Genomic DNA, 576,716 nt, shown 5'->3' with positions numbered 1-576,716 from the left:
ACGACAGAGGATGAGATGGTTGAATGACATCACTGACTCAAAGGACAGGAGTTTGAGCAAACTCAGGGAGATAGTTAAGGACAGGGAAGCCTGGGTGTGCTGCAGTCCATGGAGTCACAAAGAGTCAGACATGACTTAGTAACTGAACAACAACATTATCAACTATAGTCAGCATATTATATATTAGATTAAAAAAGATATGTGTGTATATCACAATGTAATATTATTCAGCCAAGAGAAAGAAGAGAATCCTGTCATTTGCAGCATGGATGGAACTTGAGGGCATTATGCTAAGTGAGATAAGTCAGGCATTGAAAGCCAAATATTGCATGATGTCACTTATATGTGGAATCTTTTTAAAAAAGTCAAACATAATTTTAAAATCAAGAGCAAGATGCAGATTTGACCCCTGTTTGGGGAAATAAGGTCCCTTATGCCACCTGGCACAGCCAAGAAGTAAAGAAAAAATAAAATCAAGTACAGGAAAAATTCCACTTCCAGAAATTTTCTTAAAACACTGATGGTTCTCTTGTTCTTTATTATTCAGCTCCATGGAAGGAAAAGAGAAATGGAGAGATGGCAGGTGCAGGATGTAGAAACACAAGAAACCCTTGGTGACACTCATGTCAGATGTGGGTTCTAGGAGGCCCAACGGTAAGCAAGTTACAGAGATTTTCTCATTTTGATTTAAAGCAAGAGAAAGAATTTTACAGATGATGAAACTGGGGCACATTAAATAATAAAGACACTAAATAATTTTCCTTCAGTCACCCAGTTAAACTGTGAAATGACAGGGACACAGACAGCCCTTCCTGGAGAGCATCCTCACACGGTCACCTTTTAGAACAGTACAGCTAAGGACATTCAGCATTTCTGAACAATCAGACTTACCAGTGTGTGTTGGTCACCGTCCCCCAGCCCGGGATTGTGACCTTGACCAGGGCATTCACTGTCCTGCTCCCGCTGCCAACAATGTCCAGCCCACGCTATTTGCTGTACATATTAGTCACTTGGTAAATATTTATTGAGCAAACAAAACACTCTGTTAACCTCTTCTTAATACTCTTTCAGTAGTTGAACCAACTCTGCCAATTCCTCCTTCAGTGTGCCTCAACTTGGTGGATCTTTTTATTTTTTTTTTCTGTTTCCCAATGCCACCACTGTCCCAGAAAGCAGCAGTCCAAGTAGAAAGCACTTACCAGTCGTAAAAATGGTAAGCCCCAAGGGCTCTGTCTGTTAGCCAGTAATCCAAAGACGACAGTTTGGTGACAGTAAAATTCTTGACTTAATAGTCATTGTTTCTTTTTTAGGTTTTGTCGTGGCTGGGAAAGACCAATCAAATAAATCTGAATAAAACAAAACCCAGGACAGATACAGCCACTTAAAGTGATGTCAACTCTGCAGAACCTTCCCTGTAACTCCTGAATGATTCCTTTTCTCCAGCACCAGTTCACATATGTCAAGACAGACATTTACAGTCTGAAATATATACAACAGGAAAGAATAAAGGCTAAAAACAAATTACAGATCCACTACAAAAGACTAGGAAAAAGAATAACTAAATTTACAGAAAATGGAAGACTGAAAGTAGTTTAGATAAAGGCAGAAGACAAAGAGGTTAAAAGTACAATACAAAAATGCTATGAAAACCTCATGTCAACACATATGAAAATTTAGATAAAAGTGAGAAATTCCTAGTGAAACCAAAACCTTTCAAGAGTCATAAACTATATTAAAAATATGAATGGTTATATATCTTCTAAAGAAATTGAGTCTATAACTAAAAATCGACTAGGAGAGAAACCTGAAGAAACCAGACAGCTTCAGCATTTAATATTTTCAAATATATGGGGATGAAATAGATTACAAATTCTTGCAGATAATTCATAATATGTGAAACTTCAAAAATCCTGTTATAATACCAGCATAAATTTGATAGTGATAAGAACAGGCTCAGAAAGGAAGATTACAGATCAGTATGTCTCCTCAACAAAAATACAGAATCCTAGATAAAACATTAGGAAAACAATGATACAGAAAAAGAATAATGCATTATGGCCAAGTTGAGATTATTTCAGAACTGCAAAATTTGTTTAACATTCAAAACTCCACCCTTGTATATCATAAAATTAGCATAATAGAGGAGAAAATTATGTGATCATCTCAGGAGAAGCAGGAAAAAATTGAATAAATTAAAACACTCTTTCATGATTAAAAAAAAGTCACCAACACTTGGCAGAAGGGAACTTTCTTAATCTAGTAGAGGGTATTTATCAGAGCCCAGAGCAAACATCATACTTAATGGTGAAACAGTAAAAACTTTCATCCAGAAATCCAAAACAAGACTAGCTTGCCTGGCAATATTGTGATGGAGCTCATCCAGCTCCATAAGGAAAGGAAACAAAAACAACACAGGTTAGAAAGAATCACAGACAATGTAATTTTTGTTCCTACACAATCTCAAGAAATCTACAGGTACACTATGTGAATCAAATTGATTTCAGCAAAATTGCTGGATACAGGGTTAACTTAACCCCACGCCTGAGGCCAGGGGCAGCGGCCGGGAGGACCAACCCCACGTCCAAGGAGCCGTGGCTGCGTGGGCACAGGAGGGCCTAGAGGAGATATCCCACGTTAAAGGTCAGGAAGGGAGGTGGTGAGGAGATACCCCTCGTCCAAGATAAGGATCAGGGGCTGCGCTTTGCTGGAGTAGCCGTGAAGAGATACCCCACGCCCAAGGTAAGAGAAACCGAAGTAAGACGGTAGGTGTTGCAAGAGGGCATCAGAGGGCAGACACACTGAAATCATACTCACAGAAAACTAGTCAATCTAATCACACTAGGACCACACCCTTGTCTAACTCAGTGAAACTAAGCCATGCCCCTGGGGCAACCCAAGATGCACTGGTCATGGTTGAGAGATCTGATAGAATGTGGTCCACTGGAGAAGGGAATGGCAAACCACTTCAGTATTCTTGCCTTGAGAACCCCATGAACAGTATGAAAAGGCAAAATGATAGGATACTGAAAGAGGAACTCCCCAGGTCAGTAGGTGCCCAATATGCTACTGGAGATCAGTGGAGAAATAACTCCAGAAAGAATGAAGGGATGGAGCCAAAGCAAAAACAATACCCAGTTGTGGATGTGACTGGTGATAGAAGCAAGATCTGATGCTGTACAGAGCAATATTGCATAGGAACCTGGAATGTCAGGTCCATGAATCAAGGCAAATTGGAAGTGGTCAAACAGGAGATGGCAAGAGTGAATGTTGACATTCTAGGAATCAGCAAACTAAAATGGACTGGAATGGGTGAATTTAACTCAGATGACCATTATATCTACTACTGCGGGAAGGAATCCCTCAGAAGAAATGGAGTAGCCATCATGGTCAACAAAAGAGTACGAAATGCAGTACTTGGATGCAGTCTCAAAAATGACAGAATGATCTCTGTTCATTTCCAAGGAAAATCATTCAATATCACAGTAATCCAAGTCTATGCCCCAAGCAGAAATGCTGAAGAAGCTGAAGTTGAACAGTTCTATGAAGACCTATAAGACCTTTTAGAACTAACACCCAAAAAAGATGTCCTTTTCATGATAGGGGACTGGAATGCAAAAGTAGAAAGTCAAGAAACACCTGGAGTGACAGGCAAATTTGGCCTTGGAATATGGAATGAAGCAGGGCAAAGGCTAATAGAGTTTTGCCAAGAAAATGCACTGGTCATAACAAACACCCTCTTCCAACAACACAAGAGAAGACTCTATACATGGACATCACCAGATGGTCAACACCAAAATCAGATTGATTATATTCTTTGCAGCCAAAGATGGAGAAGCTCTATACAGTCAGCAAAAACAAGACCAGGAGCTGACTGTGGCTCAGATCATGAACTCCTTATTGCCAAATTCAGACTTAAATTGAAGAAAGTAGGGAAAACCACTAAACCATATAGGTATGACTTAAATCAAACCCCTTATGATTATACAGTGGAAGTGAGAAATAGATTTAAGGGCCTAGATCTGATACATAGAGTGCCTGATGAACTATGGACTGAGATTCATGACATTGTACAGGAGACAGGGATCAAGACCATCCTCATGGAAAAGAAATGTAAAAAAGCAAAATGGCTGTCTGGGGAGGCCTTACAAATAGCTGTGAAAAGAAGAGAAGCGAAAAGCAAAGGAGAAAAGGAAAGATATAAGCATCTGAATGCACAGTTCCAAAGAATAGGAAGAGGAGATAAGAAAGCCTTCCTCAGCGATCAATGCAAAGAAATAGAGGAAAACAACAGAATGGGAAAGACTAGAGATCTCTTCAAGAAAATTAGAGATACCAAGGGAACATTTCATGCAAAGATGGGCTCGATAAAGGACAGAAATGGTATGGACCTAACAGAAGCAGAAGATATTAAGAAGAGATGGCAAGAATACACAGAAGAACTGTACAAAAAAGATCTTCACGACTAAGATAATCACGATGGTGTAATCACTGACCTAGAGCCAGACATCCTGGCATGCGAAGTCAAGTGGGCCTTAGAAAGCATCACTACGAACAAAGCTAGTGGAGGTGATGGAATTCCAGTTGCGCTCTTTCAAATCCTGAAAGATGATGCTGTGAAAGTGCTGCACTCTATATGCCAGCAAATTTGGAAAACTCAGCAGTGGCCACAGGACTGGAAAAAGTCAGTTTTCATTCCAATCCCAAAGAAAGGCAATGCCAAAGAATGCTCAAACTACCGCACAATTGCACTCATCTCACACGCTAGTAAAGTAATGCTCAAAATTCTCCAAGCCAGGCTTCAGCAATATGTGAACCGTGAACTTCCAGATGTTCAAGCTGGTTTTAGAAAAGGCAGAGGAACCAGAGATCAAATAGGCAACATCCGCTGGATCATGGAAAAAGCAAGAGAGTTCCAGAAAAACATCTATTTCTGCTTTATTGACTATGCCAAAGCCTTTGACTGTGTGGATTACAATAAACTGTGGAAAATTCTGAAAGAGATGGGAATACCAGACCACCTGATCTGCCTTTTGAGAAATCTGTATGCAGGTCAGGAAGCAACAGTTAGAACTGGACATGGAACAACAGACTGGTTCCAAATAGGAAAAGGAGTACGTCAAAGCTGTATATTGTCACCCTGCTTATTTAACTTATATACAGAGTACATCATGAGAAACGCTGGACTGGTAGAAACCAAGCTGGAATCAAGATTGCCGGGAGAAATATCAATAACCTCATATATGCAGATGACACCACCCTTATGGCAGAAAGTGAAGAGGAACCAAAAAGCCTCTTGATGAAAGTGAAAGTGGAGAGTAAAAAAGTTGGCTTAAAGTTCAACTATCAGAAAACGAAGATCATGGCATCTGGTCCCACCACTTCATGGGAAATAGATGGGGAAACAGTGGAAACAGTGTCAGACTTTATTTTTGGGGCTCCAAAATCACTGCAGATGGTGACTGCAGCCATGAAATTGAAAGACACTTGCTCCTTGGAAGGAAAGTTATGACCAACCTAGACAGCATATTCAAAAGCAGAGACATTACTTTGCCAACAAAGATTTGTCTAGTCAAGGCTATGGTTTTTCCTGTGGTCATGTATGGATGTGAGAGTTGGACTGGGAAGAAGGCTGAGCGCCGAAAAATTGATGCTTTTGAACTGTGGTGTTGGAGAAGACTCTTGAGAGTCCCTTGGACTGCAAGGAGATCCAACCAGTTCATTCTGAAGGAGATCAGCCCTAGGATTTCTTTGGAAGGAATGATGCTAAAGCTGAAACTCCAGTACTTTGGCCACCTCACGCGAAGAGTTGACTCATTGGAAAAGACTCTGATGCTGGGAGGGACTGGGGGCAGGAGGAGAAGGGAATGACAGAGGATGAGATGGCTGGATGGCATCACCGACTCTATGGACGTGAGTCTGTGTAAACTCCGGGAGTTGGTGATGGACAGGGAGGCCTGGCATGCTGCGATTCATGGGGTCGCACAGAGTCGGACACGACTGAGCGACTGAACTGAACTGAACTTATAAATATCAAAAGCATTCTATATTATCAAGAAAGAATTAGAAAATAATTTAAAATATTGAAAACAGCATTAAAGACAAAAAATGAAATAACTAGGAATTCAGTTCAGTTCAGTCACTCAGTCGAGTCCAACTCTTTGCGACCCCATGAACCACAGCACGCCAGACCTCCCTGTCCATCACCAACTCCCGGAGTTCACCCAGACTCATGTCCATCAAGTCGGTGATGCCATCCAGCCATCTCATCCTCTGTCATCCCCTTCTCCTCCTGTCCCCAATCCCTCCCAGCATCAGGGTCTTTTCCAATGAGTCAACTCTTCGCGTGAGGTGGCCAAAGTATTGGATTTTCAACTTCAACATCAGTCCTTCCAATGAACACCCAGGACTGATCTCCTTTAGGATGGAATGGCTGGATCTCCTTGCAGTCCATAGGATTCTCAAGAGTCTTCTCCAACACCACAGTTCTAAATCATCAATTCTTCAGCACTCAACTTTCTTCAGAGTCCAACTCTCACATCCATACATGACCACTGGAAAAACCATAGCCTTGACTAGACGGACCTTTGTTGGCAAAGTAATATCTCTGCTATTTAATATGCTATCTAGGTTTATGTTTTACAAAAAGCTGGTCAAGATCTCTGCACAAAAAGGCTATAGAACATTGAGGCCTAAATAAACGTAAGGAATAAATGGATATACCATGTTCATGGATTAGAAGACTCAGGTATAAATAGATTTCAACTTCCCCAAAGTGATGAACAGATTTATTGTTCACTCCAAATCTGAACAAGTTTTTGTGGAAATTAACAAACATATTCTAAACTTCCTAAGAGAACATAAAAGGCCAAATATAGCCAAGAAAAGCTATGGCAAACCTAGACAGTGTATTAAAAAGCAGAGACATTACTTTGCCAACAAAAGTCCATGTAGTCAAAGTTATCATTTTCCAGTAGTCATATATGGATGTGAGAGTTGGACCATAAAGAAGGCTGAACAATGAAGAATTGATGCTTTTGAACTGTGGTGTTGGAGAAGACTCCTGAGAGTCCCCTGGACAGCAAGGAGATCAAACCAGTCATTCCTAAAGGAAATCAATCCTGAATATTCATTAGAAGGACTGATGCAGAAGTTCCAAAACTTTGGCCACCTGATGTGAAGAGTCAACTCATTAGAAAAGACCCTGATGCTAGGAAATATTGAAAGCAGGAGGAAAAGGGGATGACAGAGGATAAGATGGTTGGATGGCATCATTGATTCAGTGAACATGAGTCTGAGCAAGCTCCAGGAGATGGTGATGGACAAGGAAGCCTGGCGTGCTGCGGTCCATGGGGTCCAAAGAGTCAGACATGACTGAGCGACTGAATGATGACGATAGCCAAGGCAAGAGCAAAGAAGAACAAAGTTGGAGGATGAACGCTAATCAGGTATGGGGCTCATTATAAAGCTACAATAATAAGACAGTGAAATACTGAGAAAGAATAGGAAAGCAGAAGTATGCAAAACAAAATGGAGAATTCCAAAAGAGATCCATGTATATAGACACTTGGTTTGTAACAATGGTGCTGAGTCAAATGGACACCAACATAGAAAAGAAAATACCAGGTCTTTCTTCATATTTTACTCCAAACTCAAAGCTAGCAAGTAATCACCTGTGTATTTTCATCCCCACCACCTAGCTATGTTCTTCAGGAGTCAATAGTTTGTTCCCAAATACATTTTGTCAGTCTCACTTGTTAAGGTACTTATCTAATTCATTTAAATAAAAACACACACTCCGCGCACACACACACAAACAAGGCCACAAATGTAAATGACACTGTGTATAACAGCCAAAACCTAAAAACAGCTCAAATGTCCATCAAACATAAAATGGATGAATGAATTACAGAATATTTACACAACAAGGTATTATACTGCCTTGGAAGTGAACCACTATATGTAACTATGGGCAAATTTCACAATCCCTGAGCAAAAAAAAAAACTAGACAGGAAAGAATTAAGTTTCATGTGTTAAACCGAATGTGAGCACGATGAATTATCCCATTAAATCACAGAGACTGTCATGCTGAGTTAAAAAACAAAACCCAGATATATGTTGTTTATAAGAAACATTTTTTTAAATGGAAAAGAAATGTTGAAAATCAAGGGATGAGCAAAGAGATGTCAAGCAAATGCAAACAAAATGAAAGCAGGGATGACAATATTAATATCAGATGGGGTAGAACTTAAGGTTAAAAGCCTAAAACGAGGAGGAACACTGTATAATAATAAAAGACAATTTATGAAGAAGAAACAATGATGGTAAACCTGCATGTTAGATAAAAACATAGCACCTAAGTATATACTACTGATGATTAGAGATTCTAAGAAACATTGATCAAAAGAAAAAACAACAATAACCCTCCTAGAACTTTTTAATGTCTCTTCCAAAATCAGATAGCTCTGGAGTACAGAAAGTAAGAGTTTTCTTTTTTTTTAACACAGTTGAATAGTACTTAAAGATTATATATTATCTATATTTAATATTAATATATAATATGTTAATATTAATATAATATATATATATTCCCCCCCCCACATCCATGGACCATTCACAGAAATCAATTACATACTTGGCCACAAAGAAAGCACAACAAATTCAAAGAAGCAGAGTTTTCAAGGTATAGTCTCTCATCATAATCCAATACAACTGGAAATTTAAAAATATGACTTAAAAACCCTCACTGCTTAGAAATGAAGAAACATTCTCCTAAATAACTCTTGGCCAAAGAAATAAGATATCAAAATTGAAGCTGCAAGTTAGAGAAAAGAGCAAACTACATCATACCAAAATATGTATAGCACTGGAAGCTATGCTCCAAGGAAAATGAATACCCCTAAATGCTTTTATTATTGCAGATAAAAATTAGCATTTATTTAAAAATACAAATAGAAGAAAAGCAATAAACAAATCAACAAGCTTAATCTTGGAGGAATATAAACAAAAAAATAGTCAAATTTCCAGCAAGTTTAATCAGGAAAAATGAAGACTGAAGAAAGTGAAAGTGAAATTAGAATCAAGAAATGGGAGAACACAGCAACAAATACAGAATATAAGTAACTACCACAATCCAATCAATTCATTAGGCATCTAAATCTGCTGAAATTTACAATCATATGGAAAAAGTAAAATTACTAAAGAACTTCCTCCCCACAAACCAAAAAGACCAAAAGGATTGAAAAAGCTTTCAAAGAATTTACCATCTAAAAAGGACTGGGGTTGAAAGTGAAGCAAGGCCTGCCAGGCTCCTCTGTCCATAGGATTCTCCAGGCTAAGTAAACTGGAGAGGGTTGCCATGCAGTTCTCCAGGGGATCTTCCCAACCCAGGGATTGAACACAGATCTCCCACATTATGGGCAGATTCTTTACTGTCTGAGCTATCAGGGAAGCCCCAAACTTGCAAGAATATATAAACTCTTCAAGGTTCTGATCCACTGTTTGGGGAAAAAAATACTCCAGCAGAAAAGAAAAATTATAGGTTGATATAATACAGAAGGCAAAGTGAATAAAACATTGAAAAATTCTTCAGAATGTTTAGAGAACACACTTCCTCAATGAAGTCTGATTTAGCTAAAGGATACAAAACAATTAAGAAATCTAACAATCAAACACATCACATACTTCTTTTCAGCAGTGGTAAGACCACTATTGAAATTAACATCCATAACTAGCAAGAATTAGGGGTCAGAGGGAGAATCATTCTTAACGTGACAAACTGCAGAAAACATTCTATAAGGACTCCTGCCCTCACATTATTTAGGGGAATTCTCTGCACATGGGGTGGGTCCCTAACAAACGCTTGCTCAAGGAACTGAACACTATGGCCAGACACGAACGTCTGGCGGTGAGCATGATACAGTTTCCAAGCAGAGAGACTCACAGAGTCCACACTGCTCAGGGGTGGTGGGTGGTCAGATTTAAGACATTTAGAAAGGAAAGAGGAGAGAGCCATCAGGGACAGAGGGCTCAGAGTAGCAGGATGAAGGAACAGCTAGGAGACTGGTCTCTCTCCCATGGGCACCAGTGAGGGGTGTGGGATGTGTGTCTGAAAGGAGAGTGGACTCGAAACACATAGCGTGCAGCAAGAGGAGCAGCTAACAGTCTTGTGTGATAGCTCAGCTCCAGGTCTCTGGTCAGAAGGGGCAGGATGAGGAGGGGGAGGGGACAGAAGGAGAGAGAGGACGGTGGGAACCCAGAGCTGAATGGGTCCTGTCCTCTGAAGGCTGCAGCCCCCTACCCCTCCTTGAGGTCGTGTCACACACGCTCCCTCCCCTGGTTCTCAGAGCCCATCCGTTACCAACCTTCCTGATGTTACCCCAAAATCTCACTTGGATCCCTGAGGTCCACATCTCTTTCCTGCCAAGACTTCACCCTCTCCTCCTAGATGTCCTCATCTGGCTGCCTGGATTAACCCTCCTAAGTGCTTTTCCACATCTACGGTCCCTTCAAATCTGCTCTTCGAACCAAGCTTGCACCATTTTTAACTGAAAATATACTATTTCCTCTGTCTCATTCTCTTGTCTCTCTCTCTCACACACACACACCACAGCACGTATCTGTTGAGTTCCTAACATGCTCAGCACAATTCCAGACAATGAAAACAGCCTTCAGTCTTCCTCCCCTCGCAGAAGTTCTACCCGGTAGAGCTGGCAGAGATGAAACAAGGAAGCTGTCACCTCTTCCGTCCTTATAACAGGGAAAATTGAGGGCTATACCACATCTGCCTTTGCCTTCTGAGATCCTGTGCTTTCTCAAGGGGTTTACCCGATTTTTGAAAGATTTTAAAGCCTGCAGCTCGATTTCAATCATTCCAAGAGTACTTGTGCTCCAAGCACTGAGAAGGTAATAAAATTCTTCTCGGGATCAAGTGATCAGGTTTGCCTCGCTAATTTTAGAATGTTAAAAAATGTTGGACCACAAGAATAGGAACTCTATTGGAAGCTACATTCTCAAGTAGGCTCTTTTTTAGGTAAATAAAAGCCACTTGGCTCTTGGTGACTGTATTACACATACTTTCCTCAGATTCGTCTAGGACTGAACCCTCGGAAATATATATAACTGGCTTAGAAAAACAAAATGTGGCTCTCTTTCTGTCTATCCCTTTGTTGTTGTTGGTTTTTCCACTTCTAGAAGCTTTTATAAACAATTCTCAGGGCAACTCAAATGAGGTTCAAAAAGTCTCCAGTCTTTAGACTGACCTCAGCTTTCAGTTTAATTCTAGAAACCTTGTCACGATCTAAATGAGAAAATTAACTGGGACTCCTTGTCCTCTATTAAAACCAAACTTTGCCTATAGGTACGTAAAGGAAATGGGCTTCCCAGGTGGCTCAGTAGTAGAGAGTCTGCCTGCCAATGTAAGGAGACGCAGGAGACATGAGTTTGATCCCTGGCTTGGCAAGATTTCCTGGAGAAGGAGAGGGCAGTATTCTTGCCTGGAGAGACCCATGGAGAGAGCAGCCTGGAGAGCTACAGTCCACGGGGTCACAAAGTGTCCGACACAAATGAAGCAACTGAGCAAGGGGAAGGTAGAGTCTTTGCATCTCACTTTGTCTGTAGCTTGTCTGCTTCTTCCCTGAGTGCCTCTTCTCCACTGTCCACTATTTCTTTCCAGAAATTTCTCTTCCGAGTTGCCAGTGTTGTCCTGATTGATCTTAATGTCTCTTAATATTGAATTATGGATGTGCTACCTATTATTCATCTTTTGAAGTTCTTAATTCCCCAGCTAGATGTGAAAATCTCATGAATTTGTTTTGTTGCTGCTGTTATTTTTGTTCTTGTTGTCACTGTTTCGTTTTAATTAAACTATACGGGCTTTTTTTTTCTTCTGGGCAACAGTAGATTTTGAGTGTGTGTGTTTCAGAAAAAACTCAATTCAGAATGATGCCATATTAAACATCTCAGAGTAATTTTTTTTTTAATCCACAAGCAGGTTATGTCATTCGGGGAGTTCAATCAGGAAAACTGAGACAGGTCATTTTCTTGATTTAAAAGATGACAGAATTATTTCTGTGTCTCAAATACTTGTAAGGAACCATGAATATTTGAGCTCGGGCCACATGAAACTCACTTTGCATCATACTCAATTCCTTAAACAGGATTCCTCCCCTTAAATAGGATTATTCTTTTAAAAACCAGAGTTCAAGCTTAGAAAACAATTTGCACCAGAAGAAGAGTACTTGCTGGGTCAAAGGACTCAGTGTCAGAGACATCTATGGTAGTGAACTTGTGTCATAAATCCTTCCCATGCAAATGAAGTCACTGGACTTACTGGAAAATGTAGCTAAAAACCCCTATTTTATAAGATTATGGTAGTTTTGTTGGAAGGGGAATGAGAGGCTTTCCTCCCTTTTCTTCCCTCCCGCCTCCCTCCAGAACAAACTGGCCCCAGGAGAAACCCTCCCTCCCCAAAGGTCCATCATTTCATTAAGGCTTTTTTCTTTCTTTTTGCAGGCATGAGCTCATTGCTTTCAGTTAAATGGTAATAAGTGATTTGTAGGGAGCAACTGACATCAGTGCCTTATAAATAACCACCATCTGACTTCCTTGAAATGTTGACTCAGACGCTGGACGCACACACGGGTACCAGCTCTGCAATCTCCCAGTCCCTTGGTGCCAGACCAGTTAGAAGAAGCCCGTAGAGGGAGCCTGCCAAAGGGCTGGGTGGTGTGGAATGTCACAGATGTATGGCCATTTCAGATGGTGTCACCATGCCCTGGGAGGAACGACAAAAGCCCAACGGCCCACCTTCCTGGGGTCAGGCAGTCCCCAGACTTTTCCTAGCAAGTCTGCTTGTGAGGAAGTGGCAAGAATCTCCTTTCTCACCACCAGAGCCCTTCGTATGGGGCAGCCGTCTCAGGCTGCTCTCAAGTGTCCTCAGGCGGAAGGGGCGGAGTCTGCTGCTGTCAGTCATGCCGCTGACAGCGCTTAGCATTGTGGGCCAAGCAGGGCCCTCTGCTGCTGGCACGCGAGGAAGAGTGCTTGTATTTATTTGCACGCAGGTCTAGAATTGGAGGGTTTGGACGGGCAGAGTAGGGCTTCTCAGCTTAATCCTTTCATCCACTTGTTAGGGTACTGCTGACCGAAACTGCCCGCCTTGGCCAGACATGGTAATAACTGCTTGCCTGAGTTGTCTTACACCACGAGTTTCCAATGAAGAGCACAGTGCTGCCACTGAAAACTACCTGGGAGAACTCGGGAGAGGCCAAAAGGACGGAGGAGCTTCCGGCCCATAATACGTCCTGCCAACCTCCCAGAATCCTCACACTGGAATCCATCTTGGCCAGGAGATGTGAACCTCCAGGAAGAACCTGAGTCAGACTATGGGCCAAGCAAGCTAACTGGCCAGAGTTGTCTGGCCAGAAACTAACCTCATCACCATAAAAACCAAGGCTGTGAGCCACGTGGCAGAGCAGATCTCCTGGGTTCCCTTACCCTGCTGCTCTCCACCCGGGTGCCCCTTTCCCAATAGAGTCATTTGCTTTGTCACTACACGTGTGTCCTTGGACAAGTTGTTTCTGAGTGCTAGATAAGAGTCCACTCTTGGGGAGCCCCTTCTAGGAACATGATAATCCCCAAACTTTCATCAAAAAGATTTTTTTTTTTTTTAGAAAGAGTGTAAAAACTGGAGGCTTAGAGTCAAAAGACCTGAGCTTGAGGACCATGTATTCTTTATGAATAGAGGCTTTAAGTGGGTTGAACTCCAAGGTTAAGACATGTAGGCTTCTGACACCATTTCCTCAACATTGACAGGGATGGCCTAAGACACCTCTCCTACCATCTCAGATGAGGGTGCAAACGTACCTTGAATCTATAAAGTGCTGTGCAAATCTGTTAGGTAGATTGACTGTAAACCCACCTAGAGCCTGAAGCCACTTCCAACATGTGGGCAGAGAGCCCCCACCCCTGGAACCCAGTCTTCCATCCCATGGGAGCTGCATTACTGAATTCCTAAAAATCAACTCCCTACGAGTCCTCCAGTATACAGCAATCACACAATACAATGAGTGAGTATGGAGATGCAGTTATTAAAATTGTGCTTTGAATGGATATGAAATAAGTTGGCCAGGTGTCCATGATCTACTCAGAGAGAAAGCAGATTACAGGACAGGACCATCCCACTTGGGGGGAACTTTCAGTGTGCACACAGAGGGAGAGACGCAGGACAGGTAAAAGTGGTTCCTGCTTGGAGCTACAAAAGCACATCTCGTTTATTTTGCTCTTTTCTCTTCATTTGATTTTTTCAACTTTTCCAAGAATTATGTATTTGTACTATTGAGAAAAAAAATGTAAGGAAAACACAAGACACTTGAAAGAGTTACAGCTTCATCTTTGGCTCTGCTCTTCCTGCAAGGACCCCAGAAGCAGGGAAGTTTTTTTGATCACCTGCCTGCACTCCCTGCCAGACCAGGACCTTCTCCCAAGTTCAAGGCTCCGTTCTCCTCCGCCCACAGCCAGGTGGGACTCGGAGGTCAGTCTCCCTTGTGGTCCTTACAGCATGCGTGCGTGCTCAGTAGTGTCTGACCCTGTGACCCCATGGACTGTAACCCGCCAGGCTCCTCTGTCCGTGGGATTTTCCAGGCAAGAATACTGGAAGCGGTTGCCATTTCCTACTCCAGGGAATCTTCTCAACTCAGGGGTCAAAACTCTTCTCCTGAATTGGCAGGTGGGTTCTTTAGCACTTGAACCACCACGGAAGGCCCTTGTAGTCCTTGATGGGATTGAACACGTTCAGAAATGGAAAGAGGCCTTCTCTCATGGGAGGGGAAAGGAGAAGCCACTGTCAGGGAATCAAACTAGAACCCTGTCTTTTAAGGCAGATGTGCATGCGATGTGTATACAGCATTAATTCAGTGTCACCGAGAATTGCTAACCTTGGCTTTGTTTCTGGGTTACGGACCCCTAACAGAGTGGAGACAATCTGTAAAGGTTCAGCTTCACTGTGTAAAGAAACACAATCTCCAGGCATTTATGGGATCTGGTCACCATTCATTGGGAAAAGCTTCCCAACGCAGCAACAATTACCCATATTGTTCAATGCATGGCTGTTGCCAGATTAACTCTGTTGTAAATTTTAATTAATTGCAACACAAAACTGTTGGCAGGGACTCAGGCATCATCCGTGAAGCACTATCAACTGCTCTCCACTTTGAGAAACTTCAGAGAACCTCGGCCACAATGGCAAGAAGGGTCCAGAAGCTTAAGTCCAGTTTGTGGCTTCTTGTGTGATTATAGCTATGGCAGGAATCTAACCCATTTCCCCCGATTTTAAACAGCAGAATTGTGGCACTCTTTTGAAGCTAAAATGCATTTCTGATTGTTTTCAACATGTCTCTCCATTACTTATTGTTCGACCATTTTGCACCAACTACCAACCAGATGGCTTATATTCATCTTATTTACACTATTTTTTTCAGCCAAACAGTATTAATCCAATCATATAAACTGATCCATGTAAACTTCTTGCTGCCCCAGACCTACAGCAGCCTCTTCTCTTCCTTCTTGCCCTGGCTGGGTCACCTTGTGGTCCTCTGTCCATCTGTCCCAGCTCTGCATCCTCAGGACCGTTTCATCACTCTCCAGCGCCTCCTCTCCTTCCCCCTGGAGCCTCAGTGGGTGGTCCAGAGAGTCCAGGCTTGGCACCCTCTCTATTTCCGAGCATTTCCTTGCCTTGGTGTGGCTGTTGAAAAGACTGTTGGCTGAAGCAAAATCACCCATGAGGATGAAGTTCTGACCCAGCAGATGGAGGATAGCTGGAATTTAAAATGTCTCTTTGTCCTTCTTTACACATTTCCTGTCCCTGATATTGTAGAGCTTAATCAATTAATCAGCGCATATTTACCAAGCAGCTAAAAGGAACCAAATGTTTAGCGTGGGTTCTAGGGCAATATTAAGAAGCACAGACTCCCAACTAAAGAACCGTGTATTCATCTATTTAGTTGGGAAAGGGGAACTTGTGGGGAGGGGTAGAGATAAACCTGCAAGAAACTAAGAGGAAAAAACCACACACACACATACACACCCTCAGTCAGACTGATCATGTAAGATACAGTGAAGTACGATGGGGTGATGAGAGAGAAGCAAGCTGGAGAAAGATGGATCTGACAGGACCCTGTAAGATGGAGAAGATATAAACATGAACTTGAGAGAAGTCTGATCTTCAGTTCAGTTCAGTTGCTCAGTCGTGTCCAACTCTGCGACCCCATGGACTGCAGCATGCCAGGCTTCCCTGTCCATCACCAACTCCCGAAGCTTGCTCAAACTCATGTCCATTGAGTTGGGGATGCCATCCAACCATCTCATCCTCTGTCGTCCCTTTCTCCTCCTGCCTTCAATCTTTCCCAGCATCAGAGTCTTTTTCAATGAGTCAGTTCTTCACATCAGGTAGCCAAAGTATTGGCATTTCAGCATCAGTGTCAGTCCTTTCAATGAATATTCAGGACTGATTTTCTTGGAATTGATAGGTTTAATATCCTTGCAGTCCAAGACAAATTTTTCAATATCATGTAATCCAAGTCTATGCCCCAACCAGTAATGCTGAAGAAGCTGAAGTTGAATGGTTCTATGAAGTCCCACAAGACCTTCTAATACTAACACCCAAAAAAGATGTCCTTTTCATTATAGGGGACTGGTGTGCAAAAGTAGGAAGTCAAGAGATAACCTGAAGTAACAGGCAAATTTGGTCTTAGAGTACAAAATGAAGCAGGGCAAAGGCTAACAGAGTTTTGCCAAGAGAATGCACTGGTCATAGCAAATGCCTTCTTTCAACAACACAAGAGAAGACAGGGACACCACCAGATGGTCAACACTGAAATCAGATTGTTTATATTCTTTGCAGCCAAAGATGGAGAAGCTCTACACAGTCAGCAAAAACAAGACTGGGAGCTGACTGTGGCTCAGATCATGAACTCTTTATTGCCAAATTCAGACTTAAATTGAAGAAAGAAGGGAAAACCTAGACCATTCAGGTATGACCTAAATCAAATTCCTTAAAATTATACAGTGGAAGTGACAAATAGATTCAAGGGATTAGATCTGACAGAGTGCCTGAAGAACAATGGATGCAGGTTTGTGACATTGTACAAGAGGCAGGGATCAAGACCATCCCCAAGAAAAAGAAATGCAAAAAGGCAAAATGGGTGTCTGAAGACGCCTTACAAATAGCTGAGAAAAGAAGAGAAGCTAAAGGCAACGGAGAAAAGGAAAGATATACCTATTTGAATGCAGAGTTCCAAAGAATAGCATGGACAGATAATAAAGCCTTCCTCAGTGATCAATGCAAAGAAATAGAGGAAAACAATATAATGGGAAAAACTAGAGATCTCTCCAAGAAAATTAGTGATATCAAGGGAACATTTCATGCAAAGATGGGCACAATAAAGGACAGAAATGATATGGACCTAACAGAAGCAGAAGATATTAAAAAGAGGTGGCAAGAATACACATAAGAACTATGCAAAAAAGACGTTTATGACCCAGATAACCACAATAGTGTGATCATTCACCTAGAGCCAGACATTCTGGAAGTGGGCCTTGGGAAGCATCACTATGAACAAAGCTAGTGGAGGTGATGGATTTCCAGCTGAGCTATTTCTAATCCTAAAAGATGATGCTATGAAAGTGCTGCGCTCAGGATGCCCACAAATTTGGAAAACTCAGCATTGGCCACAGGACTGGAAAAGGTCAGTTTTCAATCCCAAAGAAAGGCAATGCCAAAGTATGTTCAAACTACTGCACAATTGCACTCATCTTACACACTAGCAAAGTTAATGCTCAAAATTCTCCAAGCCAGGCTTCAGCAGTACGTGAATCGTGAACTTCAAGATGTTCAAGCTGGATTTCAAAAAGGCAGAGGAACCAGAGATCAAGTTGCCAACATCTGCCGGACCATCAAAAAAGCAAGAGAGTTCCAGAAAAACATCTGCTTTATTGACTATGTCAAAGCCTTTGACTGTATGGATCACAACAAACTGTAGAAAATTCTTCAAGAGATGGGAATACCAGACCACCTGACCTGCCTCCTGAGAAATCTATATGCAGGTAAAGAAGCAACAGTTAGAACTGGACATGGAACAACAGACTGGTTCCAAATTGGGAAAAGAGTACATCAAGGTTGTATATTGTCAGTGTGATCTTAGAAGAGCTGAAAGAGACCCCAGAGAATCTCCAGTCGAGGACTGTTGGCATGCTGCAAGTTCTGTCTTGAGAAGAACCCTCCTGGTCTTTGTCCACATGTAACAGTGGAAGTTGAGGCATTGGCGAAGCCAGTTTAGACACACCCTTGCTAGGAACCCTCCTGCAGCCCCTCTGGACCCACCCATTCAAACCCTGTCCCTGAGCATCCACACCTGATAGAAAGGGGGCTTGGTTTTTAGGTCTGAGATTGAAGCAACTGGATTTGGGTTTTTACACAAAATCATCAGACCATAGGGCTTAGATCCTAAAAAAAGACAAAACAACCAAGTAACTTATTCTTCTCATTCTACAGGTGAAAGAGGGATGTGCAAAGAACTTAATAAATTCACCCAAAGTGTCTTGAGGCCCAGGACCCAGTAGTCTGCATCCTCAATAATCCTGAAGTTAGTACATGAATGAACTTCAGGTTCAGTAGGGGAATACATCTGCAAGAAAGATTCCTTACATGAATTCTCCTTATATGACTTGTTATATGAATTTTCTTAATTGAAAAAACAGCTTAAGAGTCCCTCAAGCAAAGGGATTTCAGGGCCATCACAGAACAGGTGTTTCCAGGGAACCAATGATGCTTTCAGTTGAGAAAACCACACACAAATCTAAACTCAAGTGTTACCTTCTGACATGAAGAGTGGAGGATAGGAAAACACTTTCAAAGACACAGACCACCAAGGAACATCTCAGCAAAAAGTAAAAGAAAAACAGAGACAAAATATAGGAACACCTTGAAGGACCAGACGAAATGCTGATCAAGGTGATGACATGTCTCTGAAAAAAGTGCCAGGAAGTAGGATCTTTCTCTTCTTAGGTGCTCATCCTGGAGTCAGAGTATATCCTCAAATGGTTAAGAATTCTAGACACCCAGACAACAAGTTCTTTCTGTTCACAAATTGTTGTCCAGTTGCTCAGTCATGTCTGACTCTTTGAGACCCCAGGGACAGCATCACAGCACGCTCCTCTGTCCTTCACTATCTCCCAGTTTGCTCAGATTCATATCCATTGAGAGTTGGTGATGCCATCTAACCATCTCATCTTCTGCTACCCCCTTCTTTTTCTCTCAATCTTTACCAGCACCAGGGTCTTTTCCAGTGAGTTAACTCTTCACATCAGGCAGCCAAAATATTGGAGCTTCAGCATCAGTCCTTCCAGTGAACATTCAGGGTTGCTCTCCTTTAGGATTGACTGGTATGATCTCCTTGCTGTCCAGGGGACTCTGAGGAGTCCTCTAGCACAACAGTTTGAAGGCTTCAATTCTTCATCACTCAGCCTTCTTTATGGTCACAAGGGCTCTCCACCATCTGGCTCTGTTTTATCTCTCTGTCCACATGTCCCCTAAACCCCCAACTGCCTCTGCCTCTATCTCTGACTCAAACCAGGTTTCACCTGTGCTACCAAATCTACTAACATTTCCAGGGCTTTGTCCTCCTCTTCCCAAATGCTTACTCCTTCCACTCTATTTAAAACTCCTCAGAGTCCAACTAAAGTCCATCCTTCTCGGGAAGTTATTCCAGTCAACAGTGGCTAAAGCACCTCACCATCTTGCATTGCTCCCTGGGTTTTATGAGCCCATCTTTCCAGCTCAGCTTATCAGCTCTTTCAAGGCAGGGAGAGCGGCAAACTCATTTTCCAAATACCCCACTGTTAAGGAGCCTGGTGTCAGCCTTCTAATTCATTTCAGCCCCAGACTCGTGCATAAATCCCTCAAGGCATCATCGAGTAGGTATTTTGTAAACAGAAAGAAATGTAACTTGAACAGCCTTTAGTCTGCTGGGTTTCCAAATCTTACACACAATTTATGCAAAACAAGTCATTCTGCTGGACCCTGTTAAACCTGCTTCGAATCTATGTAACTACATTTAGCTCCCTGTTTTTGGACTCGGAGAAGTAGCCAAATTATAATGTCCTCCCCCTCAGCACCCGCTGCACAAGAAAATCAGCAAACAGAAAGAAGCTGGAGTTGGTATTTGTTGAACAAAGGCCAAGAGGATGGTGTTTCCTAAGTATGTATTTCTGATGGCCAGGGCAAGGAGGGAGAACTTGATGCTTAGTCAAAGACAATGGGGCCATGAGAGGTACGGGGCTGCTGCAGGGTGCTGAGACACAACCCAACTGACTGCTCAAAGCTCAGCTTGAAAACACTTGGGAAATGGATCAGACACGGAGGACAGTTTCCCCAGCTCGTTAGCCAGGGCCTGGGGAGAGAGAGGGAGAAGCTTGATAAAGAAGGGCCAGTCAAGAGAGGGAGAGGCCTTATGTCAATATTTAGACTACCCCAGAGAGACAGATGAGACCTGGAAGAGAGGGGCCAATTTGTGGTCCAGAAAGAATGAACGAAGCCACCCAGGGCCCGGCACCAGAGGAAGCGAGCTCGTCGGTTGGTCTGAGGCTGACCGAAGGCTGGAACGGCCAAGACCCACACTCATGCCTGATACCGCTCTCAACAGGCTCAAGGAACAGCACAGTGGGTCTCGTTTAGACCTCCTGGGCTTCCTCCGACTCTAAGACACTTATTTATGGCCTCTTAGCCAGCAAACTTCAGTGTCTTTGCAGGAGACCTGTGGATGGTAGACATAAGCTATTGCAACTGGGGGTTTCCCAGAAGCCCCTTTCTCCTGGAAGCGTTTGCACAGAGTGTCACTGGTATCAGCAGTCTCTCCCCATGGCTGCTGCTGCTAAGTCACTCCAGTCGTGTCCGACTCTGTGTGACCCCATAGACAGCAGCCCACCAGGCTCCTCTGTCCCTGGGATTCTCCAGGCAAGAATACTGGAGTGGGTTGCCATTTCCTTCTCTAGTGCATGCATGCACGCTAAGTCGCTTCAGTCTCGTCCGACTCTGTGCGGCCCTATGGACAGCAGCCCACCAGGCTTCTCTGTCCACGGGATTCTCTAGGCAAGAATACTGGAATGAGTTGCCATTTCCTTCTCCCCTCCCCGTGGCTAGTAATGCTCTAAGCGTTGCTCTGGCGTCTTCAGAGACGGCACGAGCACCGGAGAGGACTCCGGGCTGCTGTAAGGAGCACGTGCCCGAGCGTCCTCAGACGGGCTGGCTGCCGTCCGGAGAGGGGCCGGGCCCGCGGGGCCGGCCACACTGCAGGCTTTGGCAGCACGGGCTGGCCACCCGGGGCCGAGCCCCAAAGGAATGAGCCGGGGATGAAGCCACCATCAATCTCTGTTTCAAAATCCTTGTTAAGTTTTTGGTTTGGTTTTGTTTTGTTTAAATGTTGTTTAAACATCTCGGGTTCTGGGAGAGACGCGAGCTAAGTCCCTCACTTCTAAGGAACTCCCTGACTGCGGCCGAGTGTGTCTGATGAAGTATGACGATCTTGATAAAGAGGACATTAAACAGAAACTAAGTGTTTAATGTAAAAACCTGGCAGCTGTGTGTTCATTTCACTTAGTAATCTACCTGTCGGGGGATGGAGGTTTTCCCTTTGTTTTGATTGAAAATTCCTCTCTTTTGATTGGAAAAACACTGTCGCTGAGGTTCATTCCCCAGCCCCCTCTTCCCTCCGCCCCACAGAGAGATCATCTCTGTAAATGTTAGGTGTCCTGTTTGTATACCTCACAGAAAATACACAGGATTTCTTAGGGAACACGGGAGGGTAATTAAAGGCCAATTAATATCTGCTCTGACTTATTTTTACCAGTGTAATGGGAAAATGTACCCACAGTTAAGGGGGAGAGAGGAAAAAACAGAGGCAGCTCTAAGGATACAACCAAAACAATGTTAGATCTTTTGATGCCAACATGAGCTTGAAGGTCAAGGCTTACAAGTCCGCGCTGGAACAGTGTCTGGTATACAATCAGTGCTCAACGAATGCTTGCTGGGTGAGGGGGAGGTTGAGGCTTGAAAATAAAATAAGTGATGGCATATTAAGCCATGACTGGTGCTGGGAAAGGATACAGAATTGTTATCTAATTGTGAGATTAGCAACGTGTGAGGTTTTTAAAACACCGCTTTGAGCATGTCTTTACGTAGAGACATGCTTCCGCGTCAAGGCTCACACAGGTGGCACCACCACCCTGGGTTAAAATGAGATGTAATTCATGCAGACAAAGGCAGCTTGCCCCCACACTGCAGCCACACCGGGCCTCACCCATCACCCCAAGAGATAAGGAGATATATCCTGCTGAAATCGGAAGCCTCTTTGTGGAGCACCACTGTGGGCTTCGTTTCTCTGCTTTTCACGTTGACAGGGGTTCTTTTTTAAGGATAAGAATCACAGTTATCCCAGTGCCAGAAGCCCCATCGCCATGTAATGAGGGCCTCTGCTCATTACCAACCATCTCAGAGGAAGTGAATTATCCTGAAACTAAATCTAAAAATGGAATGGCCTCAGAATTATTTAACCCCCACCTCCCGCACCCCATTTGTTGTCCATAACATTTTTACCAAGAAGAACCTGAGGCTGTTTCTGCCTCTGACTGTGTAAACCATTCTTTCTATCCCAAGTCTGAGTTCTAAGGGTAGGGGCTCAGGCCCTGATCGGCTCACACCCAGTAAGTATCAACTCTGATGGAGCTGTGGATCAAGTACCAATTTCCTCCTCTGCCTCCTGACACACAGCCAGTGCTCACTGCCCTGTAGCCCTCCTGCCAGTAACATGCCCGAGTTTGGCTCTCACCAATGCCAAGGGCTGATAACCATGTGACTGCATAAGGGACAAAGAAACTGAAATAGCTATGCCTCCTCTATTCTCTTTCCCTTAAAGGCAGGCCGGAGGGAGATTATGGGACAGAAGGAACCTGAGGCCCTGAATCACCACCTGGAGGAGAGCTGACCATTGCCTGGGAGCAGTTGCCTAGAACTGTCAAAGGAGGGAGAGAGAAACTTACACTGCCTTTGAGCTATGGAACAATTTGAATATTGGTTACAGCAGCTAGATTGACCCTAACATGACTCCATCAGTCTGCAAAGCCCCACTCTGAGTCACTAAGTAATTCATGGCTACCTGGGCCTCTGCGTCACATTTTCAGCCAATTCTACAATATTTCCTGGACTCAAGAGCTAACTGATCAGATCGACGCCAAAGGGTGACCCCCCGCAGAGTTGCCCCTCCATTATTTGGTCCAGAACTGAACTCCCAATTCTGGGGTCCAGGGCCACACAGCTTTATCCCAGGCTCATTCAAATGAGTAGAATCTCCCATCTGCTTTATTGGCTGACACCGTAAAATGTCCTGACCTCAAATGAATTTTATGTATTTCTACAAACATAACATTTCTTGCCATTGTTTAATTTGAGATGTCTTAGGGATTTATTAATAGTTTCATAAAGATATTTTCTGTTTTATCTGACTGAAGTATTTGCCTGGGATAAAAAAATAGTCTTTTTTTCCATGCATTTTTTTTTTTAATTCTCTCTTTGCTCTCGATGTTTGGGGGGCCATTAACCCTATATTTGACCAAGCCTCAGGTAGGACACTCATTTCTGGGAAGGCGAAGCAATCAGGTCAGAACCCCAGAAGAAAGGAAGAGAACACAGAAAAAGCATTGTTTTCTCATAGGAACATGATGTAAATGACAATCACTTAAAAACAAGTTGAGAAGAGGTATCAGAATCGTCTAAAACCGTCTCTACTCAAAGTGGGCCAGCATGGCACGGGCATTGGTTGGACATGCAGACCCGGGCTTCCCCAGACCTCCTGAATCAGAATCTGCATTCTAACCACCTCTCCACATGATGCATGTGTACTTTCTGTTGTGAGAAGTTCTGGTCCAACCATCACAAAGATCTGGGGGTATAATTATTCCCTTTAAATCTTTTCCTCTCTGGTGTCATTAATCTGAATTAAAAATAATAATAATCAAGGTCTCCTGTTTACATGCATGCATGCTCACTCGCTCAGTTGTGTATGATTCTTGGTGACTCCATTGACTGTGGCCCACCAGGCTCCTCTCTCCATGGGAAGTATTGCGGGTGGATTCTTTCACCACTGAGCCTCCTGGAAAGCCCCCCTCTCCACATAGCCTGACTAATTTGACTGAAGTTGAATTCTTCTCTGGATGCACAGAACCTAACCAACCTCTCTCTAAGTACCTTAGATCCTGAATCTGTGTCTTAAAATTATTTCCACCAAAATGACTAAAAAGCTGGAGGAATGATAAAAAGCTGGAGGAATCTCTCGGTCCCCATTTTTCTGTTGTCCATATGAACCTGAGGTGACCCTGGATCAGCGCTGGCGGAGGGGAGACAAACCAGTCTTGAGGGGAGGAGAGAAGGAAATATTGTAAGCATGGTGGTATAAGTCCTACTAGTGGGTTTTTTTTTTTTTTTAATGTACTTTTAAATGTCAAAGATACACATATATGGTTTAAATGATCTTTTTACTTAATATAAAACTAAAACTTCCCCATATAAATAAATATAACATTTTTTAAAGGCAGTATGGTACCCCATTCTAAGGATCTGCTATGATTTCTGAATCTACATCCTAAAAGACTGGAGTTAGTTACGAATTTTTCTCTCTGGAAGCACCACTCTTTCGCAGAAACTTCACCAACCTGGAAGCTCTCAGAACCCCATCCTTTTAGGTTTTTATGGAGGCTTTCTTTCACAGGCACTGTTGACATGATCCTTGCAGGTTGGCAATGGATTCAACCTCCAGCTCCTCTCCCTGCTCCCCCTAGAGGTCGGGGGTGGGGCTGAATCTTCCAGCCTCCAGTCACTGCCCAGTTCTCCTGGCCACCAGCTCCCATCCCCATTGACATCCAAAAGTCACCTCATTAACAAATACATCTTTGGAGCGCCCATCAACTAAGAAATTCCAAGGGTTTTAGGTGCTCTGTGCCAGAAACAGGACAAAGACCAAATATATATTTCTTATTATAAATCACAATATCACACTGTTCATAGTTTTTAAACAGAATAAATGGCATGTTTAGTATTCTTTCTCTTAATTGTATACATGTATATGCATATTTATTTATATCATATATTAAGCTCCAATACTTTGGCTGCTGCTGCTACGTCACTTCAGTCATGTCCGACTCTGTGAAACCCCATAGACGGCAGCCCACCAGGCTCCGCCATCCCTGGGATTCTCCAGGCAAGAACACTGGAGTGGGTTGCCATTTCCTTCTCCAATGCATGAAAGTGAAAAGTGAAAGTGAAGTCGCTCAGTCGTGTCCGAATCTTAGCAACCCCATGGACTGCAGCCCACCAGGCTCCTCCATCCATGGGATTCTCCAGGCAAGAGTACTGGAGTGGGGTACCATTGCCTTCTCCAATACTTTGGCTACCTGATGCAAACAGACAGCTCGTTGGAAAAGACCCTGATGCTGGGTAAGATTGAAGGCAAAAGGAGAAGAGGACGGCAGAGGATGAGATGGTTGGACAGCATCATCAACTCAAGGGACAGGAATATGAGCAAACTCTGGGAGATGGTGAGGGACAGGGAGGCCTGGCATGCTGCAGTCCATGGGATCCAAAACAGTTGGAGACGACTTGGTGACTGAACAATTAAACATATGTCCTCATATTTTTGTAAAACAATTCTACTATATTATACTTTTACAACCCCTGACTTTTTTCCAGAGGTATGACTCTTAATAGTAAAGAGTTTCTCACTTTGTAGAAGCTTCTGGCTATGAGAGCAAGTGCACCATGGTAATAATCTTTATGGCATTTAAATAACTGCCTGTGCTCTAACCATTCAACTCAGAGCAACCTTCTCCCATCCCAAAATGAACAGTTCCCAAGCTTCTTAGGAAAGAGGCTCTTCACTGCTGACTAGTTTAAGCAGAAAAAAAAAAAAAAAAGCCCACTTGAAGTACATTAGCAGAGGGAATGGACAGTAGAGAATGGACTGCTGGGTGATGGAGGTGAGCCACGTGGTGATGAACCACAGCAGGAGGCCGGGACCAGCTGTGTCTAGACAGGCCAAGGACGTGGTGGTGGAGGGGGCACCTGAGGGCCTTGGAGGACCTGCCTGTCCAGAGAGCCAGAGCCTGGAGCCGGGAGGAAGGTGCAGCCCTGGAGGGCAGCCCCTCCATGAGGGGCAGCAAACAGGCCAAGGCCAATGACCGGGAAGGGATCCAAGGGCAGACAGACCTCATGCTGGCCCAGGGCCTTAGTGAGAGCAAGCAGACTGCTTTGTGTTTCTGGCTTTCAAAACTGAAGGAAGGGGTTCACTCGGCATTAAATCAATTTTTGGTCCATTGGCCTTAAAAGTCAGTCTTGCAGTTAAGTCACTTTGCTTTTTAAATAATTTTATTTGTATTTATTTTTGGCTATGCTGGGTCTTCATTGCTTTGCTCCAGCTTTCTCTAGCTGTGGCAAGTGGAGGCTACTCTTGGCTGTGGTGTGTGGGCTTCTCATTGCAGTGGCTTCTCTTCATGCAGAGCACAGGCTCTAGGGTGCTCAGACTTCAACAGTTGCAGCCTGAGGGCTCAGCAGTTGCGGCTCACAGGCCCCAGAGCGTGGGCTCAGTACTTGTGGCACACAGGCTTAGTTACTCTGAGGCAGGTGGAATCTTCGAGGACTAGGGATTGAATCTGTGTCCCCTGCACTGGCAAGTAGATTCTTATCTACTGCACCACCAGGGAAATCCGTCTTTGCTCTTTCTAGCTGACACGGTACCAAGTAGACTCACCAGGAAACTCAAGTTTGGGGACCATCACCCACAGAGGTGCCTTCCACATCCTAGCTGGGAATGTGGCCATGTGTACACACCACTGCTATTTTATTAAAAATACACTGTGACTACTGTTTTTCCACTCTGACCCCCTGCTATCATACTTATCCTGGTGCTGGGTCACCCTGGGTGGCATCTTTTAAATTATACTAAAGATAGGTTTAGCTAGAGAGGCATTCCATTTTTATTTGGTGGGATTTATTTATGGGGTCCACGGTCACTTCCATAAATAGCTGAATTGTTGCTTGCTATGCTGGTGCAGGAATGGTTTTAGGAATACGCCTACCGTCCACTGTGCTGACTCGCCCAGCATTGTGAAATGAACATGAGGGACCAGGGTTGCATTACAATGTATGTGTCCTGCAACACTTGATACCAGAAATATGTGAGGAGTGAAGACAAGTGAGGTTTGAAATGTCACACAGGATATCTGCCAACCATCTTACATGCAAAGTCCTGAACATCTGATCCCAGCTGAAGTCCCCTCCTTTCTGAAGTATATTTAATAATGCACCATATATATTTTTAACTTCTTTGATAGGACTAGTGTGAAGTGTCATTTTCCAGAATTCCTGTGTATGGAGGGGCCAGGCCTGCAGAAGAAGGCAGTGGTGACAGTCAAGGAAAAGGAGCTCGAGTAACTTCACGAGCTGGGGACACAGAGGTGGCAGGAAGCAATGGCAGGAGCAGCCGCCCTGGGTTGAGGAGCAATTGGGGGGACACAGGGTGTTGTGTTAGAGAATCCTGAAGGGAGAAACCCCATAATTACAAAGTCAAGGGCATGCAGGATCAAGGAGTGAGGTTATTTTCTTTTAATAGAAAAAGAGTAACTTAAGACTATATTTGGTGGTTAAGAGAAGGTAGAGATGGAGTGGCTGGGGACACAGGTGAAAACTGGGGGCCTCAGTAGCGTCTGTTTCCTGTGTCAACTGGAGAAAGTCACACTGTCTCTGAGCTGATCTGGAAAGCTGAGGCCAGGCTAGCTGTCTCATCTTCCTCCCAGCATTGTGAGAATCAGATGGTATATTTTAAGAGCACACGCATTGTAAATGATAAAGTACCTTATAATGCTAACAAACACAGGTTGGGCAAGACCTCCTCAGATCAACTATAAAAACTAATGGTTCAAACCAGATAATTCATGGAGGCAGAGTTCTGCACAGTCTCCCAAAATCATAGCTCTCATGTCCTGATTGAGTTTCTGAGTTAGGTAGAAAATAAGGATGTTAGTGGCAGGTTTGGGCAGTCCCCACTCCAAACTCATCTGCTTGAAAGTGTGCCCTGACTTATGGACTCAACTTTTCCAGGTTTGGGAAGAAGAATTTACCTATCACAAGGAAGCATCACAACACCTTATCCTGCTTCCATTAAATTCTCCAGTAACTGCCCACAGCCAAAGAAACCACTGACTACAATTTGGCTTCTCCTGAAATTCTGCACATGAAGAAAGCACATGCTAACCGTGTTGACTTGAGATGCTCTTGTCCATGTTACAGCAGTCACCTTCTACAAACTTCTATCACCACTCTCTGTCCTATGCACTAGAAATACAGTATATGCTACACAACTCTGAGGGCATCGTTTATACCACAGTCTGTGTAAAAATGTACCTCCTGCAACAAAACTACAACGGCAGGGACTGCTGATCAAAATCCAAGTTTTTGATCTCCTTTGCTAACACATACTGGGAAACAAGCCTGCCTTGCACTAACTAACAAGAACACAGGTGACATGCTTTCATGTTTCACTCCTCAAACTTCCTACATGTTCTTCAGTTTTTCTCTTTGGAGAAAAACTTTGGGAGGATAAGACAATTTTCAGGAGACCTTGAAAACTACATCTTCAGTTAGAGCCACAGTTGTCCCGGGTCTCTGAATGACTCTGTGGAGCAGGGTCTGACCTGTCTACCTGCCCCTCATTTGTTACATGAGCCAAAAATTTTGACCTTCTAGTGTGCTTTGTGCCACTCTACATTGTTTTGGTTTATTTCTTACAGAATTATCCTAAGAAATTAGCATCTTGAGCCATGAACCCGAGACCGAAATAATAGGAAGGAACCATCTGTGTGAAGACTGCTGGGCAGGAGGGGAAATGGGGCAGTGTGTCAGGCAGATATAACAGCAAGTAGCAAGGTGAGGTTGGCCTTGGGGTACTGTCTCTCGTTCATACCTACAGATGTCAGTCCAGTTTTATCTATCCATCTCAGGAAGTTTTGTTAATGCAAATTGGCCCCTAAGAAAGATTATTACGTATGTCAACAAAACTAGGATTCTGAGGCCAGATTCGATAACTCCATGTGTGATTCACTTAGATGGATCCAACTTCATAAAGCCATTTTCGAGACCGCGGACAATGCACCTGCGCTCTGTTTGATCTTCAGTTAGGGTCAGGAATGCGGACATGCTCAGTGTTGCACTGGTGTCTACAAACGCCTCTGGGACTCGTGAGCACGCCCTAGATGGGACCTGGTGAGTCACATCTTTCCTGTTGTTCTCATCCGGTATTGGGGGCATCTCCACGCTCTAATCTGGGCCACTGCAAGCCCACCATCGGTCTTGTATTTTGCACGGTCCAGCGATCTCAGCGCCACAGTTCTCAATCCAAAAAGGCATGGCAGTGCAAGAGGAGTGACACAAACAGATGCAATTTTTCCCACATGGCCACGATCAGCCTCTCCTACAGTACCACAGAGACTGTGGCTCACACATGGGACCCGTGGACAGAGCCAAGATTTTTCCATATAATCTCTTTGGAGATCTCATCGGACTCTCATTTGAAGGAACTCAAGGGGAATTTTCCCAGTTTTCTATCTCCCTCGCCCCTGCCTCACTGCAAAGATAAATCTGATGGAAAGCACACCCGGACCACAAGCTGAGCTCCTAGGAATGACAGCACAGAGCCAGCCGCACTCAGGGCCGCAGGCAAGCTGCTGGGGCCAGCGCTCCCTGGAGAGAAAGGGGCTCCTGGGGAGCGGGCAGGTCGCCAGGCCTGAAGGGTGGCCTCGGCCAGGGTCAAGAACTTCCCACCGCATCTCCTCTTTCACTATAAAATAAAAGCCAGTGTGGACAGACCACCAGCCTTATGGTCTCCTAGGGTTATGCCATCCTACAAAGCTATTTCAAATGTCATTTCCTCCATAAAGCTTTCTCAGATTCTACCTGTTAGACTGAATCTCTTCTTCTTCTGTGATTTTCTACCAATTATGTAGGTTTATGGCATCTAACAGTTGTACATATGTCATCAGTGGTGGTGGTTTATCCAACACTGGATTGGGAGTTTCTTGAAGATAGGAATTGTGTTCTGGGGCTCTCAGGCCTGGTTGAATTCATTTCTTTTGTAGTAGGCATGTGAAAAAATATTTATTTGATGAAATAAAAATAATGTTCAAAAGTCTGGTCCTAGGGAACTACCTAGGTCCATTAAAAGTCAGCAATTCTTAACCAACTTAAATACCATTGATAGCTTATGGTGAACAATGTCAGATTCATGACCTCCAAGGAAGATTTAGCTTTGGGACCAGGGACCAGGCTTAATCACTCAAGAGCTTTTGTGTATCAGTTTTATTAAAGTGAGAGAGGACAGAGAAAGCTTCTGACATAAACATCAGAAAGGGGACAGAGAGTGCCCCCACTCACTAGTGTTATCAAGGCCTTATATACTTTTACCAGACCCATGCCTACTACAAATATCTTAAATTAATAAGATTAGAAATAACAATAGAAAGATCTTACCAGACCCACTCCCAGTCTTAAGATAACAAGATTAGTCAGAAGGTTCTTGTTAAGGAGAAACATGTCCTCAAGCAAGATACATTGTTATACTGACTAAGATACAGCAATGTAGAAAAAAACATTGTCCTTTTCTCCTCCTTGAGAACCCTAGACCCCTTTCTCCTCCTCAAGGGCCCTGGACTCCTTATCAACCTACCTAAGAATTAATTCTCTCACCATCACAAAGTTGCTACCTAATTACTAGGCAAAATCTTCTGTAATTTGGGTATTTTGTTCTAAAATGTTGGCTTTTGAATACAGTGCTTCAAAGAATAACTGTTTAGTTTTTTATTTTTGTGAACCACCTTAATCATTTCCACAAGTGAAATACCTGGATCAAAGGATATTCAAAATACTCAGACTTTACATTTATATTGCCAAATCGCTTTCAGGAAAGTTGTAGTCATATACAGCACCATTAAAAATGATTGGGATTGTAAGTTTTCTGGCAATGACACTGAAAATTATTACTTTGGTCAAGACTGTCAGTTTCATATGCAAGAAAACAGCATCTTTTGGTTTAATTTGCACTTCTCGATGAACAATGAGGTTTTTCTTTCCCATGCACCAGTTTTATATACCACCTCTTTTATGAATTGCTTGATCATGTTCTTTGCCCATCTCTCTATCATATGATGGGCAGAAAGGCTGTCTGACTTGAGATTACTAAGAGAATCAAAAGACTTTTCACTCAACAAGATATCTTGCTCTTGATATCCTAAAATGTCCAGCTGTAAGGAAAGGGGATCTATCAGTTACAATTCTTTTGATGGCAAAAGTCAGAAATCTAGTTCAAACTACTCAAGACAGAAAGAACCACATCCCTCCGCCCACACAAAAAAGGAATTCTTCAGTTTTGTAACAGATATACAAAAACTCTTCCAGCTTTAGGTATGGGTTGATTAAGAGTCTCAAACAATGCCCTAAGACTCAAGGGTTCCCTCCTCGTGGTGCTGCTGTCTGCAGATTCCACTCTAAAGAGCATCCACTCTAAAGAGCTGTGACTCCCCTACAGTCCCGTCACAGTTCTCCTTGCATCACATTGTCTTTAGTTTGCTTGTACCCATCTCTGGATCAATGCCGCTGTGGCCAGGGGACTGTGATATTCTGTACAGTTATGTTTATGTGTGATGCCCACCCCTGCAGCTGAGATGGAGTCAACTCCACTCCACAGTATGCTGGCCTGACAGTTTCCCAGATGAAACTATAGCAGATGAGTCCTTGGCCATCCAAACCCAGCAAATATCCACTAGAGAGCCTGCTGTGAGTGAGCCAGAGAGGCTCAAGTCTGGGGATTAGTAAAGAAGAAATGAAAAATATTAAGGGAAGGAGGGTCAACAGACCAGCAGGAAGAGCACACTGGCTTACCATGGAAAGAAAGCATGTTAACCACAAAGGGTGTGTTCAATTAAGACCATCAGGTAATACTGGGGAACTAGTGAAAAACTATCTTAAGAAGAAAAAACAGATACAATGGACTTCAACGAGAGGAAGAGGCGCTAATGATCCGAAAAGATATGTACAGTGCCTACATCGGAGAAGGCGATGGCACCCCACTCCAGTACTCTTGCCTGGAAGATCCCACGGATGGAGGAGCCTGGAAGGCCGCAGTCCATGGGGTCGCTAAGAGTCGGACACGACTGAAGCGATTTAGCAGCAACAGTGCCTACATTGTTTAAACATCTAGAATGATGACTGACACAGTATCAGAAGTTCCTGGGAAAGACGGCACAAAAGAAGACTACGCCAGAACATGTATCACTGGGCAACGTTATTCTGACCTTGGAGGAGGCACCACCAAGGATCCTAACGGAGTCAGTTGAATGGGTGACAGGTTTCCAAGGAGGCCAGAACTTGGAGGAGCCATGGTAGAGCAGTGTTTTGAAAATGTCAGGAGTAAAAAAAAAAAAAGAAAGAAAGAAAGAAAATGTCAGGAGTAAAGTTTAAGAAGATAGTTGTTCTTTTTTTTTTTTTTTCATGCTGAAGGAAGGGAATAAATCAAATGGAATGGAATGAGTAACTAGAAATCACAAGAAGAATGAAGAGAATTAGAAATTGTAAATAAAGTTAATGTAACAAACTCTATAAATATATTCCTGATTTTTTTTCTCCCCATTTCTTTAAAAGATAAAATTTTATAAAGTACCAATTACAGTGATGCATCATTGAGTTTGTAACATAGACATGATCGATGATGACACTAAAAAGGAGGAGGGTAGACACACAGTCAAGTTTCTGCATCTGCCTGAAATTAAGTTAGTGTGAATCGGAAGGAGATTCTGGTGACTGAAGCTGCATATTGTGAACTCTAGAGCAACCATTGGGCTTCCCTGGTTGTTCAGACAGTAAAGAATCTTCCTGCAATATGGAAGTTTGATCCCTGGTTTGTGGAGATCTCCTGGAGGAGGGCATGGCAACCCACTCCAATATTCTTGCCTGGAGAATCCCCATGAACGGAGGAACCTGGCAGAGTACAGTCCATGAGGTCACAAAGAGTCAGACACGGCTGAGCGACAGCACAGCACAGAGAAAGCATTAAGAAAATAACTAAAACTATACAGTTAAAAAAGCATTAAAGAAATTAGAAGGCTATACCAGGAAAATAGCAACTATAGAGGAGCCAGAATGGCTATATTAATATCAGACAACATAGAGTTTAAATTTTTAAATGTTACTAGAGGCTGTCGGAGAAGGCAATGGCAACCCACTCCAGTACTCTTGCCTGGAAAATCCCATGGACGGAGGGGCCTGGTGGGCTGCAGTCCATGGGGTCGCTAGGAGTCGGACACAACTGAGCGACTTCACTTTCGCTTTTCACTTTCATGCATTGGAGAAGGAAATGGCAACCCACTCCAGTGTTCTTGCCTGGAGAATCCCAGGGACGGGGGAGCCTGGTGGGCTGCTGTCTATGGGGTCGCACAGAGTCGGACACGACTGAAGCGACTTAGCAGCAGCAGCAGCAGAGGCCGAAGTCCATGGGGTCGCTAAGAGTCGGACACGACTGAGCAACTTCTCTTTCACTTTTCATTTTCATGCATTGGAGAAGGAAATGGCAACCCACTCCAGTGTTCTTGTCTGGAGAATCCCAGGGACTGGGGAGCCTGGTGGGCTGCCGTCTATGGGGTTGCACAGAGTCGGACACGACTGAAGCGACTTAGCAGCAGCAGCAGAGATAAAGAGGGATATTTTGTAATGATAAAAGAGGCAATCTGTTAGGAAAATACAACAATTATAAGAATATATGCACCACACCACAGAACCCCAAAATACACGAAGCAAAAATTGACAGAATTGCAGGGAGAAATAACAACTCAACAATAATGGTTGGAAACTTCAGTATTCCCCTATGATAATGGACAGAACAACAAGACAAGAGATCAATAAAGATATAGACAAACTGACAAATGTACCAGACCCAACAGACACCTGTAGATCACCCCACACATCAGCAGAGGTACATATCATATTCTCCAGGGCACACAGAATAGACCATGAAACAAACCTCACTACATTTGAAAAGATTTAAATCCTACATTTTCTGACCACAGTGGAAATAAGTTAGAGATGGACTTAAATGGAACAGAGTTCAATTCAGGGCTCCTATCAGGAAGGATGAAATGGAGAGTGGTGTGTGCCTCAAAGAGAAAACAATTCAGTGAGAGGACAGAAGCAGCTTTGATGTAAGAGGCTGAGCACACAGGGCAGGGTCCCTCAAACTGTGATCCGCAGCCCTGTGACCCAGAAGAGGACTGCGCTTTAGGGAGAGAAGCTTCAGGAGTACTAATCTGCTAATAGTGCCTATGGTAAGTGGAGGTCCCCTTCGGGGGCGAGGGGTGGGGCTGGGGTTCCACAATTTTATGAGATCTTTTTCAAAGGGACCCTATGATCCGAAAGAGGTTAAAGATCCCTAATGTGCTTCCACAAGCCACAAAAGAAGCAGAAATGGGCCCCTAGAAGGGAGGGAAGGGAGAGTGAGCTGGGTGCGGATTCTGCATCAGGGTGGGGAGCAGAGGGAGTCTCTGACCCCAGATGCGGGGCATGAATCACAGCACTGGAGGCCAGGGCGGACAAAGTACAGGATGATTTTGTTATGAAAAAACCTTCTGACCACCAAACACACATTCACACAGGTCCTTGTCATGTGCTTTGCAAGACACTGCATCCCAAGCGTTCAGTGACCACCACAGGACATCATCAGCAGGTCCTCAGTCCCTGGTCCAGAGAGAGGCTCCACGCGCCGCCCCCACCCCCGCCAATAACAAGCTATTATCTCAAATGTCCTTTTTTATCTTGACATATAGAAGGTGAAGAAAGGTTTAAACTATTTACAAAATGTCACTGGTAATATCTGAAGCGCACAAATGAGGACATGGAAATTATTTCCAGCCTTTTCATCTTGCAGCCAAATTTATTTTTTAAACATTCCAACATATAAAACTTGGAAGTCGGTTAACGTCTTGGAGCCGTGAAATCTGTAGGACTGTGCAGGCCCTCCATGTAAACATGTGTCCAGCAGATCCCAGAGCCCAATTTTCCAAGCCTTCCGTCCAAGAAGAGGCTTAAGGCAGTTTGGGGCCTGCGGCTCCCTGCAGGGTGCTGGGCTTTGCGAAGAGAAGCCTGGCCAAGGCGGCTCCCCAAACAATGCCCAGTGCCCAGGCTCTTTCTTATCAGAAGGGCTTATCCACTGGGATCTAACCAGCAAACAAACCCTCTGGAAGGTTTACAACAGAGAGGCTTTCGGGCAGGAGACTGGTTTTCCAGGTAACAAATGAGCTGAGAGGATGGGGGTGCAACTCCAAGACCAGCAAGAGCAAGAAGCTCCTATGGGCCCAAGCTGGAAGGTCCCAAGCTGGGGAGGAGGCAAGAGACAGGAGCCCAGGGGCTGGGGTCACCTCCAGAAGTTTAGAATCACGGGGGGCCTGTCTGATGGCAACTGAGGCCATGGAGGATATGCAAGGGCTACTGGAGAAACCTTCAGAAATGGTGAAGCGGGGAGACACACCCCAGCCTGTTCCTCCTACCCCCACCCTTTGCCTCCTGGGGGCAAGGCACTCTCTCAGTGACCCCGGCCAGAAGTTAGCCAAGCTAGGACCCTGGCAACACTGGGGTTGAGATTGGCTCCTGTGACAAGGAATGGATCTGAGGTTAGATAGATGGTCTTGGCAACACACATACACACACCTTTAGGACCCGTGTGTACTGACCCATCTGGCCAAGTGTTACCATGCCTTCTCGTTTGCATGGAGGATTCAGAACATAAACTCAGTCCAGCCATTCCAGTCTGGAAATCACATCCTCACCACCAGCCATGGAGACATTTGTTTGGCCTCAGGGAGCTCACAGGAAACCATGAAGCTGCTGGCCAGACACCTAAGTTCTTTCCCATCCTGCTCTTTTATTTCCAGGCCAGTGTGTTTCCTGAAGTACTGCACCTTGCCCTCTTTTCACCTGCCAAGTCCTTAAGGCCTGGGGACACACCTCACTGATCCTGCCTTCAGTGCCCCTGAAAGAGCTTGCCAAGTACCCTGAGATTCCTTAAGGGTGCAGCTCTCCCAAGAGGGCTGAGGGGGCCCCAGAGCAGGTCTGGCCGAGCATCTGGGAGGCCGCACTTTCATTGTCCCGCATAAGAAACCTGTCCTCCGTCAGCCCATTGTGAATTTGCTTTGAGGTGTTGTAGCTCTTCCCCTCCCCTTGGTTCCTTCATAAAGATCTGCTTGTAAAAGGTCTGTCTTATCTATTTCAACAATAAGATTATGCAAATGAAAGAACAGCATAAACTGTTGGGATACCACACGAAGATAAGCTGTCATTTTTATAGTCACTGGTATTATTCTATGATCTGCAAGGGGAAGGGATCCTGGCTCCTTCCATGGCCCTGAGAGCAAGTTGGCGGGGGGTGGGGGAGGCAAAAAGGGGGTAACAAGAATGCCCAGCTTTACCAGCAGAGAAGCAGTGGGATGAAAGGGAGTTTTAGAAAAGCTAAAACCTCGGAAGGGAACACAGGAGGGAAGGAGAGCAGCTGAGGATGCCGACAGTCCCCCCAGGCTGCTCCCCCACCCCTTTTTTGTGAGAATATTTGATTCACATAAAAGGCATTCCCCATTGTCCCCCCACCCCACCCCCATGTGTGTCTTCTGGACCATCACTCCTTCCCCACCCCAGGCTCCTCCAACCAGAGCTTGTCTGAGCCTTCAGAGGGCCTTTGGTCCCTCATGTCCCCCACACTTATTCAATTTAAACTTGACTTCCTATTTCCAGCCTTGAGGAACGAGCAGCCCAAGAGAAGAGCCACAGGACGTGTAATGAAGACCTGGTGGGAAAGCACGGGGCACGAGAGGGAACTGGGGCTGGGAAAGGACTCCCGATTCCCAGCCGCCCCAGCACCCCCGGGAACCCCCTGCCCCTTCCCTCACCCTCAACGCCCATCCACGCATTCAAGGATCTGATGGTGTCCGTTTCAAGTTTCTGAGACTGCGAGCTGGTCTCCCCGGAACGACCGGAGACCACAAGGGAAGACCTCCTCAGCAGAAAGAATTAAGTCAATTCCAAGAAGGTGGAAAACACAGATCTCCTGACCTTCAGGAGATGGTAAGTGAAAGAGGCAACACAGGCAGTTTCCTCGACAACTGGAGAAGCCATCCATACGGAATATAAAACCTTCAGCCTGGGACTTGAGATGCGCAATCAGGAACTCAGAGTAAGGGGAAGATCACTGTGGGATCAAGTCCATCGCAGAGGAGGGAGGAGCCACACTGAGCCTTGTCACGGACTGAATTCTGTCCCCTCACCCTCCAGGCCTCGGAGCGTGACCCTACGGAGTCTGGGTCTCTACAGAGATCAAGTTAAAATAAGGTCATGACCATGGGCCTGAATACAATAGGACAGCTGTCCTTCACAAGCGAAATTTGGTTTTAGAGACAGACGCACAGGGAGGCAAGATGGTGTGAAGACATAGGGAGACCCAGGTCAGCTCAGGATGGCCCAGACCTGAGGCCCATGAAGCTGACCCCATATGAAGAACAGGAAGGTGATTCCCCCATCCCTGGGTCAGATTCTCTTGTATTTTGCAAATTCTTTGTGCTTTCATTTTGCATTAATTCTTTCATCAGTCTGGAGCTGGTTTCATATGTGGTTTGAAGTGTAGACTAATCTGGTTTTGTCTGAAATGGCTTACTGAAGGTCCTGACACATCTCCCTACAGATGTCAAATGCCATATTCCAAACTCTGGTCTTACTCTTCATCTAGTCAGTCCATTCTTGTACCAGTTTCAAACCATTTTTTTTTTTTTTTTTTTTTTTACTGTATCCCTATAAACCATTTTAAAGTTTGGCAGTGTGCGTGCCCCATCATTTTTTTCTGAATCTTCATGGTCAGCTTGCCTTTTATTGCCCCGTCAAACTTTAAAACCACTGTCAGGTTTAAAAAAAATAATAAATCCTTCCTGTTTTAAGTAGACTTGCATTAAGTTTAGCAATTAATCTAGGAGGAATAAACATCTTTACAATTGTCTTAGGTTCATTTACTTTCAAAGAATAGAGGCTCATTAAAATTGCCTTAAGCAATAGCCTAACAACCCCATTCCAGTATTCTTGCCGGGAGAATCCCATGGACAGAGAAGCCCGGTGGGCTACAAGTCCATGGGGTCACAGAGAGTCGGGCACAACTGATCATCTGAGCACATAGCAAGTGTAAGTATCCAAAGAGAAATGAAGAGAAAGAAAAATTTCTCTGGAATCCAGACAGCACTCATGTCAGACTTCGTGGGAAGTGAAATGTCAACTGGGCTTTGGGCTTTGGAAGGGGCTTCCAGACCAAGAAGATTTAGTTTCTGTAACACACCATATACACCCCATCACTGAGGGGACTTGGCTCCCATCAAACACTGCTTCTTTCACTCCCGAAGTCACATATCGACGGCTTCGCCGTGTTCTCGTAGCTCACTACGGTTCTCTCTTACTTGAGGTTTCTTGTTCCCCACTTTCTGCTCACTCTCGGCTCACTCTTGGCTCCTTATCAGCCCTTGCTGTTTGATGGCTCAGAATTTAATAACATAGTTTTATGGCAATGATACTTCTTTTTAAGGTGACCTTCTATTTATGGCAAGTGATAATACTAGCCTTCCATTTATGGCAATAAACTGAAAACTCCTTGGAAATCAACATTTTTAAGTTTAAAACATGATGGATTTAAACAAAAAATATTATATAAACGAAGGCATCAGTATACACAGACGAGCTTTTTTTCTTTTAATTGTGGAAGAAGGTAATAAATGATTATAGTTTGAAAATCGCTGTCTGGTCTAGTAGAAATCTACGGAATGAGATTAAGAAATTTTTAGATCCTTCCCTCACTTTACCACCACCAAGCTATGCAGCTCCACCCACATCATTCTGGCTCTTCAGCGACCTTTTCTCCCTCACCATCCATCCAAATTGATCTGACTATTCTGCCTACCCCACCTTCCTGAAGGAGAAGAGTCAATGAGATAGAAATGACCGACAGCACTTTGGAGAGCCCCGGACACGTGCAAGGACTGCTGGTGGGGGATGGAGGCTGTTGGCATGGCAACGGGACGGTTTCCTACTGCTCCACATGAAGGGGACTCAAACGATGCATCGTTCATCAGGCCTGTCCCATTCCTGCCCTCTATATGCAGAAAGACTAACCCCAGCAGAATACTTTTTTGTAAGAATAATACAGAGCCATTGTGATGTCCCTGACAAATTAGTAAAGTGAAACACCAGAAATTTACAGAATGACCTCTGAGAAAGGATTGTGGAGTCAAGTTAAGACACAAAGCACCACTTGCTACTGTGCTGGACTAGGCATGGCCTGTCTAAAGTTCAGTCATATGACCTTGGCTCTCAAGAGGGTCTAACTCAGTAAAGATAAAATATGTATTTTAAACTATATAGACAGTAAAGAATCTGCCTGCAGTGCAGGAGACTTGAGTTTGATCCCTGGGTCAGGAAGATCCCCTGGAGGTGGGGATGGCAACCCACTCCAGTATTCTTACCTGGAGAATCCCATGGACAGAGGAGCCTGGTAGGCTACAGTCCATGGAGTCGCAAAAGAGTCAGACACGACTGAGTGGCTAACACTTTCACTTTTCACTGAGAAAAATGTGATGTGACCTGATGAAAGAACAGATTAAATGCTGGAAAGAGAGAAGAGGAAGACGATGCTTCTGGGTGAAGAAGGTAACATCTCCGCTACATTGTGAAGGCTGAGTAGCATTTATGTGTAAGGAGAGGAAGGAAAAGCATTTCTGTGGTGGGCGGAAGCGGGCACGAGAACAATGGTACAGAGGTAACTCATCCCTGAGCACAAGCAGGCAAGGGTTCACAGTCTCGGGTAGCACTGGGCGCTGAAATCAGGGAGGAATCGGGTCCCCCTTGATAAAGACCTTGGGCACAGGGCTGCAAAGACACTGAGCTCCAGTTAAAAGTTTCCTTAGAATGATGTCATGATCAAATTACTTGTTTCAACACTGACAATAATGGCATATCAGATGAATGATGGGTACAAGAAGTTAATGCGACTGGAAATAAGGCAGTTTAGGAAGTGGTGGTGATGACAAGCAGCAGATGGAAGAGGAAGGGAGGAAGTCAGTCTTAGGGTCTTTAGCTTTTCAAGATCTGTCTCACAACTTCTGCAGTAGGCCCTCTCCTACGTGTGTGCAGCAGGAAAGGACAAAACCAACTATCATAAAGAGGGTTGAAGTTCTGCCAAAAATCACACCACCACCCGGTGCTCAGATAGAAACTAGGTTTAGTGCTAGGATTAAAAACTGACGGTAACTTACCTCAGTGCCTAATTTGTCACCTCCCTTGCCAAAAATTGAGCCAAAACATTGTCAAAGGACCCACAGTTTTATGTTGTGTATCCCAGAGAAAGTGGACTTGCATTCCCAGCATTGCCTTAGATATGATCAAAATTATCAGGCTAGACTCCTCTCCAGTAGCTTCCATCCAGACTCCCGCTCCTTCACCAGCATGATGATGACCAGACTTGTACAGGGGCAGTAGGTTCTACATGAGCTCTCCAGCCACCAACATGCCACCTCCCAGAGGGAGCCTGGCTTCGATTATTTGGGGACAAAAATAAGCTCGGCTTGAAGAGACATCCCCACGTTCTAAATAACAGACACCAAAATATCCAGCACTCTAAATAGAGGAACTCGAGCCCTTCTCCTTCGGGGAGAGGCAACGGATGGATGTCACCGGGAGCTTCGATGCCAAGAACGCGTGATGCTTCCCAGATGCCCAGATTGACACACTGCGCAAACTATTTATGAAATTTCTCTGGAAGAGTCAAGGAACATAACAGCCTGCCCGCTGCCCCCACCATCGCCACCCAAGTTCACTGGAGAAGCTCTGCTCAGAGTGACAGAGATGGCTGGCTCTGGGGAGGTTTGCTGTCTGTTGGCATCTGATTTCTCTCCCGATAACACCAACTGTTCTTTTTTTCCCTTTAATTCCAATTCATCTTAAATAGTCGGCTACATCACCATTGCCAAATTGGATGCCCAATTCCCTCTGACCTTTGTCACTATCATCTCCGACAGCCACAAGGAGCTGTTATTCTGTGCCAGAATTAAGGGGACTAAATAGAGGGGCATAATTCCCCCATTTCCAGCCATACACACACACAGATACACACAGCACCAGTGATAAACATTTAGCAACTCATAGATGTTGTGATCTCATAAGGGAAGACTTCATCAAAGCGTGTTTTAAGACACTGATTGATTACATAATTAAATAACCACTATCTCCCTTGCCCCCAGGGCTGACTCATTGCAACTGCTTTTTCCTCTTATGGCTGCTCTCGAATAAGGGAACAGGCATGATCCCATATGATTTGTCTTTTGAATTCATCCTTGGAGGAGAGGTTTGTCTGGACTCAGGATTGCTCAGGATCACTCCAAGCCCCACACGCCAGGTACCACCAGAAGCCACGCTCCCAGGTGAATTCAAAGTCAAAGGATATCTATTCTCAGGCAAAGGGATTTCCCCCAGGGGTGTTACTGCCAATGCTGCCTTCCTTCCATCCCTTATGCTTAATTCCCAAGTGAAGATGGAGGAGTTGTGAGCATTTGGTTTGGCTGACTGCCTAGTTTCTATAGAAATGTTTCCCCTAAGGGCTTAACGTCAGAACAGCAACAACAACAAACACCCCACACAAACAAGAAAAGCATTTCTTAGCATAATAACACTGAAAATGACTATGAGTGAAAAGAAAAGAAATGTATCTTCTCCTCTGGGGCTGTCTTGTCCAACACTTCCTCACCACATCATCCCCCCCAACCCCAACATTACCCCACGACCCTGCTTCTCCCAAGCACAGCATCAAACCTGTGGTTTTTGTCTTTTTTAAATGTGAAGTTCCTTTGAACTGGGAAGAAAGCTAAGGGTCAGCAGAGTTCAGATTCACTTGAAAAATGCTGCCTTCATTCCTGTCTTGGAGAGCAACAATGTGTAGTGTAAAGACACACTCTCGTCTAAGAAATAACCCAGTAAATAAACCTGGTTGTTTAACTTTGCTCTTTCACCCAGGAACTCTCCCTTACCACTGCACATCCCACAGCTTTGCTATTTAACATATTAAGTATGCTAACCATGTGACTTCCCTGGTGGGTCAGATGGTAAAGAGTCCGCCTACAATGCGGGAGACCTGGGTTCGATCCCTGGGTTGGGAAGATTCCCTGGAGAAGAAATGGCAACTCACTCCAGTATTCTTGCCTGGAGAATCCCGTGGATAGAGGAATCTGATGGGCTATAGTCCATGGGGTCACAAAGAGTTGGACACGACTGAGCGACTAAGCACAGCACAGCACATGTTAACCATATTGAGAGCACCTACAAAATACTTTGGGAAGCAATGCTGTAGTAATTTTGAAACAAAAAATCTAAAGTTAATCACTATTTAGGGAAATGCAATCCTAACACTCATTCTGCAGAAAAGGCAGCCGGTCTCTTTCAGACACCAGGAGGGGAAGGCGTGTGCAGACTTAGCTCTGAACTGCCACCAGAAATGATATCTTCAACTTCAAAAACTCCCAACTAATAACTATGATTCTATACAAGGAGAATCCATCTTCATGCACAGATGCATGTAAAGAACATGAGATCCAAAACAGCCCTCCAAACAAACCAAACTCAAACTTGAAAAAGGAATTCTTCACTGTTGCTAGGAATGTAAATTGCTATAGCCACTATGGAGAACAGCATGGAGGTTCCTCAAAAAACAAAAAAAGAGTTGCCATATGATCCTGCAGTCCCACTCTTGGGCATGAATCTGGACAAAACTCTCATTTGAAAAGATATATGCACCCCAATATCCACAGAAGCACTATTCACAATAACCAAACCATGGAAGCAACCTAAATGTCCATTGACAGGAATGGATAAAGAAGATGTAATATTATTAATGGACTATTACTCAGTCACAAAAAAGAATGGCATTCGCAGCAATATGGACGGACCTAGAGATTATCCTACTAAGTGAAGTCAGTCAGAGAAAGACAAATATCATATGACATCACTTAAATGTGGAATCTGAAAAATGATACCAACAACTTATTTACAAAACAGAAGCAGACTCACAGACATAGAACTATCTGGTGGTCACTGCTGTTTTAGTAGCTAAGTTGTGTCTAACTCTCTTGTGACCCCATGGACTGCAGCCTGCCAGTCTCCTCTGTCCATGGGATTTCCCAGGCAAGAATACTGGAGTGGGTTGCCGTTTCCTTCTCCAGGGGATCTTCCTGACCCAGGAATCAAACCCAGTCTCCTGCATTGGCATGTAGATTCTTTACCACTGAGCCACCTGGGAAACTTAACCAAAGGGTAAAAGTGGGAGGGATCAATTAGGAGTTTGGGATTAATACACACACACTACTATATATAAAATAAACAACAAGAGCCTACTATACAGTACATGGAACTATACTCAATATCTTATAATTACTTATAATGGAAAATATATGAAAAAGAATATATGTGTGTAATGCATAATTGAATCATTTTGCTTTATGCCTGAAACTAACACACTGCAAATCAATTACAATTTAAAAAAATAAATCAAAGCCAAACAGGACATGACAAAGTCCAAGACTGAGTTTCAGAAACACCTTCTCTGGTCTCACAGTTCCACATAAGTCTGGGACAGCTCTTCTCCCATCAGCCTGTTATTTCTCACTTCAGGGAATATTGAGAAAGCCGTTATTTGTCTCCATTAATAGAAACCACAGATCCACATCTCTAATATAAAATGTTAAAAAAAAAAAAAAAAAAAAACAACTAAAGAGAAATTTGGAAAATATAAATACTTCTACTGTGATGGAAGACTGAAAAACACATCTTTTCAAGAACTCGATTTTGGTGAATTCTGCTTCAAAATTATAGGAAGAGCTGACATCCAAGGATCAAAAAGCAACATAACTACGAACACTTGGCCATCACAATCCAGATATCCCTGTGGTAACTTTTCTGACACCTCCTGCTTAAAACCCCAAAGGTCAACCTATGGCTGATTCATGTTGATGTTTGGTGGAAATCAACACAATACAATAAAGCAATTATCCTTCAATTAAAAATAAATAAAATTTTTAAAAACAAACTCAATGTTGAGAGACTCATCCAACAGGAATATATTTTAAAGTTTTCCATGACTGTGCTGATACACTGCAGAAATCAAGAAAAGAAAAATTAAAAATCCACAATCAAATGGGAGATTTGAATACATTTCTTTTGGTAACTGATAAAACAGGCAGACAGAATGTGAGGTAAAATATAGAAGATCTGCACAAACCTAACCTGATTTATTAAAAGATTTTGCAGAATAGATATTTCCAGTTCACATGGAACATTATAAAGTTAATCCATGTAATATAAACTACCTTATAAAGTTTCAGTAAGTTCCAAAAATCTGAAGCCATGCAGAATATATTCTCTGAGTTCACAGAAATTACTCTAGAAATCAATTTACAAGACACAAAATATCCTCAAATCCTTAGAAATTAGGCAACACTAATAGCTAATGGGCCAAAGAAGGAATAAGAAGGGAAATATAAAGCATGTTTAGTAGATGATTGTGAAAACACAGCATATTAAAACTTTAGGCTACTACTGGGCTTTCCCTGGTAGCTCAGATGGTAAAGAATGCCCACAGTGTGGGAGATCTGGTTTCAATCCCTGGGTCAGGAAGATCCCTTGAAAAGGGAATGGTTACCCATTCCAGTATTCTTGCTTAGAGAATTTTATGGATAGAGGAGCCTGGCAAGCTACAGTCCATGGGGTCACAAAGAGTGGATACGACCAAGCAACTAACACTTTCAGTTTTACCATACTTGCAGGGAAGTTGTACCTTTAAATACATGTATTAGGAGAGAAAAAGGCTAAAACCTTGGTGTAAGTATCTGTCTCAAGGGTATAGGGATAAAAAGCAGATCAAACCAAGAGAATAAAAAGAAAAAAATTATGACCAGAAGAGAAAAATTGATGAAACAAAAGTAAATGTAATAAAGTCGAAGTTAAAAACTGTCTCTTTGAAAAAACTAAAACAACTGACAAAGATGCAATTTAACAAATACAACTGATTAAGAAAAGAAAAGGTATAAATTCCCAGTATTGGACCTCAAAAGGGAGGTATTACTACAGATCCTACAGATAATAAAGTAACAGCAAAAGTATATGTTTGAACTTTACATAAATACATGTGAAATTTCAGGCAAGACACATTCCTAGAAAAACACAATCTATAAACTGGCATAATCTAAATAAACTTATATTTTTAAAAGTTGAATTCATAATTTAAAACCTCTCCACCAAGAAAACTTCCATCTCAGAGAGCTTCAGTGTCAAGATCCACTGAATGCGTAAGGAAGAACTAACAATTTTAAACACAACTTCTAGAGGCTAGGAAAAAGAAAAGGGAATACTTCCCAACTTATTTTATGAGGCCAATATAATCTTATTACCAAAACTTGGCAAGGAAATTACAAGTAAGGAAATTGTAGGCCAAGAACTCTCATGAGCAAAATTGCCCAAGTTCTAAACAAAGGGTAGCACATCAAATTCAGCAATATAAAAACAATCCATCACAGTCAAACTGGGCTTGCTCCAGGAACAGAGAATTGGTCTAACATTTCAAAATCCAATCAACAGAATTTTCAAAAATCATTTGATCATCTGAAGAGATACCAAAAAAGCATGTAACAAGCCTCAGTATCCAGTCACTGATAAAACACAGTAAACTGGGAGTAGATGTAATTTTTATTAATTCTGCCAAAGGTATCTACAGAAGAATCTACATCAATCATAATACTTAATATTTAAAGCTTTTCCCCTTTTATCAGGAACAATGATGCCCACATGCACCATTTCTATTCAACACTGTGCTAAAGATACTAGCCAGTATCGCAAAACAAAATAAAATTACAAAGATTTAAAGGGAAGGAATGTTGTCATAATCCACAGCTGGCAGTATTGTATGTAGAGAAAATCCCCCCAAATCTCTAGCTACATCATTAAAATCAGTAAGTGAACTTAGAAAGGTCACTAGATACAAATTCAGTATGCAAAGTTACACTGCATTTCTATTCACTGGCAATGAGAAAAGTAAACATTAAATGTGGTTTCAATACAACAGCGCCAAAAATATATCCAACGCCTGAGGATAAACCAAATAAAAGATGCAAAAAGCTACCCAGAAAACTAAAACATTGAGAGAAATTAAAGACAGTCTATATAATAAAATTCATGTTCATGAATTTAAAGGCCCAATATTAGAGATTAAATCTGTATAGTCTCTCCAGACTGAGCTAAAGATTCAATAGTTTGTTCAACATCCTAGCAGGGGAGTGTGGGTGGGTGGATGGGTGGGTGTGTGTGTGTAAATAAACAGAGTGATTCTAATGCCAAAGACCATGACAATCTTGAAGAAGAACAGAGCTGGAGGACTTACACTCTCAGAGGTCAATGTGTGTTATAAAGCTACAGTAATTAAAACAATATGGTATTGGCACAAAAGAACACCAAGATGGCTGGCAAAACCATGAGCTAAGAAAAAAGTGTGGAACAGACCCTCTTCCAGAGCTTTTATGAGCACGGTCTTGTTGACATCTTGATTTCAGGCTTCTGACTTCCAGAATTGTGAGATGTGTGCATACTAAGTCACTTCAGCCATGTCTGACTCTGTACGACCCTGTGGACTATAGCCTGCCAGGCTCCTGTGTCCATGGAATTCTCCAGGCAAGAATACTGGAGTGGGTTTCCCTGCTGTCCTCCAAGGATCCCAACCCAGGGATTGAACCCATGTCTCTAACATCTCCAGCACTGCCAGGCAGGTTCTTCACCACTAACACCTAAGAAGCCCAACTGTGAGATGATCCATTCTTATTGTTTTAGGCCACCCATTTCCAGGTGGTATGGTGGTAAAGAATCCACCTACCAGTGCAGGAGACGCAAGAGCATGGACAAGGTCAGAGGGTCATAAAGAGACAATAGAGGGTGATGTAAGACTTAAGTATCATGACACCAAGAACTCAAAGGCTATTTTCCCACTCCACATTCTTTCATCCTGGGCCTGACATTCCTCTGGGTTACCAAATTATAGGCCCTGGTACCATGCAGGAAAAAGCATGTCATCAGATGACCCCAGAGAGGAATTGGTCAGTTGTATTTTTCAGTGGGGTGGGACTCATATTGGCAAGCCTGGGACTGGAGACCCTGGGAAGACAGAAGAAAGGAGAGAGCCTGTGAGTGGTGAGCAGCCTTGTGGGGTGGAAAGAATGATTTCTCCAAAGGAATTCAGAGACTCAAATCCTGGCAGCGATCTTGCAGCAGATTAAGTTGCAGAACTTGACCCCCAGGTGAAAGAAAGGATCAGTGAGGCCCATTTTTCTGGAATTTGCCAAATACGTTAGGATGGGGTGAAGGAGCTTCAATTTAACTCGAAATATAATTGTTGACCTTCTTTTAAACCCAAGATTCTATACTGAGGTTTAGCTACCAGAGGATGAGCGGCTAAAGCCATGGTCCTAGAGATGACCTCCATGCAGAAGGGCAGCATGCATCAAGTTTCTAAGGCAGAGTGGGAGGCCGAGGGTGAGGGACAGACAAGGGGTTCTCACACTGAGTGTTCCTCAGGTACCGGGCCTGAGTCTAAGCAGTTTCAGTTCTCTTTATGCCTGTTCATTCCTTTTACACTCACTTCAATCCTCTCATGTTATTATGGTCCTCATTTCACAACTCAGACCAGAGAAGTTAAGTTACCTGTCCAGAGAACACAGCCAGCAGGTGCCTGGCAGAGACTTGAGCACCTGTAGTCCGTCTCCCTAGCCCAGGTGCTGAGCCCTGAGCTAACCCCTGCACAGTGTTGCTTCTGGCTGGCCTTGGGTGGGGGTGGCGGGGAGGGAGATGGGGCAGTTCTAATGGCACAGAATGTCCTTTGAGGGGTGCTCTGAGGCCACAGAAGGTAACACAGCCCCCAGCTCTGCCCACACCATGTGTGAGGAAGGCCCCTACCACCTCCCCCACACACACACAATTGGAATCCTAATCCATCACGTGACATTCAAACACACAGTTTGCCTTAAAGGAAACCAATGGATAAACGATCAATTGCCAAAGTCCCTTCTATTTCCAAGACCATACACCTATGAAGCTGGAATGCCAAAGCCCTCGGGCTGTAAGGGAGTCTGGTGTCCCTTTTCTGAGAGGCAGAAGGTTGAGAGGTGGATACAAACCCTGGATTCTGAGCTGGTGAGAGCTACCATCGGGGTGAATTTGAAGAACAAGTCGTCCAAGCTGCGAACCAATTTTGACTTCAAGTAACATAGTCAGAAGCAGAAAATGGCCACTTTCACGTCCCTCGGGCTGTTTTTCCAATGTTCATCTTTCCCAGTAAGCGCTGCATTGAGACACTTTCTATCTGAGAGGATTCTACTGGGCGTGAGCCATGCATGAATGCAACAACAGCTGATTTTAAAAGTGAGGGTCTGATTTTGGGACCGAAGGCACCAGCAAGGGCAGCCTAAAGAAACAGAAAACCAGAGGATGGGACTCCCCACCCCACCCCCCTGGAGCCGTTCAGTCTAAGATCAGCTCAGTCTGAGAAGGGGAAGGGAACTCAGAGCCCCTCGTTTTCCTACTGGGTTGAGGGCCCAGTACCACCATGGGGGTGACATTCACTCCAGTTCTTTATTTAGTAAAACGAAAACTTCATGAACGTTCTGGCACTAAGAGGCCCGAGTTGGCTCCTTCAAGTGAGATCTCTGCTATTTAGGGACTTCACAAAACAGAAAAATGTGTATTACCAAATAACTATTTAGAGAAAATATTGAAGAAAAAAAAAAAAGATCCAGAGAGAACTGTTTGTTTTAATAGGGTCTGTTTACAATGCATTATTACTGGACGGCAGAATGTGTGCTAAGGGAACAAAAATGTATGTGCATTTTTCCAGGGTCAAAATAGCCATGTTCAGACAGCCCACAGTGATCCCTCTTACAGTTATTTTTCTCCTCTCTCTCTTTCTGGCATTTGATAGAGTCTCCAAGTTCATCTAACTTGACCTTTGGCTAAACCGCCCTCATTGCTATGAAAATATATTCTCCCTCCAACCAGGCCTCTTTCTCAGAAGGAGTCCGTTTCTCTAAGCCAGTGGTTCCCAAACTTTAATAGGCACCAAAACTGGAGGGTTTGTGAAAGCACAGATGGGGTCCCATCCCTAGATTTTCTGCTTTGGGACGTCTGGGGAAGGGCCTCAGAATTTTCTTTTCCACTAGTCCCCAGGTGGGTGCTGATGGCCCCAGGGACACCTTTGATACCTGCTGTTCTCCGTGCCATGCAGGACAGTGTGTAGCCATGGGTATGCCAAGATGATTCCCAGGGAAGGGAGTGCGTGGGCTAGCTGAGCGTCCTGGGGTCTGGGTGGACACTGGCCGATCTGAACCAGCCAATGAGTCACAACTCCTGACCCCTGGGATTGGTGTGAAGACACGATGTGACCCTGACTCCATTCAATGATCCAGGCTCTAAGCTTTTGCTTCACCGTTTGGTGAGAAAGCTCTTTCTTTTCCTCCCAGACCATCAAGCTCAAAGAATGCGATAACATGATCGGAGAGGACACTTTTCCCCTAGGACAACGTAGGAGGAAAATGAACCCATAAGGGATGGAAAACGGAAGCAAGTGAGATGAAGAGACACCAAGTCTACTGACAACCCTGGCACCTCCACTGCACCTGGACTGATCAACTCTGTGAGTCAACGCGTTCGCTTTTCACTAAAGCAGTTTGGGTTGGGTCAGCTGTCATCTTTACTTTTTCTCAGCACTTAACCCAACTCAGGAACTTTCAATACGCACGCCCACACTGCCCAACCGCAAACGTCATTTTTCTAGCAGTAGTAATAGACACGTTCCTTCACTTCTCTGCTTCACTCCCTGGGTTCCACATGCTCTGAACCTTAACGCTATGCAGACACAAAATCAGGAACATTGCACATCACCTTATTCCAATAAAGCTGAAGGATCCTGACTGCTGTACTTTCAGTTCTTGATTCCATCTATTTAGTCAAAAGCACCAGTAAGGTTCACTTTTGAGTATTTCTGATGTTTCTATAACTGCCAAGGTTTTGTGATTAATCCAGAGACTCCTTTAGCCAGACTTGATAGCTAAGAGCATCCTGGCATTCTTTATAGCTGGCTATCCAGCTATCCCATAGCTATCCCAGCAAACACGCGGCATCTGTAGTCACCCATGAATGTGTAAGGTACCAAGCAAGGTCAGCTGCACCCTGTGAATAATATACATGGAATTACACTGATTTCCATTTAATCATTACATAGGCATGTCCTTCGTGCCTACAAGATACAGAGTTCTCCATCCACAGTAACATAAAAACCACTGTCCTTATCTTAAGGAAAAACATAACTTGAGAACAAAGATCAAAATACTAATAATCAAAAAGTGAATAAAGGCACAGCTATTAGTTCTTTCACAAAGTGCCAGAGCATATATGACCAAATTGAGGCATTCTTCAAAGGTCCTAAAAAGGCTGCCACTGTTTACTGTGTGACTCTTTTTGCACCTTTCCTCACAGACCACCTACCACCATTCATGTGTGTGGCAGACACAGTTGGTGGCCTTCCCGTGAGCATTTTGTCCCTGTCATCAGAACCCCTATTTTGTTTCAGAAACTCCTATCTGGGTTATGGGTGATGAAGGTCTGAGCTGATCATGGCACGCCTGCCCCCTGCTCTCCCAGGGCTCTTGCTGGTGGGATGGCAGTGCAAGCAAGTTCTGACCAGTGACATCGGAGCAATGATTGGTTTTCCCGATCAGTGAGTAAGACCCAAGCATGGCTCTTGCATTTTCCCTTGCTTTCAGCCTTGCACATAGACGTGGGGCCTAAAGACACATTGGCCACCTTGTAACCCTGGGCAGCAGTCAGGAGAGATCGACCGAAACAGTCAGAGCAATGCCGGTCCTGGTGTCAGGGAGCAACTGAAACCCAGGCCAGCAGCCAGGGACTTTTCAATGCATCATAAACAAAAGGTCATTAGTTTCAGCCACCATACCTACTTTTTGTATTCCTCAAGGCTAAATATACTATTATGAGTGATACAACACGATAGTCTTTTTTGTTGTTGTTAAATTAATCCAGCAGATCCAACAAATGTATTCCCCAAACTTTAATCCAAATTTCTTTGGACGATTGCCAAAAATTACATCCTCCCTCAAAGTGTACTGAGAATGGTAAAAAAAAAAAAAAAAAAAAAAGGCGTATATTTTCAGCCCTGAAGACAATTTTACAAGACAACTTTGACAGATGTTTTAAGTGATGATAAGTTTATGACAATGAGTGACAGCATTAAATGAAACGAGCCTCACTTTGTTATAACACTTGGTCAAAAGAGAGTGATTTATTTTAGTCCATCTCAGAGCTAAGGCAAACCAAATGCTGATTAAACCCATAGTAGGATGATCTATGAGTATAATCATTAATTAGCTCCTTAGTTTCAGTTCAGTTGTCAAAAAAATATTTAATTAGCTTAAAACCATATGTGAGGGTTGCTGGGCTGAATTTGGACTCTAATTTATTTTCACTCTATTTCAGTAAATGTTGAGATCATTTCTAGATGAATTTCCAATGCACAACCCATGTTTTAAATTTTCAGCAGAAAATTTCAAAATTTTACTAGATGAATCTAGTATAATGTTTTCTTTAATCTGTCCTACAGTATTGTCATAACCTGGTGATTCTTTATTTTTCTTAATGCAGAAATTGAATTGTTTAGTCATAGATGGTTTGGAAAATATAAAATGAAAAAAATCAAGCATGTATCTCTTCACATTACCATCAGAGGTACCTCTAAGAAAGTGTTTCTCAAGTAATAAAACAAAATAGAAAATGTAGAGTTCTAAAATCAAAAAATATCCTAAATAAATTCCAGAAAAGGTAGAGTCATGTGTAAACCTTAAAGCAGCCAGAAAAAAAAGAGCATTCATTTGATCTCAAACTGGGGAAGACTGGGCAGAAAATTTAAAAAAGAAACTTTGAAATATAGTAATAATATGACAACATTATAAAAATATTTAAACTTCTGTATATCACAAGTTACAAAAAATAAACTAGGAAAATAATTTTAACAAATGTAATAGATGGAAAAATGTACTCTAATCAACAGAAAGAACTGGGAAAGGTCATGAATATGACTCTTAGCTGAGAAAAAAGTACAGGTTACCAATAAGCAATTATTTAGCAAATGCAAGACTTGAGGACAGAGCAGTGAATACAGAGCTCTACCACCTGTAGCTGATAAACAACAATTAAGGTATAAGAAATATATTTAAATTATACAGGTAACTTTTGGAAGAACTAAGAAAAATAATATAATCAGCTACAATGGAGTGTTAGAGGAAATAAAAGGAAAATAGGATGAAGGGAAAATATATCAATTATCACTACAAATACCATCATCATAAACAGGAGTCAAAAGCTTTTGACTAAAGAAATAATGAATTAAACATATAAAGTTAAGTTCTAAAAACAAAAATGTGAATTTGAATTTTCAGAAGGAACACATACAAACATGTGCAAAAATTTTTAGAACACAAGATAGTATTCTGAAAGAAGTACTCTCTCCCAAGGAGTTTTTCTCTCTCTCTGTTACGGACACTCATCACTATTCCTCTCCCATTTTACACCTCTTTGACTATCAGTCAACTAGAATACATCAGGTATAATATAACAGGCTCCTGTCTTTTCAATTTATAATCATAAAGTCCACTGTTAGGCACCAATTAGCAATCAATCTGAGCTTTCAGAACATGCCTGAGTCAACGTTTCAGTGAAAGCAAGATATGTGGCTGCCTAGCCTTTACATTAGGTCTATGGAAAAATCCTGTGAAAAGTCTTCTTTATGTCCCCAAACATTGTTCACTTGCAAAAATTTAATGTTGAGAGCTGTGGTCCTCTTTCTATAAAACTGAAAAGGAAAGTAACAAATTTAAATGAATCAGGTAAATACAAATCTTCTTCAAACTCTGCTCCAATCACATTGGCTACATGGGTATGTATGAAGGTGCATGTGTGTGTCTGCTTCTTCATAATGTAAGTACAACACAGCCTCACACAATATCTATTCTGCAGTTCAAATACAACAGAGATTTGGAAGCATGATCCAGATCTGTATCAAGAGTTTCTGAAGGAATATTTTTACTCCAATTATCCAACTACACAGGAAAGAGAAGAAATTAAAAAAAGAAATACTGAGGAAAGAGCAAGTTCAGTTATATTCTCTACTGTATACAAGAATCAGACTTAGAAGAAAATGATTAAGAATGGTTGAAAATAAAAGATGGGCAAATGCTATCAAGCAACATACACAAAATAATTTTCAAATGAACACCCAAAAAAGATGTCCTTTACATTATAGGGGACTGGAATGCAAAAGTAGGAAGTCAAGAAACACCTGGAGTAACAGGCAAATTTGGCCTTGGAATATGGAATGAAGCAGGGCAAAGACTAATAGAGTTTTGCCAAGAAAATGCACTGGTCATAACAAACACCCTCTTCCAACAACACAAGAGAAGACTCTATACATGGACATCACCAGATGGTCAACACCGAAATCAGACTGATCATATTCTTTGCAGCGAAAGATGGAGAAGCTCTATACAGTCAGCAAAAACAAGACCAGGAGCTGACTGTGGCTCAGATGATGAACTCCTTATAGCCAAATTCAGACTGAAATTGAAGAATGTGGGGAAAACCACTAGACCATTCAGGTATGACCTAAATCAAATCCCTTATGATTATACAGTGGAAGTGAGAAATAGATTTAAGGGCCTAGATCTGATAGATAGAGTGCCTGATGAACTATGGACTGAGGTTTGTGACATTGTACAGGAGACAGGGATCAAGACCATCCCCATGGAAAAGAAATGCAAAAAAGCAAAATGGCTGTCTGGGAAGGCCTTACAAATAGCTGTGAAAAGAAGAGAAGCAAAAAGCAAAGGAGAAAAGGAAAGATATAAGCATCTGAATGCACAGTTCCAAAGAATAGCAAGAAGAGATAAGAAAGCCTTCTTCAGCGATCAGTGCAAAGAAATAGAGGAAAACAACAGAATGGGAAAGACAAGAGATCTCTTCAAGAAAATTAGAGATACCAAGGGAAAATTTCATGCAAAGATGGGCTCGATAAAGGACAGAAATGGTATGGACCTAACAGAAGCAGAAGATATTAAGAAGAGATGGCAAGAATACACAGAAGAACTGTACAAAAAAGATCATGACCCAGATAATCACGATGGTGTGATCACTGACCTAGAGCCAGACATTCTGGAATGTGAAGTCAAGTGGGCCTTAGAAAGCATCACTACGAACAAAGCTAGTGGAGGTGATGGAATTCCAGTTGAGCTCTTTCAAATCCTGAAAGATGATGCTGTGAAAGTGCTGCACTCTATATGCCAGCAAATTTGGAAAACTCAGCAGTGGCCACAGGACTGGAAAAAGTCAGTTTTCATTCCAATCCCAAAGAAAGGCAATGCCAAAGAATGCTCAAACTACCACACAATTGCACTCATCTCACACACTAGCAAAGTAATGCTCAAAATTCTCCAAGCCAGGCTTCAGCAATATGTGAACCGTGAACTTCCAGATGTTCAAGCTGGTTTTAGAAAAGGCATAGGAACCAGAGATCAAATAGACAACATCCGATGGATCATCGAAAAAGTAAGAGAGTTCCAGGAAAACATCTATTTCTGCTTTATTGACTATGCCAAAGCCTTTGACTATGTGGATCACAATAAACTGTGGAAAATTCTGAAAGAGATGGGAATACCAGACCACCTGACCTGCCTCTTGAGAAATCTGTATGCAGGTCAGGAAGCAACAGTTAGAACTGGACATGGAACAACAGACTGGTTCCAAATAGGAAAAGGAGTACGTCAAGGCTGTATATTGTCACCCTGCTTATTTCACTTATATGCAGAGTACATCATGAGAAACACTGGGCTGGAAGAAACACAAGATGGATTCAAGATTGCCAGGTGAAATATCAATAACCTCAGATATGCAGATGATACCACCCTTATGGCAGAAAGTGAAGAGGAACTAAAAAGCCTCTTGATGAAAGTGAAAGTGGAGAGTGAAAAAGTTGGCTTAAAGCTCAACATTCAGAAAACGAAGATCATGGCATCTGGTCCCACCACTTCATGGGAAATAGATGGGGAAACAGTGGAAACAGTGTCAGACTTTGTTTTTTGGGGGCTCCAAAATCACTGCAGATGGTGACTGTAGCCATGAAATTAAAAGACCCTTACTCCTTGGAAGGAAAGTTATGACCAACCTAGATAGCATATTTAAAAGCAGAGACATTACTTTGCCAACAAAGGTTCGTCTAGTTAAGGCTATGTTTTTTCCTGTGGTCATGTATGGATGTGAGAGTTGGACTGTGAAGAAAGCTGAGCGCTGAAGAATTGATGCTTTTGAAGTGTGGTGTTGGAGAAGACTCTTGAGAATCCCTTGGACTGCAAGAAGATCCAACCAGTCCATTCTGAAGAAGATCAGCCCTGGGATTTCTTTGGAAGGAATGATGCGAAAGCTGAAATTCCAGTACTTGGGCCACCTCATGCAAAGAGTTGACTCATTGGAAAAGACTCTGATGCTGGGAGGGATTGGGGGCAGGAGGAGAAGGGGACGACAGAGGATGAGATGGCTGGATGGCATCACTGACTCGATGGATGTGAGTCTGGGTGAACTCCGGGAGTTGGCGATGGACAGGGAGGCCTGGCGTGTTGCGATTCATGGGGTCACAAAGAGTCGGACACGACTGAGCAACTGAACTGAACTGAAGCTTGAATTTGGACAAAAAGTATTAAACAAGATAAGCAAGGCCACATTTATAAAAAATATACCCAATAAGCTCTTCCAGTAATTAATAACTATCAAATAAGAGAGCATCAAAATCATAAAGCAGAACTACCAGGAGTAAAAGGAAAACTACATTAGTAAAAGGAAATTTTACTTTAGCTCTGTCAGTTCAGGAAATATTAGGTGAAACGAAAATTACTGAGGCTGTGGGTAACATAACAATAGGGATAAAAAGCTGAGATAGACCTAATTTACATATATCCAATTTCATTATCTACAAACCACTAGACAATTTGTAAGTTCTCATAAACACTGACCATAGAATAGCCCACATTGAAATGAAATCTGAGAAATCAAGCCCCTTATATAAAATGGCTGTGGTTTTTTCATAGAGCCCATGTACATTTCTCTGTATATGTTAAGTCATCTCTAGATTACTTACAAACCCAATATTATGTAAATACAATGCAAATGATTGTAGCATGGGGCGAGTTCAAATGTTGCTTTGGGGAATTATTTTTTCTGGATATTTTAAAAATATCTTAAATCCCCGTATAGTATGGTGATGGGGCCCTTGTGAGGGTATCAGTGCCCTTACAAAGAGAGACACCAGAGCTTGTCTCTCCATCCCCCCGACAAGAGGTCATGCGGATTCACTGTGAGAGGACAGCTGCTTACAAGCCAAGAGGAGAGGGCTCCAAATGAAAACCACCTTCCTAGCATCTTGACCTTGGACTTCCCAGCCTCTAGTGGGTGAGAAGTACACTTCTGTAGTTCAGGTCACCCAATGTATGGTCCTGTGTTATGGCAGTCTCTGAGCTGACAAATTCAAGCATTTTCACCAATTCAGCCACCTAACTGTCTCAGGGGCTAGGACACCTTAAAACATAGTTAATCCGGAGATGAATGGTGGTGATGGTTGCACAATAATGTGAACGAACTTAAAGCCATGGACCTGTAACCTTAACAGTGGTTAAAATGGTAAATGTTATATTTTTTTGTTTTTTAAACCACACACAAAAAAAGCTAACTCATTTTCTCATTTTAAGCTCAATTACTCCACTCCATTCCCTTTTCCACTTGCCATGTCTACAGCCTCCATGGAATAGGATACTATAGGAAAGACGTTCATCACATAGTTATTTAATGTTTAAAAATAGAACCATGAAAAAGAAATGTGTAGGCACAAGGGTTGCAGGGTAAGTGAACCGTCACACTGTAAGTTAATAACCCCCAGGAATCCTGAGAAGCTATTTTAAAACATGGTATAGGAGCCCTGGAAGAATCTGTGATGAAGATCAAAAAATACAAGACTCTTGGAAAACAAAGCCCCGCTTGCTAGCCATCAAAGGCAAAGAAATTAGAACAGCAGGCCTCAGAAACATAAGGAGCAGGGGAACAGGATGCTTCCAAATGGAGAAGTTTCAGTAGAAATGAGAAGAGTGGGCAGGTCATAAAATAAGAGCCTTAAGAACTGCCTCCTGGAGTTTCACAGCACCATCACCGTATTTACTCGTCAGGGTCCCCTTGAAATTAACTAATAGTCTTTCAGGAGATGCCTTGATCTTGCAGGTAAATTACTGTACCCGTTCATATTTTTAATATGTATGTTTTCCTGCACTTTATGGCATTTATATGGTTCCCCTGGGATAGGATGTCAGTGGATCCTAGCTTTTGGTGGAAATTTCCAACTAGCAGCGAATCCTTCTCCATTTCATTACTTTGGCAAGGTAGACTGGAGAGGTATGGAATTCAGAGAGAGAAGCTGGAGGTCTGTGCATGGCCTCTGGTCCTTGGAAGGCTGTGACTAGTGTGTCATTGGTACCGGGGGAAATCAGAGTGCAAGTAAGTATTGGCGGTGTTCTATCTGGCAGGGCACCCAGCTTCACTGAACCTCAGCCACCCCAGCTGTGAAAGGTGGATAATATGGGATATGCTGGGAAGGAGGAGGGAGAGGTCAACAGGAAGCAGTTTTGTGAAACTGCACTTTGCAAAATACAGAAAGAAAAGTTTTGCAGTGCAAATCTTTTAACTTAGCACCAATTAAAATGGATGCCAAAGGCCACCAAGTCCATAATACCAGAAGACTGAGAAAAGTTGAGCTGTTGGCAAGAGGCTTAGAGAACAATGCACCAAGCCATTTCATCCTGTTATGTAGATGACGGGATGGCTAGAAGATATTTGCAAGATGTTTACCTCGAACTTATGAAGAATTTAAACATTAAGCCAGTTTCTTTGAAGGTTCTTTTCTTGCCACATTTATAGCTATTCTGTGTCTTGTCATCGTAAAATTCAGTAGTTTGTTTACAAAAAGCCGTCCTGTGAAACTCTATGTTAACTGCAATGGTTACTTGTTACATTTCTATTATCCCATAATATTTATTTACCTGTTTGAGATAGAAAAGTACACTGAAGTTACGATTCATCCATCCAGTATAGTTTTTAAAAAGTGGTCAGATTCTACTGGCAGGGAGAAATCTATAAATCTTGTAAGAATTGAAATCGTATTTCAATTATGATGGAAGGATTTTTAAACAATGCAGAGTCTCATTATTTTCATCAGGAAAATACATGTAAATATTATTTATCTTAAAGTCAGGAAGTCATCTATAATACTTCCATAAGTCCGTGTAGTGAACCTTCCATCAGCATGAAACTTTACTGGTTATGGGGGAAAAAAAGAAAACTTCTATAAGCTAAGTTCTGACCTGATACTTAAGGGAGGTGAGGGGCAAAAGTACAAAGTTGAAAAGAAATTAACAAAGAATGGAGGAGATGAGTAAAGAGAAACACTTAAGCTGGTTTGGTATCCCACTGATGTCAGATCCTTGTGGTTGGAGATGGACAAGATAATCTTCCTGCTGTGTTGATTAGAAACTTGCTACCAGTTCTAACCACATCAGAGACCAAATTCAAGAAGTTCCTTAATAAGCAGCATAAATGGCAAAATAAGACATCTGGAGCTGGTGAGAGGCAGTCAGTGGTGCCCCCACCAGCCCCTGGCAGGACAGGCTGCCTTGCAAGAGGATGGAAGGGTGTCTGTGGGTCCTATGGACAGCTGAGCCAGGGGGAAAAGAGGAGGGGTGTGGCTGGTGGGCTCCAGCTCAGACTTCGGGGTTGGTTGGCTTCTTCTACCTTCTTCATGCAAGGTTGGTGGACTATTGCACTGTTTCTTGTTGACTGTATAGCTTCAGTATCACTGATTTCATCAATCTTTAAAATTACCTCTAACTGTTCACATTAATTAGACAAACCAAGAATTGATTCTGGTTATATTACAGGCTAATTAACCAGAACTACTGGGTTAAATAACTTGCTCTTACCCATCACAAGAGTCCCACTAAAGTATTTCAGTAGGACAGTACTAGTAATAGGAGTTAGCCGTTGTTTTAGATCCAGCGGAGGGGTGAGGGGCCACAATAATGGCTGGAAAGCTAACATTTATTAAACCCTACCCATGTGCTAAGCACTACACTACAGATTGGCTTTCTTACTTAATTACAGAAACAACCCTGTAACATGTACAGGATTATCCCCATTTTACAAGTGAGAAAACTGAGGCTCAGAGAGATTAAGTCATTTAATTAACTAGTCTTAGAGCCACAGTTCAAATCCAGGCTCGCTTAACACCAGAAAACACACTGTTAAACTGAATCATTTGAATTTAGACCCCAGACCCAACTGTCCACAGAAGAAACACATTTTTCCACCTGAAGTAGACAAATGGGCAGAAATCTGCTCCAGTTATCTCAGGTTTGAAAGATTGAGACTCAGGCTTTCACAGTTTAAATTTCCCTCATTTTACAGCAAACCGAAGAAAGGGAAAGGAAATGATGCAGAAGAAATTGGTGAAGCTTCTTGACCAGCCAGGTAAGCAGGTTTATGGAGCCCACTGTATCTGGTAACAGGGTGCTCGCTACACTGTAGCAGCGTGGGGACACTGCTCTTCTCCCCTGCCCACAGAGGATGGAGACGAAGCCTGGTTCTTTGTTACATGTCCCATAAGACAAATACCAGGAGCCAAGCAAACCAATAAATGCCGAATAAATGACTGCGTTTATTTAATTAAGCGCTAAGTAGCATTTAGTGCAGGGAGATGGGGAAGGAGTTTACTGTCTACGCAGCAGCGTATTAAGTGCCCTGACAGATGCCAGTGCCCGGCGCATGGAAGGACACAGGAAAAGCACTTGAGGGATTCTGAGGGTGGAGCCGGCAGCTGGGGAAAGATGGCTCCAGGTGAGGGTGAGCCAGGTGGAGCAAAGTCCACCTCTGAAAGAAACAGATGCTAGGACTTGGGAGGAGATAGTGGGCCAAGCCTGGGTGCTGACATGCTTACTTAGGTGCACATTTAAGGGACCTGAACTCATCTTGTAAGCTATGGGGGGCGGGGGAGCAGGGGAGTGGTCCAGGACAGACTTCATGCTAACAACCTTATCCCTTCTGTAAGTCTGATTTTCTTGGAAGGAAGAAGTCCTGCTCTATAATTTGAGGGGATTCAGTGCTAACGATTAACACCCTATGAGGACTTCTCTTGAGGGTCCTAGAAGAATTGAGGGCATCAGAAAAGGGGAGTTTTAGAACCATCTGCTGTGTTGATGGCTCAGCAGTTAAAAAAATAAAATCCACCTGTCAATGCAGGAGACATGGGTTCGATCCCTGGGTTGGGAAGATCCACTGGAGAAGAAAATGGCAACCCACTCCAGTAATCTTGCCTGGGAAATCCCATGGACAGAGGAGGCTGGCGGGCTTCATTTCACTAGGTCACAAAGAGTCAACAGGACTTAGCAACTGAACGACAATAACAGAGCTGCGTTGAAGCCTGAAGCAAAGGCTGGGGAAAATCTGCAGGGGTATTTATTTAAGAGAATCTCTCCTACAGAAAGCAAGAGCCTTTCAAGGTCTGATGCTCATGTCAGGAAAGCCAGCCCGTGTTGCATTTGAGTGCAATGTAAGTGTCTCTGTGCCCAAATTATAAATCACAGAAGTTGGGAGCTGTTTTCCTCCAACTCACCCATTACTGCCACAGCACCCTAACCCCATGCAGCAAGCCCCAAGCCCGCCATTTGGGACATCCAGCTGCCCAACAGGAGTTACAAGTCACCAGTCAGTATGTCTAGCTGCATTCAAAGCTAAGGTTTCTTCTTTGTTTTTAATCCTCTGCTAACTGCCCGCAGGAACAGATGTTGTTATTCTCAGCCTGGCATGTTACTGGAGTGACTTAACCGCCTCTCCCGCTGCCAGCTCGTTGTGTTTAGGGTTGGAAGGCACTGCGTTGTTTCCTTTTCTCCTTTTGAGTAAAACAATGTGCCAGAAGCCGTATGGAAATCAGAGGCTGCAAGCCTTTCCAGGCAGTCTTTGTGGGCGCAGAGAAGTCTCTCCTGAGAGCAGGGCTTCCTCTCCTGGGTGTAGCCTGACCCACCGTGTCTAAATGACAGTGACGCGGGCTCACAACAGCTGGAAGAGACAGTTTCCTGCTCCGCGCCAGCCTGAGGGCCAGATCCCAGCCTCTGGGTGTCAGGTATCGCTTTCAACTGGCTTCCCTGCTCAGGTGAAGCACCACGAAGCTCTCTCCCTGGGTCTCTCTCCATATAACCTCTGCCATTTCCCTCGAATCACACAGCCCTCTTCATCCACCTTCTGTCCTCCCACCTGGGTCTCTCTCCATATAACCTCTGCCATTTCCCTCGAATCACACAGCCCTCTTCATCCACCTTCTGTCCTCCCACTTTTCACAAACACACAGGCAGTGTGTTTTTCTAACCACAGGAGACAACAACCATGCTGGCTCAGTGACAACTGGCCACTAAAAACAGCCGACTTTAGGGAACGGGGAGCACTGTAGTGAACTGATGAGTTTTCCATCTCAGGTGGGCAACCACCACCCTGCGTGGGCGCACCGTGGCTTTGTGGAACTGGTGTGCAGACATGGTTTTACTGTTTTTAGAGAGACGCTAACAATCCACGTTTTCAGGAAAACCATACTGGTTTTCCCGTTATTAAATGTTTAAGGAAAGGTCCAGATGAGATGGTTAGGGGGTAGATTTGGCCTTCTGGCTCCCCCATTGTTTCAGTCACAATCTAGGTACATGTTACCATTTTGCAGATGAGAAAACGGAGGTCTAGAGAAGTGAGTCGACCACCTGGGGCAGAGTCTTGGTTCCCCTTCAAGAGATATGCATAACAGTACCTCTGAGCTCTTCTGCAGAATGGAGCCCCAACCAATGGAAGATGTGAACTGCCAGATGAAGTGCTCTTCATTCCAGAGAGAGGTTTGATAACCTTGAGAACCGCAGTTCATCAGGAGATGGCGTGAGGCCAGATCAAAGGCTGCAGTCCCTGCATCCACCCTGATCCTCATCATAACTGCGCCCTTGAACCACTGCTAAAAATCAATCACAAATCCCCCCAGGTGAGGACATGCAGCTTTGAGGGGGATGAGCCCACTGTGTCCCCTTTGCCTGGCAAAGCAATACAGCTATTCTCCCCTACTCTACCTAAAACTCTGTCTCCAAGATTCACTTCAGCACCGGTGCACAGAGACCAAGTTTTTGGCATCAAATTCCCAGATGGAAAAATGTGACATACACATAAAATTAAGGAGCCTAGTGGGCTACAGTCCATGGGGTCGCAAAGAGTCAGACATGACTGAAGTGACTTCGCATTTATACAGCCTGGGTCTTTATCCACAATTCTGATCACCAATTCCACTGTCTACATTAAGTAGTTCTTCAACACCAGCTGGGTGTGTTAATTCAACTCGATGCTGACTCGATGTCCTTGGATGGAGATAACTCAGATTCTACAGATGCAGGATTCAGTCCCACAGAACTGCCCCCGTGCCCACTTCAGATGCCAAATGCAAGTCCAGGCTGTCACCTGTGCTTCTCAGCACCTCTACTCCCTGGAGCGTTGTTTGAACTGCACCTTTGGGCTGAAAATTCTCAAGAGTTTCAAAAGTGCCTAGTGAACAACCAGGAAATCTCCCTCTAGGCTGCTTGCATGACAACTGATGGATAAAATTGGAGAAAGTCAGAATGTGTGCTAAACATGAAGATTCAAGTTCCAAAACACCATATTCCTCAGCTGCTCGAAGACAGAGGCGAGCAGAGAGGCGAATGTCATTCTCTGTTATGCAACTTTGGCCGAAGCAACCATTTCATAAACTGTCAACCTTCAGAAGATAAGAGAGTTACGAGCAACAGAGGAGGCTGGGGAATTCCCCAGGAAATCATTTGCTAGCTCTCTCTCCCTGAAAAGTAAAGTTAGGCAGTGCTCAAGAGGCACAGGAGCAGTTCACACCCGACCAAGGCTCGTGGTATTTGCTGAGAACAGAACGTGGCTGGGAGCATCTTTGGCTGGCACAGGGTGCCCGGGGAGGTCTCTGTATGGACGGGCACTGGGGCTTGGGGACACTGGCAGAACTGTTGTGCCTGATGGTGCCCACAACATCTTCACAAAAGCATTATCAGATTTCCCCCATACCGTTCAGCACAGGGTGGCAAACTTTATCTTTACAGGAGTCAGATAGTAAATGTTTTAGGCTTCATGGGCCAAAGGATCGCACACGCTTCCTATCTCAGCCACTGGGCTCTGCAGCTGGAGGTTCAGGTGGCCTAGGTTGAGTCTTCAATGAGTTGGCCCTCAGGGTGCGGTCTGCGGACCCCTGGGCTACCGGCAGGAATGATTTCAAGGCTCTTGGCTTGGCCAGTGAAGACTCCCCTGGCCAGTGGTAAGACTCCCCACCCTCAGCCCTAGTCTGCGTTCGCAGTCTTAAAGACTGTCACTCCTTTCAGAGGGCCACATGGCCCCTGTTATGCTTGGTGCCAAGCAGTGGGGATGCCCAGAGAACACATCAAAGTCACCAACCTTAGAGTTGCTGTTGCTTGCTGGATCAGAAATTAAGAGCTACCGAACAATTTAGTGATCCCATGCCTGGCATATATCCAGAAGAGACAAAAGCAAACTCAAAAGATACATGTACCCCAGTGTTCATAACAACATTATTTACAACAGTCAAAACATAAATGTTTGAGAAGTGGATAAAGAAGATGTGGTATATATATATACAAAATGGAATATTGCTCAGCCATTAGAAAGAATGAAATAACAGCATTTGAAGCAACATACATGAACCTAGAGATAATAAGTGAAGTCAGGCAGAAGGAGAAAGACAATTATCATATGATATCACTTATATGTGGAATCTAAAAAAGAGATACAGATAAACTTATTTGTTTGATAAATCACTTCAGTTATGTCCAACTCTTGGCCACCACATGGACTGTCGCCTGCCAGGCTCTTCTGTCCATGGGATTCTCCAGGCAAGAACACTGTAGTGGGTTGCCATGCCCTCCTCCAGGGGATCTTCCCGACCGAGGGAATGAACATGCGTCTTTTACATCTCCTGCATTAGCAAGTGGGTTCTTTATTGCCTGCTGCTGCTGCTGCTAAGTCGCTTCAGTCGTGTCTGACTCTGTACGACCCCATAGACGGCAGCCCACCAGGCTCCCCCATCCCTGGGATTCTCCAGGCAAGAACACTGGAAGTGGGTTGCCATTTCCTTCTCCATTTTTACTGCCTGGGAAGCCCTAAACTTAATTTAGAAAAGACAAAAGGACTCACAGAAAATGAATTTACCATTTCCAAAAGGAAAAGTTCAGTTCAGTTCAGTCATGCAGCCATGTCCAACTCTTTGCAACCCCATGACTGCAGCTCGCCAGGCCTCCCTGACCATCACCAACTCCCAGAGTTTACTCAACCTCATGTCCACTGAGTGGGTGATGCTACCCAACCATCTCATCCTCTGTCATCCCCTTCTCCTCCTTCCTTCAATCTTTCCCAGCATCAGGGTCTTTTCCAATGAGTCAGTTCTTCATGTCAGGTGGCCGAAGTATTGGAGTTTCAGCTTCAGCATCAGTCCTTCCAATGAATATTCAGGACTGATTTCCTTTAGGATGGACTGGTTGGATCTCCTTGCAGTCCAAGGGACTCTCAAGAGTCTTCTCCAACACCACAGTTCAAAAGCATCAATTATTCAGGGTTCAGCTTTCTTTATAGTCCAACTCTAACATCCATACATGAGTGCTGGAAAAACCATAGCTTTGACTAGACAGACCTATGTTGGCAAAATAACGTCTGCTTTTTAATATTCTGTCTAGGTTGGTCATAACTTTCCTTCCAAGGAGTAAGCGTCTTTTAATTTCATGGCTGCAGTCACTATCTGCAGTGATTTTGGAGCCCAAGAAAATAAAGGCTCTCACTGTTTCCACTGTTTCCCCATCTATTTCCCATGAAGTGATGAGACCAGATGCCATAATCTTAGTTTTCTGAATGTTGAATTTTAAGCCAACTTTTTCACTCTCCTCTTTCACTTTCATCAAGAGGCTCTTTAGTTCTTCGCTTTCTGCCATAAGGGTGGTGTCATCTGCATTTCTCAGGTTATTGATATTTCTCCCAGCAATCCTGATTCCAGCTTGTGCTTCATCCAGCCTGATATTTTGCATAATGTACTCTGCATATAAGTTAAATAAGCAGGGTGACAATATACAGCCTTGACGTACTCCTTTTCCTATTTGGAATCAGCCTGTTGTTCCATGTCCAGTTCTAACTGTTGCTTCCTGATCTGCATATAGGTTTCTCAAGAGGCAGGTCAGGTGGTCTAGTACTCCCATCTCTAAGAATCTTCCACAGTTTGTTGTGATGCACACAGTCAAAGGCTTTGGCATAGTCAATAAAACAGAAGCAGGTGTTTTTCTGGAACACTCTCACTTTTTCAATGATCCAGTGGATGTTACCAATTTGATCTCTGATTCCTCTGCCTTTTTGAAATCCAGCTTGAACATCTGGAAGCTCACAGTTCATGTACTGTTGAAGCCTGGCTTGGAGAATTTTGAGCATTACTTTACTAGCGTGTGAGATGAGTGCAATTGTGCAGTACTTTGAGCATTCTTTGGCATTGCCTTTCTTTGGGATTGGAATGAAAACTGACTTTTTCCAGTCCTGTGGCCACTGCTGAGTTTTCCAAATTTGCTGGCATATTGAGTGCAGCACTTTCACAGCATCATCTTTCAGGATTTGAAATAGCTCAACTGGAATTCCATCACCTCCACTAGCTTTGTTCGTAGTGATGCTTTCTAAGGCCCACTTGACTTCACATTCCAGGATGTCTGGCTCTAGGTAAGTGATCACAGCATTGTGGTTATCTGGGTCATGAAGATCTTTTTTGTATAGTTCTGTGTATTCTTGCCACCTGCTCTTAATATCTTCTGCTTCTGTGAGGTCCATACAATTTCTGTCCTTTATTGTGCCCATCTTTGCATAAAATATTCCCTTGGTATCTCTAATTTTCTTGAAGGAAAAGGGAGAGGGATAAATTAGGAGTTTGGGATTATTAGATACACACTAGTATATATAAAGGGCTTCCCTGATGGCTCAGATGGTCAAGAATCTGCCTGCAATGCAGACCTGGGTTTGATCCTTGGATTGGGAAGATCTCTTGGAGAAAGGAATGACTACCCACTCCAGTAGTCTTGCCTGGAGACTCACATAGACAGAGGTACCTGACGGGCTACAGTCCATGGGGTCACAAAGAGTCAGACACGACTAAGTGACTAACACACACACACTATATATATATATAACAGGTAAACAGTGACCTATTGTATAGCACAGAGAACTACATTCAGTACCTTGTAATAACCTTAATGGAAAAGAATCTGAAAAAGAGCACACATATAATTGAATCACTTTGCTATACACCTGAAACTAACACCACATTGTAAATCAATTATATTTCAATTTAAAAAGATTAAGCAAGTCATGTATGATACCCTAATGGTGATATACGTGATTATGCATTTGTCCAAATGCATAATTTGTCTACTCCGCTCTGTTTCACTGTGAACTTAACACTTCTCTAAAAATAAAGTCTATTATAAATTAATTAAACCAACTGTTGGGCTTCTCAGGTGGCTCAGTGAGTAAAGAATCTGCCTGCCAATGCAGGAGACACAGGAGATGCCGATTTGATCCCTGGCTTGGGGATATCCCCTGGAGAAGGAAATGGCACCCCACTCCAGTATTCTTGCCTGGAAAATTCCATGGACAGAGGAGCCTGCTGGGCTACAGTCTATGGGGTCACAAAGAGTCAGACACAACTGAGCACACACACACACCGCAGTCATTAGTTCATCTCACCGATAGTGGATGCTTTGAAGATATACGCTAGGTTATCCCCTTACAAATGAGCCTACCTGCCAAGAAAGCACTGTCTCTTTTCCTATTTATTCCACTCCTACCCCCTTCTTCAAATCTCAGCAAAAGCCCCATTTCCTACCCAAGATCATCCTCATTTCTTTCCAAGTTCAGTTCAGGCACCTGTGGTTGATGCTGAGAGCAGCTCCCTGGCCTCACGAGGCTTCCTGTCTAGTCCTGAAGGACCCTCCTCCTGACTAACTCAAGTCAGTACTGACTGTACATACTATTCACTGCCCATGTGATACCAACATACATTTGATGCCAAGGTCCTCTCTTCCCAAATAAACTGCAAGGGACAGGTTATAACACATGGTGCGTGTTGCTCAGTGCCCAAAAGAGAAAAGAAAATCCCAGGGAATAGCAAGCAGCAGCTTCTAATATTCCAAAGAACAATCTCAGATCCATGTTTAAAAAATTAAGTAAAGAGATGACAAACCTGGGTGTCAGAAAAACAGATGGAGGGTGAGTGAAGTTTTTAAGTGGATAAAGGGAGACAGATACCCAGACCAGGGGCGTGCAGACTTTTCCTGTAAAGGGTCAGAGAGTAAATAGTTGAGACTGTGCAGACCATGCACGGGTCTTTGTCACACAGCCTTTTCTTTTTCTTCTTCTTTAAACAGCCCTTTAAAACTGTGAAAACCATTCTTAGGCCAGCAAGAGCTGGCCGTGGAGGCAAGACTTTCCCAGACCCTGATCTGCACAACCCAGCAGTAAATGGAAAGCTGTCAGTTCCTCCCCTCAGTTGAACCTGGGAAGGCTCCGGGGAGGAGGTGGCAGTACTCTGAGATCTCCAGTGAGGGCTGAGAGCTGGCCAGGCTGTGAGGCAGCAGGGAGCAGGGTGACCTTGTGGAAGGGAGCCGGGGAGAGTGGGACCTAAACTGCGGTGTTGGCTCCTCCGCCATCCGTGTGACAACAGCCAAGTCGCCCCTGCGCCTCCAGTAACTTCTGTGGGTTATCGCCGTGAAAAAATGAGCAGAAAAGCCACTTATTATGAGAAGATGAGATCATATGGGGGCACTCTGGAAACCGACGAGCATCCCAGAAGACCTTGATGCAATTAGTCAAAGCCAAAAATGTAGGCTGAGCTTGAAGAGTCCAAATCTGAAATGTCACATTATTTAGCCAGCAAGGGGGGAGGCGAAGTGAGAGTCAAATATGATTACTGAATGCCTAGGGCCAAAAGAGCTGCTTTACAAGCTGCAGGACTCCAGAAGACGATGGAGCTGTGAGCATGAGAGATAGCCAGGGACCTGCAGAAACCACACAGTGACACCTGAGTGTGCAGGAAAGCTCTGGAAGCCCACAGTGGTCTCCCACAAAAGTCTCTGCCTCCGTGCTGTGTGTAATGGATACTCTCCCTGGGCTGCTCCCTGCCTCTTCCAATTCCTGAGGCAGAGGTGCTCAGACGTGTGGTCTGCTGTGACCACCAGCTCCTCAGACCAGGTAGAAGGACAAGGCAGAAAAATAGAACCTGGACACAGGACGACGTCCCATGAACAACTTCTGGCTTCTAACCTAGCAGGGCCTGAAGTAGCCCCTCTGCTTGTTCCAGAAAAACACTGTTAAAGACAAAAAAAACAAAGATGCTGGAGCCCCAGATTCCCCCAAAATGTCATACTAGGAATATTGAACAGTCTGTGAACTGAATTTGAGAAAACTGCCTACTAAGATGGCCGATGAAGGGGATTAAGAAAGACCATCGGTGCCCGACGTGCTGGTGCTTGCTGTGTGACATGGATGACATCCGTCCCTGTGACATAGGGACACCCTCTGATTCTACTTCCACGGGCAGCCTTACTCACTGTTTTGGGTTGAACTGTGTTCCCCCAAAGGGCACGTTGGAGTCTATACCCACAGTGAGGACTGAGAATGTGGCCCGAGGTGGACACAGGGCCTTTCTAGAGGTAACTGTATTACCATTACGTCATTAGGAGGGCCCCACTTGCTGTCAGTTACCCCACATGGAAAGAGAGGTGTCTTGCAGCTCCAACAAGAAGGTGCTTCTACTTCCATTTTCTTGCCCAGCAAATAGAAAACACAGAAGCTCAGTCAATGAGACACCGTTGCCACTTTGAACTCTTACTTTCCTCCAATGAACTTTAATTTAGAAAAGCCTATCCTCCCCCCTTTCTCTATAAAAGCAGCCTCCCCTCCCTTATTTGCTGATGGTCCACCATCGCTTGCCTTTCCTGAATTGCAATTACTCTGGTTATTTCCAAACAAACCCATTTTTCTAGTAAGGTAACTGGTCGTTTTATTTTTGAAGTTGAAAGTACTTAGGAAATTTTCATTCCAAGAAAACTCAATTCTAGAGGCAGAATTCAACTGAAGATCTAGTCTGAGCAGGTGAGGGAACCACCCCACCCCTCATCACGTGATGGACCCAGGTCTGAACCCAGTCCTCGTCTGAAGAAGTCCCTGCAGAGTTGACTTAAGAAGTACCAAACCTGATATGAAATCTGAGCCCTTTGAATAAGTTGAAGAAGTTATTCAAGTATTACCTCCTCAAGAGAAGCTCACCCAGACAGTTTTATATCAAGTCAGCTAAAACTGTCAAGGAACAGATAATCCCTATGCAATGTAAACTATTCCTGAATAGTAATAAATAAATAAATAAATTTTAAATTGTCTACTGCAAGTAAGAATCATCTTGATACCAAAACCTCAAAAAGATAGCACCCATAAAAAAGAACTAAGCTTCACAAAGATAGCACCCACAAAAGATGAACAATAAACCAAATCAATTATGAATACAAATTCCAAAATGCTTAATAAAATAGCAGCCAGTTGGGGACTTCCCTGGAAGTACAATGGTTAAGACTGCTCTTCCACAGCAGAGGGTACGGGTTTGATCCCTGCTTGGGGAACTAAGATCCCACATGTCTCATGGCCAGAAAAAAGAGAAAAGGAAAGAAAATTTCTTGAACTGAATAAAAATGAAAATATAATATACCAACTCAAAAAAAATTTTTTTAAATAGCAGCCAGTTGAATGAAAGTGTATATTAAAAGATCACCCATCATGACCAACTGGGTTGTCAAGGAATGCTGAAGTATTTTAATATTAGGAAAACAATTAACAAAGATAGGCATGCAATCATCTCAGTAGACACTACAAAGGCACTTACAAAAACGCAACATGCGATTAGGAAAAAAACTCAAAGAAAACGAGAAACAGAAAATGATCTTCTCAACAAGGCACTCAAACAGGTAAGTCATCTCCAAAGAGTCAAATGCTGGACACTTTCCTACTAGAATAAAAAACGAAAGCAAAAACATTTGCTGCTGCTGCTAAGTTGCTTCAGTCGTGTCCAACTCTGTGCGACCCCATAGACGGCAGCCCACCAGGCTCCCCCGTCCCTGGGATTCTCCAGGCAAGAACACTGGAGTGGGTTGCCATTTCCTTCTCCAATGCATGAAAGTGAAAAGTGAAAGTGAAGTTGCTCAGTCGTGTCCGACTCTGTGCGACCCCATGGACTCTTAGCGACCTACCAGGCTCCTCTGTCCATGGAATTTTCCAGGCAAGAGTACTGGAGTGGGTTGCCATTGCCTTCTCCAAAAACGTTTGCTACCACCATTATTACTTAACATTTTTATGAAAACTTGGTCAATTAAATGAGCTATAAATAGAAATTAGTTGTAATCATTGTAAAAAAGCAATTTTATTAATAGAAATATGATTATATACCTAGAAACTGCAATGAAAAGCTATGTAACTGCTTGAATGTGAAAGCTTAATAAAATGCTTGGATAATCCAATGCTTTGGCCACCTGATTCGAAGAACTGACTCATTGGAAAAGACCCTAATGCTGGGAAAGATTGAAGGCAGGAGGAGAAGGGGATGACAGAGGATGAGATGGTTGGATGGCATCACTGACTTGATGGACATGAATTTGAGCAAGCTCTGAGAGTTGGTGATGGACAGGGAAGCCCGGCATGCCATAGTCCATGGGGTTGCAAAGAATTGGAAAGGACTGAGTGACTGAACTGAACTGACTACATATAGATACAAAATCTGTAGACTGCCCACACACCACATGTGCTCAGACAACACAATGGGAAAGGTTACATCCACAGGAAAAAGATGCAGAGTACTTTGGAGAACCCTAGCAAGAAATGCACAGATTCTATCTGAAGAAAACAGTCAAATATTGCTGAGACCTATATAAATGTAGTTAGTGACACTCCTTACAGACATTTTCAACTTCTCAAGAAGCTGCAAAGGGGGTCACAAGAGAAGGAGCTTTATCCATTTCAGATCTTTGACCTCGAAGGATAAAACAGGTCCTGATGGACACAGTACCCAGCAGTCAGTCATCACTATGTCTGCTGTGTTAACAAACAAACCCAAAGTCTCGAGGGCTACAACACAAAGGTGGGTCTCCCACTCCCACTCCCCTTCATGTGAGTGGGATGGGATGCTCCCTGCTGACCCCATTCTAGGACTCTGAGTGAGCCCACACCCCCATCTGCACCTACAGAAAACAGAACAATGTCACATTAAGCAGTGGCTCTTAGTCAGAAAAACAAACAGCTCAATCAAAAAATAGGCAAAAGATCTAAACAGACCCTTCTCCAAAGAAGACATACAGATGGCCAATAAACACATGAAAAGATGTTCAACATCACTAATTAGTAGAGAAATGCAAATCAAAACTACAATGAGGTATCACCTCTCATCGGTCTGACCAGCATCAAAAAAAAAAATCTATAAACAAACAATAAATGGAAAGGATGTGGAGAAGAGGGAACCCTTTCACACTGTTCATGGGAATGTTAATTGATACAGCCACTGTGGAGAACAGTATGGAGATTCCTTAAAAAACTAGGAATAAAACTATCATATGACCCAACAATCCCACTACTGGGCATATACCTTGAGAAATCCATAACTGAAAAAGACACACGTACCCCAATGTTCATAGCAGCACTATTTACAATAGCTAGGACATGGAAGAAACCTGGATGTCCATTAACAGATGAATGGATAAAGATGTGGAACACAAACACAATGAAATATTACTTGGCCATAAAAAAGAGTGAATTTGAGTCAGTTCTAGTGAGGTGGATGAATATAGAGTCTGTTTACAGAGTGAAGTCAGAAAGAGAAAAACAAATATAGTATATTCACACATATGTATGAAATCTATACAAATGGTATAGATGAGCCTATTTGTAGGGAAGGAATGGAGACACAGACCATGGACTTGTGGACACACCAGGGGAAGGAGAGGGTGGGAAGAAAGGAGAAAGCAGCATCGACATATATATACCGCCATGTGTGAAATAGATAGCTGGTGAGAAGTTGCTATAGAACACAGGGAGCCCAGTCTGGCAGTCTGTGATGACCAAGAGGGATAAGATGGGGGGAGCGGAGGGACGCTCAAGACGGAGGTGGTATGTGTATAATTACGGCTGATTTGCATTCTTGTACAGAAGAAACCAACACTGTAAAGCAGTCTTCCACCCATTACAAAATAATTTTTTTTTTTAAATCACACACACACACAAAAGCAGTGACCTTAAAGCATGATGCTTTGATGTGATGTACATCACTTCAGGTCACAGTCATTGGGCAAAGCAAGTCACAGGGCAGAACGTGATTTCTTTGGGGTGGGACAGAAGAACCCACCCACAGGGAGGGTTGCACATAATTTTAGATGAATGGAGATACACAGAAGATGTCTGAGTGGATGTATGCTGAAGGATTAAAGAAGCAAAAATGTAGGACAACATGAAAATTCACATAATGATGATGACCAGCTCCAGTGTTGGAATATGGTCTAAATTTCCCCTAATATAATACCAATCAAACCAGACTTAATAAAAATTAAGCTATGCTTTGTTTTGTAACATACCTGTTCTTTGCAGCACCCTATAGAACGCAGCTAAAGAAATGTTGGAAGACACCTGATTCTACTGATGAAATAGAGCAAAAATGGTTGGAAACCCAAGGAGACGCTGACAAAACCAAAGTTACAGGGAAAGTCATTAATATATGTGTTCAGACTGTCAGGCCTAGTAGACCAGATACAGGCACACATATGTGGGGGGGTGGGGAGGGTAAAAACATGCTACGTCATGTGTTTGATTTAATAGATATACACAAGCCTCAGAAATGTTCAGATCGCATGTATTCTTTCCAAATGGGCATGGAACATTAACAAAAATTGATCATATATTAGGCCACAAGGAAAATCCTGCTAGTTTTCAAAAAGTGGAAACAAGACAGACTGCATTCTCACATTCTCCAACCACACTGTAATAAACCCAGAAATTCATAACACAGGAATTTTTTTTAAAAAACACTAGAAATGTTAGACTCTCTTTAATAACTCAAGACAAAGAAAAAACCAAAGCTACAAGTACAGAGTATTTTTTTTAAGCGATGACAAAAAGAACAGAACATGTAAAATGTCAGGGCTATGGCCAAAGATATACTGGGGAAAACTAATGGCGTTATAATAAACAAGACTGACTGTGTGAACCGAGTATCTGATTCATTAACCTGAAAGAGATCAAGAAAATCAATCTTTAAAATGCAGGTAAGAGAAATAGATAAATATAAAATTATTTTTTAAAATTTATTTAGAAAACATTTAAATTGATAAAGAACTTTGTTTCTTTAAAAAAAAATGAAGCAGAACAAGTTCTGGACAAGGTTAAGGCACAAAAAGAAACTCATCCAAGTCCTCTTATTAAACAGGCATATTTTACTTCTAGATCAGAAAGGAGCAGATATTGCAAAAAGAGCAAAGACACAAATACAAAAACCATCAAGAGTATGAAAAGCAATATAACCATAATTATAAAAGACTGTAATTTATAAGAAATATTTTGTTGAACAGTAATGATTTTCTCAAAAAATACTTGCAGTATAAAAATTTCCCAATAAGAAGCCAAAAACAGACTCATAGTGATGGAAGAGAGTTGAGTATGTGTGTGTGTGTGTGTGCGCGCGCGTATAACAACTATTCCCTAAATGACACCAGGTACAATTAGGCTTTATGGATGATGTTTTTCAAACTTTCAAGGAATAAGTATTTCACACAGGTTACACTTTGCCAAAATACTAAAAACTAAAACACAGCATGCCTTCAGTTTTTATTAATGGAGCTGGCATAACCATGGATACCACATCTGAAGAGTCAGAGAAATCACATATGCGGACACACCCACGGAGTACTGTGCAGCAGAAACAATGAGGGTGCGTCCTGAATACACAGGGCTTAGTCTAAATGAAGTGTGAGATCTGTAAAATAGTAACAATGCATACTCTATGACTATAAGACACATTGTTAAAGGACCCAGTCACATAAACAAATGCACATTTAAAACGTTAAAATAGTTGTGTACGTGGGTGGGGTGGGAGAGCTGGAAGGGAGCAGGGGATGACAGTGGGGCACGGGGACAGATGGGAAGAAAAAAGCAAACAAACAAATACATGATGGTGTCCAGCACTGAAGAATGACAAAAACGTGCTGTAAAGGAAAGAGTCTGAGTAAACCCTCTACTCTGGAGTTTTTTTAAAAAAGGGAAAAAAGAAAATGAAAAGCCAAGAAAGCTATAGACTAAACCTCCCTTATGAATAAAGATAACAGATGTTACTTGTACCTATGGCTGATTCATGTTGATACATGGCAGAAACCAATACAATCCTGTAAAGCAATTATCCCCCAATTAAAAACAAATACATTTAAATTAAAAAAAAAATACAGATGTTAAACATTCACTAATATGACACCCGAAAGCAAAGTCAAGTTTAAAGAGAAATTAAACCTTGGCCAAAGGCTTAAAAATCTACTTACCAAGTTAAAAACAAAGAAACCATAGTAAGTCCTTGAGAGATGCAAAGGCATATTAACATTTAATCCTAATTAAAACTCTTGAAAAAACTGGTGTATCTCATTAACAAGACAGAAAATCACCTACCTCAGACCATTAGCCATCATTGGGAATAATTAAACACTAAAGCATTTTTATTAAAGTCAGATACAATATTAAAAATACACTCAATACTCAATTAATACACAATTGGAAAACTAGAGCAAACCATGGGGGAAATGTATATTTATGCAAATAACAATAAAATGTAAATAATTATTACAATTATTCATTATAATATCAAAAATCAAGTATTGATATTATTAATATAAGCTATTTCACATTTATTACACATTTAATGCAAGGCTGAAGAATGGTGATAGGATGGGAGGAACTCATTTTGAAGATCACATAGAAAAACAGAAGGACAAGATTAGACTAAAAATAATAAAGTTCCAGATATCAAAAGAAACTTTAATTCATCACTATTAAAATAACATGCTGCAAAATGGGTCAGTCCAAGAGGATAGAAAGCTCAGGAATGGCTAAATGAGTAGGAGTTTGGTATCACATTTCTTGATTGTGGTTCTTAAAAAATTTTTTGAAAATTCTTAATATTTCTGGTATCAGGATGTGACTCGAGAATTTTAAATGGCTATGGTTTCTAAGTCAAAGGTGAATCTTACAATCAATTGCATCTGAGAACCAAAAATTACATTCTTAAATTCCTAATGAGTTGAGAAAGAATGGATAGAGGTCAGATGATTCTGGGACAATATGTGAAAATTTTAGGGGAAAAATGTTAAGGTTCAATTCTGTCCTTACGCCATTCATCAAAATTAATTCCATAGGATCTATGGAAATAAACTGGAAAGAAAAAGATAAACCCAAGTGTTTTCATTATTTTCATGAAACTAAACCATTCATCTGAAGAGTCAATGGTAAGTATTTGGCAATTTGGGGCCACCTAGCAAAACATCACTTCCACTGAGAGGACGCTGAGGAGCAGAGTCCCTCCCTCCCCACACTGCAGACCCCAAGAAGTGCCCAGTGATGCTGAAATTGTGAAATAAACTGGAAGCTCAGCTGGTAAAGAATCCGCCTGCAAAGTGGGAGACCTGGGTTCGATCCCTGGGTTGGAAAGATCCCCTGGAGAAGGGAAAAGCTACGCACTCCAGTTTTCTGGCCTGGAGAATTCCATGGACTGTATAGTCCACGGGGTCACAATGAGTCGGACACAACTGAGCCACTTTCACTTTCATGCCCAAAAAGTGAACCCTGTACACAACAACAAATCAGGTTTTAGAAAACAGAGGTAAAATGTAAGAAAATGTTCATAATATAATGCTTGGCTAAAAAATGGCACATGGTCACATTTCTGCCCCCAGCCTGCCTCCTCCCCAAGCCTGCCTGCGTTCACATCCACCCATCCCAGACCAGCAGCTTCTGCCCAAATTTTTAAAATAAATCCTTTCTCAAACCAATATTGTAAAGCGATCATCCTTCAATTTAAAATAAATATAAAAAAAGTAAAAATGGCGTACACATACCCACGCACGTGTCACATAAAAATGACTGAAAGGAAAAAGTTCATGAAAATATTAACAGTGTTTATTAGAGAATAACAGAGCAGCAGAATGCGGCATGATGTTCACTGTCTTCCCTATTATTTCCTAGATGTTACCTAAATCTCATCTAGCCACACCCGACCAGAGGGGAGAGGTAACCAACCCGGCTGCCCAGCAATTTATGGCAAAGCCCAGGTGCCCAGCTGTGCTCGACAGAGATAAGAGTCACTAATGGAATAAATCAGCTTCTCTCTGACGAGTTTGAGCTGGAAAATGTCACACAAGTGGTATGTGAGCAGTTGAGGCCAGGAGGTAGAAGCGGGCTGTGCGTGAGCCAAAACATAAGAAATGAGAAACCACGTGTGAGAAGAAGCCGGAAGGTTAAAAACTGAGAAGGGGAAAATTGAGATTGCTAGTTAGTTGTGGGAAGAAAAGTGAAAAGGCAGAAACGGGAACCAAGTGTGGAGAAGGAACAGCCGCGAACTTCAGCTGCTGTGGGTCCTGCAAATGCTGTGGACCTCATTCCAGATCTGGAGACCCACCAGAACCACAGCTTCTGGTCTTTAGGTGCTCATGGAACATCTTTTTCTCCTTTTGACAGTGCACAACATCTGAAAATAGTATATTTTGGACACACAAGTCTATAAACCCACCCAAAAGACAGGAAACGCGCAAATGTTTAATGTTAACGTTGGTTATCTCTAAGTAGTGGAATTATAAGTAATTTATCTTTTCTTCTTTATACTTTTGGCATTTTTCAAGTTTTCCACCACAAACATATAGTACTTTTATAATCACTTATAAAACAAACGCTGTTTTAAATGGCATGTGTGTGACTATGTTCTGTTGACCTCACTCTGATAAAAACCTTCATAAATTTCACCACAAGTTTCCTTGCTGAACAAAGACCAAGACCTTCGCTGATATGCATCTACTTCCCACATTTTTTACAACCAAACTAAACAGCCGAGTGGAGCTGATCTGGGCCAGAGTTTGGGTCCAAGGTCAATAGATTTCCCCTGCAATGGCTGTGTGGACCCAACATACTTAGAATGGTCACCCATTGACTCATCTAATAAACGCAAGTGTTCTTGAGAAGGAACGTGTGTCCATCTGAACGCTGCAGTCATCTGGGTGCAGGGTAACCTCAGAGTATTCCACCCTCCCCATAGGACACCCTTCTGGTTTACGGCTTTAAAAGCCTGTTCCTCCTGAGTCCTCTTTCACGCTCCTCTTCCCAAGAGGAGAAACAACCCCAAGCAGACAATTTCAAAGGGACAAACTCAAAGAAGGCACTCGCTGTGGAAGTAAGCGTGCAACCTCCTTCTTCACCCTCCAGACTGTCACCACCACCCTCCCAGTCCCGACTCTGAGTCTTTGAAGAGTGATCCTGCTGTGTGTTGTGCTCGGTTGAGTCCGACTCTTTGCGACCCCATGGACTGTAACCCGCCAGGCTCCTCTGTCCGTGGGATTTCCCAGGCAAGAATACTGGAGTGGGTTGCCATTTCCTCCTCCAGGAGATCTTCCCTACCCAGGAATTGAACCCAAGTCCCCTGCATCTCCTGCACTGGCAGGTGGATTCTTTACTACTGAGCCACCTGGGAAGCCCAGAGTGACCTTGACTCCCATCAAATATTCTTCTTGGAATAAAATAGATGAGGTGAAAGCTTGCAGAAGTTCTAAAACAAAAGCGTGCAAAATCTTGAATAAGACACTGAACCTTTTGGAACTTCCATTTTTAGCTACAAGATGACGGAGTGGAACTAGTCCCGGAGGTGATCTGGTGATCTGGAATGTTCCAGCACCTCAAAGATCTATGCTTTGAGAAGCTATAAAAAGAAGCAGGGCAAACCCAGAGATGCCATGATGCTTCCCGGGCCTCTCTGGGACCATTTGGAGCCCCCCAGATGCTGCCCCTAGACACACAGATGCCCCCTTCTCCACCACCCCTTCAAGCTTCGGCATCCTTGCTTACAGGTAAGCTGTTGCAGATACACTGCTGAGAGCTGGGCGCTTGCTATGTTCACATGACCCTCCAAACTCTGGGGTTTGCTCTTAAGACAATTTTTGATATGTGTTTAAGACACAGCTAGCAAAATAACTAGCTGGTTCTCAAAGTCCTGAACTTTAAAAGGCTTCTCAAGTACCAACTCAGGCTCCAAAGATAAATTTGAAAGGAGTGGAGTTGAAATGAATCATAAACATGTGGATTAAATTTCCCACAAGGACCCAACCTTTTGAAAACGGAGAGAAATATGCTTGGGGAGAAAAAAAAAAAAAGTCTTAATTCTACAAAAATCAAAATCTTCTCTAAAAAGAATGAGATGTTTGCCAAATGCTTGAGTTAAGGGGGAAATACGTCAGTGTAATATCTCCTTTGATCTGATCCGCAGATAATCTGAATGGCTGCTCTCTGTGTTCAGCAGAGCCCCATGGCTACTTGCCAGCCTCGGGCGTGACCTCAGGGTCCCCAGGCGATGCGTGAGCTCCACCGGGGAACCCACCTTGGCCTTCCAATCTGCTCATCAACCCTGGCCTTCCAAACTGGTCATCAACCCTTAGAACTTGGGTCAAGTTCTAAGCTCTACATGGTTAGTGACGACATCAGATGAAACTGCACCTTCAGGTTTTTTGATTCTAGGAAACATCCCCCATCAATCACGTGGACGAAGAACATTCAGAATCCCAAGACCCATGCTCAGTGGGTCCAGCCAGCCCGACCCTTCACAACTGCTGCTTTCCTCATCCTCTCAGAGCATCCCCTGCAGACTGCTTCCCCACACACACTACCTCCAGAGTTTTTCTTTTCTTACTAGCAAACTACTCATCAGAATTTCCTGTGTGCTGTCTCTGCACGCATATCAATCACTCCTTGCCAAACCCCTGAAATTGGGCTCCTACCTCAATGTTTTCCATCACTCCTGTCCTCTTGGAAGCACTGGTCACCCTGAGCCATAGTCCACTTTTGAATCTTTTCTCCCTTGAATTCTTGAAGAGGATGAGCTTCTGGTCACCCTCTTGTTCTTGCTGTTCCCATCTCACCCACCCCTGCCCCAGGAAAAGCCCTGGTGGCCAGCACTGCCCCTAACCGAGCTGCACCGCCCACTCCAGCCCTCAGGGGGCTGTCACTGAGCCGCACTTGTCCCTCCAGCCTTTCTTCTTATGCTTTCCCTATTGTCCTTTCCTCTCTGACTCATCAACCTCCTAGTGTTTCCTTTTCATACCAGGATTTCCCATTCCAGTATGTTTACTCTTAGCTACCATGCCAACAGAGCTAAATTCCTCCCCATTCACCTAGACTGCCCTTAAGTACCAACTATTGAAACCATACTCACAGAAAACTAGTCAATCTAATCACACTAGGACCACAGCCTTGTCTAACTCAATGAAACTAAGCCATGCCCCTGGGGCAACCCAAGATGGGCGGGTCATGGTGGAGAGATCTGACAGAATGTGGTCCACTGGAGAAGGGAATGGCAAACCACTTCAGTATTCTTGCCTTGAGAACCCCATGAACAGTATGAAAAGGCAAAATGATAGGATACTGAAAGAGGAACTCCCCAGGTCAGTAGGGGCCCAAAATGCTACTGGAGATCAGTGGAGAAATAACTCCAGAAAGAATAAAGGGATGGAGCCAAAGCAAAAACAATACCCAGCTGTGGATGTGACTGGTGATAGAAGCAAAGTCCAATGCTGTAAAGAGCAACATTGTATAGGAACCTGGAATGTCAGGTCCATGAATCAAGGCAAATTGGAAGTGGTCAAACAAGAGATGGCAAGAGTGAATGTCGACATTCTAGGAATCAGCGAACTGAAATGGCCTGGAATGGGTGAATTTAACTCAGATGACCATTATATCTACTACTGCGGGCAGAAATCCCTCAGAAGAAATGGAGTAGCCATCATGGTCAACAAAAGAGTCTGAAATGCAGTACTTGGATGCAATCTCAAAAATGACAGAATGATCTCTGTTTGTTTCCAAGGCAAACCATTCAATATCACAGTAATCCAAGTCTATGCCCCAACCAATAACACTGAAGAAGCTGAAGTTGAATGGTTCTATGAAGACCTACAAGACCTTTTAGAACTAACACCCAAAAAAGATGTGCTTTTCATGATAGGGGACTGGAATGCAAAAGTAGAAGTCAAGAAACACCTGGAGTAACAGGCAAATTTGGCCTTGGAATTCGGAACGAAGCAGGGCAAAGACTAATAGAGTTTTGCCAAGAAAATGCACTGGTCATAACAAATACCCTCTTCCAACAGCACAAGAGAAGACTCTATACGTGGACATCACCAGATGGTCAAAACCAAAATCAGATTGATTATATTCTTTGCAGCCAAAGATGGAGAAGCTCTATACAGTCAGCAAAAACAAGACCAGGAGCTGACTGTGGCTCAGACCATGAACTCCTTATTGCCAAATTCAGACTTAAATTGAAGAAAGTAGGGAAAACCACTAGACCATTCAGGTATGACCTAAATCAAATCCCTTATGATTATACAGTGGAAGTGAGAAATAGATTTAAGGGCCTAGATCTGATAGATAGAGTGCCTGATGAAGTATGGAATGAGGTTCATGACATTGTACAGGAGACAGGGATCAAGACCATCCCCATGGAAAAGAAATGCAAAAAAGCAAAATGGCTGTCTGGGGAGGCCTTACAAATAGCTGTGAAAAGAAGAGAAGCAAAAAGCAAAGGAGAAAAGGAAAGATCTGAATGCAGAGTTCCAAAGAATAGCAAGAAGAGATAAGAAAGCCTTCTTCAGCGATCAATGCAAAGAAATAGAGGAAAACAACAGAATGGGAAAGACAAGAGATCTCTTCAAGAAAATCAGAGATACCAAGGGAACATTTCATGCAAAGATGGGCTCGATAAAGGACAGAAATGGTATGGACCTAACAGAAGCAGAAGATATTAAGAAGAGATGGCAAGAGTACACAGAAGAACTGTACAAAAAAGATCTTCACGAACCAGATAATCACGATGGTGTGATCACTGACCTCCAGCCAGATATCCTAGAATGTGAAGTCAAGTGGGCCTTGGAAAGCAACACTATGAACAAAGCTAGTGGAGGTAATGGAATTCAGTTGAGCTATTCCAAATCCTGAAAGATGATGCTGTGAAAGTGCTGCACTCAATATGCCAGCAAATTTGGAAAACTCAGCAGTGGCTACAGAACTGGAAAAGGTCAGTTTTCATTTCAATCCCAAAGAAAGGCAATGCCAAAGAATGCTCAAGCTACCGCACAATTGCACTCATCTCACACGCTAGTAAAGTAATGCTCAAAATTCTCCAAGCCAGGCTTCAGCAATATGTGAACCGTGAACTTCCTGATGTTCAAGCTGGTTTTAGAAAAGGCAGGGGAACCAGAGATCAAATAGGCAACATCCGCTGGATCATGGAAAAAGCAAGAGTGTTCCAGAAAAACACCTATTTCTGCTTTATTGACTGCCAAAGCCTTTGACTGTGTGGATCACAATAAACTATGGGAAATTCTGAAAGAGATGGGAATACCAGACCACCTGACCTGCCTCTTGAGAAATCTGTATGCAGGTCAGGAAGCAACAGTTAGAACTGGACATGGAACAACAGACTGGTTCCAAATAGGAAAAGGAGTACGTCAAGGCTGTATATTGTCACTGTGCTTATTTAACTTATATGCAGAGTACATCATGAGAAATGCTGGGCTGGAAGAAACACAAGCTGGAATCAAGATTGCCAGAAGAAATATCACTAACCTCAGATATGCAGATGACACCACCCTTACGGCAGAAAATGAAGAGGAACTAAAAGGCCTCTTGATGAAAGTGAAAGTGGAGAGTGAAAAAGTTGGCTTAAAGCTCAACACTCAGAAAACGAAGATCATGGCATCCTGTCCTATCACTTCTTGGGAAATAGATGGGGAAACAGTAGAAACAGTGTCTGACTTTATTTTTCTGGGCTCCAAGATCACTGCAGATGGTGACTGCAGCCATGAAATTAAAAGACGCTTACTCCTTGGAAGGAACGTTATGACCAACCTAGATAGCATATTCAAAAGCAGAGACATTACTTTGCCAACAAAGGTTTATCTAGTCAAGGCTATGGTTTTTCCTGTGGTCATGTATGGATGTGAGAGTTGGACTGTGAAGAAGGCTGAGCACCGAAAAATTGATGCTTTTGAACTGTGGTGTTGGAGAAGACTCTTGAGAGTCCCTTGGACTGCAAGGAGATCCAACCAGTCCATTCTGAAGGAGATCAGCCCTGGGATTTCTTTGGAAGGAATGATGCTAAGGCTGAAACTCCAGTACTTTGGCCACCTCATGCGAAGAGTTGACTCATTGGAAAAGACTCTGATGCTGGGAGGGATTGGGGGCAAGAGGAGAAGGGGACAACCGAAGATGAGATGGCTGGATGGGCTCACTAACTCGATGGACGTGAGTCTGAGTGAACTCCAGGAATTGGTGATGGACAGGGAGGCCTGGCGTGCTGAGATTCATGGGGTCGCAAAGAGTCAGACATGACTGAGCGACTGATCTGATCTGATCATATCTGACTGATACTTCATAACAATCACCAGTTTGCTCTCCCATTCCCTGTCCCCCCCTCAAAAAAGGGCTGATTTCCTTCTAAATACACAAACCCCCATAGGATGCATTTATTTATGGCTTTCATCCTTCTTGTTGCTGTTCAGTTGCTCAGTTATATCTGACTCTTTGTGACCCCACGGACTGCAACACGCCAGGCTTCCCTGTCTTTGACTCTCTCCCTGAGTTTCCTCAACTCAAGTCCACTGAACTGGTGATGCCATCCAACCATCTCATCCTCTGTCACCAGCTTCTCCTCCTGCCCTCTATCTTTCCCAGCATCAGGGTCTTTTCCAATAAGTCAGCTCTTCGCATCAGGTGTCCAGAGTATTGGAGCTTCAGCTTCAGCATCAATCCTTCCAGTGAATACTCAGGGTTGACTGCCTTTAGGATTGACTAGTTTCATACTAATTATTTGTATACTTGTGTCATTTCCTTCATCAGAAACACTCCCTGAGGACGAGGACACTGGCCCCAGTGTTTCTGCATCCCACAGAGGGCCCAGCATCATGCTCTGTATGTAGTGATGTTTGTGGAAAGGAGAGAGCCCTCTCTGGGCATCAGCGTCCTCACCTATTGGAATTGGCAGGCTTGGCAGGACAAGCATTAGAGGCGCTATCAGCACAGGACTCCTGGTTCACTCCAGCTCTCCCGGCCTTCATGGAGGCTGGAACACCAAGTGGGAATCCTCGCAGACTGGAAATGGGGGGTGGGGCAGGGTAGGAACATCAGCTCTGAGCTTTGAGACCCACTAATGAACTTTTCACAGAGGCTCCCCTGTCCTCTGGCAGTGACACCGTAAAGCAGGCTCCGAGTGCATTGGGAGCCCCAGATGAACAGTCCTGTTTTGCTGAATGAACGGGGCCAGACGAGGTGACAGAACGTCATTCCCCACATAAGCCACTTCTGTAAATAACCTCCTATCGATTTTCTAAGAATGAACCTATTAAAGTTGTTTTCTAAGCTTTGCAGATAGACTCTGTCTATTTTGTGAATACTTTCTCAGATTTATGTCTGGCCTATAAAAACCAGGCCTGGCCTTTGCTTGAGGGCAGGAGAATCCTCTTTGGCTCTGACGCCCTGGAGCGCCCCTCTCGTGCTAGTGGCTGAGTCGATGCCGGGGCCTTCCTCGAGGTGAATCTTCCTTATAAGGAGGTCTTTTTTTTTTTTTTATTTTAATACTTCAGTAACCATCTCCACTTTGGAGAGCCTCCAAGGCAGACTGCCCATATACCTAGCTCTAAAGCCAAGACAGCTACAGCACGGTCCCAGCTTATTTAGACGAAGCTTTGATAACCAGAGTCCACTCTTCTGTCTCGGCCCAAGGCTTACAGTGCAGCCAGAAGTCTGCCAGGAGGAGAGGCATGTGGAAGACGCTGAGTTTACCGTCACCTGTAAAATGGCACAGGCATCTTCTGCCTGAGTCATCTGAGTTACAGGAATGGACTTTTGATCAAAGGCAGTGGCATGTGTGCAGACTCCTCCTGAGGCCACAGCGAACGCATTAGGTTTTCAGGAAAAAATAAGCCTGTTCTGCAGGTTTCTTTGGGGATGAAGCACAGAGTACTTGGGGGTGGGGGGGAACGGGGAGTGGGCAGGGGACAAACAGAACACAATGTCTTTGATCTCCCTTCATTAGAGGTTTCTTGTATCCTGGCCTGCCTTGTTCATTTTAGAAAGCTTTCATTGGTTACTGTGAACCCTGGAAAGACTTGCCTTTTAAAGGAGCAAGCAGAGAGAACTTGAACCCCATTGCCACTGGAAAATAAAGTCAAAATGGAAGCTCCGCCTAGATCTAGACGGCACACCAGGCTCAGGCTGCAACCTTTTCCTTGCACCCCTAAGCCTGGAATCAGCAGAAGAAGGTAGTTCATAGTAAAGCTGAAAAACCTGCTGCCCTCAGTAGACGAGAAATTAGAAGAAGACACTGACAGAAGACGTGGATAATGTAACGGCAGAAGTAATCAGGGGCTGCCTCCCCCTCCCCCAACCCCCTCCCCACAAGCCCCCTCACCGTCTTGTTAAGTATAAAGACCACAACTCAAACTGACCACTCACCAGCTCTCTGCCAGACCACACAACAGGAACAGTCTGGTCACGCCCACCTGCCTGGGGACCAGTCCCTTCCAGGTGGCCCAGTCAGAAGAATCCAGCATCACTAGACCTTGGCTCCCACTTTACCACCCAGCCCCCTGTTCCACAGCCCTCTCAACGTTACCTCTCAGCTCCGGGTTTTTCACCAGGAAGCTCTCACGTGTCCCCAATCTCCTTTCAGAAAACCTTGGCCTCTTCCTTGCACAACAGAGTCCTTAACGATAGGTATCACCACCACTGTCTCAAGTTGGCATTTTCCTCCTAAATCCATTTGTATCAAAACCCCAAAATAGAAAGCTTACTTTCTCTCCATCACCACTTCCAAACATTTCCCTGCTCTGAAAACCCAAACTTTCTGTAAGTGAAACACAGCTCTGGCATGGGTTCCATCACTTCACAAAAAACTGGAAAGATCTGCACCAATATATTAACAGGGAGCACCTGTGCATAATGAAATGGGTGGGTGACTTAATTTCTTCTTTGTGTTGTGCTGTTTTACTGAATATGCATTGCTTTTTTCACTATCTTACTTTTTGTCATCTATTTCTTCTACATATGATTTCTTTTTCTGGTTTTCTCTTGCTAACCTTATGGCTTGAATAATTCATTCACTTACTTTTCAATCTTTTGTTTTTTCTATTATATAAATCTGATCCTCACCTTTTGGCACATATTGCAATGATTATGAAGAGGTTCTGATTATTTCACAATTTCCAATACAATTTTATCTTTAACTACTTCTTGTAAGTATATTTATTTCACTTCCAAAGAATAGGAGATTTTCATCTTTACTTTAAAAATGTACATTGTGATCAAGGAATATATTCTTGTATTTATTTTTCAATTGGGGAATAATTGCTTTACAATATTGTGTTGGTTTCGGCCACACATCAACATGAATCAGCCACAGGTATATACATGTTCCCTTCCTCTTGAACCTCCCTCCCAAGGAATATATTTTATATGATATCAATTATGTGGTGTTTATAGTCAGTAAATATGTACTTTTTAAAAAGTGGCAGGAGGTTTGTATCCAAGAATATGCACTTTGACATTAAGTCATCCTTGTTAATCATGACTGAAGCATTAAGTCACCTTTGTTAATCATGTTGCTCGTATCTAGTACAGCCTGACTAATATTTTGTCTTCTTTCATTAGTTTCTGGTACAGATATGTTAACATCTCTTACCATCGTTGCAAATTTGTTAATTTTTCTTTGAAGTTCTGTCCATTGTTTCCTTATATATTTGAATCTAGGTTATTAGACTAGCTTTGTACCTTACCTGTGAATTTTTTTGCTTCTCACTCATATAATCTTCATCTACACCAATGCTATTTGCTTTCAAATTAATTTTATCTGATAACACCACTAATCAAATTTCCTCTCTTTAGTACTTTCCTGGTTCAGGTTTTTCTCCTCAATTTTTGACCATTTTTCTCCTTGTCTGACTTCTATTAAATGGGTAATGTTTTCTTCATTCTCCTCTGCCCCTTTGCCAGCTTGAAAATTATACATTTTAATCTATGTTTATGCATACTTGACACCTTGAAAAAAAACAACAAAGTCAATCAAAATCTCTCACCACCAGGTCTTAGAACCATTCAATTCTGATCTCCCTTCTCCCATCTGCCACTTTATTGTTTCAGTATTTTAATTTCTCCCTGTTTGTAATCCTCTCCTCTTGTTTGTAAGTCAATGTTTAGCACTATGAGAAAATTTGTTTCATAGCAATGTAACTCCAACCCTCTTCAAACCTCTGTATTCAATTTTCTCCTTCCTGATGTACATACTTCAGTAGTTATTTCAGCAAAGCTTCTTTGCTAAAGAGCTGAAAATGCTCTTATTCCCCCCACCCCATTGTTGAATGATACTTTTAGCTGGGTATAGAATTCTAGGATAATGGTTGTTTCCATTAGCTGACTGACAGCATATTTACATTGTATCCTGACAAATAATATTACTTATGAAGAACCTGCTGTCAGCCTCACAGTTGTGAGCACTCTTTTATTCTGTCGCTATATTTGAAATTTTTCCCTTCCCAATATCTTATAGTTTTACCTCAGTGTGTCTAGATATAGATTACAGTCCTGCTTGGGACTCTATTATTTTAGTCTAAAGGTTTATGGTGCTGCTGCTGCTAAGTCACTTCAGTCGTGTCTGACTCTGGGCTCCCCCGTCCCTGGGATTCTCCAGGCAAGAACACTGGAGTGGGTTGCCATTTCCTTCCCCAATGCGTGAAAGTAAAGAGTAAAAGTGAAGTTGCTCAGTGTCTGACTCTTAGCGACCCCATGGACTGCAGCCTTCCAGGCTCCTCCGTCCATGGGATTTGCCAGGCAAGAGTACTGGAGTGGGGTGCCATTGCCTTCTCCGCTAAAGGTTTATGTTTTGTTTCAAATATGGAGAATTTTCTGCCATGGTCTTGTTAATTATCTCCTCTCCCACACTGTCACTGCTTTCTGCTGATGAAACTTCTATTCGGCACCTACGCCAGCCCTTCTCATTCCAGGTTTCAATTTCTTTCTTCATGATTTTAATCTCATCCTATCTCTGTGCCCCATTCTGAGTGGCTTCCTCAGATCTGTCTTCTAACTCTAATTCCTTATGGTCTTTTTACATTTTAGTTGCTGTTGTTATCATTTCTGGAAGTGATATTCAATTCTTTTTCAAGTCTGAGTGATTTAAACAGTACCTTTTTTCATGCTTCTCCTTTCACTTTTAATAATTTTTAAAGTACATTAGGATCTTTTAGATTTTCCTCTTTTACAAACAGTATGATATTACTTTCTGTTTATAGTGTTTACTTTTTCAAAAAATATTTGAGGGCCTATAGACATGTTTTGGAGACACTGTGTGTTTGGTTCTAGATCAGCACAATAAGCTGAATACTACAATGAGTCATATGAATTTTTTGGTTTCCCAGTGCACATAAAAGTGATGTTTACACTATACTGTAGTCAAATAAGTGTGCAAAAAAGTAGCATTATGTCTAGAAAAACAATGAGTATACCTTAATTTTAAGATACTGCTAAAAAAGGCTAACCATCAACTGAACATTCAGCAAGTCATACTGCTAATATTAAAGATCACTGACCACAGATCACCATAACAGATATAATAATGAAAATGCTTGAAACATGGCAAGGATTACCAAAAGATGACACAGAGACCAAAGTGTGCAAATGGTGTTGGAAAAATAGCAGTGACAGACTTGCTCAACACAGGATTGCCACAAACCTTCAATATGTAAAATATGAGGTTATCTGCAAAGCACAATAAAGCTATAGCAGGAACCAGGCACTGCTCCTGGGACTTGAAATACATCCGTGCACAGAAGAGACAAAGCTCTCCAGGGCTTGCCTTCTAGTGGAGGGAGAGACACAAGATACACAATATCTGAAGTACAGGATCAGAGGGTGATAAAGCTAAGAAAAAAAAAAAAAAAAAAGCAGGAAAGGTGGAGGGCAGGGATGGAGGCTACAATTTTAAATAGAATTGTCCCCAGGGAGACTTGTATAATGTAGAACAAGAAAAAAGACCCCGCGGTTATCAAAAAGAATGATTCCTGGCAGAGGGGACCATGAGTATAAAGTCTAAGACAGAATTGCTCCTTCCCTGTTGGGAGTAAAAATAATGGTACCAGTGTGGCTAGAGGAAAGAGAGCCAGAGGGAAGATACAAGGTGAGATCAGAGGAAGGACAAGTAACAGATATCAGAGCCCCTGAAAGGACTGTGGCTTTTGTCTTAAGTGAGATTGGAAGCCTTCAGAGAGATTTAATCAGAGGAAAGACATAATCTGATCTATATTGTTAAGATAACTCTGGATGCTTTATTGTGAATGTACAAATTGGACAAGGTCAGAATTAGAGAAACCAACAGGAGCCATGCCATAATCCAGTCAAGAAAGGATAGTGGTTTAGAGTCTAAGCCGTTAGACCACAATAGGACCGGTAGAGGTGGTACGTAGTCAGATTATGCATATAGTTTAAAGATAGAGCCAACAGGGATTTGGTGTAAAACTGGATGTGGGATTTGAGAAACATAGGGAAGACTCCATCTCATCATTCAAAGATGACACCAGTATTTCTGGTCTGAGCTTTTTTGAAAGGACAGGATTACCATTAAGAGCAACAGGAAAGAACGCAGGAAGAATTCTGGGGAGGATTGGGAGTTTGTTTTGGATTTTATCTATTTTCCATTGCAGTGTAACAAATGACCCCAAAACTTAGTAGATTAAATAGCCCGACTTCACTGTCTCAGTGTCTGATCCCCACTAATGGGTGGTTCTGATCGGGGTCATTCACAGGGCCAAGTGAGAGGGGCAGGAGCTTAGATCCTTGAGGCCATCTTGGAGGCTAGCTGCCCCATGAGTCATATTTGAGATTCTCACTACACACCTCAGTAAAGCTATCTGGAAGGAAATCAGGAGTTGAGGGCCATCCAGAGTGAAGAGGGGCTTCTCAGGTGTCACAGTGGTAAAGAATCTGCCTGCCAAGGCAGGAGACAAAAGAGATATGGGTTCAGTTCCTAGGTCAGGAAGATCCCCTGGAATAGGAAGTGACAACTCACTCCAAAATTCTTGCCTGGGAAATCCCGTGGACAGGGGAGCCTGGCAGGCTACAGTCCATGGGGTTGCAAAGGATGGGACACAACTGAGTTACCCACACGCACACATGTACGCACACACACTGAAGAGGAGTGATCCAGGCTGGAGATAGAAGTGCAGAAGTCAGAAGTATAAAGGGAGTATTTAGTAATACCCTGAGATGTCATCCAGGGAGTGAGCATAGACTTCTGAAGACATGGGCAGATGCTCCCTCGTGGTGCTCCATTGTTCACTTCCCCTGTGGAAATGTGCCCTGAGTCATGAGACCACCCCCACACAGAGCAGTACTGAATATTTATGCTGTGACCCCAGAGGCTTCATTCCTTCTACAGTAGTTTTTTCTTAGCTGAGTTTCTTCACATCAAATGACCCTCTATTGTTTACATTTTTGATCCTGGGTCAGGAAGATCCCCTGGAGGAGGAAATGGCTATACCCACTGCAGAATTCTTGCTTATAAAATCCCACAGACAGAGGAGGCTGGCAGGCTACAGTCTATAGGGTTGCAAAGAGTTAGGCACAACTGAGCGACTGAATGCACACACATACACACACACACACATACATATAGCTGATTCACTTTGCTGTACAGTAAAAACTAATACACTGTAAAGCAATGATACTCCAATACAATTTTTTAAGTAAATCTAAACACTGTCTATAAAAGGCTCAATAAAATACTTCCTATTTCCATCTCTCTACTCAAATTCTGCTCATTACTCCCTCCATTTAATTCCCAGCGTGTTAGTCGCTCAGTCACGTCTGACTCTTTTCGATGTAATGGTGACCCCATGGACTGTAGCCCTCCAGGCTCCTCCGTCCATGGCATTTTCCAGGCAAGAATACTAGAGTGGGTAGCCATTCGCTTCTCCAGGGGATCTTCCCAACCCAGGGGTCAAATCCAGGTCTCCCGCATTGCAGGCAGATTCTTTACCATCTGAGCCACCAGGGAAGCCCTTAGTTCCTAGATATCACCCTAAACGCTTCCCACCCTAAACCGCCTATTTAATAAATGATCTTCTCAGAATCTCTTTCCTGTGTTAGTATAAAATTAAGTAGTGGCTCTCTCCCCTGAAATCACTTCAGAAAAAGAAGAAAAACCCAAGAAGAGATATTTCAGCCCTTCTATGGAGCGGACTTTGGTTCTTACATTTTTTTTCTGTTCAGGTCACATATGTGTGTTGAAATTGCTTTCATAAACTATATTTACTGAACCCAAAACTCTACCTTTTTTAATCGCTATAAATGGTAAAAACCAAAGTTTCTTTTATCAAAGGTTTGAAGACAAAACATGATGAATAGGAGTTTAACCTTTTTTTTCAGTTGAGAAAACATTCTTTTGTTTATCATTAGGGAGAAGTGATCTTTTATCTTCCAATCGTGAAACCAAATGTGAATCTATTTGGACAATTAGAATCTATTTAGAGAACGAACAGAATCTGGAGGTCTGTTCACTAAGGACAATAACTAAACCTCAAACATGATGTTTCAGGCTTGCGAGCCCACCTCCGGATCCAGCCAACTGTTACTTTCAACAAGTCTCATTTTAAAGCAACTTCCAAAAAGGAGGCTGCTCCATGTCTTATCTACATGACTTGAGAACGTGATGGCAACGCCCTTTTGTGGCCCTAACACAGCCAGGAAGGAGGGTCCCAGAGTTCAAGCTATAACATTGTCCCTCCAGGCTGCAAAGTACCAGAAACAGAGTGAAGATGGGGGCCCAGGGACTCCCCCCTCCCCCGGGCTCCTGGCCAAGGCCAGCCCAACATGGCCCCATGTTGTTCCAAAGGCCTTACTCCCCCTATAGGCCTTGGAAGGCACCATGGACCATCTCCTGGCTGAAATTGGGCACCTCAGGAAGCCAGGGTTCTCCAGCCCCTACTCCTCACACTTCTGCTCTGGACATCACCTGGCACAGCCCCATCTCCCTACCCTCATCCAACACTGTATGCTATAAGTAAAACCTGGCTTCCCCTGAGGACACAGCTCTCCCTCAAGACCTCCTGGGTGTTTAGCACCTTCTCCTTCACACACCTCAGGCCAAGGACCTGCAGATGGGGTCTGTGCTTCCTGCTCCTCACAGCTGGTCCCTCTCTGCCCTCTGCCCCAGCACCCTCAATCTCACCACTGGGCAGCCCTCTATGTCTCAGCTGTCAGCAGACTTCTAGAAGACTTCCCTTAGTTCCTTGAAGACTTAGTTCTTAATTCTCTTCATTAACACTCCTGCATCGTTCTTGGTTATCATCCATATGTGGATGATCCTGGTGATCCGGTTCTTCCTTTAACAGTGCCCACCAGCCCCCAGCCCTAATCGCTTCTCCCTAATGAGTCAGTCATGACTGCCCCTTGCTGTCCCAAGCTCATGCCTTGCAGCTGTCTGGACACTAACAATCCTGCCAACCCCTCCAGGACCTCCATCCGTCCGTCCAGCAAGCTCCCTCCATCCTCATTCTTCTCATCCTCACTTCTCCTTCTCACTAAGTTTAGAACCCAGAGTCCATCATGACCACTTCCTCACCTGTTACCTCGACTCCTCTCCTCTCCCTCCTTTAGTGCCCTCGTCCCCTCCTGAGCCTTAACCTGTGCATCTGAACACCGCCAGAGGAAAACATCTGACCATGAGGACCAGTCACTTTAAATGAATGGCCACAAGAGGGAGGGGATACCTGTGCACTGACGGCTGATTCACACTCTTGAACAGCAGAAACCAACACACCATTGTAAAGCAACTCTACTCCAATTAAAATTAAAAAACAAAACAAACGAATGGCCACCCATCCCAAGTGGGTGCACTCGGCCATCTGCCACGTTGCCCTAATCGCTTCATTCTGGGCAACATCATCACCTCTGCCTTCCAATCATTCACATCCCCTCCGCTAGTGCCCTTGATTCTACTTTTTCTGACAACATAGAAGAAACCAAAACCAAACACAGAAGACAAACCCTTTTGTGCATTCTTACCGCCCCACTTACCAAGCTCATGGGTATATCTGTGCCCATTCAAACCTTTCCTGGCACCTTCCTATTTTTATGGATTAATTATCTGTCCTCCTGGATAAAGCTCATTCTTCCATTTGACCCTGGATCCCACAAGTTCTTACCTGTTCAGAGCTATCACTTCAACAACCCTGCCATCACTCCCCATCATCCATTTTTCCATCCCTCTTATATCATCTCTATCAGGATATACAATGCTACATTATCTCCCACCTTGAAAAGAGGATCCCTTCTTTGACCCCAACTTCGTGCAGGAGACTCCGGCTTGATTCCTGGGTTGGGAAGATCCCCTGGAGAAGGGAAAGGCTACCCATTCCAGTATTCTGGCCTAGAGGATATAGCCTGTATAGCCCACAGGGTCGCAAAGAGTTGGACATGACTGAGCCACTTTCGCTTTCACTGTCACTTTCACGTTTAGTTACTGGAATTTTTCTGCTTTTCTTGAAAAGGTAAATTCCTGAAGGAGTCGGAGACACCAAGTTTGGACAGTTGCTCTCCCAGGCCCTCTTGAACCCATGGCCACCTGGTTCTGACCCCTGGTTCATACTCCTGCAATGAAGGTCATGCACCTGTGAAAGTCACATCCCATGATCAGTTCTCAGAGCCTGCTGTACTTGACACAGATCCCCCCACCCCATGCCCACTCTCTCTACTTTTCATGTCCTCCTACCCCACTGGCCATGCCCTTTGACCTCCTCCTTTGGTTGTGTTTCACCCTTCCAGCCTCTAAATGCTGGAGGACCCAAGGGCCCCATCCTGGAAACTCTTCTCTGGCTGGCTGATTAAATCCCAAATCAGTTCAGTTCAGTTCAGTTCAGTCACTCAGTCATGTCCGACTCTTTGCGACCCCATGAATCGCAGCACGCCAGGCCTCCCTCTCCATCACCAGTTCCCGGAGTTCACTCAGACTCACGTCCATCGAGTCAGTGATGCCATCCAGCCATATCATCCTCTGTTGTCCTCTTCTCCTCCTGCCCCAATCCCTCCCAGCATCAGAGTCTTTTCCAATGAGTCAACTCTTCGCATGAGGTGGCCAAAGTACTGGAGCTTCAGCTTTAGCATCATTCCTTCCAAAGAAATCCCAGGGCTGATCTCCTTCAGAATGGACTGGTTGGATCTCCTTGCAGTCCAAGGGACTCTCAAGAGTCTTCTCCAACACCACAGTTCAAAAGCATCAATTCTTCGGTACTCAGCTTTCTTCACAGTCCAACTTTCACATCCATACATGACCACTGGAAAAACCATAGCCTTGACTAGACGGACCTTAGTTGGCAAAGTAATATCTCTGCTTTTCAATATGCTATCTAGGTTGGTCATAACTTTTCTTCCAAGGAGTAAGCGTCTTTTAATTTCATGGCTGCAGTCACCATCTGCAGTGATTTTAGAGCCCTCCCAAAATAAAGTCTGACACTGTTTCCACTGTTTCCCCTTCTATTTCCCATGAAGTGATGGGACCAGATGCCGTGATCTTCGTTTTCTGAATGTTGCTTCCTAAACCATCTGCAGCTGACACTCTATTCCTGAACTCTAGACTCCTGCCTCCCTACCTGGACACCAAAGATCCTCTCCAGCTTAACATGTCTTAAATCAAACTCTCATTCCTATGTCAGCAAAACCTATTCTTCTCCACTTCAACAAGCAGCAGCTTCATCCTCTCAGCACCAGAAGCCTAAACAGCATCCTCCCGGCACCCTCTGCCCTCATGGCCTGTGTCCACTTTACCCATGATCCCACTGCTCTTCAAAGGAAACTAATATTATCCCCTTCCCCAGATTTATTTCTTTTTCTCTAGACCACACAGCTATCTGATATTTTTGTTTGTTTATTGACTGCCTTCATCAAGAATTATTTCTTCAGAGAAGGGGCTATATTTTCTGACATATACATGAATGCATGCCAAGTCACTTCAGTCCTGTCCGACTCTTTCCGATCCCATGGACTGTAGCCCACCAGGCTCCTCCGTCTGTGGGATTCTCCAGGCAAGAATACTGGAGTGGGCAGCCATTGCCTTCTCCAGGGGATCTTCCCAACCCATGGATTGAACCCACGTCTCCTATGTCTCCTGCATTAACAGGCAGTTTCCCTTCCACTAGCGCCACCTGGGAAGCCCAGGATATAAATACATATATATTCACCACTATGTCCCCAGAGTCTGGAGAAGTGCCTACTGCCTAGGGTGTGCTCAATTCTATTTGAATGAATGAAAGAATAAGGAGATGAATACATTTCTTCAACGAGATTTGACGCTCTACTTTGCCTGAAGAGCTGACCTGAGACTGCTGCTCTGTTGTGATAAGAGAAATGTGTTTAGTGACAGAAGCTTTCTTGTACTTTACCATCCACCCCAGTCTCAACTTCTTATAACTGACCTGAGGATTCTTCCCCAAGCTGTCAGGCCTCAACTGTTTTTGGGCTTTCAGACTAGACCAACCATTTCCTTATTGTATGAAAGAATACAGCTCAAGAGTGCTCTTATTTTGATGTCCCAGGTCATCCTGCGAGCATCCTTTACATTCCTGTTGAATCTTTACCTGACCAAACTGTCCTCCACTGCCCACCCATTAACATCTTTTTCTCACTCCTATCCTGCTTTTCATAAAAGTTTAGTTCTGCTGGCAAACTCTCTGGTCACATCTTTGCTGGAGCACCAGTCCTTTAGTTTCTCAAATTCCCTTAAGATTACAGGATTAAGGGTCAAAGATGGGGATCTGGGGAAAAGAAAATGCTTTGATATAAACCTGACAGAGAAAAGGAGAAATGTGTAAGCCTTTTTTCCATACCTGTTTCTTTTCAACTGTACTGCAAGCTTGCAGCTCAGTTCCTACTCTGAAAACTCTGGAAAAATCAAATCTTGAAACTGAAAGGATTCAGTGACTTCCCTGGTGGTCCAGTGGCTAAGACTCCATGCTCCCCATGCAAGGGGCCCAGGTTCCATAACTGGTCAGGGAATGAGATCCCACATGCTGCAACTAAGACCTGGTGTAGCCAAATAAATAAAATAAATGTTTTTTAAAAAAACTAAAAGGCCTCAGAAAGTCTCAAACTTTCATGTCAAGACAACAAATATCAACGGCCAAATCCCAGTTGTACCAGCAGTTAGTTTGTGGAATCAACCATCTTTTTTTTCTTTCCCTAGCTGAGAAATCCAAGTGTCCCTAATGAGGAAATATACTAATACAGACTCAGAGAGGCATTCCAAGGAACCCAACCAAAAAGTGCTCCCTCCTCCAAGCAGCTCTCCCAGATTGCATCTGGGACTAAAGACTCCTCCCCATAAGGTGTACTGAGGTCACTGATTTCGAGTATCTTGGACTCAATCCCGTCTGCTTTGGTCACCATTTTCCTCTGTGCCACCTTGGTCTTTCTAAACAATGGGATCTGTGAGGTATGAAATCTCTGCATGTTTAAATATCCACCTTCTACAGTACAGAATAGACCCCTTACAAGGCTTTGATAAGTGAACACAAGAACAGAAAAGGTAAGAGGGAACAGATCACCTGACCATCTCAGAAAAAGCAAATTATATCCTGACTTTGGTATTCCCTTGGGGGAGGGGGCATGTTTTGACGACTGCTGTCTCCTGTACTTGTCTCAGAACCCATCTTTCTGCTTCTCATAGTTTATCACTGAGGTTCAGCTCCACCACAAATCCCAGAGCAGCCTCCAGATGCATCTCTTGTACTAGAATATTGTTCCAAAGTCCTGCGTCACTTCAAGTGCTTTAACAAGCAGCCTCCAGTCCCAAAGGGATGTGGCTGAGTCTCACTCCTCTGAAGTGGGAAAAACAGTAGCCCAGGCCTGAGGACAGGTGGGTCATCCACACTCATCATGAGGAGGGTGAAGGGTCCCAGGGATGGAGGACCCAGTCCCTGGCCCCTGGAGAGAAGCCATCCCTCCCTCTCCATGTCTTAAGCTCCAATCCCATGTCCTTGGCTGCCTGATGCTGCCTCCAGGAGAAGACATATCTATCCAACAAAGCAGAAACAAGTTGGTTCTACAGCAGCGTTAGTTATAACAGCCCAGAACTGGAAGCAACTCAAGTGTAGCTATGAACAGATGAACAGAGAAACAAGGTGTTGTGGATCCATACCATGGAATATTCAGTGCAGTTCAATTCAGTCGCTCAGTCGTGTCTGACCCTTTGTTACTGCATGGACTGCAGGTCTCCCTATTCATCACCAACTCGTGGAGTTTACCTAAACTCACGTCCACTGAGCCAGTGTTGCGATCCAACCATTTCATCCTCTGTTTTCCCTTTCTTCTCCCACATTCAATCTTTCCCAGCATCAGGGTCTTTTCCAGTGAGTCAGCTCTTCGCATCAGGTAGCCAAATATTGGAGTTTCAGCTTCAACATCAGTTCTTCCAATGAACACGCAGGACTGATCTCCTTTAGGATGGACTGGTTGTTATATCCTTGCAGTCCAAGGGACTCTCAAGAGTCTTCTCCAACACCACACTTCAAAAGCATCAATTTTTTGGTGCTCAGCTTTCTTTATAGTCCAACTCTCACATCCATACATGACTACTGGAAAAAGCATAGCCTTGACTAGATGGAACTTTGTTGGCAAAGTAATGTCTCTGCTTTTTAATATGCTCTCTAGGTTGGTCATAACTTACCTGCCAAGGAGTAAGCGTCTTTTAATTTCATGGCTGCAGTCACCATCTGCAGTGATTTTGAAGCCCCCCAAAATAAAGTCTGCCACTGTTTCCCCATCTATTTCCCATGAAGTGATGGGACCAGATGCAATGATCTTAGTTTCTGAATGTTGAGTTTTAAGCCAACTTTTTCACTCTCCTCTTTCACTTTCATCAAGAGGCTCCTTAGTTCTCCCACACTTTCTGCCATAAGAGTGGTGTCATCTGCATATCTGAGGTTATTGATGTTTCTCCCAGCAATCTTGATTCCAGCTTGTGCTTCATCCAGCCCAGCATTTCTCATGATGTACTCTGCATAAAAGTTAAATAAGCAGGGTGACAATATATAGTCTTGATGTACTCCTTTTCCTATTTGGAGTCAGTCTGTTGTTTCATGTCCAGTTCTAACTGTTGCTTCCTGACCTGCATACAAATTTCTCAGGAGGCAGGTCAGGTGGTCTGGTATGCCCATCTCTTTAAGAATTTCCCATAGTTTATTGTGAGCCACACAGTAAAAGGCTTTGGCATAGTCAATAAAGCAGAAATAGATGTTTTTCTGGTACTCTCTTGCTTTTTTGATGATCCAGCAGATGTTGGCAATTTGATCTCTGGTTCCTCTGCCTTTTCTAAAACCAGCTTAAACATCTGGAATTTCACAGTTCACATATTGTTGAAGCCTGGCTTGGAGAATTTTGAGCTTTACTTTACTAGCGTGTGAGATGAGTGCAATTGTGCAGTACTTTGAGCATTCTTTGGCATTGCCTTTCTTTGGGACTGGAATGAAAACTGATCTTTTCCAGTCCTGTGGCCACTGCTGAGTTTTCCAAATTTGCTGGCATATTGAGTGCAGCACTTTCACAGCATCATCTTTCAGGATTTGAAATAGCTCAACTGGAAGTCCATCACCTCTGCTAGCTTTGTTCATAGTGATGCTTCCTAAGGCCCACTTGACTTCACATTCCAGGATGTCTGGCTCTAGGTGAGTGACCACACCATCGTGATTATCTGGGTCGTGAAGATCTTTTTTGTACAGTTCTTCTGTGTATTCTTGGCACCTCTTCGTAATATCTTCTGCTTCTGTTAGGTTCATTCCATTTCCGTCCTTTATTGAGCCCATCTTTGCATGAAATGTTCCCTTGGTATCTCTAATTTTCTTGAAGAGATCTCTAGTCTTTCCCATTCTATTGTTTTCCTCTATTTCTTTTCATTGATCACTGAGGAAGGCTTTCTTATCTCTCCGTGCTATTCTTTGGATCTCTGCATTCAAATGGGTATATCTTTCCTTTTCTCTTTGCCTTTTACTTCTTTTCTTTTCACAGCTATTTGTAAGGCCTCTGCAGACAGCCATTTTGCTTTTTTGCACTTGTCTTTCTTGGGGATGGTCTTCATCCCTGCCTCCTACACAATGTCACAAACCTCTGTCCATAGTTCATCAGGCACTCTGTCTATCAGATCTAGTCCCTTAAATCTATTTCTCACTTCTACTGTATAATCGTAAGGGATTTGATTTAGTTCATGCCTGAATGGTCTAGTGGTTTTCCCTTCTTTCTTCAATTTAAGTCTGAATTTGGCAATAAGGAGTTCATGATCTGAGCCACAGTCAGCTCCCGGTCTTATTTTTGCTGACTTTATAGAGCTTCTCCATCTTTGGCTGCAAAGAATATAAGCAATCTGATTTCAGTGTTGACCATTTGGTGATGTCCATGTGTAGAGTCTTCTCTTGTGATGTTGGAGTAGGGTGTTTGCTATGACCAGTGCATTCTCTTGGCAAAACTCTATTAGCCTTTGCCCTGTTTCTTTCTGTACTCCAAGGCCAAATTTGCCTGCTACTCCAGGTGTTTCTTGACTTCCTACTTTTGCATTCCAGTTCCCTGTAATGAAAAGGACATCTTTTGGGGGGTGTTAGTTCTAAAAGGTCTTGTAGGTCTTCATAGAACCGTTCAACTTCAGCATTACTGGTTAGGGCATAGACTTGGATTACAGTGATAGTGAATGGTTTGCCTTGGAAATGAACCAAGATCATTCTGTCATTTTTGAGATTTCACCCAAGTACTGCATTTCAGACTCTCTTGTTGACTATGATGGCTACTCCATTTCTTCTAAGGGATTCTTGCCCACAGTATTAGATATAATGGTCATCTGAGTTGAATGGAATATTATTCACCATGAAAAAGGAGGGACACTCTGACATGAGCCACAACACTAATGAATCTGAGTGAAATAAGCTAGTCCCTGAAAGATAAGTACTGTATGATGCCACTTATGAGGTGTAATCGGTCAAATTCATGGAGACAGAAAGCAGTATGCTGAGAGACAGGGGTGGGGAGGGGGCAGAGGGAATTGAGAGCTATTTAGCATGGACAGAGTTTCAATTTTGCAAAATGAAGAGAGTTCTGAAGTTGCGGGGTGGTCAGTGCCACTTACGTGCACATTTAAAAATAAGTTTAAATTTTATGTTCTGTGTGTTTTGCCATGATTTTTTTCAATTGAAAAAATTGGGTTCAGGAAAAAAAAATCATTTTGGATCAGTAAGAGCAGAAAAGGCCACAGGTGAGCATACATTTGGGTATCTTGACTTGATGTCCAGGGTCAGGGGAGGTCCAGCAGGTGAAAGGTGAGGGAGAAGCACATTCCGGGAAGGAAGAAAAGTACAAGGGAAGGCAGCATGCCTGGGAACCTGGGGAAGCCTGGGTAGCTGATGGGGATGGCCTGTATGGAGGGAAGATAGGAGGAAAGAACGGGGGAAAAGGTACCCAGGGGAGAGTGTGGAAGACTGTTCATATCAGGAGCCTGCCCCTTCCTCACTCAAGGAGAAGATCCCACCCAGGTCCCCAAGGCCTCCAGGGCTCCCTCCATCCCTTGAGGGAGTCAGGCCTCACTTTTTCCCAAGACTGAATCGGGACATCACATAGATCAGAAACTAGGATTTGAGTCCCAGTTCTACACGCAACTAGCTGTCTGAACTTAATTAACCAAGTCGTTTACCTTCTGAGACTTGAATTACTCATCTTTACAACAGAGACTGTCATCTTTGTTACATACAGATGATGGAAGGTCTAAGTGAAAGGACTGTGTAATACGACCCTAAGAGTCTGGTCATACCACCAGAGGCTCCCTAAAGGTTGTAGTTTGTGTTGTCTGTTGTTCCATTTTTCAATGCCAGATGCATTAGCCAGGAGGATTCAAACTCTGAACAACATGAAACTCCAATCTGGTCTCGTAGGCACTACAGCACGGTCTGAGGAAATGCTATCTTCACAAGATCCCACCTTTGCCCACATAAGGGTAGCCTCCTAATTAGAAATAAATTTTCAATAAAATATAGTATATACAATATATCTAAATTATACAAAATGGTAAGTAAGTCTGAATCATAAAGCCACCCAGAGTGTTTCTTTTTTTTTTCAGAGTGTTTCTTGAGAGCACATCCAAGCAGCGTGCAGTCATGTGCCCTCCTTCTTCGTCCCTGGCAAAGAAGCCAGGCCCTAGGTGACCCTGCACAACTGAGATAACTGCCGCTTCCCGTGTCCCCACTAACTCTGGCTCGGAAGTGAGCTTTGCAATGAAAGGTGCAGAGCAGCAGCTCTGCCCGCCTCTGCTGCAGCACGTGTCCGCTGGGGACGCGATTCACGCACTCTGCCCAGGGGCCCAGTGTGTCCCCCAAGCCTGCTTCAGTCCCGGGGCCACTGGTCTTCCGGATTCTCAGTATCTCCAACACTCCCTTCAGATGCAAAACACAGCTTCGTCTTTGCCGGTTACAAACTTAGGTACGTGACTATGGCAGCACATACAAGGATGAAAAATCACCCCTTTTCCTCCCACATCCTACCAAACCGCCCCTCCAGAGGACACCCTCAGTTGATGTCCTGCGGGTTTAGATTTTCCCAGAGACAGAAGCACCCCTGGTTCCTTCCAGAATTGTTTTGGAATTACTTTCTCGGCAAACAGAAAACTTTACATGGACCTCCTCGCTGACTTATAAAATCTGTACGTAAGGAACGGGCCTATCAGTCTAGTCATACACAAACACTTTATCTTAAATATTTAAAACATTCTTAATGAAACTTAATTTTTACAATGAGAAAAAAATAACACCAGTCATTAATTTCCTGGCTTTTCTTCACAAGATCTTTACATCTGTATTCTCTAGCTGTAAGTAAAGGAAAATTAAGACATATTCATCAGGGGAACAGTGACATTCCCAAAGAGGGTGACTTTAGAAAGCATTTAAGTATACAGTGCTGAACCAGAAGCTCTGTCACTAAAATAGAATCCAGATATGGGTTGTTACTGTCACTTCATAACTTCTGGTTTGTAGTTTTAGCACTTAGCAGAGCCCAGTATTCTCTTTGACAAGGTCTTGTCATTGGGGTACACTGCCACCAAGTGGTAAATGCCATCCTCATGTTAAAATTAACCCAATCTGTGCCTGAGATTCGTGGGCCCCCTCTTCAATAAACATACAAACTGAGGATTGTCTACTTCTGAATAGCAAAAAATTTAAGTCTTTATCAAAATAGTTTAAGATTATAGATATCGTTTTCAAGGTAATATCAAGCAATTTCAGAAAGAGAAAAGTGATAATCACTAGCATTTGATTCAAATAGCCAGACAACAGTCTAAGTTCAAACTTGTCTCCGGTAGAATTCCTCAGAATTGATTTCTGAAAGACACTAAGCCCTGAACAGAACAGCACATTTTAAGTGACTTCTTTACATAGATTGAGACCATAACCATGACTGAAAAATGGCAATAGATAGGTCATCACAAAGCTGACAGTTTAAGGAAGTGGAGAAGACCACTCCTCTTGCTGGCCCATCCATGACTGCCTTTCCTTCCCAGCAGATGCCAATTGCCGACAACCGGGCGTGCTCCCCAGAAGGAGGCAAGGATGGAGCCTCTGAGGCAAAGACAACAAGCAGACCAGATGGAGCCTGGAGGTCCCTCTGCCAACAATTCCCACAGCAGCACCGCTGCCATCACAGGCTCTGGCAAAAGCCAGAAAAGTCCATCTTGCTTCCACCGTTGGAGTCCACCAACGGGAGAACGTAAGCGAGGTTGTTTCAGGTAACAGGAAAGTCTTGGAACCAAAGGCCCTCCACCCACCTTCTCCCCTGTGACCTCCAGGGGCCAGAGCAGCTGGAACCCAGTGGGCACGACAATGGGAAGGAAGCACCCCGAATGAGCTCTGTCCTGCAGGAGCCCACTGAGCTCTTCCCTGAGGAAGGTGGTGGTCATAACCAGGCTCCCTGACCCTGGCTCCAGGCCTCCTGGCAGAGGAGGAAGTGCCAGGGGATGTGAGTCCCTCGAGGGGCTCCTGAAGGCGGGGCTTCTGGGAGGGGACCATCTGGGATCAGACCGCCCAGAGCTCAGGTCTGCTGTCCCCCATGAGCCGGGCCCATCCCTGAGGACTGCTGGCCCCCATCTCCTCATCTGTGAGGCCAGGGGAAGTGATGCCACAGCTCTGCAGAGCATCAAGGACCAAGTTCTGTGAGACCCCAGCCAGCCCCCCCTGGGGACTCATGACATTTAAGTGCTGTCATCCTGGAGGTAGATGGGGGTCAGGAGCTCCACCTGCACAGCTTCACTGCCTTCCGAGGGACAGGCTGTGAAGGGACCCCCTGGGGGTGGGGGTGCCTCTTTGACACACGTCATCAAGTTTTCCATCAATAGACAACCGGGGGGCGGACACACGGGTCGCGTGTGTCACCTAGTTCCAGGGGATACAGTCAAGTGCAGTCAGCTATGCCTGCCGGGGCCACCTTCTCCCTCTCAGTGAGGGGACAGCACACACAGGGTCGGCACCTCCACCCCCAGGTCACACCCAGACAGGCTGCCTCACTAGGGCACTGGCGACGCCGGGCGAGCCATGGCCACTGCTTTCCCCAGCGACCACGTGAGGCAAGAGATGCCCTGAATTCCCTGGAGGAGGAGGAGAAGGCGTGATGGAAATGCTCATAAGTCCTCCGGCCCACGTCCTCAACAGGTCTGGGTCACTTCCTCTCCCCATCCATGAATCCACCTGGCCCACAACTGCTCTGCCCAGGAAATGACATGAAGGTCATGCCACTGCAGCAGGGCCCCTGGTGCCCTGAGCCATCTGCTGGCGAGAACCCCCGGAGAAGCCAATACACGGCCAGCCCGGAGCACCCAGCCTCCCTGGCAGTGTGCCAGGTGTGCGGAGAAGCCACCCTGGACCAGGGAAGCGTTGGGTCAATGCCCATGGGGTGCTGGATAGACACAGTCTGTTTGGAGCACAGAGCAGCGCAGCCATGCCCTGCCTGCCTGACCTCCTGACCCAAAAAACCAGGAGAATTAATACAACAGGTGTGTCAGGACACAAACGTGAGGGACAGGCTGTCAGGTGCCAAAGGTCACCAAACCAACCTCTCCTCACCATCCTCCTTATTCCGTTTCACACTGACAGCAAAGCAATGTCATTTATGCTGTGTCTTGGTTGCAAACAGTTGGACACAACTGAGCAGGCAAGCTTACGTGCTTGTGATTTTAAGTCACTGGGGTTTATCACATCCCGACCATGACGATGCGGGGCTGGGAGATTAATACAAGGACCACGCTCTGCGCTCAGAACCACCCCCCACTCCCCACAGCTGGGCATCTATTCAGACAACAGAGTGAGTGTCTGAGCCTCTGCTCATCAGGATCAGTGTTCTCAGAGGCTCTCAGCCCCTCATATCAAGGCTCCCATTCCAGCAGAGCACACAGCTCAGGGTGAAGCTAGAAATCTGCTACACACACCACTCCATCTGTGAGCAGGGGAGAAAAGGGACACCCAAGGCTTCCTCTGGACCCAGGAGGGTTCCGTTACCCCCACCTCCAGGTCTCCTGCAGGAGAAAAGAGGCATCTCAGGCCCTTGTCCTCCCAGAACAGGCCTGGGTTTCAGGACTTGAAAGGGCGCTGCTGGCACGGTGCAGGCTGAGGGTTTTCAATAGCTTCTGGCACATCAGCTGGACACGTTGAAAGACTGTCAGCATGGACCCTGGAGCCACTGAGGGCTGAGCACGGGGCGGCAGTGGGTCAGATAAGATCTGTCTGGCATGCATCCCACAGGCAGAGAGCCCTCTGGAGTCAGTTCCTGTCCATCTTGAGAGACATACAAGGTCCTTCACAGGAGAGTCAGGGGGACAGGTGTCCACGATTGTATCACAGACTCAACTCCACTGGGGGATGCAGGGCCTAAACACGTATTAGATTAGAGCATGTGGGCTCATCTCCAGGACATGTGAAGGTTTTATGCTTCACTGCCACCCGGGCAAGCGTCTTCATAAGGAGGTCCTTGACACACAGAGGCCGAGACCCACCACGTACAGGGCCGTGGAGACGTGGCACAGAAGGCGGGACCTAGCTTGTCCTCATGCCATACAATAATGTAGGGGCTTGTCATATTTGTAGCATTTTCGGTGACTTGTTGCCACCATCTGATGAAGGCTATTGCCGCCCTCTGCAGCTGAGAACACAGCAGTCTATAGAAACCATGACCAAAATAATCAGAGAGAGACTCAAAGATGGCCCTTCTGAAGTCACATCTGTGTTTTTCGCACTCCCCTGTCTCCCTGTGGTGAACGGGTTTTGTTTTTGCCCTGTTTGTTAAGGCAGAAGTCACAACCTCTTGTTTTAGAAGCAAGAGTACCAGGAACCACCCCCTTCTCCTCCATGGGGCAGGCTTGTGATGTCAAAGTCCCCGCAGCCTCTGGCGGGGAGTCCCCTCATTAGAATCTGACTCCTGGATGCAGAGGACCCTGGTGTAGGCCTGTGCCCGTTCAGAAGCCCTTCCTTCTGCACAAGTCCCTCCGTATCCTCCTTTCTGTCTCAATCAGGCATTCAGGGTTTGGTGCTAGGGACCAAGGAATGCAGACGCAGAGCCCCCATCACACGTGGAGTTCATTTCAGCCTATGCTGCTTTAATTTCCAATTCATTTCTAAGAGGGATGTTAGATAATCATAAGCGACAACTACTTGATGTAGCAGGATGTTAGGTTATTTCCTGTTGCCTCAGAATTGACAGCCAGGACCCAGAGCTGGGATCGATGAGGACTGAAGTACCATACATTCTAAGAAGCACTGAAAATAACCAGAAACCTCCTACAAAGCTTACTAGGAAATAGCCAGTATTTCTGCTGTGTGAACCATGTCCTTCATTCTCTGTGTTCTGACACTTTGACAGCAGTGGGCTCTTGCTGACCCTGAAGGGACTTAGTTCCTAGAGATGGGGGAGTCACTGGTCCCTGAGAAAACCATTCAAATGCAAACCAGCCAACCCAGAGGCCACACTGGCAACTGCTTCTTCTACATCTCACACTCTGGATTACTGTCCACCCGCCCTAATAACCCAGGGCTGGGTACCAGACAACTGGGACAGCCCCTGCACCGCACAATCTACTGGAATCATACAAACCAGCAACACATAAGCTGGTTTGGCCCACCCTGCCTGTTCCTTCCTGAAGAAACCCCAGGAAAGGCTCTTGCCTGCTGCACACCCACCCTTCCTCCTCTGCGTGACCTCCCCTGGCTGACCCTGGTGCCCCCCATGTGGCCCTGTCTTCTGAGCCTCCTGTTTCTAGGGAGCTGAGAGGCTAATAAACACTTGACTTCTGGATGGGCATGTCTGTGTCTGCATGTCTCAGCACGTGGGATTATAACAAATCTAGATACCTTTAAAACTCTGGCTGTGCTCCCCAGACACCCCATACCACACTCTCTTCAGACGAGAAGAGAGCAGAGCTGTAGCTATGGGCTGCCACCAGCCTTGTGCTGAACAAGTCACTTTTCCTGTCTCCTCTCCAGAGTCCAGTGAGGGGAGAGGACCCTGATAAACTCTCACGGGAAGCAGACTGGTCCTCCTTCTCCAGTGGGAGATCTCTATCCTTAACAAACTTGTGTCTATGTGAATGGGAGAAGAGAGAACAGGGGCTCAAGCAAGAGGGGATTGGCTGCCGTGGGCCTGACCAGGACCCAAGAGTTTCCCATGGGCCCAGCGGACACTGGAATGCAGCTGGGCTTGAGCCATCTTTCCGGTACCCCACCAAGAGGGCTGCCTGCCAGCCGGGCGGGCCTTGCTAACGGGGCTGACGGAGAACGGACAGCAGGCCGGAGCCAGGATGCCCATGTCAGGGAATCGGGCAGTGGGGAGGCCCCACAGGGTGTTCCAAAGAATTCCAGGGGCACCCCGAGAACGTCAGCCTCTGGGCCTCTGCCAGCCACCCGGAGCTCGTAACTGCCACTCAGAGCTGACCTGAGAAGCGGCAGCAGCCGCCTGCAGAGAAAACTGGAAGTGTCTAGGTGAGGGGACGAGGGGTCAGTGGGGGGTGGGGTGGGGGGGGGGGGGGCGTTAATGACTGGGGGCCACAACAACAACAAAAGAGCTTCAGCGAGCCATTTCTTGGTCTGGTTTACCCGAGTGCGTGAGTGAAAATTCAGTAAACCCACTATGATTTGCCCACACTTCTCTGGATATGCTATATTCCAATTAAAAAAAAAAAAATCAACCTTTGAAAGCACCCCCAGGACAACACACTTCCTCTCCAGGCCCTGGTTTTGCTGTTCCTCCCTTAACATCTCCACCCAGGATCTCCCCAACATAGGCACTGACCATGTCCTTAATCCTTAGAGGGGGTTCCTTCTCCAGCTTCGGGGAGGGACATTTCTTCACACGTGCGAAATGTTCAGCCCCGACTCGAGAGCCAAGCGGACCCACTGGAACCTTCTCTCTGTGCGGTTCTGTCCTCTCCTGTGATACGCACCCAGGGTGTCCCTCTCCTCCCCTCTCTGACTCCCCAGCCCCTGGCTCCCCACCCTGGGCTGCACCTACACCTCCAGGCACTCCTCAGGGTAGTCACGGGGCTCACCTCCTGTTTCTCCTTCATGGCCCCTCACCTCCAACTTACAGGGACTTCCCCTGGTGGTCCAGTGGCTAAGACTCCATGCTCCCAGTGCAGGGGGCCCAGGCTCTACCCCTGGTCAGGGAATTAGATCTCACAAGCCACAACTAGAAAAGATGCCACATGCTGTAACTAAGACCGGGTGCAGCCCAATAAATAAAAACAATGATCTAGTATTATTTAGAAAAATTAGCAAAACCTTAATTTACCAGTTATCATCAAGTAGAAACAGAAAGTAGCCCCCCCACCTTCCCCGCAACAGACTGGTTGTGGGAAGATAAATCAATACCCCTTATAGGCAACACAGTTATGGGTATTAGGATTTTTACATACATTTTTGTCCATTGACCCTACTTCCAGGAATTTATCTTAAGGAAATAACTAGGATAACATGCAAACAGCACAGTGACTGTCATTATGGGTCCGCAGGATTCCCAGTGACAGCCCAGCATAGGAACAACCTAGGTCTCCAACAGGAGGGCACTCACTAAATAAGCTACGGTTTATCTGTAGGATGGAATGATATTTACCCATTACAATCTCACGGTAGGAAAAAAAGAAAAAGTTTACAATAAAGTATGTAAAAATATGACTTTAAAGAGACTATTTTAAGTGATCCCATTTTATAAATTTCATTGGTATATGTGTGTGTCTATATGTACACACACATACTCTAGTATTGTTAAAAAGTATTCAAATCTGGATGGGAAATTCATGGGTGGCTATCTTTTTAAATTTTATTCTTTCTAAAAATTCTAAATTATTAACTTTTTTTAAAAAAAAAAGCTTTTCTGAGAGAATAGAGTTGAAACATAAGTAAAACAAAAAGCCAGTCGGAGTCTGTTGTTATGATGCAGGGAACTCAAAGCTGGTGCTCTGGGACAACCTGGAGGGGTGAGAGGGAGACTGAAGAATAAGGGGACATGTGTATGCCTATGGCTGATCCATGCTGATTATGGCATAAACCACAACACACACACACACACACACACACACACACCTTAAGCCAAAGTTAAGTCAAAATAAATGACAAAAAAAAGAAAAGGCTACCTTTAATACTCTTCTCTGAGATCTCTCTCATAGCTGCATTTTTAAATTAGAATGACAGATGTGACAGAATTCTGAATAGAGAGTAAGGATCTAGTTCACCTCAGTTTGGAAGATTTTACACATGCTTGGGTCTTTTATCTGCAAACTCATAAAGAGATAAAGGACTTGAAGATAGCAGCGTGAAAATGTGTCTCTGAAGATTTGAACTTACACTTAATGAGAAGCACAAAAATATATGCCTATAGATAAGAGCTTATCAGAGTCAGGGAAAAAAAGTTTTATGACCTTGACATTTTTTTCTTTCTGTTTACATATTGGTTGAATAAGTCAGCCATGGATAAGGTCCTCTGGTATGGAAACATCCTCAGAGCTCGGCTGACTCTAAGCCTAAGAAAAACACTCACTTCTCTGACATTTTCTGTGGTCTGTACCTGCCCTGCCCCACCGTCTTGCTCATGTCTTTTGGAAGCCACAGAAGTCACATGATCTGATCTGGTACATGGAGCTGCTGGGCATAGGAGGAGGGTGGTATTTAGAGCCCATTTGATTGGTACAGCTTGTCTGACACACCAAAGATGTGTCGGGGGGAGCATTGGCTTAAGTCACCTGTGCTTCCCTTACCCCATTAGAGTCTGCACACATGTCACTAGAGGACTGGGACTAATTTTATGCAGTGTAGCCTCTGCCCACAACTTGCTCACCCAGGGCCCCAGCAATGAATCCCGTCAGTCAGCTCATGTCAGCCAGGGCTAGAAAAGGATGTGGAAACATCACTTAAGAAAGCTAAAGGATCACTGGGAATAGATTTTACAGAGCACACATTCACAAGAGTGTGTCTTTTTAACCTTTGTAGGTTTCCTCCAGGTGTGCATCTGTATTGACTGAATGCTTCCCCGGAGGCAATCAGTTTACCTGCCTCATGAACAGACATTTAAGATGACCCCACATGGGCCATCAGGAATCAAAGCCACTGGTGCTGAAAGGAAAAGCCAAATCTGGTTTGGGCTTCATGCCAGGAGCCCAGAACTTGGTCTGAGATCTGTTACACTACCACGTGACTTCACAGACAGCTGGAATGTGGTAAGAACAAATCAACAAGCTCCAGGTCCTAGAGGTCGGGAAGGGAACAGACGATCTTCCCTGTGCTGAACTCTTGTCATCCCAGGCCAGCTGTTTGTGCATTTCCCACAGGAAGCCTTCTTGTGAACAGTGACTTCGGATGGGTACCACACAGACCACTGACCCATAGGCAGCTCTGGATGTGTTCTGCACAAATAGAGGGAAGGGAACTTTCCGAGCTGGGCATCAGCCTACTGGACTCCATCATCCTCTGAGATGGAGCCAAACACACCCTCCAACACTTGGCTTCTGCCCCGTCAGAGCCTGTTCCCCAGGAGTGCAGACAGATATAAGCAGAGAGGTCCTGGATCCGAGAACGGCCCTTTTCCACCAACGTCAAACACGACTCCCTGCTGACCTGCCAGGAATGTGGATCCCGCTTCAAGATACACAGCCTGAGCAGGCAGCCGAAAGAGGGAATCTCCACGCAGCCCGAGTTCTGGTGTCTCCCCTGTGGATGGACAGCGTGTATACAAACTGGCAAGGAGCCCGGCCTCAGCCTCAAGCTAGAAGTTCAGGGTTACTTGAGAAGTAGATCGGAGAGATATAGCAGCACCTCCAAATATGCTTTTGTTTTCCAAGGGGGATTTGCAAAGTGCAGATCCAAAGGGGGAGTCTCAGGCCACCCTCCTGATGACAGTCTGACCAGGACAGGTCCCACGGTGACCACATACCCACCATGAAGAGTGCAGACACCCCTGGCTATGCACTCCCCTCCGACCCTCGCCTGCCCAGAATTAGCACAGCTAAACTGACTATCTGAATGGCCTCTAGGTCTGCCTGGTCCAAAGTCAGTCGGGGAGAGGGGAGGGGAAAGGAAAGAAATGTGAACTCAGAGCCCTGGTGTCATCGCTGATTGTCTCTATGCTTCTGAAATTTGTCTTGCCAGCTTCACCTCCATTTTTACAGCCTTGAAACGAGGAGACGGTGAACCAGCTTTGAGCTGAGGTCCCATGCAGACTGTACTGTTAGGGTTCACAAGGGGCTCACAGGGGTATAGTTAAAATAGGACCCATTGTGGTGACCTGACAAACAAGGGATGAAGTTACAGTGGCCACACTGCCCTGGTGGGCATCCTGTTTTTCCTTAAGACAATATCCTGTTTTTCCCTGCTGGTGCCAGTTTCTCAAGACTACATGACCACCTGACCGTGAGACCCCGTCGACTACGTGACCACAAGACCCCAGCTATGGGGTAAAGATAAACTAAGGCCCCCACCCTTTGGGGCACAATTTCCCATCAATAGGCTATAAGAAGGGTTGGTTGTAAAGGGAGGGCACTGGTTTTTCTCCACAGCCAGTCACTTTCTTTCTTTCTTCCTATAATAAATCTTTCTCTGCCTGACTGCCCAGCTTGCTCTCTTCCTCTGCGCTCGCCTTACACGTACAGTCTGTGATTTCTCCTGCCCCAAATATCCCCAAATCCCCACTCCCAGCAGGGTGGTCGGGCAGAAGGGCGCTGGTTCTCAAGCTGGCAAGAGGCCTCTCGTAGATGGCATGACCAGGCCCCATGTGATGGTTAGGGGGAAACACAGGGAGGGGTAGGAAGCATCTTCTGCTCTCTCCCCAGAGCGCTGTGCTCCTTTCTCCTCCCCCAGCTAGAATCCCTGCCCAGAAGAGGGCTAAGAGAAGCGAGGACAAACAGTCTTGGGCACTCGCTCGTGGCTCACCGTCATCTCAGCCCTCCCCTGACGGCCCAGCAAGGCGCTCTCCCTGCGCTCCACTGGAGTCTCTGGCTCGCTATTTCAAGAAACAAATTTTACGAATTCTCATTCCTGGGCTTTCCCGTGTTAGGAGTCACAAATCCAAAGTGCCCTACCAAGGATTTCCTTTGTAAATTAAGCAACATAAATAGCATGCCGACTCAAGGAAAGAAAATGCACGTCTGTATTAGTCAGAAGGAAAGGTATCAAGTGTACAAAAGGAGAGGATGCTAGACAAAACAGTATCCAGTGAAGTTTAAGATCACAATGCAATGGCTCGTTTTACTTTAATCGCAAAAAAAAATCTGACATTAGAAAATGTAGGAGACCTCAATAGACTCAGAACCAAGGACATCTTGATTGAAAGTCTTTAAAATTTATCTCCAAAAAGACTAAGCCCAGAAAGTGTTATAAGTGGATATTTTAGAACTTTCACAGAAAAAAAAAAGAATTGTCTAATCCACACCAGAGAATGGAGAAAGAAGTGAGAACTCACTTAGTGATTTAATTACAAAGAAGAGAAGTGAAAAGGAAAAAACAGCAACTGTGCAGCTGAGTCATCGGCAAACACACCTCAAACAAGAGACGAAATTTCACACCACCAGCTATGCTGTGTGCCCTTCACATGATGTGCCCACGAGCAGGGCGCAGGAAAACCCGTAAGCCCACTCAAATCATGAGAAGACCAGACAAACCCTGATTGGGAGAAACTGTATAGGATACTCAGCCTGCACTGTCCAGGAACCGACAAGGTTGTTGAGCACTAGGAACGACAGACCAAAGTGATCACAGAGCACAGGAACCTGCCAGCTGAATGCAACGTGGTACCCTGCATGGGCTCCTAGATAGCAAGAACTTGAATAGAAAACAGTTGAAATCAAAAGGAAGTCTGGAGTTTAGTGAATAGTAATGCTTCTGAATTTGGACCGATTTGCCATAGTAATGCCAAACACTGCATGAGGGGCACACAGGAACTCTGTGTGCAGATCTGAAATTCCCAGATTAAAAGCTACAGGGGAAAATGTTTTATGACTATATGAGTAGGCAGGAGAGATTTAGAGCAAAGACGTTTTCTGCAGGCTGTGACTTAGCTGGTCATGAGATCAGAGGTGTGTCTCTGCTCCGAGAAACTCTGACCCATGACTTAAAAGGTGGAAATGGGGGAGTGATGCTCTAGACACCTCGAGAGGCCAAGAGGGCGACAGCAGTAGGGGTTCCCCTGTCAAAAGATGAAAACTCAGGGAAATCGGACCCAAATCAGACCCTGATTTAGGAACCAAACACCCAACCATCTCTGTAGAGGGTTTTCTTTTTTCTTCCTCCACAGATTTACATCAAGACACAGCCCAAACAGCTCGCTCTATGAAAGAACAGGATTTCTGGCACTCCCCTACCAAAACTGACATCTTACTTGGCCCCAGACCAAGGACCGCGATGCTCTAACCCCTCTGTTATTCCCCAAACACTCCTCATACTATTCCCCAGGTATCATCAGCCTGGAGCTTCCTCACACACACGTGATGGCAGAAGCCCTTTCATTTAACCCACTTCCTCCTCTCTGCCAGTCATCTGATCCCTTTAATTAAAACCAATGCTTTTTTTTTTTTTCCAGCACATCTTCAGGCATCAGGAATTACCCAGCTGCTCAATTCCTGCCTGAAACTCACATTTTGACTCAGCACAGATATTTAGCCATCAGGAAAAAATGTTAGAAGGCTTGGAAATGAGCAAAAAAGTTTCATGAATGTCTTTTCCATTAAATACTAAGTACACCCTTCCAGGAGTTTCCCAGATGGCTCAGTGGTAAAGAATCCACCTGCCAATGCAGGAGATATGGCTTTCATCTCTGGGTCAGGAAGATCTCCTGGAGAAGGAAATGGCAACCCACTCCAGTATTCTTGCCTGGAGAATCCCATGGACAGAGGAGCCTGGTGGGCTATAGTCCACGGGGTAACAAAGAGTCAGACACAACTGAATGTGCACACAGCCTTCCGGGTGACTGGATTCTACAAAGATCTCTGAGCTATGTTACCAGTCTGTAAGCTGAGGAGAGTAATGTGGAGGATTCTTGAACTTAGAAATACACATTAATTTTGCCTCCTAAAGATGCACTTGCTCGGGATTTCCTTGGTGGTCCAGTGGTTAAGACTTTCCAGTTCAGGAGGTACTAGCTTGATCCCTGGTGGGGGAACTAAGATCCCACATTCCTCTTGGCCAGAAAACCAAGCATAAAGCTGAAGCAAAATTGTAATAAATTCAATAAAGACTTTAAAAATGATCCTCAAAAAAAAATCTTACAAAAATTTTAAAAAAGTGATGCACTTGATTAATTGCCCTGTGGATAATGACCAGTTTTGTATCTATTAGAAAACGTTAGTATTTCTGATTGCTTACTTACACATAATGTTCTTTGACTTCTCCTCTGAACTGATTTTTTTCCTCTTACTAGATACTTCACTAATTCTCAAGTTACATAAAAATGGACAGCTATTTTTTTTATGTTTGGGTTAGTTGTGAATTTTTCCCTTTTAAGAAAAAAAAATTTTTTTTAAACACAGCTTATTATCCTCAGACCAATAATCAGAAGCAGTACATAACCTGAGTATTTGAAGCAACGCAACCTTACTATAAATAGGTTGTACAGGTGTACAGTTTGGGGAAATTATATACACTAAAGTGCCAGTTTCAGCAAAGATTTTCATGTCAAAAAGCAGGCAAAACCATCAAACATCGAGGGGCCACATTAATTTTTGTAACAAGCACCTTAAAACAGGAGTAGACCAAAATCCAGAGAGACCTTGCAGCGCTCTTGCCCTAAGCAAGGCCTTTGAAGGCATTAGAAGGCCCTGAGGTCCTGGTCAGGAGACCTCAGTGCTATCTGAGATAGACTTTCCAGCCACAGAGAAAGGAGGCCCTTGGGTAATTGTAATCTAAACAAAGAGAACCAGCATTCATCTGCTCCACTGTCCCTTGGGAAGAAAAAGGAGAAGATTCCACGCTACTGGTGAATTTACAGATTCTGAAGGGTTGGAATCTTTTCAGCCTGACTTTGGGTCAGAAGCCCTAACCCCACCTTGCTTTGTTCTCTGACCATATATACATATATAAAACACTCTGGATCATCTTTCCATCCAGTTTTTTTTAAGGGGTAACGAAAAACTCGTCACCCTGCCTGGAAGGTGTAGGTTTCAGACAAAGCCACTCGCTGTATTAACAGAACCCTTCAGAATCCTTTGCCAGAAAGGTCCCCTGCAGTGAACAGTACCCATCCCTCCCCTCCAAACCCACAAGCCATTTCCCTCTCTTCTCTCTCATAAAACAATCCCCCACTGACTCTAAACGTTTCAGAGATTATTTGAATGTCAAATTCGATATTCAACAGTACTTGGAGATGTAATTTACATTCACTTGCAAAAAGCTTAAGCACTAGTTAGACCTTTTTATTGTTTGAGAAAATGCTCGTAAATGTTATGCAACATCCCTTTGGGATCTGTGCCTTTCCCCCAGTTGTTTGTTTGTTTCACGAAGGTTACACGGTTTTTCTTAGAGGGTCCACACAGCCTGGCTCTCTGTTCACTCCACATGGCCCCCAGGTCACTTCAGAAACTCACGGTTGAAGCCCAGTGCTGCCCCAGAAAGAGCAGGATGGTGGAGGCAGGGGGATATTTTTCTATGCAGTGTTCTCTTTAATCCCCGGGGAAGCATCCAGACTATGAAGTGGCTGTCACATGCCCTGGGGACTCTGTCCTAGTTCTTGGCAGTTTCCTGTAAAAACAGAGAAGCAGCACAGTGTAGTGAAGATCATAGGTTCTGTGGCATGGATTTAACAGCCCTGTGATACACCCTAACCTGTGATTCCAAACCTCTTTGAGCCTCAGCTTCCTCATCTGTTAAATGGGGCTGGTATCAACCTCATCCGGAGAAGGCAATGGCAACCTACTCCAGTACTCTTGCCTGGAAAATCCCATGGATTTAGGAGCCTGGTAGGCTACAGTCCATGGGGTCCCTAAGAGTCGGACACGACTGAGCAACTTCACTTTCACTTTTCACTTTCATGCATTGGAGAAGGAAATGGCAGCCCACTCCAGTGTTCTTGCCTGGAGAACCCCAGGGACGGGGGAGCCTGGTGGGCTGCTGTCTATGGGGTCGCATAGAGTCAGACACGACTGAAGCGACTTAGCAGCAGCAGTAGCAGCAGCATCAACCTCATCAGACTTTCTTAGAATCGATTTAATTTGGCTCAGATGGTAAAGAATCTGCCTGCAATGCAGGAGACCTGGGTTCGATCCCTGGGTCTGGAAGATCCCCTCAAAAAGGGAATGGTTGCCCACTCCAGTAATTTTGCCTGGAGGATTCCACAGAGGAGCCTGGAGGGCTATGGTCCATGGGATCACAAACAGTCAGACAAGACTGAAGGACTAACACACATAAAGCTCTAAATCCATGCAGGACACCCACTTAACTCTTAAAGACTTAAAAACTCTTACACAAACTGCGGTACTGCCTAACTTTTCCATTTGAGTTGATTCGCTTTTACTAGAGACACACCAATGTATCAAGGCAACATCAAGCTCTTACAATGTAGCGAGGCAACATCTAACATCAAAAGGAGCATGGAGCTTGTCTCTAAGACACAGAGACCACTTCCTGGTTGAGTGAGAAAAATCAGTTATGTAGCTAAGACGTTACCCCAGCGAGGCTTACGCTTTTCAGTTATCTGCAGCAGAAACTTGATAAGAACTTATTACAAGACAGCAAACTGGAGCCCCGACTGACTCAGATACTTTAAGTGGCCCATTACGCCTCTGAAGATTTTTGAAGATTCTTTTTTCCATGACTGCAAATCTTTTGACTGCTTGATACTTTAGTCAATGCTATGCCCACATCTGGCAAATAACTCTTCCCCCATCATCGTGTTCCTGTTTCAGGGACTCAGGGGTCTTCCTGGTACTGGGCAGGCCAGTTCTGAACCCCATGCCACACACAAAGCTGTCGCTCCATCAGCCGCTCCGCTCTCTCCCGACTCCTCCCTGTGTCTGGCCAGTTTCTTCACGCACACCTGTCTCCAGGAGGCCTTCCGTGAGGTCTTCAGTCTCCAGCCTGTCCCTTTCCTCTCTCGCCATCATTTTGTCCTCCACCTTTAACTCAAGCCAACACACACAGCTCTCCTAGCAAGGGCAACAACCAAAAAAACAGCAATCCCAAAAACTTGTATTTCCTTTTCTCTTCTCACAACACTTCCGACAGCAAATGCATGGGGATGTTCCCAAACCAAATCCCCCCACCCAAGTCTCCAGACACCAATTGTTGATCGTTGATTCAACTCTGACCCTAACTCCCCAGGGTCAGCACAGACCCCACAGGTGAAGGGCTCGGTCCCCTGAGACTGCTCCCATTTCAGAGGTTAGATGCAAGGCCCAGGATGGCAACTGTACTTAGGTGGGGACTTCTACTTTTTCTAGAAAGGTGTCCTGAGAACCAGGTGATGGTGAGAGGTCCATGCAGTGGCATCAGGAGTCTACTTTACAAGGTCAGAACTCTTTATAATCAAATAAGACGCCCCCATCACCCATGAGCTCTTCCTTTCCTGTGTGCACAAAGCACTTTGCTAGTTTGTTTCATCATGCATGGTTTTTCCCTTTGTTTGGCTATGACTTCATTGAATAAAGAGACTGCATGTCTTAATTTGGCTGCATCAATGAAAAAAAATCCATTTAGCTACAAGTGGTCATTTGGTTACAGTGGCTTTGAAAAATACATGTTAATTTTTCTCATTTGGTAAGAAGTTTGGGGGTAGGTAATCTGGTGGAGTTACTTAAATATACCCTTAAAGAACTGGGTTCTTAAAAAAAAAAAAATCACCTTTAGCACAACAGCTTTTGTCTTCATTCTGTGACCTCAGAGTCATAAAATGGCTGCTCTACCTCCAAGCATCATAAATGTGTTCCAGGCCAAAAGGTCTTCTGGTTTTTGTTGTTGTTTGGTTTTAAATCAGGAAAGCAAGATTTTCCAGGAGTATCAGCAAGAAGGTACCCATTTGTATCTCTTTGGCCAGAACTCTGCATCAGGGCCATTCCTAGACCACCAGCCAGCCAAAGAGAATGAGGTGGTCATGGTTATGAGGCCCAGGATGGGTCTCCTATATCATAACTCAGAACCAGCTTCTGCCAAGCAATAACTCTGAATCTTACCTCTACAGACAAGAGCCTGCCCTTTCCAAGATCCAAGTATCTGTACAGCGGCTATGTATCTGCTGTAACAGCTAACATTGTTAAGTACTTACTAAATGTCAGACATCGTCCTTAAGCAGGTCCATGAATTCTCATTTAATCCTCACAACGACTGCATGCCATTAATCCTATTTCACAGGAGAAACGGCGCCCACTAACCTTGCACAGGTATACTACTAATGCACGGTCACAGGGCTGAGAACAGGATCCAGGCGACCGGCCTCAGAGCCCACGTCCCCAGCTTCTGCATCCCACCGCTGCCTGTACAGGGGGCAGTGAAGTTGGTTGAATGAACAGTTGAAACAATGAATGCCTTTTTCCCAGAAGAAGCGCTAACCTGCTCAGGGCTTCCTGTGCTGTTTGAAATCACTGTTCTCATCCATCTTCTTACTGGGGTCAGAGTGTTAGTACATGGACAGGATTTATGTCAGTTCATTGTGCTCTGAGGGAGAACAAAAAAAAAACAAAAAACATGAGTTTCTTTCTGGGCTTCCTACATCACAGAGACTAAGTAGAAGTCTGGAGAAGCCTGAGCTTTATCAGCAGACTGAAGTAAAACAACTGTATGTCCATGGGAGCCCAGGGCCAAGAAACGAACAGAATGCAAAGCGCGTCCAGACGTCGGCTGCATCCTTGAAGAGTCTAGTAGTGTGTCCCAGGTCTGGTGGGAGAGGATGTGAGGGTCGGGGTGGGGGCAGGGGCCTCACAGATCAGAGAACTGAGGGGAAGATGCTGTCCCAGCACAGGGCGAGCTGGAAAGCTGAGGCTGTGAGATGCCAGACTTCCAGGGGATAGCCGGGCGGCCCTGCCAAACATCTCAGTATTTTGTCTACCGGCTGTGAACATCAGGACTGTGGACAAGTGACTGAAATGCTCTGGTCTCACATGGAGGTTTGGCACTGCTCCAGATGTAGCCGTGGTCCTAAGAACTCCCAGAAAAGGCGCAGACTCTGCCTCTAAGTGCAGACCCAGGACAGGGCTGCACAGCCATAATTCAGTCTGATAAACATTTTCAATGTGAATTTCTTCTTTGGTGGGGTTGCCAGATTTAGCAAAATGTAAGCGTAGGACATGCCATTCCACTGGAATTTCGGATAAGCAGTAAATGCTTAGCATCAAAAAAGGTGAAAATTGTTAGTCTCTCGGTCTGACTCTTTGTGACCCCACGTACTGTAGACCACCAGGCTCCTCTGTCTATGGGATTCTCCAGGCAAGAATACTGGAGTGAGTGGCCATTCCCCTCTCCAGGAGATCTTTCTGACCCAGGGATCAAACCCAGGTCTCCTGCATTGCAGGTGGATTCTTTACTGTCTGAGCCACCAGGGAAGCCCAAAAGTCTATCTTAAACACATACTTGAAATACACTTACACCAAACATTCATTCAACAATGATGTGAAATGCAAGTTAAATTTTCTGTACTTTACCTGGAAGCCCTAATCTTTGGGACACAGAAACCCTGTCGTGTTTCTGTCACTGTGCTTTATCCTGGCTTTAAAAATGGGACAGACACTTGTCTCCTTGTGTTCTCGGTCAAATAGAAGCCAGAAAACACCCCGAATGGTCAGCAGGAAACAAGGACCTCTGTCCCAGTCCTGCCTGCTGCCAACTGTCTGAGCTGGGACCAGCGGCAGGTGGAGGCCCACATCCTGAGAGCACATGATTCTTCCATCATGCTCCTCTGAGCATGTTCTGGGCTACCAGGCACGGCCACCCTGAATCTTCAGAAGCAGCCCCGGCACAGTTTGCACCTTTGATGGGTGTAGAGCCTGGAAGGTCACTGAGGTCCAAGCATCCGCTCTCTTTTTCTGGACACAGAAATCCAGATGCATACAGCTAAGATGGAGTTGCTTCCACTACTGCGGAAATGATGTTCTACGTGAAGAGAGGAGGAAGGCGGTTAGGAGAGGAGGCTACATTCCCTCTGAGTGCCCTCAAGCCTCACAGGCGGCCTGCTCTGGGCAGGGGGGGAGGAACCAGGCCCAGGGCCAGACCACACAGCAGGCACTCTGCCTGCCAACGCTGGGAGGACGGGGCAGGGTCTCCACCACTGCCTCCCATCCTCTTCCACCAGCTCAAGCCTGTGCTTCTGCAGGTTTCCCTTCTCTTCCTGGCGGCTCAAAGCTGCTAGAACAAAGTGTTAGGAACATTCTCTCACTGCCTCCTCGGCTGCCAGGAACACCTAGTATTCTGAGTACAATGCAGATTTAGATTCTCACAACTGTTGCGATGCAGTTGCGAGGTTGGCCAGGTCCTCTCTCCACATCCAAGATGTGGAAAGAAGTTTAGAATGTAGCAAAGCCACAACACCCACCCCAGCTGTTCAGATTCTAGTGCTGGGCTCCACACCGCCACCCCTCCCCTTGCATCTCTGCTAACCCCCTGCTGGATGAGGTGTGTCTGGAGGACAGGACACACACAGAGACTGGCATCTACCAGGCAAGTGACCACACAGGGCAAGAAGCCAGCCAACCCAAGTAGTAGATAAGACGGAGGGTACCATGAGCGAGCGAGGGGGCAGGAGGCCCAGTGGGTGCCTGACCAGGGTTCCTGGGGAACCCCACGGGCTGGGGTTGGGTGGCTTTCACATTCTGACCAAGTGAGAAGTGGCCACGCTGGGTCCTGATACCAGTGATGCAAGAAGGACACAGAAGAGTCTGAGCAAGATCCTACCGCCCAGGAGCTGAAGTCCCCGCACCCACCAGGGGACCTTCCTGTTCATGGGCATATGTTTATAAAATGCCAGGAGATCTCACAAATGAAACAGGATTAGAGAAAGACCCCTCCCAGATCAAGCATCACTGAACTAGGAACGCAAGTCACAGGGGCAAGGCACCCCCTCCAGGTAACACCCATCATGAATCAGAGGATGGGTTATTACACAGAAAAGAGTGAATGGAATGCATGAACCAGGATGAAGATTCAAAAATGCCACAGTGTGTGAGAAGGGGCAGGGCGTCCACATGGGCTTCTAGGATCCGAATTTGAAGTGTGACCAGGGCTGTTCCCGTAACGCTGGTGAGCACATGAAGCCAATGGCATTCCCGTCGCTCGAGTCGTACAAGAACCCAGGAAGAACAGAGCCGGGGGACACAGGGTAAGCATGGGGGGGACACAGGTGCCCATGGAGGCAACACTGAGTGGCAATGCCCAGACCCTGGCCTCAGCACACTGAGCGCCAGCACCCAGAAGCTGGAAGGGCATTAGAGTCCACCTACCTCCTGGTGCCATTCCTCTCGGTCTCCTGGTGCTCTATGACCAAGTCGGGGGAGACCTCCCTCCAAATGGCCTTTGGTCTCCATGCAGCACTCAGATTCTCAGGTCAGCTGTCCATCTGATGGTTTGACAGAAGAACAGTCACCAACAGTGAAATGCAGGTGGAAGGAGCAGCTGGTTAATAAGAATAAGCCTATGGAGTAGAAGGGCCTGCAGAGGCTGCTCGGGCCGAAAGTAGGGCCCCTGCAGCCCGGCTACTGCCACTGCCCTGGTCAGGATGGTGAGTCGGTGGCCCCCTTGAAACAGCACCAGTTTCAACTGGTTTTGTCTCCTTCAACAGCTTGTTGCTGTAATTAAGACTTGGGTTATTAGACGTTACAGAGACAGCACCACTCCTGTACAAGACAGAAACCTGCATCTCCAGGACACCACAGAGCCAAGAACCCTCCATCCCTAGAACTGAAGCAAGTAGAGGCATTGCCACCACTGCCTTTTGTGAAGTGAAGAATCCTTCGAGATGGAAATTCAGCTTCCAGCAGCTCGAGCAGTGTCTGTGGACCGATTCCAGGCCAGCCCATTAGCTTCTGAACCAGCTTCGCTCTCCTAACATGCAACAAACCTAATGCTGAGACACCCAGGTTTGCAGCAAAGAGGGTTTTATTCACAAAGCAGCCCAGCACATGGTCAGAACAGACTTGAAATTGACTTTCTAGAACACCAGGGACAGTTCAGTTCAGTTACTCATTCATGTCCGACTCTTTGAGACCCCACGGACTGTAGCATCCCAGGCTCCCTGTTCATCACCAACTCCCAGAGTTTACTCAAACTCATTTCCAATGAATCAGTGATACCATCCAACCATCTAATCCTCTGTCATCCCCTTTTCCTCCCACCTTCAATGTTCCCCAGCATCAGGGTCTTTTCAAATGAGTCAGTTCTTCGTATGAGGTGGCCAAAGTATTGGAGTTTCAGCTTAAGCATCAGTCCTTCCAATGAATTGGGATGAAATGGAATTTCAATGAAATCAGGATTGACTTCCTTTAGGATAGACTGGTTGGATCTCCTTGCAGTCCAAGAGACTCTCAAGAGTCTTCTCTAACACCATAGTTCAAAAGCATCAATTCTTCAGTGCTCAGCTTTCTTTATAGTCCAGCTCTCACATTCATACATGACCACAGGAAAAACCATAGCCTTGACTAGATGGACCTTTGTTGCCAAAGTAATATCTCTGCTTTTCAATATGCTGTCTAGGTTGGTCATAGCTTTTCTTCCACAGAGCAAGCATCTTTTAATTTCATGGCAGCAGTCACCATCTGCAGTGATTTTGGAGCCCCAAAAATAAAGCCTGTCACTGTTTCCATTGTTTCCCCATATATTTGCCATGAAGTGATAGGACCGGATGCCATGATCTTAGTTTTCTGAATGGTGAGTTTTAAGCCAGCTTTTTTACTCTCCTCTTTCACTTTCATCAAGAGGTTTTTTAGTTCTTCTTTGCTTTCTGCCTTAAGGGTGGTGTCATCCGCATATCTGAGGGTATTGATATTTCTCCTGGCAATCTTGATTCCAGCTTGTGCTTCATCCAGCCCAGCGTCTCTCATGATGTACTCTGCATACAAGTTAAATAAGCAGGATGACAATACACAGCCTTGATGTACTCTTTTCCCAATTTGGAACCAGTCTGTTGTTCTGTGTCCAGTTCTAACTGTTGCTTCTTGACCTGCATACATATTTCTCAGGAGGCAGATCAGGTGGTCTGGTATTTCCATCTCTTTCAGAATTTTCCACAGTTTGTTGTGATCCATACAGTCAAAGGCATTGGCATATTCAATAAAGCACAAGTAGACATTTTTTTTCTGGAAATCTCTTGCTTTTCGATGATCCAACAGATGTTGGCAATTTGATGTCTAGTTCCTCTGCCTTTTCTAAATCCAGTTTGAACATCTGGAAGTTCATGGTTCACATACTGTTGAAGCCTGACTTGGAGAATTTTGAGCATTACTTTGCGAGTGTGTAAGATGAGTGAAATTGTGCAGTAGTTTGAACATTCTTTGGCATTGCCTTTCTTTGGGATTGGAATGAAAACTGACCTTTTCCAGTCCTGTGCTGAGTTTTCCAAACTTGCTGGCATATTGAGAGCAGCACTTTCACAGCATCATCTTCCAGGATTTGAAAGAGCTCAACTGAAATTCCATCACCTCCACTAGCTTTGTTCGTAGTGATGCTTTCTAAGGCCCACTTGACTTCACATTCCAGGATGTCTGGCTCTAGGTGAGTGATCACACCATTGTGATTATCTGGGTTGTGAAGATCTTTTCCGTACAGTTCTTCTGTGTATTCTTAGCACCACTTCTTAATATTTTTTGCTTCTGTTAGGTCCATTCCATTTTGTCCTTTATTGAGCCCATCTTTGCATGAAATATTCCCTGGTATCTCTAATTTTCTTGAAGAGATCTCTAGTCTTTCCCATTCTATTATTTTCCTCTATTTCTTTGCACTGATCACTGAGGAAGGCTTTCTTATCTCTCTGTGCTATTCTTGGAAACTCTGCATTCGAATGGGTATATCTTTCCTTTTCTCCTTTGCCTTTCTCTTCTCTTCTTTTCCCAGCTTTTTGTAAGGCCTCCTCAGACAACCATTTTGCCTTTTTGCTTTTCTTTTTCTTGGGGATGGTCTTGATCACTGCCTCCTGTACAATGTCATGAACCTCCATCCATAGTTCTTCAGGCACTCTATCAGATCTAATCCCTTGAATCTATTCGTCATTTCCACTGTATAGTTGTAAGGGATTTGATTTAGGTCATACCTGAATGGTCTAGTGGTTTCCCCTACTTTCTTCAATTTAAGTCTGAATTTGGCAATAAGGAGTTCATGATATGAGCCACAGTCAGCTCCTGGTCTTATTTTTGCTGACTGTATAGAGCTTCTCCATCTTTGGCTGCAAAGAATACAATCAATCTGATTTCGTGTTGACTATCTGATGATGTCCATGTGTAGAGTCATCTCTTGTGTTGTTGAAAGAGGGTGTTTGCTAAGATCAATGTGTTCTCTTGGCAAAACTCTATTAGCCTTTTCCCTGCTTCATTCTGTACTCCAAGGCCAAATTTGCCTGTTACGCCAGGTATTTCTTGACTTCCTACTTTTGCATTCCAGTCCTCTATAATGAAAAGGACATTTTTGGGGGGTTTAGTTTTAGAAGGTCTTGTAGGTCTTCATAGAACCATTCAACTTCAGCTTCTTTAGCATTACGGGTCAGGGCATAGCCTTAGATTACTGTGATATTGAATGGTTTCACTTGGAAACAGAGATCATTCTGTCATTTTTGAGATTGCATCCAAGTGCTGCATTTCAGACTCTTTTGTTGACTATGATGACTACTCCATTTCTTCTAAGGGATTCTTGCCCACAGCAGTAGATATGATGGTCATCTGAGTTAAATTCACCCATTCCAGTCCATTTTAACTCACTGATTCCTAAAATGTCGACGTTCACTCTTGCCATCTCCTGTTTGACCACTTTCAATTTGCCTTGATCATGGACCTAACATTCCAGGTTCCTATGTGATATTGCTCTTTACAGCATCAGACTTTACTTCCATCACCAGTCACATCCACAACTGGGTGTTGTTTTTGCTTTGGCTCCATCTCTTCATTCTTTCTGGAGTTATTTCTCCACTGATCTCCATTAGCATATTGGGCACATACCAACCTGGGGAGTTCATTGTTCAGTGTCCTATCTTTTTGCCTTTTCATACTGTTCTTGGGGTTCTCAAGGCAAGAATACTGAAGTGGTTTGCCATTCCCTTCTTCAGTAGACCACGTTTTATCAGAACTCTTCACCATGACCAGTCTCTACCCAGCATGGCTCAAAGTTTCATTGAGTTAGACAAGGCTGTGGTCCATGTGATGAGATTGGTTAGTTTTCTGTGATTGTGGTTTTCAGTCTGTCTGCCCTCTGATGGAGGATAAAAGGCCTACAGAAGCTTCCTGATGGGGAAACTGGGTCTTGTTCTAATTGGTGAGGCCATGCTCAGTAAATCTTTAGGCCAGGGACAGCGGTATTTAAGGGGGCATGCCCTGGGAGGCATGGGGAAAGCTGATTGTCTGTAGGGGTGAGACTCTTTCTGCACAGACACCAGACACTTGCGTGTGGCCAGTGGAAAGGCCAGTGGTCCTATCCAGTCCTAACTGGTTCAGCCCAAATTAGACCCAGCTGATCCCCGTCTTCCTGATTAGGCTGCTTAGGGACCCTTGGGCCCACTTCCCAGGTGGCTGCAATAAAGAATCTGTCTACAATGCAGGAGATGTGGGTTCCATCCCTGGAAGAGGGCATGCCAACCCACTCCAGTGTTCTTACCTGGAGGATCCCATGGGCAGAGGAGGCTGGAGGATTACCGTCCATGCGGTCACAAAAGAGTTGGCCATGACTGAGTGTACACACACACACACCCCTTGGAGAACATGCAAGTCTTAAAGCATCTTGATTAATGATGCCAGGTGAAACGATTCTAACGCCTGACTTCACTTCCAAGTTTGAAATTTCCCCCAGTCCCTTAGATTTCATCCCAAACCCTGGATCTGGAAATGGATTCAAGCCCTGCTTCCTGACTCCTTGCCTATAGTTGACCTACAATAAAGCTCTTTCCTCAGGAGCTGGTGCCCTAGTCAGGACTCGGGCAGTGGGCTCTCTGCTGGTAACAGCCTCAGTACTGCATCCCGGCTCACCTCCCACTCCTCTGTTTGATCCTGTCTCGCTCCCATCCTTCACTCTCAGCTTAACCGCTCACACTGACACCTGGCTCAGCTCTGCTCTCCAGGAACATAGGCTGAAATAGGGAGGCAGAAGATGGCCTGGCTGTCTTTGGGCTCAGCACCCTCCGGCTCCCTTCAGCACACTGCCCTGTACCCGTGTCCTCCCCGCCTCAGGCACCCAGGACAGAGCAGCCTCCAATGCCCAGCCCTTCCCCCTCACAGGCCCGGCTCCTTGTCTCCAGTTCCTTCTATCTTGCCTCTCTTGCTCCTTTTCTTAAGCATTTTTTTTTCCATTTTGTTTTCTTACATCAAGCCATCATGGTTTCTCTCTTGTATGAGTTTCCTCTGGCTGCTGTAACAAATTATTACACACTCAGTGGCTTAAGACGGCCAAGAAGTATTATCTTACATACATTTGGAGGTCAGCAGTCCAGAATGGGTTTTCCTGGGCCAAGAGAAGCGTCAGGGGATCACACTGCCTCCAGCAGCTCTAAGGGAGAATCTATTTGTTTGTCCTTTCCAGGTCCAGGGACTCCTGAATCCTCAGCTTATGCCCCTTCCAGCAGTTACACCCCTCCAACCTCTGTTTCCATCCTCATGTCTCCTTTCTGACCCTCTTGCCACTCTCTTTCATCTTTTAAGGACCCCTGGGATTATACCAGGTCCATCTGAGTGACCCAGGACAAACTTCTCATCTGAGACTCCTCTGCAGAATCTCTTTGTGTGCATATGTGTGAACTAACTTCAGTCATGTCTGACTGTTTGGGACCCCATGGACTGTAGCCTCTGTGCATAAGATTCTCCAGGCAAGAATACTGGAATGGGTTGCCATGCCCGCCTCCAGGAGATCTTCCCAATCTAGGGATCAAACCCGTGACTCTTACGTCTCCTGCATTGGCAGGCAGGTTCTTTACCACCAGCGCCACCTGGGAAGCCCTACAGAATCTCTTTGAAATATTCACACACCCCTGGGATTAGGACTTGGACATTTTGAGGGTCATTAACTCTTTCCTACACCCTTTAAACTCAGAGCATTGTTTTAGTAAAAGAAACTCTAATGCTCCCCAATCTTCATCTTTGCTCATCTCAGCATCATAAACCCCACTTGCCCAGCTTGGAGGACACCCCCTTTTAAGAGGGATTCACAGCCTCGATGCTTTTAAAATGCACAGCAAATGTGTTAAGAGATATCATCTCAGACCTTCCTGTTACTGTGCAAGAAATTTTTTTATGAACTTAGGATGCTGTATTTACATTTTAGCCTATTAACCTCCAGGCAATTCAAATTCACACTTTTAGGGAGTGGATTCTTGGGATTATTCCATCCCAGAAAAATAACAAGGTATCGTTTTCTGATATATTTCTGGGAATTGGGATTTTAAAACTCCATTTGCTTCCACTATTGCAACAACTCTCAAGGTCAAGAAATTTGGCCTGCGGTCTCACTCTTTTTTTCTTTCTTCTGTTGCAATGGAGTCAGGAACGCAGCCACCACCTTGTGCATATATATTTTCATACGTGTGGACATTAGTCCCAGGATCACAGAGCTTGGGGCTGAAAACCACTGTGTGGATGACAGTTTATCCGCTTCATTTTCCTGATAAGCAAACAGAAAAGAGGCAAGGTCTCCCAGTCTGGCTACCATGGGAGTTGTCTCCTTTTCTGCTCCTCTTCTCCAGGAGAAATAGTCTTGATTCTTTTCATATTTCTCTCACCATCCTTGCCTTCATCCATCATTTTTCTCCAGGGTTCCTTGACCTTCTTGCGAAGACCAGGCCTTCCCCATGGTGTAACGACAGCAGGTGGGGTGGGGCCATCATAGCATCACCACTGCCCCCCAGCCCCGCACACAGCCGTGGAAAGTCTGCCATCCAGACCACATTCCTTGGCAGGCCTGCGAGCAGAAGCTGTGAGATGGATGTGTCTTTCCCTCTTTTCCAGCTCACACCATCTAAGTGTGAGGCAGGGGCCTTTCTGTCTTTTGTGCAAATGCTCCTCTGTGGTAAACTGCAAAAGCTGAAAAGTCTGTCCACAGAAGGGAACAAGACACTGCACGGGATTTTGGTACTGAGACCAGGAGGGCTGTGAGGGATCAGACAGGACCTCGGGTCACAATCAAGAAATTGGCCTGTATGTATTTGATGCTGAAGTCTGCTGCAAAGGCACATGGGAAATTCCCCCAACAGCATGAAATGCCTCTTGTTTAGCTCAAGCCTTCATGGTAGGCCTGTGGTACAGGCTTCTCTGCCCATCCAGTCACAGGCGTGGCCCCATCGCATGAGCCTGGTTAATTTATTTGTGTGCATCTGCGCTGATTTGGTATGTGTACTGCCTGTTCCTCTCTACTCCCACTCCCCCTACAAGATCCCCTGCATTTATTTTTTCATTTTTGCCCAGATCAAGTTTATCCTCAGATGTACTTCCATCCTAATGGTAAAGTGGCTGCTGGCAGCAGGAACGGGGGCTCTGTGCTTCCTCATTCACAGCCACAGATGAGAGTTGCATCCCATAAAGGGACTGATTTTCATACCCCCTGAGCCCTTGGTACCAGTCCCCATGGACCAAGGAGCACTGCGGGCCAACAAGCTGAAGCAAGGGAGATGGCGTGTCCTGGGCCGGCTTACTCCACACAGGGCTAGCCCTGGAGCACCAAACAAAATGTGGGGTAGACAGGCCATGCCGGTGGGAGGCTTCCCAGAGGGACATCCGGCTGCCATTGGGGGGAAGAGGGAGACAGAGGGATGCTAAATGCCCAAGCGACAAACCCCTGCAGAACCAGTCAACCCCACCCCTTCCCAGCTACCAACCTGCCCCTGGATCCACACTGGCCATATGTTTCAAGCCAAAACATTAGTCTAGGCACACACATGTGCTGTGCCGAGCTGTGCTTAGTCGCGCAGTTGTGTCTGACGCTGTGACCCCGTGGACTGTAGCCCACCAGGCTCCTCTGTCCATGGGAAGAATACTGGAGTAGGTTGCCATGCCCTTCTCCAAGGCACACATATATTGTCTCATATTGTATAATTTGTTTCAAGCAAAGAATCAGTTTTCTAGGAGATTTCTGTTACAGATTGAAAACACTGTTACAAAACTCTACTTTGAATGGCCTTCCTTATCTGGAAGTCCCTGGGCTTCCCAGAGGCTCAGCGATAAAGAACCCGCCTGCCAGTGCAGGAGACATAAGAGGTTTGATCCCTGGGTCAGGGAAGATCCCCTGGAGGAGGGCATGGCAACCCACTCCAGTATTCTTGTCTGGAGAATCCCATGGACAGAGGAGCCTGGCGGGCTACAGTCCATGGGGTCGCAGAGTCAGACACGACTGACGCGACTTAGCACACACACATGCATCCGGATGTCCCTACCATGGTGTAGAATTGTCCAAGAACTTTTCCAAAATTTTAAACCACAGCTTCCTTAGGGCAGATAAGAAGGACAGTCTCGTGTCTGAATGGCTTTTTTGTAGCACCTGAAAATGGTTCTTTCAACTGTGAATCATTTTTTTTTTTAAGTTGGTTTTGATTTAGAGAATTGCTTTACAGGGAGGAAGGAGCTGTTGGCTACATTCCTTCAAGAGAGGGATGGGTCAAGATATATCTGGACAATGTGTTCAGATGAAAAAAGGAAAAATTCAGACTGGCTCACAGGTTTAGGAGCGAAAAATGAAAATGTGAATTTTGTTTGAACTCTGGTTCTCTGCTGAGGCTCGTTCACACACACATTTCCTAACATTGTTTCTCCAGCTCTGTTCTCCCCCTTTAAAAGCCCTGGTCCTCTGTGTTGATAAATGTGTATCATGCCACACCAGCCCTGAAGGAAAAATATCGACCATCTCAAGGTCTATGGTGAGAACTCCCTCACTCGGGATGCTAAGCTCTGAGATGCGGAAGCGGTTCTCCAGCAGATGGCCAGGGCTTGGCGTCCAGCAGATGGTTTGATCGGGGAGGTCAGGGAGGGAGGGGACTCTGGGGCAAGGCTGCTGGAGCTGGGAGGCTCACTGTGTGCTGGGAACACAGCCCGAGAGGAAAAGGTCTGTATGCTGCAGGAGGGGAAGGAGGGTCAGGGCTGTGACTGTGTCTGCATGTCCGGCTGAGCAAGGAAGGTGAGCAGGAACTGGGTAGGGAGACCAGGGGCATGATGGGGGGCAGATGAGGGAGGAAAGCCAGTCTGCAGCAATGGGGCACAAGAATCAGGCAGGAGGTGGGAGGGTCAGGAGTTTCTGAAGGAGAAAGTTTACACTGAAACTTCATTGAGTCACTAGGGAACTGGACCAGCCAAGCAGAGGAGAAGCAGGGGTTATGGGAAGCAGAACCAAGATGATGGACTTTTCATCCTTCTTGTGGAATTCTCATCCTTCACCCCCTCTACTTTTCCTCTCTGCTATGGGTGGAATTGTGTCTTCGAAAGATATGCTGAAGCCTTAACTCCCAGCATCAGACGTGACTCTACTTGGAAACAGGGTTGCTGCAGACATACGTAGTTTGGACTTCCCTGGTGGCTTAGAGGGTAAACCATTCGCCTACAATGCAGGAGACCTGGGTTCAATCCCTGAGTCAGGAAGATCCCCTGGAGAAGGAAATGGCAACCCACTCCAGTACTCTTGCCTGGAAAATCCCATGGGGGAGCCTGGTGGGCTGCAGTCCATGGGGTTGAGAAGAGTCGGACACGACTGAGCAACTTCACTTAAGCAGGTTAGTCAACACTGTAGAGAGTGGGTGGGCCCCTAATCCAGCATGACTGGGATCCTTGTAGAAGAGGAAATCTAGACACAGACACACGCACAGAGGAGAAACACATGAAGACCCAGACACCAAGGAACCTGAAGACAGGGAGGCAGAAATTGGAGTCCTGTTGCCATAAGTCAAGGAATATTTGGGGCTCCAAGAAGCTGGAAGAAACAAAGAAAATCTGCCTTTAGAGCCTTCAGGGGGCATGTGGCTCTGCTGACACCTTGAATTTGGACTTTCAGCCTCCAGAACTATGAAGCAACAAATTTCTGAGGTTTTAAGGTACCAGTTTGTTGTGCTTTTTTATGGAAGCCCCAGAAAACAAATACTGACTGTTTTGATGATGTTCAATCTCAGCCAGTTTAAGGAGAGAGAAACAAAGAGATCTTCAACCAATGTTTACACGGATTAGCCAAAGTCTACCCAGACATCCACTGTCCCCACAGGTGGCCTTTGTTCCGCTCGCCACTGATTTTGATGCAGGATCCTCTCTGGTGTGAACAGAAAATGGAGCCTTCAATATTGATTTTTCTAAAGAGCTCTTTGTCATAGAAACCTTTTCTCACCATCTCTCTGAATCCTTTTCTATTCTTGAAGTAGTTGAAAGAGGACTTCTCTGGTGGTCCAGTGGTTAAGAATCTGCCTGCCGATGCAGGAGACGTGGGTTTAATCCATGGGAAAGAGTCCATGTGCCACAGAGAAGATTCCACGTGCTGTAAGGCAACTAAGCCTGTGCGTCACAACTACTAAGCCCACGCTCTGGAGCCTGAGAGCCACGGCTACTGAGTCCACTTGCCCTAGAGCCTGCACTCCACGATGAGAGAAGCCACCACGGTGAGAAGCCTGAGCATCACTACTCGAGTAGCCCCACCTGCTGCAACTACAGAAAGCCCCCGCACAGCCAAATATAAATAAATAATTTTTTTAAGTAGTTGAAAGAATCTAAGTGTTGCAGAACAAGTTCTTAGAAATTCCTGATGAGTATCTGCATCTGGTGATATTTCACCTCTGTCTGAAAGTTTGTATCTGCTGTATCTTGATGCTGAAGACTTTATTTCAGCAAATGTTGAAAGATTAAAAGACAACAGAGGCTTTCAAACATGATCAAGGAATGAGAACCTATTTTTAAAAAAAACAACACCAACCAAAGAGATTTGAAAAAAGAACAAAATATAATTTCCAGAAGTCAAATGTAGACTCACTAGAATGAAAAACGTGGACATGCACTGGGTAAGGCTCAACAGCCACAGGAAGAGATCTGACAATAATTCAATCCATTGAAAGAAAGGAGGGTGCATTTTGCTCTGATGTCATAGACTGAGTTGAGCATTCCATGTTGGGAGGCAGCTCTGCTCCATGCAGTTATTCAGGGTCACAGGTCCCCTCCATCTTGCTTCTCATCCATCCCCTAAGACGTTAACATCATCTGGTCACGGGCACAGATAACAGAATCGTTTTTTCTTCCAATCCTTTTTAAACTATTACTTCTATAAAATATCTCCTCCCCCCAAAAACGAACGACTTGAAAAATGATTACATGCTTAGGTATTGTGACAAGGCTGAATTGCTATAAAGGGTCAAAATGCTTTTCCCTCCATTTTTTAACTAATCCCATTGTAAGTCATGAGTTTATGGACCGGGGAGCTTTACACACTTTTTGTCTTACAAAGAGGAGACAGGCTGTGGAAGAGACGTGCCCCTTGTCCACACCACATCCACTGGCATCAACTGAATGCAGCTTAGTGACCCAGCCACACAACTGCAAAGCTGTCTGGGAAATGCCGCAGAGTTGAGGAGGCAGGTGTCCAACCACAGTCCTATTAACACAAAAGAAGGAGAGAATGATTTATTGCATACAGCTAGTGGTCTCCATCACGAATGGGTTACAAAGCATATTGGATGGAGTACATCAGAATCTCAGTGAGCTGAAGGATGGAACCAAAGACATTATCCAGAAGAGCTTGTAAAGACAAAGAAATGGAAACATAAAAGGCATGCTACGAGTCTTGGAAAAGGCCCAGTGGAATGGGGAAGAGACAATATTTAAAACAATATAGACCAGGAGTCTTCTAAAATTGTTGAGAGATTCATGAAGCACAGCGAATCCCACTGGGTGCTGTTGTAAAGACTTTATGTATTAACACAGTCAGTGCGCACAAGGGAAGTTATTGTTATCACTATTTTACAGAGAGGGATGTTCAAGGCTCAGAGAGGTTAAGTGATTTGCCCAACGTCACACAGCTATCTGGAGGTTTCCCAAAAAAGAACCCATATCCCAGTACATGTAAGAGACCCGGGCCGAATCCCTGGGTCAGGAAGATCCCCTGGAGAAAGAAATGCCAACCCACTCCAGTATTCTTGCCTGGAAAATCCCATGGAAAGAGGAGCCTGGCAGGCTACAGTCCATGGGGTTGCAAAAAGTCAGACATGACTGAAGTGACTTAACACACACAGCTATCAAGGAGCAGAGGTGAGTTTCCAGAGTCTCTAACCACAGAATTCTATTAACTCTTGAAAATTCTGTTTTGTTTTAATAAGAGTAACAAAGGCAATGATTTCAAAAATATACTGAACATTTTTATTTATGTCTAATTTTTTACTGTAAAACTTACCCTAAGTCAACAGAACCTAAATATAACTCCATCTCAAAGACTAAATTCATTCTAATAGTAAATATAGTAAAATTGGTGTCCATTTTCATAAATATTTCCCAGAAATCCACCCCCAAAATAACAATACATTTGTTTTTAAATAGAGAACTTCATTCACAGTGAAATTGGCAGCCAGCTCAGGTCTGACACCACAAACCCTGCAGCCTCAAGAGCAGGCACTGCCTGTGTTCACCCAGTAATTAGACAGATCCCAGAGGCAGGCCACTTTTGCACTGTTGTTCTCAGCAAGCGCACTAAGACATCACTGCCTGTAGCCAGAGAGGTGTTTCAAGAAGCCATCTTGCTCTGCATGCCAGAAGAGAGACAGGGACATTCGCCCACCTTCCTCCTTCCCACCTTTTCTCTCTTCTCTGGGTTCCTCTCTCCATCCCAAGCCATGCAACAGGGAGAGGACAGGCCTCCTAGTCCAGACTCCCTTACTAAGAAGCTGTGCAACCCAGTAAAGTCACTCTACCTCTCTGGACTTCAGCATCCTCACCTGTAGATGAGAGGCCTGATTTGCATCAGTGGTTTTTAGACCTTTCCAGGATTCCAATCTTTTTCTCCTTACAAAACCTGCTCCTGAAATTGCACACATGCAAAGGGAACCGGGATCAGGGCACAGGAGTTGAACCAGAGAGGCAGGGGCCTTGCCCACCAAGCCATGCCATCCCATCCCAGAGGCTGAGCATGAAAACCCTCAGACTCCTCAAAGTGGTTTGGAAATCACCCGACTCTGTGATCTCTGACATCCTGTCCAGCTGTAATAGCTGCTGGTTCTCTCCAGAGCCAGACAACAGCTCTCTTCTTTGGAGAAGAGCTGTTCAGAGGGGTGGGGAGGGGGAGGAAGGGGGAGGGAAGGGAGAAAGAAAAAGCTCAAGGAGCATTCAAACCAGAGCTCCAAGTCACAACTGCCTCTGCTTAGTGAATAATTAACATGAGGTAACTAAATAAGACATTTATTAACAAGAATTATGCAGCCATATCCCTTTCATGCCCCATGCCATTAAACTGTCTTGCCAAGAAAGGGCCATTTGCGGCCATGGGTCTCACCTGGGGGGCAGGCGGAGGGGAAGCCAAGAAGCCCATCCCTCCTGGGCCCTGGAGACAGCTCTGGCTTAAACCAAACAAATGTGTCAGCATCGCGCTTCTCCACCTGAAAATTTATATCAGCCCCCTGGGTAAGCCAATCTGAAGGATACCAGCAATCTGGAAACATGGAACAGGATCAAAAAGCCTCTTCTGTCCTGAGGGGCCACACAATAAAAAAAGGTTTCTTTGCTTGGGCCATAAGAAAAGGATTCCTTCAAGAGCTCAAGCTGACATTTTCATGAGAAAACAAATTGGGACAGTTGCATTTACTGCTTGCAGTTTCTGCTTGACCTGGAGAGAGAATGCAGCAACGTCTGGGCAGACGGCTCCCCCACCTCCCCAGCCACAGCTGTTAGCTCGCACTTGCCTTTTTCTCTTCCCTATATATCCCTCGGGGGCCTCAAACATTCTTCTGTTTATTTGGGGTAATTTGGAGAGCGGGAATTGGGTCTATCTGCCATGTGTTTTTTCTCAATGTCGGTAGCAAAGTAATTCTTACACTTAAGTGGCCCCGAGGGCTGTTACGATGACAGTGCAGTGACGTTGCAGAGAGGAGCCCAGCTGGGAGGAGCGGTCCCTTCCTGAGTGACTTCTGCTCCTGCGGGACCCCCAGCCCTCCCCCCAAGACCCCGGTGCCCCCACCACTTGTCCCCATCACCTGGTGCTGCTCCACTCTCAGACTTTCACACTCACTGCACTCGTCGTACTCCATCAAATCCAAGATCTCACTGATTCTGGATTCTTTTCTATAACTCTGTTGTTGTTCAGTTGCTCAGTTGTGTTTGACTCTTCACAACCCCATGGACTGCAACACACCAGGCTCCTCTGTCCTTCACTGTCTCCTGGAGCTTGTCAAATTCATGTCCATTGATTCGGTGATGTTATCTAACCATCTCATTCTCTGTTGCCCCCTTTCTTCTTTTGCCTTCAGTCTTTCCCAGCATCAGAGTCTTTTCCAATGAGTCGGCTCTTCACATCAGTGACCAAAGTGTTGGAGCTTCAGCATCAGCCCTTCCAATGAATATTTAGGGTTGATTTCCTTTATGATTGACTGGTTTGATCTCCCTGCAGTCCAAGGGACTCTCAAAATGTGGCCTTCTCCAGCACCACAGTTCGAAAGCATCAGTTTTTCAGCGCTCAACCTTCTTTATGGTGCAACTCTCACATTCATACATGACTACTGGAAAAACCACAGCTTTGACTATATGGACCTTTGTCGGCAAAGTGATGTCTCTGCTTTTCAATACACTGTCTAGGTTTCTCATAGCTTTCCTTCCAAAGAGCAAGCATCTTTTAATTTCATGGCTGCAGTCACCATCTGCAGTGATTTTAGAGCCCAAGAAAATAAACTCTGTCACTGCTTCCACATTTTCCCCTTGTGTTTGCCCTGAAGTGATGAGACCAGATGCCATGATCTTAGTTTTTTGAATGTTGAGCTTTAAGCAAGCTTTTCCACTCTCCTCTTTCACCCTCATCAAGAGGCTCTTTAGTTTCTCTTCACTTTCTGCCATTAGAACGGCATCATCTGCATATCTGAAGCTGCTGATATTTCTCACGGCAGTCTTGATTCAAAGAAATACGAATTTCTGCCCATGGAATTTTGACGCTATGCCTTCTTATGCATTCTTTTTGAGAATGGTTGTCATACTTATTATGAGGCATTCTTTTAGGCTTAGTTACACATAAGACTGGGTTGTTTTCTTGTGCATAAAAATGAACATCCATGCTCCATTAATTGATGGTGGTGTTTCTACAATCTCCCACATGTTGGGAGGCCAGCTCTTCTGAGTTGCTTTTCAGCTTTGAGTCATGGGGAAAATAGATAACAACAAAGATATAATATGGTGTGATGTGATCTATAATAGGTAGTAATGAGTTAAATCAAAGGAGACAAAGCAGGGACATGGTATTAAATTTAAAAGAGCAGTTGTGGAATTGCTTCAGGAAAGCTTCTCAGAGTAGGTGACATTTGAACTGACCTCTAAGTGAAAAGAGGAAGGCTGTAAAGGCACCAGATGGAACAGCTTCCCAGGGGGCAGAAGGCAAAGGTCCAGAGATGCAGGATTGGGGGTATCTAAATTGCCAGCATCCGCTGGGTCATAGAAAAAGTAAGAGAGTTCCAAGAAAACATCTATTTCTGCTTTATTGACTATGCCAAAGCCTTTGACTGTGTGGATCACAATAAACTGAAAATTCTGAAAGAGATGGAAATACCAGACCACCTGACCTGCCTCTTGAGAAATCTATATGCAGGTCAGGAAGCAACAGTTAGAACTGGACATGGAACAACAGACTGGTTCCAAATAGGAAAAGGAGTACGTCAAGGCTGTATATTGTCACCCTGCTTATTTAACTTATATGCAGAGTACATCATGAGAAACGCTGGACTGGAAGAAACACAAGCTGGAATCAAGATTGCCGGGAGAAATATCAATAACCTCAGATATGCAGATGACACCACCCTTATGGCAGAAAGTGAAGAGGAACTAAAAAGCCTCTTGATGAAAGTGAAAGTGGAGAGTGAAAAAGTTGGCTTAAAGCTCAACATTCAGAAAAAGAAGATCATGGCATCCAGTCCCATCACTTCATGGGAAATAGATGGGGAAACAGTGGAAACAGTGTCAGACTTTACTTTTTTGGGCTCCAAAATCACTGCAGATGGTGACTGCAGCCATGAAATTAAAAGATGTTTACTCCTTGGAAGGAAAGTTATGACCAACCTAGATAGCATATTCAAAAGCAGAGACATTACTTTGCCAACAAAGGTCCGTCTAGTCAAGGCTATGTTTTTTCCTGTGGTCATGTATGGATGTGAGAGTTGGACTGTGAAGAAGGCTGAGTGCCGAAGAATTGATGCTTTTGAACTGTGGTGTTGGAGAAGACTCTTGAGAGTCCCTTGGACTGCAAGGAGATCCAACCAGTCCATTCTGAAGGAGATCAATCAGCCCTGGGATTTCTTTGGAAAGAATGATGCTAAAGCTGAAACTCCAGTACTTTGGCCACCTCGTTCGAAGAGTTGAGTCATTGGAAAAGACTCTGATGCTGGGAGGGATTGGGGGCAGGAGGAGAAGGGGACGACAGAGGATGAGATGGCTGGATGGCATCACCGACTCGATGGACGTGAGTCTGAGTGAACTCCCGGAGTTGGTGATGGACAGGGAGGCCTGGTGTGCTGCGATTCATGGGGTGGCAAAGAGTCGGACACGACTGAGCAACTGAACTGAACTGAACTGAACTGAAGGACAAAGGGCTGGAGTGAGAGAAGCACATGGGCACGGAGAGTGGTCCCGAGGAGGTGAGGGTGGCAGCCAGAGGACAGATGTGTGTGGGGCCTGAAGGCACTTGGGAAACTCTGGGCCAGTTAAACTGGCCGGCTGTCCTAGCATGTTCTCCAGAGCCCTTTAACTTGATGGTGCTGACTCCCTCAGGGATGGATCTAGAGGGGGTGCCCAAACAGGACCACGAGTGAGCCCCCCACTCTCCTCCCCTGACCTGGTCATCTTTCACCTGCATTGCCACCTACCCAAAGCTCCTCTGGGCAGGTGTGTTTGTGCTCTGAGGAACCTTCTCACCATAAACACTGAACAAGAGGGACATGCAGGACAGGATGCTTGCAAGGAAGCTCTTTTCCTTCTCCCCTTTTCCCAGTCAGTCCTGCCCAGTGGGACCCCGGTGCTGGGTGAAACTTCAAGGGGAAGTGATAGACCCTCGTCCTCCGTCTAGACGGGAAAGGGGCAGACACATGAGATCAGAGAGCCCGGGGTCTCCAAGGAGCGTGAAGTCACCTCTGAAGTCAGTCGGCCTCCGGGGCCTCAGCGCAGCCCCTGGGAGTAGATGACGGTATTGCGTCTATATCCAGCCCAGGCTGCTTCAAGAGTCTGCTACGACTTCAGACCCAGAGACTGCCTCATATTTCCACTGAGGGGCCGAGAATGGGGCTGGGGGTGCAGGACCAACCGACACTAAGGTGAGCTCTGCCTTTGGAAGATGCTACCAGCCTTGATCACGGCCTTATGTGTTCTTTCAGTTTTCAAATGATTCCAAACAAACCCAAATTTATATTTCTATATTTAGCAGCCCCCAGCTTGATTCTGATCCTGTCTGGAGGCTGCGTGGCCTTCTGCCAAGGATGAAATTAGTCTGTGGGCTATCTGTTGCTCTGAGCTCACCCGTGGTCGTGGGGTATTTTTAGCAACTGTAATATAACGTGGTAGGATGGTGCATCTGGGGGACTTTGTGATTTCTATTAAGTGTAAAAGCTGCATCCTTTATTAACCCCATAAATCCCACAGACCTCTGTGTTAAGAGAAATAGATTGGGTTCCTGATTACGGAGACGAGTGAGACCAGAGTACGTACGTGCAGGAAAGCTCCAGCAGAGCACATTCTACACTTGATCTTAGCCAAAAGGCCGAGAAGCGATACAGAGCACATTCTCAGGGTGGGTCCAGCAAAGGGCATCTCCTTCCCCACGTCAGAAAAGAGACGAAGAAGAAGTCGGGGATGTGGGTTAGAGCCCTTTGGAAAAGAGCCACACCTGTGTGCCCGGAACAATCGCCTATTGCAGGAAAAGCCTCCCCCGTCAGCCTACACCCAGCCCCGCTGGGCTCCCCCTGTCCCCTGAGCTCACCCCACTCAGGCCCACTCCCTGGCTCTCCACATACCATGCCTTCTCCTGGGGTGCTCGGTCTTCACCCTGCCTGCCGAGGCCCTGCTCACAATCGCACTCCCTACAGTTTTCTCACCTCAGCTCATTGATTATAACAAATACACCCCATGGAGGTCAGAGGTTACTGGAAGGGGTCACTGGATGTGGGGTACATGGGAACCCTCTGCACTATTTCTGAAGCTTTTCTGTAAATCTGAAACTGCTGTAAAATAAAAGCTTTATTAGACATACTACAGTCCTTGGGGTCATACAGAGTCAGACACAACTGAAGCAACTTAGCATTAGACACACACGCATGCACACACACCTCTATCAGCCTGCTGCTTCGTTGCTACTGAAGAACAGGACAGGCCCGCCACAGTTAAACCTGCTGAAAATGAGTTCCGTCGATGGTCAGTGCCAAACACAGCCGCCTCAGGAGGGCGCAGAAAACCCCAGAGCCCAGCGGCCAGGCCGCCCCTGCAGGCAAACCCTCTCACCCACTCCAATCCCGTGTGTACACATGCTCAGTCGCATCCGACTCTGTGACCCCACGTACTGTACCCACCAGGCTCCTCTACCCATGGGATTCTCCGTGCAAGAATACTGGAGTGGGCTGCCATGCCCTCCTCCAGGGGATCTTCCTGACCCAGGGATCAAAGCTGCGTCGGGCATGTTCTTCACCAGCAGCGCCACCTGGGTAGCCCTGTTCGTAGGGTAGGAGAATGTTCATAAGGAACTTGTGAACTGTTTTCCAGAGTGGTCAGACAAGTGTGCACTCCCACAGCCTCTAGGCCAAACTGGGAGGAAGATGAGAATGAGAAGGACCCCTGGGCACATGTGATGTGGGATGCAGCAAAAGAGTCATCTGTCCTCTTATGACTTCCTTTAGGAAGATGAGGCAGAGCTGAAGTACAGAGCAAACCAATACCCACTGTCTGAACACAAACCAAAGGCAGGGCTTCGTGGAGGGTGTGTGTGGGGGTGTATGTCTCAACACATCTTAAGTGCAAGAGAAGGCCATTTTCTTACTCTCCAAGCTCACATTCTGCATCCGTGTGCTCACTACTGTTAGGTGAGAAGAATCACAAATATTTAGCAAACAAGAGGATGGGGACTGTTTTACAAACACTTCCTCATGAGGGAATTGAGTGAATCAATTGAGTATTTGATTCATTTTTGCCTGATTTGTTTAAAATTCATTATATTGGGGATTGAGGGCCCCAAGAAAGCCAACAATTCTGTAAAATGCTGGAGGAAACACAAAAAGCAGTGGAGCATCCTGCAGAAGTATCCCCTGCAAGTCCCTCGCTGACTTCATCAGCTGTGGGGCTCCAGACACACAGGGCTGTGATCACACAAGGCAGAGGAAAGAGAGTGTCACGGGCCGGATGGGGCTGGGGTGGGGGGATGTGGGCAGGTCTGGAGGCCTGATTGTTGCTGCTTGTGGTTACAGGTGATCAGGCTAGAATCAGCAGGTGCTGCCAGATCAGAGTGTAGACAGACCACCAGGGGCTGGGGCAGGGCCTTTCAGTGTGTGCCCTGCAGAGCACCAAGGCTCCCACTGTGGACGCAAGGGTCTAGGGGGCTCCTGGCTTTTCTCTCTGCCTTCAACTAAAGCAACACTTGCTTTCTAAAAGCATTTTCTTTCTAAAAAAAAAAAAAAAAGAATTTGAAAATGTGTAGTTTAGAACTAGGTTCCCATATCAAGCCTCTACAGGGGGAGTCAGGTAACAAACATGTGATGTCTTGGGACCATCTGGAGCTGGGAGGACTGCGTGTGTGGAGTGTGTCAGGAAACTTCCACCTTCCTACATGGTGCCTCTGTCTAAATATGAGAAGCTGTAACTCTCAACCCAAAGAGGAAGATGTGTCCACCCACGGCGGGACAGAGTGTGCGTCTAGGGGAGCACTTAGGCACTGCCTGGGGGGTCTGCCTGGGAAGGCATGAGGACTCCACTAGAGAGGGGGTGTTAGATTTGCACCCCTAAGGGCAGAGGATGAGGTGGTTGGATAGCATCACTGACTCAATGGACATGAGTTAGAACAAACTCTGGGAGATGGTGGAGGACAGGGAAGTCTAGCATGCTGCAGTCCAGGGGCTCACAAAGAGTCAGACAGGAGTTAGCAACTGAACAACAAGCCAACTCCCAGACAGGAGGAGCTGGGGACCAGGAAAAGTCAAAGAGGAAACTTCTTGGAGTTTGGGTAAGAGGGAACTAAATGGTCCTATAACCTAGCTGTGGACTAGAGAAGGAGGAGGCACTTGGAAAGTCAGGAGTTTTGTTTCAGATGGGTTGGGTTTGAGTTGCTGTCGGCAGGGCATTCTTGGGAAGACGTCTGAGAGACAGCAAGAAGTTCTGGTCTTGAACCCCAGAGAGGTCAGGGCTGGTGCAAGGGAGGCCCCATCTCCCAGCTCAATGGCCTTCTCCTGGGAACAACTCCAGCAGGAGGCATTCATCCACCCTTGGAAAATTCTCCCAGTTATCTGTTAGCCCAGCTTAGAGGTAGAGGAGAAAAATGGATCTTCTTTTAACGTTTTCATTACGTTCATTCTAAAATTATACTCTCCTGATTTCCAAGGACTTCCAGGGCTCGGTGTTGATACATCACCACATAACTTCACCCTCTGTATATAATGCGGAATTACTTTCACCTCGTCCAGGGCTCACTCCTGACATGGGATGTCAAACAGAAATAGAACATGCGTCTCCTGCATCTGGGGCTGAAACCTTACAGAGAATGCTGTGGGCTGCCATAAATAACCTCTGATGGCCCTGGAGAGGAGCTGGGCGTGCAGGCAGGGGAGGGTCACTGCAGATTTATGGCAGCAGGTCTGAAGGGCCCAGGGCGGTGGCCGGTGGCCTGCGGGAGGTCCAGGGAGCAGGCCTGGGGGGGACAGCTGGGCCCAGGACTCTGACACCTGGGCATCTCGAGAGCCCATAACAGATGTTTCCATTTTCTGTTTGTTTTTTTTTTTTTCTAACAGTGACTTTCACCATCAGAAGAACTGGGGGTCTACGGAAACCTGGGTGTGCTTTCTGATAGGCACGTTCAAGCCTGACACCGAGAACACAGAGATGCCTTGTACTCTCATGGCTAAGACGTCCCCCAGTTGGCCTTAGATGAACGAGGCCCTCCTGCCCGCTGACAGTTCCCCACATCCCAGCTCTTGGTTCATGTTTTCTCATCTCCTGCCCTCTTGTATTCCCTTTCCTCACCCTCCCCACCCTCCCCGTCATCTCTTAGTGTTCCTACGAGAACCCCCTTCTGGGGGGTATGTTGCCTCTCAAGCCCTTTATTTTCTCACCTGCAAGATGAAGGTATCAGACACAGTGCTTCTCAAACCTGAATGTGCAAACGGTTCCCTGAGGATGCTGTTAACATACAGGTTGTGATTTAGGATCAGGACACTGGGATGGGGTCCCAAGAGCCTGTGGGTCTAATAGACTCACAGGTGATTTCAATGCTGTTAATTCCCCAGCCTCATGTTAAGCAGGAAGAAGAACCAACGGATCCTACCTGCTGGCAAAGGGCTATCTGCCAACAGCTCAGGCTCCAGTGGTCAATGCCACTGAGAGAACTGTGCTGGGGATTCTGAGGAAGAGAAGAGAGTAGAAAAACCACAGAGACTATCAATGAAACTGAAAGCTGGCCCTCTGAAAGTCTGACAAAATTGACAAATCTTTGACTAGACTGACCAAGCATGAAGGAGAAAAGACTTGAATAAAAATCAGAACTAAAAGAAGCAGTATCACTAATGATGTTACCAAAATTAAAAGGATTGTAAGTGAATAATCTGAGCAACCACAGACCCAAAACTTAAATAATTTAGATGAAATGGGTAAATTCCTGGAAAAATACAAGATATACAAAACTGATAGAAGAAATGGTTAATATAAATTGTTGTTGTTGTTTAGTCGCTAAGTCGCGTCTGACGCTTTTGCACCCTCATGGACTGTAGCCTGCCAGATTCCTCTGTCCATGCCACTTCCCAGGCAAGAATACCGGAGTGGGTTGCCATTCCCTTCTCCAGGGGATTTTACCAACCCAGCGATCAAACCCAGGTCTCCCGCATTGCAGGCAGATTCTTTACCGTCTGAGCCACCAGGGGGAAATAAGAATAGTGGGAGAAGGTATTATAGATATCAGCTACAATCTCAGGACGTGAGGACTATAATTGTTATGAGAACTACCATTGTTATGGAGCGCATCTTCCTTCAGTTCAGTCATTCAGTCGCTCAGTCATGTCCCACTCTTTGTGACCCCATGGACTGCAGCATGCCAGGCTTCCCTGTCTATCACCAACTCCCGGAGCTCGCTCAAATTCACGTCAGTGATGCCATCCAACCAACTCACCCTCTGTCATCCCCGTCTCCTCCTGGTTCAATCTTTCCCAGCATCAGGGTCTTTTCCAATGAGTCATTTCTTTGCAATGGGTGGCCAAGTATTGGAATTTCAGCTTCAGCATCAGTCCTTCCAATGAATATTCAGGTTTGATTTCCTTTAGGACTGACTGGTTGGATCTCCTTGCAGTCCAAGAGACTCTGAAGATTTTTCTCCAACATCACAGTTCAAAAGCATCAATTCTTTGGCGCTCAGCTTTCTTTATAGTCCAACTCTCACATCCATCTTCCTTATTGTTATGAATATGTCTATGTATATGTATCAACTATTTTTGTTCTCTTCTCTCCTTATCATCTAATATACATATATTAATAACAACTCACTTGACATCACATTATTTAAGATACATGACATCAAGAAGAGTGGACATCACCCACAGACTTTGCATCCTGGTCTGCAGAAAGGGTAAGCACATTTTTTATTGCACACAGGATTGCTGTATCACATAAGCTCGTGTGGGTGCAGAACGGGTCAAGACCTGGGTGGGGTAAAGAGTGATATTATATCAGGGTTATGGTTCAGAAACCACATGGACAGTGAAGAGGGGAAAGACGATGATTACGGTGACTGGCCATGGATTTTAAGCAGGCTCTAAAGGAAGCAAGAACAGGAAAGGAGTGAGGAACAGTGAGAAGATGGTAAGATCAACGGATGGATGGGTCCGTGGGATCCAAGTGCCAGGTTCCACACCCTCCTCAGCAAGCCTTGATCCCTCTTCTGCATCTTATCCCGCCCTTGCCAGAGAACTGTGCTTCCTTCTTCCCCAGAAGCATCATGAGCAGTAAGCTCCTTCCGGTTTCCTTATCTCTACCTTCAAACATTTTCTCTTTCTCCAGCCTGCCAAGATTCCCTCTGGCCTCAGCAAGCTAGAGACCTCTCTCCTTGGAAAGAACCGCCTCTCCATCTTGCTCCTTACCTGGCATATTTGATCTTCTCCTCGCTGTCCTGGTTTCTTCCTTTTTGCCTTCAAATAATCACAGATCTCCCTATGTGGACAAGAATCTTCTCTCAAACTTCCGTCCTTTGCTCCTGAACACCCAGAAAGGGACCTCAACCCTGACCCTCCTCACCTAGTGAGTGCTGAGCATCCATGCTGTGGACTGATGTTGGTGTCCACCCAAGACCCATGTGTTGAAACTCTCATCCCCAGTGGGAGAGAATTTGGAGGTGGCCTTTGGGAATGATGAGGGTTAATGAGGTTGTGAGGGTGGTGCCCCCTGGTGGGATTGGTGGAAGAGGAGACGACATAGATCTCTGCGTGAGGACACAGAGAGAAGGTGGCCATGGCAACGAGTCGGCTTGACCCTGGACTTTCCAGCCTCCAGAACTGTGAGAGAGAAAAGTTTGTGGTTGAAGTTCCCCTGGAGTCACTAAGACAGACCCTGCAATGCTCATCTTCCTCCACAATTTAGCTTCCTCTCTGGCCTTCCTTTCCTCCTTTCTTTGTCTACATATCTTAGTGAATTTTCTCTTTTCCCTTTCCTTTAGTTGCAGCTGTTTAGTTCCAAGTCTTTTCTTGATGTTCCCTTGTTCTTCCAAGTCTATTCCTGCTGCTCCTCTGAGAGTCCACGCCATCACCATCTGAGATTAAAAATCTTTAATGACCTCCTGACTCAGAATCACCTCCCTCTAATCCATCCTGGATAGACGAATCTTTCTAGACCATTTGGGTCTTCTCTTGCTCAAAATCAGTCGTGCCTCACCCACAGAATTCAAGACTAAGGAGTTTGGACTTTGACCTGGAGACACATCTCTGCAAACACGGCCTCGACCTATCTTTTTAGATGTCCTTCCCATCACACCCCTCAAGGACCCTTCTGCCGCTGTCTGACCTGCCTTCCACCGTCTCAACACTTCCTGCACAAAGGGTCACTGTTGGCTTCGTCACGTCTTACTGTCTCATAGCCAGTGACTTTCCAGCCAGGAAGCACTGCCTCCTGCCTCATAACAACCAGAGGCCCTGCAGGGTCTGAGTGCAGTTCATCAACATTTGCAGGGTCTTAACTCATTCCATTGACATTTTAGAACAACAACAACAAAAAGGACCCTCGCACCCTCATATGTAAGATCAAAGACAGAGCAACTGGCCTCAGCAAAAGGGATTCAGTAACCTCAGGGGTAAGCAGGTAAAAATCGCTTTATTCCTATCCTAGCGCCTTTGCCTCACACAGCCTAGCTTCTGAAGTCTGTGCCTTTCATTCCAACAATGCGCTAAGCATTGCTCTGTGCTGGAAATAAACAACAGGAAGCACTGCCCGCGTGGAGCTACCGTTCCCCAGGAGGGAGACAGACCCTGAGCAAAATAAGTGGAATAGGTAGAATCTGGGGGATTACATGTCATGGGAGAAGGAAAGGAAGTGGGGTGGGGTGCTGCAGTTGTGGAAAGAGTGGCGAAGGGTGATGTGGGTACAGATAGGAAGGGAGGTGAGGGAGCTCTGTAGGCATCTGGGGTCAGAGCGTGGCAGGTCACGGACACAGAGGCTGAGTGGGAGCTTCCTGGAATAGTCAGTGGACAGTGAAGAGGTCCACGCGGCCAAGCTGAGAGGCTGAGTGGGGAACAAGCAGGAGACACAGTCAGAGGCATATGGAGACACCCCGGAAGGGTGGTGAGGTGGGACACAGGGGAGGTTCCTGAGCCGGGGACTGAGTGACACTACTGAGATCTGTAACAGCAGCCCTCTGCCACTCTGCAGAGAGTAAGCTACAGAAGAACAGAAGCGGGGGATCAGGGAGGAGCCCTGGCGATGGCCAGAGAGGAGATGATGGTGGCACGAGCCACGACGGGAGCTGCGGAAGCAGGAAGAGGTGGTCGGATTCTGGATTTATCCTGAAAGGCACGGCCAACACACTTGCTGGTGAGTTCAGTGTGGAGAATGAGAGAACAGGTTTAAAGGCAACAGGAAGGTTGGTTGAGCTAACGGAAGAATGCGGTTGCCCTGAACTAAGTCTGTTGGAGGAACAGGACAGGAGGAGATTAGGAGCTCAGTTTTAAACAAGAACACGAGATGCCTCACAGGCTCCCAAGTGGAAATGTTGTGTAAGAAGTTAGATAAATGAGCCTGAAGTCCAGGAGGATGATCTAGGTGGAAATATAAAGTTGAGATTTATCCACTTACAGGGCATACTTAAAGCTTGGAAACTGGGTGAGCTCGCCAAGAGTGTGTGTGTGTGTGTGTGTGTGTGCGCGCGCGCGTGTCCTTATTCTTGTGTGTCAGTATGTTTCTTTTTCACAGTGCCGATTGTCTGTATGCTGTAAGACCTGTGGATATCAGGGCATGAGATGTATTCAACAATATCTGGTAACCTACTCCTCTGTAAGCACAGATCTTAATGAAATGAAAAGTACAACATGAATTCATCAGCTGAGAAATGGAGGAGGGTGAGGTGACTTTCAACTCTACACAGACTTAGCCATGCTCGGAACTTAGTAGGCTTGTGACTAAAGTTGATTTTTTTCAACTGATTCGTTAATGAGCTGGTAAGTAAAAAGACTCTCAATCTTTAGATTACCAGTTACTTGCACAACAGTGAGCAAATCATTTCGTTTCTCTGAGCCTCTGTTTCCCAAAATGCGAAAATGGGAGCCTGAAACTAGAGGAGCCTCCACTCTAGCTCTCAGTCTGAGACAACCTCTTCTTAATTTGCTGGGAACTGTTTGTTTTTCAGCTATCTGGCTCCCCCAAGTGGTCGATGGAATGAATGCAACTTGCATTTTGTTGAGACACTCAGTCGTGTCTGACCCTTTGCAACCTCGTGGACTGCAGCTCGCCAGGCTTCCCTGTCCTTCACCATCTCCCAGAGCTTGCTCAAACTCATGTCCATTGAGTCAGTGATGCCATCCAATCATCTCGTCCTCTGTCATCCCCTTCTCCTGCCTTCAACCTTTCCCAGCATCAGGGTCTTTTCTAAATGAGTCGGCTCTTTGCATCAGGTGGCCAAAGTATTGGAGCTTCAGCTTCAGCATCAGTCCTTCCAATGAATATTCAGGATTTATTTCCTTTAGGATTGATTGGCTTGATCTCCTTGAAGTCCTAAGGATTCTCAAGAGTCTTCTCCAACAACACAGTTCAAAAGCATCAATTCTTCATTGTTCAGCCTTCTTTATGGTCCAACTCTCACACCCATACATGACTACTGGAAAAACCATAGCTTTGACTATACAGACCATTTTTTGGCAAAGTAACACTTTAATATGCTGTCTGGGTTTGTCATAGCTTTCCTTCCAAGGAGCAAGCTTCTTTTAATTTCAAGGCTGCAGTCACCATCTGCAGTGATTTTGGAGCCCAAGAAAATAAAATCTGTCACTGTTTCCATTGTTTCTCCATCTATTTGTCATGAAGTGACAGGACCCGATGCCATGAGCTTCGTTTTATGAATGTACAGTTTTAAGCCAGTTTTTTCAGTCTCCTCTTTCACTTTCATCAAAAGGCTCTTTAGTTCCTCTTTGCTTTTGCCATAAGGGTGGTATCATCTGCATATCTGAGGCTATTGATATTTCTCCTGGTAATCCTGATTCCAGCTTGTGCTTTATCCAGCCTAGCACTTCTCATGATGTACTCTGCATACAAGTTAAACAAGCAGGGTGACAATATACAGCCTTGACACCCTCCTTTCCCGATTTGGAACAGCCCCAGTCAACCCCTGTGATTACCATTTTGGATGCATTTTCTCATTAACATTTTCACCAAAACACTAGGAGGCAGTTATTTCCTGTATTTTGAGCTCACATACTATGAAACCAAGACACAGGACTCAATGTGGCAACAGTAAGTGATGATCCAGGATCCAAACCCAGGCAGTCTGAGAAAAGAGAGGGAAAACTCCCCAATTCATTCTATCAGGCAATCATAACTCAATGAAGAAGAAAGATGAGGAGGAGGGGGGAGGGGAGGGGGAAGAGGAAATAGCAGCAGCAGAGGGAAAAATCTTGGAAGAAAGTTGAAGACTACAGGTTTGTATCACTGGATTATGGATGTGAAAATTTTACATACAACTGTGGTTATTCTTGTAACTAAATAATTGTTTAAAGGGTGGTTAAATAATGGTTTAAAGGGTTCGATCCCTGGTTTGGGAAGATCCCCTGGAGAAGGGAAAGACTACCTACTCCAGTATTCTGGCCTAGAGAATTCCATGGACTGTACTGTCCATGGGGTCGCAAAGAGTCAGACACGACTGAGCGACTTTCACTTAAAGGGTGGTTGAATATTAGAAAAATCCATAAGTAATTCACCACAGTAACAGATTAAATAAGAAAAATCATATACTCTGAAACAACCACAACATTGTTAATCGGCTATACCCCAATATAAAATAAAAAGTTTACAGCTTGGGAAAAAAAGAAAAATCAATACTGATCTCAGCAAATGCATACACATCATTTGATAAACTTTAACCTCATTTACTAACCAAAATAAACTCTTCATAATTCTAGATAAAAGGAAACTTTCTCACTTGTGAAAGAATATCTACCAAAACAACAAACAAAACAGGGCAAAGGTCATGCTAAGCGGGGAAATGTTAGCTCCATTTCCATTACAGTAAGGAATAAGACAAACATGCCTGGTATCCCCATTCTGTTTACTGTGGGATTTGAGGTTATAACCAGTATAATAAGATAATAAAAGTGAAATTAAGGTTTAAGGAAAAAAAGAAGGAAGTAAGACATTCATTATCTGGAGATGTTATAACCAGTTAAACAGAAAACTCAAAACAAACTATAGGCCAATGATCAGAGGGAAAAAGGGGGGAGTTCAGCAATGTGATGGGTGTAGGATTAATACATCAAAATTCAATTAATTTCTGTGCTCAGTCATGTCCATGAGACCCCATGGACTGTAGCCTGCCAGGCTTCTCTCTCCATGGAATTCTCCAGGCAAGAATACTGGAGTGGGTTGCCATTTCCTTCTCCAGGGGATCTTCCTGACCCAGGGACTGGACCCACATCTTCTGCATTGGCAGACAGGTTCTTTACCACTAAGCCACCTGTAAAGCCCATACATAATTAATTTCTATATACAAATAAAAATATATTTAAACAGATCACATTATAATCATGCCAGATCATCTCAACTACCTAGTAATAATCTAAAACGTGCAGACGTCTAGAAAACATGATTTTATTGACATATTAAAGATTTAAACAAATGGAAAGACATATCATGTTTATGATGAAAGTAAAAGTGGAAGTCGCTCAGTTGTGTCCGATTGTTTGTGACCCCGTGGACTATACAGTCCATGGAATTCTCCAGGCCAGAATACTGTAGTGGGAAGCATTTCCCTTCTCCAGGGGATCTTCCCAACACAGGGATTGAACCCAGGTCTCCCACATTGCAGGCAATTCTTTACCAGCTGAGCCACAAGAGAAGCCCAAGAATACTGGAGTGGGTAGTCTATCCCTCCTCCAGGGCATCTTCCCCACCCAGGAAAGCTATCAGCTGAGAAATGGAGAAGGGTGGGGTGACTTTCAACTCTGCACAGACTTAGCCATGCTCAGAACTTAGTAGGGTTGTGACTAAAGTTGGTTTTTTCAAGTGATTTGTTAATGACCTGGTAAGTAAAAAGCATCTCATCTTTAGTTACCAGTTACTTGCACAACAGTGAGCCAATCATTTCTTCTGAGCCTCTGTTTCCCGAAATGTGAAAATAAGAGCCTGAAACTAGAGGAGCCTCAACTCTTGCTCAGAGAGAACCTCTGCTTAACTTGCTGGTAACCTGCTTGTTTTCAGCTATCTGGCTCCCCCAGGTGGTCGATGGAACGAATGCAACTTGCTTTTTGTTGTTCAGTCATTGGAGAAGGAAATGGCAACCCACTCCAGTGTTCTTGCCTGGAGAATCTCCCAGGGCTGCCGTCTATGGGGTCACACAGAGTCAGACATGACTGAAGCGACTTAGCAGCAGCAGCAGCATTGACCTAAAGTGACTGAGGACTAATGTATGCATTCACTGCAATTCAGTAAGAATGCAAACAGAAGTTTCAAAGAACTTGATGAGATTATTCTAAAATCAGTGAAGAGATCAACACCTGGCATAACATCAAGAGGGGCTCCGATGACCCCTCCCTAACCAAACTAGTGAAAATTATTTTCTTTTCTATCTTGCTGCTGCTGCTGCTGCTGCTAAGTCGCTTCAGTCGTGTCCGACTCTGTGCGACCCTAGAGAAGGCAGCCCACCAGGCTCCCCTGTCCCTGGGATTCTCCAGGCAAGAACACTGGAGTGGGTTGCCATTTCCTTCTCCAGTGCATAAAAGTGAAAAGTCAAAGTGAAGTCGCTCAGTCGTGTCCGACTCTTAGCGACCCCATGGACTGTAGCCTACCAGGCTCCTAAATCCATGGGATTTTCCAGGCAAGAGTACTGGAGTGGGGTGCCATTGCCTTCTCCACTTTTCTATCTTAAGCCTCTGCAAATAGTCTTAAAGGCAAAGAACACACAAACATCTAATCAGGAAAACCTACAAAAATTCAGCAAGAAAAGTGAGTCAGTGGTATTTGAACCAAAACCTGTTCACCACCCCCTCCCCCAACACAGTTCAACAAAGGAGAGACTCCACCGCACAATGCTGCAGCCAGGGCCACAGGGTCCTTCTTCCCTGGTCCCCAGTTAGATGGCTTTCTTCAACAAACAGTAGGACTTGAACGAATTTCCCATGCTGCCCACAGCCGCCTGGGCCAAGTCCCAGGTGAGTGTGATCAAGACAGGTGGGCTCCCCTCCTGCAACACGAACCCTGATGGCTAGGATCCCCTCCCAGCTGAAAAGGCCATGATCATCACAAGGAAAAGGTGAAATTATATTTCTACCCCACACCATTTACAAAAATCAATTCTGAATGAGTTCAGAACTTGAACGTCTGAAGTAAAACTTTAAAACTCTTAGTATAAGATGCAGAGTTAAACCTTGTGATTAAAATCTTAGTCTTTCAAATAAGATGTAAAAACCATGAATTATAAAATATTGATGTCCGTCTAAATAACTGATGTTCGTAACATTTGTTCATCAAGATACCTTTTAAAAAGTGAAAAAAATAAGTTACCAAGAGAACGTATTTTCAGTATACACACCCAGGAGCAATTTGGATCGATAATATAGAAATGACAATAACTAAAAATAAGACATAAGTAACCCAATGAGAAAATGAGCAGAGACATGAATGAGGAAACACATCTGGCGAATAAATGTGTCTACAGGCATCTCATCATTAGCAACTGTCATATCAAGGTCACCTTTTAAACTTCTTCTATTGGAAAAAAAAACTTAGTCTGAAATATCAAATGCTGGAGAAGATGTAGAGAGTAAATTAGTGCAGTTACTTGGAAAACAGTTTGGTATTCTCTCTTAAAATTGAACATTCAATGCGTGCTTTACGATCTAGCAATTTGACTCCAGCATGGGTCCAAAGGAAATTCTAGCCCTTGTGAAGCAGGACACAAGGACAAGAATATTCACAGTGGTACTGTTCACCTGAGAAAAATCTGGAAATAAACAAAATGCCCACGAATGGGAAAATGTTTTTTTTTTTTTTAATGCAATGGAATATTACACAGCAATCAAACAGCAATACAGATATTAGGAGGAAAAATCCCCAAATAGTATAAATAGCATGAAGTTTTGATATAAGACCTAAACTCAGAAATATGCTCTATCTATCTATGGAAGGAAGGGAAGAAGGGGAAGGAAAGGAGGAGAGGGAAGCAGGGAAGACAAAGAAAAGAAAGCAAGTGAACAACCAACATGGGACTTCAAGAGGATTATGTTGTCAGGGAAGGCAGGGAAATGTGATAGTAACTGTGAGGTGAGGTTCAGTTCAGTAGCTCAGTCGTGTCCGACTCTTTGCCACCCCATGAATCGCAGCACACCAGGCCTCCCTGTCCATCACCAACTCCCGGAGTTCACTCAAACTTATGTCCATCGAGTCGGTGATGCCATCCAGCCATCTCATCCTCTGTCATCCCCTTCTCCTCCTGCCCCCAATCCCTCCCAGCATCAGAGTCTTTTCCAATGAGTCAACTCTTTGCATGAGGTGGCCAAAGTATTGGAGCTTCAGCTTTAGCATCATTCCCTCCAAAGAAATCCCAGGGCTGATCTCTTTGAGAATGGACTGGTTGGATCTCCTTGCAGTCCAAGGGACTCTCAAGAGTCTTCTCCAACACCACAGTTCAAAAGCATCAATTCTTCGGCACTCAGCCTTCTTCACAGTCCAACTCTCACATCCATACATGACCACAAGAAAAACCATAGCCTTGACTAGAAGGACCTTAGTTGGCAAAGTAATGTCTCTGCTTTCAATATGTTATCTAGGTTGGTCATAACTTTTCTTTCAAGGTGAGGTTAGATACAGGTTGTTGCTAGTTATGAGTTTTATTTTCACAAGAGTTTTCATTATATTCCTGTTAGTTAATAACCAATTATCTAGGGCCTTCCTTGGTGGTCCAGTGGTTAAGACTCCACCTTCCATTGCAGGTGGCATGAGTTCAATCCCTGGTTGGGGAACTAAGATCCCACATGCCACAAGGTGTGACCCAAAAAATAGTAATAGCCAATCATCTAAATATAGTAAGGAGGAAAATACTCACTAGCTAGGCCACCATATGCCCCGTAAAACTCATGTTTTTAGGGCTAAAAGGAAGGAAAGGAGAAGAGATTCTGGGTGTGGAGTTGGGGAGGATGAAGAGCAGTCCCACTGCACCGCTTGCTCTGCTAGCTCAGTCTCTGTATTGAGGATGAGATGGTTGGATGGCAGCATGCTCAATGGACATGAGTTTGAGCAAGCTCCGGGAGTCGGTGATGGACAGGGAAGCCTGGCATGCTGCAGTCCGCGGGGTCGCAAAGAGCGGGACGCAACTTAGCAGCTGACAGACGATGACTATATTGTTCAGTTCAACAAATTTTATCTTTTTTACTTCTTAATAGCACTGATAGTCTCTTATTTCCAGACTCATATGTTCAATCTTCCCACTTGATTTCTTTAACATGTTAAACATTTATTTTATATTCTTTGATAAACTCAAGTAGTTCACACTGCTTATGGTCTCTGATGGTTCTCATTTAGCATGTTGCTTGTGTTTGTGATTTATTTCACTTGTTATATAGGTCTGTTGAGACGTTAAGCTTTTTTATATTGGAGTATAGCTGATTAACAATGCTGTGACAGCTTTAGGTGGAGAGCAAGGGGATCAGCCATACATACACAAGTATCCATTCTCCCCAAACTCCCCTCCCATCCAACAGCCGTACATTTTTGACTGTGAACTAGTCATTTTCCTTTGAGCCTTACCTGTGGTAATTCTTTGAACCTGAGTTGAAGACTTCCACCAGAGACAATTACTTTTGGCCTCTGCCAATCACCTGGGGATGATACTAAACCAGGTCTGTTTAATTTAAACCTTTTGCTTGGGGTTCTGGGACCACAGTGGGAATTCAGACCATGAACCCACATGGAAGTTGACTTGTGGTTATGGCTTCTTGGAGATCTTGAAAATTTTCCTGCATCCAGTGCCAGGATGAAGACAAGAATGTTTCCATTTCTTTTCCCACCACTTGGCAGATCTTTGTCCGCCTAATTTCGTACAAAGCCCTTCAAGGTCTCAGCCTTGCTGGAGCACTCGTGCCACGCCTTCCTTCCTGAGCCCTGAACCCCACATACTTTTAAATACAAAAGCCCAAGCTTCAAAACTCAGCAAAGAAGACTTACCGTCCTCACATTGTTCCCGCACACTCTCAGGAACAAAAGTTGCTCCTGGCAAGTTCTTAACACTTTCTGTTCTCAAGTGAAACAACTCTCCATTCTTTGAAAATGGATTTACTTCCTAGAAACAGAAAAAAGGTTGGAATCAAGAGTTCCTGCTGCTTCTATTTATGGGGGCTGGGGGTGAGGGTGCTTCAGAGATTCCTTACTTTTGTGTCAACTTGGGGGAAAGCATTTGAAAATAGTTTTGTGATTACCAGGATAGTTACTCCAGTTAGGAGTACTGTTAACAGTATCCAAGCTAATGTCCGGTCAAAGACAGAAGTCACCAGTACTTTGTTAATGACAGCTGACTACTTCTATTTACACAGGACCTAAAATTGGGTTACTCACTACTGAGTGTGTGGTTCCACGACCACAGTCCGCGTTCACCTCCTTGCTTTTAGCAGAAATACCCAGTGGTTATGTAAATCCAATTTATTTGGCATGGTTCTGGGAAAACAATCAGTTACGCTCAACAGGATGAGATGCTGCCGTCAGGTGTGAAAACGTCAGGCCTACAAGTCCTTTTTAACTGAAAAGGACTATCACTGTAGCTCCGCTAAACTGACTCGACCACTGGGCCACCAAGACGTCTGAGGCCAACTCAACTCACAGACAAGGAAGGAGAGAGACAATTCATGAAACACGGTTAACTGTTGCATAGGGCTGTGTTTAAAAAGAAACGTGATTAGAGCTCAGAGGACAGAGTTGGGAACGGCTTCCCAGAGGGTGTGACATTTAACCCAGGTCTTAAAGAATGAGCAGGTGTTTTCAAAAGACAAGTGAAGAAAGGAATTCCACATGGAGGGGCCGGTTTAGGCACCAAGAAGGCATGACAGAGCAGAACAGGTTCAGCAAACCACGGAAGGCTGTGAATATGGCACAGATTCTGTACAGCGACCTGAATCTTTCAAGCCAGAAGATGACTTTCCTCCAGGCTGCCCACATGCTTCTACCCCTCATCAGGAGCCAGTCAGCTCATCCCACCCAAGCTCACTCTTAAATCCACTCCATTCCACTACTTCACCGCCCCCCAATTTTTGAGCAGAATAGTCCAAGTTCCTCGATTGTCCTTCAGCTCCACCACTTCCATTCCAGCCTACCCAGTCACTGAGATGATTTTTGGAAAGGACCAATCAGATCAGGCCACTTCCCTGCTTAAAATCACTTAAGAGATAAAAGTCCATCTTTGAACACAGAACTCGGTGCATTCTTATTTATATAAAAACGTCAAATGTGTTCTTGGTGTTATGAGAATTGCCACCAAGACTTCAAAATCGGGTCTTAAGAGACAAGCATCATGGAACCTGCTTGCAAACTGGCTAACAGATTTCTATTTTCAATTTTACATAGCCATGCCCCAACTTCAGGGCTTCACTGGTGGCTCAGTGGTAAAGAATCCACCTGTGTTGCAGGAGCCACAGAGATACAAGTTCCATCCCTGGGTCAGGAAGATGCCCTGGAGGAGGGAATGGAAACCCATTCCAGTATTCTTACCTGGAGAATCCCATGAACAGAGGAGCCTGGTGGGCTACAGCCACAGTGTTGCAAAGAGTTGGACACCACTGAAGCAACTTAGCACGCACGCATGCATGCACACTGTATCCTTTATAAAGCAAGCTTAAAATAAATTTTTCATGTACCAAAAAAAAAAGTCCATCTGTGGCATGATGTACAATTCCCTACATAATTATGACCTTAAGCAAATTATCTGTTTCAGACTGGTGTCCAGTGAGTAGGACTGAGGCAACTTTCTACCTCAGAGAGTTGTCTTCACATTAAATCCGTGGGTAGTGCTGTGAAAAACTGGAGGTCCTCTTTCATGGTTCTTCAGCAAAATGTGTAGGTAGAGAGAAATTTTAAATGCAGATGGAAATCTGACTCACTGCGCACTGGGATGACTCAGTTTTAACTTTACACTTTATGCTATACATGGGGTGACAATTTTAGAGAGCAGGATCACATTTTACATTCAAGAAATACGAACACACTTTGGCATAGCACCAGGAAAGATTTGTTATTGAGGATATTGAACTATTGACCTATATAATGGTTTCAAGGTTTGAGATGACAATTCCTAGATATCCATTTACCTGGAAGACGGGGAAGACCAAACAATACGTCACTTTAGCCTTCAGCAAATCCCTAGGAGGTAATGGAAACTGATGCTTCAGACTAGAGGAACTCCTTACACCACATTAACACCAACTGTTCAGGACACCTCACAAGGACCCTCGGAAGGGCGTCACCACTGACTGCATTTGCCCTCAAGCCACTTAACGAGGTATTTAAGGGAGACAAGTTCAAGACCAACGGTGTTGGGTTCTCTACCCCTTACCTCTCAGATACCAAGCACCGATGGTATGCATGTAACTGGAGCATAAGAGCTCTGGCTAAGAGCTGGGACACAAGCCCCGTCTGGGCCTCCGAGACCAGCAGCCAGTGTCCAGGTGCTTTCAAGCCTTCATGCACCCCTAAACTATCCTCCTGCATCTAAGATGGATAGAACTGAGAAAAGAAAGGGCATTTTAATACTAAAAGAGCCACGTCAAGTCCATGTCCTGCCACAGTGACGGGGCCACGTTACATCATCACAAGGCTTCTCACGTCATGCTTGAGAATCAGCTCTGAGTCCTCTGGTTAGTTCCAAGAAACTCCCTTCTCCACAACTGCCTTTACGGTGCCCACTAAGCCCCACTGAGGCCCCAGAACCTCGGACTTCAAGGCAGCACAGCAGGCAGTGGTAAGGCTTGTGAGCAGAGCACTCCCCAGGCATGGCTCACTCTCCCAGTGCTCAACATTTCCTCAATAGCAGTATTAATCAATGTAATTTCTCAGAGTAAGTGCTACAGCCTTGGAGATGAATCTCAACTCTCCACCCTCTGTTGTCAGAGCTCTGAGCCTGGTTTTCCTCTAACCTCTAAAAAGGGCCTCTGCCACCTGACTCTGGAAGGCTACAGTTACAATCAGATAAGATCAGCAAACACAGGTAGTGTCCACAAAGTGTGGTGTGCAAGGTCCATCTACGATGCTCTGTCTTGCACAGAGCTGGTGCTCAGCCAGGACCTGGCAACTCTATGGGGTCTCTGTCCCAGAAGCTAAGGCTTGGCTGGAGGGCCAGGATTCCTCTAGCCATGCCCTTCCTAGTCAGCGCTTGATTACTCACCACAACCGCTCCTGTAATGGCATCTCCTGCATCTGAGACCAGGCTGGCAGTGGGCGCAGGAGAAGGGTAAGGCGCTGGCTTAGTCTATGCTCAGTGAGTCAGGATGTCAACAACGAGGGACAGGTGGAAGCATGACAGGTCAGTCTGGGGTGGGTGCCCCAGGTTCTTCTGGTTCCCAGGCCTCCATGGCTTTCCACTCACTCCCATGTCCTCCACCCACAAGCCCCCCAGGTCTGACTTCTGTGGGGCTTCCACCCCCCAATCTCCCTACCCCCGTCTTTCAGGAAACAGTGAGTGGCTACATCTGAGCTGACCTCTCACCTCCACCTGGCAGTCACAGCGCCAGGAGCAGACCAAGTGCCTGGTGGTCAGACGTCAGGCCAAGGCAGGCCAAGGCAGGCCAAGGCAGCTTCTTACAAGCTGTCTCTCCACCAAGACGTAGGGTCAAGCACCCTCAGCTGTCAGCAGCAGAGAGCTGGGGCAGGTCCTCCTGTGCTCAGTCACATCCGACTCTTTGAGACCGCACGGACTGTAGCCCGCCAGGCTCCTCTGTCCATGGGATTCTCCAGGCAAGAACTCTGGAATGGAGCTGACATTTCCTCCTTGAGGGGATCTTCCCAGCCCAGGGATTAAACCTGTATCTCCTGTGTCTCCAATACTGCAGGTGGGTTCTTTGCCACTGTGGGGAAGGTCAGGGAGACCAACAAAGAAATCAATCTGGAAAGACCCCATCACGCCTGCTCCAACAGAAAGCAGAGCTTTCTTGCAAGAAGAATAAGCAGAGAGAAGGCAACCACGAGAAGCGGGGAGAAGGAGAAAGAAGCCATAAACACTTGCAGAACAAGAGAATTTTTCCCAATGCGAAATGCACAGATAATTTAATGGAATTTACTTGATTTTCCCCTCTCAGGGTCTGACTTCAGAAAATCGAATTACAAAGTCATCATCACATCCTAGATTTATTACAACTGACCTGCAGGCAAGAGGAGAGAACTATTACATCGACACTTCGATTCCATGGATACATCTTAAATAGAGGGAGAATTCAAACAAGAATATAGGATAAACTATTCCCAAGCTCCAGGAAGCAGTCATGTGACTGAGCTGCACTTTTTACAGACAAATAAGGCAATAGCCCTTCACATCAGCTTTCCGACAGTTTTTATACAATATGCTTCTGTGGTACAGGAGAGAAATAACCAGAGCTCACAATGTACAGTTCTTACACTATTGTTACAGTGTGTGAACACTGCACACCCTTTTGTTTTCATAAAGATACACTGTAATAAACTCCTTGCCCTTGAGTTTATAGTTTATAATAATCTATGATTAATACACTAAAATTGCCTTTTTTATGTGGTCATCCACATGAGAGAACAGTCAGATCAGCTCCTGGACGGTCAGCACTGTGTTCCTCTCCATCTGCATATGGCAAAGTGACCCCACATGGAGCCAGACAGAAGGGTGACCACGGAGATCCGGAGTCCTCCTGAGTCCCCGGGAGCCGTGGGGATGGGGGGCGATGGCTTGGCATGGTCAGGGGCAGGCGCTGCAGGGCTTCCCCTCCGAGGCTGGGAAATCTGGGGTTTCGATGCCACGGCAGAGAAAACAGGAAGATCAGGCGAGTGGACCAAAGCGAGAAACCACTGGTGAATTCAGAAATTGACAGGATGTAACTGTAAACAGCACCATCCTCCCTTTGTTGTTGAGAAGTGTCCGTGACTGTCACCTGGGAGGAGACACAGCGACACCCACCGCTGTTTGGTTCCGTCACGGCATCTGCCGTGTCTCAGACCTCGGCCGCTTTACGCTCCAGTGGGCGTGAGCTGCTCACAGCGCCGCTGGACAGACTTGACCGTCACACCTACGCAGGGCGGCAGGGGGGCCGGAGGGAGACCATGGAGACCTGGCTCGTGGGGAAGGGAGGAAGGACAGCAGAAGATGCAAATTTCAACGGCCTCCTAGAACTATTCTGGGGCTCTTTGGGGGTTTTTTGGTTTTAGGGTTGTTTTTTGTAGAATTCCAATCGTAAGAAATGTGGTGACCTGCTAGAGTCTTGTAGGTGAGGAACTCATGTAAAAGAAATCCTCCTCTGGTCAAGTGTTATCTCTAGAAGAGATGTTCTTCCATCACCTGCCACATCAGCTGGGCCCCACCTTCTCAGCCTTTTAAACTTGAGATCATGGGATACACTGGGGGCTGTACAAATTCTTGGTAAGGAACATCCCTGGTAATCATAAAGGTTTCTGTTACAGGGAAAAAGGTGAGATACTGGATCAAGCAAGAGTCACGTAGGGGCAACAGACCACACAGGTGGGGAAAGAGACGCAGAAGCTGCAGACCTGGACCAGGCATGTCACACAGCTGAGATCTGGTCTTTCGCTGCCTGAAAGACATCTTTATCTGATCAGTCAAGGCACATTGCTACCAGCTACTTCTCCCCGTCAGTGAGTTATGGTGGCCAGAGCATCAGGCTTGGGACCAGGGGAAATACATAGCTGCTACGAGTTGTTCCAGACAGGATTCTAGGATTAAAAACATCTGTAAACTTTGCCCTCCGTATTCTTCCCTTCTCAGCCCGGGTGGTTTGTGGCAGGTGGAACATCCAATTGGCAGCACACCGAATTCTGAGAATCAGCACCTTCTCTGACGCGTGGCAGACTCCTGAGTCTCCCCGATGGAGGGCAGAGGACTGGGGGTGGGCGGGGGAGAAAAGAACACGTTCTGTCCCGTCTCGGCATTTTCACGTTCTCCTCTCTGAACGCAGCACGGTTTTTGGTAAAGATAAACGTGCTCTAATTTAACGTGATATTTCAAACAGGGAATTTGGCTGAGCACATGGATCCCCAAGCGTGGACAGTGACTGTCAAACAACAGAAGGTCCAATCAGTCAACCTATTGCACTTGGTGAAGAAAGTCTACCCCTCCTCCGTCTCCCAGCTCCGGAAGGCAAGGTGTCTCGCCGGCCGTGCCTGCCTCGCGCTCCAGCCCAGAGCCTGCATTCAGACACAGCGTGGCCACCACCGCATCCATCCAGCATTCGGAAGCCTGACGAAACACCCTTCCAGCAGCTGCGTCTCCAGGCTTCAAGTCTAGAAATGAGTTTACAATGTGGTCTTATCACAGTCAGCAAGCTGATCGTACTGACATCCACGTTCACGGGAGAGCAGGCGAGGTCTCTGACCGGCACTGACGCTGCGCGGGTGCTCGGGTCGCACGGGGATGCGCGTTCGGGGTGGCGGGAGTATACAGACGGGATGGAAACAAACACCAGTCGTGGTGTGCATGGTGTCTGGCGAGCAATAAAAACACTGTGGTAGGGGTGAAGGTTCTGTACGTCTTGCTTCCTCTCAGCCCTTTGTCTAGAGTCTGACGTAGCAGCGACATCAATCGACATACATGGGGGAGCTCGGGGTAGCTGGCATTTGATCCAGGATTTTACACACGTAGCATGCGACCTCGACGGCGCGCTCCTCATACATCAAAATAAAGGGGTGTTTCTGCAAGAGGATGGAAGACAAGAAAAGACATGTGATCAAGATTCACATCAGAGCTCGGAGGAACTGTTCCTGCAGAGATCCAGCTCTGCAGGATCCAGCCAGGTGGAGCTGTGAAGGCCTGCAGGGAGGCAAGCCAGGCTGGGCTCCACACACACAGGTTAGTGAGATACCATACACGGTGTTGGTGTGGCTGTGTTGGTATGGTGCTGGTATACCCCACACCCCTGGCTGTGGGGTCTGGAAGCTTATCTGCATATCAGGGCCCCTGTGTTTTTCAGCACAGATCAGAGCTGGAGCCTCTACTGCCCTCCAAGAGCCCAGAAGCACTGCATGAGCCCCAGCTGCCATTCCTCCTGGATGCAGGACGTCCCCGTGAACAGCAGAGGGACCTTACGGCAAAGTCTCCGCTGTGATCCTCTGACCCTCCCCCCAACTCCGAAAGAGGCTCAGCAGCAGCTCCTCCTCCTGTGTGCTTGTGTCTGCACTTTCCAAATGCCATGGCTGCGTATCTGCCTCCCAAGCCCCCTTCTTCGTTCTCCAACCCCAGCGATGTTTTTCTCCATAGCTTTGCTAAGTACACGGACTCAGTAAGCTTAGTCAGTGCTGGGGTGGACCAGAGTTTCACCTAATACCCTTGGAAAGCTAGACGCTAAGAGTGACAAGTGGGTTTTTTCCTAAAATACTCCCACATTATTAGGTCACAGTACTTTCTTCATTCCCAGGGCCAAGGCCAGATCTGGTACCGCTTAAAAAGCCCCAGTTCTACAGAAGGGTGAGAACTTTCAAAGAAGCGGGAACGGGCCATGGGACGTAAATTTGCACGAGAGCTTTTAGTCAAGGCAATATGAACACAAAAATGGTTACAGACGCGTCTTTGTCGCACACATAGGCTGGGAAATAGCTCCTGAAAGCGAAGGTTAAAGTTCCTTGGGGGTAGTTTTTATAACGTGCTGAAGCCAAAATTTCCCATCAGAATCCAGCTAGTATATTAGTAGGAAAATCAGACACAACTTTTGTCCTTCCAAATCTCCTTGTTTTTAAACATCTTTAAAAACGCTCAGTAAGGTCAAGCAGCAGGGCCAGCGGCTTGCTCAGTGAGCCTGCGTCCTGGAGAGGTCAAGTGTGAGGAAACACCTCCCAGCCCAAAGGCTCAGACTCACCAGGAGTTCTTTATACTTTGGCCTTTTGGATTCATCCTTCGTAAGGCTAAAATAACACAGAAATTAACAGCATTAAAATGGAGACACAGTTACTCTAGTATTTTTCTTTTCACAAGCAAAAGCATCACAATAGGTCAGGTTTTTTTTTTTTTCCTTCAGATACAAAGTCACAAAGCAGCCAAGCTGCCAAACATAAAAGACAGAAAAACTTCAGCAATCTGGACCACGAAATGTTAAAGTCTTAGAGGATCTAAAAAGAATAGAGAGAAGCAGCATTCCCAGAAAGAAAAAACTGAGAAAAAGAAAAGCATTTTCAAGAATGAAAAGAAGAATATACAAAACACTCTAGCTCTTTGCTCACAAATGTATCTTACTTCTAAATCAAGTCAGATAAACAGAATAATTATCAAAAACATTCAAATGATAACAAAACAGGTTTTATTTAAAATATAGATTGAAATAGTACAAGGCACAACGGTACCCTTACCACATCAGTATGTATTTATCCTTACGTGCCATACACACACACACACACACACCCACACATTAAAAGCTGAACACACAAAAACATCAGGCATGGGGTTCATGCGTTCCTTGGCATAAGATCTCCCTGAGCCAATGTATGGTTCTACCAGTCGAGCTCTGGGCCTGACCCGACTATGTTATGTGTTTATGTCACCACAGAGACCCACTCCTGAAAGTCTGACCTGGTAGGATCTTAACTCGGTCAAAGTGTCCACGGGATTCTGGTACAAGTTCACTGTGAGAACCACACCAGAGTAAGAGGGTGAGTCTCAGGGAGGCTGTATCTCTTGTACAAGGTACTCGAAATCTGGAGGCGGCAGCTGCTCCACCACCCACATCTGCTCTTCCTTGGCGCCTGAGTAGCAGAGTAAGAGTGACGCCCCACCAGGCTCGCTGGGACCTTCCGTGTAGCCACAGTGACCAGAGTCCCAGCTCAGAGGACACAGGGATACAAATAAGCCCTCCTTCCCCAGTAAAAAGTACCAACATTGCTAAGAGGAAGTAATTACCTCACCGCCCTTTCACCACATGGTTTTGAGTATTCATAAGTCAAATACTCACCACAAGTTGACAAAGTTGATGAAACTTGGGGAGAACTCCCTTTCCTCAGAGTTACTCAGCTGTGGCGGATCCCCTTTCACGACTTGTGTTAGTTGATCAAATACACTATTCCACTTTGGATAAGGAAAGCGGCCAGTGGCCAATTCGTACTAAAGAAAACACAGAGGAAAAACCAAATACGCTGGACATTATTTGTTACTTCACATTACAATTCTAAAACTCCTGACACTCCTGAAAAAGGCTTGAATCAAATCAAGGCGAGGCTGAGGTACGAGCTTTCAGAATGTCTACAGGCAAGTGGAAGTGATATTTAGAAATCAGGATGGCAAGTCCTCACCTGCCCCAGGTCATATACATTTGTGAACTGTGTTCTCATTTCCACTCTGTTTGGAGGGTAACGGAAACCCAGAAATTGTGTGCTTTTCCTAAGAACTAGGTTTAAATCTGCAGCGCGGCCTAAATGAACCCCATTTCATGTGCACTGACAGGTGACTGATATGCGGAGATGGCCCCAAGCTCGTCAGAGACAGCACGTGAGAGGGTGCGCTATCTAAGACAGAGCCCCCTCGGCTGCGATTTGCTTCTGTCGGTCCCGCTGAATGTCAAAGTGCTAGTTTCCACCATGAAAGCAAGGCGATCAAGCAGACATAAAGCCACCCTCCAAAAGGGAGCCGCCGAGGAAAGCCTTCTTGCCCAAAAAATGCTCCCCTAGCTGGGCACTGTCCGCTCTACACAGGGCCTCGGGAACCAGGCCGGCGGGCACGCACACAGGCACACAGAAATCCACTCCTTCACCTGTGGTTTCTTGTTGATGGAAATACAAATGCTTGGGAAGAAGCAAACCTCACTAACCATTCATAGCAATGGGAATAACTGCATTCGATTCATTTCTGAGAACAGGTTTTAATAAGAGAAGGGAAGAGCAGGATGCATGTTATAAGGTGAAAGACTTCAGATCTCAGAAGTTAATTTCATCTCATCCTTTTTACACAATTATGAGAATAATGCCTATGAAAAGTAAATTATAAAGCAATTATAAGTACTGAATGCCTTGCTTTTAAACAAAGTTTAGCCAGATGTATTAAAGGAAACTGCCAAAAAAAAAAAAATTTCCTATGTTAAAACTTTTCACAGACAAAAATTTTACCTTTATGGTAAAGTAAAAACTTGCTTTCTAAGCATAACTGGCTTGGACACTGATGAATTTTTCTGAATATTGAATATCCTTATTCTATGCAATGGACAGCTGTTTGCATCCTTCTATGCAAAATAGCTGTCTCAGTTGGAAACTACAAGTCTTGCTCCAGTCACCAGACCTAAGAGAGTCCCAAGTTCCGTGTTTTCTTCTGAGTAACTGGGAAGGAATCCTTTTCGTCAGCAGCTTCATGCTGAGAAAAGACTCCTGGAGGTGTCCCCCATGTTTGGTCACAAGGGAAGCCGGATGGAGTCTTGCGCAGAGCTGAGCTGTCAGCCTGCACGTCTCTAGACAGACAGTTCAGTAGGTGTGGTGCCATGACTCACCAAGGACAGCTCACAGGGTGTGTGGGCCTCAGCAAGAGGATCTTAGTACATACAGTGCTGGTGAACAAATGGAGACTGCTTAACAAGCTCCAGGAAGACTCTCCTGCCCTGAACCTGTGGTCTTGGTGCTCTGGGGTCTTAAGAAGATGGCGGGGAGATGGCAGGATAAGTTCTGGGCTGCCTACCAAAAAGGATATAGTAACCTCCCCCACCCTGAGTGATAGAAAATTAACATCCAATGTGGAAGAAGCTGCTCCGTCTCAAGTCAGAAAAATGCCCCTCAGCCCTGGGAAAACAGCACGCACAAGAAAATAATTCTGAGACTTCAAAACAAATCTTGGTATAGGGAAATCAGCAAATAAATATATTTTTAAAATAGAACCGAAATTTCAATATAGCCCAGAAGTGAGACAGTTCTTTCTTGGTTGTTCTAAGGCCGGGTGAGCCGGCCTCCTGCTCCTGCTCTGAGCGTAGTTCTGACTCCGAGTATCTGTGGCCAAGAGATCCAGAGGGACTGCATTAAAGAGCCCCAGGAGCTTCACAGAGCCATGAGGGAAACAATCAACTCTAGCTTGATTTTTAAAGTAAAAACTTGTTCTCAACAATTAGAAAATATAGTCTCTGCAATTGCAGCCATGGGGTGAGGGGTGGGGGACAGGAAGAAACAGCAATATAAAAATCAAAGACTGGAAGACACAGGATGTGTTCTTAAGAGTGGTGGAAGACTGGTTAACTTTTCTTTCATTTCTAAATTTCTCGTCATACCCGCACAACAAGGCAGAGTCAACGTGAACTTACCAATGTGATCCCCAGACTCCAAACATCAGAGCGGACATCGTAGCCTTGGCGTGACGCACTTGGGTCTATTCTTTCAGGCTGAAACACAAAGAGAAGCCACGTCATTCACGACGCACACACCCCAGGCGCAGGTAAGGGAAGCAGGGCTGAGTAGGCAGCCAGAAGGCCAGCACAGTCCTCGAGGAACCCATGCCCAGGGACAGACAGGGAGGAAGAGGACGTCAACATTACACTGAAAACAAACAACAAGGGAAGACCCAACTCAGTGGCTTCCTCCATAAAGGGAAGACAAGGCTAACTCTTCCCCCTAAGGATTCACAAGGGTTTACAAAACCGAAGTTGAGAACAGACGATGGGAGAAAGGGGAAGAAAAGGAAAAAACAAAGAATTACAATGGGGCCAGATTAGTAGTCAATAATGGTAAAAAGAAGTGGGGGGTGGGGGGTGGGAAAGAGTAAATCTTTGGATCTTATCCCTCTTTGCTTCAGTGAATAAGGACACACTACAATATATTTGAGACACAAAAGCAAATACAAGCCAAATTTATTATAATTGCTCTACTCACTCTTCACCATAAAGTTAAATTTGTATTTCTATCAAATAAAGATATTTGTCCAACTAGTCTAACTGTTACCCAAATTAAGGCACTGCCAGTAGTACAGTATATGATCCTATCATAAAACCAGCAAAAGTCATTGTTAGTAATTTCTATGAAGGGAGCATCTTCACATTTTCTTGAAATAAGGGACCATTATCCACAAAGAGTGTCAGGGATGGAGAATAAAAGAGAGAGAGGGTGTCAGTAGCACAGAGCTGACAATAGAGCCTTAACTAAGACTGACAGTAACTGCTGTTGAAAGAAATGTCCAGGGAAGCACAATAGTCACTGTGTAATGTTCTCTGCCTGTCGGCAACAGTTAGTTTGGAAACCTATGCATTCTGTTTTGGACAGAGTACTATGTCGCATAAATATTCACTGGAAGCTTTTCACTTTTACTTTTAGTTGTAAATATATGTATTTACCTGATAACATACATATTACATAATAATCCCAGATAGTCAATCAAGAAAGAAAATACTCCATCCAACAACAGCAGAATACACATTCTTCTCCTACTCACATGGAACATTCACTAACATAAACTATGTTAGTTTATGTTAAAACATAAAACACACTTTATGTTAAAAAACAGAAATCATACAAGGCATGTTCTCAGACCACAAAGTAATTATATTAGAAATCAATTAACAGAAAGAAAACCTGAAAAATCCCCAAATATTTGGAGATTAAACAACACACTTCTAAATAACAACACATAGATCACAGAAGTCTCAAGAAAAAGCTTTAAAATATTTTGAACTATATAAAATAAAATGACAATGATATATATATATATATATAAACTATATATGAACTATATAAAATAAAATGAAGTAATCAGTGAAAGTATACTTGTTTCATTAGGGCCAAGACCCTTAAGTTACAAAATAACCTGCAGATTTTGTTAGGTAGGGATGCACATGTTTCTGTTCAACAACCCCCAAAAGTTATTTCATTGACCTGGAGATAACTGGCAATTTTATATTTGCATTAGACATTTCATTCCAATATTCTTTCTTTAGTGACTGTAAATACTGAATTATGCAAACATTCTTTGAGCCAGTTTCACCAAATTGCCTGTCCAGTTTTCTCATGAATGAGTTAAATACATTCTTGATACATGTTCATTCTTTATTTGTATGTGTAATATTTTTAAAATTTTGAAAAGTATTCTTTGAGAGGAGAAGACACTTAAGATCCATGAAACGAATTAAAGATCCTGTATCCTAAAACTAAGTAGGAAGTATGGGTTTGAAAAACAAAAAGCTTTTTAAAACCAACACATCTGGGCAAACTCCAGGAGATGATGAGGGACAGAAAAGCCTGGTGTGCTGCAGCCCATGGGGTCGCAAAGAGGAGGACATGACTTGGTGACTGAACAACAACTCAATACGAAAATATCAACTTAGAGAATAGGGTCTGTAACACGAACCAAACAGCAAAAAAGTAATAGATAAAACAATTTTATACCTAAAACATATAATTTATAATAAATATACAACTCAAGTTACTCAGTATTGAAGTACATAAAATAAAAACCAAGGAATAAGGAGAAATTGACAATCACAATGTTATCAAATTTTGAACTCAATTTTTTTTAAAGAGGCAAAAAATGCTGAACAAATGTAATTAGTAACACAGAACAGACCTTTTCCAATATTTCTTTTTTTAACTGATCATTTATTATGCTAAAAAAAAGAATTTTAATATGTGCCAAAAGGCAGGAACGTACATGCTAAAAAAAGCAAGGAATAAGCAAGAAGATTAACATGAATCACTTTGTACTAGTTAGCTATTCGTGTAACAAAGCACCTAAAAACTTAATAGTTGAAACCAACAGACATTTATTATTTCAGGTTTCTGTGAGTCAGGCATCAGCGTGTGTTTGTGATAGGGGTTCTGACTCAGGGTCTCTCATGAGGCTTCAGTCAAGCAGTCAGCCTGGGCTGTCGGCCTCCCTGGGGCTGGAAGACGCATCACTAAGCTTACACACAGTTACCGCAGGGAGTCCCTGCTCCTCAGCACATGAGTGTCTCTGTAATGCTGCTTGTTGAAAGTCTTTACAACATGGCAGCTGGGCTCCCTGCAAGTAGCTATCCAAGAAAGAAAACAGAAAAGAAGCCACCTGCCTCTTTATGACCTGTCCTCAGAAGGATGTGTTCACTGCTGCCACACGCAGTTCATGAGAAGTAAGCCACTGAGTTCAGTCCACACTCAACGCTGCACTTAGTCACCACCTTTCGAAGGGAGGAGTATTTACAGAGACTGGACAGACTCTAAACTACCACATACTTGGTACTTAAAACACTTCAGTAAACAGCTCTGACACTTAAAACAATAAGAAAAGCAAAGTACGCGTATGTATACACATGCACATGCACCCACACATGTGTGATGCTAAGGAAACAGTAAAACTTCAGTTTTCATATAATTAGCTATCTTTCCCAAAGACACCTGGCCAAGATGGAGTTCAGCCTCAAAGAACAGAAAACTACACTAGCACAATGGTTCTGAGTTCTGGGGAAAATTTTCTGAGCTCAAGGAGGTCAAAGTTATGTCTTTGATCACTAGATGATCAATACTTTAATGTATGAATAAAGAGAAAAGAATTTTCCCAATTTGATTTTTAAAACTAGCATAACCCATCTAATATCTTTACAATGTATACTATAAACCAATCTCAAACGTTTTTGTGTAGCAATCATAAATACTAACATGGCACATGTAAAAACATATTAAGCATATCAACTATGAACCATGTAGGGATCACCTCTGGAATGCCAGCATGGTTCAACCACTGGAAATACACGTGACTGTGATGTGTCATGTCAACAGCTACACAGAAACATTTCATCATATACTGAATGATGCCAAAAAGGCATTTAATAAAATCTAACAGCCCTTCCTGATTCTTTCTTATCTCTCTCTCATACACACACACATTCTCACTCACAGATACGCACATATACTTAGTAAACCAGAAAAAGACATTTGCCTTCAAGTCAAGCAACAGATGAATCCAACTATCACCACTGTCAATCAACAATGATCTAATTCTAGGCAAAGCGAGAAAAATAAACACAAGTAAAAAAAAAAAAAATATATATATATATACACACACACACATATATATGATTATAGGTAGGTAGAGGGATAGATATGAAAAAGATCAATAAATATGAAGAAAGCAAAGGCAAAAATTATTACAGAATGGTATCTTGAGTACCATCTGAAACCTATTAAGAAAAAAGCTATGAGTATTTTAGCTGGTTATAAAATAAACCTATCAGTGTAAGCAGCTTCCCTATGTATCAGCAGGTACTGTGATGCTCCAGGTTGGGAAACCCCTGAGGCCTTCACCCTTGTAAGTGTCAGTGAGCTTCCTCCACCCCTAAAGACTCTATGAGACATACTGAGTTCTGGGAGGAACCTGTATTCCCATTCTCCTCTAACTGGAAATAGCACCACTTACATTACCCATGTTTCTACTACAGTATCACCTCCTACAGTCGAGACAACATGTGGGGAGGGTTGGTCTAGAAACACAAAGAGGCCTTTGGAGAACTAACTAGAATATAATGAAAAAACAATAATCAGAAAAGACCATATATGCTAAGTGCCGCAAGAAGAACAGAGTAAGACCATGAAGCAGGAGTTCACTGGGAAAATTTTGACAAGTTTCATAGCAAAGTTAGAACTGAGTTTGGTCTTCATGGAAGAGGCAAATACTCTAGTATAGTGAAACTGCGTGACTAAAGCGGATTCCTTGCAAGTACAGCACCAAAGGGCACAGGCTCTCTGTGCAATGACTGTCAGGCAAGAAGGCTTGGACTTGCACTTACTGCCATGTAGGGCCTGCAGCCAGCATCTCTTGTCTTAGCGATCGAGTCCACGAGCTGTCCACTGATGCCAAAGTCACAGAGTTTAATATTTCCACTTCTATCCAGAAGAATATTGGAAGGTTTGATATCTGCAAGACACAGATGTCATTCAACGTTCAAGTAATTAATCAAATGAGCTATATTTTGAAGAAGTCCAAGGAAAAATGTTGGAAAAATGTTAGGAAACATAAGTGATCAAGTCCGTAAAATTCAGATAGATAAGAAGATGATAAAATTTTCTGAATGCTAAAAACGCATTATTAAAAAAATGCCTTATATTAAATTTAGGCATTCTATAAAGTTTTCTTTGTTCTCATCAAGAGACATATTCATTTACTTGTTTCAGATTCATTACTGAACAGTCATAACATGCACAATACTAAGCTACTTTATGAGTGCGAGTGAGTGAAAGTTGCACAGTCGTGTCCGACTCTTTGTAAGCCCAAGGACTATACAGTCCATGTAATTCTCCAAGCCAGAATACTGGCGTGGGTTGCCGTTCCCTTCTCCAGGGAATCTTCTCAACCCAGGAATCAAACCCAGGTCTCCTGCACTGCAGGTGGATTCTTTACCATCTGAGCTACCAGGGAAGCCCAAGCTACTTTAAAATACATGTCAATTGTAACATGTAAAATATCATGTAAGAAACGAGTTGCCAGTCCAGGTTCGATGTACGATACTGGATGCTTGGGGCTAGTGCACTGGGACGACCCAGAGGGATGGTATGGGGAGGGAGGAGGGTTCAGGATGGGGAACACATGTATACCTGTGGTGGATTCATTTTGATGTTTGGCAAAACTAATACAATTATGTAAAGTTTAAAAATAAAATAAAATTAAAAAAGAAAAAAAATAAATAAATAAAATACATGTCAAAGATGATACAACTAAATGCAAAGTACACAAATTTTAAACCCACAATTTTGTTTAAGTAGAGCTTTATCTAACTAAGAAGAGTATCCAACCCAGTACATTCATCAGACCACAAGCTCTGGGGTCAGAAAAGCAAAGGTTTGAGCCCTAGGTCTGATATTCACAACTCTACCTAGAGTAAGCTTTTGAACTCTCACTTAGCACCCATGATCCCCTTGTCTACAAAATATAAGCAACAATTCCTAACAGGGTTGTGGAAAGGAAAATACCTATTACACAGTGAGTGCACTTTTCTACACACATGGGAAAGCTAAGTCCTTTTCATTTGTTTCACCAGATTTTACACAATTTGGCCACAATGGCCCCTAGGTTACCACCTTCTCCTCACTGACCGTCAACTAATTCGGCCAGTTGGTGCAAACCAGCTAGTTGGCCAATTCTCCCCCTCACTCACTAATTCTCTGCACCTTTCTCAATCTTTCAATCCATTTCATTGTCACTGTCATGGCTCTATGAATAAAAAGTAAGGATAAAAATAAATATAGAATACAAAAGTATCTGTCTATAACTCAGAAGGTGATCTACCAAAAACTCCAGAGAAGAGTGCTTACTGTCACTGACACAGCTGACTGCTTATCAAGCATCCGCTCCTAACCAGGCCGTCCTTACTCTGGGGACTTCGGCTTTACTGGGATCTCCAGCCTCCAGTGTAGGTCCACCCATACCTCCAAGCACTGAGTCCTGACTGGCCTGAGCTTATCAGGGTAGACTAATGCTTCTCATGAGGGACTCATTTAGGTGAGGGCATGAGGAAACTCGGGTGAATGAGACAAGAGAAGATACTAGAGAGACATAAGGAAGATTTCTCTGCTCCTAAGACAGCCACATGAGGAGAGAAAGCTGCTTCTTCAAGGAGCCGACACGTCCGGATGTTACACAGGCCCTGCTTCAGCTGTTACTCCCCTGAGAATGGAGCCGACACATTAAGGAGAGCAGAGCCAAACGGAGAGAGCTTCAGCCTAACCACTGCGCTTGGAGCCACCCTGCCTTTGGACTCACTATGACAGATAATGAGTTTCTTTGAACTTTAAGCCAGTTAACGGGCTTTTCTATTGCTTGTAATCAAAAGCACTCTAATCACAGCAAAAAAGCTAACTGACCCTAGTTGGTAAAAAGGCTGCTACAGTCATACCCACCTCTGTGAATGATTTTCAAGTTTTCTTTTAAGTGGTTTAGTGCTTTCACAGTCTAGGGAGAAAAAACAGAGAAAGACAGGACAAGCCATCAGTTTCCTTCTAACCAAACAGCATAGCAGTTGGTCATAAAGTTACAGCTCAGGTAGGTCTCAGCTTCTTTTAAGCTGAGTATTTCAATATCCTGTCCCTGTTCTATGTTAACTGAAGATGCTAAATTATGATTTTAGATGTGAAAACTTAGCTTTCTTTATATACTCTTCTCTGACAGCTAAAAAACAGGTAACTTACCAATTTTAAAATGAGTCATTAAAAAGCTGTAAAATCTTTCTCATACCATCGAACTTTTCAAGAATAGATATTAATATATTTAATTCAAAAGGATCCCATAGTCATGGTTCCTGTTTAGCACGTTTTTCCAAACTCTCACACTCACTCACCCTCACTGGATATGGAACCTGCAAAGTTATGTTTGCAGAGCCAGAATTTATCCTACTGTTTGATCACTGCTCATGATCAAGAAATCAAAGATTTCTCAAGGATTAGAGGAAACAGACTTGAATTAAAATTTCTACAGTCTCAGACTAAAAGAGAAGTGGCAAACTAGCCAACCATTAGGAAGGTCAAGTCTCCACTGCCATCAAGCCATCAAGGGTTAGAAGAGCGAAACACAAGCTCAAATGTTTCACACAGCCAGGCTTGTTCAAGGGGCTTTTAACTAGCAAGAGGGATTTAACACAAAGTAATCTTGAATGTTGTGCTTAATATAAAAGATGATCACCAGGTCTAGAAACACAGGCAAATATGTAATAAATGATTTATTAGTACACACCACATATATTATAATATAAGATAAAATCATTTTATGTTTTCCAGTTTCTAGATCATCCTGTTATAGAGCGCTTAACAGCTGCATTCTAGGGTCTGGCTGCCCGGACTTAAATCATTTACACTTACAAATGTATAAATTTCACAGCAAATTAAGTACTTAAACTCTTCACGCTTTAGATCTGTCATCTGCAAAAAGGGGGTTACACTATTTACCACTGAGAGTTGCTATGAACATAAAATGTCATGAGATCTTGGCCTGACACAAATAAACACTCAATAACCATAAGCTATTATTATTCTACTGTTATTCTATTATAGTAATTATGAATAGCACCAAGCTCCAAAATAAAGCTCGGTTTGGTATATTGGAGAGATGACTAAATTGAACAACATAAAACTTCATATACCTGTCTGAATAATGAACAAGTTTCTAGTATAAGGTTGTTTATACTAGACAGCTTCTTTTTATAAAATTATATGAAAGGGTATATATCTTAACATTTAGCTCATAAAACATTTAAATTAACCATTAATTCAGATAAATAAATTATTAACATGGGATCTATGAATCTTAATATTATAATGACTAGGTTTAATCTGACTTTTTAAAGCCCAATTATACACACACATTTCTTACAACTAAAAAACAGTTCAGAGGCTATCTATATACTGCAACATTAACCTTTAGTGATTAAACATATAAACTGACAATTAACAGCAGACCATACTGGATGTGGAGGAGGCAGGGAAGAAAGAGGAGATTACATGAAACCAGAAAACCTATCTTACAGTTTCCTATAAAGTTTAGTTTACACATCCACTAACCCAGGTCACCATTAATTCACATTCTCAGGGGTTTCTAAGAAATCTTATTAATTATACCCTATTAAAAATGTTTTACTTTTTATGAAAAAATTGTGAATGACCTTTGTTAGCTACAAGAACAAGAAAGAAAATGGTCGTGAATTCACTTTCAAAACTATAAATACATAAGCAAAACAGTACTTCTTTTCTTTTTTTTGAACTATGGTAAAAGTTATTTTATCAAATTAGTAGTAATGTTGGTAACTGAAATTGCTGGTCAACAATTTTAGTTTAGACAGAACAGCCCAAATCTTAAAGCAAAAGAAAATAGACTTGGGCTAAGAGTTTCACTTAAAGAACTTCAGGGAAACTGCTGCAATTCTAATTAATTTAAGGAGAACTGTAATAATATAACCTATTTAAAAATAGTTAAAGTAACAAGGGAAAGAGGAACAGAAAATTGCTTTTTTCTAGCCTTATTTACAGCACAATCTATTATGGCTCACTACGATTTTAATGACAAGGACACTGCAGTATTTACTATTGAAATGTACGACTTCAATATGTACTTTTCAACAATGAAAAGTATCTGTAGATCGGTACTTTGAAAATTGTTCTCATGACTTATTTTGTTAATGACCCCACAGAAGAGACTTTGTCTCTTTCCCTTTTACAAATGATTTTCCAGGAAGGTCAATAACATTCTGTGAAGGACATTCATAACTCCAGCAGCATCTTTATGCAAGTATATATAGCCCGAACAATTTGAAAACCAGGTACTTACTGCTAAAGTGATTTTGCCTAAAATTTCTTCTGGAATAACATCATCTAATACACTATATACATATTTGTAAAACTTATCAAACGAGGTAGACATGAGTTCCATGCAGATCCAACAGTCACCCTACAAAATAACAGACACAAGTCACTCTTACACAGCTTAACATTAAGCACACCTTTCCTTCACTTAAAACAGAAATACAAAGGGAGAAGAATTTTTTTTTAACTTTAAATGAGTGGTAATTTTTGTTCCTTATTAAAGCCCTGGATTGAATATTCTCATGTTCAAACACAAATTTAGTTGCCCAATTTTCTCCACTCTTAATTTTAAGGACAGGCACAGTCTTACATAGAAAACCTTTGGATTTTCATGAAATTTTCAAACTTTGCCAAAATTAAATATAAAAATAGAAAATATGTGGGAAACTGTTCTCACTAAGAAAGTAAACAGATTACAGTAATCTTGAGATATTATGTCAGCTTCTCAAATTCATAAAAAAGAAAGAAAAAAATATACATAAAGCGAACCCAATGCCTAAAGTCCTCGCTCAAACACTACCTTCTCAGTGGCCAAGGCTGAAGATGCCTGATTCCCAGGCAAGTCATCCTCCTCACATCCCGTCACCTGCTCTACTCATAGAGTGCTCCCCATCTTCTAATATAAAATACCATTCTTCTCTGCTTATGTTTCTCACTCATCTTTCCTATTGGAACACATAGTCCACCAGGACAAGGGCTCAATAAACACGCCTTAAATGAACAAATGCTGGCTATAATCACACCAAACCATTCAAAACCTACTGGCAGCGCTATAGGGTGTTTTAAACCAGCCTGAATGCAATTTGACAATAAAACAAGAGAAATTAAAGTGCCTATACTCTTTGATAGGCTCACTCCCTGACTAGAAACCTAACTTAAATAGTTCATAAATTATAAAAGGAAAAAAGAAACAAAAACAAACTAGAAACCTCTGAACGATCTCACAAGAAAAAGTAGTACATTATTAAAAGGATTAAATACAATTATTTTGAAAGCCATACAGCTCACTAGGCGTACATGAGCAAACACGACTGTGAGCAAACACCATGTTTACAGCGCTGCCAGCTGTGTGCACATGTAAACAAGGACTACAACGCACCTGGAGAATGCAAAGAGATACTGGGATGATGGCAAAAACTACCTTTACAAAATTCTGCATGTGGTTACTAATTTTTGGATCCAGATATATCTTCAGAGATTTTCTCGCACAGACCTCCCACCCCAACACTTGGCCTGGATTATTTGAGAGATCAACGCCTGCTGAAGTAAAGCGGCTTGTTCGGAACGACACTGCTAAACAGTGACACAGCCGTAAACAGAATCCAGTTGACTTAACTCCGCTCTCCTAACAACACCTACAGTGCAGGACACCTCATTTACATGCAGACAGCGCACATGCTGTCATGACTGCTGCGATGAACAATCTCACTCTTAAAACAGAACTGTCTGCTACCACTGTCACGCAGCTCCACACTTTGTAAAGCGTATCTGACACAGGGAACCTGCACTTACAGTTATTCCAAACCTTCCTCTTGAGATCTCTTTCTGCTTTCAGTGCTCTTCAGCCTTCACAAGAGACTAACACTATTAACCTAACACACACACATGAATTTATTTTTATCTAAAGACACCATTTCAACAGATTTACAAGAATTTCTTAATTAGAGAAAAAATACATTTAACCCACCTACTTAGAAAAACAGTGAGGAGGGAGCTTAACTGCAGTAACAGTAAAGTGGGAAAATCACTGTTAAGAGTGTGAAGGCCTGATGTACTCATTCAGGCTCTCCCACTTTCTACTTGCATCAGCTTGGGCCCCATCAACTCAGGATGGGGATAGCCCCATCCTCAGCGGACTCTAATGAAGATCAAATGAGTTAACTTATGTAAAGCACAAAGTAAAGTGCCCAGCAGGGGCTAAAAACAAGAGTTAAGATAATGAGGGGAAAGGGGGAAAGGATGGAAAACATAAAAGCAACCAAAAGACAAAGAGCGATCATGGAATGAGGGAGAAATCCTCGTAGTTTCTAGGGCACATAACTAATGGAAACGTTTTTTCTCCTGGCAGTTCCTTTGAGCCATAACTGGGGACAGCAGCAATGAGCTGCGTTTACAAAAAAAAAAAAAAAAGAGGAATAGTCAGAGCTGCCTCAAAAGGCACTGACAGCAACATTACTTCCATGTTCAAGCAAAACACAGGATGACCACACAATTGAAACACAAAAATAAAAATTACTGAATGTGGATTTACTGAACAGGAAGGTGGAGGTTAGCAAAATTTAGCTACTAAGATCAAGATAAGGGTTTCAGAGACAATATCCAGACAAAACCAATAACATAATTTTTATATACCAACTGGAAGCACCTAGAAAATGAAATGGTTAAAAAGACACCACTCATTTGGAAAGGAAAAAACAGCTGGGAATACATCTAATAAATGAGGCAACACGTCTAGCCAGGTTAATCAGGAAAAAATAAATTAGATACAAATCATATCAGGAGTGAGAGAGAGAGAGGGAGGTAACATCACTAAAGATTCCACAGGTATAACAATGATAGCATAGAGCTGTTATGAATAACTTTATACCAACTAACTTGACAGGTTAGATAAAAGGCACAGATTTCTGAAAATATAATCAAACAACCAAGTATCACTCAAGAAGAAACAGATAACCTGAATAGAACTCTTTGAAAGAAACTGAACTGCAAAATATTAACAATTATGCTGAGTGAAAGACAACAAACCAAAGAGTGGTACATGCTGTATGGTTCCATTTACACAAAAATGCAGAAAATGCAAATCAATTCACATGGCAGAAAGCAGACCTGCGGTTGCCTGAGGACAGTGGAGTAGAGAGGAGTGCGCATTACTTATGGGCCACAAGGAAGCTGAGGAGAGACGGGTGCATTCACCATCCTGACTATGGTGATAATCCCACAGTGCAGCCAACTGTCAATTTTACTTCCATAGTTACACTGAAAACGTGTGTGTGTGTGTGTGTTGGGGGCAGTGGGGAGATGCGGGGAAGGAAAGGGAAAAGATATGACAGAGGTAGGGTCAGAAAGGGAGGAGATGGCTAAATTCAGCCAATGTCACTGCCGCTTATATAACCTGTGCAACATGAACAAAGTTCCAGATTCATCATCTTGCAAACAGAATGCCAGTGTGTAACACTTCAGTGCAGGGTGCAGCTCTGCCTCTGTATACTTGACTATGGGTGCCGATGTGACTGATGTAACACTATGTGAAATGGGGAAGAAAGTGAACAAATTCAACAGACCAGGTCATAAAAATGAACACTCAGGTCAAAAGTACAAGGGTAGGAGAAGCAGCTAAGGAAGTCTGGAAAGAACTACTTAGTGATTAACTTAGTGATTCAACAAAGGGATGGCAGTATCATGAAGGAGAATGCTACCAGTTACTATCATCATCTATCAAGAGTACAGAAAAATGCATAAAAACTTCAGGACTAGCGAAGAATTAATTGTCGAACCTCTAAGGTCTTCTCTAATTGTAAGAGTTCATATTTCCATTAGTACATACTTCTATTTAGTGTAACATTCAGTTCAGTCTTACAACATAGTACTTTTTAAGTCAATAACAATAACAAAACCAAGACTATACTCTCTGTGACCCAGACCCAAAAAGGAGAAGGGGTGGGACACATTTTTTTCTCACCAGTTCATAACAAACCCGCCGGTACCGGCTCGTCCTAACATTTTCAAAATGAGAATGAGTATTTAAAATGCTTAAGAGTTCAGCTCAAGTCCCATTCTTCTAAATGAACATCACAAGCGTGTGACAACTGTCCAGGACACCACATGTATTCACTGATAGCTCCAGCTCTACTTCCTGACTCACTTCCTGCTTTAGGTAGCAAGGTGACCGGAAGCCAATAAGTATGCTGAGAGCTGGAGGCAGAAGTGATAACCTACATCAGGACACAGAATAGGCCGAGGCCAAAAGAGAAACATGATCCTGAAACCAAGAAATTGAAGCTCTAGTTTCTATATAAAAATCTAGAAAATGGAATAAAATGAAAGGATTTCTACCATTGCTGTTAATTTCCCTGTCTGACGGATTTTACTCAGGATTGTGGGTGGACACAAATAAATGCTTGTGCTAAAGGCAGATACATGTGATGATGGAAATGAATAAAGGTTTAAAAAGGGGATTGGGGGGTACTGAGGGAGCTCAAGGACAAAAGAGATAGATCTAAAAACAGTAACATATTTAGAAGCCAATTGATGTGCCAGGTTCTTAAAAAACAGAAAATATTTATAAATGAAGAAGGAAATACGGCATTCACAAATGACAGTCAAAAAATAACTAACTAGCTGAAGTATGAAATTCACCCCCAACCCAAGGAACACGAGCAGCAAAAATTAAGAGTAAATTACCACGGTGATATACTAAAATGTTGAGAAATCAACATATTACTAATGTAAGGCATTTAACTGAAGATGAGAATCAAATGCTGCCATTCTCTTACTTATTCTAAGTAGCTGTCCACTGGTCAGCTAAGACCCACATGGCCTGTTCCTACCTCTCGGAAGAGCGCGCCATAGAACTGAACAATGTATGGGCAGTCACTGCTCCGCATCACTACATCCAAATCCATGAGGAGCTGCTTCTGCTCTTTTTCATCCACTGTCGACCGGATTCTCTGAAAAAGACGGACAAAAGACATCACAAAAACACAAAACGACAAACTAGAGAAAAGCCACTTCTGCAAGATTGAAAATTTCCAAGCAAACTTCACAAATACTAAATAACCACACACAAAAATTATAATCTTCCTTATAAGAACAATTTATCACTGAAAAACACAATAGCACTTAGAAAAAAAAACCTGCACAGTACGGCCCTTAGGGATGCTTTGAGGGACCCAGGCTTTTAACCACAAGTGCTCTCTGATCACGGTGGCAGGAATGCAACCAAGTTGTGGGGCACTGAAAACCAGCCCCACGTGTAAAAACAAAGGACGTCCTGAGGAGCCAGCCTTGAACCAGTTCACACGGAACAATCCTCAGGAGTTCTGAGGACTCTACATACTGTTAGTCACCATTTCAGAACAGTATGGAAGCGAGGCTTTCAGTGCAAGAACGGCCCCCTTCGCTCCCCCTGTGTCCTTACGCCCAGCCGCCTCCTCCTTTACACGTGGAAAACAGCCCAGAACAGGTAAAAGTGAGAACCAGCCCCCAGGCTACAACCAGAGTCTCCCAAACCCTATACTGGCATTCCCCCTTGACCACACTTTCTGTATGTTAGAAACAAAGTTCTACCTGACCCTCCAACCCATGACTCAGACTGCAGGGCACATAACGTGTGGAAGCAAACCTGGCAGTGAGGAAGCAGAAGGCTGTCTGTCTGCCCCTCAGGTGACGAGTCCCTCTCCATCCCCACGCCCCCTCAGTACCGTCTCTGCACAACACCAGCAGACAGCCACAGAAGACCAGGACCCCGCCTCCCGTTGCCCACCCAGGATCCGTGCTGAACACGGAGATGTTCAGAGGACAGTTCCCACTACTGACAGCAAAGAAACAGGTTCAGAAAGTGTGAAACAGTAACAAAGTTACAGGTTCACGTGGAGGCATGCAAACAGCTGCTGTTCTCATAAAAAAGTTTACAATGTCACACCACGCCACTGTGAACAATACACAGCACATACTTACAAGGCAAGTTAGTATACAAAAATACACAAGGTGGCAGTTAGTCTTCCAAAGACTTCAAGGCACGTGTCCTCGCTCTCGAAAGGGATGAAGGCAGTCAATTACAATTCTTGAGTGCATTTTACAGAAGAGAAGCCAGAGGCACAGAGTATACAAGATGTATTTCACATGACAAGACAATAAGCAGGTATATAAGGAAAAGAAGTCGGTCTCTCATTTTCATTTTTCCACACTAAATGAAGAACTCTATATATTCCAAATACAAACAAATTTTATTTTATAACTTAAAATCTATAGCCTGCTTGCTAGCTACAGTACCTCATACCAAATAAAATTTACAAATTAAAATTCATCTGTATATACTGATTTTAAACTCTTACACTGAATGTCCTGCCCAGATAAATAAGAAAGAAAGAGAAAGAATGAAACATAAAAACAAGTAACACTGATACTTTTAAAATTAAGAAACTCCGCACCCCCACCTCCATTTGTGTATTTTCATAATTTGGAGAATAATATTCTTGCTTTTATATCAACATTAGCATAATGTCTGCTCAAAAGAGATATTTTTGAAAAGTCAAATTAGTCCAGAAATGTAATTTATATTTGTTCAAAACACTGATAATTTTTATAAACATTTAAATTATATTAACTCCTGTTTTAAAAATATAACTTTTAAAAGTGTGACTTTCCTGGTAGCTCAGGTGGTTTCCTGCAATGCGGGAGACCAGGGTTCAATCCCTGGATTGGGAAGATCCCCTGGGGAAGGAAATAGCAACCACTCCAGTATTCTTGTCTGGAAAATGCCATAGACGGAGGAGCCTGGCAGGCTACAGTCCATGGGGTCGCAAAGAGTAGGGACACAACTGAGCAACTAACACTTTACACTTTACTTTAAAAGTGTAGCTGTGGAAATACTAATTTGGGAAAGTAATTCTTTTAAAAAACATTTAACAATCCTATGTTTCTAAATTTAAAGGACAAAGAACTAATGCTACTGCTAAGTCGCTTCAGTCGTGTCTGACTCTGTGCGACCCCATAGACGGCAGCCCACCAGGCTCCACCGTCCCTGGGATTCTCCAGGCAAGACCACTGGAGTGGGTTGCCATTTCCTTCTCCAGTGCATAAAAGTGAAAAGTGAAAGTGAAATCGCTCAGTCATGTCCAACTCTTAGCTACCCCACAGACTGGGGCCCACCAGGGTCCTCCGTCCATGGGATTTTCCAGGCAAGAGTATTGGAGTGGGGTGCCATTGCCTTCTCCGATAGTTAGAAACAAATAGGAAAGAAAAAGCAAATGACCCTCTGGTTGGGAAAGATTTTGATCTACTGAAGAATTGTCACTATTAATAGATTTAAAGATTTTTTTTTCACTTTCACTATTTTTTTCTACTTTTCTATATTTACAAGTGTAAACATACTAATACACACACTTACAAAACACTGTTTTAAAAGATGCCCTCCTTGCTAGTTTGTTTTTTCTTTCCATACACTGGTTAGATGGCTTTCTAAATTTACAATAAACCTTAGTAGTTATCATCAATATTTGGCTCTTGAGGACCAATTTCTAAAAACGCTGCTGCTGTTGCAGAAAGGATACATGTTACTACTGAACTGCAGGCCTAACTGAAGCCCCAGTATCTGACTGATACACAAGATTATTACTAACCAAACTGGAGACAAATCTCCTAGCACAGCTATAATTTGAGATTGTGAGCATGGGAGGAAAACCTATTCATCTGTAAAATATTCTTGAGCACTACTGCCAGCGTAGAAGAGAACCTGTGGCTGCTGGAGAGCCTGCTGCTCAAACATGAAACAGATTCTGCTCCTGGACACTTGTCCAGGAGCAGAACCTCTGCACGCTTTCTGAACATCTCGTCCAAGTGACGGGCAGAGCAAAGGGAGCGACTGCTATTATATCCCAATTCTTTGAGACTGACCAAGAGCAGCTAGCTCTCAGTTATACTGAAGCTTTACGGTCGCACGGCAACATTTGTTATATGTGAGCAATTAATAAAATAAACTAATTCAAAAGGCCTAAAGGACTCAAAGAGGGGATTAACTATAAGCATACATCTCCTACAACAGCAGTAGCTTCCAATTAATGATTTTAGTTCATAATTCAGTAAGTGATTCACGTTGGAGAACACTTAAATAATCAGTGAGTCATGTGACAGAATACTTAGTAATAAAAGTCCCTACCAGGAAAGTTTTTCTAAATGAACATCAAAGCAATGTGTATGGAAAAGATTTCTCCCATTTGAAATAAGTAAGTGGAGCATGTCAGGGAGAACAAACTTCCCTCCGCTTATAAAGCTGTCCCTTCACGAGGACGCTGGAAATGCAAGCAGAGGTGAAGCCAACCTAAATTCTCTTATAATTTGAATGTTTAGAAATCCAATGTGCTGATAAATGCCTCAAGTTACAAGAAATTTTCATTTACTGATATCCAAAACTTAAAGTTAGATAAGGCGCGACTTCCCTGGTGGTCCAGCGGACGCGACTCTGCGCCTCCACTGCAGGGTGTGCAGGTCCAGCGCCTGGTCGGGGAACTGAGGCCCCACACGGCACGAGGCACAGGATCTCGGGCAGACTCCTCCACAGAAACTAAAGAGGGACAGAGTGACGGTTTGACAGCATTTCATTGAAAATCTAACAATGAAGAGGACAAGGACTTCTTAATCAATGTAATTGTAATAAACGTATTTTCAAAGTGTCCACTTTCCACAAACACGAGCACTGCTATGCCAGACATGCAACCTTGTTCATGACGCTTTCCCTGCCAAACACTCCTCCTAAGGTTAGTATCTAAGAATAAAACACAAAGGAGACTCCCCTGCCACTCAGTGGCTGACTTCAGATCAACCTCAGTTAGTGAGGTGGGGGCTAGGGGAGCAAGGATCACATTCAGATCCCCAAGGCCCCCCGGATTCTTACAAACATTGGCTCCTTACAAAGAAATAGGCTGCTTTCCCAGCAGCAACGTCTAGAATTCACTTCAGATGCAAAGGCAGAAACCCCAGAAACCACTGCAGAGCATCCGTGGGCTGCCCTTTTCCTCTGAGCTGCAGGAAATCCTAGGCATTCTTAGTTTCCTCATTTCAAAACAAAGATTCTCTGCCCCACAGAGGCAGCAAGAATCTCAGCCTTCGCTGCTAGAGTCTATTAAACAGATCACACACAAAAATGTCCCTGATACCTCACAATACTGTCACTAATAAGGTCAAAGAAGATGGCAACATTAGCCAAAACAAACCGTTTTTAAAAAAGGGAAAACAAAAAAAGTAAATGTAATGCTGATCACAAATGCAAAACTGCCTTTAATGCCAAAGAATAACAAATTGTGTGTGTTGAATCATTTGTTTTAAATTATGAAAACACACACTTTTACTAAGGCAGGAAGAAAGAATACCAATTCTTAATTGCAAAACCATCCAAGTCCTTCCCCACCTAGGAACTGAACAGGCGTCTTCCATCTCCCGCATAGCCACGTGGGTTCTTTACCACTAGCGCCACCTGGGAAGCCCGTCCAAGTCCTTATAATCTATTTAATGAACTTTCAAATGTATCTTGATCAAATTAACAGCAGGACCTGCCCTTCTTCTCACTGAGGATACTGAATTCCTTCTATGTATTTCTGCTGTGCATCATCAGACAACTTGTGAGATCAGTTCCAAAAACACGTGCTACCTCACCATGGGACGAGCTGCTCTGAAGACAAGCTTGATATGTCTTGACAAGTGTGGTATCATCTTCCCCTTCACTAATGACAGCACCCACATGTAAAGAGCACACTGTTAACCTCAGCACTGAAGTACGTAAGGGCCTGAAGATCGTAAATGACAGATCACCACTTTGGGAGCCATGACAATACAGTGAGACAAGAGAGAAATCTGATACACAGTTTCAGAGGCATGGTTGTGAGACAACAAAGAATGGCAGAAAATGTGCAGAGGTGTTATCAAACATCTCTCACTTAAGAGAGAGGTGCGGTAAGACAGGCGCTTCTCCAAATAACTATTACATACAAGCTGGGATACAGTCCTACATCACAATTCAGTCGGGTCAGTCAAGTGAAGACAAAGGCTTTCAGAAACTAGGTATTCAGAGTCCTCAGAAACACTGAAGGGCTGATTAGATTCACCTAGAGCGACCATTTCTAAACCATCCCACTTGGACACCAAAGGTTCCTCAGAGCTGTCACCCCAGGGGCTTCTGACATGGATAGGCATCACAACACACACCAACCAGAAGAGCACAAACACATTACAACTCCGCTCCATCACGACAACCAGAAGAGCACTAATGTGGTCTACTGTATTTGCTGGGGTTTACATACAATTCTGTCAACAGAAAGAACCCACAGTCAGCAAAACACTGGGAGCAACAACAAAAGAAACCATGCACACGAGGAGTTCTAGCACCACAGCACCAGGGACTGGGGGGCGGGGCGCACAGCCCTGCCACTTCCTTGGGATCCACCCTCCCCGGAAGTGCTCCACGACATGTTTCACTCACAACACTCAAGCAACATTAGCAACATGAAATCATATGGGGCTATCCATTTGGTCTTCCTAATAAGCCCCCTGATCTAGCCAAATGAGACCTTAAGACACTGGAATTCAGTCTCAATTCAAAAAAAGATAGCCATGGCTTCTGCATCCCACAGGTGATCTGGATAATCAAATACTAGCACTGTGGGCCTTTGAGAATCAACAAAACTACCTGCAGTGGCAGGGAAATGAAACTCAGCCCTGCTCTGCAGACCCCCACCTCCTCCCACAGCAGCCCTGTCCACACAGGAGGCCTGCAAGTGAGGAGATCACGTGGGCCAGGGAGGGCAGGGTTGTGGGTGCTGACACCGCACGTGGAGGCTCTGGCCCTTCCCAGCAGCCATCGGGTTAACCTAGGTCTCAATTCTAGGTCAGGGACACTGGCGTCAAGATCTAAATACCAAGGAGAGGCAAGAATGCAGGAATCAAGATCAGGTTACCAGCTCAGGATCAGGAACAATTAAACCAATGCAACAGGAAAGTTGGAAGAGTAGAGAAAAACACTGAGGGTAGAAGGAACAAGTCAGGCAGATAACCAAGAAATGGAAAACACCTGAAACCCTTCAATGTATGTACGGTCACATCACTAACTTGGTGTGGCCTATGCAGCAAATTTCAAAGAGCCGGTCTGTTTTCCTGATCAACCCAGATAACTTCTCAATTAGAAGACTCAAAGCTCATCTTAACAATGACAATCCTTACACCTCCCTACCCCACCCAACGGTCAGATCAGGTCCATTCTCCATTGAGATGAGAACCTGACTCCCCTGTTAACCCCACTGCCTTCCATCTTCACTCTCTTTTATTCCCCCTCCCTTCCATTTTCATTCTTTCCTACTCTCCCTACAAACAAGAACTGGGCAAGCTCCTTCAAGAAGTCAATCTGGACCTACCAACAGGGCAGCAGTGGTCCAGGCCTGCATGAGGTCGCTCCTCCGGCCATTGGGTGGCAATCCTAGTTAGTCGTCCATCCTTACTCGAGCCACAGACAGCTCTTCTTGATTCTTCCCTCCAGTGTCCCTGGATTTGCCTGGATCAGATTCTGATCATCTGGGACTAACTCCGCTAGGGGTTTCTCCCAGATCTGAATTTCTCTAACCCTGACTGCTTCCTCAATTGTTTGGTCTGAACCCTGGGCTCCTTCCCCGGACAATCAGCCCTGCCAGAGAGCTAAGCACACACCTACTTCCCTCCCAGAGGATGGTGACTGCGTGTCTCATGTGTTCATCCAGTGGTTATTCCACCATACATTGGGGCATGAAATGTTATTGCAGAGGATGCCGATCCAAGCCCAAAGGGCCAGTGTCAGAGGACGTCCTTCCTGACCTCTAAAAGACCCTGTGGCAATACATTCCCAAAGTGCGTCAGACGACAATGTGGAGTTACTTCAAGTGGCCATCTCATTTCCCTAGTGTGAACCGCTGTCTCACAGTTCCTTTAAATCTCCATATCTCAGAGCTAAACCCAGCGCTTGATCAGGAATAGAGCTGTCCATGTGAACAGTCACACCTAAATCCTTAATCACACAATGCCTCTGTGTATCTGTACTTGTCGATCTGGTCTGTGAGCCGAAATGAAGAGCACATAGACTCTCTCAGGTGTGAGGAAAAGCTAAGTATTTTCAAAGAGACCAACAACAATACATTTAAAATGTGCAGTTATGGCCATGTATCAGTAATCAAACGGGTGTCAATTTTTAACTACATGAATGCACAAACACTTACTCTTCCATCATTATTCGAATTCACAGATTCCAATCGTTATACTCGATCAATACCCTGACTGGAATGGCACATTATCCAGTTCAACGAGAGTGTGGCCACGTCTCACTTTTTCCTTCTTTTTAAGTTGTCCTCCCAGCAGCCCCCATGCTAAATTATCATGCTTGCTCGAGAATTCAAGGTGATAGAGAGACAGTGTCAGCTGGTGAGTGCAGATGTGACAGGCGTCCATCTGCAGGTCCCGAGACCGCCTGAGAAGCGTTTCTCAGTCAGATGACGGACGGCAGACAGTTTCCAATTTTCACTCTTAAATTCTTCCAAAACGTGAGTAAGCATTATACAGTTGCAAATGTCAGCAAATTAAAATGAAAATCTTCAACATCAAAATGAAGGAACTTCTTTGTGTACCTTTAAAACGTATTCACCATGGCTACAGTCTATCCATATACCAAAACAGATTATGCTGCTGATCAACAGAGTGAAGCACAGACTGAAAAAAGCAGGACATAATTATTAGAAGTACCTTCCCTGGCATCTGGGAGAAAAGTCTAGAACTTCAGTTTACAGGACAGTTTTTCCTTCAACCTCTGCCATGTAAAAGTGAGTGTCATGCACGGACAGTACATAAGAACAATGCAATGCTTGTGCAGAGCAATCTAAATAAAATGACTTTCTTTCCACTCACACTACAGTGCACAGCATAAAGAGAAGTTATTTTACATTCCAAGGAAAACAACATTTAATTCAACAGATAATCCAAAGCAGAGGTTCCAGCCTGTGCATGTTGACAGGTCTGTGGTTACATGCAAAATGTTTATATGTAAGCATCTTCCCAAGAAAAAGTCTATAGCTCTCACCACATTGTAAAAGAAATACGGCCAAAAACAGGTTAGGCTCCATAGGGAGAATCCTACAATTTCATCCCACCATCAATTTTTCATTAGTTTTACAAAACCAGCAAAGAAAACTGCTCAACAGTGATGGAGGCTAAAAGAGAAACACCTCACTCACAATAAACTTCAATACAGGAAGCGTTTTTAGATTAATGTGACACAAATCCACTCCCAAAAGTCAAGCAGGAAACAGGCAACTCCTCTCATCAAGTCATTTTGATAACCTCTCAAATCAGGGGGCTAACAGGAAGATGATTCGCTTAGTCTGTCTGCAAATCCATTCTCAGTTCTTACAGACTGGGAAAGTATTTGTTCCCATAAGAATTTTAAGTCCGATGAGAGTGTGGCCTTATCTCATGTTTCCCTTTTTCATTTTAAATTGCCCCCAGCCATCATCAATTTTCCTGAAATATCTTACAGAGAGGGAACATTCAGTTAAACATCTGAATGAACAGATGAACAAACTACACGGACATGGGGAGTCAGGTGGAAACTATCGGCTCCTCCCAGGTGCCAACGTCAGCCTGCCAGGTACGGTGGTGTGCGGGCCGATCTGCACGTGTGGCCACTCAAGACAGTCACAGTACTGACAGACGCAACAGCACCATCACAGAGGACGCGTGTCAGCACGCCCTGGGCGCGGGGCCTACGGAGTGGAGACGACATACACACAGAGCAGCCGAGCCGGTCAGGACCGAGTAAGGTTGAGGTTAGTGGCAACAGCATGTGCGTGGTTTCCGGGAAACCGTCAGTGAGCCTGCTGTTAGCCCTAGCCCCGCACCCCGCCCAACCCAGAGCGCAGCCTCCTCGTCCGGCTCCCGCCTGGCGCCCCGCAGCACCGCCCAGGTCCCCGGGGTGTGGCCGCCCGACCGGAACTCACCTTGGCAGCGGAAGGGCCTGGAGTTCAAAACACGTTAATGCATCATGCCAGGGGTGCAAGGAACATGCACAGGTCACAATTCATGTTTCCAGAGGAGAGAAAACATGCTAGCAGTTAAGAACACCGCGCGCGGAAGAACTGGGAGGAAGAGTTGTGTGAGCCCCACGTGTAACCAGGACAGCAGGGACAGAACAGTGGCACTGCCACGCCCAGACACCACACCTCACAGATTAGAGTACCCAGAATAATCGCGGGCATCACCTACTTTAACTGCCATTATTTGCCCACTGGGTTTGTGGACCATTTTGTTGACAGAACCGTAAGCTCCTCGTCCAATCTCTCCAAGGTCTTTCAAATCCTCTGCAGTGAAATCCCAGTGCTGCTCAGGGGAGATCTTCAGTTTTCCTGACGACTCAATGCTGTGTGTTCTCAGTCTCTCTCTGTTAAGATATTAGGAAGCAATTTTTCCACATTTTAAATAGGTTTTGACTTTATTTTTTCTTTTTTAGCTAGCACTGATTAATGCATGGGAAAATTTCTTTCGTCATTAGTTACTAAAACAGTCTGAGTTTCTGGGATTTCTTTGTTCATCTGCTAGTGCCATTTTGGTTTCTCACACAATGAGTTAAGACAGGCCTAAACTCAGGGAGCTGACCAACAGCTTTAATGGGACTCATAAGCCAGACTTCCATCTGTGGGAGAAACTCCTACTGCACACAGTTTCATTTCCAAATACAAGGTCTTTTCCAGACTTTGAAAACTGCATTATCAAATGCAGAATCCCAGGTGCTACGAACCTCATTTTCAAAAATCTCTTATGCTGCTTGACCCAACATGGATTATTCCAGGTCCTCGGTCCTTAGTACAGCTAGATGTTCACAAACTCTGCCATCCATCAGAAGCACCTGGGGATATGTATTCACTCCCAATGCCCAGGCATCATCATATGGCTATCAAATCAGAATATGTGGGCACAGAGGTCAGAAAACAGGGTATTTTAAGACACCCAGGTGATGCCAGCAAAGTTTGGGAGCTAGCACCTCAGGGTACTGCCCTGCTCCTGTTAACGCCATGCTGTGGAGGGAGAACAGTTAAACAGCTAGCCAGCTGGCTCCAAGAGGAACACTGACACATGAGCCTCTCAGTCCTTGATGAGCAGATAGAGCAATGGATGGGGAAAAAAAAGCTTCATGGACAGAAGAACTCACTTGTTACAGATTTTCATTAAATAAAAAAAGCACCTCCAAAATGTGAGCCAGAGATCAAATATTAACTTCTAACCATACTTCGTAAAACACCAAATCCAATGAAAAATGTTACATCAGTCATGTTTTTTGGTTTCTCTCTTGCATACACACCCATGTGTAGGAATGAACTGTATCAAAGAGTGCAGCAGACATAAAGAAAAAGACTCCACTGACTATTATCTACAGTTTTTCCATTTCATATTAAATGATCAGAAACTTTTAAAACTTGATCTCGTTATACAAGCAAGAACATGATCAGTTACCTATTTCTTCTTCCAAAATTTAGGAAGTTTTCTCAGATTAGCACGACTGTTTTTTATAGTTACTTTTAAGCTTCTCATGTACTTAGAATTTTAAAATCACTCTCCGAGAATAATATTTATACCAGTATCAGTAACATCTGAGTCAAGGTTATAGTTAAAAAGTTAATACACTTTGTCTAAATAAAAACTTAGTAAACCAGCATTCCAAATGTCAGATTCTCAAACCATAACTTTAATAAGTCACAGTATCAGCTTTCATCCATACAAGTTCTTTTCAGTTTACAAAACACTTTCATCAGTACTATGTATACCTAGCATCCTGAGTCACAGGAAGCCCAGAAACCAGTGGCATAAGTGACCATTCAGGTGTGAAGCTTGAACTGCCTAAGATGGAATCAGATCTAAGCAAGTGGGTCTCTACCTACTTTTCCATTGAAGTAGGTAGAGAGATTAAGCCAGGAAATATTCTAACATAAAGAAGTTTCATATATAATGACTACTGTTCTATGACCACTGACAAGAAAATCTCTATGGCTCAGTTTAATCACTGGTGAAATAGTCAGCACTGGCCTACTGCTGAGGGTCATGGCAGACAGGCTCTAAAGTGGTGCCTGTGACCTCCACTTTCCTAGTATCCACATCTCTATGTAAGCACCTCTCTTTGAACACAGAGGGGACCCGTGGCTTGTTTCCAGCCAACAGAATACAGCAAAGGCTATCACTCATGATTACACTGTATCACATAACATTTACCATTAGCATTCTTGAGAAATGAAATGAATATTTCATTGCTACATAAAGTCACACAAAAACAACAGTTATAACACTGCCACAAAGATCAAATTTTAGAATTATAAGTATCTCTGCAAACAGTTCAGCTTACTGTAGACCTGTTGTATGGCTTCTGGATAAGCTCCTTTTTTTCTTTTTGAAAGTGAACAGATTGACAGATAAGGGATGTGGGTTATCTTCTCGGGCTAATGAAAACATTCACAAATTTTGAGTAAGGTGATAGATGTACAACTCTGAATATACTCAAAGCGATAGAATCATACAGCTTAAATGGGGGAGTTGTATGGTGTATGGGTGATACCTCCTCAGTAAAGCTGCTGAAAGAAAAAGATGAACAGGAGAACGTGATTTTTACCCAGAGATCCACTTCCTCGGTTAGACAGGAAAAGAGCTGTGAAAATCACAGGGACACATGCTACGTGATGCCATCCCCAAGGCGGGAGGAGTCAGCACCATACATCTGTTTTCTACGTGACTCTGTTTCTGTTTTGTAAATAGATTCATCTGTATTATGTCTTTAGATTCCACACATGTGTATATTTACCCTTCTCTGTCTGACTTACTTTACTAAGTATAATATTCTCTAGGTTCATTCATGGCTCCGCAAATCGCAGTTGTTTATTCTCTGTCATGGCTGAGTAAGCCAACCACCTGTTAATGGGCACCTGGGTTGGTTCCATGTCTTGGTTATTGTAAATAGTGCTGCTATGAACCCTAGGGTGCACATATCTTCTCAAAAGAGAGGGTCTTTTCCTCCAGATATACACCCAGGAGTGGGACTGATAGATCATATGGTAGCTTTTTTAGTTTTTTAAGGAATCACCATACTGTTTTCCATGGTGGCGACACCGATTTACATTCCCACCAACATTGTACGAGAATTCCCTTTTCTCCACACCCTCTCCAGCATTTACTACTTGTACACTTTTTGATGATGGCCATTCTGACAGGTTGGTGATACATCATTATAGTTTGGGTTTGTGTTTCTCCTGTAATTAGTGATACTGAGCATCTTTTCAAGTGCCTGTCAGCCATCTGAATGGCTGAGTACTTTCTCTGATAATTGTTCTTTGGGACAGAAATGAGCAACTTGTCCATTAATACTGAATCATCACTAGTGTATTTTAATTACTGTCCCTTCTTTGACCCAGACTAATCTATGAGTTTCTGAAATCCTACTGATACCTAAAAAGTCAAACAACTGTGACATGATGTTCCAGAACATAATCAGACTGGGCACAGAGAAAAGTTTTATTTCTATCTAATGTGTCTAATAAAGCTGCCTGTGGCTTTGTACACAGGAGGGTGGGCTTGTTTTTTCAAGACACAGAACGGCACAGCCAAAGTGACCTGGGATGGCTCTAGCCCCACCCCCCACCACCACCACGTCTATTACATACAGGGCTTTGCTGTGCAAATTCAGCAGCAGGACAAGCACCTGAATCCCTTCTTCCAACCGGATTACCCAATCTGAATCTCTCCTGCAGCTACACAGGCAGAAGAGAAATTTAAGAAAGGAAATCGATCATAAGGGGAGAAAAGCACTATGAACAATTCAGTGTACACCTTTCGCATTTTCCTATACTATTACACAGTGACCTGTCACACTTCCTGCTTTACAGATGTCACTGAACGCACTGTTGACATGAGTGCAACTACACGAGCCACGTGGCTGCATCTCACTGCCTAGGAGTCTGTCTGCACTGACCACGCAGGACCAGGGGCAGGAGCCCCCTGGGCCAGGCCCACGCACCTTTTCAGGCCAACCTGAACAGTGACTAGATCACTTGTAAGAGGCATTTTGATCTATTACTCTTAGAGTCGGATGTTCTCAGCTATTCGGTAAACAATTGCTTCTTCTTTGGTTAACCACCTGAGATAACATCCCCTTAAGCAGAGCTCTCCCACACCAGTGTTTGTTTTGTTGTTGCTGCTTCTGCTATGCTGTACTAAGTCACTTCGACAGTGTCCAGCTCTTTGCAACCCCATGGGCTGTAGCCCTCCAGGGTCCTCTGTCCATGGGATTCTGCAGGCAAGAATACTGGAGTGGACTGCCATGCCCTCCTCCAGGGGATTTTCCTAACCCACGATCAAACCCTCGTCTCTTACATCTCCTGCACCGGCAGGTAGGTTCTTTACCACAAGCACCACCTGGGAAGTCCACTGCTTCTGCTAAAAACTTCCTTTTCTGTTAACATCCTTATCAACTCTTTGTTCTGTACTACACATATTTCTCCAGGGTGCTGTTTACCTTCCTACTACATTTAAGAAATTATACATGCAAAAAATGCAGTAACTGGGGCATTTTAGAATTAATCATTCCCACCACATCCTTTTGCATCCTGCAGTACCATCTAAGTTCACTTCCACATGCATATGGATTTCACTCCACCACTGCATTTTCAGTTTCCTAGCACTGTCTTTTTTTTTCTCATCTATCACCCTTTTCAGTAATTCAGTTGCCTATTTATCCAAATTTGTTCTCTCCTCAATACTTTCCAATCCTTTTTAAGAAGTGCCATGATTTCTTCTACTTAATTACAAATGCTAATCATCCATGTGGGAAGTGATTTTGAATGCTGTGCAATATCATATTCAGAGATGCTCTTTCTCAAAGCATTGAATATATGATTCCCTAATTCCATACCTCTCCTCCCATCTCACAAAGAGTGTCTTATGAAACTTGTGTTCAGGGTACTATGGAGCGTCAGGAGACAGACTGACAACTAAAAAATCAGACAATATATGGAAATGTCTTGAAAACCCTGGACAGCAGGCAGCAAAGGGCAGTGAGCACTGAGAAGCAGGAAATACACGAGGTGAGCCCTACAGCACCCCAACTTACTGCCTAGAGAAGGCTGCACATACTGCAACACAGGGAGGGCAGATGCAGGCAGACCCTCACGTGAAGGTGTTGGGTCTGGGCATCTGGGGAGACTGGGTTCTCAAGGCAGAGTGCTGGATAAGAGAGCTGCACAGAAGAACCCCAGAGACACGCAGGAGGGGTCCCTTGATCAGCACAAGCTTATGAGGAACCTACATAAGCCTGAGGAAAGAGCTACCCAAAAGCATTACAGGGAAGGATACCCAAGCTAATACAACAATCCCCGCCTGCAAAGTAGAAAACTCCATATTCATGGGGAATTCAAGAAAGCACACGGAAGGATCCGGTCTTGCCTACCAAAGCTAAAGAGGGAGACCCAAAAGGATCCAAGTATTTCTGAGTAACTTAACCAAAGAAGAAAGCTCAAAAATACGTAAAATATAAAAATAGCCAGCACTCCATATCTGCCACGCAATATAAAATCAAGGATGCAAAGAAGCAAGATACTAGGAACCATCTCAAGGAGAAAAAGCAATCAACTCAAAGTGACCCAGAGATGACAGAGAGGCAAGAATGAGCAGATAAGCACAATGAAACAGTGCTTATGACTGCATTCCATGTGTTCAAGAAACTAAAGAATGGAGAGAAGAACCAAATCAAATGTCTAGATGTAAAAACCATAAGGGGGCAGGAGGAAACTTTGGGGATGATGAACATGTCTGCCTTCTTGCTTGTGGTGATGGCTTCATGGGCGCACACAGCAAAACTTAGCAAACGTACACTTGACATACATGCAGATTATTCTGTGTCCATTACCCCTTGATAAAACTGTTGAGAGGGAGAGAGACAGACTGGCTTCCCTGGACCCCACTCTGTGTGAAAGGGGTGTGCCTGTCACATGTCTATAGTTGAAAGCCCACAGCTGAGGCATCCAGGGCTCAGCGCGTCACCAATCAGAACACTGGCTGCTCCCAAGGCAAATGGACCACCCCCAGTCTCCTTGTTCTCCAGCACTGTGCTCTCGACTGACAGCAGCACGAACAAACTACATCTCCCAGTCCATCTGCTGCTCCAACCCTTCCCTGCATCCACCTGCAACACATCTCAGAATGACACACTACCCAGCAGAACAGGTCAGCATCCATGTCTCCTCCTCCTCCCACCCCTCCCCAGTTACTTTCTGTGGTTACCAAGAGGGGGCAGGACAGAAAAGGGACTGAAGATGCTCTCTGCATTTGAGACCAGAGGCTCAGGGCGGGTCCCCTACCACAGGCAGTCTCTGCAGCAATGTTGGAAGAGAAACCCTGGGTACCTTTTTTCTTTACCCTGTTACTGTTATTCGTGATCAGACATAGCATTTAGCATTAAGTTGTCCTAATTTTCTATGTTTCATATTTTCACCTTTTTTTTTTAATGTTTTAGCAGGTGGCTGCTACTCACATATCATTTTGTACTACAAATATGAAATTACTTTTACAAAATCAGAATTTTAGTTCCTCAAACAAATATGAACCAAGAGTCTGAACCACTTTCATTCCTAACCTATAGCTAATGTTTGATACTACTACTGTGTGAACTGTCTTTTAAACACATAACTATGAAACTATATTCTCAAGCTTTTAATATTTGGGGGGAGCGTTTATCCAAATAAGCCAGTGAGAAAAAAGATTTTATAGAAATAAATTTTATTAGCAGACACATTTAGCATGTATTTTATATATCTACTGAAACCTAGTGTATTTTTGAACCTTGGAGTGTTAAATTGTTAGCTTGTGTAAACTATGATCAACCAGCTTAATCACAACTTATGTGCTTTAAACCTTATCTCATTCTATTTCCTTATGTATACTCTAGGTGCCAATAGAAACATTAAAAGTTAAAGTCATTGTAGTGGGTTTGAATTCTTCTCTAAAGCATACAATTCACCATGGTTGGCACTTAACACATAAAATATCTCGTGAAAGGAAGAAGAAAAGAGAACTCCCATTCCTACTGCTTCCTAACTTCTCAGTTTGGTACTCAAGATCCAGAGTCACACACTAATAGAATCCCATTAGAAAGAAATACGAGCTTCATCTAGTCTCGTCCTTCAGGAAACTGTGCCTGAGAGCCCTGGAACGGGCTGAGTGCTCCTCCTCTGTGCCCACATATGGTGAGACCAAGACACACCTACATAGTAGGCTGGCTTGCATTGCTTATTCTTGGTGAACCCTAATTTGGATCCACTTCTAACCATCGTTGCTTAGTTCTGCTTAATTCTGTGATTATGTCCATCAAGTCTATACCAGGGGCTCATTTTCAGGTACACAGGTGAGGATGCAGGCACTAGGCGGGGGTCCCTGAGATCACAGAGCAAAGGGAGTTTTCTCTGCAGCTCCAGCACTCTCACTAGAATCCCCTGTCTACATTTGATTCTTCACTACAGGCAGGTGTCACGGCTGAAACATTTCCAAATAGACCCAAACACGCTGACTGAGGCTTCCAAGGGACAGAAATCCACCATCACGACCATGGCTCATAAATGCGTTCAGAAGGTAAAGGAGACATCACTGGCCTCACCTGCCCAGGCCAACAGTCTATACGCTCTCTTGACAACACAGAGGCTCTCCAACCAGAGTCAAGCCTCCAACTAATGGTTCTGTTCACTTGCTCGTGTATGAAATTTACTTATTTTAAATCATGTACACACTTCCCATTGTCACAATCTAGTCTAATCTCTCAAAACGCTGGTTCTTATTTTGGTTCCAACCACCTCTCAATACATTTCCAGATTCACTCTGCTGTTTCCTAGGGGGTGGCTGTTGAGGAGAGACGGATGGTGATGTTTAACAGCAGATGATGCTCGTGGTTTCCCAGGAATGTTTTAGCACTTCTCCTGTGAATATTCCAGGACCACCTCCGCCCAGCTGCTTCTGTCTGCATCACAGAGGCCGTGTGCTGTGACTGCAACTGCGCCTGTGTGTCCTGTCCTTGAAAAGTTAGTTTAATGTCCTCTCCAGCAGGTCAACAAGTCTACTTCAGAGTATCTGCCTCATAGGTTTCCCAAGGAAACCTGCCAGGAACTGGCTTTTCGTAACGCAGCACGTGGTCCAAGAAGCCAAAGCTCAGCTCTGCAACACCACGTGCAGTGGGCTCAATCACGGCTCCAAGAGAAGACATGTCCCCCCTGCAACCTCAGAAGATGACTGTATCTTTACACGTGTAAGTAGGAAAATGGTCTCAAGAGAAGACTGTCCTGGAGTAGGGAGGACTCTAAATGTAAGGATGAGTGTCCTTATAAGAGACGGAAAAGGAGAAAACAGAGACACACAGAGAGGCACAGGGAGGTCTGGAAGGCGGCAACTGGAATTGTGCAACCAAAACCTGAGGAATGCCAGGAGCTCCCAGAGCTGGAAACAGGACTGGGGGTGGGGGGGGGGGAGGGTGGCGGGCTCTGGAGCCTTTGGATGAGGCACAGCCCCACCAGCACCAAGACTTCAGATTTTGGCCTCCCGAACCTGAGAGGACACCTTCCTGTTGCTTGAAGCCACCAAGTCTGTGGTAATTTGTTCCGGCAGCCCTAGGAATCCCACATGCTGTCTGAATCACAAGCCACCAAACTTCTTCTGTCAAGGGACAGACAATAAATACGTCAGGCTTTGCCATCTACACAAGTGTCTGCGGCAAACATATGACTACATGGGTATGGCTACATCCCAATTAAACTTGATTTTCAAAAACACAGCAGCAGGCCACACCTGGCCCACGGGCTGCAGTCTGCTGACTGCGTAATCTAAATGACATCCAGTCGGCTAAGTATCACTCATCATTGAAATGATCTGAGTCCTATCCATTCATTTCTCACATCGCTTCTCTTTCAAATTTACAATTATGCTCCGGAGGAGAAGAAATTTCAATTATCTACCCAGATCCTATAGTTTTATTTCCAGGAATTAATCTTGAGATACACTTCCTGCTTTTTCTGGAAAAGCCTGCCCAGATGCCCTGGGAGAGACCCCTCTGTGGCTCCCCCCTTTCTCCCTGTGCAGGGCGGTGAGGGCACGAGGCCGCACATGCCACCCGGCTCGGGTGCCCTCACAGTGGCAGGGTCTCCAGCGGCAGTCGTTACCTCAGCAGCGGCCTCCTGCTTGCATGGGAAAGTGTGACTCCCCGAGCCTGCCAAGGCCTGCTCGTTTTCCCCTGATAAATAAGTATCTTCTTGTGTCCACAGCTACCTCTCATAAGACCCCTTTATTATCTAATCAGCTGGAAATGTGTTTTCTCCTCTTATTTCATTATCATGTTCTTCTACTTCATTTACTGTTACCCTGACTTCCTCCGGATGCTGTCAAACATTTCTTTCTTCCCAAATTATCCCTTCCACCTCCTTCCCAGAGCTTCCTTGATTTTAGCAAGCACACACTAAAATGCCTCAAGCTGTTTCACTCTCTCCTCAGCATATAAATAGATAGAATGCGTAAGCGTCCTCAGACAGGAAAACAAACGGAACACATACCCTGCACCGCACTGCAACTGTTCTTCTGTGTCCATGTTCTTAGGATCTCTAGATGAACACTGCTTTATGCATCCTTCTGCAATGCAGCTCTGTTAATTCAGGAAATTTCCACAGTAAACGCAATCTGTCGGTTGCCATGGAAACTGCCTGCTTCCTGGCACTACTAACAAAATGAGTATCTTTGCTAAGATCCAAGATGAGGCAAAAGGAAAAGCTGAAAAAGGAAAGATTTCTAGAAGAATCGCTCAAACAATCCAAAGATAAACATTCAAATTCTGATATTCATATTCAGTGAACAGAAAGTACTGACTGTACAAGTCTGCAGCATTTTGAAGTAGTGATTTATGAAGTAGAAGTACTTTGTTTTTAGTCACAAAGGAAGAGAGTAATAGAATGCAACAGACGTTCACATTTACATCTTGCTGCACATACCCTAAGAGCTGATCACTGTCGGCTGTACTTAAGGCTTATTACTGGAATGGCTTTTCTGGGCTCTGCTCTTTACAGGAAAGGGTAGGAAGGCTGCCCTAAACCAGCAGGTTACAAATTTTCATAAGATCCTTTCCCCATTTGGGCTCCAATCTCCACTGGCAGCTAATACCCCATCCCCCCAAGCAGGATAAGTTAAAAGTGCACCTCAGGAGTCTTCACCAGTAGAAACAGCCTTCCCAGTACCCTCAGAACACTAGGCTCGGCAGATCCCCCACCCCCACTCCCACCCCCACCCCCAGAAATGATGCTCCGTTCCTAGAACATCACACTTTACAGATGTAATTCCTGCCTCTCAAGGGTCTTTCCGATCTCAGCCTGTTGCTCCTCCTGTCCAACCTCTGAACGCCACGTTTCTTCAGGGTCCAGCCCTGGACCGACAGTCTCATCCACTGGCGGCAGCTCCCCGCTTTCCACCCCCGACCTGCACCCTTCCCTCTCAGTACCACACTTTCAGTCTCAACACCAGAGTGTGTGCCATGTTTACCTCCTTGGGATCTCCACTGGGAGCTTTCGCAGGCAGCTCACACTTAACATACCTCAAGCTGAACTGCTTGTCTGTGCTCCCTCATCCCTAAAGCTCCAGACCCAATGGTCCCCATCCCAGGAACAGCCACTGAACCTGTCATTCAAGCCAGAATTCTGGAAGTCACCATGAAAGCCTTCCCCTCTTCACAACCCACGTTCGAATTATTACCAATTTCATTAATGAATGCTACCTCCCCCAATCTCTAGAATCTGTCCATTTTCCTGTACCTCTCCTGCCATCCACCTAACATCATGACCACCCATTACATCTCCGCTACACCAGTGCAGTCTTACTGGGTCTCTCTAAGTCTGTTCTAGCCTCTCTCCAACACACTCCACACAGCAGCCAGAATCATCACTGCAGAACACAAGTCAGATTCTGTCATTCACCTGCTTCTAACCTGCCACAGCCTCCCATGCTGTGGGAGCACCAAGAAAGTGTTAGTCACTCAGTTGTGTTCAACCCTTTGTGACCCCTTGGACTGAAGCCCGCCAAGCTCCTCTTGTCCATAGGACTTCCCAGGTAAGAATACTGGAGTGGATTGCCATTTCGTTCTCCCAGGGATCAAACTCGGGTCTCTTGCACTGCAGGCAGATTCTTTACCATATGAACCACCAGGGATTTAGTTTAGTTAGTGGGAACACCAAACTAAACACCAAAATGAAATTCATTTTCAGGAGACAGGCAAATCAACAGCATTTATCATATTCGTTTCTTTAAAAAAATATTCCAGAATTAACATCCAATGCCTCAGCTATAAACGTCCGGCTTAAGATTACACGAGTGACTCTCTAGGGTGGCAGCACGACCCTCCAGGGGAACCGCGGCTGAGGTGGAGTGGGGGACGGAGGACGAGATCAGACCCCTCTGAACTGTGAGATGTACCACAACAAACGCTGTGAAAGATTACCTCACACGGTAGCACTGCTCACCACAAAGTCAGCAACACCAAAATGCCATCGATGGATAATGGAAAACAAAATGTTATATATACATATAATAAATATCATTCAGCCCTCAGAGGAAAATTCTGACACGTATCAACACAGATGGAATATAATGACATTATGTCAAGTGAAATAAGCCAGACAGAAAAGAACAAGTATTGTATAATTCCACTCATATGAGGTATCTACAGTGATCAGATTCAAAGAAACAGAGAATAAAATTAAAACGGTAACTATCAGAGACCAGAAGAAAGAGGAATGGGGCGTCAGTGTTCAATGGACACAGCGTTACAGTCTGAGAAAATAAAAGAGCTCTGGAGATGAATGGTGGTGACGGATACACAACAACACGAGTGCACTTAATGCTACTAAACTGTACACTAAGAAACGGTTAGGATGCTCAATTTTATGTGACCCATATTTTGCTACAGTAAGAAAAATGAAGTTTGCTGCAGTAAATCTAAGCCAGCCAAAAATAAGTAATTACCCCACAGATTTTGACACATTTAGCATTTTTTAACTGGGAGTATTCTTGCCTGGAAAATTCCACAGACAGAGGAGCCTGGCGGGCTACAGTCCGTGGAGGTACGGAGCACTGGACACGATGAAGCACAGAGGGGCATGGGCTTCCCAGGGGGCACCAGTGGTGAAGACCCCACCTGCACACTGTTTACGATAGCTAGGACACAGAAGCAACCTAGACGACCCTTAGCAGACGAGTGGATAAAAAAGTTGTGGCACATCACAGCAATGGAATATTACTCAGCTATTTAAAAACATGCATTTGAATCAGTTCTAGTGAGGTGGATGAAACTGGAGTCTATTATACAGAGTGGATTAAGTCAGAAAGAAAAACACCAATACAGTATATTAACACATATATATGGAATCTAGAAAGATGGTAATGGCGACCCTATATGCAAGACAGCAAAAGAGAAACAGATGTAAAGAACAGACTTTTGGACTCTGTGGCAGAAGGCGAGGGGGGGATGATTTGAGAGAATAGCATTGAAACATGTATATTACCATATGTGAAACAGATTGCCAGTCCAAGTTCAATGCATGAAGCAGGGCACTCAAAGCCCAAGGTGCACTGGGACAACCTAGAGGGATGGGATGGGGCGGGAGGTTTGGGACAGAGGGGACACATGTACACCCATGGCTGATTCATGTCAATGTATGGCAAAAACCACCACATATTGTAATTAGCCTCCAATTAAAATAAATAAATACATTAAAAAAAAAAAAAAGAATCCACCTGCAAGGCAGGAGATGCAGGTTCGATCCCTAGGTCGGGAAGATCCCCTGGAGAAGGAAATGGCAACTTACTCTGGTATTCCAGCCTGGGAAATCCCATGGACAGAGGAGGAGCCTGGTGGGCTACAGTCCATGGGGTCACAAAGAGTCAGACACAACTTAGCGACTGAACATACACTGATTTGTACCTATAAATATTTCTGCCATTATGTAAAAGAGCCCCACCACAGAAACGTAGAGATTCCAAATGACTGTGATTCCAAATGAGTGTGACTAAACACTTCAAATGGAGAAAAGCGCTTCTACGCTCACGCTGATGTCCTGGGACTACGCTGGGGAACAAAGGTGGACACCGCCACAGACGTCTCTCCCACCTCCACAAACAGCCTGTCAGGCTCGTGCAGGAGATCTTTACTTCAAGAAAAGAGCACGAAACTGGCTTGATTCCTATTCATTTCCTCTCCCCTGTTCCCTGCCATTCACCATATAAAAGAATGTAAGTCATTACCCTAATTCAGTGCCTGAACTGAGATCAGAGTTGAGTGACACACAGATGGTCACAGAGACCACGACGATGCTGAGGCAGAAACCAGGACTCCCACATTAATGAAAAGGTTGACCCAAGATAATAAGTTGAGAACATAAAGAATAAGTTGAGAAGATAAAGCTCCCACAATTTAACCAGGAATAAGAGCCTACGTCATTTATAATTACATTCTAAGATGCAGCTCTATTAAGTAGGCACAGCATGGAATTAACACTAGTGATTAACTGGTGACTTCAAAACTTCTTATAAAATTACTTCCTAGATGTTCCAGGGCACAAGTGAGCCTTTTTCTGTTCCAATGTAACAAAGATAAATCAGATCCTAGAGATCTTCTTGGTCTCAACAGAAAAAGAGCCCCCTAAATTTACAACATATGGTTTCAAAATGTTTAGCTTAAACCCCCAAATGTATCTTTACTCATCATTATTTATTTCCAACATTAGCTTTTGAGTTAGTGTTTCTTCTTTACAATCCTGCTATGCTGTGAAGATAAAAGGGCTGTTTTTTTAGAATCACAATGGTATGTGGTGCACTCCAAATGATTCAGCACACTGAGAGCACTCACACGTCACTCAGATGTGACGCAATGAAAGCACAGGCCACAGCAGTGGAGCACTGAGAGCACTCACACATCACTCAGATGTGACGCAATGAAAGCACAGGCCACGGCAGTGGAGCACCTACTTCTGTTCCTGTCAAATTTTATATATAGAATATGACTTCAGCATACATCTGCCACATTCGTAAAACCACCCTTGGGGTATCAGAAACATGTACGCTGCTGAGTATGATCCAATCCTGATAGAAATGTAAAGGAAGACAGATACACATTTTTTCCTTTCATTTTCCTATGTACTCTGTAATTTTACAGCTTAATCTTTCATTTAAAGAGCCAAAGGGCAAAATGTTAAAGATGTGTTATATCTAGGCTGTAGGTACAAGAATCTCTACTATACCACTCATTTTTTGTGTGTGCATGTCGGAAATACTATAATTTTAACCAATGATAAATAAAAGCCAAGGTTTCTTGTTCAGGTGGTCTTATTCTTTAAGGACACACAAGAAAAGAATGACTTAAAAAAACAAAAGGAAATAAAGAAACAGAGATTTAGGCAAATTTCTGAATACCTTGAAGCACACCGAAATATGTAGACAAAGCAAAACTAGCGAATTCCAAGAGAAGGGACTCTACAGTTTCAAAAACGTACCAGCCAAGAGCAGTACAAAACCTTGTTAAGCTCCTGCTTCAAACTCCTGGGGAAAAAAAAGTGATGAAGTAATCACTTATTTGATATTAAAATGATAATATTATAATTGTGTTTTTTAAAAGGAGTCCTTATCTCTTAGAAACACATCCTAAAATATTTGTAGATGGAATAACATGTCTGAGGTTTGGTTAAAACTAGGGAGGGCAAAGGAATAATAGTGGCCATATTAACTGCTAAAGCTGATTGATAAATACATAAAGATTCATCTACCATATTCCAGTTTTGGATATATTTACAGCTTTCCATAATAAGAGTTTTTTAAAAAAATTGAAATATAGAAAATCGCCAGCCACAACACATGGTAAGAGAGGAGCACAGAGCAAAGACAAGAGGCAGGTAGTGCTTCCAACATGACCTTAGGAACCACAGCTGGGCAGGAAGAAGGCCCAGAAACTCAAGAGCTGATTAAAACTCTTTCTAAAAGAAAGGTTTACCCAGCATCTCCTGTCCCCCCACATTCAACCCCAAATGAAAAGAGAACATGTCTCTAAGGAAAATAAAAATACTATCTGGAAAAAAACAAAGCCTAAGGGGGCAAATGTTGGCCTCTTCAGTATGGCATCTAGAATATTCCTGGCCTAACAACCAGTACTCAAACCACTCACAGAAAAGTCAAGGCAAGCCCACCAGCTGACCGTCTATGATCAGAGCCTCCAATAAGCTTTCTAAGTTCCTCATCCTTAACTATCAATGGACAAGCAAGAATTACTAGACATGTGGAAAAAAGCTAACACGAAAGAGAAAGACAAAACAAACAGTGTCCCTTGAGGAAACAGATTACCTAGAGAACCGAAGAGAATTTTTAAATTTCAGATTTTACATCCATAAATTAAGAATAAAATACCAAGAAAAAAGCCAGAATCAACTCTTAGACATAAAAGTCAATTGCCAAAATAGAACATTCTATAGAAGGGCCAGAAAAATTTTTAAATCTCCTGGGATATAAAGCAAGAAAACAAAGATTAAAAAATAGAAAAGTCAAACACGCGGGGAATTCAGGGATATGAATTCAGAATACAAATTTAGAGAAACGAAATAACACACACTTCAGGAGGAGAGAACAGGAGAAACATGAAAGAATCTTCAAAAGAAAAGCAGCAGGAACTCGGAAACAGAGAACAAGAATCTTCAGACTAAAACCATTCATCCAGTACACAGAAGGTGACCCAAACCTAAGCATACTCTGATATAACTGTAGAACACCAACAATAAGGACATAGTGCGCAAAGCGAGAGAGGAATCTGTCATCTGCAAGTAGCACCTCCGCTACAGTGAAACGGACCTAGCACGGCTCCCTCAAATGGATCGTGCACCGACACTCACCAGAATGCCCTTCTCCCCCTTTTCTCCACCTGAGCTCCTCCACGGGGCTTTCAAAACCCAGTTCAAACCTTGGTCCTCCGTGACATTCTCCAGGTTGTTTATCTGCAAGTGCTCTTGCCCCTCCTGCACCACTCATTTGACACCTGATCTGTACTACCCCATGCCTTACTTCTCGAATTGCTGTCTTCTTGAAATTTTATTTAAATTGCTATTTCTCAGAAAGTAAGGCCACTGTCTTGTTTTTTTCAATCTTCCACAGAATCCTGCACCCACACAACGCCAAAAAGGGCCTGAAACTCGTGCCTGGGACGAAGCTTAACTTCATTAGCTGCTCACGTTTCATCTAATCGTGCTCTAAGCTCATTTTTAAAGTTTATATTTATATCTACAACTAAAGTTAAAAACAAACAACACTGAATGCAAGGATATTTTAGGAGAAGGAAACATTTTGGCACAGAGGTGCTATCTTCCCTAGGTGGGGAAGATCCCCTGGAGGAGGAAATGGCAACCTACTCCAGTATTCTTGCCTGGAAAACCCCAGGAACAGAGGAGCCTGGTGGGCCACCGTCCATGGACTCACCAAGAGTCACACACGACTGAGCAGCTAAACATCTTTTTCAAAGCCCCTACATACTGCAAGTTGTATTTTCTAATTGCAAACTTATCCTTTACAGTGATGAGCCCTGAGATGACACAGAAGGAGCCCCATGGAGGTGGGTGGGAGGTAGGAGATATGCCAGTCCACTAAGCAGCGAAGAACTGTCTTTGACGAGTATCAATTTTGGTAGTTGCCTATTCCCAATCCAGGTACAGACCAGTGCCAATAACAAAACTCAACGGCAGGGTCTAAATCGTGTACATACCAGAATCAAGTTCCAAAGAGTCTACCACAAAGTAAAAATGTCTATTACTGTGTCCTCTCTAACTTTTAACACCTGCTGAGAAGAGACAAGAAAGAAACCTAGCTGGTTACAGGACTACTATGAAGTAGTAGGTTTAAAAAAGAGAAAGGGCCGAGGGGAAGGAGGGACCTGATTGACTTAAATTTTGGAAGAACGTTTACTTTCATACTGTTTACTGTTTAAAAAAAAAAATATTGTCCATGAATTCCCCTAGACATGAAGAAGTCGTGAGAGAAGAGAGTACAGATATGGGAATGTTTTTCTAAGTTCTAAATGCAAATCAGGTTGTCTTTCTCTTTGTCCAAGGGGGCTTTAAAAAAAAAAAAATGAAAGAAAGATTTGTTAAGTTCGGCGATTACTACATATCTTTTCTTTCTCAGATGTCAAACATGAGGTTCAATTAGCAACCAAGGTAACAGAAATGGACTTTGTTCAGGAATTAGCTTTGTACTAGCTTTCACTAGAAATTCTAGGAAAAGAGGAAGGAGGTTCTTTTGAGTGTTTCCTTGCTGCTGGAGCTTGGACTAATTAGGCAATACTAAGAATTTCCTTCCTCAATATGTTTCGGAGAAGGTAAAAAGGTTGAGCTCTGACAAGAAACCTCATTGGGAACAGCAGTCTAATGAAGTAGTCTAATAAAGCTGACAGACACCATGCCCAGCCAAATAAACTGCTACTCAGTTTTCATTTAAAATACCTTTCATTTCCCTTAAGGTAACAGGTGTAAGCCTAAGAGCATACACATACATATATTCCTTCCTTCTAGACACTGATGCTTTAAAAATATTTCAGCATCCCTACTGCAAGACACTCTTCTACCAATGTGACTGTGCATGCCCAATTTCAAAAGAAAACAGCAATAAACGCGCCTCTTTGGAAAGAATAAACATATCTGTAGTCTAATAAAGTCTGAATGCAAAGTGTTGAGGAATTATTACAAAGCTATAAACTAATGGATCTGACAGCTTTTTTAACTGTGTCCTCCACCACTTGCTTTATAGTTCTCAATACTAGAAATGCGTGAAATTTTTTTCTTTCTGGACATGAGTAGAAATGTAAATCTGCTGGCTCTGACCCTTCATGTTCCTGCCAGGTTTGAGGAGAAGCCACTATTATTTAACACATCACTTCACTTCGATTCAAAGGTTTCTGTAAAATATTGTAATAAGAATGTTTTACATTAACCAATATATTTTTAATACTTTTCAGTGAAGTGCTATTAAGATAATGTCATTTCTATTTTTCAGTTTTTAAAGAATCACTAACACCTGCACATTGACATGCACATACTCTTTCCACTTACTATGACACGGAAATCCGACGGGCACTAGGTATGTTCAGAATGGGAGTCAGCTTTGTCACCTGTGAGTGGGGGTGATTTGTGCACGTCTCCACCCTTCTGAATACTACTCACAACTCAACTGGAAATCCAGAAGGAGGGGTATTAACAATACTCTCAGTGTTCAGTGAGAGAAATTAAAACAGTATAAAAGTATCTGAATCTTCAGCTCTTTTCTTCAAGTAAAACTTTAGAAAGGAAAATTGTGTTTGCCTACTTCAGACTATAGGATCAACAGCTTTTCTAAGTCCAAATAGCAATATTTCAAATGGCCCATATAATAGGAGAAACAACAACCCCTTGACTTGCAAAAATTGATAAAATAACAATAACTTTAAAACCTTTGCTTGAGTTGAGCCTTTTATTTGATTACCAGGAATACTCACATGTGTGGGTTTTGAACTCCTGCAGGATTGGGATTCAGAGTAAACCTTGCTGTAGATTTGAAAGGTGGATTTGCAAAATTCAACTTCAGTGCTTTGCGTTTACCTAAGAAATAACAAATAAAAAGTAAAAGTTTCAAGTACTATAAAACAGGTAGGATTCTGAGGGCATAAGAAATTCACACCAAGACGAAGGAAATTCTGCTTTAACATATAGTTAATGTAATATTTTGAGAGGTGGCCAAGAATTTCTCAGAATTAAGAAAAAGTAAATAAAAATGATCCAACGTTGTTACTAACCACAAATCACTCACTGTCTCCAAAAGAACAGAAAACAGCACTCAGTGCTTTCAGTTTATATTGTTCAGAGGTGCTAAGGCTTTTGCATGTAAAAATACCACTATAAAAATCATTCTCCTCGGCAGATATATTGAAAAATACTAAAGTATCAGTACCTTTCCAGTGTTACGGTTTAATTCTTTAGTTTAATAAAAATCATTTCCCCTCAAATGCAATATGAACAACTGAGTAAAGAATATAAAGCATTTCACAACCATGATGCTAAAAACATCATGGAACAGTCAATTTCAAGTTAATAACACGGGCAAGCCAAACCATCATTTCTCTGGGGCAATTTATTTGGCTTGGGAAGAGAGAAATTATCAATGTTTTATATTTCTTTTTAAAAAGTCCTTTACAGAAAAGCCAGAAAATTCAGAAAAGATAAACAAAAATATGTAATATTATATATACACCTATAAGTATATAGGGTTTTAAAAACTTGTATATACACTTAAAAGTCCAATTATCCCAAAATAACCGTTGTCTATTGCAGACTATTTTCTACACAGATATCTTTTTCCCTCTACAAAGTCAGGCCACAGTACTGATTTGCAACATGCTTTAGTCACAGATGCATTTTTTTCCTATGTCAATAAATCTTACAAAATCATTAGTGTAGGGGTTTACTATATGGAAATTTTGTAACAGAGTTGGGTTTTTCCTCATTTTTAGTACATCTTGGTTGCATGTACACATTAAGGATACATTTTACAACATTCATTTTTCACAATGTATCATACACAGATCTACCTATTCCAACAACATCTCTCCCATCCAAACCCCTTCCTGCCTCAGTGGATTCAGAAGAGGGGTCAGAGGGCTCAACCCACTCGGCCCAGGGCTTTGAGGAGACTGGAAGGCTGAGAGCACCACGCTGGCAGGACAGGACCACAGGGCAGGAGCACGGGGCTCCTATGGGGCTCCAGGAGCGGCTCCCAGGGACATGCCTTGATACAGGATAACAGTGATTCCTAAGGAGCCCACTGTCAGAAATAAGCAGAGTACAATGTGAATTTTCCACAGAAGTTGTCCTATTGGGTGCCTTTTTAAAAAAAGATAATAATAATTTTTAATTTGATCGCAAGTAGAGAAGGGATATTCAAACTATACATGCAAAAGGTATTAAATATGCAAAAACAAAACTTTAAAAAGTTAAATAAAGACTTGGAAAATTCTTGCCATATAAAATCAAAAACTAACTATATATAACTACATATAACATCCCACAAATCAAGAAAAAATACAAAAAATGGCAAGGGTATGAAAAGTTACACAAAACTGAGAAAAAATTATGAAAGGTACTTAGTGACACCAAAAACAGTTAAAACTTTTGTTCACGTGAAACTGAAAAGTTTAGAGGTTTTATTTTTGTACACATATATTTATCCTTTTAATGATAATATGGTGATCAGATGACTAGATAAAAGAATCACTAGCAAAATATAGTACTGATAGAAGAAAAACCTTTGGGAAGAGGTTCAGCAGCAAACAAGCAGCAGCTTTAAATGAGTAAGTTCTTTCATGTCCTGCAAACTGTCTTTAAGGAAGGTTTAAAGGTGGAGGACCATTCGCAGGCCCTGCTAGATTCTGAAATTATTTGTGACTGCCTGCTCACTCCTTTCTGCCTTCAGTTTTCTCCCTTTTTGAATGAAAATCTCCCTAATGGTTATCCACTGCCTAACCTACCACTGTACATTTTTTGGAAGCAGATAATTCATCGTCTAGTTACTAGGTTCACAGATGGAGAAGAAGCTGGTGTCATGATGGATCATACTCCAGAGCCTCACCCATACCTGACTGAGATGCTTCCAATGACGAGATTTGGGAATGGTGAGCTGATTTAGCTGATGTCTAAACAAGGTCTGGACTTGAGCTGATTTGGTAATGAGCCAAGACTTCTGGGAAATGTTGAGGAGGCCGAATGTATTTTGCATGTGGGACAGATGTAATTACATAGGGACCAGAGGCAGATGGTAGTGGGCAGAAAAGGTGGCCCCCAAAATACTGGCATCGATGAATGACACCTTATATGGCAAATTAAGAACCTGTGTGATCATAAATTTGAATTAGCTCAATGCTTACAAACTCCCCAAATCAAAGGCTGAACACCACCTGTCGTGTGTGTGTTTGAAACTGACTGGTACATCACCCATATTCTCTGCAGGGTGAAAAAGTGATAAAAGATTAAATGCTAAGGACAATAACAGAACACAGAATCACTGTGAAAACTGTCCAAAGACAGACACTCAAACTAGCCCTCTCTGCAAAAGCCCAACTTGACAGGACAGTAGCTAACCTTTGTAGGCAAATAAAACACGTGACTATAATTAAAACTTACTCAAACTGCTCTTTTGAAAATAAATATTTTTATATAATACACACACAACCATACACACACACAGATTCCTTTTCACACTGCATTCACATTAAACAAAAATAAATTAGGGTCCTTAAAGGACATTTACTATATAAATGAACATGCACACAAGGAACAGAATGTGACTTAACTTACATAAATGAGATTTAAACACACTCGACTTCAGAAACATCTGCAGCTACCTTAAAAACAGTCCAAGTATATATTTTGATCTTTCACCAACAAAATACACTAAAGAGTTCTATAAAAGTTCAAAGTATCTATAACCAGCAATGACTCAGAGTCTGAGATTGAGTTACATGACCCATTCTCAGCAGTGCACCCCACATTTAAGAGGACAATGAACACCCCAGAAAGGCCATCAAAGGTGAGGTGGACGGTAAGCTAGAAAGAGGCAGCTTCTATAATACTTTAAGGGCTATTTCTGAATGTAGGCATGAGCCTTTTTGTTTGCTTGTTTAAGCATCTCTTCCTCTATATTCATTCTCTAAGTAAGAACCTTTCTTAGTTCTGATCTTTTTTGTCTTTACCTCTCTTTCTCAAGGGCCCCAAAAAACTAAACCCTAAAGGCAACCTGTCACCATGTATTCAGATATTTTGACAAAACTACAAACAAACAGGATATTGGATCAATATGGATTTTTTTTTTCTATTGCCTGCAACAGGCAGAAAAGAGTATAAGGATACTATAGATGGCTAGTGGAGATTTTTAGAAGCTAACAGGGATTAAAATAGCTTTACAAGTAATTTAAAGTCACTATCAAGAAAGACTACAAATTTGTGATTATAATCCTCCCTTTGGTAAGACTGTCACCAAATAATAAATTCCTAACCAATCAACAGAAATAAACAGACCCTCCCCCTTTATCTGCAGTAGGATAGAAACAAGGCAGGTCAAACGCCTTATTTATATGGAAGGAGTTTCCCATAGAGAAGACTGTCTTTGTATACCTGAAACCCAAGTTCAGTGCCTGATATAGAAAATAGGTTCACATGTTTACTGATGTGAACCTATTTTCTATATGGGATCTGGGAATAAATCTGACAGGGACAGACCCAGACAACAAAAAGCGTGGGTTAAATCAGCTGGAATCAGTTTCTACTGTTTGCACCCAGAAACCCTGACTGATAAGGAAAACAGTATGTGTCTTCATCCAGTCATATTCCCAGAGCGCTGCTGTGTCCTTTAGGGCAAGGCTGTCTGACTTTTTTCATGCCACAATTTATATGACAATGAGGACATCTGTTTAATGCAGGGAGAAAATAAGAACCACAGCTGGCCCCGAACCTGGCCGAGGTGGTTCAGCAGCCTCAAGCCCTACTCAGCCACTCCAAGGACAGAGGGGTCAACCTTTCTGCGTCACCCTTGAAATTCTGGTTTCAAAGTTCTGCCTTAAGAGGATGCCAGTGACATTTATACAACCTTTCCGGTATCATCACTCTACAATTTCTTCCTCACAGTTCTCATGGGAGGAGCATTCCCAAGCATGGGATCTTCAAGAATAATCAAAACAGCGATTCTGAAGCAAGAGGACCTGTCCAAGCATATCCATACTCACTACGGCCCAGGAGTATCTTTTGCTCTAATTCCGACCACAGAACAACTCTGAATATTGAGGCTGAAAGGAAGACATCTTTCAGCTTTCAGATCTGTGGTTTCTGCAGTAGACTGTTACAGAAATAGCCACCAATGAACCACAGCTCCGTGTCCATGCCTCTCTGCAACGTGACTCGGCTGCTCCTGCCATCGCAGGTGGAATCTGTGTCCCCCTCCTGACTCCAGGCAGGCCTGGGATGTGCCCTTGCCGGTTCCACTCTCACCCTCCTGCAGAGTTCCTGAGTCTAAATGGAAAGCAGGTCAGTCAAGCTTCCTGGACGATGAAGGAGCACATGGAGCGGGAGGCCTGAAGGCCCGGCCAGTCCAGCTAAGCTGAAGCAGCCCCAGCAGACCAACGAGCTGAACACAGACGTGTGAATAACAAACATAATCATGAAGAATTAAACAGTTGCTGTTTTAAGCCACTATTCACATGCCAGAGGAGCTGGCAGAAATGATGGAAAGGTGATCAGATCAGTCTCTCTGGAGGAAGCACCCTGCCACCACAGGGGACTCCCCAGAACCATGGCCAAGAGTAGGTGGGAACCTTAACTACAACAGAGCACTCCTATCATACCTCCAGGAATACTAGCGACTGATCTACAAGTGTTCAGAGCACCCCACCAAGGGTGGGGGAAAAGAACTGCCTTAAATTCTCATTTCTCCCTTGGCTCCGAGTAACGTCATTTGCAAAACAGAATATCCAGAGTAATTTTTCAAGTTATCTGTAATCACCGGAAAAGAGGAAGACAATTGCAACTATGCAACCTCAAACAACTTCAGAAATGAGGAAATAAAGTGGCAGAGTTTACTTTCATGCCCTTTTCTGCCTCCATTACTACCGTGACAAGTACTCTCTCTTATATCATGAACTCAAAAGAGTAAGAGAGGAAGGACATTGACTTGGAATCAGGAGAAATGGGCAACTTTGTCCATTCTAGGCTCACAGTCCCAGGCATTCCAATCATTAAACGAGCCACTATCAGCTAACATTACATTGCTTCCTCCTCTTCCAGAATTTGGTACATAAGGGTAAGCAACATCCAAAAATTAATAAGATCTCACTTAGAACTCTGAGCTCTCATCAATAAAACAAAACACTGTCACTCACCCATTTACGTAAGTATTCTGGAAACTGGACTGTGCTGAGTTTAAGAAACCAACAGCCCCTTCATCACATTTTAACACTTGTGTGTGTAAGATGGATTTGAGGGAAGTCCAATGAAAGAAGTTATGTAGCCAGAGGTGCAGAAATGTCACACTTATATGCAAGCCAGTCTGCCAGGCGAGGGGACAAAAGGACAAAGCACTGACCCACCCACAAAGACGACTGCCTTTGGTATCCTGCCAAAATTAAAAGGGACTGTGGTGGGAGGGATAGGGAAGAAAAGTACTTTCGCTAGATATTAAGTGAGCATCAATGAAATAGTGATGAAGATAAAAAGAGGGATATTTCTGTGGTCTAGTAATCCACACATCTGTAAAACCAAGATTACAAACTGTCCCTTACGTGTCGGAACTGCTGTGATAAGGACTAACACAGACGGGATGTCAATAACCAGCAAACAAATGCAACTCCTCCAACTAAACTGGCCAAATCCTGATTAGTCCAAACTCCTCAAAAATACCCAGGAAGCCAGCCAGTTCAGGAAGACCCTCCCAGGATCACCAGTACAGCATAAATGTCCAGGCTCTACTAAAATTTGCAGGACCTGAGAAGCCTGTCCACACCACCATGCAGACAGAATCTTGGCTTTGGACCTCCACATACCCAAGTTCTGCTGTGAGGACCCCAGGGTCACTGAGAGGCAAAGAGGGAAGCCCTCTGTCTGAACTGCAGAGCCTCAGTTGAAGCCACTACCTTCTGCAATGACACACCAGGAGAGGGTATAAGGGCCTTACCAATCAATGACAGCAAATATCCCCATTAGAAAATACACAAACGGCATGAATGGGTAATTAACAAAAGAAAGAATACAAATAGAATAGAAATAAGCCATTAACATGAAAAAAAATTTCAAATTCTTCTAGTCATCCAAAAATAAAATTCAATTTTTTTTATTTAAAAAATAAAATTCAATTTTTGCCTTAAATACCACACATAAATAGAGAGCCCTAATATCAAAGTTCATGAAGGTATGATAGGCAGCGGTCCCCAAGGGACTTTACCACAGCTGCACCTTCACAGCTGTGTGTAGTCAGGTGGTGTCCATTACCCACCTCAGCTCCAGCAGTGCAGAAACTACTTCTCATGTGCCTCAGTGGCCCAAGAATTACACCAGACACATAAATCCTCAACACTTCTTCAGTCAGCAGACGAACACGGACAAACAAAAGAACAAACGATGCGCTGCTGTGAATGAATGTTAACTGGCCCAGTTTCTAGAGGGTGATACCTACAGAACACCTCAAAGTGTCCTGATGGCTAAGCCAATAACTCCATCCCTAAGTGTCCGTCCTTTAGGAAGTTAAAGACTAAACAAAGAAAGTTATCCAAAGCAGAGATATTTGTGTTAGATGAGTTATAAAAAATATGGCACACCCACATTGGGAATACCACACTACCACCAAGAAAACACACCACAAAAGACTACTAACATTAGAACTAACGTTAATAGTTTAAGGGCTTTTTTTCCCCCTTTTAATCAGGCAGTGTGTAATGTGTCTAATAAACTATCATTTTACTAAAGCACATGTGTATATAATTTATATACACACTCTCCAGAACATCACTGTTAATTAATTCATAGTGCTAAAATCATCAGTGATTTTTAAATTTTTTTCTGCTTTTCTGTTTCAGTTTTTCTACACTAAGGGTTTTTTTTTTCTTTTCTTTTCTATTTTAATTATAACTTCCTTGCTCCTGACACCAGAACTTTCTAAAAGCGACCGATCTATTCTCTAAAACTAACCTTGCTGAGGCCGAGAGAACACGTTAAAAAAAAAAAAAAAAAAAAGGCCTTAAAAATATAAGTATGCAGACTTCCCTGGTGGTCCAATGATTGGGAATCAGCTAAATTAACAATATTTTAATCTCCAAGAAAACAGGAATCGCTATCCAAGGCAATTCCCTCCCTCCACAATGCCCTGCTCCAATGGCAGTGCAAGCACAGCCACCATGGGACCCTAACAGTGGGAATTCCAGCTGCGAAGGTTCCAAATGGATGCAGAGTGGTGGCAGCCATGGCCGTCAGCATACCTCTGTCCCAGCGCGGAGGGAGAGGCAGACAGACGCGCTGAGAATTCTGAGTCCCTCACATGTCTCCAGCTTACTGAGCATCTCCGTTATACCTTCGTCCTTCACGGTCCCCGTACAAAAGGCCTAGCCCACGACACACCTACCCTACTTCCCTCCACACAGAAGCTCGGTGGCCAACGCCGTGTTGATCAACTCCAACAAAACTTTCTACGCTGATGGTTAGACAGCTCCCTTCTCCTGAGATGGGCAGGCCTCCCCATTAGACCCCTCAGGTTTCCCAAAGTCTGAAGTTACTGTCTCAGCATGCGCCAATCTGTTAGGATTTCTGGAAAACCATCCACAGTGGCCCTCCTTCTAGTGGGACAAGTCACATAATATGCAAACTTAGGAAAACTGTGCCAAAAAGAGTCACAGGGCTTGTTTCAGTTTCCAACACCTTGAGGCCACGCAGAAGCTTCCACCAGCCTTACCGTGGAGGCAGAGGTGCAGGTGTTCCCACAACGGTATGCTTGAGCTCTAACAGGTAACAAAGTGCCCTCTGGTCTTATATCACATTTATTTTTCTTGTGTGGCAAACCCACAACATCCTACCATCACCATTTTAACTTCCCACCACCTATAAATGAAACAAGCACATTCACCATATTTTCTAATAATAGTCAGTATTTTTCCAATCAGTGCTTCACACCTTTTTTTATATGCACCACAGTGCTAAGAAAAGAACATGTGCATGACACAATGAAGGCAAAGCAAGTGCCACTGACCTAGAGCTCCAGTGAGTGGTTCCAGGACACAAGGCTAAGGAGGTGACCATTTCAGCCAACAGCAGGAACTCGACTGGGCAGCTCCTAAAAAAACCAGATCTGACTTCTCCTTACAGAGTTTACTTAGAATAATACCATTATCAGTTCAGTTCAGTTGCTCAGTTGTGTCTGCCTCTTTGCGAGGCTTCCCTGTCCATCACCAACTCCCAGAGCTTGTTCAAACTCATGTCCATCAAGTTGGTGATACCATCCAATCATCTCATGCTGTCATCCCCTTCTCCTCCTGTCTTCAATCTTTTCCAGCATCATTTTGATGCAAAGAAATGAGTCATTTCTTTGCATCAGGGGGCCAAAGTATTGGAGCTTCAGTATCAGTCCTTCCGATGAATATTCGGGACTGATTTCCTTTAGGATTGACTGGTTTGATTTCCTTGCAGTTCAAGGGACTCTCATGCAACAAAGCCAGATTTTTGTCATTTTGTTAATTTCTTCATCTAATTTCTCTCCTTATCAGCCTAAAATACCAATAAGGATTCCCACACAGTCATAAATAATTAACTTTTCTCAACTAATTCTCTAAATTAGCAAGTAGATTAGGATAAAGGAAGCTGTTTCTTTTACAGACAATTTAGCATCACACTGGAGGTACCACTCAGTCCTCAGACAGGACATCTTGATCCTTTTCACAACAGAAAATCAACTATCCAATGGCCAAAGAGACAGTGGGTAGGTACCCACTCTTCCTTCCAGGTTAACTCCAGATTAGCCTGTCTAGAAACTGTACTGATTCAAAGCTATGTGTCTGCTGTATGCATGAGGTTTTGCTACAGACACTATCTGTGATGTATCAATAACTAAAAAAAAAAAAAAAATGCACGTGATATTTGTCTGAGGCTCCTAGGACAGAGCTCCTACAACCCTTGGAATTTCCTAAGTAATAAACATCTTTTATTATTCATGACAAGCCTTCTTCCACTACATCAGGGTTTATGCTAATTAGGTGGAGGGTGGGGAGGGCGTACAGAACTTCAGGATGGGGGGCGCTGGTGGCCAGAAAAACCAGTCAAGTGATCAGAGGGTGATAACTTTCAGCCCCACCCACCAACCACCAAAGAAGGGAGAGGGTGTGGAGACTGAGTTCAATTCCCAAAGGTCAACGATTTAATCAGTCATACCTTTGCAATGAAAGTTTCATAAAAACTCCCTAAAATTAGCTCTGAGCTTCCTGGTTGGCAAACAGACAGAAGAGATAGAAGGATGATGCACCCAGAGAAGGCAGGGAAGCTATGCCCTTCTCTCTCTCCATCCCTTGCCCTAGCCTCTGCTATTTGGCTCTTCCTGACTTACACACGTTTATAATAAATTGGTGAACATAAGTGAAGTGTTCTTCTGAGTTCTGTGAGCTGTTCTAGCAAACAAGTGAACCCTGGCGGGGGGGGGGGGGGGGGCGGGGAGGTGCTAAGGGAACCCTGTGACATGCAGTCAGCCAGGGAGAAATGTGTGCAGCCTGGGCACCCCATTTGCAGCTGGATCTGAAGTCAGGGCCACTTTATGGGGCTGAACCCTTTCACCTGTGAGATGTGATGCTAACCCCAGGCAGACAGTGTCAGAACTGAGTTGCACAGTTGATGCTGGAAGACTGTGTAGGGTCAGAAAATACCTCAGTGTCAAAATGCGAAACAGTGAAAAGTGAGGAATATTAAGATTTACTAAAGGCAAAAGAAGTTAACATCAAGAAGTAAATCTTTCCTTATTTTCAGCAGTATTTATAAATTGATATTTTTATGCTACCCAAACCTGTGAGCCTTCAGCTTGTGCCACCTAAAGCAGAAGGGACGCTATATCTCAAGGACAGTTTCTCCAATTCTAAAATATCATCCATAGTTAGAGGAGGGGCCAAAAGGCCTACAACATATAATGTTAAACTAGTCCTCAAGAGCATACCTCATTTATTATATAACAACCCCTTGCTTCTTCGGGGACATGGTCAACATCTGAACAAAAGCATTTTCACGCTCAGAACCTACATACTCATATGGATGACTTCTGACCACTGGAAATTAGATTTAGCACTCCGGTGACTTTTTATAATAGCACCTGCATATCACAGGGACTCAAATATTTCTTGAATAAATGAATAATCCAAGCTCAAATTTTGATTTAACACCCTTAGGACAAATAGCTTCACTCAGACGTCTCGATTGGGGGCTTTGTCCGTACTTCCTGATAGATCTAATTTGTTGCTTCTTTGGTTCACATTAATCAAACGAAGCATAGCTAGAAGTTAGGTAGGTTCTCTAAAAAAAATTAGCCAGCAAACTTTAACTAAAGAAGTGCACCTAACTGACAGAACTTCATGACACAAGCATTAGTCACCATCCTCCGGCTTAAAAAAAAAACAACTGGCATTTTTAACTGCCTTCAGTTGCAAGATTTGTGATCATCTTTTATACACTCAACCAACTTTTTCTATTTCAGCGCTGCATTACCCTAGACATCTGATGGAGGTTTCTCGGGTTTGTTATTCACCACTGTGCAAGGTCAAAGCCGTATCAGAACACCACCACAGGGAGACATTCATCCTGTAGTTACAAGATGGGTGACTGAACAGGGACAGTGACAGGTAAAAGCCACTTAAGAAACTGTCATTTTAATGAAAGGTGAATAACGACACGTGTTGAACAAGCATAAACCAGTCACTGAGAAGGTGACTGCCAACTGGAACACAGGGTGTTGATGTCTTTTGCGGTTTTTTTTTTTTAATATCTTGTATGAGAACTCCTATTTCCTTCTATTCTCACCAAACTGACTTTGGATGACTAATCCTGGTTCCCAAGTCCTGGGAAGGGAATGCCTGGAGGAGCTGAGCACTCTTAAGTGCTGAATATCAATTAATGAGCAAAGCTGGCATCGGTTTGGGACTGATCTTAATTTGGCAGAACTGGTCTCACATGCCCACTGGTTCCTCAACTTCACCAAAAAAAAAAAAAAGACAAGAATTATTATTTGACATGGGCTTTTTATTACCTATAGAGATTGAGAGATCTTTAAAAATAAGTTGAAAAGAACCCCGGTTAGGAAACAGATTAACTCATGTTCCAGGGTAAGAAGAAGAGACAGATGTCCAGGTCTAATTCTCTTGGAGTATAGACAAGTGCAATTAGGGCTTGTGTACGTGCATGTGCGTATATACACATGTACCTCACAGCCAGCAGCACTGGTGCAGTTAAGTCATACATGATCACTGCAGTAACATGCATTCGACAATATGCCCCAAACACAAACTGTTTGTTGGTTGAAGACAGCAACTATTTGCAGAAAACCACAAATGTTTAGAAATGCAAGTTAACCAGTCCCAAATGAAAGAATTAGTCTAGATGAAAACCACTGACGGCGGCCAGAAGCATCAGCTGAAAGGCTGATAGGGAAGTTTATTCCACACGATCACACTGCCAGCACCGAAACCCGCCGATCAGTCCTAAGGAGAGCTGCAACCAGAAATCACGTGCCTCCTAGTGTGATGCAACAAAAAGCACACAGCACCACCTATCAAGTGTTCCTGTCCCAAACCTGAAGCTCTACAGGATCAAAGCTTCTGTAGCTAACTATCAAGTAACAGGAAATGCAGGCAAGGAGGAACATGTGAGACACTAATTACTAAAGGGATGTAATCAGTCAAATCCAAAGTGTACAAAATGCTACAAAACACACGACCCAAGTTTTTCAATGAATAAGTGGTGAGAAAAAAGAAGAGAAGATGGAGCTGCTTGAAGGAAATTTAAGAGACATATCAACCAAATGCAGTGTGGACCTTGTTGAGAGCTCAATTTGGAACAAATCAACTGTGAATAAGGCACCTGTAGGACATTTGAGGAAATCTGAACACTGAGCGGCTGTCTGATAATACTGTTTTGTTTACTTAACAGTGTGATAAGCCATTGTCTAACCCTTATCACTTAGAAGATGTGTGACTGACACATCTGTGGATGAACTAACGATAATTAGAACTTGCTTGACAGTGTTTTAGCAGAAGGAAGTACAACAAATACGGTAAAGTTGGCCATAAGTTTGTAATCAGTGATGCTATGTAATAGGTGCATGGGGTTTATCATACTATTCTAAGTTGGAAAACATCTATCATCAAAAGTTTTTTAACAATTAATGTTCTTTCTCCCACCTCTCATTACAAGAATGTAGGAGGAGCATAAATCTTTTGCTAAAAGCATCAACTGGTTTTCGAGAGCCTGTGCACAAGTCTGTCTTCAAGCAGCACATGGCTGCACCACCACTGTGGTGGAAGAGGTCCAGTCTCCTGACCTACTCATCTCTGTCAGCTGTTCTGCAAACAAGTCGCCTCACAATCCCACCCAAAGCACTCCGTTCTCTGCATCTGTCTAGGTCAGAATTTAGAGTTTTCATTAACCATTTCTTCCCTAGTGGTAGATCCCTTCTGTCCCTTCATTCAGAGCCGCAAGAAGGAATCTCTCCACTTAATGTTTAGTCAGACTTTATAGATAACATTTTGAAACTCTCTGGGGACAAAAAGAAAAATCAAAAGTTATATAAGTCCAGATCTCACAACCATTTTCAACTGAAGACCCCTCAAAACCCATCTGGTTTAAAGCATCATTCCTATGAGTGCACACTGCTTCTTTCAAGAATCAATAAAAGGCTACGGTTTACAGCACGTAACCTGTGACCAGGCCAGCATCACACATCGGCCACTCTGTAGCTGCATGACTGGAAAATGCCCTTCACTTTTTTGGGCTTCAGTCTCATCTATGTGCCTACTTCAAAAGGTTATTGGAAGAAACAGCGTTAATAACGTAAATAATTTTAAAGTGATAGAGAAGATTAGGTAAGAAATAAAAAGCTTAGAACAGGGTTTGGCAAGCACTAAGTGAGTTACCTATTGTTGTTATTTACTTCTACCATGTGGTCTGCCTCTACATGTGCAATTTCTTAAAGAACATAAGCTTCTTCAGAGTAGGCTCAAGATTTAATCCATCTTTAAAGACAGCGGTGCCTCTCACCACTACTGGCATATACATATTTATTAAATGTTACACCGTGCCTCTGTTTACTTAACCTTTTTAAGAGGTTCTCTAAAGAGGAGTAAATATGTATACACTTCATTTTCATTTCTGAGTAATATTCACTGAATTCTACCTAATGAAAGATGAACACCAACATGGCCCCTGCAAATTTCCTCTGGAATATCTTTTCATCTAGACACTTGGGTCTGGATTTTCAAAGCACTCAAAGTTATGCAGTAAGAATTCAAGTATTTACTGCACCTGGTTTAAAAACCATCACCCTTAATTTATACACTAAATTGAAAGTCACTTTGATTAATTGGCGAATTAGTTGGGAATACTTTCTGGAAACTTCTCATCAAAGTCTTGTCGAATATCCTCTCATTGCTCAGAGTAAAGCTGGACTGGAAGATGAAGGGAGACTTCCTGCAGTGTGACTTCCTGCAGTGTGGGAGAACCACCCATTTTTTTCTCATTCAAAAACACACAGTAAGCTTCTCCAAATGATTTTTAAGGTGTAATAGGTATTTGAAACCTTTCTTCTAGCAACAAAACCATTTTCAGGAAGAATTAATATTCCCATCACTCCCAAGACCAGAGATAATTAGGTAACATTCCCCTTGGAATGGTAATTGCTTTACAGGGAACATGAGAAGTTGACTCTGCCAAGACTACAATTCATGGGCTTCAATTAGTATAAAAATAGTTTCTAAGCAGAAGGGCTTTCTCTTGACAGTTTATCAGGGTCCACAAAGATAGTGATGAATAGAATAGATGTTTAGTCCTAAGGACTTGTGGCAAATCCTACAAAAGTCTCATTTTCCAACTAACTTCAGCATATATGTAAATTTAAATAACCCATCTTAACCTCCAGTCATAGCAAATGTGGTCATTCTGTTTCTTAGAATGGTTGAGTTTAATAAATTTCAAGCAATAAAATTTTAGTCGTGAGTATAGACTTCTGCTACATAAAGTGGGATATTAGAAGTTTAGTCACCAAGTGTTCTAAGCCCTTAGTTCTAAGTGCGGGAGGGCTTGACCCTCCCTGTACTGCTTGCTCACCTGTCTTCTACACTCCACCTCCGGCAGAGTCAAACAGCCTCCTGAGGGAAACATCATCTTTCACAGAACTTAGCGAGTCAGTAAACTTAGAAACGACTTCCTCAAACTTCTAGGAAGACTCGCAAAACATCCTTCCTCCTCTTCATTGGCTCATTCTTATTATTACCAATTTTAAAACAATCCAGGGTACTTATTCAAAAGAATAGTTCCACAATGAAAGGAAAATCTGTCATTAGGATATCGCCATTTCCCCCCAAATACTTAGCTGTGCAGTGTTAATCAAAGCAATCAATAGTAATGTAGTTTCTACTACTGACTTCAAGGATAACAATCAGCTCTGGAACATGAAGTTTTCTAAATAAACATCTTGTTGCTATGCAAACATTTTCAGGGAAAACAATTTTTTAAAGCCACTGAATCTTTTCAGAGCTACGGAAAGTACAAAAGGCAAAGGTACAGACGCTCAGTGCTCCCGGGAGTTGTCTTCAGCCGCCAAGAATTCTCCAGACGTGGCTGAGAACACACTGCAGCGCGTGGTGGGGAAAGAGCTAGAGCGCTCCTGTGTGAGATTATCTGCCAGATTCCCAACTGCTCTCGCTTTGATTGGCACAGGATTCCATTAGGTGTTTTATGAGGAAAATCCCTATGCCCTGGGGTCTTAAAATTCTCATAGAAATAAAAAATCAAGATGCGGACTCATGGAGGTAAATTTAACACTCACAAAACCATAGCTCAAAAGCTTTGTTTCGAGCAAATCTCCTGCTCCCTCCCATCCAAAGAAAAACTGGTTTTATAAAGCAAGGCAAATTATATTTTAAAGAAGTATGTTTACAAGTTAGCTCATTACAGTCACTGAGATATCAAACTTGCTCATAAATCACATAAACATATCTACAAGTACAAAATCATTATCTCCAAACGATAAATGATGAACTAATCAACCTTCTAAATGTAGGAGCTCTACATCGGAAAAAAGTAGTTTCCCCTGATGTAGTCTTACATTCAGACTTTAGAAAAATTCAATAATCCAACAGTGTTAAAAAGAAATATTAACACTGTTGTCTCAAATAATAACTTTATTTATCTTAAGATAAATAAGATAATATATATTCTTATATATATTTAAAAAACCAAATGAAGGCAGAAACTATAATTGATCAAAGATCATGAGGTATAATGTGGATTTTTATTGAATTTCTATAAAAATCTGGTTCCAAAATTAAATATGCAATCTCACACGTGTGTATGTGTGTGTATTATAAACCTACACACACATCACCAATAAAACTTCACTAACTTTTAACAGGCAATTGTAATAAACTACTGGAATAGTGATATAGCAATATAAAAAAAACAAAAACTATGTGTAAGTCAAACAATGGGGAAAAATTAATCCTTCAGAGCTTCCATTAGTCATCAGAACCATCTTACAATAAGTCTTTCTGATCTGTGATGGAGAATTGAATATTGAAGCAGCATTCACACTTAGTGGACTTTTAACAAAATGTACTTGTGTTCTCTGTACTCCATTCCCTCCTCCAACTACTGTCTGCTATATAATTATTTTTAATGAATTAAATTATAGTTTTTCTGATCATTTGAAACACCTTCAGAATCAAACTGGAGATTCTGGCACTAGAGTATACCCTAATAAGTAAGAAAGTGCTGCTTTGGTGATTTCAAGCCCTTCATTTGCAAAGAAATGAGTGGCTACTTTTAACATACAGTTAATGGCTATGTTCCAGAGCAAACTGAAAGACTGATTCTCTGCAAACATTACCAAACTGCACTTATAAATTTTAAGTTACGCAGATCACAGGACCAGTCTTGGGTAAAAGCGTTAACAGATGTCAACAACTGAAAACTTACCCTAAAACACAGGTACCAACTGTACAAAAACAAGAGCCGTCAACTTAGAGCTGGCCTCCGCGCCACCATCCCAGCTCCCACCCTCCCTTTCCTCGAGACATCCTCTGAGGTCTGAGCCCACACAGACGGCTCTGCCTGACGCCACGGCAGGACAGGCCACTGTAGGACCTCTGAGCCGTGGTCTCCAACAGCAGCCCTCATGCTGGTTCTCTCTCCTGACAGAACAGTGGGAGCAAAGGTGCCCGGGACACAGCAGCTTCACTGCACTAAGAAGAGCCTGCCAGGGGCAGGGACCTGTTCTATTCACTTCTGCCCCAATAATCTCCATCACTGGATGGAACCTCAGTGTCCAACATGTGCTCTGTGAATGAATACACAAAACTGTGCATGCGTGCATGCTAATGTCATTTCAGTCATGTCCGACTCTTTGTGACCCCATGGACTATAGCCCACCAGGCTCCTCTGTCCATGGGATTTCTCAGGCAGAATACTGGAGTGGGTTGCCACTTCCTTCTCCAGTGGATTTTCCCGATCCAGGGATCGAACCGGGGCTCCTATGGTTCCTGCACTGCAAGGTGGATTCTTTACCACCAAGCCACTGGGGAATTTCAAAAGCCAGAAAACTGAAAGGAGACCTCCCAAACAAAGATGGAGAAATAAAAAGGGAGAGCCCAGTCAGTGTGAAGAAGTGGTGAAAGCAACCAAAGGTGGGCATGTACACACTTCCCAGTTGGGTTCTGTTGCTACAGTAAAGCATGCAACACCTCAAACCTGGTATTTCCACAGCAAACGGAAAGAGACAGCACCGCACCATTTAGACAGTCTGAAGGCATCTTACCCAAAGAGATTTACAGTCGCTGTATACACGATTTAAACTTAAAACAATCAGTATTTCTCGTATTGTGGACTATTCTCTACAGTCCACCAAAGGACTAAGAGAAAAAAACAACCGTGTAAATGCAATTCTAAATGTTTTAAATGGCAACATTTTTCTTAAGTTAGATTTTATGTCCATACATAAATAAACATTTTTAAATTACATTAAATATCAGAACAATGTTTTATGTTAAAATATAAAAACTGTCGCAATAAATGTGTCATATACATTTAAAACAGCATAAATTAGAAGCTGTAACTTCATTACATGGAGGTATGTATCATATGTGTAGGTTCCCTATAAGCAGGAAATCATGTACCATTTTTAGTTTAAGGTAAGACAAGGATGACAATATGGACCAATTAAAAAATATTTATCCTAGGGTCTAGCATATTCTATTACTCATTATAGATTTATATCACGGGAAAACCACTCAAGAAATAAATTTTTGTTAACTACTTTTCCAAGGAAGTCATAATGTTCAACCAATGGAAATTAAGTATGTTGCTTCCATTGACTTCCCTGATAGCTCAGTTGGTAAAGAATCCCCCTGCAATGCAGGAGAACCCAGTTCAATTCCTGGGTTGGGAAGATCCACTGGGAAAGGTTAGGCTATCCACTCCAGCTAGTAAAGAATATGCCCACAATGTGGGAGACCTGGGTTCAATTCCTGGGTTGGGAAGATCCCCTGGAGAAGGGAAAGGCTACCCACTCCAGTATTCTGGCCTGGAGAATTCCATGGACTGTATGGTCCACGGGGTCACAAAGATTTGGACATGGCTGAGTGACTTTCACTCACTCACTTCCATCAGAAAGTTTTAAAACAGCAGAAATGTTTTCTCCAGGTTAAACTATTTCGTTTGAACTAGCTTAAAAATGATACATATCAGAGGATCTAAAATGTCCAGCATTGTGACTATAGCTAGCAACACAGTATTATATACTTGAAAGCTGCTAAGAGAGTAAATGTTAAAGGTCCTCACTCTTAGTTAAGTGAGGTGATGGAGGTGTGAACTAACCCTACTGTGGTAATCATTTCATAACATGTAAGAGCATCAGACCACCATGCATGTACCTTAAACTCACACAGTGACATGTATCAATTATGTCTCATAAAGCTGGAGGAAAGAGAATAGTGTATATAAAAAAGTGGTCATGGAGTTCCCTGGTTGCCCAGTTGCCCATACTTTCACTGCCAGGTCCTGGGTTCAATCCAGGAACTGATTCAATTAGGGAACTGATATCCTGGCAAATGGCATAGCCAAAAAGTAAAAAAAAAGCACGATTGTTATTCTTCTCCACTCTATGAAACAATAAGCAGAAGATGAACATATTGTATTTTGGGATATATTTGTGGTAACTAAAGAACAGTCTTCTTGAATTGGGACTTTTTTATATTGCATTTTATACAAATGACATTTAAGTTTAAAGTTTATTTGTTTTAGCTTTAGAACTTTTGCTTTCCTATAGAAAACCTATTCTGTAGTCTATGAAGACTGGTGCTCTAATATACAACCCTGGTCTATTTTGAGGGGAGTGGAAAGGAGAAAGAAAAAAAGCTTTGTTTTTAAAGAAAAAAATTTAAAATGCATTAAATGCATGCTTTAAAATAAGTCAACTGTAAAGCATGAAGTCTCAGAGTACAGTTATACTATATACTTTTTTGCACTCCAATCGTAAAAGTGAACTTTCTTCAACTTGTGATTTAAATTGGCTAAGTCCAAATATCTATATACATCTTTCTATACCTGTCTATGTCTATATCTATATATCTCTTCCTATACTTATATACATTTGAACACCTACATATGTTTCTCCTAGGTCAATCCAAGTGAAAGCAAGAACAATTTACAATCAAGAATATAACACAGATTTTTTTTTTTTTAATTTGGCAAACTAATGAAAAATGGAAGCTCTTTCAAAGTAAAACTGCTATGGTTGGTTAGTTGAAACAATAGTGGACACATTCCCAATACCAAGATGGGTATGAAAAAAGTAAGTAGCATAATATCATAAAATTTGTAGCTTACTTTGTGCCTTTTCACAGAAGTTTATCTGAAAGCCTAAAGTAAAAGAGATAAGTTCCAGTTCATTTACTGTAAATCAAACAAACCAAAATTAGAACATGACATTGCATTTTTATATTACAATCAAGAACAGTTCAAAGCACATAACCTCCACCATCACAGAGATAACTGTAACACATGGGCTTTCTTTAAAAACTCAGCTCTTTCTGATGTAGATGTACTTTTATAATTATATGGAACTGAAATCAAGTTCAAATTATAAGAGTTACATTGTCTTTACCCTTTTCGCATCTATTCAATAAAAAGAATAGCTATTAGCCCTTAGAAGTTAATAGTAACTTTTAAGACAGTTTTGTCGATTTTTTCAATCTACAAGTTCAGAACATATCACATTTTATTAACTCAAATTACAAACTCGAAACTATTTGATTACTACCCCTGATTCGAAAGCTTTGGTAGTCGATAAACTGTAAAAGCTAAACATGCATAGAACATTGTGCCAATGAGCTAACATCAAATGATAAGACAGTGAACTACTAAAGAGGTGCTGAAATTCTCTAAAGTAGGCCTGAAAAAAGACCATGTCCCTAGAAATGGTAAGTGGCACTATAGGAGCTATAGGAAGAAAACCTGTAAATTCTCCTTAGACACATGAACATATTTCCAAATTCAATTAGGTCTGGTTATACCTTCCACATACATTTGAAAGTGAAAGTGAAAGTGAGTTAGCTCAGTCGTGTCGGACTCTTTTCGACCCCATGGATTGTAGCCTACTAGGCTCTTCCCTCCATGGGATTCTCCAGGCAAGAATACTGGAGTGGGTTGCCATTTCCTTCTCCAGGGGATCTTCCCAGCTCAGGGATCGAACCCGCATCTCCCCCATTGCAGGCAGACGCTTTAACCTCTGAGCCACCAGGGACTCCCCCCACATACATTTATATAGATAGATGTAATTCTGTAAAATGCACCCCGTCAAATGAGCTGTTCAAAACAAAAGCCTTCCAAAATACAAATGAATATGTATTCATTTGCCCTCAGTCTACTGGGTGAATTTCCAGTTTTCTTGGTGGTCTACCTATACCTCTGTTTTTTTATTGCTTTGGGGAACAAAATGGAGAAATCAAATTTAGAATGAGTTTTGCTCAAATGTATTTATACAAATTCAATCAAAATTTGTAGGAAAAAGAGCCAGGACAAAAAAAAAAAAAAAAAGGATTATCTCTCCTATCCAGCTATCAAAATTCTTAGGATTTTAAGTTATAGGACTTCCCTGATAGCACAGTGGATAGGAGACGGCCTGCCAATGCAGGAGACATGGGTTTGATCCCTGGTCCAGGAAGACCCCACATGCTCTAGAGCAACTAAGCCCATGCACCATAATTACTGAGCCCCGTGTACTTTAGGGCCGCATGCCATAACTACTGAAGCCCACACATCTTGCTGCTGCCGCTGCTGCTAAGTCGCTTCAGTCATGTCCAATTCTGTGCAACCCCATATACGGAAGCCCAACAGGCTCCCCCGTCCCTGGGATTCTCTAGGCAACAACACTGGAGTGGGTTGCCATTCCCTTCTCCAATGCATGAAAGTGAAAAGTGAAAGGAAAGTCGCTCAGTCGTGTCCAACCCTCAGCAACCCCATGGACTGCAGCCCTCCAGGCTCCTCCATCCATGGGATTCTCCAGGCAAGAGTACTGGAGTGGGGTGCCATTGCCTTCTCCGCCACACATCTTAAAAGTCTAGAAACACTCTTCGGGGCGGGGGGGGGGATTCTGTGGGTGTTATGAACCTAAGCAACTAAAAGCCAGCCAGCATCCCACCAGGCACAAGTCAGGAGGAATGGGAGCTGGCAGCTGGCGTTCTGGAAGCAACTGTGGAAAAGGAACACGGAGGAGCTCAGAGGCCCGTCTCCCACCCTTACCACTGGAAGAGGGAGGGGGAAATTCACCTGCAGACTGGAGAGGAAGCTGGTAAAACACTGAAACAATTTGATAGTTACTATTCTCTTGTTAGCTCTAAATACAGTCAGTAGTTGCTACTAGGTAGCAAAAATAAAAGGGGAGAGAAGAGGTGAACTGAACAGCAATATGAATGGGGAAAGGAGCAGGAAAAATAAATCTGAAAGGTATGTGAAGAAGAATGAGAAGGATCTGTATGGTTGTATTAAAAATAAGTCACAGGGTAAAAGTATATGCTATATGCTGTCACTTCAGTCGTGTCTGACTCTGTGCAACCTCATAGACGGCAGCCCACCAGGCTCCCCCGTCCCTGGGATTCTCCAGGCAAGAACACTGGAGTGGGTTGCCATTTCCTTCTCCAATGCATGAAAGTGAAAAGAGAAAGTGAAGTCGCTCAGTCGTGTCCAACCCTCAGCAACCCCATGGACTGCAGCCCTCCAGGCTCCTCCATCCATGGGATTCTCCAGGCAAGAGTACTGGAGTGGGGACAGACTAACCTAGTTATGGATTAAGTGACCAGGTGAACAGACTCTAAGGACTCATACCTACTTCCCTGTCTGCATTATTCTTCATTCAGAAAAGATCTGCTAACTGACCTGGGGTTCATGGGCAAGCATGGGCTAGAGAAACTGGAACAGAACGACTTGCCTTTTCCTTGAAATTCCATGCCATCTTACCGATGAAGTCAGATAAAAAGTTATTAGTACATCTTTCTAGACCTCTAAGACTACACATACACACATACGTGTATACATATACAACACTTACACACACACACACACATATGTAGAGAGAGAGAACCTATATAGAGAAAGATTATATAAATAAGGAGAAGAACCCACCAAGGTCAGAGAACTGGTGCTAACAGTACAGTACAGATGAGGGAAAGTTTATAATGTTCAAAGGGCAGGGCGGGGCCAAGGGAGCCACCACCAACCTTGTAAAAGAAGAGAAAGATGGTGAGAAAGAAATGGGGAGGAAAACTTCCAATATCCTCAACTTAAGCAAATTTGTGATTGTTGTAATTATCCCATTAATATTCATTCACATATATTCAATTTTTGAGGTCTCACTTGCTCACAAATTACGTCTAAATTCTGTCTTTCCATGCACATACTCTGAGCCCTGCATCTCCGAGAGTAGTGCATAGCAGCTGAACCCACTGCTAGTAACAGGTTAAATTTTCAAAATCTTAGGTGCTGCACTCTTTAACTTAGTATCTGTACCCGGGGCCTTAGTTTTACTTGATCTCCTGCTTCAAATCTGAGTCTTTTTCATTTTATCTGGCCCCAACCAAGTTTCTTTTCACCAAATCTCAGACATCCAATGATAAAACACAGAGTTACACAGGGCAGGATGCTAGCAAGCCCACAAAAGAAATAAAGGTGGAGGAGGGGGTTTCCTCTCCTTTTTCTCAGCAGGCTTCTCCCGCATGTTCCCCTCATTCTCAACCTCTAGCCCCAATCCTGAGAAGCCCTTAACTGGCCATAACTGGAAACCTACAATTTACTGTACTTACCAGATAAAGTGAGCTTGTCTGCAACACTTTAAAAGGCTGCTTAGGATGTGTGTGAGTGTACATTAAAACCAAAGGCATAACGGTGTTTAAGAAAGTAGAAAACAAAATGAAGAATGTCACACCCAGGTTCTAGTTCCAACTGTGAAACTCAAACAAGTCATCTCACTTGAGCCCAGTTTCCTCATTTATATATACGATTAACAATAACATCAAGAGATCTCAGAATTTGAAGCAGCATGCCCACATGTAATGCTGCTTGTCAAATGGCCCTCGTGGGGCACAGCAACCATCCCCCTTCTCTTCATCTGGGCGGGGGTACAATGGGGTGGGGGGTGGGCAGGGGTCTAAGTAGTTGCCCACCTCCTCAGGAGCACCTTATGGTTTCCCGACACCCTGGATTCTAGAAATGCTGAAAAGGGATGATGACTACAGTACGAAGCCAACCTGACATAAAGAAAATCACAGCTGCCTGCTTCCTGGGTCAGGCCACAGACCAAGCGCCCAAACCCTCCTTCTACACAGTGGAAGACGCCAGCAGTGGGTCTCCTTACAACTCCAACCTCAGAATTCTGGCGCATGCCTTCAACTGTAAAGTCACTCACAGTACACCATGGCGGCTCTAACATCTAAGCACCTGTCTAAGCCTATCCAGACCTTGTATTTTCAATGTACTTAGACAGAGTTCCACAGATTTCCTGCTGGGTTACTTCCTTGAGTTTTCCTGACTTCACCTCTCTCAAACTGCAAAGGAACCCACCTTAATAGAGTAACTCCAGCTTATCTGCATCATTCAGAACTAGTCACTCACAATTAACATTCAGGATCTTGTCAGTCCCCATATGCCCAGTTCCTTTCCTCCCTGTGGCTGGTGACTACCTCACTGACTCCGATTTTATAACTAAGCGCTGAAATACCATCTCACCTCATGCTAGGAAGCCTAGGAAAGAAGAACAAAGGCTGCCTGTCACCAGGTCGATTAAAACCCACTTTCACCAGGGCAAATCCCTCAGTTTAAATGTCTGTTCCCTTATCTAAGAAAGGGGACCATGCCCATCTACCCTTAAAGAGAGCTTATGAGCATCAACTTAAGTAAAGACGGTGGAAAAAGAGCTATGATAACTATTAGTTTTCCTTCTTAACTTTAAATCTGAATTATACTTCCTCAGATTGTATCACGTGGGCTGTCCAGATCTCCATCTGAATTATGTGCAATGGAGTTGATCTGATTTCCAGACCCCTAAAAATAAGAAAAACTCTATGGGCCCAAGTCAATTAAAGCTTCTCAAATCAGGTAACAGAAACAGAACAGGAAAAGAGAAATTTACAAAAAAAGAAATATGACTTAAAATACAGGGTTCTCTAATACATCACTTTAAACAAGTGTCAATATACAGTCTGATAAGGGACATTAAGGAAAACGTGAGAAAATAAGTATCTTGAGAGCATTATGCTTTTCTACTTTCTTAAATTTAATACTAGGGTTACTCTCCTTTTTAAGGAACATAGAGAAACACATCACGTGCTTTGAGGGGGCACCAATTTCCTGAGCTGAGTTTTATTTTTCAGGTCATGTCAAATAAACAGTGAGAGAAAGTGTGTTCCAACACACTAGGAAAGACAAGCCACTCCAAAGTCTGGAACCTTATCCCTGTGCACCATTCAGTGTTTTTAAATTAGGATTAAGGCACACTCCTCTGGTAAATGGTAAAGACAAAAAGACGGTCAAATAGAATCACAATTAGGGCATTTCATACTAATTTTGTATATGCAAATATTACTGGGAGAAAAAAGTATACTGATTCAAATTTTCACTTTTCCTCAACAGATATGTTTCATTACACTTGTAAGTTTTGTGTGTGTGTTTGTGTTTTCTTTCTGTAAAATTTTTAACGAGGTATAACTGACATAACGTTCTATTAATTTCCAGTATACAACTAGATTCGATGTTTGTACAAATTGAGAAATGATCACCACACAATAAGTCAAATTAACATTCATCATCATACATAAAAAAACTTTCCTGTGATGAGAACTTTTAAGATCTACTCTATAAGCAACTTTCAAATATGCAATACAATATTATTAACTATGGTTGCTATGCTGTGCGTTATTTTGTGTATTTTTTAAAAGCAGAATCAAGTTATCTTTTTACTTAAATTGACATTTGTAAAATGTTCAGCTGAGGGTAAATGGGTAAGGAATGGGCTAGTCTATAAGTTTTCTGTTATACAAACATATATGTTATACATGTATTATACATGTTATACATGTTATAAGAGACTCAAAAAAAGAAAAATTGCCTAGATAAGCACATTAACAGAATCAGAGGCACCTATAACATATAATTTATAACCATTTCCTGTAACAAGTACTTTACAGATGTCTCTGTTTTTCACACACACTTACAGATTCTAACTATTCTAACCATTTTTAAAAACTGACATTTCTCAGCTACCCAAGTAAAGTTTAAGATGTTTTATTTTTCCCTGCTTTAAGTTTTCCATAATAAATTTCTCGTTTTTTAAAATGTATTAATTTTTAAGGGGCTACTAACTAAAGCATTTAACAAACCATGTTTAATAACAATCCTTACATACGTATGTGTGCGTGCATGCTAAGTCGCTTCAATCGTGTCCAGCTCTTTACGACCCTATGGGCCACCAGGCTCCTCTGTCCATGGGATTCTCCAGGCAAGAATACTGGAGTGGGTTGTCATGCCCTTTTCCAGGGGATCTTCCCGACCCAGGGATAGAACCTGGGTCTCTTAGCCTCCTGCACTGGCAGATGGGTTCTTTACCACCAGTGCCACCTGGGAAGGCCCTTTATGTACATGCAGAGATTTTATAATTTTCAAAGCACTTTCATAAGCATTAATCTAATAATGTGATTCTCACAACAGGCCTGTAAGTATTATCCCTACTATAACAAATGAGAAACAGATGAGTTCAGAAAAGGTCAGTAATTTTGCCAAGGTCACAGAGCTTGTACATGGCAGAGCAGTTACCTGAACTCAGGAAGAATACTCATCGAGAACATTCTAAACAGAAATGCTCAATAATGAAAAATGGAAATAAACAGTTCACAGAAAAGGGTAGAACCCAATGATAATGAAGCTAAAGAAACTCCACGATGAGGGGTTAGGAACTCATCTGCTAATAATGAAAGAGACAATTAATTAGACCATAATAAGTAAGAGCATTGTTGCTATTAACAATGATAATGCCTAATATCATTGATATGCCTAATATGTATTGATCACATACTTAACTGTATGTCAGGCCCACGCTGTATCTGCATTCTAGAAGTTCCTGTAAAGTAAGCTGTATTCCTACTTTCCAATGGAGAGACTGACACTTGGAAAGGTTAAGTATCTTGCCCAAGATCACAGAATTCGTAAATCCTGATGAAGAGATTCAAATCCAGGACTCCAGAGCTCTGGCTTAACTCAAGTATTATATTAAAAAACAGTAATTCTCAACTGAGACCACTCCTGGGTCACAAACCTCAGACCATAAAAAAGTGTGCAGAGTGATCCAGTGTCCAGCACAATGCTCATCACACAGATCGACCGCGACGTCTGTTAGATGATGTATATTCCACGTGGCCCCTCAACTGAACCCCATTACTGGAACGAGCACAGTCATTAACAACTCCAGAGAGACAGTACTTTGGGGTGGCAACTGACCATGTTTGGGGGTGGGAGGGGAAGGGAGTGGCATTTACCAAACAACCAAGGATCACAAGTTTGACCTAAAGCCAAAGATCTGGTAGGTGAAGGAGGGAAGGTGAGGCTCTAACATCACAAGATAAATGAAGATCCTACCCAGCTGCTTAAGCCCATGGTTTGTAACCCGGGTTGCACGAGAACATCCTGAGAGCTTCAAGTGCTTCTCTTCATTCTGAGTAATCGAGATTGGTTCAAGAAGATATAACCAACAGGTTCCTGAATCAATCAAGGCTACACACAGCAGTGACAAAAGAAAATTCATCAGGAGTTCAAAGAGAAGTCTTAAAGTCCTCCCTCTCCCTTTTAAACTGGGTTCTGCTTACTAGGGGCTTCCCCAGTGGCTCAGCAGTAAAGAATCTGCTTGCACTGCAGGAGACTCGGGTTCAATCCCTGGGTTGGGAAGATCCCCTGGAGAAGGAAAATGGCAACCCACTCCAGGATCTTGCATGGGAAATCCCATGGACAGAGAAGCCTGGCCGGCTACAGTTCATGGGGTTGCAAAGAGTCAGACACAACTGAATGACTAAACAACAACAAAACTGCATATTAGAAAGGTCAGCTGACTGAGTACAAAAACCCAGGGGTTGGGAGGAGGAGAATGGAGAGCATCAGAGTAACCCCTAACCATGACGCCTTTCTCTGAGTTCCTAGAATACTTCAGGCTCTTTTCCACTTTTTGGAATCTTCACATGTATGGTTCCCTTTGCCTAGAACCCTCTTCATCACAAGAATCATCTTACCAGACAGGTCCTCTAAGACCACCTTATCAAAGCAGACTGCCCCCTCCCCAATCAAATTCTACCCCAGCCTGTTACTTTCATTACCCTTTTCTCAATTAGCAATTTTTCTTATTTATCTGCACAGTCTTCCCTCCCCAATCCTACCTGAAGAATAAGCTCCATCAAGAATGAGGCTTTCTGATTCACTCTTTCCTATAAAGAGCACTATGAGCTGGAGCACTATGCCTGGCACTAAACAGATGCTCAATAAATATTTTTTGGGAAATAAATGTCTACAGCTTTTCAAACTATCAGCCTCCCTACCCTGAGCACCCCCCAAACTTGCATATTTATAAGCTCATTAAGTCACTCGTTTTGGATATGCAATACAATCTTAAGTTGTCATTTTACTGTTTCATTTCACCACCACCAACAGAAAGATCAGGAAATGCATCCTGTATTCATCTGTATACTGTACAACACAGTGGCATCTAGGAACTAATTCAATTCCAATTAATCATCTGAGGACCTGCACAGAAAGTGTCCTCTCTGTTCCTTACCCATTTCCCAGGTGGAGGGGGACAGGGAGGTAAAAATGACAAAAATCCCCGTCTCCGCTTCCTGAAGCACACTCGCATAAACCCGAAAGACTCAATAAATATCAAAGCTAACTAGACACACGGCCTAAGACAGATCTTAGAGCCCTTTAGGTAAATGTTCATCAAACAGTAACCATGGCCACACTGACCATGAAGGGTAACCCCGCTGATTCTGTTAGCTATTGAAGAAGGCAAGTAGTTTGCGAAAGTTGTCAGGAGATTTCCGAGATTCCCTATTTTTGAAAATAATGTGACTGCTCAAAATTCCCCAGTAAACTCAAGGAAACGGTCCCTGATGGGCTGGGGCCTAGTATTTTTTAACAACACCGCCAGTCAAGGGCTACAGAGAGCTCACAGGCGTTCCACCGCCGGTGGGGCAAGTCACTGATGAGGAGGGCAGCTCCAGGTGCGCAGTCCCCACGCAGACCCACTCTTGACCCCAGCCTTTCGAGGTCCCGGATCTCCCCCTTTAAACCCAATTCCCAGTTTTATTTGGTCCGCATGCAACGCTAGCACAGAAACCCCCGGCCCGAAACAAATCGCCGCTCCCGGGCCAAGGGCTGTCTCGTTACCTCTCACAGGTGGCACAGGCCGGAGTCACCCCCCGCCCAGCCCGGCGCGCGGAAACCCTGCAAAAGTTTGCAAACCGAGGGTCCAGAGGGCCCGCGCGAAGCGCAAAGGTCAGCGCGCCTGCCGGGCTCGGCGGCGCCCGCGGGACCAAGATGGCCCTGCGCGGGCCCCACGGCGGCGGGGAGAGGGCCGGGGCGCCGCCGCCGCCCTCAGCGGCCGGGACCGCAGGCCAGGCCCGGGCGCCTCCAGCCGCCGCCCGGCCGCGCGTTCCCGGAAAGGCGGGCGGGGCGCGCCAGGTAAGCGGGGCCGCGGCGGGGCGGCCGCGGGGGCGGGTCGGACTCTAGGTGGGCCCGGCGGCCGGCGGAGGGGGGAGCCCCGGGCCGCGCGGGCGCGGGTGGAGGCCGCGGCCCGCCGCCGGGAGCCAGGCCGAGCCCGGGAAGGCCGGAGAGGAGGGAGGCTGGCCGGCGCGGGCGGCGCGACCGCTTCCTCAGCCGGGTCCGGGGGCGTCCGCAGCGCGGAGACAGGCCGCGACGACGCGGACGGCAGAGCCGGAGGGGCCGGGGTCTCGGCGCCGCCGCCTTCCTTACCCTGCATGCTGCTGACGGCCGGGTGGCCGGGCGCCGGGGACCCCGCGGGGCCCGGGGTGCCGCTGCCGCCCCCGGAGCCGCCGCCGCCGCCGCCGCCGCCGCTGGGGCTCGGAGCCGCCATTGTTGGGAGTGAGGAGCCGAGCGGCGCCGCGGCGGCTGCAATGCAGCAAGCTCGGCCTCTCGCACGGCCGAGGGGCGTGGCCAGCGCCGCCTTGGCCCCGCCTCCGGGCACGCCCCCTGGCACGCCTCCGCCCGCGCCTGACGCCGAGCCGCACCAGATGCCGATCCGCAGAGCCGCTCAGGTCGCCAGTGCCCGGCCCAGGAGACCGGCAGAGGTCCTGATCCGGGGCTGCTGGCCCGCTGAGGGGCCTACAGCGGTCTGAGAGTGTGTGCATCTGGGGGATAAAAGGGTACATAGTTTTTATCATTCCCATAGAGGTTTGTGACCCCGAAAGTTCAAGAAGCCTGTTGTTGAAATCTCAGAATTTAAAATCAGTATCTTAAAACTGAAACCGGGTCACGGAGGTCGTGCTTCTTGTCCAGTCTCTGACATGGCACTTCCAGAGGGGAGTTGACTTGAGCTATGGAGCTCCTGTTAGGCCCTGCCTGTCACCCCAACCCTCTACACTGCCAAGGAAGATCCTAGAGAATGCTACTGAAAGTACTACCAATGGACCCACCCCAAGATCAAATCACAATCTATATTTTAATAATATCCCCAGGTGATCTGCATGCACATTAAATTTGAAAGCAGTACCTTCAGCACCCAAGCTTCCTGACCTCCCAAAATGTGTGTGTGCGCTCAATCCTGTCTGATTCTTTGTGATCCCAAGGACTGTAGTCTGCCAGGCTGCTCTGTCCATGGGATTCCCCAGGCAAGAATACTGGAGTGGGTTGCCATTTCCTTCTCCAGGAGATCTTCCCGACCCAGGGATGGAACACATGTCTCTCAAGTCTGCTGCACTGGCAGGCAGGTTCTTTATCACTAGCACCACCTCATCATCTGTATCACCATCTGGCTTCCCAGGTGGCTCAGTGGTAAAGAATCTGCCTGTCAATGCAGGAGACACAAGAGACAAGAGGTCAGTTCCTGGCTTGGGAAGATAGCCTGGAGGAGGAAATGGCAACCTACTCCAGGATTCTTTGCTGGAAAATCCCATGGACAGAGGAGTCTGGTGGGCTCAAGTCCACAGGGTCGCAGAGTCAGGTACAACTGAGCAACTGAGCTCACACATCACCACGTTCCCCTAAATACACACTGGGTTCTCTCCCTCATGTCCTCTACACCTTATAAGACCAGCTATAGAAATATGTAATTTATATATGAATTATATAAGATGGTAACCTCATAGAACAAAATCAGGTTTCTTCCAATGCTTGGCACAGACTGATTTTAGGAAGGTAGCAGCTAAAAAGAAAGAAAGAAAAAGTCCCTTATGAGACTAGGGGCTTGTGGACCAACAGAAATGTAATTGGGATGGTAAGGTATGGATCTCTGGGCAGAGGTATGTCTTGCCTATACATAGAATGACCAGCTATACAACATACCAGGCAATCTGAACCATGGAGCCAGATGATTCCTGCCCTTTGGAAGTATTGAGCAATCTGTACCAGGACATCCTTCCAGCAGACCTTATCTGTGCTGGAACTTCCTCCTAGCATATTGGTAATCCATCCCCCATCAACAGAAACCTGCCTTCTTGCTCTGAAAACCACCCTCAGCCATCATCTTGATTGCACACAGTGGGTACACATAGGGCTTGTGGTTTAGTTATCCAGTTGTCTCCAACTCTTTTGCGACATCATGGACTGTAGCCTGCCAGGCTTCCCTATCAATAGGATTCCCCAGGCAAGAATATTGGAATAGATTGCTATTTCCTCCTCCAGGGGATCTTCCTGACTCAGGGATTGAACCTTCGTCTCCTGCACTGGCAGGCAGATTCTTTACCACCGAGCCACCTGGGAAACCCCAGAGATAGGGCGTAGGGAAAGTTGCTGCTGCTGCTGCTAAGTCACCTCAGTCGTGTCCGACTCTGTGCGACCCCATAGACAGCAGCCCACCAGGCTCCCCCGTCCCTGGGATTCTCCAGGCAAGAACACTGGAGTGGGTTGCCATTTCCTTCTCCAATGCATGAAAGTGAAAAGTGAAAGTGAAGTTGCTCAGTGGTGTCCGACTCTTCGGGACTCCATGGACTACAGCCTACCAGGTTCCTCGGTCCATGGGATTTTCCAGTCAAGAGTACTGGAGTGGGGTGCCATTGCCTTCTCTGTAGGGAAAGTTAAGTGAAGGCAAATAAAAGGTGAGAGCAGGTGGGTGTGCCTAAGTGGAGAGCCTCACATTTCCAGCCCTCCAGAACTCTCCTCCAAGGGCCTGGCAGACGGAGCAGTATCTCCAATTCCAGGTCACTATAAACACTGCCAAATTCCCATCTGGGAATCAGTATACCAGCTTGCTCTCGTAAGTCCTGGGAAATCCTAATCAGAAGCTAGATGGAAAGTCCCCCATCCAGGCTGTTTAGCCCAGAGTGAAGGCTAAATACTCTATTGGCATCCTTGGCATGGTGCTGATGGGAAGAGAAGCAACAAAGGGCAGAGAAGAGGACACGCTGAAGCTCCCTAAACTCTCTTCTTTGGGGGTACAGATTCGAAGATGGCTTTCTTTTCTTTGAGGTTTATATTTTAGTACTTGAGAGGTTCGTATCAAAAATCAAATGAAATTCATCTTTCAAAACATCAACAAAACTTGCCAACGATTAGCAAAAAATGCTAATGGGAAAAAAAAAAATAGGGATCCCGTCCCACCTCCACCCTTGCGCTAATTTTGCATTTCCATTGACTTGGCCTCTTTAACATACATGGGAAAGGCATCAACAGCCTCCTAGTTTCCTGGCACACAATCCAAATGTCATCATCAGACTCCAGATGAAGGGTTACTGACACCAAACAGTTCTATTTGAGTAATTTTCTAACACTGTATTCCAGTACCTGCCAGTAGTTTTCACAACCAGTCCCTGTGGTCTAAATGTCACTGCTGTGTATGTTATCTCATTTTTTCACTTGCAATTCCTTGGGTCTTGGAATGGTACCAAGAAATGGCTTGGAGGACTTCTCATCTCCCCACCCCGGTAAGTACCACAAGCATCTCTCCCCTGTTCTTTGCTGTGCACCACTGATAATACTTACAGTCGTATGTAAAGCGTTACTAGCTCCCTTTTCCGATTATACATATTTCTCTAATAGAAACTTAAGAAAAACATTGACCTCATACAGTTTAATGAACTTGAATAAGAAAAATATATGTGACAAATAAACCTAGAGGAAAACATTCAAACTAGGAAATTCATTCAAGAAAGTTGAATTAAAAGAGTAAGTATATTGTGGAATATAAACTGATACAAATGAACTTATTTACAAGACAGAAATAGACTCACAGACATAAACATTTATGGTTACCAAAGTGGAAAGAGGGTGAGGGAGCAATCAATTAGCAGGTGCAAACTAGTATATACAGAATGGACAAACAAAAAGGCCCCATGTACCTATAGCGGGGAAGGCAATGGCACCCCACTCCAGTACTCTTGCCTGGAAAATCCCATGGATGGAGGAGCCTGGTAGGCTGCAGTCCATGGGGTTGCAAAGAGTCGGACACGACTGAGCGACTTCACTTTCACTTTTCACTTTCATGCATTGGAGAAGGAAATGGCAACCCACTCCAGTGTTCTTGCCTGGAGAATCCCAGGGACAGCGGAGCCTGGTGGGCTGCCGTCTATGGGGTCGCACAGAGTCAGACACGACTGAAGCGACTTAGCAACAGCAGCAGCAGCATGTACATATAGACACAAGCTCCCATTAGTTTGAAGAAAGGTTGCCTTTACCTGAACTCATTTATTGAAGTTCATTTATTGAAAATCATTCTCTCCCTGATCTTGTCTTAGCTCTTAGATAAAGATGGCCGCTGATAGATCATAAAACATAGGTACATTCCAATATCAATTTTGAGTTGTAAGACTTTCACATAATACTGCATCAAAATGTGTTATAAAGAGCTAAAATTTCATAAAGAACTAGAATTTTACCACTTCTTATCTGTTTTATTCATCTTTCCTTTCTCCATGTAAGTTGCTGGGCAACAGGATTTGGAGAGTCTACTGATAATAAACCTTTGGTAGCTTATGAATTGTGAATATTATGAATGTAATATCTAAATGAAAAGTAATATGTAGCTAAATTGAGAATGATAGCTGTCCTTTTGTTATTGTAATAAGCATTCTTTTATAAGTAACAAAATATTACTGTATGTTTATATTATTGTAAGCAGCTTCATTTAAAAATTAATCAGAAACAAATTAAGTCTGAAAAGTCTGTCTTATAGAGACATGTCTTTTTCCTTACATGTTCTATTTTAGTTACACAGAATGTTTCTTTTTTTCACCCTGTTGAACAGAAAACAAAGGTACCAAGTTTCTGTTCTCTGCTCAGATGCTACTTGAATAGCAATGAATTTCAAGGTACACAGATGATAAATCCTGTAAGAATTTATCCAGTGAACATTTCTTACTAGATCAATAGAGTAAAATTTTTGATAGAACATCTCTACTTAACAGTCTTTATTGGTTCACTTCAAGTCTGAAAAAAAGGTTTTGTTAAGCCACCCTCCCATTTCTCTCTGGTGATTGTAACCTATTCTTGACAGGTACTACTCTAGAGCTCTCACACTGTTTTTGGTGTTTTATGCCTTATTAAATCCAAGCCACAAGTGCAGTCAAATAAAAGGGAATAGTCTTTCAATCATTTCAATCCTAAAGGGAATCAACCCTGAATGTTCGTTGGAAGGACTGACACTGAAGCTAGAGCTCCAATACTTTGGCCACCTGATGCGAAGAGCCGACTCACTGAAAAGACCCCGATGCTGAGAAAGACTGAAGGCCAAAGGAGAAGGGGACAACAGAGGATGAGATGGTTAGATGCTTAGTATCACCAACTCAATGGACATGAATTTGAGCAAACTCCAGGAAATAGCGGAGGACAGAAGAACCTGGCGTGCTGCAGTCCATAGGGTCTCAAAGAGTTGGGCACAACGAGTGAACAACAACAAACTACTCTCTCCTGATGTTACATATATAAACCATATTTTAGCAAGTCTTTTTTCCCTACCATCTCATGAGTCTGTGTGTTAGAATTCAAGAATCTATTTTTAGACAGTTTGGTATAGTTCGGTTGTTTTCAGGAAGCAAAATTAAAGGATTTCTTGTTTCTTTCCCTCTCAGGCATGCTGGATCAAGGAGACATGATCTTAAAAGCTCAGCAGTGTATGACGACACAGAGATGGATAGCATCTGGTGATGGACAGGATGCTCCAGGGACCTCGGGGGGACCCACATCATTGCTTCATCAGCTCCAAATGATGTCACTTAGAGTAAAAAAAGAATGTAAAAGGCATTTGTATTCAAAATGAGAATTTCAAAACTTGTGCTGGCCAAATGAAATACATGCTTCCAGCTCCTGGTTTGGAGGATCCATAGCAGCATAAAAGGCAAGAAGGGATCATGGGTAAAATCATGCAAGCTTTAATGAATACACTCTACGCCTGATTCTTGGTGACCACGCTTCTTCCAAGATGAGGTTATGCTCTATGCCTTTGGTTATGTGCTACTTCTTTTGCACCTCTCCATGGGCAGCCTGAATCTCTTTTTAATGGCCCTCCAAGTCTTCCTAAAATAGACTACTACTGCCAGTTAAGTTTCTGTGTGTTCTCCTAACACCACATCATGAATAGACTGCACTCTGGAAAGTAGCTTTTTGTGTGTTTTCTTTTAAACCCCAATGTCTGGTTCATCCCAACCCTTTTCTCTCCATGTGTTCCCTGATGTTCAGACCCCTCATTCTAATTAGCAGTGACAGATGACTCATCCATCTTGCTGGCTCCCTAGAGGAAGAATCGCTTGCTTCTTTTATTGATCTCAAGCCCTTCAAGAGTCACCACATGCTCCTGGAAGCTTCCGTTAGAGAGAGGAAAGTTCAATCTGAAAACCCCAGTGCAGACAGAAGCTTGGCTTGGGCAGTGGTCCAGCCTCCCTCGCATCCAACAGCAGGGACAGATGGGCCTCTCACTGCTCCATGATGATGTGTTTTCAGGAACCCTGGCCATCAAGAAGAGTGAAATGTCACAGATTCAACAAGGGCAGGGACTGGCTGTCCAAAGCTGGCAGGGTCATCAGCTCATCAAGGGATCAAGCAACCTGAACTGAAGGAGGCCCATCGGGGTCAGAAGTGACCATGTGGAAAGTGGAAGTCAGTAACGAGGGTTAAGGTGAGGCACCTAAAAGACTAAAGAAGGAGAGTTCTGGATGGTAGAATGTTTGAGGGGGTCTGAGGCCTCTTGGTCAATCTCTCCAAAATTGCTAACCAGCTAGAACCTTCCAAGCTTTAAAGGGCCCCTGGTCAGTTAATGGGATAAAGAATCATCTCTGCATCATACAAGCAAACTAAGTCAGAAAGAGAACAAATACCTCATGCTATCACTAACATGCGGAATCTAAAAATCCAGCACAAATCAACACATCTATGAAACAGAAACAGACTCCCAGACATAGGGAACAAACCTGTGGTTGCCAAGGGGGAGGAAGGTTGGGGAGGGATGGATTGGGAGTCTGGGATTAGCAGATGCCCACTAGTATATATCGGATGGATTAACAAAGTCCTACTGTTACAGCACAAGGCACTATGTCCAACATCCTGTGATAAACCAGAATGGAAAAGAATACGAGAAAGGATGTATGTGTATGTATAGCAACCACTTTGCTGTACAGCAGAAATTAACACAATGTTGTAAATCAACTATATTTCAATAAAATTGAAAAGACCCACAAAAAAATAATCTATACAGTTCAGAAGCTTTCCAGATCTGTACCTAAAGGCAGGAGTTCTTTTCCTGGCATCAACAAAAGATAGATTGACGTTACAGAGACTCTTGATGACGTCGAGACCCTGGCATTCAGTGAAATTCAGGCTGTGTGGTTGAAATCCTATCCAGAGCACGAAGGTGATTTTCAGTGATGTGTAACGTCATACAGTATCTTACCAGGTACTTTACGGAGTTGCTTAGTAGCCACATTTCATCAAAAATTGCTTAGTTAGCAGATGGCATTGAAAAATGAACATGTTCTGCCAATGATGTACTTTTTCTATTTGGAAGGTTTGTAACGTTTCTTTATTTCATTTATGAAAACCATTAAAACTAAGTTCTGGGGGAAAAAAAAAACCACAACTAACTAAAGTTAGAACCAGACCTGCAAAAAATCTCTGTGTAACTAGACTATTAAACCAAGATTTGCTCACATAATGAGGCCTATCAAATCTCATTTTAAATGGAAACTTTATTCAATAAGTAAAATAAATATTTTGAAATATTACTTCTTCATTCTTATATCTGTCTTTCTTGACTGTTATATTCACATGTTTTATTATATAGAATATGTAGGCAAAATAATACATGTATGTTACTTACTAATAAACACATATACAACTAGTGGCTGTCTAACCTCAAAATAGTTTTACTGGTGAAGAGTGTTTGATCTAAGAAGTGTAGTGACCACCGTTCTAAACCAGGGTTTCTGAGATGTGGCTACACATCAGACTCATAAAGAGGGCACATTAAGCCAGATTTATTGCCTTCTCTGATCAGATGCCCTTGAGAAGTGGGGCCTGGAAATACAGTTTTTTAACAAACTGCCAAGATGATGCTTTCGGCAGTGGTCTAAGGAGAAGCATTACAATACACAATTAATAATCAATAGTTTTAAGCATAATAATAAATAATTGTTTCTTAATTCATACTTCAACAAACTAACTGACCTAGTTAGCTGCCAAAACTTTGGGCGGGAATATGATCCTATATCACAAGGAGCAAGTTGCCAGTTTATAAAGAAATTATTAAACTGCCAAGTGTCACTTCCTTATCAAGAACCAATTACCAGAGTAAGAGTTTTCAACCTGAAATTCATGAGTTCCTAGAATGCACTTCAGGGTTCTGTGAACTCCCTGAATTTGTGTGCAAAATTTTCTGTGTAGAGATGTATGTATATTTTCCTTGGGAATGGATTTATACCTTCCATCAGATTCAAGAGGGCTCTGTGACCCAACTAAAGCTTCCAAATTACTGTTATATTCCTTGGATGTTGATCAGCTAAAAACTAACATGTTGATGATAGAAATCCATCATCCTCCCTTTCCAAACCAGCTCACCTCTTGACTTTCTTAAAAGCAAAGCACCTTGACGTTCGGAGTAACACCCTAGGCAAGTGTCACTCTACATGTCTCCGACAAATTGCTACCACGCTCTGCCCAGGAAGTAAAAAAACAGCATTGTTATACAAGTCAATTTCAGAAACTCCCACATGGGTTAAGCTGAAATAGTAGTTTTCACACAGTGGATTTCGCTCAGGCCCTGGGACCTAAAAAAACACACAGGATGACTGAGTGGTAGAGTGCAGGATGACCTGGAAATGGACAGTTGTTATCCTAGTTAGAAATGACTTGGAAGGAGGTAGGGGTAGAGGATGGAGAGGGGAAAGGTGTCGGAGAGATGAACAAGGCGGTAAAATCCTAGGACTTGGAGATTATTGTCAAGTGGAAAGGGAAGAAGGGGAGGGAGGAGGCAAGGAAGACATCATCTCGAAGGAGTGAGAATGCGGGTGGGGTGGGGAGGCGGGGGCAGACAGACAAGACGAGATGGGAAGAGAACTGCAACACTGAAAGGGGAACAGTGGAAGAAGAGAGCCGAGGAAACGCAGAGTCAGTGAGAGCTGGAGAAGCCTGACAGAGAAAGGTCAGAGCAAATCAAACGCCCCTGGGAGTTCTAAGTGAGGTGAGGACAACAAGGAGGAGAGACTGCGGTTAAGAGCCGGGTTAGGGGCCGAAGGGTTTGGGAAAGACACGAGAACGACCTCTGCATCCCTCGCACTGCTTGGCCCAGTGCCCGATCCAGACCTGGGGTTCACTAAATGTCCAGGTGAGGACTGAGCGACAGCACGGAGCTCAAATGAATGAGAGACCCGCCCGCTGCGTGACGCACAGCGGCCTCAGAGGCGCGAGTGGGGCGGGGCAATCCGGACAGCCAATCAGAGCCTGGGCATCAGCCCCGCCCCCGCCCCGCCCCGGTGCCCCCCAACGTTGGACCCAGAGTCGCCCACAGCCGTCCGTTTCCCGGAAGTGCGCCCGAAGCCGGCGCCGCGGGCCGAGGTGAGCGCACGCGGGCTGGAGTGGCCTGGACGCCGCAGCACGGGGCCGGGCATGGCGCCGCTCGCGTGCGCGCCGGACTCGGACGGGCCTCCGGGAGCGGCGTCCGGCCGTTGGACGCGCGCGGGACGCCGCGAGTGTGGGGGGAGGGGCAGCGGGGCTGTGAGTGGAGGCAAGGTACCCCGACCGGGCCAGCGCCCCCGAGCCTGTGGGCCCCGCCGGACTCTCCAGCCACGTCTCTGGCCTGGGACGAGAAGGGGCCTCTCTCCTGCCTCCCCTAGAAGGCTGGAAGTGAGCCTCGGGAAGAGGGAACCCGTATGGGCTGATGTCCGCAGCCTGGCTCCTGGGTGCGGTCGGCGTCTTGGGCAGAGGGTGGAGGGCGCAGTGGGCAGCGCTGCCCGGCGCCTGGCAGGGCCGGATCCCCTCCCTGGCCTCAGTGCCTGTAGCTCCTCCTCCCCTCCAGCTGTTTGTGACAGCTCCTAAGCCCGCCCGCTCCGCCCCTCCCCCACTCAAGTTACCAAAGGTTTGCCGCTCTCCTCCCAAAGGCACAGGCGGTTAGAGCTTCCTGGGTTTGAATTTGGCCGCCTCGGTGAGCCTCAGCGATTTCAGACCTGTACAGTGTAATACTCGCCTTGCTGGGTATTTGTGAGGGTTGTTGATTAATCGCTAAGTCGTGTCCGACTCTTCGTAACCCCATGGGCTGCAGCCTGCCAGTATCCCCTGTCCATGGAATTTTCCAGGCAAAAATACTTGGGGTGTATTGCCATTTCCTTCTCCAGGGGATCTCCTCCCACCCAGTGATGGAACCTGCGTTGTCCGTTATTGGCAGACATGTTCTTTACTGCTGAGCCTCCAGGGAAGCCCATTTCTGAGGATCTGCTGGAACCGTGCCTAACATGGAACTTGATAGAGAAAAAAGTTACTCAGACACTCCTTAAAAGCAATAAGGTGGACAGTATTCAGGGGGACTCCCATGGGGTTTTGAGGTATGGGAGGGACAGACTGAATACAACAAGAACAAGTCGAGATTTATAGTCAAGGGGTGGGGTGGGGTCAGTGGATGGAAAATTACTAAGAGGAAACATCCGGCTTAAGGGGGTCATTCTGGCTAAACTAACTTGACCGGCTTTGCTGAAGGCAGGTCAGGGCCATAGGGAATTTGGTCAGATACCAAGGATGGTCAAAGGATGTTAAATTTGATCAAATTTCAAAAGTAGGGGATTTTCCCTAAACTGGAGTCAGAAAGATTCTTGCTAAACTAGACTAGAAGGGCCAAGGACAGAGTCCAAGGGCCAGCCCTACTCAAAAAGATGACTCAGAAGCTTGACTGAAGTTTAAGGAGACCATCTTTGTGCTCTGCGAATGGCTGCTCATATGTGAATGGATAAGTATCTGTGTACCTAGATGTTCATTTAAAAGTGCATTCTAATTTGTTATAGCTTTAATAAGTATAACAACTATACATTTGGGAGAACTTTACTTTTTTTTTTTTTCAAAACTAATAGGAGTAGAGTCTCATAAAGTATTTGCAGTACCAACCTATGAGCCATTTATGTGTGTGCTGTGCTTAACTTGCTCAGTAGTATCTGACTCTTTGTGACCCCATGGACTGTAACTGGCCAGGCTCCTCTGTCCATGGGGATTCTCCAGGCAAGAATACTGAAGTGGGTTGCCATGCCCTCCTCCAGGGAATCTTCCCAACCTAGGGATCGAACCTATGTCTCCCACATTACAGGTGGATTCTTTACCATGTGAAACACCAGGGAAGCCCATAAAGTAATTATGAATACTTGAGGCATTTCCCCTACCATTATGTGAAAGTATAATAGCTGAAATCAGAGTTAAATATTTTATGAGACAGTTTTCCCTGAAAGTCACTTTCCCTAGGTGTTATCTAAACGGCTATCTTAATTCAGGAACTAAGTAAATATGAATAAGTCCACAGATCAGTCTCTTGCTATCTAAAATCTTGCGACTTGCTATTTGAAATTCAGGAGCCATATCTAGCTAGTGAAGGATGCATATATATTTAAAAGTTTTAACATGTTTGTTTATTTTCAATAGAGTTTATTTTTCTCAGCGTCTGAATTAAGTTGTAAAATTCATTCAGCAGTTGTTTAATTATGAGACAAAGTACTTCCACTAATAATAATTTGTTTATAAAAGACATTCCTGGAAAAGTTAACTCTAATCCTTTTTGTAAAAGTATCTCCTCCTCTGGCTTTGCATTAAGCCCTGCAGATTAAGCCTTTTGCAATTCACTTAGTTCCCAACCTAACATATTTACTTAAAGCTGTTTAATTCTCTCTAAGCAGCCTTTAGCCATTTCCTACAAATTTTAATATGTTGTGTTTTCATTATCGGTCAATATGAAAAAAATGTTTTAATTTCCTACCTGGTTTTTTTCTTTGACAGTAGGTTATTTAATATTCCCATATATTAGGATATTCTAGGTATCTTATTGTTTTCTAGTTAATTACTCTGTGATCAGAGAATCTATACTTTAAGATTCTAGTGTTTTGAAACATAATTATACACATATTCTGTTTTCATGAGTGCTTCCTATGCATTTGAAATGAATGTGTACTCTGCAGTTGTTGTTTTAAATGATGGTTGTATCAACTTGGGTCACAGTGTTATTTAGATTTTCTATTTCCTTCAGTTCAATTCAGTCGCTCAGTCGCATCCAACTCTTTGAAACCCCATGGACTGCAGCACGCCAGGCCTCCCTGTCCATCACCAACTCCCCTAGCTTACTCAAACTCATGTCCATTGAATCGGTGATGCCATCCATCCAACCATCTCATCCTCTGTCGTCCCCTTCTCCTCCTGCCTTCAGTCTTTCCCAGCATCAGGGTCTTTTCAAATGAGTCAGTTCTTCACATCAGGTGGCCAAAGTATTGGAGTTTCAACTTCAACATCAGTCCTTCCAATGAATATTCAGGACTGATTTCCTTTAGGATGGACTGGTTGGATCTCCTTGCAGTCCAAGGGAATCTCAAGAGTCTTCTCCAACACCACAGTTCAAAAGCATCAAATTCTTTGGTGCTTAGCTTTCTTTCCAGTCTAACTCTCATATCCATACATGACTACTGGAAAAACCATAGCTTTCACTAGACGGACCTTTGTTGGCAAAGTTATGTCTCTACTGTTTAATATGCTGTCTAGGTTGGTCATAACTTTTCTTCCAAGGAGCAAGCGTCTTTTAATTTCATGCCTGCAGTCACTATCTACAGTAAATTTGGAGGCCCCCCAAATAAAGTCTGTCACTGTTTCCATTGTTTCCCCATCTATTTGCCATGAGTGATGGGACCAGATGCCATGATCTTCGTTTTCTGAATGTTGAACTTTAAGCCAAATTTTTCACTCTCCTCTTTCACTTTCATCAAGAGGCTCTTTAGTTCTTCACTTTCTGCCACAAGTGTGGTGTCATCTGCATTTCTAAGGTTATTGATATTTCTCCCAGCAATCTTGATTCCAACTTGTGCTTCATCCAGTCCAGCGTTTCTCATGATGTACTCTGCATATAAGTTAAATAAGCAGGGTGACAATATACAGCCTTGATGTACTCCTTTTCCTATTTGGAACCAGTCTGTTCCATGTTCAGGTTTAACTGTTGCTTCTTGACCTGCATACATATTTCTCAAGAGGCAGGTCAGGTGGTCTGGTATTCCCATCTCTTTCAGGATTTTCCACAGATTGTTGTGATCCACACAGTCAAAGGCTTTGGCATAGTCAATAAAGCAGAAGTAGGTGTTTTCCTGAAACTCTCTTGCTTTTTCAATGATCCAGCGGATGTTGGCAATTTGATCTCTGGTTCCTCTGCCTTTTCTAAATCCAGCTTGAAAATCTGGAAGTTCATGGTTTATGTACTGTTGAAGCCTGGCTTGGAGAATTTTGAGCATTACTTTGCTAGCGTTTGAGATGAGTGCAATTGTGCAGTAGTTTGAACATTCTTCGGCATTGCCTTTCTTCTGGATTGGAATGAAAACTGACCTTTTCCAGTCCTGTGGCCATTACTGAGTTTTCCAAACTTGCTGGCATATTGAATGCAGCACTTTCACAGCATCATCTTTCAGGATTTGAAATAGCTCAACTGGAATTCCATCACCTCAACTAGCTTTGTTCGTCATGATGCTTCCTAAGGCCCACTTGACTTTGCATTCCAGGATATCTGGCTCTAGGTGAGTGATCACACCATCGTGATTATCTTAGTGGTGAAGAACTTTTTTGTATAGTTCTTCTGTGTATTCTTGCCACCTCTTCTTAATATCTTGTGCTTCTGTTAGGTCCGTACCATTTCTGTCCTTTATCGAGCCCATCTTTGCATGAAATGTTCCCTTAGTATCTCTAATTTTCTTGAAGAGATGTCTAGTCGTTCCCATTCTGTTGTTTTCCTCTATTTCTTTGCACTGATCACTGAGGAAGGCTTTCTTATCTCTCTGTGCTATTTTTTGGATCTGTACATTCAAATAGATATATCTTTCCTTTTCTCCTTTGCCTTTCGCTTCTCTTCTTTTCCCAGCTATTTGTAAGGCCTCCTCAGACAGCCATTTTGCCTTTTTGCATTTCCTTTTCTTGGGGATGGTCTTGATCACTGCCTCCTGTACAGTGTCATGAACCTCCATCCATAGTTCTTCAGGCACTCTATCAGATCTAATCCCTTGAATCTATTTGTCACTTCTACTGTATAGTCGTAAGGGATTTGATTTAGGTCATACCTGAATGGTCTAGTGGTTTTCCCTACTTTCTTCAATTTAAGTCTGTATGTGGCAATAGGGAGTTCATGATCAGCTCCTGGTCCTGATTTTGCTGACTTTGTAGAGCTTGTCCATCTTTGGCCGCAAAGAATATAATCAATCTGATTTTGGTATTGACCATCTGGTGATGTCCATGTGTAGAGTCTTCTCTTCTGTTGTTTGAAGAGGGTGTTTGCTATGACCTGTGTGTTCTCTTGGCAAAACTCTATTAGCCTTTTCCCTGCTTCATACAGTACTCCAAAGCCAAATGTGCCTGTTACTCCAGGTATCTCTTGCCTTCCTACTTTTGCATTCAAGTCCCCTATAATGAAAAGGACATCTTTTGGGGGTGTTAGTTCTAGAAGGGTTTGCAGGTCTTCATAGAACCGTTCATCTTTAGCTTCTTCAGCGTTACTGGTTGGGGCATAGACTTGGATTACTGTGATATTGAATGGTTTGCCTTGGAAACGAACAGAGATCATTCTGTTGTTTTTGAGATTGCATCCAAGTACTGCATTTCGGACTCTTGTTGACTATGATGGCTGCTCCATTTGTTCTAAGGGATTCTTGCCCACAGTAGTAGATATCTATTTCCTTACTCATATATATATATATTTTTTGTTTGTTTGTTTGTTTGTTTTGTTTTGTCTATTTTTCTATCAGTTACTGAGAGAACAGTGTTAAAATCTCCAATGATGATTGAGGAGTTCTCCATTTAGACTTGATATTAGGTGCCTACACTTTTAGGGTGCTTTGTGTTCTAGGTGGTTTAACCCAATTATCATAATAAAATGTCCCTCCTTTTCTCTTTGTCATGAAGTTTCTTGGTTAGATACTAATGTAACTATACCAGCTTTCATGTGCTTGCTGTTTGCATGGAATGTCTTTTCTCCTCCATTTTATTTCCAAACTATCTGTGTCTTTAAATATAAAATGTCTCTTGTAGATTGCATATAGTTGGGTCTTGCTTTTTTTAAATCTGACAATCTGTACCTTATAATTCTAGTGTTTCGTCCATTTACATTTAATGTAATTATTGATTGGTTGGGTGTTAGGCTGTCATATTGTCTTTTTTTGCACTTGATCTTTCTGCTTTTTATTCTTCTCTTGATTCTTTCCTGTATATTACTGACTGCTTTTCATTGTTTGTCTCTTGTTTTTTTAGCTATACCTCTTTGTATAATACTTTTACAGCTAGCATTATGCATCCTTCAATTATCAAAGGTTAACTTATCAGAGTGTGCTTTAATATTGTTCCACTTTATAACTCACATTTCTCATTTCCTACCCCTCACTTAACACCTTTACATTTCCCATCTGTCACCTCACCTGACATTACTTCTTCCTTTCAATTTTCTGTTTCTGCATTAGCACCTCATAAATGTAATAACCTAATAACAGATTAATTCCATTTACCCCCTTCTTTGTGCTGTATTTATATATTTCACTTATACTTATCTTATGTTCTACTTATACTAGTGCTATTTTTGCCTTAACAGTCAGTTGCTTCTTTTAAGGAAGTTAGAAGAAATAGAAGCATAGTATCTTACATTTATTCACCATGTGCTTACCATTTTTGGAGATTTTCATTCCTCTCTGTAGCTCAGATGGTAAAGCGTCTGTCTACAATGCGGTAGACCCGGGTTCGAGCCCTGGGTTGGGAAGACTCCCTGGAGAAGGAAATGGCAATCCACTCCAGTACTACTGCCTGGAAAATCCCATGGACAGAGAAGCCTGGTAGGCTACAGTCTATGGAGTCACAAAGAGTTGGACACGACTGAGCAACTTCACTTCATTCCTCTCTGTAGATGTGAGTTTTCCTTTAACTGGAAGAATGTCCTTTAGCGTTTCTTGCAGTATGCATCATTGGGGGAAAATTTTCATGGCTTTTTTTATCTGATAGATGTCTTTTTTAATTCTTTCTTTGGAAGGTGTTTTTGTTGGATGTGGAATTCTGGGTTGACAGTTCATTTTCTAGAATTTGCATTTGTTTCTCTTTATGATTTCTAGTTCTCTGTGGAAAGTCACTATCTCTTCTATCATTAAAATTATATTGTTTTTAAGTCCTGAGGCCATCAGGGCTTGGATTCTCTTGACTTCTTTCCCCTTGATTTTGGATCGTATCATGGATATTATGGATGGCACATTGTAGACACTAAGGATTCTGTTATCTTCTTCTGAAGAGTGTTGATTTTTCTTCTAGCAGGCAGTTCAATTACTGACTGATCACCTTTGGGTTGTGTTAGTTTGATTTTTATCTCCTTGCAATCCAAGGGACTCTTAAGAGTCTTCTCCAGCACCACAATACAAAAGCATCAGTTTTTCAGTGCTCGACTTTCTTTATGGTCCAACTCTCACATCCATACCTGACTACTAGAAAAACCATAGCTTTGACTATATAGACCTTTGTTGGCAAAGTGATGTCTTTGCTTTTGAATACTCTGTCTAGGTTTGCCATACCTTTCCAAGGAGATCAAACCAGTCAGTCTTAAAGAAAATCAACCCTAAATATTCATTGGAAGTGTTAATGCTGAAGCTCCAATACTTTGGCCACTGATGCGAAGAACTGTCTTATTGAAAAAGACTCTGATGCTGGGAAAGATTAAAGGCAAAAGGAGAAGGGGGCAGCAGAGGACGAGATGGCTAGATAACATCACCGACTCAATGGACATGAATTTGAGAAAATTCCAGGAGATAGTGAAGGACAGGGAAGCCTGGCATGCTATAGTCCGTGGGATCACAAAGAGTCAGACATGACTTAGTGACTGAACAATAACCAGCTTGGTTTTAGGGTAGATCTTTTGAAAACCCAAGGTGTCTCCCAAATTCTTTTCTTCTTTCGCTGTTCTGAATGGCTTGTGGGATCTTAGTTCTCTAATCAAGAATTGAACCTGGGCTGTTGGCAGTGAAAGCATGGAGTCCTAACCACTGGACTGCCAAGGAATTCCCTCTAATTCTTGTAACTGGATCAGAATAGACCAACAGACTGGGCCTCCTTGGTGGATATTGTTGAAGCATATTTTTAGGTTTTTGGGGGCATGTTTAGAGTAGGTAGGTCTTACTCTCAAGCATGGTCCTTACTCCTAATATGACCTTTCAGATAACTCAGGATGCGTTGAATGTTTCTCTACTTTTGGGGTCAGAAATGTAAATGTCTCTCATCATTGGTTGGCCTTCTGTATCCCTCATTTGCTCTTTTAACATGGTAGCAACTGCTCCCTGTTGAACCTTGGATAGTTCCACCATGCTGAGTGCAGTCCAACCCTTGGCCAAGATTCATCACAAGGAAACCCCCCCTCCCTCCACAACTGTCTGCCTCCATTGCCACAGCTTCCTCCTCCCCACTGCCCTGCTCTTTATGATTCTAGCCGCTTCAGTAGCCCCTGGTCTCTGCTTGAGCTCCAGCGTCCTGCACTGGGCTTTGGAAATCATTCCTTTGCAGACAGCTGTGATGACCATGGGACCCTCCTCATGAGCTTTTCTTCTCTCAGGGATTCCTTTCTTGCCTACCTGTTGTTCAGTGCCTGAAAACAGTGGCCTCTTAGGCTTTCTCCAGTACTGTTGTTGTTTACAGTGGGTAGGCTGCCATGAAAAGAAATAGAATTCCTGAATTATTGAGCACATGTTGCTGTAGCCCTCTGGGTGCTGGATGAATATATGAATGAAATATCAAGTAGGCCAAAAGTTTGTTCAGGTTTTTCTGTAAGATGTTATGGAAAAACCCAAATAAACTCTCTGACCAGCCCGATACATGGGTCTCTTTGTAAGCACAAAGGACAGTTAGTGGGGTCCACACAAGAAACATAATCTTCTTACCTTTCTATTTTATCCCCTCAAAAAATTTTTGCTTTCTTTTTCTGGTTTAGTTCTTCTAAATCTTTGTTAAACCTTTTTATGTCATCTTAATCTGTGCCTCCATTCTTTTTTTTTTTTTTTTTTTTTGAGATCCTGGATTATCCTCACTATCATTATTCTGAATTCTTTTTCTGGTAGGTTGCCTATCTCCACTTCATTTAGTTGTTTTTCTGGGGATTTTATCTTGTTCCTTCATCTGTGACATAATCCTGTGCCTTTTCATTTTGATTAACTTTCTGTGATTGTGCTTTTTGTTCTTGAGGCTGCAGGAATGTAGTTGTTCTTGCTTCTGCTCTCTGCCCTCTGGTAGATGAGGCTAAGAGTGTGTAAGCTTCCAGATGGGAGGAACTGGGGAAAAACTAGGTCTTGCTCTGACAGGGCCTTGCTCAGTAAAACTGTAATCCAATTATCTGCTAATGGGTGGGACTATGCTCCCTCCCTGTTAGTTCTTTGGCCTGAGGCTACCCAGCCCTGGAATCTATAGGCTCTGTGGTAGACCAGCCTAGACAGCATATTAAAAAGCAGAGACCTTTGCCAGCAAAGGTCCATCTAGTGAAAGCTATGGTTTTTCCAGTAGTCATGTATGGATGTGAGAGTTGGACTAGAAAGTAAGCTGAGCGCCGAAGAATTGATGCTTTTGAACTGTGGTGCTGGAGAAGACTCTTGAGAGTCCCTTGGACAGCAAGGAGATCCAACCAGTCCATCCTAAAGGAAATCAGTCTTGAATATTCATTGGAAGGACTGATGTTGAAATTGAAACTCCAGTACTTTGGCTGCCTGATGCGAAGAACTGATTCATTTGAAAAGACCTTGATGCTGGGAAAGATTGAAGGCAGGAGGAGAAGGGGACAACAGAGGATGAGATGGTTGGATGGTATCACTGACTCAATGGTCATAAGTTTGACTAAACTCTGGGAGTTGGTGATGGACAGGGAAGCCTGGTGTGTGCTGCAGTCCATGGGGTCGCAGAGTCAGACATGACTGTGCAACTGAACTGAACTGATGGTAGGGCTATTGGCAAACACCAAGAGGGCTCATGCCAAGGTGCCTCTCCCAGGACTGCTGCTGCCAGTGTCTCCGTCCCTATAGTGAGTCCCTGCTGACCTGAACCTCTGCAGGGGACAGTCCAACACTAGCAGGCAGGTCTGGTTCGGTCTCCTGTGGGGTCAGTGTTCTTTTTCCCTGGGTCTTGGTACACATAAGATTTTGTGCCATCCAAGAGTGGAGTCTTCGTTTCCCCCAGTCCTGTGGAAGTCCTGCAATCGAATCCTGCTGGCCTTCAACATCAGATTCCCTGGGGATTCTTAGTCCCTTTGCCAAATCCCCAGATTGTGAAGCCTGACTTGGGGTTCAGAACCTTCCCAACAGTGGGAGAACCTCTGTGGTATAATTGTTTTCCAGTTTGTGGGTTGCCCATCCAGCAAGTATGAGATTTGATTTTTTCTTGATTGCGTCCGTCTGCCCTCTTGTTGTGGCTTCTCCTTTGTCTTTGGACATGGGGTACCTTTTTTTCCAGTGTCCTCCTGTCAATGATTGTTCAACAGTTAGCTATGATTTTGGCACTCTCACAGGAGGAGGTGAGCACGTGGCCTTCTACTCCACCATCTTGAAGCAATCTCCTGCTTGTTTTATTTTTAAATGATGTTGTGATATAGAGTGAACTGTTTAGGTGAAGTCATGGGGATAAAGACATTGCTCTTACACCTCAAGGACAAAAGTGAAAAAATTGAAAGTGAAAGTTGGTCAGTCATGTCCAACTCTTTGTGATCCCATAGACTATACAGTCCATGGAATTCTCCAGGCCAGAATACTATAGTGGGTAGCCTTTCCCTTCTCCAGGGGATCTTCCCAACCCAGGGATCAAACCTAGGTCTCCTGCATTGCAGGCAGATTCTTTACCAGCAGAACCACAAGGGAAGCCCAGGAATACTGGAGTGGGTAGCCTATCCCTTCTCCAGGGGATCTTCCTTCCCAGGAATCTAATGCATTTCAGGCAGATTCTTTACCAACTGAGCTATCAGGGAAGCCCCCTCAAGGACAAAGCAGCCATCAAAAGCTAGAGTGTCGTACTGATCTCTGATTAACCCTGGCACCCAATTGACTGGGTGTTTTTTTGGTTGTTATGGTTCATGTTATGGAGAAATGATGACCTCCAGCTCCTTTATAATATTTTAATATAGACCCAATAGTCCAATATTAGGATTACATGCAAGAAAGCTATCTAGAAATATTGCATGCTCCTTTTGAAACATCTTAATATTAACTTCGTCATTTCCTAATTCTCTTTTCCTTGTCTTAGTTCCTGCCTTCTGAATTTTGATACCACTCACCATAAAACTTGCTTCATGTCTGTAGGAATGTTTTTGTGGTAGTCAGTATTTATTCTAAGACTTTTTTCAGTTTAGGGTTGAAAATTTTAGTATGACAGATTTTTCATAAATTCCCAGTTGTCAACATGGCACTCAAAAGAGGTCACTTAGAACTTTCATTGCACCTTTTGGGGAAAAAGTTCTCTTCAACTTCTTATTTATTTTGGAAGCATCTAGTCATTTCAACCTTGGGCTTCCAGGTGGCGCAGTGGTAAAGAATCCACCTGCCAATGCAAGAGACATGGGTTTGATCCTTGGGTCAGGAAGATGCCCTGACGAAGGAAATGGCAGCCCAAACCACTCCAGTAGTCTTGCCTGAAAATTCCATGGACAGAGAACCCTTGTTGAGTACAGTCCATGGGGTTGCAAAGAGTCAGACACAACTCAGCATGCATGCACACACACAGTCTTTTCAACCTTAGTCTTTAATCCTAGGCCATCAGTGTCTCTGTTCGGCTCTCTATTTTGGTCTGCAGACCTATGGGTGCAGATATCGGAGTGTTGTGGAGAAGAGCTATTTACCTGGAAACCTAGTGGACATGCTTCACGTGGTGCATTTCATTCTTCTTCTTGGTCTGGCCATTTGAAGACCAAGAGAGAACACTAAAAATGGTCAGAGTTGTGGTGACAGTCTAGCTATGGTTCTAGTAGTTTGCTTTGCAGCTTCAAGTTTACCATATTTCAAAGTAAAATAGTGCATCCATTGATTTCAGAAGACCCACGACTCCCTCCCTCACCTCTCAGGCAGGACAGGTGGTTCTGTTCTTTTGTGAAAGTGCATCCCCCTAGCCCATGTAATGTTGCTCTCGCTGCCCCTCCAGGGTCCCTGTGAGAGGCTCTGAGAAGACCTGGCTCTCCTGGGGACAGCTCCGTCCCAGAAGCACGTCCCCTAAAAGGACTCGCCACGCCAGATGATGCCCGTGGAGTTGGGGCAGGCTCCTGTCCTGCTGCCACCACCAGCCAAGGCCAAGGAGCTCCTGTTCCCTGGCCCAGATGCCACCCCCCGAGGGGAGCCCTCCAGCCCCGAGACCGCACGCCAGCTCTTCAGGCAGTTTCCTTACCAGGTGATGTCCGGGCCCCATGAAACCCTCCAACAGCTTCGGAAGCTCTGTTTCCAGTGGCTGCAGCCAGAGGTTCACACCAAGGAGCAGATCCTGGAGATGCTGATGCTGGAACAGTTCCTGAGCATTCTGCCTGGGGAGATCCAGACGTGGGTGCGGAAGCAGTGTCCAGGCAGCGGGGAGGAGGCCGTGACCCTCGTGGAGAGCTTGAAGGGAGACCCCCAGAGGCTGTGGCAGTGGGTGAGCAGAGAGTGCTGTGATGTGTGAGGGAAGCACCAGGTCCTCTGGGGTCTTAGCAGGGGCGTGTCTTTTTTTTTTTTTTTAATCATTTACTTACTTTTGGTTGTGCTGGGTCTTTGTTGTCACGTGCAGGCTTTCTCTAGTTGCGGGAGCTACTGTCTAGTTGCAGAGTTACTCTAGTTGTGGAGGCTACTCTCGTGGGGGGGGCTACTCTCTAGTGGCGGGGGCTACTCTCGTGACGGGGGCTACTCTCTAGTGGCGGGGGCTACTCTTGTGGTGGGGGCTACTCTCTAGTGGCGGGGGCTACTCTAGTGGCGGGGGCTACTCTCTAGTGGCGGGGGCTACTCTCGTGACGGGGGCTACTCTCTAGTGGCGGGGGCTACTCTCGTGGTGGGGGCTACTCTAGTGGTGGGGGCTACTCTCTAGTGGCGGGGGCTACTCTCTCGTGGCGGGGGCTACTCTAGTGGTGGGGGCTACTCTTGTGGCGGGGGCTACTCTCGTGGCGGGGGCTACTCTCATTGCGGTGCATGGGCTTCTCGTTGCAGTGGTTGCTCTTGTTGCAGAGCATCGGCTCTAGGGTGTGCGGGCTCAGTAGTTGTGATGCACAGGCTTTGTTGCCCCACAGCATGTGGGATCTTTCTGGACCAGGGGTCAAACCTGTGTCCCCTGCCTTGGCACCACCAGGGAAGTGATTAATCATGGAACCACCAGGGAAGTCCCAGGGGTTATCTTTTTTTCTGGCACTGAATATGTGGGGTTTTTCACACCAACAACCAATTCTCCGAGTCTCTGATCTCAACTAGGTGTCCTCCTATTGAGTTCAGTTATGATAGCAGCGGTCTGCTTTTCTCAACCCAGAGGATAAGGGCTGGTCCTGTAAGACTTCCCCCATTTCAGCCACCAGTCACAAGCTGCAGGGTTCACTCAGACTTCCGGCCAGCTGGCTACAGATTGGGAGGTTCCCATGGCCCCTTCCTCAGGTTTGATAACTTGCTAGGATGACTCAGATCTCAGGGAAACACTTTGCTTCCATTTTCCAGTTTGTTCTAAAGGCTATGATTGAGGACCAGCCAAATAGAAGACATGGGGGATACACAGAGCTTCCATGCCCTCCTCTGGGCACTCCATCCTCCTGACCCTTGTATGTGTTCACCAGATTGGAAGCTCCCTGAACCCCACAGTTTAGGAGTTACTAGGGAAAAGGCGATGGCACCCCACTCCAGTACTCTTGCCTGGAAAATCCCATGGACGGAGGAGCCTGGTGGGCTGCAGTCCATGGGGTCGCTGGGAGTCGGACACGACTGAGTGACTTTGCTTTGACTTTTCACTTTCATGCATTGGAGAAGGAAATGGCTACCCACTCCAGTGTTCTTGCCTGGAGAATCCCAGGGACGGGGCAGCCTGGTGGGCTGCCGTCTCTGGTGTCGCACAGAGTCGGACACGACTGAAGCGACTTAGCAGCAGCAGCAGCATGGTGTTCTCGTTACTCAGGCATGACAGATTGATCATTGGCCATTAGTGGTTGAAGAGCTCCAGCCCCTCTCTGTGCCCTAGAGGTTGAGGGGCGGGGCTGAATGTTCTGGCCCTCCAGTCACCAGGTTAGTTCCCCTGACAACGGGCCTCCATCATGAAGCTATCCAGGGCCACCAAGAGTTATCCTATCATGATCTAACTCAGGGACGGTTGGGAGGGGCTCGTCTGAACCACAAAAGTGGCTCCTGGCACTCCTGTCCTTCAGGACATCCCAGGGGTTTCAGAGCTCTGTGCCAGGAGCCTGGGACGAAGACTCATTATATCTCCTCAGCGTTTTTCTCATTATACCTCCTCTGTATATCCCCACGCCACACCTGATCCTAGGTCTCCCTGTGACACTATGCTTTTCGGCCATTACGGATTGAAGATAAAGTCTCCCCTCCCATCCCATCTTTGGAGTGTTTGGGGAGTTGTCCCAAAGACACCTGCGTCTTAATTGGTGGAGGCTGTCCAGTAGAAACACAGCCCCAGCGGCCTGTCTGAAGGGCTCCCAGGTCTCCCTCTGGCCTCATCCTCCAGCTGCCCTCAGGGTGCTTCCCTGCCCAGTTCCTGCTGGACCAGAAATAAGTGCTGGCCTTTTCTTTCCCTGCCCCGTGTCCCTAAGGCCTGTCTTAGGATGTGTTCTGGAAGGGTAGCTCTGTGTTTTTCAGAAACCCTCACTCTGGGTCTTTCAGTAATCAGCACTGTGTTGTCTCTAGATCAGCATCCAAGTTCTGGGACAGGAAGTCTTCTCAGAGAAGGCGGAGCCCGCGAGCTGCCCAGCGGGGGACGCAGGGTCTCCTGCTGAAGTACCTCAGAAGCTTGGGCTCCAGAACACAGCCCCCGGGCCCGGGGAGCCACTGAGCTGTGTGGTGAAAGAGGAGTCTGACATGGAGCAAGGTCTAGGTGAGGGGCGGTTCCTGGTGGTGGGGTGTGCTGCCTCCTGGAGAAACCGGGGGACTGTGATCAGCAGGCCAAGAGGGAACTGACCCCATAGGCCGCTGCAATTGGGGTGTGTCTGGATATGTGGGAAGCAGGGTGCACCTACAGGAATCAACTGCAACGGGGGATTCAAAGTCTGCAATGTAAGCCACTTTATGACAGGGCCAGGCCTTTCGGATCTGGGGTCTGAGGAAGGTGGGAGGAGATGTTGGGGGCAGCTGTCGGGAAGGTTGGAGGAGCCAGAGTTGGTTAGGGAGGTAAATGTGGGTCTGAGCTTGCGGATGGTGGGACAAGTGCGGGTTCTCGGTGGGGAGGTTTATCCCTGTGCCCTCTGTGAGCGGTCAAGAAGGACATCAGGATGCTCAGTATTCTGTCTCTGTCTTCAGCAGCGGCCGCCACCCAGCTGTCTGCCCAGCTGCCTGCCCAGCCCGAGCAAATGCCTGTCAGGGACCAGGACTTCAGAGCCTCCCTTCTCCACACAGCATCTCAGGTGAGTGGGGTCCCCTGCTTCTCGACCCCAGAACCTTGCCCTCAGGGCTTCAGCAGGAAGGTAAACCCAGCCCCTCTCACTCCATCCTGGCCACAAACAGAAGTCTCAGAAACAGATCTATTTTGATTATGTGGAGAGCGACTCTGAAAAGTTGCATTTGATAAAAATGAAGTTTTTCAAGTGTCTGTAGACTTTAGTCAAAGCATTGTTCCAAACTTCTAGAGAACTCCTCTTCTCAGGACTCTCCTTGTGGGGTCCTTTAGAGTGAACGTGAGGAAGGCTATGTGTGTTGAACGTGGTGTGAAGCCAGGTCTGAGCTTCAGCTCTCCAGGCCCACAGATCTAGAAACCAGAGTCCCAGCTTCGCATTGTACTTGGGGTAGGGGGTGGGGAGTGGGCAGGGGGATATACCTTTTTCAGTGACTCAAGAGTACCCTTCTTCCTGCTTTCAGGGTACTCAGGAACCAGACTGTTAGGCAGGAGGCTGCTTGCGGGGAAAGAACTGGGTATTCTGCCAAGGATCTCAAGCAGACTTGGAGGCCTCTTGTTGCTTCTGCAGTAAATACAGGGTATCCCTGTGAAAGGTGTGCATATTAACACACTTCAGCTAGTGGGGTTAGCTGTTAGCTCTGTGGTACTTACATACGGACATTAGCCATGACCTGTTTTGGATAGCTCAAGGTCCAGAGATTCTTAATGCTCACCAGCAGCACCATATATGTGTGTGTGTGTGTGTGTGTGTGTGTGTGTGTGTATGTATATAAATAAATATGTGGTGTGTTCTCAGTCATGTCTGACTCTGTGACCCCGTACAATGTAGCCCGCGAGGCTCCTCTGTCCATGGGACTCTCCAGGCAAGAATTCTGGAGTGGGTTGCCATGTCCTCCTCCAGGGGATCTTCCCAACCCAGGGATCAAACTTGTGTCTCCTGCATCGGCAGGTGGATTCTTTACCACGGTGCACTGCCTGGGAAGCCCTGTATAAATATATAGTATAAATAAATTTCCTATATAGCTGATGCCTGATTAACAGCAGCTCAGCCCTGACAGACCATCCCGACCCAGTCCTGGTGCCCCTCCCTAAACTAACAACACCTGTTTTTATCAGAAGGCCCTCGATGTTCAACAAAGTCTTTTATATCTGAAGGGAATGTTTAAATGTAAGAAATCACATCTTCTAATGTCTTCCCTGATTTGGGAACCTCAAGAACAGTGGCAGGGTGTGAGGTCCACGTGTCAGACGTGTGACTGAGTCAGAGACAGAGCCTCCCAGACTCGGGGATGCGTGGCGCCCGTTCCCTGTGTTCAGACCTCCAGAGGGGAACGTAGTCCACATGTCTCTGTGCGAGTCAGTTGTGGCAGTGCCCCACAAACCCACAAGGTGGTGCTGTTTCCACATGAAATCCAGATTATTTCCCCATCAAATCTCATACTTCCCAGAGTAGAAAGTTAGATTTTTTTCTGCTCTTGTGAAAATGAGAGGGAGGGGGAGGACTGTAGTTGGCGTCTTGTCTCTTAAGTCAAGGGTTTCATTCAAGCACCGCTGGCTTCTAGCAGTCCTCGAGTAAGTCTGTGGCTTTAAGGTTGGAGGTACGCTGTTCAGAGACTCTTTTCTGGGCTTTGAAAGGGTCGATTGTTGCCCCAGAGGGTTTTGGTGGATGTCTTCGGCATCTTGGTGGCTACTCTTTTGGTGCCCGTGTGTCTGGGGGGCCAGGCCGCCTCGCGGGTATTACTGCCAGTGCTGAAGAGGGGGTCTGTGTGTTCTGACCGGAAGGACCAAGGACTCCTGCATTCAGCAGGGTTTGCTCAAGCTGGTTATTTCCAGACAGTTGTTAAGGTAACTTCACTCACAGAAGATCAACAAAGTAAAAAATTCCTACTTTATAAAATTTTAAATTAAAGTCCATATTTAAAATGTTATGATCAATAGTTAAACATATAGAGGTCACTTTTCACCTTTGCAGTTTCTTCCACCCGAAAACATTAACTCCTCCTTTTCTTCTCTTTTTTTAAGCTTAATATCTGCTAATCAGAACTACATTTTAAAACTTTCCTTTCCCTCCTGAATTTCCAGACATCAATGACGTCTTGGGAATTTCAGGCTCCTTCTTCTGCCCAAAGATCTCTCCGATGAGCACTGAGAGTTAAACACAAGCCGAGTGGAGAAAGGGCTTCCCCAAACAGGCAACTTAAAAGAGAACACGGGACCTAAAACCTACATGTTTCCGCTCCATGGCAAGAAGTACAGAGGCCGGGCCTGTTGACTCTGTCTGGAACCACCTCCTGTGGTTTCTCAGACCTTCTGATGGCCAGGACCCTAAGGCCATTCCTTTCTCCTCAGCCCTGCACAAGCAGGGAGGGATGGTTCGGGACCCTCCCCTGGACTCAGGCCTGTGTTCTTCTCTAGGAGCAGTGGAGGCACCTGGATTCTACCCAGAAGGAGCAGTACTGGGATCTCATGCTGGAGACCTACGGGAAGATGGTCTCAGGAGGTGCAGGTGGGTCAGCCTGGTGGACTGACTGGCCACTCTGCTCAGTGCTCTCCGGGTGACGGAAACCCTTGGAGACACAGCCGGGCGCTGGGGAGTTGGAGGGGCCGGGCTACAGTGTCAGCTCCCATGTATTGAACACGCTGCGTGCACCTGGCCCCACGGTGGCTCCTCTCCTTTGTGAAGTGGGTGCCAGGGTGCCCTCAGTTAGATGGTGACAGTGAGCGGCAGATCTAGTCACCTTCTCACTGTTTCGTAGCTTGCAGGTGTTGAGTTACAACAGGGCTCGGCTGTGGCCGACTGTGCCCAGCCAACCACGGGTGGGGTCCCAGTCACGACCCGCGCACCAGCCTGCCAGGTGGTCTGACCCCTCCTGCCCAGAGCCTTCTTTTTGTGGCCTATGCCGTCATCTGGCCATCCCGGGGGTGCTGGTGTCTTCGAGGTTCCCCGTGTCCCTCCAAGACGGGCTCCTCAGTGGTATCCAGAGCCTCTCAGTTCCCTGTCCACGCATGGCCCTCCTTTGAACAGCACAGCCTGGTCCCCAGTCCTCCCCGTTCATCCAGGCCCACTGATCTCCTCTCTGTTCCAGGCATTTCCAGTGCCAGGCCTGACCTGACTGATCCAGCTGGGTATGGGGTAGAGCTGGCAGGGCCACACCTGCAAGCCAATGAGAAGATCCCAAGACCCACCTGCATAGGTGAGTGACCTGTCCATTTCTGGACGGGGGCCATTTCTGACCCCCAGTCATTACATTGGAGGTGGTGGGGGAGAGGTTAGGACTTGGTTTCTATTACATCAGTCATAACTAGCCATGACCTGGTCAGTCCAGGTTGAATACTGAGGTTGGCTCTCCTGTCTGGCTGTCAGGTTGTTGACAGATGTTTAATTATGGACGAAGGACCCTGAATCTGATATGCTGCCTCACTCCAGCCTGTTGTGATGGCTTCCTTTCTCAGAGAGAATTAAGATTGTACAGGCTGAGAGCAAATCAGATATGGATTGAGTTCTATTATTAAAAAAAAAAAAGATCATCTAACAGATTACTGTTATCCTTCCTAAGGAGAAGGTCCAGAGTAACTAGACTTTTTTTTTTGACTCTGGTTATGGTAAATGGTAACTCCAACTCCAAACAAAATAAACAAGACACCAAGCAGAAAAACGTGTTTCAGCTACTTTCTATGCACCCCAAGTTTCATTACACAGCAGCAACAACAAATACTTCATATCAATCACGTATTTTAAGGTTGGTACAAAGAAATATGAACTTGATCTGTTGTAAAACAGCAGTCACCCTTTGCCTTCTGAATTCTTTTAAAAACACTACAGTTACATAAAATCGACTGTCAAACCTACCTACCTACCTACCTACCTACGCACACATGCACACCCTTTCATCTCATTTTCTAACAACAGTCTTGTTAGATGTTACCTTGAACCAGACTGTGGAGAGGGTATAAAGCCAGCCTGCCTTGATAAGGCAAAGAAACACCATCATAGGTTCTTGAGAGAGGATCTGTGGGGAGAGAGACTTAGGAAGCAGCCACCTGCAGGACAGGCTGGGAGGGTACCCCCCAAGGAGGAGAGTCCTGGGGGCCACTGACATAGAAGTCCAGGTGTGCAGGGACGAGGCAGTAATAACAAGACAGGAAAGGAGTGGTCTGGCCCCAAAGGTTACCAGAATTAACAGCCTGCCAGACCTAGATTCGGTGGTTGTTTAGTCTCTAAGTTGTGTCTGACTCTGCAACCCCATGGGGTGCAGCTCGCCAGGCTCCTCTGTCCATGGGATTCTCCAGGTAAGAATACTGGAGTGGGGTGCCATTTCCTTCTCCAGGGGATCTTCCCAACACAGGGATGGAACCTGCATCTCCTGCAGTGGCAAGCAGATTCTTTTCCACTGAGCCACCAGGGAAGCCTAACCTGGGCTGAGAGCCGGGGACACAAGCCCCAGAGAGTGGATATGTTCTTCTGTTTGACCACGTGGAAGAAGAGCTCACAGGAAAAGTAGGTCAGCAGGGAAGTGAGCTTGAAAAAGTCTTACACTCATACCTCTAATCACAATTTCAAAGGATGAAAATTATACACATACAGTTGGCCCTTGAATAGTAAGGGTTTGGACTGTGTGGGAGTGCTTATTCTCAAGAGTTTTTTCAATAAATTTGTACACAGTCCACGTTTGGTTGAAGTCATAGGTGGAGAACTTGGATACAGAGGGCTGACTGTAAAGTTACACTTGGATTTTCACTGCACTGGGGTGGTCACCCCAACCCCCACATCGTTCGAGAGTCAACTGTATTTGGAAAAATGATTCTTAAGCACTTATCAGGAAGAATACTGCAAGAATAGTACAAAGGTTTGAAAGAGTGTTTCATCAGTGTTGGGTTGTAAATATTCAGAGTGCGTCATTTCTGGAAGGTAAACTCATTCACATAGTGTCATGCTGATAGAATACAAGCTGGTGGAACTGAAGAGGGGGCTGGGGACCAGACACTGGTCTGTAAGGGACTGAGGAAGGAAGAAGCAATGCAAGTCCACAGGATGAGTCACTCTTCTCTGAGCAGAATCAGGAGAAAACACTCCGGGAAGAGTAATCTACTTCAACTTTGTGTGTGTCGTCTACCAAAACAAGTTGGAAGCAGATGGAAAAGACATCAAATATGAAAATAAAATAATAGTAATAGGGAAGAAAATGGGTAAATATTTGACTCATGTCAAGCTGGGGATGATTTTTATAAGTATAAAAGTGACAGGAAAAAAAATCACTAGGTAAATGGTTAACAGACTGGACTATATTTAAAAAGAAAGAAACCACAACTTCTGCACATAAAAATAACTCCAAACAAGGGGCTTCTCCCCACTCCCGATGGCTCAGCAGTAAAGAATCCGCCTTCAGTGCAGGAGACTCAGGTTCGATCTCTGGGTCAGAGAGATCCCCTGGAGGAGGAAATGGCAACCTGCTGCAGTATCCTTGCCTGGAAAATCCCATGGACAGAGGAGCCTGGCAGGCTGTAGTCCATGGGGTTGCAGAGAGTCAGACACGACTGAGCCACAGAGCACACAAACCCAAACAAAATAATAATGACTAAACTGGTGAAAAACTTTTCATGGACATGACAGGCAAGTGACTATTTTTCTTAAAATAGAAAGAGTGGGTGCAAGTTGATAAGAGAAAAGTGACTTTCCCAGTTTAAAAATAATGGACAGCAGTCTTGGAGTATGAAAAGTAACTCATAAATGTGAAAAAAATTGATCCTTTAATAACTAAAGAATTAACATTTATACCAACAAGAAGCCGTTTCCCACCAGTCTGAGCAGCAGATTCTTGAGACAGTCAATAGGCACTGAAACCTTGCCTCCTCTCTGCCCAGCCTCTTAGACCTGAGGATGGCACCGTCGTGCTGGAAGTTGATCTGCCAGTCGGTGTCAGCAGCCTTAATAACACCATTCATGCCTGTTGACACAGTAGTTGTATTTTGAGGAAACTTTAAGGTACTGATCAGAAATGTGGGCAGAATTTGTGAAGAAAAAAGCTTCTCACGTCATTATTTACAGTAGCCAAATAAAACAAACAACTTAGATTCCCACAGTAGGAGAAGTCTTAAATAAATTATCTTCTTTTAGTCTACTGTGTTTATTATCATATCTCCATGGTGAGCCGTTATTCAGCTCTTTAAAATGATACCTATAAAGGCTTCTTCAAAGACAAGAGAGAGTACCTTGGCCTTCCAAGAGGAACAAGTTCTAAGGCTCTGAATTAACAAGCTCTGGTCTGGCGCTCCAGCAGATTCCTGGGTCTCTAGCCGATAATGTGAAAGACACCGACATAGCAGAGAGAAGGGCAGACAGCTCCTTCAGGTCTATAGGAATAAAGTCATTTATAAAAGTTGAAGATAAATTCTACCAGCCACATAAAGATCTTTACCACATGGGTCCCTGAGTAGTAATAACCAAACCCCAAGTTATCAGAAAAACAAAGTGTAACTGTTTTGTGAGTTAATGAAGTTAGTGAAGCACCAATGAAGCTGGATGCTTGCACAGACCAAGGGTGCAGACTTCCACATGGCAGCTTCTCTGAGCATCACAGCTCCAGGGACATGACATGAACTTCGGGGTGATTTGTGGAAGGGAGGACCCGTGTGAAATTGATAAACACCACCCTTTACCATTGAAAGGCTACAGAGCCAGGTAGAGAACTATTTATACGGTATGGTCCTGGTCGTGTCAGCGAAAAACAGACACGTGTATGTGCGTGTATGCATGCTGAGTCCCTTCAGTTGTGTCTGACTGTGCAACCCCATGCACTGTAGCCCTCCAGTCTCCTCTGTCCATGAGGATTCTCCAGGCAAGAATACTGGAGCGGGTTGCCATGCCCCTCAACAGGGTATCTTCCCGACATACATGTTTAAATGAAAGACTGGAAGGAAATGTACACTCACAGTAGTTGCCTCTGGGTGCTATGATTAAGGGTGATTTTGTTTTCTTTCATATGCTTTTCAAATTATTTTTTCATGATCACATTTATCCTTTTGATATAATCCGATAAAAACCAATACTCGTTAGCGTAGCATTCTCCTATATTAGACTTGTTTCTCCTGGGCTTTGGAAGCTGGCTGCTGCTTTTCCAAGGAGGCCGCTGCGGCCTCTGGGAGCCATCCTCCACTGTCACGCGTTCTCCTCCTTTCCAGAGCTGAGGCACAGCCGGACGCATGTGAAGCGAGTGCTGGGTGCTCAGGTCCGACAGCATTTTCCTTCTTCTTGGTAAAGAGAAATCGTTATGTCTTGTGCTGACCCTTTCTCTGACACACAGGTTGGCAAGCAGGGCGGACCGCTGACTGAGCTATTCTGCATCTTCTTTCTCATTCTAGGGGACAGAGGGGAGAATGACAAAGAGAACCTGAACTTGGAGAACTACAGGGCCCAGGACCCTCCGGCATTGGGAGAGCCTCCCCCTCAGGCTCCCCTGAGCGGCCTCTTCAGTGAGGACGAGCCAAGACCCTTTGGAGAAGGAGAGGACCTCTCAGAGGCCCAGGGGAACCTGCGGGGCGAAGGGACAGGGGGTCAGCTCTGCCCCCAGGAGAGGAATTCCAGGAAGCAGCCAGGGCCGCACCTGCTGCCCCCGCTTCCCGGGGATTCGCCCGCACCATGGCCTGAGGAGAAGAGAGAGGCCGCGCTGCGGGGGCAGCCAAGGGCCCCCATGGCCCAGAGACTCCCCACCTGCAGGGAGTGTGGCAAGATCTTCTACCGGAACTCGCAGCTGGTTTTCCACCAAAGAACTCACAGCCGGGAGACGTACTTCCAGTGCCCCACCTGCCAAAAGGCCTTCCTGCGGAGCTCCAGCTTCATGAAGCACCAGCGGATCCACACGGGGGAGAAGCCCTGCAAGTGCGACTACTGCGGGAAGGGCTTCAGCGACTTCTCGGGGCTGCGCTACCACAAGAAAATCCACACGGGTGAGAAGCCCTACAAGTGCCCGGTGTGTGAGAAGAGCTTCATCCAGAGGTCCAACTTCAACCGGCACCAGAGGGTGCACACAGGTGAGAAGCCCTACAAGTGCACCCGCTGCGGCAAGAGCTTCAGCTGGAGCTCGAGCCTCGACAAGCATCAGAGATCCCACCTGGGAAAGAAGCCCCGCCCGTAGTCGGGCTCTCTGAGCCCCGTTCTGTTCCCCGGTCCGTTCAAGAAGACTTGGCTCCATCCCAAGGAACTGCGTCCCTTAGGAAGCATCCCTGCCCTCTCAGTCTTCCATGGACTGCAGAGCAGAGACCAGAACACGGCTTTAGACGAGGAGGAGAGCTCGGCCTCTGAGTTGGATCTCACGCGGGCTGACTTTCTTGCTTCTGCGTCAGGAGAAAGAGAAGTCTTCCTCTTTCCACTCGTCTGTCCTTCCGGACCCCTCGGGAAAGACGTGTCACTTGGAGGCCCCGTTTTAGGAATGTTCTCTGGAAAGAGTTTCACTGGATCTGCCCTCAGAACTGTGGTCCTAGAGCAGGTTTTCTGTTCCAGAAGGGGGAGCAAAGAGGCCAGTGGGCTCACATGTGGTCTCTGTTGTACGGGTGCAAAGCTAACTTTCAATAAACTTGGTGGTCATTCCCCGTCTTGTCTGTGTGTGCAGCGTCCACCGTGTGCTGACTGGAACTCACAAACCCTCAGTGGTGCTCGAGCTCCCAGATTAGCTCGAACAACCGCCCCAAGTTTACCATTGGAGGGACAGTGACAAGAATATGGCAGCCTGGTGCCCGGGTCAGAGCCTGGCCACTGCCAGGCATCCCGGTGTCCTCCTCCCAGGCCTGCCTCCCACCTGCTCTGCGGCTTCCACTTTCTCCTCTTTCTCCCAGTGTCTCCCTTAGGCTGTCCATCATTTTTGCCAAAGTGTCCTGGGCTGTAAAATTATCTTCCTTATCTCATTTAGTCTGTATGTGTTAGGAAGAAATCAATAGCATCAATTCAATTTATAGAGTGTCTAGATCCCTGGCGGCTCAGCAATAAAGAACCCGCCTGCCAATGCCGGAGACTGGGTTCGATCCCTGGGTGGGGAGAATCCTCTGGAGGAGGAAATGGCAACCTACTCCAGTATTCTTGCCTGGAAAATCCCTTGGACGGAGGAGCCTGGTAGGCTACAGTCTGTGGGGTCGCAAAGAGTCAGACATGACTTAGCGACTCAACAGCTCAGGTTTGTTAACACACACATCTAACCTGTACACTTGTCCTTGTCCCGAAAGTGGCATGACCCAGGGTGTCCTGCTCTGGTTCAGCGAGACCACTCCCCTTCCATCTTGGTTCTCCTTTGCCTGCTCTTACTGTACTGTTCCCAGTGAGGGGCAGGCAGGATGACGCTGATGAGGACAGAGCTGACTCCCTGGAAACAAGAACTCTAGGCAAGAAACTGTAAACTGTAAGCAAAGAGCAGAAAGTGCTTTTCTGGTTGACGCACAAGAGATGACTCTTAAATTGGAATCCCTGGATTCTGGAGGAATGTATCACCTCCCTTTTGGCACAAAGATGAGGAGGGAGGGCCCTCTTTTGAGGGTGTGGAGACCACAAGGCAGAAAGCAGGGAGATCACGGTGGAGTCGGCGTTAGATTCTGTCCTCTCATAGCAGAGGTTTGCAGGAGGGTGGGATTTTACATTTGGAGTAAGCAGCTCTCAAAGTGCGGTCCCAGGACCTGCAGCATCAGCAGTTTCTTAGACTTACCAAGTCAAACGCTGAAGGATGCCCACAAAATTTTGTTTTAACGAGTCCTCCAGGGGATTCTGATACCTGCTCAAGATTAAGAAACACTTTGCTAAGTGGCAATTAATTAAAAAATGTTTCTCCAAGGATACATGGGAATAAAGATCCTAGAAGGAACAGGGAGCCTGCCCAGACAACAAACAAGCCCCACAAAGGGAGCTTTACAACTCATGGAAACCATAGATTTTGTTGGGCATCCAGCGAGAATGTGTTCCATAGGAAAATCAAGGAAAATTGTACGTGAGCTGTAGATGAAAGGTTTCTCCTTGGGCCCCTCTTAAATGATCTGAAAGATGACAGACAAGGAAGCAACCTACCTTGTTTGTGGCTTTGTCCCCAGCAAGAAGTAGATGTTAGATAAACACTTGATAAAGGCATGTGGGGCCTAACTGAAGATAGGTATTGCGTATTTGTTGTTGTTCAGTCACTAAGTCATATCCGACTCTTCACTACCCCATGGACTGTAGCCTGCCAGGCTCCTTTGTCCCTGTAATTCTCCAGGCAAGAATACTGGAGTGGGTTTCCATTTCCTTCTCCAGGGGATCTTCCCGACCTAGGGATTGAACCTGCGTCTCCTGCATTGACCGGGGGATTCTTTACCTCTGAGCCACCAGGGAAGCCCAAATATTGCACACGTACCTCCCTTATCCTCCAGAGCAACGGTCAGCAAAACATGGCTGACTGCCCGTTTGTGTAAATAAAGTTCTAAAGAAATGTGGCCACATCCACTTATGTATGTATGTCTGTGGCTCCTTTGGGGTTACAGTGGCAGAGCTAAGCAGTTGTGCAAAAACAATATGCCCTGCAAAGCCTAAAATATTTGCTCTCTGATCCTTAACAGAAAAAGTCTGGTGACCCCCTGATCCAGAGTAACATGCATATAGATCACCTGCGGTACTTGTTAAAATACAGACTCTGCCTCACAGGTGAGCCTGGGGCTGCTGGCCCACAGACTAGCCGGAAACCAGGGCACTGGATGTGGGGTCATGTAACAATGTCAGGGCTCAGGGATCTGCGGCTTCTTTCTCTCGGGCTTGTCACAATAACTTCTGACCCTGCAACACTCAGAGCCTGGGCCAAACACAGTTGAAGAGCAAATCACTTTATTAGGAAAGGGCCAGTGTTAGGAAACTCTTCTACCCTAATTCCTAGGTCCAGACTCCTCCAGCTCAACCTCACTTTAGGCACTTCTCTCGAGTTCCCCAAAGGAGCTCTTCAGAACTGTGACTGTCCATTTCTTATCTTTCTCTATGGCTGTGATCTTAGCCCTCACCCACTGGTCCCTCTGGGCAGCCTCCAGCCCAACTTTGCTTCCTCGGGGGTTCTGCAGAAAGCTAAACCTGCAGAAGCAAGGCGACTCCGGCCAGAACCCACTTGGATGGCTTCTCCTTAGTCTTCAGCTGGAAAGTCCACACGTAGGTGGGGCCCCGCTGACGGGTCTTGTACACAGGACAGGGGTAGACGCTGCGGCAGTCCTGCTTCTCCGCAGGGACGGCCCTGATGAACATCACAGGCAGGGCGGGTGTCAGCTCCTTCAGCTTCCCCTCGGCGATGATCCCAGCCTGAGGACAAGGATTTGAGAGAGCACCTCTCAGGTCAGGCCCTGAGCCTGGACAGGCAGCCTCGCTCCTGTCGGGAGATCCAGGAGAGAGAGACTGGGATGGCCAGGCTGCCCCAGGGCCCATCCCCTTGCAGCGTTTTCTCAACAACCCAAGGTGGCATGCACTGGTATATGCTAAGTCACTTCAGTTGTGTCCAACTCTGTGCAACGCTATGGACTGTAACCCACCAGGCTCCTCTGTCCATGCAATTCTCCAGGCAAGAATACTGGAGTGCATTGCCACGTCCTCCTCCAGGGGATCTTCCCGACCCAGGGATCCAACCCTTGTCTCCTACGTCTCCTGCATTAGCAGGCGGGTTCTTTACCACTGAGCCACCGGGGAAGCCCATGCAATGGAGCAGGTGCACAACATATTTCTACTTGTTTTCAGCCTGAATATCTTCTCGAAGCAGAGTTCCCAAAGTGGTCATATGTCATATGTAAGTGAATCTCTTTAGGGCTTGAATCTCTGTTTTATTTTATCATTCATTTAGTAAGCATGCTGAATGCAGCTATTTGCCAGATGTCATGCTAGGTGCTAGGGACTTCAGGTTAGCAAGACACAGAGCCTACCGGTATTACCATACACTGTACTTGAAGCTTTACCATGCACACTGAAGACAAGAAGACCTGGCAGTAAAGAAAAAAGTTTCACTTATTTATCCCAGTGTTTCCCAAACTTACTTTGAGCACAGGACCCTTTTCTTGCAACCTATCCATCTCCCACATCGCTAGGGTCTTCCGAACACACTTTGGGGAGATGATCATCCAGAGAGATTCACAGATCCCTCGCCTCTGTCTAGGTGACCCTGAACCCCTTATGCTGATGACAGAACTTGGTATATCTAATACATACTTTTTTTTTTCTTTTTGCCAATGCCCTTGTTTTATGGAGGAGAGGAACTTTGGACATCCTACCCTTCCCTTTTTGCTCAACACTTTCTGGGATATAGACTTTGAGGTGTTATTTTTGGTTTTATTATTATTCAGAAACAAGGTAGTGAAAAAATGGGAGGTAGTCTGTTGGACTGGAAAAGGTCAGTTTTCATTCCAATCCCAAAGAAGGGCAAAGCCAAAGAATGTTCAACTACCACACAGTTATGCTCATTTCACACGCTAGCAAGGTAATGCTTAAGATCCTTCAAGCGAGGCTTCAATAGTATGTGAACTGAGAACTTCCAGGTGTACAAGCTGGATTTAGAAAAGGCATAGGAGCCAGAGATCAAATTGCTAACACCCATTGGATCATAGCAGAGAAGGCAATGGCACCCCACTCCAGTGCTCTTGCCTGGAAAATCCCATGGACGGAAGAGCCTGGTAGGCTGCAGTTGATGGGGTCTCGAAGAGTCGGACACGACTGAATCGACTTCACTTTCACTTTTCACTTTCATGTATTGGTGAAGGAAATGGCAACCCACTCCAGTATTCTTGCCTGGAGAATCCCAGGGACGGGGGAGCCTGTTGGGCTGCCGTCTCAGGGGTCGCACAGAGTCGGACACGACTGAAGCAACTTAGCAGCAGCAGCAGAATTGGATCATAGAAAAAGCAAAGGAATTCCAGAAAAACATCCACTTCTGCTTCATTGACTACACTAAAGCCTTTGACTGTGTGGAGTCGCTCAGTCGTGTCTGACTCTTTGCAATCCCATGGACTGTAGCCTACCAGGCTCCTCCATCCATGGGGTTTTCCAGGCAATAGTACTGGAGTGGGCTGCCGTTTCCTTCTCCAGGGGATCTTCCCCGACCCAGGGATCGAACCTGGTTCTCCCACATTGTAGACAGACACTTTACTGTCTGAGCCACCAGGGAAGTCCTTCAGATCACAACAAATTGTGGAAAATTCTTAAAGAGATAGCAATATCAGAAGATCACCGTACTTGCTTCCTGCAAAACCTGTATGCAGGTCAAGAAGCAACAATTAGAACTGGACATAGAACAACAATCTTATTCAGAGTTGGGAAAGGAGTATGTCAAAGCTCTATATTGTCACCCACTTATTTAACTTATATGCTGATTACATCATGCAAAATGCGACTGAATTAAGCACAAGCTGGAGTCAAGATTACTGAGAGAAATATCAATAATAACATCAGATATGAAGATGACACCTAATGGCAGAAAGCAATGAGGAACTAAAGAGTCTCTTGATGAAGGTGAAAGAAGAGAGTGAAAAAGCTGACTTAAAACTCAGCATTCAAAAAACTAAGATCATGGCATCTGGTCCCATCACTTCATGGCAAATAGATGGGGGAATAATGGAAACGGTGATACACTTTATTTTCTTGGACTCCAAAATCACTGCGGATGGTGACTGCAGCCATGAAATTAAAAGATGCTTGTTCTTTGGAAGAAAAGCTATGACAAACCTTGACGGTGCATTAAAAAACAGACATTACTTTGCCAACAAAGGTCCATACAGTCAAAGCTATGGTTCCTCCAGTAGTCACATATGGATGTGAGAGTTGGACCATAAAGAAGGCTGAGTGCCGAAGAACTGATGCTTTCAGACTGTGGCTGCAGGGAAATGAGCTGACAGCCTCAAGGAGAGGTTATCCAGGACAGAAGAGTCTAGAGCACCCCTTTTAGCAACTGGACTTTACGGGAGGGGGTGATGTGTGTAATCAGCCTACAGCTGATGCCCTTTGCCCCTCCACCCCCAACCCGGGTCTACCTGGGTGTCCCAGCGAGCGCCTTCCATGAACAGGCCGTGCACATAGGCCCCTTCCCGGGGGGGACTCCTGAACTCCTCCCTGTTCTTCTTCGTCACGTCACACTGCAGGGCCATCTGGTCCAGGGGCCACTCATTCCGGCGGGCTGTGGACTGCATGATGGCCGTCAAGAAGGACTGGGGGTTGAAGAAGCCCGTCAGCCACACAGTCGAGGGCATGGCAAAGTCTCCTGTCCAGGCCTCCAGCTCCTTGATCCGGTTAAGCAGGTCCATAAACCAGGCTGCCAGGCCTGCCGTGGTAGGGTAGGCTCGTCTGGCCCAGGACTCTGGCACCGTGTCCAGGTACAGGGCATTCTGCAAGCTCTCCATGTCACTGGTCATGGTCAGCTCTCCCTGAAGACAAACAGCCAGAGGGGAAAAGGTGAGGGGTGGCAGGTCCCTGGAAACAGCTGGCCTTGGGGATGCTGGGGAAGACAGGAGATGACTGCAGAGGTGGGGGACCCAACCATGGTCCCTCTCTAGCACTTGATTTGTAGGTTTGTCTCATAGAGGCTAGTCCTTTAAAACTTTCCCTGCTCCAGTCACATCAGAGTCTACTCCTATCCATTGACGGTAGTTTAGGTTCACTCTGGACCTAAAACTGCCTGTGGGTTCCACACTGATTCAGTTGCTCACTTGAGTTCGACTCTTTGTGACCCCATGGACTGCAAGCTTCCAGGATCCTCTGTCCATGGAATTTTCCAGTCAAGAATACTGGAGTGGGTTGCCGTTTCCTTCTCCAGAGGATCTTCCAGACCCAGATCAAATCTGTGTCTCCTGCATTGGCAGGCAGATCCTTTAGCACTGAACCACCAGGGAAGCCCATACTGATTCCACCCGAGCCTAAAGTCTGGGCTCCTCTGTTCTCCTCCAGCCTCTGCAGCAGCCTCTGCTGGCCCAGGACTCTGGCACCGTGTCCAGGTACAGGGCATTCTGCAAGCTCTCCATGTCACTGGTCATGGTCAGCTCTCCCTGAAGACAAACAGCCAGAGGGCAGGGGGCAGTGTGTGTGTGATCAGCCTGCAGATGATGCACTTTGCCCCACCCCCCCACCCAGGGTCTACCTGGGTGTCCCAGTGAGCTCCTCCCATGAAATGAGAGAAGCCAAAGCCAGGAGGATCTATATTCCCCCAAATCAAGAATTTCCTTCAGAAACCAAGCTATTAGAGACATAGCCAACTTTTAGGGATCCTCTTGCAATTGTTGGATGAAATTTGTGATGGAGGATTAACATTGAAAACCGTCTTTAAACTTTGTAACCTTAGTTATACCAAGGATCTACAGTTTCTTGAAGATGTCATCTCTACTTCAGTGGTTTCTGTACAGGAAATAGAGTACCCAACAAGGCCTTCCATGTCTGATATGATGACCATCAGTATTATGAAGCTATTTAAGCAAAAGTGACTTAAAATTGAGGCTTCCCAGGTGACTCAGTGTAAAGAATCCTCCTGCCCATGTAGGAGATGTGGGTTTGATTCCTGGGTCAGAAAGATCCCCTGGAGGAGGAAATGGCAACCCATCCAGTATTCCTGCCTAGAAAGTCCCATGGACAGAGGAGCCTGGTGGCTACAGTCCATGGGGTCACAAAGACTTGGAAAAGACTTAGTGACTGAGTATGTGTGCATGACTTAGAACTATAAAATTAAATATCAGTTCCTTCGTGGCAGTTCATGTCCTCAGCAGTCACATGTGCCCTGATTAGCACAGACATGGAATCTTCCCATCATCACAGAGAGTTCTATTGGACAGCACTGTTCTAAACAGAAAGGCCTAGTTTTCTGTTGCTAATTAAACTGTACTGTGTATGTTTTTGTCAGGGTTGTGTTAAAAATCCTGTGTGTTGCAGTTTTAATAAAACCTGTTTATGGACATATAAGAGTACATGCTTGTTAAACTGTGCATAAAAAAATACATAGACAAACAAGGATTCATTAAAAAAAATAAAGTCCAATAGACTTAAAAAAAGATATAGGATGTATTAAATTTTCCTTTTAAAATAAAAATTTTAAGTTTTCAACGGCCAATACACTGACATAGAGTGCTTTTATAAATAATACAGCAAATACATTTGCTTCTCCACCACAGTGCTGTGGGTTCTCTTGAGTCTGGCTGCATCTGTGGAAGTATGTTGTACTTGTGAATGCTGTCGTGAGTCGATGGGAAGGTAAGGTCTCCCACCCTGGGTTCATCCTATAGCATGACCTAACAAAACTGGGTCAGCACCACTGGGAAAACTAGGATGAAAATGTCCCAGTCCTTTGGCACGTCTGAGGGCTGTGGCAGACAGACTGGAAGAGATGAACTCAGACGGAGCCCTAGACTCTGCCGGCCACTGTCATCTGCGGGTACGGAGAAGTCCTCTGTTGCCTGGTTATCTCCTCTAGTCAATTCAACCCCTTAGCTCTGTGTGACCATGTCTTACACAGAGATGTGCCACTTCTGAAAACTGAGGTCCTGTAAACCTTCATTTCTCTGATATGTGTTGTAAGAAGAAGTCATGTGCTTAAGAATAAAATAAATGCAATATTAGGGCAGTGAGACTCTTCTGTAAGACACTGTAATGGTGGCTCATGTCATTATGTTGTTGTTTAGTTGCTAAGTCATGTCCAACTCTTTGCGACCCCGAGGACTAGCCCGCCAGGCTCCTTTGTCCATGGGATTTCCCAGGCAAGAATACGGGAGTGGGTTGCCCTTTCCTCCTCCAGGGCATCTTCCAGACACAGGGATCGAACCTGCATCTCCTGTGTCTCCTGCATTGGCGGGTGGATTTACCACTGAGCCACCAGTTACCATGGGAAGCCCCCATGTCATTATCCAGCTGTCCAAATCCATAGAATGTACAACACCAAGAGTGAATCCTAAGTAAAACCACAGGTGACTCTGAGGCTTGTGATGGAAGTGTGGATTTAGCTGTAGCTAACAGACCACTCTGGTGGGGATGCTGATGGTGGGGAGGCTGTGCATGGTGGGGAGTGGGCGTGGGGGGAGGAGTAAATGGGAACGCTCTGTACCTTCTGTTCCATTTTGCTGTGAACCTAAAACTGCTCTAAAAAATAAAGTCATAATACAAAATATGTACGCAATACTTAATTTTTAACACTCTTCAGAAATCTAAGGTCGTTTTGACAGCAGGGAAGCACAAAATGTGTATCTTGGCTTCCTTAAAAATTTCTCACATCTGCTTGTAAGTTATTCTGACAGCGAGTTCGCATTTACTAATTGAATGTGCAAGTGATGGAGCCTTAAGGAAGGTGTCATCTCTTAGGTTCTGCTCGTTTGAGAGTGAAACAGGAACAATTTAGGAAAAGAAGAAGCCATTCATCTGGTGGTTAGGGTTCTGAACTCAGATTTGCCCACGACCTCGAGTGGAAGTAGAAACAACTCATTTTCAGAGGAGGGGTCGAGAAGAACCCAGACAGCCCTACACTAAATTAGCGCAGTGTAACTCAAATCCCTTTCTTAGAAGAAGAGGAATAAACCTACAGACCCTGGGACAGCACTTCCTGAAAGGTGTACAAAGAAGATTCGTCTCCTCAGGCATGGCCAGATTGGTAGAGGTGGGGGTTGGGGGCAGGGATGGGTGCACACAGGAAGTCTCTGGGGCCAAATGGTGGGTAAGGAAGCCTTTCGTGAAGATTCCAGCTACCCACATAGAGAAATCTGCTTCCATCTGCTCACCCCGACATCCTCAAACTCCTCCTGCCTGGGTCGTGTGGAACACAGATTAAATGCTTATTTGCTCACATGTCAAGAAAGAAAATGTACAAAGAAAACACTACATTAAATTAAATTAAATGCTTATTTGCTCACATGTCAAGTAAGAAAATGTACAAAGAAAACACTAAATCCTTAAAAAGACATCACTTTGGGTCCTGTGCTTGGCCTGTTCCTTGTCTACACTGCAGGGAAACCGGGGAGAACTGAAGACTGGGGGGTACTTTATCACAGGTACAAGGGCCACCTGTATGGGGCCTTAAGCACTTTTTTTTGTCCCTATAAATAAATGTTTTCAGTCTTTCTTTGATATCAGGAGAAGAAGGGGACAACAGAGGATGAGATAATTGCATGGCATCACCAACTCAATGGACATGAATTTGAGCAAACCCTGGGAGATAGAGAAGGACAGGGAAGCCTAGCATGCTGCAGTCCATGGGGTCACAAAGAGTTGGACATGACTGAATAACAACAAAAATAAAAACATGATTTTCCCTCTAAGCCTTCATCGCTTTAAATGAGGAAGCTTGTGGAGAGTGCAGATTCACAGGTTCCAGTCCAAACTGAAGGACTCTGGATGGCCAGAAAAGGTCCCTTCTTGGGGTGGGAAGTGGCTGGTGCTCTGGGCTCACAGGCTCACAGCAATGCCCCAAAATGCCCTTCTCCAGGGGCTACAGGCTGCCCCCTGACCTGAAGGTCAGCCTTGGTCCTCCCTTCCTTCCCTACAAAGATGGTCTTTGCAACCAGCTGTCATTCGTATGAGATGCAGGGGGTGATGAGATGCGGAGGGAAGACAGGGAATTATGTGGGTTCCACCCGGGCCAGTCTGGTGCCCAAACTGTGGATGACAGCAGCTGGTCCATCCATGCACTCTAGCAGGCATGTGGGCCAGGGAAGCTGCCTGCGTGGTGGTTATCATCAGTCACTAAATGGCCAGAGCAAGAGCTGAACTATTAAGTCAACATACAATGGACGAAAGTAAAGTGCCAGAGCAGTCCCTCAAGTCGTCGAGCTGGGCTTTAAGTCTGAATATCTTTCACATGTTTAAATATCTGAATAATAAAAAAACAGCTCCCAGTCCCAGACACTGGACTGGCCAGGGCTCCATCTAAGAGAGCATGACTGAAATGAAATGTAACACAAGTTGTGAATGTGTAATTTTACATTTAAAATTCACAAAATTGGGACTTGCCTCATGGTCCAGTGGTTTAGAATCTGCCTGGCAAAGCAGGGGATACAGTTTTGATCCCTGCTTGGGGAACTAAGATCCCACGTGCCTTGGAGCCACTAAGCCTGCATGAGGCAACAGAGGTCCTGTGTGCTGCAACAAGACTGGATGCAGCCAAATCAGTAAAAAAATCAATATTTTAAAAATTCAAAATATTGCATGTGTGTAATTTTACATTTTCTGGTAGCCATTTTAGAAAATTTAAAAGAGGTGAATTTAATTTTCATAACATGTTACTTAATGTGATATGTATAAAATGTCAAATAGTCTAATATACAATCAACATAAAAATTATGAATAGGGTATTTCCCCTTTTTGGCCCTGTCTCTCTGAAATCTGGCATTTGACTGACACAGCACATCTCAGTGTGGACATTTCAAGCGCTCACCTGCCATTCGTGGCTACCATCCTGAATGTGTGTACTTGGTTGCTCAATCATGTCAGATTCTTTGGGACCCCATGGACTGTAGCCTGCCAGACTCCTCTGTCCATGGGGATTCTCCAGGCAAGAAGAGTGGGTTGCCATTCCCATCTCCAGGGGATCTTCCCAGCCCAGGAACCGAACCTGGGTCTCATGCATTGGCAAGTGGATTCTTTACCATCTGAGCCACCAGAGAAGCCCACCATCCTGGACAGTGCATAAGCATTTAGCTTGTCCTGTAGTTTTCTTACATAGGCAGAGATTTTCTGGGCAAGTTGCCATCAGTAGATCCTTTGAAAGTTATAACCTAGTTGACTGTAAAGGAATAAAGTGACAGCTGACAGTTTCGTACATCAGGCTTTCGTGCGTTTGGTTAATATGAGTCAGTACCATTGGCCAATCAGCTCTAGTATACTCGCAGGACCTGGCTCTTCGTTGTGAAAGGCTAAGAGCCAGATGAGATGTCTGACTCTTTCCTGAATTCCTCTTTGTGGAATTCATGGCTGTGGATGGCAGACCTCGCACAGAGGGTTACTTCTGCGTGCTGTGTGCTGTGGGGTTCCCACAGTTCTCAGAGGTTTGAGTGCTGTGCCTCTCAGTTCAGCTAGTACCTTTTGGGTAGCAAAGGAGTTGCTCTTTTCTTCCTTTTGAAGTTTACCATATCACTCATACTCATCTGAGTGGACTCTCTGCTCCAGCCAAAGCAAGTTAACTCTTAGAACAGGCTTAAGGCTACTCAGCAGATTCTTCTTATCATCAGCTGTCATAATTCTACCCTTCCTCCAAAGCCCCCTGGATGCCACTTCTCCTCCCCCATACTTGTCTCTTCCCTTTTCCTCCCACCTCATTGCAATCAGTCGTGCCTGGTACTGTGATCATATTCTATGTTTCTTTTCCCGCCAGACTGTCTGTCTGAAGAGGAAGGCTCCCATCAGTCTCCACTGCCTCCTCCGGGCAGAAGTGAGAGCCGAGGCTGCCCATCTACCAGCCTTCTCAAGCTAGACTGGAAGAAAAGAGCAGCTCCCTCCCCACCCCCTTCATCCTCACCTAGGCATGCGCTGAAATTCATGACACCAAACCCCAGCAAAAGCTCTTGGAAGAAAAATGAGAGAATGAATTGGAAGCTGGATGGGTAAACAGACTGCGCCAAACTGCATGGATTCAATAAACTAAGACTGCAACAAACCAACTCAAGATAATTACTAATATCAACCTGCATATCTGAGGAACCGAGCCACATAAAATGACAGCCAAGGTCCTTATTTACATTTGATGTTGTTCTATGAAATTCTGTATTTCCTTTGATACAGGATGCAAGCAGGTGTATAATTTTAAAACATTATGGAGCGACATCAATCTTCAGCATCTCTTCCCATCCCTCTTTTCTCCTTATTTCCATCTGTCCATATTGGGGCAGAAGGCAAATTAACAGATTAAAAAAACCCAACTCACTCAGGTTTCTCAGCCTACTTCACAGTTTCTATGTGACTACACGTGAAGTCGCTCAGGGCTGTGTCCTCTGCATGCCTGACGGTGGTCATGTAACTCCAAGAGCCAGATGTGAGGGCAGCAGCATATCACAGCCCTGGATGTTCAGGGCTGGACTGAGCTTCTGCCACCAGCTATGAAACTGGGTCCATCCTTTCCCTCTGCCTGGAGATACAACTCTTTTAATAAGTGTGCCATTGTAGACTGACAGCAGCTGCCTCCCTCAGCTCCTAAATGGCAGCAGGCCCTCCCACTTGCCTGTTGTCCAGCTGAATGGTTTTAGCAGGGCTTTTCCATTAGGCTTTGTGCTGGGCACTTGATGGAATTTTCTGATGGTGAATGAAGTAGATGTGCTTAATAACTGGCGGTATAAATAAGGGATTCTCTCATTGCTCAGAGCTCGGGTAGCATCCTGGACGCTTCACATAACCATGAGGTTGCAAAAGATTAAAATTCTTTCCTTTCCTCTGATCACTGTTGTTGTTCAGTTGCTAAGTCACGTCTGACCCCTTGCGGCCCTGTGGACTGCAGCAAGCCAAGTTTCCCTGTCCTTCACTATCTCCCAGAGTTTGCTCAAACTCATGTCCATTGAGTTGGCAATGCCATTCAACCATCTACTCCTGTTGCCCCCTTCTCCTCCTGCCCTCAATTTTTCCCAGTATCAGGGTCTTTTCCTATGAGTCGGTTCTTCACATCAGGTGGCCAAAGTATTGGGGCTTCAGCTTCAGCATCAGTCCTTCCAATGAAGGACCTCCCCTGATGGGGCAGTAATAATACAGTAAGTCCCCTACATACGAACCTTCAAATTGTGAACTTTCAAAGATGCCAGTGTCAGGCACCTATGACGTCAGACATGAGTGACATTACAGCTTGCCCTCCGTCGCCTATTGCTGACAACCCTTCAGGTCTACCATCTCCTTCCTCCTCTCCCTCCTCCATCAGTAACTTTTCCTGCCTGTTCACTTGATACCAGCCCTGTGTGCCAGCTGTTGTGCTGGACAACTGTACTTTTCAAGGTATTGTGATGTAAGATTAAGAATGTTTTATTTTTTGTGTTTGTTTTTATGCATTATTGGTGTGAAAAGTATTATAAACCTATTACAGTACAGTGCTATATAGCCGTTTGTGTTAGTTGGGTACCTAGGCTAACTTTGTTGGGTTTCTGAGCCAAGTGGACTTATAAATGCGCTCTTGGAATGGAACTCATTTGTGTGTACTTACACTTCTGGGTGCTTGCCACATGAAGGCATTATTCTACAACATTCTACGTTGTTATCATTTAGTCACTCCGTCGTGTTTGACTCTTTGCCCGCCAGGCTCCTCTGTCCATGGGGATTCTCCAGGCGAGAATACTGGACTGGGTTGCCATGCCCTCCTCCAGGGGATCTGCCTACCCAGGGATGGAATCCGCATCTCCTGCATTGGCAGGTAGATTCCTTACCACTGACCCACTGGGAAACCCATGCAAATAGATTTATTGAATCCTTCCCAAAGCCCCCCGAGGCAGGACCACTCGCCCTGTTTTACAGGTAAAGGAACTGGGACGGGGTGAGGCTTAAGTCACTCTGAAGTCACATGCTGAGGATGCAGTAGAGCAGGGAGGTGGTCCAGGGTGTCTGGACCCTGTGTTTCGATGCAGCAGCACACACACTTCTACCTCCTGGGAAAGCAATGCCAGCCACGTCAGCAGAAGACACTGGGTGTCGATTTCTCTTCTGCCTGGAGCTCAGAGCGTGTGGGCTCTGGGCAGCTTGCCAGTCACAGCTCAGTCCACCTGCCCAGTTTCCGGCTCCGGAGCCTGTCTCACCCACCCCTGTGGAAGGGCCACACTCCGTTTCTAGGAGGGGCACCTTCCTGGGTGGTGAGGCTGCTGTGACTGCTATACTCCAGCTCCCCAGAGCCCCGTCCCCAGCCTGGCTTCACCCACCTTTAGTCCAAGGTCCAGCTCCCGCAAGGAGCGCTGCATCTGTCTGGTGAGCACGTTCATCCGCTCGCACTCCTGGAGGATCACGGCCACATAGGGGGTGCGCTCCTCCGCCCTGGCCATCAGCTCTGGGAGGTTAAACTCATCTGTCACCCGCTCCAGTATTTCCTCCAGGACCGCCTTGACCTGCCCCAGAAGGGGAAATACGTGGTTAGGACGAGGCTCCAGCTTCTCCCTTGAAGGAGGATGTGGCAACCCACTCCGGGGTTCTCGCCTGGAGAATCCCATGGACAGAGGAGCCTGATGGGCTACAAGTCCATGGGGTCACCAAAGAGTCAGACACGACAGAGCGACTCACACACACACTGGGAGGCTGAGTCTGCCATTTAGGAGCTCTGTCAGCAGACAAAGAAAAATGAGAAAGTGCAGGTTTAATAGAACGTGTGGGTGGCAGGGGCAGAGAGGGGGGCACTGGGGGGTAAAGAGAAGGGGCCAGGGAGCCAGCGCCAGCCCAGAGTCAGGCGAGCGGGTGGACGTGTGTGGTGGACTCCGTTCTGGCTCCTTCGTCTCATCCCCCTCTTCTTGTAACAGGGCCGTGTCTCCTTTGGTGAAATTACCTTTTCCCCGCTGTTTGGGTGCACGGTCCATGCCCAGCCCTCCCATGACTCAAGTGGGCCAATCAGATGATGTTTTCCAGGAGTGTGAGAATTGAACCTCAAGCCAGGATTCAGGTGCAGAAAGTGGAGGGAAGCTCTCTGAAAGGATGGTCCACCATTCTTCCCTGAGGGACCCGGAGTCACTGTGGTTTCTGTTCTTTCTTGGGTGGATTCCTTCGATACGAGCTATTTCTTGCCTGTTTCAGCCAAATTGGTCTCTGTTCTTCACAACCAAAGAACCCTGACTGAGTTAACGAGTGCTGTTGTGTATTACCCGTGTGAATTTAAGCAAGTCATTTAGGCCTCCATTTTCCCATCTATAAAAATTACCACAGTGTCTTTCTCCCCCACCAACTCCCGGGGCTGGTAAAGAGACCAAAACCAAAAGAGATCTGATGAATGTGGCGGCATCTGAAAGCTAGAAAGAACTCTATATATGGACAAGATTATTAATATTCACTTTGCCTTGTGTTGTTAACATACAACGCGTTCTCTAGGAAAAGAGCTGATGTTAGAAAAAAGAAAGTTAAAAACTCATTGCCGTGTCACAGATGGGTCTCTGGTGCTGTCACAGCGAAAACTGGGATAGAATTTTAATGGTACCTGGAAGCTGCCGCTGGACCAGAAGACAAATGGCTAAAACTACATCACACCTCTGTCTGCGGAGCTGAATTGGGAGAAACAGCCCTGTATCAGCGAGCTGCCGTTTGGACATTACTCACAAAGAAAGGAAAGGACAATCTGGAGTTAACTGTTTCAAAACACGGTGAAGGTGGGGACACAGAGTTCTCTCTGTCACTGATCAGGTGGTGGAGGATTTGGAGAGCCAGCCTGAGGAGGGAGCGGATCCACAGACATAAAGCGCACCCTTCAGATGGGAGCAGGGGGTGCCCAGGGGTGTGGTCTACCTCATTTCTGCAAGCAAATGCCTCTGATAACAAATGCTTATCGTGAAAATCTAAACGCTACATATTTAATCTAAATATTTAATCTGATACTAAAAGCAAAATTCTCCACCAAATTTGCCTCTTCCCTGAAAGGGGGAAAGAAAACCCACCGTGAATTATCTGTTTATAATTTCTGCAGGTGTTCTTCAATGCATATAACTCTACCCATCACCCCCATTCGTCTGTCCGTCTGTCCGTCTGTCCGTCCACCCATCCATCATCCACCATCCACCCACCCATCTCCTTTTTTGCATGTCCGTCACACCTTCCTTCCTGCCTCACTTCTTTCCTCTATCCCTTCCTCTCCCCACTCTCCACTTCTTTCTCTATCAATCACTAGTGGAATCATAACACACATAGCTTTTTCAGCCTGTTGTTTTTGTTTTCTTTTGACTGCTCTTCATGGCCTACAGGCTGTTAGTTTCCCTACTAGGGATCAATCCCAGCCCCCCTGCAGTGGAAGATCAGAATTTTAACCCCTGGACATCAGGGAAGTCCCTCAGCTTGCTTTGTTCACCTGGGAATAGATCTTGAATACGTTCCCTTGTTAGTACATATGGATTTTCCTTGTTTTTTTTTTAATAGTATATATTGTTTCACTGTTTTGGCATGTGCCAAAATAATTAATTGAGTCATTTCTCTGCTGATGGATATTTGGTTTACTTGTTTATCATTTCTACTACTATAAACAGCTCTGCGATAAAGATACCCATCATAAAATCTGTGCCCTTTTGAGTGTTTCCACTCGTTGAAATCCAAGGAATAGAACTATGAGAAACACACATGAACATTTAGAACTTCAGTGGCTGTTGTCAAATTGTTTTGTAATGTAAACCTGTATAACAGACACAAGCGTGCCTGTCCTCTTACTGTCACCACTGGATCTCCTAATACGGAAAAAAACCTTTTTTACCATTGTGTGAAACGTATTTCACTGAACTTCATTTAGTTACAAGTGATGTTGAGAATATTTTATGATTTTTATTGGCCATTTGTATTATCACGTGAATTTCTTTTGTGTCCTTTTCCCCCTTTCTCTCTTCTCTCTCCTTCTTTTCCTTCCATAGATTAGAACTCTGTGTATTAGTAAAAATCTGCACACTTCCTGATAGCTGTGTTGCAAAAGGGTTCTTCTAGTTTGGCAAGTGATCATAGTTCATTCATCTCTGTCACACACACACACACACACACACACACACACACTGTTTCTTGAAGTGGTTAGAAGAAGGAGATAAGGAAATGACAAGAACTAGAAACTTATTTGAACGCTGCCCGAAGAACCCTAAGCCTATTACTTATATCAGATCAGATCAGATCAGTCGCTCAGTCGTGTCCGACTCTTTGGGACCCCATGAATCGCAGCACGCCAGGCCTCTCTGTCCATCACCAACTCCCGGAGTTCACCAAGACTCACGTCCATCGAGTCAGTGATGCCATCCAGCCATCTCACCCTCTGTCGTCCCCATCTCCTCTTGCCCCCAATCCCTCCCAGCATCAGAGTCTTTTCCAATGAGTCAACTCTTCGCATGAGGTGGCCAAAGTACTGGAGTTTCAGCTTTAGCATCATTCCTTCCAAGGAAATCCCAGGGCTGATCTCCTTCAGAATGGACTGGTTGGATCTCCTTGCAGTCCAAGGGACTCTCAAGAGTCTTCTCCAACACCACAGTTCAAAAGCATCAATTCTTCAGCGCTCAGCCTTCTTCACAGTCCAACTCTATATAGTTTCAGTCTTTTCATTTTTAAAAAAGCTAGGAACCTTTAAAAATTAATTAATTGATGTTATTTATTTATATTTTGGCTGTGCTGGGTCTTTTTGTGTTCCTGCATTCAGGCTTTCCCCAGTTGCAGTGAGTGGAGGCTACTCTTTTTTGTGGTGAAGCTAGGAACATTTTTGATACTAGGTGGGTGGTTTGAGTTTTGAGCCACATAAGCTTTCCTATCTTCCTTTGCTTCTCGAGTTATGCCCTATGCATCAAAAGGTCAAACAGGCTGAGTTGCGGGATTTAGAGCAGCTTTCTCCAAGTAGGTTCACCAGCATCACCATTGCAAGGCTGCACATTCCTGGGCGTCACCCTAGACCTGAGAACCTATCCGAAGCTCCCCAGCTCATTCCGAGGCGTATTAACATTTGAGTCATTTTAATGACATCACTCTATACCTGTAAACAAACATCCAGCTCCTTTACTATCAGTCAGTTTGTTTTCCTGAAATCAGTCTTTGGAGCCAAAATGTTTGATAGCTCCGGGTTTCTTAATCCATAATCTTCCAAGTACCAGAGAATCTCTAACTAAGGGAAACCAGGCAGGACTGCAGAGGGGAGGCGGGGTGAAGGAGATGTGACCTTTGGAAACTGAGCTGCCTTGTCCTGAGAAGCATCACAGGCAAGTTTCACTTTAGCTCCTTCCTTTTCTGCCCTCTGCTCAGCCCTCATCAGGGACAGAGCTCCCAGGTTGCCTCTGGTCACCTTAAACCCACTCCACACTCTCCTCTGCTCTTCTGCCCAAGAATTCTCCTCCATCTTCCTTTAGTTTCAGAAAGTGCTGTGCTTAGCAGCACTTACTTGTATGTTAGGAGGCTCTGGGACTGTCATTCATACAGAGAGACCACATTTTCATCTGAAACACTAGTGAGTTCACCAGCATCTAGTTGGCTGAGTGAGGGTGGGGTGTTTAAGAACAGCTCCCCACCCATCATTGCTTAGTTTGCCAAGGAACCACAAGGTCCTTTTCAAGGTCCCCAAACCACAGCTGTTCAGCCCTGCCTTTTCTTCACTTGGGTTGACAAATGGGAATAAAATCTGCCTTGGGGTTAATGGTTCAGTTGGTACAGAATCTGCCTGCAATGCAGGAGACCAAGGTTTGATCCCTGGGTTGGGAAGATCCCCTAGAGAAGGAAATGGCAACCCACTCCAGTATTCTTGCCTGGAGAATCCCTGGACAGAGGAGCCTGGAGGGCTACAGTCCATGGGGTCACAAAGAGTTGGACATGACTTTCACTTTTTTGGGGTGGATGGGCAAAGCACTGACACACCGAAAGTGGGGTACCTCCTGTTAGGTAACTTGAGGGCCCACCAGGTCACCTGACGGGGCGGGGCCCTAGGAGAGGAATGCTGGACCGTTCATGCAAGCGGAAGATGTGCGCCCTGCGGTCTGCACCGTGCATCCCATCGAGGCCCACGGGAGAAGCGCCGCCCTGGGCAGTACTAGGCCCCCAGAATATCTAGGGCAAGCCTTCCACATACCTTTTCTTCTCTCACAGCCCCTGCTCCTTCTCCAGCCTGGCTGTCCCGGGGCTGCAGCTCCAGCACTGTGCGAAAGAGCTTCTCCGATGTCTGGGTCAGGAAGCCAATCTCAGCGTTCGGGTGGAGGCCGTAGAGGTAGGGCGACTCTGGGGGCAGCTGGGCATCGATGTACTGAAAGTCAAGGGCAAGCTCACTTGAAAACCAGCCAGACGTATCTCCCCTCTCTCACCTGACCCGTCCTCTGCAGGGCAGTCAGCGGGTCAGAGCAGGGCCCATCTAGAGCAAAGTGGTACTTCCTAGGTGGCTCAGTGGTTGGTAAAGAATCTGCCTGCAATCCAGGAGACTCGGGTGTGATCCCTGGGTCGGGATCAAAGGACATGGCAATCCACTCCAGTATTCTTGCCTGGGAAATCCCATGGAGAGAGGAGCCTGGTGGGCTGTGGTCCATGGGGTCGCAAGAGTCAGACGTGACTGAGCACGCAACAGCAACAGAGCAGAGTCTAAGTGACAGATGGCTCATTACTTAAAGGCAAATCCGCGTGTTTATTTTCGCATTTCTTCCAGCACCCGGTACATGCTCCTGGACTCTTGGTAGGTGCCCTATAACCGTCTATTAGCTGACAGATTATAGAGAGGGAAGCCTGCAAACCACCGTATCCTCCAACACCTTCTCCAGCCTCTGGTCAAGTTGTTCCATCGACCGACAGTAGGGGATGCTCTTGCACAACTTTCTTGGCTAAAGCTTTCAACGTGTTTATTTAAAAATTCCCTTGATTTACTTTCAAGAGTCTTATTTTTTATTTTTTTTAGTCTTATTGTTTTTAATTTCTTCTTATAGACTTAGTTTTCTGGATTGAGTGACTTTTATGACATATTCTTAAACTTTAGAAGTTAAAAATATGCGTAAAGCTTGTAGTTAACGTTCCTATGACCACTGTTTCCCTTAAGTTTGTTATTCAAGAGTTCTTTTAGGAATCTTAAAAGTCAAGCAACAAATGAGTTTTTTTTTGTTTGTTCTAATTGCCTTTTAATACATTTTCATGGTGGGCTAAATAGGCAAAGATGCACACCTTAAAAATAACTGAAGTAAAAGTAAAATGACCTGACGCTGGGGAAGATTGAAGGCAGGAGGAGAAGGGGATGACAGGGTATGAGATGGTTGGATGGCCATCACCGACTCGATCTCCAAGAGTTGGTGTTGGGCAGAGAAGCCTGGCGTGCTGCAGTCCATGGGAATCGCAAAGAGTCGGACACAACTGAGCAGCTGAACTGAACTGAACAGTAAAATGAAAACCTCCAGTGACAGTATGCAAAAGCTCCATGAGAATGTTCTCTCAGTGTGTGTGTATGTGCCTCTGAGAACAGGAGGGTGAGTGGTCTGCTCCACAAGACCATGTCCCTCTGAAGGTATTCTGAACCACTAATAGAAACTTAAAGTTGGCTAAGTTCTTACCTGAATTTTTGCTCCTAATGGTTTTGTCAATATCCTGAATGAAAACAATCAAGTAAATGCCCGAGATGTTGTTTGTAGAAAAGAGCAACAAATAGAATTATTGAACCGAACGTCAAGAATAAAAAGATCTCTGAAAGTTCAATTTTGTCATTAATTGGAGGCTAGAAGTCCTCTAGGAGCCCTCAAATTGAGCAGGCTGAGAGCCACGCTGCGTGTGAGCTCGTCTTTTTCAGCCGTCCTCCCCTGGCCCTGCCCAGGCGTCTCCAGTCCTCCTGGGCTGCACAGAAGGGAGACCCAGGTCCCTACCTGGTGGTAGGCATTGTAGTCCATGTTGCCGGGCAGTGGGAACCCTGGGGCCAGGGCCAGCTCTCCCTCTAGCATCTCTGGTTTGATGAACTCCTCCAGGTAGGTTCTGCAGAGTCTCCGGTCCCAGTCATCGGTGATGTGGCCCCCGTACATGATCTCACCGAAGAGGTACCGCAGGTCATCGTAGGGGACCTGAGACAGGAAGGGAGGAAGCCCTGCACGCCAGCCTCAGGCCGACCAGATGTGAGCCACAGGATGTGGTGGGTCTGGAGATTAGGAGCAACGTCTTTTTAAAAAAAATCTTTTTGACTGAACTGCACTGCACATGGGATCTTAGTTCCCTGACCAAGGATTGAACCCGTACCCCCCTGCATTGGAAGCATGGAGTCTTAACCACCAGACCACCAGGGAAGTCCCAGGAGCAGTGTCTTATTCATCCGTGTTTCCCTGGTACCCAGCAAGGTCGAGCACCTCTGGGAGCGAGCACCTCTGGGAGCTCATTAAACGAGGGAAGAGTTAGATCAAAGGATGAGAAAAGGTAAGACACAGGCACTCTTGCACACACGCCTGCCCTCGTTCACCGTCATTAACTGTGGCAGTAAAGTCAGGCTCTACCTACGGGTCCTTTAAACCTGCCAAGCTCAAGTAGAGGAGAGCAAAGACGTGGGTACTTTTCTCATTCGCTGCCATTAGTTAGCTTATCGATTAATCGTCTCCTTGGAAAGTTCAGAGTGAGTGAAATACAGCACACGAGTTCATGAATGTTAGCGCTAGGCAGGAAAGCCACTTGGAAGCCTGGGTCCTCGAGGCAGGTGAAGGGATGGTGTGTTCTGTGGTGGACTTCCCAGGACCCTGGAGCCAGAGCCAGAGCATTGCTTCTGGGCCTGATTCACTGTCCCCAGAGAAAGAGGGAGAGGCCTTGCAGAGGCTGTTTGGTCTTCCCTAAACTGAAGAGCGTGGATCATCGGTGTCAGTGTCTCATAAAATGAAGCCATCAGGAGGGACAAAGGAGGCGAGGTGAAGGAAGAAGGAAGCATTTGGCTTCTTCAACTTCAGCCAGACCGTGCTTAAGATGGTGCTTATGCGAGGAGCTGCGTGCATCACCACAAGAAGGTCTCCGTCTTTGGTGAATTAAATTGGGAGCTTGTAGCATATAAGAGTGGGTCTCTTTCTGCCAATCACCACCCCCAGCAATGCTGGGAGTACACAAGGGGGCTGGGACAGACACCCATGGGACTGACTGACACCAAGTGTGAGTCACTGTTAACAGTTTGGTTTCCTGAGCTTTCTCACTACTCTTACCACACCCCTCTCCCTTCATGGTACTTCCTCCTCGGCCTCACGCTGCTCTTGGGGTTGACCCTGCAGTAAACCAGCACTTCCTCATGCCCCCTGGGGGGCTGTAGACCTGCGCCAGTGAGCACACCCCATCTCCCCATGCTGATGCCCCATCATCTTTCTCAGAGGCGCCCTCCGACCTGCCGTACCTTGGGGTTGGCCTCCAGGAAGTTGTAGAGCACGTTCACAGAGATGGTGAGGTCCCCGGTGTTGAAGGGGTAGGAGCGATTCCACCCCTGGGGCCCAAACTTCCGTCTTTCTGCCACCACAGCGTGAAAGTAACAAAGCGCAAAGAGGATGCTCTTAAACTCCGTCTCCCGGGAACACATCTCCAGGGTGTCCTGGAAGGAGATGATGCCCAGCGTCAGAGCAGAGCAGCTGTGACGCGGGGCAGGCGGCGCGGGGGTGCGGAGACTCGGGTGGCAGCAGGACTGTGGGTTGCGCTGCAGACAGGCATGGAGTCCGGTTTGAGAGGACCTTGCCAAGGGGCTGGGCTTTAGTTTAGATTCAGCCTATAACAGAGCTTGGTTACAGTTGCAGTTTGCACACACGGACATGCTAACGACGTTCCCAAGTGTAGCCAAAGAGAAAAGGGTAGGGGGCCACAGAAGTGTTACATTTGTCCTGTTGACAGCACTCGGCACTGGGATGTGGGTGGGGACACCCACAGCATCATCTCTGACTCCCCTCCTTCCTGTCATGTTTCCTTGACCATCATGGAGTCTCAGTAGGTGTAATTACTGCCTGTGTGACTGACGACCCCACGGCCCATCTGCTGCGGGAACTGCTGAAGCAGAGGGCGGTGGGAATTGGAGCCACAAGACACAGAGGGGTGCCCTGCCCTTTACATCCTAATGGACACGTGGCTGCAGATGCAAGACCCCCGAGGGGCCTGGCTGCAGCGCAGAAGGCAGGGGAAATGGTCTGACTCATGAAGAGAGGATGAAAGATGGGAAGATGGAAGAAAAGAAGCAAGAGAGAATCCAGAGGAAGTCGGTGGAACTGTTCTTAGATGTTAATGGGCATGGGGATGAGTGGGGAGGAAGAAACTTGCATTGTGAATGGCTGTTAGGACGTGAACCCTGGATTCTTTGGAAGGAAATGTGTCCTCTGAGTGAGCTCCTCTGTTAGGAAGGAGCAAGATGCTGCTGCTAGAGCCCGAGAGGCACTTACAAAGCTCACACAACTAGATTGGGTTCAGTCAGTCCTGGCATTTCTTCTAGGAGGTGGACCTTAGACTTTGCTTACAGCAATGAAGGGAAGCAGAGGAGACCGCAGAGATTAAGCTGCTGGTAGGTCTGATTTTTTCCCCAGTGAACCCGTGACACACTTTCTCTCTCTGGTCCCTTGATTGGGCACCACGCTTGCCATGAAGATATGGATGTGAAAGGTCAGAGATGGTACAGGAAACAAAGTCACTGCCTCGTGCAAACAGGAACTTATTATAATAATGGCTTTTTGGACAGAGCTATTCTCTGCGGACGTGTAAGGAGCTTCCTTTGTTACCTCTGACACACGTGGAAAATCGAGTCCTGCTGAAAAAATGCCTTTAAGCACAAAGATGAGAAGCCACACTTGTGAAGCTAGTTAACAGCGGGTTCGCTCAAATGAAAGTCAGAATGAAATGATCATCTCCAAACAGCACAGCGGTCAGGGAAGAGGGAATGAAAAGACCCCAGTTCTGCGATTTGTCCCATAAACAGTGAAAATAAGGCTCTGGAGGAACAAAGCAAATCCTAGAGGGTATTAAGCGGGCCACTGTTTCCAAGCATTTGCAAATGCAGAACGGAGCAACTGACACTCTTGTGAGCAATGAAGAGACTCCTGAATCTGTCCCTGTTCCTCCAAATGACCTACTGCAGAGGCTGGTAAAGTCCCAAATGTCAACTGTTGTGTATCCTTCCACAGCAGAACCAGGACAAGCCAGCATCTCTTGGGATATACTTCCCAACTGCTCGATAACTAAGACTGGATGTTGAGCTTGCACGGGGTAAGCCCAAAGACAAGGGCCCCTGGGGAGGCTGACAAGATGATACTAAACCTACCAAGGCATAGTTCTATTATCTTAATAATTAGGAGCTATACCACTGAAGCAGCTGCCGCCCCTTCCCTGTCTCTGCTCAGGACCCTCAGGGCAGGCGAGCAGGGCATGCCCTGCCACTGACTCCTGCAAGAGAGTGTGTTTTCCTCCTGCCCGGGGTGGGGGTGGGGGGTCTGCTCTTTGTGAGGCGAGGTGTCCTGCTCCCCTCCCTCCAGGGCCCTACCTGAGTGAAGTTGTCCAGGGCCTTGTGCAGGTTGGCGTGCATGCCCGTGGGTGGCTCGCTGGTGATCTTGATGGCATTCTCCAGGAGGCCCTGGGGGATGATGTGGCTCCCAGGGGAGGGTGCGGGCTCCGCGCTCATGAAGACCCTGAACTCTGCGTGGCTGTTCTCACTATGCTCCTCCAGCTTCTTCTCCAGGGCGCCGAGCCACTTGGCCACCAGGTGGATATTCTGGTGGGAAGGAAGGAGCCCCCCGCCCCATGCAAACCTCTGCTTAAATGGTGATCAGGAAGGAGGATCAGGGTGGAGGGCGGTACCTGGCCTTTGCTTCAAACAAATCACATCCTAGCAAGACTCTTGGGGTTCTCAGTAATGAGGACCCCTTTTTCCTGCCATTCAAACTATCCTTCCATGTCCTAAGGATCTCAAGCTTGACCTTGAGGCTTCGGAATCTCCTTGTTTGGATGACTTGTTGAAACAAAGGTCCTTGGGCCCCACCTCAGAGCGGCTGATCCATGGAGGGGCCTGAGTGCTTACACTTCTAACAAGTCCTTAGGTGATGCTGCTGCTCCCGGTCTGGGGGGTCACACTTGAAGTGCCTCATGCATGATTACCCTCCAACTTCAGATCCCCACAGCCTGACACCCGGATTTTTTTGAACCTCTGACACTCAAATGTGGGGCCCGTGGACCAGTGATGTTACCATTACGTGGAAGCCAGTTAGAAATGCTGACTCAGACTTACTGAATTTGTGCATTTTAATAAGATCTTCCAGTGATTTGTCTGCATGTTCAGGCTTGAAAAGCATTCATTTAAACTTCTAGCTAGCTCTCCTTCCTCCTCCTCCCTCTCCAAATCATTCTGCTAATTGTTGTCAAACTTATCTTCCTAAAACACACTGGGACATTGCAGATCTCATAGAGGGAAGGTTCCTTGTCTATGCCCAAGCCCCTCTGGTCTTTGAGCCTGTCTCCTCCTCCCTGAGATTCCTATCTGTCAGTCTGTCTATGTGAAACGACATTAATTTCTTAGCACCACCTTGCAGCATGCACTTTTCACTCTAGCAAGGATAGTCACTTTGCTTCATTGCAATATGTTTCATTATGATGGACAGATAAAAGCTCCTTGATAAATATTTGAGGAAGCCTGCTTGCAGAACCTTAAATACACAGGTCAGCACAGGACACAGTGCTGAGGCCACAGCCATCTGGTCTACTTTCTCTTCTATGAAAAGAGAAATAACGGTAATACATGCCATACTTATTTCCCAGAGTTGCTGCAAATAACCAAAGGTAATGGATTTGAGAGGGCTTTGTATACTGTGAAATGCTATGCAGGAGTTAGGAGTGGATGCTAAGATGAAAATTTATTAGAGGAAAGAATTCCATTGTCATCACTCTATCGGAGCAGAGAGGTTGGTGGCTGACTAGAGAGCCGGGGCTCCGTGAGCCGGGCAGCACTGCCACTCCCCAGTGAGAAACTCTGCCGTTGCATCAGGAATCCCAGCTTCTGAGTTTGATCTTGGAGATCTCTCAGAAACCACATCGGGACAAGATGTGACAGTCCAGGGTAGCAGATAGGTACGGCTTGTTGTCTCTGGAGGGGGCTGGGTTCCTGAAGGTGTTAGTGCCCAAGGTGAAGTGAAGTGAAAAAGTTAGTCGCTCAGTTGTGTCCGACTCTTTGTGACCCCATGGACTGTAGCCTGCCAGGCTTCTCTGTCCATGGGGATTCTCCAGGCAAGAATACTGGAGTGGGTTGCCATGCCCTCCTCCAGTGAGTCTTCCTGACCCAGGGATCAAACCTGGGTCTCCTGCATTGCAGGTAAAGATGGATTCTATACCATCTGAGCCATCAGGGAAAACCCAGTGGCTAGAACGGGGCCGCTTTGACAGATGAGCCTGAGACAACTGGGGAGGTCACACTCTCCCATCACTGAGCTGATCCAGTGGGAGGAGGCAGGGACCCTGCTGTCATTCTCTTTCCTCCTTAAGGTCCCCCTGTTTCTGGAAAAGGAGTCCTAGGGAACAACAGGTCCTTCTGCTGCTAGGCTCAAACAAACAGTGAGATAATGAGGACCCAACAGCATGAAGTGTTCACTGAGTCATCAGGAGAGAGGAAGTTCTGGGTAATCAAAGTCAGATGGGAGGGGAGGGACTGGCTTTTCCATTTGATTCTTTCCTCCGTTGCTTTCTTCACTGATTCTTTTACCCAATAGGCTCTGGTTGAGTATCTACTGTGTTCACGGTAGTGTGAAAGGAGGGAAAGTATTAGTCTCTCAGTCGTGTCTGACTCTTTGCAACCCCATGGACTGTAGCCCGCCAGGCTCCTATGTCCCTGGAAGTCTCCAGGCAAGAATACTGGAGTGGGTTACCATGCCCTCCTCCAGGGGATCTTCCCGACCCAGGGACTGAACTTGGGTCTCCTGCATTGCAAGCAGATTCTTTACCATCTGAGCCAGCATCTGAGGGAAGTAGTGTGCTGGGTGCCAAAGGTAGATGGGGATGTCTCTTTCCCTAAAAAAATGCAGTGGAGGACACAGGCATATATATGGTGGACTGTTCCTACAGAGCCGTGGATGCGCTCACAGAGGTGGCTACAGGGTGCTACGGGAGGAGAGAAGGTCCGCCGCTCGCTCTGCCACAGCCCCAGCATCCATGCAAGTTGCAAGAACAGGAATGAGGACAGGCCATGACAGAAGAAGGGCAGCCTTTACTTCCTGTGTTTAGTGAACCTCAACAGTAGGTGTTCCAGACTCTAGATGCCAACATGAGCTCTCAATGAAGAGGCTGAGTTCTGGTTGCACGTGTGGCATTCTAGTCATGAATGTGATGGAGAACATGGACCATGTGACCCACAGGAAAGGCGGAACAGAAAAGAGTTCTGTGGAAGGCATGGGAAGAGATCAGCAGCTGGAAAAGTCCAGCTGAAAGCCAGCATCCTGAGAAGATTAGGAAGTCAGGGGAGGAGGGTGTGGAAGGAAGGGTGGCCCTGGAGGTCCACACAGGGATGGGTCAAGAATGGGCCCCATCAGCTCAGAGTGGGCGTACCTGCAAAATAACCCAGTGGCCTTTCTTGGCAGCCAGGTCCAGCACAGCCTCAGCCACGACCTCCTGTCCTTGCCCCAAAGACACGTTGTGGAAGTTCCGGTTGTTGAAGGTATATCCGAGTTTCTTGCCTGAAAGGAGCATGGAGTGGTCATTAGCACCTCTCATGTCACTGAGTGTTCACCCCCACACAGCACCCCCATCGCCAGCGGCCAGGAGCCATACACCCCAACCTCATGCACAGACCCTTTTACTTCCCAGGGTGGGGTTGCTACGTCTTCCAACTTTTTGTTCCCAAATAAAAAGCAGCACGCTTGTCGAGACAAAGCAACCTCTCCCCGCGCTCTTCACTGAATCCCTGCCAACTAAATACTGGCAGTTGCCATCTGCTTCTACAAGGCCACTGTAGCTCCTGACCTTCCAAACTCCCTGAAAGGAGTTCAGGGTGGAGATCAGGAATGGTATGCTCTGTGCTCTGGGAAAAACTGGCAGAACAGACGTTCACATAGTTAGATATTTTCAGGAGATTTTATGAGCCCGAATTCTTGAATCTCCTCATATCTGGAAAAGCACTGAAATCATTAATGGAGACATCACTCCTCGTGACCAGCATCCAGCCTTGGCCAACCGTGTGCTCGGCTGCATGTACAGCCTTCACTAAAACCATATAAGACACCGACCTCCTTCCCTCACCTCTTTGGAGCAGCTCCTCAGAGCTCTCTGCGAGGCTGTGTCCCAGGCTCTAGGCCTCACTGTGCCCCAAATGAAACTCAACTCACAACTCTCACATTGTACTATTTTTTTTTCAGTTAACACCCCCAAGAGTGGACAGATATGCCCCTCCATTTTGTGCAGCCTCCACTCCAAGACCAGGCATTGGGCCACTGTCCTAGAGTGAAAAGGCTCAGAGAGTTGCAAGTGTGTGGGTATGGCTGGGTTTAGCTTGCTTGATCCCCTGATATATATTAATAATAATATGTATTTTCCCTGGACACCTACTGGGAGGTGTGGCCCCAAGGGGCAGGACTCAGGTGGTTTTAGCTTCCTGTACTTTACTCCATAGGAACCTCCTCCTTGTTATTCCCACCACATAGAACATTTACTGTCGTCATCTTGCGTGAATTAGAGTGAAGAGAGGCACGCCAAGGAAGAGCCTGGCTGTGTGGGTGTGAATGTTGTGCATCTCAGTGTTAGGAGTGGTGTAAGGGAACAGCCACGTGAACACACATGTCACAACCATGTCACTGGCGCAAGGCGAATGCTCAAGAGTTGCTCTGCACCAAGCTGAGCTCCCTTGCTATACAGCAACTCCCCACTAGCTATCTATTTTGTACATGGTAGTATATATATGTCCATGCTATGATGACCTGGAGGGGTGGGATGGGGGAGGTGAGGGAGGCTCAGGAGGGAGGAGATACATGTATTCTTATGGCTGATTCTCACTGCTGTACGGCAGAAACCAACACAGCATTGTAAGGCAATTATCCTCTGATTTTAAAAAAAGCAATGGAAAAATAAATAATAATTATGTAATGTGACAGAGGTGTTAGCTAATGCTGCGGTGATAATCATGTTGCAAAACATGGTGTACATCTGAAGCTTACACAATATTCTATGTCAATTATATCACAATTAAAAACATGAAGATCAATGAAAAAGAGTTGCTCTGCAAACCTGAGAAAGACTTCAAAGAAATAACCTTACTAAAAGACACCAATTCTGCCTGAATACTAGCTATTCACCAATCCAATAAAGTTTAGAGAAAGTATACAGTTTTCTTTAGACAAAGGATCACAAAAGTGTGCAATACCATGAAGGAGTTGTTGGGCAATTTTTCTCAGAAGGTAAGGAACATGAGAGAGAGGAGGAGAAATTAAAAAAAAAAAAAAGAATAAAAGTCTGTACTTAAATTTAGTCTCAGGGGAACTAAAACTGAAGATGCAATTTGATATTTCTGCAAGAAATTTTAAAGAACACTGTCAATATTGGAAGCGTCTTTAAAGCACTAAAAAAAAATATGGAGTTTTATTAAACTGTATAGGACAAAGCCATATGATGACTTTTTGTACTGAGGAATGGTTATTACAGATTCAGCAGAGATGAACCCAAGAAACACCCTTATTAAACTCTACAAATCTTAGCTGGCAATGGATTTGATGTCAGCTTTAGAGCTGGGAATATAAACAGTGGATTCCACAGAAAATACTAGGATAAGGGTGCTGGACTGTTAGATAGTCTCGGTGACATTTCTGCTCACCAAAGAGCCTATTTCGTTTCTTTATTCACAAAGGATAAGGGGTAAAAAGGGCTTAGGTTTAGATTACTTTGAATACTGTGTGCTATGACTTCCATCCCTCCCCTCCCCACTCCTCACCTTTGCCTCATCTTTCCCTTTCTGATCTTCCTTCCAGTGCGCCTTATGGTGGGGCACCACGAGCCAAGTCCCACTGAAAACCTCCTTGACCATCCTGGCAGCTGTGTTTCCTCGAACGCCAGTCTCTTTGAGGACATGACAACTTTTGTGTCCCTGTCCCTCGCTCCGCACAGCCCCAGGGCTGGGAGGAAGGTGAACATTTTTCTAGCCTTCTCTTAGAACTTGCAGACTATTTTTTCTCCACTCTTGTAGAAAAACCCTTTCTCTTCTAAAGCACATGCATCGGTTATATTACCTACTAACTTGTATGTTTTATGCCTTCTATCAACTTCCCAGAGAGAGTCACTTTTATTAAGGCTTTGGAACTTGGTTTAAAATCTTCCATCTTTTCTTGCTTTATCATTAACTTGGTGAACTTTGCTGTCACTGTGGATGACTCGGTCGACACCCAGCCCCATGTTTCCTCATCTTCAAAGAACTTCATTCCATTTCTGCTACCCACTTTCAGAGGCTGCACCAAGGACTTTATCATTAGGAATGATCCTGTGTCTCATATATTATTCTTTCATACTTATTCACAATGATAATGTCCTGCTCGTCAGATTGTTTAATCTTTTAAAAAAATTATTTTAAAATATTTATTTATTTGTTTGCTTTTAGCCGTGCTGGGTCTTTGTGGTGGTGTTCTGGCTTCTCACTGGGGTGGCTTTTCTTGTTGCAGAGCACAGGATCTAGGCATGCGGGCTCAGTAGTTGTGGCACGAGGGTAGTTGCTTAGTGGTTGCTCAGTAGTTGCTCCTCAGCACGTGGAAACCCAGACTAGGGATCAAGCCTGTGTCCCCTGCACTGGCAGGCAGATCCTTAACCAGTGGACCACCAGGGAGGCCCCAGACTGTTCAATTTATTACTCCCTGCTCATATGATCCCACATTAATAAAACACCCAGTGTGTTGGCTCCTCTGTTTAACCTAACCTTCTTCTTTACCTCCCTGTTATTTTTAATATGGATCCAATAACCCTTCATTTGAACCATGATCTTATAAGACTCTTAAGTCTTGTCCATTCTACATCTGCATCACCCAACTTTTGTGAAACCGTAACCCTGGCCGGCTACAGTTCATGAGGTTTTAGAGAGTTGGACACGACTGAGCAATTGACGCTTTTGAACTATGGTGTTGGAGAAGACTCCTGAGAGTCCCTTGGACTGCAAGGAGATCAGACCAGGCAATATTAAAGGAAATCAGTCCTGTATACTCCCTGGAAGGACTGATGCTGAAGCTGAAGCTCCAATATTTTGGCAACCTGATGTGAAGAACTGATTTCTTAGAAAAGATCCTGATTCTGGGAAAGATTGAAGGCAGGAGGAGAAGGGGATGACTGAGGATGAGATGGTTGGATGGTGTCACTGATTCGATGGACATTAGTTTGAGCAAGCTCCGGGAGTTGGTGATGGGCATGGAAGACTGGCATGCTACAGTCCATGGGGTCACAAAGAGCTGGACATGACTAGTGGACTGAACTGAACTGAGAGACTAAACACATACACACGCAATCCTGCACAAACCTGAGCACTAATACAAGAGAAAAGTAACACACCGGGTGAACTGGGGCCACAGCAAGTTGACACTTCTCAATCTCAGGAGACTTTGCTACACTGCCCACTCCCCTCTGCCTTTAAGCTTCCTAAGGGTGGTGAAGGGGGATTTCCCTGGCAGTCCAGTGGTTAAGACTCCACGCTTCCACTGTAGCAGCTGAGGGTTCAATCCCTGGTTGGGGAATTAAGATCCTGCATGTTGCATTGTGTGGCAAAGTAAATAAATAAATACATGTAAAAAAAAAGAAAGCTTTTTTTTTTTTAAGAATTTAAAAATAAATAAATAAACTTCTAATGGAGCTCCCCACTTCTTATGCTCAGCACTTGGCTCCACTCTCTACTGCAAGATCTGCCATCTGGTAGAACACCTTCTATTACTGCCATTGTATCTGACACTGCCCACATCCCTGTTCCATTCCCGTCCATAGCCCCCCCAATGGAAGAGATGCCCCGCTAGTATAAGAACAGAGAGAGGACTGCCTTTCCACACAGAAACAACACTCTGCTGATCTTGAAGCTGCTCTGTAGAGACTGGACATGCTCCAACCTGGCCAACTTCAACTGGTGCTTAAGAAAAAGAGAACGGCGTCGGGAGCAGCGAAAAAGAGACTGTAATCAAAGTGTTGATAATCTAGCTGCAAAGACACTGAATTGAAAACCATTTCTTTGAACACCCCTAGTAGCAGGCTGACAAAAATCTAAATGAGCCCGTTGTTCTGACCAGCACATTGGAAAGAGAAAGAGGAGGCGGTGGAAGACCAAGGTGGTAGATAAATGGAGATGTCAGGATTCATCGTGTCAGTGCCAGATAACTGGACAAAGGAGGACGGAGACCAGGCAACATCATGTACGAGTCAAGTGAAAGAAGGACCAGAGACGATGCCTTGTGAGGGTGGAAAGGGGAGGGCCCGGGCAGACGCTGTGCTGTGAAAGAACGCGAGGAAAGGGTGTAAAGGAAAAGCAAACTGAGCTGCCTCAAAGAACAGGAACATCATCATTGTCATCAGAGTGCCGTATGATGCTAATGTAGTCTTAGTGTTTCAAAGCCTTTTCACACCTGAGATTTCATGTTTATCCTCACAGCAACCCTAGGGGGAACGTAATAGGGGTGATGGGAAACAATGCGTGATTGCTTTTAGATGAACCAAAAGCAAAAACAATGGTGCCAATAAGCAAGTGTGGCTCGTTCAGGAAGAAGGTGATGAGAAGAGAGAGGAGGGACTTCCCTGGCAGTCCAGTGGTTAAGACTTCGTGCTCCCACTGCAGGGGGCTTGGGTTCTACCCCTACTCAGGGAACCAAGATCTTGCACTGTGCACGGTGTGGCCAAAATAGATAGAATGAAGAGACATGATGAGAAAACAGAGACAGGAGGGTAAAAGTAAACGAGTGTTAAAGGACTGATCTGTGAAGGCAAGAAGGAATGCGGTGTGAGTGAGTGGTGGCAGGTTCATGTTAAAACAGGGGCCAAGGAAAGTGGATGGAATTTCCTCTTCCTCCTCCTCCTCTATTAAGGATGGAAAATCCTGGAGGAGACACAAATGTCAGAAAAGCACAGATTCTTTGTTTTTAATTTATTTAATTAAACATTTTTATTTTCTATTGGAGCATAGTTGGTTTACAATGTTGTGTCAGTTTCAGGTGTACAGCAAAGTGATTCAGTTATACATGTATCTTTTATTTTTCAGATTCTCAGAAAAGCACACATTCTTAATCGAGTGTCAACAGATGAGCTTTGGAAGCTTAGAGAACTCCCAAGATCATACAGAGAATTTTGTTTGCCTGTGGGTTCATGCATTTTGGGAGAAGGGCTGGAGTGAGAATGGGGGAAATAAAATCTCTCATCTGACTTTCACGGTGTTAAAACCTAGCCCAATGTTAAGAACTGCCATGGGGCTTCCCTGGTGGCTCAGTGGTAAAGAAAGAATCTACCTGCCAATACAGGAGACACGGGTTCAATCCCTGATCTGGAAAGATCTCACATGCTGCAGGGACAGCTAAGCCCATGTGTCACAACTACGAGCGCTGTGCTCTAGAGCCTTCGAGCCGCAACTACTGAAGCCCACACCCCCTAGAGCCGACATTCTGCAACAAGAGAAGCCCCGCAATGAGAAGCCCCGCTAGAGAGTAGCCCCTGCTTGTCACAACTAAAGAAAAGCCATGAAGACCCACCACAGCCAAATAAATAAATAATAACTGCCACGATGAAACAAAGGGTTAGAGACATGGAGGAGTTAAGAGCATGGATCACACACTCAAAGGCAGGGAAGGATCCCAGGCTTTCTAAGAGGCTACGTAGAGTAAAGCAGTGGATGGTATGATGCACAGATTCTGCCCAACTGCAGATGGTGAGTTTCCTTTATAAGCAGGGGCCTGGCAGACACAGGGGAAAGTGTTTGAGTCAGTCATGTGGATTCCAAACCTGAGAATAGGAGTCCATCAGACAAAATGATTAGACCCAAGATGGGGAGTGCATGATGAACCCAGAGTGTATGTTCTAAATGGGTGCATGAGAAAACAAGTCAAGCCATCCAGAAAGTGGCACAGGTGCGTAGGTAATTGCTAGCTGATGAGCGGCAATATTGCCTCTGCTAAGGAAATGTGCGTTAAGATTAAACCAAGGGCAGGGTTGAGATGATATATTCAGAGACAAATAACCAATATGGTTCAGGGACGGGTCAGCTTGCCTGGAATGACAGAAAGCTTCAATCTACATGATGAAATAGTTGGAGGTCACTTGGCAAAGAACAGGAGGAAATTGCTCATAAACAGGGTATATGAAAGCTTCCAGAAAGGAAAACATTGACTAAAAATGAGGAGGCTCGATTTGTTAATATGAAAGGAATAAAACCCCCATGGGACAGAAGAATACAGAACTCTATCAAAAAAAAACTGAAAGTCAGGAACAACTTAGCAATGACAACAGTTCTTTTATGTGCATTCATTTGTTTGCTAATTCATTCGACTGATATTTACTGAGCCCCGCTCTGTGCTACTTAGACTTTAAGACACAGATAAAATCCTAAGCAAGATGTTGTGGTCCTTGATCTCCAGGGTCTTAGTGAAAAGCAGGTAGGCAAATGTAAGTTAAAATGATAAAAGAAAGGTTTAATTAGAATTGGTTCGGGATTTCCTTGGTGGTCCAGTGGTTAAGAATCCACCTGCCAATGCAGGTGACTTGGGTTCGATCCCTCGTCCAGGAACTAAGAGCCTCCATGCAGGGCAACTAAGCCTGTGCACCCTAGAGCCTGTGCTCTGCAAGAAGAGAAGCCACTGCCGCGAGAAGCCCACAGTCCACTACTAGGGAGTAGCCCCTGCTCGCTGCCACTTGAGAACGCCCGCACACAGCAATGCAGGGCCCACACGCTGCAGCAAAGGCCCAGCACAGCCAAACAAATACATAACACACATTCAAAAGGGCTGCATTAAACACTCTGAAGCAAATACAGGTGTAAGGGAGACCCAGACAGTCTTGCAGGGAGAAGTTCAGGAGAAGATGATCCACGAAGGACGGGCAGGCACTGAACCAAAGAACCGGGGAGAAGTATTTCAGATAAAAGGGATGGATCGTGAAAATGCCCTGGGCCGGGAGAGCTCATGAGGTGATGGCCCTAAGAGAGCCATGTGGCTGGAGTATTAGTGTGCGTTTGGGGAAAGTTAAGATCTGAGGCTGAGGGCTTCCCTGGTGGCTCAGTGGTAAAGAATCCACCTGCCAATGCAGGAGATGTGGGCTCAATTCATGGGTTGGGAAGATGCCCTGGAGAAGGAAATGGCAATCCACTTCAGTATTCTTGCCTGGGAAATCCCATGGACAGAGATGCCTGGTGGGCTACAGTCCATGGGTCAAAAGAAGAGTTGGACATGACTGAGCAATTAAACGGAGAAGGCAATGGCACCCCACTCCAGTACTCTTGCCTAGAAAATCCCATGGACGGAGGAGCCTGGTAGGCTGCAGTCCATGGGGTCGCTAGAGTCGGACACAACTGAGCGACTTCACTTTCACTTTTCACTTTCATGCATTGGAGAAGGAAATGGCAACTCACTCCAGTGTTCTTGCCTGGAGAATCCCAGGGACGGGAAGCCTGGTAGGCTGCCATCTATGGGTCACACAGAGTTGGACATGACTGAAGCGACTTAGCAGCAGCAGCAGCAGAGCAATTAAACAACGACAAAAGATCCAAGGCTGGACAGAAAGACTGGGGCTTGCAGGTCACAGAGACCATGTGAGTGGTATTGGATCTTACCTTTAGAACAGTGGGGAGCCACTAGAGAGGTTTTAGTAGAAGTGCATTATAATCCGATCTGAGATTTAGCAAGATGAGTTTGGCTGAGTGGCAAAAGAATGCAGGTGGAGGAGGAGAAGAGGGATGTTAATAGGCTCTTGGGATAGTCCAGGAGATAGTTTGGTGACTCAGAGGAGGGAGGCACAATGAAACAATTAAACCCATCTGAAACACATTCAGGAGGTAGAATCAGTAGGACCAAGCGTGATGGGTGGGAGGAGGTGTCCAGGGTGACCGATTCTCAGGTTTCTAACACGAGCAACTTGGTGAATCGTGGTGACAGTTACAAAAAAATGACAGAGCAAGATTTCCAGAGGAAAGAGAAGTATGGCTCTCCCACATGAAAAAACAGCAGGCTGAGTGCTGAGCAGGTGAGTGAAAAAGGCCTGCACCTCACTCAGCTCATGAAATGTCACAACATAAGGTAGAGAGAGGACTTGAGAGTTTCCAGGGAATAAAAACAGGTCACCAACAAAGAAACAAGGGCAGGGGACTTCCTTGTGGTCCAGTGGCTAAGACACCAAGCTTCCAATGCAGGAGACGTGCGTTCAATCCCTGGTCAGGGAACTAAGATCCCATATGCCATGTGGCCAAAAATTAAATACTTAGAAAAAAAGAAACAAGGGAAGAATAACACCTTACTAGCATATGGTCTCATAGGAATAAAACTGAGTTCTAGAGGACAATCGAGCATTGTGGACACATTCTGAGTCAAAAATCATTTTGGACCTAGCAGAACTCATCAAATGAGTATGTGGGCCAAAATGAAGTCTTTTTAGTTACCCAAAGATTCAGAAATTTTACTTCCCATGATTTTTTCCTGATGACCTATGCTAGCAAAATTAGGATGAAGCCAACTGATTGTCAGTAATGGGAGCTAAGTTCTTATTTTTCATATCACAGGATAAGTAGATACTGAAACTTGATAAATTCAGAAGGAGTGATGTAAATCACTAACAGGAAATAGAGAAGAAATTATCAGAAGGAATAAGTTCAGAAACAGGCAAAAGCCCAAGGTCTGGGAAAGGACACTGGGTGTGGGGAGGGCTGGACTGAGAACTGTCGCTTTTCCAAGTTCTTTGTTATCAGTATTTAAAAAATACGTTACTTGAACTTCTGGGAGATTACAAAAACATTCATTAAGTTAGTGAATAAGATGATTCTCTCCCTTAAACAGGTATCTGCTCTTTGGAGCCAAACACCAGGTATATGGTACATGTTCCTCTCATTGTTGCTGTTGTTTAGTCTCCTAAGTCATGTCACACTCTTCTTGCGACTCCATGGACTGCAGCCCTCCAGGTTCTTCTGTCCATGGGATTTCCCAGGCAAGAATACTGGAGTGGGCTGCCATTTCCTTCTCCAGGTAATCTTCCTGACCCAGGGATTGAATCCATGTCTCCTACATTGGTAGGTGGATTCTTTACCACTGAGCCACCAGGAAAGCCTATTCCTTTCATTACATATGGAATAACAGGTTGCTTGTGGAGGTGTAGTACTCGGTCTGTATTCTTACCTATAAAGACTGGACTCTATAAAAACCCATCAAGTCTTGATTTAACTCGGCAACATGCTGCAATTTTGTTAGTTTAATTGTTTTGATTAGTCATTTATTTGTCACGCTTTCATTTACTTACTGAGCACCTATCATATGAGAAGAACTAGGAGCTTGAATACTATGCTGAAAAGGACATTTATCCCCAGGGAGCTCTCATTCTCACATAAAGACATCATAGTCATTGGACGATTACAGTGTGACATACAGATAGAAGGGTGTTCTAAGAGTACATGGGGGGTGGGATACCAAGCACCCTGGAAGTCCAGTAGGGCTTCCTGGAGGTGGTGACAATGAAATGGGTATTTAAAGGGTGAGTAAAAGGTAGCCTGGTGAAGGGAGGCCAGAGGAGAAACAGACTATTCAGGAGAATGGAATGGCTTCTGTGTTGAGTGAGAAAGAGGGCAGTAGGGAAATACAGGCAGAATAAGGAGCTCCCAAAGATGTCCATGTCCTAAGTCCCGGAACTGGTGAATAGATGTGACTTTACAGCGAAAGAGACTCTACAGATGTGATTAAGGACCTCCAGATGGGGAGATGACCCTGGGTTGTCTGAGTGGGCCTGATTGTAGGTGTCCTTATGAGGGAATGAGGTAGACAGTAAGCCCCATTTATGATTCCTGACCTCCAGAACTGTAAAATAATAGTGTTACCTTAAGCCTCTAAGTTTGTGATCATTTGCTACAGAAGAAACAGGAAACGATTAATGGAAACTAGGCTGGAGAGACAGGGAGAGACTGGAGCGTGAAGCTCCCTATAAGTCAAGTTAAGGAGTTTGGACTTTATCGTGAACGCAATAGGAGCTGTGAAAGGATTGTACCTGTATTTCAGAATCACTGCTCCAACTACAAGCAGGGGAATGGCTGGCAGGGAGGGTGGTGAGACAAAGTCTCCTCATGAATCTGCTACCTTATACCCCAGAACAGTCCTCCAGTTGGTGGTGACCCCCTGGGGTCGGTTCAGTAATGACCCAGATCTCTGTATGCTTAGCAAATATCAAGCATTGCAAAATGAGCCTTGAATCAGGAAAACGGAAGCTGACAGAGGCAGAGCAACAGTGCATGGGGCCGGTGCAACCTTGGCTCCATGGTGCGGTTTTCATACCTTGACCTTCCACATCCTTCAGTGGGTCCACCCCTGGAGACAGGATGAAGAACATGGGAGTGGCTGGTCCTGATTCTTCAAAAGAGGCTGCAAAGTCCAGTGCTCTTCCCACCACATACTTGCTTCCTAACTTCTCCTCAATAAAATCTCTGCCAGGGGACAAAAAAAAAGGTCTATGGGTATACATCGGTCACAGAATGATAACATATGAGCAACAGAGGTCTGTGGAAGTGGAAAGATGCACTCAGGGTCACGGCTTGGAGCTGGGAGCAACACCAACACTGCTCACTAAGTCGACACTCACAACCCACGTTGCTAGCTGTGCACCCGCTCACCTAGATCAGGGCTCCTTCTGGATCCCCATCCATCCAGGCCACCGCTGACTCCTCTGTGGAACCTAGAGGTCCTGTTACATCACCACCGCCCATCAGAAGACTGCCAGGAGCAGCGTCTTCAGAAAGCAGCTAAACCCTGCACACGTTAGATCCCTGAGCTCTTCCACGCCTGTGTGTGTATGTTTAGTTGCTCAGTTGTGTCCGACTCTTTGCAGCCCTGTAGCACGCCAGGCTTCTCTCTCCATGGGATTTTTTTTCAGGCAAGAATACTGGAGTGCGTTGCCATTCCTTTCCACCAGGGCATCTTCTCAACTCAGGGATCGAAGTCGCATCTCCTGCACTAGCAGGAAGATTCTTTACCACTGAGATGTCAATGAGCACCTCTTCCCAAACGGGTCATTTAGATTTTAAGGCAATACTGCAATATATGGTCAATACATGTTGTTGACAATACATGTGTTGACAATACATGTGTTTAAGAACACAGAGCAATGGGCCTTGTGGGATTCCGGACGTTGGCACAAAGGCTTCTGTCATGATAAACTCGTGGCTTTGGGCTCAGCCCTGCTGGCCTGGCCACACTCGCCCTGCCTTCCCTGCTGCCCCTGGCCTACTCACCACCCCTGGCCTCCTCACCACCCCTGGCCTCCCTGTGGCCACCCATCCCTACCGCAGGGCATAGGTCATCCGGTCCGGCCGCAGGACTCTTATCATGCAGAGGCGCTGCAGGGCTGTCTTGTGCTTCCACTCCTGGGGCAATTTTTCCTTCTCAGGACATTCTGATTCCACGAACTTCTTCCAGCTTTTGGTGGATCCCTCAATGTCCCGATCCAGATTACAGAATTCTTCCATTGATGAAAGTGCCTGGAAAAGGTCAGGGAACCTGGCTCTGGATGCAGTTTCTCCTGAAAGCTGGCATTTGCACCGTCGCTGGGGGTAGGGGAGCAGGATGGTCTTATAGACACAATTCTGTCTCATCTCTCCTCCTTTTCTGGAGTCTCGAATCTTCCCCCCAGCACAAGGGAGAGGAAGGATTTTGATCAACTCACCTCCATCAAAAGCCCCAGGGATGTGTAAGGTTTAGCAAACAAAGCATTTGGGAAGTAATCAGCAGTGGGACTGAGAGCACCTCCCAGGGGGTACCGCACGGGAAGAGGGACAAGAGGCTGCTGTGAGTTTTCTGATCACAGCTCTGGTACTGAAGTCTCTGACACCTCCCTTTCAATCCCATTCTCATGCTGCCAGCAACACCTGTCAATTCCATCCCTCAAGATGTCTCTAGGATCTAGGATCATTAACTTTGTGTTAATGCCAACTCTAAAATTTCCACGTGTCTCTTGCTTTCATAAGGGTTAAGTCCAAATACATGAATCAAATCTCTTCCTTTAGGGCTTCCCTCCAATCCATCCAGTTAACCACCCAGCCCACGTCCTTCCCCCTCTGTCCACCCACATTTGACTTAACCCTGGAAATGTGCCAGGCGCTCTCCCAGATTGATGTCTGGTTCACACTTCTTGCATCACGGGAGCAGTCCTCTCCTCCACAAATTCTACTCCTTTCCTTTCTTGTGTTGGGCATAATTATTTATCAAGGTTCTACAAGTTGTTAAAAAGTGTTGGTCACTCAGTCATGTCTGACTCTTTGAGACCCCATGGACAGAGGAGCCTGGTGGGTTACAGGCAAGAATACTGGAGTGGGTTGCCATTCCCTTCTCCAGGGGATCTTCCTGACCCAGGGATTGAACCTGGGTCTCCTGCTTTGCAGGCAGATTCTGTACTGTCTGAGCCACTAGGGAAGCCTTTACCAATTGCTAACAAATTGCTCAAGTCCAGTCCCAAGTCAGCCACTCACACCCACCTTCTCTAACCTGGAACACACAGCCCTCCACTCCCCTTTGTGGACCACTCAGGACTACTCACAGAGTCGATACATTTTATAAAGACTGACTCATTTTACGGATGTGTGACTGCTGGTCACTTTTAAGCCTTATCTCTCCCTCTTCCTCTCTGTTCCACCAGGCAACCTGGTAGGTAGTCTGGGTGCTCCTTCCTTTGTGTAAAGGGAAGTTGTATCATGCAAGCCTTTGCCCCACTCCCAACAACCACAAAAAGCCCAAGACACCACCTTTCTTGCTTCTCCCAAGCCATTTTCACGCTACTTAGGAACTCCCCTACTCTGCCCAGAAAGTCTCATTATATGAGCAACAAAGTCTTTCATGCCTTCTGGGTATGCACGAGGCATCGTCAGTCTGGACATGGGAGCTGCATTTTGGGTGGGGCTCCATCCTGTTTCTTCAGAGTGCCCAGGTGAACCTCACTGACTCAGTCGCCTACCTGCAACCTTTGCACATCACTCAACTCTGCCTGTGGGTTCCATCTCTCCAATGAGATGAAAAGCTACACTGGGTCCAGGGCACCTACCACAGTGCTGTGAACTTTAAGGAACCCACTCATTCTCATTATGTGAAGTCTTTCATCCATTCTTTGGTATTTATGAGATGTCTGCTACATGCCAAGTACTTGGGAATACAAAGGCGATTAATCACGTACCTTCAAGGTGCTTACAATCCTAAGCTAAACAGAGATGAGGGAGGGCTTAGTAGGGATGTAGAATTCTGTTGGGCAAAGAGAGAGGTGGAGAGAAGGGAAGAGCATTTCATGGGGAAGGATCCACGGAGCCCATGTCTGAAGCAGGGAGGGTATGGCAGAGGCCACGTGACTGCAGTGGAGGGGTGACAGGCGACAAGGGGAAGGTCAGGCTGGAGAAGGACACATACACTCGAGCTGGGCTTGCCCAGGCTCTTCTCCTGAGTGGACGAACATGTGTCCTGTCTAAAGTGCCCTATCACCTGGGCTCTGTGGCTTCCCAACTTCACTCTGATCACTCAGAGCAGGGGGCGCACCTGTGGTGCTGAGACATGACCTGGACTGGAGTGGGGTGGCAGGGGAGAGGGGGCGTGGGGAGTGGAGGGGGAGGAGGAGCATGGTGCGTGGTAGAGGAGGGGCGGTTTGGGGGATAGTGGGGGAGGGGGTAGTGTGGGGGATGGACGGGGGAGCAGGGAGTGGAGTGTATGATGGTGGTCGAGGCACCAGAAGACGAGAGCTCTGGTCCCAGTGCCACTTCTTACGAGCCTCTTTTGACTCAGAGCCTGTTCTTAAACCTTTGTGGGCTTTGATTTTCTCATTTGGAAAATGAGGCCATGTAATCATCGTCTGCCTAGCTCATGCTCTAATGTACCTATGGGTGCTCAGAAGACTGTAAAGACCCTCTTTGTGCTTTTTGGGGGCTCCTATGTTATCAGATTGCAGTTGCTGGTCTGCTTGTCTGTGACTCCCACAAGACTGAGAGTTCCCTGTTGGGCAAGAACATTCTGAGCCATCTCTGTAGCCTCAGGCTTTGCAGGCTGCCTGGCACTTAGGAAGCGCTGCATTAAAAAAGTTGGACATCTGGGCGGCTGTTGGGAGGGCCCTTGGCAGGCTGAGCAAAGCTGCAGATGTGGTGCTTAGCTCTGTCTGTGCCGAGGACCAAACTTCCGTCCTCCTTCAGGCGGCCACTTTCCCCCCTCTTCCCAGCTTGTGTCCCCATTAACCCTCCTGCAGGCCCATTACCCTCCTCTGGAGTCACCACAAAACTGAGGACATTACAGGGTGATCAGGGCTCCCAGCTGGCGTGGCTGGGTCTGAAACACGCTTTCCTGAAGCTCTGGGTTGAACACAATTGCAATGTTTAATCTTCCAAATGAGGGAAAGGGATTTCTAGCCTTCTAATAAGCTAAATGGAAATGACTAATTAACCTAATTACGTTGGACTGGGTACCAAAGTACAACTGTGCTAAATTGGCATCTGGAAAGGAGGGGCCTTTTCAGAGGCTTACAAAGCTGGGTGGCGCGAATGAGGTCTTCTGATGGAGATGATAACATTATCATCTGTTACCTGGAAGTTCAGCTTTGGATGAGACCTTGAAACTCCTTACAGAAGTTACTGATAAAAGCAGTATTTGATCACAGATTTCATTCATCACCTGTTTATTAGGCCTTCTGGGGAATCAAGGAAATGCATCTTCCTCATCAGATAGGACGCTTAAAAATTATTTGTTTAATCATGTCCTATTCAATTCTACTTCTTTTGTTTCTTTGGGCTAAAATCCAACTGAACACTTCAAAAGAGCATCTGTCAGAGGCTGCACAGGGCATTGTGCGTCACCAGCCCGCATCCTGCACTGGGCTGGATCTGGAAGGGACTGGACGCGGTGGCTCCCGTAACAAAACTTGGAGAGAGAGAGAAAGAGAGAAAGCTTCACTCATTTGCAGAAGCCTTTGAACAGCCAGATGAGCTTAGCTCGCAAAACAAAACTGAAAAGCAAAGTGAAGAAAAGCAAAGCAGACCAGACAAAAGAGGAATGGGAGTAAATTGCAGAGGCTTTTGAGGGGAGGGATGTACAATGAACACAGTGTGGAGTGCTCTCGAATCAGTTATTCTTTGTGGCTTGTGCTGCAGAAGGCTTTGTGGGATTACAAAGGAAAAGGCAACTGGACTGGACTCAGCTGGGCAACTCACAGGTCCTCAAAGGTTTTCCTTCGATGGACAATTCTATTGGGCACAACCCATGTCAACCACAGCATATACACACCTTGCTGTTGTTTAGTCACTAAGCCATGTCTGACTCTTGTGGTCCCGGGGATTGTAGCCTGCCAGGCTCCTCTGTCCATGGCATTTCCCAGGCAAGAATACTGGAGTGAGTTGACATTTCCTTCTCTAGGGGATCTTTCCAACCCACGTATCCTGCATTGGCGGTAGGTTCTTTACCACTGAGCCACCAGGGAAGCCCATATATACCTGAGAGCTGGGTAATTAATAATCATAATTGCAATAAGGTGAATTGTGTCCCCTAAAAAGATAGGTTGAAAACCTAATCTCTCAGATTTGTGAATGTGACCTCATCCAGTAAAGATGAGGTCAGGAGGGTGGCCAATATGACTGACATTCTTATGAGAAGAGAAGAGATGCAAAGACACAGAGGGAAGATGGCCATGTAAGGACCGTAGAGATGGAGGCAGAGACTGGAACCGTCCTGCCACAAACCAAGGAATGCCTGGGGCTCCCAGAAGCTGGAAGAGGCAAAGAAGGATGCTCTCCTTGAGCCTTTGGAGGGAGCAGGACCTGTCAACGCCTTAATTTCAGATGCCTAACCTCCAGAACTCTGGGGGAATAAACGTCTGTGTTTTTAAGCCACCCAGCTTATGGCACTTTGTTATGGATGTTCTAAGAAACAAATACAATAACGATAATCAGCTTCCAGTTACTGAACATCTATGTGTGTCACATAACAGATAAGAAAACAAAGATAACCTGTCAGAGGTCACAAGCTCAAACCTGAAACTGAACCCAGGAACGCCTGACTTCAGAGCCTGCGTCAGCTGGTCTACCTCCATTATTGGCCCAGCTCAGCAAATGAGCGTATTCAGAACTGCTCTCCAGAATTCATTTCCCATAAGGGCGTCAGACTCCGAGCCGTTATTTTTGAGCTCCGTGACCTGTACTTCCAACAAGGACACCACTCGCCACGTTTGAATACTGAGCAAACAAAATGTGGCCAGTATGACTGAAGAAGAGGGTTTTTATTTGCTTTTAATTGTATATATTTATTTTAAAAATTTTAATGCATTTATTCTTTTCTGGTATAGTGGATTTTTTTCTGCATAGGATCTAGTTTGTTTTTTTTTTTTTTTTTACAAATTTAACACATTCTTTTTGTTCATTTTAATTATTTTAAAATTTAAATTTAGAAGCTGGAACTTTTGGAGAACTTTTGAGTACATTTGAAATAACTTGGGTATATGAATCAACTGCTGTAACTCTAAATTTTATAAAATCTAAATTCAAGCCAAGTATTTCTGATGAAGATTTAGTATCTGAATTTGAGATGTATTATAAGTGCAAAAAAATATACACTGGGATTCAGACTTACTTCAAAAATGTAAAATATCTCATTCATAATTTTTGTAACAATTACATATTAAAAGGATAATATTTTGGTTGTATGGGTTAAGGAAATATATTATTAAATTTATTTTTGTTGATTTCATTTTACATTATTTTTTGCATTTTTAATGTGGCTACTAGAAAAATTTAGATGACACACGTGGCATGCTTTCTATTTCTTTTTCACAGCACTACTCTAGGTTTTGTCTATTCATATCTTATGTGGCCTAGAAAAGCTGATTTCCCACACATATGCTCGACACATTATAATTATTCTTAGGCATTTTGTGACTTTGTGGTTTGGTTGCTGTTGTGAATGGAGTTCCCCTGTTTTCCTTCCCAACATAGTCTTCCCCTTCTTACTTGCCAGATTGGATTCAGAATTTCAAATGAAGTTAATATATAAAAATCAAATCACACCTTTATTATTTAGATCAGGGATAAGAAAACTGAGGCCTGCAGGGACAGTCTGGCCCACCAGCTGTGTTTGTAAATAAAGTTTTATTGGAACGCAGCCACTTCCATTTGCTTACCTATGGTGTATGACTTTGGCAGAGTTGAATAGTTGTGACACAGTGTGACCCTCAAAGCCTAGATATTTGCTGTATGGCCCTCTGCAGGAAATGTTTGATGGCTTTTGATTTAGACATAGCTCTAAAGATGACTAAAAGAAGAGCTGCAGATTCTGAGAAAAGTTAGAAAAACATTTCGGGCCACGGCAGCATTTCGAAAGATGACTCCTTTGAAGAGGACAGCATGCATATAAATGATTATGTGCTGGGCTTTTGTTCTAAAGTAAATCAACTTGGATGGATCTCAAGGGAGTTGAGCTGAGTGATCAAGCCAGTCCCCAAAGGTTGCATACTGTATAATTCCATTTATATAACATCCTTGAGATGACAGAATTATACAAATGGAGAACAGATTAGTGGTTGCCAGGAATTAGGTTGGGGGAAGGAGGAAGTTGTTTCTATAACAAGCGACCTACACACCAGTAGGAGTTTTCTAGATCTTGACCGTGGTGCTGATTACATGAATCTTCACATGTGATAAAACTAGACACACACGTGCATGAAAACCAGGAGCAGTCAGAATAGAATGGACTGTATCCGTGTCAGCTTCCTGGGTGTGACATCGTGCTGCAGAAAAGCCAGATGTGACTGCTGAGGGGATGCGGTGCAAAGAATCTATTTCACATAATTGCACATGAATCACTGTCTCAAAACACTTTTAGTAAAAAAAAAATATAAACAGAGAGAGAGCCAATCACATCGCTTCAGACTCAGGCTTCTTTGTGCTATGAAACACATGGGAGAGGGGGCAAACGGAAGGTCAGAGGGGCTTCCCTGGGCGTCCGAGGCTTAAGACTTCACCTTTGAATGCTGGGAGTGCGGATGCAATCCCTGCTGGGGGAGCTAAGATCCCATATGTCTAGTGGCCAAAAAACATAAAACAGAAGCAAGATTGTAACAAATTCAATAAAGGCTTTAAAAAAATGGCCCACATCAAAAAAAAAAATCTTTAAAAGCAAAAAACAAAACAAAAACAAAAAACACAGGAAGGTCATAAATAGGATTCACTTTGTGCTGGTAGGTGCTGGTCCTCGCACAGCTCCAGCACCCGCTGTGGGGCTTCTCCAGGTGGGGACCCAACCGCCACTCACGTGGAGAGAGAGTCTGGACTCTGGGGCTGATGTTCACCCAGTACACGCTTACCACTTGGCACTGTGCCAGCCCGTGTGAATGCAGGCGTGGGCCCTACTGGACGGAGCTTATCGCTTGTGATCTTTTCAATGTTCACTGAATCCCAATGAAACTAAGCTGAATAACATGGAAGGGGAAAATGGGCTTTGCCATCAGACCAGAATTCGATTCTCAATTCTTGGGTTTGCTACTTATAAAATGAGTGACCTCAGTTTCTTTACATGTTAAATGAGCACAAACAGTACCTCTTGCTCAGGAAAACATGAGAATAACATAAGGGAAAGCATTTCTGCTGGGAAAGATTGAAGGCAAAAGGAGAAGAGGGCAGCAGAGGATGAGACGGTTAGATGGCATCACCGACCCAATGGACATGAGTCTGAGCAAACGTCAGGAGAGTGTGAAGGACAGGGAGGCCTGGCGTGCCACAGTCCATGGGGTTGCAAAGAGCCGGACATGACTTAGTGACTGAAAGGCAACAACAATGTGCTTCTAAGGTGCTTAGTAAACGTGAGCTGTTATTAACCACTAGAATCCCAGGCTGGAATGTGGCTGTTAGGACTCACGTGGAGATGGACAGCTGGCAGCACCCTGGTATCTGCCCCCTCCATGGACACAGCATCTCCATACCAGCCTGGGTCTCACAGAGGAGCTGGCCTTGAGCACCGGCAGGAGGAAAGCTGCTCAGCTGAGTCAAAGACACTTGCGGGTTCCTTCTGTTCCCCGACATCCCAGAGGCAGAGCCCACACATGAGCACGCGCCTGCTCCTTCTCAGCAGAGCCCTTGTAGCAGGCCCGGGAAGGGGGAGCTCTGCCGGAGGGGTGCCAGCAGAGGGACCCACCGACGTCTAACACAGCTCACGTTGCTGTTGTTTAGTCTCTGAGTCATGTCTGACTGTCTTGGGATACCATGGGCCGTAGACTGCCAGGCTCCTCTGTCCATGGAATTGTCTAAGCAAGAACACTGGAGTAGGTTGCCATTTCCTTCTCTAGGGGATCTTTCCCACCCAGAGATCGAACCCATGTCTCCTACATTGACAGGCAGATTCTTTACCACTGAGCCACCAGGGAAGCCCCCAATACAGCTCAGGGTGAAACCCTCAAAGACAGCCCTACTGGTTTCCTAGGGATAACCATCAGAACAGCAGTCCAGGAGAGGACAAGGTGGATTTTTTTTTCCCGAGGGGCTGGAACCAACCTTGATGCCACCCCAGGCCTGATGGGAGAGGAACTCCACTGGACTGGTGACTCCTGTCTGTGCTGGAGATCGAAGCAGGAAGTCCAGCTCGGCCGCACGCACTTCCTGGTTCATGAGGAGGATCTGTGATGTGGAAGGACAGTGTTCTTATTCATTTATTGGCTGCACTGGGTCTTGGTTGTGGCACATGGGATCTTTAGCTGCAGCATGTGGGACCTACCTAGTTCCCTGGGCTCAGACGCTCAGTCATGTCTGACTCTTTGCCACCCCTCATGGACTGTAGCCCACCAGGCTCCTCTGTGGATGGGATTTTCCAGGCAAGAGTACCGAAGTGGGTTGCCACTTCCTACTCTAGGGTCTAGTCCCCTGAGCAGGGATCAAACCTGCGTCCCCTGCATTGGGAGCCCAGAGTCCCAGTCAGTGGAACTTCCACCAGGGAAGTCCCGGCGCTGTGTTTTGTTATCTGGTGGCAGTCGTGGGTCCTGGAGGCCCTCGGAGTTGCCGCCAGTGTAACTAGTGCTACTTCTAACCTGAGATTCACTCCTCTGTTTTGGTTGTTGAAATCCGGTGGAGGGGAAGAAAGTCTTTATCTGTGCTGATCACCTCTGGGTGCATCTGACTTCACCCCAAACACCAGTGTGACTAAAGCACACACAGTGAATGACGTATGTCTTGGCAAACAAGAAATTGATGGATCAGTCCTAAATGCCATGAAGTGCATTCCTGCAATCTCACAGAGAAGATGACACGGACGAATGACATGATTTGAGGAGAGGGTCAAAGTAACGGATGAACGTATGCAAAACAGAAGTGCATGTGTGAATGAGTGATGCTAACAGGGGGCTTCCCTGGTGGTCCAGTGGTTAAGAACCCATCTTCCAATGCAGGGGCGCAGGTTCCATCCCATCCCTGGTCAGGGGACTAGGATCCCACATGCTTCCAGACAACTAGACAGAAGCCCACATGCCACAGCTGGAGAGCCCATGCAGAGTAACGAAGGATCCTGCATGCCACAGCTAGGATGTGACGCAGCCAAAAATAAATTAAAAAAAAAAAAAATACTGCTAAGAGGGACCCAGAACAGGGGAGTGGCTAGGAAGCAGGGTAGGGAGATGCCTTTGACTGAACTTTCTGTAAGTGGTTTTGAATTGGGTTTTGGAGAAGCTGAGCATGAGATTTAGACAGGCTTCCCAGGGAGGGGGCAGTGGAAACTGCAGAAGCTTGGTAGGGAATTAGTGCTGTGTGTGCAGGGAGGGCAAAGCATTTGACTGGGTTAGAACTAACAGCTCATGCTGAGAGGCGCTCAGGAGATTGTTCTTCCCCCTTCAAATGGTGTTCTCCGCTGAGAAGTTACAGATGGGAATACTCACAGAGAAAAAAATAATTTGATTAGTTCGAGGAAAAGTCTTGAAGGAAAAAACGGGCTAGAAATCACAGATGAGGTGAAGCAGCCCTTGTAAAACGAGGTTGAAATATTTATGAGGGGAGTAGAGTGAAAGCCAGAAGCAGAAGCTCCTTGGGCTTTCGGGGAAATGAGTGGCAGGAGGAAAATTCGTTGGGGTGGGGCTCATGTTCTCTCTGACATGGCCAAGCTGTTATCCGGCCGGGGAGGGGAAAACACAGGGGGAGAGGGACAAGCCATGCTAATGCTCCTCTGTGGATTCAGACTTCAGAATGTGCAAACGGAGTCTGAGCAGAAGTGATTTTAGAATAGCTGACTTTCAGAACTGGTGGAGTCCTACAGGATAGTCTGGTCTGTGCTTCTAATTTATAATCGGGAAAAATCCCAGTTCTAAAATGGTTAGAGAGTTAGGTGCATGCATGCATGCTCGCTCAGTCATGTCGGACTCTTTGCAAACCCATGCACAGTAGTCTGTCAGGCTCTTCTGTCCATGGGATTTTCCAGGCAAGCATACTGGAGTGGATTGCCATTTCCTCCTCCAGAGGATCTTCCCAACCAGGAGTCGAAACTGTGTCTCTTGAAGTTCTTGCATTGGCAGGTAGATTCTTTTTACCACTGAGCCACCCAGGAAGTCCCTAGAGAGTTAGGTTCAAGGAAATCAATTTCCATGGTTTTTTGATGTTGAGAATAAGAAGAATGCAACGGTTTCTTATTAACCCTCGAAGCCCTGATGCTTCCGAGCCCTTGAGAACCAGTTCTTAAGGACTTCTCTAAGACCAAGGTTGCAGCTATAGGACATTTGCAGTTTCTTATTCTGGGGGAAGGTTTGGACATTAAACTTGCAACCTTGTGCTGTGTGCTAGGTTGCTTCACTTGTGCCCGACTCTTTGCGGCCCCCTGGACGTAACCTGTCAGGCTTCTCTGTCCATGGGATTCTCCAGTCAAGAATACTGGAGTGTTCTCCAATTTCCTCCTCCAGGGGATCTTCCCCACCTAGGGATTGAAGCAGCGTCTCCTATGGTTCCTGCATTGGCAGGCGGATTCTTTTCTGCTAGTGCTACCTGCAACCTTGAAGGTACATAAATAACGAGGGATACTTTAAGTTCTTACTGCCTCTCAGGAAGTATCCAGTCTTTGGTATGGCCATCCAGTTTCATCCTCAGGGCTAGTTTGGATTGACTGGTAGTGGCTGCTGGAGGGCCCTGTGGAGGAGGATCTTCCTCATCCAGCATCACCACGAAAAAGTATAATGGTTGATTAAGCATGTCTGCCATGAGTGGGACAATGGAGTGGACGGCCTGCGTGCACCATGCTGGATTTTCTTGTCTGATGCCTCTGCTTAGAGCTCAATAATCTTCACAAACTATGGGAACTGACGTTTAAAAAAGCAAGTTTCTTTGGTATTCAGTGGGAAGACTCTGAGCTCCCAATGCAGGGGGCTCTGGTTCAATCCCTAGTTAGGGAACTAGATCCCACATGCTACAACTAAGACCTGGAGCAGCTAAATAAATAGATAAATATTAAAATTTTTTAAAGAAAAAAGTTTCTTTATATCTGCTGGTTGGGCATATAAATTGACCTGTTTTCTGGAAATGTCTTCAATCCTGTTTTACCTGAAAGGTGAGCTGGGCAAGGTAGGTCAGCTTATCACACTCGAAGAGCCCCCGGGTGGTGTACTGGCACACAGAGAAGGTGATGCTGTCTATTAGGTTGGCCACCCGTTCCTTGAGGTTCTCACCAGGAGCCGCCTTCTCCACAGCCTTCTGGAAGACGATGCTGAAGGCCTGGGGGCAGGAGATAGGACACTGGTAGCTTACACAGCTCTCTGTATGTAACCAGTGGCCCTACCTCTGGTGAGTATTATAATTCACCAATCATAGAACTATCTTCCCAGCATAACCTGCCAAGGAGGGCCAGTGGCAACAGGAAAACTCCAGTCTTAGTTGCTCATATAAATTACTATGTTGTCACAAAGAGGGCCAAGCTATGAAGCATACAGTGAAGAGCCTACTGTTTAGGTCCAGTGACCAAAATAATTAAATTAAATCTAATAAGTTTTGTTGGAAACTGAACACAATGAACAGTAACCAGTTTGGGTGATTCTATCCTTTGGATTATAAAATTCCCGATGGTAGAATGAACATCTGGTACAACTTTGCTCTCTAAAAGAGACCTGTGTACATAACAGGTACTCAGAATATTTTTAATTAATTACTTTTCCTTTTGGTAATAATGATCAGAATATCAGCTGTTCTTCGTTTTTCTTTCTAGTAACTCCACATCATTTGATGAGCCCTCTTACATGTGCTTTTTTCTTATGTACACTTTCTGCAACTGTGAGAGCATAGCCTGCTTCGGTTACAGCTTCCAAATTGTACATTACGGGTATAATATAAATCCATTTTCATACTGATCATATGAATCAATTTTCTATCATTTTAAACTTAGATATAGACTACTTATAAAAATTGATAATAGGAATGAATGTATCATTAAAGAATGAATAATAAAGAGAATAATCATTAAAGAAAACAAAGTCAAAGATGAATCTTTAAAGAAAATGAAAATTAAGATATTATTGGGTCTTTTCAATTTTTGGCTAGGCAGATTTCCAGTCTTCTTGTTTGGTTTTTTTTTGGAACACATATTTTCATGGGCTTCATCTAATTTCCCTTTTTCAGGAAAAGTCACTGCAATAGATTTCAACTATTCTCAAAACTAGGGAGGTGATTAGTATCACTGATACTAGGCTTATCACATTAACTTCTATACTGTTTTTTAAATCCTTTATATTTCTTTCAAGTGGGGCTTTGACCTGAATATAATGTCAAGTATTGGATTTCTTTTAAAAGCATACAATATTACAGAGACTCTGAGCTGAGGGGAGGGAATAGGGGCAGGATGAAACGCCATTTCCAGCCTAGTGAAGTCCAGGCGTGGAAGCCTTCTTCCTTCTCAGTGGCTCAGCTTCATCCCCACACCTTGGCTTTCAGGGGGCAGCTGGATGAGGTGTGCACCCTGAATATGAGTGTCCTCTCTGTTGGATTAAACCAGAAAAGTTGTTCAGAGCCCCATACAGACTCTGCAGCTGTGGTCTTTTGGAGAACTCCTTATGGGAGAAAGATATACTTTCAGAGATGTACTTAAAATTTATAGGTCTTTCTTATTTCATGAGTAAGATAAGCTTAGTTAGCACTTACAATCTGCTAACATCTTTGATTTTAGAAATATGTCAGCAACCACAAAGCAGTAGCTTTGAGGACATTAGGGTAGTTGTGTGTGTGTGCTCAGTTGTCTGACTCTTTGTGAACACCCTGGACTGCAGCCCACCAGGCTTCTCTGTCCATGGGATTCTCCAGGCAAGGATGCTAGAGCGGGTTGCCATGCCCTCCTCTGTAGCTTCTTGGCCCAGGGATCGAACCCACATCTCTTGTGTCTCTGGCACCAGCGGGTGGATTCTTTACCACTGCACCACCTCGGAAGCCCATTAGGGTAATAGGGACACTAATTTAAAGTTGGACTATTAGTATGGCCTGCTTTGGTTTTAACAGATACAAGTGAGGCGCACATTTGATCAGCCCTATTAGCTGTGAAGCTCTCTGGGGCAGGGCTCCCTGCCGATGTTTCCTCTTCCACATGGTTAGGAAGCAGAGTGCTGGCTGGATCTTAAGTACTCGCTGAGCGAACGAGGCTGGGACCTGCCATGGCCTCTCCCTCTGTTTCAGCCAAATAACCAATGAGTCATGAAAGACCCAATTAGAGAGACGAGGCCTGTAAGGCCAAGTCGCTGCTCTCCTGGATCTGGTCTGAAAGACTTGCCATGGCTAATGAAGCCCACGGACAAGCCCTTGTGCAGAGCCGCACGGGGCATGTCACGCTGCTGTGCTATGACTGTGCAGAGGGCTCCAGGGCTAAGTCACCTTGAGAGAAAACTGGTACATGGGGTGGATCCTGCCGAGGTCGTTTATGATGAAGTAGAGCAGAGAGGCCCGGGCGGCGGCCGGCCGGTAGTGCTCCCGAGCCTCGTTGATTCTCACCTCGGTCACCTTGGCCTCCTGCACCTGTTAGAAAAATCAAGAGCGGTCCGTTGTTCGAACCGGCCAGGGCTCCCTGAGAATCAATGTAGCCGCTCTGGGTCAGCACCTTGTGCCTGTGGGTGGGGTGGGTGGATGCAGATGAGGGGAACAAGGGAGGGCAGAAAGCTGCTGTGATTTTCCCTAACTGAGCTCGAGTGAGGAAGAGAGGACACACTCCTAGTGCTTCAAAGGTGAGCGTGTCAGCCCCTCCAGCTGGGGACAAGTGGGAGGTGCACACACACACACACACACACATGCACACACATCAGTATATCTAGCTTGAAAAGTAAGCCAGGCAGTAGGACTCCAGTAAAAGCAGCATAATCGAATTTTCTGTTTTCTTTGTTACACAGACAGCTGTTCGTAATTGATTAGTTAGTTAATTAATCCTTGGCTGCGCTGGGTCTTAGCTGCTTTCTCTAGCTGTGGCGAGTGGAGGCTTCTGTCTAGCTGTGGTTCGGGGACTTCGCACTGCGGGGCTTCTCTTGCTGCAGAGCACAGGCGCCAGGACCACGATGGAACCTGTTTCCCCTGCGTTGCTAGGCAGGTTCTTAGCCACTGGACCATCACAGACGTCCACAGTTTTCTGTGCTCCTTACTTTTATGAACATGTAAATTCACAGAGATGATCTCTTTCAATGGAAAGGTCTATTTTCAGAAAATTTCTTATCAGAGGTAAAAATAAGAAGAGACCTAAACATCAGAGAGGAATTCTGTAAGAATATCCTATTAAATATAACCTCAGTACAACCTGCCTTATACTCCAGGATAGAGTGAAACTGCTGAGAATTCATGCAAAGCCCACAGGAAAAAACAAACCCTACTGAAGATGAGCTCACAATAAACAACTACAAAGCTCAAGAGGAAGTGTTACCTATCGGGATAATTAGAAGAACGCCCTCTCAAAATTCACAGAAGGATTAGCATCCCAAGAGTTGAAGATGATTGATCTATGATTAACTAGGGCTTCACTAGTGGCTCAGATGGTAAAGAATCTGCCTGCAATGTGGAAGATGTGAGTTCGATACCTGGGTCTGGAAGATCCCCGGAGAAGGACATGGTAACCTCCGCCAGTACTCTTACCTGGAGAATCTCATGGACAGAGGAGCCTGGTGGGCTACAGTCCATGGGGTCACAAAGAGTTGGACACGACTGAGTGACTACCTACCTACTTCATTAACTAATTCTGTTTAAAAGCCGTAGAGATAAAAGAACATATAAAATCAGAACATTATAAAAAAGAACAGACATTATCTGAAAAAGAACTAAATAGAACTTCCAAAGACAAGAATACAGCTATTTAAATAGGAAACTCAGTACACTGGTTAAATAATGAACTTGAGTTGAAAGAGAATAAGCAAACTAACAAATAAATCTGAGGAAACCGTTTAAAAAGCAGCTCAGAGAGAAAGAAAGTTGGAAAATATGTAAAAGAAGTTCTTAGACCTGGCAGATAAAATAAAAAGATTCAAAATGTATGTAACAGAAATAAGTAGAGAACAGACAGAACAGGGGAGAAGCAATGTTTGAGCTATAATGGTTAGGAATTTTCCAAAGTTGATTAAAGACCAGAGGTTTTACTTTGAAGAAGCAGTCAATGTCAAAGAAAACTTACTATCCACAGGCCCTTGAACAAGTAATTATTTTCTTTGATTAGAAGAAAATTGAACCCAAAAGAAGTGAGATGCAAGAATTTCTTAAATGTACAATTTAAATAACAAAGACTATAAAAAACATGACCAGTTTGGAAGTAGCAGATGAAAGCAAGGTAGAAGCGAAATGCTATAAAACAATAACGGAAGATGGAAAAGAATAATCAAAGTTTCTAGTATCCTTATCATGTTTTGAAAGAGGCTAGATATAGTGCTTAATTTCAGACTGTGTTAAGTCAATATATATATTGTTAAGTCACATATGAAATGAAATACATTTTTCATATATTGATGAAAAATTAAGATTAATCAATAAAATAAACAGTAAATAACTTTAAAACTAGCAATGGACAAAAGAGGAGGATAAAGAAAAATCAAGAAAGAAAAAATAAACAAAAGGATTGTTAATAGAAAGTATAAATCAAGATAGCAGAAAGAAATCCAATTGTATCAGTAATGTTTAAAAATGTAAAACTTGGTTAAACTAGTAGTTAAAAGACAAAGATTCTCAGAAGAGAGTGGAACTGAATAGAAATCACATAGTTGCTCAGATTGGTGTTTTCACTGACTCATATTTTTCATGTCCCTGGGTCCTTCATGCTATCCACTAACCTGTGTCCCTTTCATTCCTGCCTCCCCCAACAGCTATCGAAAACCTTCACTCCTCTCTCCAGGCCCCCTATCTCAACACCACACCCTCACTCTCAGCAGAGGAGCTTGACTCATGGTTTCACAGACTGTATAGAGACTGTTGGGCTTCCCTGGTGACTCAGATGGTAAAGAATATTTGCCTGCAATGCAGGAGACCTGGGTTTGATCCTTGGGTTGGGAAGATGCCCTGCAGAAGGGAATGGCTACCCACTCCAGTTCTTGCCTGGGAAATCTCATGGACCGAGGAGCCTGGCGGACTGCAATCCTTGCATCACAAAGAGTTGGACACGACTGAGGGATTAACACATACACACACACACACATAGAGACCATCAGGAAGGGTTTCCTTAATTTCCACTTTCCTTTCCACGCCCTTAAAGGAAGGAAACATATGCTAAGTAATTTTGCAGGATGATAATTTAAAAAAAAATTTTTTTTTGAGAGCTCAGTTTACTGGGACATCACTGAAAGTTTCTCATTGAAATCAGACTTGTGAGGTTTTTGCAGGTTGTGGGTTTTCTGGGGGTGCAGCAATGTACTTGTATACCAGCGTGATTCCTTAGCTTCAGGGCAACTCCATGGACTCACTAAGGTACTCAGTTTGAGCCACTATTTCCTGCACAGATCTAAGTGCCGGTCAAACTTCTGCAGAGTAGAGTTGTCAACAGCATTTTATAGGGAGTGAGGGCTCTGTCATGCAGGCAGTGAGGTGCTCATTTCAGGAATCCTGCCGAGCTCTACTTTCCAGGAGAATCTCAGGAAGATGGATCAGCCATCTCTTACTCTAACATTTGTCCCTGTACAGTGGACTCAGGGACAAGGAGGAGGGCCTCTGCCCGCCCCCACCCACCCCAGCCCAGGCTGCCGGGTCTTACCTTTTTCTCAACTTCCGCGGCAGTCTGCTTGGTGATCTCAAGGTTCTCCACCAGGGCCGTTTCTCCCAGGAAGTTCCCGGAGGCCGAGGAGAGGCGAGACAGCAGGTTGTCTTCCAATGTTTTGAGGGTGATTTTGAACCCATTCTGCTGCTTTGTGAGCTCTGACTGCAGTATCACATAAGGGAGAGTCAGGTACAGGAGCCCAGAGCATCCTGTTCTCCGGTAGGTCTGAATAGACAGAGGGTTATGGGGCCCCTGCCCTTAGCAAACTGGAGGTGGAACAGAGGAGTGCTCAGGACCACGAGCACGTCAAATCAGCTGAGGACTTGAACCCCAACTGCAGCAGTTACTAATCATGTGATCTTGGGCTGAATTCCCCTTTCACAGTAACCTTAGCTGGGTTAAACCTGGCCCTACACATAGCAGTGCTGTGCAAGGCTTAGCAGAATGCTGGGACATGGTCTAGTCATTAAATGGAAGTTATTTTAGGGAATAGCTAGAGGATGGGGTCAAGTTTTACTTCTCTGTCATAACTCTACTGTCCTCAAAAGGAATAGCTCTCCTTTGTGAAAAGTAAAAGTGTTGGTTGCTCAGTCATGTCTGACTCTTGGTGACCCAGTGGACTGTAGCCTGCCAGGCTCCTCTGTTCATGGGATTCTCCAGGCAAGAATATTGGAGTGGGTTACTATTCCTTTCTCTAAGGGATCTTTCTGACCCAGGGTTTGAACCTGGGTTCCCTGCATTGCAGGCACATTCTTTATCATCTGAGCCACCAAGGAAGCCCTCATCAGTTATACTTCAATGCAAAGTAAAAAGCTTAAAGAAAACCCACATGCCTCAATCTGGCCTTATAACCAGGATTCACTCTTGACTCTTCTGGGAGTGCTCCATGCCAAAGGCTTATGCACCTGCTTATAGAATCTTTTTCTGAACTTCCCAATTTAAATCAGCCCCCTGGCTCTCTAATATTCCCCTGCTATTACAATCCAGTCATATTTAAGGAGATGGGAAAAAGGACAGTACTCGCTCTACACAAAACTGTGTTCCCTCCCAATTCATATGTTGAAGCCCTAAGCCCCTGCCCCTCTACCACCACACGACTGTATTGGAGATGGGTGTAACTAGAGAAGGAGGTAAGTAAGGTTAAATGAAGTCAGGAGGATGGGGTCCCTGTGGTGGGATCATTGCCCTTATAAGCAGAGACACCAGAGAGCTTGCTCTCTCTGTGTGGACACAAGGAAGAGGTCTGTGAATGCACAGTGAGACGGCAGCCACCTACAAGCCAGGAAGAGAGGTATCGCCAGAAACTGGACCCTGAACACTGTCTTCCAGCTTCCAGACTGTGACAAAATAAATATCTGTTGTCCCAGCCACTCAGCCTCTGGTATTTTGTGATGGCAGCTCAAGCTGAGATGTTCCCCTAACATGGCTGAATCTATTTCTATTGCCCCTGCAGGAATGAATCCCATTTAGTTCTGGACATAGACACATGAACACTTGTGATGAGAGGTTCAAAAGTGTCTTGGACGGGACTGCGGTTTCTCCCAGCTGCCTTCCACTTCCTGGTCTTCAGCCTGCTCTACCTTCTGCTTCCCAAGGGATGTTCCAGGGAACTGGTGTTGTTTCAGGAACATGATGTTGTTCTAGGAACATGGTGTTGGTGCTCCTCTGAGCTCCAGAAGAACCACACAGCTCAACTTCTGAAGGAACAACCCCTACCCCCACACCCAGAGGAGGGTGCACGGCAGAGTCGGGTGGCAGAGCGTCTCCCTCCTCCCTCCCTTGCTGGGTGGGCGCTCCTCCGAGCTCCAGAAGAACCACATGGCTCAATTTCTGAAGGAACACCCCCCCACCCCCACACCCAGAGGAGGGCGCATGGCAGAGTCGGGTGGCAGAGCATCTTCCTCCTCCCTCCTTTGCTGGGTGGGCGCCTCACGTACCTTCAGCTGCTCCAGATCGGGTCTCTCCATGCTGACCACTGCGGCCAGCAGCTGGTCCTCCAGGCCTTCCCTGGTCACGGTGAAATTGATCAGGGTGGCCTGAGCTTGCAGCTCCGGTTGGTAGTGAGGGTTGGCCAGCTTGGTGTGAAGGATGAGCCGGAACCTGGGGTTATACTCACACTCTTTGTCTCCGATTTTAATGAACCTGGAACAAAGAGGCTCGTGTAAAGGTGGGTGCCTTCCTGGGAGCTTTGGTTAGGGACAGAATCCGCGTGGGATTTTTTGCAAGGTCGTAGCAAATGATCGGAGAAGGCAATGGCACCCCACTCCAGTACTCTTGCCTGGAAAATCCCATGGACGGAGGAGCCTGGTAGGCTGCAGTCCATGGGGTCGCGAAGAGTCGGACACGACTGAGCGACTTCACTTTCACTTTTCACTTTCATGCATTGGAGAAGGAAATGGCAACCCACTCCGGTGTTCTTGCCTGGAGAATCCCAGGGACGGGGGAGCCTGGTGGGCTGCCGTCTATGGGGTCGTACAGAGTCGGACATGACTGAAGCGACTTAGCAGCAGCAGCAGCAAATGATATTGCCATACTCAGATGGACGGGCATGTCTAGACTGAGCTTTCACGCAGGGAACAGGGTGGAGGCTGACAGTCCTTCTCCCCATGGCCATCATGTTTATTTTTTCAGGTAAGGCTGGAGGGAGAGCTATCCACTTAGTGGTGCACGTACATGGGAGCGCATTATAAAATGCTTCCAGCAGATGGCAGTAAAGCACTTGCAGGAAGGGGCACCTTAAGAGTTTGCACAAAGGTGACTTGCGGGCTAGCAGTAGAGCTTACATTGTCTTGTGATTGGTGGAACATTACTTCTATGGGAGAAAATGCTTAGTTAAGTAATTAAGTGCCTCCTAAGGACATGCAAGGGTTCTTCCCTGGTGGCTCTGTGGTAAAGAATCTGCCTGCTAATGCAGGAGACGTGGGTTTGATCCCCGGGTCTGGAAGATCCCCTGGAGAAGGAAATGGCAACCCATTCCAGTATACTTGCCTGGGAAATTCCATGGACAGAGGAGCCTGGCAGGTTACGGCCCATGGGGTCGCAAAGAGTAGGACGTGACTTAGTGACTAAACAAGGACATGCAAAGGTGGCTTAAGGTCTGAACAGTGGGTCCAACCAGTCCTTCCCGATAACTCTCACTCTCCTAAGTGCCTGTAGCCCTTCCCTGTCTCTCTCTTCCTCCCCCTTCTCCTAGACCCTTACTAAGCCCTGATCAACTACTGGCACCCAAAGCAACAGGTACTCATCGAATCGACAAAGACTTGAGTTCTCAGAACTCAGACAGCTGGCTTAGATGAAATCCTTGTGGTTAAAATTCAGCCTGGGGCTTCCCTGGTGGCTCAGTGGTAAAGGATCAGCCTGCCAATGCAGGAGACATGGGTTTAATCCCTGATCCAGGAAGATCCCACATGCCGTGGAGCAACTGAGCCTGTGAGCCACAACTCTAGAGCCTGTGCTCTTGAGCCCAGGAGCTGCAGCCCCTGAAGCCTGTAAGCCCTACAGCCCATGTTCTACAGCAAGAAAAGCCCCCGCAGTGAGAAGCCTGCACGAGCAGAGAGTAGCCCCCGTTCACTTCAACTGGAGAAAGCTCAAGCAGCAAGCAAGAACCGGCACAGCCAAAATATAAAAATAAATATATATATATATATATATATAAAGAGTCAGCCTGCTTTTCCATCATGTTCCCTCAAGTTCCTCCAGAGGAGTGTGCTGTGGTTGTTGGGAAGTAGGCCAGTGAGTTGGCTGATGGAAGTTCCTCAGGAAACTTTCTCTAGGACAGGAGGGTAGTTAGGTGTCCCTCTTTCGGAAGAATGAGGAGGTGCTTTGGGAGAGCTAGCTAGCTGGGAGAGGAGGCTCTATGGAGAGCAGGTCTGTGCATGGTTCTACAGGGGCCACCGACCAGCCCCTTGGAAGGCCCGCAGGACAGCTGGGTCTCACCGTCCTTTCTTAATGACTTCTCTCCCCAGCAGGGGTCCTAGCACAGGATCGATGGACTCTTCCAGATTTTCAATCAGCACCATGTCCCCGGCTTCCACAGCACGCTCTACCGTCTGAAGGTAGCTGAGGAGAGAGTTGGGCAGGTGAGAGTGTGGCAAGCTGTGGATTTGAGGCAATTTAACAAGGCGGCTGTGGCCTCTGGAACACAGGTGTCATCTTGGAGGCACAGCTCTCTGGGATGACTTCAGGCGCACATGTTTATTTAAAATGACATTTATGTGATCTTGCCCATTGAGAGATGAATAGATAAAGAAGTTGTGGTATATCTATACAGTGGAATATTACTCAGCCATAAAAAGGAACACATTTGTGTCAGTTCTAATGAGGTGGATGAACCAAGAGCCTGTTACACTGAGTGAAGCAAGTCAGAGAGAGAAAAAACTAATATCATATATTAATGCATATATATGGACTTGAGAAAAATGGTACTGATGAACTAATTTGCAGGGCAGGAATAGAGATGGAGAGGTATAGGACAGACTTGTGGATGCAGTGGGGGAAGGGGCGGGTGGGAGGAATTGACAGAGCAGCACTGAAACATTTACATTACCATACGTAAAATAGATAGCCAGCGGGAAGGTGCTGTATAACACAGGGAACTCAACCAGATGCTCTGTGATAACCTAGGCGGGTGGGATGGGATGAGGGCTGGGAGGAAGGTTCAAGAGTGGGACATATGTATATTTATGGCTGATTCATGTGGTTGTATGGCAGAAACCAACACAACACTGTGAAGCAATTATCTTCCAATTTAAAAAATGGAATTATTTCCTTTTTCTGGGAAATTTGGATTACTGCCAAATAGCCCTGCACTAAAGATCATGAAAATTTATCTGTGTTCATTTGTTTGATCTTTCCTTATGATAAATTCATATAAAAGAATCTGTTGGGTCAAGGGGTAAACATTTTGAAGACTTTTGACACATACCATTACATTGTCCTCCAGAAATATTGTTTTCTGGGTTCTTATTCAGTTGAGAGATATGATTCTTGTATGCCTAACTTACCATTTTGTTTTGTGAATAAAGCTATATTATGATAAGCTAAAAAAAATGGTATTTATGTGATCTGATATGTTTTTGGGAAAAGTAACAAAATGCAAAAAAGAACATGAAATTAACTGTAATCCTTGTGTCATTTACATTCTGATGTTGAATGTTCATGTCTGGATATATGATATTTTCAAGTTTATTATTACTATTTCTATTTATTTTATATTATTCATATTTTTATTTATGTCTGCATTTGTATTTATGTTTATTTATTGTTTTATCCCTGTGGCTCATTTAATTTACAACCTGAGTTTGGTACATCAAATGTACTGTAAATATTTTCCCATGTCATTAAATATTCTTCTATAACAATATTTATGTGACTGGGTATTAGAATGTATTGATACACCTTAATTTACTTAACAATCAATTACCAAAAGCTAGGCTATTTTTCCTGGGTGTTCTTTGGAAGGAATGATGTTAAAGCTGAAACTCCAGTACTTTGGCCACCTCATGCAAAGAGTTGACTCATTGGAAAAGACTCTGAGGCTGGGAGGGATTGGAGGCAGGAGGAAAAGGGGACAACAGAGGATGAGATGGCTGGATGGCATCACCGACTTGATGGATGTGAGTCTGAGTGAACTCTGGGAGTTGGTGGTGGACAGGGAGGCCTGGCGTGCTGAAATTCATGGGGTCGCAAAGAGTCAGACACGACTGAGTGACTGAACTGAACTGAACTGAGGCTATTTTTAATTTTTCAATGTTATGCAGAGTTTAATAAGCACATAAAAAATTATTTCACCTAAATAGATTTACAAGTTTGATGTGATTCAATTCACACAGTAAATAACAATATAATTTTTTAAACCTTGACCAAAAATCTTAAAGTTAATCTAAAAGAAAATAATAAGAATGGTTTAAGAAATAAAAGATGATGAAGAATAACAGGAGGGATTTACATTAGTTGATAATAAAATATTTTCTATAATTTGAATACGGATATGCAGAAAGAAGTCTTAAAGGATATCACAGACCAAAAGTTGAGAGTGCTGGAAAAAATGATGAATTATAGGGCTCGTTTATTTATTTGGGTAACTTCAAATAAGTAAACTGATTCAGGCTTCCCTGGTGACTCAGTGGTAAAGAATCTGCCTACCAATGCAGGGACTCGAGTTCAATCCCTGGGTCAGGAAGATCCCCTAGAGAAGGAAATGGCAAACCACTCCAGTATTATCGCCTGGGAAATCCCACGGTCAGAGGAGCCTGGAGGGCTATAGACCATGGGGTTGCAAAGAGTCAGACACGACTTATCAAGTAAACAACAAAGACATAACTGTTTCCTTTTGCTATACACCTAAAACTAACTCAACATTGTAAACTAGCTGGTACTCCAATAAAAACAAAAATAAAAAGAAAGAAAAGCAGAGACTCGGCACCCAAGCATCTCCTGCTGAGATGTTTCTTAAATTGAGAGGACAATCAGGAGAAAACTCCTGGGGGGACCAGCGGGGTAGAAACAATCTTCGGTGATTTAAAACCCGCTCATGACACTTTTCCCTTCTGCGTAGTTGGCAAAGTGGGAACTTCTGTGTGCAGACACCTACCCCTTCTGGCCGATCTGGGTGACCCGGAGGTCCTCACCATACTTGTTCTTGATCCATTTGATGCCTTGTAGCTGAGGGTCCACCATGAGCGGCCAGCGCTCGCAGCTGAGGAGGATGGCGGCATTCTCCGTGGACATGCGGTCTGCAGGGAGGCCCTCATTCTGCCAGGTGGCCACGTCGGCATCATCCATCAGCATCCGTAGGGGGTCCAGGGTGGGGGTCACCGGGATTGGAACCTGGTGGGAAAGAAAGGGCACAGGCGCTCAGAACGGAAGCAGGGGGTGGGGCACAGCTCACTCAAAAGACAAAACTCCTCTAAAAAGCAAGACCAAAATCCCCCTGAGGAGAGTTTTCCTGGCTGTGTGATTGCGGAGCATGTTTCCTCAGCGTCCTGATAGTCTTTTCTCTTGAGGGATGAACAGCAGCAGAAATCCCACCCTTGTCATCCTAGGTTCTTCGGTATATTTTCTAAGTCAAATGACTACCATAGATCAATCAGATCAAATCCAAGTGTGTTTGCTCAGTCATGTCTGACTCTTTGCAACCCTTCGGACTAGCCCACCAGGTTCCTTTGTCCAAGGGATTTTTCAGGCAAGAATACTGGAGTGAGTTGCCATTTCCTCTTCCAGGGGAATCTTCCCAACCTAGGGATCAAACCTGAGTGTTCTTTGTCTCCTGCATTGCAGGTGGATTCAGTTCAGTGGTACAGAATCTGCCTGCCAGTGCAGGAGCCATAGGAGATGCAAGTTTGATCCCTGGGTCAGAAAGATTCCCCTGGAGGAGGAAATGGCAACCCACTCCAGTATTCTTACCAGGATAATCTCACGGACAGAGGAGCCTGGCAGGCTGTAGTCCATGGGGTTGCAAAGAGTCAGATAGGACTGAGCAACCAAGTATCATTTGCATGTTAACAGCAGTCTCCATCCTCCTTACCCGTGTTAGCAGAGTCATTTCCTGTTGCATTTCTATGCTTCACGTCCCAGTCCCCACACCAGCACACACTGATCACCCTCTCCTCTCACTGGCATCACCACTTGCTGCCAATGCCCAGCTCGCAAAGGACTGCAGACCCTCTCCTTTCTCCTGCTGCAGACCAACCCCCTCAACACAAGGCTGCTTGCAGGACCTCATCCCGCAAACCTGTCCACTGTCCCTGTTGGGAACCCTACCTTTTCTTCTGCTTACCTCTTTCAGCTCATTTAATTCTTCTCAGAATAATCATTTTCATTAGAAACTTTTTTTTTTAATTGGGGTAAACGTCACATTCCTTAGCCATTTCAGAGTGCACAAATCAACGGCATTTAGTCTTTCACAATGCTGTGCAACTCTCAGCTCTGTCTCTTTCCAAAACATTTTCTTCACCCCAAAAGGAAACTGCACCTCTACGAGCAGTCACTCCCCATTCCCGGCTACCCCCAGGTCTTACAACCTCTAATCTGCTCTCTGTCTGTGTGGATTTGCCTATTCTGGAGGTTTCACATAAATGGAATCATGCAATACATGTGACCTTTTGTGTTGGCTTCAGAACACTCTTGAGGTTCACACGTGTGCCCTGTTATTAATATTAACCTCTCCATCCTTCTCTTCTCTGCAGTTTGTCCTCCCAGTTATCTCAGGAAAGCCTCTCCTTTCCCTTTAATTATATCTGCTAAGAGTACGAATGGCCAATTCTATACCTTCGAGCAGATCTCAAAGGGAAAACCAGACACTGGAGGTTCTTATCCTGGCATCAGAAATGTATTTCAATAGAATCGTTTTCCTTTGTAATCGTATTCATTCCATTTTACATACTACAAAACATTACTGTGAGAAGGAATGCATCGGTTTTATCAGACTGCCAAAAGGGTCCATGGCACAAAAATACTTGAGTCCCCAAAGCAGAGCCAGAAAACGCCTCATTAACCTGCTATTGCGCTCCTTGCCTTCATTTGTTCAGCTAATGGTTGTCCTTTCAACGATTTCCTTTCCACAAGTGTTCAAAGTGAATAAATAACAGCTTAATTTTTTGTTTATTTCCCAGTACTGTAACTGTTTTTTTTTTTTAATTAAAAAAAATTTAAACAATTTTTTGGTTGTGCCATGTGCCATGTGGGATTTTAGTTCCCCAACAAGGGATCAAACCTGTGCCCCCTGCCTTGGAAGCACAGAGTCTTAACAACTGGACCACCAGGGAAATGCACTATAAGAGTTTTTAAACTACTGTTCAGCAAATTATCAGGTGGGTGGGATTTTATGAGCTGACCTGAGAAGCCAACCATCACTAGATGGTCTGGGCTTTGTGTTCCAAGGAGACACCTATAAATGCATTCTGGAACACAACCCTAACTGTACGTGGTGATTCTTCTGTGCTAACTCTCAGGCAGCTGCTTCTTATGACTCTCGTCTTGACTGCAGGACTAAGGCTGTCCCGCCGACACCCTGGTACGGACTGTCTTCTGTGCCTCCCGCCAGTGGCATGTAGGACAGGATGAAGACTCGGCAAGTACTTGTGGGTTGAGGACCATGAGTGCTGTGAGAGTGTCGAGGGGCAACACACCCTGAGTCCTCTTCGGTTGGAAACTGGCATTTCCCTATCAGGTCATGTCAGTGTGAGCCACCTACTCACACTGAGAGCTGAGGACGTTTGACCAAAGCCGATGAACTGCCTTCATAGGGGTGTCTGTGGGTCACAGACACAGACGTGGTGCTCGGGGCACAGTAACCAGGGGGGCAGCATTTGGGGAAGGAGGTGTGCCCTCCACTGCTGCTATTAAGTTTGGCACAAGAGCAGGAAGGTTGGAGGGAAATACAGGATGTGTTTGGTGCCTCGTGGGTTTAACAGTTTTGAGAACAGTCAGGAGACAGCATGGAGGTGGTGGGCCAGAGTTCCCACGCAGACCCCAGAAGGAGGACAGGCGCTGTCCCCAGGTGACCTGGAGGGCAGTGCATGGCGGTACATGGAAGTGTGGAAGGACATGGGTGCCCAGGTCTCCGTCCTGGATCCCGGAGGTCACTAGGGGATGCTCTGGAGGTGACGGGAGGAAGAACGCAGGAAGGGACTAGAAGATTAGTATTGCTACTGTCACGTGAGCTCACGAGTGACGTGGGCCAGACACACCTGCAGCTGGCTCAGGTAGGGCCTCCACGCCGCGTCCAGGAGGCTCTGGCGGTACCGCTTTGTAAAGAAGCCCAGGTACGAGATGGAAGCTGCAGTGAGTAAAATGTCTCCACATAATTTCCTTTCCTGTTGCTTGAGGTTCTGCACAGCTTCTGCCCATCTCACATTTTCAGAGGCCAGGCCTCCCACCTGCCATTTGGAAGAGCAGAGAGGGGGAGAAGGCACGTCATACCACAGGCCACGATTCAGCCACGGAGAATGCACAGCACACGTTTCCCAGCAGGGGACTCGGGACATCATCTGTGTGGCCCTTGTGATCAATGCGGGTTTGCACCGGCCGCAGCAAGCACTGCAGCAAATGAGCCCCTGTTCTCTGCCCTGAACCTGCTGGGCTGTGGAGAGACAGGGTCTGAATGCAGCCTTTGGGGCTCTGCCCTCGACAGGCATAGAGATGAACATGCCTGCCTCGAAGGGCCATGAAGAGAACTTAGTGTGACTGTGTGTGATCATCACTTGGGGTCATGTCTGGTACTCAAAACATAGCATAAAATCATGCACCTCTCCCTTCTCTTCAAATACTGAAGATACGAAAATCAAAGAAAATCAATTGCACTATAAATCACTCACAGAGGCCAGGATGGGCATGGTCATTAAGCCACAGATACACAGAAGCAAAGTCCCAAGACTGCAGAGCAGGGCCTGACTCTGCCGGCCCACGTCAGAGGCACCCTCTCTGGAGGAGAGACGGTCTCCCTATGGGAGGACTGTGAGGCGAGCTGTTTGGTGAAGCTTGGCTTCTATGCTATGCACATGCATGCATGTTCAGTCGTGTCTGACTCTTTGCAACCCCATGGACTGTAGCCCAGCAGGCTCCTCTGTCCATGGGATTCTCCAGCAAGAATACTGGAGTGGATTGCCATTTCCTTCTCCAGGGGATCTTCCTGACCCAGGGATCGAATCCAGATTCCCTGCATTGCAGGCAGATTCTTTACCGCTTGAGTCACCCGGGAAGCCCTCTGTGCTCTGGTGTGATGACTGGTCGCCTTTTCTTCCTCGAAAGATGACATCCAAGGATATCACAGCTGACAGACTTGAGGGATTTACCCCACCTGCCCATCCTCACCCCGTCTTAGATCACACAGATAAAGATCAGAAAGTCCCAGCATCTTGTCAGAACCCCAAGGTCAGTGGAAGTGGGGGGGCTTCAGAGACCATCTGTCCTGAGTCCTAGAGCAGAGCCCCACCTCACCTCCTGTGAGAACCAATGCAGAAAAGTCTCCAACCAGGCAGAGAGAGGCCAAGGGAAATTCTGGGAACCAGGCAGGGGAGTGAACAGATGACAGGCCGGCAGAGAGGTCCTGACTGCCTCCCGCTCGTCTGTGGAGGAGCTGCCTCTACACCCCACCATTCAGTGAAGTTGGGGGTCTCAGAGCTGTGCAGCAGCAGGTTCAACACACAAGGGCTCAGACACACCTGAGGTTTCACCTCCCATCACTGGAGTGCGGCTGGTTCAGTGACGGTTATGACTCAACTGTCCCTGAACTGGGAAACCTGGCTTTGTTATATACATAAATGGTGGCTGGAATAAACGTGTATGAAAAGGGATTGATTCCACTTCCTTTCACTGGTGAGGGAGGTGCTGTAAGGGCCCTCCATAAAGAGATATCATGTCCAGTGGGCACTGCTTTGCAGGCTCTGAGCTGATGATTCATGATGAGAAATGTAAGCCACAGGGGATGAAAATGGCTACAAATCCTGTGATTCTCTTCTTGTCAGGGGCTGGGGCCTGTGGTCCCTCTCCCCGGATCTGACACTGCTTTGACTAGTAGAATGCAAGGAAGGATGCTGTGCTGGCTTTTGGTCCCAGGCCTTAAGAGAATGGGACCTTCTACTTTCTGTCCTTGGGACACTTGCTCTTGGAGCCCTGAGTGGCCATGTAGGTGACTACCCTGCTGGACAGACCAAGGTCATGGGTGGCCATGCTCCGAGTCAGCTGTCTGGCTCCTTTCTGCTTCTGTCTCAGCGCCTCATCCTGTCCACACCCTTGTTATCAAACGCCCCACAGGGAAGAATGCCTGGGTTTGCCTATCAAAGGCTAGTTTTGTCTTCAATGATTCCCATAGCCGTTGCAGGTACAGGTAAGCATGTCATGCCTCTTGAAAGCTGCCTGATGGATCCCACACCCCTTCCTCCCAACCATCCCTGTAGGAAATCTCCTTTGACTAGATCAGGGTATGCATTCATACTTTCCCCAGGAGTCAGCCTCTACAGCCTGGAGCATTTTAATATTTCTTGCCACTCTTGTCAAAGTGGGGCTCAGCTGTGTTCATCTACTATGTACCTCTGAGGCACCAACAAGCTCAGCTTGTGTAATTAAATCCCCCTTCTTCCCCCACCCCGTCCCTGGAGGTTCACACTTACTAGGCGGTTTGCAAGGGAGATGGTGCCTGCGGTCGCTTCAGCTTCTTGCTGACATTTGAGTTTGTCGGTTGTTGCTTTCTCAAACTTAGCTGTGAGTTTGGCCAGGTTCTCATTAAGGTGCTGTTGAGGAAGGAATGCAAGGTCTGTCAGTAATTCCAGTGCTTCAGAGATAAGGGTCCACGTGCAGGGCATTTTTAAAGAAGCCCTGTGCTCCCTGGAAGAAGCTGTGAGGGACTGGGGAAATGGGCAGGGAAGGGAAGGGAGGCAAGCTGGGGGGCTCTCAGGCAGATCCCCGTGGGAGTCCAAAGGGTCCTGATCCAAGAGAGAGAACCCAACTTTCACGTCCCTCACCCAGTCAATGGTCCAGGAGCAGGAGGGGGTGATGGACCAGGAGAAATGAAATGAAATGTTAGTTGCTAAGTTGTGTCTGACTCTTTGTGACCCCAGGGACTGCAGCCCACCAGACTCCTCTGTCTATGGACTTTTCCAGGCAAGAATACTGGAGTGGGTTCTCCAAGGGATTTTCTTGATCCAGGCAATGGACCAGGAGAGAGAGACTTAAATTCTGTCTCTCTCTGTACTGGGGAAAATGGGTTCCAGTACTCTGAGAAAAAAAGTGAAAGCGCTGCTTTGCTTTTAGAAGCAAAAGCTCACTGGAGCCTGGGGAGGCCTGGAAATGGACAGAAGGATCCCAGGATTGGGGGTGGGGGTGCAGGGAGGAGCCAGACTGTCTGCTGCAGTTGGTTTGCAGGTTGGAGTTGGTCTGCAACCTGGGTCCTCTCCTTGTTTCAAGGTCTCAGGAGTATAAGACAACTTCACCTAACCTCCTCCATTCTCTCCAATTATCCCAAAATAGAGGAACATTTTTTTAAAAGACATGGTTCTCAGTTTTTCTAAATGCATTAAGAATTTAGAATGTAAGTGCACAGTCTTTGTTGCCCCTACCACGCCTGTTTGCATCCGCAAAGCCACCTAGTTGCATAGAAGACACCTCCAGATAAGTCTCACATCTGTGTCACAGTAGGGCTTCAGGCTGCTCTGTCCATCATCACCAAGTCACAAGAGGAAGAAATGAAGAGCCAGACTTATACAGCCAAGCAGCTTAACCAGGAGGTGGTGAGGCATCCAGTTAACGGTGGCAGGCTGGCCACATTCTTCTGCCTCCTCTTCTTCCCAAGACTTCTCTAACATGATCATGAGTGAAAGTCGTTCAGTCATGTCTGACTCTTTGTGACCCCATGAACTGTAGCCTGCCAAGCTCCTCGGTCCATGGAATTCTCCAGGCAGGAATACTGGAATGGGTTGCCCTTTCCTTCTCCAGGGGATCTTCCCAACCCAGGGACTGAACCTGGGTCTCCCACATTGCAGCCAGACTCTTTACCGATTGAGCCACAAGGGAATAAATTCAAGGGAAGGATTAAAACATGAACTGGAGGAAATCTAGACAGTGTAAGAAAATATAAAGTGAAAAAAAATAAAAGAAAGTAGAGGACCCGTCAGAAGTTTCGACGGGCTTCCCTGGTGGCTCAGACTGTTAAGAATCTGCCTGTAATGCAGATTTGATCTGAGTTTTATCCTTGGGTTGGGAAGATTCCCTGCAGAAGGGAATGGCTACTCATTCCAGTATTCTTGCCTGAAGAATCCATGGACAGAGGAGTCTGGTGGGCTACAGTCCACGGGGTCGCAGAGCTGGACACAACTGAAGCGACTTTCACTTTCTTTTACTTTGAGAAGTTCTGATATCTAATCAATATGCATTCCAGGAAATAAGGTTAAAAAAGAAACAGAAGAGAAACTACAAAGCATCTTGTGGAACCGAAGAAAATAAGTCTCTACAGGCCAAGCACAAAGAATAAAAAAAGAATGACAGCTAAGTACATCAATGTAACATTTCAGACACCAAGAATAAAGAAAAAAAAATCGAAAGACTTCCAGAAAGGCAGAAACACAGTGCACCCACTAAGGAATGGGACCCTGACTGTTCATCAGACTTCTCACCAGACCAAAAGATAAAGCACTCAGTGTTCTAAGAGGAAAATATTAGCATCAGAATTTAAAACTCAGTGAAACTGTCAATTCAGTTTAGAAACAAAAAGATATGTCCAGACCAGAATATTAGATAATTTATCTCTTATGTAAGAGATTTCTGAAAAAGTTATTTAAGAATGAGCCAAAGCAAAACAAGAGAAGAAATCAAGAAAGAAGCCATGGGGACCAGAAGTCTTTGGAGTGAGCCCGAGAGAGCAGTGAATGTGATTACTCTTCATCACTAGAGCTTTGAGTTGGAAACAAGAGAGAAAGGTCTTGGGAACAAAGGCAGGCTCAGTAGAACACTGGAGTGGATGGAGATTTAATTTTTTTTTTTTTAAGATTTTTTAAATGTGAACCATTTTTTAAAATTCTTTATTCAATTTGTTACCATATTTCTTTAAAAAAAAATGTTTTTTTTTTTTTTTTTGGCCACAAGGCATGTGAGATCTTAGCTCTCTGACCAGGAATTGAACCTGTACACTCTGCGTTGGAAAGTGAAGTCTTAACCACTGACCACCAGGGAAGTACCTAGAGAGGTTTGTTTTTTTTTCCCCCCAAAGGAACTAATTGAAAGAGAGAGAGAAAAGGAGAAAGTAGAAATTCCAGGGGGAAAGGTATTTTAAAAAGGAAATGTAATTGTACTTTGATCTGCTATGAACAATATAGGGAGATTCATAGAATATAAATATAATTTACTGTCCTTTCAGTTTTTTGAATCAGTCAGTGGGGAGCGCCTGGGACAACTGATTTGGTTACAATGTAGGGATTTTCAGTGTTGGTGATTCAAAAACCAAACAACGATAAGTAATGATAAGGGAAGTGGGAGGTAGGAGGGAGGCGGGTGAGCTAAAGGCAAGGGCACTAACTCCATCGTGAACACGAGAGCTCCAAGGAAGCGGCCTCTGTGTGATTGAACAAGGAATTGAGGTCACGTCGGCGAAACAGCGTCACTGTGATGAGATAGGAGATGATTGTTGTCCAGCCTCCTGGAGCAGAAAGTCAACTGTCTAAAGAAGATACATGACAAATGGATGCGGCACAGCACTTAGACAGGGCTCAGAAATTCAGATGCGCAGAACAGGAAGACGGCGCAAACTAGCCAGATGAGTCTAATGTTAAAAGAAATAGGGGCCGGTGGGGACTGTGACAAAATGCAGCAAAACTGCCTGCTCGAGTGGGAAGCCACTGCTTAAGGCCAGAGTCAGTCAGTGATATTCAGGAATCTTGTGATTGTTATAAGACTGGCCAGAAATCAGGTTTTTTAGTTTTAAATACTGGCCACCAGTTAAATCATTTCCAAGCAGTACGTGCAGGACAGATAAAAGACATTTAAGCCATTGGGTTGCAAGCTCTGAGTGGCATCAACAATCAGTTCAGCTCAGTTCAGTTCAGTTCAGTTGCTCAGTCATGTCCAACTCTTGGTAACCCCATGGACTGCAGCACTCCAGGCTTCCCTGTCCTCCACTGTCTCCTCAAGCTTACTCAGACTCATGTCCATTGAGTCGGTGATGCCATCCAACCATCTCATCCTCTCATCCCCTTCTCCTCCTGCCTTCAATCTTTCCCAGCATCAGGTCTTTTCCAACGAGTCAGTTCTTCCAATGAGCATTAGCTGGCCAAAATATTGGAGCTTCAGCTTCAGCATCAGTCCTTCCAATGAATATTTAGGACTGATTTCCTTTAGGATGGACTGGTCTGATCTCCTTGCAATCCAAGGAACTCTCAAGAGTCTTCTCCAACACCACAGTTCAAAAGCATCAATTCTTTGGCACTCAGCTTTCTTTATGGCTCAACAATCAGTAGAAACAGACAAAAGAATGAAAAGGTCAGGAGACTGTCATTACTCACTCGAAGCTCTTCTCTGCTCTCTGTTATTTTACTTAATGAGTGAGTAAATGCCTGGTGAAGATGCCTTCCTTGTTTTTACTGCTATTATTTTTTTAATCTGTCAAGTTCATATGTGTTTGTGACAGAAAAAAAGAAAATACAGATTAAAAAAAAAAAACATCCAAAATCTACTACTTGGAGATAACCACCACTATTCATATTGGTGTGTATTTTAATTATCTGCGTAGTTGCTAATTTGTGTCTGACTCTTCGCAACTGCATGAACTGTAGCCTGCCAGGCTCCCCTGTCCATGGGATTCTCCAGGCAAGAATACTGGAGTGGGTTGCAATTTCCTCCTCCAGGGATTTTAATTATATATATAATCAAATTGAAATTACCTTGTAGAATGTGTTCTGAAAGATGCCTTTTTTTTTTTTTTTTGCTTTATGCATCATGAGTATAAAATTCTTGGTACAGCAGAAACAAATACAACATTGTAAAGAAACTATACTCTGATTAAAAAATTCTTTACTTGGAATTATGCTAAAATCCTAAAAACAGGCATCCTCTTCTTGGTGAAGGGGGATGCAACTGGAGAGGGCTGGCTGTGGCCTCAGTGACACAGAGGGAGGCACTTTCCTGCCTGGGTGGGCGTCCACATGTGCAATGGGTATCAGTCCACCCTCCTGTTATTAGTAGGTGAGTGTCATGCCTATGTTGATAGGCATGTGGATGAGCAAGGATGGAGAGGAGGTTGTTCAAAGCGAGAAGGCATCTTTTTAATTTCAAAAAATATTTTGGCAGAAGAGAAGTGCCTTCCTAAGGTAGCCAAGTATTTTAAAAATATTCTGATTGCTTTCACAGGTTGAATGAGCCCATCATGTGCGTGTTGGCTAACTGAATAGGTATAAACATTTTGAAAACATTCCCTTCGCACCAAATGTTCCTTTCGTTAAAATAACTTGAGTAAGAGAGGGAGAGCTTTGAAAATGTAGTTCCTGTAACACTTTTCTGAGAGCGACTGAAAAATATGAAAATGATCAGAAGGTCTTTTCCCCCCTAGAAGCAGTCAACAGGGTGGTAGAGTGTTTTGCTCTTGGTGTTCTTTCAAGAGGGCCGTTGGGAGGTTGATTATCAGTAATCTGGCCCGTGAATATCCGGGTTTTATAAAGCAAACATACTGGGAGATTCTTTGCTTTGCCAAAGCATCTCTTTTTTATAGACAGTCTGGTTGCAAGGATCTTTGAACTGGGGTCTTTAGCTGAGGAATTTAATCTATGGATCAATAATGCTGTGAAACTTGAAGCATGAAGCATGTCTGCAATCTTGCTTTTCATAATTTGTAAAAGCCTTTTTATCATCATGAGAAATGTGCAGTAAGAATTTTATCTGCCTAGAACGCACATGTAGACATGAAAGATCCAGGGAAAGTTTCGGCTTGAGCTTGACCTTGGTGGTGACCAGGGCGTGAACACAGACATGATGACACATGCAGCTGATGGAGAAGCAGGTGGAGGTAACGCAGGGGTCAGGAGTCACAGGAACCCTGGTGGTGGCAGCAGCTCCCTGTGTTCCTGTGGGCTGGGCTCTGGGCTTCTGTTCTACCTGCTTCTCTCCTTTGATCCTCACGGCAAACTCACAAAGTGGGGGCTATTCAGTTCAGTTCAGTTCAGTCACTCAGTCGTGTCCGACTCTTTGCCACCCCATGAATTGCAGCATGCCAGGCCTCCCTGTCCATCACCAACTCCTGGAGTTCACTCAGACTCACGTCCATCGAGTTGCTGATGTCATCCAGCCATCTCATCCTCTGTCGTCCCCTTCTCCTCCTGCCCCCAATCCCTCCCAGCATCAGAGTCTTTTCCAATGAGTCAACTCTTCGCATCAGGTGGCCAAAGTACTGGAGTTTCAGCTTTAGCATCATTCTTCCAAAGAACACCTAGGCCTGATCTCCTTCAGAATGGACTGGTTGGATCTCCTTGCAGTCCAAGGGACTCTCAAGAGTCTTCTCCAACACCACAGTTCAAAAGCATCAATTCTTTGGCACTCAGCTTTCTTCACAGTCCAACTCTCACATCCATACATGACCACTGGAAAAACCATAGCCTTGACTAGATGGACCTTTGTTGGCAAAGTAATGTCTCTGCTTTTCAATATGCTATCTAGGTTGGTCATAACTTTTCTTCCAAGGAGTAAGTGTCTTTTAATTTCATGGCTGCAGTCACCATCTGCAGTGATTTTGGAGCTATTACTGTGTCCATTTTATGTCAGGAAGCTGAAGTTTGGGCACTTGAAAGCCCTTTCTATATGTCACCCACTGGTGAACAGCGCAGCGTGGATTGGAAGGGGTTTTAGCTGCTGTGTCATTCCGCAGGATTCTGATTTCCACCTCTCATGTTGGCAATACCCATTGTAATGGCTTCCCAGGTGGCGCAGTGTTAAAGAATCTGCCTGCTGATGCAGGAGACGCAGGTTTAATTCCTAGCTCGGGAAGATCCCCTGGAGGAGGAAAGGGCAACCTACTCCAGTATTCTTGCCTGGAGCGTCCCATGGACAGAGAAGCCTAGCGGGCTACAGTCCATGGGGTCGTGAAGCATCAGACAAGACTGAACGTGAACACATGTCATTTTGATGGCAAAGGTGAAGTTCAAAGGGAATCTGTCTCAAATAGGGGTGAATCCAAGGTCACCTCCATCCCCCAATCCTGGGTGAGGGACATACAACAAAAATATCAATAAGAGGCTAATAATGATATATTTATGGCCAAGGGACCACCCCCACCCCAAACCACAACACGCTAGTCTGCTCTTACAGACTTCTATAAGGCAGTGCAGGTGGCGTAACACGTCCCACAGACCCACATGTCCACAGCAATCAGAGCGAGGGGGCGGACAGTGGGCAGAATGGAAGATCCTGATGCACGAGGTGGGGAAAGGTGGTGAAAAACTATGTCTCAGAGAGGAAAATGGGTCTCCCATTTTTGAACTTATCTACAAAACAGGCTCACAAACAGGAGAACAGACTTGTGGTTGCCAAGGGGGAAGAGGTGGGGGAGGGATGGACTGGGAGTTTGGGGATTAGCAGATGCAAACTATCACCTATAGGATGGATAAGCAACAAGGTCCTACTGCACAGCACAGGGAACCATAGTCAATAACCTGTGACAAACCGTAATGGAAAGAATATATATGTGTGTGTGTGTAATTGAATCTCTTTACACAGCAGAAAATAACAACATTGTAAATCAACTATACTTCAATAACATAAGTTAAAGAATCTCCCTTTTCTGACCTTATGTTCTTAACTATCAGATGTGCAAAAATATTAGATTCACCTGTGGCTAATAAGATAGCAGCTGGTTCCATGGATAATACCATTCATTTATTATACGTATCTGTCTGTCATCTTTTCTTTCTTTGGAGGAAATGGAAAAAAAACCTTTTAGGACCAAAGCTTAAACCCATGGCCCGGTGGGTCTATCTTGTTTGAACTACACGGTATTTGAGAAAGAAAACTTAAAAGTTTCCTCTATTGAAAAATTAAGATTTTACATAACAATTTGGTTTTCTTTAAAAGTCAGGTCCGAGGCGCTGGGGCCTGGGGGAGAGGGCTGTTTGCTTCAGGTGGGGGTCACTTACAGCGATCTTGGCTTTAACGGCCGCCAGCTTCTCCTGGGCAGCAGCGAGGTCCGAGGTGGCCCTGCTCAGCGCTTGGCGCTTGGGTTCCACATCACAGAACACCTCGTGAAACTTCACGATGTTTATGACCCAAGAACAGAGGCCCGCGGCTGCATAAGACTTGGTGGCCACGAACTCCGGATTGAACTCGGGGTCCTGCAGATATGGCCTGATGGCCTTGAGGCAGTTCTCGTGAATGTTCTCCTTATCAAAGTGGACGAGGGAGTCCAGGAAACCGTCCACCTTGGCCATGGTGACCTTGGCGGCCTTCCAGCTGCGATCCTTGGGCACCTTGCCCCTGGGGGCTATGAGCACCATCACCGCTGCGCTGACATTGCTCACCGCTGGCGGCGGGGAACCGAAGGACTTCAGCTCGGTCAGATTGGTCTGCAAGAGAGAGGCACATTGTCAGAGGAAAACGCGTGGGCTCTCTTTGTCACCGACCACTCATGGAGGCTGGCTCAGAGTGAACTGAGAGGGCCATTTCGAAGCCTTTAGGTGCCCTCGGAATTTTAAATATCATGATTCATCAGAAGGGAACCAAAAACTCCCCAGTGGTTCCAGACTGCTCCGAATGGTTAGTCGAGACTCAGCGAGGTTCTCTCAGCACTTTGACCTGCAGCCCATCAAAAACACACAATTATTTCACATTTAACTGAAATGTATAAGGATGCCAACACGCTCTGAAACAGGCAGAGTGCCATGAATAAAAGATAAGGTTATTATAAATTAATTTCCATCTTGGATTGAAGAGAATGGCAGTGTAACCCAACTATATATTTTTTTCTTTAATTAAACTGCTTTGTTCCATGAGCTTGTTCTAACTACAGCTGACCGTCCTGATAGCAAAGTGGTATTTTCTGCCAAGAAATAACACAGACAGAAAGCCAGGCACGGCATGTGCTGTTACTGCCTCTGCCTAGACAGGGGTTGGAGTTTTGCTACAAGTTTCACTTGCTCTAGAAAGATATGGCTGAAAGGCTTGACCTTGAAAAGCCACTCGAACTTCTCAGGCCTTAGTGTTTTCATCTGTAGGTTGGGAGCAGTAAATCTGCAAGTGAAATTTGGTCAGAAATACATATAAAGTTGATTTAAGGTTTGTTGTGACCGACAGTGAGGAACATGTAATCTCAAAAGCACTTGATTTCAAGGCTGATTTTGTGAACAGGGAAAATCTTTATTTCAAAGATTAGATCCTTGTGCCAAATTAATTTGGGGGTATTCTCAGGCCTGGAAATCAAAACAGGAGGGGGATTATTTCTAGGACCTCATGGAAGCACCTAGGAAGGCGCTCCATTTATTCTTGCCCCGGTTTGCACGTTGAGTCATGACAGTCTTGTCTATAATGGACAGGAATGAAGGGCAGCGCAGGTGTGGCAGCTGTGCTTGGACACCTGTCCTAGTGGCCTCCCCTGAGCCAGAGAGGACACAGAGGGAACATACAATCAGAAACAAAACCCACGCGATTTTAATATCATTCAAGTTGAGCATGTATGTTCAATGTACTGAATTAAGAAAAGATAAAAATGGATACAGATGAAATTTAATTCTATAACCTAGATATATCATTGTTACTGTTTCAATGTAATTCCTTCTAACTTTTAAAAAATTACATATATATATATATATTTCATTGGGAAATTCTGGGCCTTTGTTGCTACATGGGTTTTTCTCTAGTTGTGGTTGTGCAGGCCTCTCGTTGTGGTAGCTTCTCTTGTGGCAGAGCACAGGAGCAAGTGTCTTTTGATTTCATGGCTGCAGTCGCCATCCACAGTGATTTTGGAGCCCAAGAAAATAAAGTCTGTCACTGTTTCCATTTTTTCCCCATCTATTTGCCATGAAGTGATGGGAGGCTGGATGCCATGATCTTAAGTGTTTTGAATATCTAAATGTAAATATATACATATATGTATACACACACACACATTGTATACAGTGCTTTTTCATGATGCTCATTGTCTCTCGCCCCTGCCCAGAGCTAAACAGAATCTTCATAGAGGCAGAATCTTTGTTCATGGAGGCATCATGGGCACCTTGAACAGTGTCTGGCATGGAGGGCAGTCAGGGAGTCTCCGCTGAGTGAATAAACGTGTCTGCACAGTCGTTCATTTGGCAAAGGGGGGATGTAGTGGTAAATAAAAAAGTCAGTCCTTTTGCTCACGCAGATGGGAGGGACGGACACAAAAGGGTCAATCTTTGGTATGTTAGAGAGTGAGAAGTGCTCTGAAAAAAAGCAAAAAGCAGGGCTAGTAGGCTAGTGGATTCTGGAAGACTGATGGTATCACTTTGGCCAGGGAGGGGGTTCTCGGAGGACCACGTAGAGAACCTGATGTTTCAGGAGGGGGAAGGGCAGAGAGTAAACGAGTGGGGAGAGGGCAGGCACAAACGCCAGTTCCAGCATGATTTATAAGACCTTTTCACACACACACACATGAGAATACTCTTTTTTTAATTTAAAAAATTTAAGATATTCGGTGACAGGTAGAAATTCAGCTTTCCTACAGCCAAACTGAATAATCCTTTTCCAGATGACATCATGCTATCATCCTTCGTTTTTATGGTAAGAAGGGTCTTTCATATGTATTAAGATGATGTGACCTTATAGTAACTTTTCTAGTTCTTTTACAGTTTCTTTCTTATTGTTCACTGGTTTATAAGATTACATTATTTAGTCCTTCTAGTAAAAGAATACATATTTATTGTGAAATATTTAGCAAAGATGAAGATGAAAATCAGACTCACTCATCATTTTACTACCCAGAGATAAACACTGTCCTGGTACATTTCATTATATATGCTTAACAAACTATCAAAGAGGCACAGAAAAGAAAGATAATGAGTGAATGTAGTGTGAATATATATGAATGTGATGCATGTCTGGCTCATTCATTTATATACACATACACATATATATAGGCTGCCCAGGTGGCACTAGTGGTAAAGAAGGAGGGCACAGCGACCCACTCCAGTATCCTTGCCTGGAAAATCCCATGGCCAGGGCAGCCTGGCGGGCTACAGTCCATAGGTTCACAAAGAGTCAGACACAACTGAATTAACTTAACACACACACACGCATACATATATGTACATACATATACATATACAATCACTGTTTACACCATTTTTTTGAATCTAGCATTCACTGAAAATTGTATCTTAAACTCTTTTATGCTATGAATTATTTTTGAAAAATATGATTTTAGATAAAGTATGTGCAATTTTCTCTCATTTAGATGAGCCATAATTTAGCCAACTCCATACTGTTAAGTATTTAGGTTATTAAATTTTTAATAGCTGCTTAAATGATATGAACTTTTAATGAAATTAGAAATAAGTAAGCCCCAAATAAGAGTCAAATTAGACTTGGATTTAATGTATAAAGTATTTGAGGAATAGTGACATCCTTAAAATATTAAATCTTGCCTTACACACACTTGGTACATCTATTTCCCTGTTCATATCTTATTTTACACTACTCAACAAAGATGTGCAGTTTTCTTCACCTAGTTTCAATAAATTTATTTATGTTTACTTATACTGTGAGTTTTGATTGCTATCTTGAAAATATTATGTTTTCTAACTGGCTACTGCTGATATTAGGAAAGCTATTAAATTTTGTAATGGGCCCTTAACCCTCCCCTTTTATTTGTTTTATTATATTTTTATGACATCTATGAATAATAACACATTTGTCTGCTACTTTACAACATTTGCACAATTACCATTTTTCATTTATCATTGCATTGGCTAGAAACTTTAGGGCAATTGTTTTATAATAGAAGCAGAGGGGGTCATTATTGTGCTTTTTCTTTGCTAATGGGAATTCTGCTAATGCTCGACCGTTAGACGGGATGTTTCATTCTTGGACAGGGATTGATTGCTATGTGCTAGCAAATTATCCAAATATCCTTTTGTTCCTACTATACTGAGAGTTTTAATAGGAAAGGATGTTGAATTGTGTTAGGTATCATTTTTGACATTTCTCTAACTACAGAATTTTTTGCCTTTTTTTTTTTAAAGATTTTTTTTTTTTTTTAATGTGGACCATTTTAAAAGTTTTTACTGAATTTGTTACAACATTGCTTCTGTTTTATGTTTTGGTTTTTTGGTCTCGAGGCATTTGGGATCTTAGCTCCCAGACCAGGGATCGAACTCACACTTCCTGAATTGGAAAGTGAAGTCTTAACCACTGGACCACAAGGAAGTCCCCCAAAGCTATTATCCTTTGATCGATGGTTGGGTATATTTACAGAAGTAGCCTTGCATAGGCAAAACTTTGGTTGGCAGCATACTGTTGTTTGAATAAATTGCTAGGCTTGATTTACCAGCATTTTATATGGATATCTTAAATCACTACTCATAAATTTGTATAATTTGAGGTTTTATTTTCTTGTGCTATCTCTATCACTTTCAGTATCAAGCTTGTCATATAATAAAGGTCTTAAAAAGTCCTGTAGGAAAGAAGTCTGTTAAACTCTGTAACCCTAGAATTCTCAAAATCATTTAATTATAAAATATACCTTTTATAAATAACTTGTAAATATTAAGTTACAAGTCAAATGACAGGAAGAAAATATTTACAACATATAAAGCAAGACATATAGTAAAAATTTATCTTAAAAACCCTATAAATCAATACAGAAAAGGGAAATTATCTCATCAGAAAATGGACAAAGAATTTGAGCAAATAATGAAGGAAGTAATCTAAGTATTGGAATCTAACCATTCACAAATTTTTTAAATGAAAAAATTCTTGTGTTCTTAATGAGAAAAATTAGAATGATTGAAAATACTTAAGACTGGCAAGGATGTGGGGGAAAGCAGTGCTTACAACTATAAAGAAGAGTAGCTATTTTGGATAGAAATTGAGCATTACTTATATAAAAAAGAGAATTATTGTTAGAGCTTCCTATTGCTTCTGTGGGGCTTCCCAAGTGGCGCTAGTGGCAAAGAACCCACCTGCTAATCCAAGAGACATAAGAGACAGGGGCTCAATCGCTGGGTTAGGAAGATCCCGTGGAAGAGGGCATGGTAACCCACTCCAGTGTTCTTGTCTAGAGACTCCCATTGACAGAGGAGACTGGTGGGCTACAGTCCCTGGGGTTGCAAAGAGTCAGACAGGACTAAAGCAACTGAGCACACACATTGCTTCTGTAAGAAATTACCATAAACACAGTGACTCAACGTGAACGTACAATCTTCCTATTTCGGAGGTCAGGATTCCTAAGCCGAAGATGTTTGAGAGGCTGGTTCTTTCTGGAGGCTGGAGCAGCGAGTCTGACCCTTTCTGTTCCCAGTTTCCAGAGCCAGCCTCACTCCTTGGCTCAAGGTTCCACATCATATCAGCTGTGTCTGCCTGCTCTGCTCCCACCATCATGCTGCCTTCTTCCGATCTTCCTGTCTCCCTCTTCTTTGGATCCTTGTGATGACATTTATGACCCAGCTGGGGCTTCCCTGGTGGCTCAGATGGTTAAGAATCTGCCTGCAATGCAGGAGACCCGGGTTTGACCCCTGAATGGGGAAGATCCCCTGGAGAAAGGAACTGCAACCCACTCCAGTATTCTTGCCTCTAGAATTGCACGGACAGAAGAACCTGGTGGGCTACAGTCCATGGGGTCAAAAAGAGGTGGACATGACTGAGCGACTAACACTCTCACTTTCACTGGATAGTCCAGCATCATCTCCCCACTGTGAGATCCTTGATTTAACCACGCCCACCGAGTCACCATATGAAGTAAAATCCACAGGTTCCAGAGGTTAGGACATGGGTATTTTGAGGGGTGGAGGACGTATGATTCAACCTGCCATGTTGTTCTCTCAAACAAGTGGATTTCTTATTTGGCCCAGAGAAATATGTGAACATGTGGAGTAAAGATGTATGCACAAGAATATTTGTATTAGAGAAAGAAGAAACTAATTAGATACTCAAGAGTAAATAGCTAAAAGAAATAGAGTACGTTATACCCTGGAATACTACTACAAAGCATTAAATGAATATGGTTTCAATGTATGTATTGGCATGACACAGTCTTGTTTCATGAGGAAGAGTAAGTTGTCATTATCTATTTGTATTTAAAATATGATATATTTTATATTCATATAAACATATAATGCAGTGCATATAAAATATATCATGCTTTAAACACAAATCTCCTGCACTGCAGTCTGAGCCTCCAGGGAAGCCCTAGGTGTTAGTCCCTCAGTCATGCCCGACTCTTTGTGACCCACTGGACTGCAGCCCACCAGGTTCCTCTGTCCCGTGGAATTCTCTAGGCAAGAATACTGGAGAGGGTTGCCATTCCCTTCTCCAGGAGATCTTCCTGACCCAGGGACTGAACTTGGGTCTCCTGTATTGCAGGTGAATTCTTTACTGTCTGAGGCACCAGGGAAGACCTACTGTATTTCATATGTGTATTTGCACAGACATAAATACATAGAAAAATTGCTGGATGAGATATAGCTCAAGCTTTTCCAGGAGTGCTGTTTTAGGAGAGGACTGGGGGTGGAGTGGAAAGAAGGTGACTTTATGTTTCATCCTGTACATTCTGTACTCTTTGAATTATTGTAATGATAAAAATGCCATTATATGCTATTTGTATAATAAAAAGTAAGTTTACTGGATAAAGCGCATAGGAAATAAATAGAAAATTTCAAGTAACTCTGCAAGGAGAAAAAAAAAGAAGCCATGAAATTGTAAGCAAAACCATTCTTCAACTAGGGCAGGAAAAGCTATACTGGATTTGCTTCAGTTTAGCTATAAAAGTGAGATAAAACTGCCAAAGCAGAGACTTAAAATGTGCAGGGACTTACTACTATGCTCTGATTTACAGGTGTTCTTTATGTATTAACTAAAGCTTCATTGTTAACTTTGAAAATGATGAGAAAATAGGAATGCGGTCCTTAAATACCAGAGTCCTGTGGATGCGAAAAAATTTGAGGATACTCAAGGGGTCCCTGTGTTCGTGAAGAAACATCTCCCCTGTTCTGTGTGGTACAATCTGATCCATTCTACTTCTCTGAGCAGGGGGTGGGGGCTGGGAGAAATGGGTGAAGGTGGTTCAAAAGGTACAAACTTCCAGGTTTAAAATAAATAAGTCCTGGGGATGTAGTGTATAGCTAACTGTGTTGTATATTTGAAAGTTGCTAAGAGAGTAAATCTTAAAAGAAGAGCAAACAAAACACGAGAAAAAATTGCAACTATGCACGGTGATACATGCTAACCAGACTTAGTGTGGTGATCACTTCACCATATATTTGTATATACCGAATTGTTATGTTGTACACTTGAAGCTAAGATAACATTACATGTCATTGTGAGGGATGAAGAAGTTCAGCGGCTGGTGCGTGAGGCTCCGCAGCTCGTTTGAAGACAGTACCCATCCTGTTCTCTGGCACACAGTGGTTGCTGTTTAGTTCGGTAAGTTGTGTCCAACTCGCTGAGTTGTGTCCAGCTCTAAGCTGCAGTCCACGTGACCCCATGGACTGCAGCTGGCCAGGCTCTTCTGTCCATGGGATTGTCCAGGCAAGAATACTGGAGCAAGTTGCCATTTTCTCCTCCAGGGGATCTTCCTGACCCAGGGACAGAATCCTCATCTCCTACATTGGCAGGTGGATTCTTTACCGTTGAGCTACCATACATAGTAGGCATTCATTAAAAATGATTTTCATGGGCTTTGCTGGTGGCTCAGTGGTAAGAAACCCGCCTGTCAATGAAGGAGATGGGTTCAGTCCCTAATCCAGGAAGATCCCACACGTTGGGCAGCAGCTAAGCCCATGAGCCCCAGCAACTGAGCCTGTGCTCTAGAGCCCAGGAACCACAGCTACTGAGTCTGCCTGCCCTAGAGCCTGTGCTCCGCAACAAGAGAAGCCACCGCAGTGAGAAACCTGCCTACCACTACCAGAGAAGCCTGAGAAGAAATGAAGACCCGGCATGGACTAAAATAAACAAACAAATAAAATTATTAAGAAAACTTCATTCCTTTAGAAACATGAGTTTCACTTTCTTTGTGGCAGAGGTATCTAGTACTCAAACCCAGTGCTTTTTTCTCAATCCGATCCCGTCACTTTCATGAGTTACACCTCTATGTGTTCATTTCTACCAGCAAAGGTCACCTAACTAATCAGCCATAAAATTAACCAAGAGTATTCAGGGGTTTTCACTGTTTTCAGCCTGTGGAAACAGAAGAGATAACACTGTTATAAAGACATCATCGACTACAGCAAACTGAGTGGCTGCCATCTGTTAGCTATTAATACTTTTCATGCGTTATCTAACTGAATCCTTACAACAACCTGTTGTTGCTGTCCAGTTGCTCAGTCACGTCCGACTCTTTGCGGCCCCATGGACTGCAGCACGCCAGGCTTCGCTGTCCTTCACAGCCTGATGGGGACTATATTACTACCACCTCTTCTTTACAGGTGAGGAAACAGAGACTCAAAGACCATAAAGTCATTCCTAGGGTCACACACAGTAAATAGTCCAGCCAGAATTTGGACTCAGCTCATCTTAGAACATATAATCTGTGTCAAAAAATCTTATGAAAGACGTTCATCTTCTTGGCAAGAAGTGATTCACATTGTTGTCTGGCAGAAACCAATACAACACTGTAGAGCAATTTTCCTCCAGTGAAAATAGAAAGAGCTTCAAGAAGAAAGAAAAGCTTTCAGGCTGAGAAGTGGTGGCATAATTGGGTTACACCTCCACTCCCCAGCCTATCCATAATTTCTAAAATTTTCCTGGAGAAATCTTGTGTTTTCTATGAATGTGAGGTAGAGGCCCACTTAAGGATTGTATAGGTCCTTCCTTTTAGGGACCTCCCACCACACATCATAAAAACACCAAAATGCACTCATATCTCACATTTAATACAATTTATACATAACTATACATCACAGGATTTTCCAATGTCCTCAGTTAGTCTCAGATGTGCTGAGGACCTAAGCCAAGGGATGCTACCTTCCAAAGCAAGGTGTGCGTTGGTTACACAGAATCCATAAAGGAAAGCTTCAGAGGGACTTTCCTGGTGGTCCAGTGGCTAAGACTCCACACTCCCAAAGCAGGGGAACCTGGGTTCGGTTCCTGGTGAGGGGCCTAGATCCCAAATGCTGCAATTAAGAGTTCAATGTTGCAGCTAGGGCTTCCCTGGTGACTCAGTGGTCACCAGGAGACCACTGAGAGAGCTTAAATGCAACTTGAATGACACTGGACTGGGGTTCTAACTTATAGAAATCTACAGGGTGCAAATGGCAGGCTAGTCCCCTGGCAGTGGAACTTGGGGGGTGTTTCCTACATGGGTGGCCAACACTCTCAGATTCCATCTGGAAGAAAGAGGCACAGGTGTTGCCTGTGGAGCAGAGGTGAGCTGCTGGCATGGCCCACCTGGCATGGGCTCTCTGAGACCTTGACCAAATGGCCCCTGTGAAGGGGCAAGTGAGTATCTAGACTCTCAGCAGAAAGAGGAACCGGTGGAGGGTCTGCAAAGAGATGATGTGAGCTTCCAAGTAAACATCAGCTTTCCTCTGTGATACCAATTCCTGATAACCTGAGTCTGTCTGCCCTGCTTTCCATCTTCCTCCCTCAGCCTCTCAGCCCCGGGCATCCAAATGGGAAAGAAAGTTAATGCGAAAACTATAAAAGGAAGAAGTACTAACCACAGGCACCTCTCAACACACAGAGTATCTTTAAAGGGAGCCAAAATAAAACTCCCAATGAACACATCTCAAGAGTCATGCTTGTTCCAGTAAAAGGTCATGTGTATGAGCTGAATTTAGTTGACACGCAGTTACATGTTGTCAACAACTGAGGACTTGCCAAGTTTGATTTTGTAGATTTTTTTCTCTTACTTTGGAGACATCTTACTTTAGTCTCATACCTTAAACACTTTCATAGGGCCTTACAAGGCCTGCATGCATGTGTTAGTCATGTCCAACTCTGTTCTACCCCATGGACTGTAGCCTGCCAGGCTCCTCTGTCCATGGGATTCTCCAGGTAAGAATACTGGAGTAGGGTGCCATGCCCCAGGAGATCTTCCCAATCCAGGGATCAAACTGAAGTCTCTTACATGTCCTGCATTGGGGTGGGTTCTTTACCACTAGCGCCAACTGGGAAGCTTTGACCCAAGGTTTGAACCCAGCTCTCCTGCATTACAGGCAGATTCTTTACCACCTGAGCCACCAGGGAAGCCCATAAGAGGCCTATGTGTCCTATAGCACAGAAGAAGTAAAATGACCATGGACTGCATAGCCATAAGGTCTCTGGGCTTGCATTTTGAAGATGTGAGTTCAAGTCTGGCTCTAACATTGAGGTTTGTGACTCTGGGCTCTGGCTTTCTCATCCGTGAAGTGAGGAGGCTGGACAGTTGGCCCCTCCTGTCCCGACAAGTTTGGGACTCACACCTCTGGGATTTCACTGGCAGCCTGTGCAGCCTGACATATGTTCAGCGTATGTAAACGTATGCCTGCTCAATGAATAAGCCAGTGGCAGCTGGTCCCAGCCCAGCCCTCTGGACTGTGCCCTTGTGTCCCTCGGAACGCCAGCGTGGTGGGCTGCCTTTGGGTCGGAGGAGAGGCTGCTCCTCCCCAGAGGGATAAGCAAGCACACACACGTTCCTCCTACCTTGTTGAGGGTGTTGAGGGCCGCCTGGGCTGCTGTGAGCGCTGGCTCTGCCTTGGCCAGGTCTTCTTCACAGTCCTTTTGCTTCTGCTGCACCTCCAGCATGATGAGGGCCACCTTCCGCTCCTCCTCATCGGCAATGGCTTTCTCTCTGCTCACCTTGTCCGACTCCACGCCCACCACCTGAATCAGCTTGTCGGCATCTTCATTCTTCTGCCTCAGCTCCACTTCCTGGGTGGCCAGCTTGGCTTTCAGCTCATCCACCTGCAGCAGAAAAGTGGCAGGTTTTTTCCGATGGAACCATGGTGGGGTCTGACCCTGCAGGGCAGGGAAGAACACCAGCTCCTGATGCAAAGGTGCAAAGCTGAGCTCTCAGCTGGGACCAAGCTCCCTGACCTGGGAAAGAAAAGGTGCCCTGGCCACCCTCTTCCTCTCTCCTCTGCAGCAAATGTGGTGGAAGATTCTAAGCAATGGAGGCTGTGAACTTTCTTTTTCCTTGATGCCTAAATGACACAGCTGGCTTTTCACTGACGTTGGTGTCTGTGTCTTGTAAAAACCTCACAGGCCTAATATAACACTTTGCACATAGTAGGGCTTTAATAAGCAACAATTATCCTTTAATTGAATTTGGCCAGTCTGGAATGCACTGAGGATTTAGCAAACTATAAAAACTGAGTGTCCACTGGGTATCATGTAAGATGGAATATACGAACAGACAGTGGCCAGACCATAAAAGCAGAACTCTGACCTAGAACCTACAACAACCTGCCCAGGAGACCAGCCCATTATCTACAGCAACCAGCTGAGAAAGCCAGCCTGCCACAAGTCAGACTGAAATGGAACAGGACCCTGTGTCCTTGCCCCTGCAATGTCCTCAGCCTGCCTCTTGTTGGTGGAAAAACTAGCCAAAAATAAATTCAATCAGAGAAGTGAGAACATGCACTAACAAAGGAAAACAGCTGAGGGAAACCAAATAATAATAACGTAGTCATTAAACATATTCAAGAACATTTGGTTCCTCCTCAAGGGCTACAGATAATATTCTGAGCCATATCCTGTGTAGATACAGAAACCCCTACCAGGTGAAGAAGTCAACTATATAACGACCAGACTGTAGCCATGACGTAAGCTGCCATAATTCTGAGAACTGGCCTCAAGGAAATGGGAATGAACTGACCTTGGAATTGAATACCTAATAATGATGACCAATTTCAAGTTGACTGTCAGAGCTGTGCTGTTTCTGCATGTAGCCCTCTTCCTCAGTCTACAAAACCTCTTGCCCACTGACTTACCGGGTGGGGGAGTCAGCCCTTGGACATATATCCGCTCTCCCCACCAGCTTCTAGCATCCAAATTTAGCAGATTTTCCTTTCCATCAACCTGACCTCTTTATTGGCTTTTGAGCAGCCAGCGACTGGACCTTGGTTTGGCAACAAGTCTACTGTCTAAGTAACAGTCCATGAAGACAGGCAATAACCTCTATAAGAATCAGTTCAAAATGGCCAGGACTTGATTAATAACTGACAACTTTCTTAATTTTATCCCAATGAAGGACCAGAAATGAGAGAAATTCAAACACCCACCCCTAAACAAGATGCCCAGCTTCTGATCTGCCCTCCTCTGCCTCCCAATGGCCGACAGCCTCCATCTGGGAATGCTTTTCTTCCAACTATTTAGCTTTCCCATTCCTCTGCCTGCTTTTGTGTCTCTTGTTATTGTTGCTCAGTCGCTAAATCGTGTCTGACTCTTTGTGACCCCATGGACTGTAGCTTGCCAGGCTCCTCGGTCCATGAGATTTCCCAGGCAAGAATACTGGAGTGGGTTGCCATTTCCTTCTCCAGGAGATCTTCCCAACCCAGGGACTGAACTTGTGTCTCCTGCATTGTCAGGCAGAGTCTTCACTGCTGAGCCACCAGGGAGACCTGTTACTGTCTCTACCAAAGCGCAAATGATGGCGGCTGACTGCCCTGCTAGAGTGAGCTCTGAATAAAGAGCCTTTGCTCGTCCTCCTTTAGTTGGACTTCATCTATTCCCACAGTCCTTTCAAGAAGTAGATGACCAGGCTGAAGTGCAACAGCATGGATTCCGATGGTCCAGACCAGCTGCGTTCTCCGCCCACCTCTATGTCCATGTGCATCTGGGGACGATGCTGGAGTGGTGGGAACACTGGCTCCTAGGAATCCTATGTTCCCAGTCAGCTGGGAAGAGGTGAATGGCTTTCTATGTGCTCAGTAGGGGGTGATGGTTCTCAGAATGTGGTCCTCAGATCCCAGGAGGTGGTACCCAGCATCAGCACCACCTGGGAAATGCAAAGTTTGGGGCTTCCCCAGTGGTCCAGTGGTAAAGAACCCACCTGTCACAGCACGGGACATGGGTCCCATCCCTGATCCAGGAGAAGCCCACATGCTCGGAGCCACTAAACCTGTGTGCCGCAACCACAGAGCCCATGTGCTGCAACTACTGAGGCCCACGTGCCCTGGAGCCTGTGCTCTGCAACAAGAGGAGCTACCACGATGAGAAGCCCGCTCACTGCAGCTAGAGAAAGCCCACATGTAGCAGTGAAGACCCAGCACAGCCAATAAATAAATAAATAAAATCTTGAAAAAAAAGGGATCAAGTTCTCTGGTCCACTCTGGACCTACTGAATTAGAAATTCTGGTGGTGGGGCCCTGCAATCTGTGTTTTAATAGGTCCTCTGGGTGAATCTGATGCCCACCTAGGTTTGAGAATCACTGGCCTAACTCAAGGCCTGTTCGTATGCAAAGAGAAGACTCAGATCTGTTTATTTCTGGAAAGTAAAAAAAAAAAAAAAAAGTCAATTGTATTTGCAATATGGCGGATAAACTTTACATTCCAGGATGACCCCTTGTCTCTCATTTTTCTGAAGTCTATTTTATGCAACCACCAAAGATTACTTCAGAGCTCCTAGAACATGTCAAACAGATTCAAGTGCTGCAAAAATAAAACGGGGGCTTAGACGTTGCTGATAATTCCCTTTTCGTGGCAGATCAAAAGAAAAGAAAATGAAGGCAGAAGAAAAAAAGAACGTGCTTTAATTTTGTGTATTCATAGAAATCGGAGACTTTGCTTAACCTCAGATGGAGGCCTGCTCCCTAGAACGGGTCCTGTATTCTTGTGTTGGAAGGTTAATCCCTTTCCCTCTCCCATTGTTCAGCTGCAGAGTAATTTCTACAAGGACAAAGATGCAATTGTAAATCAAAATGATTGAACCACGTAATCACTCCAGTCAGCAAACACACCAGCAACTTTGTGTTCCTTTCCAAATCTTGGGAGATTTGAGAAAATTGAAGTGGGTCTTTTTTGTTGTTGTTATTGTTGTTTGTTTTATGGCTTGCAGATTTGCCTTATGACCTCAGGCCCCGGGTAAGTAATCACCAGTGCTGTGGATGGAAGCTTTATAACTCTTAAGCTGTGACACGGAGTGACACGAGGGGCCAGCCAGCCAGAAAGAAGTCGGCTGTAGCTGCTCAGTCACTCAGTCGCGTCCAGCTCTTTGCGACCCCACTGACTGAAGCCCACCAGGCTCCTCTGTCCGTGGGGTTTCCCAGGCAAGAATACTGGAGTGGGTGGCCATTTCCTATTCCAGGGGATCTTCCTGATCCAGGGATTGAACCCATGTCTCCTGTGTCTCCTGCACTGGCAGGCAGGTTCTTTACCACCGAGCCACCTGGGAAGCTCATCAGATGTAGGCTACCAACAAGGCAGAACTCAGGGTCATCTGATGGCTCTTCTTCAGTAGAACAGGACATTGAAGTAAGTGACTTAAATATTTTCTCTTCCCTTTCCTCCTTATTCATAGCATTCGGGCTGCACTCTGGGTTTCCTGTCACCTAGACACTCCCACACTTGGATAGGAAGATCAAGAGGGGAGGTGTTACCAACACTGATGAGACCCTCTCCCCACGAGTATCGACCATCGATGCTGACTCTTGGAGGTGGGGGGACGCTGACTGAGTCCAGCAAGGGTAAGATGGTGGTGGGAGACCCTCCCTTCTTCAAGGTCCAGGCACATGATTCAGAGAGGTTCACAGAGAGGTCCCCAGAGCTCCAGAAGGTGGAGAAGGAATCCAGAATAATCAGTCACAAATAACACTCCATCGAAAGTTGGAGGCCTAGAGATAGCTTCCTTCTTGACTCAGAATCCATGGAGTCACCAAACACTTTCTCTTTTTTATCAAAATTAAGATTTAATGATTTACATAACTTAATTCTGGGGCTATACTGGCTTCAGATACAGCTTCATCCTAGAACACAGACGACACCATGTCTCTCAACATCATTGTACTTTAAAGTGAATACACTTTTAGTCAGTGACTCCCGTCAGGATGGCAAGGTGATGGCCAAGAACTTGGGATTATATCCTCATACCTCCAACCACAGAAAGTAAAGGAAGAAAAGAATCTTAGAATTAGTATCAGTATGCCTGAGTCAGTCACTTGAGGTCATGGGTCCATACCTGAAAGATACTCAAGACCAAATGTCTCTGAGACCTATGCCTACGTTACAAATCCAATCCTAGAGCCAGGGATGAAGTCAAAACTTCCAACAGTTTCTGATGTGAAATTGGACTTCAAGCGGGCTTTCCTCTTAGATACAGATGTTTTCTGTCTAGAGTAGACATCTGTTAGGTTTGCCTGCCTAACAATAATAATTATATAACAACTAATAATAATATAAAAACTATGTTCTGGTAACACAACTTGGTTTTCTTTTAGAGACCTTGCCTTTTAAGTCCTTGTATTTTGGGTGGGGCTGACTTCGATGGTTGTCATGGATCCTGGCTTGGCCAATGAAAGGGTCCACATTATAGATTGGCTCAATATGGGCAAACCAAAGCCTTAAAAAGCTCTCTCAGAGCCAGCCCAGGAACTGGGCTGAAAATACTGGAAAAGAAGGAAAGCAAGGACTTCCCTGACAGTCCAGTGGTTAAGAATCCACCTTCCAATGCAGGGGACAAGGGTTTGATCCCTGGTCAGGGAACTAAGACCCCACATGCCTCTGAGAAACTAAGCCAGCCCACCACAACTAGAGAAGCCTGAGAGCAGCAACAAACACCCAGAGCAGCCAAAAAATACAATAAATAAGGAGCAAAACAGACAGAATACTTGTCTGAGGTTTCAGAGCCATGGGGATTGCCTGCCTGAACAAGGACATCTGGTGAACATCTAACTCCAGTCCTATCCATGTTAAACCCTATCCCTCGCTTTTCAGGGATATGAATTCATCCACTCCTTTTTATTTTGTTTTGTCTAATCAACTTCAGTTGGATTTTGGTTAGTTGCCATCAAAAGGGTTCTGATAAACATCTAATGTAATCTCAAAATTTTCTTTCCTATTCTCCCTCCCTCCCCTCCTTCACTTTCCACTTTTTTTCTTTTCATTGGGTGAATTTGAGTTAGTTTTCTTTTTCACTTGCAAACAAAAACGTCTTGACAAATACATCATCATAAATGTTAACTGTCAACTCCAGGTGACAGTTATTGAGGTTATTTTAAACCCCAGGATAAATTGAATTTAAAAGTTTCCAAGTTATACATATACATGTATTCATTCTCCCCCAAACTCCCCTCTCATCCAGGCTGCCACATAACACCGAGCAGAGTTCCCTGTGTTACACAGTAGGTCCTTGTAGGTTACCCATTTTAAATATAGCTGGGTGTACAAGACCATCCGAAACTCCCTAACTATCCTTTCCCCTATCCTTCATGCTGGCAACTGGCTGAGTCTCTTTACTGTTCACCTAAAACTATCACACATTGTTAATCAGGTATACTGTAATATAAAATAAAAAGTTAAATAAAATATTTTAAAAAAATAAAGGTTTCCAGGTAGATAGATTTGTGGATTAAATCCAACAGTCCCTTTTTCTCGTGATCGCACCTGAGTTAAACACAGAATTGAGGTTGTTAGTGAGAGGAGTGAGACCCCAGGCAGGGCGGGGGGCTCTGATTGTGTCAAGACAGGGAACTGACTGCCCTCCAAAGACCGAGTTTTTAACATGATATGACCAACTCAACCTGAAATGCAAGGTTAAGAGGTTTCTACTCTTAAAGGAAAAAAGATGGATCCAGGGCCAAGTTAAATTCAGCTACTGAAAAAGAAAGTTATATTCTGACTAGCTGAGTCAAAGCATGAAATTACAAGTCTAAAGTCTGTTTAACTTTAGGTTACCACCCAATTGTTAATTATTGTCATTACTACTACTTCTAATACTACTCGTTGCTGTTGAGTCATTAAGCTGTGTCTGATTCTTTGCAACCGCATGGACTGTAGTCCACCAGGTTCCTCTGTCCAAGGGGCTTTTCAGGCAAGAATACTGGAATTGGTTGCAATTTCCTTCTCCAGGGGATCTTCCTGACCCAGGGGTTGAACTGTCTCCTACACTGGCAGGTGGGTTCTTTCCACTGAGTCACCTGGGAAGTAACTGCTAAACAAATCTGGAAATCTGCCTGAGTCCAAGCTGTGAGATCCATTTAGCTTACTCCTACCAGATTATATGCACCAAAAGCTGTAATAATCAAGCAGAAGATACTATAGAATATATTAATAATTAAAGTCATCATTCTTTTACCAAGATTATGGTGAGATATACTTCAGTCCTTTTCTATCAAAGGAATAGTTCCAGATGAAGGGTTTATATCAGAGTTAGGCACCTCAGATCATTCCATTCAAAAGACCCATTCGCCATCCCCTCTCTGTTTGTAGGTGATTTTTGAACCTGTTCATTCATTTGCCTATCTATCAATCTACTTATCTATCATCTACCTAGCTATTCATTTATAGATCACCTACTCTGTGCCAATAAATCTTGATTTCTACCCTTGATGGACTAATAGCAGTATTTCACGTGTATGCAAGAGAAGAAACATAAGAATGAATTCATGACAGTGTAAATCAACCATACTTCAATTTTTTAAAAAAGGATGAAGAATTCAAGGGACATAGAGAAGGGAAGGTACACTGCTCAGAGCTTAGAGAGGGCTTGTGGGCAGGCGGGTAGGAAACTTTTTTAGGTCCTGACACTGATAAGTTGACAAGGTAGGGACATATGTGAAGACACAGAGATGTGAACAAGCCATGGAGAGAGAGAGAGAGAGAGAACTATTTGGGGAGAACTTCAAATAGTGCTGTTGGACTTCAGGGTGCAGTGTGATCAAAAAGAGGAAGAAGAGAATGGAGTTATAAGCAATTTTAAAAGTTCCGGAAAAGTTTAGAGAATCTGAATGGCCATGTCTAAGATCATTAAGGCTTACTCAAGTGAATACTCAGACTTGAGGTTTGAACAAAGATGATCACTTCTCTTGCACACATCGTGAAATACTGCTGTTAGTCCTTCTAAGAGCAGGACACAGGTTGGTCTGAAGCTGTGCTGCCTAGTTTGGCAGCCACCAGCCACACGTGGTTAATAACCACTTAAAACGTAGTTTAAAATATAACATTCTACTTGGTCTCTCTGCTTAGTCTCTCTGACTGTATTCTTGCAGCATTCCAGGCAGAAAGCATTTAAAACATGGCTTGTGTCAACTGAGATGCCCTGTAAGTGTAATTGTATACATGAACTTTTAAAGCCTTATAGAAAAAAAAGGGAAAATATTTTATGAGCAATTTTTTTAAACAACATTTTTCTTACATTGATTACATGTTAAAATGATAATATTTTGAATATACTGGGTTAAATAAAATGCTATTAAATTATGTGATATTATATACTATTAAATATATGATTAAAATAAAATAAAATCCACTTCTTTTATACTTTTTTTGATGCAGCTACTAGAAAATTCAAATTTGGACTTCTTTGGGGGGCTGTATTGCACAGCTTGTGGGATCTTAGTTCCCCAACCAGGAGTTGGACCCTGGGCCCACAACAGTGAAAGCACTGAGTCTTAACCACTGGACCATCAGGGAATTCCCTAGAAAATTTAGATTTGTGACTATGACTTGCAGGCTATTTCTATTGGGTAGTGCTGGTATAGAGTGCTGCCAGAATGCAGTTAGGGAGACTAGGTAGAATGTTATTAATTCATTAAACAAATATTTACTGAGTACCTGCTCCATCCAGGCACTGTTTTAGGTGCTTGGAATACATCAGCAAACAAAACAGACAAGGATCCCTTTTCTTATAGAGCTTGAATCCAACAGGTGGAGACAGACAGCAAAATATAAACATAAGTAAACCATATAATATGTTGTTGCTGTTGTTTAGTCACTAAGTTGTATCCGACTCTTTGTGACCCCATAGACTGCAGCCTGCCAGGCTCCTCTTTCCATAATTTCCCAGGTAAGAATCCTGCCATTTCCTTTTCCAGGGGATCTTCCTGACCCAGGGATTAAATCTGTGTCTCTTGCATTGGCGGGGAGATTCTTTACCACTGAGCCACCAGGGAAGCCCATGGAACATGTTTGTTGTTGTTTAGTCGCTAAGTTGTGTCTGTTTATTTGCGACCCCATGGACTCTAACCTACCAGGCTTCTGCGTCCATGGGATTTCCCAGGCAAGATACTGGAGTGGGTTGCCGTTTGGGTAAATCCTATGGGGGAAAGGTACAGTAGAGCAGAATAAGGGGCTCAGGAATGGTGTGGGGGCTGCAATTTTAAATGAGATCATAGGGTAGGACTCCTTGAGAAGGTGACATTGAAATAAAGAACTGAAGCAGATGAGAGACGAAGCCTTGGGGATGTTAGAGGGAAGAGCATTCCAGGGAGGGGAACAGCTGGTGCCACGGCCTGGAATGTCTGAGGAAAGGACAGAGACGCAGCGAGGTTTAAGGGGGCATGCCTCGGGGACGGGGCAGTAGGAGATGAGATCGGAAGAGTTAACAGGACAGGGCTGGGAAGGAGACTCAGTGTAAAGAGGGAAGTAGGGGCTATTTCAGGCTGTGGAGCGGAAAAGTGACATATCTATGCTTTAAATTGATCGCGCTGGGACTTCCGTGGTGGTCCAGTGGCTGAGAATCTGTCTGCTAATGCAGGTGACACGGGTTCGATCCCTGGTCTAGGAAGATTCCACATGCCGCAGGGCAGCTAAGCCAAGGTGCCACAACTAATGAGCATGCATTCTAGAGCCTAGGAGCTGCAGCTACCGAGCCTGCATGCCCGAGAGCCCGTGTCCCACGATGAGAGAAGACACCGCAGTGAGGGGCCAAGCACCCCAACTAGAGAGTCGCCCCTACTCACTGAAACTAGAGAAAGCTCGCATGCAGCAACGAAGACCCAATGCAGCCAAAAATAAACAAATAAATAAATCGATCACTCTGGCTGCTCAGCTGATGACAGACTATTAGAGGGAAGCAGACAAACTAGTGAAAGGGTATCGTGGCTGCCCAGGAGAAAAGGTGTCAGTGGCTCAGAGCAGGGTGGTAGCAAGAGGTGCAAGGCAACGGCATTCTGGGCGTCTCTGCAGCTAGAGCCAACTGTGATTTTCTGATGCGCCAGATGTGGATAGTGAGAGAAAGAGAGACGTGAGCAGGGTCGGGGGTGACTTTGAAGACTTTGGCTGAAACGAGAGGATGTGGGTGAAGTGGGTTTGGGGTGGGTAAGAGACCTGAAGGTTCAGTTTATTGAAATAATCCAGGTAAGACGTGTCTAAATAGGGGACACAGTGAAAGGCATGCCCCTGAGAGGTACTTGGAAAATCTGCAGAAGCTGTTAAGGCTTAAATGTGGGCAGTGAAGGAAGAGGAGGTGTATAAAATAACACTGCAGTTTCTGGGCTAGGTAACTGGGTAGATAGACATATTATTCATTGAAGCAGAGAAAATAGAAGGAGAAGAACAGACAGGGGAGGACATGGGAGGATGCCAGGACATGGGAGGACTCCCCACTGATGGTGGGCAGAGAGAGCTGGATTCACCTAATGGTATAATCAGGCCTCTTCATATTAAAGAGACTGCTTAAAGCAGGAGAACAGACTGTCTTTATCATCTGCTCAGACACCCAGGGTTGGTACAAGACAGAACACTGGGTGCTGCTCTGTGAACGTCCCATTGATGGTTCCCCAGCAACGGTCTTTTGTGTAGAATGATCAGCAATTCCCAGAGGAGAGATGGGTGTTTTGCAGAACAGGGGTGAGTGGGGATACAGGATGTTCTGAGGGCACTGTAGGTGGGGCGGGGGGAGACAGGAAGAGGAAGAGGTGAGACATGGCGAAACAAATCTGGTAGTACTGCATTCTGGGAGTCTATCTTACTCTGTTTTCTAGAGGCTCAGAGATGGAGAGAATAACAAAGTAACTGGGGTGAGAAGACGCTACCTTACTGCAACAAAGGTATGACCAAGTAAGCTGCTGGGGACACTGTGTACCTCAAGCTGCTTTGAACTGTAGCTCTAAGAAGGAGTTTTGGTTACAAGAACATAGTAGAAAGAGAGTAGCATTGCAGATAATTGTCACATACCATTTGTTGACAAACACTGAGTTTGAATAGATCTCATCATGCCTGGAGGTAAACAAAGGGGTAAGAAGGTCTTCACGTAAATACAGAACAAGGGAAGGAATAGCATCTAGAAGACTAAGAGGAACAATGCAACTGAAAAACGACCCATGACTGGATTTAGAGAAGACATCAAGAAAGCTGTTTGGCATCATCAGTAGAATGGTTCCTGTGATAGACGGTTGCAGAAAAATAGGCTGAAATACAAAAGCAATGTTAGGAAGGGGAAAGGATGAGATGAGGAAGGTCTGTGGGGATACTGAAAATGTAATAGCATAATTAAAGTCTTCACTGGAGGCGTAAGAAGCAGAAGCAATATTGCCCACAATTAGATTAGTATCATTGAGGATAAACTTCCTAGAATGTAGAGGAAAAGGCCAAAGGGAAGGAAAGCAATGAGGGAGAAGCCAATAGACATGAAGTGCAAAGAACCCATCCACTTCATCACTGCTCCTGCAGGAAAGGCCTGACCAGATGAGCGAAACCTCATCACAGGAGGAAAATTTCCTGAACAGAAAAATCCTGTGTGTATAGATTGCAAGGGCTGACTGCATCCCACTGAATAAACTGTAATCCTTTAGATGTATTGTGTATATGAATCAAGAAAGTGAAGTGGAAGGCTTCCCTGGTGGCTCAGTGGTTAAGAATCCACCTGAAAATGCAGGGGACACAGGTTTGATCCCTGGTCTGAGAAGATCTCATGTGCCTTAGAGCAACTAAGCCTGTGCGACACAACTACTGAGCCTGAGCTCTGGAGCCCTCACTCTGCAACAAGAGAAGCCATGGCAGTGAGAAGCCCATGCATCACAATTAGAGAAAGCCTGTGCACAGCAATGAAGACCCAGTGCAACCAAAAATAAATAGATAAATAAGTACAAATTTAAAAATAAAAATGAAAAAAGTTAAAAAAAAATTAAGAAAAGAAAAAAAAAAGTGGAGAAAAAGGACAAGTCAGGAGGAAGTTCAACAGAGCTATTCTGAAGGCAGAGTTCTAAAAAAAATGACAGTAAATGAAAGACTCAGAAATCTGCAGAAACATGCCATGCTCAAGAATTAAATTGATTACAATGCTAGTTTAATTGTGAAAATGCATGAAATTCCACCACCTTAATGAGAGGCTGGGTCTGCTGCTGGTAAACAGAGAACAAAGAAGGGCCATCAAGGGCCCAGCAGTATCTGATGGGTATGAGCAGGGCAGAGGAGGTGCCCGAGTCCTCCACAGTTCTCCAACAGTAAAGTAACTGAAATGGACTTGTTCCATTTGGAAGAGTAAGTAGAAAAATAAAACAAGGACAGGATGACAGGGGCCTTCTTCCGAGGTGTAACCACTTAGGAGCGTAGAGGAACATGCATGACATGAGACAGGGTTTGTTTAAGGAATTCGGTTCCAAAGGCTCTTTGACAGAGAACATCGTAAGATGCAAGAAATCAAAGAAAACTGGCCCAACCCTGCAAGCACTGCTCCCAGCCATTCAACTGTTTGGATTTTTGAAGATGAAGAGACTGTGGGTAGGAGACTAAAAGAAAGTAGAGGAAAACGAACATGTGATAAAGGAAAAAAGGGAGTATTTCCAGGGATTTTGGTATCTGTGAGAGGGAACCTCCCAAACTGAAGCTGAGGGTGTGTACTTCCACCAAGAGCGAGCTCAGCCCGGGCTCATGGTGAGGCAGGAAAGACAGGACCAGGCATTTAGGCAGAGTCAGTGTCACCTGGAGAAGACTCTTGAGAGTCCCTCGGGCTGCAAGGAGATCAAACCAGTCAATCCTAAAGGAAATCAACCCTGAATACTCACTGGAAGGACTGATGCTGAAGCTGAAACTCCAACACTTTGGTGACCTGATGTGAAGAACCAGCTCATTGGAAAAGACCCTGATGCTGGGAAAGACTGAGGGCAGGAGGAGAAGGGGATGGCAGAGGATGAGATGGTTGGATGGCATCACTGACTCAATGGACATGAGTTTGAGCAAACTCCGGGAGATAGTGAAGGACAGGGAAGCCTGGTGTGCTGCGGTCCATGGGGTCACAAAGAGTCGGGCACAGCCTAGCGACTGAACAACAACAACATCACCTCTTTGTTTTGCTTTTAACGAGGCCATGATGCTTGGAGAAGTGGCATCTAAAACAGAAACCTTGGAGCATCTGAGCAAGGAAATCGACCATGAAAACTGTGGCTGCTGCTAAGTCACTTCAGTCGTGTCTGACTCTGTGTGACCCCATAGACGGCAGCCCATCAGGCTTCCCCGGTCCCTGGGATTCTCCAGGCAAGAACACTGGAGTGGGTTGCCATTTCCTTCTCCAGTGCATGAAAGTGAAAAGTGAAAGTGAAGTCGCTCAGTCATGTCCGACCCTCAGCGACCCCATGGACTGCAGCCTACCGGGCTTCTCCGTCCATGGGATTTTCCAGGCAAGAGTACTGGAGTGGGGTGCCATTGTGTTCTCCTGAAAACTGTGGAACACATGCAAATAAAAATGTAGGACAAGAATAAAGAAGCAGACATGGAGAATGGATTTGTGGACTCAGTAGGGGATGAATTTGTGGACACAGTGGGGGACACAGGAGAGTCTGGGACGAATTGAGAGAGTAGCATTGACGTGTAACCACTACCATGTGTGAAACAGATAGCTAGTGGGAAGCTGCTGTCTAGCACAGGGGGCTCAGTTCGGTGCCCTGTGATGATCTGAGGGCTGGGATGGGGGCTGGAGTGGGAGGGAAGTTCAAGAAGGAGGAGGTATATGTATACATACAGCTGATTCACATCATTGTACAGCAAGAACTAACATGACATTGTAAAGCAATTATATTCCAATAAAAACACACACAGGTTGCTGATGACCCTGTACGACCTTCTATGTGTGGTGCTTGACTAGTACGTAGAAGTGAAGGGAAAGCATCTCTTTGAATGCAGGCATAGTGACTTCAGGAGTTGAATGGACAGGACCATGGTAGCTGATGCCACCTGGTGCAATCCAGGCCACTCCTCGACCTTCCCCCAACGACTGTTCCACCCCTAATCAGAGAGACCCCACTTAGTCAAAGGGTTAAAAATAAAAGGGGGATCAACAAACCCTGCGGTGTACCCCTCACTCTGAGCATGCCTGAACTCTTATTTGAGTGTGTAGCTTCTGCTTCTGCCCCGAACAAACTGCTTCTTCGTTCTCTTTGCTCCTCAGTGTGTGTACGTGTTCTGCCTTTGTGTTCCTAGACCAGATTCTTTTGGATGAGTTGAACCAGAGTTTGGGGCTTCCCAGGTGGTGCTAGTGGTACAGAACCTGCTTGCCAATGCAGGAGACATAAGGGACGCAGGTTTGCTCCCTGGGTCAGGAAGATCCCCTGGAGGAGGGTACAGCAAGCTACTCACTCCAGGATTCTTGCCTGGAGAATCCCATGGACAGAGGAGCCTGGCAGGCTACAGTCCATAGGGTCGAAAAGAGACACAACTGAAGAGACTTAGCACACAGAACAAGAGCTTGGACTTTTGATAAAGCTTTTCGGGCACCACAGGCACTGTTCTGATGACGCTGGAGCCTCTGGAGAACCGTGCGTGGTCTTCAGAGCGTGACTGTGATCTCTGTCCTCTGGGAAGGGGCTGCCCTTCCTTCCCTCCGAGCCCGCTGTGGACAGGAGGACTGGAAGGACGCTGCTTACCTGGGCAGAGGTGCTGTGGAGCTTCAGCAACCCGTTCTCCAGCCGCTCCATCTTGGACCTGAGCTCCCTCCCATTCCTGCGCAGCAGGCTCTGGTAGAGTCTGATGAACTCCAGGAATGATTTGGGCGTTGTGTAGTTGTAGCGCTGCTCGTTGCTCAGATAGGACTGGGAGGTGTGGTTGACACTTGTGTGGACGAAAGCCATGAACTCACTAACTGATGGCTTGACTGTGGCCTAGAATCAAATGGCAGGGAATAAAGAGGTCACCTGGCCATGCTGATGGCAGGAGACTGCCCACTTGGCTCAATGGGCCGGATGGGGGACCCCTCACTCCCTGAGATGGAGAGGAGCATGAGGGGTGTCTCCTCTGCCCTCTCACCTCAACGCCTTCCGTGTTCTGCAGGAAGCGGAGGCTGACAGACTCCAGGGCCTGTTTTGGCCACTCGTGGAACCAGACGATGGCCGTGCAGTTCACGATGGCGGGGAACTTCCTGCTGCGGACCCTCAGGTTGGGCCCCACTGGGGAGAAGCAGAGAGTCACCTGAGAAGGCAGAAAGATGGGGAGAACCCAGAAGGTACTTAGAGAGAGATCCACACAGCCTTGGATTGTTTATTTCCCAGGACATTAGGAGCCATATCAACAGAGACAATATCTGTAAACTCTCAGCAGCCTTTCTAGCCAAGGGATTAGGAATATTGGGACTCAGCAATCCCCATTCCTGGGTACATAACCTGAGCAAACTGTAATTGAAAAAGACACATGCACTCCAATATTCACTGAAGCCATATTTATAATAACCAGGAATGGAAGCAACCTAGACATCCATCAACAGATGAATGGATAAAGAAGATGCGGTACACATATACAATGGGAGGTTGCTCAGCCATAAAAAAGGAAATTGAGTCATTTATAGTGATGTGGGTGGACCTACTAGAGTCTGTCATTCAGAGTGAAGTAAGTCAGAAAGAGAAAAACAAATATTGTGTATTAAAGCATATATGTGGAATCTAAAAAAATGGTACTGAGGAGCCTGTGTGCTGGGCAGGAAGAGAGATGCAGACATAGAGAATGGACACATGGAGCCAGCAGGGGAAGGAGAGGAGGCGACAGAACGGGAGAGTAGCACTGATACATATCCACACCATGCATAAAACGGAGAGCTGGGGGAAGCTGCTGTCTAGCACAGGGAGCTCAGCTCTGTGCTCTGTGATGCTCGAGGGCTGCGATGGGGGGTGGAGTGGGAGGGACGCTCAAGAAGGGAGAGGTATATGTATACATACAGTTGGTTCACTTCATTGTACAGCAGGAACTAACACTGGAAAGCAATTACACTCCAATCTAAAATTATTTAGCAAAAAGGAATGCTGGGAAGCAGCAGGTGAGAAGGGCATCCTCACACAGGTGCTTGGGATCAGAGGGAACTGCATCTCCGTCCCCCCAACTCCCAAGGTGGCCAATAAGGACTGCTGTGTCCAACATGTCCACAGAGGCTCCTGGGAGTCATCTCTTGTCCTCTGCACCCTGAGCAGCAGACCCTCGTACCTTCAGCTGCCGTCGGACTCGCTCTATGAAAAACTTCCAGCAATTTTCTCTATTGTCAACCAGACCTTGGCTCTTGACCTCATTTCTCACGTTGCTTATGATGTTTTCAACCTCATCATCAGAGTAGAGATCTGGGATCTCTCCTAGGAAGAGTCGGAGCACAGATGCCTAATTATTATTATTATTGTTATTTTTTTTTACCGGGTTGGCTAAGTTCTGAAAAGTAGATAAACTAGTGTTATTAGTGAGGCAGTATATAATGGACAAATATTTTTAAAGAATCTGAACTTAATATATAAAGATAAATGTATGATGATCAATTAGAAATGCAATTAGAATTGTTTCAATTAGAATTTCAATTAGAAATGTTTATCTTTGAAATGCCAGGATGGTTAAGAAAAATCTGTGAGAAAAATTTACTGCATTAATGGATTAAAGAAGTAAAATAATACAATCATCAAAAAAGTTGCACAGAATTTCTGAAAACTTAGTTTGTTAGCAAACTATAAATAAATGAGATTTCTTTTAACTGGATCATAGGTATCTATAGCAGAACCAAAGCAAACATCACATGTGTCTACTAGTGAAATACTAAAATATATTTTTTTGAATCAAGAACAAGACAAGGGGGACTTCCTGGTAGTCCAGTGATTAAGACTCTGTGATTGCAAAGATCAAGCCCAGGCTTGATCCCTAGTCAGAGAACTAAGATTCCACACGCCATTCAGTGCAGTAAATAAATAAATAAATAAATTCTCACTATAGTCCTATAAAGTAGATAGTTTAAAAAAAGAGAAAACAAGACAAGCATGACTTGTCTTGTTTTCTAAGCTATTCATGTTTTCTAATCAACATTATACAAAGGTCCTAGGTTTTGTCTTCTTGGGCTCCAAAATCACTGCAAATGGGGACTGTAGTCATGAAATGAAAAGACGCTTGCCCTTGGAAGAAAAGCTATGACAAACTTAGACAGCATATTAAAAAACAGAGACCTTACTTTGCCCACAAAGGTCCATATAGCCAAAGCTATGGTTTTTCCAGTAGTCATCTCTAGATGTGAGAGTTGGACCATAAAGAAGGCTGAATGCTGAAGAACTGATGCTTTTGAACTGTGGTGTTGGAGAAGACTCTTGAGAGCCCCTTGGACTGCAAGGAGATCCAGCCAGTCCATCCTAGAGGAAATCAATCCTGAATATTCATTGGAAGGACTGATGCTGAAACTGAAACTCCAATACTTTGGCTACCTGATGCGAAGAGCTGACTCATTAGAAAAGACCCTGATGCTGGGAAAGATTGAGGGCAAGAGGAGAAGGAGGTGATAGAGGATGAGATGGTTGGATGGCATCATGGATTCAATAGACATGAGTTTGACATGGTGAAGGACAGGGAAGCCTGGCATGCTGCAGTCCCTGGGATCACAAACAGTAGGACACGACTGAGCAACTGAACATCACAGGCTAAAAGTCAAGGAAAACAAATAAACTGTATACAGATAGTTAAGGAAACAATAAAGCTATTATCATCAAAATATAAGTTTCCATATAGAAAATCGAAGAGAATATACACATAACAGAACTCATTAGTGTGTTAAACAAAAGCTTGCTGGATACAAAATCAACATTGAAAATAAAACGGCACTTCTGTGCTTTAGCATATAAAAAAGTTATTTTAAAAGTTACTTTAGAATACCAACAACAATCATAAGACAGGCAATAATAAATAAAGTATGCAAAATCTTGATGTGAAAACTGTAACATACTACTCAAGGGCATAAATAAAACCCAAAACAAATGTAGTGTTAATGAGTGGATGACTCAGTATTACCAATATCATAAAGATGCAATTCCAAAATAAATAAATGGGTTTCTTATCATCCTGACAATCATATTCTAAAATTTATATGGAAGAGCAAAGGGTAAAGAGCAGCAAAGATAGTTGTGAAGAACAGGATGGAGGGATTTATTTGTTCTATCAGAAATTGTTTCCTTATAAAGCTATGTTAGGCCTTCCCTGGTGACTCAGCAGTAAAGACTGCCTGCAACGAAGGAGACCCAGGTCTGATCCCTGGGTTGGGAAGATCCCCTGGAGGAGGCCATGGCAACCCACTCTAGTCCTACTGCCTAGAGAATCCCATGGACAGAGAAGCCTGGCAGGCTATAGTTCATGGGGTCATAGAGAGTCAGACACGACTGAAGCAGCAGCAAAGTAATGTTAGTTAAAAACGTGAAATTGGTTCTTGGGTAAATAAATAGAACTGTGAGTGAATCACTTAGAAATGGACCCAGATGTAAACAGGAAATTTATATTCAAAATCAGTATGCTGAAAATGGATGAGCAGATCCATAAGCATGTTAGGATAACTCAATACTAATAACAAAAAATAAAATTAGAATACTGTGCAAAAATACATGCTGGGTGGATTAAAGACATGAATATGAAGTAGTAGTATTTTAAAGATGAAACACAAAAGATTATTTTTATGGTGTTGGCTAGGATGCGATTTCTGAAGCAGTACGAAAAGCATGAAACATAAAAAGACTGTTTTGCAACATTTAAAACTAAATCAGCATGACAAAGGTCAGGAGCAGACTTCGAAAAGATATTTACCAACTGTATAATGAACAAAGGTATCCAGAAAATACAGAGGCCTCCCACAAATCCATGAGAAAAAGAAAGCCCCAAAGAGCACACTACATAAAAAGGCAAGGAACAAGATGAATGGCCAATAGACACTTGAAAAGATGCTCCAGTGTCACATGTGGGAAGTGAAAGGACAAGACTGAGATTCCACTTCATACTCCCGGGCAAAAACTGGTGTGTCAGGTGAACCAACTTTCCGCGAGGTTGGGAAGAAACAGCTATCTGTGTGGAAAGTAAATTTGTACAACTACACTGGAGGGCAGCTGGCAATTTTTTTTTTTTTTAATTTTCTCAGCCTCACCTCCGGGCATGTAGGACCCTAGTTCCCCGCTGTTGTTGAATTGCTAAGTCCTGTCAGACTCTACAACCCCAGGGACTGTAGCCCACCAGGCGCCTCAGTCCATGGGATTGCCCAGGCAAGAATACTGGAGTGGGATTTCCATTTCCTTCTCCAGGGGATCTTCCCAGACCAGGGATCAAACCCGTGTCTCTTACTGTCTCCTGAATTGGCAGGGGGACAGGGGGATTCTTTACCAAAGAGTCACCAGGGAAGCCTCTCTAAGTGATGGAAATTATGAATATTTGCCACCGATGCAGCTGCACTTCCTTGAACTGATGTATCTGGAGGGAACTCATGCCAACTTTTTAACAAATTTCTGGTCTTTAGAGTCTGACAAACACGAATCCAGCCAGGAGTTGGGTAGTAGTTTATACTAATTAAGCTTAATTATTTAAATGGGAAAAATGAAAAAAAAAATTATCATGAAAATGATCATTTACTTTCTTCCCTTAATTGGACAAATTTGATTTAATTTCCATTCATTAAGATATTTCATAGCATGCATATAAAATAACCAGTGCTATAACTTGTCAAAATCGAGGTCTTATTAGTGGAATAATCCATTTCAGCCTGATTTGATAAAAATATGGGGTGAGAGAAAACTGCTAGAGAAATGAAATGATACTTAGCATGTGTTGGGAGTTAAGGGGACTTCCCAAGATGTGCGATACAGGAGACATTAAGAGACTCAGGTTCGATCCCTGGGTCAGGAAGATCCCCTGGAGGAGAACATGGCAACTCATTCCACCATTCTTGCCTGGAGAATCCCACGGACGGAGGAGGCTGGTAGGCTACAGTCCATAGGGTCTCAAAGGATTGGATACAACTGAAGGGACCGAGCACACACGTGCGAGAGCTGAGGAGCCCAGGAAAGTTTTAAAAAGAGAAATACTTCAATGGAAACGATGTGAGTGTACTCCTACTTTCGGGGCTGACTGCCTGCAGTGGTCTGGATTTCTTTCTCCTTTGTTCCTCTGAGAGTCTGCATTTTCTTATCTGTAAATGTGTTATATAGTCCTCCAGTGAGAACTTGGATTCCCTTTGGTGTGCATTCTTCACCTTTCTATTATTTAACATAGGTAAAATTTATGTCCTTTGGTGTTTTGTGGATAACATGCTGCGTATTTTAAAAAGTTATTTATTTTTGGCTATGCTGGGTCTTCACTGCAGCGCACGGGCTTTCTCTAGGTACAGGGAGCAGGGGCTCCTCTCCAGTTTCAGTGCCGGGCTTCTCACTGCAGTGGCTTCTCTTGCTGTGGAGCTCTAGGTGCATGGGCTGCAGTAGCTGTGGTGCATGGGCTTAGCTACCCTTCAGCATGTGGGATCTTCCCTGAGCAGGGATCAAACCTGTGTCCCCTGCATTGCAAGGTGGATTCTTAGCCACTGAGCCATTAGGAAAGCCCTTCACGTTGGGTATTGAGGCGGTAAACTATGATTTATAGGCCAAATCTGACCCTCTGTCTCTGCCCTCAAGCTGGGCATGGTTTTTACAATTTTTAATGGTTGATAAAATTAAAATAATAATGTTTAATGACATGAAAATTACATGATGTTCAAATTTTACTGTCCATAAATAAAGTTTTATTGGTCACAGCCATACTCCTTCATTTATATATTGTCTATGGCTATTTTCCCACTACAATGACAGAGCCGAGTATTTGTGACAGAGGCCATATGGTCTGCAAAGCTGAGAATGTTAACCTTCTGACCCTTTATAGAAAACGTGTTTCTCTAAGGCTCACCCAGGTTTATGTGATACGTTTTTTTAAAAATTTATTTTATTGACGTGTAGTTGATTCACAATGCTGTGTTAGTTCCTGTTGTATAGCAAAGTGTTCAGCTATACATATACATACTTTCTTTCATATTCTCTTCAATTATGGCTTATTTCAGGATATTGAATATGGTTCTCTGCGCTGTACAGTAGGATCTTGTTATCGATTCTGTGTATAATAGTTTCCATCTGCTAATTCCAAATTCCTAGTCCATCCCTCCCCTTGCCTCCCCCCTGACAGCCAGTCTGTTCTCTATGTCTGTGGGTCTGGTTTTGTTTCGGAGATTAAGTTCATTTGTATTCTGTGATACCTTTAAGTGCCAAAATATTGAAAACACTCAGGCCATTGTCACGTGATTCCCAAAATCCCTTAAGAAGAGCACCAGATGGAATCGAGCACCTCTGAATTGGGAGCAAAGTTTGCGTTTTCAGGCTTGTTCCTCCAATTTCTCCTGACAACATTCCTGTCACTTACTGTGCGACGTAGGTAGTCATGCTGAAAGCAGGAGACTGAACTGCCAGAGGGGATTTTGTGATGTCAACAGAGGCAGAGGCTATTTAAATATTTGAAAAGTTTCCTCCTGAGACCTAAAGTTGGGAAGCCTTATTTCTGCCGCCAAGCGCAGAAAGGCTCCATGCGGTCATTAACATGTCCCGATATTTTGCAAGTCAGACTCATCATCATTTTTGTGTGGTCTAGAGAGCCCACAACTGCTCTGGGGGGAGGAGATCCTGATAGTTTAAGATGGATCTTGTCTGGAGCTTGGTGATAAAAAAAGGGCAAAGCTGAGGGTTATTCTCTGTGAACCAGTCAACTTTGCACTGGCTTAAGGTCTTTGACCCCACCCAGGAATAATATTTTTCAAAACATTTCCCTGGTTTCAAGAGAGAAAAAATAGGGGGTGTGGTGACTGTCTCAGGACCCTTGGCCCTCTGTTCTACGTGGCTGGAAACTTTCTCAAAGCACATGTCCAAAAATAATACCTAGGGATTTCCCTGGTGGTCCAGTGGTTAAGAATCTGTGCTTCCAATGCAGAAGACATGTTGGATGGGGAACTAAGATTCTACATGCTACAGGACAACTAAAATTTAGCAGAGCCAAAAAATAAAAAGTAATACATAACATGGCACACCATCCTTCTGATATTATACACTGTCGTTCAATAATACCCCTTGAATGCTAATTATGGGCCAGGAGTTCTGCTCAGAACTGACAATATAAATGATGACAATAACAATCTTTACAGAGGGTTATAATTACACCAGCCATCTTTTACTTCCTAAGTTGAGTGGTAAGTATTTAATCCTTATATTTTGTATCTCTGGATTATTTCATAACAAAAAGTGCACCAATAGCAGACATCACAGTCTCTGCCTTTCATAAGTTTGCAATGTCGGTGCAATACAGTGGTGGTGTGTGCAACCACCGAGTGCCAGGGAAACACACAAGGATGTTTCTCGTTCTCGAGGTGACAGTGGATTAGTGAAGATTTCCCAGAGAGATATTAGAACACCCAAGGTAAGTCTTGTACTATGGGTAGAAGTTAATCTAGACAAAGAAGGAGAAGGGCACGAGGTTCAAAAGGAACAGTGTGAGTCAGTAAGGATGTCAGGGTACAGTAGAGTATGTTATTTCAAGGAGGTAGGAACTGCTACATTATAAGGGGCAGGTAAGCCAGCAAGGAAGGAAGGAAGCAGGTCAAAGGCAGATTTGTTTTGTTTTGCCTTTCTGTACAAGACAGCTTATCCTGCATTCACTTAGGAATTAATGAAGGAATTATGGTTTAAACAGACCTTTTTGGAAGCAGCAAGGAGAATGAATTGTAGTGGAGCTCCCTGGGATGAAGGGAGGTGAGTTAAGAAGTGTCTTCAATGTAAGCTTTTATATATAGGATGGATAAATAAGGTCTTGTTGTATAGCACAGGCGATTCCCAGGTGGCTCAGTGGTAAAGAAACTGCCTGCCACTGCAGGAGGTGCAGGAGATACTGGTTCAATCCCCGGGTCAGGAAGAGAAAATGGCAACCCACTCCAATATTCTAGCAGGAAAAATGCAGGGATAGAGGAGCCTAGTGGGCTACAGTTCATGGGGTTGCAAAGAGTCAGACATGACTGAGCATGCACACACACACTCACTGTGTAGCACAGAGAACTGTATTCAGTATCCTGTGATTAATGATAATGGAAGAATATAATATATATATATATGAAAAAATGTATATATATCTAGATCGCTAATTACCGCTGTACAGTGGTTACTAACACAACATCGTAAATCAACTATTCTGTTGTTTGTTGTTGAGTTGCTAACTCGTGTCTGACTTTTTTGAGACCCTGTGGACTGTAGCCTGCCAGGCTCCTCTGTCCGTGGGGTTTCCCAGGCAAGAATACTGGAGTGGGTAGCCCTTTCTCCCTCCAGGGCATCTTCCCAACCCAGGAAGGATCCCCTGCATTGGCAGGCAGATTCTTTACCATAGAGCCACCAGGGAAGCCCAGCTATACTTCAATAAAATAAATTAAAAAGAAAAAGATGTGTTGGCATTTGTTGAAGAAAGAGATGAAAAAAACCAGTGGTAGCCATGACAGAGAAGGATGGATTCAGAAACAGAGGTTGAAATTGGTGGCAACTGCTTACCTGTTGGGTACAGGTGGTGAGGGAGAATATAGTAATGTAGGAGAATGCACAGAGACCTGGTCTCAATGTGTATGAGGATTTAGTACTACATGAATTAAAGACAGGTTGGTTACTCAAGCATCTTTTTGCATTATCCTTTGGGCATTTTTGTTTGGCAGCTGGAGCCAACCAGGTGCTGGTTTAGATTTCCATGGCTTATGGGGTGGATGTACCTTATAAATAGATCCACTGAGAGCAGAAAGGATGTTTAGAAGACCTGGTGCGTGTTTGACAGCTTCTCTTTTGCCCTATACTTTGTCTTTGTTCCTTCCAGGGAAATTGGGTCAAATACGATTTGTATAAAACACAGATGGTCCATCAGGAAATCCAGTTCCAACTGCTCATGGGAGAAGAAGAACTCAATGCCAATATCGTTACAAAAACCTCCAGACTCCACATTCTCATGGGATGTGTGCAGATCACTAATGCATCAACCCGGCATCTAATCCTAGACCACCCGGAAGACCAGGGGAATCTCTTCATGTTTTAATAGGTTGGCCAAAAAGTTCATTTGGGTTTTGCATATGATATTACAGAAATACCCAAACTAACTTTTTGACCTACTCAATATATTCCAAGAGGAGATTTGGCCCACATGTACAAAGGACAGGGATGAAGAGGCACGTGACTTTGCAAGAGAGGGGACTCAATTGTTCATAAACTATTTCAATAGACCACATAGGGGCTACTGACTAGAACATGGACGCTTAAAAAATGATTTTTGAATATGTGAGTAGATGCAAAGTGATTTAATTTGAGCCACGGAAGAGGAGCATTAATTTTTGAGTGAACAATTAAACCTTTTGAAAAGCAAAAGGAAAATTCCAAAACAAGATCCTGAAGTAAAATGAAGTACGAAATCTGGGAAAGTGAGGAGAGGAAAAGACACCACACCTGGTGCAGACCAGGTCTCTCAGCTGGGGCTGTAGTAGAATGGGCTTTCTGGACTGCTGGAACCTGGAGGCAGAGGTACGCTCCCAAAAAGCCAGGAAAAGATTCTATTTTCTCCATTTAGATTAAGATGGGGCCTTGCTGTGGAGGAGGCGATGGCACTCTACTCCAGTACTCTCGCTTGGAGAGTCCCATGGATGGAGGAGCCTGGTGGGCTGCAGTCCATGGGGTCAAGAAGAGTCGGACACGACTGAGTGACTTCCCTTTCACTTTTCACTTTCATGCATTGGAGAAGGAAATGGCAACCCACTCCGGTGTTCTTGCCTGGAGAATCCCATGGACGGAGGAGCCTGGTGGGCTGCCATCTATGGGGTCACACAGAGTCGGACACACCTGAAGTGACTTAGCAGCAGCAGCAGCAGGGGCTTTGCTGATGCTGAGTTTGGTTCAAGGGCCAAGAGAGAACAAATTTTGTAGACTTTTAAAATATCTGGATTTGATGGTCCATGTACATTATTCAGGAATTATTATATAGGACAACAAGGACATAATAGGAATTGAACTTTTCCGATTCGGCAAGGGCCAATATTTCATGCATCGTTTCACCAGCAGCTTCAAGAGCCCCGTTAAGGACTCTGGCAGCCAAAGAAAGAAACTGAAAGGCTTCATTCAGTCTGATTTGTGTCGACACCCTGCTTCTTATACAATTATATGGCTTTTGCTAATTGAATCAGAAATTTGATTTAAACTTTAACTTTGAGCATAGGATTTCTTACTGTCAGTCTGCAACCAATCTGAGATGCAAGTGGTATAATGATGGGTTCTGAAATGTTTGGCTAGTGTCAGAAGTGGGGTTTACCAATCAAGTGCTGAATTAAAAATACAGTTTGATCTTGGAAATGGTGTCAGGAATTCAAGGGATGAAAGAGTGAGCTAAAGAAGTGTGGGAGGAAAGCAGATAGCCCACTGAGCCCACTTTAAGTCACTGAAGAAGATGAATCACTGGAGTGTTAAATCAGTGGAATTCACTCACTGTACCTTATCCTCAGTCTAACAGGATTTATAGATAACTAGAGAGAGATGAGCTGATGACAAGATAGCCCAATGCATAGTTTTCTAGTAGTTTCCTTGCCTCTACTTGTTATCTTTTGGAAGAAAAGCTATGACAAACCTAGACAGCATATTAAAAAGCAGAGGTATTAGTCTGCCCACAATGGTCTGTATTGTCAAAGCTATGGCTTTTCCAGTAGTCATGTATGGATGTGAGAGTTAGACCATAAAGAAGGCTGAGTGGTGAAAAATTGATGCTTTTGAACTGTGGTGTTGGAGAAGACTCTTGAGAGTCCCTCTTTAGAGTTTCAAGTCCCTTGAGAGTCCCTTGCTTGAGATACAGCAAGGAGACCAAACCAGTCAATCCTATAGGAAATCAATCCTGAATATTCATTTGAAGGACTGATGTTGAAGCTGAAGCGCCAATACGTTGGCCACCTGATGTGAAGAGCTGACTCATTAGAAAAGACCTTGATGCTGGGAAAGATCGAAGGCAGGAAGAGAAGGGGGACGGCAGAGGATGAGATGGTTGGATGGCATTATGACTCAATGGACGTGAGTTTGAGCAAGCTCCAGGAGATGGTGAAGGACAGGGACGCCTGGCGTGCTGCGGTCCACGGGGTTGCAAACAGCTGGACACGACTGAGCGACTGAGAAACAACACTATGCTATCTGGGCTTCCCAGGTGGTTCAGTGATGAAGAACCCACCTGCCAGGGCAGAGATGCAGAAGACTTGGGTTTGATCCCTGGGTCGGAAAGATACCCTGGATTAGGAAATGGCAACCCACTTCAGTATCCTTACTGGACAAATCCCATGGACAGAGGAGTCCGGTGGGCTACAGTCCATAGGGTCACAAAAAGTCAGACACTACTTGATGACTGAGCATGTACACACAGGCACTGTGTTATCCAAGAATGCAGTGGCTGCACAATCCCATAAAACTAAAAACTAAGGGGATGACAAGGCCCTGAGGAACCTCTGTAACTCTGCCTGGATTGGCAGTAAGTTAATTTCTAGTCAGAAATTATCTGACAGGGAAAATTACAACTCAGATATGCTCAATTCTCCCTGTCAAAACAGTAAGAAAAAAGGGAGAAAGATTAGAAAAGTATTACTTTTCACTGTATCTCCATATAGACATCTTTAATGCAAATCCTGTTTTTGTCTAAAAGCCATACAAAAGAAATATGAGCTTGAAATTCCATGACTTTGGAGCAGATTGACTGCAGTAAGTTTTCACTGGGCAGGGTTTCAGAAATTCATTTGACTTGAACCAAGTTGTCTTCCAAATGCAAAATTAAAAATATTTCATTGAGGAATAAAATTTCAATTAGTAAAAGTGTAACGTCTCCTGTCTCAGACGTTATTATAGGAGAAGGTGACCCGGCTGGACTGGAGCCAAATGAGATACAGAGTGAGTCTGCAACTTGCCTGGCATCTTCAAAGCTGTAAGTCTTGAGAAGCACAATTCAACCTTTTTGATCGTTTTAGAAATTAGACTTTAGGGCACAGCTTCAGGGTGGAAGGGCAGTTAGACCCGTATCTCATTATTTGGTAAAATAATAAAAGGTGAGGCAGTGTTGGAGCTGAAGTACTATTGTAGAAGGTGGTGGGATGTTAAGAAGACAGTATTTAAGAAAAGGACAGGGCTTCAAGGGCTTCCCTCATAGTTCAGTTGGTAAAGAATGCGCCTGCTATGCAGGAGACCCCAGTTTGATTCCAGGGCCAGGAAGATCCACTGGAGAAGGGATAGGCTACCGATTCCAGTATTCTTGGGTTTCCCCTGTGGCTCAGCTGGTAAAGAATCTGCCTGCAATGTGGGAGACCTAACTGGAAGATCCCCTGGAGAAGGGAAAGGCTACCCACTCTAGTATTCTGGTTTGGAGAATTCCATGGACTAACAAAGCTAGTAGAGGTGATGGAATTCCAGTTGAGCTATTTCAAATCCTAAAAGATGATGCTGCAAGAGTGCTGTACTCAATATGTCAGCAAATTTGGAAAACTCAGCAGTGGCCACAGGACTGGAAAAGGGCAGTTTTCATTCCAATCCCAAAGAAAGGCAATGCCAAAGTATGTTCAAACTACCACACAATTGCACTCATCTCACACACTAGTAATGTAATGCTCAAAATTCTCCAAGCCAGGCTTCAGCAATACATGAACTGTGAATTTCCAGATGTTCAAGCTGGTTTTAGAAAAGGCAGAGGAATCAGAGATCAAATTGCCAACATCTGCTGAATCATCAAAAAAGCAAGAGAGTTCCAGAAAAACATCTATTTCTGCTTTATTGACTCTGCCAAAGCCTTTGACTGTGTGGCTCACAATAAACTGTGGAAAATTCTGAAAGAGATGGGAATACCAGATCACCTGACCTGCCTCTTGAGAAACCTGTATGCAGGTCAGGAAGCAACAGTTAGAACTGGATATGGAACAACGGACTGGTTCCAAATAGGAAAAGGAGTATGTCAAGGCTGTATATTGTTATCCTGCTTATTTAACTTATATGCAGAGTACATCATAAGAAACACTGGGCTGGAGGAAGCACAAGCTGGAATCAACATTGCCGGGAGAAACATTAGTAACCTCAGATATGCAGATAACACCACCCTTATGGCAGAAAGTGAAGAAGAACTAAAGAGCCTCTTGATGAAAGTGAAAGAGGAGAGTGAAAAAGTTGGCTTAAAGCTCAACATTCAGAAAACGAAGATCATGGCATCTGGTCCCATCACTTCATGGCAAATAGATGGGGAAACAGTGGCAAGAGTGGCTGACTTTATTTTGGCAGGCTCCAAAATCACTACAGATGGTGATTGCAGCCATGAAATTAAAAGACACTTACTCCTTGGAAGGAAAGTTATGACCAACCTAGATCGCATATTAAAGAGCAGAGACATCACTTTGTCAACAAAGGTCCATCTGGTCAAGGCTATGGTTTTTCCAGTGGTCATGTATGGATGTGAGAGTTGGACTATAAACACAGCTGAGCACTGAAGAATTGATGCTTTTGAACTGTGGTGCTGGAGAAGACTCTTGAGAGTCCCTTGGATTTCAAGGAGATCCAACCAGTCCATCCTAAAGGAGATTAATCCTGGGTGTTCATTGGAAGGACTGATGTTGAAGCTGAAACTCCAGTACTTTGGCCACCTGATGCAAAGAGCTGACTCATTTGAAAAGACCCTGATGCTGGGTAAGATTGAGGGCAGGAGGAGAAGGGGACAACAGAGGATGAGATGGTTGGATGGCATCACCGACTCAAAGGACATGAGTTTGGGTAAACTCTGGTAGTTGGTGATGGACAGAGAGGCCTGGCAGAATGCAGTTCGTGGGGCTGCAAAGAGTCAGACACGACTGAGCAACTGAACTGAACTGATACGGTCCATGGGGTTGCACAGAATCAGACACGGCTGAGCGACTTTCCCTTTCACTTTCTCTGGTAGTTCAGTGGTAAAGAATCTGCCTGCCAATGCAGGAGACACAGGTTCGATCCCTGGTCTGGGAAGATCCCACATGCCTGGGAGCAACTAAGCCCATGCACCATAACTATTGAACCTATGCTCTAGAGCCTGGGAGCCACAGCTATTGAGCCCACATGCTGCAACTATTGAAGCCCAGAGCCCTAGAGTCCGTGCTTCACAGCAAGAGACGCATCACAAGGAGAAACCTGTGCACTGCAACTAGAGAAAAACCCGAGCAGCAACAAAGACCCAGCACAGCTAAAAATAAATAAAATAAATTATAAAAAAGAGAAAAGAACCACTTATTGGATTGGGGGAGGAAAGGTGTAAGAGTTAATAAGCAAATTCCTGGACTGAAAGGTAATTTGAATTAGGCAGGTTGGGAAAGAAATGAGAATGTGGAGTCGGTGTAATGGTTGGAACCAGCACAGCAAGGAACCTGGGACTCTGGTCCTCGTCAGGGAGAAGCCAAAGTCTTCTCACAGAGCCTGCTAGTGCATGGTCCAAACCAGGGACAGGGGCTCATCATGGAAGTGACAGTAAAACGGCCCTGGGTACAAGGGAACAAAATGCGAAGCAGTCAACGATTGTGAAGCTGTGAAGTTCCTAGAGACCGCATGGGAGGAGCCATCCTGAAAGGTATTTTATATGACATGGAACAGACTTTGGAGAATCACACTGTGATCTTGGTCCTTGGACATTACAGACTAAGGAAGATTTAGTCAGAGGTGGGGAGAAACAGGTTTTCTGAAACGCTGGAAATCTGGAGGCAGAAATTGTGTTCAGAACACCTGTGCACAGACTATTTTATCAGCCCAGATGAAGAGGTGGCTTTGTAGATGTGAAATTTGGACTGAGTCAAGAAATAATATTCTCTTTTTAATTAATATAAATATATACATCTCCCCCCAAATTTCTGAAAATGCATAATTTTTGTACTATATTGTCTTATCTTCTTGGGTATGCATATATAAATACATATACCTTAAATTTTTTTCCCTAACACTTAATATTTGTTTATTTGGCTGCATCTGGACTTAGTTGCCATCAATTGCTCCAAGGCATGTGCGATCTTAGCTCCCCAACCAGGGATTGAACCTATATCCCTTGCTTTGTAAGGCAGATTCTTACTAGACTACAGAAGTCCTTAAATATATAGATACACACATATATATATATCTTGTGTATGCATATATACATATTTTTATATATTAGTATATGTTTATAGATACATATATATGTATACATAAACTTTTTTTTTCTTGAATGGCTGACATAAGTCCTGAATCCCTAAAGAAATAAGGACAGCAAAGTATCAAGAATTGAACTTCCAAAAAAAAAAAAAAGAATTGAACTTCCCAGTGAAGTCCTATTTTGCATTCACATTGTCACAGGGACATTGAGACAGCCTTTGTCAAGTTCTTTGTAATCTAAGAAAACCATCCTCTGTCCGTTTTGCTTCTACTTTGTTTGCATCAAGTTCTGAGTCCTTGGTTAATTAAACTGGCAACCTAACCCTGCCCTATTGTCTAAGTTTTGTGGGTGCACATTTTCTGTGTATCTTGCAGCTAACACCTAACCTCCCTGAAATACTGCACATGTTCCATCTCCTCTGTCTTGGGTGTAGGAGGGAACACCACCTTCTCTCTGGACTCAGCAGGTCAGCCGGCCCTTCAGCTGCTCTTCTTCCTATTGTCATATCCGGTCCCACCTAAGGAAGCCCCAAGAATACTGTCTGTTTGGAGTGTAAGGACAGTGAAAGCCAGCAGGCCCAGCACCAGTCCTCGAAGGACCTTCATGAATCAAGTCTCCCCTGTATTGGTTTTCTCCCTCATTTCTGTGGCCTTGCTCTTCTGACCTTGAACCAAGCCTCCACCTGGGAATGTCTCTGACTCCAGCAGGAATTCATTAGAGATATTCAAGTACAAAGAGTCTCTTACCAGATGCCAAGAGGTCGTTGATGAACACGAGGAACTTCTCGTCAGCCACTTGGGCATCGGTCATGAGAAACACGGTGCTGAGGTTCTTGACCCCGGCTTTCAGGCACAACCCTGCCAGGTCCGCCTGCAGAAACCACGGCAGAGATCTCTGAGAAGAGGGCCTCCTTGAAAAGAGACCCCCACCCACTTTTTAGGAACGGGACCATTTTCTTGTCTGCTCTCACAGGAAATAAGGAAAGACGGCAATGGGAGGGAAGGAGGAGTGTGACTTTGAACTCACAGGCAGAAAAATATGCCTCATTCCCAGGCCTTGATCCCATAGATGGAAAAGTAGAATAAACAGTGGTGATCTTTAATTCACACAACCACCGTGGCTCCTGAACGAGTTTCTAGGACTCCTGCCTTGTGCAAAGAGACATGAGCTTTCTAAAGACAAGGATGGTCCCCTGTTCACCTGTGTTAACTTATACCATCACACAAGTGAATGACTTGCCCCAGGAGGGAAGCAAACGCTCTTAGTTCTGACAGAAGAGGCACCACGTACTTGGGCCTCCAGGCCTGGGTAGATGACTACATCTTATGATAGCAGAGTTTTGTGTTTTTTATGACTAGCTCCAGGAAAAGACTTGTGTTGCAAAAAATATATGTACATGGGGGAACACACAAACACACTCACACATATGCACACACAATCATTTGGTAGAAAATTTGTTGTTGTTGACTTTGATGTATTAATAGATGTGCTTCCTATTTGGGTGAGAGCTGAGGCTCTACAGATGTCACTAAAGCAGCGGAAGTCTCCCAGATACAGAGCTTGGGAAGGCCAGGTTCTCAGGCAGGGTCTAATGAGCCCCTCCAGCCACCAGCCCAGAGTCTAAGAAGAAGGCGGACAGACTGTGAAGAGGAGATTCTGGGCGAGGGAGCCGAAGAGCTAATGCAGGGTGACAGGGAGCTGGGCAGCTCGGGAGAGGCTAGGTCTCCTCCTGCAGCCGCCGACCCTCCTACCTTGAAGTCCGGGATCTGGTAGCCTCTCCGCAACGTGATCTGGAATATGTCCATGGAGCTGACGAAAGCCGCCAGCCGGGTCAGGCTCTGCTTGCCACTCCCCCCAACGCCGACTAGCAGAGCATTTCCCCGGGGGGACTCCAGGATGCGATTAATGTGGCAGCTGAGAGAGAAGCAGAGACACAGGGCTTCGATCAGATTCCCCTCCGTCAGGAGCAGGTGGAATGGTCTGGGGTGACCTGGAACCCTTGCAGGCACATCCTGGGCTGAGCTTGGGAAGACTCAGTTAAGAGGTCGACTAAGAAAAGATGCACAAGGTGAGAGTTGCAAGTTAAGTTTTATTTGGGGCAAAATAAGGACTGCAGCTCAGGAGACAGCGGTGCAGAGACCTCTGAGAGGCTGCTCCAAAGAGGTCGTGGGGAAAGATCGCTAGATAAGATTTTGGTAAAGAGGGAGTTCAGAGCAATCCAAGGTTTTCTGCTAGTCTTGAGGAGCTGATGTCACCGTGAAGGGATTCAGTGCTTTTCTAGATATGAGGTGATGCAAGGATTGGGATCATGAAATCAGTTTCTGAAAATATTGATCTAAAGACCTGTTCCAACAGTTTCCTGGAGCACAGAGTGCCTCACTCTCCAACCTGGACTCTCTTCAGGGGGTGTTGAAGGTCCACAGTTGTAGCAGAACAGGGTTCAATCTCTGCAAAGGCAGAGAGCAAATGCCCTGGGCAAGCGCCAATTTGTAGTTGACAATGGTCCCCAAGCTTGGCCTCGCCTCTGGCCCGAGTGGACTAAAGTCTCCCTACTCTGCTTTAAGCCAAAGCCTCTGGTGAAGCACAGGTGGTGGAGGAAGAGCCCAAGGCAGCCAGGAGGGGTTTGTGATGGCAACAGGAAGGGCCTGGGGTTATATCTCTAATTATGTCCACAGGATGAATTCCTAGTGAGACAGTTTTCACGGCTTTTGATAAATGCTGAAAAACTGCACTCCCCCACCCCATTATGCTGCTGCTGCTGCTAAGTTGCTTCAGTCGTGTCCAACTCTGTGCGACCCCATAGACGGCAGCCCACCAGGCTCCCCCGTCCCTGGGGTTCTCCAGGCAAGAACACTGGAGTGGGTTGCCATTTCCTTCTCCAATGCATGAAAGTGAAAAGTGAAAGTGAAGTCGCTCAGTCGTGTCCAACTCTTATCGACCCCATGGACTGCAGCCCACCAGGCTCCTCCATCCGTGGGATTTTCCAGGCAAGAGTACTGAAGTGGGGTGCCATTGCCTTCTCCACCACCCCACTATGGTGGCACTAATTTCTTCTTAGGTAGAAGTAGTCAAAAGTTGAGTCTACTATATTGGAGCATAAGAATATGTCAGATTGTATGAGTTGAATTTGGAAGTTAAGCCCATATATTTGGGGATGGACAGCACAGTGATGCAGCCACTGTGAACAGGTCGTATGTCACTAAATTTATCTAGTGACATTTTATTTCCCTAAATATTCTTTCCAGGTGCCCCAGTGGTAAAGAATCTGTGTGCCAGTGCAGAAGAGGAAAGAGACTGGAGTTCAATCCCTGGATCGGGAAGATCCCCTAGAGAAGGAAATGGCAATCCATTCCACTATTCTTGCCTGGAAAATTGCAGGCAAGTAAACGAAAGCTGAAGATGAACCACAGTACAGCTGGAGGAGTCTGGCTTACTGAAGACTGGACACACACACACACGGACAGAAGAGCCTCGCATGCTACAGTCCATGGGGTTGCAAAGAGCTGGGCATGACTGAGCACACAATACAACAAATATTCAGGAGATTTTCACTGACCTACTTTAGCTCATTTTATGATTTTACTTTTGCATTTATAATTACTCAGTTTTGATATTCTGTCTTGTATCAGACAGATGTATACTTCTCCAGATCCATTATTAAACCAGAGTTTCTAGACATCTGAAGAGTGTGTATTCTCAGCTTACTTTCTCTATGGTGCTAGCGCATTGAAGGGATTCAAGAAGTTTTTGTTAAATTGAAGCAGAACACCCAAGACCTTATCCTAAGCATCACATTTGGGGGTGAAGAAGTTGCAAGGAATCATCTGCTTTGTGTCTATATGAGAAAGGGTTGCCTACGGTGACAAAAGGAGAGATGGTGGTGCAAAAATGTCCAGGCCCTCTCTTCAGATTCAAAAAAAGAGGGGCGGGGTGCAGGGATGAACTGATGAAGGTGAAAGAGGAGAGTGAAAAAGTTGGCTTAAAACTCAACATTCAAAAAACAAAGATCATGTCATCTGATCCCATCACTTCATGGTAAATAGATGGTGAAAAATGGAAACAGTGACAGACTTCATTTTCTTGGGTTCCGAAATCACTGCAGATGGTGATTGCAGCTATGAAATTAAAAGACGCTTGCTCCTTGGAAGAAAAGCTATGACAAACCTAGACAGCATATTCAAAAGCAGAGACATCACTTTGCCAAGTGCCAAGGTCTGCATAGTCAAAGCTATGGTTTTTCCAGAAATTATGTATGGATGTGAGAGTTGGACCGTAAAGAAGACTGAGCTTCGAAGAATTGATGCTTTCAAACTGTGATGCTGGAAAAGACTCTTGAGAGACTCTTAAGACAGTAAGGAGATTAAACCAGTCAATCTTAAAGGAAATCTATGCTGAATATTCATTAGAAGGACTGATGCTGAGGCTCTAATACTTTGGCCGCCTGATGCAAAGGGCCAGCTCATTGGAAAAGACCTTGATGCTGGGAAAGACTGAGGGCAGGAGGAGAAGGGGATGACAACCATGGACGATGCCATGGTTGGACGGCATCACTGACTCTATGGACATGAATTTGAACAAACTCAGGATGACGATGATGGACAGGGAGGCCTGGAGTGCTGCAGTCCATGGGGTCACAGACAGTCGGACACAACTGAGCAACTGAACAGCAACAAGGGATGAACTGATGGGGAGAGAGGCAGGCAAGGGGAAGAAAAAACTCAAGTAGGTTCTGTGGGCCGCCCAACACCCAGCTCTATTCTGGAAGGCCTGAAGTCAGTTCAGCGTGGTCCATGCTATTCTATAGCTAAATGGAAATGCATCATTAGAGCTGAAGCTTTCAAAGAAGAATGGTGAAGTCTGCAACTGTCAGCATTGGACGCCAGCTGGGGGATTCATTAACAACCTCTGATGAGGGCAAAGGACTCTGCATTTAAATCACAAAATCTGAAAGGAAGATCAATATTCTAAAGGGTGCCTGGGCTAGAAAACCAAGGCAGTCTGAGTTAAGCCCATTACTGAGCTTCTGGGAGATTAAAAACAAAAGCTGAAGATGTACCGCAGCACAGCTGGAGGAAACTGGCTTATTGAAGACTGGACACACACACACACACACACACACACACGAGAGAGAGAGAGAGAGAGAGAGAGAGAGAGAGAGGGAGAGAGAGAGAGAGAACCAATAAGATGTACAAAAGAAGGGGCATGAGAGAATTTCCTTTTTTTTGTTAATAAACATGAAGTGATTCTAAGAGGAAGAGGAGGAGGCAGAAAAACATACATTGGAGCAAATGAACAAAGAAAAAGACAAAGATTATGCCAAAAGCAGGAGGAACAATCTAGTGCAAAGCTTTCCAAAGAAGCAGAATGAGAATGTGCTGGAATGGTGAAGGAAGTTGGTAGGAGAGAAAAGGTGCTTTGAGGGAAAGAAAACAACATCAAAAAGACAAAGACTCTAATCTCAGGGACTCTAATGCAGCGTAAGGCCCTCGACAGGCAGGACCCTCAAAAATCCTTACTTTCTGGAGGAGCAAACCGAGGCTTGGGGCAGTTGTGTCCTTTGCACAGTACTACTACCCGTCAGTGGCAGGATGAGGACCTGAATTGGGGCGTGGCTCTCAGCCGGGCCTGTGGGTTCCTGGGAAAGTCTGTACAGACTCCATCCTGGGCACTGTGTGCAGTGGTGCCCGTAAGCTTAGTTACCTGTGCTTCTCACTATATTGTTTGGTGCAGAGAAATGTCACCGGCATGGAGTGAGGGGAGAAGGAGGGTCCCTACCTTTTTCTAGGCCCTGGGGCATATAGAAGGGGGAAGAAAAAACACACTTTCTTTAACCCAGGGATCAGTTAGGTTTCAGTAAGAATTCTGAAGTGGAAGACCAAGTGGATTTTGCTGTTGGAGACCCTGGGCAGCAGGGGGCAGGGTGGAGTGATTGTAGAAGGCAGGAGGGTGGTAAATGCAGCTCAGGTGTCAGTACATACTGTCTGGGAGGTTTGGAGACCATTCTCCATGGTTCACTTGATAGCCTGTGTGCTTAGGCCATGCTCAGTCACTAAGTCATGTCTGATTCTTTGTGACCCCACGGACTGTAGCCCACCAGGCTCCTCTGTTCATGGAATTTCCCAGGCAAGGATACTGGAAGGGGTTGCATTTCCTTCTCCAGGGGATCTTCTCGACCCAGGGATGGAGCCTGTGTCTCCTGCATTGGCAGGTGATTCTTTACCACTGAGCCACCTGGGAAGCCCATTCACTTGACAGGAGCAAGACTTAAAAGGACAATTAATTTTTGAAACGTGTGCACTTAAAACTTTCGATCTCACTGGACTAGGGTGGGTTGGGAATACAGGTCCTCAGCCCTTCTGCTGCCTTATTTGATGACCTCCCATTCTCCCCTGGTGTCACTGTGGTCAGGACCAGGATTGTCAATGGCAACCATGTGCACAAATCCTGTTCCTCCAGAGTCTAACACGACACTGCCCCCCAAGGTCAGTGGCAGAAGCTGCTCTACCAGCTGCCATCTCAACCTTCACGGCAGAAGCAGTCGCTGCTTTCCCGATTTTATCTAGGTGTCCTCAAATGCCCCAGTGAGACCTGACACTGGGAAGGGGAGACAGCTGAAGAAAGGCAAGGAGAAAAGCACGCTTACACGTGGCGCACGGCGTCCTCGAAGAGCACCAGGTCCATCACCGTGTTGACTTCGTTGTGGCTCTCCAGGGCCTCCACCAGCGTCTGGGTCAGAAGTTCCCACGACTGGACAGGCATGTACTTGGGCTCCCCGATACCGTATGCAAAATGGCAATACACGTTCAGGCTTTGGGTCTGCTCCACAGTCTCTCCGAGGTCCTGGTGATGAGACACAGGGGCAAGGACCCTCCTGACCGACTCTTGGGTCTGCTCCCACACAGAGTGGAGACAAACCTTATTATGTATAAGAAAATAAAATACCCAGTACCATTCACCTGACTTAAAAGACAGGGGGTCTTTGTCTCCTCACTACCAAGCCATTCTTGAAGTTTCAAAGGGACAGCTATTCTTTTTTAAATCCAGAAAGGAATTTTTTACTTATCAAAACCCAAATATTTGAGATTTTGAGAGGTGGAGATTGTTATGAAAGTGAGTCCAAGAAAGAACAGGCTTTCTAATGCATCAGGAGGAGTTTATGTCAGCATGAGCAATTGTTCCCACCTGCCACTCTTTACTTCTAAGGTTCAGACTGGAGGACTCACTTGGGAAGAGGGTGATCAGCATGCTGTTCAACAGCAGGGGCATAACCCAGGAAATAAATTTTAAATCACTATTCAAATAAATCTTCAGTCTCTAGAGTTGTTCCAAATGTTCCAAGTTTCAGACTTGTTCCAAATTTCCAGCCAATAGCAGTTCCAAAGTGGCTGGCTCTGCAGAGACGAGACTCTGAATTTCCAAGGATGCTGGCGTGTCAGCTGGGATGACCAATTTGGGGAAAGGACAAGGATATGGTCAGATGGTCTTCACAGGCCTCACAAGACCGAGATTCTATGGTTAATTTGTATCTCTTCTTGCCCCAGAATTTTCCACTTTGTCACACTAAGGACAGACTTTCTTTCTTTATCTAAATATGATTTTCTTCAATATAAGGGCTAGGTTTTTATCATTTTGGTGATCCTTGCATAATCACCATTCTTTTTCAGATGTAAGCAGAAATTCACAGGGCAATACTCACATCAAAAATTTTCTTGACCACGTCTACCTGGATCTTATCAAAAAGATCAAGGTCCTTCTCTTCCACCATCTTATCCCGATAAACCCGATTCGATTCGTGCAGATAGAGATTTACTAGGTCCTGTGAGGACTTGACACATTCCACGGAGGAGAAGAGAATACCCTGTAAGGAGAAAAAACAGCAAAAAAAAAAAAAAAATAATAAAATAAATAGCAACTTAAAACTTCAACAGTTACTATTGATGGAAGCCAGTTATGCAACAGGCACTGAACTAGATGTTCTGCCAGACAAAGCTCACTTAACCACAGTGATGAACCTACAAAGTAATTTTTACAATAGTTATTCAGCATAAGGTGAAGGGTGAGATTCAGAAAGAAAGCAAGCGTGCTCTACGGTATAGGGTAATAAGTGGCCTTAGTTCAAAACCACACAGCTTTGAAGCCAGGTCTGCCTGACCTGAGATCCTGGAATTTCAACCACTACTTTCCAGATCACCACAGAAATGGGTGAGGTGGCTTCTTGGCTGTATTTCAACTCTACAAGTGCCATTTTGAAAGCTAATCTGGGTGATGACTGTTAATTCAAATCAGAAGGACAACAGAGGGCTGGAAGGAACATAGCTAACTTTTACAGGTCAGCAATCTAGTTATTCACCTCTAGTAAGTTCTCCTTCCTATACACCTCAGGGATCATTCTAAATATTTACTATTCTTTTCAAATGTCCATCACTTCCCTGTTACTATTAGCCAGTGCTCCAACCTCCTTTATGGAAAAATGGAGACCACTGAGGTCAGAGCCTCTTGACAATTTCAAATCCTATAACTTAAAGCTCATCGATGCCTTCTTTGCCCTCACTGACTTCTGTCTTATCTTACAAGAAAAGGAGTCCTTTAATTGTACGTCATTACAGACAGAATGGGCTTCCCCGCTGGCTCAGATAATAAAGAATCTGCCTGCAATGAGGGAAACATGGGTTCGATCCCTGGGTTGGGAAGATTCCTCTGGAGAAGGGAATGGCTACCCACTCCAGTATTCTTGCCTGAAGAAATGCATGGACAGAGGAGCCTGGTGGACTACAGTCCATGGGGTCACAGAGTCAAGACACAACTGAGCAACTAACACTTTCGCTACAGACAGAATGATGCTCAGATTCACCTGCATGGCATGAAGATCGGGTCATAACAAGAGGTGAAAGGCTGACGATTAATGATCTAAGTAGCCATGTCAAGAATATAGAAGAACAAGAACAAACTCATCTCGATCCTAGAGAAAGTAGGAAGAAAGAGATTATAAAGAAAAGAGCAAATTTTAATAAATTTATATACAAAAATGTATCAAATAGAGATAACCAATAAAATCAAACACATAATATTGACACACGTCTCTTTTTCAGTTTCTTTGGAAAAGACTAGCACAATTAGCCCTACTCTCTAGCAGGGCTGATTGAAGATAAAAAGAGAAAAACAGAGAAGGTACACATAATCAATAGCCAGAACAAAAAAAAGGAGCACATGTCAGACAAAACAGATACTTAAAAGATAACAACAGGATACTATAAACAATTTTATGCTAATAAATTAGAAGCTGATGACACAGACATCTGACCACAACTTATGCAAAAAGAAGGAGAAATGTGAATTGCCTAATACGTATTTAAAAAATGGAATTTATAATGGAAAATCTTTCACAGAAAAACTCCAGATGGTTTCATCACTAAACTCTTCTGACATTTAATGAAGGTACAATACAGTGTCTTAAAAAATCTTCCTGAGAGTAGAAATAGAGGAAACGGTTCCCAATGCATTTTATGAGGACTTCATAACCTTAGAACACTGGAAGAAAGAAAAATGATAAGAAAATCATATTAATATAGGTGCAAACATTATAGAGAAAAAAATAATGAATGGAATCCAGAAAATAAAGTAAGTTCACCATGTTAACAACTCAGTTGGGTTGATTAATAAAAAATAATCAATGTAATTTATCCCATTTCCACACAAAAAAAGAGAAAAAGATAGATACAGTGATTTCAACAGATATAGAAAAATCATTTAAGTTTCAACATATATTCATGATAAAAAAAAACTCTTAGTAAACTATAAACAGAAAGAAATTTTCTTAAACTGGTAAAGAGCATCCATGAAAATCTATAGTAAGCATCACACTTAACAGCCAACTATTGTAAACACTTGCCCTTAAAATTAGGAACGCTGTGCAAGGCCACTCTCACTATGTCTCTTCCTTGAGGCGGCAGGTAAGAAAAAGCAATGGGAAGACTTAAGGGTCAGAAAGAAAGGAATTGTTACTATGATTCATTTTTACCAATGGCATGATTGTGTATATAGGTGCAAACATAATATTGAACAAAAGTACACAAGCGTATTTTCCATACAATTTGCATATAAAGTCCCAAAACAGGCTGAAATAACGTATGGGGCTAGAAGTCCAGACAGTACTTGAGCTCTGAGAGGAGAAGAAGGAGTGAGTGGAGGACTTCCCTGGTGGCCCAGTGGTTAAGAATCCATCTGCCAAAGCAGGAGTCACAGGTTCTGTCTCTGATCTGGGAAGAGCCCACATGCCACGGGTCAACTAAGCTGGTTTGCCGCAACTACAGACCCCATGCTCTAGAGTTCAGGAGCCACAACTACTGAAGCCCGTGCAACTTGGAGCTCACGAACCACAACGAGAGAAGCCACCACAATGGGAAGTCGCAGCACTTCAACTAGAGAAAGCCTGCATGCAGCAACAAAGACCCAATGCAGCCAAATAAATAGGGAAGTACAATGAAAAGAGAAGCTTCATTTTTTTTTTAGAGTGAACAGAAGAAAGAAAAACAAGGGGTTTCAGGGATGCTGGCAATGTACTTCTTTTTTAAAAAATGTATTTATTGGGAAAGTAGTTCTTGACTTGAGTTATGGTTATGTAGCTGTGATGATTTTGTGACAATTAACTGAGATGTGTGTTCATGACTTCGGCGCTTTTCGGCTTGGATGTGAGACTTTTAAAAAAGTTTATTTTAGAGAAAGACAGAAATCTCATTGGGTCCGTTTGGCCCCTGCCTGCTTCCTGGATTTCCTGGGTACCAGCCCTGTGTGAGGTGTGGACAGCAGAGAAGGAGCCCCACCACCAGTGCTGACCCTGGGAGCGAGGAGAGCCATCAGCTGAAGTTTACAAGCCCCATTACAGCCAGATGCTCAGGCTGACTGACAATTAAGGGCTGAGTCGATGAGAGTGTGTCAAGGGCAAAGTTTGCACCAACTCAGACAGTTTTGTGTAGCACTGAGATGGGAATGCTTAATGATTTCTGCTCAGAGCACGATCAAGTTCTGTCCTGATGTCCGGATCCTGGACAGAGTGAGTGAAGCGCAGAGAAGGGCTGAATGATGGAAGCTTGGATTAAGCTGGATGGAGGAAAACGGCGTGTTCTCCAGACAGCACCTGTCTCCTTGCGGGCATTCAACCCTCCTTACAGCTCTCCTGTCAGGCCTTTAGGCAAGCAGGCTGGGAAAGGGGAGGGAGGGGGAGGCTGTAGCCAAGCTGTGGGCTCAAAACTCTGTTCTGGAGGAGGAGGTGAGGGGCTGTGTCGATGGACGGAGGCAGGTTCTCCAGTGGGGGTGCACTTCCCACATTTGGGGCTGGGAGTTGACAGCTGGCAGGCTGCAGAGGTCGGGCTGGGACACAGAGCCCGGGGGTTGCTACTCAGGCTGGCTGAGTCTGGAAAAGAACCAGACTTAGCCCCACACCATACCTCTCCTCCTAGTTCCTCCCTGACTAGGGAGGAGCTAACACAGGCTGGACTGGGACCCTCCTTCCTCAGGACACCTTGGCAGCCTGAATCCCCACACAAGAGAGCTGACCTCCCCACTCATCTGGGGTACGAGGCTTCTGCTTGGCAGTTATGCGAACATACTCGAGCTACTGACTTGTCTGTGACACAGTTTTGTCATTTCCAAATTGGAAGTGATCAGTGTTGTACCTGAAATGGTTGTCTTGAGGATTAAATCATTAGCTAACAGATGCAGAGGGCATAGGACTGGCTCAATAAATGCCAGCTTTATTACAGACTGAAGCTGGACCTTTTACAAAGATCCTCTCTGATCTCAAAGTTCCCTCCCTGATCTTGTGGCTTGGTGACACCTACAAGGCCTGCTCCCACCTACTTGTTATTCCACCGACACCGTGCGTACTCTTCTACCTCCCCGAGCATTCACGCTGTCATCTATGAGCTGGCAACGTTTCCCAGCCTCTGTTAAATTGGGATAATAATGTGTATCCCAAAGGGCTGTCGTGAGTATGAATTTCAGGTTGCACAGGTGACAAGCTGCTGTCCAGGCAGGAGCCAGCTCAGGGCATCGTGTGAGGGAGACCTGATGCCTCTTTTCCCTTTCATTCTGCCACTATGAGCAGTGGGAATTTGATCTAACGACTTAACTCCTTTTTGTTCATTTGGAAAATGCAGACGGTGACACCTCTGTCTCATCCCACTCCAGTGAGATTTAAGAGATGGCTGGTGTGATTAAAAAATAAAAAAGTGCCTTCCCTGGTAGTCCAGTGGTTAAGAATCCACCTGCCAAAGCAGAAGACACAAATTCAACCCTTGGTCCAGGAAGACCCCCTGTGCTATGGGGCAACTAAGCCTGTGCACCACAACAACTGAGCCTGTGCTCAGAGCCTGTGCTCAGCAACGAGAGAAGCCACCACAACAAGAAGCCCGTGCGCCGCAACCAGAGAGTAGCCCCCGCTTGCCACCACTAGAGGAAGCCCGAGTGCAGCCATGAAGACCCAGAGCAGCCAAAAATAAATACATAAATAAACAAAATTTTTAAAAGTCTTTCTCAATGAATACTTGATAAATGGGAGGTGAGGGTGGAGATGCACAGACATTGCCACTGTCCAGGTCTGAGGGCCACGGGGCTGGGTCCTACTTGTTGCCTTAACTGTCTTAGGCTGTTTCATCAAAAGGATGGATGAGGACAGAATGGCATATTGGAAGGGGGACCTGAAGACCTAGGTTCTAGTCCAGTTCCTTCCCTGGCTGGCTGTGTGCTCTTAGGCAAATCAGTGTAAGCTCTGTGGGTCTGTTTCTTCATTTATAAGTTAATAAGTGAATGTTTGGAGGCACCTGATCCAGGAGCGCCATCCTGGGTCAGGTCACACGTGCTCTCAGAGACTTGGCCTGGCTGTGGGGCTCAGTGGTCCACCCTCTGGGTGAGCCTTTTGGGAACGCTGCTCTCAGATCACTGAACTAATGTTCAGTGGGTTTCTGCTCCTTACGACCATGGAACCCGCAAGCCCTATGGCCTCAGTGCCTGGACTTTTGCTAGTCTGAGGTTTCCCAGAGTCCTACCTGCACAGGTAGTGCCCTGAGTGTTGCTGTTGCTCAGTCACTAAGTCACGTCCATCTCTTTGCAACCTCGTAGACTATAGCCCACCAGGCTCTCCTGTCCTCCACTGTCTCCTGGAGTTTGCTCAAATTCATGTCCATTGAGTTGGTGATGCTATCTGACCATCTTATCCTCTGCCACCCACTGCTCCTTTTGCCTTCAGTCGTTTCCAGCATCAGGGTCTTTTCCAATGAGTCGGCTCTTCACCCTGGGTAATTATCAATGTGCTCCCCGTGGAGGGTCAAGCCTTGCTCCCTGGTCAAGTTGACATTTCCCTACAGGTGTGGCCTCTGCTTGGTATAAAAGGCACTTTCCCTCAAAAATGGCTCAGAGCTGTCCTGGAGAGGGGTCCCTCTGAGAAGTAGTTTCTGCAGATTCTCCTCCAGGATGGGAGGGTTATGGACCCATGATGTGAGGACGGGTTACCTGAGCAAGGGGAAGAAGGGGCCAGGTTTGCTGCACTGCCCTCTGGAGGTTTTGATAGTGAGGAGCCGAGCGATTGGAAGCACCAGGCAGACACAGGCCATCCCTAGTTAGAAGAGCATCACTATTTTGAAATGGTTTTGACCTGGGAAATAACCCAGAGTTTCTAGGACTGAGGCATCCCAGAGGCTGGAGGATAGTGTCTTAGGAGTAGCACCACATGGCTTCTATAGGAGGCAGAGCCCTCCTGCATGGTTTGGGGGACATTCTCTTGCAACTCAAGAAAGATGGGTGGACCAACAGGGTGTGCAAAATATTTTTATCTTTCTTCCATGCCACTCTCTTTTCCTAGGCTGAAATCATTACATAACATTATCTTTGAAATGCTGAGCCACATTCAGCTTGAAGGAACCAACTCAAAAAATGCATCTGGCTTACTGAGAAGTAACTCAATCTACTAATAGAATTCTATATTTTAAAATTTTTTTGGCTGTGCTGGGTGTTGGTCACTACAAGGGCTTTTTCTTTAGTTGCAGAGAGTAGAGGCTACTCTCTAGTAGAGGTGCTTGGGCTTCTCATTGCGGTGGCTTCTCTTGTTTTGGAGCACAGGCTGTAGGGCACTCAGCCTTCAGTAGCTGTGGCACCTGGGCTCAACAGTTGTGGTGCATGGGCTTAGCTGCTCTGAGGCATGTGGGATCTTCCCAGACCAGGGATCGATGTGTCTCCTGCATTGGTACGTGGCTTCTTCACCACTGAGTCACCAGGGAAGCCCCGGAACTCTGTTCTCTTGAATAGACCCACACAGATCCCACGGTACTCTGTTTACTTATATGTTCATCACCCCATAAGAACCCTGCCTTTGTCGAAGAGTTTGGCCAAGGATGGAGGGAACAGGGTCATTGTCAAGCCTCCAAAGGTGTCTCGGAGAGGTCGGACTCACCTGGAAAATGTTGGCGAAGTCCCTGAGGTTGAAGATGTAGTGGAATTTGATCGCTGTGGGAAGGAACATGGTGGCGATTTTCTGGTGGAAGGTGAGGGCCAGATGGAGCAGCTGGGGGACGCTCTTGTGCAGCGCTGCCGGGAAGCTCCCCAGCTTGAGATGCTGAGTCAGGATGGTGCTGTAGATGGAGGACAGGGCGTCTGCTCCCGGGAAGGAGAGGGTGAGCACGCTGAAGTGACGCTGCTCGGGAAAACAGAGACACAGGGAGGAGGCCACGAGTTACCCTCTGTGGTCACAGAACAGAAATCACCTCTTCTGGATCTGGATACGGTGGTCAAGAATTCTTAGAAGGGCTTTGAATTCTACATTCTGGCCACACTTCTCACATTAAACCCAAACTTAGTTGAGCCTAGAATGAATGAAGGGCTTTGGACCTCTGGTCAAAGATGTCAGTGTGGCATAGCAGAAAGAGAAGGGAACCTGGACTCCGGGTCCAAATCTGATTGTGATACTGAGAATGCATGTGACCTTGGCAGGGTCATTCACCCCTCTGACGTTCTCTCATTCTGAAGGCCAAGTTGAATTAGACTAACCCTATGATTCCATCTGGCTCGAAAAGCTTCTTTAAAAAGTGGTACAAACGAACTTATTTACAAAACAGAAATAAGAGTCACAGATGCAGAAAACAAACTCATGGTTACCGAGGGGGGAATGGGAGGGAGGTATAAATTGGAAGATTGGGACTGACATACACACACTCCAATATATAAAGCAGATAATAAGAACCTACTGTATAGCACAGGGAACTCTACTCAATACTCTGTAATGACCTATATGGGAAAAGAATTTTAAAAAGGATGGGTGTGTGTGTGTGTGTGTATTTGTGTGTGTGTGTGTATGTATACACACATATAATTGATTCACTTTGCTGTACAGCAGAAACACAACACTGCAAATCAACTATGTTCCAATGAAGGTTAATTATAAAAAAAAGAAAACAAAGCTTCAGGGGGTCTGGGTTGAGGTGTTTTTTTGTCTTCCTGGAAACGCAAGTCCACATCCTGTATGATTTACCATGGAAAGAGGCTGGATGGGTGGAGAGCCAATTTTCCCACAGAGACCAGTAACATCTCGTCTGGAAGGTGATGTTTAGGACTCCAAGGTCACAGTTCCCCCCATACCTGAAGCCGGGGGTTGATGGTGAAGCTGCCCGCGGTGGGGTTCATGCAGGAAACATACTGGACGTTCATGACCTCCTTCAGGGACAGTTTGTTTCGATCATACCTGGGACAGTCAGAAGCCGCAGGTGAGAGAGGGCTCAGGCAGGGGACCGTGTTGTGAAGCTGAGCTGGGATGTGCCCAATCACTCATGTGTTTGAGAGGTTAAAAAAATATTAGACCCACTGGTAGAAACTGAGAAGATAAAAGAGCTGAGGACAAATCCCTAAGGGATACCATGTCTGTGGAAGTAGAACAGGAAGGAGAGACCACAGAGATGATCAAACAGGTAGGAGGAAATCAAGGCTGTATGGTACCCAGAAAGCCAGGACTTCCAGGACAGAACAGGCAACCACATCAAGTGTGTACGGAGAAGAAGAAAGATGGTGACCCAATGGGGTCTGCAGGACGTCACAGTAAAGATACAGCCGTTTGAGTAAGAACAGTAAAGTGGGGGAGACAGAAACCTAACCACTGTGGCTGGAGGAGTGAGTGGGAGATGGGGAACTGGAAACTGGGGAGAGAATCTGGTAACACAGAGGGAGACAGAGCAGCAGTCAGAAAATGGTATTTTTGAACACAGATAGCTTAGTTGGTAAAGAATCCGCCTGCAATGCAAGAGACTCCGGTTCTATTCCTGGGCCGGGTAGATCCTCTGGAGAAGGGATAGGCTACCCTCTCCAGTATTCTTGGGCTTCCCTGGTGGCTCAGCTGGTAAAGAATCCACCTGCAATGAGGGAGACCTGGGTTCGATCCCTGGGTTGGGAAGATCCCCTGGAGAAAGGAAAGGCTACCCACTCCAGTATTCTGGCCTGGAGAATTTCATGAACTGTATAGTCCATGGGGCCGCAAAGAGTCGGACATGACTCAGCGACTTTCACTATCACTAGGTAAATTCATGCAAGTTTAAATATTGATGTGAAGGAAGTGATCAGGAGGGACTAACAGGTGAAGTGAGATTTCAGAGGCGGAAAGAATAGATGCAAAGATGCTGGTGGGTGGTTAAGCCTCAGGGAAGATGTGGTGGGGGGAGGCACAGGGAGGCAGGTAAGTTGTATAGACGTGGAAGTTAGAGATGCAGGTAGTGAGTGTGGTCATCCTCGGAGGCTGGGTGGCAAGCTTGGAGAGAGAGAAGCATGAAGCGCGTATTTCTGGGAGCGGAAAGGTGACCATATGAAGGCCATGCAGTAGAATTTCCAGGAAGGTCTTACTTTACTGGATTCAGTGTGAGGTAGGATGGTAAGCCAGAGTTGCCTCAAATCACTGACTTTTTTTTTTTTCTCTCTGGTAAGTTTAGACCTTTTGCCATTAAAAATGATACACTTGGAGGAGATAACAATGGAGCTTGTGAGATGCTCTGAGAGACAAAGGCTGATATAGAGAATAGACTTATGGACACAGTGGGTGAAAGAGAGGGTGGGGCAAAGTGAGAGAGCAGCAGGGAAACATACACACTGCTGTGTATAAAATAGACAGCCAGTGGGAATTTGCTGCATGATGCAGAGAGCTCAAATCAGATGCTCTGTGACAACCTAGAGGGGTATGATGGGGTGGGAGGTGGGAGGGAGGTTCAAGATGAAGGAGACGTATGTATATCTATGGCTGATTCATGTTGATGTATGGCAGAAACCAACACAATATGGTAAAGCAATTATCCTCCAATTAAAAAATTTTTTTTAAATTAATTAACTGATTTAAGGCATATGTTAGGTGTTCTCATCAAAGGCCCTGCTCAGTGCAACAGAACCACAGCGGGAGGTGGGGTGTGGGTGGGAGGGTAGGGGGGTCTGGGTTAATCATGCTTTGGAAGCTTGAAGAAGGTAACTTTAGAGATAAGTGGTAAAGAAAGAATAGGCATTTTCCCTTAAATAAGAGCTCAGTAGCTTCTCTGACCAGCGCCTTCTCTGGTGCCAGAGCTGAGCTCAGATCTGCAGCTCCAGCAGGACGAACCGGCCTTGGACCTGTCCCCTGCCCGGCCGAGTCCCTCCGTGTGCTCGCTTACCAGTGGCCATAGTCCAGGTGCTGCCTGAGGACCGTGTGAGGCTGCACAGTCCCGTAGGCGTCCACCTCAGGCATGTTCATGTCGTCAATGAAATAGACGAGCTTCTTGTTGCCTGGGGGACCGTAGTTTCTGCCGGCTTTCTTTTCCAGAGGCTTCTCCAGAACAGCTGAGGAGAGAGCCAGTTAGTGAGGGAAGGAGGGTCAAAGCTCAGAGGCCAGTTCTAAGACAGTCCAGTGTCAAGGATGAGCCACAGTGCAGTGTACACGCGAGAGCTGCGTCCAGGGGCAGGCAGCTCCACGGGACCAGAGGGGAGGCAGGTGATGACCAGCCAGGGGTGGCGACAGCAGCGCCCAGGCCTTGGCCATCTGACTGTGCACGTGTTAGGTTTGCACAGACATTTATGGTCTCACTGAAGCCTTAAAACAGTGCTGTAAGATTAGAACCATCACCCCTTTCACAGATGACAGAACTGAGACTCAGAAGAATGAATTAACTTGTCTAAGGTAGTGCCAGGGTACAGATCCAAATCAGTTAAACTTCAAAACCCATGTTCCTTCTACCATACTTGAGGTCCACGGCTTTCTTTGCAGGCTAAAAACAGAAGTCCCAAGGCCTAGTACTCTACCCTCAAGGAAATCTGCAAACAACCAGATCCTAAGTGGACTTCCCAAGTGGCACCTGTGTGGCCTCCCGTGGAAGAGAGCATGCAGTTCACTCCAGTATTCTTGCCTGGGAAACCCCATGGACAGAGGAGCCTGGGGGGCTATAGTCCATGGGGTCACAAAGAGTTGGACATGACTGAAGTGACTTAGCACACACGCGTGCACACACACACATACATACACCTTCTCTACCTAGGACAGAGGAGGAGAGGAAGGATGTGGTTCCCCTTCCACCCCTGGACTGTAAAAGAGGAAATCCTGGATATTTTGTCAACAGTGTTCTCAGAGTGTTCCCCTCCTGGGGTTTTCCCTGAGGGAGAGAAGAAACAACAGCCCCAGGGAATTTCCCAGAAGCCCCCAGTGTCATGGATGCCCTGCCCCCTGCCTTGGGGTAGCAGAGCATCTCAGTGCTTTTCTAGAAACTAAGTACAGACTCTGTCCTGGAGCTGCATCTTCAATTATCCAGCCAGAGGGAAGGAATCAAAGAGTACATTTTCCCAGCCTGATAGAACTTGTTCAGAGCAAATCTAAGAACAGGGTATATATATTTTTTTTTTTTCAATAAACCAATTAGATATTTATGTACTGCAAGAACCAATACTATTACAGCTAGAGGCTCTAAGAACCGTCTCATCCCTTTTCTCGAAAAACAAGTTTGTAAACAAGGAGGAAGTGTCAACAGACATATGAAGGTGACAGATAGAAAGACATGTTCCTTTAAAAAAGCTTGAATATTCTAATTTTCTGGTCCTGAGTTAAATTAAGTGTTCCAAATAGGAATTAAATTTAAATTTAATTAGCATGCAATTAACATATACTATCGACCAATTAATCACCCAACACCTTCCTACCCCCCTTAAGACATAACAACTATATACGAGATCTGTCAAAATGAAATATAATTAATGGGCCGCCAAGGACACGCTTTTGTGAACAGTCCTTCTAATAGGAAATTCTCTCCTTAGGAAGACTTGTTTCTCCTCCTCCTGAAGCAATGATATTCAAATCAACTCCTGGAATTAAGCAGACCCTGTAATTTGGGTTGATTACGCTTTTTATGCTACTTGAGGATGGTTGAGGAGAAAAGCATGTCAGTTAGGAAGAAGTGGGCTTGGAATACATCAGATTATCTCAAAATGATGATTAAGAAAAGAGAGGCCTCCCCGGAAAAGGCACACACACTGGATCCCTTCTTGGCTGACCTCTGCTCCAAGTCTTATCTAGAATGAAACAGTAGTGAGTTCTGCTTCCAGGCAGAACTGGAAGAACAGAAGTGGGTTTACATAAGACATCTGCTCCTTGGAAGGAAAGCTATGACAAACCTAGACAGAGCATTCAAAAGCAGAAACATCACTTTGCTTACAAAGGTCAGTATAGTCGAAGCTATGGTTTTTCCAGTATTGTATGGATGAGAGAGTTGGACCATAAAGAAGGCTGAGTGCCAAAGAATTGATGCTTTTGAACTGTGATGCTGGACAAGACTCTTGAGAGTCCTTAGGACTGCAAGGAGATCAAACAAGTCAATCCTACAGGAAATCAATCCTGAATATTCATTGGAAGGACTGATGCTGAAGCTGAAGTTCAATCCTTTGGCCACCTGATGGAAAGAGCTGACTCATGGAAAAGACCCTGATGCTGGGAAAGATTGAGAGCAGGAGGAGAAGGGGGTGACAGAGGATGAGATGGTTGGATGGCATCAGTGACTCAATGGACATGAGTTGGAGCAAGCTCCAGGAGATGGTGAAGGACAGGGAAGCCTGGCCTGCTGTAGTCCATGGGGTCGCAAAGAGTCAGACACAACTGAGTGGCTGAACAACAACACTGCTACCATCCTTGTCCACTCATTCTCACACCTGGTGTCCATGACATCCTCCCAAATGATCTTCCTGCTTTTGCCCTTAGATTCCTACGCTGTTCTCAAGACAGCAGGCAGAGGTATCCTTGTAAGATGTAAATCACACTGTGCCAGTCCCATGCTTAAACCCCCCAGTGGCGTCCCATCTCACTTGGAGCAAAAGCCTGTCTGGTTACGTGGGCAAACCTCCCATGTTGGTTTTTCTCTCCCACTGCTCCTGCCTTCACTCCCTCTGCTCCAACCATCCTGTTTCTGGCTCACTAGTCACCCATGGCCATGGTGTCTTTGCTCTGGCTGCTTCCTTTGTCTGCAATCTTTTCTCCTAAATGCCAGAAGTTTGTTCCCTCACTTACATCAGGCATTTACTTACTCAAATGCCATCTATTTAGGAAGCCCTTCCCTAGCACTTGAGCACAAATTAAAGCACCCCCCCGCCCCCGCAACCTCCTATTTCTGGCCCTGACTTCGTTTTCCTCCATTAACACTTATTACCACTTAATATCCTGTATATCTTACTTATTCATCTTGTTTATTATCTCAGTGCCTCCACATTATAAACTCTAAAAGGCCAGGAATCTTTCTCTTTTTTCCTCATTGTCATGACCCCAGCACCTAGGATATTATTTATCACGAAGGAAGGTATTCAAAAACTGATTAAAGAATGAATGAATACATGGCTTAATATGATGGCAAACTCCATGAATAAGCAAAGAAAGGTTTATCATACCCTCTTTGTAACTAAAGAATCAGAGGCTGACACAGGCTAAATGCGATGCTGGAATTAGAACCCAGGGCTCTTGATACTGATCCCGATGCTTCTTTCACATGGCTGGGGAAGAGAGACCTTGTGAGCCCTTCTCACTCATCCCAGGATTCCTCCAGGCTCTGAGCACCAGAGCCCTGCAGTCATTCATTTGCTGGGCATCACTAGGGACCTGGGTCTGTACGGAGGAAGTGACATGCACCATATCACTGAGCCTTCAGAGCAGCCCTAGCATGTATTATTATCACCTTTAAAAACATCTCAAAAAAAAAAAAAAATCTCTCAACAAAAGAGAAAACTGAGCTTTAGGGAAATAAAGGGACTTTATTCAAGGTCATCCAGCTACTGAGGACAAAGTCAGGATTCTAACCCAGCTCTGCTTGACTATGGAAACTTATGTACCCACCATAGCACACTGCTTCTGAAACGTTACTACGACCTGGCTCCTGTCCTTCAAAAACCCCTGGTTTAGTTAACACGCTGCCTGACCAAGTTTTTTGACAGAGATAGTTAATAATTAATCATGTCTTCACTTTGCATTGGCCTGATTTGTGTTTCTGTGTTTGAACTCTTTTTCCTTAGTATTATCCAAATTTTCACATGTTAAGACATTTTAGTTATATTGTAAGGGCTCTTCATTTTTTCTTTCAAAAAATAACATGTTTTGCATGATTATAAAATAATACATACTCATTATATAAAGATTGGAAAGCATAGAGAATCATAATGATGAAAATGAAAATTGCCCATAATTCTATCACCTAGCAGTAAGCATAACTTTCAATATTTTGTTCTATTTCACTCTAGTGTATTTCCTCTGTTAGGTTTTTTTCCTTTACAAAATAAGAATTATACTGTATATTCTGCCTGTGTATGTTGTTTTTCATTTCATATATTATAAACCTTTTTATATGATAATACCTAGCCTACTAGAACATGATTTTTAATTGCTGCATTGCATTCCATAATTTGGAGGTGCTAAAATTTATGGGATGATTTCCCTATAGTCTTAAACGTGTTGTTTTCAATTTCTTTATGTTTTGAATCCCCATTTGAAGTAGAGCATCTTGCCTACTAGAAGGTAAGTCTTTGATGATTTAATTCTGTGTCATCCCCTTTTGGACTTCCCTGGTGGCTCAGCTGGTAAAGAATTCACTTGCAATGTGGGAGACCCTGGTTTGATTCCTGGGTCAGGAAGATCCCCTGGAGAAAGGCTAGGCTACCCATTTAAGTAGCCCATCCATTCTTGCACTTCCCTGGTGGCTCAGATGTTAAAGAATCTGCCTGCAATGCAAGAGAACTGGGTTCGACCCCTGGGTTGGGAAGATCCCCTGGAGAAGGGCATGGCAACCCACTCCAGTATTCTTGCTTGGAGAATCCCCATGGACAGAGGAGCCTGGCAGGCTACAGTCCATGGGATTGCAAAGAGTTGGACACGACTGAGACACTAAGGACAGCACAGCATCTCCTTTTTGGAAGATATTCAGGCAAGTGCTGAAAGCTATCTATCTGATAATGTAGCGCTCCTTTGAGGTCGAGAGCTTGATCAGATCTTTCAAGGTCTTGTCCAGATTTAACTTTTAATGAACAGGTGATGGATTTGTTTTACACAAAGACTCAGACACCCGAGCTCCCATCTAATTAGTGTAATTACACACTCAAATATTTGTTGAGCTAATACTTCAAGTCGCAGTTGGATGTCAGGAGAATTTGGGACTGTGATGAGCATTGCTTTGGCTCACTCTCACTGCACTGCAAATATAAGCCCATCAATGCCATGACCCAGTTCTTTACTCCTCTTTTTCCCTTTCTCAACTGTCCTGGTGATGGGTCATTGCAAATTCCTTTAGTTCTTAAAAATCACTTGTATTTCCAAAATGAATGAGAAAAGACTTAAGCTATTTCAATAGACATAAAACAGGCCAATTGAAAAAGATTAAAAGAGATTCCAAACTATATAGTAGAAGAAACTTATTTGAGCCACTAATCATGGGTGATATAGTTACTGTAATGAAATAAGAATGGCCACATTGTCCTTTATGAACTGGCTTTTTGAAAGCTTAGAACTCAATCTGTGTTTAATTACAGTAGCCATGCCATCCCAGATCACTGATACAAACCCATCTCTACTTTTGTAGGAAAACAAATTTTAGGCACTCAATTCTAAAAGGCATGTATCCTGGAAACTTATAAAAGGTGTATCGGGCTGCAAAATGGGCATGGTCTTCAGCCTAGGTTTTTACAGCAGGTATTTTTTAAACATTTAAATTATCTTTGATCATCCTAACCTTCAACAACATCCAAGAGTGGATCATTAGATGATAACTCAGTGAAGGGAAAGGAAGTAGTGGGCCTGGGTCTGTGGTGTTCAGAGCAGCTGGAGGGACACAGATCCATCTCCTTAGCCAAGATGCCAGGGTTATTAACCTGCGATTGGTGCAGCTGCTGGCAAGTGGTCAGGTTAAGTCTGAGAGTTTCACTGAACAAGTGAAGCGCCTCTTTTACTTACTGTCAAAGGCAGAGACACCCATGTGCTCCAGATATTAGACAAGTGGAAGCAAAGTTGGCATTCTCTTATGGAAATGTAGACGCACGACTTAATCAAAGTGGATGGACACAGTAGCTCAATGAAATAAGACAGCTTGGCTATTAAATCACTATGCAACTTTGAGGGAAGTCACTTATGACCTCTAAGCCTCATTTTCTCATTCTGTAAAAAGAGAGACTGTCATCAGATCCGTGATGGACATCATTTCCGTCTTCCTTCTCCTTAGTTGTGTTCCAGCTAGCCTGGCCATGTGACACAATTTTGAACAGACACATAAATCAGTGGGATTCCTGGAGAGCTATCGTTTCCTGACAAGGGCACTAACTCTTACCTTTATCTTTTTTTTTTTTTTTTTCCATTTGGAATGTGGATGTGATAGCTGGAGCAGCAGAGACTCCGCTACCCTGAGGGAGCATGTAAGAGAATAATAGATATTATAGCCTCAATAGCATTTAACCGGAGAAGGCAATGGCACCCCACTCCAGTACTCTTGCCTGGAAAATCCCATGGATGGAGGAGCCTGGTGGGCTACATTCCATGGGGTCACACAGAGTCGGACAGGACTGAGCGACTTCACTTTCACTTTTCACTTTCATGCACTAGAGAAGGAAATGGCAACCCACTCCAGTGTTCTTGCCTGGAGAATCCCAAGGACGGGGAAGCCTGGTGGGCTGCCGTCTATGGGGTTGCACAGAGTCGGACAGAACTGAGCGACTTAGCAGCAGCAGCATTGAGACTTTCAAGGGTCTTCCCCAGCACAAGATGAAAGCATCAATTCTTGGGCACTCAGCCTTCTTTATGGTCCAACTCTCATATCCACATGACTACTGGAAAAAGCATAGTTTTGACTATATGGACCATTGTAGGCAGACTGATGTCTCTGCTTTTTAATACGCTGTCTGCTGCTTGAAGTCAAAAGCATTACTAATACAGGGGCTTGGCATAGTAAAAACTTCAAATGAAGCATGTGCTATCCACACTGATAAGCAATATGAATGCCTTGAAACACAAGCCCTGTTTGCATCTGAAGGGGTTTTGAATCTGTTTAGAAAAGTACTCAATGGAGACCCCAGAGCTGGAAGTGATAAGAGAGGAAAGATGCAGGGAATATCAAGCAGCTGCCTTCTCTATAAAAGAACATCTGATTTGAGAAAAATGGCATCCGATGGACTAGCAGGATGAGTGAGCTGTAAAACACTCCTCTGGAGACCTCAGTGAATTGACCTGTTGGGTGAAGTTATTGCCCATTTGTAAGCTGGAACATTTTTTCCAAAAACATTATTTTTGCTTTAGCACAGCTTATGCTAAACGTCTTTTTTTCAAGCAAAAGGGGTTTGCTCATGCTCCTTTTGTTTTGGCAGTTGCAGCTCTGGGATTTTTGTATAGTATTTATAACTTAAATTTGAGAAGGATTTTAATATTGTTAGAATAACAGCTTCCATTTACTGAGCACTTATTGTATGCTAGGAATCATTCTGAGTGTTTTACATATTTTGTCTTGCTATTCAGGAATGAAAAGAATGAACTGTCGTGCCCTCAACAACATGGGTAAATCTCAAAATCAAGCTGGGTGAAAGGAGCCAGACAGAAAAAAAGGAGGGCTATTGTATGACAATTCCATTATATAAAATTCTAGAAATTGCAAACTAACCTGTAGTGACAGAAACAGATCAGTGGTTGCCTTAGACATAGAGCAGGAAACAGATCCGTGGTTGCCTTAGACATAGAGCAGGAAACAGATCAGTGGTTGCCTTAGACATAGAGCAGGAAACAGATCAGTGGTTGCCTTAGACATAGAGCAGGGTTGGGGGGGGGGGGGGCTCGGCTGGGAGGGTGGGAGGGATTACCAGGGAGGTGAGGGACTCTCGAGGTGATGAATGTGTACATTATTTCAATCATAGTGATTTCATGGTGGGTAAATATTTAAAAACTTATTGGATCGTGTGCTTTAATCCATACCATGTATTATATGTCAATTATAACTAAAAAAATATTTTATAAATGGAAAATGTTGAAAAATTATGTTGCATTTTAGTAGGAGAATGGGTAAATGAGCTGTGATTTAGTCACACAAGGGAATTCTATGCAGCAGTGAAAACCAGTGAAGAAGCACTCCACACACATTAAAACAGACAAGGATGAGAAAAGCAAGTTACCAAAGGAAGTTATAATATGATACATACTTAAAATTTAAATACACACAAAAACATAGTGTATTTCATGGCTACATACATATATCAAAAGCGTACCTTGGGAATGACGGCACATCAGCTGTAGTGGTCCTAGTCTGGTCTCCAAGGGCATGATGGGGGAAGGGCTGGGGGAGGGGTGGTGCGTTAGCTGTACTTAAAATGCTAAGATCCATGGCAAGATGACAGAAATGTTAACATCTGTGAAGTCTGGGTGGTGGGTACACGGGCATCTGTTATACTCTTGTCTGTACTTTTCCGAATGCTAGAAATATTTTATAATTTTAAAAAAGTTTGAGTCATTCTCCATCCCCACTCTCAGCATCCAGTTCCCCTTGCCAAGGGCAAATGCTGTTGCTCGCGTGTCCCTCCGGAGATATTCTTAGGATGTATAAGCATAGATGTGCGAGTGTATATGTATGCAACGTTTTATATGTCTCTTTTTAAACAAGACATAATTTGGAGCATACTATACACACTGTTCTGTATTGTGCTTTTCTCACTTGACAAAGATTTTGGAAATGGAGCCAGCTTAATTCATACAGAATGTCCTCATTCTTTGTAATAACGCTTAGCATTCTATCATATGGATAACTGGGCTATTTCCTGTCTTTTGCCATCATTACATTCATTACCTTATAAACACTCATTCTGCACATCTGTCTGGGTTTACTGCCTGCCTTTTAAAGCAGACTGTACCACATCACATTAAACATAATTCCATAGGGTCTTAACCACAAACCGCAGTAAAAATGCTGGGCTTCAGAAAGAGTGATGGAGGGCAACCCTGGAGGTCCAGTGGTTAAGATTCCGTGCTTACCCTGCAGTGGGCATGGGTTCGATCTCTGGTCGGAGAATTAAGATCCTGCATGCCGCATGGCCAAAACCAGAACAGAGACATGGACTCTTGCTGTGGGGGGGACAATCTGCTTCTTGTCTGATGTCAGAGCAGCCACCCTGTGGGTTCCTGCATCTCCTTTTTACCGTTTTCTATTTCCCCTTGGATACCAGCTTTCTTGTTCCAACTTTTATAATTGCTAAGCACCCTTCCTCTTGCCATTTTGTTACTTCTGAAATGTTTTCAGCTAAGAAGCCAAATGAACAAACTTGTTTGGACTGTGACTAAAGTGATGGATGGGAATTTTCAAGTAAGGGAATCTGGCATTTTTCAGAATCAAGGATATGAAACTCATCTCTTTTTTCTTGGCAATGAATGTTTACTCTCTAGTCAAAGTACTTTTTACGTTATAGAATCATTACAGTAGGATTCTAGAAAATAATCTTTCTAGACTCAAATAGTGTCGCTAGTGGTAAGAGTAATATTATCAAATATTTATTTCAATTTCCAAAGCATTTTATTTTCAGGGGAGGAGGTATAGCCTAGTGGCTAAGGGCACAGGCAGTGAAGTCAGACTCTCTGGATTCAAACCCTGGTTCCACCCACTCACTGTGTAGCCTCAAGGAGCTTATTTAACTTCCCTGTGCCTTGGTTTTTCTCATCTATGACATGGGGATGATAAAAGGACTTACTTCACAGGTTTGTACAAGATTAAATGATTTGGGGACTTCCCTGGTGATCCAGTGGCTAAGACTCCAGAGGGTGAGGCGAGGCTGTTCCAGTGTGAGGAGTGAGAGGGGGGTTTCTCCCCAGCCCGGCTACTACCCTCCTCTTGTGGGGAGACTGGCTTCAGCACTTCTTCAAAAGGAGGCTGCTTCTAGGGTCAGTGTGAGGAGTGTTTCTAAACAAAAGGAGACTTAACAATCAGTGAAGGTCAAGGAGAAAGTGGCTGGGGTGGGGGAGGCACATGAAGTGACCCTTGGGATCCCTGAGGCCCCCGTCTGCTCGGGAGCCCAGCCCGTAAATGCCTGTGACACGCACACTCTGCGTGCTCAGCAGGCTGGAGGGCCACACCAGCCTTGTTGCATCATGGTGACCTTAGGCAGCCACGTACTTGAACCAGAGCCTCAGCTCCCCCACGTATAAGGTGTGAGGGGTGCATGAAATGACCTCTAGAGACCCTTCTGGTGCCAGGAGTCTGTAAGCTCATGGAAATCTTTCAGTGGGTTTTCTGTTTTCTTTGTCATCGAGGCACTGACCTGCTCTGTGTGGAACTCCTGCCCTGGAGGAGTTCAGCAGCCAGGGAGGCACTTCGGGAGAAAGGATGGGAAAGGGGAGCCTTGCTAAGGTGCTGGAGAGAGGGACAGATAGGGGAGGGGACAGGCAAGAGAGGAGTGGGAGGGGAGTCAGCCGGGGAGGTGCCTGACCTCCGTTAAAGCTCAGAGTGGAGGACATCAGGTACCCCCCTCCATGCCCCCTGGGCCCTGTATGAGAGCAGCTCCTTGCAGGAAATCGCCCTCAGCAGGAAGCCCCTTTTCTTGTCTCTTTAGCGAAGCTATAGTGTAACTAGCCTGGAGCACTACAGTCCATGGGGTCACAAAGAGTTGGACATGATGAGCAACTCACACACAAACACATACTGTAACTCACTTTTTAAACCAGGCACCCCCATGCTCTACTTGCCTTTGACCTGAGCACACCTTTCAAATCCCTTCATCACGCAATACCTGGCCTAACTTGTCAGTTCTTCCCATAGATCAAAGAAGTAGAAATGGCAAATAAGCAATTAATAGATTGATTGCTCCTTGGAAGAAAAGCTATGACCAACTTAGCATATTAAAAAGCAGAGACATTACTTTGCCGATAAAGGTCCATATTGTCAAAGCTATGGTTTTTCCTGTAGTCAGGTACAGATGTGAGAATTGGACCATAAAGAAAGCTGAGTGCCGAAAATTGATGCTTTCGAACTGTGGTGTTAGAGAAGACTCTTGAGAGCCCCTTGGACTGCAATATCAAACCAGTCAATCTTAAAGGAAATCTACCCTGAATATTCATTGGAAGGACTGATGCTGAGGCTGAAGCTCCAATACTTTGGCCAAAGGATGCAAAGAACTGGCTCATTGCAAAAGACCCTGATGCTGGGAAAGATTGAAGGCAGGAGGAGAAGGGGACAACAGAAGAAGAGATGGTGGGATGGCATCACTGACTCGATGGACATGAGTTTGAGCAAAGTCCGGGAGTTGGTGAAGGACAGGGAAGCCTGGCGTGCTGCGGTCCATGGGGTCGCAAAGAGTCAGACATGACTGAGAGACTGAACTGAACCGAATTAACAGATGACCAGACCTCTCCCAAGATTCCTCTTCAGTCATCTTGCAAACAAATCAAACTGTGTGAACAGATGACATTTAGAGCAGCGGTCCTCAACCTTTTTGGCACCAGGAACTGGTCTGGAAGACGATTTTTCCACAGACTGAGGGATGAGGGATGGTTTCGGGATGATTCAAGCGTGTTACATGTACTGTGCACTTTATTTCTATTATTATTACATCAGTTCCACCTCAGATCATCAGGCATTAGACCCTGGTCTAGAAGATCTCTGGAGCTGACAAGCCTGCATGCAGTGGGGAGATGGCCCTGACTCTGACCTCCGCCATCCTCATCTCAGTGATTAACTGAGATGACTTGTTTCTGTTCAAACGTTTTAACCATGGAGCAGTCTTGGGAAGTAGTTTTTGGGAGACACTGAATCCACCGTCTCCCCAGATTGCTGGCACTTTGATTAAAGGCCCATGTCTCTTCCCTCGTTGGTGAGTGAGTACCTGACTTTGTAAGCAGTGAGGAGCATGCCGATTCACTTGGTTATTGAGGTGTTGACACTCACCCTGCAGCATGGCTGATGTGGTGTAGTAGTTGAAGGGCACGTTTTTCACCAGGTACGCCTCGGGGTCCAGGCTGGCCAGCTTCGCCCCCACCAGCACCGACTTGCCAGTGCCCGAAGTTCCCACCAGCATGACAGGCCGCCGCCGCGCCAGGAGCCGCTCCAGGAAGTAGCAGAGGCATATGGTCTCGCTGGTGTGCACCAGGCAGGCCTGGGGTCGGGGGAAACAGGGCGGGTGTGGCGGGAGACAGGAGGAGCGAACTGCGGGCTAGTGGGAGACTCACATGCTGTCAGAGCACCCTGGGGCATTTGAGGAGAGGGAATCGAGCTGGGGTTGGGGGGCTCACTACTGCAGGCAGGAGGGCCCCCGTTACCCACAGAGACCCTCCCGGTAACTCATGCTATGGTTAGAGGGCACGCCCATCCCCCTCTATTAGCGATGTTTGCCTCCCTGCGGCCTCTGGATTGCATTTTAAAGCCTTCTGCCTGGTCAACCCCGACTTGCCTTGTCTCAGCATGCCTGCAGGGGGGCCTGCTAATTAAGATAGCTAGGCTTGGGGAGATCTTATGACTATGCTGAGGGCTTCCCAGGTGGTTCAGCAGTAAAGAACCTGCCTGCAATGAAGGAGACATAAGAGATACAGGTTCGATCCCTGGGTCAGGAAGATCCCCTGGAGAAGGGCATGGCAACCCACTCCACTATGCTTGCCTGGACAATCCCATAGTCAGAGGAGTCTAGCAGGCTATAGTCCATAGGGTCGCAAAGAGTCGGACTGAAGTAACTCAGCATGCACACATGCATCACTATACTGAACCTCTAATTTCCTCTGAAAAGAAAAGGAGCTAATTCTTAATGAGGTCAAACCTTTTGGGAATCCGTTAGGGGCTGCCACAAGAGCCACCGCAGATTCTGGGGACATTACATATCCCTGGTTGCCACTCAGCCACACTCACCTGCAGAGGTGTCTCAGGGTCAAATTCAAACTGCGGGATGAGCCTGGACCAAGGCTCGAATTTCTTGGTCTCTGGGTCTATGTAATAGTCAAAGATGGTTCCTTGGGAGGGAAACTTGATGGTCTTGAACTCACTGAGCCACCATTTGCTGAACTCTGCCCGGTGGTCCACGAGCTGCCCAAACAAAGCAAGTCAGGAGTCAAGGCTCAGCAGAGCACGAGAAGCCTGGAGAGGCTGCCCTGCATCAGGCAGAAGGTCAGGGCCGGGAGCACAGCCGGCTCCTCCTTGTCCCCCGAGACCAGCCCGGACAAGGCCCAGCTAAGCGGGGGCTGCTCTAGAGTGCGTATGTGTGCACCTGCTTGACCACGGGGCTGGGTCACACCGGCCTGGTGCATCTCAGAGCCCTGGCAGGTGGAGGGGAGGGAGGGAAGGAGGTGTACGAACACAGAGGAGAGAGGGATCCTGAAACCCCAAGAAGGGCAAGTGCAGCCAGGAACTTTCAGAGACCGATCCACCACATCCCCCTAGACTCCCGAGACTCTGAGCCATGTCTAGGACGGCAGTCGGGGACAGAAGGAATAAAATGGTGCCTGTTGGACTTCCCTGGTGGTCCAGTGGTTCAGACGTCACCTTTCAATACAGGGGGTGTGGGTTTGATCCTTGGTCCTGCAGCTAAGACCCCACACACCTCTTAGCCAAAAAACTCCAAGTATAAAACAGAAACAATATGGTAACACCTTCAATAAAGACTTTATAAATGATCAACGTTAAAAAAAAATCTTTAAAAAATAAAATGTGACTGTAGACACCTGGGGAGCACAGGAAGAAACAGCGATAAGAATCTCAGCAGGGAGTGGAGTACATAACCAGCAGCAAGTCACGTCTTTTCATGCCGCAGTTTCCTCATCTATAAAATGAGGGTTCTAGAAAAGAGTATTTCTGAATTTCCCTCCAGAGCAAAAATCGTCAAATCTAGGGGCGTTGGAGACAAGCTATACAGGCCTTTCTGACAGAAGGAATAGACAGAGACACGGTATTTACATGCACCCATATTAGAGCATGAGCCCCTAAGACAGGGCTGAGCACCTGAGGACTCAAGGCTATTTCTTTCAGACTGAAACGTAACACCCACGCCACCCACAGGATACTCCACACAGGTACACACAGACGCCCACTGCTACTGGCTCCCCTCCTGGGGAGCCAACCCACGCTTTGAACACACAGACCTAGGAAAAGTCCTCAGGAGGTTCAGAATGGGCAATTTAGGAAATGTTTTCTGCAGAGCAGGACAGACCAGGGAGCTGGGTGCACGACAATGAATCTGAACTTGGAAGAAATGGCACTGACTTTGCTGTGGCTGCGCGGGCGCAGGGGGGCCTAGAGGCACTATCCCACGTTGAAGGTCAGGAAGGGCGGCGGTGAGGAGATACCCCTCATCCAAGGTAAGGAGCAGGGGCTGCGCTTTGCTGGAGCAGCCATGAAGAGATACCCCACGCCCAAAGTAAGAGAAACCCAAGTAAGATGGTATGTGTTCCAAGAGGACATCAGAGGGCAGACACACTGAAACCATACTCACAGAAAACTAGTCAATCTAATCACACTAGGACCACACCCTTGTCTAACTCAATGAAACTAAGCCATGCCTGTGGGGCAACCCAAGACGGGCGGGTCATGGTGGAGAGATCTGACAGAATGTGGTGCACTGGAGAAGGGAATGGCAAACCACTTCAGTATTCTTGCCTTGAGAACCCCATGAACCCTATGAAAAGGCAAAATGATAGGATACTGAAAGAGGAACTCCCCAGGTCAGTAGGGGCCCAATATGCTACTGGAGATCAGTGGAGAAATAACTCCAGAAAGAATGAAGGGATGGAGCCAAAGCAAAAAGAATACCCAGTTGGATGTGACTGGTGATAGAAGCAAGGTCCCATGCTGTAAAGACCAATATTGCATAGGAACCTGGAATGTCAGGTCCATGAATCAAGGCAAATTGGAAGTGGTCAAACAAGAGATGGCAAGAGTGAATGTTGACATTCTAGGAATCAGCGAACTGAAATGGACTGGAATGGGTGAATTTAACTTAGATGGCCATTATATCCACTACTGTGGGCAGGAATCCCTCAGAAGAAATGGAGTAGCCATCATGGTCAACAAAAGAGTACAAAATGCAGTACTTGGATGCAATCTCAAAAACGACAGAATGATCTCTGTTCATTTCCAAGGCAAACCATTCAATATCACAGTAATCCAAGTCTATGCCCCAACCAGTAACACTGAAGAAGCTGAAGTTAAACAGTTCTATGAAGACCTACAAGACCTTTTAGAACTAACACCCAAAAAAGATGTCCTTTTCATTATAGGGGACTGGAATGTAAAAGTAGGAACTCAAGAAACACCTGGAGTAACAGGCAAATTTGGCCCTGGAATATGGAACGAAGCAGGGCAAAGACTAACAGAGTTTTGCCAAGAAAATGCACTGGTCATAGCAAACACCCTCTTCCAACAATACAAGAGAAGACTCTACACATGGACATCACCAGATGGTCAACACTGAAATCAGATTGATTATATTCTTTGCAGCCAAAGAGGGAGAAGCTCTATACAGTCATCCAAAACAAGACCAGGAGCTGACTGTGGCTTAGATCATGAACTCCTTATTGCCAAATTCAGACTTAAATTGAAGAAAGTAGGCAAAACCACTAGACCATTCTGGTATGACCTAAATCAAATCCCTTATGATTATACAGTGGAAGTGAGAAATAGATTTAAGGGCCTAGATCTGATAGATAGAGTGCCTGATGAACTATGGAATGAGGTTCGTGACATTGTACAGGAGACAGGGATCAAGACCATCCCCATGGAAAAGAAATGCAAAAAAGCAAAATGGCTGTCTGGGGAGGCCTTACAAATAGCTGTGAAAAGAAGACAAGCGAAAAGCAAAGGAGAAAAGGAAAGATACAAGGCTCTGAATGCAGAGTTCCAAAGAATAGCAAGAAGAGATAAGAAAGCCTTCCTCAGTGATCAATGCAAAGAAATAGAGGGAAACAACAGAATGGGAAAGATTAGAGATCTCTTCAAGAAAATTAGAGATTCCAAGGGGACATTTCATGCAAAGATAGGCTCGATAAAGGACAGAAATGGTATGGACCTAACAGAAGCAGAAGATATTAAGAAGAGGTGGCAAGAATACACAGAAGAACTGTACAAAAAAGATCTTCACGACCCAGATAATCACGATGGTGTAATCACTCACCTAGAGCCAGACATCCTGGAATGTGAAGTCAAGTGGGCCTTAGACAGCATCACTACGAACAAAGCTAGTGGAGGTGATGGAATTCCAGTTGAGCTATTTCAAATCCTGAAAGATGATGTTGTGAAAGTGCTGCACTCAATATGCCAGCAAATTTGGAAAACTCAGCAGTGGCCACAGGACTGGAAAAGGGCAGTTTTCATTCCAATCCCAAAGAAAGGCAATGCCAAAGAATGCTCAAACTACCACACAATTGCACTCATCTCACATGCTAGCAAAGTAATGCTCAAAATTCTCCAAGCCAGGCTTCAGCAATATGTGAACTGTGAACTTCAGATGTTCAAGCTGGTTTTAGAAAAGGCAGAGGAACCAGAGATCAAATTGCCAACATCCACCGGATCATGGAAAAAGCAAGAGAGTTCCAGAAAAACATCTATTTCTGCTTTATTGACTCTGCCAAAGCCTTTGACTGTGTGGCTCACAATAAACTGTGGAAAATTCTGAAAGAGATGGGAATACCAGACCACTTGACCTGCCTCTTGAGAAACCTATATGCAGGTCAGGAAGCAACAGTTAGAACTGGACATGGAACAACAGACTGGTTCCAAATCGGAAAAGTAGTATGTCAAGGCTGTATATTATCACCCTGCTTATTTAACTTATATGCAGAGTACATCAAAAGAAACGCTGGACTGGAAGAAACACAAGCTGGAATCAAGATTGCCAGGAGAAATATCAATAACCTAAGATATGCAGATGACACCACCCTTATGAAGAGGTGGTGTCATCTTCCACCTTTTGAAGAGGAACTCAAAAGCCTCTTGATGAAAGTGAAAGTGGAGAGTGAAAAAGTTGGCTTAAAGTTCAACATTCAGAAAATGAAGATCATGGCATCCGGTTCCATCACTTCATGGCAAATAGATGGGGAAACAGTGGAAACAGTGTCAGACTTTATTTTTTGGGGCTCCAAAATCACTGCAGATGGTGACTGCAGTCATGAAATTAAAAGATGTTTACTCCTTGGAAGGAAAGTTATGACCAACCTAGATAGCATATTCAAAACAGAGACATTACTTTGCCAACAAAGGTCCGTCTAGTCAAGGCTATGGTTTTTCCTGTGGTCATGTATGGATGAGAGTTGGACTGTGAAGAAGGCTGAGGGCTGAAGAATTGATGCTTTTGAACTGTGGTGTTGGAGAAGACTCTTGAGAGTCCCTTGGACTGCAAGGAGATCCAACCAGTCCATTCTGAAGGAGATCAGCCCTGGGATTTCTTTGAAGGGAATGATGCTGAAGCTGAAACTGCAGTACTTTGGCCACCTCATGCAAAGAGTTGACTCACTGGAAAAGACTGATGCTAGGAAGGAATGGGGGCAGGAGGAGAAGGGGACGACAGAGGATGAGATGGCTGGATGGCATCACTGACTCGATGGACATGAGTCTGAGTGAACTCCGGGAGTTGGTCATGGACAGGGAGGCCTGGCGTGCTGCGATTCATGGGGTCGCAAAGAGTCGGACACGACTGAGGGTCTGAACTGAAGTGAACTGAACTTGCTGCCTACTTGGTAAATAGGATTGAATTCTTGCACCTTAAAAAGAGAATGGAAATAGGCTCTAAGGACAGGTTTGTTTGCTCTTCTTATTCTGATGTGAATTCAGATTAAAGGGACAAAATATCTTCCTAATATCTGTCCTCTGCAATAAGAAATGTTAGGGGCAACAAATCCCAGTGTTTGACCCTTGGATGAAATTCTTTTTTTCCTCTGTAATTCTTTATTAAAAATACTGCTGAACAGATACTGAAAACGAGATTAAAGATGAATAACCCAGATCGGGATCATGACATCAGAACTTAACATACTGGTGCTTTTTAGGGAAGTTGTTGACATCCAAATTGTAGATCCAAGGTCAAAAGCAAAATGCAAAGGTACCCTCAAGAATATTTACAATGAAGTAAATACACTAGCTCAGTCAGTAAAGAATCTCCCCGCAGTACAGGAGACCTGGGTTCAATCCCTGGGTTGGGAAGATACCCTGGAGAAGGAAATGGCAACCCACTCCAGTATTCTTGCCTGGAAAATCTCACGGACACAGGAGCCTGGTGGGCTGCAGTCCATGGGGTTGCAAAGAGTCGGGCACGACTGAGCGACTAACACTTACTTACTTAAATACACTAACAGAATTTAAAATAGGTGCAAAAAATAGAAATAAGCAATGTTATATGATTTCAAGGGTCGTGCTTTCTGTGCTTTTTCATCATAATAGGAAGATATGGGAAGTTTATGAGCTTCCGTTGTGGCTCAGATGGTAAAAAAAATCTGCCTGCAATGAGGGAGACCCAGGTTTGGTCCCTGGGTTGGGAAGATCCCCTGGAGAAGAGAAGGGCTATCCACTCCAGTATTCTTGCCTGCAGAATCCCATGGACAGAAGATCCTGGCAAGCTACAGTCCATGAAGTCACAGAATCAGACACGACTGAGAAGTAACACACGCACACACAGGAATTTTACATCCTTAGTTTGAGTACTCTCAGATATTAAAATCTTTCTATGAATTAAAACGATTTTTAGACAACCTCTTAAATGGAATCACACTATGGAAAAGAGGGCTTCCCCCTAAAACACCTAAGCAGAACTAAGAGTGCTACTGAAAAACCATTCCCAATGAAAACTAAATGAAAAGAAAATACAAAACAAAGCTTAAAAAATGTCTTACCTGACAGCAACTGTTTTCTGGCTGATAGTATTTATTCATGGAAACATAACAGTTGTCTACCTTTGGATAAAAAAATTCTTAAAGACCTTTGGCTTCCTAATGAAAACCAGATTTTAGGTTTATATGGAGAACCCAAGACACAGACCAACTCTAGAAAGAAGGAGGTTGGTGGGGGACCCTCTTTCCTCACTCTCAATTCCACTTTGAGCTACCCGGTCAGTTTCTCAGCCAACCCATTCCCTGGACTGCTCTGTCTGGCTTCCTGAAGCCTGGCACTGCACCTAACCTTCTACTCTGACGCTAGAAAGACAAGGTCACCTCTGCTGGGCCATCCAGCAGCCTTTTCTCAGTTTGACTCTTTGAGTGTCTCTGCTCTTTGAGCGACCTCAGTGAAGGGGCTCCTTTTGAACTCCAGCTCCTTTAGATTCCGACAAGTCTCTGGTCCTCTTCCTGCCCTTTGAACTTGACAACAGGAGGGCTGACATACAGTGTGGTGCAATGGAGCTGAGTTTGGAAACACGGAATCACCTTGTTTGATCTTCATGATGCTCTAAGTCAGCCTGGCTACTGAAAATTACTCCTATTTTATGCATGAAAAAGCAAAAGCCCAACGGTTACATCCTAGCAGCAGATGGCAGAATTGGGAGTCAGGGAAAGAATGGTGGAGGGGGAAGGGACAGTTAGGGAGTTTGGAATGGACATGTCCACACTGCTATATTTAAGATGGATAACCCACAAGGGCCTACTGTATAGCACAGAGAACTGTGCTCAGTGTTATGGGGCAGATTGGATGGGAGGGGAGTTTGGGGGAGAATGGGTACATGTGTATGTATGGCTGAGTCCCTTTGCTCAGCCTGAAACTATCACAACATTGTTAATTAGCTGTACTTCAATATAAAATAAAAAGTTCATTTATTTATTTATTTTTAAAGAGAAGAATCGGGAGTTGAACCCAGGTGCCCAATAGCGTGCTGAGAAGCATTTGCTTCTGAGAGAGAATTTCCTGTGATTGCTGCAAAGTATTTAGCCAGGATCCACCTGCCCACTCCCTCTTTTTATTGGAATGTCTACCCAGGTATGGGCTGTGCTTTGTATTATATTCTGCTTTTCGTTTATAACAGCTTTTTCAATATAAGCACCATGGGTGTTCCTGATGTGAATACTCTGGCTACCTTCATACTTTTCTATTTACAGCGCTATTTCGTGTTTGGCTTGAATGCAGGCTGTGAGGGGGTCTCGGACAGTCCCTGCTGCTGAAAGCTTTCTCCCGTGTGCTCTGCCCCCCTCCACCCCCCAGGGCCAGCACGGCCGCCGACAGCTCCAAGTGCTTCAGAGCCCGGGATGCCTGGAGGGAGGCTTTCTCTTTCGCTTTTAAAAAGAGCTGAGTGGATTTAAATTTTTCTACATGGAGACAGAAAAAATTGACCACGTGTCTTTATCCTGATACCTCACAGCCTGCTCGGCACCAGTGTAAGAGAGGAAACCAGCAGTGGTTGCTGACATTTCAGTAGCTGAAACGTCAGGGGCTGCATCTTTTAAAAGTTATTTATTTCTTTAATTGTGGCTGTGCTGGGTCTTCGTTGCTGCACGTGGGCTTTTCTCTAGTTGTGGTGAGTGGGAGTTACTCTTTAGTTCTGGTGTGCGGGCTTCTCATTGTGGTGCCTTCTCTTGTTGCAGAGCGTGGGCTCCAGGAACGTGGGCTCAGTGGTTGCCGCGCGCGGGCACTGAATACAGACTCAGTAGTCATGGTGTAGGGGGTTGGTTGTGGGATCTTTCTGCATCAGGAATCGAACCCAAGTCCCCTGCCTTGGCAGGTGGATTTTTACTCACTGTGTCACCAGGGAAGCCCCTACCTTTTTCTTTGGAAGAGCCCATAATCAACCCAGACCAGAAAGAGTAAATCATAACTTTCCAGAAACTGCAGCTTGGCTTAATCCCCTGTTGTGAGAAAAGCATCAGATACTTACTATAAAATTGAATATTTATGGTGCACGCGTGCTAAGTCGCTTCAGTCACGTCTGAGTCTCTACAACCCTACGGATTGTAGCCTGCCAGGCTTCTCTATCCATGGGATTCTCCAGGCAACAGTACTAGAGTGGTTGCTGTGTTCTCTTCCAGGGGATCTTCCTGACCCAGGGATCAAACCCGTGTCTCATGAGCCTCCTGCACTGACAGGCGGTTACCACTAGCACCACCCGGGAAGCCCTAAGTAGGAGAACATTAATAGTAAGCAGTACTGTAGGAGTTTTACACGTGGACGGTTAGAACAGCACCCCTCCGTTTAACCCTTACTTCTGTCCTAGGAAATGGGCACCACTACTGTCGCTTTCACTGCCTTGTACCCAAAGCTTTGGGGATCAGGATAAAGACACTTGGGCAACTTTTCTAGCTCTTTGTACCAGTAATGAGATTAAGGTAGAGAGATGTTAAATTACTTGTCCAGGGTCCCCAGGTAACAAGTAGCAGAGTTAGAATTCAAATCCAGAGTCCACATTCTCAGCCTCTACATGATGTTGCCTGGTAGCTGCTGCATGCTCAGTCACTAAGTCATGTCTGACTCTTTGCGACCCCGCCACTGTAGCCCACCAGGCTCCTCTGTCCATGGAATTCTCCAGCCAAGAATACCGGAGTGGATAGCCATTTCCTTCTCCAGGGGATCCTCCCAGCCCAGAGGCCAATCTCATGTCTCCAGAATTGGCAGGTGTATTCTTTACTGCCGGAGAAGGCAATGGCACCCCACTCCAGTACTCTTGCCTGGAAAATCCCATGGACGGAGGAGCCTGGTAGGCTTCAGACCATGGGGTCGCTAAGAGTCGGACAGGACTAGGCGACTTCACTTTCACTTTTCACTTTCATGCATTGGAGAAGGAAATGGCAACCCACTCCAGTGTTCTTGCCTGGAGAATCCCAGGGACGGGGGAGCCTGGTAGGCTACCATCTATGGGGTCACACAGAGTCGGACACGACTGAAGTGACTTAGCATAGCATAGCATAGCATAGCATTCTTTACTGCTAAGCTACCCTGGTAGGTAGAGTCAGTTGTAAAAGACTGGTCTGCCTAACCTCAATTATGTTGTTTCCAAGTAAAGTACCTTTTATTTGGAGAAAACTGGAGAAGGCAATGGTACCCCACTCCAGTACTCTTGCCTGGAAAATCCCATGGACGGAGGAGCCTGGTAGCCTGCAGACCATGGGGTCGCCAAGAGTCCAAAACGACTGAGCGACTTCATTTTCATTTTTCCTTTTCATGCATTGGAGAAGGAAATGGCAACCCACTCCAGTGTTCTTGCCTGGAGGATCCCAGGGACGGGGGAGCCTGGTGGGCCGCTGTCTATGGGGTCACACAGAGTCGGACACGACTGAAGAGACTTAGCAGTAAAGTAAAAGGCTGAGAATACACAAAGCTTAGAGAACAGGATGCCAAACAGCCTTAAACCACAGCAGTAAACACCATGAGATAAATACTACTTCATTTTTCTACTCGATGTCGATTAACCTTTGGTCTAACTTTCTATGGTTCTTCTTCCACAAAGAAGGCTGAGTAATGAAGAGTTGATGCCTTCAAACTGTGGTTCTGGATAAGACTCTTGAGAGTCTCTTGGACTGCAGGGAGACCAAACTAGTCAATCCTAAAGGAAATCAACCCTGAATATTCACTGGAAGGACTGATGTTGAAGCTGAAGCTCCAATATTTTGGCCACCTGATGGGAAGAGTCCACTCACTGGAGAAGACCATGATGCTGGGAAAGATTGAGGGCAGGAAGCCAAGTAAGTGACAGATGATGATGAGATGGTTGGATGGCATCATTGACTCAATGGACATGAATTTGAGCAAACTCCTGGAGACAGTGGAGGACAGGGGGGCATAGTGTCCTCCTGCAGTCCATGGAGTCATCAAGAGTCAAAAATGACATAGCAACTGAACAACAGCAGAAGCCTTCTATGGACAGCTCTGTGTTTCAGGGCTGATGAAGATGTGATGGTTGGTATAGAGTGGTGCATGCTTGTTCTAGAAGGTTTTTAGGAAGGGAATCCTCCTACTCAAGCCTCTACAGCACAGAACCATCCCACCTAAAACACACATCTTTCTAAGTAAGGTATTCACACCTCTAGTTTTTCAAATTCAATCAACAACTGTCCAAGAAATTAGGGACACATTCACTGAATCAAAAAGCAACAAAACGCAGCTCAGTCTCATCTGTCTCACTACAGGAAGCTCTCCTAAGGGGGCTGACGTCTTCAGCAGGATCAGGGAGACTAACTAAATGGTTTGATGCCCCCATGTTAATTCTGACATTTAGCTGTTCTGTCTACCAAATCTCGGCTGGCTAGCGTGGGTGTTAGCCTCAGCACACACCCTCTTACCTGGTCCTGGACCAGTGCTCCACCAAAAGCCCAGATGGCAGCAAACACAAAGTAAAGCTCGTAGGTGTCTTTGGGGCAGTCTGCGGGGATGTCCTCCTCGGTCAGCAGACACTCAAGAAGGTGGCACAGCATCTGAACTGTGCTCTGCTCTGGGACTGGAATTATCTTCTTAAATCTGAAGAAAGAGAGATCCAGATATGTTCTAAAACACTGGACTATTCCATCCTAGTGGTGCTGTTGGACGACTATGGAAATTTGCTGGTGTCTGTGGATCCGACAACTCCATGCAACTTTGTAGCAGCAAAAGCTTTGGTAATATAGAGGCACAGGGTGGCTGATAAGCAAGCCATCTAGGTTCCCAGATGGATCAGGGTTAAAGAACCTGTCTGCCAATGCAGGAGAGATGGGTTCGATTCCTGGGTTGGGAAGATCCCCTGGAGGAGGGCATGGCTACCCACTCTATTCTTGTTTGGGAAATCCCATGGACAGAGAAGCCTGGTGGGCTACAGTCCACGGGGTTGCAAAGAATCGGACATGACTTAGCAACTGAACAACAACTACAACTTGCATTTCCTCCAGAAACACCTGCAGAGCACTCACAGAAGGCTCTGTAAATCTCCTCTCTTCACTCCCCTCTCTTCCTGCCTGGACTGACAACAGGCATCTCAACTCCATCCTAATGTATGTTCCCTCTGCCATCTGCCACACCTGGAGGGGACTGCCTGGGGATGTCTGACTTTGGGGACAGGATAGAACATCAGCAGGACACCAGGTATGAGCCAACAGGCTCTTTGTGGCTGCTTTAATTCTTCGCCTTCCTCACTGCTTGGCCTACCTTGTTCTGAGCGCATCTAAGCAGGTCGGAAGGTACTTGTCAAATAGGATGGTTAGGTTGGCTCTCTCTGTCTGGATCTCTCTCCTGTCGATCCAGCTGCTCACAGGAGGATTCCAGCCCAGGTCTGCCGGGTTAATGTACAGGATCCCTGAGAGCACAGAGAATATAGCTTAGTGACATGTTCATAGAGCTCAGGATATTCTTCACCCCAGAGTTATTTTCTCTGTTAAAAAAAATGTACAGAAGACTGGCCTTGAAAAGAACAGAGGGGCTTCCCTGGGAGTCCAGTGATTGAGACTTTGTCTTCCAGTGCAGGGGTGCAGGTTCGATCCCTGGTCGGGGAACTAAGATCCTATATGTCTTGTGGCCAAAAAGCCGAAACATAAAACAGAAGCAATATTGTAACAAATTCAATAAAGACTTTAAAAATGGTCCACAGCAAAAAAAAAAAAAAAAATCTTGAAAAAGAAAATAACAGAGATCTGGCTGAGATCTGAGAGGGTTTGCTATTGGGGTCAGCTCTGATGCCCTGATAATTGCTGATGGACAGCAGTGTTGAGAAGGATCCTGAGGCCAAATCCAGGCTCAGGAGGAAAGAAGACTGTGATTGATCAGCAATACTTGTCATGGTGAGGAAGTGTGCACATTCATGGTGGCCCCCAAAAGGATATTGTTTAGTTGCTCAGTTGTGTCTGGCTCTTTTGTGACCCCATGGACTGTATCCTGCCAAGCTCCTCTGTCCATGGAATTCTCCAGACAAGAATACTGGAGTGGGTTGCCATTTCCTCCTCCAATGGATCTTCCTGATCCAAGGATCAAACCCATGTCTCCTGCATTGGCAAGCAGAATCTTTATCACTGAGCCACCAGAGAAGCCTGTCAAAAGGACAAGTCCATGTCCTAACCAGGAAAGTTTAGGTGTAAAGTCATTTTGCATCAAGATATAGTGAGAACTGGTAATGCTCAATCATCTTCACTAGCCTCCATGGAAGCTAGAACTGGCCTGAAAGTAGCCTAATTCGAGGCATTTCTGTGCAGAAGACAGCAGTTGTCCAGCTCAGGGGCTATTCCTCTTTCTGTCACTGTAAACATTTCTGAATTGAGAAACTCACATGATCCTGGCTGTAGAGCACTGGCTCACTTTCATGGGTACGGATTAGGGCTGAGGATTAGGCCAGAGTTTTGGATGGTCAATGTCTGACTCCTGCTTGGAGCTTTGGTCAGAGCCAGCGAAACAGGTATTGCTAGAGGCACCTGTTTTCAGCTGAGTAGGTATGCGGCTGTTCCCTCTCGTGGTCCATACCTGCTCTGGAGACAGTGGCTGGCGTGGCCGTGTGCAGGTGGCTGATCTCAAAGAGAAGCCTCATGGTTGGATTCAGAGGGATCCTCTCGTTGCTTGCCAGGGTCAGCACCTGGACACGGGGGAGGGGTGCAGCAGGCAGGGAGGAGTTAGGGTGTGAGACCAGCTCAGGGGAGTTTGGCTTTTATTCCTGATAGGCATTACAATTATAAGTATCTTTGAAAGTTTCTACAAAGTCCTCTGTCTCTCCTTCGGTAGCTTCTTGATCACCATCCCTGTGTACTGAGTCAGGAAATAAGCTGTCTGAAAAGTTTAAGTGATGTCAGTGATTTGAATGAACTGGACCATATTGATGCTTTTGAACTGAGGTGCTGGAGAAGACTCTTGAGAGTCCCTTGGACAGCAAGGAGATCAAACCAGTCAATTCTAAAGGAAATCAGTTCTGAATATTCACTGGAAGGACTGATGCTGAAGCTGAAACTCCAGTACTTTGGCCACCTGATGTGAAGAGCCTGCTGCTGCTGCTGCTAAGTCGCTTCAGTTGTGTCTGACTCTGTGCGACCCTAGAGACGGCAGCCCACCAGGCTCCCCTGTCCCTGGGATTCTCCAGGCAAGAACAGTGGAGTGGGTTGCCATTTCCTTCTCCAATGCATGAAAGTGAAAAGTGAAAGTGAAGTCGCTCAGTCGTGTCCAACTCCTAGCAACCCCATGGACTGCAGCCTACCAGGCTCCTCCGTCCATGGGATTTTCCAGGCAAGAGTACTGGAGTGGGGTGCCATTGCCTTCTCCGGTGAAGAGCCTACTCATTGGAGAATACCCTGATCCTGGGAAAGATTGAGGGCAGGAGGAGAAGGAGGTGACAGAGGATGAGATGGTCAGATGGCATCACTGACTCAATGGACATGAGTTTGAGCAAGCTCTAGGAGATAGTGAAGGACAGGGAAGCCTGGCATACTCCAGTTCATGGGGTCTCAAAGAGTCACACATGACTTAGTGAATGAACAATAACAACAACAGACCATATTAAAAAAAAATTGATAATTAAAGGAAAAGAGCTCAGGTTTCATGTAACTACTGTTTCTTTTAAAGGGCTCCCTCTGGAAGAGTATGTTCCGTACATGTTCAAGCCACCGTAAAACCTCTAATCTGGGTGTGCTTTCCAAACAAGTTAAGTGCTCCCAACTTTACAGCCTCTTTATGCGCAGTCAGTTTTCAATGTTTATAAAAAAATAAAATAAAGATTGACCACCACTGAGGACACTTGACAGGCTCAGAATGTTTCTGATCATCAGTTTCCTTTATTTATAAACAAACAAAAATCCCTTTTAGAAAAAAGATTTGAATAAATGATTTAAGATTCTTTGCAGCTCTATATACTGAATTGATCTACATGTGGAAGATTCTAAAGGAAATTACAACAATGCTAAAAACACGGGAGTGATGGCATGGCTCTAAGATAACTGTAAGTTATTGTATGGGATGAATCAGTTCTGAGACACCTGTTAAAGATGAAGTGAGAGTGAAAGTCACTCAGTTGTGTCCAACTCCTGCGACCCCATGGACTGTGGCCTGCCAGGCTCCTCTGTCCATGGGATTTTCCAGGCAAGAATACTGGAGTGGGTTGCCATTTACGGGTAGCTGAAATCAGGATCTTGAAGAGTTATCTGCATCCTGTCCTCACCGGAGTGCTATTTACAACAGCCAAGAGGTGGAAGCAACCTACGTGTCTGTCAGTGGATGAATGGATAAAGAAGATGCCACACACACACACAGAATGGAACGCTATTCAGCCATAAGAAGAAGGAAATCCTGTTGTCTGTGACAGCATGGATGGCCTGGAGAGCATTATGGCACATGAAATGTCAGACAGAGAAAGGCAAACAATAGATAATCTCACTTATTTATGGAATCTTAAAAAAAACAACTCAGAGAGTAAACTGGTGGTTGCCAGGGATGGGAGTATTGGGTGGTTATAAGATGTTATAAGTTATAAGATGAATAAGTAATGTAAGACATGGTGACTGTAGTTAACAATATTGTACTGTGTACTTGAAAGCTGCTGAAAGAATAGATCTTAGTACCATCTTTCTAGATTTCATATGCATGAGTTAATATACGATATTTGTCTTTCTCTTTCTGACTTACTTTACTCTGTGTAATAGGCTCTAGGTCCATCTACCTCATTAGGACTGACTCAAATGCATTCTTTTTTATAGCCAAGTAATATTCCATTGCATATATGTATCACAGTTTCTGTTTCCATTCATCTTGTCAGTGGACATCTAGATTGCTTCCAGGTCCCAGCTATTGTAAAAAGTGCTGCAGTGAACACTGGTGTATATGCATCTCTTTCAATTATGGTTTTCTCAGGGTATATGCCCAGTAGTGGGATTGTTGGGTCATAGGGTAGTTCTACTTCTGGTTTTTTGTTTTTTTTTTTTAAGGAATTTCCATACTGTACTTCAATTTAAGAAAATTTAAAAAGAATAGATATTAGAAGTTCTCACCAGGCACACACAAAGGTAATTATGGGAGGTGATGGAATTGTCAACTAACCTTATTGTGGTAATCATTTTGCAATATACAAGTATTTCAAATCATCAGGTTGTATACCTTAAATGTACACAATGTTTTATATCAATTATAACAATGTTATATGTTGACTCTATCTCAATAAAGCCCCCCCCCCCAAATTTTAAAAGACACCAGTAATAATTCCTTACTCAGAGCCAGCCCTACTGTGCAATCCAGGCTTTCAAATGTGCCTGGGGAGCTGGTTTCACTCATGATTGGGGATGACATGGGGCTCCTCTTCCCCCTTGGTACCTTGTTATCATCCATGACAGTGTTCAGAGACTCGATCCACATCGGGTCAATGTCACCATCCAGTAAAATCCATTTGGGCCCATCATGGGTGATGTTGGCAAGCTCCCGCATGATAGAAGAGAACAGTCCTAAGAGGAACCACAGATGTCTCCATTTCCAGGTCACCATCAATCTTCTTTCTCTTAACACAAACTTTCCCTATCAGCTACAACCTTCAGAAGGAGGTGTACACGGGAAATTCAGGTCAGAACTGGGCTTTTCTCCTACTCTACCAAAAATCTGATCATGCCCAAGGTTCTGCTCTTTCTGTGCTCCAATCTGAATTTTTATGAGAATGACAACAACAGATGTCATCAGCAAAAGCAACAATGACATCAACAAAACTAGAAGAAAACATGATGGTCCCAGTTTGTTTTCTTTTTCATTGGAGAAAAATTGCTTTACAATGTTGTGTTGGTTTCTGTCATACTACAATGCAAATCAACTATAATTACATATATTTATCCCCTTCTACCTGGTGGCCCAATGGTAAAGAATCCACCTGTCAATGCAGGAGCCACAGGTTCAATCCCTGGGTCAGGAAGATCCCCTGGAGAAGGAAATGGTCCAAGGTTTTAAAGTGACAAGGGACTGAGCAAATCATTTCAACAGGCAACTGCGACATGATGGAATTACATGAAACCTTCTTAGGTAAGTTTCATTCTTTGAAACTGCGGCCAGGAAAATCTTGCCAAACCCAGGCTTTGAGAGGAGGCCTGATGTGATTTTAGTTGGCATTACATGAAATTTATATCTTAATTTGGATCGAATTGATTTTTTATAATACTAAGCCTTCCCAGTCAATAATATGGTATGTCTTTTCATTTGTTCAAATATTGTTTTATGTTCCTTAATAAATTTTTACAGCATTTTCAATGTATCTCTTTGGCTAAAGGTATTCCTAAGCATTTGTTTTTATTGTTATTGTGAATGGAATTTTTTCCCCTGTATTTTCAGTTTTAGTTGGCTACTGTTAGTACAGAGATAAGCTTCTAAATTTGGTGTACTTCACTTTATACTGAGTTATCTTTAATGCTTTTTCTTACTGATTCTAGTGATTTTTCAATAATGTCTTGAATTTTCTAGATATAAAGCTGTACAATCACCAAACTAATAATTGTCTTTTTCTTCCAGTTTATAGCACGGATTCCATTTTATTGTTTTAACTGCATTTTCTAGACTTCCACAGGCAAAACAGAATAATAATGTTGGTAATAGATCTCTTTGGTTTATTCTTAATTTTAATGGAAGTTGGGCTATTCTTTTTGGTTCTGCACAAAAGTTGGTATCAAAATTGTTTTGGCTTCACAAAATGAAATAAGAGGTGTGCTTTTTATGATTTTGGAATTATCTTTTCTTAACTCAGCTACTATTTAAAAACTTTTCATTTCATTAGTTTACTTTTTCTACTTCTCATTGAGTAAATTTTGTTAAAATTATATTTGGTTAGGGAATCATCTATTTCAGTTTTTCAAATATGTATGATCTAATTGTGTCTCTTTTAATCTTGTCTATATCTACTGTTATATCTTCTTTCTAACTCCTTATCTTGTCTACTTTTACTCTCTCTTACCCCCATTAATCATGCTCACAATGGACTTATCGGTCTTTACAAAGAACCGATATTTATATTTATTTATCCTTCCTATACTTTTTTGTTCCTTCCCACTAATTTCAGCTTTTATTTGCATTAGTTTCTTCCCATCTTTCTTCAGGTTTAGTTTATTACTTTTTGAATAATTTATTAAGATGGATACTGATTTCCTTTTTTTCTGGCCTATCTTCTGTAATAATGAGAGTTTAGAAATTTTCATTATTGGCTTTAGATGTGTCCCAGAGGTCTCTGTATAAACATTCTTTATTTTGCTTCCAAGAAGGATTACAATTAAATTTTCCCATTAATCCAGGAGCTCGGTATTTCTTGACTGCAAGTAATAAAATTATTTTTGGTCATTTTCTTGCTATTTGTTTCTAATTCTATTATATTAGTATCCAACAAAGTGGCCTGAAAAATAGATACTTTTGAATTTATTACAATTTCTTCTGTGCCCAGCTAAACTTTAAATTTTTGGAAATGTTCCACGAACCTATCAAGAAAGGAATATTTTCTATTTACAAGACGCAAAGTTCTATATCTTTGTGTTACATTGTGTTTGATGATGCATTTCCTAATTCTTTTTTTCCTATACTTATTTTTCTGTCTATTGAATCTTTCTAATATTGAAAAATATGTATTATATGCTGCTGCTGCTGCTGCTAAGTTGCTTCAATCGTGTCCGACTCTGTGCGACCCTATAGACAGCAGCCCACCAGGCTCTGCTGTCCCTGGGATTCTCCAGGCAAGAACACTGGAGTGGGTTGCCATTTCCTTCTCCAATGCATGAAAGTGAAAAGTGAAAGTGAAGTCGCTCAGTCGTGTCCGACTCTTAGTGACCCCATTGACTGCAACCTACCAGGCTCCCCCATCCATGGGATTTTCCAGGCAAGAGTACTGGAGTAGGTTGCCATTGCCTTCTCCAAGTATTAATATAAACCACTGTATTTCTATTTTTATCAAATTCTTAAAATTTTTGAAAAGTTATATTCCATTTACTTGGAAGATCTCTTGTTTAGGGAACATAGATTTATGATTATTATAAACTTTTGTATATTTCTCCATATTTAATGAGTATATTTAATAAAACTTTAAAATTCTCACATTTTAAAATTTGAATTATATTATGTGAGCTTAAATTTAAGGTGGAAGAAGTATCTAAGACTAGCAAAGAAATTACAGAAAAGTATTAAGGAGGGATTTACCTCATCAGACAGGAAAATGATAGAAAATGATAATAATTAAGATAGAACAACATTAGTACAGGATTAGATATAGGTGATGGAACAGAATAGAAAACCCAGAATCAGATGTCAATACAATTTTCCCTTTCAATATGCGAATTTCAAGTCTGTGCATTCAACCAGCCATAGATTGAAAATATTCGGGGAAAAAAAAAACAATTCTAGAAATTTCCCCAAACCAAAACTTGAATTTGCCATACTCTAGCAACTATTTCTAGCATAGTCTAGCAACATGCATATTCTAGCAACAATAGTAATGGCAACCCACTCCAGTGTTCTTACCTGGAGAATCCCAGGGACGGAGAAGCCTGGTAGGCTGCAGTCCATGGGGTCGCACAGAGTCGGACATGACTGAAGCGACTTAGCAGCAGCAGCAACTATTTACACAGCATTTACACTGTTTTTGCAACTATTTACACAGCATTTACATTGTGTCAGGTGTTATAAATAGTCTAGAGATAATTTAAAGTTTACAGGAGGAATATGTATAGGATAAAGCAAATACTACTCCATTTTATATGAGATCTTGAGCATCTGTGGATTTTAGTGTCTGCAGGAGTTCCTGGAACCAAAATCCCAGGGATACCAAAGGAAAACTGCACATGTGAAAAGCTGGAATTTAGATTCAGAGATAAAGGATACTTTACTTAATAAATGGAGATTTCACAGTCAATTATCCATCTGGGAGGAAATAAAGCTGATTCTCTACCTCACCTCATACTTTGTGATCATTCGGGTCTGACTATGTGCAGCCCCATGGACTGTAGCCCACCAGGCTCCTCTGTCTGTGGGATTTTCCAGGCAAGAATACTAGAGTAGGTTGCCATTTCCTATTCCAGGGGATCTTCCTGACCCAGGGGTCAAACCTGCATCTCCTGCATTGGCAAGTGGGTTCTTTACCGCTGTGCCACCTGGGAAGCCCAGATAAGCCCCAAAATAAACTTCAGATGAGTAAAAAATGTTAATGTGAAAAGAATCTTTAAGTCCAAATTTATGATATTATGCTCTAAAATTAGAAAGAGTCATAAACTAAATAGGAATCCCAGATGCTAAAAAGACTAGACAGACATAATTTCCTTTTATAAAGTACATGGTAAACATGTCATGAAGTATCTGTAGACAAATGGAAGACAGATCAAAACCATTAGTGGTGCATATAACAGATAAAAGTTTAATGTCTTTGATGTATTAAAAAAAAAAACTTACACACTGATAAGAATATAATAAGGAGGAATAAAATTACAAAAGAGCCAATTAATAAGACCGCTAAGAAGGAAAAGATGCTAAGCCTCATTAATAGTGAAATAAAAATTAGAGAGGCTACTCATTAAGTCCCATTTTTCAAGGCCTCTGATGGAAGACCCTAAATTAGAGGAATCCAGGCATATCACTTTGCTGACACAGGTCTGTATAGTCAAAGTTATGGTTTTTCCAGTAGTTAAATATGGATGTGAGAGTTGGACTATAAAGAAAGCTGAGTGCCAAAGATTCGATGCTTTCGAATTGTGGTGCTGGAGAAGACTCTTAAGAGTCCTTTGGCCATCAAGGAGATAAAACCAGTCAATCCTAAAATAAATCAACCCTGAATACTCATTGGAAGGGCTGATGCTGAAGCTGAAGCTATAATACTTTGGTCACCTGATGCAAAGAGCTGACTCATTGGAAAAGACCCTGATTCTGGGAAAGATTGAGAGCAGGAAGAGAAGGGGGCGACAGAGGATGAGACAGTTGGATGGCATCATTGACTCAATGCACAAGAGTTTGAGCAAACTCTGGGAGATAGTGAAGGACAGGAAGCCTGGTGTGCTATATAGTCCATGGGGTTGCAAAGAGTCGGACACAACTGAGCCAGTGAACAACAACAGGCAGTATACCCTGATGTAGTCACTGGGATGTTAGGCGGGACCTGAGATGACCACATTCAGGAAGCCACACTGCTTTTGGAAAGAGATCTGATCAGCTTGTGGAGAGTTTTCTCCATTTTCTTTTCTGCTCTCTCCCAGTGACAGGATACCCTTTCAACACCTGTCACAATTTTCAATTCTCAGAAGGCGACGCTGGGGTCAGCCCCAAGTGAGCATGGGTTTGGGACAATCTGAATCACTGTAGAAGGGACCAGCTCCTTGGCTCCAGGAACTCTTGCAGACACTAAAAACCCATGGATGTTCAAGATCTCATATAAAAGGGAGCAGTGTTTGTATTACCCTGTACACTCGCACACATGCATATGTGCTCAGTCGCTAAGTCCTGTCCCACTCTTTGCGACCCCATGGACTGCAGCCGGCCAGGCTCCTCTGTCCATGGGACACTCCAGGCGAGGATACTGGAGTGGGCTGCCATTTCCTTTTTCAGATGATTTTCCCGACACAAGGATTGAACCCCTGCCTCCTGCAGTGCAGGCGGATTCTTTATCACGGAGCCACCTGGGACGCCCCATCCTATACACATCTTCCTGTGGTCCCAGGATGCTCCTGAGATGAGTCTTCTGTAGCAGCCTCCCCATCGCTCCTGGGGTGGTACTGACAGGGAGGTACCCTCTGTGGGACGCTAGACTGCCTGCTCCTTTGGGAATGAGAGGTGGGCTTCCCTGCCTGACCCATGTCACACCCTCTGCCAGGCAATGTGGGAACCCCATGACTTGCAGTCCACAATCATGGAACTGCAGCTGAGAAGGCCTGCCTGGTTTATTCTCTCTATGAGCTGAAAAATCCCCAAGGAGAGAAAATACCCCAATGGATGATGCTCCTCTCCAAGCCAAAATCAGTTTCTTTGATTCTTTTCACCTCCTCCCACCCCAAACTGATCAGCTCGGCTTTCCCTCCTCCGCACCCTCCCCACTGCCTTCTCATCAGCCCAAGTAGCTAAGACAGAAGCATCCTGCCCTTACCGTCCTTCCATTCTCGTGTGGCTGGATTGATGATGCCAAAGAGCTCATCGTTGGTGACCGCTTTGGGGTTGAGGTCGGTCCAGACAGGGCGGCGTTTCATGATCTGGTAGGTCTTGTGCAAGGACCTCAGCACCTGCGACTTGCCAGTTCCTGCACTGCCCACCACGAACACGGAGTGCCGCACTGCCAAGAGCTCCTCCAGCTGGACCACCTGGGAGACACAGAATCCGGCCAGAGGGACCGCTTGTCACTCACCCACATCCCCACCACTCCCCTGTGAGCCCGACTGATGCCTGAAGTGAGACCTGAGGTCAACACAGGAAGGGTTACTCCCCCCAGGATAAAATGGAGTCCTAAATGTGGGGCAACATGATTCGTTTATTCACTTATTCATCATGTGAGTAATTATTAGTAACCACTAAGTGCTAGAGAGTGTGTCTGGTGAGAGAGATTCAGAGATGACTCTCCAGCCCTTCCTGATCTCATAGTCTGATAGAGAAGCAAGTCATATTGACAAACTGCTATAATGTAAGGAGATAATTGAGATGTGGGTTCAATCCCTGTGTCAGGAAGATCCCTTGGAGGAGAAAATGGCAACCCACTCCAACATTCTTGCCTGGAGAATCCCATGGACAGAAGAGCCTGGTGGGCTGCAGTCTAGGGGTTGCAAAGAGTCCGACATAACTGAGTACATGCACACATGCAAGAAGGGCATAACTGCTACGGCTGATGTATTTACTAAATGCTGTGAAAAGAGACTGTTGTTGCTGTTCAGTAGCCAAGTCACGTCTGACTTTTTGCAACCCCAAGAACTGCAGCACACCAGGCTTCCCTGTCCCTCACCATCTCCTGGAGCTTGCCCAAATTCACATCCTTTGCATTGGTGATGCCATCCAACCAGCTGGTCTTCTGCCTCCCTCTTCTCCTCCTGCCTTCAATCTTTCCCAGCATCAGGATCTTTTCCAATGAGTTGGCTTTTCACATTAGGTGGCCTAAGTATTGGAGCTTCAGCATCAGTCTTTCCAATGAATATTCAGGGTTGATTTCCTTTAGGATTGACTGGTTGATCTCCTTGCTGTCCAAGGGACTGTCAAGAGTCTTCTCTAGCACTACAATTTGAAAGCATCAGCCCACCCCTGGAAGAGGGAATGGCAACGCACTGCAGTATTCTCGCCATGAGAACCCCGTGAACATGGACATTATGGCAACAGATAGAAAGAAACAGTAGATTTTATATAGATAAAGGGAATATGAAAGGCTTCACAGGGGATGGGGCATTTGAACTGGGGCTTCAAGGGTGGGTAGGAGTTTGCCAAGAAGATGAATGGGAAGGATATTCCAGGCAGAGGAAACAGCACAAAGGCTTGTGGTGTGACAGAGCATGATGTGGTTGACCAGATGGCTTGATGAGGCTGGCGTCAAGGAGCTCTTTGGGGGACAGTGGTCACATGGGAGGCATCATCACTCTTGATGTAGTTTGCCTTCAGGCTCACCTTTTTACACTCTTGTATGCTTACTGGAATGAAAATGTGATCCTGTCACTGTCATCAGGTTGTCCTTTCAGTGGTTCTCCTAAGTTTCGGTGATGAAATCCCAAATCCTTACACTGGTTTATAAGGCCCTGTTGCAATCTGGCCCAAATCAGCTTCTAATTTTGTCTCTCATCCCTCAACACACACACATACCAGGTAGATGACTGCCTGAAGCTCTTCAGTGATTCTCTTTCCCATTTATATGCCTTGTCTACTTTTGAGGTCCTTTTCCTTAGAGACCATGGAAATGCTGCCTTGATTTGGGTTAACTGCTTTCTAGGTCTGCTGACAGTGACAATTCAAAGACTTCCCTTATTTGATTCTTGAATTTTTGAATCCCATGACACTTGTTTTTCATCCATGTTTTGTTGTAGTATGTTCTCAAATAGCTTAATCAAATAGGATGCCTGTGTAATATTAATAAAATCTGTAACTCCTTGAAAATATCTGATAATCTGGCACATAATGGAGTTTTGAGATTGTTTCACCTCAGAATCTGAAGGAATGGTTTCCTTGTCCAGTACTATCTGATATTGTTGGTGAGAGGTTCTGACATCATCCTGAATTTCATTCCTTCGTGGGTCACCTGTACACCTCAATCCATCACCCAGCCACAAAACCTTCATTTTTTCCTCTTGACCCTTGACTTCTGAAATCCCATTATAATGTGTCTTAACGTTCCCCCTTCCTGGCTGTTTTCACTTCTCTTCCTCATTCCCTGCCCTCCTTCACTACCTGCTCTGAGCCCAGAGCTGCTCCGAGGTTCTGCTTGGCAGACTGGAGGCCTCCTGGCTCCTCGTCCCCTGAGCCCTTTCTACACCTGCAACCCCCTCTGCTCTGCTTGATTTGTCAGTCTTCTTCCATCCTCTCTCCATCTTTCCAGAAATTTACTGTTATATCTCCTTCCCAGTTTTCACACTTCCATGGGACTATTCCTTTTCTTCCCAAGTTAATATTATCACTTTTAAAAGACTGCAGGATGCCTTCTCAAACCAGAGCTTTTTGATGAAATAACACATTGCTGAGTTTTTAGGGCTTTGGGTACAATATTCTGTACATTTTGAGTGAAAGTGGTAGTCACTCAGTCGTGTCCAACTCTTTATGACCCTGGAGCCCGTGGACGTAGCCCTGCAGGCCCTTCTGTCCATGGGATTCTCCAGGCAAGAATACTGGACTGGGCAGCCACTCCCTTCTCCAGGGGTTCTTCCCGATCCAGGGATCAAACCTGGGCCTCCTGCACTACAGGCAAATTCTTTACCATCTGAGCCACCAGGGAAGCCTTCTTTGCCCTAAGTGTTATTTTTGCTGAATACTTTTGCAGAAAGTAACGTCTCTGAGACGCATCAATGTTATTATGGTGCATGAAGTAATTCACGGGAAAGGAACACGATATAACAGAGCCTGTGTCTCATTCCTCTGTGAGAATGTGAACCCCCGATGGTAGGGGCTCTGTCCCTCTCTTGCATTCCTATGACACATTCCACACTGTGGGTGTCCCTCTAAAGAGCTGTTGCTGTTGTTTAGTTGCTCAGTCACGCCTGACTCTTTGAGATCCCATGGACTGTAGTCCGCCAGGCTCCTCTGTCCAGGGGATTTCCCAGGCAAGAATGTTGGAGACAGTTTCTATTTCCTCTTCCAGGGGATCTTCCTGACCCAGGGATCCATCCCGCATCTCTTGCATTGTAGGCAGATTCTTTACCCCTGAGCCACCAGGGAAGCCCCTGTAAAGAGCTAGTGAAGTCAACTGAGTTTTTGCAGTCGATGAATATCTGTACATTGAGAGCAGCCCTTTGGGTTAAGGACGAAGTATAACCCATTGTCAAAGAAAAGAATTAAGAGACAAATCTCGAGAGGGAGGAAAAACCCCATGTACCTTGAGCACAAAGTTGTCCTCAGCCTGGAGTTTCAGCTCCACCACCGCCTTCCTAACCAGGGCTTCGAAGTGGAGATCTCTCCTCCGAGGGACATCCAGGGCAGGGAACAGGTCCCCGATCAGGCCCAGGAACACTGGCATGTCATCAGTCACGATCTTGGGGACGTTGAAATCTCGCAGCGAGCGCATCAGGACTTGATCCTCAGGCCGGTCAGGGTCTCCTCGCTTCAGGGATCCGGCCACCACCAGCACAGACTTGATGGCCCTCAGGCCCCAGTCATAGTGATCCTGGGGGAAGGGGGCTGCTGAGACTAGAGATGCTGGAACTCGGGACCCACAGGCTCAGGCTCGTGTCAGCAGAATGAGATATCATGTCACTACTAGGTCGCTTGGGAGGTCAAGGTGGGGGCAAAAGAAAAGATCTACGACATAGCAGATGAAGATTCCAGGTTCCTAGTTCCTGGTCTGGCCTGGAAAGAAGCCACATTTAAGGGCCAGAAACAAAGAGTACTGGGGTGCCATTTGATGTCTGACTCTCTCTCCCCAGTTTTCTTCATGTTCCTTCAGGCAGAGACCGCTCCCTCCAAGGGCTTTCACTGGCCATGCAATGTTTCTTATGGGACACTGGTAGTCTACGAGGTGTTACTAAGCATTTATTAAAAAATGGAGCGCTACGGCCAAACAGGTTTATTTTTTAAATGCTGGGCTAAGCTAAGCTAAATTTTTAGTTAATAAAAAACATGTATCTTTATTATCTTAGCTAAGATAATAAACATGTATCTTTATTACAGAAGTTTCCTTGTTATAGTTTATTTATAGAAGTATCTTTATTATAGAAGTCTGCAGAGCTTTGAATATGCTTAGATAGGCACAGTGACTATCTACTATGAAACTGAAAAACTGAAAGTCCCTCAGTCGCGTCTGACTCTTTGCAACCCCATGGACTGTATAGTCTATGGAATTCTCCAGGCCAGAATCCTGGAGTGGGCAGCCTTTCCCTTATCCAGGGGATCCTTCCCAAACCAGGGATCAAACCCAGGTCTCCCGTATTGCAGGCGGATTCTTTACCAGCTGAGCCACAAGGAAAGCCCAAGAATACTGGAGTGGGTAGCCTATCCCTTCGCCAGCAGATCTTCCCGACCCAGGAATTTAACTGGGGTCTCCTGCACTGCAGGCAGATTCTTTACCAACTGAGCTATGAGGGAAGCCCATAGAGGGAAGTCTGATAAGTGGCTCAGACAGTAAAGAATCTATTATGAGAAGGTGCTATGTCTCCCTAATACCCCAACTCCAGAATCTATCCAGAGCTGGGAATATCACACTTGAGTGGTCACCTGGTGTAACCAGGGAGGGTTACCTGTTTAGAGAGAAGCTCTTTGCACAGCTGGTAAAGGGTGATGAACTTCCTGGCTAATAACCGTGCCTCGATGAATCCTTCGGCCACCAGCATGATTTCACAGATCAACTCAAAGTCCGGGACAACCATTGCACAAGGCCTGTGAGAGGGAGACATAGGGCTGACTGGGTCCCCAGCCACGCCTGGACAGGAGCTTGTGAGACAAGAGACACTGGCTGAGATCATAGATGAAGGCATGTGTGAGGGTGGAAACTGAGACCTTGCCAATGATTTCATCGAAGATTTTCAATGTTAAAATGAATTAATAAGGGTAAACAGGGAGTGGACTTGCCCGCTCAAGGTGATGGATGATGTGATCAGATGGGAACAGAGTTGGAGCTATGACTCAAGTCTTAAAGCTAAGTTTAGTGTGCCTTACACAAGGCACAGATTAGTGAAGCCTGAGTAATTAGCAGATTACAGGTTAGTAATTAGCCCCAAGTTATCACAGATTTGGGGCTACTGTTGAGGAACCGAGTCTCTCTAATCTGTCTAGTTTTCATCCTGAAACTTGTCTTCTCCAAGTCCAGACCCTCAGAGATTATTCTACACTTATTTGCATACAAATGCCAACGCCCAATGCCAAGAGCTGAAGTCAGTACCTGTTAACCCCAACTTGCCACAAAATGAGAAATAGAATACCAAAGGGAAATTTTATCTGTATATAAGAACTTACTGTGACTTTTCCTTCTACTTCTAGTAACATTTTATTTTATGGTTATTTCATTTTTAAAGAATTTCTTTCCCTTGTATTTCTTTTCTTTTTTTTAAAGTCTGTATTGAATTTGTTACAACATTGCTTCTGTTTTATGCTTTGGTTTTTTGGCCATGAGGCACATGGAATCTCAGCTCCCTGACCAGGGATTGAATCCCACCGACTGCATTAGAAGGCGAAGTCTCAACCACTGGACTGCTGGACAAGTCCCTACGCTGTGCTGTGCTTGGTCGCTTCAGTTGCGTCCGACTCTGCAACACTATGGACTGTGGCCTGTCAGGCTCCTCTGTCCATGAGATTCTCCAGGCAAGAACACTGGAGTGGGTTGTCGTACCCCCTTCCAGGGGATCTTCTTGACTCAGGGATCAAACCCATGTTTCTTACATCTCCTGCATTGGTGGGGGTTCTTTACCATTAATGCCACCTGGGAAGTCCAGAGAAGTCCCTACAATTACTTAATTTTAAAATTATGAGGTATGTAATAGGAGCTTAGAGTAGTTATGTGTCTTTATTGCATTTCTCTATAAGGAAAGCTACGACAAACCTAGATGGTGTATGAAAAAGGAGAGACTTAACTTTGCTGACAAAGGTCTGTATGGTCAAAGCTCTGGTTTTTTGTAGTCACGTATGTATGTGAGAGTTGGACCATAAAGAAGAGTGACTGGTGAAGAACTGATGCTTTTGAACTGTGGTGCAGGAAAACACTCTTGAGAGTCCCTTGGACTGCAAGGAGATCCAACTAGTCAATCCTAAAGGAAATCAGTCCTGAATATTCATTGGGAGGACTGATGCTGAAGTTGAAATTCCAGTACTTTGGTCACCTGATGGGAAGAACTAACTCATTAGAAAAGACCCTGATGCTGGGAAAGACTGAAGGCAAAATGAGGAGAGGGCAGCAGAATGTGAGATGGTTGGATGGCATCACTGATTCAATGGACATGGATTTGAGCAAACTCCAGGAGATAGCGGAGGACAGAGAAGCTTGGCACGCTGCAGTCCGTGCGGTTGCAAAGAGTTGGACACGACTGAGCGACTGAACAACAACCATGCATCATTTCCAGGAGTGTCACTCGGCACTACTGTTTGTGGAAAGCGACTTGGCAATGTGTGTCGAGAGCCTTAAAAATGTTTCTCCCTGTTAACTCAGTGATTCCATTTCTGGGAACCTAGCCAAAGAAAATAATCATGCATACAAAAAAACTACTTATGTATATTTTATCATGATGAATAAATTTATTTTAAATGTCAGAAACAGTCTTAACGTTTAACTACAGGGGACTTGCTAACTATATTGCGGACCATGCACTTGATAGAATAAAACACAGTCATGAAATGAGATTTCTTAAGAATATTTAACAGAAGAAGAAACTATTTATGATAGGATTGTGACAAACTATGAAATTAAAGAACAATGCCAAACTGTGTGTAGACCACAAACATACACTACAAATGCATAAATTCTATGCCTGTAAAGAAGAACAGAACACAATTCGGCAAAAAAATCATTGTACTGCTGATGGCATTAAATGTGTTTTATATAATCTACTTTTTAATATATGTTCTACATTTCTTCTAGCATATATGTCATATGTTTTCAGTGGAAAGAATAAAGAAGCTTGTCTCTGGGGTCCTTGTATGCCCAGGGCAGAGTGAATGCTCACCTGAACAGAGCCTTGAGGTTTTCGGGCAGCTCTGTACGACCAGCGTAGCCTGGGTTCATGGTGATGAAGATGCCCACAGATGGGTTCAAGCTAATCTCCTCTCCAAGGAAGTTGAACCGCTGCTTCTTGTCTCGAATTGCATCTTGAATGCTTTTTACCTGGTGAACAAGTCATGGGAAAACGCCCCCTCTGTGTTCCAGGGGTCGGATGGTGGCTAAGGCTGGGATCCCAGGGTCACACTGAAGGACAGGCCTAAGGCCTGAGCCCTGGACCCTTTACTAATGGGCACTGAGTGCGTGTCTAAAGGATCTGGCTGCCCCTAGCCCCATGCCCATGCCTATCACGTGGTGCCTAAAAGGTTGGAGATGGACAGCTCTGAACACTGGTTCCCTCCCCCCATACTGACTGCTGTCCTGAGCACAGTTTTGGATTAAGTCGTGGGATCCCCACCAGGATCCTTTGAGGGGAGCTCTTTACTATCATCATCCTCTTTCTCTGTAAAGAATTGGATGCACCGAAAGGGGAGTAGTTTGCTGAGCCCTCCACAGCTGCTCAGTGCTGGTATCTGCATCAGAATCCAGATCTGTGGATTCTGGAGCCTGGGCTCTCAGCTACTACAAGATGGAAAGAAGGAACACCAGGACCTACTGCCCGGGCTTGCTCTAAGGAATAAGTGAAATAAAGTCCACAAGGAGTTTAGCACACACACAAAAATGCTCAACAACAGCAACTAACATGGAAACTGTTAACCTGTCCTCCATCGCTGCCGTGTGGTCCTTATCTGGTCTTAACTCTCTCAGCTCCTCCCCCATCTACATTTCTACAACAGACCTGGAAAGCACAGGTGAGTCCAGCAGGGATGGAGTGTCTGGTGAGGAGAGGAAAGAGCCACAGTGGAAAGGGAGGCTGGGCCAGATGCCCAGGGGCCAGTCATGTCTTTCTAAAGAGATTAGAGTTTTTCTTAAATGTGGTCTGGAGCCAGAGGGGATTTACGCTGAAGCTTGACCTGGTCAGATGTAGATTCTAGATCATTCTTAGAGCAGTGAAGCAGAGACAGAAATGAAATTCACCTATTTATTTCCACACCTGCTGCTTTGGGAAAATGTGTGCAAAAATGATCAGCAGCAGAAGGAGGGAAGGCAAAAGGGCCTCTCTTGTCCAGCCAGGCCCTAGGACATCTGCAGAACTGGGAAGTCGGGGCCGGTGAAAGGTTTTGAGTGAACCTCATGTGTATCAGCTGTGCTCAGGTGTTTAGAACAGTCAAGGGTTCTGTGGAGGTTGGGCTGCAGGGATGTGTGTCTGAATATGTGTGCGAGAGAGAGACAGAGAGCAAAACAGCTGGAGTGTATATAAGAGAGAAGGAGAGGGGAAGAGTTGGACTATAAATATCAGAGAGACAGAGAGCTGGGCCATATACCAGAGGGAGAAGCAAAGGGAGAGAAACAGAGCTGATCAGAAACAAAGGAGAGAGAGAGAGAGAAAGAGGCTCAGAGTGAAATAACTGGAGTGTGTATAAGACAGGAGAGAGGAACAGCTGGATCATAAACAAGACAGAGACAGAGACAGAGGAGAGGCGGAGAGAGAATCAGAACTGGAACACTTATGAAAGAGAGAGAGAGACAGACAGCTGGACCAGAGAGACAGACACACAGACAGACGGAGACAGAGACAGGAAGAGGGGCTGGAGGAAGCGGACCATCCCCCACAGGTGAGGATGTTAGTGTCCAGAAGGGCGGTTTCTGCCAGAACACCCAGCGGTTCCACAACTGGGATTCAGCTTCTTTCCCAAGTGAAGATCTAATGACAGAATTGCTGAGCTTACAGCAATTAGCTTGAGACTGAAACTTCTTCTCCATGCACAGAATGTCCATGCATCCTGGCCGAGGTGGCCTCCAAAGCCCGGCACGCTGGCCCAACAGCCCAGACTCTGCTGGTTCCCATGGCGCTCACAGCACCACTCTGCCCTGGGGCCCCTCTCCTCCCTCATCGCCCAGTGAGGGATGTGGGGTGAAACTATCACAACAATGTGAACCAGCTATACCCCAATACAAAATTAAAAAATCAAAATCAAAAACCCTGCCTGGCTCACTCCATGCTTCTCTCTGTAGGGGCAGATTGAAGTCTGCTTTCTTTGGGAAGTGCAACCCATTCATCACATTTTACATTTTAAAAAATGTTTCTGTGTTTTTACTTTAGACCTTAGGCCCACTCCAGTGTTCTTGCCTGGAGAATCCCAGGGACGGGGGAACCTGGTGGGCTGCTGTCTATGGGGTCGCACAGAGTCGGACACGACTGAAGCGACTTAGCAGCAGTAGCAGGCTCCTCTATAAACGGTGTTTCATGGGAGCTCCCCTAGCTCTGAGACACTAGCATCTATTTGTTCAGCGCGTTAATTTTTGAAACACTGCTGTGCTGGGTTCTAGAGCCCCTGCTAGCTGCTCTGCTGTGTCTAACCGCTTCCAGCCACAGCCCAGAACACAGTCAGGGCTTGAATCTGATCAGGGAGCATGGAGGGGACCCAGGCTGGAGGCGCAGGGTAATGGCTGGCCCATATAACCCAAAGCCTTGGGAGCTGATTGCAACAGTAGTGGCAAAATTCCAGAAAAAAGGAAAGTAGTATCTTATATGTTTAAAAAATAATTGTTCTTGGAATTGCTTTACCTTTCCCAGTTGGATACGTAATTCTGCTTAACCAATCTGACAGAGAAATGAAAATTTCCACCCATGAGGACACTGAGGCATGCTCACTTTTGTAGAAGTTACTGGGAAGAGGGACATGGACATGTGAGGAGCGGAGAGGAGGAGAGGGGAGGGTGGGGGAACTGTCACAGCTGCTGTGGCTTCTGCACCAACATGCCAACCTGGATTGCGGCGTGAACACAGTGCAATTTTCCCCTCTGGGGTCTATGATTTTAAACAGTAGCAACTCAGCTTTTGCCCAGGTGGTTGTCAGACCACTTTCTTGAGAATGTGTCCTTAGATATATTCCTGGATGAGAATGTGAAAGCATCAGGGAATTCCAGGCTGAATTGATTTCATTTAACTCCAGAAGCAAAAGGCAACTGATCTTGGAGACCTCATTACTGCCCTTGTGTTGGGCAGTTTCAAAATTAGGCAAATTCAGTATCTGTCTGTTCTACACTGGGACAGTGGCTGCTGGGCACTGCCTCATTAGTTAGGATGCTAAGTTTGCTAAGACAGCCAGACCTGGGCCCGCTGAGAAGGAGTGAAGGGTGTAGAGGAGACCAGAGAGACTAGGGAGTAGACCCTTCTTCCCTGTCCTGTGTGTTCCAACCTTCTACTTTCTTCAACCCATTTCCTTCAGGGTTCAAGTAATAATGAGAGTAATCATCATCACCACCACTCCACCATCACCACCACCACCATGGTCGTCACCACCCTTATTGTCACCACCATCACCTCGACCGCCACCACCACCATCATCACCATTATCAGCAGCAGCAGCATCACCACCATCATCCATCATCACCCTTATCATCGCCACCACCATCACCATCATCACCATCACCATCATCATCACCATGACCACAACCACCACTATCACCATCACTATCACCACCATCACCATCACCGTCACCACCACCACCACCATCACCATTATCATCATCAGCATCACCACCATCATCCATCATCACCCTTATCATCGCCACCACCATCACCATCATCACCACTATCACCATCATCATCACCATGACCACAACCACCATTATCACCATGACTATCACCACCATCACCATCATGTCAGAGACTGACATTTATTGTGTGCCCACTATGTGTAGGGCTTTAAGTTAACTCATTCCATAATTATTACAACCAGATCGAGTAGGTACTATTATTAACTCCCTTTACAGATGTGGAGTTTGAGATATTGACTTGCCCAAGGGCACATGGCTAGTAAGTGGCAGGACAAGAAGTGAACACTGGCAGTGTGGTTTCAGAGCTGACACACATAACCACTTCTCCCCACCTTGTCTGGCTAACTCTACAAGAACCTGCTTCTTTCACAATCCCAGCTATATGTGGAACTTGGTCATATAATCTCTGGAGCCCAAGGCAAACCCTCTGCTGACTTTGGTCTATCTGTCTCTCACTGCTCCCCTTTTGTCCCCTGACTCCTTGCAGGGACACATGGAGACAGCCTGTTGGTAACCTCTAGTACTAGGTGCTGTGTTGGGCCACCACGGGTCTGAGTATTCATGACAGACAGTTCCGTGCCTTTTCTAAGGAGCTGGGCTCTGCCATCTTGCTGAGCCTTTCCTCATCCCCAAGAAACAGGTGCATGGATGTTCTTTCTTCCCATTTTACAGAAAAGGAAATGGAGAATCAAGGCCAGTAAATGTATGGGTAGGGCCCTGTGGATACCGTGTGCTGCACCCATGCCTGATTTAAGCAGATAGAAGAAATGCAACAGGGGGAAGGGTGAGGAGAGGGTGAAATCAAGAGGATGCAGAAGTCCTCAGTGCTTGGCATGAAGACCACATGTTCCCATCAACTTTTGCCCCCTGTACCTGCACCGCCACCACTGACAAGACCTCCACAGAGATTCGATTAAACTCATCAAAACAGCCCCAGGCACCAGACTGAGCAAGGCCCTTGTAGATGTTGCCGCAAGACTGCAAAGAGATGTACAGAGATTAAATTACCATCCGTGCTAGGCTTACCATTACATGTCTAAGTATTGATAATTTTCTATCCCCTTTATTATAGAACTCCAGGTTCCTTAAAGACCACTGGTTAGAAACTGGTCAATCCTAAAAAAAAAAATCAATCTTTAGTATTCATTGGAAGGACTGATGTTGAAGCTGAAGCTCCAATACTTTGGCCATCTTATGGGAAGAGCCAACTCATTGGAAAAGACTCTGATGCTGGGAAAGATTGAAGGCAGGAGGAGAAGGGGACAACAGAGGATGAGATGGTTGGATGGCATTATTGACTCAATGGACATGAGTTTGAGCAAACTCCAAGAGATGGTGAAGGACAGGGAAGCCTGGCGTGCTGCAGTCGATGGGGTCGCAAAGAGTCAGACATGACCAGCAACTGAACAACAACAACAACTATTGCATACATCTAATCTATATATCTCTCTGCATGCATGCTAAGTCACTTCAGTTATGTCCAACTCTTTGCGACCCCATGGACTGTAGCCTGCCAGGCTTCTCTGTCCACGGGATTCTCCAGGCAAGCATACTGGAGTGTGTTGCCATGACCTCCTCCAGGGATCTTCCCCACCCAGGGATGGAACCCACGTCTCTTACATCTCTGCATTGGCAGGCGGGTTCTTTACCAGTAGTGCCAGCTGGGAAGCACCAATCTCTCTATCATTTATTTATTGATCAATCAATCATCTATTGCTCCATTTCCATTTATCTATCTGCCCATCACTCCATTCTCTATCTGAATAGCTGAACAAGAAAGGGAAGAGGGGGTTTGACACTGCTTAGTGAGGCTGCTTGGTTACAAAGGATGTCTGGTGTCCAGGAAGTGGTCACCTTACTTTTGCTGTGTCCCACTACAGCTATACTTACTGTTCTTGCTCTGATCTGTGTCTGGACTAGACACACATGGCTGAACTTTCTCATGGTTCAAACAAATTGAGGGCAGACTCGTCCTTTCATCCCGTACTCTTAGAGGAATTGGTGGGGTCAGAGTTCAGTAATCAAGTTTTGAAAGGACTGAGTAAAATGACCTTAGTGACCTCTGACCATGGAGCCAACTCATCTCTTCCTGTTTCCCATGTTAGGTGTGACTTTAAGAAATATGCCTTTCCTTCTTCAGTCAATATCCAAGGTCTTCCATGTCTAAGTGTGTCCTCCAGAATGTTCCTCTTGGGAGAGTATGTTTATCTCAGAAATGCTGCCATTGTTTAACTCTAGAAGAATCTAGAAAGTTTATTCCTAAAGCTTAGCTTGTTTCTTTAAAGGGAGAAAAATATTTCTTCTTCCAGCCTGGCTTAAAGAGAAACGTTATCTTTATGAGTTCATCAATAAAAGCAACCATATTAAAATTTAGTGCGTAGACTATGGGAGCATAGCTATTTTGGGCCTGAATCCTCATTTTGTCTGCTTTCTGTGAGAAAACATGGTGCTACAGGATTCTGCAACTCTGTGCAGCAAAATTTTATATACAAGAGAAATGATTAAAGTTGCAGCAGATCAATCTCATTTAAAGAGTTCTGTATGGGGTAACTGCAAGTGCTATCTTGCAGTTTCTAAAACTATCTTAAAATTGAATTTATTTTGCAATCAATGTATCACATCATTTATACCTATAAATATTTGATCTATTTAATGTAATTATTTTCTTTTTCTGCCCTAAATTTATTTAAATGCCATCCTATTTTCAAAAGGGACTTATGGCAGTCTACAAAAATACACACAATGAAAAAAAAATGAGACAGTGAGATAACCTATTATTATGCTTTTATAACAAAGAATCTATGTAAGGTCTAGCTGTAAGCAGAATGTTGCTAAGAGGTGACCTAACGGTTGTCTTGTTTCCCTTGCCTTTCTTTATGACACAGCGCCTGGAATACATTTGATATTAAAATAATGTAAAAATGAAGTGTGCCTGAATGAAGAATATTAGCCTTGCTCTTGTCTTTTATGTGTCTCTTGCTAAGAACAGAGGTTACTGCGACTTCCCTGGTGGTCCAGGGGTTAAGATTCTGCTTTCCAATGCAGGGGACGGGAGCTCCATCTCTAGTCAGGGAACTAAGATCCCACACGCTGCATGCAACCACAGCAAGAAAAGCCCACGTGCTGCAACTAAGACCCAGTGCAGCCAAAAATTAAAGAAAAAAAGAATAGAGGTTACTCTAGTCTGTCTTCAGAAGCCAAATCTGCCCTTGTAGAGTATTGTGCCCTTGAGAAATTCTGGAAAAATGCCCACTTTTACAGAAGAGCACATCTATGGCTTTTAAGTGAAGACTTTCATATCAACCACTTATGAGCCTTTCTGTGGTTCTGGGTCAAGTAGTGAATTTAGGCCTTTGGACATATGTTCAGCTTCCTCATTCTACACATGATGGAAGGAAGGTCCCAGAGGGTACGTCACCCATCTGTGGCTGCAGAGCTCATTAGAGGAAGTGGATTCCATGGTGGTGAGGTTTAACAGGAGGTCACTCAGCTCCCAGGGCCAAGGGTCCCCATGTCTCCTGTGGAGAAGCAGAGACCTCCTGGTCTGGGTCTCTGAGCTTGGCCAGAGCGGCATGGATAAAGCTGATCAATGGTGTGGGCCACCACCTAGCCCCAGCCCCTCCAAGGCTGGGCCTGTACCTTGTAATCCATCTGCTCGGAGCAGTTAAACACGTAGACCATGACGCCCAGCGCCCGGCCCAGGTCCTTGGTGGTCTCTGTCTTGCCTGTGCCTGCAGGTCCTGCTGGAGCCCCGCTCATGGTCAGGTGCAGGGCCTGGGTGAGGGTGATGTAACACCTGCCAAACACAGAAAGGTGGAGGAGGTTGGTCCTAGTGAGACAGGACTGAGGTTCAAGGCCACAAGAGGCTTGACACAGCTTCTGTAAAGGAAAGCTCAGACCCCACCAGTCTGCTCCCCTCTGTGCTGTGGGAGGAGGTTTCTAAAGGGCACCTTCCTGACTGTCTTGACCTTCCCCTCGCTTATTTCTCTAGCTCACTTCTCACCGTCCTTCCCACTGCCCCACCCCAAGTACTCTTAAGTTCATTTGTGAAGAGGTATTCTCACTTGCTTAGCACTATGGTCTGAATGTTAGTGTCTCTGCTAAATCCATATGTTGAGACCATATCTTAACTCCCCAAAGATTGTGGTATTAGGAGGCAGGGTTTTCAGGAGATGATTAGGTCATAAAGGTGAAGTCCTCATGAATGGACTTCGTGCCCTAATAAAGGGATCCCGAACAATCCTTTGTCCCTTCTACCATGTGCATACAAGTCCCTGTGTCCCTGTCCTTTAAGATAAATGGCTTTTGCTTTAGTCTCCCAGGTCTCCCCTGAGCCTCAAAGAGCTGACTCAAGAGTTAATGACAAGGGACTTCCCTGGTGGTCCAGTGGCTAAGACTCCATGCTCCCAAAGCAGGGCGCCCGAGTTCCATCCCTGGTCAGGGAGCTAGATCCCACATGCTGCACCTAAGAGTTCAAATGCCCAAACTAAAAGATCCTGCAAAGACTTACGCAGGAATATTCAAAGCAGCAATATTTGTAACAATAAGAAACTGGAAATAACTCAGGTGTCCATCAACCATGAATGGATAAACAAAATGCAATATATCTGCACAATGGAATGCTATTTAACAAAGTAGTGGAATCAAGTACTGACACATACAACATGCATGAACCTTAAAAACATTAAAATGAAGGAAGTCAGATGCAAAAGATCCCATACTATTCCATTTATGAAATGTCTACAAGACACAGAGATAGCACATCAGGGGCTGCCGAGGGAGGGTGATGGGAGTGAGCTGTGATTGCAAACAGGGTGGCAGCAATATTCTAAAGCTAAATTGTGATCTCGGCTGCACAAGTCTAAGAATTCACTAGAAGTCATTGATTTGTACACTTGTAATGGGTGTCTTACTTTAAGACATGTAAATTGTATCTCAACAGAGCTTTTAAAACTGTGGCATTGGCTTTTTTAATACCTAGAAAATCAATACAGAAGCTCTCAACCTGCAGTGTAGATGGGGGGTGGGGCTGTCTGAGGAAAGGGGTGTCTCTGAAATGAACTCTTTGGTTCTGAATCTGATGCTAGAGTTGACCAGAATCTCTGACTTAACACTTTTCTCACCAGATGGTGACTGCACCTCCACTGCCACCAAAATTGCTTTGAAAAGCTTTGAAGTTCCTGAATTCTCCTTTAATTCAGTGTGAAATTCCCATAGCTACTTCAGCCTTTGACAAAGAAACCCAGGAAGGCAGTCTGCCCAGGTGGAGAGAATATGCAGAATTGCTATTCTACCTGGAGTTCTCCTGTGTAATGGGGTGAGGAGGGGATGGGCGGGCTGCCTTTAACCCCTGGGGAGCTGGGCTCATGCAACTGAATCACGTTGTTATTCTGTTGTTGTTTAGTCACCAAGTCACATCCAACTCTTTGCGAATTCATAGACCGTAGCCCTCCAGGTTCCTCTGTCCACGGGATTCCCCAGGCAAGAATACAGGAGTGGGTTGTCATTTCTTTCTCCAGAGGATCTTCCCGACCCAGGAGTCGAGCTCATGTCCTCAGCACTGCAGATTTTTTTTGCCACTGAGCCTTAGGGGAAACCCTACAGCTCCTGATCTGTGAGGTGGGCCAGAAGGTGAGGTGAGTCAGAAAGTGAAAGTGTTCATTTCTGAGTCATATCTGACCCTTTGTGACCCCATGGACTGTGGCCTGCCAGGCTCCTCTGCCCATGGGATTCTCCAGGTAAGAGTACTGGAGTGGGTTGCCATGCTCTCCCCTCCAGGGAATCTTCCCGACCCAGGGGTCCAACCCAAGTCTCCTGCACTGCAGGCAGATTCTTTACTGAGCCACAAGGGAAGGCAGGTCAGGGTTAAGGTGAAAAGCTAGGTCCCACCTCACCTTCCTCAGTCACTGTGATCACTTGGCAACGCTTCTCTCCAACACTGATAGCTACATCCTCAGAGTTCTATGTGCAGCCTTAACCAAACCTGTGCTCTTAGGCTGAGCTCTGCCTCCACACTGACCCCAAGGCCTTCCATCTCGCCAGTCTCAGGCTTCTTCCTGAGGCTTCACCCAGACCTTTGAGGGCCTGCTGTAGCCCTGAGTATCCCCAGGATGAAAGGCAACTGCCTGGACAGGGGAATCCTGGCCCCCAGCCAACTCTCCCAACCTTTTACTGTCCCACGGCTGCCTCTTCTTCTCAGCTAGGGGGCAACTCAGACCTCATCTCGCTGCAGCAGCAAAGCTCTCAAGGAATCTGAGAGCCCAGAAGAACAAGATTCCACAAAAACAGAATTCTCAAGGAAACTCAAGAATCTCCCAAAAGAAATACTCAGATCTGGGTGTCAATCTCCTTTTGAGCATCTACTGAGCTTCTGAGTATCTCTAGAAGAAGCACTTGGGGGGAAATGCCAAAATACATACATACATGTGTGTGTGTATGTGTGTGTATATATATATCAGAGAAGGCAATGGGACACAACTGAGTGACTTCACTTTCACTTTTCACTTTCATGCATTGGAGAAGGAAATGGCAACCCACTCCAGTGTTCTTGCCTGGAGAATCCCAGGGATGGGGGAGCCTGGTGGGCTGCCATCTATGGGGTCACACAGAGTTGGACATGACTGACGCAACTTAGCAGCAGCATGTATATATATATATATATATATATATATATATATATATATATATGCAATTGCTCATATATATTATGGGCAATTATATATATAATTGCCCATAATAACAGGAACTCTGGAGCTGGAAGGAATTTCTGAGATCAACTAATCCAATCCCCTTAAATCACAGATGGATAGATTGAGATTTGTGGGTTTCCCAGATGGCTCAGTGGTAAAGAATCCACCTACCAATGCAGGAAACATAGGAGACATGGGTTTGATCCCTGGGTAGGGAAGATTCCCCTAGAGGAGGAAATGGCAACCCACTCCAGTATTCTTGCCTGGAGAATCCCATGGACAGAGGAACCTGGTGGGCTGCAGTCTGTGGGGTCACAAAGAGTCGGACATGACTGAGCAGGCACGCACAATGCAAAGAGACTGAGGTTAAGGGAGGGAAGGTGGGCTGTCTAAGGAGTTCTAGTAACCAAGGCAGGGGCAGTGGGCCTTTAGCTTGGGCCATGAGGAAAACACAAAGAAAGGAAAGAGTATTCCTCTCCTCTGTATGTGTTGGGAGGGGTGGGGGGCACTGGCATTACGGTTGGGCCACTGAGCCAGCAGGATGTCCTATTCTTTGGGACACACACTCCTCCTCCAAGATTCGGTCTGCAGTCTCATTAGACTGTCCATCTCTTTAAATGTCTAAGTCGCTGCTTCAATCTGCTCCTGTTTCCTACTGAGAGGGTAGGTCACGCTGTTGTGGTTCGAGGCAAGGACTCAGGAGTCAGACATACTAACTTCAAAGCTTGCCTCTACTACAAAGCCTTTGTGAAATCCACCCAGGTTAATAAACTTTGGTGCCTTTGAAAAAATGTATCATTGGGGGTCTATCATACAGGATTTTCTTTGCACAAAGGAATTTAGATAGATCTGCTGCCTCAAAAACAACTGCAGAGACTTCCCTGGTGGTCCAGTAGATTAAGACTTTGCCTTTCAAAGCAAGAAGGTGTGAGTTTGTTCCCTGGTCAGGGAGTTGAGATCCTACATGTTTCTTGGCCAAAACACCGAAACATAAAAAGACCAGAAGTGATATTGTAAGAAATTCAATAAAGACTTTAAAAATGGTCCACAGTTGAAAAACAAACTTTAAAAATAAACAAAAATAAAACAACTGCAATTATGAAAATGGCAAGGAATCACTGACTAACCCCAACATGAATATGCATTAATTTAGTTTGATTGCTTATCTGGAAGACAGATTTTTAATGTTAGAAGAGATCTCAGAGGCTTGGCTCTTTAACCATGCCACTCTGCGTCCCATTAAACCCTTCAAATACTGTCATGCAGCTTTGTCTTCCAGTAAGACATGGTTTATTATTTTAGAAGCTGACCCCTTCCACCGTGGGTTGGTTCTAATTGTTTGAAAGGCCTTCCTAGTACTGAGCTAAAGTCGGTTTTACTTTCTTCGGGCAAGTGATGTCTACTGGCTTTGTTTTTATCTGACCCACCAGGCTCTTGTGAGGACAAGATGAGATAAGAGATAAGATATTGCCTTGGAAAGTAGAAAGCTGATCCACTTTCAAGGTATTATCTGTTAAGATAATAAATACAGGAAATGTAGCTTTCCCTTTTCTTTTTCTTTTTTTTTTTTTTTGATACAGTCATTCAAATGGCAGATTAAAGAAAATATCAAAGGTGCTATATCTTGATTTCAGCTATGAATAGATTTGAGGCTATTCTAGCTATGTGGTTTGGCTAATCTTAGAGTTGGTGAAATCACAGCTGATTTTATTCATTTCCTATTGCTATACACACACACAAAGAGGCTTTTTAAAAAACACCCATTTATAATCTCATTTCTATACATAGGAATCCAGGTGGCTCCTCTACTGATGGTCTCACAGGGTCAAAATCAAGGAACCAGTTGACTGGACTCTTATCTGGACCCTCTTGGGGAAGAACCTGCTTCCAGTCTCCTTTGAATTCTTGGCCGAATTAAGCTTTACTAGTTGTAGGACTGAGGTCCTCGGTGGAAAATTTTAAAGAATTTTTACTGCAAGGCAGTAGATGGGTAGAATAGGAGATAAATTTACAAAGACCAACTTTTTCCTATACACAACTGAATTTTGATGAGATTCTGTTTTGCAGGTTTTTCTTTTATGGACTATACTTTTGCTGTTATAACTAAGACATCTTTGCTTAATTTCATTCATCAAAATTAACAACATTTGCACTTCAAAAGATGCCATGAAGAAAATGAAAAGATAAGCAACAGGCTGGGATAAAATGCTTGCAAACACATATGCAATATATCCAGAATATACAAAAAAGTCTGAGAACTTAGTAAGAGTACAAACAGCTCAATCAAACAATAGACAAAAGATATGAACAGAAATTATGCCAAAGAATATATACAAATGGCCAATGAGCACATGAAAATATGCTCAATATCATTATTACAGAAATACAAATTAAAACTCAAATGAGATCCTACTTCACATCCACTAGAATGGTTACAATAATAAGACATAATAATAAATGTTGTCAAGGATGTGGAGAAATGGGAAGCCTCACACATTGCTGGTGGGGATATAAGACAATCAAGTTAGTTCAGAAAATAATTTATCAAAAAGTTAAACATAAAACTGCCATACCACCCAACAACTCCTCTCCTAGGTATTAACCCAAGAGAAATTAAAACATATGTCCATGCAAAAACTTGCAAGCAAATGTTCACAGAAACACTGTTTGTAACGGCCCCAAACTAAAAATTACCTAAGATAACTGGATAGGCAAAATATGTCATTATCTGTAAAATGGATTATTGTTCAGAGATAATAAGTAACAAATTACTGACACATATTTTATAAGGAAAAACCCCCAAACATCACATAAAATGAAACAAGCCAGACACAAGAGACAACACACTGTAAGATTCCATTTATAAGAAATGTACAAAATAGGCAAATTTATAGAGATAGAAATAGATTAGTGACTGCACAGGACTGTGGGTGGGAATGAGGATTAACTATAAACGGCCATGAGGGATCTTATTGAGGAGCATAAAAATGTTGCAATTGATTTATGGTGATGTTTACAGTACTTGATAAAGTTACTAACAATCATTGAATTATACACTTGGGTGGGCAAAATTTTTGACATAAAATAAAGCTCAATAAGTTGTTTTAAATATATATATTTCATTTTATATATATATATATAATAAAAAAAAACCTTATATAGGAATAAAAAATTTAAAACTCCCTAGAGGTAATGATACACAGCAGCAGCAGCAGCAGCAGCAGCAGAGGTAACCATAAGAAAGACTCAAATCTATATGAAGATATTTATAAACTTTTCTAAGAAACACAGCTGAAGGTGTTGCAGGAAGGGGGACCCCTTCCAGGCCCAAAACTGGGCTCTTGTCTAATACTCGGAAATGAATTGTCTGAGGAGACACATGTGCTGACAAAGCAAGAGATTTTATTGGGAAAGGGCACCCAGGTGGAGAGCAGTAGGGTGAGGTAACCCAGGAGAACTGCTCTGCCACAACTCACAACCTTGGGTTTTATGGTGATGGGATTAGTTTCCGGGTTGTCCTTAGCCAGTCATTCTGACTCAGAGTTCCTTCCTGGTGGTGCTCACCTTGTTCAGCCAAGACGGAGGCCAGTGAGGAGGATTCTGGGAGGTGGTCAGACATGTGGTGTCTCTTTTTGACCTTTCCCGGACACTTTTGGTTGGTGGTAGCTTATTAGTTCTGTGTTCCTTGCCAGGACTTCCTGTCATAAAACAACTCATGCAAATGGTTACTATGGTACCTAGCCAGGGTGGGCAGTTTCCGTCAGTGTGCTTCCCCTAACAAAGGTATGAACAAAGAGAAAGAGAGCACATGTTGTAAATATGTGAGGCCATTTTTTCAAAATTAATTTGAAGGTTTTAAGGCTCACCAATTAAAACCCTAATCATTTATATTTTGGGACTTGACAAAATGATTAAAGCTCATTTGAAAGAAGAAAGGAAGAGCTTAAAAAAAAAGGAAAATGCAAATAGATAATACCTTGCTATAAAAATATTACAACTGACAATACAGCTGCAGTCCTTAAAGAGTACAGCATATAGATGGGTTAACATAATGAGGAAACAGAGGAAGAACAGATAGGCTGAGGCAATTTGATAGACTCAAAGCTTTGAACAGGGTGATGGTTAGAAGTATCTTTTCCCACTCAGTACACTGTCTTTTCATTTTGCTGATGGTTTCCTTCATGGTGCAAAGGTTTTCAAAAGAATGAAATTTTGCCATTTGCAACAGCATGGATGGCACTGGAGGGTATAATGCTAAGTGAAGTTAAGTCAAACAGAGAAAGACAAATACTGTACATTTTCACTTCTATGTAGAATCCAAAAAAATAAAGTGAATGAATATAACAAAACAGACAGATACACACAACAAACTAGCAGATATCAGTGGGAAGAGGGTTGAAGAGAGGAATAATATAGTGGAAGGGGATTAAGACATGTCTCTCTGGTATGTACAAAATAAATAAGATACAAGGATGTGATGTACAGCAAAGGGAATAGAACCAATATTGTATAACAACTTTTTAAAAATGTATTTATTTATTTGGGCTTCCCTGGTGGCTCAGATGGTAAAGAGTCCACCTGCAATGCGGGACTAACCACAGTACATTTATTTATTTACTTTATGGGAGTCTAATTGCTTTACAACGTTGTGTTAGTTTCTGCTGTACAACAAAATGAATCGGCTATATGTGTATATATATCCCCTCTCTCTTAAGCCTCCCTCCCACCCCACCCCCAATATTTTACAATAACTTTAAATGGAGTATCATCTATAAAAACATTGAATCACTATGCTGTATACCCAAAACTAATATTACACTGTAAATCAACTATGTTTCAATAAAAACTTGAAAACAGAGGGTATCATTTTGCTATGGGTGTGTGCGCTCAGTCGTGTCTGACTCTTTGCAACCCTATGGACTGTAGCCTGCCAGGTTCTTCTGTCCATGGAATTTTCCAGGCAAGAATACTGGAGTGGGTTGCCATTTCCTTCTCCAGGGGATCTTCCTGACCCAGGGATGGAAACTGTGTCTCTTGCTTCTCCTGCATTGGCAGATGGATTCTTTACCACTAGTGCAATCTGGGAAGACCATGACTTTGGTAATTGTGGCCTATTCAGAAAATCACCCTCAGACTCTTGCATCAATTATATCTCACCCACTTGCCTTAGTGCCTAAGAAATTAAGAGGTTCTGCAAATGGATAAGCAGTTGACTAAGACAATCCTTCCAGTAGGGGGCTGTGTGTGAAGGTGAGGGAAGGGGAGTGAAGTGGGGGGAGATCCTCCAAAGATGAAGAGGCAACCTAGGAGAACAGCTTTTGTTCAGCATGAAAAAGGATCTCCATTTAGCCCTTCAACTTAGCATTGTGTTCAAGTCCTGGGACAGTGGCTGAGCCATTGTACCTACTTATACATTCTGGTCCCATCCAGGCAGTGGGACGTTCCGAAGAAACAGGCATAATCAGTCGGACATACAGTAATGTGGTTGTGCCTTTAATGAATGTGCAGAGGCTGTGCAGATCAATTGTCCATTTGATTAATTCCTCTGGCAGGAGAGAATTAAATGTACTTAAGCAGTACACCAGCAAAAACTCAATGCTCTTTAAAATGTGATTTTCTGGGTGGAAGCCAATTTTTTTTTTTTTTCTGGCCAAGACATTTCTTGAGATAATAATGGAAGTCAATGAGAAAATAGAATTTGCCGTATAAGTATGCACTCCACAGTAGAAGAGCATCTCATGTGCAGAACAAGGTCAAGCTCTGTACAGTATTCACTGATCTTTGCAGCAAATCAAGTTCCTATTTGCATTCTTCCATAGGAGAGGTAATAATGCCTATTTTGGTAATAATTCATTGTCCAAACTTTACCCCGTCCCTCTAGGAGGTATTCAGCATTAGAGTACTGCTACTGCTGCTGTGCTAAGTCGCTTCAGTCGTGTCCGACACTGTGCGACCCCATAGACAGCAGCCCACCAGGCTCCCCTGTCCCTGGGATTCTCCAGGCAAGAACACTGGAGTGGGTTGCCATTTCCTTCAGCATTAGAGTACTAGAGATCTCTAACTCCAAAAGAGGCAATCATCGCCTTCAACTCATGGGCAGGTGTGAAGACCCAGGAAAAAGGAAAGTCGTGTACTTTTTATTACTTGGAATAACGTCTGATGTGCCAGGGGAGAGGAAGGAAATACTCTGGTATGGGAAGCTGAATGCGTCAACCCAGGTCTCAGAAATCATTTCACTGCTTTTACACAAGGAATATTTCTCAAATGCCTGTTATTTGCTGGACATGATGTTGAGTCCTGGGGCACTATGGAGCAGTGAGCCAATCAAAGTCAATGCTTTTGTGGAACATAGAGTCCAAAGCTAGAGACAGACATTAATCAAGTTGCTCAAACATATAATAGCTTCATTTCTCTGCTCTGAGTGATATACATTCCCAAACTATTAGCTCATAGTCCAAGGCAGGCAAAAAAAACCTCACTGTCAGAGAGAACACCCTTCCGGATGCCCTTCCTGTTTAGAACAGGTGTCTGGCTGAGAATCACCACAAAGGCAAAGACATGTGAGAGGGTCCCCTGTGAATGAAACTCCAGGTGGGAAAGCTTTTCCCTGTACCCACAGCGAATGAGCCCCTCCAACTGATTGTGATCCAGTGAAGCCCTAGTAAAACCCCTGAGACACCCGAACCCTCAGAGTTGCTGCTGCCTTTACTGTTCTAGCTACAGAGAAATCTGCCTCTCCCCCTGAACTGATGCTGTCTGCCTTCTGTCTTCAGCTGGGGCAGGGAGCAGAGTGGGTGCCCAGCTGAGAGCAGGAGAGAGCACAGGACCTGCTTCTTCTTTGGGAGCCAAGGCATAGACAGAGTCCCATGTGGACCCCTCCTTTGAGTCAATCCCCTCTTCCCAATTCTGTCATTCTTACAGCCTGGGTTTTCAACAATGAACTATCATTCTTTCACTGCTGCTGCTGCTGCTAAGTTGCTTCAGTCGTGTTCGACTCTGTGCGACCCCATAGATGGCAGCCCACCAGGCTCCCCCATCCCTGGGATTCTCCAGGCAAGAACACTGGAGTGGGTTGCCATTTCCTTCTCCAATGCATGAAAGTAAAAAGTGAAAGTGAAGTCGCTCAGTCGTGTCCGACTCTTAGCGACCCCACGGACTGCAGCCTACCAGGCTCCTCCATCCATGGGATTTTCCAGGCAAGAGTACTGGAGTGGGGTGCCATCGCCTTCTCTTCAATATCTACTAGATATTGGTAAAAATAGCAACAGATGAGACAGACAAAGATCTCTGAGAGGAAAAAGTTTACATTCCAAAGGGTACTGTTGCCAAGAAGCCAGAAGGTAAGTTCATTTCAGAATGTGGGAGATGCTGAAAAGTGAAAGTGAAAGTCGTTCAGTAGTGTCTGACTCTTTGTGACCCCATGCACTATGCAGTCCATGGAATTCTCCAGGCCAGAACACTGGAGTGGGTAGCCGTTCCCTTCTCCAGGGGATCTTCCCAACCTAGGGATCAAACCCAGGTCTGCTGCACTGCAGGCGGATTCTTCACCAGCTGAGCCACAAGGGAAGCCCAAGAATACTGGAGTGGGTAGTCTATCCCTTCTCCAGTGGACTTTCCCGACCCAGGAATCAAACCGGGTCTCCTGCATGGCAGGTAGGGAAGCTCTTAGGGAGAGGATAAATGGGGGGATCCTTAATGTTATTTGTGTGTGTACGGGTATGTGTGTGTGTGTGTGTGTCTGTGTTTGAGAGGTGGGAGAGGTTGTCTTTTAGAAAGAGTGGTCATGGAAGGTCTCCTCAGAGCGAAGAGCAGAACAAGAAAGGATGAGAGGATGACAGCGGAGCAGAAAGCATGGGGAAGAGCAGTCCAGACAGAAGGGACCACACATATTCAAGGTTGTACCTTGAAATGAACTTAAAGGGATCGAGGAACACAGAGGAGGCCAGTGTGGCTGGACTGCAGGCTGTGAGGCCTCAGGGTGGTTGGAAGGAATTACGATGTTCCACAAGGAATTCATATTTTAGTCTAAATGTAGTGGGGAGCAGCTGGAGACAGTGATGTGACCTCTACAAGCTCCCATGAAACAGAGAGATGCAAGAGTAAACAAATGAGTGGTTTGAGCGGGACTCTGGGTGGAAGATGAATTACAAAAATGAAAAGCATGGGGGGAGATGGACCAGGAGGTCTTCCTCTATGGATGATGCTGGGACCTCCAGTGACTTTGAAGTTCCCACACCCCTATTCGTTCGGCAAGCAGAGTGATTACAATTTCACTAATTGTTATTTGGAAATATATCTGAGGATTTAGCCAGAATACAGGCGATAATACTTAAAACAGGCAGAGAGAAAATTAAGTAGAAGACGGCACGGATTCTATTTGGCCACTTTTACCATCACAATTTACGACCGTGTCTTCATTACCTACAGGTTGCTTATTCTGGGTGAGCCAGTCACTCACATATGCAGGTCTTTTTGCAGAAGAAGAGATTTAATGTTCAGTGGAATTATAAGGGGAAAGGGCACCAGCATTTAACAGAATTTATAGACATCTCTGCAGAATTAATATACCATTTCTGACACGGATCATGACCTTATCTCCCTGTCCTCTCTGTCCTTTGCCCACATTCTTTTGTCAGATGAATCTTTACAAGTTTTCATCCTTTTTTACTCCTCTGATGAAAAAGTTTCAATAGTTGATCACTCCTTACTGGATAAAGAATATGATTTTCACATTTCACAGTTACACTCTTTCCTATCTTACCAGGCTCATTCCTGACTACTTCCCCCAAAGTCCCTCTTCCAAGAACATGCTTTAAATTTTCCCATATCCACATCTTTGCCCACAAAATTCCAACCAGAACGCTAATCCATAGTTCTTCAACTTTGGGGCATCCCAGACCACTTTAACAATTAATGGATGCTATAGATCCAACTCATGGCAAAAGGAGAAGGGGGTGACAGAAGATGAGCTGGTTAGATAGCATCACCAACTCAATGGACATGAATTTGAGCAAACTCCGGGGAAGCCTGTCATGCTGCAGTCCTTGGGGTCACAATGAGTCAGACACGACTGAGAGACTGAACAACAACAGTGTACCTTTTCAATAGAAAAGGTGACACACGCACAGCTTTCTGTACAATTTCATGGATAGCCTGTCTGTCATCCTAAAACCAACTGAAATCCTATTAGAGTCCTACGCACCCTTCAGGGTCCAAATCAGATACTGTGTTCCTTGGAGTGTTCCTGGTCCTCTTCTTCCTGCAGCGGCTGAGATCCTCTGTGCTCAGAGGTCACTTACTTGGAAGTCTGTAGTGAGTGGCTCCATGCCCTATTCTGTACTATGACCTTGCACATTTCCCTGTGCTATTTATTTTAATAAGTTCAGTTGCTCAGTCATGTCCAACTCTTTGTGACCCCATGGACTGCAGCATGCCGGGCTTCCCTGTCCTTCACTGTTTTCCTGAGTTTGTTCAAATTCATGTCCATCGAGTCAGTGATGCCATCCAACCTTCTCATCCTCTGTCATCCCCTTCTCCTCCCGCCTTCAATCTTTCCCAGCGTCGGGGTCTTTTCCAGTGAGTCAGTTCTTATCATCAGGTGGCAGAGTATTAAAGCTTCAGCTGAGGCATCAGTCCCTAAAATGAATATTCAGGACTGATTTCCTTCAGGATTGACTGATTGGATCACCTTGTTGTCCAAGGGATCCTCAAGAGTCTTCTCCAACACCACAGTTCAAAAGCATCATTTCTTAAGCATGATTTTTTTAAACTTCTGTTTTTCTTGGTCGTGCAGTGCAACATGCAACATCATAGTTCCCCAATCAGAGGTCAAACCTGAGCCCCCTTCATTGACAGCACAGAGTCCCAACCACTTGACCACCGGGGAAATCCTTCCCCTTATACTTCTGAAAGTTTTATCTACACGTGTCTTATTTCCCTCAACAAAACTGGAGTTTAAGTTTTAGTGATCTCTGCATTTCCAGTGACTATTAGTCCGCCTGGTGTAACCACTGAACCCATGTGCTCCAGAGCCTGTGTGCCAAAACTAGAGAATCTGTGCACCACAATGAGAGATCCTGCATGCCACTACTAAGACCCAAGACAGCCAAATAAATAAATTAAAAACAAACAAACGTGGCTCACTGATTTGCTCTGGGGTTTGCTCTGATCAGGCTTCTGTCCTATGCCATTTCAGTTTATGTTACATCTGTTGGGTTAAGTCTGGCCCTCGCCCTGCAGCCTTGCGGACAAATGGCAAGTGACCGTGGATGGTGAGAGCCAGACAGCAGAAGGCTCCTGTGTCAGTGGCTGATGCTAGTGCTCACCTGTCTGTCAAGGGCGTGATCACCAGGCGAGGGGTATTTCCCAGGTACTCATAGGAGTATAGAAACTGGGCATCACAGATGTTGGCGAAGCAGTGTTTGGCCTCGTCATCCCATTGGTGCCTTAGCTGGGACAGCCAGAGGAAGGCCTGGGCGTTATCTACCTAGAGAGGGAATGGCAGAGTAGGTTGGTAAATCACAAGATTCAACAGGTAGGAGGTGGCCCCATGGCTGCAGAATTCACAGGGCTCAGGTGTTGTGCACAATTCAGGAGAGCAGCACACTGCCCGGTATGGCACAGAAAGCGCGAGCCACTTGGATGATGCTGTTTTGCTGGGGTTTTTAAGGTAGGAGCAGCCACCTTGATCTTCTCCCAGATCCCCGACTGGTGCAGAGTTTGGAGGCCCTGTGTTTTGGCCACATGTGAGCTTCTCCCAAATCCCAATACTTGTGGTATAGCTACCCACAAAGAGCGGTACTCTTGAGAGTCCGGGACTCACCTTCTGAGCAATCATCTTGGCCACCACGTCCCGGGCATGGACATCGATGGTGCATATGGTCATGATCTTCTGCCGGTCCCCCTTGGAGAGCTGGCCAATGAGCATGGTGATGAGGGTTTTGAGCTGGGCCACTTGCTTCTTGTAATAGTCCTTCATGGCATTCTCATAGCCTTCCTCCAGCCTTGCAAATGCCATGCCCACCTCTGTGGTCCACCAGATCTGGGTGCAGGTCAGGGCCACCTATGGCACCAAGAGTTGCTTAGGAAAGCCATTACCAGGACTGTCTCTCAAACCAGCCCACTGTCACACAGCAGGGGCTGAGAATATAATTGTGTGGGTGATGGACATCCCTTCCCTCCCTCTTCCACCAGCACTGTTCCCTTGAACATGTGCTTCTAAGTCCTCGGAGATAAAAAGTGGGTACAACACAAGTGGGGAGAGTCCTTTCTGCTCTTGAAAAATGCACCATGTGGTTGAGAACAGCTAAAGGCTCATTCAGGTCAATGTTAGTAGCTTTTAGAAATTGCTACACTGACCTTTCTGTTTTTGCTTCTCAGGCCACAGCACCTTTCCTGTGCCTGGGAGGATAACAAAGTCTTGATTGGACATCTCAATGATAGTCTTTGCTCTGTTCTTCTGGAAACCCTTACAGTTGAGTGAGTATTCTAGCTGAGTGAGCCACTGCTGATTATGTGTGGCAGATTTTTTTCTTGACCATAGTACTTACACTATATCTTTAAAAATCTCTTCAAATTTTTAACTTTGAAAAGCCTGCTCTTTCTTTAAATTGGAGTCTGATTACTTTACAACACGTGTTGGTCTCTGCTGTACAACGAAGTGATTCATCAGTTTATATGTATACATATGTCTCCTCCATCTTGGACCCCACGTCCCACCCATCTTGGTCATCACAGGGCACAGGGCTGAGCTCCCTGTGCTATTCAGCAGCTTCCCACTAGCTACCTATTTCACACATGGTAGTGTATCCATGGCAATCCCATCTCCCCATTCATCCCACTCTCCCCTTCCTGCCCTGTGTCCACATGTCCATTCTTACATCTGTGTCTCTAACTTTAAAAGGTCCACTCTTCACAGCTCAGGAAGGATGACACTGAAATTCAGTGTGGTCACTTTGATTTGTTGGAGAAGGAAATGGCAATCCACTCCAGTGTTCTTGCCTAAAAAATCCCATGGACAAAGGACCCTGGTGGGCTTATGGTCCATGGGGTCGCAGAGAGTTGGACATGACTGAGCAACCAAACAACAACAACACTTTGATTTGTATTCTTCAGAGATTCAAAATAAATAAATGGAAAAAGTGATTTAAATGAACCTTTCTTCTGCTTGCTGAGAAACAGAAGATTTAATACGGAAAATGCATAATTTCGATTCTGCATGGTGAAGAATTTAGAGACATGGATCCTCTGTGGTCCCACTTGGCTCAGGAGACACTGTTCTAGATGAATCTGTCAGAATGCAGGAAGAAACACATTTTCTTGCCTCAAAATTCTGATTCAGGCAAACAAGGAATCCTGGTGGGAATTATTCACTTCGTGGAGCAGAGAATTCTGTTGTAGTAAAAAGTACTATTCTTGAATTTACCTGTTCCTTTTTGCCTTTGGATTTAGACATGTTTGATTTTTTTAGAGGTTCCTCCTGCAGTGTAATCTTGTCAGAATGGTCTGAACGTGATGTGCAATTGTACTTGCGACTCCTGTAGCCCACCAGGTTCCTCTGTCCGTGGGATTTCCCAGGCAAGAATACTGGAGTGGGCTGTCATCTCCTTCTCCAGGGGATCCTCCCGACCAGGGAGTGAACTCATGTCTCCTGCATTGGCAGGTGGGTTCTTTACCACTAGCGCCACCTGGGAGGCCCCTTTCCTTCTGCAGCACTGGCTTATTTCTCTGCTCTGTCTACACTCACTGTCAACATTTCCCGCCTTCTCCTCCCTTCTCAACTACCGGCAGTGTGATCTCTTCGCTACCACTTCACTGAGATGGCCTCACCAAGGTCATGGATGTTCCTTAGCCTCTTTACTTGGCTTGACCCCTTAGACGTGTGTGGCATAACTGACCTCTTACCTGCTATCAACGCCTTCTGTTTTAGTTTCCGTGATTGCCATTCCCAGGTATTCCTTCCATCAGAAAAGGGACTGTTCCTCATTCTGCTGCCCTGGTTTCTCTGCCTATGCAGCCTTTGGATGATGCTCGTGGGTTTGATCTGCAGCCTCAGCTTGGTCTACACACTCTTACCTAACTCCTATGGCTTTAATCACCACCAGATATCTGTAACCCCCAAATGTACCAGCAGTAGTACTGGGTTGGCCAAAGAGTTTGTTTGGGTTTTTCTGTAGGATGTTACAGAAAAACCCAAAGGAACTTCTCGGCCAGCCCAATACTAGACATTAACAGGGAAGGGAGGGGTGGTGTATTGCAGCCAAGGTCATTAAAAAGTAACCTCATTAGCTCCCCCTCTTTCTTTTATTACCCTCCTGAGAACCTGGGACAGGACTTAGATATATCTTGGAATCACATCACTCCCATGCATGGTCTATAAGAACTGTGTCCCAGTTTCCTCCCCTGAATCCATCTGCTGCCCCTTGCTCCCTCCACCTGTTACTCATGCCTCGAACACATTGACTCTTGCTTGCATCTGAGCCTTTGTTCACATTCTTTCCCACACTTGGGTGCTCTTCCCTCTGTCTTTCACCTGCCAACTCCTATTTCAAACCTCAGCCTAGAATCATGTCTTCAGGAGGGTCATCCCCAGACTCCATTAACCAGCTCCCAGAGGACCCCGACTTTCCTTTACCATCACACCAGGTCCCATCTTTAGGTGGCTGACTTCCACGCCAGTCTGTAAACTCCATCAGAGTGGGATTACATTGTCTTGTTTCCTGCTGGTGTCTCCTGTGCTCAGCAGGGAGCTTGGCATATACAAAGAGAGCTTGCTCAGTGAGTTAAATTGTCTATGTTTTCTCCCTGCTGTATGCAGCTAATGGAGTAAAATGGACAACCCTTAATGCCCCGAGGTAACCGCTGAATTGCATTGTGGCTAACAATTCCCTGGTCCCTCCTGCTGACCCCTTCCTGACCAGCCTCTCCTGACCCTGAAGCATGGGTGAGCCTGGCAGCCCCAGGAGGCCGACAGAGGCCATGGAGGAGGAGAGCGCCTGAGGATGGATCAGAGAATACCTGAGCTGGGTAGTCAAAGAGCCACTGTTCCCTGGGCTTTTCTTCGTAGGCGGTTATACCTTCTGTCATCTCGTGCCTCACTGTGGCCTTCATGTGAGCCAGCACGTGGTTCAGCCATATTTCTACCTGGAAGAAGAGCTTGGGGTTAGACTCAGGGCTCCTAAGAAGATGTGCTCAGTGACACACGTTTTCTTCCACTCAGACAGAGGCACTGAAGAAGATGAGCCCAGGCAAGATGTGCAACCCCACATGGTTGCCCGAAGGCACAGAGAAACTGTTCGTTTGTGCAATGCAGGGCAATGGTAGTTGAGACCGAAGCTCAATTAACAACGGGGGAGGGGGCGGTGTGCCCACTGGGACCCACAGAGCAGAGGAGCAGGTTTAGGGAAGACAAGACTACTGACCAGAGATTAGGGGGAAATCTTCATCTGGATTGTGCTTGCATGCTCAGAACTGTCTGACTACAACCCCAAAGACTGCAGCCCACCAGGCTCCTCTGTCCATGGGATTTCCCAAGCAAGAAAACTGGAGTGGGTTGCCATTTCCTACTACAAGGGCTCTTCCTGACCCAGGGGTGTAAATAAGTCAGTGGATTCTCATGACCTTGTCCATGGTGCATATGGATTATATTTTCCAACTAAATGCTTTCTGAGTCTACAGAAAGAACACCCAAGGTTTGACTCAAACCCCAATGTCCCTTTCATAAAAATGAGAATGCCTATTTTCAGATGCTAGAGTTGCTTTCCAAGCTGCATTTGGATGAAGGTGGAACTCTGAAGAAGATCTTTTCTCCAGGCTTTACTCTGGACTGGATTAGCACCCCAGGGACCATGTTTCTTTGGATATTTAGGATAACGGGGGCTTCCCAGGTGGCACTAATGGTAAAGAGTACACCTGCCAATGCTGCTGCTGCTGCTAAGTCGCTTCAGTTGTGTCCGACTCTGTGTGACCCCATAGATGGCAGTCCACCAGGCTCCCCTGTCCCTGGGATTCTCCAGGCAAGAACAATGGAGTGGGTTGCCATTTCCTTCTCCAATGCATGAAAGTGAAAAGTGAAAGTGAAGTCACTTAGTCGTGTCTGACTCTTAGCGACCCCATGGACTGCAGCCCACCAGGCTCCTCCGTCCATGGGATTTTCCAGGCAAGAGTACTGGAGTAGGGTGCCATTGCTTTCTCCGACCTGCCAATGCAGGAGACTCAAAAGGCTTGAGCTGGATCCCTGGGTCAGGAAGATCCCCTGGAGTAGGAAATGGCAACCCACTCCAGTATTCTTACCTGGGAAATCCCATGGACAGAGAAGCCTGGTGGGCTGCAGTCCTTGGGGTTGCGAAGAGTGGGACATGACTGAGAACAGCACAGAGAAAATGGAAGGGAAAGAAAAAGAAGAGAAAAAAGAAGCAGAGGAGGAAAATGCAGTAGGATAATGAACAAAGACTTGTCTACTTTAGTGAAGATGGTGAAAGACAGGTCGGGGGGTTCAGGAGAGAAGGGTGTCGTGTTGTGTGTTTCCTGAACTGTGCCGGGGAGATGTGGAGCTTCTGGAGCAGGGTGGCAGTGGGCTCTCCACGGGGTAGGGCTGCAGGAGGTGTATGTGTACAGAGAAGTGAACGCTCAGGTTTATGGTTGATTTCAAAGGACATTTTCTCCCGGGGAAGGTGTCAGTGACCCAGATTCCCCAGTGAGGTGCCCCAGGGCTTGTCATGTTAAAGTCTCCTGGTGCCGCTAATCATTTCCAAACCCTTTTCTTGTTGACTCAGGGAGTTGTTTATGTGCATTTTATTGCTCTCTGCACAGGACTTTGAGTGAGGAAGATATACAGGTATTGACATGTGTCCTTCCCAGGGAGAGGAAAGTGGGCGCTGGAAGCTGCTCCGATGTCGGTTCAAGTCAGAGGACTGGGCAGGCCCCAGGCACAGACAGCAGTTCTGGTCCAAGGTCACAATCGCCATTCTGAAGGCTGATGCTTGACTGCAGACACTTGAGAGAGCAAGGCATGCGTTACCTGCCCACTGCAGTCACAGGGCTCGCTGAAGGCCACATATTCTCCTTCCTTGCTGTACATGCCAAGGCTGGTCTTGGTTGGCTTCTCACTGGCGTCCAGTTGGAACTGCATCTTGGCCATATTGTCAAAGAGTTTGGAAAGGTGGCGTTGAACCTATAAGTGGAGAGCATGTCCAGGAAGTCACTTATGATTATTGCTTAGAAGCTACTTATTATTATTGTATTGCTTAAAGGGCTACCCTGTGACAACCATTAAAGTGTTGGGTACCAAACGTTTAGAAGGAAGCTAGGGAATGATGAAGATGTGAAGATGGGATTTAGCTGGACTGGATAAAAGGGAATATAGATCTAGTGGGCAACACGCGTTAACTACAAACCAACGAAGCCACAAAGGTTTGAGTAATTTCTGCCTAATCTACTACGGATGGGAACAGACTGGAGCAATAACTAATTCATAAGCCCTCTTCCTAAGAAAACACTACTGTGCCGCAGGAGGGTAGGCACAGGAGAGTCTACAGATGAATGCTGCTGCTGCTGCTAACATGCCCAAATCTGGAGGATCAAGGGCAGTGGTGACCATGGCCTGTGGAAGAAGTCACTCAGATGTAGGAACCACTTTGAGGCAGGAGACCAGCCTCTGGAGGGTCCAGATCAAGGGCCAGCAAACTCACACCAGGCAGAAAGCCTGGTTGTGCCAGAGCTTCTCCCAAGCATGGCATCTCATGATACGGAGGCAGTGATGCCTTGGGCAGTAATCCTAGGAGGGTGCCAGACAGAACCATACTGTGGTCCTGCAGTGAGAAGAACAGCAGGTGGAGAAGAAATGACAAACAGGAAGCTGCCTCAGGTAGAGCTTTTTTGAAATACAGGGGCCTCCTGAGAACTGTGAGTTTTAACCCTTACGTTTACGGCAATGAGCTCTCTCACTTATGAGATGGTGGGAGAAATTCTAAGAGTATTGAAGTAAACTGAAGGTGCTGGAGGAGATCCCACCCAGGGACTTGGAACAAATGATACAGAAAGACTTTTCTTTATACAAGAACAAATAGTGGATTAAAGCAACAAACACAATTAACACAAGACCTGTGAAATTGTCCCACAACTTAAAAGAAGGAGAAAGCCAGACTCAAAAAATAGAATAAAAGCATATATATATATATATAAGAAGCTTAATACAGGAAACAGAAGTAGTGTTGAAAAAATATCACCTTGTTTTGCTTTCAATTAAATAAAAGAAACATGAACTGTATAAAATTTGAGGTAGAAGATAAGAAGAATTGGTAGAGGTAGAAAAATAAAGAAAACAAATGGTACAGTGTAGTTTTTAACAGTGTTAGCAACACAAAAGGACCAAATAAAAACACACAACTTAAATATGGTGGATAAATCTGAGGGACATGGAAGAATGCCAAGGAAGAGGACTGAGAGAGAAAGAAGTGTATAAGTATGTACAAAAATGTATGAACAGATGAAGATAATAATCTCAACCTACGGAAATATGATGAATCAGAGGGAAAAAATTATCCACATAACCGGGATAGAAATACCATGTAGAGACTTCTCAGGCGGTCCAGTGGTTAAGATTTTACCTTCCAATGCAGGTGGTATGGGTTCAACCCCTGGTCAGGGAGCTGAGATCCCACATGCCTCATGGCCAAGAAACCAAAACGTAAAACAGAAGCGATATCATAACAAATTCAATAAAGACTTTTAAAATGGTCCATATAAAAAAAAAACTAAGAAAAAAAAGAAATATTATGCAAAAGTATACTGAAAGAAAACATTTCCAAGATAGTGAAAGCCCCAGTTTTTAGAAAGGGAACAAAAACCTCATCATGTGTTAGAGAAAGATAAAGCAAGCATCCAAGCATACAGAAATTTTCAAAAATTTAATTTAAATTTTGATCTCTACAGATCAAAATCAAATCTCTACAGAGATCCAACTGGAAAGAAACCGGGCTACCTAGAAAGGTTTAGGGGAAAAAAAAAAAAGCAGGTAGCCAGAGATGAGCTTAGGGACCGTGCTGATGGCAACATAGGTCAAATGGATACATTGCTTAATGGGGCATAATGGGGAACTTGAAACTCTCCTGCTGGAGCATCTCAATCCTTCTGACTTTCTACAAGCACTTCCCTGCTTACCTGTTGAGGGGCTGTGCCATTGGAAAGAATGTCTAGAAGATCAGAAGAGGAGAGGAAGTAAAACCTGGGGAAGGCAAGCCTTTTGGTGTCCAGGTACTCCACCAGGGCCTTCTCACACAGGCACAGCCTGAGGGCACAAAGAATTTCCTTGTTAGGTTTGCCAGGATCCAGAGGCATGTGGCTGTTACCTAAATGCAAACGAGTGTGACTTGTGGATTACCCTCAGGAGTGATGTATACATGGGACATCTGTGGGCATGTGCATATACCCCTACTAGTACATTTCAATCAGAATAAACACCTCTAACAATATCCCATGTTACCCAAGCACACAGGCAAATCAAGGTACCCGACCAGATACACATGTTCACTCTCTCACTCGGGCAGTTAACTAAGGTAAGGACTTGAGAGACAAAGAGAGACAAAGCCTCTCCATTACAAAGGCAACTGCACACCAGCCATCACCTGCTCTGAATATCTTCCAGCTTTTCGTAAAGACCTGGCTTGTTGGTGGCTTCCACTACATTTGGCGTTTTCAGAGCATCATAAGCTAACTCTTTAAAGTCTATGTCGATGCCTTCAAATCTTTTAGAATCCTGCAAATTAAAGTGTGGAAAAAATTAACCCCCACTCCTTTCAATTCCAAGAAGCTACCCTCATGTACCAAGCCTGCTTTTGAAAACTGCTCCTAGGTTGTATAACACAGAGATTAGGCCCAAAGGAGGAAATACCTTTAGATTGAATCAGTGGTTCTCACACATTTTGGTCTTAAAATTCCTTTATGTTTGTAAAACTTACTGGGGAGTGCAAAGAGCTTTCATTTATTCGGTAATATTATATCTATCAATGCATATTCTACATTAGAAGCTAAAGTTGAGAAACGTTAAAAAATATTTGTCAATTCATTTAAAATTACAGTAATAAGCACATTATGTTAATATAACACATATTTTAATTCAAAATAAGTATATTTTCCAAAACAATATAACTTAGAGGAAAAAGTGGCATCATTGCACTTTTTTTTTTTTTCCAAATCTCTTTAATGCCTGACTTAGAAGATAGACAGATTCTCTTCCCAGCTTCTGCATCCAGTGTGTTGTGATATCACACCATGTAGCCTCTGGAAAATTCCACTGTGTGCTAATAGAAGAACAAGTGAAAACAGCAAATGCCATTTTAGTATTATTATTAATATAGCTTTGACCTTGAGGATCCCCTGGAAAGGTCTCAGGGACCCCTTGCCAGAAGTCATCAGACCACACTTTGAGAACTGTTGGCATAAACTACATAATTCCTAAGTCAGGTAGATGGTGGATCCTATGTGCTTTCTGGGCCCAAGCAAAATTTCTATAACCAAAGTAAGCATTTTGGCAGCAAAGGTGCTATTATGATGTCAAAGTGAAAGTGAAAGTATCAGTTGCTCAGTCATGTCCAAATCTCTGTGACCCCAAAGACTGTGGCCTGCCAGGTTTCTATGTCCAAGGCACCCTCCAGGCAAGAATACTGGCATGGGTAGCCATTCCCTTCTCCAAGGGATCTTCTTGACTCAGGGATCAAACTCACGTCTCCTGCATTGGCAGGTGGACATTTTACCATCTGAGTCACTGGGAAAGCCCGTGATATCAAAAGTAATTAAATATTATCATTTTCCCCAAATACACACACTCTCACAGTGTTGTTGAAATGACTGAGACAATACTAAATGCAAAGCACCTCACCCCAACACCTGATACCTGGTGAGAGCTTGTGTGGTTATGATTACATAACAACAATCATAATGGTATGTGCTGAACATTCAGCTTTAATGAACTTCTGGATGTAGGGACTGGGCTTAGTCTCAATTTACAGATGAGAAAACCAGGGCACTGAGAGTTCAAGTAACTTCCCTCAGGTCCTTGAGAGGGTGGACTCAAGCCTGGGCTGCTGGCCCCAGTCTGCTGGGACCTCTGCGACCCATGCCTCTCTCCTATCAAGACTTAAATTACGATTCCTTAAGTGAGGTATCTTTCACCAGTCAAAAATGAAAAATTATTAAGATTATAGACTCATCAGAAGATTTCCCTGGTGGTACAGTGGGATAGGAGTCTGCCTGCCATTGCAGGGGACACGGGTTTCAACCCTGGTCCAGGAAGATTCCACGTGCCTCGGGGCAACCAAGCCTGTGAGCCCAAATGCCTAGACCCCATAGTATGCAACCAGAGAAGCCACCACAATGAGAGACCTGTGCACCACAACTGGAGGAAGCACAAGCAAAGCAGTGAAGGCGCAGCACAGCCAAACATAAGATAAATAGAAAGGAAGGGTCGGAAATAAGGGGCTTCCCAGGTGACTCCTGGTGAAGAATCTATCTGCCAATGCAACTGACATAAGAGACACGGATTCAACCCCTGGTTCAAGAACATTCCCTGGAGTAGGAAATGGCAATCCACTCCAGTATTCTTGCCTGGAGAACCCCATGGACAAAGCAACCTGGCGGGCTACAGTCTATAGGGTCACAAACAGTCAGAACATTACTGAGGGACTGAGCATGCACACGCATCAGAAATATCTGACATAAATGTTTGAAATGCAAAGAACTGACTGGAAAATTGTAATTACCCTGAGAGCAATTGTGTAAAAACATGTATATATGTGAACAAAAGGTGGAAAATATTCATAGTGAATGAAAATATTTACTAGTTAGGGTGTAACATGATGATTTGTTGTATTTCAGAGTTGTCTATGTTACCATATTGTCACTACAAAGAAGACAAATGTATTTACACATTTTACACATAAACCTGAGGAGTTAATGATATGAATTATTTATTATTTTTTACTGTAAATTCTCAAATGCCTCTTTTAAAATGCCTGCAAAAGTCTCCACCCACATTCTCCCCTGCTTCTCATCAAACCTGCCCTTCTTCAATCATTAGCATTGGAGACAAATAAAATCTGTCTTATTTGATTTTGTTTCATGACAGTAGCTTTAGTGGAATTATTTTGTTATTTTTCATTGCAGATGTACAAACTTTAATCTGCATCATTATACTAAATGTGTTTTTGTGGGATGAGCTGGAAAAATGATTTGATAGAATGTGCTTTAACTCTGAAACAAGGTCTGGATAACATGTGACATTTTGAAATCAAACTAATTTGCAAGCAAAGAACTCACTGTGCTGAGGGATATAGAAGCGTTATTCGCTCAGTCGTGTCTGACTCTTTGCGACCCCATGGACTGTAGCCCATCAGGCTCCTCTGTCCATGGGATTTTCCAGGCCAGAATACTGGAGTGGGATACGGAATAAGTCTGCAAACATCTTTTTTAAAATGAATTAGAGTCCACTGAGAGAGGGGGTACGTTAATTAGGACAATTAGAAGGGGCAAACAAATTAGAACGGTAGTAATGAGAAGAATGCATATCTTAGAGAAATTCCTCATTTAGCACTTAGCTGAAGACTACTGTTTGAGCCTGCTGGCACAGGCCGGAGGTTTACAGAATACTTGCTGCAGAGCAGGAACTCAGCTTGCCTGGAAATGATGCTGGCTTCCCAGTCGGTACCCGCACCGTCATTACGTGTAGAGCAACACAAGAGCAGCTCCTGTTTCTGACCTCCTTTCTCTGGTACACTTCTTTTGTTTTTTAAACCAGGTTCTCCTTTCTTTTTCCTACCCATCTAAGAACAAACTGTTTGTTGTTGTTTAGTTGCTAAGTCGAGTCCCACTCTGAGACCCCATGGACTGTAGCCCACCAGTCTTCTCTGTCCATGGGATTTCCCAGGTGAGAATACTGGAGTGGGTTGCCATTTCCTCTTCCAGGGGATCTTCCCAACCCAGGGATTGAAGCCAGGTCTCCTGGGAATCCTGCTTTGGCTGGCGGGTTCTTTACCACTGAGCCACCAGGGAAGCCCAAGAACAAGCTGACTGGCAGGCGTTTTACCTTCTCTCTTTTCCTATGCCTGGCTTTTGGTGTTTTGAAAGGTCTATGATTGTTGGAGATGCCCCTGGGTGAAGCCAAGGCAGGGAGGCAGATAAGGAATGGTGTAGAGGATGCAGGGGCTGGGGGACTGTCCCTTGACTGGGAGTTGGGAACAGAGGGAGCAGGGTTTCTGTAGCAGGTACCTGGGGCAGCTGAGCCCGGATATCTTCAGATCCGATGAATATGCTTTCTAGGTGAGACCATGTGCGCTGCACGTCATACCAGATGGAGATGACGGCATCGGCGGTGGACAGCTTCTTCTGCCAGCCCGACACGTCCTCCAGGAAGAAGGCAATGTGCTTGGACACCATCAAGTTCTGAAGCTGGACCTGGTTATCCTCCAGAACCTCGATGAGGTCCTCGTCGGACTGCAGCAGGGGCACACAGGTCCGTGGGTGGGGCTCGTACTGGAATTCCATGCCAGCCCAGGTGGTCTGCAGCTCCTTCAGCACCTTCTCCATGCTCAGCTCTTTCACAGCTCTGTCCACAATGCCCCGGACCTCGTCCTCAAAGTGGTGCAGCTGCAGCTGCAGGAGGTGGGCCAGGGTGGTGCCCTCATCCATGGTGAAGGTCACGCCCGTGGCCTGCATCAGCTGCCTCCAGTGCCGCTCCCGGATGGCCGGGTTCTGCAGCTCGGCCACGGCCCTCAGGGAGGTCAGGGTGTCCAGCACGGTGCTCTCCAGGCCTGTGAAGGCCTCCCAGGCCCTGACCTCCTTGTCGAGGTTCCGGATGTTCCTGGCAAACCTTTTGCACTCCAAGTCCATGGCCTCCACGTCGATATCCTTCCACCTGCTGGCCTCCCAGGCATGAATGCTGGAGGTCACCAACCCAATCGTGTCCCAGAGCTCCTTCAGCCGGCACGCCTCCTTCCTGCACTGCCGCAGCTGCTTATAGTCAGGGACAGTGACTTCAAACAAGCTGGCGGACGTGGAAATGGAGGCCATGGTGGACTCCATCTGCTGGGTCTCCAAGTGCCAGGCATCCAGCGTCTGGTGAGGGTCAATGCTATCAAACCTGCAAGACAAGACAGAATGTTTCCCCTTTATCAGTGGAGAACTCAGGGACCATCTCCTAGAATCACCAGAGCCACAGCAGCTCGAACCTTTAAATCCTCAGTGTTTTAGCAAAGAGCAGGGACTTTCAGCAAAGCTTGCGCAGGAAAGATAGGCAGGTAGGTCGGAGCGGGATGAGCGTAACCAGCAGGAGGAAGGAGGACTCAAGAGGAACGTCCTGTCTGGATGTATTCTACACCCATGTGTGCTCAGTCGTGTCCGAGGCTTTGCAACGCTTTGGACTGCAGCCCACCAGGCTCCTCTGTCGATGGGATTTTTCAGGCAAGAATACTAGAGTGGGTTGCCCTTTCCTACTCCAGGGAATCAGGGACTGAACCTGCATCTCCCGTGTCTCCTGCATTGCAGGCAGATCCTTTACCCACTGAACCATCAGAGAAGCCCTCTACATCCGAGAGGGTAATAAAAATACTCCTCCCCTTCCTAGGTCCAGTGGGGGAATAACCCTTGGTTTGAGCCCCCTTTAGACTCTGTTTCACTTGTTGGTGTCCAGCCCACTTGACACAAAAGAGCATTGTCCTGTTACTGCAGAGGCTGTGAAGGCAAAGGTCACACCAGGAGGCATCTGTTTTACACACAGTTAATGTATGTATTTCAATGCTACTCCCTCAGTTCATCCCACCCTCTCCTTCCCTGGCTGTGTCCATCAATCTATTCTCTCTGTCTGAGTCTCTATTCCTGCCTTGCAAATAGGTTCATCAGCACCATTTTCCTAGATTCCATATATATGCGTTGATATACAATATCTGTTTTTCTCTTTCTGACTTATTCCACTTTGTATAACAGGGTCTATGTTCACTGACCTCACCAGAACTGATTCAAATGCATTCCTTTTTACGGCTGAGTATTATTCCATTGGGGCTTCCCTGGGGGCTCAGGTGGTGAAGAATCTGCCTGCAAAGCAGGAGGCACAAGAGGCATGGGTTTGATCCCTGGGTCAGGAAGATCCCCTGGAGAAGGGAACGGCTACCCACTCCAGTATTCTTGCCTGGAGAATTCCATGGATAGAAGAGCCTGGCAGGCTACAGTCCGTGGGTTCACAAAGAGTCAGACATGACTGAGTGACTAACACTTATATGTACCATAGCTTCTTTATCCATTCATCTGTTGATGGATGTCTAGGTTGCTTCCATGTCCTGGCTATTGTAAATAGCAGGTACCAGCATTTTTCAGATTCCCTGGGCTGGCTTCCTTCTCTGTGGTGAGGTTCACGCTAACGGCCTGCATCACCTTCAGGAAGCAGTGCCTCTGGGTGGGAGAACCACTGAGAGGGACCCTGAAGCAGGAGCACAAAGTCCTGACCACAGGCCTGCGCTGCATGGCTTTCCCGAACTGTGTGCTTCCTGTCAGGCCCCACGTCTCTCAAGTTCCTCCTTCAAGTGGCCTCGTCTCCTCTTGTGTCCTGCAGTGACCTCTGGCTCTGCACTTGACTCCTGTAAACACTACATCAAACTTTACGTTCAAGTTCATCTTTCCTCTTCTTTTCCCCATGTTCAGGACTCCCACTGCTGCTCCTGGTCCTCACCCCATGAACTCCCTTTATGTTCTGGCCCCTTCAACCCACATTTCTGGCAGAACCTCTTCTCTGATGTAGGAACTGCTCATTCACAGGTTCCCATGTGGGTTAGGAGCACCCAGAACAACCTTCAAGGAGCCTCCTGTTTTTTTTCCCTAGCCTCCCTCCTTTCTTCCCATCACCAGTCTTAGGTCTTCCTGTTTCTGTGTGCTTGAGGGGTAGCTAGATATTGGGGATGCATATGTGCATGCTAAGACACTTTAGTTGTGCCTGACTCCACACAACCCCATGGACTGTAGCCAGCCAGGCTCCTCGGTCCATGGGATTCTCCAGGCAAGAATACTGGAGTGGGTTGCCATGCCCTCCTCCAGGGGATCTTCCCAACCAAGGGATCGAAACTGCATCTCTTTTATCACCTGCATTGGCAGGCAGGTTCTTTACCACTAGTGCCACCTGAGAAGCCCCAGATATTGGGGATACCATGACTTAAGTGTGAACACCATCTTTCTCTAAAAGTAGAATAAGGAATTGTGGAGTCCAATATAAAGAAGTTGAGAGGGAAAAAGAATGACTAGAGAATTGGCCATTTCTTGCAATTGTGTGTGTGTGAGTGTGTGCGTGTGTTGTTTGGTGGGAAGATGATGACGTGCAAGAACCTTTCCTTGAACTGCCTCTTCTCTCAACTGTCTCTGGAAATATTTGACTTGACGGATGGAAAGTAATCCTAATTAAAGTCATTTACCTGAACTGCTCACCACTTAAGCCTAATTGCCATGCAACACAATAACAGTTATGCATACCATTAAATTAGTGTCAGATTAACTTTGATGCTTGCTATGTTTGATTCCTGCTTGTTCCATCTAAATAGTTTTGGCTGGCATGCTCTGGTGGTGGATTTTCATCTTAAGACTGAATACCATCGTGTGTCTTCACTGTTGTCCAGCCAGCGAGGGCTTCAGAAGGGCCTGGAGTTCTCAGAGTTGAAGAGGGCCCTCTGTCTGTATAGCCAAGGAGCTTTCTCCTCTATGAGAGCAGTGGAGAAAGAATTAGAAGGAAAGGAAGGTAACATCCTCACGGCAAGTGAGCCATCAGGAAAGGTTACCCAGCATGAAGGTTCCTTCCGCACATTCTTTCGAAGACTAATTGTTGGAACGTGTTGGTTCTACCTTTTATCTTGACTAGAGTGAATGTGGAAAGTGAACTTGGCTTCTTGGTGTTAGTATATATCAGACAGATTCTAAGAGCCCACATTCTGTTTAATTTATTAACAGAGTATGGTTCAGAAATAGTAGGTAAGACAGGAGTTATCAGTGTTGGGGGGTAGGAACAGAAGATAATAAATGATCTTCCTAATGTTTCTTTCCACAGTGCCTACGAACATCCTTGAATCAATATTGGATCCTCAAATATTTGTAAGAGGTGATCATTTGTCAAACCTATTCCAAACTTCATTTGCCCTGTGGCATAATTTTTGTTTATGGTTTGAATCTGCTGACATTCATTCCCTATAGCTGAGCGCATATAAAAGTTAATTTGACCTAAGTAGTGAAAGGAACCTCCAGACAGGGGAGCAAATAGCCCGCTTCCCATTTCAAAGCTCTGGTGCAAACTGTCAGGATATTCACAGACCTGATTAATGCAGCTAATAAACTTGAAGCACTTCTCCAAAGCCTGGGGGAACAATACAATGTGAGAACAAGAAAGTAATAGGAGGGAAAAGGGTGTAGTTAGTCTTTGAAATTGAAATAATAATGCACAAGTATTTTAATCTAAAAGAGAAATGCCTAGAAAGTCTGGATGAGCAAAGCTATAATTAAGAGAAATGGAAATAGGGTGCTCATGTTTGTGATCTTGGAAAAGAGGATTTGGGCCTGCCCTAGATGTGGGCACAGACAGAAAGAGGAATAAGTGACTTAAATGATTTCTTGGGACGTGAGCAGCTGGCAAACCATCAACCTCGGGCCCCTAACTGCACATATAAGGAGCAGTGACACACCTGTGCTTGAAACCCTAAGGGTATTGTAACTCGGCCTGTTCCTTCTGACCTGGTGACCTTTCCCATCCCATGGTCCCATCTTAGGGGCAGCAAAACATACGCCCTTTCACTTACTGGTCCAGACAGAAGACAGAGAATTACGCTTGGATCTGTCCCTGGTGGATCAGACAGTAAAAGAATCTGCAATGCAAGAGACCCAGGTTTGATCCCTGCATTGGGAAGAACCCCTGGAGAAGGGAATGGCTACCCACTCCAGTATTCTTGCCTGGAGAATCCCATAGACATAAGAGCCTGACAGGTCACAGTCCATGGGGTTGCAAAGAGTCGGACACCACTGAGTGACGATTCTTCCAGCTCCCATAATTCACTAAATCCTCCTGATTCTCCCTCCTGAGGGTCCCTCACATCCATCCTCCTCTCTCCATGCTCACCGCAATGGCTTCAGTTCAGGCCTCCTGCTTCTCACCTGGGCTGTTGCAATCACTCTGCCCCCCATCGCCATGGAGCCCCTGCCCTGAGTCTACCTTGATCCGCTTGGTTCTCTGCAGTCACAAGAGTAGTGTCTACATGACGCTGTTCTCAGGCCTGGACTCCGCAGTGCTCATTCATGGTCTAAGCCTGGTCATCTGGACCTCTCCCTCCTCACCTCCCGCATCCTGCATTCCACTCACACACATGTGCAGTCCTCCAGCTGTGTGTTATGTTTTCATCCCCCTGTCTCTCTCCATGTTCTGCTTCCCTTGCCTGGAATACCATCACTTCCACTTCTCTTTTTCCAAATGGCTAATTCTCCTTTGCCCATTGGCTGAAGCACCAGCTTCTGTGGAGTTTGTGAACTGCCTTTCCAGTGGGCATCAAAGTTGGGCCCAATGGACATGTCTTATTATTAATTTCTTTTTGCCTGCACCTTCCAGCACGTGGGATCCTAGTTCCTCATCCAGGGACGGAACCTGCATCCCCTGCCTTGGAAGCACAGAGTCTTATGCACTGAACTACCAGGGAAGTCCTCAGTTACTCATTTTTGAAACTGACCCTGAGTCTGTCAGTCCTTGAGATCAGGGAATCCATATTATCTGAATATCCTAGCACATGTTATTTTTTGCTGACTTCATGCTGAGAACACACCTCTTCTGCTCTATGGAAGCCTGAACCATGTGAGTGAGTCAGATCAACTGCAAGAACAGGGTCAAATTGAATTAATGATGTGTTTGAGGATACTGATACATCCCTGAGAGATTCAGTGATTAATACTGCCCTTTCCTTCAGCTTTTGAAGGGATAGGAGACCCTTCAAGAGCAAGATGAAGGCACATTTGCTACACTGTCTGGAAAGCCTTGATTTGCTGCTTGTCATGCAGCACCCAATGGGAGAGTGTCTTCAAGACAGTCCTTCCCACCATTCATAGAATCTGGGGACTGGCCAGCTAGAAACACTGAAGGTCTCCAATGAGCTGGAGCTCAGAGGGAGCAAATTCTTTTATCAAGACCTGGATTATCCTGGTCTTGATATGGGTATGCCAACTGGATGACATGGTACCATTTCTTAAAGCCAGGAAGCCTGAACAAGAGAGCTGCTAGAAGCCTGGAGCATCCCTGTCACTCAACCGTGGAGAATGAGTCTCCAATTTCAAGAGTCGTGAGAAGTGCTTGAATCTGGCTACAGTGATCTAGCTGATTACTGAGAGAGCTCAGCTAGGAATATGCTGACATAGCTTCAAGTTAAGAATAGAAGGAGGAAGAAAAACTCAACTTAAACACGGAGAAAGAACTTCACCCCTAGGGACCTGACTTCATCCTGTACCCATAAAGACCCACACTTTTCCTTTTCTTCCCAAAGACAAGATCAACGTGAGTTTCTCCTGTAATGTAATCAGGAAGTGAGACCTGCCTTCAGCAAGATGCATTTTAGAATTTTGTGAGTGATCTGAAGGCAAAGGAACCAGAACTCATTTGCCACACACGTCTAAAACACTTTAAACACATTCGTGCACACGAAACTTAAGAAGTAAACCCATGTGTTGACACCCACAAAGATTGCCCTCAGTAATAAATCCATGATTCTGCTCTAGTCTTGATAGTCTTCTTGACAAGAAGAGGAATACATCAAGATTGCAGTCATGTTTGACTTTCTGCACTGCTCTGAGCAGTTCTTTTCAAAGAAGTCTCTTGCAAAGATTCATCTGCATGTTAAATTAACAGATGTGAATTTGGTATACAAGCAGCTTATGCAGCTCAATACCAGAAAAACAAACGACCATAATTTAAAAAGACACATGTATCCCAATATTCATAGCAGCACCATTTACAATAGCCAGGACATGGAAGCAACCTAGATGTCCATCAGCAGATGAATGGATAAAGATATTGTGGCATATATATATACACACAGATATATAATGGAATATTACTGAGCCATAAAAAGGAATGTATTTGAATCAATTCTAGTGAGGTGGATAAACCTAGAGTCTGTTATACAGAGTGATGGAAGTCAGAAAGAGAAAAACAAATTTTGTATATTAACACATATAAACAGAATCTAGAAAAAATGGTACTCACTAACCTATTTGCAGGGCAGGAGTAGGGATGCAGACATACAGAACAGACTTTGGACACAGCAGGGGAAGGAGAGGGTGGGATGACCTGAGAGAGTAGCACTGACGTACATACATCACCATGTATAATATAGATAGCCAGTGGGGAGCTGCTGTACAGCACCTGGAGCTCAACTCAGTGCTCTGTGACAATCTAGAGGGTAGGATGGGGTTGGGGGTGGGGGAAGGTTCAGGAGGAAGGGGCCATATGTGTACTTGGGGCTGATTCATGCTGTTGTATGGCAGAAGCCAACACAATATTGTAACACAACTGTCCTCCAATTTAAAAAAAAATGTGAATTTGAAAGACTCGGTTAAGGGTAGTAATATCCTCATAGCCAGCAGACAGATACAAATGCAAAGAAAGAAAAACCAAAGCAGCTATCACATTAAAAAAAAACAAGAGCTGATCAATACACAAGTGTGATATAACTAGGAAGGGGAGATCAAGGTTTCCGACAGACACACAGAAACACAGCAGCAAAAAGAGTGCTGCTCTGTTCAGGCAGTCTTGGGAGCCTGTTTGGAAAGATATCTCACCACACATATTTGGAATTCCTTTCTTGAAATTTTTTTAAAAAGAGACAGATGATGTAAAGATATCAGTGTCATTACCTTCACGGCTGCTGCCCTAGTGTGGATACTGTCAGCACTGCCCAGAAATACCCAGCTTCACATCCCGCCTGCCTTACCAGCTTTGATCCTGTGCTCAATTGCACATCCAAAGGAGAGTCAAAGGGATGTGCTTCAGAATTGGAAGGAATAGTCCCCAAAGGAGTTCCACAAATGTTTTTGCACAATAGATGCTTCTTCGGAACAAGGGCATAGCTCCCAAGGTGCTTATTCTAAAAGCAGGGGTCCCCAACATCCGGACTGGGGACTAGTACCTCTTATCAGGTCACTGATGGCATTAGATTGGAAATAAAGTAATACAGGTAATGTGCTTGAACCATCCCGAAACCATTCTCCCCAGCTCCGGTCTGCGGAAAAACTGTCTTCCAAGAAATCGGTCCCCGGTGCCAAAAAGCTTGTGGACTGCTGTGACTCTAAAGGGATGCAGAGTCATCTGGAGTTATGCGCCCTGGTGTGATTGCTTAAAAGGGGCCCAGTTTCTTCCCTTAGGGTGGCTGTCTCTAACTTGGCTGCACATCAGAGTCACCTAGGGAACATTAAAAACTACTGATGCCCGGTCTAATCCCCAGTGTCTGATTTAGTTGGTCTGCAGGAGAGGCTGGACAGTGGAAGTTTTAAAATCTCCCAGATGGTTTTAATGCTTTAGAGTGGTATGTTGTACATTTAGCCTAAATACAGTTTATGCATTTTTCCTTTCTCTTGTCTTCTTTTTTAAAAATAAATCTGTATGAGGCTTTTCAAGTTCTGTACTTCATTTTTTTTTTTAATTTTAAAAAATTTTTTGGCCGCAAAGCATGTGGGATCTTAGTCCCCTGACCAGGGATCAAACCCATGCTCCCTGCACTGGAAGCATGGAGTCTTAACCACTGGACCGCCAGAGAAGTCCCTTTCCCTGTCTCTTGACACACTCATCTCATTCTGTCTAGCCCCAAGTATGATGCTTTGGAGGCCAGCTGCTTCATATATGTTTGATGATGAATAATAAAAAGAGTTAGGCCCTTACTGTGTGCCAGGTAGGGTGACCAAGGGTCTCAGTCTGCCTGACACAGAGGGGCTTCCCTAGATGTATGACTTTTGGTGCCAAAACCAAAAACAGGGCCAGGTAAACCAAGATGGCTGGTTACCAGGGTGCTGGGTCTTGTGCTAAAAGCTTGTGAAGATGTGTTACTTAATCCTATCAACAGCTTTCCGAGGTGGATACTATTAATACCCCCACTTTACAGATGAGGACACACAGCACGGAGTGACAGCCCTGGAGTAAGTGACTTCCCTGACGCAGCAAGTGAGTAGCGGGCTTGCTAAGAGGGCTTGCTAAATCCAGGGTCCGTGTGCTTAACCATTATGTCGCCTTAACTCCTGATAAAGTTGTGGGATTTTCTTTCCTTGCTTCATTGATCACTTTAGCATGTATCACCTAAGGTCATATTTCTGTAAGTAATCTGAAAATAAAAAGCTTCCTGGTTCCTTACACATGGCGTGTTTCAGTCTGGAGACTTCCAGGCATGTCTACACAAAACTACAGAGAGGAGATGCAGCAGGAAGCCCAGCTGGGGAAACAGAAAGCAAACTCTGGAGCTGGACTGAGGGGAGAGGGTCCGCTTCAGCTGGCCTGTCAGTAGACACAGGGCCACCAGAACTGGCCCCTGGCTGGAGCGTCTGACGCTGAGCAGCAGACCAGGAGCAGACCCCGTAGGCTTCCCTACAAGGGGAGGGAGCCCCTGAAAGAAGGACTGTGTGTGTGCACGTGGGCCCACGTGAATGGTGAATGGTGTTGCGGTGTCTACCCCACCCCTTCTTTGTTTATGTAAAGATCCCTGACCACAGCAGGGGGCAGTCTGAGCACTAACTGCTAAGCAGAGAAAGGACACCTTAAAGTAAATCTGTCACCTTGCATCCTGCCGTTAGGCTACTGAAATGCCTTCCAAAATTATTTTTAAATTCTTTTTTTTTTTTTTTTGGCCGCACTGTGCAGCATGTGGGATCTTAATTCCCTGATCACGGATTGAACCCACCCCTCTTGCATTGAAAGTGTGGAGTCTTAACCACTGGACCACTACGTAAGTCCCCCCAAATTATTTTCAAATTCCCTCAGTGAATAGGAGTCTGGGAGAAATCAGAATACTAACAGTTTAGTAAAAGATGAGTAATTTTACCACACACAATCCCTTTATAGACCTGGAGACATAGAAGCTTCTAGGTATATTTTTTTAAGTATTTGTACAGCCTTTGTTCATCCCACACGGGCCACAACAGGACTCTGTGAACATGAGCACCGGGTCTAACCAGCGGACCTAAACGGGAGGGAGGAAGAGTAACCAGTCTTCTGTTAAGAAAATACACAGGCTCCATGGGGAGGTCACCCGTGACTTAAGATGCTGCTGCGTTTCCAGGACAGGGGGCCGTGGTGGCGACCTGGGTCCATACCTGAAGGGCGCTTCTCTACGGAATCGCTCCCAGAAGGCCTGCTGCTCCGCCTCGAAGGCCGTGCACCGCTGGCGCAGGAGAGTCACTTCATTTGCCTGCAGGGGGGCCACCTGCTGCCTCACGGTAACCGCCGTCTTTTTAATGTTGTTCCACTTCTCGGGCAGCTCCTGCCAAGGAGACCCGGCGTGGTCAGACCCGACTCTGCTCCCCCGGACCCCAGACCCGAGGCTGGACACGTTCAGACATCTTAGTCTCTGGCCCACAAACGTGGTAGTACTGTTTGCCATTGTCTACAACGGCCCCCTTCCTTGACGGGGCTCCCCGGCTGCCCGCTCTCCCTACGGTCACCTGCTTCTGACCCAGCACAATCCTCCTCGCTCTCGACTTCTCCTCAGTAAACTTAGTTGTCGTTGTTTAGTTGCCGAGTCATGTCTGCCTCTTTGAGAGCCCATGGACTACAGCCCACTAGGCTCCTCTTTCCACGGGCTTTCCCAGGCAAGAATACTGGAGGGGGAGGGAGTTGCCATTTCCTCCTCCAGGGGATCTTCCTGACCCAAGGAGCGAACCTGCATCTCCTGCACTGCAGGCAGATCCTTTACTCCTGAGTCACCCAGGAAGCCTCAGGAAGCCTTACCCTCTTCTGTATTTTCCAGCAGTGCCTGGTTATTTTCTTGTATGCCCCACATTTCCTCTTAGATCATCATAACGTTCCTCAAACCTCCTTTTTTTCCCCCTCTCTGAATCAAAATTTGGCTCATCCCTAACTCTGGAAAAAGACCACACACACTTCATTCACATCAGTTTTCGCATATTTCTCCAGTGTTAAAGTGTTTCATATTTAGTGAGTGTTAAGAAAGTGGTACACATTTACTTCCAAAACATGGATCTTGAGTTCTCATAAGCCCTGTTTTTCATTGACTTCACCGTGTTCATCTCACTTTGAAACCCCCAAACTTTCCCTCTATTTCCTTTATTAGAAAACATAGACTTTGCACTGACCTTCAGCTGCTCAAACACTGTTTCCGGCAATTCTTGTCCATAGGTCTTCAGCAATTCAATCGTTTGCTTTAAAGGCTCAAACATATCATCAGTGCTGCTCTGTCGTTCTTTAAGAGCCATCAGGTGCCCCATGATCTCAACCAGTCCTTGGAAATCTCCTTTTTCGACTTTCTTGAGCAAGCCATTCTCGCTGTTTTTAATAAATGCTTCAAGGTCGGCCAAGCTACGGAGAACAAACAGAATGTGAGCGGCCATTCCCCTTCCACTCCTCAAAAGAATTTATATTTCCCCAACATAATAGCTATTATTATGGAAAGCTCTCCATAGCCTGATGATGAGATACAACCCTCTTCAGTTGTGTCAAGGTCACAGAGGACAAAGACTGAGCCTTCCATGATGGAGGAGACGCAGGAGACAAGGAGAATTATTGCGACAACTGGTGAAATGCGAATAACTGCAAACTAGTTACACCTTCTACATCAATACTAACTTCCTAGTGTTAATGACTATACTATGGTTACCTTGGATGTTACCGAGGTAACATCTTTGGAAAGTAGAGTGAAGGTAAAAGAGAAGTCTTTGTACTGCTTTTACAGCTTTTTTGGTAAGTCTGAAATTATTTCAGAGTGAAATCATTTCAAAGTGAAATAATCTCACAGCGAATGTATTACAAATTATTTTGTGAATCTGAAATTATTTTTTAAAAAGTGGAAAATAAATAGTATGGCCTATAGGATCATACATACGTGGGTTTGATTTTGACACTTACTAGATGTGTGGCCAAGTCATTTAATATCTCTGAGCCTCAGATTCTTTATCTGTAAGATTAGAAAGATCACTTCTTTCTCACTGGTTATTGTGAAAGTTAGATGGGACTCATGATTTAATTAAAAAACGAACATCCTTTCTGGAGGAATGAAGCAAGAATCCAGTCCTCAAAGGACAAAGCTCCAAGGAACATGATTTTATAACTGAAAGCTACATTATGCCCAAGGAAAGAGGTCACCATGAGTGGGAACCAGCAGAAACGGCTGTATTAAACCTCTGAAGATTTTAGATATTGCAATTCGGGTGCATAATATAAATAGTGACATTTGATATGTCAGAGGACAAAAGAGTTCTTATTTAGGTGATTGCTTTATTGTTTCTCACCCATGTACCAGGAACAAGTGCTTTTCCTGCTATTTCTCAGGTATCTATTCTAGATTGACCAAGAAAAACAATTTCTTCCTTTTAAGCATAATGTATTAGTCAGTACAGAAATGATTTCTTTAGGAATTGCCCTTCAGAAGCCTAGATAAACTCTTACATTCTCCACAGGTCACCATACCCTTACCCCAGCCCCAACCTGCCTTTTAAGTTCAAGCATAAATTCAGCATTGTCTCAGGGTCAGGAATGGAAACAATTTCAGTGGCTTTTCAAATATGCCCAGAATCTGAGATAACATGTGGACCTTCGTATTGATTGATGGATTCAAGAAGTGACAAAACTTACTGAAGCAGATAACATGAAAATTATGGCCTATGATGGCATTATTTCATGAAGAGAAGCTTTTAATATGTGTTCTAGCAATGCAAAAATGATCACATCATGTTATGTTAGTGGACAATTACAGGAGAAAGAAGCACATAATTTTACATAGGCTTTTATGTTAACTCTGATCTATGGCAAGAAGAAACACACCATTATTCATTGACAAATCAAAAGTTATCTTAAGATCTTGTTGTTGTTTAATCAATAAGTCATAGACTGACTCCTTGTGACCCTATTGACTGGAGCCCACTAGTCTCCTCTGGCCATGGGGTTTCTCCAGGCAAGAATACTGAAGTGGGTTGCCATTTCCTACTCCAGGGTATCTTTCCAACCCAGGGATCAAACCCATGTCTCTTGCATCTCCTGCATTGGCAGGTAGACTCCTTACCACGAATCTAGTAAATGTATTCTGAAACTTGAAAAATGAATAATTTTTAGAAATGAATTTGAGCAAAGAATGAGAGGGTATTAAAATGAGTAAGCAAAACTGCAAAATAACCAATATAAGATCTAAACCGGTAAGTATAATGAAAATTTAAAGCTCAATGAATGGATTAAACAGGAGATTCAGACAAAACTAAAAGAGAGAATCGGACTGCTGTTTGAAAAAAGTGGAGAAGTTATTCAACTGCAGTGAAGAAAGACAAAAAAAAAATGAAAACTTTGAAAATTGTTCAAAGACATGGGGGATATTTAAAAGTGCAATAAGAAGGCCAAACGGATATTAATAGAGAGAATGGGCAAGAAGCAATCTTTGAGGAGATCCTGACTGAGAATTTCCTAGAATTAATGAAAGACACCGAATATAATACCAAGGAAGCCCAACCAACTCAAGGTGAAATTAATATTTTTTAAAAACCCTGCATAAGTACTTCAGTATGAAACTGCAGATTACCAAAAATGAAAAAGAAAATATTTAAATTAGCTGAAGAGCAAAGACAGAATTTTACTTAAAAAAAAAAGTCTAGGCTGGTGGCTGACCATGCAAGACCAAAAATGAACCCAGGACACAATGGAATAATATTTTCAATAAATTTACAGAAAATATGTTATCCTAGAATTCTCTCTCCCACAAATTGATTTTTTTTTAAAGAATGAAGGCAAAATACATGCATTTTCAGACAAAGAAAGAATGAGAGTTTCACCAAAAGAACCTTTTAATGAGCCTTCTGATCGCTGTACTTCAGAGAGCAAGTCAGTAATGTAGGAAGATGGAATGAGCAAAGATGTTGGTAAATTTAAATAAACAGTGAGTGTATAAAAATAAAGTATAATTTGTGGAATTTAGATAAGTAATGGAGTACAACTGAAATTACCTAGAATTATAGGATATAATTTGATGGATAAACAGGAGAGATCAAGCTATTCTGAAGTCCTTGTATTGGTTGTAAAAAGAGTAACGGTACTGATTAGTTTATTTATTTTAAGAATGTTTTTACGAATAGCTATGGTTAACTATTGGAACAGAAGACTTAGATAGCACAACATCCAAATTAGCAGAAGGGGGAAAATGGAATAGGAAAAAAGGAAAAAGAAAAGAAAACATGAAAAAAATTTCAATCCAAAAGCAGGCAAGAAAGAAAAATAAAAAGAACAAAAGCTCACAATAAAATGGTACAAATGAATTTAAATACAGCATAATAGACACTAATGAGGAAAACCCTCCAGTTAAAAGAAAGATATTAAGGTAGATAAAACATTCAGTTCCATGCCAATTATGAAGATCTCCTCTAATACAAAGGCACAGAAAGATCGAAAGCCAGAGGGTAAGGTAAGAGACACCAGGCAAATGTCATTCAAAGGAAAGTGGTTTCGTTTTATTAATACCCAAGACAAAACACACTTTAACACAAGAAATATAGCTAGTGATAAAAGATTTTTAATGTGTGGCTAAAAATATTCAATTTTCCAGGAAGATAAAAAAGTCAAGCTCTGTATGATCATATAACATAAAATAAATGAGACACAAAGAGGCAGAAGTACAAGCAATTGACACTCTACCATCAAAGTGGAGATTTTTAACAGTTATCTCAGTAATTGATAAATTAACCAGACCAAAAAAATGGCAGTGAGTTTGTAGTGGATTTGAAGAGAACAAGTTTGATCCAATAAGCATGCACGGAACATTATACCCAACAGTTCTAGAATACATATTCTTTTAAAATGTACACAGAATATTGATAAAAACTAACCAAATTCAACAAATTTCAGAAGCTTTCTATTAAGTATATCACTTTATCTGACTGCAATGAAATTGTTAGAAATTAATAACAGAAATGTAACTAGAAGAATCCATGTTTTAAGATTAAAAAAGTATAAGCACATCTTAATGGATACTAAAAATGTTTAGAGCTTTATTATAAAGAAAATCTACATAACTAAGACCTGTGAGATGTAGATAAAATTGTACTTAGAAGGGAATTTATAACTTTAAGTGTTATATGAAAAAAGATGAAGACTCAAGATGAATAAGCAAAGCACACATCTTAAGTTAGTCAAAGGACAGAAAATAAACCCAAAGAAAGTAGAAGGAAATAATAAACACATAAGAAAAACTTATCAAAATAAAAATCAAATTATAATAAGTAAGATCAATGGGTTCATTAGGTAACTCTTTGTAAATCACTTGGAAGATTAATTAAGAAGCCAGAAAGCACAATAGAAATGAATAGAAATCTAAAGAGCAGCATCCCTAATACATAAACAGGTAAGAGAATAATACAAATTTCATGACAATAATATGAAGATTTACATGAAATGGATACAACCCTAGAAAAATATGACTTAGGAATAGAACTTAATATTTCTATAAACATTAGAAAAATTACAGGTAACAATCCTGCCACAAAGAAAACACCAAGCCAGATGGTTCACTAGGAGATTTAAATCAAACTTTCAAGGATCAGCGAATTTCAATCTTACACCAACTCTTACAGAGAATAAACAAGAAGGATTACTTCCTAACACATTTTAGGAAGCTAGCAAAACCATGGAGCAAGATCAAAGACAATACAGAAAGGAAAAACTGAAAGCCAGTTTCAGCAAACACAGACATGTCAGTGCTATATAAAATATCTGCAAACAAAACCAGCCAATGGATATATTGAAAAAGACAATATGTTGTGTTTGGCTTATCTTAGTAACAATAGATTGGTTCAGTATTAGAAACCAAAAAATATATTCACAACTTTAACATATTGAGGGAAAAAAAACAGAATTATGTTAATGGAGTTAGAAAAAGCACTCGAGAAAATGTTACAACCATTTATGCTAAATCTTCTTAACAAATTAGGACTAGAAGTTTACATCTTTAATCAGATAAAGAGAATCCATAAAAAAAAACTCACAGAATATTATACCATGTAATGAAATGTTGAAAGCATCCCCTTTAAGAACAGGAACAAGACAAGGACTTATTATCACTTTATCTGATATTATACTGACAATCCTAATCAGGGTGATCAGATAAATAGTGATAAATACATTAAAAACAAAAGGGAAGGAAAAAATAAAATTTCCATAAATTTGTAGATGATGATTATGTACACGGCAAATCCCGAAAAGTACACACATACATTATTAGAAGTAACAAGCTACTTAGTAGAGCTGCTTGATACCAAATCAATATACAAAAATCAATTCATTTCTGTGGAAAATATGATTTATACTAGGAAACAAAAAATAAAATATTAAGGAATAAATCTTAAGATGTGAAATACTTTTAAAGGTAATGATTATAAGATTTCATTGAGAGACATTAAAGAAGATAAATGGTGAGATAATATGTTCTTAGGAATACTCAGTACTATAAAGAAGAAAATTCTACTCAAAATGATCTACAGTCACAGCAAATATAATCGAAATCTCAATGGAACCTTTTCTTCTACAAACTGATTTTTAATGTATTTAAATAGTAAGGGCCAAGTTGAGACATCCCTAATGAAACTGAAAAAGGTGGGGACTCCACTGCCCGATGTCAAGATTCACTGTTGTAGTTCAGTCGCTAAGTGGTATCTGACTCTTTTCCACCCCATGAACTATAGCCTTCCAGGCTCCTCCATCCATGGGATTTCCCAGTCAAGAATACTGGAGTGGGTTACCATTTCCTTCTCCAGGGGATCTTCCTGACCCAGGGATCAAACCCGAATCCTCCTGCATTGGCAGGCAGATTCTTTGCCACTGAGCCACCTGAGAAGCTAAGATTTATTACAGAGCTATGATAATTAGGACAGTTTCATATTAAGGCAGGGACAGACAAAGAGCTACTTAACACAAAAAGTAAAACTTTTAGGTAAGGATATAGGAGAGTATCGGAGAAGGCGATGCACTCCCACTCCAGTACTCTTGCCTGGAAAATCCCATGGACGGAGGAGCCTGGTAGGCTGCAGTCCATGGGGTTGCAAAGAGTCTGAGCGACTTCACTTTCACTTTCACGCATTGGAGAAGGAAATAGCAACCCACTCCAGTGTTCTTGCCTGGAGAATCCCAGGGGCGGGGGAGCCTGGTGGGCTGCCGTCTATGGGGTTGCACAGAGTCGGACACGACTGAAGCGACTTAGCAGCAGCAGCAGCATAGGAGAATATCACTAGGATCTCAGGACAAGAAAGGGTTGATTTAACAAGAGAAAAGACGACAACATGGGAAGAGATGAACACATCTGGTTACATAAAAATGAACCCTTCATCAAAATATACCATAAAGGCAGAGGGAAGACAGGCTGCAAAATGGGAGACTAAATCTGCAATATATACAACTACCAAAGAATTAAAATATGTGTTATTTCCAAATATGAAAAAGGAAAAGATATAGTCCAATAAAAAATGGTCAAGAGCTATGAATAACCAAAGAGGAAACATAATGACTCATCCCAAAACACAGAAAGATGAGCTACTTTATTCATAGAGTAATGTAAGATATTTATCACTATGAGATACCACTAAGCTCCCACCAGAAGGGCCAGCACTAAACAGTTTGTATCAAAAGGTGCCAAGGGTGTGGGGCTGCAGGCACCTTCACACATGGCTGAGGCACCTGGCAGAGAGCGGGCATCACACGCACTGACCTGGCAATTCCACTCTCAGGCACACACCCTAGAGGGATGTTGGCTTGAGTACACTGCGATATCTGTAGACGAGAACTCATCGCAATCCTGTTGGGATGAAACCATCTGAACCAGCCATGTCAACCACTGCATGGATAGATAAATTGTGGCATATTCAGATGATGCGATACTCTGTAGCAGTGAAAATGAAGGAACTACTGCTACGCTCTCAACATGGATGAATCTCAAGCATCAAGGCTGAGTGAGAGAGACAGGACACAGAGAGATATACAGTCATACAACGTTGTTTCATTTTTATAGCCTTAAAATGCAAATCTCAATATATGTGTGTCTGTGTGTACAAATATATATACATATATAAGCATATATGTGTCATGAAAAAAGAATTAGGTTACATTTAGGGCAGGGCTAACAACTGGCAGGGAGGAAGAGGGATTTAATCAGGGAAGAGTCCATAAGGGAATTTTATTTTTCACACTGTTTAAAACTTAATTTTTATTTTTTTTAATACTTTTAATTTTGTATTGGAGCATAGGAAATGGCAACCCACTCCAGTATTCTTGCCTGTAGAATCCCATGGACAGAGGAGCCTGACAGGCTACAGTCCATGGGGTCACAAATAGTTGGACGCGACCGAGCGACTAACACACGCTATAGTCAACTGATAATGCTGTGATCGCTTCAGTGAACAACAAAGGGGCTCAGCTGCACGTATACATGTATCCATTCTTCCTCAAACTCCCCTCCCATCCAGGCTGCCACGTAACACTGAGCAGAGTTCCTACACAGTAGGTCCTTGCTGGTTGTCCATTTTAAATACAGCAGTGCGAACAAGTCCTTCCATAAGGGAATATTAAAATATAGCTAATGTCCTGTTTCTTCACTGGATAAGGAAAATCTGAGTATTTGTTTAATATTTTTCTCTAAATCTTATGTATATTACATTTTATAATAAAACTTCTTGAAGAGAGAGGACGGAAGACAAAAAGAGTTCAGGGATCAAGTATAGAGACACCTTTTGAGGAACTGTGCTGTGAAGTAGGGTGCACAGAAAGGGTGCCATAGCGGAGCACTCCTGGGACTGTGTTCCTTTCTTTCTTGTTTTTTTTTTTTTTTTTAAGAGGCCAGATAAGACAATATATTTGCGTGATGGGGAGAATGAATGAAGGCAGTGTTTAAGGAGGTCAGTCTTCAAGTAGATAAGGAGGAGGCTACAGTTTGAAAAGCAGCTCATTCACTGTAAAAGAAGAGGTAGTTGAACGTACGGCTTCAAATGCAGGTAGGTTGGTAGATATATTGGTGAAAAGCTGAGTTAGATCTCTGGTGATTGGTTCTCATTTTCCAGGGAAATGAGAGGCGAGGCTAAAAGGGCAGAGAAGATATTTGAGGCTTAAGGCAAGAGAGGAAAAAAAGCATCTGGAGGAGTCAGGAAGCATACGTGGAAATGTTCAGGGCTTGCTTGAAGTTAATGTTCATAAATTTAACCTGAGATTGGTCAGAATACTGGCGTGTTTTTCCTTCATCAGGATGAATTGCTCGGGTACAGACGTGGAGTGCTCAGTTCAGACAGTCGGGGTTTTACAAGGTGGGGACAGGGCTGGGGAGCACGGGTGATAAACACTGAGCTGTCCTGATCAAGTGTCGGGAACAGTGGATCGGGAACACTGATGGGTCTGAAGAACTCTGCACAGCAGCGCTGCCAAGTAGGAGAGCTGGAAAGACACCAGGTGGTGGTCAGGGGACAGAACGCTTCATCCTGAGAGTTTCAAGGGGAAGCATGAATTTGCTCACCTTTCCCTCCACTCCACCGAGAGCACAGCACAGAAGGGTGGGGAGGGAAAGGCATTGGAGAGAGAGGTCGAGAAAACAAGAGGCAGGTGTGATGAAGACACCCTGTGGATGCTGAGTCACTGAGCATGATTATCAGCAGAAGGATGGGAGAGGGAGACTGAGCCGGACAACGAAGGGGAGGCATGACTAAGAGCTTGGCCAGTGACTGCAGCCGAGACAGGTGGCAGTCAGTACCGTCTGGAAGAACTCAGTGGAGATGGTGATTTTGAGAGAGAACGGGGTGGAAGAGTCTGGAGGCCACACTGAAGGGCAAGTGTTATCTCATCTACCTTTAGGCCCAGCGGTAGGCTTTGAGAGTCTAGTGCTGGGCTGGTGGAGTTGGGAGAGGGTCCAAGTCCACGGGGGAACAGGCAGAGTTTCAGATCCAGTCAGCTGCACAGCCAGAGTTCCGAGAAGGACAATGTTTGGGAGGGAGCAGAAGGTAGTATTCATCACAGGACAAGTCCACCCAGGAGAAACACCCTCTTCATTTGTCTGTCAGGGGATCACTGACTTCCTCATAAGCCAGCACTCTATTGCTCATGTTCTGTGGGAGCACCTGGTCTTCAAGGTCACACCCATGCTCAACCCTGATGGTGTCTACCTGGGCAATTACAGGGGCTCTCTGATGGGGTTCGACCTAAACCATCACTGGCTGGATCCCTCTCCGTGTGCCCACCCCACCCTGCATGGGGTGAAGCAGCTCATCACCCAGATGTACCAAGCCCCAGAGCCAAAGCTACTAACGCCTGCACACCCTAGAGCCCATGGTCTGCAACAAGAGAAGCCACTGCAGTGAGAAGCCCTCATATGCAGCCAGAGAGCAGCCCCCACTCTCTGCAACTAGAGAAAAACCCCGTACAGCAATGAAGACCCAGCACTGCCATAAATAAATAAAATTATAAGGAAAAAAAATGCATCAGGGGCATGTAGGTTTAGGGACTTCCATGCTGCACAGCTGGATAATCTAAGACAAGGAGTAAATGGGAGAAATAAAATCTAAGAGGCCCATTAGACACCCTCTGCTTCTCAGGCTTAAAGAGATTTCGCAGCCAGAGTTGCGCAGGGAGGGTTGACCGGCTATTATTGTCTCGAACAGTATTTACTGCGTACTGAGCGCCTTTTGGACACTGGGCGCCGGAGAGAAAACAAAACAGGAAGAGGCCAGGTCTGATGGACAAACGAGAGGACAGGACTAAAGTTACTGCTGGTGTCCAAAAGCTTGGAACCTCCATCTAGCTGTTCTAACTTTTCATTTAACCAGTGAACCTATGGGGGGAAATGTCAAATCGATTGAAAACATGGTGTTCCCAACAGCCCAGGAAGCTGGAAGGAAAGCTAGAAGGACCCTGTTACCTGTGAGTGACATGGTCCACGAGATGCTGTTTGAACATGAGGCTCCACTTTTTTATTATATTTAGCAGAGATGCTTTAAAGGGCCGCACATCGATCTTCATCCAGCTGTCAAAGACCCGGACAGGCTCCAGCTTGCACACATCGTCATGGAGCTTCTCGTAGGAGTCGATCTGCGCCCTGAACTGATGCAGGAGGGGAGGATTCTCTGGGATGCCGTCCTTGGCGTGGGCTTCCACCTCCTCGGCTGTGAGCACGCGGCCGTACAACAGAAACTGGCCCAGAGCCTCCTTCCGGTCCTCCGTGTAGAGGCAGGAGTACTGGCTGAGGGTGCTGCGGTAGTCGCCACAGAGGGCCATCATGGCCTGCACCCGCCCCATCAGTTCGGCCCGCAGGCCCGCCAGGTCAGCCCTGGCCTCCAAGTCCCCCTGGGGGAGCAAGATGGCAGTGGATGGGTAACATTAGCATTTCACAGGGGCCTCCAGGCTGGTGGGAGGGCGGGGGAGATGCACGCAGAGCCAGTACCTGATAGTGGGGAGAGCCACTCTCAGGAGAAAGCCGGGGCACCAAGGACGCCATGCTGAAGATGCTGGTGACGAGACCCTCCACCAGGTCGTAGAAGCCGCCCTTCACGCCAGGCTCCAGTGACGGATGGAAAACCAGTTCTGGGATGGCTAAGCTCAGCTGGGCTTCAAATATCGGGGTGAGTCCTGCCTTACCTTCTGAAATACAAAGAAAACAAACAGGAGACAGTGGGTAAGTGGCAAAAATGCAACACTGATTTGAAAGCACTCCGAGCGTTTCTTTCCTTTAGAGCTGCTGTTCCGGTCTGAGCAAATAGAAATATAAACTTTGCTAAAACCCCAGAAAAGGTGAAGGTGGCAGTCCTGCAGCGTTGATCAACACGGGGACGGACCGCTGGCATTCTGAAGGCCAGTTCCCTGTGCGTGGCTGTCCTGGAACTGCTGCTGTTGTTCAGTTGCTCAGTCGTGTCCCACTCTGTGACCCCATGGACTGCAGCACCCCAGGCTCCCCTGTCCTCTACTCTCTCCTGAAGTTTGCTCAAATTCATGTTCATTGAGTCGACGATGCCATCCAACCATCTCATCCTCTGTCGTCCCCTTCTCCTCCTGCTCTCGATCTTTCCCACATCAAGGTCTTTTCCAATGAGTCGGCTCTTCACATCAGGTGGCTAAAATACTGGAGCTCCGGCATCAGAGCATGGCAGGGCATTTACTCTCCTTGTCCTTAGAGAGCACGTCCTGTGACTGATCAACCCAAGTCAGAACACTTCCACATTCTCAAAGCTTCCCGTGGGGCAATACGGCCTCTGGTTGAGAAGGTGTTGGTTTTGCAAAGCCAGTTTCTTGGAAGCGGCGGACATCATCCTGAGCACAAACCAGGCAACTCCATCGGCAGCCACTAGGGGAACAAGGGTGTGCTTGTCCAAGGTCGTGTAGGCTTGGAAAAAAAGGGCAGTCACAATCCCTCCCCATCTGCTCCTTTTCTGTAAAAACAGGACTTGTTTTAATTCTGTAGTCCTGTAGTGATAAAATTTTTAAAAACAGTATAAATAATTAACAAATTCCTGATTACTTGCTAGACTAAACTGCCTTGCTAAATTTAAATCAAAATATAATATGGAATAAGATGTTCCAAGTACAAGATAAATGCTTAGACTCTTATTAATAACCACTTATTTTCTTATACATATATATTTTAGGTAAGAAGTGGATTTATTTCTTTAATTTTTTAATTGGAGGATAATCATTTTACAATGCTGTGTTGGCTTCTGCCGTACAACAACACAAATCAGTCATAATTATATATATATATATAAATTATATATAATTATATCTCCTCTCCCTCATGAGCCTCCCTCTTCTCAAGAAGTAGATCTATTTAGAGAGAAATACAGTCCACAGAGTTTGGACCTTTGCAGAAGGCGAGGCCTGTGTGTGCTGAGTCACTTCAGCTGTATCTCTTTGTCACCTTATGAACTGTAGCCCACCAGGCTGCTCTGTCCACGGGATTCTCCAGGCAAGAATACCGGAGTGGGTTGCCACGCCCTCCTCCAGGGGATCTTCCTGATCCAGGGATTGAACCCGCATCTGTTACGTCTCCTGCTTGGCAAGCGGGTTCTTGACCACTAGCGCCACCTGGGAAACTCCACAGGAAACCATAATCCCTATGTCAGATGCAATACCAACACAATTACCGTGCAAACTGGATGGCCTGGTGGTTCCACATCCTTGGCACAAGTGAATCTCTTTAAGAGTTGAGAAGAGGAAGAATGTTTCCAGACGGAGTGGGTAGCAGTTAACTCAGGCAAGGTCTGGATTCTGAGAGGTGGCTGGGAAACCAGACCAAGCCATGGAAATGGTACTGGTTTGGCCAGGTGTGAGAGGTGGAGACAATAAGGTGGACCAGGTAACTGAAGTTGTCCAGCTGGGCTATGGTGAAGGGTCACGGTGGCTTTCCTCTTAGAGGCCGTTCTCTTCAGGCTCCTTCACCTCCCCTTGATAACCAGCGCCTTTTCATTTCAACCATAGCTCAGGTGGCTACTAAGGCCAGCTCCTGCCCCTTAACTGCCGATACATTGTGGAGGGCGTGGGTTCCCTTCCTCCTACTTCCATGGAGGGAAGATGACTTTGGCTACCATCCCCTGTCCTCACCCTCTTGCTCCCTGGCTCTCCTTCCCATGAGAGGAGGACACGTGACACATCAGACAGCCCAGATCCGGAAGGCTGGACAGACACTGACCCGGGGCAAGTCCCCCGTGCAGTGCCTGCACTCAAGTGTGGCTGCAGCATCTTCCTAGAACTTCTAGAGGAGAGCTGAGTGGCGAGTCTCCGAGCTCCACTATCAGACGAGGTTGGGTCAGTTCACTAAGATGAGCGCCATTGGCACTGGTCCCTAGGAACCAGCTCCCCAGTCTCGGCACCTGTGTTCACTGCCCGAGGTTCTAGAAGGTGATCTCCCACCTTGTTGACTAGGCCTGAGCCCATTTCCTGCTTCTGTGTCTCCTTGTACTGTGAAAGCAGAGACCTTGCCTCTGACGTCAGTCACTTCACCTACCAGGACCATGGGGTGGAGTTACCCCAGTGCTGGCCTTGCTCCTCTCTGCATCATCAGCTTCTTACAGGGGCTGGATACCCAGATCTGGTCTCAGCCCACCTATTCTAACTCTGCATTTAACTTGGGTTCTACTCAGTGCCTTAAGCTCTCATCTTGCCTCATCCTCACCTCTTACTTCAGTCTTGCTGAGCATGTCAGAATCTACCAGAATGTGAAAGGTTTAATTCAACTTTATTTTTGAACTCTTCTCCCCTTTCCATCCCATCATTTACTAACCAAGGTTAGCCTTTACTATAAAATCTTTGGCCCTGTGTATCAACCATAAATTTGAAGCCCTTAGCTATCTTTTAACAGCTTCAAAGAATGCCCGCTGCCTCCTTAATATACCTTTCCCTTCTGAAAGCTATCTCATCCCCAGCTTCTTGTCTCTCTTTTTTTTTACACAGAAAAACATCTGTTTCTTCTACATAAGCCAGCTGCTACAAACTCCCTGTGTTCTCAAAAGGCCACAGAGATGGAGTACATTTGGCTTAAACCATGAAATTTATTTACTTATTTTGGCCACGCCATAAGGTGTGTGGGTCTCAGTTCCCCAACCAGGGATCAAACCCATGCCCCCCAATGCTGGAAGTGCAAAGTGTTAGCTACTGACTTCCAGGGAGGTCCCTAGAGTAAATTGGCTTTTACGTTTTCACCCTGGCTACGGGTTTCACTGTGTTAGAGCCTGGTTTGTCATCTGGGTTTTGGAGAGGGAGAAGTGTTTTACCTTTGAACAATTACAGAGACACAATGCCTTTTCTATTTTACTGTGTACACTTCACAAAGTGTTCACACCTTTTGGGAAAAGTCACCGAGCACTCAATGGCACTTCACTGTAACTCAACAGATGCTACGGCTGTTATCTTCCCAGTAATAACCCACATCCATAAGCCACTAAATACCAGTATTTTCCAGGAGGTACTTGAGGGAACACTCAATGGCAAGGAAGAATCCATCCAGCAACATATCATCAATGTAGTTAACATACGTTTTCCAGATATCAGAAGTTGAATCTGCTGAAAAAAGACCCAGGTTTTCCTACAAAACAAAGAAGAGCAGATATAAACCATGTTTAATAATATGCAAGGACTGCTCTTATCATCATGAATGGGAATGAAGACAACACACAGAGAAAAACTGCCCTGTTGTGAAGAGTCTTCTATTATAGGCAGGCCTTGGCTATACTGCAGGTTTGGCTCCAGTCCACTGTAATAAAGCCAATATTGCAATAAAGTCAGTCACACAAAGTTTTTGGTTTCCCGGTTATGTTTACACTATACTTTAGTCTATTAAGTGTGCAATATTATGTCTACAAAAAGAATATTCATATCTTAATTAAAAATATTTTATTGCTAAAAAAATGCTACCTATCACCTGAGCCTTCAGGAAATCATTATCTTTTCACAATAGTATCTAAGATCACAGATACAAAGTATGATGATAATGAAAAAGTTTGGAATATTGTAAGAATTGCCAAAAATTTGACAAGAGAAAAATTGCGTGGCTAGACTTTTATCATTGCAAGGTTGCAATAAACCATCAATTGAAAAAAAATGCAGTATCTGTGAAGCCCAATAAAGCTAAGCACAATGAAATGAGAGATGCCCGTATATGTGTATCAGATCCATTCCTATCTAATGCGTGTAACCCTTGCTTGAAAGGAACACAAAGTTAATCCATGATGGAAATATGATGTTGCAACCTCTCCCTGAGAAAGGAGGATGGGGTCAGGCCAGCTTCTCAGGAGGGATGCTGACGGATGCAGCGCGTGCCTCATAGATGCTGACTGACATTGCAGAGGAAACTGCATCAGAGCAGAAGGCAGGGTGGGAAGAAGAATGAATACTAAAGGTAAAGAGCATTACAGTTCAAGACATAAGAAATCTAGGTTCAAGCAAGTAAAGCATTTCCTAGAAAAGGAGAAATATTTCTTTCTAAGGAGAAATAAACTGGAGTGAATTCCACCCCTGGGTATATATCCAGACAAAGCTCTAATTCGAAATGATCCAGGCACCTCGATGTTCATAGGGCCACTATTCACAATAGCCAAGACAGGAAGCAACCTACATGTCCATTGATAGATGAGTAGATAAAGAAGATGTGGTGCATATTTATAATGCAATACTACTCAGTCATAAAAAAGAATGAAATCATGCCATTTGCAGCAACATGGATGAGCCTAGAGATTATCATACTAAGTGAAATAAGTCAGAAAGAGAAAGACAAATACCATATGTGGAACTTGTATGTGGAACCTAAAACATGACACAAACGAACTTATCTACCAAACAGAAACAGACTCACAGACACAGAGAAGAGATGTGTGTGTGCCAAGGGGCAGTGGGTGGGGAAGGATGAATTGGAGTTCAGGGTTAGCAGGTACAAACTACTACATACAGGATGGATGAGCAACAGGTCCTACTGTACAGCACAGGGAACTTACTCAGTATCCTGTAATAAACCATAATGGAAAAGAGTATGAAATAGAATGTGTACATATAACTGCATCACCCTGCTATAAGCAGAAACTACCACATTGTAAATCAATCATACTTCAATAAAATAAATAGAGAAATGAGTTGGAGAGTATTGTTGGCATTTAAGTAAAAACTTTTATCATACTGACTTGGAAAACGCACACACAGAAACAAACACACAGGCTCTCTCTCCTTCTTTTTACATGGTACAGTCTCTGACCTGGCAGTATGGCAAGTCTAGGTGTCCCATTTACTCACCATCATTTTCATTATTCAGCCTTTTTTACAGCAACTTTCCATTTATCTTATATCTTCAAAGAAAGTGGCTACCACTTTGCAAAAGTAAATTTTCTAGGTGACTCACACTTACCCCTTTAGGAAACACTGCCAGATTGTAAATCTCATTTTTCTGCTTTTAAATGTCAAAACTCTAAAATTTTCTAAAATGCATTACCTACCCCTTTGCTTCCTAAGAAGTTTAAAGATTTAGTGGGAGTCCATCATCTGCAAATGACAGCACAGTGACAATGCAGGCTTGTTCTTAGGTCTTACTAACATGCTCACGTCTGTTTGCTTCTACAGTTAAAAACTCATAGTTGTTATAACTGCCTTGTAGAGCTGTTCTATATCTTTTCTACTGTCACCATATCAAGATGGCTAACTGTACCTTCCTACATCAAGTCTACTATGGTACAAGGAGCAAACATGTTGGAATTTTCTACAAACCAGGAAGAAATAGCTCAAGTTTCTGATACTAGCTAAGACAGAAGAATGAGATCAGACTTTACCTTCTGCTACAAACAACTATAGAACTGGATACAAGAAATAATTATTTGGGTAACTGGATAATAGTATTGGGATATGATCTCTAAGAGAAAGGAAAATTCAAGGTGAGCCTCACAACCACTTGACTTTCTACCTGGAGGCACTTTCCAAAGCATGGCATAGAGAAGTGGATGTCAATTAGAGCACCCTTCCTGCTGGACAGAAAAAGACAGAAATTGGGATTTGCTGAGGCTGCTGAGTCCTCTTGGGTCTCTGACTGAGCATTAAGCTGTATGTATTTAGGGCAAGATTCTGCAAGGCTAGGCAGAGAACAGTTACTAGAGACTCTAAGTTGAATGGGTTTGTGAAGGTCATATAGTGCTGGAAAATGTTAGTGTTTTATCAGAAATAATGAAAAGATAACAGATAACCCAGGACTTCAGTTGAGACCCCAGAAATGCAATGCTTTAGGATTAGAGCTCTATTCTAGAGTAAGGCTTCTTTAGATTTTCCCCAAGGAAGCTTAAAATAAGGCTTCAACAGGATCAAGCTGACCACTAGTGAGCTAACTGCCTACTGAAACAAAACCACCAATTCTTTAAGGGAAATATAACACCCAGATTACAAAGTGGCATCCAACATGTCTAGAACATAATAAAAAATTACTAGACATGCTGAGAAGCAGGAAAATGTGACATTTAACCAAGAGAGAAAATAATCAGTAAAAATAGACTTAGAAAATAACTGTCATACCAATCCTGGGATGTTTATTTCTTAGACTTATTTTATGAGAAAAAAATAAACTTCTTTCACATTAAAAAAGACTCAGAAAATAAAATAGATGTTGGAATTAGTAGATGAGAATGTTATAATTTGATTAAAAACTTGTCAAACTTGGTGAAAAACAGATAAAAATATCACAAACTTCAAGCAGCCTGAATACAAAGAAAACTTATTTCTGCACATCATGGTTAAATGAAAAAAAACACAAAGAATTTATTTTAAAAAATCCACTTAGAATCTATTGAAAGTAACCTGAGAAAAGCAATACATTACATATAAAGGGACAAAGATAGACATTTTGCTGGCTTCTCCTCATAAAGTTTGAAGGATAGAAGATTATGAAATGACTTCTGAAAGGAAAATAGAACTGTCTACACAGAATATTATATTCAGTGAAACTCTTCTTGAAAAACAAAGGTGAAAGAAGGACACTTTCAGATAAACAAAAACTGAGAGATCGTGTCATCAGCATATCTGAACTGCAAGAAATACTAAAGGAAGTTCTTTGAGCCCAAGAGAAATGACCATAGGTGTTAACTCAATTCTGCAGAAGTGGAAAACAAGCCTGGAAATGGTGACTATGTGGGTAAATACAAAACACTATAAAGATTTTCCCCAAAAGTTTTTAAAACACGAAACCATAATATTCTATTGTAGGGTATATCTTATACACACACATGCACATACACAGCAACACTACAAAAGATGGCTGGGCAGTTTAAATTGATGCCAGGTTCCCACGTGTGCTGTGTGCTGTGATAGGTCACTTCAGTCATGTCCGACTCTTTGCCCATTCATTATTCATTCTAGCTTCAGTAATTGGTAGAACAAACAGAGAAAAAACCTGAGGAGTCACACAGATGATCTGAACAATACTATCGACCACTTTGAACTAGCTGATAGTTTATAGAACACTACACCCAACATTTAAAGAATAAACATATTGTCCATTGCATAAGGAATATCCAGTAATATAGACCATGAAGAAAAGTGAAAGTGTTACTTTTTCAGTTGTCTGACTCTCTGTGACCCCATGGACTGAAGCCTGCCAGAGTCCTCTGTCCAAAGAATTCTCCAGGTAAGAATACTGGAGTGGGTAGCAATTCCCTTCTCCAAGGGATCTTCCCAACCCAGGGATCAAACCTCAGTCTCCCGCATTGCAGGTAGACTTTTCACTGTCTGAGCCATCAGGGAAGCCCAAGATAGACTATAGTCTAAATCATAAAACAAGAATTGATGAATTCCTAATAACTGAAATTTAACAGTTTAAAACAAAATCATAATATTCTATTGTGGGGTATATCTTATACACACACATGCATATATACAGCAACACTACAAAAGATGGCTGGGCAGTTTGAATTGTTGCCAGGTTCCCATGTGTGCTGTTTATTTCCTCTGCCCACAATGGAATTACACAGTATCAATTTCATTAAGCTACCCAGGTGGTAGCTTACTTTGAGCAAAGTAATGCTCAAAATTCTCTAAGCCATGCTACAACAGTATGTGAACAGTGAACTTCCAGATGTTCAAACTGGATTTAGAAAAGGCAGAGGAACCAGAGATCAAATTGCCAACATCCATTGGATCATTGAAAAAGAGAAAGAATTCTAGAAAAACATCGACTTCTGCTTTATTGACTATGCCAAAGACTTTAACTGTGTGGATCACAACAAACTGTGGAAAATTCTAAAGAGATGGGAATAACAGACCACCTGACCTGCCTCCTGAGAAATCTGTATGCAGGTCAAGAAGCTACAGTTAAAACTGGCCATGGAACAACAGACTGGTTCCAAATTGGGAAAGGAGTACGTCAAGGCTGTATATTGTCACCCTGCTTATTTAACTTATATGCAGAGTACATCATGAGAAATGCTGCACTGGATGAAGCACAAGCTGGAATCAAGATTGCTGGGAAAAATATCAATAACCTCAGATATGCAGATGACCCACACTTGTGGCAGAAAGCAAAGAACTAAAGAGCCTCTTGATGAAAGTGAAAGAGGAGAGTGAAAAAGTTAGCTTAAAACTCTACATTCAGAAAACTAAGATCATGGCATCTGGTCCCATCACTTCATGGCAAATAGATGGGGAAACAAAGGAAACAGTGAGAGACTTTATTTTGGGGGGCTCCAAAATCACTTCCAACCTAGACAGCATATTAAAAAGCAGAGACGTTACTTTGCCGACAAAGGTCCATCTGGTCAAAGCTATGGTTTTTCCAGTGGTCAATGGATGTGAGAGTTGGACTATAAAGAAAGCTGAGCGCAGAAGAATTGATGCTTTTGAACTGTGGTGTTGGAGAAGACTCTTCAGAGTCCCCTGGATTGCAAGGAGATCCAACCAGTCCATCCTAAAGGAGATCAGTTCTGAATATTCATTGGAAGGACTAATGCTGAAGCTGAAACTCCAATAATTTGGTCACCTGATGCAAAGAACTGACTCATTTGAAAAGACCCTGATGTTGAGAAAGATTGAAGGCAGGAGAAGAAGGGGACGCAGAGAATGAGATGGTTGGATGGCACTACCGACTCAATGGATATGAGTTTGAGTAAGCTCTGGCAGTTGGTGATAGACAGGGAAGCCCAGCGTGCTGCAGTCCATGGGGTCGCAAAGAGTGAGACAAGACTGAGCAGTCGCTCAATGATGTGAATTGAACCCAGGTGGTGGAGGTGATTTAATCGCTGAATTGTCTCTGACTCTTCGAGACCCCATGGACTGTAGCCCACCAGCTTCCTCTGTCCATGGGATTTCCCAGGCAAGAATACTGGAGCGGGTTGCCATTTCATTCTCCAGGGGATCTTCCTGACCCAGAGATCAAACCTGCATCTCCTGCACTGCAGGCCAATTCTTTACCACTGAACCACCTGGGAAGCCTAACCTATCCAGGGAAGTTCTAAATACGTGGAAATTAAACAATATACTCCTAAGTGACCACTGAGTTAAAGAACAAATCACAAGAAAAACAGTTTAAAATTGAAATGAGAATGAGGCAGAACAAATTTGGGGAATGCAACTGAAGAAGTAGTATGAGGGAAATTTATATCGTCAGAAGTTTGTATTAGAAAGGAAGACAGGCTTGGAATCAATATGCTTAAGTTTCTACTCTCATAGGCTAGAAAAGAAGGATTGAGCAAGTAGTCCCAAATCGACTAGAAAGAAAGAAATGATAAAGAATAGATTAGTAAACTAGAAAACAGATAAAGAAAATATAAAAGGTCAAAAGTACAACATTTGATTGGTCTTCAAAAACCACAGAAAACCCAAAGATAACAACTGTGATTCACTACTGACTGTGCATGAGAACTGCCCCCACTGCCTCAGCAGGACTGACTGGAGCTGGTGGCCATTTATGACCTACAGCTCTTTTCCTTTGTCCATTTTGGGTGATAAGACACAAGGATTCCCTGCTCACAATGCAGGGCAGAGCCTTACTGCATGAAGCGTTACTGCACGCTCAATTGCCAAGTCATGTCCGACTCTTTTGTGACCCCATGGACTGTAGCCCACCAGGCTCCTCGGTCCAAGGAATTTCCCAGGCACGAACACTGGAGTGGGTTGCTATTTCCTCCTCCAGGGGCTCTTCCTGACCCAGGGATGGAACCTCTGTCTCCTGCATCGGCAGCTGGGTTCTTCACCTCTGAGCCACCGGGGAAGAGCAGTGCTCTGCGTTTGTCCTTCTCTTTATCGAGTGCATCTTGTGTCTCTCCAGGCTCAGTAGGGCTAGGTCATGAAGACAATGCTGGAGGGCCACACTGCGTTGTGGGGATGAGTTCGGGGTGGTTAGTGCAGTAGATAATTTAGGATTCTGCACTTGGCATCTCCTTCTACCTGTTGGGGTTTTGTGTGTGACGTTAAGGTATGTGGCAACTAAGCGGTGTCACTATTAAGATAGTTTTAACACTGACACACTGATACCAGAATGTGACTTGGCACTCTCTCCCTCCATTAGTTTTAGCTCTTTTGCTATCAGTTTTAACTTCTATCAATGACTGCAGAAGACACAGCATCTACTGGTTGTTCTAACTCCCAAATCACTTCTAGCACCCAAACACTCTCCTTGGCACTTTTCCTGGACTGGTGGGATGTGTGCCTGAGAGGCGGGTTATTACCTGCACAAGGGCATGGATCTTCAGGCCAGATTCTTTGATGTGACAGTAATATTTTTCCACTCGATCATGCTGATCATCCATAGAGAGAAGGCATTCCTTTTTCCCATCTTTTCTCTTAAACATTGGTGACATCCATGTTTTCATGATGCTCTGAATCTCTTCCACATTGTCTTTAGTTTTCTGAATTCTTTGTTCGAGATCATGAATACTATTGGTGATCTGAATGACATAATCCCAAATACCTGCTCCCCAAAAGAAACAGCATTAATTGCAATAGCTTATAGTGGCAGAGCAAAAGGTGTGATTGCTCTGAAAGATAGGGATTTCATACTTGTGGGTTTTATAAGACTTTTCTGAGCAGACTAGTTTGTTATCATCAGAGCTTTTCCCATCCTAGTTAATATCATTAAGCCACCCCTGACGCTAACCCTGGTTACATGTTCTTTGAGGGTGGGGTGGTGTTCCCCTATAACTCACAGATCATAGTCTCCCCCACAGTCCTGCACATGGAATTCTGCATGTATTAATCAATCAATGAAAGTTTATGGAATTGAACTGGAGGAGATAAGAAAAGTAAGTGCATAGTTCCCTTATTTAAGATACTTATGGTCCAGTTAAGAAAAAGTCTTCCCTTGGGCTTTCCTTGTGGCTCAGTTGGTAAAGAATCTACCTGCAATGTGGGAGACCTGGGTTCGATCCCTGGGTTGGGAAGATCCCCTTGAGAAGGGAAAGGCTACCCACTCCAGTATTCTGGCCTGGAGAATTCCATGGGGTTGCGAAGAGTCGGACACGATTGAGTGACTTTCACTTTCACTTTCTAAGAAAAAGTAATGAAAGTAGAAAGAAGAAAAAAATAAATCACCCAGAATTCTACTACTTGGAAAAAAAAAGAGAGAGAGAGAGAGAAAGAGGGTTACAATGATGTGTACTTTGTTGCACTCAGTCACTCAATCAAGTCCGACTCTTTTGTGACTCCATGGACTGTAGCCCGGCAGGTTCCTCTGTCCCTGGGATTTCCCAGGATTTTCCCAAGAATACTGGAGTAGGTTGCCATTTTCTTCTCCAGGGGAGTCTTCCTGACCCAGAGATCAAACCCACATGTCTTGCATCTCCTGCATTGGCAGGCTGATTCTTTATCACTGTGCCACCTAATACAGTGTAATTCCTCCCCCATGGAGTGCCTGGTATATGCTGGAGACTACGGGTGAGTTCATGCAAACTCCCCAGACTGTGGTAGCAAAGATGTCCAAACCTCCTAGCCACACAGAGGAGGCAGAAGAGGGACACCATTCCTCCATGTCCTCTCTGCTTTGGATGCATATCCGAGAGCACGGAGCCATGCTTCAAACTCGAATCAGGTTAACCAGGGAGCAAACTGAGGTTCTACCAACTTTATTAGAATCTTGACTCTCAGCCTTTTCCCCAGACTCCTGGTGGAGGCCTATTACCTTCTGTCTTCCAGTTCAGAGTCTCCTCTGCAGCTCTCAGGCAAAGATCGATATCTTGCAGCTCTTCCTGAACTAATGGAAATTCCACCTCGAGCAGAGTTTTCATAACCTTGTTGTACCAAGTTGCCGTCAACTCCAAATTAGCCACGAGCTGCCGGTAGAACTCTCTGGAGGAGAACATGGCTGCTGCTGTCTCGGGGATGTGCGTCATTTGCTGGGGTTGAAGATAACTCATTTCTTTCAGCACGGAGACCAGCTGGAGGAAAGAGTCGACATGAGTTCCTGCGGTTCAGTGGTATCGAATAGCAGCAACATAGGTCAGGACCGGGAAACCCCAGAGGGCCTTCTGGGTCTCTTTTTTACTTCTACTAGTTCCTTAAATCTTCTCTGCAAGGGAAAATTGAGTATTAGGCAAAAGGAAGATGATCAGGAAGCACTAAGACTTACCGAATCTGTAAATTACAAAGAGTAAGAAGAGGAAAACCTGAGAAAGAAGACGCCAGCGATAGCCAAGGAGGGCTCTAGCTTGATGCTTTTGGGCATGTGGATGATGAAAACAGGGGCTTCCACGGTGGCTCCAACAGTAAAGAATCTGCCTGCAATGCATGAGAACTGGGTTTGATGCTTGAGCCAGGAAGATCTCCTGGAGAAGGGCATGGCAACCCACTTCAGTATTCTTGCCTGGAGAATCCCATGGACAGAGGAGCCTGGTGGGCTATAGTCCCATGGGTTGCAAACAGTCGGACTCAACTGAGCAATTATCACTTTCCATGATGAGAACAGTCGGTCCCTGGTTGCGGAGCCATGCTCTGTGGCGGGGGTTGGGGGCTGGGGGGTGGTCAGGGGAAGGACTAGGATCACCCACATGCATGAAGACCATCTGCCCCCTCCCCACAAGGTCACAGACACTGGCAGAGTTGAGAGGAGGTGCACGTTTTACAACTTTAGTTGTGAAATATAATTATTGGAAATATCCCTTAGTTTCTGTAACTCTTTCCTGGCATGCTTTGTGCTTTAATATACTAAAGTGAAAGCGAGGGCTGCTCAGTCACATCTGACTGTTTTGCGACCCAATGGATTGTAGCCCACCAGGCTCTTCTGTCCATGGAATTCTCCAGGGAAGAATACTGGAGTGGGTTTGCCATTTCCTACTCCAGGGGATCTTCCTGACCCAGAGATCAAACTTGGGTCTCCCACATTGCAGGTGAATTCTTGACCATCTGAGCCACCAGGGAAGCCTTATTCTAAAGGCTTAATATACTAGGGGGTCAGGAAATAGATGTCACACAGGCCTCTCTGAACTTCTTGAGGGGAGGCATTGAGTTTAGTGGGAAGTGCAGAAGGGAAAAGCCAAGCTGATGTGGTCCCGTGCAAAAGACAGAGGCCTCCGGCAGGGTTTCCAGACATCCCATTCTTCATCCCTTGCTAATTTATTGTGTTATCTCGGAGTTGATTGAGGACTGATACATATAAGGACAGATGACAAAACACAGAGCTAGCCAGATTCCCCCCAGCCCCAGCCCCACCTCCATATCAAGACTCCTGGGCTCCCAGTTCTCCTTCCAGTGGTTCTGGGTCAGCTCTCATTGCTGTCCTGACAACACTGAGACAAAGGCTCATCCTTTAGCCGGGAAATGACCTCAGCCTCCTAGTTTATACTGAAATAAGCTCAAGATAGATATTAAAATTTTAAATGTAAAAAATGAAAAAAAAAAAAAGAATAAAAGCGTAGACTGTTTATATAATATGGCAGTAGAGAGGGCCGTTTCAAATGTACAACCACAAAATAAAAGATAAGGTGGGCCCAGTTGACTCTGATACCAAAAGATCAGTGGTATTTTGCAGTACTTTCTGTTGTGTGACATCAGAGCAAATTCACTGGGGGACCCTGGAGGAAAACATGAAGAATAGACATCTTAAGAAAACACTACACCCTAGGATTCACTCCTCCCAAAAATGAAATGCAGGGTGCAAGTTCTTTGGACCACCTTTTGCATATTCTTATAAAAAGCCAGCCTGTTGGCCTTTGAAATCAGCAGAGTCAAAAATGCAACTCTTAGAGACCAAAAGGAAGTTCCTTCCATCGATTTACCTGTGGACTAAAGTTGACAGTGATCTGCTTTGTCTCCGGGTCACGTCTCAGAAGTGGCCATGAAAGGTTGTACTGGGACTTCTCTGCTACTGTTTGACACCAGTCCCCATAAAGTCTTGTTTCATACCTGTGAGATCAGAGACAATGGGCACCTCACACGCACCCTCCCAGCTTCCCAACATCTGGCAATGATTAACTGAAGATATATCTACATAGATAGATGTATACATAAAATAGCATCTCTATCATTGCTGTTTAGTCACTAAGCCATGTCCTACTCTTTCGTGACCCCATGGACTACAGCCCACCTCCAGGCAAGAATACTGGAGTGGGTTGCCATGCCCTTCTCCAGGAGATCTTCCTGGCCCAGGGATCAAACCTGCATCTCCAGCATTTCCTGCATTGGCAGGAGGATTCTTTACCACTGAACCACCAGGGACGCCAACCTCTCTATATCTATCTTTTAAGATGTACGTCTCATGAATTGAAGATGCTAATTTGTAAAACATTTGAGTACGTTATGAAGTCAGAGTCATTGACTCGGCCAGGCACGGCAGCTTCTACATGTAACCCCTTGTTTCTAAAGGTGGCATAACTTAAATCATGGGAGAGTGGAAAGAGAGGCTCCATGTGACCTTGGGGGGATAAGGGAAGTAGCCATTAGACTTAGGAAACGTTGGAAGAAGTTATTGAGTAAGGTTTCCTCTGATACTAATCTTCACATAGCTCATGGACATGCACTATTCAGTCATTTCACACTGATGTATTGGGCTTGGGAGAGGAAATGATGAATAAATACCCCATGACAAATGTAGCTAGTGCTACAACCCCAGGTCAGTGGAGGACACAGGGAGTATACAGGGCAGCAGGCTTCAAGTGGCAGAAGAAGGTGAGTGGGTAGGGGTGATAAAGAGGATGCTGGGGAGGGCCTCACACAGGAGGGGCCAAAGTGACGGTCTGCTGAGTCTCAGAGGATGAATGGTGGCTGGGCAGCGATGGGGGAGTGAGTGTTCACAGCAGGAGCAGCAGGCTGTGTGCTGTGTGCTGGGGACAGTGAGTAGACGGTAGGTCAGAGGGAGGAGGGGGCGAGGGCCAGGACGGGAGAGGGAGGCTACATCAGCGAGCACTTCTGCCTTCTTGTTAAACATTTACTGGGCTGCACCAAGTCTTAGTTGTGGCATGCAGGATCTTTAGTTGAGGCATATGAACTCTTGGTTTTGGCATGGGGGATCTAGTTTCCGGACTAGAGATGGGACTGGGGCTCCCTGCATTGGGAGTGTGGAGTCCCAGCCACTGGACCACCAGGGACGTCCCCAGGGAGCACTTCTCATTTCACATTAAGATGATGATGGAGGTACTGAGAGGCTTCCCAGATGGGTGCGTGTGGGGACACGGGGTGTGGGGACAGGGGATCCGATGACGACGTGGGTGCTGAGGGACAGGTTCAGAGCAGGGAGGCTCGGAGGAGGTGCTGCAGCAGCTCGGGCCCAAGACGCTCTGGTCTTTGCTGAAGATGTAGGGGGTGGGGACACAGAGGAGGGGGCAGGTTGGAAGCTAGAATTCAGGAAGTCGAAGGGACAGAACGTGGGTGACCTGGTAGGTGGGGATGGCCCAGCTAATGCGTCTCCACAATGCTAAGTGTGACCACAACTATAATCATAACTGTCATGTCTGCAGCCCTCCTCTCCTGAATCAGGAGACGAGCCAGCATCAAAGAGAAGCAGCAAGACGTGGGTTGTATCTGGACCCTGTCCCCTCAAGAGACCAGACAATTGTGAGCCCACGTAAAAGCTTCATTCTTGTACTTTCTCCATAAAAGGACTCGGGCAGTATTTTTTTCTAACCTACTGTCTCTTCGTGCAGTGCCAACTGTCACCTTCTGCTTAGTGAGCAGCGACTGACTTCCTGGGACCCTGATCTCGGGGAGACACGGGGAGCACTGCACCTCTAGTTCTGCCGAGTTAGGAAACTCACTCCCCTCAAAACTACACTGGAAAAGCAGCTGTTTCTAGACTAGAGCCGCGTCCCCCCAGAGACCTGGTGTTTGCAACCCAGAAGAACTGTATTCACAGGTATCGTGATTATAACATAAAACATGGAGTGACGCTTCACTGCTGCTGGGGAACATGGACACACTCGGGACTGCACGGGGCATGGTAGAGCGGGGCGGGGGGCGGGGGGAAGAGGGGTACGGGTGTTGGGAGGGGGCTTCAGTTTACAAAAAGATGCAACCGCAGAAGCGGCTTACTTTTCCAGCAATGAAAGCGTGTCTTCATATTTTTGTATCATACGCGTTGCTTCCGCAGATTCCATGCAACTACCCGTACAAAAGAGGGAGAAAAAAATGACATCGAGTTAGAAGTTGAAATAATGATCTGAGTGACCAACTGCAGCCAGCCTGTAAAGCAGAGATTGACTAGCCTTCCGGTCCAGTTTCCAAAGGCAAAGGCCCCTGAATGAGCCTGCCGCTTTTCCTCCTGAACATCCTCCATTGGCCACTAGAGGGCAGGTGTGCTTCCCCCAATACAGGCAGCGGTCAGGGGACAGGACAGCCCCTCTCCTCCAGGGCTCCACCAGCCCCCTCGCCCTGGCCGGCCAGTCAGTCGTGCCCCGGGAAAATGAAGTCCTTCAAAAACTTAACAGGACACTGAGACACGAAAGAAAAATTCTAGGTGCTGCAGTTTCCTGAATTTAAGAACAAAATTGTATATAACATTATACATTATACATTATAACAAAAACTATATAACATTATATACCTGTATGTGTATATGCATATAACAATGCATATATAAACAACTATTTATATACACATCCCCACATATTTAAGCATTGTTATACACATAACTGAATATATACTTATTTTCTGTTCTCTGAAATCCATCTAGGACATGTAATGGGAAATTCTGCTCATTACTCATTGCCATGGTTTTTTTTTAGGGGGTGGGTGGTGAGCGCAGGTGATTTGTGAGTTCTTTATTTTATTAACTTATTTATTTATTTTCGGTTGCACTGGATCTTCGTTGCTTTGCATGGGCTTTCTCTAGTTGCAGCGCACAGGCTTCTCCTTGCAGTGGCTTCTCCTGTTGCGGAGCACAGACTCTAGGGCACGTGGGCTTCGGCAGCTGTGGCTCGCAGGCTCTAGAGCACAGGCTCAATAGCTGTGGTGCAGAGGCTTTAGCTGCTCGGAGGCACGTGGGATCTTCCTGGACAAGGTATCGAACCTGTGTCTCCTGCATTGGCAGGCAGATTCTTTACCACTGGCCACCAGGGAAGCCCTGCCATGTTCTATGAGGGCCCCTTCCACCTCCTGCATCCCCAAACTTGAGCACACACCACACACATACAAGCACACAGACACACACGTGCATACACTCGTATGCTCACATGGGCAGACACACGCTCAGAAGCTTCTCCAGGTCCACTGAGGACCACAGAGGTGCTATTACCCACACCTGCTCCCTGGTTCTGACGCTTCTTTACAACACAAAAAGAGAGTCCAGCTCCGAGGAAAGCTGAAGTGTCCATAATTTTCAGAAACCTTCACACGAACTGTGTTGGAGGATCTTGTTTGTTCTGCTGGCAAAACAAGGCAGCTTATTGCAAAGATTCTTTAAAACCCATTTGCTCTTTAAGCCAACATAGGATTTCTTCACAAGCTCCCCTGAGCTTCGATAAATGCCCTCATGCCTGCAGAGAAAGCACTGGATTTCCTGGCTTTTTTCCCAGTCACTCGATTCCCTTTCCTGGTGAAGGAGCAGAGGCGTCTGCAGGGCAGCGAGGAACAGGGGGTGGGTTCGGACCAGCCCTCCCCTCACGAGCCCTGGGGTTTCCACAAGTCTCCTGACCCCAGATCTCAGTTTCTACCTGAAAAAGAATGAAGCTACATATGACCCAGCAATCCCACTACTGGGCATATACCCAGAGAAAACAATAATTCAAAAAAAGATATATTCACCCCATTGTTTATTGCAACACTATTTACAATAGCCAGGACGTGGAAGAAACTTAAATGTCCATCAACAGAACAGATGAAGAAGATGTAGTACAAAGACACAATGGAATATTACTCAGCCATAAAAAGGAACGAAATGGAGTCATTTGCAGAGATGTGGAGGGACCTACAGACTGTCACCCAGAGTGAATGAAGTCAGGAAGAGAAAAATATTGAATATGAATGCACATATGCACAATCTAGAAAAATAGTAAAGATAACCTTATTTGCAAAGCAGAAATAGAGACACAGATATAGAGAACAAACATATGGATACCAAGGGGGCAGGGGTGGTGGCGTGATGAGTTGGGAAGTCGGGATTGACATACATACACTATTGATACTGTGTATAAAATAGAGAACTTGTGAGAACCTACCGTGTAGCACAGGGAACCTTACTCAGTGCTCTGTATAGGAAACGGGAAGGAAATTTTCTAAAAAAGGGGGATATATGGATATCCATAGCTGATTTACTGTGCTATACAGCAGAACCTGACACAGCAGTGTAAAGCCACCAATTTAAAAAAATAAAAGGAACAAGTTTAGAGGCGAGAGTGGCTTCTCACACCTCAGCCCCTGTGACTCCCCTAGCAGGCTGGAGAAGCCACAGAAATAAGCGCATCAAACTCCCTGTAGATTCTGCTTTACTTCATGGTGAAGAGTTGACAAACGAGTTCATAAACATATGACAGAGTATATACACAAATGTGAGTTCATGATTAAAATAAGTGGATATTTTCATGGGAGGCATGGAGGATATGGTGGGGTGCCACTCAGATGCCCTCATGGGGACCACCCGCCACCCCCAATCTCTCTTCACCAAGAATTCGGGGTGCTGATGACACCTCCCTCTTTGGGAACAGTCTCAGCCGACCAGACAGAACTGCCTCCTCTCCCAGGGCCACACCCCCTCACACCCCACAGCCACTTCCAATGACCAGCTGATGTAGGGGGACAAAGGCCAGGCAACTGTACAGACTTCCCCACTGGGCAGGCTGAAGCCTGCCTGCAGCTGTGCTACAGCTCAGCTCCTCCTCTGCCTGGTTCCCGCCTCTCCTCGCATCCCCCTGACACCCTGCCCCAGACACTGGTCCCTAAAGCATCCCTGTTAACTCCTGCACACACGCCTCGGAGTCTGCCCCAGCGAACCAGACCAGGACAGCTCCCGCAGGACACATGCCCAGACAAAGCCCTGCCACCCTCCCTGGCCATTCTCATATCTTCTCCCTCCCACCTCAGAGCGGGGAGCATATTGGAGAAGATGGGGGCTCAGCTGGACTCTGGAGCTCCCTGTGGCTGAGGGAGCCCCCCGGGAGAGCTCTGGGCAAGGACCCCTGAGTCCCAGATGCCTGTTCCATTTCTGTCTTTGTTCTTTCTGGACTCCAGGCAGGTCACCTCATTTCTATATGCCTCAGTGTCTCCGTCTGCAAAATGAAGCGCTCCCTCAGACAGTGTAGATGAAGTAGATGGATCTCCCAGTGGGCAGATGTGACCCACAGGCACGATGGCTTGACTAGTATTGAGTTTGAAAAAAAAGAGGAATACTTGCTGGTTCTAAAGCTGGGTGTCTCACACTTGTGAGACAAAATTCCCATTTGTTTTGATCATGAACTCACATTTGTGTGTATACTCTGTAATATATTTATGAACTGGCTACTAAAAGTGGTTTGGACTCCTCACCATGAAGTGAAGTAGAATCTACAGGGACCTCCAGGCTTTCGGCTTCTTTCCAACAGTTGGGAGATTTCTCACACTGCATTGTTTCTCCTTGGCATTAGATGGTGTTGTGGAGGCTCCCTTCAGACCCCAGCCTGGTTTGTCTATTGTCATTTAGTCGCTAAGTCCTGTCTGACTCTTTGTGACCCCATGGACTGTAGCCTGCCAGGCTCCTCTGTCCATGGGATTTCCCAGTCAAGAATACTGGAGTGGGCTGCCATTTCCTTCTCCAGGTAATCCTCCTGACCCAGGACTGAACCCACATCTCCCGTGGTGCAGGTGGATTCTTTATCACTGACCCACCAGGGAAGCCCTTGGCCAGTAGCTACCTGGCTGCTATGAACTGAATGTTTGTGTCCTCCCCACATTCAAATGTTGAAGCCTAAGGGAGGCCTTTGGGAGGAGATTAGGTCACAGGGCAAATCCCTCACAAATGGGATGAGTGCCTGTATGAGGAGAATTCAGACAGCTCTTGAGTCCCTCCTGCCAAGTCTGAGGACACAGTGGGAAGACGGCCATCTGTGAGTCAGGAAGCAGGTCCTCCTGAACAGACACCGAATCTGCTGGGACCTGGACCATGGACTCCCCAGCCTTCAGAACTGAGAAAGTGAGATTGCTGATGTTTATAAGCTCCACCCCCTCCCCCCCATCTATGGTATTTCTGAATGGACTAAGACACTGGCTGATTGTTGGGAAGAAAAGAAGATGATCTTTGTGCCTCAAGGAAGTGAGTCGAGCTGCTATGATGCTCGAAATTCAGAGAGATAGCGGAAGTGTGAAATGAACCTGCGTTTCAGGAACAGGGTACTCACGGGTGTGTCATGCGTCTAAAGTTGTCGAAGGGACCCTGGATGCGCTGCCTCAGCTCCTGTGCCCAGCGGAGGCCCCCGGCCACAGTGGGCATGTTCTTGTGCACGGAGGAGAACCCTGGGGACAGGGCACAGCAGACTGAAGCGTGGCTCTCGCCCTGAGCCCTGCTCCGCCCACGAACAACCCCTGTATCATGAAGGTGGTCCCATACACCATAGGGATGGTCCCAAACGTTCTGGGGATAGCCCCATGTAAAGCTGAGGCCAACAGAATTTCTGGATGACTTCCTCAGGGAACTCCATCCTTAATGACCTTACTGTGAAACCTGTTTATAGAAAGAGTGGTCCTGTTACTCCAGCATTTAAAACTTCTGAAAATTTCCAATTGCCTGAATAACGAATTCTGGATTCCCTAATAGGGTGTTCAGAGAACTTCATGACCTGGTCCCAAACTCAATGGCTGACCTGATCTCCCTGTATACACCTCGATTGGCTACAGGCAGGTCCGACTAGTCACCTTCCACATCCTGTCATGCCTTTGCTTCCAAGGCATGGCCTCTTCTCTCTGGCTGTCCATCTCCCCATCTTTCAGGGTCCAGCACAAGGCCACCATCTCCATTAACTCTCCTCCCACCTCCCAGCCCAATTCATCCTGTTTTGCTACCTTATCTTTTTTTCTTGTTGTTTTTCTTTTTCTTTTTTTGGCTGTGCCCCTTGGCACGTGGGATCTTAGTTCCCACACCTGAGATTGAACTCATGTCCCCTGCAGTGGAAGGACACAGTTTCAACCACTGCATTGCCAGGCAAGTCCCTTGCTACAGTTCTTTATAACTCCATATATGCCAATTGTGTTCCCTGAAGAACCACCTTTTAGGATTAATTGTTCTCTCCCTTATCCTGGTCGGCCTCTGCATGCAGTGCCCACAAATGGACCTTGCATACAGCATGGCCTTAAGAAATGTTTGCAAAGCTGAACTGAACTGGTTGACTTTCAAACAGACAAGGCAGGGCATCTAAGAATTGCAATAACAGCCGAGATGCCACACCTAGGTGTGTAATTGCCCACTGTCAGACTCCTGATGGCTCCTCCCTCCGAAAGCATGGTTGGTACGGCACTGAAAGGGATGAGAACCGTTTCTCAAACATGTGCAAATATACCGTGGAATTGAGGTATGTTGAAGATTAATCAGTGTGGCGGCATGGATCGAGGTTCAGCTTATATATTACGCTGAGGTTTCCACTGACCAGAGGCAGCAGTCAGGACTTCACCGGTCTGGGTGAAGTCTGCCAAACCTGCCCCAGACACGGGGAAATGCACAGTTCAGTGAGCTCAACTATCGCGCGAGATGGTCTGGATCTTCATGCAAGAAGATTGTGCTTTTGGAGAATGTCCTAGAGCCACAGCAGACGTGTAACCAGAGGACCTGTGCCCTTTCGGCTAATAGACGCCCCCATCCAAGTCTCCTGGCAGCAAGCTTACCATGCTCTGCCTCCTCCTGGACACGCCGACTGTGGATCAGCCTCACAGCATCCAGATCCTCGCTAAACATGCGGATGAGCACCAGGTATCTTTCAGAGGCATCCTGTGCTACCACTGGTCTCTCCAGGAGGCTTCCTGCTATGTCCAGCAGCTGCAAAAGAGGCAGAGGAAGATGGGGAAATGTCACAGACCCCACCTTTCCATCGTTACATTAATCCTCTAGCCCAGTTTTTTCCTTCATACGTCTGTCCTCCAAGGTAAGAGGGTCATGGATGGACAATTAAGAATCAGCAGAAGAAAAAAAAAAAGAATTGGCAGATATTCATAGCCTGTCCATCTCACCTTTGTTTCTGAAGGAGGGATCCCTGTGTGCTGAATGACCTACTGGACCCTCCTCTTGTGTTGTGAGAAGCTGGGTAGAGGGTAACATGAAGAGAAAATTAAAGGTGTCAGAAAGAGTAAGCTGACATACATCATAAGGACCTGATGCAGAGATGGAGGGTGATGATGGAGAAGAAACAAGAAGCTAAGTGTGCTGGCTGTTGGGGAGAATTAGGAGGGCTAAAATTTGAGAGTAGGGGCAAGAAAAGAGTTTCAGAGAGCAGTTGCCCCCAGAAGGCAGTGGTTTCGAGGACACTCTGAAGATGTTTTCTGTGCATTATGACTGCCCTGCCCCCTTGGTGGGAACAGCGGGATCAAAATGCTGAAGTGTTTTTCGTCTTCTCCTGGTTGCTAGACTGTTTCTCTGATTGTGATGCTGCCCTGAGACAAGGTCAGGGCAAAGTGGATGAGTTCAGTTGTGTTTAGGATACAACAATACATGACTTCTAGGACCACCCTGTTTTCCAACCCCAAATCACCCAAATCCCAGGAGACAGCAGAAAAGAGCTATCCCTCCATGGAGGCATAAGCAAGCAGTTTTCACCGAGTTCTGGCTCAAACATCCTGTTGGGAGGGGTGGGCTGAGGGACCACTGCAGCCAGCCTGCACCGTCCAGCTCGGGTTCTCTGACCCTGACATACTGCTTCAGGTCACATCCACTGAGGCACACCTAGTGGTCAGATGGCCTTACAGCAGTAACGGGGTATCTGGACTCAGGGGATCTCTCAGTCCCTACACAACCCGAAAACACACTTCTTTGCATGAAGCTATGAACACAGGAGCTCTTGTCTGGACTAAAGGAGGAAGGAAGGGCTTTGGTTTCTTGTTGGTGAGATGACTCCAAAGAGAAAAACCAAGCAGGCAGAAGGGACTGAATGGCTACAGTTCTCCTACAAGGTCCATAGGCTGGGCGGGGAGTTTGTTGAGAAGAGGAGTCAGAGCCCAAAGAAAAAGGGTCTGCTTCTGTGAGAGTCCTTTGAGACTCAGGGTGTGAGCAATGCTGCTTCAGGACCTGGTAGTAAAGGGTATGCAAAGTTGGAAAGGCTTTTCTCTGTTTCTGCCCAGAATCTTGCTCCATCACGATGGGCAAGGACTGGAGTTTTGGGAACCCAGAGAAACATGCCCTTGGCATAAATAGAAATGCTGTCATGGTGGGGATCATCAGGACAGCAATAATAAGATCCCGAAAGCACCTTCCTGGGCAGAGGACATTTTTAAGGCAGACTGTAGACAAAGATGATGTCAAAGACAGAGCAACTTGAGAGTATATGTGAGACCCTTGAAGACATCTTGAAATTCGTGACGCACAGGGATTTACCAAAGAGATGGAGCTGGACATCCTCAAGGTAGAAATGGGGTTCCATAATCACCAGTTACCTGAGTGGTAACAACCTAATTAGCCCAATTGGCGCTAAGTCACTTCAGTCGTGTGTAACTCTCTGCGACCCTATGGACCATAGCCCACCAGGCTCCTCCGTCCATGGGATTCTCCAGGCAAGAATGTTGGAATGGGTTGTCATGCCCTCCTCCAAGGTATCTTCCTGACCCAGGGATTGAACCTGTGTCTCTTACATCTCCTGCATTGGCAGGCGGGTTCTTTACCACTAACACTAAATGGGAAGTCCATGGGAGTAATGATTATGACATAATGGCAAATATTATTATTATTATTTCATATAAGCCCTCTCTTGAAATTATCTAAAATGCTTCCTATGTGAGTTATGGAGAGCAGGTATGTAATACATATGTATATTCTTGAGTGAATTAAATATACATGTATCCAGTGTTCTAGAACCTCATGGACTCACTATCTTGGGTTTAAGTCTCTTCTATGATGAAGAGTTGACTCATTGGAAAAGACTCTGATGCTGGGAGGGATTGGGGGCAGGAGGAGAAGGGGACGACAGAGGATGAGATGGCTGGATGGCATCACTGACTCGATGGATGTGAGTCTCAGTGAACTCCGGGAGTTGGTGATGGACAGGGAGGCCTGGCGTGCTGCGATTCATGGGGTCGCAAAGAGTCGGACACAACTGAGCGACTGATCTGATCTGATCTGATGACTGTCCCATCAGTTATCCAGTCTATGTTTGGACATGTTCAGCACCTGAAAACTTAACTACCTCTCAAGGAAGTTTATTCCATCTTTAAATAGCATTAGCAGAGATCTGTTTCTTCTTTTGAGCCAAACTCTGCCTCCTTGTAACCTGATTAGTCCTTGTTCTAATCCTTCAGGCTTTACAGAGTAAGTTTCTTCATAGTTTATGGAAACCCTGCTCTGTCTCCCTAAGCTTTCAGGTCTCAGGACCTAGACTGCTCATTTCTGTAGTCATTTATCTACTCATCATCCTGAACTTCTTCCTGCACATTCCTACACCATCTGATCTGGGCAACACAGGGCAAGGGTCCACATCATCTTATTCTAGTTACTCATGCTTCAGTGGTTTGCTCCAGCCTGAATTGACCTGATAGCAACCGTCAAAACAGCCCTGGTGACCACAGCAGGCTTCTTCACTTTTAATAGGCACCCAGGTTATAGGTAAGGCCCAAAGACAGCAATCAAGAAGAAATTAAATTACCAGGTATTTTTATATCATCAAGTTTGCAGAAAAGCCTGAGCCGTCAACTTGAGAAGACCAGTTTTGCAGGCTCCAGGCTCCCTCGCCCTAGGACACACACAGTACTGCTTCTACTAGACCAACAGCAACAATTCCTCTCTGCAGGAACAAAACAGCTGGAAGTGTATGCTTATCCCTGTCTGAGAGGGCAGGGAGAGTGCAGCACTGGTGGGGAAGGAGGGGGTATTTCCCTCTCCCGTACAAACCTTGAAGGCATGCTCCAAGCCAGGGGCGTCATCGAAGGCCTGAATAAAGACAGTCCCCAGCCTCCTGTCAAGGTCTTCTACTCTCTGATTAAAGTCAGAGATGTCATTTTCAAATTCCTGAAGAGACAGCAAATGGACATAAGAAAACATGATTTTCTGAAGGACAATCCCGGAATGCTTTTTCCTATTAATCTGTCACACCAAGGATATATTTTGATTTTCTATAGTTCACTATGGTGTGCCTCAGTGTTTATCCCTATTAAATAGGGATATTTAATAGCTGCCCTATTATTTAAGCATTTTTCTCCTAGATTCTCTAGTATTAGCATGTGCTAGTCACTCAGTTGTGTCCGACCCTTTGTGACCCCCATGGACTGTAGTCTTCCAGGCTCCTCTGTTCATGGAATTCTCCAGGAAAGAATACCAGAGTGGGTTAGCCATTCCCTTCTCCAGGGGATCTTCCTGACCCAGGGATCAATCGAACCCACATCTCCTGCATTGCAGGTGGATTCATTACTGTCTGAGTCACTCGAGGCAAAATGGTAAAGAGTCGGAGGTGAGGCTGGCCCCCTGTCCCTCTCTTCTGTGTCCCCACTTCCAGCTCCTGCAGCCCCTTCTCTCTCACCTGCGGCACCAGCTCAGGCCACCCTGAAAGCCACCTTGGCAGCAACAGCCCCAACAATGGGGCTACTTCATCACTACCCCCGACTTCCCTTCCTCCCTCAAGTGAAAATCCTGTTCTTTTCAGTGTAAACAAATTGATATGGCTATTAGGAGAAAAGTAAGCTAATTTAACAACTATACACTATTTCTTCTAACTACACTTAATTGCTTAAGACAGCAGCTAGCCATTGTCCCCACGGTTGCCAAATTTAGCAAATAAAATTACAGGACGCCCGTTAAATTTAAATTTCAGATCAACAAAGAATTTTTTTTTTTTTTAGTATAAGCCTGTCCCAATTAACTGTATTTTATTCAGCAACACAGAGCATGCTCTTTCTTCAAATGTAGCAATTTTCAGAGAACATTGATTTTCAGAGAAACATCTCTAATTTGTGAAATTATTATCTATTATTGCTTTACAATAGCTATGCATACTTTTATGAAAAGATAAAGAAAAGTAGGAAAACACAGTAGTATTTCTCTACTTCCCAAACCCAACCATACTAACACTGGAGCACACTTCTCTATGTACAGGATTTTGTTTTGTATTGTTTTATCACATGGTAGAAAACATACAGTATAGATCCTGCTTTGTAAGCCAACTTTTTTTCTACTTTAAACTAATGGAACTTTTAGAAAGTTCCATTTCCTGGGTTTGGCCAGCTAAGATCCCCCTAGACAATGGAAGGGGGCTCCCAGGTGGTTCAGTGGTAAAGAATCCACCTGCCAATGCAGGAGATGCGGGTTCCGTCCTTGGTCAGGAAGGTCCACTGGAGGAGAAAACGGCAACCCACTCCACTATTCTTGCCTGGAGAATTCCAAGGACAGAGGAACCTCGTGGGCTACAGTGCACGGGACCACAGTCAGACACAAGTGATGACTGAGCACGAACGCAGACAGTGGAGGGTGCTCAGAGCAGATGTTTAATTGCTTTTTCCTTTTCCCTCAAATGCTCTAAAATTCCTTTTCCAGTAATCCAGCCATTCCCTTCCCGGGAACTCCATTCCCTGTTTCTGTACCGACCCTTTTGCTTTTTTTGGTTCCTGCAGTCTTGCACTCACTGGTCTCAGCTCTCCTGCACTACAGGTGGGATGTGGACTCCCGTGTCCTGATCCTGGAAAATGCAATGTTGGCCCTTGCCTCATCCTGAGGTCTCTCTAGGGAACTAGAGTCTGATCAGAAAACTGGGCTACTGCGTCACTTACCCCTCTGCGGGCCACTAATGAAATTCTGCCTGGGTGTGCCTGGCCTTCACACAGCAGGTGCTGCTCAAAGCTTAAAGCTTTGGGAGCTGCAGAGTGGCTGCAGCCTCCACCATCACCCCATCTCCATCTCAGCATCTCTGAAACCCTGGGTATCTTCACTCCGAAGAAGTCAGCAGTTGGAAAACTCCCTCCCCTGACTTCTCTCCTGACACAAAAGATAATTAATTGTGGTCTCTGCCAATAAAACCATGGGGACCACAGAGCCAAAGAAAACGCACAGGGGAAATGCAAGTAAATACCCAGGATAGAGGCTGCAGGCATCTGAGAAAAAGAGACAAAGCTTGCAAGGTAGCCCTTCCAAGCCCTACCACACTCTGGAGATCCAAGCAGTCGTAGGAAGAGTCTGAGAAGACCCTGCACATCTCTTGAAATTCGGTGTACATCTGCTGGGCCTGCTGGCTCAAGGCACTTCCTCTGATACCACTGAACTCAAGCTTTTCCAGTTTGTGGAAATCCGAAGTTGTCTTCAGAAGATCCTGTGAAGACAATTTGCAATGGAATTAAGATAACGAGGATGACAACAACAGTGGATGATGCGCAAACTGGTCCAGGAAGGGCTGGAAATTATATGGGGGTGGCGGTTGCTTAGGAAAATGTGAAGCTTGGTTAGTTTTGTAACCTTTTTATTAGATTGGGCTGATATAAATAACTCTTGGTGACATGCGATAACAAAGAGAAAATTCCAATAAATAAAATTTACTCGCACACAAAAACCAAATTCATGCTTCAACCTCTTTCTGTGTTCTCTCATAAATAATAAAATACAATAATAACACTATTTACATGGCCGGTGGCTTTATTCCCATTTAAGAAACCAATTTTAAATGGACCATGTTGTGTGGTTCCAGAATGACAGCTGTCTTGGAAGGAACTGACAGGAAAGTGGATCCTCTGAGTAGTCCTGAGGACAAGCTCAGAGGTGGCGCCAACATTCTCAGCAACGACTTCTGCCAAGAAAAGACATCTGCGGGGTCCCCTTGCTGAGCGTACCTGGGACTGTAGACCCTGTGGCCGGCTGGGTGTTGGTGGGTGATGACCTGACATCTTTGTATTGGGATAACAACAGTGAGAGTGAATCAAGTCAGTGTAGGCTCAGGATGGCACCCAGTAAATAGGCAGTGAGTATGTGTTACCGTCACCATTGACTTGGCAGTTCCCAGCAGGGCTCTGGATCAAGTGACAGGTGACAATACAACCTAGAGCCCTGGTGGAGGGGCGGGGGCGGTGATGCTGCTTGAGTCCATAGAGGACGCTTCACTTCTGATAGGATAGGAGCCTTCAGAACACATCTAACTCTGCATCTAACTGATCTATCACAACTACCCACTGAAAATCACAAAGTCTCTAAATCAAGGCATGCTTCCTGCTGTACCTTCCAGTCTGTGTGCTTAGCTCTTCAGTAGCAAAGAGGGAGACTGGGGTACCTTCGTGTCATTTTGGCAAACATGTGACAGGGATCCCTGGGAGGCAGTCCTCCACCCTGAGGAGATTTAAACGGCAAGAAGAGGGAAAGGTGTCCCAAGACTGGAAACCCAGCAGGTCCTGATGTCATTCCAGGGAATGCCCATATCACTGGCCATTGCTCTGGGCTAACCCATCAGGATAGAAGAGGGCAGCCCATCTCTTGCTTCTCACCAAGACACCAAGCCCAGCAGCAGAGACAGAGGCACTGGGAAATTTTAAGAAGTGGTTGACTTTTCCTGCATTTTCAAGTGGGTACCCATCCTTACAGCCATAGACAGCTGTCTAAGTCCCCTTTTTGCTCAGCTAGGCTGAGTACATCATGAGAAACGCTGGGCTGGATGAAGCACAAGCTGGAATCAAGATTGCCAGACAAAAGGCAATAAACTCAGATATGCAGATGATACCAAACTTAATGGCAGAAAGCGAAGAACTAAAGGGCCTCTTGATGAAAGTGAAAGAGGAGAGTGAAAAATTTGGCTTAAAACTCAACATTCAGAAACCTAAGATCATGGCATCTGGTCCCATCACTTCATGGCAAATAAATAGGGAAACAATGGAAACAGTGACAGACTTTATTTTGGGAGGCTCCAAAATCACTGCAGATGGTGACTGCAGCCATGAAATTAAAAGAGGCTTGCTCCTTGGAAGAAAAGCTATGACCAACCTAGACAGCATATTAAAAAGTAGAGACATTACTTTGACAACAAAGGTCCATCTAGTCAAAGCTATGGTTTTTCCAGTAGTCATGTATGGATGTGAGAGTAGGACTAAAAAGAAAGCTGAGCACTGAAGAATTGATGCTTTTGAAATGTAGTGTTGGAGAAGACTCCTGAGAGTCCCTTGGACTTCAAGGAGATCCAACCAGTCCATCTTAAAGGAAATCAGTCCTGAATGTTCATTGGAAGGACTGATGCTGAAGCTCCAATACTTTGGTCACCTGATAAAGAACTGATTCATATGAAAAGACTCTGATGCTGGGAAAGACTGAAGGCAGGAGGAGAAGGGGATGACAGAGGATAAGATGGTTGGATGGCATCACCGATTCAATGGATATGAGTTTTGGTAGACTCCAGTGATGGACAGGGAGGCCTGGCATGCTACAGTCCATGGGGTCGCAAAGAGTTGGGCACAACTGAGTGACTGGACTGAACTGAACTGATGAGCCGGGACTGAACTGGGAGAAGGGAGGAGGAAGAAACAGCCAACTGAAGGAAGATGTATACCCAAACCAGGAGATCCTGCCAAAGATGGGGAAAGGGGGTAGGCTTTATTTAAACACATATTTGACTTTGTATGCAGGGAGGAAATAGCAATCACCTTGATTCAAATGAAATGGACTTTAGTAGTAATTTGAGTCATTCTGATAGAAGAAATGTACTGTGTTTGTGCTGTGGAATGTCATGTGGGTACCCATTTTTCATAAGTTTGTGGATGCTAATTTCAATTTTTAGGAGGTACCTTCTAACCATTTTAAAAGACAGATGCATTTCAATGTGTTTGATTATGTCAGAAAACTAAATGATAATTTTGTTATATTTTATTTCTCAAGAATTCTTGAAGCACAGTCCTGGGTGGTCACTGAAAGCTGCTTCATTTTCAATCTAACAGGTAAATCATAGATACTGTTGTTTAGTCACTAAGTCATGTCTGACTCTTCTGTGACACCATGGACTGTAGCCCGCCAATCTCCTCTGTCCATGAGATTTCCCAGGCAAGAATACTGGAGTGGGTTGCCAATTCCTTTTTGAGGGGATCTTCCAGACCCAGGGTTCAAACCTGCATCTCCTGCAGGCAAGCAGGTTCTTTACCACTGAGAGACCAGGCAAGCCCCCAAAGAATACTTACATAATCATTCTATTTTTGGAGAAACTCTGGTCACTAGAAACAATGGATATTTATGTTGCTTAACAAACACATGATGGGCAATACATTTATTTAGGGTTCAGTTCAAGGTCTTAATCCTTTCCTTACCCCTTCCCCAAATAAAAGAGACTCTTACCCTACTTTTCTCCTACACTCTGTATGCCCTTCTCCTGCATAAGCTTTTCTTCGGAACTCTTAATCACTCTCTGCCATTATAATATACTATCTTGGATTACATCATATTGTTTATTTCCTATCCACCTTTCTCAGTAGGTTGTAAACACCCTAGAGATCCCACTGTATTTTCCATCCCTGGAAGAGTCCTGGATGCTGAAGAAATATTTGTTGAATGAAGGAAGACATCATCTTTGACCTTGGACTTAGCAACAGGACCTCCAGGAAAGGTGACAGGGTGGTAGAGACTCTAGAAACATTGGACTCAGAGCAATTGGATAAAATAAAGAGAATTAAGACAAGAACAGAGAATTAGGAAGCAAGGCAAAACTGTGCCTTTGAACGTTTGATGAGCTGTGGTCAAGTGCGAGGCAGAACCTTGCATGGCCCTGAGGTGAGGGCAGAATTAAGGAAAGTGAGTGAAAAGGACAAAGCAGAAGATTTGGGGTCAACCTGTAGGTTGAACTTACAAAATTTCTGATTTTTGACCATATTGACCTACAAGAAATGGCAGTTTCGTGTGGTTCTACTCCATGAAACACAATCATTTCATGCCTGGAAAGGTCCAGCCATACACTGGGCTGCTAAGAGAGGTGCTAAGCCCCCCATATCTGGGGGGATTTCACAGCTCTTTTCTCTTCTGCTGCACCATGAAGCATGGGGGCTTCCCAGGTGGTACCAGTGGTAAAGAACCTGCCTGACAACCCAGGTAGATGTAAGAGACGTGGGTTCGATCCCTGGGTTGGGAAGATCCCCTGGAGGAGGAAATGGCAACCCACTCCAGTATTCTTACCTGGAGAATCCCATGGACAGAGGAGCCTGGAGGGCTGCAGTCCATAGGGCTGCACAGAGCTGGACACGGCTGAAGTGACTTAGCATGCAGCATGTGGGATCTTAGTTCCCCAAGCAGGGACTGAACCCATGCCCCCTGCACTGGGAGATCACAGTCTTAATCACTGGACTGCCAGGGAAGTCCCTCTGGGTGGATTTTGAAAGTCTGATGTCATGTCACGGAGGTATCATAAAGAAGATTCCTGCATCAGGCAGGAAGCTGAATCACAATCGTAGAAACAGACTTACAGAAATCGTGGTGACTATATCTTTGATTCTTAAAATATTTAAATGTGAGCTCTTTCCATTGTTTATTTAGAAGTCCTCACAAAACAGATAAAAGGCCATTTAAACCCATGAGAGGTTTAGATTAAATTTTTAAAATATTCATTTTTATCCATCACTGTTGTAAACACACAAAATCCATGATACTGTATTCAGGCTGAAAATGTCAAGGTCAGGGGTAGGACACAGGGCATCATGGGAGGAGTGCTGGGGCACAGATCCCTGGGTTCACACAGCCCTGTTCTACCGTTCACCAGCTACGTGACTTAAAGCAAGACACTTAATTTTTCTAATCCTCCTTTTCCTGATCTGCAGATGAGTTACAGAGTTACATGGGAAGTGCCTTTGTACAACTTCAATAAATGGTGTGTGTGCACGCTAAGTCACTTCAGTCATGTCCAACTCTTTGCGACCCTATGGACTGTAGCCCACTAGGCTCCTCTGTCCATGGAATCCTCCAGGCAAGAATACTGAAGTGGGTTGCCATTTCCTCCTCCAGGGGATCTTTCCTACCCAGGGACTGAACTCGCATCCCCTGTGACTTCTGTATTGCAGGCAGATTCTTTACCTACTGAGCCACTTGGGAAGCCCTCAATAAATGGTGGGAAAAAAAAAAAAAGTGAAGTGTAGTCAGTCATGTCTGACTCTTTGTGATGCCATGGACTGTAGTCTGCCAGGTTCCTCTGTCCATGCAATTCTCTAGGCAAGAATACGGGAGTGGATTGCCATTTCCTTCTCCAAGGGATTTTCCCAACCCAGGGATCCAACCTGGGTCTCTTGCATTGTGGGCAGACCATCTGAGCCACCAGGGAAGCCCTCAATGAACGGTAGGCACTGTAATTAATTAGCATCACCTCAATGTCATTAGATCAGATTGGTGGCTATGAGATGTGCACAGTAGCTGATACTCAGGTGCTCCTTTCCAGGTGGAAGCCACAAAGAGCAAGGGGTCCTGGGCAGCTGGCTGGATTGATTGGGCCCTATTCTTCTGAAAACTGTGCAACCTTTAATGGGGTGATGTGGCCCCACAAACAGCAAGCCTGTTCTCAGGAGAGGCCGTGCATCTTAAAAGAAATGTCTTCAGAATTCATTATGGGCAAACACAAAGCAGACATTCACAGACGAGAATCTCAAAAGGTCATTGGGAAAAAGACTGTTTTCTTTACCTTCTGAAGGCAGTCGACCTTATGCAGCTAATGGTCTCCTACGCGACCGAGCGCTCAGGCCTGGCTGAAAGGGAAGCGGCCCAATTAGACCGAATGAAAGGAGCTGGCGGAGGGGCTGGAGACGTGGAAAAAGCAAGGGAAATATGGTAGATTGGGTCAGCTTATTACCTAACTGCCTGCTAATCACTGCGCATGGAGCCTCAGCAGGAAAGCATCCCATCTTTAAGAGAATCACAGCTTTACAGAAATTTCATAGTGAAAGAGATGGGGGTTCTCCCCAAGCTGCTTACTTACTGCACTGTTGGAGGGGAGAGGCCGGGGGTGGAAACACAAACAGGGCAGCTGCAGAATCTGCAATGTTATGGCACAACAACAAACTGTATGTGTGTGTGCGTGCACGTATTGCCCGCAGCGTTGTGTACACAGTGTATGTATGCACGCATGTGTGCATGGTGTGTATGCGCAATGTGTGTGTGGTGCATGTAATGTGTGGGTAGTACTGTGTGCACAAGTGCAATATGTGTCTGCATGTGTGAGTGTGCTGTGTATGTGTGTAGTGTGCTGTGCTTATGTGCAGTGTGTCTGCATGTGTAGTATTGTGTGTCTATGAGCAGTGTGTCTGTATGTGTGACTGTGGTGTGTGTGTGTGTGTATGCATGCGTAGTATGGTGTATGTGTGTGTGCAGTGTGTGTCTGTATGAATGGTGTGTGTTGTGTGTGGGTGCACAGGTACACAATGAAGCACACTGCAGGAAGGCAGGGTGGGGAAACAAATCCAGAGGCAGCGGAAGACTTTTCCATTTGATTTCTGACTGTTCCTTTAAATTGCAAAGACTGTATATACTTTCGGGATTTCCTTAGTAAGGCCCTTTCGTGGAGTGGGAATTATAATTTTACCCAAATGACTTATTCAGGAAAAAAAAGACCGAGAAATCATGTCGTAAAAATAGTGTGTGCAAATACAGAATAGAGTGTGTCAGGGCAGAAGAAAACAACAAAACCAATGTGGGACTCTCAAAAGGGAGGGAGAGAGGGAGGCAGGGAGGGAGGCAGGGGAACAGATCTTTATAATTGCTGGGAGATGTCTGCGTTTGGTGGAAAGACAGTGCTTGGAACCCTGTACCCTGGGGTATGAATCCCAGCTAAGCCTTGCTGAGCCTATGACTCTGGGCAAGTTCATTTTTGTGTCACACGTAACGGTGCTCATTTGTTAGAGGTACTGATACCCAGCTCTTTCCAAGGTTGTAAGGCTGCAGCTCTGACACGAGATTGGCTCTTGAAAGATGTTAATTCTTTCTTGGTCTATTCTTCCTTTCCCTCCCAGGGGTTGGCTCTCTAAGAGATTAGCTGCATCATGGGGATGGTGAGGAGGAGGAAGGGGAGGAGGAGAACAAGGTTTGCAGAGAATGCAATTACTCCACATGCCTCTGCAGACAGACCTGCAGGATGGCTCAGCAAGTCAGGACCTCTGGCCAAGCAGTCCTGCCCTCACCTTCATTCAGCAGGTGCCCAGAGCACTGATGCTGAAGCTGAAGCTCCAATACTTTGGCCACCGGATGCAAAGAGTTGACTCATTGGAAAAGACCCTGATGCTGGGAGAGATTGAAGGCAGGGGAAGGGGACGACAGAGGATGAGATGGTTGGATGGCATCACCGACTCAATGGACATGAGTTTGAGTAAGCTCCAGGCATGGTGAAGGACAGGGAAGCCTGGCATGCCGCATGCAGTCCATGTCGCAGAGTCGGACATGACTGAGCAACTGAATAGCAAAAGAGGAGAAACATCCATATGCACAATAAAACTTTCCTGTTTCAAAGAGCAAAGAGAAAAAAAAAGGCCAGGCAAATCAGAAGGGAAAACAGAACAATGGAGATTAAAAACCAGCCCTAAACAACCTCACTCTTGTGAGCAGGCAGAGAGGGAAACGCACTGAAATCATTTTATTAACTTGGCTTCATGTATTTATTAATTGCAGCTGCCCATGTTTTAGGGGCCACAAAGTATACAGAACGGCAAGATAAATAAGGCTGGGTTCATGCTAATTCTTGCTGGAGAGAAACAGATTAACCCCATCTCAAACAGGCATCGATCACAGGGATACACAGAATGTTAACTAAAGGGCGATGTGAAATATGCCCAGAGCCGATCGATAGCCTGCGTCTTGCTGCACTGAGCTGAGTGGGGAAGAGACAGGGAAGACAGGGGCCAGGGGGCATATCTGAGCAAATGTTTAGGAGATGAAAGATGAAAGAAGAAGAAATGCCCGGACGAAGGAAAGGAACAGCCACAGGAAAAGGCAGAGTCAGGGAAACACAGGGTGAACAGAGCTAAGAGAAACTAAACAAGAGAAAGAAGAAAACAGAGAAGGGGAGCGAGACCAGCAGAAAAGAAAGAGGGAAGAGGGAGGAAGAGGGAAAATGAGTGGACAAAAGAAGTGGAGGCATTTGGCCTAAGAGCAGACAAGTGAACCAGAGCCAGGGACAGAAAACTTAAGAGAGGAACAGGAGCAGGACCGGGTGACATTCAACTCACCTTCTAATTAAACTGGGGCAACTGCTTTTTGCTTTTTATGCATCTGTGCATTGATTTAGAAGGAAAAAGCAACCAGAGAGTGGATTCTTGCAAGGGTAATGACTCTGGGGAGGCTAGTGGCCAGGGCCGCTTGTGGTTACTGAATAATCCCAGCAGATTAGGCGCCCAACTTCAGGATAGCTGTCTATATGCAAAGTCACATCATTAACGTGTGTGCAGGGCCCCAGGCCACAGCCCAACAGCCTTGCAGAGCTGAGCGTTGCTCCCTGGCTTCCACTCCGAGGACCATCCTCGGGGCTAGGGAGACTGTGAAGGCGGTTGTCTGCCCTGGTCCCCACGGTGGCCAGGGGCAGAAAGGAGCGAGAGAGTCTCTGTCACCTCCAGTTAAAAGAGTGAACAGGTGGGTGTTGGAGAGGAGAGGGATGGAATGGAGAAGAAGGGGAAGAGAGGCTGCTCCTCAAGGGCTGTAGTGGAAATGGTGCCCAAAACAAAGCATTTAGGAAAAAGCTAGGCATCAATTATTTATATTCTCTGTGATCCCAGAGAAGGATTTAAGGTGCATCTTTCATAAGATCTAGGGTCTGGCCTTCTGGCTCATACATTTTCTCTGTCTCCGTTCCCACCTTCACCAGTCTTCGTTTCCCCAGAGAATTCCTACTCCAGTTTCTAAATTTATTTCCTCTTGTACTCCCCACTTTCTCAGAGGCCCTCTGGGTTAGGAACCCCTCTTTCTTGCTCCCAATATCACACCAATTTTGCTTTTATTGGGCTTCCCTGTGGCTCAGATGGTAAAGAATCTGCTTGCCATGCAGAAGACCTGGGTTTGATTCCTGGGTCAGGAAGATCCCCTGGAGAAGGGCATGGCAACCCACTCCAGTATTCTTGCCTGGAGAATCCCATGGACAGAGGAGCCTGGTGGGCTGTAGTCCATGGGGTCAAAAAGAGCTAGACATGACTAAGTGACTAACACACACACACACTTTGCTTTTATCATGGCACTTAATACACCTCAGTGAAGCTTCAAGATTTTATTGTCTTCCCATCCCTGGATCTCTTCCATCAATCTCTGCCTTCTTCATGTCTTCTGGTCCGTGGGCTTCTTACAGGCAAAACTGTACCCTAGGCACCGTCCTGCCCCTGGGGCCCCAGCTCAGAGCCTGGTGCATGGTGCCTAGAGCATGGCAGTGCTGGAACTATGCTTTGGGGCCTGAAGTGAAGAGATTCCATCTTATCTTCTCTAATCCTCATAATCGCATGGTCTCTGCCATGCAATTATCACTACCTCCTCTCAACACAGCCCTTCTCTTCGCCCAAAATCTCTGCTGATCATGGATAGAAACATGCTTCTGATTCCTTCTCAGTCTCCTGGCTTCTGATTCCTTCTCAGTCTCCTTGGCTATTGTCCTAATCTTGAATTTGACCCTGCATCTCCCAAATTAATTTTAGGATAAGTATGTATTTTGTTTTGTCATACCCACTACTCTCCCTGCAAAGTTTCATCAGTGAATACAGAGCTGCAAAGCATGCAAACATGTGGTAATCACACTAAATCCTGAAATGGAAAACAGTCAAAAGAGAAAGGCCCTTGTTTTCTTACCTTGGTCCTTACACTAATGTTTGCATTGACTTTTAAACAACCGGGGGAGAAGAGGAAAAGTCGTATTTCATTTGTACAGGGATTCGTTCTCGTCTTGGGCTTCCCCGGTGGTGCGAGCGGTAAACAACCCACATACCAACGCAGGAGACACAGGAGACTCGGGTTTGATCTCTGGGTTGGGAAGATCCCCTAGAGGAGGAAATGGCAACCCACTCCAGTATTCTTGTCTGGAGAATCCCACGGACAGAGGAGCCTGGCGGGCTACCATCCATGCACAGGGTTACAGAGTCAGACACAACTAAAGCAACCTAGCACTCATGCTAGTCATGTAGTTTTTGGAGCCACCTTGATGGTGGGAAAGTGGAGAAGTTCAAGGTAGTGGCTTTGTGGGCATGGCCAGCTGCATCCAGGTCAGCTCACTGGCCATTTCCTATGAGACCTCTAGCAAGAAGATTATGCGTAATTTGAAAACCAACTGAATTTGTCAATTGATTCCTTGAGACTCCTTCCTGAGACTATGATCAGAATTTCCTAAACTTCTAGTAGAACTACCATCACATGATGACTCTTCTAAGAAAGTTACTGAATCACGGGTTCTTCCAGCCAACGTGAGGCTGATCACCCTGTTGTCTCGGACCTCTTCTTACTCTGCGCTTTGCTGTTTTTCACTTGTTCACTTTTTATTTGGTCATCCTACCTTTAGGCAGACAGACGTGAAATAAAGAAAAGGCCAAATGCTGACCTAATGACATAGCCTGGGAATTGCAGATACACTATAATTCTCTTACTGCATTCTCCATACATGAAATGTAATGAAAATTACATATAAGAGAAAACTTAATTTCCATTAGAGAATAAAATAGGATTTCCACATACCTTGAAAGGCAGCTATTCTTAAAAATTAATTAATTTGATAAATATTTGTTTCTTCCTCATTTTTTTCTTTTTTTGAAATCTTAAATACTACACTTTATTTTAAAAATTATTTTACAATGTTGTGTTAGTTTCAGGTGTACAGCTAAGTGATTCAGATATACATGCATATATATATACACACATATATATACACACACACACATATATATATACACGTATCTACATACACATATATATACATACACACATATATGGTGGTGGTAGTTTAGCTGCTCAGTCATATCTGATTCTTTGCAACCCATGGATTGTAGCCCACCAGCTTCCTCTGTCCATGGGATTCTCCAGGCAAGAATACTGGAGTGGTAGCCATTCTCTTCTCCAGGGGAATTTTCTGACCCAGGGATCAAACCTAGGTCTCCTGCATTGCAGGCAGATTCTTTACCAACTGAGCCACCAGGTAAGTCCTGGTGGCTTCTATACACACACATGTACTTTTCAGATTCTTGTCCCATATAGGTTATTACAGAATATTGAGTACAGTTCCTTGTGCTATACAGTAGGACCTTGCTGATTATCTATTTTACATATAATGGTGTGTACTGTTACTCCCCAAACTCCTAACTTATCCCGCCCCACCTCTCTTTCCCCTTTGGCAATCATGTTTGTTTTCTATGTCTGTGAGTCTGTTTTTGTGTAGTAAATAAGTTCACTGGTATTATTTATTTAGATTCCACATATAAGTGATATCATATGGTACTTCTCCTTCTCTGCCTGACTTACTTCACTCGATATGACACTCTCTAGATCCCTTCATGATGCTGCACATGATGATATTTCATTCTTTGCTACTGCTGCTACTTTTTGGATCCCTCGGTTGCTCCCTCCTACAAGGAAGCGGGGCCTGACGGGAGGAGAACACTCACCTGCACCACGCCCAGTCGCCCTAGGAAGCCATCCAGTCGCACAAAGACCAAAGAGGACTGGAAATCCCACTCGCGGACCTCCTGGTTCTCTCTGAAGTAAGAATGGAGATTCTCCCTTCTGTCCTGAAACAGCTGCTTGAAGAAGCTCAGGGTGTCCACGACCACATGCAGTTTCCTCTGACTTTCTTCCACCTCACCTCTCAGGAGGTCTTCTGGGCAGAGATAAACAGAGGCCTGGAGGGCAGACAGGTGAGTGGTACTAAGCCTGGCTGCAGGTGCAGGATGGTCCTCAACTCTGCCCAGCCTACAGCTCTTCACTGAGCGACTGCCCATGCAAAACTTACCAGAAGCCTAATACAGGAAACGTCAGACCCCATTCTGTAGTCCCACAGAGGGACTGGGACCTGGGTTCTAGCCACGGTCAGTGACTGGCTCAGGGATGGCGAGTGACCAGTCAGAGACAAGGAAACACAGTGAGACTTCTCTTGGGACAGCTGGGGCTGGACAGGTATCCTTTCCAGGTTTTTGTTGTGACTCACTGGCTTTCTGGGCTCCCCTAGTGGCTCAGATGGTAAGAATCTACCTGCCAATGCAGGAAACACGGGTTCCATCCCTGATCCGGGAAGATGCCACATGGTGAGAAGCAACTAAGTCAGTGCATCCCAACTATTGAGGCTGTGCTCTAGAGCCCAGGAGCCGCAACTATTGAAGCGGCATGCCCTAGAGCCTGTGCTCCACAGCAAGAGAAGTCACCACAGTGAGAAGCCCGTGCACTGCACCTAGAGAGTAGCCCCTCCTTGCTGCAAGTAGAGAAAAAAGCCTGAATGCAGCAGCCAAGACCCAGTGCTGCCAGATAAATATATAAACAAAATCATATATACATACATAAAGATCCTTAAGGAGGTTGAAACTCACCATCTCTACCCTGTGCCCAAACCCAGGTCCTCCAAAGTACCCCAGCAGGACTGAGAACAGTTTTGGGAGTTACTGGCTATGATGATAAAGCAATTCAAGTCTGAGAATCCTCTGCTAAGTCTCTTCAGTCGTGTCTGACGCTTTGCGACCCCATGGACTGTAGCCTGCCAGGCTCCTCTGTCCATGGAATTCTCCAGGCAAGAATACTGGAGTGGGTAGCTATGCCCTTCTCCAGGGGATCTTCCAGATCCAAGGATTGAACCTGGGTCTCCTGCATTGCAGGTAGATTCTTTACCATCTGAGCCACCAGAGGAGAACCCTTTGGGCCCTCATTATTGCTCTGAAAAAAAAAAGATGCACACTCTACTCTTCTTGTGACTTGGACCATCCAGCCCCCGGGGTGAGGTTGGGAACTGCTGGGTGCCCACCTGCTGGACCAGAAGGTTGCAGATCTCTTGCAGCAGCACTGTGAGCCGCCCTGGGCAGCGGTAAGACTCACACGTGGCCCAGATCAGGCAGACCACGTGCAGCAGGGGCCGCAGCCGGGGCTTCACGTCGGGAAACTCCAGGCTCTTGAGGTCCTCCAGGTGACGACGCAGTGGCGCCAGGTGGGTGTAGATGTCCCGCGCCTCCGTCAGAGCTGGAAGGAACGGGAGACAACCCATCACAGTACCAGCTTGAGGCTCACACCCGCCCAGCAGAGCCCTGGGGCCTGGGCATGAAGGATAAGAAAACAAGGGTTGTGATCTCTTCCTTGGCTGAGGGAGCAGAGAGGGCTGGCCAGCTCTTGCAAGGAAACACTGAAATCAGAAGAGCCCTGGGCAGCTGGGAGAGGGGTCTGAGGAGCCTCTCTTACAGAATTCTTGTATCTGGACGGCCTCCTGGCCCTCCCAAGCCCAGGCCCTCTGGTGCTGTGTGTGTAGAAAATGCTTGGTGACTGTTTGCTGGTATTACCTCTGAGGTAATATGGGATGGATGACAGAGGACGGGTTTTAAGAGTCAGAAAGATCTGCCTTCAAATGCCGATACATCAAATGTGTGACCTCAGGCATGACTATCCTGTCTGAATCTCAACAACAGGCTGAACAGTCACTCATGTAAAGGGTTCTTGTGAAGGCAGCAAAGACGGCTAGCTCAGTGCTTGTACCAAAGGAGGTGCTGCGTGCACGATCACATCTCTAATAAATATTTGCCAATAAAGAATCTCATTGAGCTCTTACGGAGGACAAGTCACAGGGAATAGAGAAATAGCTCAGGCTGATTATGGCAAGGCTCTGCCGGTCTTCAAAGCCAGGAAAACCTCCTGCCATTTCCACTGAATGAAGCCGAGGAAAAACAGCACTTTCCATCTGCCGTCCTGTGGTGGCCGAGGGGGGAAAGGAGGAAAACCGTAGCTCTGGGTGCTAATTCTGCAGAGCCACTTAGAGGGGATGCAAAGACCCAGAAACGGGTGTTTAGGAAGGCTGGTTCTTTCCTGGGCAGGTAACCCGGCACTGTCGTGTGACAGCACATGGTCTTGGGTTATTTTATGTGGATGAAGCTCTGTATTCATCCTAAAAGAAACTCAAAATATATACACTGTTTAGTAAACAGTTTCAATATACCAAACACCATCCCACTCATAGAAAAACTCATAGAAAATCATATGAGGTAGCTTCATTATTTCCACTTTGTAAGCAAAGGAATTAGGACCTAGGAACTTCTCCGGTTGTCCTGTGATTAAGACTCCACACTTTTGATGAAAGGGGCATGGGTTCAATCCCTGGTCAGGGAACTATGATCCTGCATGCTGCGTGGTACAGCCAAAAAATAACAAATAAATTTCTTTTTCTAATTTTTTGTAATTTGTTGCATGCTCAGTTGTGTCCGACTCTGCAGGACCCCACAAGAACTGTAGCCCTTCAGGTTCCTCTGTCCATGAGATTCTCCAAGCAAGAATACTGGAGTGGGTTGCCATTTCCTCCTCCAGGGGATCTATCTTCCTGACCCAGGGATAGAACCTGCATCTCCTGCATTGGCAGGTGGATTCCTTACCACTTGAGCTAGCAGAGAAGCCCAATAAATAGATAAGTAAATAAAACCACTGTACCATCCGATAAAAATTGCTGAAAATTAAAAAAAAAACAATAACACTAAGACCTAAATAACCTGCCTTGAGTCTACCAGTTAATTGGTCAGCCCTGCCCGGCTGAGCAAAAGCAGGATTATACCTGAGTTTATTACATTGAACCCCTGGCTTGATGGTTGTGGGGCTCACTACACATGGGAGTTTGGGGTGTGTACATCAAGGTTTGGGATGTATATCAAGCTTTATACCCCAAATGGAGTTGTGGGAAGGACTATGTGAACCCAATTTTTAAAAGACAGATGTCATGGTAAATCAACTAGAACAGCAATTCTTAAATGGGAGGGTTTGATGGAAGTATCAGAACCACTGTAGGGTTGGGGGTGTCAGAATCCAACAGTCATTCCAATGAGCACATGCTCAGGCTTTCATCTGTGCCTTGAGGGAAGAGAAACAGAGCATCACACCACGGGAGCCTCCTTTTCATGTTGTGCTTTTTAATAAGAAAAATCTCCTTTAATCATACAAATACGCACTTCCCTGATTTTCAAGAGCTCAACACTTGAGGGCTGGCTCATCTACTCCAGGGTGCAGTCATCTTGGCTCACAAGGCAGATGAAGAAAGATACAGAGTTAAGCTAACAGCTTTTAAAAAATGCAAATATAGGGAATATCCTGGTTGCCTAGTGGTTAGGACTCTGTGTTTCCACTGTGCAGTGCCTGGGTTTGATCCCTAGTTGGGGAACTAAAATCCCACAGGCCGGGCAATGTGGCCAAAAAAACCAAACTAAACAGGTTCAAATATAAACCCCAGTTGCACAGAAATATATGTGGTTTGCTGGTAAATCTTTAACCACAGCTCTTCTGGGACAAAAGCCTTGATCCCAAAAGCCTTTAGCATTTGCCAATTTCTGGGATGTAAATACTCCTAATCTTCCCACCGTGTCTGATCTCAAGCTACTAACTTGATGTCACTGAGTGCTGGGGAGTCCGTGTTGACAAGGGTTGCATGTGATGGGCTCTCATGGGAACCTGAGAGCCAGTTCCATGGCAGCTCCAGAAAACCTCTGGACTTTACTTCTCTCCCCACATACACATGCTAAGTAGCTTCAGTCGTGTCCAACTCTTTGCAAGCCCATGGACCATAGCACACCAGGCTCTTCTGCCCATGGGATTCTCCAGGCAATACTGGAATAGGTTGCCATGACCTCCTCTAAGGGATCTTCCTGACCCAGGGATAGAAGCCATGTCTCTTATGTCTCCTGCATTGGTAAACAGGTTCTTTACCACTAGTACCACCTGGGAAGCCCTTTTCTCCACACGCTTCTACCCACAAATATGCTGGACTGGCAACTGGGCCGCACTGTGCCAACCTTGCCTCCTAGCGGCCAGAGGCAGGAACTCCCTACTTGGTCTTTACTCCCCTGGTCTTTTCTTTCCAAGGTACCCTTACTGTTCCCAAGGTTCTTTGCTGCCCAATCAATTGCACTTCAGAAAATCTCGTTCACACACATTTTTCTACGTTCTTTTAACCTCCTTCTTTACTCCCCATGTGCCCACCAATCCAGGACTGTATCTTTTCCTGCCCTTCTCTTCTGTCCATCTGTGAGCCAAAGAACTACCCTGATCATGACATACAGTATGTGCAAAGCACATACTATCTGCAGAATAAGGACAACAACTCTGAAATTAAATTAGAAATAAGGAAAATCAGGTGCCAGCTAAAATATTTTTATTCTCTGAAGATCCCAATAAAATTTCTGACCAAGTCTGTACCTGGCAACTATGATCAAAATTCCTCTTCTTCCATTATTTGGATTGAGTTATATATTTCAAGGATTTCTATTTTTACAGTGGTATTTCTCTGAAACAGTTATGATGATATTGTCTTTTTTTTCTAATTTCTTTTCATTGCCATAATATATTCTTTTGCAAAAAACTTTTAGAAGGCGGTCTGGGGAACCAAATCTTTTATTACTATTAATCAATGTGAATGATTGTACTCTATTAATCTTTTAATGTGAAAAATATACTTGGGGCTCTAAATAATAAATTCATAAATACGCTTTTATTATATGTTTTATTCCAGAGCCTCAAATTTCCATCCTTGGCATACCCCCTTTATGATAGTTGTCATGACTGCCTACAACCTGTAGTATTACCTCATACCTTTCCCTAATTTGACTCTAATTTTAACCTAAATAAAATCATATAAAATGAAACCATTAAATCTCTATAAAACCATAAATGGAAAACTCTCATCACATGCCAAAAAAAGGAGTTACCCTTTTGCATATTTTAAAATATGGATGAACCTAGAGCTTGTCATACAGAATGAAAGTCAGAAAAAGAAAAACAGATATCGTATATTAATGTATATATAATGGAATCTAGAAAAATGGCATTGATGAACCTGTTTGTAGGGCAGGAAATACAGATGCAGATACAGAGAATGGATTTGTGGACACAGTGGGGGAGGGAGAAGGTGGGATGAATTGAGAGTAGCATTGGCATATATCCACTGCCATGTGTAAAACAGACAGCTAGTGGGAAGCTGCTGTCCGGCACAGGGAGCTCAGCTGGGTGCTCTGTGATGACCTAGAGGGGTGTGATGGGGAGGAGGTTAGGAGGGAGGCTCAAGAGGGAGGAGATATATGTATACATACAGCTGATGCATGTTGAACAGCAGAAACTAACACAACGCTGTAAAGAAATTATCTTCCAATTTAAAAAATAAATTAACTAAATTAAATTTAAAACATAAAAAATAAAATACACCTGCCCAGACATCTACCCCAGCTCTCTCTCATACTAACAGTGGTACACAGATCACTTCTGGGGACACTACCTCATTTGAATTGGAGTATAAATTGGGAACAACATTTGATTGCTCTGAGACACAAAACCTCTCAGAGAAGCAACAGACTGGGGCCCCAGTAGGAACCCCATTCTAAGCCAGCTCTAGGTGCTGGCAGAGGGCCTCTGGGATGAGAAATTAGGGTCCGGAAGGACCCCAGAGACCAGCTCCTTAAGCCAGCTATTCTCTATTATAAAGCACAAGTCAGAAACTCCACCACCGGTGCTTTTATTCCTTCATCTGCATGGTTTCCAAACCCCACACCATAAGGAAGAGAAGGTGCGACAGGGTTCCACCAGTGGGCTGGACACAGGACACTCCCTCTTTAGCACAGCAAATACACCTTGGCAAGTTTTACATTCTGGATTGACACAGGAGGTTGCATTTAAAGAAAGAGTTCTGATAGAGAAAAAGCACTTGAGAATCACTGCTGAGATTAACCTTGCTGCTGCTGCTGCTGCTGCTAAGTTGCTTCAGTCGTGTCCGATTCTGTGCAACCCCAGAGACGGCAGCCCACCAGACTTCCCCGTCCCTGGGATTCTCCAGGCAAGAACACTGGAGTGGGTTGCCATTTCCTTCTCCAAAGCATGAAAGTGAAAAGTGAAAGTGAAGTCGCTCAGTCGTGTCCGACTCTGAGCGACCCCATGAACTGCAGCCTACCAGGCTCCTCCATCCATAGGATTTTCCAGGCAAGAGTACTGGAGTGGGGTGCCAGAGCCTTCTCCGGAGATTAATCTTAAATAGCATGAAATTGCAAACACCTTTAGAAGCACATTTCAACCTACAATACCCAAGAGCCCGGAGGAGGTTTGAGAGGAGAAAGTGAAGTGCACTGATGAGGGGAGAGGGAGCCCTGAAAGGATTTACCTACTTCTAAGTATAGACTCTGCTGGATTCGCAGTTTTGACAAGGGCCAATCTTTTCTGGTGCTCAGATGACCAGGAAACTGCAGTCCCATCTGACACAAGTAGGAAAAGAAAAAGCAGAATGGAGGAAGAAATGGAACAGAGACTTTCCAAGGAGCTGGGGGTGGAAGGACATGAACTCCAGAGGTGAGGGATTATGATTTACAGTCAGCAAAGAACTCACACTTACATCCTCTCCCAGCAGCCCAGGGAAGCAGGCGGCAAGCGTATGCATTACACGCAAAAGCTCAGAGAGGTTAGGTGACTCTGCCAGGGTCTCAGAGCTCTAGAAATGCAAATATAGAACAGGGTGGCTACTTTCCTGTTTCTAGGTTTGGTATTCTTGCCAATGTGCTAAACCATCTCAGGTCGGAGGGCTGTGAGGACTAGAAGCTGCTGAAATCAGAGAGGAAGATAATCCGGCACTAAATAAGAAAGTTGAGTCCGTGTATGAAAATACTTGTGGATCCTCACCTGCTCCAATGTCTCGGAACATGGCTTGGAAAGCTGGAAAGTAGCTGCTCTGAAGCTTATCCAGAAGTCCCACCATGCCCCTCCTCTTTATCATTCTCAGCTGATTATAAATGTATTCTAGATCTTCACACCTGCAACACAAGGAGAAGCATCAGTCCAGAACAACGTCAGGGAACACAGTCATGCTGCCATGACTGGCTTTCAGATAGATGGAGAGAGGAGGTCTGCCTTGGGGTGCTTCCGCAGAGGCCATGCTCTAGTCCAAAGAGCCAGGGCCTCTGTTCCCAGAATAGCAAGGGCAAGAGCCTCAGTCTGGACACAGGTTCAAAGGAGCAGTTGTAGGAGGTAACAGCAGGGAACACTGCTGACCATCTGGTAGCTCAGAAGCTCAGCAGCTGGAGGTCATTAGCTCTCACAGTGAGGTTTTGGGTGGGGTGAGAGAGGTGTTGTCAGAGAAAGGCTGCTGGAGAAGGGCCCCACAGTAGGTCAGCAGAGTGGTCAGGAAACCAGGCAAGAGGATGGGGTATCTCGGCATGGGACACAAACGGGGCTGGAGCCGTTTGTGGAAATGGGCTGGGGGAGGTGGCTACTGAGGCCGGTCCCACCCCCAGGCTTCTCTCATCAGCCCTAGAGCCAACAGCTTAGTGTCATTTGAGTCAAGGCAGCTCTTCTGTGTACTGGGAGGTGACACTCTCGCCAAGGTTCAACGGTCACGCCTCGTTTCTTGAGGCGTTTCTGTGCCCACCTGGTCCTCCAGAACTCCAGCTCCACCTGTGGGATAGGGTTCTCCCCCTGGAGGAGTGGCTGCGAAGACTCTCTCTTGAGCACCAGCTGGATTTGGTGGCTCCACTGGATCACTGCAGACTCAATGGCGTAGATGATGGACTTGTCCGTAGAATCCAAGCTGCGAAAGAGACAAGTCTCCTGGGATGCAGGGAAGAGCTTAACTCTATGGGCTATGTCACTTCAGTTGTGTTCGACTCTTTGTGACCCTATGGGCTGTAGCTCGCCAGGCTCCTCTGTCCGTGGAATTATCCAGGCAAGAATACTAGATTGAGTAGCCATTCCCTTCGCTATAGGATCTTCAGGACCCAGGGACTAATGCAGGTCTCTCATACTGCAGGTGGATTCTTTACCATCTGAGCCACCAGGGAAGCCCCAACCCTTGAGTCCCACCAATGCCAGCCAGCTCCCTGCTTGATGAGGCAGTGCATTCTTTGGGAAGATCAGCTGTCCTTGGGAAAGAGTTTGTCTCTACCCAGGACCAGGTTCATCTCCCTGCTAGTCCCTCATCTGGTCTCAGTTCTGACCGCCTCAGCAAGAAGAAACAGGTTACTTCCTCCTCCATCAGGCAAGTTGTCAGATGTCTGAACATTACTATTGTCCTCACTTTTCCAGTGAAGATGGAATTCCCATGTGTTGTCCCTCATACATCTTTAAAATAAACTAACTAGGGATGTTTGGAAAGGATTAAAAATCAAAAATACATTCTGGTTTGCCTTTTCATACAGTCTGAACTGACAGCTGTTCATGGCACTAGTGGTAAAGAACCCACCGCCAATGCAGGAGATGTAAGAGACAGGGGTTCAATCCCCAGGTGGGGAAGATCCCCTGGAGGAGGGCACAGCAACCCTACTCCAGTATTCTTGCCTGGAGCCTCCCATGGACAGAGGAGCCTGGAGGGCTACAGTCCATGGCGTCGCAAAAGTTGGACACGACTGAAGTGGCTTAGCACACACACAGGCATGCCGAGAACACAGGACACAGGTGACAGAGAATCTGTCATTTGCATTTTTCATGCCAGAAATCCACCTTCGCTTCATTTAATTAAGTTCATATTTGCTGAGCAATGATATGGCACAAGTGATTATGGATGATATTAAAGGTAGAAGATACTCACCTCCCAGTAATACGATCCAGCCTCTTGGGAAATTATCAAATTTGAACAAAGGGAGACAAACACCACAATGATTATACATTCACACTGAATGTTGTTATGTTCAAAGAGAGAAGGAACAGAAGAAGGGTCGTTTGAAGGTATTTATTTTGAAAATTGTATATTTTTATGAAGCCCCTATAAGTTTTCCAGTTAACTGGGATTGCTTCAAATTATATACATAGCAAATTACTTCCAATATGAAAAAACTCACTGTAAAGTATATTTCTATCCCATGCATTACTCATTCTGCAGATCAAATCATGGGCCCTGAACAGACAATACGTTTGCAAAGTCCCAGCAATGTGGCAGACTGAACGCGTGAAGGAAAGTGGACTGTTGCCACAAACATACAGAATGCTTACTAGAAGACAATTAAAAAATATACATATTATTTTAGGTACATAGCCTGACTCTAAAGAAAAAGAAGAAAATCCCCACAGAACAGAAGCAAAGATAGCTCAGGGCTGGAATGGTAAGTGGAAGCTGACAGTGGGTATCACTCCTATAAGGAGAAGGGCCATGGGGTTTAATGCCTCTCCAGTCACAGAAGGCAAGGACCTCAAACTTCGACAAAGCTGATTTGTTTCTACTTGGGGAAAAAAAAAATGTCCCCAGGATCTGAAAACACTCTCCAGCTGCTGCTGGTAGAGGGTCTGGACAGCGACATGATGTGCTGAGTAAATGCTGGGAAGAGGCGTGCTGTCTCCCAGACTGGACCTGGGTCTCTGCCAACGATGAGACACGGTCCTGATAAGGGAAACGCTGGAATCAGTGTGGCTGCTCTCAGTTCTCAGATAGTTCTGAGCAGAAAGAAGGCCACGTTGCCGTGATAGCCTTCAGAGACTTGGGTGGGGGTACTGGTGACGGTGGTAATCAGCATGGAACACACAGTCTGAGGATGCTGGCCAACAGTGGGCTTGTGTGCAGAAGAAGGAGACGTGCAGAGTCAGGGACAGAAAAGTCGTAGAGAAAACATTCAGATAAACCAGTATCTCCCCTATCTCTGAGACCCATATGGCCAGCCTGGCGGTACTTACGTGGCCTCGATTTCAGAACCCTCAGAGCCCATGTTTTCTGAGCCGACTGGAAGGGGCAGCAGGGTTTTCCCCTTCGCTTGCTCAAGGAGAACCAGAAGGTCACCCTGGAGGCTGTAGGCATGCCGCTGGACATCTTGACAAACCACGTGGGGCCAGTCTAGGTGGTTCTTCTCATTGGCCAGGACAGGGATGACAACCTGGAACAGATGTGCACGGGAAACAAAGGTGGGCAACTTCTGAAACCCTAAAGAAGGACTATCTGGGGCGGGGGAAGTTAGGCAGTTTGGGATCAATGTGTACCCACTCCTATATTTAGAAGGGATAATCAACAAGGGGGCTTCCCAGGTGGCTCAGTGGTAAAGAATCTGCCTGCCAAGTAGGAGACACAGGTTTGATCCCTGCATCAGGAAGATCCCCTGGAGAAGGAAATGGCAACTCACTACAGTATTCTTGAATGGGAAATCCTATGTATAGAGGAGACTGGCAGGCTACAGTCCATGGGGTCAAAAGAGTTGGACACAACTTAGCAACTAAACAATAACCACCGACAAGGACCTACTGTGTAGCACAGGGAACTCTGCTCAATGTTACGTGGCAGCCTGGATGGGAGGGGAGCTTGAGGGAGCATGGATACATGTATATGTATGGCTGAGTCCCTTTGCCGTCCACCTGAAACTATCACGGCATTGTTAACCAGTCCTTCACTAGCTCTCAGAGTTTGGTCAGATTCACACCCCTTGAGTCAGTGATGCCATCCAACCATCTCATCCTCTACCACCCCCTTCTCCTTTTTCCTTCAATATTTCCCAGGATCAGGGTCTTTTCCAATGAGTTGGTTCTTCACATCAGGTGGTCAGAGTATTGAAGCTTCAGCAGTTAATCAGTTATGAAGTGAAAGTTGCTCAGTCATGCCTGAGTTTTTTCAACCCCATGGACTATACAGTCCATGGAACTCTTTAAGCCAGAATACTGGAGTGGGTAGCCTTTCCCTTCTCTAGGAGTTCTTCCCAATCCAGGTCTCCTCCATTGCAGGAGGTTTCTTTACCAGCTGAGCCACATGCGAAGTCCAAGAATACTGGAGTGGGTAGCCTTTCCCTTCTCCAGTGGATTTTCCTGATCCAGGAATGGAACTGGGGTCTCCTGCATTGCAGGTGGTTTCTTTACCAACTGAGCTATCAGGGAAGCCCTAATTAGCTATAATACCCCAATACAAAAAAATTTTTTTTTTTAAAGGAAGACTATTCTGAGAAAGGTCGAGAGAGCTATGCACGACCTTTTGCAGGTCTCCCTGTCTGCTAAGACCTAACAGCTAATACCTAACATTATGAAATAAACATCATGTACTGCCTTGACATCTGGTAAAATTGGGGGTGGGGGGCAGCTGCAATAACCAGTCGTCACAAGTTTCCCTACCCATTCTGCTCCCGCAGAGAAGGTCCCTCATCCAACATCCCTGTTTATCAAGGGCACCAGGCACATCTGCTTCTCATCCCTGGGGAGTGGGCTTCGGTTCCTTGCCAGCCAACAGAATATTCCCCCAAGCCAATCCCATCCTCCTCCAGGAACCTGTGGGCCCCATACCCTCTGGAGAGTACAAAGCTTGTCTCCCACACTTCCTGGTCGTTCACTCTGTTCCCACATGCAATCCCTATGTGGCCCTGCCTGGCACAGGGTCCTCCTCCTCTGGACTGTATCTCTGATAATAACCTGTGAGCAGTGTCATCTGTCCAGTGTTGTGTGTTCAGCCATGTCCAGAACCCTAGGGCAAGAATCCCTTCCTCATCACAGGGTGAATATAAGCAACTGAAATTGTCACAAAGGCCAAGAGGCAAAAAAAAAAAAAAAAAGCAGGACAAATGCAGGTAAGCATGATCTCAGAGGCCATTTTATTTATGTATTTATTTTATCTACTTATTTTATTGCCAGTTTAGAGTTTATTACTATATTTTGTTATATCAGTATTTGGGTAATATGTGTGTGTACGTGTGTGTGTGTGTGCACACACACTTGAGCTCAGTTGCTAAGTCATGTCCAACTCTTCTTTTGACCCATAGACTGTAGCCCACCAGGCTCCTCTGTCCATGGGACTTTCCAGGCAAGAATACTGGAGTGGGTTGCGATTTCCTTCTCCAGGTGTTCTTCCTGGACCAGGGATCAAACCCTCATCTTCTGCATTGGCAGGCAGATTCCTTACCACTGAGCCACCAGGGAAGCCCGCTATCCATTGATATAGCCACATGTTAATACAGGAGCAAAGCTGAGGAAAGTCACAGTGTGTGGGAGCCCAATCATGGGGAAATGAAGGCAGTGCCATTAGTTTATGACACAGCAATGGGGGGAGAGGGTAGCTTTGTCTAATGGCATCAGCTTCAAGCTGGATATTTTTTGACTTGAATCTAGAAGCAGCAAGTAGGAGCAAGGTTACCTGTCCCACCTCCAGGCTCAGAGGTAGAAGGGATGAATCCTTGGGAAGAGATGAGTTTGGGTTAGAGCAGGTGACAAGGAGGGGTCAGAGAAGTAAGGAAGCTTTTAAGTGGGATGTAGAGTGACAATAATTCTTGTCATTTGTAAGGAAAACCTACAACTAATGTAACAACTTGTTTTCAGTCACATCTAACTCTTTGAGACACCAGTCTTTCCCAGGAGGAAAATCCCTTGGACAGAGGATTTCCCAGGCAAGAATCCTGGAGTGGGTTGCCATTTCCTTCTTCAGGGGATCTTCCTGACCCAAGGACTGAATGCACATCTCTTGCCTCTCTCGCACTGGCAGGCGGATTCTTTACCACTAGCGCCACCTGGGAAGCCCAACGTAACAGAGAAGAAACCTGACTCTACGTGGGTTCAGTTCCTTTTACTCTGTCTTTGTCCTCTCTTGCCTGTCTTAGTCATGTTGGCTCTGCCTCTTTGTATTAATAAAAGGAAGTTGCCCACAGCCAGAAATACACATGACAGTCCGTTCACAAGGCTCTGCCTCCCAAGCCTGACCTTTCAAGGTATAATAAAAAATTGCAGAACAGAGAATAATAACTGTCCAGTTGGAGGCTTACAATGTGACCAGACCCACTTGGACATCTGCAAGAATAAAGGATTCAGGCACCAAGAATTTGCAATGAACAGCCACACTCCCTCCCCTTTTAGTAGAAAGAAGCCTAAATTCTCCCTTGGAAAAGGGTTCTGCCAGTCCATCATCTCAAACTGCCAGCTTTCTAATAGAGTCACTATTCCTTGCCCCAGTGTCTTCTCTCTTGATTTATCAGCCTGCCATGTGGCAAGGAGTATGAGTTTGGATTTGGGGATGCTAACATACTCTGTTTCAAGTATCTTGATAAATTATTTTGAATTTCATGAAAAGCCTGCAAGGTGTGTTGATTCTGACTGAGGGGAGTTCACATCACACTGCAGAAATCTGACAGAACAAGGGATTGGAACCTGGATCCCCCAGACTCCTAATCCACGCTCCTGTCTGGGGAAAAGGACCTGAGGCAGAAGGCAGATGCCCCCCACCCCCTGCCCTGGGGGAGTGGGGGTAAATCTATTGGAGATTCATTTCCTGTGGACTGAAACTCCAAGATGAGAACAGCAGGGCAATTAAGGGAGGAGGCCGGACCCTGCACAGATTATATGTTTCTTCTTCCGGAAGTCAGGCAACTTCCCAGACCTCATGTGCGCAGAAAAGGCTCCTTCAAGCCCAAAGAGGAGTTATGCCTAGGGATGTTCTACCCACATGCCTTTTTGGTAAAATCCATCTTGGCTAAGGGATGCTTGGACACACGTGAGAGGATCCTGAGATAAACCAAATATGGGCAGTGAACCAGTCAAATCAAAATGACTGGCCAAGGGAAACCTGGAAGAAATATCCCATGAAAGTTATTCCAAACTGCCACGAGGGTGTGATTCAGTGACTCTCTCCCTGAGTCCATCAGTGTGTCTATCCACATGTACTGTACTCTTTTCCTCTTAGTAAATACTTGCTTCACTACTTACGGTCTTTGGGGAATTCTTTTCTGCAAAGTCAGAGGGCCAGGGCCCTTTGTCACTGACCACTGGGGCTTTCACTGCCACCACCCAGCCCAGGCTCTGGCGGGGAACGCAAGCCCTGCTCCAAATCATAGCAGGCTGAGACCACGGGAGACCCACACTTCCACAGAAAACCAACCTACAGCCTCCCCTTTCTGGCTCCCAACCCATTCATCTACAGCTGTACTTGCTTAACACATTACTGACTAGAGACGTATTAACATGTCTTTTGTTACCCCAACGTTATTGACCGAAAACCTATCAGTATGTTTTTAGAGAGTGATACAATTAACATCACCAAGTGGACTTGTTAAGAGCTTAAAATTGATTAAGGGTTCATGATACAACTTATGAATGTCGTTATCATTCACATTTTGCTTCGTTAGTGCTTTGTTCCAATCTTGTGTATATTCTAAATGTGAAATTTTCAAAGGTGGCGCATGGCGAAATTTTGAGTGAAGAGTAATTTTTTCGGTGAATTTTATGCATATACGCTCCCTGACTATCTGAACGACATATATAATAGTGTCTCTGAAAATAGCAGTTCTTCAGAATATAGTTCTGATTCACACGATGTGAATATTAGACCAACAAAAAAACCTTAAGTGATTGATTCTGATACTGAAAGTAACAATGAAACTCACGGTGCTGGAGGACGCTCCTTTGCTTCTACAGAACAGTGGACTGAAGACAACATGAAAAATTAGAAGACTTTACACGTGTGCCTATACTGAATATAGTAACCCACAGAGAGTTAGGAAAATGACAGAATTAATTTTTGGCCTGCTGAAATACAATTGCCGGCCACGGGCATTAGTTTCTTCAAAAATCCCCCAGTCAACAATGAGTTAACAGGAACTAAGGCAGAATCTTCAGAAATAGCCAGGGAGAAAAGTACAGAAACTACTGGAACCAAGAAAAGTCTAAAATGGCCGAGGGCCGCCACCCATGATGCGTCCACCACGCACGAGACTCTGCGCATGCCTGCTCCTCCCACTCAGCCCCGCCCTCGCTGTCCACCGTGCGCCGTGCGGGACACCCCACTGCCCACCTGGATAGAACGTGGGCTGTGTCAGAGCCGTACCTCTCCCACTTCTGCTGAACCTGTTTTCCTTTACTTGGCACTAGCCGGCACTGGACAAGGGAAGGACCCAGATGGAGGTCCCCCCGACTGGACACCTGATTGGAAAAGATGTGTAACACTCCCTCTCCCAAACCGCAAACTTCCAACACAGTATCCGAGCTCCAGAGCCCTAGGAAAGGAAACCTGGCTGGCTGCAGTGAATAAAGGGACAGAGAGGAACAAGAAAGGGAGCAGGAGGGCTGGTTACCATATTCCCTAACTTCTTTCTCCAAACGCTTCCTGGATGTTATTTGTTTTTTACCTTGTATTGGTGTAATGGGGCAAAAACAAAGTTATAGTTTATGGCTTGGGGACATTTTGGCTTTAGTGCAGTTTTATGGGAAGGTATTAGGAGAGGGGAGCTCATAGCCAAAGGTGGAGATGAGACTGGGCAGGACAGCTGGAAGGGGAGAAGGGGCTCGGGAGACTGAGATGAGCAAGATCCTGAATTAGCCCTGGATCCTCTTTGGGGAGTGTGAAAGAAGTGGACTGGAGGGGGTGGGTTGTGTGGCCCAGGGACTGCTGTTGAGAGGTTTTGAGAAATTCAAGTAAAGGCCTGAGATATTTTTAAAAATATTTTATTTCGATTTTTTAAAACAGATAACACATTTACATGGTGCAAATTTTTTTAAGTACAAAAGCTTTACAGTCGAAATCAAGTCTTCAGTCTATCCCTATACCTCCCTGAGTTGCCCATTTCCTCCCGCCCAGGGATTACTCTCTAAATAAAGTTTTTTTCTTCCCTCCCTCCCTTTTCTTTTTAGCAGAAATGGTAGCATACCTTTCTGCACCTTTAAAAACTTACCTTAAATCTTAGCATTATCCACAATAGCCAGGAGGTGAAAGGAACCTAACTGTCCATCCCTGGATAAGTGGGATAAAGAAAATGTATATATACATACAATGGGATACTACTCAGCTTTAAAAAGGAAAGCAAGTCCATCACAGTGCTACCTTGAGAATGAACCTCCTTGACGACAGTCTGCTGAGTGAAATGAGCCAGTCAGATAAGGACAAATACTACTTGATTCCACTTCTGTCAGGCACCTGGAGAGGTTGAGTTAACAGACACAGAAAATAGAATGTGGCTGCCAGGGGTTGAGGGTGGGGGAGGTGGGAGTTACTCATGATTGGAGATTTTTAGCCATGCACAATCGGTGGGTGATGGAGATTTGTTGCACGGTGATGGGTAAGAGGTTGGAAATTGTTGTGAGAGTGAATTTAATGTTTTCACAATAAAGAGAAAATTAAGGGCTGTCTCATATCAGTCGTTCCCTTTAATTATAGATGGACCTTAATTTGTTCACCCAGTACCTCACGGATGAACATTGTTTGTTTCCAGCCTCTTTCAATTCACCAACAAAAATTCTCAAACATTTAAGAGTCTGAAGTATTTTATTTTATTTTTTTTTTACTTTTTGGCCACGCTACATGGCATGGGAGATCTTTGTTCACCAAGCAGGGATGGAACCCATGCTGCCTGCACTGGAAGCATGGTGTCTTAACCACTGGACCACCAGGCAAGTCCCTAAGAGTCTGAAGTATCTTAAAATTACTTTTTCCGGTTGGACTGCATTTCCTTGGCCATGACCCGCTGTCCTCTACATACATTAGGTGTAGCTCCATCTCTGAACCTTTGTTCAAGTTACCCTGCTCTCTGTTTATCCTAATCCATTTCCTTGTTCAGGAGCCAGTTCAGCAATGGAGGTGAACACGAAGGGCTCTCAGACCACATGCATCTGTCTGTCATACGAACCCAACAGCACTTCTTTTTCCATATCAGTAAACCTTTTTTATTCTGTAAATTAAAAATCTATTCATCTATTTTGCATTTTGTTTATCTTCTTTTTTTTCTTTTTGTTGAAGAATAGTTGACTTGCAATATTGTTTTAGTTTCTGTTCTGGTACACAGCAAAATGAGATATATATATATATATATGCATGTGTGTATGCTAAGTTGCTTCAGTCATGTCAGACTCTGTGACACTATGGACTGTAGTCTGCCAGGCTCCCCTGTCCATGGGAATTCTCCAGGCAAGAATACTAGAGTGGGTTGCCATGCTCTCCTCCAGGGGATCTTTCTGACCCAGGGATTGAACCCGGAGCAGGTTCTTTACCACTAGCACCACCTGGGAAGCCTATATATATATATTCTTTTTTAGATTCTTCTCCATTATAGGTTATTATAAGATACTGAGTATAGTTCGATGTGCCATACATTAGGTCCCTGGTGGTTATCTATTTTATATATAGTTAATCTCTTAATCCCAAACTCCTAATTTATCCCTCCTCCCTTTCCCATTTGGTAACGGTGAATTCATTTTCATGCACTTCTTCCCATCATCACTGTTTAAGAAGGGTTGTGAACCAAGCTTGGATTCCTACAGGGATGGATAATGTTCAGAAAACAAACAGCAATAAAGCCATTGGGTTAAGAAAATATTGAAATACTCCCATATCTACTGAACAATCTAGTTTCCCCAAGTCCCCTTGAGTTCCTCGGTCATCCGTGACCCTTTTCTGGAACTCCTGCTCCCCACAGCTTCCTAATGGAGCAACCAAAGGCCCAACACCTGATGTAGCAGAGAGCCTCTAGTACCCAGTTCAAGCACTGAGGCCAACCTTGTGTGTGTGTGTGTATACGAGTGCATGCATGCGCTTAGTTGCTCAGTTGTGTCCGACTCTTTTCCATCCCATGGACTGCAGTCCGGCAGGCTCCTCTGTCCATGGGATTTTCTAGGCAAGAATACTGGAGTGGATTGCCATTTCCTTCTCCAGGGGATCATCCTGATCAAGACTGAACCCACAACTCCTACAATGGCAGTTGGCTTCTTTACCACTGTGTCACCTGGGAAGTCTACTAGCTTTAAATACTTGATATATATGATGACGTCCACAGGTGGGATCTTGTCATGTTTCTTTGGTGCTCCCCACAGTACCTATCACAGGGAACATGATACAACAGGGGATCAAGCCTCCAGAGGCACATCCACTTCACTTTCAGGAAAGTTTTTATTCACATTCCAGAAAGTTCTAAATGTCCCAAAGTCTTTCCCAGGCACCCCTGCCCTCTCGAGTCTTCTGCTGTGGTGCCACCAAAGCCCCCGTAACCCAATCCCTAGAGCTCTTCCTTCCCTGTGCTCCAGGCGGACCCGTCCAAATGCCTGCTGGGCATTTCATATACTGGATGTCCCAGCTGCTTACCTGGGCACAGGGCTGACCTCCGGTTCATGAATGAAATGAAAATCAAAACCAAACCACCTCTTCTTTTTAACTCTTTTCCTTCATCCATAGGAGATGCCCCTGGGTCTAATATTCCCTATCATTTGCGATGCCAGTTTATATAGGGGGGATTCAGAGATAGCGCCTCCAAAAGAGGTCAGGATCCAGGCCCTCTTCCGACTCTAGCCTCCCCTTGACTTTGGCCTGAATACAGACCAGGAATGAAGCAAGCTCCCTGACGTCCAGACTCCGACAGGACCCCGGCTCAGATTTCCCCTAGCTTCCATTTCAAGCTCAGCCCAGGGTCCTAGTTTCCCGCCAGCTCCGCCCCTCCAACATCGCTCCGCCCATCTTATTTTACTCGCGGCTCCTCAAACTCAGCTCCCATCGGCTGTCGAGGCCCCGCCCCGGTTCTCCGGCCCCGCCCCCTGCTCCCGTCCCCCTCCCCAGCGGCGCCAGCGCGGGGCGGTGGGCCTACTCTCACCTCTGAGAAGAGCGCGGCCAGATGCTCCAGCGGCGCGGCGGGCAGGTCCCCGCACAGCACTGCCCCGCGAAGGCTGCGGGGGCCTGGCGGCTCAGGCCTGGTGCGCAGGAAAAAAAGCCCCTTAGCCCTAGGCGGGCCGGCCTCGGGTCCCGCGTCCAGTCCCATGCGCACCGCCAGGCCCCCAGGCCCGGGCCGCACCACCAGCAGCGGTCGCGGCCCCTCCGCGGCCCCCTGTCCCAGGAAGGCGTGCAGCAGCTGCCCCGCATCGGCCGAGCCCGCGCAGCGCTCCCAGGCGCCCGCGGGCGGCCGCAGGCTCCGGGCCACATAGGCCCCCAGGAGTCGCAGCCTTGGGTCGGCGCCGGGCTCCCCGTCCGCGTTGTCCTCAGCCTGCGAGGCCCGCTCCTCCGCGCTCGGCATCGCGCGCAAACCAGGATGCCGCGGTTTCCCGGGCGACGGGGACGCGGCCAGGACTCCCTCCTCCGTTCCCCTCCTATTGGACACTTGACTCCCGGTCCCGCCCCCTCAAGGCCAATAAGGTAGGAGAGGCTCGGCAAGGGAAGGGGCGGGGTCGCGTCTCTGTTGCTAGGAGACCATCTGAGGGGGCTGGTTTCCAGTCTAATCTAGCGGATTCGAGGTGCTCGCCTGTGACTGTCCAGGGCAATGGCTTTTTGATGAGGTACGTGGAGCCGCGATCAAAGGTATAAATGCTGGTAAAGGAGGCTGCTGGCTAAAGTCACATTAAATTCTTTAGAGGTCTTCAGTCACTGAAAGTATTATGGTTCTCCCACCTGCTCCCAAAATGTGTAATGCAAAGGTAAAACAATGTCAAATGTAAGGGAATTCAGCCAAGTTTTTATAGCTTTTCCATGATAACTGAAATGTTTTATAACAGTGCTTGTGTGGCTACTGGGCATTTAGAATGTGCTGTGTTACTGGGGTGGAGAAGGAAATGGCAACCCACTCCAGTGTTCTTGCCTGGAGAATCCCAGGGACGGGGAGCCTGATGGGCTGCCGTCTATGGGGTAGCACAGAGTCAGACACGACTGAAGCGACTTAGCAGCAGCAGCAGTGTTACTGGGGAACTGGATGTTTCATTTTAGTTAACTTTAATTAATTTAAAATGAAATAATCACATGTGGCTAGGAGCTGTCATATTAGGCAGCTTAGCTTTAGAATTCTAATACCAATTATGAAAAAGTAAAATAGTTTTACTGTCCTGCTTTGTTCTTTTCTTAAGTGTGTGCTTAATCTGACAAATGGGGCCTCGAACTCTGACATCACATTAATTTCCGTGAGTATGGCAGCAGTTAGTTCTTAAAAAAAAATTTTTTTTTTTACTGCACTGTGCAGCATGTGGGATCTTAGTTCCCTGGCCAGGGATTGAACCCAGTCCCCCTGCACTGGGGGACGTGCAGTCTTAACCACCAGACCTCTAGGCAAGTCCCAGCAATCAGTAAATGCAGCAAAGCACTATTAAATATGTAGTGTCTTCAAGGCCTCCCCATCCTATGGGGATCTTGTCTATGTCTGGATCTTGTCTTCAGAAAGATATAATGTGAAGCACCTCCCCTGACCTCAGAAATTAGCATTTGTCACCTGCCAAGTCCTCCATGATCGGGATATAAAGAGCTTGGCCTGTTGTGTGCCTGTTAGGTGAGAATGGGACAAGGAAGGGAACAACCTGTGCAGCTGGAGGTCTGCAGGTCTGAAATGAGTCCCTCTCTGTCCCACCAGCCTAACTTTAGTCACCAATCTGAGAATGCAGACTTTCTGGGTAAAAAGAACATTTATAATGGGCTTCCAAGGAATATTAGCAGAAGAAGCACTTATTCAAGGAGGCTTGGCTAATAAGAGCCCCTCAGGAAAAGCCAGTGGCCGGAAAGTAAAATGATTGATTGGAAGGTGCTGTGATTAAGAGTGTCCACTTTACACCATGAATCTTTAAGTTTGTAGAGTGTGTTTTCTCAGTGCTGGATTAAACAGTAGGCAGACCAACCAGGAGTGAATGGACAAAGCAGAAGCACTGAAACAATTTTTAAAATGGATTTGATAGTTGACATTTCTGAAAAAAGCATTAGGGAAAAATAGAAATGTTGGGGGCTTCTTACACATATCATAGTTTAGTTGGGTTTTAATTTTTCAGATAGAAAGGCATCCTTATTGTTTTCATGCTCGGCAACTCCAGATGTGAGTCCTGCTCATGCTTTGTGTGTAGAGAGAATTTAGGGCCATTAAGTTCTTATAAACTCTTCAGACAAAATTCCTGCCTCCCCCTCCCCCTTCATGACCCATTTTATCCTTCATTTTCTATGTCCCTTTGCCCCAGTATATAAAATAATAGACACAGAAGCCTGTGGTGATGACTCAAAAGTGTCTGAGAGTGAAGGCTCCAGGACACTGGCGATGTCAGGTTTTGCTTTTTTTTTTTTTTTTCTGTTGAACATTACATTGTCTCCATTTTAGAAAGAGATTGAGGAGGATGTCTGTATGGGACTTATTGAAAACAATCAACATTGTCTTTCTATTGTGGAATTATGGTATGAAAAGTAAAAGTTACAAGTGTGTTAGTTATCTGTTGCTATGTAACAGATTACCCCCAAAGGTAGCATCTTAAAATAGCCATAGACTATTGTATTATCTCACACAGTTTATAGTGGGTCAAGAATATGGGATCAGTTTGGCTGGATAGTTCTGGCTCAGGATGTCTCATAGTGTTTCAGACAAGATGACATCAGGGGCTACATCATCTGAAAGCTTGACTGGGGCTGGAGGAACCACTTCCAAGATGGCTCATGCCCATGACTGGCAAGTCAGTGCTAACTCTCTGCAGGAGGCTGCAGTTTCTCAGCATGTGGCGCTCTCCCCTGGATGCTTGAATGTCTTCATAACACCTTGGCTGCCTTCCCCTAGCCCTGGTGATCTGAGAGCAAGACAAGTCCCAGTCTCTTAATGATTCGCTTTGAAGGTCCCACACTGTCATTTCTACAATAATCCCATTAGTTACAGACTTTCACCCTATTCCCCGTGAAAGAGAACCACACCAGGATGTGAATACCAGGGCATAAGAACCACTGGGTGCTCTCTGAGAGGCTGGACACTATGAAGGTATTAAGGAAGATGTTGAATCTGTGTAATTGTTCACATGAAATAATTGTCATTTCTTTAAGAGGCTTGAACTTGCTTCAGTAGGCATTGCATTTTGTATATCAGATATTTTGCTTGAAATGGCTGGGCGCAATTCCTGTGTAACGCTTTTAAATAATGATCTCTGTACATTCTGGATAGTCATCATTGACAAGGTTTCTTCATGCAAGCAAGTAATGCAAAATTTAAAGCCTTTTAGAGTTATTCGAAAGTGAACAGGTGACATTATATTTACATAATCTAACAGCTCTTCCTTTTCTTTGTTGACAAATGTTATATTGAGATTTCTTGTGTGCTGCTAGTGGATACTGAATCTAAATCAACCTTTCTGTATCAAATATTTGAAAGTAATGATTCCGTTTTCATTCAAAGAACATGCGTGACTTGTTAGAATGGTCTCCTCCCAGCCACCTTGAATGCCCTAAGTGAAGATGTCAGACAGTCATAGGCCAGATATATTAGATACATACAGAAGGAGAGTCCAGACTACTTGGGGCTCCACGCTGGAGATACATATAAGAGTATTGATTGTTATACTGTGCATAATAGCAAAATTAGGGGAAACAAACCAAGTGTTCATCCATGATAGAATGTATAAATAAATTATGGTATACTGTTCATAGGGGCTTCCCCTATGGCTCAGTACAGAAGACTCAGGAGATGTGGGTTTGATCCTCACTCAGGAAGATCCTCAGGAAGGGGGGCATGGCAACCTACTGCAGTATTTTTGCCTGGAGAATCTCCATGGACAGAGGAGCCTAGTGTGCTATAGTCCATGGGATCGCAAAGAGTCAGACACAACTGAAGCAACTGAGCACACACACCCTATTCATAGAATAAAGTACTACACAGCAGTAAAAATGAATGGACTATAGCTGCACGCATGAACAGGATGAATCTCAAAAGCATGATGTTGAACAAAAAAAAGCAAGTTACAGATGAGTATATTAGAGTATATTTATTAGAAGTTTCAACCTAAATGAAACAAAGAATATATTTTCAGATATATATATGTAGTCATCTAGAGAAAAGGGAAGGAGTGATTATTACAAAATTTAGATTTTGATCCCTTCTTGTTAGGGTCAAAGAGACATGGGATAGTAGAGCTTTTATGTTCCTGGTAATGTTTTATTTCTTAACCTGGCTTACGTGTTTTCATTTTATCATTCTATGTAAACTGTACATCCTAATTCTGTACTTCTTTGTAAGTATGATATACTTCACAATTATAAACAATAGAAATGTGTCACGCGAGTGTATGTTCCTCGGTTCTTTGTCTCGTCACAACAAAGATTTGGAGCAACGGACATTAAAGCCCTCGGCACGTCACAGCTCTCAGGTCTTGGACAAACCGTGCTACAGCTCTTAGGCAAATCAGTGTTACAGCTCTATTTTATTTATAAGATAGGAGGAGAATCCAAGACTCGAAGAGAAGAGAGTGGAGAAGTGCGTGGGGAGGGAGAAAGAGAGAGAGAGAAAGAGAGAGAGCGTGCATGCACGAGGGAGAGAGAGTCAGAGAGAAAGCGCTTTGGGTCCTCCTTTTATATGTTTTTTCCTCCACCTGGGCCTGCCCTATGCAAATTGGGCTTAGCCAGGAGTGCTGTTTGTTCTTTTTGATCTACCCGAAGTCTTCACTCTGGTCCTCGGACCTTCCTTGTCTTTTAGCCACCGCCATTTTGGACTCCTTTTCCCTATTCTACCTACCTAACAAAAGGATGTGTCATTTCTTGTACTCTGAGTATTGTGGGGCAGTTCATTTCAGTTGTTGTTTAGTCGCTGAGTCGTCTCCAACTCTTTTGCGATCCCATGGACTGTAGCCCTCCAGGTTCCTCTATCCATGGGACTTTGGGAATAAATGCTTATAATTCATTAGATTTCTAAGATTAAATATCAAATATTTTAAAAATGTTAATTGATCAATTTTACAAATTTTTACTTAGGTCTATTACTGGTGACTTCTTTCTCATCAGATCTATCTTACTTGACTTTTTGGCTCCGTTCAACCCAGGAGAGTCCAGATTCACTGATCTCTTTGCTTCCATGACAGCAATCTCTTGTCAGCCACTTCTTCTCGTACTCTTTTTTTGCCCATCCCTTCCATGTAGGTGTTGCTGTGGCATCTTTCAGAGCTCCTAGTCCTCTCGCTTTAAAATCTCTCCTTGTATGAACTTGTATGCAATTCTTCCCTTTATGCTGCTGCTGCTGCTGCTGCTAAGTCGCGGCAGTCATGTCCGACTCTGTGTGACCCCATAGACGGCAGCCCACCAGGCTCCCCCATCCCTGGGATTCTCCAGGCAAGAACACTGGAGTGGGTTGCCATTTCCTTCTCCAATGCATGAAAGTGAAAAGTGAAAATGAAGTCGCTCAGTCGTGCCCGACTTTTCGAGACCCCATGGACTGCAGCCTACCAGGCTCCTTCATCCATGGGATTTTCCAGGCAAGAGTACTGGAGTGGGGTGCCATTGCCTTGCTAATGGCCCCCAAACCCACATCTCCAGCCCAGAATTAGAGAGGTATACCATTGTAGGATAATACCCATGTTCTGTTCAAAGCTATATAGAAATTATCCCACAGTTTCCTAAAACTCATTGTTGGAGAGAATTCTGAAGCCAGCTTGATTTTTGATCCTTTGTAGGTAACATTTTGAAACGACAGGATTGTTTAAGGAAGTTTTTGTCCTCCCTTTTTTTGTGATTTTTAAAAATGTTTTAGGATATAGATAATGTCCCATTGAATGGATTTTTGCCTGAAATTATGACAGCCTGTTTGGTTCTCATAATGACGGGTTTCTTCACAGCACGATTTATTGTTGCAGGGAATCTTTGACTCCGTTGGCACTCTCTGGTCTGGTTTTCTGATCATGTAAACCGATAGCGTGTGCTAACAATTGCAAGTAGGGGGTGCATTTTGAAATACTAATTGAGGTTTTCTATTCCTGTGTGTTTGGATGTTGCCCTGTGGCTCTTTTACTTGGTGAGTTAGTGACATTTAATGCCTCGGGGAGTGTGACCGCAGCCTGAAACAGTCCATTGAATTTCTCAATCGTTTTTAAACACAGAGCAGAGACAGTAGCGATGAAAGCCACGCTACTTCTTTTCTTTTATCGTGAAAGCCAAGCACTTAAGGGGGAGAAAAGGTTTATGTTGTGTTGCTCCTTTGGTTTAATTCCAAGAGCTTGGCTTTGAATACACAGGGCAGTCTGGAGGAATGAAAGGTTAGAATGTGAATGCTAAGCTGTAGATGGATAAAAGCCAGTGGTGACTTGATAAGCAGATTTCCTTAAAAGGAGAAATGAGAATTCTTGCTAGGATTGGAGTAGGGGGACTTCCCCATAGCTCAATGGGTAAAGAATCTATGTGATTTGGCTTAAGCTAACAGGATTATTCCATTCCCTCGGGGCAGTCACCAGTTTTGCAATGGACGTGTGACTCCACTGGGACTTCCCAGGTGGCTCAGTGGTAAAGAATTCATCTGCCCATGTAGGAGACACAAGAGATGTGGGTTCAATCCCCTGATCGGGAAGATCCCCCAAAGAAGGAAATGGCAACCCACTCCAGTATTCTTGCCTGGGAAATCCCATGGAGAGAGGAGCCTGGTGGGCTGTAATCCATGGGGCAGCAAAAGAGTTAGACACGACTTAAGCAACTAAACAACATGTAACTCCATCAAAAGAGCAGAGTCAGACCCAAGGCTTTGGTTTGACTGTTGGGATAAATAATGTCTTTCTAATTCCTCCTGGACTTGAACCTAGAAGGATAAGGGCAGGGCTTCACACCAGTCAATCCTAAAGGAAATGAATCCTGAATATTCATTGGAAGGACTGAGGCTGAAGCTGAAGTTCCAATACTTTGGCCACCTGATGCAAAGAGCTGACTCTTTAGAGAAGATCCTGAGGGAAGAACTAAATGATTAGAGAAGATCCTGATGCTGGAAAGGATTGAAGGCAGGAGGAGAAGGGGACAGAGGATGAGATGGTTAGATGGCATCACTGACTCAATGGACATGAGTTTAAGCGAACTCCGGGAGATGGTGAAGGACAGGGAAGCCTGGCATGCTGCAGTCCATGGGGTTGCAAAGAGTCAGATACGACTTAGCAACTGAACTGACTTGAATGGGACCCCCTTGGTACCATGAGGGGAAGAGTCATCTGAAAATGGAGCAAAAAGGAATTCCCTGGGGGTCCAGTGGTTAAGACTCCACATTTCCACAGCAGGGGCCATGGGTTCAGTCCCTGGGGAACTAAGATCCCACATGCTGCACTGCATAGCCAAAAAGTTAAAAAATTTTTAAAAAGAAAAAGGAAAATGGAGCAAGAAATGAAGATGGACGGCAAAGGGATTCAGCCATGAATCCCTATTACAACATTGTTAATTGGCTATACTCCAGTATAAAATAAAGAGTTTTAAAACGTCTACTTATCTATTTTGCCTGTTTGTTAATCCAGCATTAAAACAGTTTTTAAAAGCCTGTCAAAGGGTGCCCATCGAAGCAATAAACTTTAAAAAGAAAGAAAGAAATGGAGAAGAGAAAGCAGTTGCTGACAACACTGTTTGAGTCCACACTGGACTCTTCATTGACGTGAGCAAAGACATCCCCTCCCCAGGAAGCCAGTTGCTGTCCCTCTTACTTATGAGTCACACCGAAGCAACTGTCAGGGAAAGAAACATTTCTCCAGGAAAGAGGAGAGATGAAGATATATTTTGGAATCCATCAGGGAGACACTTGAGGAGAGAAAACACAAAAGGGCCTCTTCCTGGAACAGTTCCTACAGGACACGTGAAGGGTGAAACTTCAATTGCTTCGTTTGTCATATAAGGACTCCAGATCACGGACTCCGTTCTTGATTTTCACCCTGCTTTTAAATCGAGGCAGTGAACCAGAAATTAATACGGGCACATTTCCCTGTGTTTATTCACCATTCAATGTTTAATTCCCAGAAGGGTGAAAGAAATACTTACTTAATTAAACGTGCTGAACAATAACCATCCTCACTTGCTTTTCACGTAGACTTGTCTCACAGAAATACGCTGTGAAGAGTCGATGAAGCTATTTTTAAAGAAACGAATTTCGCACACCACTTAATTATAATAATCTATAGAGTGTAACTGTACATTTTCCACCCCAGGAAACAGGTGGGCAGAACAAGGAAAGCTGCAGAAAGCACACATTCTCAGCTCTTTTTTTGTGTGTGTGATTGCGAGAATTCTTAGGGCTTGGCATTCACTTTAGTCCTCGGCTATGAGCCTCTTGATTTCGAAAGAAATAGTATATTTCAGATGCCTGGGGTGCTAACCCTTCCGGTGGGGTGATTACATATTTTCTAAATATATATCTTCAGTCGTGACTGCATCATGAAATGAAGTAGGACATGTATTATCAAACATCTGAAAATTTCCGTTCACCCCTGAGCTGCTCATGTGGGTGGGTGTAGAATGAGGAGGGGGCTGGAAAAGAGTTGTGATTAGAAAATGAAGTCTATTCTTCATGGTGCCTGGAACTAAGGAGAAGAGAAAAGATCCTTGATTCTTTATCTCATTGTTATCTGCTGTCATATGCAAAGATAACTTTCCTGATTTTTCTCCAGTAAAGAGGAAGTTCTCAGTTCTTTTCCACTCTCTTCCTCTTCTTCAGGGGACAGCACCCTTCCTAACAGGAGACACAAAACTAGATGGACCAAGTTACTTCTAGGATATAACAGATATCCCCAAGAAGAATTTTCCAAGGGGTTACATAGGTCTGTCTAGTCAAAGCTGTGGTTTTTTTACAGTAGTCACATACGGATGTGAGAGTTGGACTATCAAGAAAGCTGAGTGCTGAAAAATTGATGCTTTTGAACTGTGGTGTTGGAGAAGACTCTTAAGAGTCTCTTGGACTGCAAGGAGATCCAACCAGTCCATCCTAAAGGAAATAAGTTCTAAATATTCATTGGAAGGACTAATGCTGAAGCTGAAGCTCCAATACTTTGGCTGCCTGATGCAAAGAACTGACTCATTTGAAAAGACCTGGTTGCTGGGAAAGATTAAAGGCAGGAGGAGAAGGGGACAACAGAGGATGAGATGGTTGGACGGCATCACCGACTCAATGGACATGAGTTTGAATAAGCTCCAGGAGTTGGTGATGGACAGGGAAGCCTGGTGTGCTGCAGTCCATGGGGTCACAAAGAGTCGGACACAACTGAGCGACTGAACTGAGCTGAACAGATGAGTTGGAGCTTCCCTGGTGACTCAGTGGTAAAGAGTTCAGTTCAGTTGCTCAGTGGTAAAGAATCTGCCTGCCAACGCAGAAGACAAGCATTTGGTTTGATCCCTGGGTCAGGAAGACCCCCAGGTGAGGAAATGGTAACCCACTCCAATATTCTTGCCTGGAGAATCCCTATGGATGGAGGCATCTGGTGGGCTACCATCCATGGAGTCGTAAGAGTCAGACATGACTTAATGACTAAGCCATTACGCTAAGCCATAGATGTATGAGGGTAAGGAAGCCCAGCTCTGACTGACTGACTTGGAACTTCTGTATTTTTAGTTGAGCAACCAAACCATGGTTCACAGACATGTTGTGTTTAGCCAGAACACACTGGCCCAGAGAGTGTTTTCATTTTAAATGAATTGCTACGTTTAAAAATCAGTGTACTTTTCATCCTTTAACGTATTAAAGACAGGCCATTCTGGGCCGGCATTTTTATGTCATAGCGACTCACTGGAGGTGTGCTGTGCTGTCTGGTTTCATAATCATCTCTCCCTCCTAAGGGGTCTCACTTGTCTATATTGGGCCAACATTACAGATAGTCTAGAAATTGTGTCTCCTTGAAGGCAGGAGTTATTGTCGTATAAGGGATAAAGCAGGGAGTGAGGGGGACTAGGAGAACCAGAGAGGGTGTGCTTTTACCAAGGGGAAGAGCAGCCACTCACTCTGCCCACCCGACCCCTGTGGCAACTGTCGATTCACCAATTCCTCAGTTGCGAGCGGGACTGATGGACTCTGCCTATCAGAGAGCTGTCAAAGCTGGGTCCAGGAAAGGAAGAAAAAGGGGGACAAAGGTCAGAGCAGGTGATGCTCGACTCTTCCCCTTAAGGTGTGTGCCAGTACACCTTCTCCCTTTGGTGCTTGAATCTAGCACGTTTAAGCCAAACCCTGGATGAGCAATGGGGCTCCCTTGTAAAGGAGGTTCTGCTGGAGGATGGTTATGTTTGCTACTTTGTTTTCTGGAAACATGTGGCATCTTTATTCCAACTGAGTCCTCCAGCCCCACTTATTTTAAAAATTAAAAGGATAAATTTTACTTTTTCCATAATAAAAGGAATGCATGTTCACTATGGAAAATTGGGAAGATGCATGCAAGTAAAAGGAAATTTAAAAATTACCTAGACTCACCACCAATAGTTAAGAGTAACTCACTCTTAAAAGTTAAGAGTAAGTCACTCTTAATAGTTAAGAGTAACTTTCTTCCAGTCATTTTGCTACACACACACACACACACACACACACGGAGATACATTTATATACAAAATGATCTTATGATGTTTATAACATTGCCTATGCTGATTATGTTCTGATTATAAAAGTAATGTATGCTCATTCAGTTCAGTTCAGTTCAGTCGCTCAGTCGTGTCTGACTCTTTTCTGCCCCATGAATCGCAGCACGCCAGGCCTCCCTGTCCATCACCAGCTCCCGGAGTTCACTCAGACTCACATCCATCGAGTCAGTGATGCCATCCAGCCATCTCATCCTCTGTCGTCCCCTTCTCCCCCTGCCCCCAATCCCTCCCAGCATCAGAGTCTTTTCCAATTATAGAAAACTAGAAATTATCAAGAATTTAAAGAAATAACTATAAATCAAATAGAGTCCCCACCACTTAGTGATAATTGATTTGTTGCTATTATTTACTTACTCTTTTATCTATGCATTTTATACATACATATGATTCAGAGTTTTTTAAAGTATTGTATAAACATCACAGTGCTAGATGAACGATGACTAGAAAAGGGGAACTTGTGACAAATACTAGCTACTGCCAAGTAGTTTATTAGCTTATGTGTATGTATACATGTTTGTACAGGTACACTTGTATGCACACATATATATTTTGGCTCACTATGTGGCATGTAGGATCCTGAGTCCAAGGATCAAACCTGTGCCCCCTGCACTGGAAGGCAGAGTTTTAACCACTGGACCACCACATAAGTCCTAATCTATAGATTTTTGTAAAAACCATTAATGATGTGGATAACTCAGTATGGTTTTTAATCATCAGAAAATGACTCAGTCCTCAAGAGACCCCTGTGTTGCCCTGTGCAGTTGAAATTTTGAGGACAGGGTGAAAGTTCTGGTTCAGCACAGGATCCACATGAGTCTCCCTGGTCTCCCTCCCTTCAGCATGAAGTCCTCCAATCCCTCCCTGCAGTAGAGTCCTAGGGATCCCTCTGAAATAGAGCCTTGATCTTGTCACCATGCTTCCTAGGGGCCTCAGTGCCATCTCTTTCTTGGGATAAGACCAGACCCCTTAACAGTGGGGGATGCAGTAGTTCCTGCTCACGAGGAGACAACAGGAGGGTTGAATGCAGAGTGCTTGGGAATCATGCCTTGACTTAATGCCAGCTATCACTGTTCTTCTTTTCTGCATTTTTTCTCCATACTGTGGGGGACAAGGGTACTCATAGCCCTAAATTCATATCATTAAGACCCATTCCTTGAGAAGGAGGGAATTTTCTCTCTTTAAGTTTTGGTTTAGAAACGAAAGAATCGGACTGGTGAGGGCTTCCCTTGTGGCTCAGCGGGGTAAAGAATCTGCCTGCAATGTGGGAGACCTGGGTTCGATCCCTGGGTTGGGAAGATCCCTTGGAGATGGGAACAGCTACCCACTCCAGTATTCTGGCCTGGAGAATTCCATGGACTGTATAGTCCATGGGATTGCAGAGTTGGACGCAACTGAATTGACTTTCACTTTCACTTTCAATTGGTCTGGTCTGCATTACGCACCTGCGCTGGGAGTTGGCATGTGGTGGTGTCTAATACCCAGAGGCGTGTGGGGCACCACATGGTGGCCAGGATGATGGAGGATGACGAATCACATGTCTTTCTGCCACCTTCTCCCTTCCCATGCTAGCTCTCTGTAGGATTTTTCTGCTCCTGACATTAAAGCCTTGTCTTCTTGTAGCCCATTGACGATGTCATGGTTTCTCATTCCTACAGCTTTATGATCCTCTTTTGAGGCTTTTCCATGAATGTTTCCTCTACTTTGATCCAAGACATTGTGCAAAGGTCCCATGCCAGATGTGTTTATCTATATAATCATTACATTGTTTATATAATATCAAGCAAGTAAGTCCTACAACTTAATTCCTTCCTTCTGCCCCCTACTTTCCAGGTTATTCTTAGAAAATAAGAAGTCATTTGGTCACTTCACAGCTTAATAATTAATATGCCTAGTTCATTAGAACAGTAACAATTCCAAATTAATGCAACAGTAAAGCATCTTCCTGGCCTAAGCTCAGGTATACTGGGGTTTGTCAGTGTCCCTTTGATAAGGGAGGGGCTGACCAGTGACAGTGGAGAAGGGGCAGCTGGAAAGCCAGTTCCTCTGTGGGTGAGGTCATCCCTCTAGGTCACCCAGAGCACAGAGCTGAGATTCCTGTGCTTTAAAGCAGGTTTCCACTAGCTGTCTTACACATGGGAGTACATATGTGTCAATCCTCCACCTCCCCTACCTCTGAGGGGTGGTGTATAAAGTATCTGATAACTGCAGAAGCACGTATCAAAATCTAGATATCTTCTCATAAGTCAGATGCAAGGAAACGTGCAAAAGAGTGAAGTAATTCTACCCTTGTTACTGTATTTTTGGAAAGTAACAGTTATTTCTCACAGCAGTGTGTTATTATGTTGACACATCATGGATTTATTGTTTTTATTTTAAAATGACTTAATATATAACTTTTTAAATGGTCTCCATTTTTGATTTATAGTATAATAAATGTATATAGATATATCCCACCCAAAAAAAGTTCTTTGGGATCCTCAATACTTTTTAAAAAATTGGGATATTAGTGCTTTAAAATGTGTTAGTTTCTGCTGTACAATGAAGTGAATTGGCTATTATATATATATATTTTTTTTTTTTTTCCTTCCTCTTGGACCTCCCTCCTAGCTCCCCATCCCATCCCGCTAGGTCACACAGAGCACAGAGCTGAGATTCTTGTGCTTTATAGCAGGTTCCCACTAGCTGTTTTACACGTGGTACTGTATATATGTCAATCCTTCTTAAGAAAATGAAGAGGTAAAATATGAACCACTCTTGAAAGTGGGTCTCAGGATATGGGTGTCCCAGGTTTAAAATTCATGACTGTAGCTCAGAAATACAGATATTTCTTCCTTTCTCTGTAACAGTGGTTCCATGCTGTCGTGGGATCTGAAATTCCTAATCTTCAGACATATCCTTCAGATTCCTAGCCAGGGCACTCATTGTCACCTGAGTGCCTCTGAGAGGTGGGAGCCTGGTGTTCAAGGTGGGGGAAGGGCTTGCTCGGGCAGGGTTTGCTCTATATAGATCTGTCTTGCTACCATTGCCAAGCTGCCATACCTGCCATATTTATCAGGAATTTTCCTCCCCGAAGCTGAGCGGAAGTCTATTCTGACCTCAGATCCTCCAATCTGTCTGGAGGATTCTGTTGTTCCCCACCCTTGTCCCCCCATCCATAGGAGCCCACCCAGTGGTGATGATCAGGACCCTCAGAAATACAAGTGTCTTGCTCTCTTGCTGTCTTCTGTGATTCTCCCTGAATCTCTTCTCTTGATGCAGAAAGGTATTTCTCCTGTCCTGTACAGCCGGGAAGGACTCTCCCTCCACATTCTATATGCAATCTACTGTGGTTTCTTATCAAGCAGGGCTCATTGATACTTAAAGGTCAGCTTTCAATATCATAGGAAACAATTTCTCTTTCCACTCTGTGGCTCTTGCAATTACATGACAAGCTTTGCTCCTGTGAGCTTGACAAAAGTCAATTTTGAGAGTCAAGGTTGAACAAGCCTTCTTCCTCTGGTCTCTAGCTTTTCTCCAGGAGCAGAGAGGTGGTGGGTAACTGTTGTTCGGACTGGTGGGAGATAGAGTAGGGGTAAAAGGAAACGGGGGGCGGGGGGAACCATCAGTTTAAAATCATCACTCTGTTGTCAGGAAATATTTTAATGCAGTTTCACAGAATTCACTGTTATCACATCCTGTTCATTGTCTTCTCTGGAGTCTTAAGGTTGGAATTAAAGAGTAGATGCTATGTTTGTGGGCTGCTTTCTTAATATCTCAAGGATGTCCAATTGTAAAGACACTGCTCAGGGTATGGGCTCATCCTCCGCTTCTTTTTCAGAAAGCTGTCTACAACTCCAGGGGTGGTGGAGTATGTGATCCAAGGTTCCCTGACCACAGTGATGGGACCAGGGATAGATTCTTGACCCAAAAGGTGACAGATTGCATTTTCCAAGGATGGTCATAGCCGTCCCTTCCATCAACATGCTTTTCTTACAATGAAACCTTGCTACAGTCTCTTTAGGTAGTAGAATCTGTGTCCCCTCTCCCTTGAACCTGGACAGAACTCCATGACTTAGAGAGTATACTATGTAACTTCTGAGGCTACAGCACATGACATGCTACAGCTTTTTACCTGACTTACTCTCTCCATATCTTCCCTATGCCCACTCCCTCTCTTTCATCCTATCTCTAGATACTTGCTCTGGGAACCCAGCTGCCATGTGGTAAGGAAGTCCAGGCCACATGGAGAGGATGCATGTAAGGGTTCCAATAGGTAATCCTGTTGAGGTCGTGACCAGTACCTAACAGCCAGACAGGTGAGTGAGGAAACCACAGAGATGCCTCCAATCCCAGCCACCACCCAACGCAACCATATAAGGGACCCTTAGTGAGTCTTGTGTGGTTGATCTCATACAACCCTCAGAACCATGAGGGATTGCAACAGTAAAGAACTGTTGTTTACACTATTAAATTTGGGGAGCTTTGTCATGCAGCAGTGGATAACCAATACACAAGGGGAATCGTTTATAGAGATTTTTGGGATTTTTTCCCAGACTTTTTGGAACTGAGGTACAAAGAGACTGTGTCAGCTTGCTACATGGGTTAGATCTAGGAGATTATGCAGATAGGACTGCAGGTGTCACCTTAGTCAGGTTCAGCCATGTGTGAAGGGAAACACACGCGAGAGGAATGGAAATTTGCAGAGAGAAGGAAATGAGATAGGGAGAGAGTGTTGCTAGGGTTTTGGATGACTTTCTGTCTCTTTTTCAAAGAATTTCACTGAAAGCTAGTGTATTATTATTATTATTACATTTTGGCTGCACAGCTGGGCCTGTGGGATCTTAATTCTCTGACCAGGGATCGAACTCACACCCCCGAGATGGAAGTGCAGAGTCTTAACCACAAGACTGCTGGGGAAGTCCCTGGATGGCTTTCAACTTCTTAGCTTTGAATAGGCCCACTTATATATTCTGAAAAGAAATCAGTCCTGAATATTCATTAGAAGGACTGATGTTGAAGCTGAAACTCCAATACTTTGGCCTCCTGATGCAAAGAACTGACTCATTTGAAAAGACCTTAATGCTGGGAAAGATTGAAGGCAGGAAGCAAAGGGGACAACAGAGGATGAGATGGTTGGATGGCATCACTGACTCAGTGGACATAAGTTTGCACAAACTCCAGGAGTTGGTGATGGACAGGAAGGCCTGGCATGCTGCAGTCTATGGGGTCACAAAGAGTTGGACACGACTGAGCGACTGAACTGAACTGACTGATACATTCAAGAATTAGATCCTGTGAGATGCTTTTATATCTAACAATGATAATTAGTATTAAATTTATTTTCATTTAGTGTAATAAATAATCATTATTAAATTAAATATTATTACTACTATTAAAATAATATTATCTTTTGCCTTGACTAATTTCAGTGACTTTTTGTTTCTTGTAACCAAATGACTCCTGATTAAAACATCTGCTAACCAATTTGAAATAGCTATGGACATACTGGGCTTCCCTTGTGGCTCAGTAAAGCCACCTGCAAATGTGGGGGATTCGAGTTCAATCCCTGGGTTGGGAAGCTTTCCTGGAGAATGAACTGGCAACTGACTCCAGTATTCTTGCCTGGGAAATTCCATTTACAGAGGAGCCTGGCCGTCTACAGTCCCTGGGGTCGCAAAGAGTTGGACACAACTTAGGGACTAAACAACAACGGACATGCCACTGGCTTTATATAGAATAAATCTGCTGCAGGAAAGTTTTACCTGCTTTAACCCTGAGGACATTTTGAGGGTTTTGCCACAGAGGAGGACCATTTGCCTCTGTAAATTCCCAGTCTTTGGCTGTCAGCACAGCATGGCATCTGTGATGGTCACTGATGCTACTCACTGGATACTTCCTGCTCCTCCTCTAGCTGGAAGGTCATAAAACCACACGTCCTGGCTCCTCTGGGGTGGGTGAGACTGTGTAAGCAGACCATAGTGGACTGATATGTGTCACTTCTGGCTGCCTTTTAAGGATCCTGGCCAGACCTTCCACAGCTCTCTTTTTTCTCGCTGGGAGGTGGTGGGGGGTTTGGGGAGACGGGGAACATGACAGATAGTAAGGGCTCCAGCTGCTGCTGAGCCCTCGAGTAAGGACAGGGCAGGACCACAGAACGAAGCCCCCGCTGATCTGCAGCAGAGTGCGAGTAGAAAATAACTTTTTGATAAAGGAGATTTGAGAGTTGTTTATCACTATAGCAGAATCCAGCCTATCCTGCCTGATTCGGTGATTCTGCATCATCCATCGCCAAAAAGACTAGGACCCTCCAGAGAAACCTCCCCGCACAGCCCCTCCCACTTCCTTCACCGTGACCTCTGTCTTGCTTCCTTAAGAAGTTCCAGAGGAGCTGCTCTTCCTCCTCTGCTCCTCCTACACCCCAGGGAATGGATCTGGTCCTGGGTCCCCATCCTCACCTGATTCTCCTTTCTCTTCAAATTTGAACACTCTCAGGTTTGTGCACTGGAGAAGGAAATCGCACCCCACTCCAGTGTTCTTGCCTGGAGAATCCCAGGGACAGCGGAGCCTGGCGGGCTGCCGTCTATGGGGTCGCACAGTCAGACACAACTGAAGCGACTTACCAGCAGCAGCAGCAGGTTTGTGTGGTCTTGAAAACTTCTCATCAACCTATCTGTTCTTCTATTAAACTTTGCTACAAATAGTTTTGGGCTTCCCAGGTGGTGCTAGTGGTAAAGATCCCACTTCCCAGTGCAGAAGACATAAGAGATGGAGGTTTGATCCCTTGGTCAGGAAGATCCCCTGGAGGAGGGCATGGCAACCCATGGTCAGAGGAGCCTGTGGGGCTATGGTACATAGAGTTGCAAAGAGTCAGACACAGCTGAAGTGACTTAGCACGCATGCATGCACAGATGGTTTATACACCCTGCTTCAGTTTCTTATTTCCCAAATAGTTAATCCTCTGTAAATTCATTTTTTTAAAAAAGATTGAAGTATAGTTATTTTGCCTTATTGTATTAGTTTCAGGTGTACAGCCAAGTGATTCAGTTATATGTATGTATTTTTTCAGATTTTTTTTCCATTATAGGTTATTACAAGGTATTAAATAGTTCCCTGTGCTATACAGTAAATGCTTGTGTAAACTCATCTTTGTTCTGACCTCTTCGCTGAAGCTGGTTGCCTGAAATTGTTTGGCTCCATAAATCAAGGCTGCTCTGATCCCCTGAATTCCAACTCGTTATTATCATAGGATTATAGAATTTCAAACTGAAAAAAAAAAAAATGCCGAGAATGGGCTTCTCAAACTTTACTGTGCATAGAGTCACCTAGGAATCTTGTGGAAAAGCAAACTCTGGGGGCTCACCTAGAGATTTGGAATCAGTAGTTCTTGAGAAGGACTGGCAGTGTGCGTTGCCATGAGCTCCCAATGGCACTGATGTTGCTGTGGACACACTGGGTTAAGTGACAGTGTTTTGTTTTTTCTCCAAGTCTGAAATGAAGACCGATGTATGGACTAATATCATTTGGGTAGCGGGGGAGGTCTTTTCCATGGTTGCCATGGTGAACCAGCAGGAGTAGCTCTTATCCATGGCCCAAGAAAGAATCATTAGTGTACACACACTGGGGAACAGTGGTCCCAGTATTCTACACTGGATGCGTATCTCCAGAACTTGGCCTTGGGGTTGAGATCGAAGCTGGAGGCGAAACAACTTCTCGTCTCGAAGAGAGCTCTTGTCCTGAAACACACATCTGAGCTGTGTATCCATGGGCAAACACAAAAAAATAGTGAACTGTTGAGGACTTTCTGTGGAAATGCATACTTTGGGATTTTCTTCTTTTAATAGACAGGTTGCTGGTTTTGGGAAAATCACAATAAGTTAAGTTAAACAGAAGAGGCAGCTTTCTAAGAACCTCATTCTTCCAGAAGCTTAACATGTTCTTTTCCTCCGTAGCCGTCTTATTGACGCAGGGTAGCCATGCTTGTCACTGGGGAAATGCTATTTCATAAGTGATGGTTCCTGCCAGGGGTTCTCTTCTGTCATCCCATCACTCTGCCCTCCCACTGTACCCTTCTGCTGAGACTTATGCTACTTGAGCTTACCAGCTCCCTGCAGAGTCTTGACAAAGTCACAGAAACAGGCTAAAAAAGATGAGAAGGATTTTTCGGAATTTAGAGCGGTCTGGACCACTCGTTTTGTTTTAAATGAGAACACTGAGATTTGGAGAGGAGAAAGATGTCTTTCAAGGTAACAGGAAAATGCCGGCAGAGCTAATACAGTGAACCAGAACTTCTGATACCCAGTCTGGTACTCTTTGACTGCACTCTAGTCTCATGGGATGGGAAAGCTGAGATGGCAAGGCCAAGCAGGATGGGATACTTCCAGTTCACTGGGCTACCAAGAAGCCCAGATGAAATTTGAGTATTGTGCTGTGCTAATTCAGTGATAGAATATATCAGACATGGTTTTGTTTCATTTTGTTTTGTTCATCTAATATCCTAAATTTTACAGATGAGGACACCAAGGACCAGTGAAGACACTGGACCACATACCCCTGGTGTAAAAGTTACTGATTCACTCATTCTAGAACTTTCTAAGCATTCATTCCAACCTCTGCTCTTTCTGACTTTTCCACTCCTGACACATTTGTAGCCCTAACCATTAGTGCCATTGGATTTCTTCTTAGAATCTTGAAGGAAAATCTTTCTTATTCCTCCCTAGAGGTTTTGTGCTTCCTTCACGCTCAGCCAGAGGAGAAAGGTCAGTGTTCAAAGCGATGTGGAAGGTGAAAGCCTGGCTGAGACCCCTGGCATCTCAATGCTTCCAACATGAGTTTTCTCTGGCCTTGGCTTATTAATGATGGTGTATTAAGACCTCATTTTTATCTCATTTTTATAGATCTCACCAGTTTGGGATTAGTGACAATGGTGATAGAGGCCAAACTGAGGTTTATCTATGAGAATCAAAGAGGAGAATTTGAACAAATTGTTCATGTTAATGATATTTAAAAGTGGTTATTTATAGAGAACAGGCTATGGTTGCCAAGCGGGAGGAGAAGTAGGGAAGGGAAGGAAAGGAAGTTTGAGATTAACAAATGCAAACTATTTTATATAAGGTGAATAAATAATAAGATCCTACTTTATCATACAGGGAACTATTGGGTTGGCTAAAAAGTCTGGATTTTTTCCTTAATCTCTTACATATATATTCTATATACTGTGATAAAATCATAATGGAAAGAATATGAAAAAGAATGTGTGTATAAATATGTATAACTGAATCAGTTTGCTGTACAGCAGAAATTAACACAACATTGTAAATCAACTGTAATAAAATAAAATTTTTTGAAAAGTGGATGTTTAACCAGTTTAAGAGAAGAATCCTTCAAACACCATTATGTTAAGAACTCTCTGACTCAAATGTTTTGACTGTTTTTATATGAATTGCACATTATTCTTACCTATTCAGTAGGGAAGGTCTCCAGTGATTTTCTCTGAGGGAACATGTTGATAGTCTAACTTAACCCTTCTGTGTATGTGAGGTAGTAGTACAGTGTTAGTTGCTCAGCCATATCTGACTCTTTGCGACCCCATGGACTGTTGCCTGCCAGGCTCCTCTGCCCATGGGATTCTTCAGGCAAGAATCCTGGAGTGGGTATCCATTCCTTTCTCCAGGGGATCTTCCCAACCCAGGGATCGAACCCAGGTCTCCTGCATTGCAGGCAGATTCTTTACCATCTGAGCCACCAGGAAACCCCATGTATGTGTAAACATTGTAATTAAATTTCACGTCTCTAAAAAATTTTTTTTCACCATCTCATAATTTTTTTTCCCTTGGGTTTCCTTCCAGTAATGAACATAGAGTAATGAAGCTTTGCTAAACTTATAATGTGCGTGTGCTTGCTGTGAGTCATCATGATTTAGAGACACCAGGACTTCAGACATAATCCCCTGTAATAATGATTGCATAGTGAGCAAAACAGGCTTTAGAATATGTGTGGTTATGTGTTACTATGTATTAGAATAGTAAACAGATTTGTAACTTTGTCCTAGGTAAAGAATGCCATTGGTGGGAGATAATAAAGGGACTTTTGTGCTTTTTTAAAGAGGACCATTTTTAAAAACTTTGTTGAATTTGTTGCAGTATTGCTTCCATTTTCTGTTTTGTTTTTTGACTGCAAGGCACATGGGGTTTAACCTCCCTGACCAGGAATCGAACCTGTACCCCCTGCGTTGGAAGGCAAAGTCTTAACCACTGGGCTTCCAGGGAAGTCCCAATAAAGAGATTTAAGGAGAAGGGTTTTGATTACAAAGGAATCAGGCAGTTGGTAAGTGAGTATGACTGACTGTGAATTCTAGGAAATACGGAGGTGCTGAAGTTGGCAATAAGTCATGTCCTGTTTGGCAATATTTTGTTTGCTGCAGCAGAGCCCACCAGTAACTAGGTTATGGAGAAAATTCAGAAACACAGAAGAACAGATGACCTTAGCAGCAAAAGCGAATATGGGCCAAAGAAAATAAAAATAGAAAATGAGTCCAGAGAAAGAGGTCTTGAGCAAGACTCCAAATCTAGATCAGTTTCACTGTACAACCTGATTCTCTGGTTAAAATGGCATGGATGTTTAGCCACCTTTACTCTGGTCACTCATGGCAACTACAAGCACTAACTCTAAAACTATGGATTCCACCCTAATAATGATTGTCATAGTGAGCAAAAGAGGCTTTAGAATATGTGTGGTTATGTGTTGTTATGTATGAGAATAGTAAACAGATTTGTATTCAACTAAAAAGCAAACTTTTAAGAATAATAAGGCTAGAGTAGATGAATATGGATACAAAGTTGTGGGATCTTAGTTTCCCAACCAGGGATCCAGCCTTTGTTCCCTGCAGTGGAAGTGCAGAGTCTTAACCACTGGACCATGAGGGACATCCATACAAGACTGTAACTTCTGATTCTGTTTTGAGTTGGTGCACCTTATCCACTGG

The 576,716-nt window shown here is 44.8% G+C and overlaps 3 protein-coding genes and 2 long non-coding RNA genes across 17 annotated transcripts; 2 read left to right on the top strand and 3 right to left on the bottom strand.

Annotated features, from left to right (window-relative positions):
* Positions 1 to 144,611: 144,611 nt before the first annotated feature.
* Positions 144,612 to 147,428, top strand: LOC133232111 (uncharacterized). Its single transcript, XR_009731307.1, has 3 exons — positions 144,612 to 145,197; positions 145,765 to 145,926; positions 146,305 to 147,428. It is a non-coding gene; the product is annotated as an uncharacterized LOC133232111 (long non-coding RNA).
* Positions 147,429 to 157,898: 10,470 nt separating this feature from the next.
* On the bottom strand, positions 157,899 to 235,606 carry MAP2K4 (mitogen-activated protein kinase kinase 4). Of its 4 annotated transcripts, XM_061391110.1 has the most exons (12): positions 235,176 to 235,311; positions 225,504 to 225,536; positions 206,354 to 206,456; positions 188,011 to 188,185; positions 178,572 to 178,691; positions 173,990 to 174,109; positions 171,574 to 171,625; positions 169,467 to 169,594; positions 165,024 to 165,101; positions 162,705 to 162,853; positions 161,619 to 161,664; positions 157,899 to 160,458 (listed from the first exon to the last, which is right to left on the bottom strand). In XM_061391110.1, exons 1-12 carry the CDS (start codon positions 235,294 to 235,296, stop codon positions 160,345 to 160,347), a joined length of 1,239 nt encoding a protein of 412 aa, XP_061247094.1. In that variant the 5' UTR covers positions 235,297 to 235,311; the 3' UTR covers positions 157,899 to 160,344. The 4 variants fall into 4 exon arrangements, with proteins under 4 accessions (XP_061247094.1, XP_061247095.1, XP_061247093.1 ...); XM_061391111.1 differs by lacking the exon at positions 225,504 to 225,536; XM_061391109.1 differs by lacking the exons at positions 206,354 to 206,456; positions 225,504 to 225,536 and having other exon boundaries at positions 235,176 to 235,606.
* Positions 235,607 to 244,311: 8,705 nt separating this feature from the next.
* Positions 244,312 to 268,194, top strand: ZNF18 (zinc finger protein 18). 8 transcript variants are annotated; one of them, XM_061391105.1, is made up of 8 exons: positions 244,339 to 244,415; positions 245,192 to 245,360; positions 256,197 to 256,676; positions 258,908 to 259,094; positions 259,517 to 259,620; positions 262,026 to 262,116; positions 262,697 to 262,804; positions 266,970 to 268,194. In XM_061391105.1, exons 3-8 carry the CDS (start codon positions 256,287 to 256,289, stop codon positions 267,740 to 267,742), a joined length of 1,653 nt encoding a protein of 550 aa, XP_061247089.1. In that variant the 5' UTR covers positions 244,339 to 244,415; positions 245,192 to 245,360; positions 256,197 to 256,286; the 3' UTR covers positions 267,743 to 268,194. The 8 variants fall into 8 exon arrangements, with proteins under 8 accessions (XP_061247092.1, XP_061247086.1, XP_061247089.1 ...); XM_061391107.1 differs by lacking the exon at positions 244,339 to 244,415 and adding an exon at positions 244,480 to 244,703 and having other exon boundaries at positions 259,520 to 259,620; XM_061391106.1 differs by lacking the exon at positions 244,339 to 244,415 and adding an exon at positions 244,483 to 244,703 and having other exon boundaries at positions 245,242 to 245,360.
* Positions 263,265 to 266,973, bottom strand: LOC133232109 (uncharacterized). The gene is made up of 2 exons (XR_009731306.1): positions 265,821 to 266,973; positions 263,265 to 265,555 (listed from the first exon to the last, which is right to left on the bottom strand). It is a non-coding gene; the product is annotated as an uncharacterized LOC133232109 (long non-coding RNA).
* Positions 268,195 to 270,421: 2,227 nt separating the features above from the next.
* DNAH9 (dynein axonemal heavy chain 9) lies at positions 270,422 to 555,578 on the bottom strand. 3 transcript variants are annotated; one of them, XM_061391100.1, is made up of 69 exons: positions 555,078 to 555,575; positions 546,232 to 546,428; positions 544,001 to 544,159; positions 543,256 to 543,386; positions 537,383 to 537,594; positions 536,040 to 536,273; positions 524,636 to 524,803; positions 522,400 to 522,516; positions 519,195 to 519,345; positions 517,718 to 517,832; positions 513,444 to 513,512; positions 511,196 to 511,322; positions 509,104 to 509,359; positions 507,656 to 507,897; positions 500,421 to 500,556; positions 496,927 to 497,123; positions 496,405 to 496,829; positions 486,623 to 486,845; positions 485,624 to 485,790; positions 475,538 to 476,408; positions 471,901 to 472,031; positions 471,437 to 471,563; positions 469,296 to 469,448; positions 467,294 to 467,419; positions 464,100 to 464,339; positions 463,603 to 463,763; positions 450,228 to 450,384; positions 447,462 to 447,566; positions 442,933 to 443,090; positions 440,518 to 440,656; positions 439,161 to 439,448; positions 435,756 to 435,966; positions 429,992 to 430,119; positions 427,169 to 427,277; positions 425,867 to 426,014; positions 425,032 to 425,206; positions 414,704 to 414,877; positions 413,753 to 413,960; positions 402,017 to 402,182; positions 399,978 to 400,080; positions 398,797 to 399,036; positions 392,050 to 392,211; positions 390,997 to 391,193; positions 386,105 to 386,267; positions 385,100 to 385,223; positions 370,335 to 370,477; positions 369,171 to 369,332; positions 368,792 to 369,025; positions 354,699 to 354,959; positions 344,045 to 344,470; positions 336,551 to 336,670; positions 334,130 to 334,318; positions 331,033 to 331,268; positions 328,377 to 328,499; positions 326,378 to 326,582; positions 324,438 to 324,602; positions 321,104 to 321,244; positions 318,797 to 318,967; positions 315,782 to 315,904; positions 307,572 to 307,765; positions 306,567 to 306,715; positions 295,666 to 295,793; positions 292,622 to 292,849; positions 290,507 to 290,698; positions 289,020 to 289,211; positions 287,261 to 287,431; positions 282,420 to 282,602; positions 273,606 to 273,995; positions 270,422 to 270,897 (listed from the first exon to the last, which is right to left on the bottom strand). In XM_061391100.1, exons 1-69 carry the CDS (start codon positions 555,492 to 555,494, stop codon positions 270,670 to 270,672), a joined length of 13,461 nt encoding a protein of 4,486 aa, XP_061247084.1. In that variant the 5' UTR covers positions 555,495 to 555,575; the 3' UTR covers positions 270,422 to 270,669. The 3 variants fall into 3 exon arrangements, with proteins under 3 accessions (XP_061247084.1, XP_061247081.1, XP_061247082.1); XM_061391097.1 differs by lacking the exons at positions 270,422 to 270,897; positions 273,606 to 273,995 and adding an exon at positions 274,000 to 274,613 and having other exon boundaries at positions 555,078 to 555,578; XM_061391098.1 differs by lacking the exons at positions 270,422 to 270,897; positions 273,606 to 273,995; positions 328,377 to 328,499 and adding an exon at positions 274,000 to 274,613 and having other exon boundaries at positions 555,078 to 555,302.
* Positions 555,579 to 576,716: the final 21,138 nt, after the last annotated feature.

Source organism: Bos javanicus, chromosome 19, assembly GCF_032452875.1.
Source record: "Bos javanicus breed banteng chromosome 19, ARS-OSU_banteng_1.0, whole genome shotgun sequence".
NCBI classification, from domain to species: domain Eukaryota; kingdom Metazoa; phylum Chordata; class Mammalia; order Artiodactyla; family Bovidae; genus Bos; species Bos javanicus.
This window is presented reverse-complemented; position numbering and strand designations above follow the sequence as displayed.

Excerpts from the sequence above, each read along its gene's own strand:
- DNAH9 (XM_061391100.1), bottom strand. The coding sequence starts at position 555,494 with ATGCCGAGCGCGGAGGAGCGGGCCTCGCAGGCTGAGGACAACGCGGAC. Across the intron at positions 509,360-511,195 it reads CTGTCAACTTTAGTCCACAG|CTGGTCTCCGTGCTGAAAGA; the intron begins GTAAATCGATGG and ends TCTTTCCTCCAG. Across the intron at positions 497,124-500,420 it reads GTACCTCCTGGAAAATACTG|AAGGTAAGGCAGGACTCACC; the intron begins GTATTTAGTGGC and ends TTTGTATTTCAG.
- ZNF18 (XM_061391102.1), top strand. The coding sequence starts at position 256,287 with ATGATGCCCGTGGAGTTGGGGCAGGCTCCTGTCCTGCTGCCACCACCA. Across the intron at positions 259,621-262,025 it reads TTCTCCACACAGCATCTCAG|GAGCAGTGGAGGCACCTGGA; the intron begins GTGAGTGGGGTC and ends GTTCTTCTCTAG. Across the intron at positions 262,117-262,696 it reads GATGGTCTCAGGAGGTGCAG|GCATTTCCAGTGCCAGGCCT; the intron begins GTGGGTCAGCCT and ends TCTCTGTTCCAG.
- MAP2K4 (XM_061391109.1), bottom strand. The coding sequence starts at position 235,603 with ATGATAAAAACTATGTACCCTTTTATCCCCCAGATGCACACACTCTCA. Across the intron at positions 171,626-173,989 it reads TAGGCAAAATCACTTTAGCA|ACTGTGAAAGCACTAAACCA; the intron begins GTAAGTACCTGG and ends TTTTCTCCCTAG. Across the intron at positions 160,459-161,618 it reads CAAAGTATAAAGAACTCCTG|AAACACCCCTTTATTTTGAT; the intron begins GTGAGTCTGAGC and ends ATCCTCTTGCAG.